Genomic DNA, 576716 nt, shown 5'->3' on the forward strand with positions numbered 1-576716 from the left:
TTTTGCTCGTGACTTAACGCTCGCCGATGATGGTTTTTCGGCACCTGGACCTATAGATATACTCTTGGGGGTTAATGTTTATTGCAAAATATTGCTCTCTAAGAAAATCGAGAGTTCGGATCCTACCATACCTACCGCTTTAGAAACGACCTTAGGGTACGTAATAATGGGTGACGCCGCTATAGTTAACCCGCCTACCGCTTCTCGCACTCTTTGCGCGTTTACTAGCGATCCTCTTCATAGGCTCGTTGAGAACTTTTGGGCAGTAGAAGAAATACCTTCGCGTACTTTTTTAAGTCCAGAAGATCAAAAATGTGAGAATATTTACGCTTCAACCACTGTCCGTAATACTGACGGCAGTTATACCGTGGACCTTCCGTTTAAAGACGATCCTCAAACATTGGGCGATTCCTTTAACACCGCAAAAAGGCGTTTTTTACTTTTGGAAAAGAAATTCGCTAAAAATCCTGAACTTAAATCTGGATACGACGAAGTTATTCGCGACTATCTTGATAAAGGTATACTCACCCGCGCGTCAACTGATGACGAATCTAACACTCCTGGATTTTATCTACCGCACCACCCTGTATTACGTAGCGATAAAATAAGTACAAAAGTGAGACCGGTCCTGGACGGAAGTTCAAAGACAGATACAGGTTTATCTTTAAATGATATTTTGTATTCTGGATGTAACCTACAGGCGAATATTTTTCACATTTTATTAAATGTGCGAATTTATAAAACAGCATTTTTCGCTGATGTAAAACAAATGTACTTATGCATTTATGTGAACTCTTCGCACCGCAAATATCAACGGATTTTATATCGGTTTTTTGATACCGACCCGCTCGAAGTGTTAACGTTCACGCGTGTGACGTTTGGACTTCGACCTTCAGCTTTTTTGGCAATTCGGACTTTACGTCAGTTAGCTGCCGATGAGCGGCACAAATGGCCGAAGGCAGCCTCTGTGCTCGAAAGAGATGTCTATATGGACGACCTCGCTTCTTCTGCTTCTTCACCCGAGGAAGCCGTTAAGATAGCAGATGAGTTGATCGCCCTTTTCAAGGCAGGTGGATTCGATTTACTTAAGTGGTCGTCGAATTCACGCGAATTGCTCGAACATATACCTGAGTCGCACCGACAATCTAAATCTATTTCCTTCGATGACGGAAGTACTTTTAAGGTTTTAGGTTTGAAATGGTTACCTGCACGAGACAGCTTTGTTTTTGACATTTCGAGTCCTCCGTCCGTTTGTACCAAGCGCGCCATTCTTTCGGCTACCGCACGCCTGTACGATGTCTTAGGACTCGTCGGACCAGTTATTTTGTATGCCAAATTGATTATTAAGCAGCTTTGGCTTCTTTCTATCGATTGGGACGAAGAGCTCCCCTCGCACATTGTTAAGCAGTGGCAACAATATTTAGCCGAGCTACCGCAAATATCTCAGCTTAATTTTCCTCGTCATTTAGGCATTGAAATGAGGTCTCAAGTTTCGTTGGTTGGTTTTTCCGACGCCAGCGAATCCGCATACGGCTGTGTTATATATTCACACGTCGTGAATAGCGACGAGCCGCCAGTGTTGGCCGAACGTTAATCCCAATTACCATTAAAAATTAACCATTGAAAAGGTTAATTCGAATTAACCATTAACCATTGAAGGAAAATTAATTGTCAATTCGCATTAACATCAATTTGCATTAATATTAATTTATTTCGAACCATTAAAAATTAAAAAGAATTAATGGTTAATGCTTCACAAACCATTAAAAATTAAATCAATTTTTAATGACAATTAAAAATATTATTGATAATTATCAATTAACAAAAATATATCGTAATTTTATAAAGGCGCCCGTAATTTTTATCTAGCTAGTGGACCTCAGGTTTGGTGCAACATAGAAACACGCCGTTTGGTCATCCGACTCGTCTTGATGAGCACTTGGGAGACCAGTACCCAAGATAGAGCTGATGCTGAACCCTGGGTGTACCTAGTGGAATTCAGGTTTGGTGCAACATACACACACGCCGTTTAGGCTATTCGACTCGTCACAATGAGCACTTGGGAGAGCAGTACCCAAGATGGAGCTGATGCTGAACCCTGGCTGTACCTAGTGGAACTCAGGTTTGGTGCAACATAGACACACGCCGTTTAGGCTATTCGACTCGTCACAATGAGCACTTGGGAGAGCAGTACCCAAGATGGAGCTGATGCTGAACCTTGGCTGTACCTAGTGGAACTCAGGTTTGGTGCAACATAGACAAACGCCGTTTTGGTCATCCGACTCGTCTTGGTGAGCACTTGGGAGAGCAGTACCCAAGATAGAGCTCATGCTGAACCCTGGCAGTACCTAATGGAACTCAGGTTTGGTGCAACATAGACAAACGCCGTTTTGGTCATCCGACTCGTCTTGATGAGCACTTGGAGAGCAGTACCCAAGGTAGAGCTGATGCTGAACCCTGGCAGTACCTAATGGAACTCAGGTTTGGTGCAACATAGAAACACGCCGTTTTGGTCATCCGACTCGTCTTGATGAGCACTTGGGAGACCGTACCCAAGATAGAGCTGATGCTGAACCCTGGCTATACCTAGTGGAACTCAGGTTTGGTGCAACATAGACACATGCCGTTTTAGTCATCCGACTCGTCTTGATGAGCACTTGGGAGAGCAGTACCCAAGATAGAGCTGATGCTGAACCCTGGCTGTACTTAGTGGAACTCAGGTTTGGTGCAACATAGACAAACGCCGTTTTGGTCATCCGACTCGTCTTGATGAGCACTTGGGAGAGCAGTACCCAAGATAGAGCTAATGCTGAACCCTGGCTGTACCTAGTGGAACTCAGATTTGGTGCAACATAGACACACGCCGTTTTGGTCATCCGACTCGTCTTGATGAGCACTTGGGAGACCGTACCCAAGATAGAGCTGATGCTGAACCCTGGCTATACCTAGTGGAACTCAGGTTTGGTGCAACATAGACACATGCCGTTTTAGTCATCCGACTCGTCTTGATGAGCACTTGGGAGAGCAGTACCCAAGATAGAGCTGATGCTGAACCCTGGATGTACCTAGTGGAAGTCAGGTTTGGTGCAACATAGACACACGTCGTTTTGGTCATCCGACTCGTCTTGATGAGCACTTGGGAGAGCAGTACCCAAGATAGAGCTGATGCTGAACCCTGGCTATACCTAGTGGAACTCAGGTTTGGTGCAACATAGGCCCACGCTATTTAGGTCATCCGTCACATCTTGAACCTGCGGGTACTGCCAGGGTTCAGCATCAGCTATCTTGGGTACTGCTCTCCCAAGTGCTCGTCAAGATGTGACGGATGACCAAAACGGCGTTTGTCTATGTTGCACCAAACCTGAGTTCCATTAGGTACTGCCAGGGTTCAGCATCAGCTCTATCTTGGGTACTGCTCTCCCAAGTGCTCATCAAGACGAGTAGGATGACCCAAACGGCGTGTGTCTATGTTGCATCAAACCTGAGTTCCACTAGGTACTGCCAGGGTTCAGCATCAGCTCTATCTTGGGTACTGCTCTCCCAAGTGCTCATCAAGACGAGTCGGATGACCAAAACGGCGTTTGTTTATGTTGCACCAGACCTGAGTTCCATTAGGTACTGCCAGGGTTTAGCATCAGCTCTATCTTGGGCACTGCTCTCCCAAGTGCTCATCAAGACGAGTCGGATGACCAAAACGGCGTTTGTCTATGTTGCACCAAACCTGAGTTCCATTAGGTACTGCCAGGGTTCAGCATCAGCTCAATCTTGGGTACTGCTCTCCTAAGTGCTCATCAATACGAGTCGGATGACCAAAACGGCGTTTGTCTATGTTGCACCAAACCTGAGTTCCATTAGGTACTGCCAGGGTTCAGCATCAGCTCTATCTTGGGTACTGCTCTCCCAAGTGCTCATCAAGACGAGTCGGATGACCAAACCGGCGTTTGTCTATGTTGCACCAAACCTGAGTTCCATTAGGTACTGCCAGGGTTCAGCATCAGCTCTATCTTGGATACTGCTCCCCCAAGTGCTCATCAAGACGAGTCGGATGACCAAAACGGCGTTTGTCTATGTTGCACCAAACCTGAGTTCCATTAGGTACTGCCAGGGTTCAGCATCAGCTCTATCTTGGGTACTGCTCTCCCAAGTGCTCATCAAGACGAGTCGGATGACCAAACCGGCGTTTGTCTATGTTGCACCAAACCTGAGTTCCATTAGGTACTGCCAGGGTTCAGCATCAGCTCTATCTTGGATACTGCTCCCCCAAGTGCTCATCAAGACGAGTCGGATGACCAAAACGGCGTTTGTCTATGTTGCACCAAATCTGAGGTCCATTAGGTACTGCCAGGGTTCAGCATCAGCTCTATCTTGGGTACTGTTCTCCCAAGTGCTCATCAAGACGAGTCGGATGACCAAAACGGCGTTTGTCTATGTTGCACCAAACCTGAGTTCCATTAGGTACTGCCAGGGTTCAGCATCAGCTCTATCTTGGGTACTGCTCTCCCAAGTGCTCATCAAGACGAGTCGGATGACTAAAACGGCGTTTGTCTATGTTGCACCAAACCTGAGTTCCACTAGGTACTGCCAGGGTTCAGCATCAGCTCTATCATGGGTACTGCTCTCCCAAGTGCTCATCAAGACGAGTCGGATGACCAAAACGGCGTTTGTCTATGTTGCACCAGACCTGAGTTCCATTAGGTACTGCCAGGGTTTAGCATCAGCTCTATCTTGGGCACTGCTCTCCCAAGTGCTCATCAAGACGAGTCGGATGACCAAAACAGCGTTTGTCTATGTTGCACCAAACCTGAGGTCCATTAGGTACTGCCAGGGTTCAACATCAGCTCTATCTTGGGTACTGCTCTCCCAAGTGCTCATCAAGACGAGTCGGATGACCAAAACGGCGTGTGTCTATGTTGCACCAAACCTGAGTTCCACTAGGTACTGCCAGGGTTCAGCATCAGCTCTATCTTGGGTACTGCTCTCCCAAGTGCTCATCAAGACGAGTCGGATGACCAAAACGGCGTTTGTCTATGTTGCACCAAACCTGAGTTCCATTAGGTACTGCCAGGGTTCAGCATCAGCTCTATCTTGGGTACTGCTCTCCCAAGTGCTCATCAAGACGAGTCGGATGACCAAACCGGCGTTTGTCTATGTTGCACCAAACCTGAGTTCCATTAGGTACTGCCAGGGTTCAGCATCAGCTCTATCTTGGGTACTGCTCTCCCAAGTGCTCATCAAGACGAGTCGGATGACTAAAACGGCGTTTGTCTATGTTGCACCAAACCTGAGTTCCACTAGGTACTGCCAGGGTTCAGCATCAGCTCTATCTTGGGTACTGCTCTCCCAAGTGCTCATCAAGACGAGTCGGATGACCAAAACGGCGTTTGTCTATGTTGCACCAGACCTGAGTTCCATTAGGTACTGCCAGGGTTTAGCATCAGCTCTATCTTGGGCACTGCTCTCCCAAGTGCTCATCAAGACGAGTCGGATGACCAAAACGGCGTTTGTCTATGTTGCACCAAACCTGAGTTCCATTAGGTACTGCCAGGGTTCAGCATCAGCTCAATCTTGGGTACTGCTCTCCCAAGTGCTCATCAAGACGAGTCGGATGACCAAAACGGCGTGTGTCTATGTTGCACCAAACCTGAGTTCCATTAGGTACTGCCAGGGTTCAGCATCAGCTCTATCTTGGGTACTGCTCTCCCAAGTGCTCATCAAGACGAGTCGGATGACTAAAACGGCGTTTGTCTATGTTGCACCAAACCTGAGTTCCATTAGGTACTGCCAGGGTTCAGCATCAGCTCTATCTTGGGTACTGCTCTCCCAAGTGCTCATCAAGACGAGTCGGATGACCAAACCGGCGTTTGTCTATGTTGCACCAAACCTGAGTTCCATTAGGTACTGCCAGGGTTCAGCATCAGCTCTATCTTGGATACTGATCTCCCAAGTGCTCATCAAGACGAGTCGGATGACCAAAACGGCGTTTGTCTATGTTGCACCAAACCTGAGGTCCATTAGGTACTGCCAGGGTTCAGCATCAGCTCTATCTTGGGTACTGCTCTCCCAAGTGCTCATCAAGACGAGTCGGATGACCAAAACGGCGTTTGTCTATGTTGCACCAAACCTGAGTTCCATTAGGTACTGCCAGGGTTCAGCATCAGCTCTATCTTGGGTACTGCTCTCCCAAGTGCTCATCAAGACGAGTCGGATGACTAAAACGGCGTGTGTCTATGTTGCACCAAACCTGAGTTCCATTAGGTACTGCCAGGGTTCAGCATCAGCTCTATCTTGGGTACTGCTCTCCCAAGTGCTCATCAAGACGAGTCGGATGACCAAAACGGCGTGTGTCTATGTTGCACCAAACCTGAGTTCCACTAGGTACAGCCAAGGTTCAGCATCAGCTCCATCTTGGGTACTGCTCTCCCAAGTGCTCATTGTGACGAGTCGAATAGCCTAAACGGCGTGTGTCTATGTTGCACCAAACCTGAGTTCCAGTAGGCACCTACTGCCAGGTTTCAGGGTCATTTTGTTGTCTCATTTTAAAATATCACGACCTGATAATTCACTGAAGCTTGTATTCATATGCTTATTTTTAATTTTAATACCTAGCTCCAAGTTTCTAAGCAATAGTAACATTAATTATTAGTTTATGAAAAAATTGATTTAATTGCATTAAACGTTAATTTAGATTGACAATCAATGTAATTAAACGTCTCAAAATTCAATTCTAATTAACTTAATTTAAATTGATGCGTAATGCAATTGACTAATTGCGGATTTAATGGTTAATGGAAATGATTAATTGTTAATTAGAATTACACATTACGGCCAACACTGCGAGCCGCCCGTGGTTACGTTGCTTTGCTCAAAGTCTAGAGTCGCTTCCGCTAAACCCAAAGTCACTCTTGCTCGTTTGGAACTTTGCGGAATATTACTTCTTTCTAAACTTCTTAAGGAAGTTTACGAGACTATGTCGAATAGGCATAAAATAAATAATATTTATGCATTTTCAGACTCAGAGGTCGCCTTATGTTGGTCGGTCGCCTCTCCACATAGATTTGACACTTACGTCGCTAATCGCATTTCGCAAATTCAAACAAATATTTCACCTGACAACTTATATCACGTTGCAGGTTCGCAAAACCCTGGTGACTGCGTGTCACGTGGTCTTACTCCTTCGCAATTGCTCCAGCATGAGCTTTGGTTTAAAGGTCCCGCTTGGTTATCACAACCCGTAGAGTGTTGGCCTATGCAAAGGTTCGTTCCAAATCGGTCGCACCTGCCCGAAGAGAAATCTTTGTCCCACGTGACCACGGAGGTCACTAAAATTGATCACCCTCTTTTGACGCTCGCCCTTCGCTGTTCTACTTGGAACAAACTTCTTCGAATTTCTGTTTATGTGCTTCGGTTTCTAAAGAAGTTACCGCGAAATGATGTAATTACCGCTAATGACCTAAATACCGCTGAACTTGAAATTATAAGAGCGGTACAAGATGCACACTTCTCAGCTGACATGAAATCCATTTCAAAAGGACGCAAATGCTCGTTAAAGTTACAGAAACTGTTTCCTTTCCTTTCCGATGGAATTTTACGCGTTGGAGGTCGCTTATCGAACTCATCGCTCGATTACGCATCTAAGCACCCTATAATTTTACCTAAAAAAGGTCATATCGTAGATTTAATAATTGATTTTTATCACCGCAATAACCTGCACGCAGGGCCTCAACATTTAGTTGCAATATTAAAAACTAAATTTTGGATTATATCCGCGCGTCGCGTTGTTCGGCAACGCACACAAAAATGCAACCGCTGTTTTAGGTTAAATCCTAGACCTACTTTTCCTCTTATGTCAGACTTGCCGAAATGTCGCTTAGAGCAATGTAAGGCCTTTATGCATACGGGTATAGACTTTGCTGGACCTCTGTATGTTACTCCTTACAGAAAACGTGGCGTACGCAGCGTTAAGGCTTATATATGCCTTTTTATTTGCCTCGTTACGAAAGCCGTTCACATAGAACTGGCCTCAAATCTAACCTCTGCTTGTTTCATAGACGCTTTCAAGCGCTTTTTATCGCGACGAGGTCCCTGTAGCTTTGTTTACTCGGATAACGGGACAAATTTTGTATCCGCAAAGGCTTATTTTAAAGAGCTTCACGATCTTTTACAATCGGACGATTACTATAAAACTTTCAGCGACGAGCTCGCGAAACATCGCATTACTTGGAAAATGAATCCTCCTACCGCTAGCCATTTCGGAGGTATATGGGAAGCTAACATAAAAAGCACCAAGACCTTACTGTTCAGAGTAATAGGAAAGCAGATCCTAACCTTTCAGGAGATGGAAACAGTCCTTACTCAGGTAGAAGCTTTACTTAACAGCCGTCCTTTGTATGCTTTAAGCTCTGATCCTTCCGAACCGCTCGCGCTTACTCCTTCTCATTTTTTGACCACGTCTCCGTTGGAATTTTTACCCGCGGCTGATTTATCTGATGAACGCCCCGATTTGCTGTCACGGTTTTCATTAATGGACTCACTAGTGCAGTCGTATTGGAAGCGATTCAAAACGGAGTATTTACATAATTTGCAACAACGTGAAAAGTGGAATACTCCTTCAAATCCAATTAAAATTGGTACCGTAGTAATATTAAGCGTTGATAACGCTCCGCCTTTACAATGGCCAATAGGAATTATAACCAACGTCTATCCTAATAGCCAAGACGGAGTCATACGCGTGGCGGAAGTAAAGACGAAGACTGGAACGTATAAACGTCCAGTCATACGGTTATGTCCGTTACCGACTCAATAGGAGTCTTATTTTAGTTAAGTATCTTAGGTTTAGCTCGCGTCTAATATAGACCAATTAAATATAATACTTAAGTTAGCTTAGCTTATATGTACGTTGTACTTCTTAGTTTATTGGCACAATTGTTGTGCATTATTATTTTTTAACCTTTTTTTTTTTTTTTTTTTTTGGTTGCGGTGTTAGGTTAATTTATTGTTTTGTACTTTTACTACGAACTTAGCAAGTAACTTGGCACAATGACCATATGCCGCGATTATATTTTTTATAGTTTGAGCACTTTGGCTCTTTACATCCTTTTCTTTGAAGGGTTCCTTCAAGGCCGGGGGGATGTTGAGTTTCAAATTTGATATTTTTATTTAAGGTAGTTTTTTCCTATTATTTTAAATGTAGGTACTTGTGAAACGTTCTATACCCTTCCAAGCTACCTATCCTTTGCCAACGCGCACAAAGCCGTATTACCGTCTCGCTTCACGGCAGTCCTATGAGACGCCATCTTGTCGAATCAGTTCCTGAATCGATGCGGACCTAAACGCATCTTCTAATTGAAATAAATCAAAATGTAATGTGAAATTAGCAAAAACTGTTACAAACGGAGTGAAAGTGGCACAGGTGTACTGACGCTGAAGTTTGGGAAAGGTTTTATAAAGTGCTGGCCAGCTGAAGAATCCTACAACGAGATCACCAGGTATGTGCGCAGGCATTTCTCCTAATCCTTAAATCTGGGCGTCAAACAAGTACTTTCTTATTTTAATTTCCTAACATACAGTCCACTTAAAATCCCTTCTGGTGTCTTGAGGGCTCCCATACATATTTCCCCGCGTATTTTTATTTCCGCATAAATATTGGTTTAAAGGCACTACCAATAGTTTTTAAGATTATACCTACTAATAACGCTATGGATCAATGATCTGAAATAAACGATTTTTATTTTATTATTTATTTATTTATTTATTATTTATTTGCTTTTTCAAATGTTACCCCTCCTGTCCCCTGTTGTTATTCCACTTGACTTGTATTCGGAATTAAAATATATACGTCTTACCGCCTTATACGTTTAAATAATGTCTTCCTAAATTTATAATTTTTCTAATTAAGTTAGTACATAAAATTTGGTGAGTACTAGGACAACACTTAAAACTAGCTAGTGTTCTTATAAACTAGTTAAACGGCAAGAACGAGCCGGACTCGCCATTGTACGCATCAGCTACCTATTTAAATGTTTTATAGATTACCACCACCAGAGGATACCAGCTGCTTAAATTAATATTGTGTTCGTAAAAACCATATCATTTATGCGCATAAAAAAAACCATCTAGAAAAATAATTGACAGCATTTTACCTAGATGAAAGAGACAGACTGTGCAGCATAAATGGTCCATTGAAATCGCAGAAAACAAAATAGGTACTGTAGAAGAGTAACGTACGTGTGAAGCGTGTGGCTGCATGATTTCTTTCGAAGTATGGCTCAAGTTTTGGCGACACCGTTTCTCATAGTAACAGGCTTAAGAGCTTCCCTAGTTTTTTGTTTTCCGTGATTTAAATAAAGCAAAAATAATTTAATAACTATAATACCTATACCACATTCATTTCATACACCCATTAAAATAAATAACAATACATATCAAATTAAACAAACTTCTAACTCCGCATCCGTGTCTTGATGAAAAATAATTTCACTAAGTGTAAGTGTAAGGCCTGAGTGGACGCTCGAAGCGGAGCGTTCGGCGGCGCCCCGCCAGCAGCAGCGTGGCGTCGGGATCAGGAGTAATTTGAACAGCATGCACTAAGGCCGCTCCTCCACGTTTGCATTTGTTTAACATGCACGCCGCACGCTCCGCCCCGCTGCACGCCCTACTCGAGCGTCCACTCAGGCCTTACACTAAGGCCTGAGTGGACGCTCGAAGCGGAGCGTTCGGCGAGGCGTGCAGCGTGGCGTCGAGCTCCCAAGGGATTTCAGCAGCGTGCACTAAGGCCGCTCCTATACGTTTGCATTTGTTTAACATGCACGCCGCACGCCCCGCCCCGCTGCACGCCCAACATGAGCGTCCACTCAGGCCTTATTACTGAATCGCGATTAGAAAGGGATTGAGATAGCTGTCAATCCATATTGATTTTGACGTAAGTGTATGGAAATCTGTTATTTCTAATCCCTTTCTGATCGCGATTCAGTAATACACTTAATCGGGTGTACATTGCACTCAGATATTTGGAACGGTATCATAATTTTAAAATTTGTTAAGGTACTTATTGAATGTTTTGATATTGATATGACAAATCACTCGCGCTCGTTGGTGCGCGCAAAATGCACTGTATTTCGTGACAATTTCATACTCATATCATAACCATATCAAAACTTTGACAGATTGTAAAATCTGAATAGGTACCCCTCGTCGAGGCGCGCCAACGTGACAATTGTTGATCGTTTTTCATCTTGGCTACGTCTACTGATAGAAGTTCTACTCACGAGCTAAAGGTGCTTCCTTGTATGTGATCATCGTTCGGTAAACAAATATCTATGAAATGAAACTCTCTTCCTAAAATCATAGCAGATTACTCTATCATACACATACATACGATGTCGAATCAAAATTCGTTCTTGACGACTCACCTACTCCATACCCTTTGGTGCTACATGCATACCGATAAACTAATAACACATTCAGTGCCAGCGCGAGCTACGCGCTACGAGCGTAGCCGATAACACGGGAAAAACCGTAAGTAGCGAAAAGCGCCTACGAGCGAGCCTAGCGAGTCGCTGGCACTGAATGTGATAAGCGATATTAAGGTGTGAGAGGATCTCCACGAATACACGACTGCATAAGTGCATACCCACTTTATAAATGTAGGTACCTAATTCATTCTTGAGCAAGAAAAATATTCGATCACTACTCGCTTTCCCCCCGTCTAGTAGACAGCTGCTGACGGCAGCTGGATTGACAGCCAAGGGCCGAAGCCAAGCGGGAACACCTCGCACAGCGGCACGTGGAGCCCTAACCGCCACGAGCACCGCGAACTCGAATGTATAACCTTATAAATATACATCCGCATCTGATTCTAACTTGTGCGTTATACAATCACAGAAAACTCATCTATCTTCGACGTACTAGTCGAACAAAATTCCGTTTGCTAATTTAAGGCCGAATTATCTACACTAAACGTTTGAAATTTGCTAGTCTTTGTACGGTTATTCTTTCAATAGCAATGAAAACGGGTCACTATGTATGAAGATTACCACAGAAGCAACCTATTTCTGTTATTTTAAACTGTAGTTCAGTTATACAGGAAGCCACCAAAGTGCATGTACCCACTTTATAAATGAATTCCATTTAAAGTGGTATTCCGACACGTAACACAATGTATGAAAACTTCCATACAAAGCGACCCGGACTGCTCCAAAGTATTATACAATATGACTTTACCGCACGAGGTCATTGACACTTTTTGCACACGACACCACGCTCAGTACTCCCTGTACTAGTCGACGTCTCTGGCGGACAACCTGCGGCGGCGGGCGCGCACGCACGGCAACCGCCAAGGTTGACACTTGTTGCACACGACACCACGCTCAGTACTCCCTGTACTTGTCCACGTCTCTGGCGGACAACCTGCGGCGGCGGGCGCGCACGCACGGCAACCGCCAAGGTTGACACTTGTTGCACACGACACCACGCTCAGTACTCCCTGTACTTGTCGACGTCTCTGGCGGACAACCTGCGGCGGCGGGCGCGCACGCACGGCAACCGCCAAGGTTGACACTTGTTGCACACGACACCACGCTCAGTACTCCCTGTACTTGTCGACGTCTCTGGCGGACAACCTGCGGCGGCGGGCGCGCACGCACGGCAACCGCCAAGGTTGACACTTGTTGCACACGACACCACGCTCAGTACTCCCTGTACTTGTCGACGTCTCTGGCGGACAACCTGCGGCGGCGGGCGCGCACGCACGGCAACCGCCAAGGTTGACACTTGTTGCACACGACACCACGCTCAGTACTCCCTGTACTTGTCCACGTCTCTGGCGGACAACCTGCGGCGGCGGGCGCGCACGCACGGCAACCGCCAAGGTTGACACTTGTTGCACACGACACCACGCTCAGTACTCCCTGTACTTGTCGACGTCTCTGGCGGACAACCTGCGGCGGCGGGCGCGCACGCACGGCAACCGCCAAGGTTGACACTTGTTGCACACGACACCACGCTCAGTACTCCCTGTACTTGTCCACGTCTCTGGCGGACAACCTGCGGCGGCGGGCGCGCACGCACGGCAACCGCCAAGGTCACGAGTCGTGCAGCAGCCGCTGGTAGTGCGGGAACACCTCGTACGGCGGCACGTGCAGCCCGAACTCGAGGGCTACGAGAACCGCGAACTCGAACTTCATCAAGTCCTTTCGGTTCACTCTGAACGTTGTTTCGATGCGCTGTTGATAGAAATAAGTTATTCATATTTAATACGATTCACACCATAATTAGTACCTAAATAAGATATTGTAAACAACATGTTAGATAGTGCCGAAGCCGAAATACCTACAAGCTATAAGTCTCGAAACTATACAGGATGGATTTTCTTTTGGGGTCAGTGAGGGCAGCTACCAGATCCCTTGCTGCTACGAGAAAACGGTCTTAGAAGACCTTCCCTCGATTTCAAATTAATGAAGATTGGCTTTTACAGATTTTGAAAAAAAACATACAGGGTGGTAGAAAAACTGTCATTTTTGACAAACTTTTTTTTTGATGCCAATCGATCCCATTCCTATTCAGGATCAAAAGCTTGTATGGAACCAAAAAAAAATTTCCGGCTAGAAAAGCCACAAATCGAGGTAAACTATTCCCATACAATTTGTATGAAAATGAAAACTTTTATTTTTCACATGCTATTTTTGTATGCCAATCGATTCCATTCCTATCCAGTATCAATAGTTTCCTAGGGGTCAACTTTCGATAATGTACTAAAAAGCCACAAATTAATAAAAACTTTTGCATACATTTACTATGGAGAAAACGTGAAATTTAATTCACATTTTTCTATCTGCCCAATCAGTCCTGTTACATTTAAGGATCATAATACTGTATGAAGACATTGCTGTAAGTCTATACCTACTCACCCGGCAAGCCCTTCTTTCCCGGCGTCTGCAGTAATGTACTATTATGGAACATTCAAAGATTGTTTAATTGTCATCTACAATTCTAGGTCTAATTCTATCTACCAACTAGATACTGTATAGCTGGAATTTAAAACTAAGTAGTTACCTCAATTAATGCCTTCAATGTTTCTCCCTTGACGTCATTTAGTTTAGCAGACAACAACAAGCAGGCGCCAGCACACAACTTTCTATTATCTTTCGTAATGAGATTCGCCAGAATCAACTTTTCGAAGTAGACGTACGCTTGAGCGACGGATAGCAAGTCGATGCCGCCACTGTCATGTTTGGCTATCTTGCGCATCTCCTTCTTAATGCTATAAGAAAAAAAAATGGTACCTAAGAGATATCAATCAAGCAATCACGTGTTATCTTTATTAGATTCAAGTGTGTGTGAGCCAATCAAAAACTATAGTGTATAGTTGTGTCGTGGTCTTAAGGGCTACCCCACAGTCCCCACACTTGACTGGCGTCGGCGTCTAGTAAACTCTATGGCTGCTGCTCGACGCAACGTCGTAACTGCGCAGCGACGTCATTTCCCATAGCGCTGACTAGACGCCGACGCTCAAAAGACGTTAGTGTGGGGTGGCCCTAAGGTGTGTCCACGATTGCGTCATTTAACCTTTTGAACGCCAATGACCGATATATACGCACCGCAGGTCCAACGCCAAAGACGTATTAATCGGTCATAGACCATAGAGTAACATAGACCTAGGTGCATATGCATAAAGTTCAATTTCAGTTTTGACACTTCGGTGACGTGGCATCTGAGAGACAGCTTGTGTTTGACACGGCGTCGAAAATGTTAATAGCATTTCATCTCTGACGCATAACTTTGAAACGTATCGTATCCTGTATCATGCTCGAGAGCGAAAAGGTCAGCATATTCACGTATCTTTTCGCGTTCAGAATCACGATACGCTACGGAGATATGACACAAATGTGGAGCCGATTTTATTTACAATACCTACGTGTATTTTTAAATAATTAATTGAAATTTGTTTTAGGTTCATTTTTAAAAGTACAGGGATTGTATTAAGACATCTGTGGATTAATCAAATCCTTACCTTCTCAATTTGCTAAGAGTTAGTTTGAGGTGTGGGAATTTCTCTCTAAATTTATCGTTGAGTTCCTTCTTCAAGTCTTGTGGACGGACGTAGTCGATGATGGAGGTCATGTAGGACGTGAACGTGAGTAGAGTCCTGTGCTTGCCGGCGATCAGCTCGGGGTCGTCTAGGACGTTGGGACAATACTGCACCTGGACAAAACACAAGGTCACAGTTCTAACCTAACCCACTTTTCTGATAGCGGTTCGGTTTTGTGAGGATCGCAGTTCAAACCTAACCTAACCCACCCAGATTACGTAGACTTATCGTACCTACCAGTGGCGGTGCGTCAAACATATCCATAGGCAAGCCGGGGCTAATTTGGCTTACATATTTCCTTTACAACTCTGCTCAAACGTCCAAAAACAGGCAAGCCGGTGGGAAATGGCTTTTATAGACGCGCCGCCACTGGTACCTACTTATATTAACACAACAAATTTAGGCATTAAATTAAATAGAGATGCCTATTTGTAAAATTTGCGAAGTGACAATTTGATCAAACATCTTTTTGGATTATAATATTAGCCATATATTAGCCAATAAAAAACGTTTACTAAATAAGATTTTGTCCTAATAACATTTGACAAAGTAAAATCATGCCAAATGATAATTTGATCAAATAAATTATATGCGAAGTGTAACTTTGCTAAAGGTTCCTTTGGGAAATGAAACTATTGCGATAAGTTTGTTGGGAAGTGAAATTTGGCGAAAGGTATTTGGCCCAAACGAAAGTACACCGGTGGCAAGCAAATCTTTTTAATGGTTTTGCTTTTTTCTGTGAAAATTAGAACGTTGCTTCTGTAAAATATTTATATTTCTTGCACCATTTTTGAGAAAAGCACTATATATGACTCGGCTGGAAGGCTACTTGCTGGCTTCGAATTCAATTAAACGAATCCTCAGCCAGCAAGTAGCTACTTCCGAACCTCGACAATAATGTACTATTTCGTATTTACTTTTTGCGTTTTGCAGATACGCGATTACAAATTGTAGAACGCTAACCTTGATACACCGATTCACGAGGCGGTATATCGTCATACTTCAGCTATTAAAACTTCTATAACATTTTGCACTAAAATTGTGCAAGACACGTTTTAGCATGCATATTTCTATGTTAAAACAGGTAGATACTTACATATTTTGGCGTCAGTAACGACGCTTCCTCCCAATCGAATGTTTTGGTATCAACAGTACTCAGGGGCGGCGACGCGGCCATTTGGGGCCTCTGCGAGGACTCATACGAGAAGCACCTGCAATTATTACCATCTTTAACAAAGTTTATATAAAACGGAAAAATACAGGTTAATCTTTACCCATGCGGACCCCGGACTAATTAAAAATGCAACCAGGATAAGCACTCAGGATAAGTTATTGTACCCATGCATGTTAATAAAAGATGGAAGAAATACCTAATTCAATATGCATTATCTAGCATGAGCTGCAGTTATGATACGTATATAAGAGAACTAAACTAGAGAATAGAAAAAAAAAGAGATAAATGTAAGGCGAATCGGGTTACGCGCGTCTGGGATTATTGCGTCTATTCGTTATTTCTCGAATACTGTTTATTTATCCAAGCTCCCAGGCTTTCATCGCTAGATGACGAAAGCTCTTATAATTCACGTTAATTTAAAAAGAACTCAAATTTGCGTCTATTATAACCCCTCAGTTACATTTATCCCGGCTGACCATAGTTAATAATAAGGATTAAGTAGGTATGTGAAGCTAAGCTAGCTCTTTAACTATGAGACTATTATATGGCACTGAATGTTGTAATGAAAAGTGAACCAAATAAGTTGAAGATGTTCCTTTTCTCCATATTATGTAGTCATACTAGCTAGTGGAATGAAGTTGAAACACATTCATTAGGTATCTACAGAAGGGCAGAGAGGTGATATCCCTATCATGCCCCGGATGGAATAAATAATTATAGTTGCGGCTGTTTCCTTAGCAACAAAGTCTAAAAGTATTCCTAGTTTCAACTAGATGAAGAAACGTATGCAGTTAATTTCAGCCTGTACTAGTTTCCGCTAAAATCTTAACCAAGAGACCAATACTAGAACTTATTTCGTCGCAATAAGGTTTACTAAAAGGCCAGGGAGCCTAACCAAGATGACAATCGTACATCGACAAACGCCAAACGAAAAGAAAAAATGTATTGGGTTGACAGATGCTTAGAAAAGTCACGTGAATATTTCGATAGGTACATTATTTAACTTTCGATGGACGTGTTTTTGAACAATGATTGTCATCTTGGCTACGCCCCCAGTACAACGTATCGACGATTGTTGTCCTTTCCGTGTAATGTAAATAAGTACCTACTTATGTTAAAGTTACAACATGCACTACTATTTGTATCTACTCCAGCACTTCAATTCTCAAGTAAATGGTAACAGCAGTGTTCTAATATTATGTAAAGCCGGCTTCCCACGGCCCGTTTTTTCACAGATCTGACCGCGCCTCTACAGGCCGAAGATCGTGGGAACGGTCGCATCCGACGAGGCCTGTCGTCACCCGTCCGATCCGTTGGGAGTCGGTAACTTCAAAGGCGCGTCGCGGCGCGGCGCGACGGTGCCTGTAGGGGCGCGTCTGCGTCGGTTCATTTCACCTGGGACAGCGCACAGGCCTCGTCGGATGCGACCGTTCCCACGATCTGTCGGCCTGTAGAGGCGCGGTCAGATCTGTGAAAATACGGGTCGTGGGAAGCCGGCTTAATCAACCGCACAGGCATCCAAAGGCGTGGCGCGATCCGGCCTGGCCTGTAATAAACACGGGCCGTGGGAAGCCGGCTTAAGAATGTTGAGCTGCAAAAGTACCTACACACCGACTGAAATTAATTAATAAAGTGGGTATGCACTTTTGTAAGTGCGTGTACATTAGAATGCTCGTGTTATATTAAAAAAAATTACATGCGGCTCTGCCGTCACAGATATGCAACGTCACATAAAAAGGTCATAAAAATCTCGCTTCTGTTATTACTAAACTCGCCTATGCCTCGTATTGTAACTTCTACTCCTGTTCTACTCTTGAGTTTTAAGAAATCTTGTTATGTGACTGTTGTATAAAATACAATATATTATTATACTTACTACTAAATTACATTATTACTAGGTACATGCAAATTGCATAATGATAAATATATACGTAGGTATTTCAGTTTATATGATCTTCTGAAATATGTACTGAGTAGCATATATTAAACTTGATATATTAAAAGTAATTATATGTTTTACTACGAAAATACCTATAATCTAATTTTCATCTAAAAGGCACTTTATCATCGTATCTTTAGGCTCGTGCCGCCCAGCCATACGAAATTATTATTATTTTTTAGTTAGGTTGATTTTAATTTGTTCCAAAAATTCACGAGATAAAAGAAATTGTACTTTGTTTTGATGAAGGTTGAAATTCCATTGAAACAGAGTATACATCGTAATGTACATTGGGCGGCACGAGGATATAGTAGCTTGAGCAAAATATGATTATGTGTGCTGCATAGCTTAGGAGAAACATTTCATTGTTTACCATTTTTTATCCGTGTGCCTCGTCAATAACTTAGTTCTGAAATATAAATGGGTTAGTGATGAAATGAAGGATGCATGTGGGCGCTGAAATTTAACATCTAAAGTACAATCAAAAGCAATGACATCGGGTCACTTTGTATGGCAATTTCCAAAGATAATGACCCGTTTCATTATATCGGCAATTTGTAATAAACTTTTATGATATTTTATCATGATTATGACTGTCAAAATGAACATTTATAGGTTTGTGAAACTTGTAAACTTTAATTCCTGTGATTCCTGTATAGTTTGTGCCATCCACGTAGACGCGCTCCATAACTCTTCTTCCTATTCATAATCGAATCGCTTATAATAAACAGTTCTGTCTATACAGTAGCAGACTAGCAGACATCGCTAATTAATGTGTATAGACAGAACAACTACACTGCTAAAAGGTTGTACACTTGTACTATAAGGAATAAGAGTAGGGCGCATTTTCATAGATAGCACGAACTATATAATGTGCAGTGTTTTGTGATATGTAATTAGGGTTACCAGATCCGAATTTCTATTTATAGGGACCATTCTATCCGGGATTCCGTTCCCACGTGAAACTTTACACGCATAAAGTTAAAGTGTTCTAAATAGGATTTTCCAGGTTTTTCGATAGCAATCGGAACGTCCCGAAAAATTCAAGACATCTGGTAACCCTATATTGTCAGGTGACAACCAAAACTCACTAATTACTATCACAAGTTAAGAGCCAGAGTGAACCATGCATGTAACAGAATAAGGTTAATTTTTGTTTAATATATTTTGTTGCAATTAGCAAGTTTTGTTAGTCACCTGACGGTATGTAATAACCACCATGATTCATATTACAATACAGATCAATTAAAAGAACAACTAACATGACCATTCACATTTCACATTAAAACTGTACATTAAAAAAGTCTAAAAGCGTGGTATTGTTGCGAGTTTTTGTATCTGACTTGATTTGAAACAGCAAACACAAAATTAAAATAGTATTATTTTTAAACTTGAATTACCTGGCTATAACATGAGGATGGCGATTCATCATCTTCCAACTAGCCTTGTCACTAAAGTCACCTTCATACATCTTTCGATATTGTTCTCTGGTACACACTCTGGATGGTACAAGCAGTTTTGAATAGGAGATATCTTGGCCATTTTCCTCTTTTTCCAATCCAAGGAGATCAAAAGGATCAACACCATTGTCAGTAATTGCTGAGAGTGGTCTTGTGGAACCGGAAGTGTTGCGACGGCGACCGCCATCTTTTCTGTGGTCAGAACTAAAAAAATAAATAAAAGATTAAATGGACAATCCACATTAAGGCTTCTTCAAAGCTTGTAACATGCGATTTTAGATAATTGCTGGCTAAGTAGGAGCAACGAATTCAATCAACCGATCAAATGCGGCAATGTATTGCAAATCAATGCGATTATCGGTGACATTTGGAGAGGTCATTACGCACGACGCACGACCGATCAGCGAACCTCACGCGAGTTAAGCTCGCGCGGCGTAAACGTCTACATTGCATATATTTGCATAATTGCATATCAAGGTTCAAGGTTTTGTCGCGCATAATGAAGCCTCAGCGTTAAGAATTCCTAAACTGTATACATACCGAGGATTCCTGACAGTTTTTGAATATGGTATAGTACTGAATATAACACACGGCACACCTAAACCAGATGCAAATGCCAGCCTTTCATTTCTAAACGAAACTCCCTTGGTTAAGGGACGAATGCATCGCAACTCCTTTGTATGAACCTGGTTTTCAGGGATACATGTACTGCTAGTGCGGAAGCGACCTGAATAAAATAAGATTAAAGTTCTGTTATTTGGTGTAGGGTACACTGCACACTGGTTCAGCAATCTACCGCAGTAGGATGACTAACATATCAATCATGCAGATCATGCTGTCTGCAGGTTTGACCTTAGTGTTTTGTGCTGAGCATGTTTACTTGTTTAATCACATATTTCACTCTGCTCACTGCTGCAATAGCTAAATATGGAATTAGTGTATGAATCGTCTTATTTGAAGCATTTGATGAAAGGTTTCAACAAATAAAAATAATGTACCTATAATCAGGAAAATAGTCAAAAACTTATTATAAAGCTTTCATTCCTGGAAATTTCACAGTGAACATAGTGGCAGTGGTACCAGTGACCAAGGGTAGGAAGCCAGTTCTAGCCGGTTTCGGTTTCAGTAGCTGCTGTAACTATGTTGCTTTCTACCCTTATTTTATTGGATAAAAAACAAAAGTGTTGGTTACTGGTTCCTGTCGGTCACTGGTGCCATTATGTCACACTCAATGTCATGTGAATATTACTTGTCTACTAATATTCTCTGTTATATATCATAGCATGCCACTTTATTATATAAATAACATTGATCATGTATATTTCAAATAGGTTATCAACTTATCATTTGTCTTGATTTTGATAAGATTATAAAGATAAGATAATTACCAAAATTCAAGCTTTCTGAACTGCTCTTATCATCAATATTGATGCCAGTAAGTGATGATAGATGTACTTTCTTGGCCCGGGCTCCTGCCAGCTTTTCTTTGAATAACTCGTGATTCCCAGATGAACATCTTAAAAAAAACAATATAGACAAATAAGTGACGGTATAGCCCATATAAGTATTTTTTTTAGTACAAAAAGATTAAGCTGACAAAAATAAGCCATGCTTTATTTTGTTAACTTGGCAGGCCTAACTGCATAACATAACAACAGTAAAATTTAAGTCCTAATTCTCAGGTAGGTAAACAAGCACAAATGTTTACCACTACTACACAAGTTTTAAATACAAATATAATAACAAAAGTAATTTATAAAACACAGCATGAAAGAGCTGAGCATACCTTTCTCTAAACACATGATTGGCAACAGCTTTGACTGGAGTGATGCTAGTGTTGGGATCGGAGTCCGAGCTCACAGAAGGGTTGTCGACGACGCGGTGCGCAGGGCTCTGCGGCGCTTTGCGGCGGACACTCTCGTGGCCTTTATCCTTCTCCACCCCATTTACCAGCTCAACGGCCTTGGTGTCCGATTTCTCGCTCTTCTTAACGACGTGACATAACTCCGTATCCTTGAACGTCCCATCCAGAGATATGTTCGACAGAAAATTCACAGCGGCGAGACGTCTTCTTGCTTTTTCGTATTTATTACGATGGTTGGACATTTTGAACACTTATAACAATGACAGAACAACACTATTCATACATTAAACTCAATTTTGCGACAACCTTAACAGTGATATCCCATTAAACTTCCTCAAACTCTCATAAACCTAATCGTATTACAAAACCACTGTATGTTATGTTATGATCTTAAGATGTCTCTCCAGTTACGCGACCCTCACAACTGCTTATTAAAAACTACTTTATGCAATCTGAATAAAGCTCAAAGCTTAAATTTAACGGTGGATTGGTCAATGAAATAAATTATAATTATTTTTGTCCTAAAACTAGACGATTCCGCAATTTCCGCAAATAAATTTGACATTTTGATATTCCATTCATTAGTTTGACAGTTATGGGGTTGCTGGTTAAGTATTATAAAAAACGCCGAAAAATGCATTGATGTGAGGATTCCTTTGAGTATATAGCCTAAGGAGATGTGATACACGGGCGACCCCCTCCGGCAAAGTACATTGGTCAACTGTTCAAACACGTTATATAAAACTACTTGAAGTCGCTTCACCGTAGAGCTGGGTCGTTTCGAGTTTTCCGTGAAACGAAACGTAACCGTTTCTTTAAATCACGTAACTGTTTTCAAAAACAGTTTCTAAAATAACTGGATTCCCAGTGTGTGTCGAACGAAACGAAACGAAATCGCATTGAATTTAGAAACGTACGTACTAGTTTTTAAAACAAAATTATACAATCAACTTCCCTTCGTACTTTGTTCAGGCTCGTCTAATATAACTTGACCCCTAACTTCAGTACTTTATAAAGATAAATCGATAGGTCACACATAAAATGGCCCCTAAATTCGTGATGCTAGCGAGTGTTTGTTAAGCGTCGTGAATTATTTTTAAAGTAGTCCAACTGGCGCCAATTTCGCTACTTGCTTAAATTTTACGCATTAAAAGATTCCTTAATTTAAACCCTAATGCTTAGAAAATAGAGCACTTATTTATCTAACGAACATTGAAGTTTTTGAATATAATGCCTGCTAAAAAGCGCGATTAGCGTCTACCTGACAAAGCTCAATACGTTTCGTTTCGTTTTTATCTCTATCTCGCTCTTTCGTTAGCCGATAACCTATAACTGTCCCTGCTCATCGGAAAACGAATAAAACAGTTTTAGAGCTGCATTTTGCTTTGCGATAGTTGCGTCCGTTATGCGTGGTTATGAGCGACTATGTTATCGTATGCCGCCGCCTCTTTGTCATCGTTTTTATAAAAACAGTTTGTCGTTCCTACCACAAACTGTTATTTCGTTACAGCACAAGAAAGTGTTTTTAAAAACACTTACGGAAAAAAACGCTCAGCTCTACTTCACCGCCATTTTGCATCGTTCCGTGTCGCGAGACGTTTCTCTTAAAAAATGATGACTTGTGCAGTATTATCGTGTAAAAGGCGATCTGATAGCTCAAATTCGCAACAAGATCGCGTTTCCTATCATATATAAGTATTTATACTAACTATTAAATGTATATTGAAGTACAATCTCCATTTAAAGAAAAAACCGTTGCGATACATAAACGACAGAAAAATGTAAACATGAATACAGTGGTACGGGGACGAATCGGTCTTAAGGGATGTGACAAAGTCAAAAAAGCGACTCAACATTTGAATGATTGAATGAATCATTCATTCATTCAATCACTGCAGTTTGTTTAATATAGCTGATCAAGCAAATAATGTCAGAAAAAGACGCGAAATTCAAATTTTCTATGGGACGATATCTTTACCTATGTATCAGCCCGGAAAACCTGCGGGCGACAGTTCATTCCACAGTTTAGCTGTGCGTGCTGGCTAAGACACAAAGACACATAAATACAGACAGCCATACATACAAACAATCATTTTATTGGCTACCTAATATCTTCAATGTACAGAATTTTCACTTTTACAATTTTATAATAAATAGTAGTAGTATAAGACAATTCAGTTCATTCATCAAACTGATTTGACTCATTCTTCAAATGTGTCCCATCACTATCATGTTCGTATGTATGCTGCATAGTTATGTGAAAACTCTGTTTGTGTGCGTGTAATTTTTGATGTGTTGAACTTTTTTGTAGTGTGCGTTTGTCGCAACAGCAAAATCTGTGTCTGTTGAGTTACTTATCTTTTGGTGGTGTGCTGTAGGTGTTTACCTCGCCCCCCGCTAAAAGTGGCGAAAAAATTTGTTCGAAGAGTTTACGTTATCACACCTCCTTAGGCTATATACTCAAAGGAGGATTCATAATACTGTCATAGTGTAGAAAGCCGGTAAAAAGCAAATTGTAGACTGTGTACTCAAAATAATGATGAAGAGGACATTATTGAAACTAAATAACAAACTATAGCTGGTCAACCAAACCTTGTCAGTAAAAAAAGGCACGAAATTCAAATTTTCTATGGAACGATATCCCTTCGAACCTACATTTTTCAAATTTACCGCCTTTTTCTACTGTCAAGATCTGGTTGACCAAGTGTAAGTAATTAAGACTTCGGGTAATCATGGTAAACCATAATCATCAATTAAATGTGAAGTGCCACCCGACTTGGTTTTTGTATGCTATTAAATTATCTTATACAAAACAAATGTAGATCGTCAAAGGACTATCTCATTTCAAACATAGACAGAGAGAATCATACTATCTTCGTCTTACACTAGTACTAACACCCAAAAGAAAAGAATAAGAATAGTTTTTTAAAGTGAAAACTACTTTAGCGGCGCTGTGCACTATTTGAGGTGGGGAAAAAATGTTAAACTCGAGACAGCGTAAGACGATCACGTGACCGTAAGACGGACACGTGACCTGATCGAAAAACTGTTCCATGTCATTGAGATTTCTTTATTGATTTAAATGCCATCTAGTGAGTTTCGCTCGAACTGCTATTAATATAACTAGAGTACTAACAGTGATGTGCTTAGGGGTTTCAAGTAATTAACGCTAACGCTAGATGGCGTTAACCTCAATTATACAGAGTGCATTTTGGACTAGTCATTGAGTTTTCACTTCTGCCGGCACTCCCTGAGTGCAACCCGTTGTTTTTTGTTCTTATTTACTGACAAATTTGGTTTTACCAACTATACTTTAAATACAGATATTGTATCAAAAATACTACCGTTTATGTGAATATAATATCTTCAGTTGCATCCGTAGGTGTGTGTTGTCAAAATTATTGATCATTATGCGGCTCGTTGCCATTTGAAATGAAAATTCTTAGACTCTTAGTTTGCTGGTTTTGATGGAACTCAAACTATTCATACATAGTAACAATTAATGAATAGTAGACTGATTAAATTAATCTAACTAACTTACTAACATAGTACTATAGTACATCGTGTATAGATGGTCAAGCAAATCTTGTCAGTAGAAAAAGGCGCGAAATTCAAATATTCTATGGGACGATATCCCTTCGCGCCTACATTTTTCAAATTTGCCGCCTTTTTCTACTGACAAGATTTGCTTGACCATCTATATTGCCAAAAATCATCAGACAATCAACGTTGTACTGAATCGGGAACTGTTAGCTGTTTACAAAGTTAAGTTTTCAAAGACAATTTTCTTAAAGATATTATTTATTCATATTGATTACAAGGTTATACATTTTTATATACAAGGCTTTAAATATCTCGGGAGTATCATTAATAACAAATCAAGATGTAGTCAAGATATTATTACTCGAATCGCAATAGCCAAACAAGCCTTTAACTTAACAATAAAAAACATATTTTCAAATCTAAAATGTCTACCAACACTAAAAAACATTTTATTAAATCCTACATCTGGAGCATCGCCTTATACGCCTGCGAAACGTGGACACTGACACAAAGAGATAGAGAAAGATTGGAAAGCTTCGAAATGTGGTGTTGGCGGAGAATGGAAGGGATTAGTTGGACAGAAAAAATATCAAATGTTAGGGTTCTCGATAGGATTACAGAGAAAAGAAATATAATAAAAACAATAGAAAATAGAAGAGGAATACTAATTGGACATCTGCTAAGACACGACCTGTTCCTTAAGAACATTATAGAAGGAAAAATAGAGGGAAAGAGAAGGAGAGGAAGACCGAGGAAAAAAATATTTCAACCAAATAAAAGAAAAGGCTCAGGTCGTATCATACCAGAAGGTTAAGGAGTTGGCAGAGGACCGGATGAGTTGGAGATTGCTCCACCGACAAGAGCACAGCTCTTAAATAAGAAGAAGAAGAAGATTACAAGGTATTGTAATATTACAGAATTTTAGAAAAAATTACGCTGGCAACACAATTGCCGCAGAGCTATTCCAGGCATAGTTTTTTTTAAATCTTGTCAAATTCATATTTTTGAACGAAACTCCTCTGACACAAGATATTTCCAAACGGGATGTTGTTGTCAGTGGGTTTGACGTTTGTGATTGTCAGACAGATCAAATTCAATGAGAAAAGAGCTTCGGTTTTCATCTCGATTTTTTACTCTTAAATTTTAGCAGGAAAGTTAAACATCGTAATGGAGCCTAGTGTTCCAGGTTCTTCAACATCTTCTAGAGCGACTAGATTCATGATGGAAGGAGTAGGAGCGCGTGTTATACGGGGGCCAGATTGGAAGTGGGGCAAACAGGTGCTGCATAGATGTTTATAGTTGACTATTATTCTGATATATAACATCAGCTTAGATCTTTAACACTTGAAATATATTATATATACATTTTACCTTAATGCCGCCTCATTAAAAAATATATGTAAAACACTAGTTACGAACGATGAAAGTTATCTTTTTACGATGCATTCCTAAATTTCATATCCATTATTGTTAAAATTAAGATTGGTACGTATTCAAACTCGCTTTTAAGTCTATTCTTTTTATATGTTAGTATTTATTGTTATAAACTCGATAAATACAAAGTTATGTAGTAGATAAAATGCATTTAGCAATTTGTTTACAAACTATTTACAGGATGGAGGAGAGGGGCATGTAGGTACTGTGAGAAACTTTGAATCACCAGAAGAAGTTGTGGTTGTGTGGGACAATGGAACTGCTGCAAATTACAGATGCTCTGGTGCTTATGACTTGAGGATCCTGGATAGTGCTCCCACTGGTGTTAAACACGAAGGAACTATGTGTGATACGTGCCGGCAACAACCTATATTTGGTAAATTATGCTTGCTCAGTTTAACTAATCATATCCACACAATTTACAAAGAATATTTATGATACTATGAGGCATATTGGTGCTTACCATTTAATACAAATATTTTCTAAATATTTCTTTATTAGTTCAAAGTTGTTACAATTTAAATATTTCTAAGTCTTAGTTCTATTATAGGGGAAAATTTATATTATTGAATGGTAACAATGACTAATTAGATTAATACTAGAAACCCATTAATGAAAACATTGATTTCAGTATGTTATCTATAATAATATACTATATTGGCTGACTAGGTATTCGCTGGAAGTGTGCTGAATGCAGTAACTACGACTTGTGCTCTGTGTGCTACCATGGAGACAAGCATCACCTACGCCACAGATTCTACCGCATCAGTGCGCCGGGTGCACAGCGCTGCCTAGTGGAGCCCCGTCGCAAGAGCAAGAAACAAGCTGTTAGAGGAATATTCCCTGGAGCTAGGGTTGTTAGAGGGGTAAGTGTAACCTTTTTATATTATTATTTGAAGCCTAATATGTCAGTATAAGGCTCCCTCAAATTTCTCCACTACTGGGTCTAGTTCTGGGTCTATCTTTCCTTAGAAAAATATGATTTCTTTTGGAATGGTAGAGGTTGTGAAAAGAGGTAATTTCTATCATTATTTGAAAACTGTTTTTATGAAATGTGACTCGAATAAGTAATCTATCTCTTATCAAGTCAAAACCCAACCTTTGTATTTGATTTTGGCAAAAAAACCAGTTTGATTTAGACACAAATTGGAATATACTAAGTGCCAGTTGCACCATCCGTACTTCACAGACTGATCAACGTCACCCGGCGCACCACGGCGGTTTACTATGACATGCTCCAAACAATAAAATTTAGCGAACTCTTTAACGAAGACAGTTTGGTGCAACCGGCCCTTAATGGCTGTTTTCTTAATATTCTATTATGACATTTAAAGGTTGACTGGCAATGGGAAGACCAAGATGGCGGAAATGGCAGAAGAGGGAAAGTGAATGAGGTCCAAGACTGGTCCGCAGCCAGTCCCAGGTCAGCTGCCTATGTGGTCTGGGACAATGGGGCTAAGAACCTTTACAGAGTTGGATTTGAGGGAATGGCTGATCTCAAGGTAATAATATACAGAAAAAAAAAACTCCTATACCTGCAAATCTTCAGAAAATTCGCGTGTGTATGGAACAACGGTAGACAATTTCGTGAATTATTATTATTATTATTATTTGTATCTCCTTTTTGGGATCACGGGCCTATAAATCCCGGTCTTTTGATAGGCTTGCGTGGGGATATAGATCCAACACGTAGAGGCCCTTTGGAGAGCTTTAATGTCATGTAGAACGCCTGCTGGGACCCGTTTACAGGTGCAACAATAGACACCCATGAACCGGTCTCAGCAGGCATTGGAATTATTGTAGAAAAAAAAAGTGAACAGAATACCGGTCTATGGATTGAAGTTTGGGTGGACTATGAGACTGGGCTATGGCAAAGACGTACGGACACCTGCCATAACAAGGTTTACACAAGTTATCGAGGCAGGTGGTGACTTGCCGCGCACTAGATGGGCCCCTGAAACTGCCGTCGCGAAGACGACCAGGGGCAACATCGGTGTGAGCGGCTCAGGGGTGTCGAGAGGTGTACACCGCTTTCTACCCAGTGACTGTAAACAGCCACTGTGCCAACTCGCGCTTACGCAAATTTCACTTCCACCCCTGGAGCATATAGCTCTAACGACTCCTCTCTGGACGGCCAATGAAGGCAAGCCAGAGCCGAGAGTCCTGCGGGTCCCCTTGGGGTCCACTCCGACCGACGAAGACACGCCGGAGACGGAGACCCTGACCGACTCTCTGGAGCACTCGGGTCCGTGGGGTCGTTACTCCCCAACAGCTCGCCACAAGCTGCCCTGCGGGCTTATTATTATTATTATTTCGTTTTAGACAGGCAGCTGATGCTGGTGCGTCTAAATCATAGTTCACTTAGCACGATTTCACTGTTTTGATAATTTGTCCATAAGACAATGTTGTATTTTTATTTGGTAAAATGTAATTAAAATTTTAAAAGTCATGTATTCTTTGTTTTCTTTCAGGTTATGAATGATGTGAAAGGTCAAAACGTATACAAAGAACATCTTCCGCTATTGGGAGAGCTAGGCCCTGGACGCACGGGCCCTCACGGGTTGCAAGTTGGGGATCAGGTAAAGGAACTTACATTTTTGATTTTCACATTATTCTATGTATTAATGAAAAAACACTTTATATAAATAATTTTATTAAAAACTTTTAATCCATGTATTCATTAAAAAAAAAATATAAATAAAGAGTCGTAATCCATCATTTCTGAACTTAGAGGATATAACCAAAGGGAGGTGCCTTGTCTGTAATTTTCTGTACAAAACAGTCTGCCGATATTTGCGGGGGAGGGGCATGTCAAATGTATACATAACGTCAGCCCATACATTATGTATGACCATTGGCCGCCTATTTTCGACAGAGGGGAACGCCTGTTAATGGCTACTCCGTATGGTTATATCCTCTTAAGTTTCTAAAATATGCAGGGACATTTTATAGGTTAAACCAAATGCAATTTATCTAGATGACAAGATACCTAGATTTTGCTAAAATATGTAAATAAATAATTGATAAATGTGAAAATATTAGATAGACATCTCTTCCTTGTTTTGTTGCACTGGCGTTATCAGCATTAAAACTTTGTTTTAACCAAGTTGTAATACAATACTGACTTACTGAGTACCTATTATATGTAGGTAGATACAGATTTGGCTAGACGGCCTGGTAGGTGTACAGTCAAGGTATTAAATATAAACACAGACAAAGTGCTAAAAACATGTATACACGATCTTATTGCCCGTACATTTAGGTAACGTGTAAGGTTAGGTTAGGTAAGGTAATTTTGGCACTTTGTAAGTGTCGATATTTAACACTTTGTACCTAATTCGAAACTTATTTGTACTTTTAATTTCAGGTGAACGTCGACCTGGATCTCGAGATCGTGCAGTCGCTCCAAATCGGGCACGGCGGCTGGACGGACGGCATGTTCGAGTGTCTCGGGACCACTGGCACCGTCGTCGGTATCGACGAGGACCATGATATCGTTGTCACGTATCCCAGCGGCAACCGGTGGACGTTCAACCCCGCTGTTTTAACTAAGGTATAGTCAGATCGGTCGTTGTTGGATGGCATGTTCTAGTGTTTCGGGACCACCGGCACCGTCGTCGGTATCGACGAGGACCATGATATAGTCGTCACGTATCCCAGCGGCAACCGGTGGACGTTCAACCCCGCTGTTTTAACTAAGGTATAGTCAGATTGGTTGTTGTTGGACGGCATGTTCTAGTGTCTCGCGACCACTGGCACCGTAGTCGGTATCGACGAGGACCACGATATCGTCGTCACGTATCCCAGCGGCAACCGGTGGACGTTCAACCCCGCTGTTTTAACCAAGGTATAGTAGGATTGGTCGTTGTTGGATGGCATGTTCTAGTGTTTCGGGACCACCGGCACCGTCGTCGGTATCGACGAGGACCACGATATTGTTGTCACGTATCCCAGCGGCAACCGGTGGACGTTCAACCCCGCTGTTTTAACCAAAGTATCGTCATATTGGTCGTTGTTGGATGGCATGTTCGAGTGTCTCGGAACCACCGGCACCGTCGTCGATATCGGCGATGGTGGAAGGATTTGCTGGCTATGGATGAGGTCTTGGTGGCTCAGATAGCAGAACGCTGGAGTATCGATCCAGAGGCCGTGAGTTCAAGTCTCACCCAAGAGAGTAATATTTCCACTTATTTATTCTAAGCTTAAGCACCGTAGGTGACAAGAGTGTCTGGTGGTTTTACGGCTCTGTACAAAAATGGCAAAGAAGGTTGCGATGTACCAGCGGTAAATTATTCGGTGTCGTTACAGGTATGCAGCGGGAACATGAGTGCGTCAGCATCGGGCAGCGGCACAGCCTCCAGCGGGTTCGCCGTCGGCGACCTTGTGCAAGTGTGCGCCGACCAGGAGCGGGTTAAGGCGCTGCAGCGCGGACACGGCGAGTGGGCCGAAGCTATGGCACCGGTTAGTGAACCAATACAACTGTAACTCACTACAAACATGAACATAAGCACTTTAGCATTTGGTAGTGGCGTGGGATAGGGAGGCTTTGCAGTGAGAGATCTCGTGCAGTTTAGGTAGGTGGTCAAGGCGCTGCAGCGCGGACACGGCGAGTGGGCGGAGGCTATGGCACCGGTTAGTGAACCAATACAACTGTAACCCACTATAACCTCCTGTCGTATCTATAGTACATATTCAGTTCGATGTAATTTAAACCATGTTCAATTGGAACAGAGTCGCTTTTGCTTTGTTTCGTTCAATTTTCAAACAACGCAATATCAACTCTATTTCTTACCGTTTAGGTTAAAATTTCAGTGGCTAATTTTATATGTTTGTATGGCTGGGCCTTAGGAGGATAAACATGGGCAAAGACGTTAATTGGGCAGATGCACTTCGTCAAGGTGCTTCGCCTAAGGAGACTTTTTTGCCCAGAGTACGGCGTCAAACTGGTCACCAAAATACTCATCGAGGTGACACGAAAACAACACTACAACTGGTGTTTGGTGGCTATTGCCAACCTTTTATTTTCTCCGTAGTTCACAATTATTAATGTCTAATTTGGAACCATTTCGTGGTAAACTATGTATTTAATTTACGTTTAATTTTCTCTGTATGTTGTGCACTTGTGTATGTTATAGTTTATCACGAATAAATGCGGTGATTAAATTTGCTGTATCTAATTAGCAAACTTTTTCAATTATTAAACCTTATTTGTTACAGACTCTCGGAAAAATAGGTCGCGTACAGCAGATCTACCACGACAACGATCTCAAAGTGGAAGTGTGCAATACGTCGTGGACTTACAACCCCAACGCTGTCACCAAAGTCTCATCAATCGGTACCATTCCGGAAAACTCTTCAGGTAAGTTTAATTTCGGTACTATTCCGGAAAACTCTTTAGGTAAGTTTAGTTTCGGTACTATTCCGGAAAACTCTTCAGGTAAGTTTAGTTTGATTGTTCTATTGTAGTTATGGCAGGTTTCCTTTCCGCAACTCGACTGTTCTCACTGTTAGAGTTAATTGAAAACCAAATTATGCAGTTTTGCTGGAATTTTATTACGTTACGTTGTTGGTAGTCTTTGAAGACACTTGAGGCCTAACTGAATGTCAAAGCTTATTGTATATTGAAATTTGCAGAGAATCGAGATTTCTAGAGACGCCTATTTTTTTTTACTGAAAATTGAAGATGCGATGTGTTTGTGCTAAATATACCTATATTTTTGATTCAGGCGATGATGTGATTAAATGATTGTGTATAATGCAGGCGAGCGCCTATCGGCGCTCCTGAAGAAGCTATTCGAGACCCACGTGACGGGGGACACGAACGAGGAGCTGGTGAAGGCGGCCACTAACGGCGACGCGGCGCGCTGCGCGGACATCCTGGCGCGCGCCGACGCGCCCGCCGACGTCAACGGCGTGTTCGGCGGACACACCGCGCTGCAGGTAGGGCTGTACCGGGGACGGACGAGGAGCTGGTGAAGGCGGCCACTAACGGCGACGCGGCGCGCTGCGCGGACATCCTGGCGCGCGCCGACGCGCCCGCCGACGTCAACGGCGTGTTCGGCGGACACACCGCGCTGCAGGTAGGGCTGTACCGGGGACGGACGAGGAGCTGGTGAAGGCGGCCACTAACGGCGACGCGGCGCGCTGCGCGGACATCCTGGCGCGCGCCGACGCGCCCGCCGACGTCAACGGCGTGTTCGGCGGACACACCGCGCTGCAGGTAGGGCTGTACCGGGGACGGACGAGGAGCTGGTGAAGGCGGCCACTAACGGCGACGCGGCGCGCTGCGCGGACATCCTGGCGCGCGCCGACGCGCCCGCCGACGTCAACGGCGTGTTCGGCGGACACACCGCGCTGCAGGTAGGGCTGTACCGGGGACGGACGAGGAGCTGGTGAAGGCGGCCACTAACGGGGACGCGGCGCGCTGCGCGGACATCCTGGCGCGCGCCGACGCGCCCGCCGACGTCAACGGCGTGTTCGGCGGACACACCGCGCTGCAGGTAGGGCTGTACCGGGGACGGACGAGGAGCTGGTGAAGGCGGCCACTAACGGGGACGCGGCGCGCTGCGCGGACATCCTGGCGCGCGCCGACGCGCCCGCCGACGTCAACGGCGTGTTCGGCGGACACACCGCGCTGCAGGTAGGGCTGTACCGGGGACGGACGAGGAGCTGGTGAAGGCGGCCACTAACGGCGACGCGGCGCGCTGCGCGGACATCCTGGCGCGCGCCGACGCGCCCGCCGACGTCAACGGCGTGTTCGGCGGACACACCGCGCTGCAGGTAGGGCTGTACCGGGGACGGACGAGGAGCTGGTGAAGGCGGCCACTAACGGCGACGCGGCGCGCTGCGCGGACATCCTGGCGCGCGCCGACGCGCCCGCCGACGTCAACGGCGTGTTCGGCGGACACACCGCGCTGCAGGTAGGGCTGTACCGGGGACGGACGAGGAGCTGGTGAAGGCGGCCACTAACGGGGACGCGGCGCGCTGCGCGGACATCCTGGCGCGCGCCGACGCGCCCGCCGACGTCAACGGCGTGTTCGGCGGACACACCGCGCTGCAGGTAGGGCTGTACCGGGGACGGACGAGGAGCTGGTGAAGGCGGCCACTAACGGGGACGCGGCGCGCTGCGCGGACATCCTGGCGCGCGCCGACGCGCCCGCCGACGTCAACGGCGTGTTCGGCGGACACACCGCGCTGCAGGTAGGGCTGTACCGGGGACGGACGAGGAGCTGGTGAAGGCGGCCACTAACGGGGACGCGGCGCGCTGCGCGGACATCCTGGCGCGCGCCGACGCGCCCGCCGACGTCAACGGCGTGTTCGGCGGACACACCGCGCTGCAGGTAGGGCTGTACCGGGGACGGACGAGGAGCTGGTGAAGGCGGCCACTAACGGGGACGCGGCGCGCTGCGCGGACATCCTGGCGCGCGCCGACGCGCCCGCCGACGTCAACGGCGTGTTCGGCGGACACACCGCGCTGCAGGTAGGGCTGTACCGGGGACGGACGAGGAGCTGGTGAAGGCGGCCACTAACGGGGACGCGGCGCGCTGCGCGGACATCCTGGCGCGCGCCGACGCGCCCGCCGACGTCAACGGCGTGTTCGGCGGACACACCGCGCTGCAGGTAGGGCTGTACCGGGGACGGACGAGGAGCTGGTGAAGGCGGCCACTAACGGGGACGCGGCGCGCTGCGCGGACATCCTGGCGCGCGCCGACGCGCCCGCCGACGTCAACGGCGTGTTCGGCGGACACACCGCGCTGCAGGTAGGGCTGTACCGGGGACGGACGAGGAGCTGGTGAAGGCGGCCACTAACGGGGACGCGGCGCGCTGCGCGGACATCCTGGCGCGCGCCGACGCGCCCGCCGACGTCAACGGCGTGTTCGGCGGACACACCGCGCTGCAGGTAGGGCTGTACCGGGGACGGACGAGGAGCTGGTGAAGGCGGCCACTAACGGGGACGCGGCGCGCTGCGCGGACATCCTGGCGCGCGCCGACGCGCCCGCCGACGTCAACGGCGTGTTCGGCGGACACACCGCGCTGCAGGTAGGGCTGTACCGGGGACGGACGAGGAGCTGGTGAAGGCGGCCACTAACGGGGACGCGGCGCGCTGCGCGGACATCCTGGCGCGCGCCGACGCGCCCGCCGACGTCAACGGCGTGTTCGGCGGACACACCGCGCTGCAGGTAGGGCTGTACCGGGGACGGACGAGGAGCTGGTGAAGGCGGCCACTAACGGGGACGCGGCGCGCTGCGCGGACATCCTGGCGCGCGCCGACGCGCCCGCCGACGTCAACGGCGTGTTCGGCGGACACACCGCGCTGCAGGTAGGGCTGTACCGGGGACGGACGAGGAGCTGGTGAAGGCGGCCACTAACGGGGACGCGGCGCGCTGCGCGGACATCCTGGCGCGCGCCGACGCGCCCGCCGACGTCAACGGCGTGTTTTTTTTTTTTTTTTTTTTTATTTAGAAACAAACAGTCTTATAAACATGTAGGTAAATAAGCTAAACAGCTAGAATTTTTTATAATGTAGACCTATAGTTTCCTATATGCAAAACATATTTTGTAACAAACTTAATACTATGAAATGCTATCTGAGTAGGTATAACAACTGTAAAAAGTAACAAATAATGAGATAGCTTAACCTAACTTTCACACGAATTTAATAAAGTATAGACCTTCTTTTTAAATAACCCTAACGAACTGCCAAATATATCCGCGTTCATACACTTTTCATTATACAACCTGCAAGCGCGTTTAATGTACGATTGCTGTGCATATTTAGTTCGACATATTCCAACACTGAACAGCATTTTGCTCCGACAACCACGTTCTGTTCTGCGAGGCACTCGAAAACCTATATTATGTAGAAGTTCAGGAGCATCCACAAGATTATTAATTATTTTAAATAAGAATACTAAATCATTACAGGAGCGCCTTAATGACAGAGGTTGAAGGTTGTGTCTAGATATTGAGGAGGCGTAATTTTCATAGTTACCCCTTATTCGGAATTCAAGAGCTTTAATAAATATTTTTTGTACCCTTTCTATTCTCTTTTTATGTACATCATAGCAAGGATTCCACACTACCGAAGCGAATTCCAGGCGGCTTCTGACGTAGCTATTATAAAGTATCTTGTAAGTTAACGGTCGACGAAAAGGTTTAGCAATGCGGAGAATAAACCCTAATTGTTTATAAGCCTTATTTAAAATGTTGTCGATATGAGGAATGAATGTTAGTTTAGTGTCAATTAATACACCCAAATCACGAATAATGTTCTGACACGTTAGAGTACTGCCACATAATTTATAATTGTATAATATAGGATTTTTTTTACGTGCAAATGTAATTACGGTGCATTTACTATTATTTAAAAACAAACTACTTCCAGTGCAGTAATCCTCAAATCTATGTAAATCCTCTTGCAGCATAGAACAGTCAGCAGGGGTCTGAATGACTCGGAATATTTTGGTGTCATCGGCATAGAGAAGGGCTTTCGAGTTAGATAAGCACTCTGTGATGTCATTAATGTATAATATAAATAACAGAGGGCCCAGATGGGATCCCTGTGGGACGCCTGACGTGGCTTGTTTAAAAGCTGATGTAAATCCTCCCAATACTACAGCTTGTGTTCTATTTTCTACGTAAGACTTAATCCACCGAAAAAGATCACCGTGTATACCTAAGTTCCATATTTTTAACAAAAGCGTATTATGAGAAATTTTATCGAATGCTTTTGCAAAGTCTGTATATGTGTTCGGCGGACACACCGCGCTGCAGGTAGGGCTGTACCCTGTAGGGCGGGACGGGGAGGCAGAGGCAGTGCAGGGGGCCACCACAGTGGGACCAACAACTACTGATCGAAGCATATAGGGAAAGTGCATTAACACATTCACTGCCAAACAAAAAACGGCGCAGAAACCGGTCGTCTAAGATAGCTGCGTATAAAACAACCCGCAGAGCGGGTTGTCCGGCATCGGAGCAAAGTTCACGAGCGCCCACCAGGTGGTCTCCTGGCAGTGAATGTGTTAACTGTAGGAACCCCCTGTTTATTGACGCGAAGAGTAAATGTCAAGTGCGTCCAATGTAGCCCACAAAATGGCAGAATCTACAATACACAAGACAACGTACAACTGCGTACAACTACGTGAACTGTAGAAGGCAGCACTTGCTGTGGCGTGAAGTATCCGATTCAGGCCACAAGATGGTAGACCCGCCAACACGCACGGCCCCTATACGACCATCGAGGTTGCCATACATAACCGCTCCCGCATAAATTGGGTATGAAAACGCGACTGCTTATTTTAGTTGCGCTTAAAATGAAGACCAGTGCTCGGGTATTTTATTTATGTATGTTAATTTGTGTGACTAATTGAATTTAACTGACATTACCTTCAACCATCAAAGTATACGATCAAAGTATACGAGTAAGGTTACTAACCTAAATTAACCACTTACTTGCATAAACCCAGGTGGAATTCCTAATAAATTATATCAATATTTTCATAATAATACCTACTCTTATCGTCAAGATGTGAGAAGTAGGTACATCGGAGAGAAAGGCCACTTATAATATTAAAATTATAATCCCTTATTATTTTAACTTGTGTGTGCAATTCCATTCATTCATTCATTCATTATTCGTTACATTCTAGTCTCTATATTGCGCGATCTACATGGTTTACAAGGGTAATCAGGATTTTATTGTATTATGTTACTCAACAAGTTCTTCGCTCGTGTCGTTCATATAAAACGCCGGTGACAATGTCCTAAACTCTGTGTTACTTTGTAGCGTTTACGAGATGCTAAGCTGTAAACCGGTAATTTTGTGCAAGTTCTTTATTTTTCCGCTGGTAACTTCGCAACAACAGTTGCGGTAGCGGGCTTGTACTAAAAATTAAGACATTAAATTATCTCCGTACCACAAAGTTGTGTGTTTCTGAAATTATACGTACAGGTTTATTTTTTTTGTTTGATTAGAGCGATTAAATGGAGTTATCCATTTCATATACCACCAGGACTACCAATACTACCATAACTTATTTGAGTAATAAATAAAACGATCGTACTCTTGTTAAAGTTGTTGATCTACCTGATTATAAGCGAAGACTTGCAACGTAAGTGCTTGCTTTTGGTAGGTATATGCAACGTACACAGTACACACAGATAATTTTCTGACGGCACACAGATTTTTATCTGTGCAACTTGCAGTTGTTAATTTCTGTACAGCGGCAGTAGCACGGTCGCATTTTTATCGCTTGTCACCATGCCTGTCACATTCTAATAAGTATGTATAAGTGCGAAAGTGACGGGTATAGTGACAGGCGATACAAATGGAACCATGCTGCGCCCGCAGAAGGGCTAATTTTATGTCAAGGAAATTGAAGGCCCTAATTGTCTCTTCCGTGTCCACTTTAAGCGTTGTTCTAGTTACACGAATATCCAATAACGAAACGAATATACTGTGTGGCCTGTATTCGCTGTTGTGGCAATAAATACATCTTCTTCTTCATCCAGATTTAGAATAACATGGTATAGTTTGTAGCTTTCTAATAGAGCCCGAAGGCTTATCCTATTGTCTATTGTTCAGTAAAACCGCACGTGTTACTTACCTGCAAAAAAGGGTCCTTATTATTCTATTTGGCACCTGAGCGCGGGCTAGTCCAACGCTCAAAAAACCAGTGTAGGTGCGCTCTCCGATAACGCGCTTTTGTTACGCATCTCGATGACACATTTTAGACTGGTTCTGTAGCGTTCAATTCGCCGGCACTCAGTAACCGAAGTACTGACCACACACATCGTAACCAAATATTTATCCATTAGTTCATTTTGAATCTTATTGCAATTTCCATAGGAGTTGTAAATCAATTACCTGGGTAAAGTGAACGAGCGATTTTTTATGCCGGTGGTTGTGGCACGTGGCACGAGCGGTTTTACTTAACAATAGACAATAGGATTAGCCGTCGGCTCTATTAGAAAGCTACAAACTATAACAAAGTCGCATTTTTTTAATATTTTTATCGCTTGTCAGCACGCCTGTCACATTCTAATATGTAAGTATGTAAGAGCCAAAGTAACGGGTATAGTGACAGGCGATAAAAATGGAACCATGCTGCGTCCGCAGAAGAGGTTAATTTTATGTCAAGGAAATAGAAGGCCCTAATTGTCTCTTCCGTGTCCACTTTAAGCGTTCTTCTGGTTACACTGATAACCAGATTTAGAATAACATGGTAATTTTGTTTGCCAGGCGGCAGCTCAAAACGGGCACCTGGAAGTGATTCGCGCTCTAGTAGAAGCGGGCGCGGACGCGGACGCGGAAGACCGCGACGGCGACCGCGCGGCGCACCACGCCGCGTTCGGGGACGAACCCTCGGCTCTCCGGGCCCTCGCCGCTGCCGGAGCTGATTTAAACGCGCGGAACAGGCGGCGGCAGACCCCGCTGCATATAGCAGTCAATAAGGGACATCTGGGCGTCGTCAGGACGTTGTTACAGCTCGCTGTGCATCCGAGCTTGCAGGTTAGTTTTATTTTATTTATTTATTTTATTTATTTTTATTTATTTGGAGATGCAACAGCTATGACATTAACGTAGAAATTTTGGTAGATACAGGAAGCCAATTAAAGGAACTCACAGGTAGTAACATAATATTAAACTAACAGATACTACTTATTACTAAGGTTACGCACTATCGCAACCACATATGTGAACAAAGCCAATACAAATTCTATCTAATAAGGATAATTTGGAAGTAACTAAAATACTATTTAATTAACAAGTAACATAACATAACATAATGAGGACTAAGGTAAAAATGTAAATAATACATAAGTAGGTATTTAAGAAGGCGACCACACGCTCACTCAAATGACTCGAAATATCTCTGCAATAAATATATTAAGATGATTATTTCCCTGATGTTGATTAGAAAAGGTTTGAAATTTGCATGATGTGACACTAATCGTTGAGCGACGATTGTGCACTTAACCAGCGACTTTTTTGTAATAGCTTCCAAAGAAACTGTCTAATCGCTACTTGATAATCTTCGACGGTCAGACAGAGAGAGACTTTAATCACGTCAAATAGCCAAACAGTTTAAATTTTATATATTTAAACATTTCATACCCAAAGTATTCTGATCTTTCTTACTTTTAACCAAAACATCGACAAGATATTTTTCGATTTGCGTCGTTATTTGGTAATCAACATGCATCATAGCGTACGCGCTAATTGGCGCGCGTTCGTTATATACGTGCCCTAGTTGACAAGCAGACGCACGATGACATTCAATCCTGTGATATGTAGATACAGAGGCACAATTACGTATTGATTTTGACAGCTTGCAATTATGCAATAGTACATTATTGTCGAGGTTCGGAAGTAGCTACTTGCAGGCTGAGGATTCGTTTTAAACGGACGACCTTGGGAGTCCGTTTAATTGAATCCGAAGCCAGCAAGTAGCCTTCCAGCCGAGTCATATATAGTGCTTTTCTCAAAAATGGTGCAAGAAATAGAAATATTTTACAGAACTTACAGAAGCAACGTTCTAATTTTCACAGAAAAAAATACAACCATTAAAAAAATTAGCTTGCCGCCTTTAAAAAAAAAAAGAAGTTAATTTTTCTGCTGAAAATACGCCAACCTATTTGAGACACCTAAATAGTCGCGGTACCAACATTAAGCCTGTAACAGACTATCGCACCGCACCGCGACCTTGGAGCGTCGCACCCATAAGTGAGAGCGAGAAAGAGATATCTGTTTCTCGCTCTCACTTATGGGTGCGACGCTTCAAGGTCGCGGTGCGGTGCGATAGTCTGTTATAGGCTTTATAATAATAAGTGCTGATCATCTGTTTGGCTGTTTAAGGGACCTATGCCTTCATTTGATATGGCCATTTGAAGTTTTAAAAAGTTTGGAACTCGTTAAATAATGGAATTTGTATGCGACATTGCAGTCCCGAAATCGAGACTGCAATGTTTTTAACTTTTTAATTTTTTGAATGACCATAAACTACGCACTTCGCGACCTATTTTTTAACCGGCAACGTCGACTTTGCTGTCCATTTTTGAGAAAATATATTTTCTAATTCGTTGTCATACCTACACGGCCCCGTCCACAAAGGATTTTTTAGGATTTGAATAGAATTCGTGAATTTCGTTCGTGTGAACTGGCCTCCATACGCGTCTATCTAATCTATCTATCTAATACCTTTAAACGAGCAACTTTTGTTTATTTATTTATATACTTATATATATTATATACTAGCTTTTGCCCGCGACTTCGTCTGCGTGGAGTTAATTTGGGTAGCTTATTTTTTATCAAATTTTTATCGATTCCCCATACAAACTTCCACCCCACTTTTCACCCCCTTAAAGGGTGATTTCTGTGATACTACCATAGGGTAGGACATAGGTCCTTCCTCGGGACTCAAACTATCTCCATACCAAATTTCAACTAAATCGGTTCAGCGGTTTAAGCGTGAAGACGTAACAGACAGACAGACACACTTTCGCATTTATAATATTAGTATGGATTAACGGCTCTAACGATTTCGATGAAATTTGCTATTTGGGGGTTTTCGGGGGCGAAAAATCGATCTAGCTAGTTCTTATCTCTGGGAGAACGCTAATTTTTGAGTTTATATGAATATGTTTTCCGAGCAAAGTTCGATCTCCCAGGCGGTCTAGCATGAGTTGCGTTCTCGCGAGCGACTCCATACATCTGGCGCGACTTCAAGTATGGACTCGCGCGCGAGAACGCAAGTTGTGCTAGACCGCCTGATATTGTCCGTAATCCGCATAAGAGTCGTTTAACTGCCAACAGTCCTCCAACACTCTCATCCAACTTTTTTCAGTTCCAAAATAAATCTTGCTTCTCAAACACTTTCGCGCGTTTAGTTAATTACCCTTGCTTCGTTAACTTTAAAATGGCCGGAGGTTAAATTGAAGCTAACCTGTACTTTTTGTAGTCTGAAAATTTAAATTATGATTTATTATAAAAAGCACTGGTAGGTACTAATGAGTTTTTCGGAACTTATGTATCATTTGATATTTACCAGTCGCTTTTCGGTCAAGGAAAACATCGTGAGGTATTTAAGGCCTAATTTCGCCTATGGAATAGAATAGAATTTATTCGTAAGCACAAACAAACGAGACAATACATAATATAAAAGAAAACACAAAAAATAAAATTAAAGTGCCACGAAATGGCCTCACCTCAGCATATTGCTGGTGGCTTCCAGCGCTGGTCATCCGATGAGACCACCAAGTGAGAAGAATCACGGAGGGTAACAGACAAGAAGAAAAATACATAAAATAACATGGGTTGCAAGGACAGGTGGCAGTCGCTTTCGTAAATGCCTACGCCAATTCTTGGGATAAGTTGCCAAGTTGTCTCCAGGCTCTGAAGAGCCGTGGCAAAGATCTGTTACAACGCGAGGAAGATGATGTTTACTCTTTATTATAAACCGCCTTCCTAATTTACGCGCGTGCCTTTGCTGCCTACATACGTTCCCGATTTGACAAGCGGGCCGTCCGATGAGTCGATGATGTTCAGTGAAATGTGTTCTTAAGTAAAGGATGGTAAAGGGTCAAAATGACACTTTCGTTTTATATAGTTAATTTGTTATAATTTTCTTGTTTAACACTTACTATTACTACCTACAGGTACTACTCATTAAAAGAAAATACATATATTGACCCTTTTTCTTGTTATAGAAATACATTAAATAAGTTAAAATGGGAAATTTCTAATCATCCGTAGTGTTACCTCATCAAGCCATATGACACAGTAGCTCGCATAGCAATGCTTAAACCTTAGGAACCAGAAAAATCTGTCAAAGAACCCTGATGCACGCTAAAAGGGTAATATTTTATATTGGTTTAACACTGTTTTGCTCCTATATACGTTCAAGTACTTATATTATTTAATTATAGGTAACTCTAACTTTACTGTCGTTAATTTACAAGCTTATCATTTGTTCAAATCCGCTTATACCGCTAAAGTTTTTCCCAAGGGCGCGCACCGAACTAAATTAAACCTTAGGACAGATTAATTACTGTAACTGCCTCGTTCTATATAAACTTATAAAGGGACCTATTAACAGGTGCCTACTGAATAATCCATATTATGAATTCTACATATAACCGCTTACTACGCCTACGTGAAGCTGAAACTTGAATTTGATTGATATGTTGTGGTACTTAATTTAACAAAAAAATGTTTCGTTTACATAGAATATTAAGATCAATTTCCATCATCACGAATCGTCATCATAAATTGCTAGTAGGTAACTGCTAAGGCAGACGATTCGTTGCAATGTCCGAGTGAATAAAGTTAAAAACTAGAGATGCCCCGAATAGTGGTTTTGGCCGAATACGGAATACAAAATATTCGGCCCCTCTCTCGGCCGAATACCGAATATTCGGCGACCGAATATTCGGCATGACATGCGAACATTTTGAGTCACAATTATTATGAAAACTGATCGCTAACAAAGCTCAACGTTAGATGACGTTAGCTAAGATATATTTTTGTTGAACAGCATTAGGTAATGAATAGAGTCAAACAAAACAGACTCATGATAAAAATAAAATGTTTTTTAATCAACGAATGCTCAAAAAAGGGTCTTCGTATTTAACAATTTTCCAAGAACTTATTCTAAATATTTAAATTTTTAACAAGCAGAAACGTCTGCGAACGATGCTATTAAGCTTAGAATAAATTTAAAAGTGGAAAAATTCCACACAGTGGTGGTGGAAGTGGAAGTGGAGTGGAAAGTGGAAATTTAGTGGAATTTCCAATATGACTTGGAACTCCGGTAGCCGTTTAAGAAGTGTAACACTCTTACGGTAGATGTCGCTACGGTCCCCTTGACCCATAATATGGTGGAAAGATTTGCTGACTATGGATGAGGTCTTGGTGGCTCAGATGGCAGAGCGCTGGAGTATCGATCCAGAGGCCGTGAGTTCAAGTCTCACCCAAGACAGTAATTTTTCCACTTTTAAATTTATTCTAAATATACCTACACAGTTGTTGGTTATTTTTATTGTGCAATTATTATTTTTAAGTAGGTGCACCAGATATTCGGTATTCGGCCGAATAGTAGGCAACATTCGGCCGAATACCGAATATACGGCAAAATGGCCGAATAGGCCTAATACCGAATAGTTGCCGTATATTCGTGGCATCTCTATTAAAAACCATTTACGACATTCATCAAAACACTTAAAACTAATTGTTATAATATTATTGACCGAGCGAGCACAAAGCGCGAGCGAAACGCCTCCGTTTCACTCAGGGCAAAATTGTCTGGCTGTCCGGATGTTCTCTACAGGTCACATTTTTCATTCCGATTCTCGTGAACTATTGTGAGCAGGTTCGATAATTTTTATCGATACCGTTTTTGGAAATAATTCAAAATGCGCATGGGGTTTGACAAACCTGCGATATCTAAAGGTCTATCTCGCCTGCAAAATTAATACGAACTACCAAATCAACCGTCCAATTTAGTTGTGCAAAACAAATTAAATTCCAATCAAGAACACCTAACTCAGTGAGTTATTGTTTAAGCGTGGGCTTTGATTTATGGAATCAACAATATTATGCATGAATGTGAATTTCAATAAGAGTTTGAAAATTATAAATTCGACATACAGATATGTTACATTTATACAATTAATTAACACGGCACCTACCTACACACTTGTACAGGCAACTAAAGAATCAGCTAAGCGGTTGAAGGGGTTAAAATTATCAGCACAGCAACGCTCGCTCTAACTCTCATAAGGTTAAAGTGGTGAAGACCAGCATATAAAATGTATTGCTGGGAAGACCGTACATTAGGGTAAGAACTCTCGTAATTAATACGTACGTCGCCGCTCAAACACAGTCCGAAAGGAAATGTTTCACACCTTCAGCTCTACCGACCTTCTGTAAGTGAAGTGTACAAGTGCAAGAGTTATATAAAAGCGACTAATAATATATTTGTGCTAATAGGATCATTTTGCACACTCGCTTAGCGCTGATGCTACATACGAGGGGCGTTCAAAATATTCTCGGTATTGATATCTTACGACCTCTTCTAAAATTTCTTTCGTTACTGGCCGCTAAGGTTTATTCATTGACATTAAAAAAAAGTATAATTCGAACCGAGATGGTCTTTTGTTTTTCTGCAATTGCTGAACAAACATGAACATCATGTGCGAATTGACAATGTTAACTAAATTAGAACATCGATGCGTGATAAAATTCTTGACAAAACAGGGTAAAAATCAAAAAACCATAAAAGAGGAAATGGATTGTGTTTACCGTGAGTCTGCTCCGTCTTTATCTACCATTCAAAAGTGGTCAAGCGAGTTTAAACGCGGAAGGGAGAGTATTGAAGATGACCCTAGACCTGGCCGGCCTGTAGTAGCTACTTCACAAGAAAATATTGATAAAGTGGAAAAACTTATATTGGAAGATGGTCGAGTGAAGGTAAAATCTATAGCACAAGTAACCAATCTCTCTATTGGTACCGTACATGATATTATACATGACCATCTTAATATGTCAAAAGTAAGTGCAAGATGGGTTCCGCGAATGCTGACTCGGCTTCAAAAAGACATGCGTGTAGCTTGTTGTTCCGATTTTATTGACCTGTGCGGTGAAAATCCTGATGAGGTGCTGCAAAGAATAGTTACTGGAGATGAAACCTGGGTTCATCATTATGACCCAGAGAGTAAACAAGAGTCCATGCAGTGGCACATTAAGGGTTCAGCTCATCCCAAGAAGTTCAAGGTCATCCCTTCAGCTGGCAAGGTCATGGCCACGATATTTTGGGATTGTGAAGGAGTATTACTAATCGATTATAAAGAAAAAGGTATAAATATCACAGGACAGTACTACGCTAACATTCTACGTCAATTAAAGGATGTAATTAAAGAAAAGAGGCGAGGAAAGTTAACCAAAGGTGTTATGCTTCTGCATGACAACGCCCCCGTCCATACTGCTCATATTGCCAAGGCAGCTATTGTTGAATGTGGGTTTAAAACTGTTACTCACCCACCGTATAGTCCGGACTTAGCCCTCAGCGACTTCTTTTTGCTCCCCAATCTTAAAAGGATCTGCGTTGAAATAAATTTTCTGACGATGAAGCATTGAAGGCGGCAGTGGAGGAGCATTTTTACACGAAAGATAAAAAATATTTTTACGAGGGATTAAAAAAAATAATTGATCGATCTTTTAAGTGTATGAACATAGGGGGGGAGTATATTGAAAAATAAAAATATCAAACTTTTCGTACTTGTTTGTTTTCATTCTCATACCGAGAATATTTTGAACACCCCTCGTATGTAACTGATTTCGATACTATCAATTTTTATTAGCCAGAATAATTAGGAATGACCGCGGGCGTCACGGTCTTATCTACTTTTATAACGTTGATTACTTCCGTCCGTTCAAACCTATATAATCCATGGTGAGTATCGCAGAAATGTTAGCACGCTCGGTTAGACGTGTCAGCATCACGGACTAACACATACAGACTCCGCTTTATGAATCGTTGACGAAAACAGCGATGTCACCACACATCAGACGTTTTTATAATAACTACATAGTATAAAACAAAGTCGCTTCCCGCTGTCTGTCTGTCTGTATGTATGCTTAGATCTTTAAAACTACGCAACGGATTTTGATGCGTTTTTTTTTAATAGATATAGTGATTCAAAAGGAAGGTTTATGTATAATTTGTTAACCCGTGAAAAACCGGAGCGGGTCGCTAGTTACTTATATAAAACACTACGCCGCGGGGCGTATTACTTAAATGCAGCCTACACTATATTTTGCTATAATAGCCCATTTTGCCGCGCACCATGCTACGCAAATGCATCCTACACTACACAATTACATATATTATACTACAATAGGCCATTTGTTATAATTTGTGTTAGGTACTACAAGTAGTACACGCAGACACAAATAAAATGAGCGGCCACGCTCTTACACTAAATTAGCCCGGGAATGCGTGTGTCGATCTCGAGTCTCACGTGTGCCTACATCCAGTAAGTGATCTGAGTCGGCATTAATCCTCGTCTCATCCACCGCGGAACCGCCATGCCTTTTCCCGGGACCCGTGTCTCCTGGACTTTTAATCTAGGCCCGAGTTTCCTCTGTAATGAGTGTTGCGACGCTCTTAGACATGCGGTCGCCGTAATTGCCAAACTTTGCCCCATCCTTGACGCCCTGCCCCTCTAACCTTCAGTTGTCACGCGCCATTGTTCTCATGGTAACGAGTGTCTTGGATGCCTTTACGATAGGTACTAGTAAGAGCGTAAATCATAACTTAGCAGGTGATGTTGTTATTACGGACGTACGGGCAAAGTCGGACCATCTTGAAAGCTATATTTCTAAAGTGTCGTTATAAACTCTACAAACTCTGTGATTGGTCCACTTTCAATTATTAAGCTTTATTTGATTAAGGTGGTACAATTATGGATTAGATTTGTATTATGGTTGCTCATCTAGGTAGATCTCTATAGAAGATAGTATTTAACGCAATTTCTCGTAGTTGTATGAGCCGGAGTGGGTTTAATTTAGTTAGTTAAATTCAGTGTTTCGAACAAACGCTACGCTTGGCATCTCAAGGAACGCTTATTAACTGAGAAGCGCTGTACAAGAGGCTTTCGCAGATATTCTAAACGTCTAGAAATAAACCCCAGCAAAACCTTTGTCTCGTTTGCCGCTCAAATATATTTATAACCGTCGAGTCCAATAAAAATTAAACAGCATTGTTTCAATAAACTTACTAGAAAACTAATTAGGTACCTTCTTCGGATAATTTCGAAATTAGAAATTTCTTAATTGACTCCGGTATTCCTGCTGTGAACTTTCTCTGAAATCTTTGTTTAATGAAATAACTATCACGGCGAGCTAGCGGCATATTGAAACGCAATTGGGCGTAAAGCTATTTAAATCTGAATAGGGCATTGTGAAGGCGCGTCACCTTGATTCAGGGATGGCGGCGTCTCGTACTTATTAAGTTAGAGTGGCGTCGCCGCGGAGCCTCGCCGCCCGCGCCGGCCGCTGCCTCCGGGCTCGGGCTCTCACAATCAACCTTAACGGGCTAAATGCCCTCCTCGCGACTGTTTGTACATCACTGCCTACGCCACTCCTCTTAATAGACTTAGCTACAGCTTATTCACTATTTTTATTATTCATTCATTAAAATGTTGCAAAATAATCTCGACCTTTGAGGAGCGAAAGCTACGATGTCTTAAAAATAGGCACTTAACAGACCCACTTTTAGAATGAAATAAGTAGTACGCGTATAGCCAAGTTAGTATTTCTAATCATGTAATTTGGATACATATTTAATAAAACTGACGTTCTAGTGACTTGCTGACATTTTAATTGAAAACTGTTAAAAGGCTTGTTAACCCATGTTAAAAGGCTTGAAAAAGCGGCGTACTGGAAATAAATTAGGATTTATATTCGATACGAATCCAATTGTTAGCCGCTGAAAAAAGACAGTTTAAATGGATTACGTTTCGATGGTGTAAACACAACCTATATAAGGTCCCGCTACGCCGTAGCAATCTTAGTTCACCAGATCTACAAACTCCAGGCGGTAGCATAAAGCTCACCGATCTGCGATACTTCTACGTGGTGTAGAAACTCGCTATTTACTTTTCGGTGAAGATTTCTGCACTTTACTATGTGCTTCGGCTTAACCGTAAAGTAAAAGACGGCGCTAGAAGTCAGCAAAGGCGCCTGTTACGTAAATATCTGTTGGGCGTGTTGCGAATTGGACAGAATACGCGATGAGGGGCGCCGTGTACTTCTAACTATATGCTGGAAAGAGGTGGAATAACTTACGTTTCAAATTTATATACGTGACGGACAGCTTTATGATAACGCCGTAAAACTCCTTTTGAAAAATAAAGTTACCTTATTTTATGAAGTTAGTACTTCATTTGTTCGAGATAGGTGATAAAAGTTAAGTGGGTGGCATAAAAGTAGCTTAGGTCTTATACTAAGCCAAACAAATGGAGGTTGTTCGCGCTAAATTTGGATTTTTATACACTACGTCTAGAATACATTTGCCAAAGAATATACATTAATACTTGTATGCAAAGGGCCGTTTTCAAACTTTTAAAAAAGGGTGGTAAGTAAACTTATTCTAAGAAACCACGACGTTTTTTAAATAGACGAAAAATTGCGCAAAATTTGATGTCTTGTTGTTTTGAATTTCCTCTTACATCCACCTCGGTTGCTCCTTCTGTGTACATTATATATATCTATGTATGTTTATGCTTACTTTCAGTTAATATTCTACCTACGTATAAGTAATTAAAATTCGTAAAACAATAATTTCTGTCAAATTAATATTGATTAACCACACAACTAAATTTATAGAATGAATATTTTATATTGTTCACTAAAATACAAACCACTTAAAAACGCTACACATTGTTAACAAATTGGGTGGTTTTCGTAAATAATATAATTATTGTGTGTGCTGTGTTATACACGAAATATGTATAGAATAGTGTCGGGGGATTATATATTGTTGCCTATCAGGATTTAAATAATAATACAAATAATTACCTAGTTATTCTAGTTTTATTTTGGCAATATTTTTTATTGTAATCGCAAAATAAATAAGTCTCCATCATGACATGCGAGACTACCTAATTTAAAAGTCGTATTGAAAGTTGGGAAGCGAGTTACTTTGTTTCTTAGCTGAATAAAATAACTTTTACGCTTTGACTTTCAGGATACCTAATTCATGAACTTATTTAATGACTTGGCGAATAGGATTTTGTCCCGGAAAATGCAACTCTGGATTAGGCATTTTTTGCAAACTGTACTCAGGGCATACCCAATTGGTCGGGTACCCAAACGTGTAAATTATCCGCTACTTTTTAAGCTTAGCTAAGAAAGCTAGAATTTTTTAGCATGTGCGTACCTTTTCAGTGTCTAATATCCACCGCATCGCAAAAACCTACTCCCCGTATCTTCGGCCCATAATGATTGAAACAACATTATTCGTATGGCTTAGGTATAATGTTGTTTCAATTCATTATGGGCCGTGCGAATACAGTGCGAGGTTACATTCCACCAAACGGATATTTACAGTGCTTCTATTCTTCGATCAAACAGTACCTACCAGTCTTTAAATTATAACTCGTGGGGTGAATATTGTTCTGGACACACGGAACGCGTAACGAACAGAAACCTGCGGTAAAACTCAGTCCCCTAAAACTGCTGGGCCCATAACTCATTATAGAGTTTTCCAGAGTTAAACAATATTATAAGCAAACAGTGCGAGGTCGTTTGCCACCAAACGGAAATTCACAGCCCTTCCATTTCTGGTTATGCGTCGATTTATATTCTGCGCCCACTCGCCGCCTGAGAAATCTCATGTTGGAGGTGCTCTTTCAATTTGAATCGGAACACTCGGATCGGGGAATAATGTATTTCGATATCGACCCTCCGCTCGGAACGGATCCTCCTGTTTATCGCCGCGCTCATTTATTCGGGCGTCGTCGCGCCTTTATTTTTTCAACACAAACTCTGTGTCGCGCTGTTTATCCGCTGCGCGATACTATTAGCAGGGTCTTTGTTTTGAGACGCAGCGAGATTGCGTCGCTCTGACTGAAGGATAATTGAATTGTCATATAATACTACGCGTAATACGTACTTTTTTGTACTCCAGCACTCAAATGTGTCAATTAAATGACTGACAGTGATATCTAAAGCAATGTCATTTGAATGCTTTGTCTATAGGCTCATAAGATGACTGCTAGCAGTCATCTTATGAGTATAATACAACTGCTTTATTTTTTTTAAAGATACAAGTTCCGATCATCTTGATTGAAAGAGGTATGTTTTCATTTACAATAATAACTCTTTTTTTTTTTAAATAATAACTCTTTTTTTTTTAAATAATAACTCATTTTTTTTTAAATAACAACTCTTTTTTTTAATAATAACTCTTTTTTTAATAATCTCTTTTTTTTTAATAATAACTTTTTTTTTTTTTTTTTTTTTTTTTTTTTTTTTTTTTTTTTTTTTTTTTTTGCTGCAGCTGTCATAGAAAAAGTAATGTATGCAACAGCTCATAATTGGTTCTTAAAATTCTCGGGTCTTTTTTTACAAAACTCGACTACGTCTCGTTTTGTAACTTCGACCCTTGAATTTTAAGAACCCTTATTATATCACTGTTGCATAAACTACTATTTGTTTGGGCTTGTTATATTTTTTTACGGTAAATACAAAACAGGCTTGCGTCCAGTAATGATTCCAATCAATTTTATTTCATTTCAGCTTTACTGGCACCGTAGTCTTAAATTTATAAGTCTGGCATTGTAGAGGTCACCGTTCCATGAATGCCGTACTCAGACATTGTGTGCAGGTAAAAGGCCACTTAGGAAAGTCGATTGTTACAAAGCCCGGGTCCAAGTTTTCCATGCTATCGTCTAAGCAGTAGGAAGAACTACATTTCCTCCTAGTCGCCTTTGTCGAGCAATTGAACGATAGCGTATACATTGTTGTTGGACTAAGTTGGCAAGTACCCAGGTAGGTGAATCGATATTGTTATTTTAGATACATACACGGTAAAAATTCCTACACTCAATTTGTCGTTCCTATTTATGACTAAACTTAATAAAATTATTTGAAAGGTTCTAGTAAAGATTATTTTAAATTGAGATAACGTACCATTTAGCTTGTTACTAAATAATTTCGCAGAAAACGTAATAATCTGCAAACATACATATTCCTCGTGTAAATGGCCTCGCATATAAAAGTAGTATTAAAATTAAAGACGATATTAATATTAATATATCATAATAGTAGTAAAGGCCTCGAAGGAGATGGCGGCACGATCATGACGTCTTTCGGGAAGGTTGGCCTAATATTGCCCTAGAACGAGACGCGTGGAAGAAAGAGAGGGAGGCCTTTGCCCAGCAGTGGGACACAACAGGCTAACAAATAAATAAATAAAATAATAGTAATAAGGGAAAAGCGCCGTTTGCGAAGGGAGTTTGTTTGTTTTCTCATCTAGCATTCGAGTCGCGACGCGGACATCCTCCGGGCCCTCTGCCCGCGCCCTACTCCTCCTATTCCAAGGACTATTTACGCCGTTTTGTTTGATAATCTGCTATTGTTTCGCAGGGCTCCGCGGAATCCCTATGAGAATTATGCTAGCTATCTTATGGGTACGTGTATAGCGTGCGAATATCTAATGGATATGTAATATTTCTTGCCCATTGCAATCCATGGACGCAAATAGCTTAGCTGGCTTTTTATGTTTTACTAGAGAGTTTTATGCCATTGTTTTGTTTTTACCGTCTTATATACAATTCCAAACATTTGTAGGGTTCCGTACCTCTAAAGGAAAAAACGAAACCCTAATAGGACTCGTGCGTCTGTCTGTCTGTCCGTCCGTCTGTCACAGCCTACTTTCACCGAAACTACTAGATCAATTGAGTTGAAATTTGGCACATATATGTAAGTTTGTGACTCAAAGATGGACGTGTAACGTAAATAAATGCATTTTAAATATGGAGGCCATTTGTTGGGGGGTAAATGAGAAAATTAAAAAAATATGTTTTTCAAACTATATCGTGTTACATATCAAATGAAAGAGCTTATTGTAAGAATCTCAAATATTTTTTTTTATAATTTTAGGATTAATAGTTTAGCAGTTATTCAAGAAAATAGGCAAAAATGACCATTCTCCCCCTTATCTCCAAAACTACTGGGTCTAAAATTTTCAAAAAAATACACAAATTAGTTCTTTACCTACAGATGACAGGAAAACCTATTAGAAATGTGCAGTCAAGCGTGAGTCGGACTTAATGTACGAAACCCTTGGAACGCGAGTCCGACTCGCACTTGGCCGGTTTTTCCTACTAACTTTTGCAATATTACCTTTGCATGAAAAATGTCTCCGATCTATTCGAGTTTCAAAGCCATTTCATTTCCGTTTATATGCCTATTTATATTCTCTCTTCTTTCGCGGCTAGAGAAATCTCTATACTAAGACGTTCTTTCAATTTGAATCGGAACGGCCGAATTGGGGAATAATTTATTTGGAAGGCGACCTTTTTATTCAGTACAGCTCTCTATGTTTAACGTCCGTTGGGTATTTTCCTTGTTTTTGTAAGCTATATTTCTTCACAATTTTTAACCTAAGTTTATGTGGGTCGTAATCCGGAGCCATTTTTCACATTCAAGTCGGGTACTATAATATTAATGCAGTTGCTATTCAATTTTTTCCTAAAACAACATCATTGGCGAGTTTAGTTAATTTGTTTGCTTGCTTCGAATGTAGTTTACTGTTGCTGTTATTGTCTTATACAATATTAGTATTACGTAATATCTTATCACCAGGCATCTACACAGAATAGCTGTTATACCAGTGTAATGTAATCTAGCAGACATGGATTAGATATTCGGCTGGTGTGTGTATTACGGCAGTAGGGGTGCCGCTCGAAGGCTGTGGGCTGCTGACGTTGCATTAAAAGGAGGAGCGTGACCGTCTGTGCATTGCCCGGCTCTGGCTTAGATTTGTTCGGCGCTGCGACTCAAGCGTCTTATTGAAATCTAATTTTCGTTAATCCCCGGAACGAGCCGGCCTGCAAGGAGAAAACCATTGGCATTAATATTGTTATTGTTGTTGTCTAGTAAAATGCGCTCGCTCGCTTTTGGTCTATAGAAAAATTTAAAGCCCTACTGAACACAATACATTTTAGCGAACTGCACGTTAAAGAAAACCATTAATGCTAAGGAAAAGCTCTATGTTTACCGATTGTTACCATTTCTGTTAAGGGAAAACAAATAGCCTTTGTAGCTATTGCCGGTCTCAGGCGATTAATTAAACATTGATTGCTAGTCTATCGACAACGTTCTCGTTAAAGCGAAAGCTTTCAGGGATTAGTCAAATAGGGGGTGTTGTGTTTTTGCAAACGTTATATTGTGGTGATTGGTTTAATCTGGTGACGGCGCGGCGGCGTGGCGTGCTCGAGCAGGACGTATGACAGGCGCTTAATTCACCCGCGGCGTTGCGTGCCGCTCCGAGCGGCCTTGCGGCGCGAGGCGCTACAGTCTGATTTATGTTATTTGCACGTAAAGCGGAATTAATGGCTTTATTACTCTTCTCTGTTTGCTGATCTCGGAGGCTGACGCCCGCCGCCGCCGCTCGGCGAGTTCGCCTTCGCTGCGACAAGTGCTATTGAATGAGTGAACGGAGCGAACGCGTAATTTATTACGGTTTCCGCTAATCCCGGAGAGTAGCTGTTTTGCAATGCTTCAAGATTAGGTTTACTAAAAGCTTTTGAGTAAAAAATAAACTGGGTTTAGCCGAAAGGATTTATTTTGGACAGAAACAGCTTTCAATTTGCACGATCTGCGTTAAATGACAAGCATTGTTTATTCCTTGATAATCGTTATTACCCTAAAGGAAAACCCGTTTCTTGTATTGGAATTTTCTATTTTAAATTATTTAATTATGCATTTGTAACGCAGCAGCAATAGTACCTATTACAATATGTGATACATTAGTAGGTAATTGTAATTGCGTGCCTAATACAATTACTTACGGTTATGGTTACAGACCTGCAGATAGGCAGAAGTGGCTTAGTAATGGACTTCTGTTTGTCACCTTTATGGTTTTTATTTTCTCCTACGAGTAAAAGGACGAGGTTGATTTTTCCATTTCGTTGATTTAAACTTGATAAATAACCCTCTAGCTAGTAGTTCTAATATATTCCTCGTAAATGTATTAAGTAAACCGCGTTTGCCTCTACAAAACTAACTACTATTACCTTACCTTGATGTTCATGGAACTAAAAGTTCGCCGTACCAACTGGTTACTTGATATTTAACTAGTCTCCTATTATTACATTCTCATAACGTCGACATGCCTCGGTACGCGTGGGTTCTGCCGGGGTGTGTGGATTCTATTACGGCCTTTTACATGAGCCGAGCATCGCTCCATTGAACGATTTTCGTGGAAACATGAAAACTTCCAAGATCCATAATATAAAAAGGTTGATAAGTTGGCTCGGGGCTAGGGTTTCATTACAGAACATCATAATTCTTGTGTGAGTAATATCGCGCGGCACACACTTGCCCTCTCGTATTATGTCTGGTATAGATTACCTCACATAGACTATGCTTTATTAAGAGTCAACGTAGATTTGTGGTAATAACACATGTCCTTTTTACTTGTAAAGAACTACGTACGTCGCGAACCGACCTATTCATTCGCATCATACGCGATTATTTGCCCCTAAATTTGATTTACACATGCGTGTAAGTCGTATACGTGAACGCAGCAGCTGAAATGAGCAGTTGCGCTCTTATACTTAATAAGTCGTTATGGGAGTAGGTACAATTGCGTGACCGCGAGTCATCTTATATGAAGTTATATGCTCCATCTAGATAAGTGATCTGTTTTGTCTGGGCTGCACCCGCAGGTGAAAAATTCCAGCCCCGCCTCGTTGCGAGCTTAGTGTTTTATCTCGGCTTAGCGTTACGAGGATTTGTGGCTCGCTAAGTAAGGTTTTATGTCCCTGAAACGCCTGCAAGTTTGCTCCCCTGATAAAAATGTATCTTCGATGCTTCGCTTAAATTAGCAAGTCTCACGGAAACATATTTTTATCTCGGTTTTGTCCACATTTAAATTTTCATCATTCGTAGCATTGAATGGGTAGCATAAGCGTGCTCAATGTAAATGAGTTCGTGATACATTTATAAATTGTCTACGGACACTTCAAATTCGAACATTCCTTGCCTGGCATCATAAGTTGTAAGGCAAAGGACGTTCGAAGTATCCGTGATCAATAGGTCACGCTGATTTTAAATTACTACTTATAAAAGAATATTAGCGAAAAAATTAGATGAGTGTCCTCCTGTGATTTAAAACTATTGTTGATATAAGATGCTTCACAGAACACCGCGAAATAAACGGAAACATTAACTAGTGCACAAACATATTTACCGATAGTTATACGGCGTTGGTAAAAATAAAATTAAAATGATATAGCTATCATCGATTTACGCCAAATGAGAATCGAGCTGACGTGCTCAATGTAACATTAAACGTATGAAGAATGCATCGGGAGCAAAGTCGGCGTTAGATTTCCTGCAGTGTCCCCGCTACGCCGGAATCACGACTCGTAAATAACGCGCCACGGTTTTTCCTGTCTTCTGCTTCCAGGAGCAGACCTTACGATTGTTCACCTATTCGATAGGTATATTCCATCAAGATTTTTTTTCAGTCAATGTCGATAGTTTCCCTACATTTATAAATAGGTACGTATAATCACGTACGTTTATCCGAGGGGCAGACAGAAATCACGTATTGCGTCCTGGTAGGTAGAAAATATAGAACGTATCCGAAACATGAAAACAGAATATTCGTTCACGTTTGGGGCGGTGCAGCGAGGCATGGTTTTTTTTATCTGTATATGCGTGAATTCTGTTGTGTGACGCGATGGGACACCGCGACAGAGGATATAGGTACGCAAATGTGCGGCAAGAGGTGTTGTGTCGAGCCAGTAGAATGGAATGCAGGCGGCGCGCCGTTCACTGTTGTGTCGGCGCGGCGTAGTCGGTCGGATCTCGCAGGCGGCCAACCAAGCCCATTGGTCGTGTAATTCACATTGCTTACTGTGCGAAAACGAGTCTAGCTCTCAGTCGCACCAGGTTAACAACTACTTCAGAGTTGTAACAAGTGAGGCTAATCGGAGACCGCACTTATAATCGTGAGCTTGAGCATTCGGCCTGCATAAGCGATTGGAACCACACCTTTGAAAGCGCACGCTTGGAATGCGGAATACTCTCCGGTACACCTCGCGTCGCCCAAATAATTCATACGTGCACAACTGTAGCCACTGCAAGTGTTAATGGACACGAGTTATTGTTTTGTTGTCGAAAACAAAGTTGGAGCGTAAAGTTGAAATTTAATTTCGGCTTAACCAACTTACTTATACACATCGCGATTTTCAAGCTCGTTACACCAAATTATCCTCATATTACATTATAAGATTTCCATGAGTTGGTAATAGTTAACAAATTAGCTTGCAAGTACTTACTGAGTTGTTAGGCGGAGATTTTAGATTATACCTACATACTTATCACTTTGGACACAATAAACAAAATAGATGTCAGTGATGACGTACTTAACTTTATCAATTTACCATAAATATCTGGGAGACCGAGCTTTGCTCGGAAAACATATAAAATCTCAAAAATTAGCGTTTTCCCAGAGATAAGACCTAGCTACATCGATTTTTCGCCCGCGATACCTATACCAAATTTCATCGAAATCGTTAGAGCCGTTTCCGAGATCCCCGAAATATGTATATATATATAAATAAATAAATAAATATGCAAGAATTGCTCGTTTAAAGGTATTAGATTAGATAGATAGATAAAGAAGTGTTTTGATTGTCTTGAATCAAAATCGTATTTTACCCGGACTAATTAAGAAAGGAAAGTTTCGTTTTGAGTGCATATTTGCCCCATGGTAAGAGTTTCGTAGGGAAGGTCTTTTGAAAATATTTCGGATATCTTTAACTGTTTTTAAATTCAGGGATACGTTTGCGAAATATTAATTTTCAATGTGCATTTTTGTTTGTGGTGATTCTGCCAACGAAATGGCGATTGCATGCGAATATTGTCATGACACTCATGACGGACTTTAGAGCTAGTCCCGGAACATGGTGTATGGTAATGAGAGCAACGAAACTTGACAACTATAGGTAGAGACTTACTTAATTTGTTCCTTTAGTTTTGTCTTTATATCTTTTGGTTTTGCGGACTTCTAAATAAAAATTAAAAATGCATTCATCAGTAGAATGCATTGGGGCGCAAACATCTATCCCGCAATTATTTTCACCGGTCTGTTTTAGCGAGCGAAGTAGTAGGCGGTTCGCAAGGTCCCATTTGTTGTTGTTCTTGTTCCACACCCACCCGCCGAGAGTCCCATAAATCTGAGGCTCACTCATTTATTCCTTCTGACCGAACTACACGCGCTTATCTCTTCCATTCTCGTTACAAGATGTATAGGTCGGATTGACATGTTAAATAAATGAAATCCTGAGCTCTTACATACATGCCTTTGACAATATTATTAGGCATCGATGGTTTTAAACGGAATGCAATACTATAACTTTAAATAACAGTTTAGTTTTATAAAATAAAATGATATTCAAATATTCGGCATGAGAAACTGTTCAACGGAAAATATACCTCTTCTTCGTATGTATTTGTGCCAGCGCTGCACAATGTAACCTTTGTAAAGTGAAACTAAAGGTATTCATGAATTGGTATGCTCGTATCTGGGGAGACAGACGTTCGACTGGTTTTTCGAATAGCCTACGTTCAAATGTAGACTGTTACAAAAGCCTCGATAAACTGTACCACGCGGGCACTCTTTGATCAGAAAATTGGAATTGTCATTCAAAATCATGTCGAACGTCTCGGAGCGGTTGGAATCAAACCTCGTCGCTTTTGCAAACCATCTCTCTTTTAGGGTCCCGTTTAAATGCTTATAGGAAGCCTTTTATGTAGTTACAAAAACTATCTTTGCTAGGATGGAATTTCATGTGTCCATGGAAAGGTTTTTCTAGGAAAAAGTATTAAAGCATTAAATAAACATAAAACAATGTTTTTTTATTATACATATAGGTATTTATGTCTAACCTATTTCCTTAAGATGCTATATTTGGTTAATAAGATTAATTATTTGGTTCAGAAACCTTTGGAGCAAATAATAATCACGGTAAACGGTAGTTGTTAATTAAGTACTTCTATGAAGGAAACGAAGAAGATTGCTTGCTAAATATGATTTAGTATCAAGTTTATATACCTATCATAGAACTTCAACGTACATATGTATGCGTGGCTTCAACAAACAACACTACGTGTCTTTGATCAGTTTGTTTGTGTTCGGTCCGGTACAAGATATAATAATCAGATTTGCCAGGTCTTTGTCTGCGCGCTGTTGGCCCCTCGGACGCGGGTCGTCTGTGTCGATTGTTTACTTCGTTAGTCGATCCACCTCACCCGTAACACGTCTCTTACAACTTTCATCCCGTTATGCTGGTGTTATAAATATATAAATTGAGTTACGGACCTTTGTTTGAGTTTGTAATAAGGTATATTTTATAATTTGACTACCGATGTAGGCCATTTCGAGTGACTCCCCTTTTCCCTTTTATGGCGTATTACTAAGGTGTGCATCCATCTAATACCTTTAAACGAGCAATTCTTGTATATTTATTTATATGTATATATATTTCGAGGATCTCGGGAACGGCTGTAACGATTTCGATGAAATTTGCTATATGGGGGTTGCGTTTAACTGACAGGCTGATATCCAAAGAGTAGTATTATATCTGAATTATCTGATATCGTCCGGTGAACTGGTAATCTGTGGGCCCCTTTAGATACAAGATTTTTTCCAAGTAATGCTCTTATAACAAAGTCCTATAAAGATAAAAAGAAAACCGGAGAAGTGCGAGTCGGACTCGCCCACCTAGGGTTCCGTACAAATTTAACTTATTATTTATTTATTAAATTTTTTTTAATTTAAGTATACATTTTAAGATTTTTCACTGTATTTGTAGTGTAAGAAGATATTATTTGCCAAATTTCATAGTTCTAGGTCAACGGGAAGTATACCCTATCAATTTTGATTCCCTTGAGAGTGTCGAAATAAACTTTTTTTGCGACATCGGCCGTATCTTTTTTTAGTTTTCAGGGACCGTAGACTTGAGTAGGTATATAGTTTTAATTTCAACTCTAGGTACTAATAATGAGGGTATAGCGTTTCTTAGTAGAAATAGGCTTGTAGTAGGTAGCTAGCTGCAGTGCCTGCGCCACCTGCGTCCGGTAAACCCTCGCACCGTGCAAATTTATGAACGCTTTCAATGCTTTCAACGTGTGCCACCTGACCCGCCGAGCGACATTTTGCCGGACAAATGTCTCCCTGTCCCTGTTTAGATTGGATACTTATTCTAACTCCTTTTGCCGGCTTTTGTAAACTGCGGGGATGGATAATAAAGATCAACGTTGTTCTTTGCACAAAGCGGCTGTCTATATTGTTGGGGATTTTGTGCTTTTCGTATTTAATTACTTAGGCAGTTTGATCAAGTACGTATTCTGTACAAAGTAGCCTTACCATTTGTATTATGTGAATCCAAAGTCTAACAATAAAACATTTAGGAGTGACGGCGAATGCGACGTTCGGCGAATGCGACGTTCGGCGATCAGACCGAAGAAGATCGCCTAGCTAAAGTCATGATAATAATATCATCATTTTAGAATTCAACAGTTAAAATCAATATGCGAATCTCTTGTCTATGGTTACAGTTTTACATACATTGAGTACTGAAATTTACATAAAAGTCGTTTTCGGTTTTGTAGCATCCAGTAGACGTTAGGTATTCAAATATTCGCTCAGATTCATGCACGAAAGCATTGAATACGTAGCATTTCGCTGGCATCGATTCGTAAGAACCGCAAGAATTTTCTTGTGGCTGCCGTATAAAGAAAATGTTTCCAGATTGCAAAGTACAAAAGTAAAAAAATACGTTTAATTGCAATGGAATCTTTGCCCGTTCCGTGGACTCTGTAGTCCTTATAGAAAAACTTTTTTAATATCAAGCGTTACTGTGCAGCGTGTCCCTTCGATTGGAAATACCTAAGACAGTGAAAACAAAGGACTTTTTATATGAAAGATTTACCCGAAGAAGCGAGTTCAGGGGCGGCTGTGGATGAAATTTATAGCGAAATGTAATGTCAATGTCGTCCCCCAGTACGTGTCTCGTGAGGCCGACCCCCTCCCCGCGAGTACTGTGTTCATAGCCCACTCTTGTTTCAATTACATAAATTAACTGATATGTTGACATATCCTCTAGCTGCCCAGTGGCCTATAAAAAGGTCTGTCATTTCATTGTAATTTGAATCTTTATTTTGACAAATTAAAATTGCAATTGTCTTGGCAAGTTTTAATGTCTGGGCGGCTAGAGGATAATATAAAATTCATAAATAAAAATATATAACTAAAATGATACATTATTTGCAAAGAAAATTATAATTCTGACCGTTTGATCTTCATACCGAACGACTTTTTAGCTAGATGTTGCTCAATGAATTGCGAAAAACGGCTGTTTTAGCAGTTTTAGCTATTTCGATGTTGTCAATGATATGGTCTATTTTTACCGGATTGATTGAGTAAAATAGTCTGTTTCGGGGTCTTCGCCTCGCTAAATATAAGCAGACTTTAAAAAACTATCCCGTGAACAGCGCAAAACTTCAACTTCTCTTTAAACTTAAATAACTATGACGAATGTTAAAGTAACAAACTTGCATTACTGGATATAAAACTGGAAAGGTAAACGAGACAGTTACAAAATGTGGCAAGAGCAGCGTATTGTTCTAGCGCTACAGTCGCAGCCGGTGCGTGAAACAAGAGCTGTTGGGACTTGGGAGCGGTTATAACTATAGTGCCCGCACAGATTCATTTAGAGATACCGGGATGTGTTTCCATTTTCCGGGCACTGGCGGGTATAAAAGCATAAGTGAACCTGTGTAACTAGCCTTGAGATCCGCAACAATGGGTTTACCCATTTACTTGGTATGATTTGTTGCGATATTTCTCGCCACAAAACTTGAATGCCGCCTCTTGAATGTTCAACCTCTCGTATCCTGCATTGGTTTATAATTATACATTATAATGCAGTTCTTGAACGCTACGCAACCACACCATACAAGACAATGTATCTGTATGTCTAATACGGCCAAAGAACTAAACATACCTATTTTGAAGGAATATAAAAATACTAGCAATGGGCGAAGTTTATTGAAGATGGACTAAAATATAACATATATTAATATTACTTATTACATTACATGTCCTTAAGCCCCGCCTTACCTACACCATCAGGTCTTTGAAAGTATTTATTATTCAAATACCTAGCCTATTAGTGGTTATACATCTCAACTTGATTTGTTATTGATATGATTCATATGATATGAACATGACACGTATCGCAGTGCATAAAACAAATCAAGTTTTAAAACATTGAATATGCATCCTATTTTCAAAACAATCATGACGACACTTCATGGGCACAGATGCAGACTAAGCTGCATACGAAGATTTACGTGCTACGAACTACGGCGTTGTACCAGACCTGAATGTTGAACCTATTGTGTTTCTGAGTGATCCAACTTGGTATGGATTGGTGAATACTGAATATACTCGTCGTCGGTTTTCGTATAAATAAATTACAATCTACACTGCACATTTTGTCGTATTCTGTTTCTGTACTGTGTTTGTTTTAAACATGTCAATGGGTAATGACAATTAGCGTTGTAGCAATACTCATGTGATGCGACATGCGACACATGATTTACTTAGATTAAAGCCTATTTTAATGTTGTGTGTCTGTGTGTTCCTTATCGTTTATTCATTCGTTCATACCGGTACCACGAGTATTGTTGTTTAAAACTAACTCTTTTGAAAAACGCCTTCGTATGTGTAGTGTGTAGATAGTAAAGTGCCCATGGACCTAAAGTCTTTAATCGGGTTATTGTTTTTAAACTTTTTACTTTTTAAGGTACCTAATAACACGCGACAACATTACCATTTTCAACACTTAGATGGTTGGCAGTCCTCAACTGTGCGTTTCTCCAGAAACTTCCTGCCTCGCACAGCTAAACTGTGGAATGAACTGTCGCCTGCGGTATTTCGGACCAATACGACCTTCAAACCTTCAAGAAAAGAGCGTACTCCCATCTTAAAGGCCGGTAACGCATTACACCCCCTCTGGTGTAGCGGGTGTCCATGGGCGGCGGCAATCGTTTACCATCAGGTGATCCGTCTGCTCGTTTGCCTCCTATATCATAAAAAAACGACTGAATATATACCAATCATAAATAGTACGTAACTCTATTTGTTCTATTACAACTTCTGGATATGTACCTATAACATAAACTCATGCTAATATAATATAATATAAATTATATTATACAGTCCTCCTCATCGTTTTCGATGACGGGACCCTAAACGTAACTACACGTAATAACGTAAATTACAGAAATGTTATAGTATTCAACTATGGGATTAAGGCCATGCAAGCTATTCAAGCGCAATATGCAATTAAATATTTTACAACAGTAACATTACGGCGGTAAATGAGTGAAGCAGAGCCGGAACAACCATTTGAAAACACTCAGGCGATTTAACATTCGGGCCTTTTGCCAGAAACGTGTAATATTTAGAGTTTCAGCACGCATAACTTTATAAGTAAAGTGAGAGAGGCGTTGTTTTAAGTATTCCCTATCGAGTTGTTGTTAGCGGGAGAGGCAAGGCGGGGGCAGCCTCCGACATCGGCTCGCAGACGTCGCCCGAGAGGCCACAAAAACTTCGCCCCCGCTTTGTTATTACTGCAATGCTAATTAAAATAGCTCCGAATAGATAATGGACAGCTTCTGCCAGCGGCCGCCTAATGCGCTGCCTTTACGGCGTCACGCTTTATGCCTTCTCATAGTGCCTTCCACCCAACACACTTTATTTTTATGAACTTCGTAATTTCATTCCGTTCTCTTCTTTTTCTTCAATTAACGTTACAGTGAACTCTTTGAATGTTTATTCAGGGTTTATAACTCAATTCAGATTTAATGCATCACGTTTTATAGGACACACGCACGAGGTCAATTCGAATTAATTGGCCTAAATTAAATTTGACAAAACCATTGTTTGTCAGGCAATTGATGACTCACAGAAGCATTTAATGTAATAAAACTCAGCTAATATGACTCGGCTGAACAAACGCAATTACTTTGCCGATAATTGTATAGGTGGTCACAAAACGATAATAATAATATAATAATCCAGTTTCATAGGCGGGTGATAATGGCGCGAGCCGCTCGTTAGCTTCAGGGAATTACCTATTGTTAATGTTTTAATTTGTATCCGCCCTCGCACCGAAATTGTAGCTTTGTGTGTTCACTCATCTAAAATATTCGTAACCAGCTTTCTTGTTTTGGTAATTACCCGTCCTTTTTGTCTTGTCCTTTAATATGACATGACCGTTTGAATGTAATATTAAATTTCAAAGATTTTACTTGAGTAGCTTAAATTATTCTGTTAATTTGTCAGTTAGTAAGTTGAATCACAAAGACATATCTACTTAGTATAGTTTTAGCTACTAAGGAGATGTACAGTGAGCTGCGAAATTGCATAGAGAGATTATGAATGCATTCATTAATAAAGTCGCCATGCACTTTTGCGGCTGATGTTACAATAGTAATCTGCATTTACATTGTTTTATATTGAGAAATGAAACAAAAGAGTAATTTCTAAAACTTTTTGTCGCATGGTAATTATGTTAACGAATATCTTGACAAACGGCATATTTGTCCTTTTTATGATTTTAAGATATTAAACTCTTAAACCATTCAGCGCTAAGCACGACACATTGGGCCCGATTCGGATTTTGTAATAGATATCTATTAGATATCGCCAAGATACGATAACGATATGTTTAAGATCTAACCTGTCAAATTTGACATTTCCGTGATTCTGGAGATACTTTTGAACGATTTCCACAAGATATTACTTAGAGATCTAATTTACATCTAATAGATATCTAACACGATCTATCGTAAAAGTGACATCATGCGCTGCAAAAGAGAACTAGTTGAAATCTAAACTATAACGTATCTAGAATGGATCTAGTACGTGTCGTCTCTTGTGAATATCTTGAAGTTCGAATACGGCAGATTGTCGTTACGCCTCTACGAAGCATTTACGCTACATATTGGAAAAACTATGCTACAGGCTATGGCGTAGCACTACACGTGCTAGTACACGTACGAGGGGTGTTCAAAATATTCTCGGTATGAGAATGAAAACAAACAAGTACGAAAAGTTTGATATTTTTATTTTTCAATATACTCCCCCCCTATGTTCATACACTTAAAAGATCGATCAATTATTTTTTTTAATCCCTCGTAAAAATATTTTTTATCTTTCGTGTAAAAATGCTCCTCCACTGCCGCCTTCAATGCTTCATCGTCAGAAAATTTATTTCCACGCAGATCCTTTTTAAGATTGGGGAGCAAAAAGAAGTCGCTGGGGGCTAAGTCCGGACTATACGGTGGGTGAGTAACAGTTTTAAACCCACATTCAACAATAGCTGCCTTGGCAATATGAGCAGTATGGACGGGGGCGTTGTCATGCAGAAGCAGAATACCTTTGGTTAACTTTCCTCGCCTCTTTTCTTTAATTACATCCTTTAATTGACGTAGAATGTTAGCGTAGTACTGTCCTGTGATATTTACACCTTTTTCTTTATAATCGATTAGTAATACTCCTTCACAATCCCAAAATATCGTGGCCATGACCTTGCCAGCTGAAGGGATGACCTTGAACTTCTTGGGATGAGCTGAACCCTTAATGTGCCACTGCATGGACTCTTGTTTACTCTCTGGGTCATAATGATGAACCCAGGTTTCATCTCCAGTAACTATTCTTTGCAGCACCTCATCAGGATTTTCACCGCACAGGTCAATAAAATCGGAACAACAAGCTACACGCATGTCTTTTTGAAGCCGAGTCAGCATTCGCGGAACCCATCTTGCACTTACTTTTGACATATTAAGATGGTCATGTATAATATCATGTACGGTACCAATAGAGAGATTGGTTACTTGTGCTATAGATTTTACCTTCACTCGACCATCTTCCAATATAAGTTTTTCCACTTTATCAATATTTTCTTGTGAAGTAGCTACTACAGGCCGGCCAGGTCTAGGGTCATCTTCAATACTCTCCCTTCCGCGTTTAAACTCGCTTGACCACTTTTGAATGGTAGATAAAGAAGGAGCAGACTCACGGTAAACACAATCCATTTCCTCTTTTATGGTTTTTTGATTTTTACCCTGTTTTGTCAAGAATTTTATCACGCATCGATGTTCTAATTTAGTTAACATTGTCAATTCGCACATGATGTTCATGTTTGTTCAGCAATTGCAGAAAAACAAAAGACCATCTCGGTTCGAATTATACTTTTTTTTAATGTCAATGAATAAACCTTAGCGGCCAGTAACGAAAGAAATTTTAGAAGAGGTCGTAAGATATCAATACCGAGAATATTTTGAACGCCCCTCGTAGCTTAGTAGTGAATGAGTTACCTACCAATATCAGAGCGGTTATAAAAATCAACTGGTGCATAAATAGGCAAGCCGGTCTGGTTTGATACGTGAGACAATATTTTCTACAGGAATAGAAGAAAATAAATTAGCTCCGGCTTTAAGTTCGTCTACTACTTACTTATAAGTTATAGAATAAGTTATTATATTATAAAATCATTTTATATTTCCTAGACTAGGCTAAAACTATTTCATGCGACAGCCTACGCTTTTGACAAAGAAGTTAAACATTTTTTTGTGATATGATGACTAAGGGACTTTATTCGTATTTCGCACGCTTTTAATGTCATAGCAAAGTAGCATGTAGTGTAGTGTAAACGTGTTGGCGAGGGTTTCGGGCTCACGTAACTTTGCCTTTTCGCAGGAGTTCTCACTGAAAGCCACGGCCGGTCGCTGCTCCCCACTCCAGCCACAAACTCACACCCGTCACACCCGCCCGCGTTCATTGCAACCCTTTACTGCTAGTTTTTACACAGGTGTTGAGCTTTATTTCATTGGCATATCTTTACATCGTAACCGGAGAGAGGAGATTTTCGACAGCTCTAGGATACATTCTTCTATTTACTTGTAGCTAACTAAAAACCTGTTCTACACTACATCGACTCGAATTATATGTTTGGTGAATTCTACGTATGTTAGCCACTTTATAGTGTTACAACCAATCGATCTAATTTCGATATGTACTTAGATTGATATCGTATCGACTGAACACCAAACAAAATTGATCGAACGATGATAAATAAATCAACGACGATCGACAGATTGTTGTAGCAACTTTTTTTTTGATATAGGGATATGAGGCAAACGAGCAGACGAATCGCCTGATGGCAAGTTGAAATTCATCAGAATGAACTCTTCTCGCAAAACTATTTTCTTAGTTTTAGCGTTTTTCTTAGTTGCTTTTTCAATTACTGCTTCCGAGCCCTCTCCGCTATCGCTTTATCGCCTTATCGGGGAAATAATTGCACAATATTAATAACAATTCCGCTGTCAACGATAGGTATATATTGTGCAGTGTGCACAAGGCCTGTTGGACAGACCGCTAGCGTAAAGATGCTTGGTATCTCGACGATAAAGCTATTAATATGCAACATGCTTCTCGCATGGTGTACAGTGCGGAACGTACCCCAATAACATTCGCTCCATGCGAGCCCCTAAAGGCTCATCTGCTGCCCGCAGTGACGAAATAGAAAATGAGCATCCATTCCCCAAAACTCTGGCCTTTGTGTTTTACTGTCGGTTTGTTTATTTCAGGCGCCTGTCTCGTAAACTCCTGCACTAAATTTAAGTTGGCCTTTTGTATTTTCCTTGCGAAATATTCTTTAGCAATGCTATGTTATGCTTTTACTAAAATCCCTTGACAACATTATGAGTTGCATCGTAGTACTATTTTAGGAGTCGTGCAGAATAAATGTAGAAATAGGTCCGTTTACGTAATCTGTTTCAACTTAACAAGTTCCATTTAACTTGCTTAAAGCTACTGCCCACTACTGTTCGACAGCTTTCTGAATTAACAACATACCTATCAATTTTGTTAACATTACAGTGAAATATAATCAATATTGTCACACTATAACACGTAAATATTAATATTGTATCGTGTAAAAAAATACCAAATTTTAAAACATTATCATACTGACATTATTATGGTCATATATATTTTTCATATATAAGAGAACTCATAATGGAGCTACCAGGAACCTTTGCCATTAAAGATTTTTATTAATTATATACCTACATGCAAAAAAAAAATTATAACTACAAAAAATATAACGTAAAAAAAACGTACGCATATAAGAGAGAGAGAGAAAGCTTTGTACCTATTCGACTAGTTTATATGTGTTTATTCCAAATTTAATGCGCTTCCAAAATTGGCATACCTACTCTTTTAAACTGGCAGGCACGCGCTGCTTAAAATGCAGGTAGCGCTTGACTATCCTCGTATCATTTATTTAGAATTTAAATAAGTGTAGTCGAGATGTGTCGGACAGTGAGTGATTCCCGAGCGAGATAGCGACCGCGGCTGAAGCTCGGTGGCAGTACCTCTGTAATTTACGGCCCCGGGAATGCCACAAGCAAGCTCCATATCCAAGGCGTTATTGCTAACTTGAAAGCAAGAATGGCATACACATTTTCTTCACATCTTTTAAATTTAAGACGCTACCAGTTTCTTTCCCGATTCTTATTTCCTTTTCGTTACAATATCAGCTAGAAAATATACATTCAAACTGAGCGTTTGTTAAAAGTTTGACGCACGTCTTAGGTATTCTTTTAAAAGTAGACATAAAGCGGATTGCAAAGGAATTTACTTTCATTGAAATGCGTTGAAATTGTAAAACTTTTTATTATTCAAAAGGTAGTTTAGAGATCGGCTTTCAGTAATCTTAGACTATTCTGTTGCTTTTGTCCTAACCTAATCGGAATAAATATTTAATATTATGATTATGATATTGTGATTTAAAGTATCACTGTTTTTCTTGCTTTCAAGTTAGCAACTATGCTATGACGAAGCGTGCACTGTAAATATGAGGTACCTATATTGCGAATTTCCTTTTAGGTATTATCAAAACCTCGTTATGATTAAAAAAAAATATACCTAGATATGTGTCGTCGTGACGTTCGGTTTCTTTTTATTGGATGCGGACGCGTAAATAATACGATTGTTATCTTAAAGTAATACGTATTATCATAGGAGAATTGACCTCTTGGGAGGGTAAACGGCGGCGGCGGCGGGTTGCAGTGCAGGTAGGCGGCGCCGTGCACACGCGGCGTGTATGACACTTTTATAACGCGCAGCGAGCGAACGTTTTGTCACCTCGCTTCGAGAGGCTTACGCCGCAATAAGAAGGGACGCTATTTTTCATGACTTTTCCACTCGGCTGCATTTCAACACTTCGGTTCAATGGGTTTCGCTACTAAAGGTACAAACCTTTGTGGGTTATAAAGATATCAAAGTGCTTTTAGTTTCCGAGCGCGCACTCTAAAAGCGATTTTGTAGAAAGAGTTGAGAGTAGGTACTGAAGGTTAGAATCTTGGTCCATTTTAACTATTAAAATACGTGAATGCGGTTTAACTTTCTGTCTTAATTACTTCTAAGAGCGAATACAACTTGGTAATATAAGCAATTAGAAACTTATTTGACGCTGCCGGTCCGCTTGCTCTGCCTCGGGCGCAGGAATCGTGGGATGAGCCATTACGTGCTTTCGAAGAACTTTTCCTTTTAAAAGTCGGCTCTTACTCTTTTAAAACTTATTATATTGGATAATTCGGCTGAAAATATGAATATGATGGCCGCAACTTTAGTAATTTTAGCAGAGCCGTCGATTACGCCTTGAAAAATGATCTCCTACGGCGTTTAGGTCGGGCCGATTAGCGCTTTATGAAAATCGCTTTTGTTATTAGCCCTGGGCCTGCATTCGGGAGCAAATTTTACACATATTTTCTTTATATAAATAAGTACGTCCCGCTCCCACCTCTGCGTAATCTGATCCTCAAAAAAGAGTCACTAGAATGGCTTTGAATTTCTTGCCATCTGGGCTCTCTGTAGAATAAACATTTGTCGAAATAATTTCCAATGATTAGAAATCTACGAGTAGGTATAGACCCTATTTAATTGAGTTGAGTGCAATCCAGGCTTGTATGTCGGAATGTATATATAGGCGTACAATTTATACATGATTATACATACGAAAAATTAACACCTACTTCGGGATCTTATCTATTTGATGTTCTTGCGTACAATGTTATCTGTTAATACAAAGAGGCTTTCGGACGTCTAGCACCTACAGGCGCCATACAACATTGTAATGTCGGCGAGATGAACTCACTTTCCTTTAAACTGCTAGGCTGGCTATATTCCGGAACGCGCTAGATGTATTACTAGATTGTATTTTTAGGGTTCCGTAGCCAAATGGCATAAAACGGAACCCTTATGGATTCGTCATGTCTGTCTGTCCGTCCGTATGTCACAACCACTTTTTTCCGAAACTATAAGAACTATACTGTTGAAACTTGGTAAGTAGATGTATTCTGTGAACCGCATTAAGATTTTCACACAAAAATAAAAAAATAACAATACATTTTAGGGGTCCCCATACTTAGATCTGAAACTCAACAAATTTTTTTTTATCAAACCCATACGTGTGGGGTATCTATGGATAGATAGGTCTTCAAAAATGATATTGAGGTTTTATAATATCATTTTTTTCTAAACGGAATAGTTTGCGCGAGAGACACTTCCAAAGTGGTAAAATTGTGGTGGTTTAAAAGTGGTGGTGGTGGCCATTTGGCATTAAGTCCGCCATTTGTACATTGTTGTATATATTTTATGCAATAAAGTTTAAATAAATAAATAAAATGTGTGTCCCCCCCTGTAACTTCTAAAATAAGAGAATGATAAAACTAAAAAGAAATATATGATGTACATTACCATGCAAACTTCCACCGAAAATTGGTTTGAACGAGATCTAGTAAGTAGTTTTTTTTAATACGTCATAAATCCCCTAAATACGGAACCCTTCATGGGCGAGTCCGACTCGCACTTGGCCGCTTTTTTTGTTATTGTTGTTTTGGACTATATATCTGTAGCTCCAATAAAAAACTGTACACGTACAACTTTACGTTTTGGGGTACGTTCCATACAACTTTACGTTTTTCACTATAGCCACAAGTTTAACAGAAACGAAAAAAATAGGGGAAAACATGATACATATTTGTGAAATCAATGTTGAGTAGGTGAGCGTGATAATATATTAGGATTCTATATTCATAGGTATTCATATTCCTTTATTCATAAAACTACATGTCAAAAGGGCAATTAATACTTATAATTAGGTCCATTTCAATTCATTAAAATAATATTTATATATATATTTATATTTATATAGTATATTTTGCCACTAAATGTAGGCTTTAGTACAGTAAAATATATAGCGCCTGTCATGTGGCAGTGTCACGTTATTTCACGCCGCTTCCGTTGGGAATGGTAATGGGCGCGAAATTAACTAGTCATAAGCCGGGGTAACTTTCATGATAATAGAACAATCGCTTTAAGTGCTCGATGAAGACGGCGCATCGAGAAAATTTCTTATTTGATTGTTTCAGATTAAGAGTTAATTCAAAGAGAAAGGAAAATTAGTGAAAAGAAAAAAATATCTTTATACATTAAAATATATTTCTAAGGATGGAATGGCATTCAGGCTGGTATACAGTCAGCAGGAGAAGTTTGTAAGCGGGCGTTTATTCGTGTAAAAGCTTTCGAGTTATCGTTAGATTTTCTCGGTTACTTACGGCCCGATTCGAACAAAGCTTATAAGATGTCACAGCGATACTATACTGATCTGTCAGTGTCAAAAGTGTTTTTTTTTTCAACCAAAGACCGTTAATAAAGCGTTATTAAAGACAAACGAACTATAAACCGAACTAATTTGACTTTTGAGCAGACTGAGAGATAGGTGTGTACCAAGTGGAATCCCAATTTTAGTTTCTTTTTTTTTAAGTTGATTTATCGAAAGTATATTTCGTTTACTATTAAAAAATAAAGACTATTATCTATCTTATGATAAAAATAAAGGTTGTAAATTACATATTTATTACAAGTATGATACATACAAGGCGTGTAAGTTCACACGTTTAGATCAAACAAGCCCTAGAGTGTGCCGTAGAAATAGCCATTTGTTTACCAGCATTATATACAGAATCTTCAGTCTGATAAAAAAGCGGTACTTATTCGAACGTAAAACAACACAGCTCGCCCGCAATTACACCCCATCGTAAATTGGGCAAAGAGAGTTCATCGGAACTATCACACATCTACCAAATACAATTAAAGTTGGTAAGGCAGCGGGGGTCTTATTCGGAATCCTGCTCGTTATCGAGTCGCAAGTTAGGACCGATAAATTCAGGCCGCTTAAAGGTATTACGGTCCTAGCTTAGGTCTTCCTGCAATGCCTTCGCAATGCACAGCAATTTGATTCGATTACTTGCTACGTATAGTTTAGAGTATCGCGATCAATGTAAGAGTTGAAAAGAGCCTCGATGGACGTGTAGGTAACATTCCTGAATTTCACAATGAATAATTTTAATGTTGTAGGTTTATAAAGGTTGTCCCAAAAAGGACGCAAGATTTGAAATTGATGAAAAACACATTTTTTTTTTCGTTATAATATATTTGTATATAAAATCTTGAAATACATAAAATAGGGTTATTTGTGGAACGGGTCACTGTTTGGTGCGGATTTTGGGCTGGAGGCATTATTGGACCATATTTTTTTCAAAATGAGGCCGGTCAAACAGTTACTGTTAATGGAGCTCGATATCGCGACATGATAACAAGGTTTTTTCTAGCCGAATTAGAGGATATCGATGTGGAAGCAATGTGGTTTCAATAAGACGGGGCCACTTGCCACATAGCCAGAGAAACGATGCAATTACTGCATGAAACATTTCCTAGTCGTGTGGTCTCTCTATTCGGTGATGAGAATTGGCCCCCTAGATCTTGCGATTTAACGCCTTTAGACTTCTTTTTATGGGGTTATTTAAATAAAGTCTATGCCAATAAGCCTACAACCACTCATGCTTTAAAAGAGGAAATTCGACGCTGCATTGGAGAAATTCATCCGCATCTATGCAAAATGGTCATAGAAAGTTTTGACAAAAGAGGCGTATGTGCCAGCAAAGCCTAGGAGGACATTTGCCTGACGTATCATTCCACAATTAACCCTATTTTATGTATTTCAAGATTTTATATACAAATATATTATAACGAATAAAAAAATGTGTTTTTCATCAATTTCAAATCTTGCGTCCTTTTTGGGACACCCTTTAGTTTATATAAGCACACAATGCGCCGATCTGCCTGATTGAAGGCTTCCGCAACCAGATTTCCAGTTTCAGCTTCCGCAAAATGAAAATTTAAAAATATAAATAAGTATTTCTTAGAAAAAGAATAAGAAAAATAATAAACCAAATCAAACAGATTTGTAAAGAACAAAGTAGCTTCTATGTTTCGTATATTATTTCCAGATTTTCATTTGATGGTGTTACACGTTGCATAACGAGTTTGCAGTTGCAGAACTTAATTATAAATACGGTGATAGCCACTTTTCGCAATCTGCAAGTAAGAGAGCAAGCACGGTTGATTCTCCTCTATCCCTGTAGCTACTGTATTACCAATTATGTAAAACGTCTTCCGCGGTGCGCGGGCGGTGCGGGCTCCAGGCGCAGGCTGTCATTCTCATTGCGTGCTAACCGCAGGAAAAGCGGGCGACTAAAGCGAACTAATGTAAGTGTGATCTCAGATGCGCGCAGTTGTTAGGGATCTTAAGCTTCTTTATATTGGCTTATCTCGACTTGGGCGCTCGCCTATGCACGGTAAGCAAAGAGATATGCATGCCCGGGCAGGGCGGTCGCTGTCGCGCTCTTTCCTCACTCGTAGCGAAATAACGACCTCAATTTGCATAACAATGCTCGTCACCCCTTATTCCCTACAGCGACTTTCGCAGGCTGCGCGGCCGTGTCCCACCGGACCCGATACTTTTTTGCTTGTGAAATGTGTCCAGTGTTTCATTGACATTTAACGATTAAGGTCAGGTGAATAAACTGTACCTAACAGATTTTTATTAGCCATAAAGATAAGCGCAACACTTGCTAGTGATTTATATTAAACGGATACGTACAGTTTGTCGCCAGGGGAAAGTTCTAACTGGAGCGAGAGTCACGGAACCATTAGGTTTAACTTTTGATTTAGTGATTGTAGTGCGGTAGGAGCATGTGGCGCCGCGGTTTGGAGCTGCGGGCCCGGCAGCGCGCCAGCGCATTGCAGTTATTTCCATCTCTTAACAGGAATCCGCCTCAGGGAACCTGTGTAAGTGAGCCCTCTAGATCTGTCACAATTGCGCAAGACCGGAGATTTCATTTATGCTGGTTCTCGAGAAGCGGGTGCTTGACACGCCATGGCAATGCGTCGTCTCCTGCGCCGGCCGCGCCGTCGTCGCTCGCCACTCTTAACGTCACCGCATCGAACACTTTTGGCCGCGCTCGTAACTTCTTCCTCAAACTTTCTGTTTTAATTGAATCAAAGTTTTCGGCTTTTTGTGGCGAGCGTGCCAGCCACGCACGCTTCCCGAACTCCAATAAACTTTCTTTATTAAATTATTGGAAGTTGAGAAACGTTCGCCTTTGAACGTGAATTCTGAAACAAATTGAGTATAGTCGTGACTTTCAAATGAAATGAATACATTTATCAACATATTGCTTTTATCTATGGTTGACGGGTAAAACATGCCATTCGGTATTAAGTTCGTCATTTAAGCGTAGGTCCATTTTTGTATCGTGTTTATTTAAAAATACTTAAATAAATATTGTATGTAGGTATTTGATGTGTATGCATTAAAACCATAAACCTTTTGTAAATTCAAAGTAGGACACGAGTCATCTAAAATCCCCATGTATAAAGTAGAGCATGGGGAAGTTTCGGGACGACGTCGGGTCTGTTGGGGGAATAGTTCATAAAGACGTACGGCTCTCTTTGCGCAGGCATTCGTCCGTCGGCATTGTTTCGCGGCGTAGCTTTATCTGGCACAGAACGAGTTCGTTCCAGTAATTTATAGATCTTTCCCCGCCCCGGGCTTGAGCATCAGCACAACGAACACTGCTACAGTAAGCAAACTTTCTTGATGACGCGGAAACGCGCTGAAGAAATTGCCTGTTGGAATCACTGTATTTACATAAGTATTGATGTTCTTATTTATGTCTTATTCTACTATTACGAGTAAAATGAAGATAACTTTAGGAAAATAACAATGTTGAGTCTTAACTATGTAACCTTTTTCTAAATTATGATAGATGGCTAGTCACGGGTGGAAAATATTAGAACCTCGTAATTTGATATTATTAACTCAAATACAATTGCTTTTTTAAAGATGGTGTTTTTGTTTAATTTAAGGTGTGTTTTTTTTTGTTAGATGTAATCTAAATAAGTATTGGATTATGTTATATTATTAATCAGTCGGCTCCCACGGCTCATATATGAGCCAGAACGCTTATGGTGCCGTCATATCGTGGGATTTGACAGGTTAATGTTAAATGAAGATATTTTCCGTTTTACATATATTCATTATTTAGATTACGATTTAAAGTTAGATTGCTTCACTGTCAGTTTAGGTTAGGTTAAAGGTTAGGATTTGGCCTGGCCCCTGATGTCCTGTTAAGCTAAATATCACGTACCTAACGTAATTTTTGGGGCAGGCTGAAGGCATAGAAATTATATAATAAAACACCATCTCATTGAAATGGGACTTTTTAAGGGCCCCACAGATTAGCAGCTCGCCGTTTGATATCAGTCTGTCAGTTAAGCGCATAAGATCACACACTAAATATTCCATTTAAGGTGACGACTAATACGAACCGCTTGACAATTCCGGTCAGCGCCGACAGATATCTGCCGGACCGTCCGTGGCCTGTAGACCAAATAAATACACATTAGCAAGTAGTCGACAGGCGATCTATCGACCGTCATCTCGCCGAGCGCCTTCAATTTTGTTTTTCAACTTTTTTCGACACCTTCGTCTACTTTTATAGAACTACTTTATATAGAAGTTTATTATATATAAGCGCTTATTGTGTACACAAAGTAACCTAGAGCTCGATTTTAATTTGTATTCTGAAGCTGTGATCATATCCATAGCAGTTTCAGAACAAGAAATTAAAATCAGAATCGAGCTTCTTATTGTCATTTTCTTAAAAAAGTAAAGTTGGCTATAAAGACTTGTATCGGAAAAGTTTTTTTTTTACAAGAACATAGCTGCTCAAATAGTAAAACATATCTGTTGATTCGGTAGAAAAGTATTTAAAATAAACTTTTTGAAACTTCGAAGTGTAATTTTAACTAATTTACAAAGTCTAAATCACAACCTTTAATTAAAATATAACACCCCATACAGAAACTTCACATTGCTTTTAGGGTTTAGTAGCATACTCGTATCCGGTGAAGTAGAGAAATCAGTATCTAACTTAGATTTACTGTGGCTAGTTTATTTGTGTCGTGGTAGTATTTTAGTTTAGCAGTCTCGTCCTCGGGTCCGCCTGACTGAATGCTATTAACGGTCACGTAATAGACTGCTAACTCCGCACGTCCCGGTTCCAAATTTGAGTAAATATGTCGCTGCGGGCCCCATTATATTGTGCTGTTGTGTTGACATTCACTTTGGATTGTTCCGAATGTGTACCAAATATTGTCTCTCCGCTGTTTTAACGCTACGTGACAAAATAACATTTTTAAAAGTTCACGCCGGGTTGCGTTACTTAATTTGATTGCGATGAAAACAACGTTTTGTTACAGATGAGTGACTCTCTTTGTTTCATTTAAGTGAATTTATTTTCTGTTTCGATTTGTCAGGACTTTGAATAAAGATTTTTATTGTCAAACTTTATTGTACTCATTTTCTTTGTTTATTCTTTATATCGCTAACAAATCGCTAACAAACTGTTATGGGTAAGCTTGCTATAAGTAGCTACTTAGATTACAATACAAGGATATCATTGAAAGTTTATATAATATTAAAAAGAGTATCAAATTAGGCCGCCTATAAATATTATATTTCTTATTGCTTACAGAATTGTTTTTGACAACAATATGGCCCATTTTAGTATCTGCTAGTATGGAGTACTAGAAGAGTATTTCGTGGTCAATATTAAAAGATAATTCAATGTAATATCTACAGTGTTAGTTAAAAATATCACTGTCGAATCAGTACACTTTTTTTATTTAAGTTTTAGTTGGACCATACTTCTGTAAACTGAACTGATTTTAAACATATTATTCTTTTAAAAAATGTTGCCTATACAGGGTGAAATTTAACCACCCATACTCTGCGTAGTGACTATAAAGTCTAATGAACAAATTTTATTATGGGCCCAATGCTAAAAAAAAATTTGGCTGTTCCACAGAACATTAGACGGAATGTACGAAACAGCCACAATTTTTTTTTTCGCGATTTTGGCATTGGTCCGATAATAAAAGTTGTTTAGTATACAGATGTGCAAGTTGCCGAAAGTTTCCATAAAATTCTATAAATTCTCGGAAATTTCATGAAACTTTCACTAGGAAATATGGGAAATTTAAATTTAAAAATGGAAAGTTTCAATTCTCATACAAAAATGTAAGAAATATTCCGAATTTTTCCTACGTTAAATTTCCGAAACTTTTCGCAATTTTGGAAAGTTTCCTTAGGCACATCAGTAGTTCAGTATGACCTATAAAGTCACTGCTCAGAGTATGGCTGGTGGTTAAAATTTCAACCTCACTGATATTCTCACTGCAGCCTTAAACTCGTACTTACGTACAATTAAGTGTCTATGGAAGAAATGAAGATGCTTTTATGTAAATAACCTAAAAATAGTCCGCAATACCCTTTCGATTATAATTTTGATAATGCTGCTAGCAATTAGTTACCGTGCACAAATAAATGTCATTCAGCAGGATTAATGAGTCCGTTGCGAAGCAAATTCAACCCGAGCTTTTGTACCTATCCGCGCTACGCCACACAATTTTGGCAAATAATTAGTATAAATAACTCTTATCACTGCAGGGTAGAGTGCACTTCACAACGCCCACTATGCAATAACCGAGAGTCAATGTATTTTAGTTCTCTAATTTGTAACTGATGTGAAATAAAATTGGACACACTGGATGATAAAATTCCATTACTTGCTGAGTTAGATTCAGGCAAAATCGGGACATTTTTATTATTATCTTAGTGAGGGCCTGCACCAAACGATACATAATAATACTGATACGAGTATACGTATAAACATGAGGATGTAGTTTCAGAATCCGATCGGGGCGGATATTGGAGATTTACTTAAGTGTGAGGAGATCCGAAGTAGACTTTTGTGCTGACGGCGCTGAGACCCGGCCTTAGATGCTTTTCAATAGATAAACTTATTTATAGTGCAGCGAGATAATGACTGGGATAATCCATACACTTAATAATGCGGAGATCTGGTTTGGGAGTTAATGCATTCACTAATTGCAGTAAGTCACTAATTGCAGTAATTGGTATCTGTAGTAAGCAGTACGTATTGATCCCACGTCGACCTTAGTTCCCTATAACGCAGGTTCATGGATTTTATTTCCTTTCTAATTGCAGTATTTCTGATTTAACTAAATCGATATCCAAGATTCCATTATGCTTTATCTTTGCACCCTCATGTTTCTTGATACATTCAATGTTATAATACCAACCTAAAGTATACCTATCTACTTAGTAGGTAGAAGAATTTTGTGTTTTTCGTTTACGATAATGAACTCAACAGTCCATCTTATGGTCTACTTCTGTCATTCATGTTTTAATGAAATAAAGGGTATTTAGATAAATTTAAAACTTTTTACAAGCTTTTATTTAACTTGCAATGTATGTACCTATATGAGCCCCGATTAGGGCTTGCAAATATTCGAAACTTTCAGATATTCGAATATTCGACTTTTTCTGACGACGTATTCGAATATTCGAATAATTATTCGAATATTATAAAATATAAGAAAAGGAACGAGAAATCGGTTTATTATCGTTTTATTCAAAAGCTTTTTTCACATTTTGCTAAAACTAAGGATATTTGGCAGAAATCCACTTAATTGACTAGATTTTATCATCCTACTATTTATAAGATGCCCACATTTATAAAAACAAGTAAAACGCCAAAATTAGACGTATTTAATATTTCTAGATAAAACTTATTATAAATGCGTAGTTGCGTGAAATAATATAACTTTAACCATCCAAACACCTAGGTATGTAAGATATTTTTTTTAGTAGGTAATTATTTTCCGATTTAAATGAAAATGAAATGAAAAATGAAAATGAAAAATGATTTATTTAGGCATCAAAAATGCAGCTTATTACATAGTGGAAGGGTATTACATTTTTAGGAGTAAGTATTCTATTGTTAGACAGCCTAGGAATAGTGTCCTGAGCCCTAAACTAGGTAAACCTGTCTTATAGGGATCAGGGAATAAACCACCGCTACTTCTAGCAATGCAGGTTGGTTGTGAAGTATACACATGTTAAAAATATTATACCTAAGGTCTGATCGCTTACATATGTACTATACGTACCTATACAATGCAACATTTATGGCAACAATTTTTATAGTTTAATAAGGATGATAGAAATATGACATTGCACTTAAACCAGTATTAACTATATACCTACTCATCTGTTTATACATTTATATTCACTATTACTATAATTTATTATACCTACTGCTAAGATAATTACGTAAGTGTGTTGTGTATGTGTGTGTTGTGTGTGTGCTTGTATGATGAACTATACCATGATATATATTACTTTTAAACGAGCAATTCTTGTATATTTATTTATTATTATCTATATATATTTCGGGGATCTCGGGAACGGCTCTAACGATTTCGATGAAATTTGCTATATTGGGGTTTTCGAGAGGAATACAGTAAAAATATTATTTCCTTCGTATTTGGGTACCTACCGTTCCTCATTCACTGTAAATAAAAAAATAAAAAATAAAAATAAAAATCGTTTATTTCAGACTTAGTATGTCCATAAAAATGTTAGTTGTGTACAAACTTAAAAAGCGGCCAAGTGCGAGTCGGACTCGCCCATGAAGGGTTCCGTATTTAGGCGATTTATGACGTATAAAAAAAAACTACTTACTAGATCTCGTTCAAACCAATTTTCGGTGGAAGTTTACATGGTAATCTACATCATATATTTTTTTTAGTTTTATCATTCTCTTATTTTAGAAGTTACAGGGGGGGGGGGACACACATTTTACCACTTTGGAAGTGTCTCTCGCGCAAACTATTCAGTTTAGAAAAAAATGATATTAGAAACCTCAATATCATTTTTGAAGACCTATCCATAGATACCCCCACACGTATGGGTTTGATGAAAAAAAAATTTTTGAGTTTCAGTTCGAAGTATGGGGAACCCCAAAAATTTATTGTTTTTTTTCTATTTTTGTGTGAAAATCTTAATGCGGTTCACAGAATACATCTACTTACCAAGTTTCAACAGTATAGTTCTTATAGTTTCGGAGAAAAGTGGCTGTGACATACGGACGGACAGACAGACGGACAGACGGACAGACAGACAGACATGACGAATCTATAAGGGTTCCGTTTTTTGCCATTTGGCTACGGAACCCTAAAAAGGCTATGTTAGTTAAGAATCAGCAAAAACAAACAAAAAACAAAATTAATTAAAAAAATTCAAATACCCGTAAAACTCACAGAAACTGTAACTACAGCGGATGACATAGATTTTTTTATAGTAATAAAAAATATTCGAATATTCGAAACCTGAGCGGCCGAATATTCGTTTATCAAAACAGGTCGAATATTCGACAAATTCGAATATTCGAATATTCGAATTGCAAGCCCTAGCCCCGATAAAGTGGACTTAGTCTAGTTATACACAAATATTTTGTTTAATCTAATACATTTTACACATATAGTTACTTGTAGATCAAACGACTCTGTAACGGGAACCAGAGGATTATAGGTAGGTAATGTTAAGGCCGTGCATCGAAAAATAACAGGATCTTAGAAAGGTGGCAGTGGCTAGCCCCGGAAACAAACAGTAGTGATTTTCGGATATATGTTTCTTGACTATATGATAAGAGATTTCGTAGTAGTCGAAACACGAATGCTTAAAATTTTCTCGATAGAAAATAAATCCAAACTTACGTGTTCATTTTTCGGTTTTAGCTTCGTGCAACTAGAAAACACATCCATATCCAGCACAATCCACCTTACAGCAAAGGTTTTCATCTCGTCTTAACTTTCAAAGAACTAAATATTAACTTATTATCCTTTACCGATGGATTTATTATCGATTTTTGATTTTATGAATTCAACAGCAAACGCCCATTTTACGCAGTTCGGTTTCTCTTTCTGTCATGCGTCAAAGTCATAAATGCATCCTTTATGCCAGTAATGTTAGATGGCCGTCGTGCCTCAAAGAGGTAAGACCTATGTCACTTCGCGCAGCGCTCCGAATTACGTAAAATTTTAATATCCAATAAACGTTGAGTCGTAACTCCATTGAGTAGTAACGGAATCGGAGGTAAACCTATGATGGTGCCTTCTTACAGGCCTATACGTTACGCATGTGTGCGTGTTTGCTTAGCTACGTCATGCTACGTCGAAATCTATACTCTTTGTCAGTTACAACGGGTTAGGAAATTTCGACAGATATTGAAATGTATCGGTAGCTGTTTGGTATTTAGCCATCAGAATCTAACCGTAACTTTTTGCTTTATTTTTGTTTAAAAATAAAAATATCTATAAGAATATATTTTTTGCTTTTTTTCTATTGTAATGATAAAAATAAATCTAGTATGTTTCATGCTCAAATAATTTAAAATAATTGAATAAATATTGAAAACTAATTGATATTATTCGTTTTAATTATTATATTATTAAGTTTGTTTGAATAAAATATTTTATTTCAATAATACGAAAAGTTATTATATTTAAGTACCACTAAAAAAGGTCCCTACTTACAAAAACTCACTTGCACGGGCCGGGGTTCGAACCCGTGACCTCCGGTTTGAAAGTCGCACGCCACTACAATTTCACATAAGTAATTTACAATGACATGATACCGTGGAAAAAGTGAATATTACAATGTACTTGTGTTACTATCATTTTATAGTTTATTTTGGCTTGACAAGGAGGAATGAGAAAAACGTGCAGAGCGAGAGGATTAAATCTCTCTGTCCCTTTCTTAAAGTAGCCAATCCTAATTATGACATCTGTTTTGATATTAATTCTTTGAACATAATTTGTCGATGTTCTTTTTTAGGGTTCCGTAGCCAAATGGCAAAAAACGGAACCCTTATAGATTCGTCATGTCTGTCTGTCTGTCTGTCTGTCCGTCTGTCTGTCCGTCCGTAGGTCACAGCCACTTTTCTCCGAAACTATAAGAACTATACTGTTGAAACTTGGTAAGTAGATGTATTCTGTGAACCGCATTAAGATTTTCACACAAAAATAGAAAAAAAACAATAAATTTTTGGGGTTCCCCATACTTCAAACTGAAACTCAAAAAAATTTTTTTCATCAAACCCATACGTGTGGGGTGTCTATGGATAGGTCTTCAAAAATGATATTGAGGTTTCTAATATCATTTTTTTCTAAACTGAATAGTTTGCGCGAGAGACACTTTCAAAGTGGTAAAATGTGTGTCCCCCCCCTGTAACTTCTAAAATAAGAGAATGATAAAACTAAAAAAAATATATGATGTACATTACCATGTGAACTTCCACCGAAAATTGGTTTGAACGAGATCTAGTAAGTAGTTTTTTTTTAATACGTCATAAATCGCCTAAATACGGAACCCTTCATGGGCGAGTCCGACTCGCACTTGGCCGCTTTTATATCATCGAGAAAGATTTTTATTTAAAAAATGTGTTGAATTTATATGTTTTATTTATGTTTTTTTGGCATAAATTTCATTACTTTGACAAACGTTTTGATGTGATGTGTGAAACGAACCATGTGATCAACGATTTATCTAATAAAACTTCATTTAGTCGAAAAAAATAGTTGTCTACTACCGGGTGGAAAAAAATTATGGGCCCTGGAGGGAAAGTGCCTTAAAACCTTAAGTTTGCTCATTTTACTTAAATGAAACATTATTGTTTTTTAAAGAAACAACTGCATTCAAAGATTTTTGAAGTGAAAACTTCTTTAGCGGCGCTAGGCACTTTTTGAGGTGGGGAAAAAATGATAAACTCGAGACAGCGTAAGGCGATCATGTGACCGTAAGGTTTAGATGGCATTTAAATCAATAAAGAAAAACTCAATGACATTACATGAAAAAGGTTATAATCTTGTACGGGCTGAAATACGAGGATCTCACAGTATTATAACTTTATACCACTCAAATATAATTCAATAAAGCTACATCTTGATGAAATCGCTAATAAAAGTCAACTCTAGTACTGGTGAATAAAACTCAAAATATCATGACCAAATATATTTAGATGCGAGGTCTGCAAGGTAACTTTACAATTTCTATTCGAATTTTAAACAATTAACGCTATAAATTTGAATTTCGAATTTTAAACAAGCTCACTGACCAGCAATTTCGGAACCAAAAGTTTTCAATAGAAAGGAGGATGGGTCAATTATACATAGTACTGCAGACATTTTGGACTAGTCATTGAGTTTTAACTTCTGTCGGCACTCCCGGAATGCAACACGTTGTTTTTTTTAAATTCGCTTAGTCGCGCCCGGGAATCGAACCTACTTTTTCCACACTGTATAAAATAACAAAATGCTTTTCTTCTGGTAACTTAAATGTTCTATCTATCTTGGTGATATGTCAATGCAATCAAATAATCTGAAAAAATAATAATAACCCAATTTATGAATTCCGTTCCTTCAGAAAAATGCGAAATGTACGTACAATTTTTAGGGATATCGTACTTTTCCCAGAGACAAATTTAGTTGGCTAAGAGACATTTTCACTGATCCAAATCTGTACTAAAAATCTAACATACAATGATAAGGACTTAATCGTTTTAAGCTCAAGAGTGAGTTTTCCTAAAGCATTTTCTAAAAATTATGTCTTTATTAACGTTAGGAGTGCACTGCAGCATGTCAAATGTATGCCAAAATGTCAAGGGAGAGAACAATAAATTAAGTTTCAATTCCACTTCCACTCATCAGCAAAGTGATATAAGTATATCAGCAGTTTAAAGTTATTTTAGATAACAAAATTAGCGCATCAAAAAAATCAAAGTGCATAGAAAAAAAGTCTCCTGAGTCATAATAAAATTGATGTCTCTTGGGTCACCAGAAAAGTCACCAGGGAGAACGATGACCCAAATCACATTTAAAAGAAAAGGTAAATTTTGTGTACTACCTACGAACATTTTTCAAAAAACTATGTTTTTATAACATATTAGACCCAGGATAGATCTAATACCTCTTTTCGTACCCCGGATAAAAGTAACTGAAACGTTACGTTATTAGGTTCACGATGCCGCGTTGTGCCCTTGCCTTCGTTGCGATATGTTTGGTAAGTCAGGAGACTTAAAAAATGAGCCATGATTTTGGGACATATTAACAAATATTTTTTTGAATAGGTATATATTAATTTTAGCGGACTTTAATAATTTACCAGTTAAATTAGATGTAAATACCTTTTTAGTTAATCGTTAATATGATATATTAGTAGCAGTAAAACACTTTATTGTACAAAAAGACACATAAAACATGAAAAAACACATCCTTCGTATATGGTAGAATATATTTTTCACACTTATAGGTAAAAACCAAAACCGATACGCGATTGGGATACGCTCTTTTCGTATGGGATACAAAAAAAAATTCTCCTGGGTCACCAAGAAAAATCGACATATTAAAATAATTCAGTTCGTTTTTAAGTTCTAGTCAGATTGACTTTTTGGTTATTTGAGATAAATTACAATAACGCTTAGATTTGAAAAACATGATTTTCTATTTTGTTGCGATCGACCCGGGTAATAAAAATACGGCGAATTTGAACTTTTGTTTGTTGTCGTTGTAAAATGTATTAAAAAATAATGTAGGCACCCCTGACAATTGAAATTCAAAATTATCCAGAAAAAGCGGCCAAGTGCGAGTCGGACTCGCCCATGAAGGGTTCCGTATTTAGGGGATTTATGACGTATTAAAAAACAACTACTTACTAGATCTTGTTCAAACCAATTTTCGGTGGAAGTTTGCATGGTAATGTACATCATATATTTTTTTTAGTTTTATCATTCTCTTATTTTAGAAGTTACAGGGGGGGGGGGACACACATTTTACCACTTTGGAAGTGTCTCTCGCGCAAACTATTCAGTTTAGAAAAAAATGATGTTAGAAACCTCAATATCATTTTTAAAGACCTATCCATAGATACCCCACACGTAGGGGTTTGATGAAAAAACATTTTTTGAGTTTCAGTTCTAAGTATGGGGAACCACCAAAAAAAATTTTTTTTTTTCTATTTTTGTATGAAAATCTTAATGCGGTTCACAGAATACATCTACTTACCAAGTTTCAACAGTATAGTTCTTATAGTTTCGGAAAAAAGTGGCTGTGACATACGGACGGACAGACGGACAGACAGACAGACATGACGAATCTATAAGGGTTCCGTTTTTTGCCATTTGGCTACGGAACCCTAAAAATGAGTGTTTCAAAAAGGCACCCTGTATTCCTTACATACCTAAATAATCTCTTATTCAATAAAACATATAATTACTAAACACTGTGATTTATTTCAAATAAATGCAAATCGATCGGATAAAAGATATTAATACCTACCTATACAACAATGAATACGAGTACAGTCAGCTGCAATAATATGTTACACACCGAAGGCCGTTTTGCGGTAGATAGATGTTAGATCTTATTTGTAGAGCCATAAGAGCGTGTCAAATATTTTTGCGGCCGTCGAAGAGTAACATATTATTGCAGTACCTATGAAAAATTCGAGGGTTAAAAAGCATTTCAACCAAAGCATTTATAATAATAACGACTATGGACGCCTGCAACCCCAGGGGTATTGTAACCCCATAACAATAAGGTTGAAATTTGCATTTAGTGACCGCAAAGTCAGGTGAGCGTAATCAAGTAAATCTCTTTTCATCATATTTTATCAAAAATAATCTCTTTTCTGTTCTTGTGCTATTTTCTTATTATCAATACTCTTAACTTATATGCTATATACGCTGCTGCTTCTATGCTGTTAACATCTTCCAAAACAACAATAAATATTCAGGTTTATTAATTAATTATTTTATTGTTTGCTATTATGAACAAGTAACAACGCCATCTGTTTCAATTTTTTCCGAATTTAAGTTTATGGCCGACCGCAGCGACCGCGTATAATGGTAGTTAACTTCTGTAACGTTAGATGGTGCTAAAAGGTCACACAAACTTCACGTGCGGCGCGAAGCGTTTCCATGTGTGTGTGTTAGCGGGGAGGGAAGAACTAGCGGGCGTGGTTTACGAAGCGCCAGACGCGGCTGCAGTAGGCCCTTAAATCTAGTTTATTTCAACCGTATAATAAAATTGCAGGAGACTTTTATTGTTCAAAAAATAAGTTTTATAAAACGTTCTCTACATCATGTTTCTGAATGCTCTCCTACAGCACTTCTGCATCCATGGACTTAAAAGAAATTTGTCATTAAATTAGCAGAGCCGTCACCTTGGCAAGCCCATTCTACATCTGTTATATTCCTACCCAATAAACGAAAAATAGTTTTTTTCTTTTAGTACAAATGGTATAGGTGGTGGACAAAGGTGGTTATAGGAACTCTGTGATAAACAACGCAACCTAATTGTGTTTGGGTTTGTTAGAATCGTCTCGATGATTAATAGTTGCACGTTGAAAGAAAAGTATAGTCAGCGATAAAAGCTTGTATCAAATTTTTTTTTTTTTACAAAAAACTTATTGCATAAATGTTTGCTTTGTTGGTAGACCGGCATTAACGGCAAGCTGGTATCCCGGAGTCGCGAGTTTGGATCTCGCCCGAGACTATGCTTTTTTCCTTTTTTCTTTGTTTATATAAGAACTTGAATATTTTATATACCTACGTTGCAAAACGCCACTACAAAAATATGCAATTTTGTGCTGGCTTTTTCTTGTTTATCTCTATTACGTGCCAGCAAAGGTCGTGTATGTTTTCCCAGATTTTTCCCCTGGCAAGTACCTACTCTCACCATTCGTTCGTTGGTCATTACCGACCTATCCCAAAATCATGCCCTAAATTGCCAAAACCCCTTATTTGATTTGAATCTGTTGTACAATAACACAGGCGAATCATTGAAATAAAATTCACCGTGTTACTCTTGTTTCATAATGTAGTACAACAATGTTACAGGATCTGCTTTAAAGTGTTAAATTAGTCTCGTAAAAATAAAAAAGCTACAATAGAGTTAACGGCAGGGTAAGTGCAGGCGGCAGGTATGCTGGCGCGATGACAGTGCTATGGCCCCGCTGGGAACTCCGCTGCGATCCCCGTAAATTGCGAATATTAGATTATAAGTACGGACCGCGGCGCCGGTGGCCGGGGCCGGCACTCAGGCATCGCAGGGGCCATCAACGAACATCTAACTCGTTCGCTGCTTTACATAGAGCCGTGATCTGAATCTGCTTTTTACCAATTCCCTATTGTGCCGTTTTTACCACTCTTCCAATATTATGAATATTTATATACAGAATATACGCACACCTACTTTTCGAAGACTCCGTTATTTTTGTATAAAAAAAAACATTTGTGTAAAATAACCTAAATTTTGGTCCCTTTAGGTATATTTAATTTATTTTCGTCCCTTAAAAGCAGGAATCAATTTAGATCCTTATGAACTCATTCTATCCTTTGAAAATATGAGATAAACTTAAAATCACTCTTAAAAAATCCATTTCTGGTATTGTAAATTGTTATCGTTTTAAACAGATAAAACTGCATTGAGCATCAAGATAAAATGTGAAAAAGTTATAAAATAATACGTGTAGCGTAGGAAGGCTTTTAACTCGTGTATACGATCTACTTGAAAATAACTACTTATTGCTTTTTAAAACGTAGATAGTAAGTATAGGAAAAGTTTTAAACCAGATATACGGTCTGCTTTAGACAGTTTTATAGCGCGATTCTCGAATCAAATCACAAAAAGCTCTCAGAGGTAAACTTTAAATCTCGTGCAGACGCAAGCGGAAAGAACCTGACTAAGACAACCTTAACATAAAGTAGATCATTTTCTTGAGACAAACAGAGACCATTGTAATAAACTGAAATGTAACGGTTGAATCTGTTTATCCGTATCGGTGTATATGTTGCCGTAAAACGGTACAAAACCGATACGGAAAACTAGTTTTAACTAGGAAAAACGCGTTTTCACAGAAGACGGAGTTTTTCGGTGACATATGTATTGCGAAAAGTAGTATGGATGTGTACATATTTATATTGTGGCTTGTGTAAAGATTGTGCCAATGGATGTCGAAAATAAATCATGAATCATTTATAGTTTAAGGCTGGTGCTGGGAACTACATTGATTGTTTCGAGAAATATCTGACCTGCCACAAAATAACAAACCTGCTTCATTTCAAGTAAAGTAATTATAGCAGAGTACTTCATGCATATTCGCATTATACTTAGTTACGCAAAGTTCCACAAGCGATGTCACAACTGCGCAAAATTTTCATCACTAGGTACCATCATAAAACTCGGTGCTTTTTAATATCTGTCAGCAGAATACGGTAATAGGATTCAGTGAACGAGTAAATTGTTACCAGGTGAAAGTTTGCTGGAGAGATCTTGCGTTAAGTCGTGAGACGAACATCGGCAATGCATTACGACGTCCGCGCGACCCGCGCCCGTGTTACGTTTTTATTCCTCTTGCCAACCGAGCACTGACAATTACGAACCAATATAAATGATGACCCTTGATCACCTGTAGCTGTTACTGATATCCAGCGGAAACTTAAACTGATTTGTTTAAGACAATCGCTAGGTAAGCAATTAGAACAGCCCTGCTCGCTCCGACCTCGCCACCTCGCGCCCTTTGTGAGCAGCTCCGTGTAATTACTCTGGGGCTATGGGAAATAGCTCACCCGGCGCTAAAGTACCTTTGTACTATTGTTCTACATTAATGCTGATAAAAATCTTAGTCAAATTTAGAGGAACCTATTCAATCCAGTTAAAAAAAGAGATAACGAATATATATTTTAAATAATAGAGTTGCTTATTACTGCTGCTAATTCTGACAATAAGGAGAATTCTATGAAAGCAAAAATAAATAATATAATTTTGCCGGAATTCCTTCAAAACTGTCAACGTATCTGTAGCAAAAGTTTTACAAAGACAAATGGAGGTGGTAAATACGAAAGTTTTACGATATGCACAGTTATCAGAAGTGCTTGGAGGCGGCGGCGAACTTGTACCTACGCCGGTTATGTCTACTTACACTGTAGCATTATTTCTTGCGCACCTGCATCAAATGTTATTTGTCGCTCTTTGTTATCTTATTTCTCGTTGTTAAATTAATAAACCTAACTTGATGTGTCGATTCTGAATTGCATTTTCAATTAATAATTGTCACATTTAAATGGTATGGTTAACGACCTATGTTATGACTTTTAATTACATAACATGTAATGTCTTACTTGCCAAATTATTGAAGATAACGGCTAACCCCGAGACAAAAAACAACCTCAGATACAAATTCTTTCGTATTTATGTTGCATTTCAACCGATTATCGTGAAATTGTATATTTAATTGTTGGAAAATTTCAAAATGGCGGTGTCATGGGAGTTCGCGAGATCTACAGTTATAAGAAACGAAAATAAAAAAACCTTGACCCTTTCTGTCTCAAAATCACTTATTATGTGCCAACATCTCAGGGGAGGCCTTTCTCCAGCATTGGAGCACAATGTTAAAAAACTTTTCCTTTTACTCGTAAGTATTAATAAACAGTATCTTCAAAACAAACCTAAGACGTGTTTTCGTCACGTGAAGCCTTATTTTGACAAATTCGTTTTTAACCTTGATGATATGTTGAGTGACCCTTCGTCATCTTGAGTATAAGCTTTGACATAGGTACATTGATTGCCTTATTACTCACATACATTAAGCATTTTTTTTATGCTAACGTTTAGGTATTACGACATTTTTTTTACAACCTAACCTGTGTTTCAAAACTGTTTTATGTAACTACTTAGGTCTTTTATTGCTTGGAATGGCGGAACACTTTACCGAACCCTGTTGCGAGATATAGAATGTCCCAACTTGTCTAATTCTGACTGCCCGATTCGAACTTTAAGATACGTCAATTAATAGATCTAGAACGATATGGATTAGATGTGTCAGTGTCAAAAGTGACGTTTTTGTTTGAAGAAACATCACATTTGACACTGACATATCTAATTCATATCGTTTCTAGATCTATTAATAAATTGACGTATCTTAAAGTTTGAATCGGGCCGTGAAACGTCATGCTTCACATACAGACTGCTTATAGTGCTTTTACTGCTTATGTGCATCGTATAGTATAGTTGTCTAATATGAAAAACTAAGAAATGGAAAACGCTCAAATCCTTTTTACATTACTCTAAAAAATCACGTGTCCCTAGTTACAAAGACTTAGCCTAGGTACCCATGCGCAGCCTGATACAATTGAAACTTTTGTTTACTCTGCATTATTTACGGTTGACAGGTCAAAGAGTTATTTATCGAATACTAAGCTCTTAAAAATTCCTTTTACATACGCCAACCTGGGAAAAGTTCCACTTAGTTTCGTCCATCGCAGAAGACAGATTTTTATACATACCTTCGTACTATGCTTTACTTAAGTAAGACTACGCGAGTGGTTCGAAAGTCCAGGGATGCTTTTAAGACGTTTCCATAATAAATGTTGGCTGCAAGCGGTTCTTTGCATTTTGAAGAATTCCACGGCTTGAATTATGTAACCATAATGATGGAATGTATTGTAGTCTACTTATCAAGATTCAAAATCATACAGATATTTACTTTTTATAGTAACTGAAATGCTAAACTGAGATAATTAGGGTTCCGTACCCAAAGGGTAAAAACGGGACCCTATTACTAAGACTCCGCTGTCCGTCCGTCCGTCCGTCCGCCTGTCACCAGGCTGTATCTCACGAACCGTGATAGCTAGTTGAAATTTTCATAGATGATGTATTTCTGTTGCCGCTATAACAACAAATACTAAAAGCAGAATAAAATAAAGATTTAAGTGGGGCTCCCATACAACAAACGTGATTTTTGACCGAAGTTAAGCAACGTCGGGCGGGGTCAGCACTTGGATGGGTGACCGTTTTTTTTCTTGTTTTTTTTGCTTGTTTTGCTCTATATTTTGTTGATGGTGCGGAACCCTCCGTGCGCGAGTCCGACTCGCACCTGGCCGGTTTTTTTTTCAATAGGGGAAGCCTCAACTATTGTTAGCTTAGTTATAATTTGGTGTCGTCTTCATCATTTACGAACCTTCGTCAACAACTATGTTAAGCTACTTTTGAGTTATTGGTTCCCTGGAGGTATAATTATACAGTCTAATAGGCCTACAGTCTGGTAGGGATGCGCATTAACTCTTTCTTGTTATGTTGTAATAAATTGGGAGTTATCTAATTAGCTAGGTTAGGATCTGTTCCGAGTTTTTTGCGATATCATTAGTTAATACCGCTTCTTGTTGTAGGTTTTTTGTTAATATTGTAACTTGTAATACATAACGTTGTTTGTTAAAAAACGATCGTATAGCTACAGTCATAAACGAACATGCATTGATTTTCTTAAACCATTTCTCGTTGTAATACCTAAATGCCATGACTATCTATATATGTTATTGTCTTAGAAATGTGCAATATTTATTAATTGTAACCTTTTAAGTTGGAAATCATAAAGTGGATGTGCCTATTGAATTTTAAAAACGATCGCAGTTTATCAAATTGATCTACGGTATGACAGTCTATATCAGTTGTGTAAATTAACTTTGCTTACAATAAATATGTCCGATGCCTGTTTCCAATTACCAGAACACAGCTTATTATCGTATAACACTCTGAAATTGTAATCAAATTTGCATATTAACCTTATTTGTTTAAATACCTGTTTTACCATTTATTTTTGATAATATTCATATTTATTTATACATATTTATATTTTTGGGCATAAATTGGATGACCTGGGCAATATATATATTTGGAAACGTCATAAGTTATTAATACCCACTTATTTTTGTGTGACGAAAAACTGATTCATGGGTGTTCTGTACGTATTCAGGTACCTATTAATTATGTTAACTATCTATTAAATACATGGTGGAATACTATTAATAAAAATTTTTTTATTTATTACGGTATCAACTCATTAAATTGAAATTACATGCCAATTAAAATACTCTAAACTAAACTAAAATTAAAGCTATAAATAAATTAAATTATTAGCACTCGCACTATCAAATCGTATGGTTCTCCATGACCAGACACTTATTAATGTAATTCTAATTATTTTTGAGAAATGGGACTCAGCCTACAGCAGGGATGACAGCACCGGCTCCTAACGCACTCCGCACGGTTAATCCTTGGTCTCCGGAGGAGGCCCTACCGCTGCGTACAGCGTCATGACCTAGGGTAATGTTGTCTTCCCGTAGAATGTGGTAGTGTTTAGCGATAAGTACACACGCACGCAACGGCGTCAGCCGGTGACCAAGACCCTAGCCCCGCTCACCGCCCGAGCAATCCCGCGTAGGGTTTACACGATGGATCCGAAATGTATGGGAATATCCGCGGATCCGGATCCAGATCCGGATAATTTCATACATTTCGGATCCGGATTGCAAACCCTACTCCCGCGGCACCCCGGGCCTCCCGCATTGCCGCGAGCAGGAAAGCCGACTCCGGGAGCGTAGAGATAAAACGTATGTTCGTTTTATTTTCACATTTGTCAGCGTTCGTTTTGTGCCCACTAACATAAATTGGACGTGGAGGGAAACCTCGCAGGTGAATGTAAAACAGCCCGGTTTTCCCAAGATAATACCCCTGAAATTTTACGACACCATTAAAGGATTTATTGGTCTTGTCACATTCAGAAGGAATACTATTTCCGAAAGCAATATTTAAAATATCTCTTTTGGCCGAAGACAATCAAGGTATCGGCTTTCATGGTGAAACAAAAGCTAAAGAAAATGCTTTCTGCCGTGTTTATTTAAATGAGGATTTTTGCGCTCTCGGGGTTTAGTAACAGTGAACTCTGTTAATGACAGTCTGATTGAGAAAATTATCAATAGTTGCTTTGTATGCTTTTGTTTATTTTGGTAGTCAAATTGTAACTTAATGCTCATTACTCATGCTTCGTATAATCGTAGCCTGCTACGAGATCGTAGGCCGTAGCGCTTTTCGTCATGCTCTAGTGCGCGATCTGAGCTCGGGGCCGGCGTCTGCCCACTGCCAATAACTGTTGTCCTGTACCCTAATGGGTGAAACAGGCGTTCAATTAAACGTGCCAATTCGGGTCGAGATAGCTGTGTTAAACGCCACGCATGAGGAACTCGCCTGAAATTGTCTCATTTTCTCGCTACACAATACAAACAGGTATAATAGGCATCGCTAAACAGTAAACAACTTTTACGTTCAATGCCAAAAATTTACCCATTATTCTACTTTGTGTGTATGTAGGTATCCAATGAGCTCTTTCTCATACGAAGAACGATTCATACATTATTATTTAAAAAATCTAAGATATTTATCTGATAATTAGCAATAAGGCCATGATGATTTTACGCTTACAAATGTTTCCAACGCGGTTGTCACACCGCAGAAGCAATACCACAACTGAAAAAATCTACTTTAAGCCTATTCTATTTAAACCTTACTCTAGTTTTCCAGATAGAAAATACTACGCAAAACTCCACGTAGGGGGCGCCACTAGCACAAACTACATATAAACGAACCACCTTGATCCATCAATGTCCTGTTTATTCGTAGTAAATACCTAATCTGTGAAAATTTGTCAAAAATCTGGATATATGAGTACCTAAGTTACTCTATGGGTTACGGTTGGTGCTAGTGCTGCCTCTAGCGTCAGAACACTGCAGTAATACTCATTGCCACAGTCGTGATTAAAAAAAAAGCGGCCAAGTGCGAGTCGGACTCGCCCATGAAGGGTTCCGTATTTAGACGTATAAAAAAAAACTACTTACTAGATCTCGTTCAAACCAATTTTCGGTGGAAGTTTACATGGTAATGTACATCATATATTTTTTTTAGTTTCATCATTCTCTTATTTTAGATGTTACAGGGGGGGGGACACACATTTTACCACTTTGGAAGTGTCTCTCGCGCAAACTATTAAGTTTAGAAAAAAATGATATTAGAAACCTTAATATCATTTTTGAAGACCTATCCATAGATACCCCACACGTATGGGTTTGATGAAAAAAAAAATTTTGTGTTTCAGTTCGAAGTATGGGGAACCCCAAAAATTTATTGTTTTTTTTTCTATTTTTGTGTGAAAATCTTAATGCGGTTCACAGAATACATCTACTTACCAAGTTTCAACAATATAGTTCTTATAGTTTCGGAGAAAAGTGGCTGTGACATACGGACGGACAGACAGACGGACAGACAGACAGACATGACGAATCTATAAGGGTTCCGTTTTTTGCCATTTGGCTACGGAACCCTAAAAAGTAGTATTAAAATGGGCTAATCATACAATCTCACAAAAATTATACAGACAAGAGCCACCGTCGACATTTTCTCGTAGACTAATAATTAGCTAATGAAAATCGGGCCCGTCTCCACTCTGCTTCATAAATATTTTCCTTATTGCCTGTTACCACGACCTGTCGATAAATTTATGGAAGGGCCAGCGTCACCTGAAATTTTACGGTTTCTTTCTTCGCCACTCGCTTCTTATATTTATTACCTGCCTATTCAAGTTTTTACATTTATGAAATAGTACAGGTCTGGCCTTCATCTCTAAAGCTATGTTACTGTAGTTAATGACGTCTTGCCACATTTGTATTTTACGTATAATGAACCCATGAAACCAATTCAGGTCTATGATCAAATTGGAGGTTCTGTTTGTCACCAGTCCCCTTAAACACATTTTGTAAAATAATCTTGTACATAGTAAATACATTATGTTTATCAACTGGAACTCGACGTTCCGATCTCACGGGGCAATAAATCACAAAGTTAATAGCGATAACACAATTCACCTAACCTAATCTAAATTTATCAAACTTGTTAAAGTCGAAAGCACTTGTTGGCATTTCAAATGTATTGTGGCTATTGATGTTAAGTCGCGCAAGCAATTTCATTAGAGGAATTCAATTGTGAAATCTGACCGAGCTACTTAACGTTTATTGCAGATATTGATATAACATTATATTTGATTCTTTATGGGCTTTAGTAAGTAGAAAATATTCAGAAACTTTTATGAATTGTTTGTACTTATACCATATTCTTTTGCGTATGTTGTACTTTGGACCCGAAATCTGATTCGTAGCACATTACTGCCACCTGCGCGTTAGCCGCAGCGATAGAAAAAGTCCGCTTGTCGTAATCTCGATCGGCAAACTCGCACCTTTGCAATATTCTTCTAATATATACCTTTCCCCAAATGCCGACACATTTCCTGAATGTCCGTAAGCTATTCATGTAACGGTTACCTTACCTTTATTCTTTCTGACGCCTCTTGGCGACCATTTCTTTACCCGAGTGTTAATGCAAGCGAAGCTAGTCGAGGAATGCGGAGTTTAAATCTAAATCAGTGTTCTAAAAGAGAATTTAAAATGTGAATAGAGGTGCGCGCCGGATGAACGCGAGGCACGACGCTGGCAGTTCTCGGTGCTAAATCTCGCAGAGTACATTAAACGTTTTCCGATATCGAAAGCACAAGCTCTCGCCGCGGCTGTGGTCCAGTTGAATAACAAAGAACTGCGTAGTATGGCTATTGAAGCACTAATGGACTGCGGGATTTATGAAGCTTTCTACAAGCTTTGTCGCACTGCTCCTATGTACTTACATATTTATAAGTGTCCTTCGAATTTCGGGCGCTGAATAAGGACTGCGAGAATGTGCCACCCGCGAGGCTTAATTCCGCATTATCAATCATCAAGCGTGCAATTACAGTTCTAACGTTTCATCATACAATATCCATTACAATCCCATATTTCAAATTATATTACGACGCATAATTAAATTGTCTAGGAGCTATAATTTAATGCGTTCGTTTTGTTATTAGCTAGTGTTGAGTGGATTAATTACCATTAATTTATAAATACTCCGGGCCATGACGAAAAAAAAATTAGATAAACTGTTTCACATAAATGGGCAACGTTAAGTTAAAAAAAAACTTTTTTTTTAAATAGGTGAATTACTTCTGAAAAATATATGTGTGTGGATTGTGTGGGTCAAATACTGAATTTAAATTTTATGCTAAGTATTTTACACTTTCCCCACTGACAAAATATGGAAATCTATAACTACTTTATGATTTTGCTATGATGTGTCTTACTTTGCATTTTGAGGAAATTGAAAACTGAAAATAAAATGATATATCTATTACATAGTATTTTAACATACAACATAGTGGCGGCATATATATATTACGTAAGTTAGATTTCAAGATTTTTTTTTACCTACTTATAATAAATATTACCTATATATAAGTTGATTAGGCCGTGTAAAAGCTACGAAGACGGTGCGGTGGTAGTTTTTAGGTACGAGTAACAAAACAAGTACCCCGTAAAACGAATGAACCTGAATCCTGCGCTAATTGAAGATTTAAAATCCCAAGCAGGTTATTTATACATACATTTTGTATCACTTACATCAGTATTGGTGGGTACATAACATGGATAGACAAATCGGTATACTGAAGCTTTGTTATTCAAACAGGGAAATATTTCGCTGTGGTCATAAATAGGGGTGGCGTTCCGCGAGTTCTTCTAGTTCGTTGCGCGTGATGTATTGTATCGGAGCCAGATTCAGATGTAAATTGGTGGATATCTGCCGATGTAACGATTTTTACTGTGCTGGTGTCCTCAATAAAGCACATTTGGGCGAGACAAGCATGTATTCTGTTAGACGTTAGTGATGCGCGGTTTTGTAGATTAAGTTATTGCAAAGTGTAGTGTTATAATGCATATGAAACTATCTAACTGACAAGTTATTGCTCTTTAAATTGACGTTTTGTTATTATGTTGTGGTGAGAACAACAATACTTCGTACAATGCGACCGTTGGTGATAAGACTGATGAGTGGCTTATAGGGCTTATGGTGACCAATTTGATTAAGTATAGTCAGTTGAAAAACCATAGCAGGATATATATTTAGCTATCCGGTGGCGAATGCACTAGTCCCAAAACGCACTATTAGTCAATACACTCTAATTTCGAAAGCCCCTCTTCTCATAAGAAACTAGGCCCAAAATACCATATTTCCAAAAAGGCTCATTCTCGATTTACACGAGAACCATTGAGAACTAGTCCCAAAATACACCTTTCCCAAAATACCCCAAATTGTGTTCACCTGTGCGTGGCGTAATACTTTATTCTCATAATGCGTAGGTCTCAAAACACTCTAGTTCCAAAATACCCTATTTTTTTGGAATGTCTCTTTGTGACTGCTTTCAGCCGTAATCATTACCCGTTTGATGCCTAAAATATTTTTTTCAAAAATAGGATTTATTTAATTATTATTTTGAGCTATACAGGGTGTAATCGTTAAGTGTTGCTCGGCGATAGTTCCGTAAATATAGCAGATATCAGAAAATTAAGATAAATAATGCCAATAATGCCATAAATGAGGGTAGTTTCTCGCCCACCTAATTATGATAGTTCCATACACTGCTTTATCAACACAGGCATTAAAACACTCGTGTGTATATTGCCCTTCACTTTCACTATATGCACTTTCGATATCAATTTGAAATTTTCTGATATCTGCTATATTTACGGAACTATCGCCGAGCAACACTTAACGATTACACCCTGTATAGCTCAAAATAATAATTAAATAAATCCTATTTTTGAAAAAAATATTTTAGGCATCAAACGGGTAATGATTACGGCTGAAAGCAGTCATAAAGAGACATTCCAAAAAAATAGGGTATTTTGGAACTAGAGTGTTTTGAGACCTACGCATTATGAGAATAAAGTATTACGCCACGCACAGGTGAACACAATTTGGGGTATTTTGGGAAAGGTGTATTTTGGGACTAGTTCTCAATGGTTCTCGTGTAAATCGAGAATGAGCCTTTTTGGAAATATGGTATTTTGGGCCTAGTTTCTTATGAGAAGAGGGGCTTTCGAAATTAGAGTGTATTGACTAATAGTGCGTTTTGGGACTAGTGCATTCGCCACCGGATAGATATTTAGCACTAGAGTGAGCTAGTACGAGCCACAGTAAGTACGTTTTTAATGCAATTTAGATACGTCAATATTCGAGATTAGACATGGCTCTAATGGTAAATCCAGCAAGGCACCAAAGCACGACAGCTTAGAGTGCGCGAGAGCGCCGTGCGGAGGAGCTATCTTATTCTCAAAACATGTTCTTGACTGCGGTCGTACGGTTGAACTTCGGGATCTGTAACAACTATGTGTATATGGAGATCACAATCACAGTGATTTAGCTGAGGCGATGTACTCGGTAAGCGTACTGAATAATAGAACATTGAGCTGCGCCCCGACACGAACGAGCTCTGATGCCGCGGTATATGGGCCGTGAATAATCCTACCGTAATACCCGACTTAATGGGTTGGAATTTAACAATTAGTTGTTTTCTTTCTGCCTCGCCAATGATGAAGCTTCGCCTAGGCTGGATACTGTTAAGCTGCACGTGGTAAATTAAGAATTTTAAATGTAATAAAAAAAGATGTTTATTAGTTACCATGCAAGTAAATAAGTTTATAAAAAATAACGTCGTCACCCCTTTTAGAAAAATTAGCGCGTATTTTTTTGATATGACAACATATTCTAAGACACAAATACATACACACGCTGTATGTATTTGTGTTTATTATTATTTATTAAGCTAGTACGATACGTATTATGGTCGTTCTCATTTTGGCGTGTTACTTTCTTAGAGTACGACAGCCAACGTGTTTGCCAATTGGAATATCAAAACGCCTTGAAATGTCAGGTTCAATTCCCTTTTTTTTTAATATGTAAAAAAAATAACTTAATACCTGTCTTTACTTTTTATTTTATTAGACGTTTATTCCATCTCGTATCGGAGGCCCCCTGTAATCAAATCATCATATTCACCGGAAGCACTGTTGTTTATTTTGCTCTCGTATTTCATGAGCCGCACTTACTTTTAGTGCTTACATTAATTCCGCTGATAATCCAGTCACCCTTTGTTCGTCAACAATAACGCGACTGCTTGGCATTTTAATCAAGGCTGACGAATTTTTAACGCCGGTCGCGGGCAGCAGGTACCGTGGCCCGCGAGCCGAGGCGATATCTGCCTCGCCATCAGCCCGTAGCGCCCTGCCTCACCCGCCTCGCCTCGGCAGGGTCGCCCACTTTAGTTCCCAGCCTGCCGCGTTGTTCTTATCTTTGAGTAATTACCTTGTTGTTTTGTGTTTGTTATTTCCAGAGAAGCAAACCGCTTGCCCTTTTGTATTTGTGTGTGGTAACCGTATAAACCGGCTGCCACTTCCCCCATTTTACAAATTCTTTTGTTCTAAATACATATTTCTACAAATAAAGTATCTCTGTGAGCTCCGAATGTATTCCGTTTTTCATTAGACATTTGTATTTGTCAACTCTCAGTTTTATTTGGATAGTAATGGAGAAAGTTGGCCAGCATCTACATTTTTAGTGGTGTGGTAAATGTCATAAAAAGTTTCTTCAGAGGAAAATGAGCAAAGAATATCTGTGCGGAAATTTCATAGGATTTCGTTATCGCCACTATTTTTGACTGCAATGATTTATATCTCGTTTTTACACGTTGACAATGTATTTATTTAACACTTCAAAATTGATGTAGTTGTCTCACTCAAGTGCAAAAGTGTACTATCCTAATGTTATCTGGAAAAATCGCCCTATAGCGATTTGACCGCGTATTGTATTAAAATTGCTTTTATGTATTGTTTAGTTTTAGATGTGCATATACAGGGTGTAATCTAAAACGTGATACAAGATAATCAAACCTAAATCTTTTCATGATTTTGAACAACTTTTACTATGGGGTCAACTTTGTAAATTAACAATAAAAAAAATCTTTGCCATACATTTTTGTCTACCTCTCCTTGACCATTTCTATGGAACAGCTCAATTTTTTTTTAATATTACAAAATTGACCCCATAGTAAAAGTTGTTCAAAATCATGAAAAGATTCAGGTTTGATTATCTTGTATCACGTTTTAGATTACACCCTGTATACTCTCTGTATTTAAGTTCTGTTAAAGTAAAGTATGTATGAGAAAAGTCAATAAATGGTAGGCTCGTCACACTTATCGCTTATTAATTTACTATTTTGAATCGACGTCCAGCATTACTGCATTTACTTTAATTTAAATTTACGCAACACGTTGCAATAGAACTATCTGGATTTTCTACTATACGAAACGGGACCTGCACTATTTATAGCGTGCTGAAATGTTAATATAGGTATGATTAGAACTGCCACACGTTATGGATACATATAAATTAAAATTTCCTCAACACGAAGTGATATGATGAGACGGTAAAGTGCCATAATTTTCGTAGCGCTGTCGCCAACGTGGTGTAGTGGCTGCAGCTTATATGCACCTGCGGATATTGCCTTCGGCGTAAATCAAATTTCTTATTTTGCCTCGGTACTCGTTACTGCCGCTGCCTCGTCCTTGTTTATAGCGAGCGCGCACAGCTGCGCTCACTCTTCATGCACGTGCAAACTGCCTTTAATTATGACGCTCTCTACAATATATAGTATTCATACACATGCAACGATTTTTAATTATGGAGCTTTTCTAAGGCTCTTATAATAGTATGTATATGTGCAAACAGGGGCGTTTCAAACAAGTTTCGCCGCCTCAGAAGTCAAGAAAGAAAAACAAAATGTAATCCGCAAGGGGCGGACCACTAAAGGTTAGCTGGAAGAGATTCCTTGAGGGGATAAGTTCGCCTTTGTACACATTTACTGTATTCTCTCTGTGTTTTATAGTTTTGTGCATTATAGTGTTTTACAACTACTACAACCTACAACTAGAATATTGGGGACCGCTCGCCATTATTAGCAAACATTGTGTAACACCTAGGCATAATAATATCTGCATGTTATCAAGATAGCGTTGCATGTTCGTGAATTACAAATTGTAATGGCCACCTATGAGCCAATACGATTAATATTTAATGGTGCCATTCTGCACCGAATTACTCCGTGTCTGCGGTCGGGCTTGCACTGAATTACCTACAGCGTGACGTGAATGGGTGTCATATGCTTTGTCATTTCGCTGATGCATGGCTAGAATGTCACATCTGTTGAGAATTGAGCCGTGTTTGTTTACAATGTTAAGGATTAGTTAGTCTAAGTATACTTGTCATTTTCTCTTAGGTACTACATATATATGAGCTGTCAGAACATTGCTGATTTTCTGCTAGCACAGAAAATGCATCCATACCTACTGGTATTCATATCATAAACAAAACCATAAAAACCAAATGAGATGTTGTTCGTTATTTCTTCAGAATATGTTTTGATGTTTAATAGTAAAGTCGAAGAAAATGTAATATTTGAGGCGTCGTCAAATCTAAAAACACGAGGTAATTATTCAGACTCATCAAATTGAAAATATGAAGTTAACGAATTATTATTTACATACATTTTACCACTAATGACTTGTTATTTATCACCGCAGACTTACAAACAGAAACAAAGCAGACTCACAAATGATAATATTGAAACTATTCGAAGCTACTCCAACAACCATTTTATGCAGCTAATTATACGGAGCCGTCATTACTAAAATATATTTTCTTTGTGAACCTGTCAGATTCCTTCCTCTCCTTTGTGGTTATAAGTACCTATATATATTCATATATACATGCAAACGAAAATCACTCATCAGCCCTTGCAAATGAATAGCGGAATGACAGAGCACAACGCTCGGTTCTCTTAATGCTCACTCACAAAGCGAAACGGCTTGGGCGGCACCGTAGGCAGCGCGAGCGGTACGCAGCAGCGGTGATTATGATAATGACGTGGTGGCCGCGCTTTTTGCGCTGCCGTCCTATATTACGGAACTCGACACCATTTCTGATTTCACCCGCTCGCCCGCCAGCAGCCGAGCGGCGAACGCCTTGCTCTGCTCGCCTTACCCATTCTCGGATACTTATAAAATATGCAAGTCGCCATAATGCCCATAATCCATGCCCTAAACGTCTTCTTCGACGCCTTAATTATTCATTCCGGCGGTTTGATGTTTTAGAAAATTGTCGCGGTGCTGGGAATGGGCGATGCTTCATAATTCACAAGTCAAATACTCATGTAGCAGCTGCCACCAGATTGATAGTATTGATGAGTTCGTTGTGTTCGCAACCACTTAGGTATATCAAAAATGCATGAACAATCGAACTTATCTGAAGCGGCTGTTCAATTCACGAAGGAAACTTGTATTCTTATACACTATATTGATATCGTAATGGTATGCGCGCGGCCGCTTCTGATAACGCGAAACCGAATGTGTGCAAGTGTAAAGCATTTGTAATCAGACTGAATTGGAAATTAATTTTGATTTCTTCGAGCAGTTTGATATAGATTATGTCAAACGAAATGCACTTGGGTTCTCGTTCACGATCATAAATATGTTCTATTTGTTGCAGGACTCTGAAGGGGACACCCCTTTACATGATGCTATATCGAAGAAACGGGACGACATGCTGTCGCTGCTGCTGGAGCATGGAGCTGACATGACCCTCACCAATAACAACGGTTTCAACGCGCTTCATCATGCAGCGCTTCGAGGCAATCCAAGGTAAGTTTTTGCTCAATTATTATTACTTTTCTTATATAGGAGGCAAACGAGCTGACGAATCGCCTGATGGTAAGCAATTACCGTCGCCCATGGACACTTGAAACACCAGAGGGGTTGCAAGTGCATTCCCGGCCTTTAAGATGAGAGTACGCTTTTTTAAAGTTTGAAGGTCTTATCGCTCCGGTAATACCGCGGGTGACAGTTCGTTGCACAGTTTATTTTCGTTTTAAAAAGAACATTTCTGCTACATTCCCCCTCGCATGCTTATCACTACTTAAAATAATCGAAATAATTTGCTCTCATTGATTAGTGAAGGTGCTAAACCAAAACCTCACAAAACTTAAGTGGACAATTTGGTCTAGTCCAGTGCCTGAGATTTTTCCCACGGTCATCACTATCTGCTATATATTATCTCAAAACACACACAAAAAACGGATATGATATGTATGTAACTTTAAACTGGTATAATATTCTCGTTCAGCGTCCTTAATCTGCATAGTTATATACTATAGGGGCCGCACTTATCGACGGGTAGCTTTATAACTTGGACTTTATCTGAAATAAACATAACATCGCTTGTTGTCCGGCGCTGTCCCCGAGAGAACGGGTAGTTATGAGCGAGCCTGCCGCACAATAAAGTGCTTAACGGGTCTAATACCGAGCTCGGAGAGTGTGGTCTGCGCCTTATGTGATGTCTTTATTGCTGTGCAGCATATGCGTAAAGTCAGCGAGGACTAAATTAGTCACATGAGCTCAACACGTTATTTTACTACCGAAAAGGGTTGTGTGTTGGCGTCCTGCTAGTGCCTTTCTTGGTTGGTGGTTGCTTGGTAATTTTATAATATGGCCAACATACAATATTAAACATACATACTTTCTGGATTAAATGTTGACTGATTAAAGTAGACAGAATCTAGTCTTTAGCAAAAATTTTTACTATCACCACATTTGTGTGCACATTTGTATGCAACTGTCACAGTCAAGATGCGAACTTATTGTAGATTAGCTTTTAGCTACAACTTCATCGGCGTAGAACTCGTTAATTGTATTTCTGTTAGAATTTCCGCTCCTCATTTTAAGACGGGTTTTTTAATTAGACAAAGAGCATAATTTCCCACTAACTAGCTAGGTATATTGTGAACTTTTAAGTTTTTTGACAGGATTTAAACCTAAGAAGTGTGTCAGTTATTTCATAGATGAAAAATACCTGACACGCTTCTGCCCAGAGATTAAAGGACTATTTTAAGGATAAAAAAAAGAACTGGCATTTATAACATCAGTAAGGAAGTACGGATTAGTTTAGAATGTTATGATTGCCTGATGAAACTAAACACCTTTTATACTCTCACCGATAGCCAGGGGTGGTAATAGAATCGAAGCTCGTGCCCGAGCCAATTGCTTTTAACTCCTAAAGTTTTAATTTTCCGAATAATTAATTCCTCTACGCCAAGAGCAAATGGCATTTAAAGTAGTTCTTATATGTGGAATATTGATGTTGAATAAAATAATATGGGAAGAAATAATTTCTACAGTATTGACTTTAAATTCTGTACTTTAGCCGTACAAATATCGAAAACGAATATTTTGTAACAATGTAATCCATATTCAATATGATTATCAGTACGTCTTGTTCGTTCGCTTAAGTACTTAAATACACATCGCAGATTTCAAAGGTGAGCGCACGAGATTATCTAAAATACGTCAGATATTTTTAAAAATGCTACTTTGTGTACTTCTGATTTGTATAATAATTTAATAAATGTTTATATATTTTTTTTGTATTTTCAAAGTACCTTCTGCTCAAACGATGTTTTTTAGAAAAAGTTGCCTATTAAAAGTTAGTTCCAAAGATAGCTACTTTTAGAGGTGTTTCAAAAACGCAAGAATAATGAATCTCCGCCGGTGAATCGTGCGTGAAGCGGTTTATTTGTGGAGGTGTGGAGGCGAGGCGGAGGCGCCGGAGCCGCTCGAGCGGCATTATAACTTTTAAATTCTCAACTTGACTTGATATTTATTTGTCTCGCTCATACTTACATATTGGTGCGATCTGAACTGCGAGTAACATCAAATTTAGATAAGATTTTCAAAATAAGGGAGTCGCGTCACGGCCTCGCACCGGCCGCCCGCATTTATTCAAGTCACGCGACGCGTCCCAGGGAAATAATACGAAATGTGGCTACGTGACCGGTTCATTATGCGGCGGCAGAGCGGACCCTCGCGGCACAGATCAGTTACTTATGAGATGGACTATATAAGACGAAGGGCGGTCACCATACACTGACATTCATCGTATCACTTTACTCAAAAGAGCGCAACTTGTCATTTTAATGGTGTCGACGTTTGCGATCTGTATTTACAAATTTTCTACCAAAACTGTGTACTAGGAGGCTGATTCTGATTTATAGTTTTGAAATTTTATGATACTACCTACCTTGGTGATCGCTCTCGCTGATTAGTGCGCGCAAATGTATGCATTAATTAATTAAATGAGAGTCATGTCATTAGGAATCTGGCTCGCACTTGTTAGTATACTAACTATAGACTATAGTCCATTCAAGGTCGTATCATAACAAGATCAAAACTTTAACAAATCATAATCAATGTCGTACTTATTTTGTAACTAAAAGATCGCACCTATCAGGCGTATTCGATCTGTTTCGGAAATAATACTGATCTGTCAGTGTCAAAAGTGACGTTTTTGGTTGAAGAAATACTGGTTCTGGTACACGGTTTTGCCTGGATGATGTCGGCGAGTCTTCGTAAATTTTCCATAGTACGGAGTCTATAGGAGATAACTGTATGGGTTGCGGTCACCTTCGTCGCCGTCGGCTACTTTTTCATGTGTCGGCCCGAGCCGCATATTACAAACAGCCGAACGTGCGTCGGCACGCGGACCCCCCTGGATTCCTTTTTAAATCACTATTAGCTCATGCTCTTGAAACCCGCCCGGATTTACTCTACCACTTGGAAACTACTTAGAAATATCTTTGCACCTAGTGTTTGAAGGATGGATTTTTTATGAGCAATTGTTTTTTTTATGGAAAGTTTACCTGCTGTAAATAAGTGTTATTATATTGAGTCCCTCTCAGTGTCAATTTGACGCATCAAATATTAAGTATTAAAATTCGTTCTTACAATATGAGACTATCTAGATTCTAGAGATAAAATAAATCGGTTATGTAACTTATGTATTTTTCTTTACTCAAATTAGGCCTAACAGCCATATTCGAACTTAAAGGTACGTCAAATATTAGATATCTAAACGATATGGATCGGATATGTCAGTGTCAAACAAGTGTAAATAGTGAAGTTTTTGTTTGAAGAAACGTCACTTTTGACACTGACATATTCGATCCATACAGTGTTGTGAATAACGCTTATTTTTAGGCTTAATGATTCGAGCCCTCAAGACTCGGTAAGTCTTGAAGACTTGACTATATTTGAGAATTGTATTTATTTATTTTACGCGTATGGATATAAGAAATCGTCTTTGCCATCTTTGAGGCGTTAAGCCTCGAGAGTCTTAAGGGTTCGTCTTTAAGCCTCGAAATGAGCGTTATTCACAACACTAGATCCATATCGTTTAGATATCTAATAGTTGACGTATCTTAAAGTTCGAATATGTCTGTAAGTAAGAATTTATATTAGATACCCATCAAATGAAAACGAAATTTACGAAAAAGTCGTTTAAATTCTTAGATTGTTGTTTAACAGCAATCGAATTTAAGATTGCCGTAAAACGTTCCAGATTTTATCGCGGAATGAGAAGTCGCTCGCGACTTTTCCCATTCGACAAAAACGTTCGTTTCCCCCTTGAGATGTAAAATCGTTTTATTTTATTACTTCCGCAGTATATCGTTATATCAGGAGCGCCCATCCTCTTCGGTTCGGAAAGTTCTTATAGTAAAAAAAGTCGAAGGAATTTAATCCGACGACTGTGGTTCCTATAACAAGAAGTTCCTTATGACGGAGTTTAAGACGCCTGCTGTTGATTTTTACTGGAATAAATTTTCAGAAAAGATGTGAAGTATTGCGGTGAACTAGGCAGCTCACATTGGCTGGGCGATTAATGAAATCGAATAAAGGATAAGGCGCAGGCGACAGTATCCGAGGGAGCGAGAGCCTCGCGGCGGAGCGCGTTGCGTCATTACGTCTGATTAGAAACAGTTATCTCGTGCGGTTATCGTTACAGCTCCCCTAACGAGCCCTTGTAAAACTTCAATGGCAATTTCGCGATACATTACCGGAATACGATAAGCTTCCGGTTAAGTATCCTCGTAAATTAGCTTCGTATCTAACCATACGAATACGCTCCATTGACTACGTAAACTTTCACTGCTTGATTTGCTCGTGCCACTGCTGGTAGGGGGGGGAGTTACTAATTTGGCTTAATCGTCAGTTAAAATCCTTTGCGTCTGAATCATTTTATACGGCGAGTGATAACGACACGACATAGAAACAGAATTAATATTAATTGATGCTAATGCGTTACAATCGGATTGTTTGTGATTACAAGAGGTCAATTCAAACTTACATTGTGATATTAAAATGATGCCAGTCGCGTGTGGATATCACTCATACTTGTCTGGCGCGAGCGAAACACACAGCGACTGTCATCCTTTACATATCATTTGATGTCACAAGTTTGAATTGGCCAGCAGGTTAAAACAATTATTACTATTAATTGCGTCGAATTTCTTAGATAAGATAAGAGTGTATTTATACGGCAAACAATACGACACGGTTGCAAGTTTTCGTAGAACGTAGACAGTCTACGACGTAGCAATACCCAATATTACCCACGTAGCATCTGCGTGAAACTCATTTTATCCTAGTCGTATCTAAAGTCGGCGGCTGTTGTATATACAGTAGTAGTGTTAAAAAATCTCATATCGGGTTAGGTTTTAAAACTTTTGTTTTCTTATATCGTTACTATTTCTAAATCTACGGATCAAAACTAAAGACCAATTTAAGTTTATATATTGATATCAAAATTATGTCATTTTGTTATCTTTGCGCGTACATTTCGCAAGTACGTTTTCGTACATTGGCGCGAGCGAGACGCACAGGCGTGACATCAAAATATAAGTTTCAATTGACCTCCTGGACAAGATAACTATTATAAGTACAGTGGCTGTATTGTTATTAAATGTTGCTTCTGGAAATTCCGATTCTATTAATATGTAGATTTTTTTAATACTGTCGATGAATGCAATCGGTTTTACCGGTTTTAGGTTGGTTTTTGTGAACAACGAAGAATTGCTGCTTAATGGATAAACGCACTGATTAATTCGCAGATACTTGTTCGCCTAGCGGTGCTTTGTATTTAGCTGTGATTAATTAGTTGCGGGATCCTGTGATGATCGGCAGCCTGCGCAGCTGCGCCCGCCGCGGCGCGCGGCTCCTCAGATAAGACGGGCATCCGCGATCCGCATTAATCGTGAGCTTAAATATTTTAACGCGTCGTAACATTGATTTATTCGGAGCGTAATCTCGACTCGCGGCTTGTTTGTTCTCCGGCTCGAGACGTATAGGTGAGATTAGGCAGCGGCGTCGCACCCCCGAGCCCCGCCGTCTCTCCCGGACATTACTCTTTTCCTTACCGACATCATCAGTTACAGTTATTAATTGTGTACGTTTTGTTTCCTTTGAGCAGACATCGTAATCTCTTTTCATCCCTCTGACAACATCATAGCCTGCGATACAAAACGAAGTCACTGAGGCTACATAATCTGCTCGGTTTATTCAACGAATATCTATGTATGTAGAGAACGAACGGAGCAATCAGAGAAGATTTATATGGTCATTGTGCAGCGTTAATTGCAGCGAATAGAGCGAAGTACGATGGTATCGCACCGTCCGGACGACAAATGTTATTTCCCGCACTGGCTGTTACGGGTCTGGTGCTAAATACTAGTCGGTAAACCTACTTACCACCATAGATTAATTCCCGTTGAACTACCATGATGGTTATAGGTAACGTTTCACAAAGGTTTCTTTATCTTAATTATATCTAACACGCTGTATCATAAAGAAACGTTTGTAATGAAATGTTCCGATAATCCCGGCGAACGTAGTACGGGTACGGTACTAAAATTGATAAATTTCCGTTACGTTGCTGTGGGCTGTGTCCCGCGAGTAATGAATGGTTTGCTATAAAAAGGTTTTGTTGTATGTAAAGCAAAGCAGATAGCTGGAACCCGAGAACCGATAACTTTTAAACAGTTTTGAAACAGGATTGACATTGAAAACCTATTGGCATAGATATCGAGGATGTCGGGGTAGTGGCTGAGCAAAGTACATTTCTGTATGGCAGATTTATGTGAACGGACGGGCAGAGAGAGGGGGGCAGTGGTCAGGAGCCCGGGGAGGGGTCCGGGAGGGTCTGTTATTGTGCGACGTTTGATTTACGCACGTAACGCTATCACCCTTTTGTTAGGCCGGATACCGACTGCTGTGCCAGTTCCGCTGGCCCGAATGCACTGTCTCTTTACTGTTGTGTTGCCTGTGCGACTTCGTGCATGCGTTCAGCTTGTTCGTTTGGTTATTTTTGTTTCGCTAGCAAACTCGTTTGTTATTATTGCACGTTCGAATTTGCCCGTAAAGGAAAATATACACAGAGTTCGGCCATTCCGCATGGGCGACATTATTTTATATTGACATTGGCAATCTGGGCCACGACGGTTCCCCTTTATTCGACCTTTTCTAAAACAATCTGTCGGTGCTTTGAATCTTATCAGCCTCATTTTTAATAAAAAAGTGACCCTTTCAGATTATTAAGGAGATAGTGGATTACCACAGCTTTTTCCGTTCCGGGCTGCGTCAGGCTCCCCAAGCCTCATTGCGACTATTGCTGATCAATTGTGATTAAGCTCGTTAGTTAACCAGATGCAGCACGAAATGAACAACTGTCGCTCTAAACTAAGTTTTGATGTTTGTATTTGTTTAGTATGAATGTAAGGTTTAAATTGCGTTTATTTATTTATTTAAAATTTAAATCAGGCAACAAGGCCCATATTACAAATACCTTACAGACTAACATACATTATGTAAAAATATCTATTATTTATTATGTATGTTTAAGAATAACTTTAGAATTTATACAGCTGATCATGCAATGGTGAGACAACATGGACGTTTCTAAACTTCACCATGATCAAGTTTTAGAGAAGGTGACACGCTTACTATACAAATATGTATATACAAAATATAAATTTAATATCTTAATCTATAACATTCAGTTTTAGTTAACTACATTACACTCACTTAATACCGACTACTACACATACTACTACAAAACTATCGAAATTGTTAATCGGTTAATACCTAAATCACGAATTCTACGAAAACAAGTAACCAATTTCAATAGAAAAGGCTTGTCAGGATTTAAACCACTTGTTGAAAGACTTACAATGGAAGTTCAGAAGACTCAGTAGTCTTGCTTGTTGAAATTATTATAAAAATACATTTACTCCAAGTAACCATAATCAGTTGAAATGTTCAGCCAATGCAACCAAATTATATCACGTAGAGTTTTACAACTGTGCATGAATTGATGAACAACTTTGTCAAATTGATACAAGTTTTTATTAGATTTTAAAATATGTTTGGTATGTACATATTTGATATTATTATTTGTACGTCCCTCTCGCACGAATAATTAAGTGTGAGCGAGATTCACTCAGATTAATATTAAAATGGTATCACATTTTTAATCAATCCCAGGCGTTTGTTAGTCATGTACCTCGAACTCATTAACTCTTTGTGCCTTTTCACCTGTTCGCGTTTTACCGCTCGGTAGTATATTTTGTTATTCGCTTATATTTTTAATCGCGTTTTACAGCAATAGTACCTATATTTTATTGTAGTATTGATCATCAGTCGCCTATTTAGCCTACGATATTCACAATTGTATGTAAATGCTTCGCAAAGCTTTTTTAAATTTAAATTCTAAGCATATTTTGTTACATGTATCTTTTGTATAATTATATAAATTAGTATAAAAAATCTTTTTTAAGTAGGTACATATAAAAATTAAATTCACAATTTACGCACTGGCTTACCCTCGACAGTGACCTTCAGGGGCTGCCCTTCCGTCTCGTAGGGTACAGACACACGCACTGTTGACAAGCGGTGATTACAATTTAGTCAAACATACGATTGTAAATAGAGGTGTTGAAGTATGGTTTCATTCATGTTCTTTGCGTATTTTAACGATAATAAACCATCTGTATTTAATTATGATATGTTATTAGTAGCGTTGTTTGTGTTATTTTATTTTGTTTCTACATTCACCGCTAAGATACGGTTGTAGCGCAACGTCGTCGTAGCCGATAACATGGGTTTCCTGGTATGTAGCGGAAAAGTTTCGTAGACGCAAAACAACATCACACACCCAATTTTCCGGTACCATATACCATTTTCATTAATTACCTTTTTTTTCACAATGCGCATCCTTGTTGTCGTCAAAGAAGGTCTTTTTTGTTTAGAACAGTATTTTTTAAATCATCATCTTTCGTATATGCATCATTTTCTAATCATCGGTGTATATACCTATATGACTTTTATTGCCATAGCAGTGTGCTTTTTCGGGAACGTTGTACATTGTTTTGATTGGGAACCGCTTGTTGATTGCATGACGCTACGTCTCGCACAAGCGGCGCGTGTGCGGAGGCGGGCGCGAGCGAGGAAGCGGGGGCGGGCGCGGCCGCGGACGCGGGTGGCGGTGGCGCGGATGCTCGTTACCCGCAATTAGCGGCTCTGCACTCGCGGATAATCCGCATCGCGCGCGCCGCGCCGCCCGCCCACACACCGCACACGATTGCACTACAGATTCAGCGAATAAATTCATTTGTACGCAAATTGTATCGGCGCTTGCAATTAAAACTTTGTTGGCGCGCGAGCTAAGATAAATAACACTAATACATTCTGCTTATTGCGGGGAAGTTGCCGGATACAGAGGATATATTAATGTTGTTCCTAATTTGTTTGGGCATAATTCTTGCCTTTTCAACATTAACATAATCCCTTTAGCCCATATCAAACATTTATTATTTGCCCCGACCCTGTATGAGGTATAAAGTGTAAATATGCAAATTTATATGGATTTTCATTATTCTCATTATTTCCAGAACGCATCGTTAAAACGGTCATTTAACTTGGGATTCACTTTGTTCATTAACTTGAGCTCTGCTCCTTAGGTGTTATTTACTAGACTGTAGATAAAGCTTAACACCTCTTTAACTCACAGTGTTTGTATTTGTATTTATTATCTTATCTTTAGGTTTCACAGTCGAGAACTGGAAATTTCGTGTTTTAGTCGCATAATCGTGGTTATCATTGATATTTGTATGAACAAAACGGTTATAGCAGCACGTAGCGAGCGTTGTGCTTTATGCTTTCGTGAATTCTTTTTTCGTTTACCGGAAAGTTTAGTAATAGGTACTCTGAAACTACGAAACCATGAAGTTTTAAAGCTTTTCTAGAAGTCTTCTTAAAGTTAGAATATTTCAGTAGTTGGCTTTTAGTCCGCGAATGCGGGTGTAGGTGCACAGTGTACATAGCACGTAAATACGGGCACGTAGTGCCCTGTACAGTGTACAAATGGTGGCCTCGCGCTCCGCTGACGGCCAGATACGTTAGTCGGGATGTTCCGGTTCTTTGTGTGCTCAGCCATTGTTCCACTCGCTAATGTTGTTAGTGCACTTTTTCAGCGACTACGCTAATTTAAATACCTCTCCTTCCTTTTGTGAAGAGACTCGTCTTCCGTTTTCCGCGAGTGGCGCTCCCTTTGCGTTTGAGACGTCCGCGTCCGCGCCGGGAGACTGCATTTAAATGAGACACTTAATCACCAGAGTTGGCCTCGCGTTTTGTAAAAGCGTCCCTTTTATTTAACAATTAATTACGCGGTAACCTATTAATTCACTGTAATAATGTAATTAAATTAATTCATTACGCTGATGAATACTTTCCTTCTCTTTTTTTAATTGCATAGATTATAATTTAATATATCTTATATTGCATTTTTTTTTCTAGATGATGAATGTTTCTGTTAGTGTTTTGTCTGCGATTTTAAATTAAATCTAACGTATTTCCTCCCTGTGAAATATGTCGTTGAGGCTGGCGTGCCTAGACCGCCGACACCCACTCCAATTGTGCAAATATGACTAGGGTAATAAACTCCCGAGGAACTCGGATTTGCCTGTTAAAGTTGTGTACGTGCATCCCCCCCAGAACCCATCGCGCCTTCCTCTCATGTCTCGCGTACATACTAAGTTTTCGTCTTAGAATCAGCTACCCTCCTCATCCTCGCCTTATGTATGCATGTAAGTTGCTTTACCGAATTCACCTCTTCTCGATTTTCGTATTTGGCAACCCACACGTTTGTAAATGGATGCAATACGTCGGCAAAATTGAATACGACTCTCAGTTTACTTAATACCATCATCACTTTTGACGTTTGTTTATTGGTTGCCTTTGTAATAAATACACCGTCATTATAGACTAGGTGAAATGTCATGCAGCACATAAAATTTATAATTCAGAGACCGGGCGATCCTGTGTGGTCGGGGTATTGTAATGAATTTAATGAATATGTATTTTTTTATCTCCGGCCTTTGTCGCGTGGTACACGCCATCACATTTTACGTATTAATATCTAGGTATACTAAGCCGAGTGGATCATGCCGTCGACATGGCTCTCTCTAACACAGCGCGCGGCGTGATGCATGGTGAGGCTTTATAAAGCTCTTTTAATGAAATATTCGTGGCCGGGGTGAAATATATTCCACATTCAATCACAGGTGAAGTTACGGCACTGACCAAGCCGCTTTGATGGATGATTCTGTGATCAAATCATTAATTTTGTTCATTGGACCAAAGGTACAGTTAAGCATAAATGTTGTTGTTCTACCAAGCCTCAAGCACATGATTTTTAAACATCAATAATTTTTACCACTCTTCTCCCGCTTGCCTTTTTATTAATATCTCGAGAATGACACTTTTTTGATATCAAATTAAAAAATAACATTTGAAAAAAATCTAGGACAATGTAAACCTGTAATACTAGAGTAGGTTCGTCTATTTCATTGATTACATACTATTTATAAAGAAGTATTCTGAGTAGGTATAATCACTTAGTAAACATGTTAATTAATATTTTTAAGTACTTACTCTTTTTAAGTATCGCTATTTCACGTTGCATACAATTTTTGTAATGCCCTTCTTTCTACTTCACCTTCCACCCAAAAGAAAATACTGTAATAATTACTCCACCGATTGATAAATACCTCAAAGCCATGGAAGATACGAAGGGGATCAAGGGATAAACGGTATGCTACTGACTAACGGGTCACGTAAATACCATAACTTTGTTGCTAACGTTATTACGTCAGACGTGAAAACAGTAACTGAGCAACGTGACCGCAATACCAACAATCAATCGGCCTGTGTTTTATTACTCGCAGCGCTATAGTTTTCTCCTGAGCATTGATTTTCTTAACGGGATTCCGCCGCGGCAATTGATAATGGAATAACGGAGCTTAACTTAATTTGGAATGATATACCGTACCCAAGCTAATAAACGAAAACATGTACTCGCGATGTGGACCTAGCTGTACGCATAGCTCAATTATTTATTATTTCTCAAAATCCCTTCTTATCTCTTGTACACTTTATAAATGCAAATTAGTGTGCAATTTTCAACTTTCTAGCTTTTGTAGTTTCGGCTCTGCGTTGATGAATCAGTCAGTCAGTCAGGACACGTGCATTTATATATATATAGATTTAATGCAGAACATAGCTTTGTTAAGTGTTTGTGTGCATTCAAATAATAAGTTCAGGCTAACTTTGTACAGTGAGAAGTATGATTTATCTTATTAATAACTCGAACTAATATTTTGCACTGCTAAAGTGTTAAATCGCCAATATCTCCAAAATATTTCAAAATTATTTAATCTTAACCGGTTCAGCGGTTTAAGAAGTAAAATACAGTTACTTTGGCATTATAATGATATACGATTAGATTAAACCCTGTAGAGTCTATGCTGCAGACTGTTTATATCCTTAGCCATGTAGGTAGGTACTAAGTTATCCAAAGTTAAAAATCGTTTCTACCCTTTATAGTTTTTTATGACCCTAAGAAATCAGGGCGCGCCATGTAGACTAAATGATACTACTTAAAGTTGTTTCTTTTAATATTAAATTAATTTTTTACAAGAGATGTCATCATTTTATCTAATTTGTATTTAGACGTTATCCTCAATGACGCCATATGCGTCGAGTTTATAGGTTTTAACTTTATTGCACAAACAATTGGATGCCATGTTAGCATACTCATATATCGCTAAAATGTACTCATATATCCTATACATTTTAGCGATATATGAGTATCGCTAAAATGTATAGGAATACTGAAAGCATTTCACATATAAGTACGAGCGGAATACACGTCATGGGCCTGTCAAAATGAGATACACTGCCGAATTCGAACTTCAAGATATTCATAAGAGACGACACGTACTAGATCCATTCTAGATACGTTACAGTTTAGATTTCCATTAGATATCTATTAGATATGACTTGGATGAGTATCTCCAGAATCGCGTAAATGTCAAATTTGACAGGCTAGACCTTAAAAATATCGTTGTCGTATCTTGGTGATGTCTAATAGATATCTAATAGATGTCTAGTTCAAAATCCGAATAGGGCCCCAAATCAATTACAATTTGAAAAGTTCTAATCCCGCTACAGCAATAGACGATTTACAGCCGACGAATGAATATAATAATAAGGCGCCTGTCAAAAAACATAAAATAATTAAAAATAAGAAGACAGAAACATCGGCACTCACTGAGCAAATGAGAACCAAAAGTAGGTCCATTCCTAAATCCCGTGAGATGGAGTTATTCTGGCCGTTCTGGCCATTAAAGTTAGGTTGATGGCGATTGTACTTTAAATGGCAACCCAAAATATATGCTAATTAAATTGGATTTAATCAAAAGAGCAGCCCAACATCACGCTTTGCAATTTGAATGTCTAATTTTACTAATCGAAATAACGAAATTATCGTTAGAAAGCAACTCGGTGTTTTATTTCGACACAGATATCAGAAACAGCATTAAGTTTTTTCAAATATCACTCTTGTTTATATCGATATTATAAAACCTTGGGCACGAGGAACCTAAGGACTTTAACAATGTGTTCATAGACTAAAATATCGTAAAACACATTCACTACCAGTGGCCCGCTAGGCGGGTCGTCTGCTAGTAGGCAGTTTTTTTTAACTACAAAACGATAAGCACGTGTTGTCGGCTACGCTCTCTACATAAATCTTAATTCTTAATTTTTGCTTCATTGGCCTCAGGAATCGTAGCAAAAATTTGTGTTCCCCATAGGCGCCTTGTATTCGTCCTTAAAATACATCTCGCTTGCACGAATACCTCACTACATTCCTATAATTAATATTTTATGAATTGTATCGTTTACCTATGCCATACATTGAGCATCTTTAATTTACGTGATCGTTTATCACTCCTCGACATATTAAGTATGTACTTGCGAGATGCCCTAAAAGCAACATCAAGATGAATAAGATGATATTTTAAATTTTTTAACACCGCTCCGGGAATAATGTACTTACATTGTTCGTGAAACTATTATGTCGCGCGATGCTAGGATTTGATACCCGCACCTTCAGCCTTTATGTAATCCGGGTAATAAGGGTCAGGCCACGAAAAGACTTACAATAGCTCTTGGCATGCAGAGCGGAGCATGACGCGGGCGTTATTTTACCATCAGTCAAGATGACAGTTGTATTTTTCGCGACCAACGGCCGACGCTCAGGCGCCTCACTGTCGTTTATCATCGACTCTACCACCAGTGCTCAAGAATATTATTCATCTAAGTGCCTTACCAACTGACTGCAGGCAAACCAGTAAACATAATCCTTGATAATGCATGGTTTTTGGTGATCTCAGTATCACCCGTATACTGGTTTTCCTTAGGCTTATGTAGCGTTGCGAATATCATCTCAGAACTCTGGTTATTTATGAATACAGAATAGAATAAATAAATAGTCATTAATTTAAGTGCTTCTGCTTGCCTCGCTCATAATTAAAAAACTTTAAGTTTATAGTTTATGATTAGTGGTTCATACAGTTATAGGTATATCGAGACCTCTCATATACCATGGTTTTTATAAAAACGGAGTGTACCAATTTCTGAACAAAGTCGATAGGCTGCTACTGCTTTTAGTAAACTACGAATTGACCAGTAATTATTAAAATAAAACTCGAGTCGAGTTACTCGACTACAAATTGTTGAAACGCAAAGTAGTAGGTTAATTTAATGTGGTCTATATGGCGATGGGCTACATTTAGGGTTTGCAATTCGGATCCGAAATGTATGAAATTATCCGGATCTGGATCCGGATCCGCGGATCTTCCCATACATTTCAGATCCGTCGTGCAAACCCTAGCTACATTGTAGAAGATTACTTTACAGGCCGTATCCGTCCACTCTCAGCATTAGAGGAGGTTGCAGTCAGCAGTACGTGTGCCCGTACAGCGCACTCGGCGCGCCACGTTTATTATCGAGTGATTGCCTGCCTGCGTGATGCGACTTGACAACTATCTTCGCAAGCGACAGGAAACTTGGCTCGGGATTAACTGCGTAGTTTTATTTTATTTTACCGAGTCGTCATGCATTAGAAAAAGCTCAAACTAAATAATGTTTGACCGATTTTTATGTGGCTAACGCGTAGTCGTGCTGCAGCGAAGTAGATGCACAGAAACCTCTTTGAAACGCCTTGCTGTGATATCGTACTTAACAATAGTTTTAATATCAATATGCCTCTGAGCCAGATTTCCGAGTAGAGAATTAACAGGCTCAGGCTTGTTAGGACGAAACGTGTGATTATTTAAATGAAGTTTTTGTTATGCTGTTTCCTTTCATCTTGAACCAACTTTTACAATATGACGCTTTAATACAAAGTTATTTATTGAATGGCTTACCATACATGTATCACATCTTATTTTCAGGGGGGATTCAATAAAGTTACTCTAATGTACGGAATAATAACTAGATATTCAAACTGTGCAGTTTGAAAAATACCCATTGTACAAATCCATATTAGATGATTTTAGAGTAGAGTAGAGAGCGTTTATTCGTGACCAAAAATAAATAAATAAAAGAAAACAACAGGTAACATAACAACATAGAAGTCACGAAATGGTCCCGACTCAGCATGGTGCTAGCCTGGCTAGGTTAGCGCTGGTCTTCCGTCGGGGCCATGATCTGAAGTTATAAAAAGCACACATTATAGAAAAGAAAAATTAAAAGACACACCAATATTATAACAAAACAGAATAAAACGTGGGTCGTGGTTAACGACTTAACTAAACTACAAAAAACTTAATAACTACCATAATGTTAAACAATAAAAAATTTAAGATTAAAGTGAGTGGCGGTTGAGGAGGAAAAAATAGGTAGTGAGTACTTAGGTACGCGTCTGGAGTACTTAAATGTAGCTTGTTTCAAGTTTGAGGTATTCTTCGTTTAATTGATGTTTAAGCATAAACTTTTTTAAAGTTGATTTGAAACTGTTAATGATTTGCAGGTTCCTAATAGGAGGAGGGATGTTGTTCAACACTTAGTGGCTGCGTAACGAAAACTGCCGCGGAAGGCTGCTGATGTGTGTCTATGAGTTAGAAGTTGAGTCGCAGATCGCCGACTCCCGCGTGACTCGGATATGGACAGCTTCTCGTACAAATTAGTAGGAGCCTGACAGTTTATTACTCCAAAGAGTAAAGAAGCAAGGTGCAGCTTACGGCGGTGGTGCAGTTTTAGAATGTTGTGCTGATTAAGGAAAGGTGATAATACGTGGCCCCGCAATGGAATGCAGAAACAAAAGCGAGCACAGGCGTTTTGGACACGCTGTGTAAGTCTTTTGGTTTTACAAAGAAGTCTTGGTCCGAATACCGCATCCACGTAATTTAATTTTGACAAAATAAGTGACTCAACTAACCTAACACGCAGTATTTCATTGATGAAAGGTCTAATTTTGTACAACACATTTAGCTTGTAAAAACACCTCTTTACTATGTATGCTTCTCAAAACGAAGGCCTCAGGTTCCGAGCCTCATAAACTTGCTCTATCGGCTCGTCTAATAATGTGACTTTCAAAGTAGGAGTTAAACGAGCCAACTGGTGTTTGCTTCCAAAGATTAGATATTTCGTTTTGTTCGGGTTAAGTAGGAGGCAGTTATCTGAAGCCAATGATGCTATATTACTGAGATCAGTGCTGAGTTTAACTATAGCGTCATCAATATCAGGTGGTTTGCATGAAATGTACACTTGAACATCGTCTGCATAGATGTGGAACTTACAGTATGTGATGCGTGAGCCGATGTCAGCAGAGTATAAAATAAATAGGATAGGGCCAAGGATTGAGCCTTGGGGGACACCCCTGGTTAATTCAATTGGATCTGAGGTGGATGTAGTACCATCACATTTAATTTTTACATATTGGCTGCGCATGTTAAGGTAACTATCAAACCATCTTACAGTTTTGCTGTCAAAACCATAATTTTGACAGGAGAAGATCAATATTTAGGCTGTCGAAAGCCCTAGAAAAATCAAGTAGAACCAACAGAGTGCACATGCCCTTATCCTGCGAGCACAGTATACTATCTGTAACATCCAGTAAAGCTGTAGTTGTACTTCTCTTCGGAAACCTGACTGTACATCTTTTTTTAGTTTTTTTTTATATTATTGGTCTCAAGATACTTAGTGAGCTGAGTACACACAGCCTTTTCCAATATTTTAGATATGCAGGGTAAAATACTGATTGGTCTAAGGTTACTAAGCTCAGACGGACTAGATGTTTTAGGCAGAAGTTGCTCAATGGCCAGCTTCCAGACATTAGGAAATGTAGATGTCAGAATTGAGGTGTTAATTATTTTTGTAAGCAAATCAGTGTGTGTGTGTGTGTGTGTCGTTTTAAAATTTCATTTGTTTTTTGATTAAATCGTGTTAAAGTTAGACATACGTCCAACTTTACCTCGTTGAAATATAAAATGTTGTGATTACATATCACAGCTTTTACTTCGCAGACACCAGCATTCATAGCTCTCGTCGACACTTTGACAGTTAGTAGGGGCAAGTCTGAAATATCGGCGTGCGCGGCTTAATCGCTCAGCGTACGATATTGGCGTTACATCATGTTGTCAGCGGAGAGAAAAATTGCCGCCCTTTCCCTCACCCCGCATCCTTCAACCCGCGCACCCCCGCGCCTCGCTCGCCGATGTCGACAGCGCGTTTATATTACTTGGAGATTTATTGTAGTTTTACGAACGCACATTTATCTGTATTTCATAGGAAAGTATTAAGTATTGCGGCGGTTCGTGACTTCGTAATTGACCTTCATATCTCATGACATGACAATGTATACGAGTACCTACAACGAATATGAAATGACTACAAAAATCAGATCACATTGTAGTTATATGGACACTCCGAGTTTAGAAAGTAACGCATTGGAAGAGTGGGCATAATGCGCGCAGTCGTCAGCACCCGACGACCGGGCCCCTGTTTCCAGAGTCTGTAATGTAATTACACAGTTCGTTACTTTCCGAAAGAAAGAAAATGAGAGGAAAATACTAGCGCGATGGGTGGCCGCAGGGCGTGACCCACCAACTCTGTAAAATTCTTGTACAAAAAATATCAGGAAAATAATATTTGTTTAAAACGAACACGTTTTTTTTTATATATATAAATACTAGGTAGGTGAAATAAACGAATGGGATGTGGAGAGGACTTTTAAATAATTAAAAAACACACATGAGAAATATTCTTGTAAAAAAGTGTTCCGAAGCTCGGAGTTGAACTAAATAGAAAATTAATAAATGGTATCTATAATTTTATTCTTTTTTTGTTTGTTCCGTCGTCAAAAAGTAATTAGGTATTTTAAATATGTCTATTAATTCCGTTTGTTTGGCTATTCACGAGCAAAATGCGATTTTGCTCACTGTTTTTAAGTAGCAAAGTACCCTTGTTCAAGCTACTGAGGTGAAGTGAAAATACTACTAATACCTACAGGTGTACTTTTTTACAATATCAACATTATCTAGGTATTAATTGACGCGAAGTGAAATAATTCTGTTTTGACATGCTCTAGCTTCCTCTTACACGTAACCGAAGACGTAATTAAGAGACGCTCGTTAGTGATACCACAGCCATGTGCCTTGACTCCTACCTACATATTATATTTATACTGCATCTGAGAAGTCAGCAGCAACTTTCACTATAAAGCTTAAATCACCCGTACCTTATTATTACTTTGGTTATATGTAGTTACACTATTCACGCCAAAGTCTTCATCCACTTTCATGAGTTAGTTATAGCTTGCTGACATACTCTCAACCGGTTCAAATCTAATTTCAAAGTTAAGACTGTAGGCAGCTCTGCCGAGTTTATTTCTTTTTCCTCATTTTCTCTTGTATAAGTACAGGAAGTTTGCTGATGAACGAAAATAAGGCCGATCCTTTCTAGTGTTTCGTAAATTGTATACTTACGTTGAGATTTAAAATTTCAATATATAATGTTACACCTTCTAATCCGCTTTTCACCCCAAACAATACATACGGCGCCAGGAATGTTGACTCACTATACACGAACTTCAAACAAAGCGTAAATTTTAGACGATTATGCTCTCATCCGAGCCGGAACGTGCACGTAGTAATTCTGAGTTAGTACTAAAGCATAAATTTCGGTTGAATTCGAATCGAATGAGAATTCCAGATATCGATTTCACCGATTGAATGGAGTCGAGCACAAGAGGTGTTCGATGTTTAGATGTAGGTATCTGTAGTAGAGTAGGTAATTGTACTAGTAGATTGTCGTGGTCGATTGTTCGGCATGGTCCGCGTGGCACAAGATTGCGGAGGCGGTGTTTGCTCTTTGGCGAAGCCCGCAGCGGGCTTCCGGTTCAGCGAGCCGTGCAGCGGCCGTGCGGCCTCTCGGGTCGCGTCTCCGGCCAAATTGAAATATCCCTGCGTTCCTGCTGCCATGACCTCCGATACTAGTACACAGCCGCGCCTTTCCGTAGTCACTCACACCAATAATGATGCGCATAAAAGGTTTATAGGTATTCTATCGCATAGTCAACGTAGTACGATCAATAGTTTTTTTTTTCATATAACTAGACGTTGGAGACTTGATGATTGAACATTAAAAACGCGAAAAACAAAAACACTTTAAATTTGCTTTGATCTACGGGGTATAAAGAAAAATTTAGCGCAGATTCTAATATCCCAGGTCGATAGTATAAACTCTAACCTGCATAAGCGTCGAGTTACCGCGCTCTCGCATCATTAAATTTTCATTGGATAGATGTTCCGATTATGAATTTATTAAGGTAACGCAGTGGGCCCGTGTTATCCTAAAAATTATATGTGTTGGCATAGTTCTCGAACGATTCAATTTCCGCGCGTAGACAGGACTGGAATTTACGTGTGCACATTTACATACCAACGAAATTATTTGCAGACGTACCTACCTTCTCAAGCGATTTATTTCGTGATTCGCACTTTAAGGTTTCAATTTGAAATAACATTACCGTCTCGTAATGCATTTTGAATTCTAATATTTTACGGGAAATGTAACTTAAAATAAATATTTTTTTATTAAATATCAGGATTATTGTATATATGTATAATGAAGCGGACTTACCTACAGTTTTCTTCTATTACAATTTCATCTTTCACTTTAAACCACTTCTTTCTTCCTATTAAAAATCTAATACAAAGTCTGTGCAATAAGTTACTCACTTTTGATGCGAAGTGTGCCAAAGACAAACCGCAATAAAAAAAGGCCTCATCTGACGCGTGCACACAATGTTGAAATCGATAACCTTTGTAGAGGTGGTTTCCTTACGAAGCCCCTTCGCAGGTAATCCTGCCCACTTGGAGTTATTGCCGCCGAGGGAAGGAAAGATTACCTCGCTGGGAGATAAGGAGGTCGACGGGGCTTCGAGTGCGATTGTCCCCGAGTCAGGCGTCGAATTGTGTCAAGTGAAGCGGCAAATTGAACGGCCGAGCCTTATACGCTATGTTCACTAATCGTCACATAAACTGTCGTCGCCCAAACGTTTAGTTACGCCACACTTTCTTTTCCATCTGTACTAGCACTGGTGGCCTAGAGGAAGCGCTGGTGGCCTAGCGGTAAGAGCGTGCTACTTTCAATCCGGAGGTCGCGGGTTCGAACCCCGGCTCGTACCAATGAGTTTTTCGGAACTTATGTACGAAATATCATTTGATATTTACCAGTTGCTTTTCGGTGAAGGAAAACATCGTGAGGAAACTGGACTAATCCCAATACGGGCCTAGTTTACCCTCTGGGTTGGAAGGTCAGATGGCAGTCGCTTTCGTAAAAACTAGTGCCCACGCCAATTACTGGGATTACTTGCCAAGCGGACCCCAGGCTCCCATGAGCCGTGGCAAAATGCCGGGACAACGCGAGGAAGATGATGACTAGCACTCATTAAAAATAACACAGGTAAAGATCGGGGGTAACTGAAACACAGGGCACTTGAACCGTCATCCATATTTTCATAACTACACTTTAATATGCATTTATTTCTGTAGACTACCATTCCTTATATAAGTATATCTTAACCTGCTCACCAGTCAAGTGCAACGCGAGATGAATGCGTTAGAGTAATAGGCCAATTCTGTTTGATTTTGTTATGATACAGCCTTGACACGACCACACACGACTCGCACTTCATCTGACTCGCATAAATAAGTGCGAACGAAATAGCCCCCTGTGACGGAATTAGCCACAGTGACCTTATTCCAAGTGCATTTCACGCACACCAATTATGAGCGATCGTCAAGGTCACCTTAACAAATTGTAATTGTAATTCGTGTAATTATTAATTATTCTAACATACCCAATGTAATGTAAACAAAAAATGACAATAATACATGTATACAAGAACCACTTTATATACCAAGTATATCATTACATACTATAAAACACGCAACTGAAATTTTCACCTAAGAACGAAAGAAAATTTGAGATTGTAAGGTTAACGATCCAAATAGTGATTAAAGCTTATAAATTCCTGACACTTTTATAGTCCGCAACGAATTTAATTTATGTTTCGGTGATTTATTATGATTAAACAAAATAACCATTTATGTAAATTATGTTAAGAGCCGCGATTATGGTCAGCCAAAATGCAGTAATCTGTGAAACTGGGTGGTTATATGCAGATTATTTCATAGCAGTATTTAAAAACTACTGTGGAAGTTACATATTGCATGTTTAAGGCTGGAACGAATTATTTGATGTCAGTTAGTAGCATGGTGAAGCGCTGGTGGACTAGCGGTAAGAGCGTGCGACTTGCAATCCGGAGGTCGCGGGTTCAAACCCCGGCTCGTACCAATGAGTTTTTCGGAACTTATGTACGAAATATCATTTGATATTTACCAGTCGCTTTTCGGTGAAGGAAAACATCGTGAGGAAACCGGACTAATCCCAATAAGGCCTAGTTTACCCTCTGGCTTGGAAGGTCAGATGGCAGTCGCTTTCGTAATAACTAGTGCCTACGCCAATTCCTGGGATTAGTTGCCAAGCGGATCCCAGGCTCCCATGAGCCGTGGCGAAAATGCCGGGACAACGCGAGGAAGAAGAGTTAGTAGCATGGTGATTTGATGGTCTATTGACCTTGAATTGGCTTCTTTAGCAAAAAGTATAATTGGTATAACAACAATTTCCACTTTATGGAAACTTTGGACTCACTGAAATTCATTAAGACTTAAAAAAGTTAATCCAATTTCGTGATAACTAGCAAGCTGCATGTTGCACAAATTTTAAATCAATACACCCGCCGAAAGGAAAACGCATCGCAACCCGGCAACGAGTGTGATTCGTTGAGTTAATGAACACTGAAATTCATATCGGCAATGTGGAGCCGTGAAATTGTGAGTGACGCTAATGATAGCACGCTCAGCAGTTGTACGGGCTGAGCGTCTTTCCAATTACGCTCGCTGACCGAGCAGGCGGCGGCGGCGGCCGGCAGCGGAGTCACGCTGCGTTTCGCTCGTTACCGTCACGTGCCGCCAACATCTGGACCTACCCGCCTGTGACAACTTCTTGCTTCCAACTCTAACAATTATCTCATATTTCTTTCTAAACGTTTTGTGAACATTCGGAATCGTCTGTAGAAGTCGTCTGCAGCAGACTAATTCGACTTGTTTTAATACAATCTCGCTCCAATTTTTGCGCGGATAACACTGAAATCTATGTTTTTTTAGTTTTACATAAAATGTAAAATTACCTTTATATATTTCAACGACTAAAAACTTTGTTAGTCGGGGTATAAAATTAGGATTTTCAACAAAACACTCCACGTGGAATTTCGTGATAAGGTGAAAGTTTCCCCTGTTCGCAAATTACACCCCGAATTTCGGTGATAGACAAACTTTGTTCAAATGAGATCACTTCAACGGTCTTTATAGCATTTCCCTATTTCACTTTCTGTGCTTTCGGACAGGAGTTGTCGAGTGGCTATTTGATGCTTCTTGTTTCGTTCGTGACAAGGATTTATTATGGGACATAAATTAGTTAGGGACATATATTAAAATATTTACTCCATATTAGATTTAGGAAAGTATCAAAATATTATAGATGGTGGAAATATCTGGATTACCTGTAATTATGACTTACTTATCGAAAAATTCATTGCAATTAAATATTCAAGGCTTTTTTCTCCTACCTCACACTCTTTAGGGACAATTCTAACAAATACAAAAGATAAAACTGCTTATCGCAATAAGTAGAAACATTACGTTGTTTTGCTTCCCGAGAGCGCAGGGGTCTAGTTATAGTAATAGAGCTCTTCACCTATCGTTCAGCGTAATAGAAAGCTATCTGGCGGTTAGCACCAAGCCTCCACTACGTGAATGTAATGCACCTACTCGCACTCACATCTGAAGCCAACTGGTTCCATTATGGGATTGCCCTTTGAGTGAAGTTTGTTTTCATTCCTATATAAAAGTGGATTTTTTCCACAGCGCTTTACGAAGCGTGAAAAGTACGTAATGTAACACGTGCATTTCCAATGCTCTCCCCCTTTAGGCCCTAATTCATTTTAATATTTTGTTTCTGGGTTGGTGTAATGTAATTAAACTGGCGTATTTGTGGTTTATTTTTCTTATCGGAGTCGTATACTTTAGAATTTTTATTACTTCATTTATTTATCCCTTGATATTATATTTACATGAAATACTTAGTTAAACAATAAACATAGCATTGGAACAAAAACATATTTGTGATCAAGTATTAATTATCTGCGCCGCGGGTTTGTCTCTACCTACCTTTAACAACAAATTAATCCTCCAGCGATAAGAGTACCCTACAATTCAGGTTTGAAGTTGCGATGCCATACCCTGTGAATGACAGTGTTTGTATTTTTTTTTTATCTTAATTTTTAAAGGGGTTTTGTCACACAGTGACTATGTGATCCCTGTAGTGAGATCAAGTAATAATGTAGTAGTGTAGCATTACTTACACCACTACATTATTTTTAGGTATAGGTTGCACATCATCCTGGCTTCGTCCGATAGAGGCGATGCCAGGACGACGTTGCAACTCCCTAAGTTGGTAGTTCTGATGAATGTCATGTCACTCCTCAGCGCCTCGTTGCGGACACATTCCATCAACACATCATGGACGTCTTCTATTTTATTACACTCAGAGCAGTTTGGTGTTGCAGCAAGTCTCATCAGGTGCTTGAATTTGTTTGATGGAATGTGTCCGGAACGAAGCCTAAGGAGTGATACTACCTGTTTCCTACTTAGTTTTTTGTCAAACCATGGGACCTGAGGGGGCTGACATTGAATTGTTCTGTACCAAATTCCTTTAGTAAGCGAGCGCTCATCAAAGTATTCCTTCCAAATTTGTCTGCAACTAACCCTAACTTTACCTAATACTTCGCTGTGCACTGGGAGACAACGCAACGGAATACCGTTGGTTATTGCAAGTTTTGCTGCTCGGTCAGCCTCCTCATTGCCCATGGTACCAACATGAGAAGGAATCCATTGTAAAATGTTTGTATTTGAGGTGGCATACTATAAGTATTATAGTTTGCGCTTTCAGTAGCGTCACATCGTGATATTATGTAGGTACTAATACGAATTCATCGATAGGCGCTAATCGCTGCAAAACGCGACACGTCCTATTGTTCTATAAAATCTGCAGGGAACATTGTGCCTTTGTGCTAGAAGCGTTCGGTTAAGTCGTCAATCAGGTACATAATTGATGGTGTGACACTCGGGCGGCGTCACAGCCATTCAGCGGCTCGCTGACGTGGTCGGCGCACTCGACGCGTACGTGCCGATCACCGCTACTACACCACGATCATATCGCCGTGCCACTGATGACACGACTGCCTATAATAATTATGGCCTAATGCTCTATACTGCTTAGGTGCTTTTTACTTTAATTAGGATATTTGACACCCTACTTGTTGTACAAATTTTCTCGTATTTGGGCTCTTCAAAATATGATTAATGAATTAAAGTTTGTTAAAATGATTAAAAAACAAAATATTACATAAACTAAACCAGACTTTAGTGAAAAAGGAAATGAAATCTGTAATGAACATATAATATAATAAATTACCTATTTACCTTGCAAATAGTTTTCGTTTTCTAGATCGTGGTCTGCATTTTTTACTGAAACTTAAGTGATTTTGCACCATTTCCCTTTTCAATTTTGCGACTTCAAAGAAGAGATTCATCCCGTATTACCGCATTCCAAGTGCGGTTTCAGGTTTCACTTGTTGGTGCTTTATTTTTTTTTCTTTATAATAAAATTTAACTGAGAAATAAATATTAGAAACATGTTTAGCTAGCTTCATCGTAATAACGATTTTACTATATGTTGTGTTGTTGTACCTAACTGTGTAAATACATTATTGTGCGTATTTTACTTTTTAATAGGTATTACATACAGGTTTTGCAATTACATATAGAATTTCATTCTAGGCAAAGTCACAAACATTGTTATCAGAAGTTTTCATAATACCTGCTCGTATATCCACTATTGGATATTCACAAATACTTGGTTTTGTTGCTCACTTCGGTAAAAAATATTTTTAATAAAATATGATTATGATTTTATATAAATAAATGATATTGAATGCTATCCATACTATACAGGATGGCCTAAAAAATATGATATTGAATACTATCCATACTATACAGTATACAGGATAGCGAAATCGCGGTAGTAAAAGTTGCGCAGTATAATCCCAAAACCTCTGGCAACGGGAATGCAGTTATTTTTAGCCACCGTGTATATAGGTACGATTAATACTATTGTATTCCTTACAATTACACTAAGCACCAGATTAAGTTAGAATGAAAAGCATTTCGCTGTGACAAAAAATGAATGATGCTCAGACATTACTCTGTATTATAGTCTTTTATTTCGCAATCTATTCGGTAACGTGTAAATACGGTGGTACATACAATAAACTAGTAGCCTGTAAACTGGGGTCGAACTTTGTTAACGAATAGTTATTGTTTACAATAACTTACTCCGGCTTCTGTACCGGAGAGTCATGTTAGTCCAATTACCATGAATTATGAAAGTACCCAACAATAAAATTATTCAAATTGAGAAAGTTAGTAGCAACAAAAACAACGCGTCGACCCTTGTATCGCGCTATATGTTGGGGCGGTCCTTTAACGCGACACGACAATTATTTCCTTATAACATAATCCTTGTGTTCAGAGGTGGATACTCTCGGGGGACACGTGATTTGGACCGGTCGGCGGCTCCGGACACCTCGCTGAGCGCTCGCCTCGTCACATTGTGCCCGGAAAACTCGTATTAATGTAAATTGGAGTAATCTGCCCTTGCCCTTCCCGTTGCCGTCCGCTCCGGCGCTGTCTGCACGTTGCCCGAAACAAAGCGGCCGCTACCTACCCTTCTCCTTTTATCACTAGCTGTTTTAAGACTATCTTAATAGAAAAACAAATACGTTTTAATCTGGTCTGTATTGTTTACTTTATCATTTTAATAATAGAGATTTTGTTTGCATTTGTACATAATTGTACATTCACTATCTGCTATCCATTTATGAAAACTAACTCATTTATTTTTTTTACAGGTAAGTTTTAGTTGCACCTGCCTAAGAATTAAGAACCAAAAGATAAACTGTAAGTACGTAGTCTCACGCTTGCAAATACTATTAAGAAAATGAATTTCTCAAAGCCATTTATCGATATCCATTTATCTTGCAGTATCTAATTGAATTAACAACGGAGCATAAAACCCAACACCTATAGTTAGCCGAATTACTTCATTCAGTTCATTATAATTAATAATTTTACTGTTGAGTTGAAACGTTTGCGATGGCGTGGGTAGAAGAGGGGTCATATAAATTTCAAAGTTATAAAATCGGCATTAGTTCTTGTCGCAATTCCTCAAGACACGCCTCCACCGTTCGCATGAAAGTCGTAAAGAGAACGCGGGGACATTTGATTTTAAGCCTCGCGGACTATAAGTGTTATTTCTCAGAGAGAAGTATTATTCTGCGAGAGCAGCGCAGCTTCGCCATCTCGAATGCTCCATTTAGTTCCAAAGTTTTTCTCGTTTATCACCGTTGGGCTCTCAGAAGCGGAGATTTTTCCTTTAGATTTGTTGTCACGCCAGACCTTTTTAATGTACCTACCTTATCGTACCTACCGTGATTAAGAAGAAACTTGTTTTGTTTTTTACGTACCTACCACAGTGATTTCAGTGTAAATTATTTACTTATGCCTCGATAAGTACTTTTTATCTAACACTTTGAATTAAGAGTTCAATGAACGGAAGCAACAATTTATTTTTTCTTAATATTGAGCAATTATTTTTGGATTAAGTAATTGTTTTTTTTTTATATTTTAAGACCTGAATATTTTATTGTAGACAAAAGGGAAGGTCGCCCTTCATTAGCGCTTTCATGGACCAGAAGCTCTTCCAGGCGTTCTCGATACGTCTATCGATATCGATAGCCTGCCTGTTCTTGAAGGATGCTATCTGGCCCTAGTAAACGTACTCGTCGACGTACGAGGGGTATTCAAAATATTCTCGGTATGAGAATGAAAACAAACAAGTACGAAAAGTTTGATATTTTTATTTTTCAATATACTCCCCCCCTATGTTCATACACTTAAAAGATCGATCAATTATTTTTTTTAATCCCTCGTAAAAATATTTTTTATCTTTCGTGTAAAAATGCTCCTCCACTGCCGCCTTCAATGCTTCATCGTCAGAAAATTTATTTCCACGCAGATCCTTTTTAAGATTGGGGAGCAAAAAGAAGTCGCTGGGGGCTAAGTCCGGATTATACGGTGGGTGAGTAACAGTTTTAAACCCACGTTCAACAATAGCTGCCTTGGCAATATGAGCAGTATGGACGGGGGCGTTGTCATGCAGAAGCAGAATACCTTTGGTTAACTTTCCTCGCCTCTTTTCTTTAATTACATCCTTTAATTGACGTAGAATGTTAGCGTAGTACTGTCCTGTGATATTTACACCTTTTTCTTTATAATCGATTAGTAATACTCCTTCACAATCCCAAAATATCGTGGCCATGACCTTGCCAGCTGAAGGGATGACCTTCAACTTCTTGGGATGAGCTGAACCCTTAATGTGCCACTGCATGGACTCTTGTTTACTCTCTGGGTCATAATGATGAACCCAGGTTTCATCTCCAGTAACTATTCTTTGCAGCACCTCATCAGGATTTTCACCGCACAGGTCAATAAAATCGGAACAACAAGCTACACGCATGTCTTTTTGAAGCCGAGTCAGCATTCGCGGAACCCATCTTGCACTTACTTTTGACATATTAAGATGGTCATGTATAATATCATGTACGGTACCAATAGAGAGATTGGTTACTTGTGCTATAGATTTTACCTTCACTCGACCATCTTCCAATATAAGTTTTTCCACTTTATCAATATTTTCTTGTGAAGTAGCTACTACAGGCCGGCCAGGTCTAGGGTCATCTTCAATTTCCCTTCCCTTCCGCGTTTAAACTCGCTTGACCACTTTTGAATGGTAGATAAAGAAGGAGCAGACTCACGGTAAACACAATCCATTTCCTCTTTTATGGTTTTTTGATTTTTACCCTGTTTTGTCAAGAATTTTATCACGCATCGATGTTCTAATTTAGTTAACATTGTCAATTCGCACAGGATGTTCATGTTTGTTCAGCAATTGCAGAAAAACAAAAGACTATCTCGGTTCGAATTATACTTTTTTTTAATGTCAATGAATAAACCTTAGCGGCCAGTAACGAAAGAAATTTTAGAAGAGGTCGTAAGATATCAATACCGAGAATATTTTGAACGCCCCTCGTATTACATATCCTGCCCATCTATGCTATGTTTAGCTTGATTGGTCAATTTGTCATCAACTGAGTTTTTTGTCTATTCATTGTACCTAAGTTGAACCTCATGTTGCAATTGCATAGTACCTACCAAAGATTAATTCATTGCATTAGATGTGTAAAAAAGTCTACACATATAGACAAATTCGTGCTTCGAATTTGACAGATGAAAAATTCTGGTTGTCAAAATTTGTTAAAGAGACTCCATTTCGGTTTTTTCTCAAAGCTGATCTACTCACCAAATTTCAAAACTAATCTAAGTACCTTACTTTATTTTAACATTCGTACTAATAACATTGTTTTTTATTATACTCGTACCTATGGTTGTTAAAATTCTTTAATTATGGGTTAATCATCACTGAATCCTGGTGCTGGCCCTTAAGATACGTTATCGATAAAAGAAAAGGAACAAATTAGAGTCAAACAGAGCATGGTCGAACAGGTGCGCGGAGTGCGCCCCGCGCCCTAAGCTACAGGCTTCAGGCACGCTCGCCTCGCCGCGTGCTGAGCTAAGATAAAAGGATTAGCAAAAACCCGTCCCACTCGCCTTTGTATATAACACTACAATTACTCTCTTTCCAACTTGATTCCGCGCATGTACAAATACGCTACATCATTAACGCTCCTTAGAAGCATTAGTGTTCTTTCGATTTCGAGTAATGGAGCCCCAAGTAATTTGAACAAGTTTCAATATGGCGCTTTTTTGCAACAGCTGTTTTCCAATAGTCATAAAATGAAACAGGCATTTCGGAATGTGCGGAGTCATCGGAAACTTTTTTGTTATAGCGAAAGCAAGCTACCCAACTTTCATTTCTGAATTCGCTTCCCGTAAAATTTATCACCGTAGATTCCTTTCCAGGTAAATTTTCAATTTATTGAGGACGATTGCCTGCCAAGGATCGGATTTCGGCGCATCCTTGTTTGGCTTTAATTTATTGCGTCTTGAAATAGGCTCACTAATGGGATAACTTCGTTTACTTTGGCCCCCCTTCACCTTGATCTAACGTACTTCAATATAGTATTTTATGTAACTGTTTAAGATAGGTCAAAACAGCAATGGTGAACATTGTATATTTTTTTATATGAACAAAATTGACACAGTTACCTCTTGTAATAATTTCGTGAACGCCAAACATATATAGTGATAATACTATAAATAGGTACATAAGATTGAACAGCCAGTCTGCTTGGTGACATTTGTTTTCACATTATATAATTTTGCGCCAAGAACCTGCTAATGACTTAAAAAAGCCGTCATTAAAACAAGCAGGGTGTCTTAACACAGTTGTTTACACAGGGGTGTAATTGAAAAGTGTTGTCGTTATTGTTTGACAGTGTGTTGTCCTGATATGCCGACGAGGTGAGATTGTTTCCCCGACAACTCGGCGCGGCGTAATGACAACCCGCCTCGTTGGGGCTGACGGCCTTCGCCCAAAGATGAAAATGCTGCCACAACTTTTCTACTTAGACAGAAAAGTTAACGTGTAAACTCCGTTAACATCTCGATGGCTTAAGGGCAATTTTTATTTTATTTGGGATTCTAATTCAGGATTTTGCCTTATTAAAATAACGTTTTAAAAAACCTCCCACATCTCTAACGAGCTGTTAGTTCTGAATATTTTGATTAGACAAAGTCCAACATTATCGCAGAAGAAGAGCAAGGTAAAATAAAGTGTACATTATTTTTAATAATTACTTAGCCGAGACCCTTTGTGGAATTCATTAAGTTAGAAAAAACATTTACGTTTCCGTTAGCGTTCTAGCTGGTGGTAAAATTTTCATAAAAATATAGTTAAGATGATTTGTGTTGTATGAAATGTCTGCTTTTCGGGCAAGTGGCGCTGTAAAAATGTCAGTAGCTCGGGATAGGGAGGCTCGCGTAAACAGCTCGGTAAATCACGAGGAGTGTGCGCCGCGACTCGACTTGGACAATATTTGTGCCAATAAAATCCTCCCTAACAAAGCTGTTGTTGTCAACGGAAAGCCGCTTGACCTGTTTTAGTCTGTCACGGATTTGCCGGCGTCGTGTTCGGATCTCGATAAACACGATTCAAAGTATTTTTTCCCTGCTGACAGCTAAACAAGCTACCTCTTAGCATAAAAACTCAGTTAGTCAATAATCCATTAGAGCCTCAAAATATTTGATTAAGCTAATCATTTGTTCGTATAAAATATTTGTAAGATATTTAATAATTGGCTTCCAATTAAGACAAGTAAGTAATCAATATATTTTTGTTACTTTACAGAACATAGTGTTAAAAATCCGACCACCACTTAATATTTTTGGTCACTTCAACTAAAGGAAATACTATCCTACGCCCTAAAATAATGTAACTATGTTTCCGTTTGCGTAGCATAGTTGCAAAAATACTAAAGTTTCTGCTACTTACGTGGCCCCGTGCACTGCGGTAATTTATAAGTAAATGCACAATGCACATCGCGCTAGGCACCTAGTCCGTTGGAAGGAGTGTGCCAGTTAGTAGATATCATTGTTCTGGAAAGTTGGTGAGTCTTGTATCTTAGTCGGAGAGTGCTCTGGGAGTTGGGGCCTCGCGCCGCCTGCCGCTTCGCCGCCTCGCGAACCCTCGGGCGGGTCCCGCGCGTGCTATTGCACCGTAACGACGCATTTGCATCTATGTTAATAACTCGCCCGTTTATTATTCCCCTTGTCTTACATCTCCACATTTCTGTATTACTCAGTTACTAATCTTGACTCAATTATCTCCCCGTTTTGGCTTCGATTTTAAATGAGAACGAGATAATTTCTTATTAGTTATTGATACCAATGCAATTAATTTCACATCTTGTTAGATGTTTTTTCGGATCATACGATAAATAAACAAAATAAGACTTCAGGGTTCTTTCTCAATAACTTGAAAAACTATCATTGGCAGTTCTTGCGCGTGGATAGCTAATAAAGTAAGTTGGAGAGGAAAAGTAAACTAATATCGGATGGTTCTGCGGGCCGGGTGCCGGTGGCCGTTGGTGGGCGCCGTCGGGACGTCATCTTCTCCGCAGATTTATTACTTTTAATATGAGCACTCTACTCGCCTTTTACTTTCTACGAATTACTTTCAAGGTAGGAATTATGATGCCTATTCAGGAAACGTCCGTATTCCTTAAAAAGTTTCTTATATCTCGCAAATGCTGTGAAAACAACAGTAATCTGAATAACAAATGGTACCCATAATAAATAACAAATCAAACAATTATCATTAACACTTTCCTGACTTCCCCACTTCAAAATTCATTTCGTTTCTTAAAATTCGTGAAAAAAAGTTTCGGTACAAATTAAGAGCGAATTTCACTCCGTCCGTTTGGCCATTAGTAATTTCAAAGTTTTAATGAATTTTCTTCTCTGACATTGAAAAATGAATTTAACCTTTACTTCTGCTTCTACCGCTGGGATTCATTGCAAAAAATCTTAATTGATCTGTGGTTACCTTGATTTAGCTCATTTACACCAGCACTCGACATTCGACCTTTTTAGGGTTCCGTAGCCAAATGGCAAAAAACGGAACCCTTATAGATTCGTCATGTCTGTCTGTCTGTCCGTCTGTCTGTCCGTCCGTATGTCACAGCCACTTTTCTCCAAAACTATAAAAACTATACTGTTGAAACTTGGTAAGTAGATGTATTCTGTGAACCGCGTTAAGATTTTCACACAAAAATAGAAAAAAGCAATACATTTTTGGGGTTCCCCATACTTCGAACTGAAACTCAAAAATTTTTTTTTCATCAAACCCATACGTGTGGGGTATCTATGGATAGGTCTTCAAAAATGATATTGAGGTTTCTAATATCATTTTTTTCTAAACTGAATAGTTTGCGCGAGAGACACTTCCAAAGTGGTAAAATGTGTGTCCCCCCCCCCCCCTGTAACTTCTAAAATAAGAGAATGATAAAACTAAAAAAAATATATGATGTACATTACCATGTAAACTTCCACCGAAAATTGGTTTGAACGAGATCTAGTAAGTAGTTTTTTTTAATACGTCATAAATCGCCTAAATACGGAACCCTTCATGGGCGAGTCCGACTCGCACTTGGCCGCTTTTTTGTTCTATGACCTACCAATGTTTTGCCGTTTTCATTTACATGCAGATCATACTTACAGTAAATTGTAATTTTGAATAGTCTATTGTGAAAACTCTTAAGAGGCGTATTTATAAGAAATAATAAACTATTGTAAATAAAATTCAGTGTAAAGCTGCAACTGCAACTTTTGTTTTGTCGTGCGAAAATGATTCACGAGTAAATATTTAAGTACTTCAAAATCATTTAGTATACATATACATATGTACTTAAATATTTTCAATTCAAACTCTACCCTGGTGTTTACTCTCTCAAAAAAAAAGTGAAAGCAGTGATCATTAACAACGTCGCAGCTTTTGACCCAAAATGCATTTACGAGAGTCAATAATTGCACCTCAGCCGATGGTAGTGATTTGAATACGTAATCACAAAATATGTTCCAGGAGAGGCCGGGGGTACTCGCTGCGCCTCCTCTCCCTCCGCGCCCCTCATTACCCGTAACGGTGCCCCATTAGGCGCACGGGCCGGAGTGCCCCGGACCGTAGTTAATCCACGTCCTCATTCACTGTTATTTCGAAGGTCTGATCTAATCTAAACGGGGCTTAGGATCCTACAATGCCAGTATTTCGCGCAACTCGTCCCTTTTATGTATTTGACTATCCTCATACCCGGCCCGTCGGTCGGTTGACGTTTGCCTTTGCTATAAAAGGAAATAACACTTCCGAAACTTCCGATGTAACGCCGTGTTATGCCTTTGTATGAAAATTAATTTGTGTTACTCGAAAGTGACAACATAATTGAGTACACGAACAAGTTTGAGTCAGGAAGTCGTTTCGAATGCGGTTGTTAGAAAATGTTCGAGATAACTATTAGGCTACGTAAAGTTAGTATATACTAGATATTGCGATAATGCTGACGCTAGCAACGGCGCCGTAGCGGTCGCAGGCTGAAGTGGAAGGGTCAATTTGGAAGCTATTATACAGGGGCGGTTAGAGGCCTACTTCCGGCGGCTGCACTAAGCTGCCCTGTACCAAATCCACCCGCTCGATTTCGGCCTTTCTGCAATGCTGTTCAGCTTTTGCACATTTAGTGTAACCACATTTGGCGATCGCTTTATTCTACTTGAACTCTCCTTGCGAATAGGATTGACACTTTCGAATCATCCCTACCCGTCTATATCAAAGTAAACCTCTTTATTAACCATAGGGTTCTTATTTAAACAGAATGGAATAAGCAAAAATTGATTGAATCCGTTTGATGAACCGGTTTAGGAAATTGCTTTGGAGGTGAAAATGTTTAAAAACTCTCTCGGCCGTAAGCCGATTGCGGATTACCCTTCTGTATTTTACGACTGTGGAGAAAATGGGAAAATTTAGATTGAAAGATGTTTCATGCATTTAAAATCTGGAATGATTTCAAAACATTGGTGCAAATGGATAAAAAATATATCACGTTAGAAATGTCCACTTAACTGCTATGAAGATTGTTGGCTTCACGACAAAAAAATCTAGTTTTTAGAATTTTAGAACATGACCAGTTCTTGAGATTATGTTTATGCCCACAGTTGTTCTATGCGTTGCAATGCTTACAGACGCAGTGTTGTACGCATAAAACAAAGTTGCTCTATGTTTTTTTTTTCACTTAGGAAAAATTACAATGCGCTTGCCGCGGCGTTTAACACACGTGCTTGCCGCAAAAAAAAACTTCCCAATTACCTACTGTAATTTTTGCTAGAAAAAAATGTGACTAGACTAGCAATAATCACATATAATTTTATGTTGTGATGGTAACCAGTGCGTTATAAATATTATGCGTTCTGCCCGTGACTTCGTTTGCGTGTCGATCTCCATAGTACTCTCCAATTTTACTTAATTGTGATGGCTGAATTCCGTAATAAAAACTATTCTTTATCCTTTTCCAGGCTTATTTTTAACTCTGTCAGATTTCAGTTAAAAAATATCCAAACTTTCACATTTATATTATTAGTAGGATTCTAGTTACTAGTTGATCTTATAGGCTTGAAGCGGACTGAGTATTTACTATATTTACTCTTTTACTAAACTCAACCCGGAGTATTACTTTCTAAAGGATGTGCTCGTAAACTATAAAAACTAAGCGTTTGAAAGGTCCAGAGGCGGAGGGGTGAATGCATCGTCTGTGTAGTGCTAGTGGAAAAGCGGTGTAGAACATTGTAGCGGCGGCGGGCAAACGAGGAGTTATGACGGCTGCGGCAGATTACGTGAGTGGATGTCGTAATAAAGCTTGCGATGAAGCCGTTACCCGAAGATAAACGTAAATATCTCCGACCGTAGCTGTCGGCTGGCCGCGAGCTGCGCCCGCTACACGCTCGCCCCTGCCTAAACGATAGGCATCTCTGACTCGCGTCCATTGTCTCCTTGTGCCTGCATTTTCTTTCTTACACAAACTTCTATGTAGTTTCACCTGCCCATTGTCTGTTTGATACTCAAATCTTAAGTTTTTGTCCCGTTTCCTTCCCCGGTTTTCGATTTAACTAATTGGTCTTCTTAGCTTAAATGGTGTCGGAAGGTCATATGAACGAAGGCCTTACATAAAAAACCGGCCAAGTGCGTGTCGGACTCGTGCACGGAGGGTTCCGCACCATCAACAAAAAATAGAGCAAAACAAGCAAAAAAAAAACAAGCAAAAAAACGGTCACCCATCCAAGTACTGACCCCGCCCGACATTGCTTAACTTCGGTCAAAAATCACATTTGTTGTATGGGAGCCCCACTTAAATCTTTATTTTATTCTGTTTTTAGCATTTGTTGTTAAAGCGGCAACAGAAATACATCATCAGTGAAAATTTCAACTGTCTAGCTATCACGGTTCGTGAGATACAGCCTGGTGACAGACGGACGGACGGACGGACGGACGGACGGACGGACAGCGGAGTCTTAGTAATAGGGTCCCGTTTTTACCCTTTTGGGTACGGAACCCTAAAAAACAACGGGATGCACTCCGGGAGTGCCGACAGAAGTGAAAACTCAATTACTAGTCTAAAATGTCTGCAGCACTATGTATAATTGACCCATCCTGCTTTCTAGAGTATGTGCGGAAAGAGAAGAGTCGTGGAATGTATGGGACCCAATACATTCCACGACTTTTCTCTTTCCGAACAGACTATATATATTGAAAAACTTTTCTGGCCAGTGAGCTTGTTTAAAATTCGAATAGAAATTGTAAACTTACCTTGCAGACCTCGCATCTAAATATATTTGGTCATGATATTTTGAGTTTTATTCACCAGTACTAGAGTTCACTTTTATTAGCGATTTCATCAAGATGTAAGCTTTATTGAATTATGTCATTGAGTTTTTCGTTATTGATTTAAATGCCATCTAAATGAGTGGCCATCTAAACCTTACGGTCACGTGATCGCCTTACGGCCCTTACGCTGTCTCGAGTTTATCATTTTTTCCCCACCTCAAAAAGTGCCCAGCGCTGCTAAAGAAGTTTTCACTTCAAAAAAGTTTGTTTTTGTGTTTACATAAAACGTATAGTCGACAGTAAAAGCTTAGGTATACGTCTATCAAAAATGAACAGTTTGACAATAATTGGTTTATAACAAACAAGGTTAATGAGTAATTTGTAATAATTGGCAGATTTCGTAGCACTATTTACGCCATAGGACATAACAGGTATTTATCGCTTTCGACGTTAACTCTTCGTAACGACTTGCTGTGAATTCGCGCCAGGCGTGTTGGTAAATGGAAAATATTATGTATCATATACTTATGACTCTATTACTGAAATAGTCAATCACTGATCTTTCCGTTTTCGGAGAAATCCACAGTCCGAGTATATCAAATCGACTTTGGAGTCCTTCAAACGATGGAAATCATACAATATACAACTTAACAAGATAAGTACCTACCCATAGGTATACATTGAATTGGGTAGGCATTGTAGAAATTTACAGGATCCATATACTAGCCTTTGTGTTCCATAACGTATGTGTATTCTCGAGCCGGCTCTTATCAGTAATTCTCCTAAATTAATTACATAAATCTTGTTTGCATACGTCTTAAGCGTATGACACGCCGCCATAACTCAACCGGAGCGCGTAGGTTTACACTGCTAATGAAGGCTGACTACAATAGCTGTGAGACGAAGAGGGTGCATTCAACTTTGTTTTATAATATTAAATAGAATTGGAAGATTGTAAAATGTGTCGAGCAAGATGCATTGAATCCTAACTTAGAAGTTAAAGTTAGTTTTCTGAGCCAATGTGACGCTTCAGTTTTATTTCTGAATACTAAACTTTATTTTTAAATCTTAAAAATGTGTCCATATGACGCCCCCCTGAGATAGCTAATAAATCTTTGACATTCATCAAATGGTATTAAATAACTTGAAAATATATAAAATAGGAAAGTAGAAAGTTTAATAATATCAGTTAAATATTGTTATTTTTTACATGCGCTTACATTTTAATGTTGATTCGTATTTCATTAAACTGTTGGAACTAGATGAAATCGTATTTAAACACCAATAAGAGATAAATACCTCTGTACATTATTTACTACAATCGTGTCAATGATTACTACGTTACCATTGGGTCGCGTAGCCGCCACGTTTCTATTCAGGTTGAAGAGACTAGTGATTTCCCAGGGCGTTTGGTGTCGCGACTTCATCTGCCGACGCTGGCCCGTCGTCCGGAGATACTGGGCCTTTTACAACTGAGGTGTCTTCACCCATTTGTGCGTTATGTTTACACATTATTAAACGGCGTGGTTAACTAACGTCGAGTCGCATGCCTGTAAGATGTTATAGTCGGTAAATTTTGGGGATTTGTCTTTGTACCACCTTCCCCGTACGCTATCATCGCCGTTCTTTAACCGTCGTCGACCTACTAAGGAATGAAAGGAATTCTCTTGTGTAGTTACTATTTCCTGACTAATATGATTTAGATCTCTGTAAAGCAAGCGTGACTAGACCTTTATGCAACCAATAAGTTTCACTAGGGCTTGCCGTCCATTACTGTAATATAAAAAACTCTATACAGTGAAAATGTGTAAAAGGAAAACTGAAAATATTTAGTAAATATTAAAACACGTTTAAGCCATGAAGTACTTTGATAATTGCATATTCATTTTTACTTTATCAGATTTAAATTTTCACTATAAGGGATTATAGCGCGATTTTTTGTGACATTAGAAATTAACTCAAGGACAAAAAGAAACAACGTAGGTAGCAATCTGAGGTAGAGCTCTAAGTCCTTTGTAACAGATCCATTTATGTTCAGACGCCAAAACTCAAAACAATTGAAGGGATGTTTACAAAAACAACAATTGCTTAGAGCGGTTGACACTTTAAGAACATTGTTAATCGTTTCAGGTGTCAACCAGTGTAGTCAGTTATGTTGTTTTTGTAAACATCCCTTCAATTGATTGCCTCTTATTGCACCTGCGTAATGTGTTTCTACTTGTAGTAGTTGAGACCCCACCCATTGTTAAATACAGCGGTACCTTTTTTTTATTTCATTATAACATTACATCATATGTATTATTATGTACACCTGATTAATGCGTCTTGTAGGTGTTTGACTTTTGTGTTACGCTAGTTACTTGTGTTTTCCGTCGTTCCTTTTATTCAGGTAGAGAAGCGACAGCGCCAGTGATTTCCCAGGGCAGATGTCGCGAGTTCATCTGCACGGGCCCGTCGCCTCAGGACGCGGGCGCCCTGTTGCAATCTCGACTATCTCGACAGGCACCTCATACAGATGTGATTCTCTAAGTAAACGAAGTGTTTGGTTTTTTACATACCTAACGCGTAACGTATAACTGACTATAGATTGCAATTTATATGTTATTCATAATTATGACGTTAACTTTAAGTGGAGATTACCTCTCAGCTCATCAGGAATTGAATTTTTTCCTAAGAAATTTGGTGTCGATGGGTAACAATTCTAATACATCTTGACTTCATACGCCAGGCAAAAAGCGTCCCAGGTTTATTCATTCAACTACGACACGTTTTTAGCAAATAGACTTTCTTATTTGTTACTTCCGGTAGTAGGAACTTAAAATTCCACACAACAAAAAATTGGGATAATTTTTGTTAACATCAGGATTAAAAGAGTCAAGTTTTATAAAGAACACATATTTGAGGTGTTTTGTACGTACATGTACTAAAGAGCAATGAAAACGGGTCACTTTATAGGGAAATTCCTGTACACATGACATCTTATCATTGTTCTTGAATGGATGTCTCGCTGCAGCTGCAACTTTTATAAGTAAAAGGCTTTATTTCTTACATGTAATATATTGTACGCAATTTTATTATATGTAAGAGAAAAGTTTTGCCAAAGTTCCCTGCTTTCTTAAAAGCTTCACGGAATAGATAGTTTCTATGTTGGTTTCTTATTTAATAGCTTAGTCTTTTGGATCGCATCCAAAAAAACTTCATCGTCGTCGGCACCGAACGATTATCATAGTTTAAGTCGGCTTGTAAAAAATAAATTAACTTAAATTGGAAAAGGCAACTGATATTAGTTGAGCGTAGAGTATTTCAATCAGGGGGAAACGGTTTGTGTGTCTGCCGCGTCTTGCGGAGTTGGTTAAATGAAGAGTGCCTTCGTAGTTGAAATACAGAGGGCGCTGCGAGCACTGCAACGAGCCCCGCTCGGGCTCCGGGCGCCGGAGCCCGCACCGCGTGGTAATCAGCTTTTGTGCGCGGTAATTGGGTGTCTGAGCTGCCAACCGAAGCATTTATTCCCGATAAATTGAAAACTGCTTTGTGCCTGGAATCACTCGAAGATGCCGGCAGCGTTTTTCTAGCTTTATAGAAAGTCCACGTGATCAGACTGAACCACATGTATTACTTGGGGGGCGGCGTTTTCTTTAGACTATCCATTAAGTTATAGAGGCTGGCAATTGACTAACTTTTCATTGAATTTATATCAGGATAAATCATGGTAAGAGTTACGAAGCACGCACATTTATGCCTACCCCTATACATAATTGGTTTATAGAGCAGATAGCAATGTATCTTAACCTAGTGTAATGCGTATACGCAATGACGTGTGTTAGCATTACGTTTTTATAAGCTTGTCCTTTCTCTCTCTCTCTTTTATCTTTATCTATTTTGGACCAGTGTGTTTTTAGCTGGTCAAGCAAATCTTGTCAGTAAAAAAAGACGCGATTTTTTTAATTTTCGAATTTTGTATGGGACGGTATCCCGTCGCGCCTACATTTTTCAAATTTGCCGCCTTTTTCTACTGACAAGATCTGCTTGACCAGCTATAGCATAGTTATATTAATATTATAAGACAGCGAACAAATATTTGTAGCTTATGTATCATTTTCATAACATTTCAGTGTGCTTGACCAGTGGTACGGATACTGGAGTGTGTTATAGTTAGTAATTAAAATCAGTTTAAAAAATAATTTAAGGTTCTTAGGTTTAATAAACTATATTTTAGGTGAAAATAAATATTACTTTACAACTACAAACAGTAAAAAAGGTAGAATTTACAACAGAAAATTGCAAGTACCTACACAAAGGTAGACTTGTCTCTTTCGGGGATGCATCCAGTTAACCTTCGGTGACTTGTTAACTTGCCGGTATTTGATACCCTGAAAGACTATTTGATGAAATTACCCAAATTTTGCGATAGGCGTAATAATATCCGTAATGAAAATATTGTGTCGTTAGAGAGATTCTCCCTGGCAATTGTAGGATCCTACCTGAGTGCGTCATTTACATATTTTAATAAAATAATATCGCAACTGAATCGTAACGGAGAACCTGATTTAAGTTCTTACCGCGATGAATGTAAATTCGCCACCGCCGCCGCCGCAATTCCAGATTTCAATTCTGGAATTAATGGCTGCCGTCGTCGTGGGCCGGAGCTCGTCTAATATTTGCGTTACTTCCGGAGACTTCTCATAGGAATGGAATAAATTAGTGCCAATCAGAGAGAGAATCGTGCGCCACAATGAGTCTCTCGAATCAAAAATCGGAGTACGTGCAGAGGGTGGTAGCACGTTCACTCGGATATTGATTGTAAGCATTCACACGCATCGAGTTCCGCATGTGGTGAAATTGTTTCATTTTTGCAACATTGGATAGGCGCTGCACGGCGTCGCTTGGCCCTGCTAAGCGTGCATTAATATTGTCAATAGTTGGAGTTAGTGGAAGTGAAGTACGTGTTCCGCCTGCCGCTATCTACGGCGCAGCTCGCGCGGTGAATTCGAATGGCTTCTCACACCGCGGCCCCTCCCGCTCTCCGCGCCCACCTTGCGCCCTCCACCCCGTAACGCCCCATAAACTCGCGTCTTAATTTTAACTTTATTTCTTACCGCTACCGTGTTCCGAGAAAATTAAGTGTGAAAGTACAACTGGAGGATTCACAGGGGTGTTATGGTGAGCTTTTCTACGCTAAAGTGGTAACAACCGGGGGACATCCACGGGCTCATACAATTTTGCACTAACCTTATAATGCAGTTATCTGCTTATTAAAATACATTCTTGCAAGAAACTAATAGTTATTTACAGTACATATGGGGCTACTTTTCCGCACTAGTGCGTAAAATTGCACTTTTCGTGCGTATGTCGAAACTTTAAAGTGCCATATGTACTGTAAAACGTTGTTCGATACACGTGCGAATAGGTAATTCGCAACTCGTGTCGATTTAAAACACTCCCTTCGGTCGTGTTTTAATTTATCGCCACTCGTTTCGAATTTCCTCTTTTTCGCACTTGTATCGAAAATAAGGTTTATAGTGTTTAGCTCACAGACTAGACATCCTCTAGACTGAGCATAGTAACGCTACCCCCTCTGCCACTTATACGGTAGTTTTACTCCATCTTCGAGTCAATCCCGTGCCGTGATTGGTCCGTGTCTTTGAACGGACCAATAACGGCACGGGATTCGCTCACCTCGTCCCCCCGCACCCTCGTATTTTTGGCAGCATCGGTTTTATGAAATAATTGCACTAAACTCAGCCTAGAGGATTCCTAGTCTATGGTTTAGCTAAAAGCGTGTGTATCTAAATTGTTTGTTTTGTATAGTGATATGTAGATAGGGTAGTTCAAACAAGACGAAGTTATTTTACAAAAGTCACTGCTGCACTGTTTGATATGGCCATTTCAACTTTTTTTAAAGTAATGCAACATTGCTGTCGCGAAAATGAGACTGCAATGTTTTTAACTTTTTCAGTTTTGACTGACCATAAACTACGGACTTCGCGACCTACTTTTTTACCGGCAAAGTCGACTTTCTTCTGTTTCTGGGGTTCTGGGATTTTAAGTTTCTTATTACACATGCTCAAAACATTTATGTATACAAAAACTGTTTTGAATGATCCACGGCTAGTTTCACTAGACTTATATCGACCGCTTATCACTTATACAAAGCCACCAGACGACGCCAATTTTTAGTTCAGACGTTATATTGGCGGGCCTCTTAGATTCCTATTCCGGTCAGAATTCCGCCTTTGGTACCTGACACATTCGGATTTAGCAGGGCCAAAGAGAAAAATGTTTCGTGCTAAAAATGTGTAACATAATATGTGAAAATCTTCTTCAGAGTAACGAGTATCTGGCTTATGACAGAGAGAAAGTTGTGTGCTGTGTGTGTGTGTTGACTGGCGTTACAGAAAAAAATTAAAAACGTTAAAGTATGGTTATTAGCACATTGTTAAATAAGTATAGTTACTAGTGTGAAAGATTTTGAATGAGAATACCCCAAATGTTCCTGAAAAATGTTCAATACTCCACAATCCCAAATCCACGAATAACAAAACACAGGAAAAAAGCAACAAACAGAGTTGAAACATCATGTTTTTGAAATATTTTCCAATAAGGAACAATACCTAATTCAAAATCATACAGAGTTGGTACTCAATATTTTACAACAATACATACCAATTACCTACAGAGTTACTATAATAAGATAACCCGGGCAAGTTACGTTCGCAAATGGCGGTCATATTGACTATCGACACCGTAACAGTGCAACTACTATAACCAGTATCCAGTCTTCATATCGTACGTTATTTATTTTTATTGTGCCATTAAAATAGTGTGGCATTAAATTGTCAAATTAATTAGTAGTCTTCGTTTGCAATTTGCTTTCTTATACTATATTAGATGCAATAAAACAGCTTTTATTGATGAACGAATTAATACCTTTCTACTTAGGTACATACGTTTGTATTACTCGGGTTGGTAATAGCTTGTTGCAAGCAATATACTGCTTCTGATATTTGTATTATAGCAGACTGTTCGACAACAACAATATGGGAATAGATTGGCAATTCCGGTGGTTACGTATCTGGTTATTGCGAGTTTACATCGAGAGCACGTCGGAGCGTTCGGAATTTTCTCAAAGGTAGAAGTTTTCTCGGGCGCATGCAATTTCAAAGTTGCACAAGGGGCCGCCTCGCGCCCGTGCCTGAGAGCGCGCGGAACAAGCGAGCCGCGGGCTGACGGCGAGGCCCACGTCTGTCCTGCGTGACACGGTCCCCGGCCTCGCGTGCTCGGCACCAGCCACGACACAATAGCGGTTTATTGGGGCAATCGGACCGCCCCGTGCGACCGCCGTGATGCAAATAACATTTCGAGGAGCCCACGGATGGACAACGCTGCCCCTCGTTATTATTCGGCTCTCGCGGAATTGCTTTTATGTCCTTAATGGAAAAGTGAGATATTTATTTCGGGTTGGAAAAAACCTTCCTTTTACGTTTTCCTTGTTATATCTGATTCTGCATTTGTATAACATATGACAAAATTATACGATTTCGATGTTTGATATACCACTAAGATGGCCTCTTGTTCAATATTGTTTTTGAAGTGAAAACTTCTTTAGCGGCGCTGGGCACTTTTTGAGGTGGGGAAAATATGATAAACTCGAGACAGCGTAAGGCGATCACGTGACCGTAAGCCCCGTAAGGTGGCCACTCATAATTTAAATGGCATTTAAATCAATAAAGAAAAACTCAATGTTATTTGACATTTATGTTGCGGACTCCTTTTCAAGACTCTTTACCTATGTTCAAATAATTTGACGTTGTCATGGCAGTATGTAAATAAACATGTCAATGAAAAAGTGTGATCTTATTTGAGAATGATAATAATATATAATAAATAAATAGAATACCTCCGCTAAACGTATGTATCGTGTTACCGGGCGTCGGTAACATAGTGAGGTGAGTTTTCACTTCTATCGGCACTCCCGGAGTGCAACCGTTGTTGCTTGTTTATTGACAGTTTATGAATTGATTGTACATTTTTCGTGTGCGTCGATTGCAGTTTTAAGTCGATTCCTCATGTTGACTGGCATTATTGATTTTTAAGTTATGAACTGATGAATGTTTATTTTGATTTGATTTGTACCTAAAGTTAAAGCTAGTATTTTGCTTGCATTGGTGGGGTAAAAAAAACTGAGTTTGTTTTTCAAATTACAATCATTGTCGTGACAGTGATCTCACGCTTCCTTAATGTCAGATTTATGTCTCTATATAATTTCGTTATCCACCGATAATATATATCCCACCGAGACGTAAGACATTGAAGGTATATATTTAAAATAAAGTACAGTACCTATAAATAAATATAAATTGAACATACCTATTTATAATTTTTTTTTATCAAAATTATCCAATTAAGTAAACTGATAAGTAGATAATCGAGAAAAATAACCCAGGTATTAGTTATCTACTTCTATGAGAGCTGATCCTTACCTCACCTCACCGACGTTGCGACAACCGCAATTTGAAATTACTATTTAGATAAAAAACAATGGGTTGCACTCCGGGAGTGCCGGCAGAAGTGAAAACTCAATGACATTGTCGATCAGGTCACGTGTCCGTCTTACGGTCACGTGACCTGTCGCGAGTTTAACATTTTTTCCCCACCTCAAAAAGTGCACAGCGCCGCTAAAGAAGTTTTCACTTCAAAAAAATTGTTTTGAAATTTCGTTACTGGTTGCGTCATTGGTAGTATACCACTTCTTTAAACGTTACCAATAACGTCAGTCACACTGCTGATATTTATAATGAGTGTCTCTAGCGTTAGGACTGGGCGCTCGGTACCGGTAGTTCTTCTAAGAGGATTATGCTGGTCGTTGAGACGAGTGCAGCCTGCGCGGCTCCTCGGTGTCGTTATTTCATTAGCCCATCGGCGACACTCCACAGGCCATGCCGTGGGTCCCACGTGCCTCCCGCCGCCACGAACAGAGAATCTCTAATAAGCTACCCACGTACCTACAAATTGTCTACAAGTTCGTTAACGAATCCACTCATTGTTTACTTTAAATCAACCCTTTAACTTTGCGGAGAAAACGGTTTGAATTGAATAAATCTAGTAAACAATTTCGTTCTATTACGAGAAAAATCATTGCTAACAATAAAGCCTGTAATATAAAATGTTGCCGATAGCTTTTCCATCGATAAATATTGATGATAGGTATTAGAAATAAAATTTTAGGTACTGGATTCGGATTGTCATAAGCCGATTAATAAAATGAAGTTCACGTCGAACTAGATATGAGAGATTTCCACTTTGCTATCGGACCGCTTTGAATTTTTTACTGGTTCGTGTTATCTTTTTCCCTTGCCAAAAAAGTTCGGATTTTAGTTTGTAATTTAATATAGTCGCTAAGGTCGCTACAGAGACCTACAACACGATCCCTCTTCAGTCGTTCCCTCATTACTGAGAATCATAGTCGCTTCTAGATAATCTACCTCTGAAGTGAAAGATTGATGTATGTGGCAAATTGGTTCGCCTTCATCGATTTCTGTCTATACCCTTTTATAACTGAGAGAATCTTAAAGGAAGAAAAATCCTTCCATTGATCTGTCCACCTGATCTGAACTACCTTTTGCTGTATATTTCTAGCCATTATCAATTTACCAAGTTCGTATCGTTCTATACCTACAACACTCTTCTCCTAAAAACATAATGCTCTACTGCTGCCAAACAGATGGTGGCAGTCAAACTTTAATGAGAAACGCTTGTACCAAAACTAGTAAGAGTTAAAATTAATGTAATTGATGCGGCGGTGATTATAAATAAGTTCTACCAGTTTTGCCAGTTGGTGCGAACTGCCCCTTTAATTATGAAAATGTATGCGAAGCACATGAAAGTTTGTGCAATTATGCCGTAGCCGCCGTGCCCGGCGACGTGCAGTGGCCAACCGCGTCCTTAACTACCGCACACTGCCGTCTACCAGGCTATTCAATTACCTACCGCCCCTGCGTTCTCCGGGCAATTTAAAGATAGGCTTCCTACAATTTATTTAAGTACATACATATTTATGTTCTCTGTCCAATATGTGTTCTGTTACTATGTAGAAGCGCTGGTGGCCTAGCGGTAAGAGCGTGCGACTTGCAATCCGGAGGTCGCGGGTTCGAACCCCGGCTCGTACCAATGAGTTTTTCGGAATTTATGTACGAAATATCATTTGATATTTACCAGTCGCTTTTCGGTGAAGGAAAACATCGTGAGGAAACCGGACTAATCCCAATACGGGCCTAGTTTACCCTCTGGGTTGGAAGGTCAGGTGGCAGTCGCTTTCGTAAAAACTAGTGCCTACGCCAATTACTGGGATTAGTTGCCAAGCGGACCCCAGGCTCCCATGAGCCGTGGCAAAAATGCCGGGACAACGCGAGGAAGATGATGATGATGTGTTCTGTTACTATTCGTGCATAAAAAGTAGAATATGTATGTACTCTCTTCTCCTCATCAGTACTTTCCTAGACTGTACGATGTAAGGTACCTAAGTATAAAATAAAATTTTGCTTCGAGGAGCACATTGGTTTGAGCAGGGATTTAATCCCTTACCTCAATCTTGAAATTCACACGTTCCACTCAATTACATTAAAGTTTGCTCTATAAATTAATGGAACAAATTGATCCAATAAAATATTGAGGCTTATTTGTGACTAATCCCACAAAGAGCCCTCCCTAGTAACAATATCACAACTATAAGTAGCAGCGCGGCGTCCGCAAGTTATTTATCGTGGGGTCAATTACGCCGCAATAAAGTTTTTAGTGTTGCACAAATTGTCGATTTGGACTCGCTGACGGATGGCCGCGAGTCTGGCGCCGGCAAATGAGCACACGATAAAATTATCGTTAGCGGTAACGACATGAATAAATGCAAGAGGGTGGTCTACGGAGCACGAGGAGCGAGAGCAGCCCGCCTCGGCACTCGTTAGGGCTCTTGTGACGACTGCAGCTGCAGCCCGTTGCCGGAACCGCGCCGCGTTTCAAATCTCGACGCTTCGTTAATTTTCTTTACATCGGACCGGTGCTCTGACCCGGTCGAATTCAACGTGTGCTGCCTGCAAATAGGTAATATCCACGTTTGTTAAGTAAACCAATCGCGTAGTGCTTGAATATTTGACTTACTACTTTTTACAAGTGGGAGACGGCTTATGAAACATAAATGTTTGTGTCCTGTTAGAACTTTAAAACTCAAAATTATAGACGCAGTGGATAATGTTTTCTCATCATAACGTATCTGTATACTAATCAATAGACAATTATCAACGACTCCAACAACAAAAGTCTTTCTTATTACTACGATAATGTATAGAGACGTAAGCAGCGAGAAAACATATTCTATTACGTCTGGTACCTATCCAAGTAAACAAACTTATTTTTTCTAGAGGACGAACTTCTCAAGGACATTTTACGGCATAATGTTCCTATGGTTTTCATGCGATAAGAATGAACTATAAACTGAAAAGGACGCTGGTTCGATTCCAGTGTAGTGTTTCTACTGTCTACTTTAAATAAAAATAAATTACTTAAAATATTTTCTTAAAATAATTTAATTTGTTCTAATACTTCTAATAGTATAAGAATGAGTTTATATTTCGATATTCGCTCCAACTTAATTACTACGGAAGCTTCCAATTTAAAACATACCTACCTAAATATTGTATCAAATCTTGTAAACGAAAAAAAAAACAGGAAGTAAAACAAAATCTCCGAACAGAAAGTCAATATTTAAGTGGAGTGGAATGGCCAACTGAGTCATTAATTTGAAAGTTATATTTAACTTATGTGTTAATTAAACCTTGCTTAGTTTTATGCAATGAATATTATACGTGCGAAACTTTTATGTCTGCTGAAATGTTTCAATATTTATTGCAGTGTAGTACAAACAGCAACACTCTTAACTGTCCATCGGTCAACCTTATGCCTTTTGTAATAAAGTCCACCGATGTACCGTACCGTCTCTAATTCGTCTTATAGTGAATAACTCACTTTATAAATAATCATAATCAGAAATCAAATGACCTACCTAATGAGACAGAGTGCAATAGATGTTTTCTTCTTTCCATACATTGGTTCACTGAGCGGAAAACATGGCTTGTGCAGCTATGTGCTGCACACCAAACATGCCGTTGTTGAACGGCTGTAAACTTGCTCAAGACGTTTGCTCGCCCAACACATATCATCTGCCAATTTCGGGAAAAGATTTCCATTGTTTTTAGTATGCTACTTTTTTGCTATTTGTGAGCGGTACATAGTATATATTCAGGTATATTATTAAAGAACATACATTTTAGTATATTGGAGCCGTCAAATAAATCGGTAATATATGTATCTACTAATGTTTACGGTTTAAGTAAATACTTCAGGACCTTCAATTATTAGGTATTTACTGTAATTATATTGAATACAACACAGGTCCACATATACTCGTAGTAGTTCATATGACTTGGTCATTTAACAGACACAAATCGTTTACACTTGTATGAAATTAGTTACCGTGTTGCGCCCCTTTATAAATCCAGGACTCACGAGCCATAAATATCGGCCAAACCAGCACCTAAAATATTGCACACATGAGAATTTCGCGTAAAAGAGTAATATTTATTCTAAAAGAGGTTTTTACAGCCAAAGGGGTGGAAGTTTGTTTCGTTCGGTTAATTAATTGATCGACCTGTATTTAGCACATATGCAAAAATCACACACACACAGTTTAAACATGAAAGTAATATAACGCGAAACTGACCAAAACTTATATTTGTGTTGATTTATGCTTGGCTGCCGAGCCGCTGCCGGTTCGTAATTTAAAACGTCACGCATTTATGATGTATACTTGCAATTTTCTCGCGGGAGCACGGGCTGATAACCGTATGTGTATGTTTAACTGCGTACGACTCACGCCAGCGCTTTTATATCTGCACATTATGGAATGACCAGACCATGCATTCATAAAACATTCGTATCATGTTTTATTAACGTTGGTATGATACGGGAGACTTTTACCGTGTAATGGCTTATTGTGTAAGTGTGCAACTATCCACCCCCGCGATTACTTAAAGCCGTGATGTAAGCGCGTAACGTAAAGACGCGATTCCGAGTCGCACGTCACGTCACGTCTCGCGACCCCCGCCCGAGCCCGCCTCGGCCCTGCTCTTAATCGCGTCGTCATCGCGAGAAGGCTACGCCCGTGTCGCTCCGGTTCGCTACTGCCATAAATCAGTCGACACCATGTGATGGATGATGCATCTACCTCGAAAAAAAAACAGTAGCTAGGAGCTGACTTTATCTCATATTATCCCTACAATCTACGACGGGAATATTTGCAAAAATGGGTAATCTTTCATGTTTTCATTACATTCTAATGCAATAATAAAAGACTGATAATTGTCTTCACGTTTTATAAATTTATACAAAACTGTTGCCAGATTGTAAAGGTACTACTTATGTATATGTACAGCTATTGTTAAGTATTGCAATGGAAAATCGACTGAAAAAGAAAACCAATAAACATACCCTGGAACTGGAAATGATAGCATTGCACAGTGAACACGACGCTCGGCTCCAATCAAACCGTTCGTTCATTCCTGAGGGCCTACCGCGAACCACGTTCGACGTGTTGCCTCTCTGTCGCACTTGTAAATTCGTACGTAAGTGTGACAGGGAGGCAACACGTCGAACGTGGTTCGCGGTAGGCCCTCTGTTGCCATTGGTAGGCTTTTGGTGCAATTGATTTTTAGATCGTTGCTATTAAATATATCTATGCATTGGCTCATTTTAGAACAGACATGCATTGCATAGTTCGTGTATTTACCTTATTTAATAATAGATGCGAATTCTTTGTCAAATTCAACAAACCATTAATAATCCGTCGTTTTGAAATTTGTTTGTTCGAAAGAGACAACATTTAACAGAGGTTTATAAGAGGTTGCTAAGTTTTATGAATATGGGGGTAAGTCTATTGTCTTTTGTGTCAACTGGCATATTATGGTCACGTTTAATACGTCCATCATAACACTGGTATCTACTGTTATAGTTGTTTAACGAAGATAGCCCCTTAATTTGCACTTGGTAATCAATTGCGACCAATTCTTTTAAGCTTGCACTGGGTGTGTTTCGCTTTGTGAACTAGTCAAATAATGGGGTAGTAGCCTGTGTATTGAAAATGCACACCCGCTCGTTAGGCGCGGCCGGCGGAGGCTGCGGTCCGGCGCGTGACGTCACGTCCGCCTGTACCACCCGCCCTCATTAGCATACATTATATTCGCCATTACGCCCAGCGCCGCTTGTGGCTTTTTGCGATGTTTTTGATAATATGCCCGTGCTGGGACATCGGTACATATTTTACCCGTACTGAACCCTCGGCGTTGTTGTGTTTTTAATTGGGTAGGGTAAAAAAGTATGTTTTACCATATGTGGCATATGAAGAACGTGTCGACTAGAGGCAGCGTTGCCTACGCGCGTCGAGCGCAGTGCTCCCCCGCGGCGTGCTGATTTACGCGGCGTTCTCCTCTCGCGACACCTGCCGCGCCGCTCCGTCACATATATTATCATTACACGTGATATTATATACCTCTTTTGTGTCCATCACTGGGGCTTACTCACATAGTACTCGCTAACAGTGTAAATTAAATATACTACGTAAGTTCTGTCACAAAGTTTTTTACTGACAAATAAGATACATGATGTATAGATCCATTATTATTCATACATAATATGGTTTAAAAGCTTATTCAAGCTTATTTCGCAATTCGACGCGGTAACGCAGCGAGGCACCTGGTAATGGGCACCTTTGCGCCGGGGGTTCCGCGGGGGGGCCTCTGAGTAGTTTTTATATTGCTTGTTTAATTTTATATATATTTAGGATTCTTATAGTTTTAATTTAGTTTTAGCGTTTTATTTAAGTAATAAAGTTTCTTCCATTTAAAGGTGAAATACAATATAACTTAAAGTAATTTGCTGACGCAGTTTTGCATAATTCTACATACCTAGTTCATCACAATTGGACTGAAGTTTACTAAATCTACTTACTTGTTGTATGGCAGTCAAATATTAGCGTATTACTGAAACTTACCCTAAGTTTGAAGGGTTTTAGCTGAACTACAGACTTGTCGGAGAACTAAATGCTGGTGCTAAAAATATGCTTTAATAAAGTAATACGATAATGTGAGGCTGGTTTTTACTCCTTTTTGTAAAGTATTATAGCCGCGAATTCATTAATTTCCGAACGTATTCACTTTATTAAAATATGATTGTTGAAGACCCCTAATCGTTTTTGAAGATCTATACAACGACATCCCACACCGTTAATATTTTACCGTGGTATGTCTGTTTTAAAATTATTAAATCTATGCTTATAGGAACCATTGCAACACCCCAAATTGCATCCCGCCTATCACAACAAACAATAGTTATAATTAATATAATTTAATTTACTCACGTTCATCGTTTTCCGGGCTGCAGTTAATTTTTAATAAGCGATCGTAATTGCATAACGTAGCGTCGCAACACGCGTTAAATCACCGGCCTGCCGGTCAGCGAGCGAAGCAAATATTTGCATATCGCGATTGATGCGAACCAATCAATACTGCAAATATCACATGAAATCTCCAAATAGAATTTCACGTACCGATTATTTTAATTATCCTATTAAACGTTACCGGCATTATTAAAATAATGCGCTACTATAATAAATACGGCGAAATTAATTACTTATTTATTTTTGCGCAGCCCATAAAGGCACTCAAAATTTACTGGTATGGTTTAACTAATTAATTCGTACCAGAGACATACGGTACAACCAAAAACTTATAAACGCCCGGCACATATGTAGTCGTGTACAAAATTTATTATTATAAAAATGGAACGTCAATTTGTTTATCTACCTGTACGAGATATTTACTTCTACTTTACTTTTAGAGGCAGTTTTTTACCTATAAGTTTCCTTATTTATTAATATGTAAATAAGGTATCTTTGTTAGTTTGCCATTCTTCATGCAACAATGGAGCATAAAATTGGCGTGATTTGCATGGAGATAGTTTATAGAGAGGACCCCAGCTACTTTTTATCCTGAATAGATACATGTACGGTACGCTTACCATGTGACATACAAAATATGCTTATCGCTTGCGAGACCAGCAAAAGCTAATTTTAAATATGTATAAACATTAAAGGAAATATAAATGAAACTACAAGTGGTAGTAAGTATACCTTGCTAAAGAAACTAGTGCTACTCAAAAACATAAAATCAAAGTAAAGATAGAACAAGTTAACAATCTTTTAAAGTATATTTGTAGGTACTTACATGTGTTTCTTTTAAATCATTTTTCATACTAGCTTTCATCGTGTTTTGATTGTGCCATAAAATTCCTTGATTAAACAAAAACAGTGCGCAAACAATCAGGCATTTCATTTGCATGTTCGTAAAACGTAATATTGTCAAGTATCACAGCATCAAGGCTGTATGCTTCTAAGAGTGGCAGCTCATTCCGTGCACGGTTTAATTTCCGGAGGAGGGATCACTCCCGATGAGACAACTCGGCCTATTATCTACGACAATATTAGGCTCATGCTAACTTTACTCGTAGAGATAAATTTTAGCAGCACAAAAATCCCCTCGTTTGTGTCAACGTTCTAAAGTTTCATAACAGTGACGTTACTGTAAATGGGGTATGCGTATTTACGCAACAAGATACGTTATTATGCTCTCTCAGGAAACGGTGGTTCTCCGTCACGGAGGAAGTTATTAAGGCAGTGGGGAGGCAATATTCTGTTCTCATCGGAGTCATAAATATTTTTTATAAGCGCCGAGGAAGCGGCCGTACAAACAACCACCGCACAAAAGCGACGCAATCAAAATAACACATCGGCGGCGCGCCGTCCAAATTGCTGTGTCAGAGTGTTCTCGCCCTGATTGCTCCATTCTGCTCCGGCTCCCAGGCCGCGACTTCTCTTCATTCGCTTACACTTGCTTATTATTTACCGTCCACTTAAAACGCTCGCATAGCGCCCTAATCATTTGTTATAATACTTATATTTTTTACAAAAATATGACCACATTTTAAAGATTTAACGTTATGCCAGTTAAAATAAAACAACCAAAAATACATTTAAATAGTCACGAAGTATTTGTATTAAGAAGCGCCGCAACAGTATCTCGGCCGCGAAATGAACTACCCTCTCCACTTAATACAGTTACAAAAAGAAATGGCTATCTCGCTCGCGGGCGAGATACTGTCGAGCTGATTCTGTGCTAGGCCTACTGACGTATTACTCTTAATTAAAATTAGGTTTAGATAGAACTCTTCAATAATTATCAAACCACATCATACAATTCTGATCAAACTTTATTAAATATAATTCTACTATACGTTGTTTTTCTTAATTAGTCTAAAAATCAAGTTGCTGGATCCGTAAGCAAGTACCTTTGCTTTTGTTATAAATGTTTTAATAGTTCGTTTTGCTTTTAGCAGAATTTATGAATACCAGTAGCCACCGTCACCTTTGGTAAGGCGCCAAACTCACTTTTGCTAATTTATTCTATAAATTTCGAACAAATAGTATGATATATGTGTTCTGTTTAGTAAATTGTTTTATTAGGAAATTGAAAGCGCGTTACGGTATGATAACGGGTGGGCCAAAAGGGTGTTGGTAGTTTTAATCGTGAATTTTTCAAAACCGCTTGGCGGGGTGCGGCGGAGGGGTATGTTGCTATACGCCTCGTTTCGTGGAAATTTTATTGGCATAGAGCAGTACACAGGAACGGAGCCTGCCTTTTGTGTATGAGCTTTTTACCAAAACCCTAAATCGTTGATTACTGCACCATGGGTGTATCGACAGGAATACCATTTACGAGATTAACGTGAGGTTCCAAGTGTTAATGTTATACGCAAATTGATCATAATGGTTGAAACAACCAGCTCGACCATAGCAATAATGCCTGGCGGACGTCCAGCCTCTAAGAGAACGGCCGACATTGTGGAGCAAGTTCGACGTTCAGTTTGGCAAAATCCGCAACAATCAACGCGTAAGAAAGTTTGGGCTACGGACAATAAAAAATTCAACATTGCGACAAGTTTTGAAGCATAATTTGCATCTTAAGGTTTAAAAGATTCAGTTTGTTTATGAATTAAAACCAAATGATGCGAATAACCGACTTCATTTTGCCAATCAGATGCTCTAATCTCATTTCCGAAAGGAATGATAACAAATGGCCACCACCCAGCCCCGATCTCGGTCCTTTTGATTTTTTTCTGTGGGATTACCTCAAACCTGTAGTCTTTGAGAAAAATTCGAAAGATTTTGAGCAGCTCAAAAGGAAAAATTTCGGAAAATCGCCAATATCCCCCAGGGGAATATTTCGAAAAAAAAAACAGAATTTGAGATTTTGCCTTCAAGAGCGCGTAGAAACTCAGGTGGGCCACTAATCTACACATTATTTTGAGTCATAAAATTTCCATAATTTGTGTTTTTAAAAGTAGTATTTAAAATGTTGTACGATTTGAAGTTTTTTTTTAATTCAATTTTCAAACTGCCTACACCCTTTTGGCCCATCCTGTATAAAGCATGCGATACAAGATAACAAAAACAAAGTTGAACAATACATGTTAACAAGTAGCAATTCGCCAGCGTGCTTAGAAAGAGAATTTGAAATATAGGCGGATTGTCAAAGCCATAGTAAATTTACTGCCATCTTTCGTCAGAAGATTAACTTTGATCCTTATTCTTTCACTGATATGTGTTAAATTTGTCAAATATCAAAAAGTAACGCCATCTACTCGAGACTAGGCCAACGGTATGGTGCAATCTTTTCGAGCGATGGCGCCATACCATTGGCCTAGTCTCGAGTAGATGGCGTTACTTTTTGATATTTAACATACTTTCGAGAGCGTTAATTTCTGGTTTTTGTCAGAGAATCATAATATTTCGTAAAGGAAAATTGGACATATAGCTCCTTGAAGACTTAACTGGTAAGATGGGATGACTCGTACGATAACTTTGACTTATAAAATGTATATTATAATATACATTTATAGCTAACTTGAAAAAAATTATAGAAATTGGTAGTTATTCCGATAATAGAACTTTTAATTCTCCCGTATACCCTTTTGTTCATTTTGTCACAAAACGTGTTTAAAAGAAGTATCCAATGTATATATACACAGGGCGAAATCGGGGTCGTGATTCAAACCTATTGTACTTAACTCGGTAAATTAATGCGATGTTAGGTATAAAGTTAATTTTTAAATAATTGCAACTATACATTAATTATTCAACAATTTACATATCCCAGTTAATAACTCAAATTATGGTTAACTTACAATTCATGTTAAAACCTATTTACTAAACAACTGATTAGATGAGTAAAAAATGTCAACCGTCAGACCGTCAATGTTATGACAAAGTCAAAACTTCAAAATAAATAAAACTATTCAATTGCGTCAAAATTATAATTTACTGCATGTTATGGCAGCTAGGCTAAATATTTTTATATTAACTAGGAGCCGTAAATACGATTCTCACCGAACGTGCCGATTCTGAGCGCATTTTACTCGTTGCCACGGCTCCTCGCGTTAGCGAACGGCGGCGCTCGGCTCCTCGCATACGCGGACGGCGGCGCTTGACTCCTCGAGTTAGTGGACGGCGCCGCTCGGCTCCTCGCGTACGCGGACAGCAGCGCTCGGCTGTCGTCGGCTCCATTCGCTACCGCCGAGTGCTCGAGCGACGCGGCGGCAGCCGATCCGACCCGGCCCGCTTGTGGTGGGAATCGTACATTAGAGGTGCACTAGGTAACGGAACATTTGCAGTAAGCTTGCGTTGACATCGCTGCTCCTCGATCGGCTACAAAACACTTATCTAGGAGCAAATTTGAATGATGACTTAGATACTAACTAATTTGTAGCGTCGTATGAGCGTGTCACGGTGTTACGAAAAATCTTTGCCCCTTTGGGTTACGGTGTATTTAAGCACAGTGCGGTGAAAGCATTAACCGAATCAATTCAATTAACTCATCGCATAGCATAAATAAATGTATCCTCAACATTTTGATTAGCTGGTTGAATTGCAGCTAGGCTACAATATCCTAAGTGCAAATACTTTGACTCAGCGGCACGAGTTGCGGAGCGCATACTAGATGAGGCAACAGCTGAGCATTTCACAATGTTATGCCGAAACTTTGATACATACATACGGAACACCAGAACATCTTTGTATGTAGTGCAAATGTATAAGTGAAAAAAATCATGCAAACGATTTGATCAAATAAACATGCAAGTGGGGGATGAAGAGTAGCGGTGTCTCATTCATTCAATGTCGTTGAGCTTCACAACTTACTCGCCACAAGACGAGACGAGCTTAATTGAACACAATTTACCTAGGTGTATCTGAAGGAAATGAACATGCTCAAAGTGCATTCATACCTTAATTATCAAAAAATGGGTCTACGTAAGCCATTTTAAAGCACACTGGAGTGTAAACCCGCAGCTTTCCAACAACAATAAGATTATTAGGTTTTTAAAGCAGAGTTATCGAGTTCGTACTCACACTTCATCATCACATACGAATATGTATGTATTAACTTGATATGGACTACGGCATGCTTACACGGCAGCGCGGCGCGCTAGAAGCATCAAACAAATCAACCCAATCATAGCCTCGCTTATGTAATAGTAAAATTATCGGAGCTAGGCAACAATACCGTAAGTGCAAATACCGTGGTTCAGCAGCGCGTGTTGCGGAGCGCATACTAGATGAGGGAGCAACAACTCGCACCGACGGCGCTTCGCGTCCGCCATAGACGCTTCTAATTCAATTTCAGATACTCGCTTAACAATCCACCAGCTAAAATGTCTAAGTAGACGGGTCAGGACCCCGGATTTGGTTTATTACGAGCCGCATTAAGTGAGCAATTAATCCGCATCCGAAGCGAATAGAACTAGGGACGTAAGCTCCAGACTGCGGGCAACTTTGTGACCTAATCAATTTACTGAATTAGCACAGTTGACGAAACCGCCGAAGAGCATAACGAGATGTGAATCTGCATCTCCGGAGAAACGGGGGAGTGCGATTTGCGATTTTAGTCAATCGGTATTTAAGAGATTAACTATTAAAGTATTCCTACAAACCTCAAAAATGTTGATTATTAACGCGCTGCAAGCGAAACACAAAACATAGTTGAATCATTATTGATAAACCTTTTTTGCGCTGATGTAAGATGTAAGCGATACAAATAATTGTCATTTGAGAAATATGTAGACGAGAACATAGAGCACATTCGGAAACCAGTACCAACTTTCAAATATTTCGGAAATATACCTACCGTCGTAAAATCAGTCAATTTTATATTGGGAAACGCATATCTATATGTGTCAAAAGTATCAGATCACTCATTTCATTATAATATGGTGTAATTCTAAGCTATTTAAAATGTGACAAAATTGAAATTTACGCAGGGTTATTTTAAACTGTAGGTATTTAACAGTGAGCTTAATCCTGTTACAGCGGACACACATTGTGCCAGAATTGTAGCGGTGGCTTTGCTCTGTCGCCGATCTCATCGGCTTGTTGCGACTATAAAAACTGGAAGCAAACCTTAACAGAATTAAACATGGTTTAATTTCCCTACTGAAGTCGGGTCGGAAAGGCTCCGTCTAGTCGAAACACAACTATGCCGGGAGGAAATAAAATAGCAAGGGAAGCGATGCGGGCGTCGGACGAAGCGATTATGCAGTCGAAAATAATGGCCGCCGCGCCGGTCCACATGCACGTTTTTGTTTGTGGTCTGTGACGCGATTTATACGAGAATTTCTACCATCGCCAAAGTGAGCACTATTCACAATAATTGCTTTGAACAAAATTCCCTCCCTCGCATCCTTTTGTTCACACACACAATGTCCATGGAGTATAGTTTAACAAACGAGTTCGGCACTGATTTCCTCCGTGATATTTTCTTATCATTTGGAACTTATCTTTATTTACTAGTGTAGGTACACAAAGTAACTTTATAAAGAACTCTATAAATTGAAGATATAAGTAGTGTACATAATAAGTACATAAGTATAAGTTCCTCCTTTGCTTTGGCATCAACATTATAGCTCCAGTAAACGTTTTAGATTCGCTTGTATTATTGCAATCCCGGCATCTTTTCCTCCGGGTTGTTTCTCCACGAACGGTTTCCTTTAGTATCGGTAGGAGGTATCTGTATAATCCAGCCGGTGGTCTGTGAGCGTAACTTTTAATAGCCTTATCAGTACTCGGGCAGACCGCGCCGCGCTCGATCTCCCTCTCCCGTGCTCCAGATGCCGCGCCGTACCTCCCTCTCAACCTTTATTAACGGCTACTAAGATAGGCAGGTCAACCTATTTTGCTTTATTTTTTATACAATTTATTTATCCTTTCACCCTAATTAAATACACTTTAGAGAGACTCTTTCGACTTTTAATAACCCTTCCAATGGAAAGTACGAGTACATATGAAACACATGACACGTCATAATTTTAAAGGGTCATCGTTTTGTAATTTGGACATTAAAGGAAGCAGATTTGTCCTCGGCGGTGCAAGGACCACTTTACGGCATCGGTAAAAGAGTTCACTGCCGTTAAATCTGCCATAAACAATAAAATTTGCATTTATTGGTCGTCCACAGTGTCGTAAATTCACGGCGAGCGATCTGCCAACGACATTTTGAGTGAATGTCTGGTGTCATTAACTATAGTGGAAACAGTACTTCAAATAGTAACGTTCGTGAACTCGCCGATGTACTTTAGTTGAAATCGCTGGTCAATTAAAGTCAGTGTCGAAGCAAAAGCGTCTGCGGAGCACTGCGGTGCGCTACGCGTCCATGCGCACGTCTACACGCCAATTTGATGTCATTTACTCACACGACCACCTCTCACGTCATTCAGGTTTATAGCCAGACTAAACATATCTTTTGGAATGTTTTGCAAAACGTCAGCTTTTTAAGCTAGTTTTATTTCCAATCTCGATTATAAAAATGTGTACCAATTTATGCAATCCCACAGTGTCATGCAAACAAGGAACTAAACTTAGCACTTACGTCGAGGAATAATAAGTGGGTGCGTAAGTCCAATAATTTAAGGGAACGGGTGGTTATAATGTTAGAAATTTCCAGCAGAGTACGCCTCGCAAAGTTGGGCTCTCATGGGTCCGGCAAACTAGCTAGCGACCCTTACTAAATTGTGTTGTGGCTATTACGACACAAATATGTACATGTATTTATTTGCATCAGTAATCATCATATTTGTTTGAAAATATATAAATATTTTTGATTTGATGATGATGTTGATGATTTGAGATTTACAATTACCGGATCCCAGTAAGTTTGTATACACGTCTTATTTTATTTTGACCGCCATGTAATCTTATTAACCGCCTTGAGTTTAAGAACTAATATGTTTTAAAGTCGTCTGTAAGAAAATAATAAATGCATCCATTGTGAATTTTCCATGACTTAAACTGAGCATCTATTTTAAAACTAGAAATGAATTCACAACGCCGCATTTTTCACTAAAAATATTTGCAATAAAGACAGATTTTAATGTCCTTTGTTATTCTTGAAGACACTCTCCAGATTCAGGCCTGGCAGTTTCATCTCTTTATCAAGTTTAACTGTGTGTAAAGTGTCGTAAATGTACTGGCAAACTTCTAACCATTCAAATTTATGATATGCCATTAGAGTGTTCTCGGTTACCCGTTTCCTCAGGTGTCCTATGTAGGTTGGAGTATTTCAATTTATTCATACCCGTTTATATCTATATTCCTAACGTAGGTACCAAGCCATGGTGACATGTAGGTATAATTTATTTTGAAACTTGAAATAAATCAATATGTAAATTACTGTAGGTAATAAAGTTATTAATAAATCACCCACTGGGTACTTACTCGTACATACTTATCATAGTAGAAAAACGAATTTCAAATGAATGTGTGATTCATTTATTGGTTTTGAATACCTATTGATTTATTGCCCGATCAGTTTAAATTGAACAATGCCGTTCTGTCCGTAAAATATTATCTGCGCTATAACCTGCTCTTTGTGATTTAAAATTTAGTGAGCATTTGTTGGATAAAAGGTATTAAGTGTGCACATTATTACCCTGTCTTGGCGCTTGTAAGTTTACGCTAAACTATCACTAACTGGTATCTGCTAAATATGTATTCCAGGCGAATGCAGCCTGAGAAAAGATTTCACAAACAAACAATTTATAATTCAATTGTTGGTGGTTCTAATATAGCCAACAACATTTCGTTGACGTTTTTATTTTAATAACATCAATTACATTTTGCAGACTTCTATTGACCAATGATAGAAATGAAACAGCGAAGTCAGTAGTGAAAGAGAAGAAACATATACACAGATTGAATGAAAATACTTGTATTTTCATTCTGGAAGGACGTAGCGACGTGAAGCGAGTTAGACCGGGGGTATTCTTACAATAGGAGGCCTGGCGCGGCGACGACGGAACCGGATAACACCTATTGCCGGCGCACTCGGAGGCGATACTGATAAGAGCGGCCGCAGCGCTCGCTCGACCCAGCGCCGCGCCGCGCCGCTCGCGCCAAGCCGTGCCGAGCCCAGCCCGCGCCGCGGCCGAGCCCCGACCCCCTGATTTATGTACGACGTGTCTCCTTTTTAATGAGTCCGTAAGAAGATATCTTACACAATAAATTTCCCAGCTGTGACTTGCCAAAATGCTTCCACGTCGATATCTGCAAACAAACGCAATCCCTTTCCGTTAATCTGCCGAGCGAACGTATCGCCTATATACATAAGTCGTGGTTATCTCGGGTAATGGCCGTCTATCTAGTTGATCTGCCAGTTTTATTTATAGCCATGTTTTCCTTTACGCGCTCCTTCCAATTTGTGGAGAGTGAAAGGGATTGTTATGAGGCTGCCATGTTTCATAGCAATAAACATGTGTATCCAAAGTAAGGACATTAACTATTTTCTTTCAGTGTGTTTTTATTTCACGTGACTATTGTTTTCCTCTAGCATTGTTACTACTGTTTTTGTCGCAACAAAGAGCAAAATACTTCGCCAGTATTTCCAAATGATATTACGACGGTGTTCGCTTTGTTGTGGGAATTTTAGGTTCGACGATAAGTTAATGTATATTGAATTCAGAAAATATGCTTATAACATGTATGGCGTATACGTTGTGTAGTCACACACCGTTTGTGTTGGTAATAGTTTGATACGTTGATGTTAGTGTTAACAGTGGTGGTCGGTATGCTAACGATATGCGGGCCGCAATGTTTGTGAGGGTTAACTAGAATGGCCGACGGCGCGGGCTGCGAGTCGCGGCCGCGGCCCCTCGTTACGACCACCGGCGCGGCGTCCGCGCTCGTTTTGTGTAAGTAGTGCGTTCATCCTGTTAAATTTATTGCCGCTTTTATATCAGCAGTTACAGAGAGGTCCCCTTTCGTCCGTATCGGACCGCGCGGAACCCGGCTTAGTGAAGTCGCAATTACGTTTGCCGGCTTTGACTTTACCGAAGGCGACTTTTGCCGCCCATCGAATCGTAATGGAATTAGTTACTCAAAGCTCTTCTTTTTTTTAATTTGTGCTTTGTTCTTGTGTGTAACGAATATCAGCCTAGGCTTCGCTTTTATTGAAAATTACTGCGATGGAACAAAAAAATTACAAAATAACCAGTAGCGCAGTAGCGATTTTTAACGGATCCACAACACTAGGTTGTATAATTTTAGGAAAATACCAAACCAAAATATGTAATTTTATGTAATATATAAACAACATAAGTAATTTCTGTTGTTAAGTATACATATATTTCCAAAAATCAGATATCTATTAATTGTTTAAAATGTTTATATAGCCTATCGTAGCGCAGCGCGTAGTAAAGCGCTACGGCCGTAGCTATCAAGTGTTCAGAATTGCTACGATCGGACGTATATCTACAATATACGCGTTCCACGCTGCTTTCTGTTGCATTTGTGTGCGATTCATGCCCAAAGTGGACGTAATAAAAGTAATAACCGACTTTAGGTTCAACATTTTCGTTTTCAAAATTGTCGTTTGCCAAATAATAATATTTTCTAGTTATACAACACGGTGACCTCATTTTATATATTTGTATTTTTCATGTAGGTATGTAAATTTCTTACACAAAAACTCATTGCTCGTTTCACTCGCTTAGTACACAGCGTAAATTCAAAACTAATTAGTATTTACCCAACTGTGAAGTGAAGAACCGTGAGTACTACTAATAAAAATGTACCATCGCTTTATACATAGCTATTTACATGATAAAATGAGCTCTGAAAAAATAATTTTCACGTGTGATAAGTGTAAAATTTCAAATAATAAACTTGTTGTTAATTTAATTTATCGTATGTTTTATTTGACCGTAGTAATGGGCGGTATTTCTATTAATACTTAATATTTAATTGAAGGAAAATAATAAAAACCGTACTAAAATATATATAATTCAGTTGAAACGTTGAACTTAAGCCACGACCTAGCAGTATCTCTATATAATTGGGTATTAACATAACAAGCTAGCTATGCTCTACATTTATCACAGCGAAATTGCAGTAGATGCAGTGCATTAAAAATAAGGCGACACCTGTACAGCGGCGCGCGGCTCATCCAACATGCATGCGCACCCGGGCCGAGCGCGGGCGCCGCGCGGCATCTCATTACGGACTGCCGGATAATGTACCGACACGTCAACTCTAATCGCGCCAACTCTGTCTAATAGGCTAGTTTAGATCTATGAGAGCTATGTAAGAGACAGCCGCCTATGTCATTCTCGAATGCCCTGGGGTGACAGAGCCCGAGCACACTACTAGATCATATAAGTCACCGACAACATTCAGGGTCTAGGCTTCCTGCTTGAGTTTGATTGGCGAGGGTAGTGCCGTCACGTAATCACGTAAAATTGGCGCAATGTATGTCGTCAGGTTCAGCTACAACCTATAACATCACAAAAAGCTGTAACTTATGACGGGCTAATTTATTTAAAAAAATGTTTCGCAGTGGTTATAAGTTAAAATCAAATTAACAGAATACGCTGAAAAAACAAGGTCATATTTGGATGTTTTCCATCATTTTAAAATCGGCATTAGCAGCAGGTGGATTCGTTGAGTTTTCATTTCTCATACTTTATAATAGATAACAAATTATCATAACGTTCCATTTATCTAATTTAACTGGTATTGAAACAGGCCTATTATCAACTCCACCTCACCTCAACGAAATTGCGCGAACTGCAGTATTTTTTTTATGTCTATGCGCAGGATTAGAGTCACTCCTAATATAGTATTATTTTCCGCTGTGGATCACTGTTCACTTCCGCATGATGCAGCAAATGTGGCATGCGCACTGAAAATGTCTAAAACAAAGTTACGCGCCTCATACAATATGCAGTAAACCGACAACTGGCGACACTGAATCTCAAATATTATTTTTGTCTGTAATGATAAATGCTTAAGTTAATTTTTCAACTGCCTTTTTATTATGGAGATTGATATGATGATTCAATAATAAACAATTTCATTATTTGTAGCAATGTGAATCCCAGTCATAATAATTGGAAATTAGTTTTACAAACTTAAACTAAAAACGAAAGATTGTTTGCCAAAGATTTGAACCGATTAGAGAAGGAAGACTATGAATACAAAATGCGGTACAATCCCAGGTATGAGAACTTACTCCACTTTTAGTAGCTGTATTCATAAACAAAACTTATTTACTAATATAATTCCAATTCAATGTCAATGTCGTTCTACATTTCACTCATGTAGATGCAAGACAGCGGACGCATGCTACCAGGACGTTTTTGATATAATTTTTGTAAGTCAAGTGGACGCGTGAGAATAAGGTTCCAGACTGCATCGGTTGACACGGGGCTATTTTCTTTTATGCCCGCCTTTACGATATTGCAGTACTGTTACTTGCATAAAAACTTATGCACTTCCTTGCATCCTTGGAAAAGTACTTGCTGCTCCTAATTGCAGTCGCAGTAGTTTCCAAAGTTTCGAGCTGTTATTTTACTTGTGTAGAGTATTAAATTTACAACACTATAAATAATAATTATTTTGATAGCGGTGAATCGACTGCGGTGCCCTAAGTATAGTCCGACAAGTATAGTACTTAACTGTCACATTTTTAACGTAAAATTCATAAACATGGCAACAATTTATTATGGAGTTTTTTTAGTTTATTTTAATTAATTTCTACTATTTTACGTCGCACTATAGTTGCTTGAACAAAACCAGAAAAACAATTGAATGAATTGTTTGTAAGTAACGACTCCTATCCTACAACGAACGAAACAATCGATTTTAAAATGGGCTCAACTTTATGATTAAGTTCGCCTGCATAGACAGTTGCTTTGTTTCATAACGTAAGATCCAGGGGAGCCTCTGATTTTGATTAATGACGCGCCATAGACGTCGTCTCAATCATGTGGAAACTATAATTATAAGCAGACAGAATTACAGACTTTGCGCCGGGTGGGATTCAGGTTAAATTAATGAAGATAATTTCAATATATACAGGGTGCTTCCTGTAACAGAAGCAATAAATTAAACTAAATGCTGTACTCCTCAAACTGACCAACATTTGTTCAGCAACTTTTAAAAATTATGAATTCTTTAGACTTCCTCTTTTTCATACAAAATAAATATTGCCTTCAATGTACGCTGACATCAGTGTGTTTGACGTTGCTTGTCACGCTTTAAACATAACAAAATTTGCAATAAGCCTATTTTAGTGTTGTTGTGTATGTGTGTTTCGAATAAATTATCATTCATTCATTCATTCAATACATTGCGTCTTAGAATAAACTTTAAAGTGTAATAAAAATCAAAACATGAGTTATTTTCAAAAGTTGCTGAACAAATGTTGGTCAGTTTGAGGAGTACAGCCTACAGTTTAATTTATTGCTCCTGTTACAGGAAACACATACATATACATATATATATATTATTTAGATCTCGCTAGCACCAAAACATAATATATAAATACCAGGGAAATGACACTTGTCCTTCCCCGACTGTGCACAAGTCTTTTACAGCAAGTAGATATGCAACTTTTATTACGCCATCAAACTGCTAAACATATTTGTTACTAGTTACACGAGGCGTCTAAATTCTAAATCTGCAAACAATTTTCCGGTATGTAACATCGATGTCGTAAAATTTACGACCCTGCTGCCGGTGCATGAATATTCGACGACGGTAACCGAGAAAACATTTTTCATCCTGAGACGAACGCCAAACCTCTATGATATTACTCTTGTACCTGAACCGAACGCTCGACATATTGTTATCTCCTACAAAATTTATCTTATATTGACGTGTGCTTTGTTGTTAATAAGCATCCGTGAAGGCCGATTCGGGTTCCGAACTCGCGTTGGATAAGGCGATTTTATGGGCTTATTGAAAGGTATTCTAGGCCTGCACACCCCCTAAGTGATGAGATCCGGCCGAACCCCGCTCTTCATAACGTCTGTAATACCGTTTTACGACCAGCTTAGACCGTAACTTATACATATTTTGAATAACTTTACTGTCTGCTTTAGGAAAGAATTACTACCTATTGGTCTCGAAGAGATAAGCTTACGACAGCATGAAAATGTCGTTCTAATATAAGTTTATTTAACTATATGTTTTTTATTCCTAGCAATAAATGCGGTTATAGCTAACCATGATTTAAATATCCGTTTCAAATGATTAAAGGTGAATTTTACTTTTAAGTTGGTGGTGGTGGCTGTGTTAACATTGTCACTTCTATCATTCCAAGTTGTTTACATTTTGTTAAAATTATTTAATGGGGTCGGAGCGGAGGTCACGTTATACCTCTCTAACTGTTTGGATCTTAACGAAATAGCCGCGCGCGAGGTATACTCCTAAACCTCGGTTACGCATAAAAGTCGTTGTAGCAATAAAACGATGTAACTCTAATACATGTTTCGCGTGTTCGCATACAATAGGTATAATAAAAGGCAATATTTGTAACGATCCGATTTTAGCCTGTAGGCATTTGTATCTAGTGGATAGAAAATGTGGGGGTCAGCACACGTGATCCGCACATACAATCAGCCGTTAGGGCACACCGTGACACCCCAGCTGAAACGATTTGATTAAAGTCATAAAACTCGAGGTAGGTGCTACCGCCGCGCCGGCAGCGGGAGCGGCGCGGCGCGAGCGATAGAAACTTAGAAAGTACAAGTTATATGGCGCCCTGCCCCTGCGGCCCTGTGCCCCGACCCTGAAGGCCTACCGCGAACCACGTTCGACGTATTGCCTCTCTGTCGCACTTGTAAATTCGTACGTAAGTGTGACAGGGAGGCATCACGTCGAACTTGGTTCGCGGTAGACCCTCAGATACGATCCGCCCGTCGCTTACCGCGCGCGCTGCGAGCTCGCGGCCCGCCATCATCTTTTAATAACACAGTCTGGTGCTTCTGCAACTAGGCCTGAAACTACTTTTCTCATAGCCACCATTTAACAGATACGCAAAGTAGTAGTATTCAGAGAGAATATTAAGAAGACCATTTCAATTCAAAATAACAATTTAGGACCCTGTATTTTAATAATTATATTTAGTTGTATGTGGCGGCCTCCCTCTCCAGCGGGTAAATGCTTGTTAATTCCTCATAATGGCCTTTTCGTTCAATCTAATAGCCAAGGTCAAAAGCAATGAAACTGGTTTATTTTATATGAATTTAACTTTTAGTGTCTAAGCTTAAAACAATGGCCATTAGGTGCAGTGTTGACGTTTAGTTGTTTTCTAAGCGCCTTTTGTTAGTTTAATGTTGTCATTTTATTAATTATGCATGCTTAACTCTTGCATCCACATGCACCTTATAAGATTTTCGAAGCACGCGTCTCCGCTCCTCTATTGGATGTTGTTACCAAGTATCGAATCCTGGGCTTACGGTGCGAGCGCGAGCACGTCAAACTTCGCTAACCGCCCTTAAGAAAGTTGGTAAAGTTGCCTCCGCTCAGAGATGTGTTGTGTCGGCGCCGCCCCGCGACGTTCCCGGCCGCGTGTAAACTGTAATCCCCACAGATGATGCTAGGATTTAGCAGCTTTATATTACCTTCGGCGAAAGTTCTTGATAAATTTTATATTTAACAGTAAGAGATACACACCAACAGGATCATCAGCGAGATGTTCTAGCGCCAAGACAGTTAGACCGCGTTTAATTTTACAGTAGATAGTTATTTACTACACTTGGTCGGTACTTGGTGTACCTTACTTTGTTCTTTTACACAATTGAATTTGTTTACGTATATTACGAGTAGGTAACATTAAATCAAAATGGATTTTGAAGGTTTTAAAAAGGCTCCTTATTTAATGAACGCTTGCAACTATAGAAAAGACACGGAGGCTTATTTTGATTGTAATACCTACCTAGTTATGAATTTTATCTAGATTCTTACGGATGTGACAGGACATATCAAAAAACAAATCCGGGACGCTAATTCAAACGTACATTGTGACATAAAAATTATATCTAAATGATGTCAGTCGCGTGTGCATTTTGCTCGCATTATTGGTATCGCATCATAGAGTTTATGATATGTGTGTACACAATATTTTTAAATAATATGCGCTGTCTTCAAAGGGTTAGTTTAAAATTTGATACCTAATTAAAGCAGTGGAAAGTATATGGTCTGAATTATATATTAAGTGCGTCGCGCATACTATGTATACGAGAGACAGTTGCATGATTGAGCCTGGTTTCTCCTTGATGCCGTTAATTGATGCCTCGGTCTTAAATTGGTGTAAATCCTCAAGGCACAGATCATGCCAACGGAGCGCCGGCACTCAACGTGCCTCCTCCAATTACTTTAATTAAAACAATACCACGGCACCAGTGCTGCGTCGACTCACCGCGTCTGTTTCCCATTTCCCTATTTAAATACGAAAACGAGCTCGTTGGACTCATTCTCTAATGTGTATTTGACATATCTCAATGATATCGACGATATATTTGTTCCGTCCACTAAAACACAGGCACGCAAGTGTGAACGCGAAGCACTTAATACAGATATTGAATTGGTATTATGGTGGTATTACATTTTCTATTTAGAAAACCGTGCCAAAGCTTGCGCTTAACGTGCAAGATGTTACTATTCACTTCTACATGAACGATATCTGTCTACCTACCTACTCTAGCATACATGCTCTAATTATTATCAAATTTCGTTATTAATAGCTTATTTTATCACATTTGAGGTTTGCGTTGTGTACTCGTGTATTACAAAGCTTTGCTAATATGATGTGTGTATGTGTGGAGGTACGCCGTGAATTCTTGTAAGTTCATAGAGCTGCCACAAGATTGGCAATACGAGTACTATGCATTAAAACGGGACCTTAGTAAATTATGAAACATTTAAATATTTAGGTAACTTCTATGTGTAGCTCCCCCGTAGTCTTTCATACTTATCTGTGTTTCCAACTTTTAGAGCGAGTGGTAGGAAAATCGATTAGGGAGTCGGGCTGATTCAGCGACTTCGAAGCAAGTAATTTACTCTCGAGTTGGCTGAAGGCGACACCTGTCGAGCGAAGTGACGGCTGATAATGCGACGCGAGCGCCATTGATGCGCAGTCAAGTGCGAGGACGCAAACTCCGCCACTACCCGCGCGCGTGCGGCGAACGCCTAATCAAAAATACTACGACAAATTGCACCAGAAACAAAATGGTGTAAGTCAGTTAGTCACTACATACTTAATATAAGATCCGATGCTTCTAATTTTATACCATGACGATATAAAGGCGGAAACCATAGCCTATGAACGTTTTGAACTGTATACAGATATCACGGCCGTGTTGCTGGACCTTTAAATTTAGACTCACCTACTAGGGTCACTATGCTAACTGGTTAAAAAAAATACAGGTTCCTACGCCAATCTACCCTCTGGAGTCCTGGCAACCATAGGTACTGACCATCATAAAAACAACGCTGCGTACCTAGGAAAAGGAGACTACTTACCCCATCAGATGTCCAGGTGGCCGCGGTTACCAAATGGATGGATAATGGGTTTGAGCGCCTTTGTGCTTTGTCGGTAACGTATCTATGACAGTAGTTGTTAAGCCTTTAAGAGACCTTTGGAATGCTTGTTATTTTCGTTGCTGGTGTAACTAAGCTATTATAGTATAGGTACAATGGTGTAAAATGCAACTCTATTATGCTGCTCAAATCGTAGCATTTTACAAATTTATCTTCTTGCAGACGCTTCATAATGTGTCTGTATGTTCCGTGTTTAGTGCCCACGGCAAACTTTTCAATTAGGTTACTGAGCTGATATCTAGTGCACTTTTAATTGTTAATAGGATGCTAGAAGAAGACATTTGTCAAAGTGGCGGTAGGTAATCCATTTTCACGATGTCACGAACTATCAAAAAACAATGTAAGATTGTGCCCCTGAATACTAATGATTCGTTAATTAGCCGTTTGACTACAAGCAAGTGCAGGTAAAACGAATAAAAGATGAATCTACGGCAATTTAAAGCTGCAATTAATTAAGGATTCATTCGCGTTTATTGCTATTTGCACGATCTTGGAGTTTTCGCTCGGAAATGCATGTTATTTATGTTAAAAGCACATTTACTACATCACATAAATTGATCGCCTCTACTTACCAGGACGGCCTTTGAACTTTTAAAAACTGAAATTGATGTCTATTTTTGCAGCTTACCTCATTTTTAATAATACTTAAATATCTACGAACGAGATGCAAAATTTAATAACATGCTGTAGCAATTAGTCCAATACACATAAATCATAATTAATATTTTGACAGAAAAGATTACGCTAGAAGTCTACTGTATTTTTCTTACAAAATCAATCGGCTGCTAGAAAAGTAGATGTAGATTGTAGATGTGTTGACGACTGGTCTGGCCTAGTGGGTAGTGACCCTGCCTGTTAAGCCGCGGTCCTGGGTTCGAATCCTGGTAAGGGCATTTATTTGTGTGATTAACACAGATATTTGTTCCTGAGTCTTGGGTGTTTTCTATGTATTTATGTATTTGTATATTATATATATCGTTGTCTGAGTACCCACAACACAAGCCATCTTGAGCTTACTGTGGAACTTAGTCAATCTGTGTAAAACAGTCCTATAATATTTATTTATTATTTATTATTTATTTATTTATTTATTAAACGACAGAATAAACCAAAAAATATAATTAGATTTTTTAGCAAATGGTATACATAGTATTATCTTATATGGTAGTTTGTACCAAGTAAAACAAATTAAGTACGATATGTACGTAAGTAGAAACCTACGCTACAGTGTTCTTCGAATGCGACAAATGCAACGGCAGAACATGAGAAAAGAAACAAACGAAACTGACACTAACAAAAAACAACCAAAGATAAACGGAAACGGACTCTCTCACAGAGAAAAATAAGGAACGCGCATGTGAAAGAAAACTTTGCGGCCATCATTCGTCCAATACTCTTTACGGTAGGTACGCTGTTCTTTGTTAAACTGCAGATCTATTTATACTACATACTTATATATATATATATATATATATTTAGATACGGTGGCTATATTACTCTACACAGTTCGTTAGTTTGGAATCTGGCATATAACAAGCAAAGGACTAGACTAATTTTATTGACATTTGCACTTATAGAGTACGGATAGGACTTCCCTTTGGCATAGATGTACCAGCTACCTTTTATGAAAGACGCCGCCGTCTCGTCTTTAATCAAGCAAATGCTATTTCGTTAGAAAAGATAGGATTAACCCTTTTAACGAGAACACGTTGGTCCAACTTTCCTTAAAGTAAGTAATTAAAGGTCGAAGCAATTTCAACTCTGTAATGAAAATTCATAATCTGGATTTGGGTAGTCCACGGAATCGAAAACCGAAAAGGGGTAACAAGCCTGTTGACATGATCATTTAGTCGCAAAAAATAATATCTACTACTAACTTCGAATTTATGTACTTATACATGTCAACGTGTGTATTATATACTCGTATATATGTCTAAATCTTTAGCCGATAAAGACGCTACTACAGATGTAGTGCATAATTGTTTTCCATATTATTTTCACGGAAACGTACGAATGTGTCTTGCTATTTTAGTCAGTCTCGGTACAAAAAGTACTGAGGGTGACTGAAGTAGCATGACAAATACGAACGTTTCCGAGAAAATACGATGGAAAACAATTATGAACTACATCTGTAGCTACGTTCAGAGCCTAAAACACATTAAGATTTTAACTAATGCGGTTTTGAAATACGTACCTACCCATAGTTTTTTTTTTGGTATCTTGGTAAAACCCTTCATATTATGTGACGTAAATACTATGTCCGATTTGCAATTTAGTGTTAATAGGTTAATAATTAAGTAAGAAAGTAAATAGAATATTTTACTATTACCTACCAAAAAATCTGTTATTTGCAATATATTTAAGTATAATGCAGACATAAGTAAAATATACAAGTTCAAGGACGGTTATGAAGTTAGCCAGTGCAAGTTGACGTCCCGCGACAGCCATCAGTCTCAGCGCCGTGTTGTAAGTGCTGCGAAGACACGTGATGTGCCACTCATTCTGGGTGATTTGAGATATGTATTTAGGATCAACCATACACCGTTCTTAGTTAATTATGACTTTATAAATTATAAGGTTTTAATTAGGTACGAAATTCATGGACACTATATATTTTTGGCTTAATTCGTGGCAAGTCTAATTGAATGTCATCAGTCTGGTTACTTTTAAAATATCGTATCTCACTCAAGTGTGACAATTTAATTCCTTCATAATCAAGGTTCATAACGCATAGCCGGTTAACCCCGGGTTAGTGGGATGGTGCAAGTGGCCCTTAATTAGGTGTTGTAATAAAAGTGTGTACTAGTGTAGAAAATTAACCTTCACTCAACAAAAAGATATCTATTAAAAAAACAGAAAAATGCGTTTCATTAACATTCACTTAGTGTGTAGTGTTGGTCCTGCTCACGGTTCCTTAATATCGTATTTAATCCATTTTCTAGTACTTTTTAATTAGTTCTAATATTTTTTTTGTGAGATCGATTACATCTTAAGATTGTCCCATATGTAAGAACATCTCTAGGCTATTTTAATTTTTACTGACAAATTATGGATAAATCTTCATAACATCGCCGTCTTGGTAAACGTATTATGTGTTTTTATTTTTTATTATTGGTAAAATAAAATGGACAAATCAGAAATCACGTTCATTTAATTCAAAATATTATTGAGAATATAAATAATCATTTCCATGTTGACATAATTTACTTTTGACTAACATCCTTCCCTAGTATACGAAATAGAAACTTGTTTAAAACATACCGAGGTCTGAAGTAACAAACACTAGCGGCGGCGGTACGGCGCAGCCGAAAATTGTGAATAATGCAACGGCTTACGAAACAGATCATATTTTTTCCGAGAAAATGTGGAATCGCGAAGTGGCAAAACAGAATTTAATATTCGTAAAAGGGTTGACGTCAGGATTGGCCCAGGCAGCGCGGCAGTTGACGCGTGCCGGCTCTACGAGTTTTTTTGGCTACTTTCCAAAATCAATATCTTCGGATACACTGGCCGTCGCGCATTGTGCACTAATCTGCCCGAAAAATAGCGCGCAGCGCTCATATCAAACTATGCCCATTTTCTATATTACCATGATTCCCACCCTGTGAGCAAATTGAGTTTCAAGTATCAATTTTTGTTCAATACTTATTTATGTAGTCAGTAGGGTAGTTTATCCGTGTTTCTGATAAGTAGCATTTTGGTTTACATTTTGGCTCGAATTTCTCTCGACCTAATAAACGCAGTATCTGTTACCCAAACGAGATAAAATTGCTTCCCTTAACAGTGTTGTATAATTAAATCCCAGCGCGCAAATAAACAACGTCTTTAATCTACCAAAATTATATATTTATGGGCCAAATATATATTTCCAGGGTACACAATTAAAGGATTGTTTAATATGAACGTTGAATTCCCAAACGTATTCGCTATCCTTGTGAAATAAATTACTTATAACCGTTATAACCTTTAGTTTAAAATTAGTAGCGAAAAGGAAATGTTAAAAAGTTTGTATAAATCTGAGAAGATGGAGAATTCTGCTGGTTATTAACTTCATATTATAGCTACTGTCAAAAAGGTTTTCTTATCTCACATATCATAAGAGGTTTTACGATAAATATCATTATCGCACTGCCAAAATATCATGTTGAAATGAGAATGTTCCAAGACACGTGAATGAATAATACATGAAAAATAAATCTCTTCTCATGCGTTTCTTTTAACCAGTAGAATTTACAGCAAGGAATTTACCTACCTGCTTACTTTGCACCTAACATATCAACGTAATTGGGTGTGTAGGGCAACGTAATTTTCCATGATTAGATCTTCGAAGGAGTTTTTAAAAACTGAACCTACTAAATAACCCAACAATGCCAAAAATGCCAACGATTTTAGATACAAGACACCTTGATATCCGAACTGAGCTTAAGTAGGTATATGAAATGGTTTACTTTACAAAATAATCAGTAACAAAAATTAACATAACGAATGACAGTTTTATCTCATCACTTTTGAGGCTAGAAAAATCTCATCAGACCCGATGCCACGGTGACTAACGTTGCGTTCATATTGATATTCAATTAAAAAGTTTTGCGATGTCTAAGTGGAATAATCGCTTTGAATCAAATTAACAGAGTGTGGAAGTGGCATGACGAGGCGGCGCGGCGGAGAGGGCGCAGTCGGGTGCGAAGCGATGCGCCGTGCTCGAGAGCTCGCTTCATTTAAAGGCACTTGTCTGTAATTGCAGCGCCCGTCTACGTCTACCTCCAAGACCTGTCGCCTGAGCGGCGGCGGGCGTTACCGAACAAAAAGAAGTTTTAATGCCCTTTGTCGGGCCTCAACATCCTTTCGTTTTACTAACTCACTTGCTATTATCGACCTCGCCCTACCTATTTTTTTTTTTCATTTATGCTTTAGGAGAGAGGAGATAGCCGGTACAAACAATATAACAATATATCACAGGATATATGATTTATTGTTGTTATCTAAAGGAAATTACATAGCAATCAAGAAGCGCAAACTTCTAGTTCCATTACATTGTTTGTTTATCAGGAAAACATTTCTCATTGAAGGCTTTTATGAAATATGTTTCGAGAATAACATAAAACATCTAGAATCGAATTTTATCAACATCATTATTTCCTACTTTTTTATGTAAAGATTTAAAGCCAAACACTTGTGGATTCATTTCCATCACAGGTTATACGAGTAGGAACTGCAAAAATTATAACACGCAAACCTGGTAAAATAAATCGAAGTTGAAGTTATGTGTCTTGGTTACATTAAATAAATTGAATTGAAGCAAAAAGCATTTTAACAGCATATGTATAATCTTGATAAATATGTTTTGTTCGTCGCCTCGTGTAATTTAATATAATGTCGATTTTTACTTGTTCGTCCACGTGAATTATTTCGTATATAAAACCACTCTTTCTTTGTTTGTTACTGTAATATTAAACTCTTTCTCTGTGCGATTTACTTCACTAGTACTACGTCGTAGCAGGTGTTTTCCGTTTCGTAGAGGTCTTAGGCGTTTTTTTGCAATATCGAGCCGTGTGCCAATGAAAGGGTTAAGTAAAGAGTTAATATGTTTCACTTGGTAAAAAATTTACATTTTAAAATGCATCATAGACAGTGCTAAAATTAAAAAAATACTTATAAGACCTATTGAAACATACATATTTCGTAAAAAATACTTCGTATATAAATTATTGAACTAAAGGAGAGTGTTCTAGGACTCATTTTATATAGGTATCTGATGCTGGTTCCACTCTGACAGATTTATTTTCAATAGGAAAGGCTGAATGAACGTTGGACTTCGTTATTTACCTTTTTTTAGGGTTCCGTACCCAAAGGGTAAAAACGGGACCCTATTACTAAGACTCCGCTGTCCGTCCGTCCGTCCGTCCGTCCGTCCGTCCGTCCGTCCGTCCGTCCGTCCGTCCGTCTGTCACCAGGCTGTATCTCACGAACCGTGATAGCTAGACAGTTGAAATTTTCACAGATGATGTATTTCTGTTGCCGCTATAACAACAAATACTAAAAACAGAATAAAATAAAGATTTAAGTGGGGCTCCCATACAACAAACGTGATTTTTGACCGAAGTTAAGCAACGTCGGGCGGGGTCAGTACTTGGATGGGTGACCGTTTTTTTGCTTGTTTTGCTCTATTTTTTGTTGATGGTGCGGAACCCTCCGTGCGCGAGTCCGACTCGCACTTGGCCGGTTTTTTATTTTTTTAAGTTACATATTTTCATTTTTACGTCGATATGTTTAAATAACATAAGAACATACGAGGGGTGTTCAAAATATTCTCGGTATGAGAATGAAAACAAACAAGTACGAAAAGTTTGATATTTTTATTTTTCAATATACTCCCCCCCTATGTTCATACACTTAAAAGATCGATCAATTATTTTTTTTAATCCCTCGTAAAAATATTTTTTATCTTTCGTGTAAAAATGCTCCTCCACTGCCGCCTTCAATGCTTCATCGTCAGAAAATTTATTTCCACGCAGATCCTTTTTAAGATTGGGGAGCAAAAAGAAGTCGCTGGGGGCTAAGTCCGGACTATACGGTGGGTGAGTAACAGTTTTAAACCCACATTCAACAATAGCTGCCTTGGCAATATGAGCAGTATGGACGGGGGCGTTGTCATGCAGAAGCAGAATACCTTTGGTTAACTTTCCTCGCCTCTTTTCTTTAATTACATCCTTTAATTGACGTAGAATGTTAGCGTAGTACTGTCCTGTGATATTTACACCTTTTTCTTTATAATCGATTAGTAATACTTCTTCACAATCCCAAAATATCGTGGTCATGACCTTGCCAGCTGAAGGGATGACCTTGAACTTCTTGGGATGAGCTGAACCCTTAATGTGCCACTGCATGGACTCTTGTTTACTCTCTGGGTCATAATGATGAACCCAGGTTTCATCTCCAGTAACTATTCTTTGCAGCACCTCATCAGGATTTTCACCGCACAGGTCAATAAAATCGGAACAACAAGCTACACGCATGTCTTTTTGAAGCCGAGTCAGCATTCGCGGAACCCATCTTGCACTTACTTTTGACATATTAAGATGGTCATGTATAATATCATGTACGGTACCAATAGAGAGATTGGTTACTTGTGCTATAGATTTTACCTTCACTCGACCGTCTTCCAATATAAGTTTTTCCACTTTATCAATATTTTCTTGTGAAGTAGCTACTACAGGCCGGCCAGGTCTAGGGTCATCTTCAATACTCTCCCTTCCGCGTTTAAACTCGCTTGACCACTTTTGAATGGTAGATAAAGAAGGAGCAGACTCACGGTAAACACAATCCATTTCCTCTTTTATGGTTTTTTGATTTTTACCCTGTTTTGTCAAGAATTTTATCACGCATCGATGTTCTAATTTAGTTAACATTGTCAATTCGCACATGATGTTCATGTTTGTTCAGCAATTGCAGAAAAACAAAAGACTATCTCGGTTCGAATTATACTTTTTTTTAATGTCAATGAATAAACCTTAGCGGCCAGTAACGAAAGAAATTTTAGAAGAGGTCGTAAGATATCAATACCGAGAATATTTTGAACGCCCCTCGTAACTATAGGTATGTCAAGATACTTTCAGCTGCTTAACACATTCAGTGCCCCAGCAGCGCTTGCTACGCGCTACGAGCGTAGCTGATAACATGGGAAAACCCGTATATAGCGAAAAGCTATTACGGACTGAGCACCCGCCCGGCGTTAATGCGTGAATGCGTTAACGACCAAATTTTAGGACATTCTAAAATCAGCAATATAATTTTGCAAAAAAATCTTGGATAACGGTTGCAGTTTGGTCGGAAACGCAATAAATAGCTCGGGCGGCGGCGCTTGACCCACTTCCTGTTACATGCCGAAACGCCCGCGATTTAATCGTGCCCTGCCCCACTCCCTTCTTCCGCCTAGACCCCACACGCTTCGCTACTTTGCCGCATAATTATTAAATCCATTCCGAGTTCGCCAAGAAAGGGGCACTCCCGGCCGTGGATACTTTTTACCTTTCTGCCATCTACCTATATCGGATGTCTATTTAAGTAAATACTGCTTGTTTATACTGTCACTCTTTTCACACGTTAGTCATGCTGTTACTCGTATTAATTATCATCGTAAAAATCTATTATAAGAAATCGTTTCTTATCTGTCTCATGTTATCTACCTAAAGTATCTATCTAAAGTACCAGATGTTTGTAGTTTTATGAATCGGGGTCTATTAATCAACTCTAAAGATAAGAATAAAGATGAAGCTTATACGAAAGGTTAAGACTATCAAACCGTAGATCAAGCACCATAAAACAGAAACGAAAGAGTAATTAATTGAAGAAAATTTAAAAATTAAAGAAACGTGTCCCCGAGTTGAGAGTTCAACTAGATGACGCCATATGTGTTGTGGTACCTACCTAACTGAATTGCCAAATTTCTTGACAACCAGGGTACCTAATCGCATAATGTACCGGCCATATAGCGATATCTACTTCAGCTGTCAAATTCGAGCTACGAATTTTTATTAGGATTTTCACCTCTTCCACCGTTTTCTTTAAACGCGCCTAAAAAAATGCGGTGAACTGTAACAGTGCGTTCGGTGGAATTCACACGGCGCGAGCAAATCGAAGGCCTATTCGAACATGATTTGTTTTAATCCTAATCTGTTATTTATATGTTACTGATATCTCCGAGCAACCCGATTGTTTTAAAATAAGTGTGGCAGAAATGCACAGATATCATTATCAGATAAATATGAGATTTTCAAAATTGGAATTGGCCTCCTGGTCGCGGCGCGGGCGTCGGCGCTCGCATCTGATAGCACGGCAGCGGAAATTGCGCGGCGTCGCGTGCGCCGAGCGCGTGTACGTGACGTGCACTCTATTCGTTCGCTATTTTATTTCGCTCCGCTTCTCGCTGCAGCGCCGAAATCTTTCACACCGCAATTTACTTCTTCCCTTTTGAATTTACTTTGCTTTTCTATTTCGGAGTAAACATTTAGTTTCACTTCAGCTTTACTTTCAAAGCGCAGCAGACTTAAACCCTCAATTTAACGAATGTTTATGAAGTAATCAATCATTGTGACTGAAAAAAACCCGATACGTTAGTCAGTGATGATGAGTTGGAGAGTCAAAGGTGTCAGTGTCAAAGGTGACATTTCTTCAACCAAAAACGTGACAGGTCAGTATCGTTTCGGAATCAGATAACTATCGAATCGCATAACTTAAAGTCCAATTGGCCAGTAAGTAGGTACCTATAAAGTAATAAATAAATGGAAACTATCTTATACAGATCAACATTGTACAAAATTATACGACAACGATACACCCTTGTAAGAGAACTATTTAAATAGATACGTAGAAACCATCCATAATGATTAAAGAGCCTTGTGCACATTTTACCTAAGGGTTTGGGATAACCACGGTTAGCAAGTATGCCTCAATTCCGCTTTCCCGCTATGTGTATGTATACATAAAAGTACGACTTGACGTTGTAACATAACAAAGCAGACGCGTGTGCGCTCAGAAATATTTTTGTGAAAGTTTCATGAATATATTAGCCATAAATGTGACTAAAGGAATCTATTCCCTGTTACGAACCGCCTCTGCGCCTCCCGAGCCCGGGCGCATGAATAGCTTAGCTACACAACTGCGTCTATTATATTCAAAATGAAAACCAGCGAATGACAAAAAGTTTGCGTTTGTACGTCATATTTTTTGACGATAACATCATATTGTACTATCGTTAGTTTTCGTTAAATTTTCATTTCAACATTGCTGAAATACTCTTGTATCTAGTTTAATACATATACATACACCTGTTTAAAACTCATAAAGATAGGTTAACATATGTTGCTACTACGGAGACTTTAGTTGCAACGTTCTGTTACAAGGAAGAAAAATGCTGCAACGCGCTACAGCGTAGTGTAGACGTAGCGTCTAGGTCACAAATGTGTAATGCATTTCTTTCCTTTTCCATCCTTACCCAGACTTCCTTCGTCACCCGAGAATCCTGCAGAACAAGTAGGTTAAATCTCAGTTATTTTATTCGACACAAATTCCGTACGATTAGATTTTATTCGAAGTCCATTCCGATCCCAAATTCCTACTGCCGCCATTACAAATCGAATCTGTCCAGAATTAGGAGTTAGGGAAATCCTTGACAAATTGAGACCCCTTAAGCATAGGGGCTATTCATAAATTACGTCATTTCTAATTAGGGGGGGGGGTCAAAAATCGTCAAAAATAGATGACGCAATTTATGAACAGCCCCATACGTCGTGGTAACCAGAAAATAAACTTAAACATGATATTGATTTTATTTTAATTTCTTTATTGGAGAAACAACAGAAGTATAGCCTGTCCAATAGCATACAACAATTTGTACCTATAAAATTGGTCTATCACTACAAACGCCATCTGTTAGAAAACAGAAGAGATAGCATCCATGCGAAGAGGATGATACTATAATATGCATATTATGAGTGCAGTTTAATACATCACAATGGCTTTTATAACTTATCTCTTAGATCCACACGGTTGCCAGGCACTTGCGAACGAGAGTTGAAATCGGGCCCGATGAACCTTGGACCTACTTTTACCTAACTATTAGCGAAAACGCATTTTCACTAAAGGTTATTAAGGTTATTAAAAACTAGTTTTAACTAGGGAAAACGACTTTATACGGTAACATATATATTTACCATATTTTTCAATTTGGTTCGTGAGAGGCGTGCAACACCTCTTGGCGGTCCAACGAGGGAAGAAAAAGCTTACTCATATTGCCTTGGTGCCTATTCCCGGGTTCCCCCACAGAAGAGGTATTCCTATCACATTTCCAGCTTATGGCCAACTTACGACTAAAACTATTCGAATAACAGGGATCTGTGTCTAAAATGCCAGTGTTGAAATTGTTGTATATCTTTTCGGTATTGATTTGGCCGTAATAAATTACTCATTTTAGTTGCTAACATTTCGTACAGTAATGTGTCATTTTAATGATGTTATAAAAGTGATATAATGGTATCAGGAGATAAATCTTAAAGCCGTTAAGGTTGGGCAAGGTTAATTACTCATTTAGGTATATCAATGTAATACGAAGTGTAGCTATTTGTAAATTATATTTTATAGTACTTGATTAGATTAGCTTATGTGGCTTTGTAATTCTAGAAGCTGGTATCTTCATAAATAAATAATAACGGTTAAGAACAAGATAAGCAAAATATTTTTCCACTCCACTTAAGTCGCGGAAAACATAGAAAACTAATAAGTAATATCGAAGGATCCCCTTGTTTTGATTGAAGCTAAATGTATCGTTACACGGTCGAGTTTGCCTCACTTATTCCGTCCGCTCAGCGCTGAGCTGAGGCTCTAGCGCTCGTAAAATACAAGTTATACCATTATATTTTTACGACACCAACAAATGTCAACTTTTCGAAGAGAGACACCCGCCGACCGCTCTCCGCCGGCGCCGCTATATTTTGTCATCTCGGAGCTTGGAGGATACAACTAAACGGAGTAGCCATTAACAGGCTTTCCCCTCTGTCGAAAATAGGCGGCCAACGGTCATACACAATGTATGGACTGACGTTTATCTGACATGGCTATTTTTACGTTACGCATACATTTGACGTTCCCCTCCCCCGCAAAAATCGGCAGACTGTTTTGTACAGAAAATTACAGACATGGCGTCTCCGTTTGATTATATCCTCCAAGTCTCGGAGCGTGCGGTTAGCGCTTTTCGTGATTTTTCATGGACGGTGCTAGTTGTTTAGAAAGAGACTGGCTAGGGAAACGCACAACTCGCGAGGGATTTCAAACTAGTGTACGCGTTAAGTTTCTCACCTAACTATTAGCGATAATTCTTACGTGTGAGGTTTTAAATGTCCAATTAAATAGGTACACGGGACGCGTTAATAATCTTGATAAAATTAAATTAATATAAAAACAAAACAAAGTAAATGAAGAAATTGTTGAGAAACAATTTATACATTTTCATTTAAAGACTTGCATTGAAGCGGGCGTAATGGGAATGTAGATAAAAATCAAATTTATAACCGCTCACACCGCGATTTACTTTCCAACGCTTAAAGCTTGTGGTCTAGATTTACTATAATGCCTGCTAATTTTTGTTTCAAATACGTAACTTTGTGTAATTCCCACACCATATCTCATATGCTTGTATAATTAGAAGTATATAAAAATAGTGTATAAATAAAATAGCAGCATGGTCGTGTGTGTCGTGTCGTGTATGGAGATGGAGTGATTTTCTGATATAATATCATTTACATCATCTGTGTAGATTTAGCCTCCGAAAATTCATCGCAAAGTTCATGATTTCTCAGAACATCGAATCTAGACAATTAGTTTGCTTTAATATCCTTATTACTGGATCCAGGCGCCTGGCAGCTGTCATTGCTCTCATTATCATATACCATTTTCCAGGCTTAGCTATAAGAACCAGTGTTGGCCGAACCAGTACAAATTGAACCGTAAACCGTAACGGGCGATTACAGTTTACGGTTCAATTCATAATGGTTAATGGTCAAAAATAGTCATTTGCATTAACGTTTCGGCCACCACTGATAAGAGCTATGGTATAACACCATCTTATATTCAACTTGTTTAGAAAAATAATGTGACCTAATTTAAAAAACTTGCTTGTTTAAATCATTGCTTAAAAAAAGTTAGGATAGCAAAGGTTTGTAACTAGGGGGAAGTCCCGTAACCACGGACGGCATCCTGAGTTTAATTAAAATACCAAATAGTACATGGCGCAGTCGGTAGGATATCTATTTTGAATAGATAAGTAATATAGTGCCGGACATACGTACTGCTTTTAACAGTACACATACGTACGTACGTAATTAAATCACCGTTATTATTTAATAAAAATCATAGAAAATCGTCTATTTATACATTTCACATATTTACATAACATGCATTAAAACCAAAAGGCTGATTCACGAAAGCTGGCATGAATGGAATGAACGAAACTTTAATTGTATGATTGACACCTGTATCGGTATACAATCAGAGCCACCGTTTTATTTAATTTGATACACACATAGATATTTTCATTCACTCATTCATCCCATTCGTGCTCTTAAATACGATGTACCTTCTTACATCCCCGGTTGCTGTAGCTATTATTTTAAAAGTTGTACTAACTTTATCTGCACTTTGCCATCGCCAGAAGCATTATCACTTAAAGATGGCAAGTGTGCAATTTCTGTATTGGTTGCATATTTAGCTACAAAGGCAAGGGGATCGATTAGTTTGCAGATGAGGGCACGGTCGCGTGTACAAGGGCCATAGCGGCGGGCCGGGCGCAGCGCGGCGCGGCGCTCGGCGCGGCTGTGCCTTCCGGCGAAACGCGAGGAATGTTGCCGATAGATTAACTTCTGATCTCTTTTCCGATATTATAGCAAAGCGCTTATGTAAGGAATTCTAAGCGCTTCAATCTGGTTTAAGCCCAACAACGGCATTCTGCCAGTAGGTACGTTTTAGATAATTGGATAATACCTACTCTATTATAATGTGAGTAAACTACTCTAATGATGCCTATTTTAATATAAATATGAGGCAATATTAAACCGTCTCATTATAGCTTAGTTGAATCAGTATGCTTAGAGTATCGTAATATCGTTTCCTGTGTTGCACAATTGCACATTACGCATCCAATTTGTATTTAGCGTATAGAATTGTTTATTAATAGCTACGAGGGGTGTTCAAAATATTCTCGGTATGAGAATGAAAACAAACAAGTACGAAAAGTTTGATATTTTTATTTTTCAATATACTCCCCCCCTATGTTCATACACTTAAAAGATCGATCAATTATTTTTTTTAATCCTGCATAAAAATATTTTTTATCTTTGGTGTAAAAATGCTCCTCCACTGCCGCCTTCAATGCTTCATCATCGGAAAATTTATTTCCACGCAGATCCTTTTTAAGATTGGGGAACAAAAAGAAGTCGCTGGGGGCTAAGTCCGGACTATACGGTGGGTGAGTAACAGTTTCAAACCCACATTCAACAATAGCTGCCTTGGCAATATGAGCAGTATGGACGGGGGCGTTGTCATGCAGAAGCATAACACCTTTGGTTAACTTTCCTCGCCTCTTTTCTTTGATTGCATCCTTTAATTGACGTAGAATGTTAGCGTAGTACTGTCCTGTGATATTTACACCTTTTTCTTTATAATCGATCAGTAATACTCCTTCACAATCCCAAAATATCGTGGCCATGGCCTTGCCAGCTGAAGGGATGACCTTGAACTTCTTGGGATGAGCTGAACCCTTAATGTGCCACTGCATGGACTCTTGTTTACTCTCTGGGTCATAATGATGAACCCAGGTTTCATCTCCAGTAACTATTCTTTGCAGCACCTCATCAGGATTTTCACCGCACAGGTCAATAAAATCGGAACAACAAGCTACACGCATGTCTTTTTGAAGCCGAGTCAGCATTCGCGGAACCCATCTTGCACTTACTTTTGACATATTAAGATGGTCATGGATAATATCATGTACGGTACCAATAGAGAGATTGGTTACTTGTGCTATAGATTTTACCTTCACTCGACCATCTTCCAATATAAGTTTTTCCACTTTATCAATATTTTCTTGTGAAGTAGCTACTACAGGCCGGCCAGGTCTAGGGTCGTCTTCAACACTCTCCCTTCCACGTTTAAACTCGCTTGACCACTTTTGAATGGTAGATAAAGAAGGAGCAGACTCACGGTAAACACAATCCATTTCCTCTTTTATGGTTTTTTGATTTTTACCCTGTTTTGTCAAGAATTTTATCACGCATCGATGTTCTAATTTAGTTAACATTGTCAATTCCCACATGATGTTCATGTTTGTTCAGCAATTGCAGAAAAACAAAAGAACATCTCGGTTCGAATTATACTTTTTTTTAATGTCAATGAATAAACCTTAGCGGCCAGTAACGAAAGAAATTTTAGAAGAGGTTGTAAGATATCAATACCGAGAATATTTTGAACGCCCCTCGTATGTTACAACATTACACACTGTACAAATGTACAGGGAGCTGCGAATTTGCAATAAGAAATTATGAATGAATTATTTTACGGCTGATGGTACCTCACTATTAAGCTTTGTGTTAATTGCAAAACTAGTTTTCTATACGAAGGTTTTTTTACACAATAAACATGAAAGCAAATTTAATAAAATTTAAATTTCAGATAATTAAATTTCTGGGAATCGTATTCTGATATAAAACAGCGCTAAGTTTTTTAAAAAACTCTGCTGGCCGAACCTATTGCACCTTAAGGCTGTTGCGCCCGACATCTCTCAGCTCTCATACCTCATTGGTTTTTACTATTAAATTACATTTGAACCGTACCTTAGCTTAATGACACATGTTAAAACCCTTGCGCGAATAGTAGGTAAAGTGTACGTAATCGATTAAGCCAGAGTAAAGAGATAACATACAGTTGGGGAGTATCGTTACCTACTTACCTCGCACGGTGCGCTCACCACTCAGGTGGGACGGGGGCGTTCTGCGGCTTGTTTACATACAAGTGAATTCCATTAGATCCAGCCTGTGTACCGTCGCCACAGCCTCAAGCCCCATTCGCGCTTTATTCATATCCCATTAGCAGATCGATTCGCCTAAAATAGCTATCTACCTACTCGTTAAATAGGTGTATTGGTTTACATGTAGTCTCGCATTGTATAAAAGCCGATTAAACATACGCCTCTCGTCTACACTAATTAGTAATATGCTACGTTGGTCGTGATAAAAAATGGTATACTTACCACAGAACAAATGTTATCAATATTATATTGCCAGTCCGACATTGAAGCCTACATGATTCGTGAAACAGGAACCAAAACTGATTCAGCACAGTTCCACGGTTGATAGCAATTGTTTATTCAGTTATTCGACCTTTACATATTTTTATTATTACAATGTGGTGTACACAACGGCTATCAAAATTCAATGAGCATAACTTTAACGGAATGTTGTGTCATAGTATTTTATGAATGTGATGCTATTAGCGGAGCGGGGCGGGCCGTGTTTAACTTGATAATTATGGTAACTCGACATGAAAATTCATTTAATGTCACAAAATGTACTTTGCCATTTAAAAGTGTATTCAACTGTAGCTGTGGAACAATAATTAAATTTTCCCCCGGCTCCGAGTGCAGAGTATGTCGTTTCATCAACCTCGCACTAACTCGCGAGAACTGCGCACCACCTGAAATATTTAATCCAGACCTGCCATTGTGCCGCCTGTAATCTAACGGAAATTAATTCTCCTCACTATTTTATAGCAGCTTTTGCAGAACATGAACATGCCTATGGAACTAAATAAATATCACATTAACACCCGAATCGCATTAATCCATACCTACTTCATATTATAGGTAAATGCCAAATTGTGTCTGTCTATCTGCCTGTATGTAATGTATGTTACCTCTTCACCCTTAAACCCCTGAACCGATTTAGTTAAAATACAGATAGTTTGAGTCCCAGGGAAGGACAAAGGATAGTTCCTGGAAATCATCCCTTCAGAGGGGGTAAAAGCGGGCGGAAGTAAGATTTTTGAGTTGCTATGTACCGCCTGTTAGTTGGTGTAAGCTTATAAGTACTCAATTGAATGGTTGCCACACTTAAATTATTTACTAAGTTGTTACTTTCTGCCAGAGCCTTGCATTACTTTTCTGAATATAAGTACATATTTATAAAACACGGTAGGCTCGGTTAAAAAACACAAAATTGTATAAGTTGACTTCGTATCATAGTAGGTACATACTAAAACGGTTTTGTATAGTTATACCTATACCTACTGTTGATAATTGTAGTGGGTGTCATTAAAAGTCCTATAAAAACTTTTTTAACAATGTAAAATAAATAAATCACCTTGTTAAAATTACACAAAGAAGCAGCATCTCGTTAAGTTAGAATAAAACGAAGAATACTAATAATAATAGAGGTAAAGGCGATCATAATAGTCCCCAGCGCAATGAGGTCTCGTGCAATTTCCATAACTAAAGCTTACCGAATAGACATTATTTCGGTTAGAACTCGATAGAAATCGTCTGATTATTCTGTTTTTCTACGTATTTTTAAGCTGCATTTCATTACAATAGGGTATTATAATGTATTTAAAATAAATTGTCTTACACCATGCATTAAATAAAGCACCAGAAAATTATTAGAAAACACAGACAGGAGTTATTTTTAAACATAAGTTCTATTTAATAAATCTGATAGAAATATAAAAAAAACCGGCCAAGTGCGAGTCGGACTCGCGCACGGAGGGTTCCGCACCATCAACAAAAAATAGAGCAAAACAAGCAAAAAAACGGTCACCCATCCAAGTACTGACCCCGCCCGACGTTGCTTAACTTCGGTCAAAAATCACGTTTGTTGTATGGGAGCCCCACTTAAATCTTCATTTAATTCTGTTTTTAGTATTTGTTGTTATAGCGGCAACAGAAATACATCATCTGTGAAAATTTCAACTGTCTAGCTATCACGGTTCGTGAGTAGGGTTTGCAATCCGGATCCGAAATGTATGAAATTATCCGGATCTGGATCCGGATCCGCGGATATTCCCATACATTTCGGATCCGTCGTGCAAACCCTATTCGTGAGATACAGCCTGGTGACAGACGGATGGACGGACGGACGGACGGACGGACAGACAGACAGCGGAGTCTTAGTAATAGGGTCCCGTTGTTACCCTTTGGGTACGGAACCCTAAAAAGTATGTGAATTGACCGTGACGTCACGATGTAATGTTTCACATAAATTCCATATTGGCAAATCGTTTTGACAATTCTAAAAAAGTAACTGATTTGACTATTCGGATCCGAAATGTAGGAAAATACCCTATTAAAATGTTGATGTGATAAAACTATGGAAAAGTATGTTTTTAACACATTTATAAAGATTCTTTGATAGTTTATCCATTTGTTTCTGTAATATCGTTACGTTAAATGCCAACACTACTACTATACAAGTTTAATTTTGAATTTTCATATATTTGGACGAAATGGTTGAATGGCGAGGTACTTACAGGTAAATAATATTCTGTATTAAAAAATACAAAATGAAGCAGGGATAGGGATATTTTTATACAAGGGTACAAAGTTGTATTTTACCTGCGAGTGTGGTATTAAAACACGAGCAAGCGAAAGGATTCTGAGCGTAGCAAGTGTTACAACACACGAGAAGTAATAGTACATTGTGCAACGTGGGGATAAGTGAAATATTGTACGAGAGTCTATATTGAATTAAAGACTCGAGTAACACTATTTTTACCCTCGGAGTTACACACAATGTTTATCATCACACTTGCGAAGAAAAAACTAAATTTTAAGCGAAATCATTCTTAAATTCGGTGACATTTCAAACATTCGTCCGCCATATTGTCTTGTTTTGGCAGGTTAGGATTCTAAGGCACAGACCCATCCGGATTCAGCCATAATTGAAAATTCTGTAAAAAATAATTTAAACGGCTATTAAATTATTTAAACAAATTAAATATTTTTAAACATAGTACATACACATAAAAACTAATTTATAAACGTCAGTATTTTCAATGTAAAACTCATTTAAAACGACTTGGTTGGTATGACTCACTCGTGAGTTACTTATAAAAAAAAGTCTTTATTTGTAATTTTGTACACATCATCAAGTTAATTATAATCATCATCAATATAGTATAACATTATTTACTGTAATTTTTTTGTTGACGATGTTGACATTTCTGACGATGCGTTTTGAAATTGCATCGACTCAACTTGTGCGTTCAGAATTATATTTAACATCACTATAAAAAAAACAAATGTTTCTTATGGAATTTTAAGGTTTACTTAAAATCATGAAATAAAGCTAAATTTGGTATTTTTTATTAATTCTTTAATTATTAAACTATTTATTTAATGATAATTAATATCAAACGAACCATTATTATTAATAATAATTTATTATGAGCGTTTTACTAGCTACTTAAACACGCTCCAAGGTCAAATTACTTTCCCCACTAGTGGATAAAATGCGTTTTTACCCGGTTGTTTTAAACTTTTAAAGGATAAAAGACGGCTTTCCGAGCTAGTGAGAGGAAAAATATTTTTGCCAATGAATAAACTATACATCTAAATACATACACCTTTTCACATTCTCGGACTAAAATAACAATTTGCAAAAAAAAGTTATCAATATCATAAGCCGAAAAAGGGATCAACTTCGGAATGATAAATAATAAAAACGCTGGAAACTTTTATGACACCTTTATTATTGAATGATCAAACGAACTTACCATAAGTGAAGTTCGATCATAATTATCTTGTCTTCGTCGAAGAGATTTAAAAATATTATGTTTTACTAATGTAGTTATGTCCAGAGCAACTTGCGAACCTACTCGCACCGTTCTACAAGCTGTCTTGAAAGTGACATGAAATGTCGTGTGCGCGTCGGAAGTTATAGAAGGTCAGATATCACAAAAATCGGTTTTCGCAAATATCAAGGTTTCTATAGCTCTTATGATGTGCATTTATGTAGGCAAGGATTGTAGGGTATACCATTTACGACTATTTATGTTCCAAACATCTTTTCATACGCTCAACCGTTTCTAGATAGAGAGCGAAGATACCAGAGCCATACTGTAGCACAAGGTTAAGCCTTAGTAAATATTTATTATAATGTAAATAAAAAGTTATTAAATATAGATTTAACTGGTTTAATTGGCGTTTTAGTTCGTTGACACCGAAGTGTTTTGCCAACCAATCTTAGATATCACTAATGCTATTTTTGAGTAGGTGACTGCATTTTATTTACGTTACAATTTTTTTTGGCAACAAAACTACCTCATAAGAGCCATACATCACCTTTCCGTTTCCCGATATACCGACACTTGCTGATGTCAAGTACAGTTGAGTGGTGAGGTGGTGATGGTGGTGGCTATAGGTATATCATTTTAAGTTTGAATAGGTATATTTGTATAACCTTTGCAAATAAAAAAATATATACTCTTTCTTCATTTCGTCTTTTTCCATTTTTCGTGTCGTGTAACTAACGTGTCGTGGTCTTCAAAAAGACCTATATTTTATAACGCCAGGGGTCTCGAAACTGAAGTTGACTTTACGTTCCACTTAATACTTTCTTACTCTTACTTTCCATTTTTAATGATTCTTTAATATCAATCATTCGTAGGGAAAAAAAAACATAACTTTTACATCTCATACCTCTTTCTTAAATATGTATTAATTTTATATTTTATTGTTACATTTCTACCTTTCAAATAGATTTGTACTAAAATGATGATAAATTAAACAAAGAATATTTATTTTCATCGTTTTTCCCACGTAGAGGCAAAGTAAAACGCAATAAATAGCGACAAAATAATGCATACAACGTGCAGTATTCTACTAAGTCTTTCTTTTAATATCAGGGTCTTATTGTCTTGAAGACGGGCGGCAGCGCTGGGTCTGACAGAGACGTATGTTCTGAGCCTGGGAATGATATATTGAACCCGAATGCATTCCTTGTGCTTGTCTGCACTGTCAAAAGTTTTTATTGAAATCATTATTTTAGTTTACGCCGCAGTATGTACGATCTATTGGGAAAGTATTATATAATCACACAACGCTATCGAAGCCTATATCTAAAGCGAGCTTATTATTGTGTAGCATACAGTCTACCAAGTAAATGTTTAATATAATTGATTAACTACGACACAAAGGTTATTTTAAGCCTTAACATTCAATAAGGTTGTTATAGTATTTACGTATTTATGTTGTATTGTGCGACAATGTTATCACCTATTAACATTAAGTAATTATTTTTCGTACTCTGTATTAAATGCCATATTTAAATTTTGGCCGGTATAGTAATAATCAATTTAATCGCGAAGTGCATTGCTGGTATCGAGGTGCGAACAGCAATGATTGGCGGGGTTCCTTCACCGGCTTATTTCCATCTTATTACTGGCGCGAGTGATATTAAATCGGGTGCTGCCGCCCGCGTCTCCGCCCTGTCTTCGCGTCTGTGAATTAGGTTAATGGCCTGCCAGGTGATTTCCTTCTAAGCTGTATTTCGAGTAACGCGCGACCACCTCAGCACGCCAAAACCGTTGAAACAACCTCAATCGAAACAAGAAAATTACCGACGGTTGGATTTCTAGGTTAGATAAATTCATGCAGTCAGCCTAATTGCTGGAAATCGTTCCGTGTTTTATAGTTTTGTACCTAAACTGTGCTGTTTTTATATCCGAGATACTAAAATGAAAGTTCGATTGGGTAATAAAATCTGGGATATATAACAAAGCTTATCTATGTACCTACTACATACAAGTATTTGTTTAGATATTTACTAAATTAAACGGGGGCAATTGATTTTTTAAGGAATGCAGTTGCACTTTTTTAAAGCTTAAAGATATGCAAACAGGATTATTGCCGTCTATAACATACTTTCATTGCCACTTCACAAAATTTATCTTATGGAAAAAATATTATTAAGTAATGAATCTTTGTTTTCCAAAAACGTTATGCATACCGTAAAACGTGGGGATTAGTTTCCGAACTCATACTTTAGTATTCATTTGAATATTATCTTGTGTAAAAAATGTCACAGTGTTTTATACTTAGTTTATGTGATGGGAGGGTCCCTCGGGGGCTTTTGATTTATGGCACTAAGTCGCGCTTCGCCGCCGGCTGCAGCCACTGCCTTTAGCGTTTTTGCGACCTCTCGCACAGCGGTCACACGAGCCCGGCTAATTTAACCAGACTTTACGGTACACATACACATACATGTGTTTATAAGGATAATTTACATTTTGTTAGCCCGGAATAATTTTAGTTATGCAATTATTCGCACGCATTATATTAGCATGCTATTGTTACGTCGCGCTCTTACATATTTTGGCAAAGCATAAGCGCTAGCGAGCGCCCGTTTAGAGTTAAGTAGAGACATTTTCAAATTGATTCTATTACGTACTCGTACCTAATTCCCTACCGTAAGTCAATTGCTAGTACAAAATGTTTTTTTATATCTCTTTATTTATCTTTTGTCTTAAGTTAGGGTTTTTTACAATATGGATATACATATTATAAAAAAACCTAACCTAGGGTGCCGCCAGCAGCGGGGCAAGGCCCAAGCTGCCGGTGGTCAGGGCCGCAGAGAGAGGAACCGGCGGACTATCCGCGCCGTGTCCAAGATCACCGCCTTCTGCATCTGACCCTTGATCCAACCACCTAGCGAGAGTCTCTCAAGATTTTATATTATTATTAGCCTATTTGTGTGTCCAACTGCTGGGCAAAGGCCTCTCCCCATAATGTTATTAATGTTACAGTACACAATCTTAGTGTACCAAAAATTCTATGGTTGATAATACTGTTATATATAGTGAACATGTGTTTTTTATTTGTTTACAGGTACCTAATTAGTGACATTGTGTCAACTACTACCTAAGATAAGGTTGTGAGTATACATATAAATAAAATGAGGCATTTTAACAGGCAATCTCGGTTTGCGTTTTTAAGACTGTCACAGCGATCAGTCACGACATACAATGAAGTTATTAATAGCAGAAAGGTGACAGTTTTCGTAGTCGGAAAGCTAATCTGCTAAAATGTTAATAAAAACGACACCACGCTGCAGCTATTTAATTTTTTGATGATTAAATACGTACTTATTGTTATTATGTAATCGTCATCACAAAAATAAATTTTGGATGTGTAATTACCGATATTTACTAATCATATGAAATGACGAACTATATCGACAGTCAAATACGGAATTATAGGCGAGACTTAAAATTGACACACTAAAGAAAGTAGGTACTTCAATGTACTTTCAACATCGACTCCTCGTCGTTTATTATATGAAATTAAGTTATCTTAAGGCGGGATTCCACCGGTGTGCAGCACTGTGTAGCACTAGCATATTCAGTACAAAAATACTTGTGCCGCACACTGGTGGAATCCCGCCTTTATAATATAAAGTTTCTTAAACAGCCCCTGTAAAATTTGACTGAAACTGTTTTTATAATTCGGTTCCACCATTTATAATGAGATCGATTTCATTAGCTTGAATTAACCACGTCGTAATACGAAACTAACACGACTCCTTTCGACTTAAGAGATGGATGGTTTAGTAGGTAGCGAGTAGTAGTCAAACAGGCAGCCCGTTAGAGGTTCCTCGAGTAATCTCGTTATAATATCAAAGTACGATCCTTCCCTCGCGTGCGGGCTCCAGAAAGCTTCACTGCTTTCAATCGATATCACTATATCTGCCACAAGCGACTTTAAGCACATACCTCCGAAGGCTCGTTTTGCCAAAAGCAAGTCTGGCTCTTGCTAAAAAATATCAGCTAAAGCCATCAAATCGTTGGCGCAAAAGTCGGCACCGCAACTGCCTGAGAGACACAATAGTTAAGGAAACAAACTGGATATAAAAACGACGCATACTTATGTTTTACTGGGCTTACAACTAACAAAGATTTGGGCTCGAATCCCACGTTGACCGGAGTTGATCACAGTCCATTTTTAGAGTTTCGTATCGTACCTCAAAAGGCAAAACGGAATCCTTATAGGGTCACTTTGTTGTCCGTGTGTCTGTCTGTCTGTCAAGACCCTTTATCTCAGGAACGCGTGGAGGTATCGAGTTGAAATTAAAATAGCAAAGAGTTGATGGTAAGTAGAAGTGGTGTTATATCTAACAGGCCAATTCGAATGTACACTGACATCAGAATGATATTTGAATCATGTTATTTAGTTATTATGCATTTAGCTTGTACTTGTCCGTTACCTACGTGTATTGGTGCGAGTGAGACGCACGATAACTAAACAACAAGATTTAAATAGGTAGGTATCATTCTGAATATAAATAATATGAAATGAACAATATATTTCGTCTTTGGCTGACATTGTCATTCAGAATAACATATTTGCCAATATCAATATAAGATATGAAATGATAAGACATGAAATCAGATATAGGTATATCTTATTTCATGATTATAATACATCTAGTTTAATTATAGTTACAGAGACAGTGTACCTATAAAATAAGAGACAAAATTATTAAATAATCTTACCTTTCGATAACAAGTTTCATAAAACTTATTTTATTTAATACAGATAATCCTGTGTGCAAAACGTCGTCCTTTTTACGTCAACCGCACTAAAAGTTCGAGCCCTGTTAATAATCATCTGAATACCTGAGCATTACGATCAAAGCATACTCGTACTATTAGATAGCCATGGACTTCCTCAACGGTATACCCGTTTTATGAATGTTGCTTTTGAAAAGATGTTTACTTTACTTTAAATGTAGCCCTTCAAAACACGGAAATTACGTAAAGCGTTTTCTTTTCAGGCCTATTTTTCTCATCTCTGAAATAAGGTGTATTTCAAAAAGGAAACGTTTTGTCTAATTTCTCGCTAACAGAAGCAAGGGCTGGCCAATATTTTTCCCAGTGGCTCAGCATTGCCATCCAGCGGGGCAATGCGGCCAGCCTTCTGGGCACCCTTCCGAGCGACTCCGATTGAGGCCAATTTTATTATTTATACGTTTTTAATTTAAGTGTTATGTATTATGTTTTGAAAATAAATCTTAATTAATATATTAGAAGCAACGTGTGGTACAGCGCGTACAATAAAATGTTTCCAAGTATGAAAAACATAAATGAGAGAAATTATATACTCTACTTTTTCACATTGAAATTATTACCTAACGCCAATAATTTATTTGTTTCTTGACATTTAATTTGTACAAGAATTGAGATTTGCGCATGTTGGTTAAAACAAATATATTCTCTTGGATTTTATAAATTCCAAAGATCAGTAACGGCTATGTTAAAAATGCGCTCAACTGTTGTCGAACTGGAATATAATTATGATTTATTAATAAGCTTTTAATATTTAGAACATTATTTGCCCCGAATTGATGTATCATGTGGCCTTAGATGGAACATGGATGGAGCAAGCTCTCGAGACAGACTTATCCATTTAATATTTCAATAGTTCACTGTGCAACGAGGGGGGTAAGTGAAATATTGTGAACGAGAGTTATTGAATTAAAGTCTTGAGATTGCAATATTCTTACCCCCGGAGTTACACACAATGTTTTTCATCACACTTTGCGAAGAAAAAACTAAATTTTAAACGAAATAATTCTTAAATACGGTGACATTTCGACATATTGTTATTTGATGACTGTTTAGCCATCGAAGGCAAAGACTCATCCGGCATTAAGCCACGATTGAAAATTGTGTAAAAATATTTTAAACGGCTATTAAATTAATAAAATTAAATATACTTATAACGTAAACAAATAATGTTTATAAAGTTTAGTATTTTAAAAGTGTAACTCATTTATACCTTGACTGTAAACAAATATTTTACCATTTTATAACATACTTGGTTCGTATAAGTTTAAAAAAAACCTATAACTTTCGTGGGAGTAAAATTGACTTTAGCTCCCGCTGCACTTGCGTGCAATAATATCCTGACTGCGCGAAGTGAAAAGTCAAACATTTTTTTTTGTAAAGTAAAGGAAATCAGAACATGTTATAATAATATTTGTCCATTTGTTTTACGTCACATTATGTTTTGCTCTCGTTACCTACTAGTAACTTATTTAAAATATACCTTTAAAAAATAAAAAAGTTGTCTTGAAGTTATTCAGATATCAGGGCATCTTTATGATTAGTTGGAAGAGATATCGCACAGGGATATAAGTTCGCCTTTATACTTTTAAATGTATAACTGCTGTTACCTATCCTTGTTTCGTACAATGAAGCGCTTCTTACTTACCTAAACCTTTAGTTATATAGAGAATAAGATAAGATCAGATTAAATTTACTGTATTCAAAAAAAAACATTGAATGGATAAAAATACAACATTAGATATCTTGTTTCTGACTATAAAATCCATTCAAGTCTTTCGCTGACTGACTAGAGGTACGCACGCTGTGAATCAAAATAAACAACATTTCAGTCTCTGTTAAAATAAACATGCCGCAAGATCCAAACCGGACAACATTCGTAACAAACAACACGTTAGTCATATTGCGTTATACACGTCAGACACCAATGTAATCGCTTCCCGTAGTAAAGTGTCACAGGAGTTGCAAAACCATTGAAATCTTCTCGGCGACCACGGGAAAGCGAAGCAGATGTCAACTACAGCTGGTTGAAGGGGACCAAATGATATAATAATTACAATTTGACCCGAAGTCAACCAGCTAAAGCGAACAACGCTAACACTTTCGTACTCTCCTCCCAGCCTCTTCTTCTTCTCATACCTTATCTAACAGTTAATATCTTCTATTCTGCAGTTGACTCAATTCTTCATCTTGAGCTGTTCTGTATAAAATTTACAAGCTTGTGGAAAGATGTTTGTAAATTCTAATACCTAGACATTTTGTACAATAAAAATCACCGTAATTAAAGTCATGTGTTTTGTTGGCATCATAGAGACGGCGTGCAGGGTATATTTAGAAACGAGTAAAATTTAGCGTGTATACTGTGAAACAGATGAGCACGAAAATAGCGTTTCGTTTGAGGTGCGAGGGCGGACGCGCGCGGCTTGAGGCGACGCTGCTCGGCGCGCGCGACGGCTGCGACGGCCGCGACAGGCGGCGGCGGAGCGCCACTCCTCCACATATAGGGCCGGGCTCAGCTCGCTACAATCAGACGCAGTGTAAGCTTACCCCAGAGCCACCGCTGACCAGCCGGTACAGCGCGCCGAGCGCCGACATTGACGCGCCGCAGCGCATGTAACCGTACACGCCGACTACCGCTATTTTAGTCTCGTCCGCTGCACTAATTCGGGCAGGGTTAACGCCGCGGCCTCGCTGTTCTCAGCCACTCGTTACACACTTCCGTACTTTATGTAGACACTCGAAAAAATCCGGTATAAAATAATCATTAATTGCTTCCTCTACTAATCACATTGATCTGGATTAATATCGAAATCGTTTTGTTGTACTTGACTCAAATTTATTTTTAAAACGTCATTAAATCGACGACCCCGACGTCATCGACCTGACGTAAGCACCTGATGAAGGGTTCGTTGACACCTAGGCAGGTTTGACCTTGCATCTAGTTTCGCCTGACCCAATAACGATACTATAAAACTGTTGAAACGGTAATTTAGAAACTCGAAATAAAATAGGAAATAGTGAAAAACTATTTATTTATGTCAAGGATGAGAACCAGGTGAGAAACGCGGCGGCACCTTAGGTCACTGCTTTACGTCCGCGAATGCATTCCGACCGACAACGACGCGACATCGCGAACCTACTAACCCCGCATCGCGAGGGGCCCTGCGCCCCGCGACCCTCCGAATCCGTCAGCCCTCCCGCCCCCCTTCCGGTCCATCTGAAAGCTTCGAAAATACTTAACGTCTATAGAGACGCGTGGCGCTACGGCGGCGGGGATAATCTTAAAGAGTTTCGGACGATGATTTAAAAAAAATCATTTATTTGTATAGAAGAGCCTCTAATCGAAGTCGAATAAGAATATGAAGGCGTGTACTATCGCGTGGTTTATGTCGCGGGATGAGCGGTGGGCGATCGGGCGGGCGGCTAGGGCGGGCGGGACTCGCGTCTCGACTGAGAGGCGCGCAGCATCGCGGCGGCGCGCCGGCCGGCCCCCCGCGCCCCAGGCGTCGCCGCCGCCGTCGCCGCGAGCCGCACTGTCTGCGCCGTCCGCAGGCTCGACCGACGCCCGCACCTCTACGCTCTATGCTCAAGCCCTATGCCCGGTGCTAATCTGCTCCTCGGTTGTCGATCCGCATACGACGCGCAAGACACACCTCTCACATATACAACAATTTCATTCAACATAGCTATTATCTAACGGTGACCTAAAGCAACAGAAGGGTAACAATCGTTTTCAAAACAAGACAGAGATTATTAATCGTAGTAATGTCGTAATTAATTAGCCCTCGGACAAAATGAAGGGCTTAGTTCTGCACGCTGCAAATGTTTTTTTCTCTCTAATACCTACTATTAAACTCGTTATACCATCGTGGTATCATTTTGACTTGTTTCCTTACACAGTGTAAATAAATACAAATTCTTCCAGGATCTAAATAACTTCTATACATTAAGTACAATGAAGAGCGATAAAAACTGGTCACTTTAAACAAGTTTCCAGACAGGGACTCGTATTCATTGTAAGAGTGTATGTGTTAATGTAACTGGTAGGACCCACTAGGAAAAATCATATTTGAATTTATTATATTACCTAAACACAAACAATAATATGTATCTACCTAATGGGTTTAAAAAAAATGTGCATCTTGGCGATATTTTGTTGGCCTAGTCTGTTTAGTGTATTCTGTTCCCCGGCTAAGTACTTAATATACATGTATAAATGCTACAGCTTACCTTCTTACCAGTTTCGAGACTGCAATTTTAACTTATTAAAACGCTGTTTCATCCTTGAGGTAGAAGAGGTACTATCATGTCTACTTTAAAATCAGAACGTAACTATGAAATAACAGACGCCTTATTTCGTAGACAGCGAGTAAATTTCACAAATCGTCACGTCGAGCACAGAACATGCCGTGAATTATACGGAAATCCCACTAAAACTACCTTAAAGCGGCCATTCGTGATGTCTGTAGAGTTTGGCACTCCTAGTGCGGTTAGTACCTCTAAGAACTTAAAGCGTCTCTCGAGTACTGGCCAAAGATTTAGATCCAACAAACTGTCTGAATTGTTGAAATAACCGCCATTTACACATACGATCTGAAGAGGGGTATCGGTGCCGGCGTTAGAGCTTTTAGTTGTGAACATATATTTTTTGTTACATATACTGTTCTAGTGCTGATACTGACAGAATCATAAGGGTAACATTCCATTTCTGACCGCAGCTGCACTACTGGTACTGAATGCGTCGCTGTTACTGTCAATTTCCATAGTAAAATTAACAGTAGTGCAGCTGCGGTTGGAAATGGCCTGTCATCTTACGAATGAGTAAAAAAACATAATGTTAATTTATTCCATTTTTAATCACAGATTATAGGTACATAGGTGTGTTTAGAGGTTAATTAATTTTATCTTTTATATACATATAAATCTCCGTTTTGACATTTTGCTGGGAAGTCAGTTAGCCGTGGCCACGACCAGTGAAACCTGTGTCGAAACGTCGGTTAAAAAAGGTAACAAAATAAATTCGCGATTGTAAATGTGATTTAAAGTGCACTTGTCTGACAAACAAAATAGTTCTCATAGTTTGTTCTTAGGAAGTTATTTCGTACATACATTTTGCTAGTTATTTTTAGTACGACTCTATAATTTTATGTTAACTTTTGATATGCCAATGAATAAATGAAGATATATTTTCATTATTAAAAATGAGTAGATAGATATAAATAAGTAAAATAAAATAAATAAATAATATTCAACATCTTCCATTTTCATCGTGTTAAGTGTCAGATGGCGCGCGCGATAAGAGTCCACAGTGGAAACTCTCACGACAGCAAATATTTATGCAAGGCCTGAGATAACTCTACCTCATCGGATAAGAATGCAGGTAACTTAGCAGCAGAAGCTAGAGATTTGCCGTTTCTGTTGACTAGTGACGTGACACTAGTATATTACGGGCGCATTTAAATTTTACTAAGTTCAGGATCATATTCCCAATAGGCTTACGCTAACTCGGCGTACATGATCCGGCACACTCGGATTTTTTACTTTCATATTTCGGTAGTTCCTGATTTTTACCGGCAAAACTGCCGGCCACATTAAGAACTTCCTAGGAATATTTCCCTTGGGAAAATGCTGGAGAAAATTGACAACGGAGCTTCACTCACCCCGACCACTCAAACCTGCACTTTGCAGTTTGAAGCTGTTTGCGCCGAATGACATCCGCACCCAGCCAGCACCTAACTTCAACCGCAAATCCATTGATAACTACAACTCTAATTATACCCCTTGAGGGAATGCGCATGAAGACAAATACAGTCAAGTATAGTCATACATTTAACTTACCATGCACAACTAGCTTCGTTATCGTCGCCGACACTAATTACACCCGTTTCGGAACTCTTCAGAGGTCAATTAAGAGAGAAGTCGTTATAACTAACGTATAACAAGTATTAGTTTCATTTTGAAGCTCAAATTCACGTGAATCAAGTTATATCTGATATTGCATCGAGTTTAAACGCTCTTATTAAAGTCACAAAGATGCTTCAGTGCAAACATTATTAGTAGAGCTTTGTTTTAGAAGCCTTGAAAGAATAAAGCCTCTTACTCCGAAATGTTTCCGTTTCCATAAAGGTTCCCGCTTAATATTCAACATCAAACAATCGCGAGTAAGCAAACAGTTTCCAACATTAACTTGAAAATATATCTAAGCCAGTCAATTAAAAAGAGTCATAAGTAATTACAATATTTTTTTGTTACGTAATAATTAAACATATATTTCGTCACAAGTAATTAGATCATTACTTCAATCAACGTATATGTATTTATTGATACAAGTAAGAAGTAAAAAAATTGCCAGAAATCAAAGCACTCGTCAGAGCCTATTCAGTACGTAATGACGTATGTAACGTGTGAGATTAATACGGCCGAATAGGCACTATCCGCTGTCACAATTCTCGTGATTATTTCCACGCGAACGCAATTAGAGAGGAGTGCGAGCCTCCTCCTGTTTGTTTTAATTACGTCGAAATACCCGCAGCGCCGGCCCGAGCCCCGAGCCCCGCCTGCCCGCTCGATCCACTTTCATTGCAAATTGCAAATCCTATTAATGATAAAAAACAAACCGATCCGCTGCCGAAACACAATCACACATAGCACCCGTGTCGGCTAACGTTGACAGGATCGCATTGAATATTAATAATAAAACAATGGTATTTGTTCTGTACGTAGGCCGCAAAGGCATTTTATAAACGTGATAACTGTTATCAAGAGTGTTATTCTTTATCTTGCACCAATATTTAAGTACGAACGAGCTTCACTGAACAATATATCATTAATATCAAACCTAGAAAATAAAAATATAAACCCGGCTAAAAGCATATCGGGCCATGCTGAGTGTAGGGTTCCATAGTTACCCATTTATTTTTCCTTTCAGAGCGATTATTTCCGAAAAATTTCACTTTATCAAAAAATGGTTGTTAGAGATTCATTTTGGAATACCTATCCAACGACATCCTACACCATACGCTAGAAGCGACAAAAACATTCTTCCCCGCTGTACGTGTAGGAGGTACCCTGAAAAATTGTTATTTTTCTAGTTTTTATTTAACCACTTTGTCGGCATATATTGCTTTTATATCCGTTCTAAATTTCAACTTTCTAGCACTTACAATCACGGAACAAAGACGCGAACGGACAGACGGACTGATAGACAGTCAGACATGGCCAAATTATAAGGGTGGATAGTACAAAGGTAGATAGCACTATACGGAACCCTAAAAAAATCCTCATTGTCTTAAATCATTATTCTAATTTTAGCGAAACAGTTTAATAGCGGTTTGTATGACGTGTAAGTTGTTTATTTTACATGAAATCCAAGAACGTAATTTATTTAACAAGTTACCATTTTAACGGAATAATATCGCAAGCACATTTCGTATAACCTCAATTCACTAACAAGCCGTGTTATTTCAATATTGTTCCTGCAATGTCTCAATTAAATTTTGTGTGCAATTACAAGTTAAAATTTTCGTGAGGCTAAATCCCGAGCTTACATGCCGTTAATATAACAACTGTAAATACAAACCACATTTTTATAATGATACCTACGCTGAAGAGTTTTGACGAAGTAACTGAGCCACCAGTTTTATGTGCCCATAAACATAATTATACTAAACCCACCGGAATATAGATAAGAGTAAAATGTCGTGTAAGCCTAAATAGGTTAAGATTTTAGGGGATATTCGCTGCTGCTGTTTGTTGGCTAACTGCCCGTGGGTTGGGTCTGACTCCTGCACCGCCAAGACAAATGTTTGCACCCGCGAATCAAATAATAGAGGCAGCGCTACCTTACGTTGGAAATATTATGACTCGTTGCTTCATCCTATTAATTCTGTACCCGGCCATTTACTTCTTAACTTACGACCTGTGTATGTTTCTACGACCTGGAAACAACCCAAACTTTAAAAGAAATCGGAAACTGGCTATACTTCACAATTTTCGCATTTAAATTGCCTCTACGGCGTAGCGCGCGTGTCGTAGCAAGCGTAGCATATTTGGTAGATGTCAGGTATATATGGGGTAACCAAAGAATGTTACCATGTTCAAGTATTCTCATTAGCATACTTATACATACTTGTCAACCGCATTTTTCTGATATCTGTCAACGATGTCAACCGAGCTAATATTATGACAACCTCGCTATGCAGCACGTTTCCATGTCGCTGAATGATTATTTTGTAATCGGGTGTTCTTTAAGGTATAAGTAATAAAAACTCATATCAATTGATATCAACCCGATGTTTATCTTTGTACATGCGTTAATTACATGGGCTTGTTTTGTTTACCTGGATTTGGTACGAAACCCTATGAGTATCAGACACAAATATTCGATTTGAATTGTCTCGATTTTAGACGCGTCACGGTTTAAGTTTTTTATTGCATATACATGATTACAAGTGACGAAAAAACATTGCAAGTTTGCGCACTTAGTTTGCCGGAGAGGATCTAATATTAACGACATTGCCGTACCCACGCGGTGCAAGTTGTACACGAGGCACTTTTTGCTTGCACGGCATCGGCAGACGGAGCGAGCGAACTTTGTCCGCGCACACTCACGTTAAGCCCGCGCGCTCTTACTAAATCCTTGTTAAATATTGTTATTCTTGCATTATTTGTACACCGAGAATACCGAGATAACGTTGTTTTATTAATGTTACAGGTGGAACAAAACAAATCGTTGCTTGTTTAGTTATCGACGTATTGCTGATGATGAACTAGTTTTCCTTCGGCACGTTAATGATACTTCTTAAAGAAGCGATTCAATAATCGATAAGTTAATGAGAATGAGAGTAAATCCTGTAAGTATTGTTAAGAAAACACAACAGGGAGAAAGGAAATACACGACGTAAAGAGAAAGAAGAAGTAAACTGGAGACGTATCTGGAGATCATAAACTAAAAAGGCAACATCCAAGTCTTTTTCAAGTTACTAAGAGAAGTGAGTGAGTGAACTTAGTTAGTTAGTTAGTGCTTCTGGGCATTTTCCGCAAATCGACAACCATTGCGCCGCGCCTATTTTGCGTGAAACGAGCTCTTCTATGAAGCCTAGCAATGTTTTCAGGTTGCTGACTGCCTCTTTTAGTGTGCTCGGAGTCCTTAGGTATTTGCTCCTGTATGCTTCTACCTGTTTGCTGTCTAGGAGTATGTGTTTTGTTGTTTCCCCTTTTTCCATGCACGTTCTGCATATGGCGCTATCTGTTTTACCCATATTGTGTAGGTGTTTGTTTAGTGTGTTATGTCCTGTGATTAGTCCTATTATTTTACGTAGTTGTTGCCTAGGTGTTTTCAGCAGTATTTTGGTGAGCTTGTAGTTCAGTTCCGGTAGGATATCTTTGGTCTGCCTGCATGTGTCCATTTCTTTCCAGTACTTATTGTGCAGTTGTCTGTGATGTAGGTCTAGTTGGTTGTGTATGTAGGATATTGGTAGGGGTATGATGGGCTCGGATCCGTATGCCGGTGTCTCTGAACCTTTCCTGTCCAGTTCATCTGCTGCATCAGTTCCTCTTGATCCACTATGCCCCTTTATCCATTGAACTGTTACTTTGTTGCCTTCTTTGCTCACTTCAGTGCGTCTTCGATGACATTCCAGTATAAGTTCTGAAGTTAGTTTGTCGCTGTCTAGCGCTTGCAGTACTGATTTACTGTCTGACAGTATTAATATATTCTCGTGTTTCACTTGTCGTCTTGTTATAGCATTGCAAGCTTCTATTATACTTACAGATTCAGCTTGGAATACTGTGTTGTATTCACCCAGGGGTTTTGAGATGTGTATGTTCAGGTCCTCTGAGAAGACACCACATCCTGTTCCTGTGTTTGTTTTTGAGCCATCTGTGAATATTCTTAGTTTTGTATGGTCTAGTCCTTCTTTAGGATCTTCTGTTAACGATATGGCGTAGTCTTTCCAGAAGATCATAGTTTTTGGTATTTTGTCAATTGGCGCTTCCAGCATGGGCAGTTTTGAGATCATATTTTCATAGATCCTATTGTGCGATGAGCTGAAAGATGTCCATAGGTTTAGATTTGTGAGTGAACTTTCAAAACACGAGAAATGAAAAAAAAATGCACCGATGGATACTACCGACCTAACAAGTATACGTACGAGTACTTACTCGTATGTATTACTAGTTTAGTTTAGTTTATTATGTTTGAAGTTTGAAGGTCAGATATATATCGTCGTAGCTTTATCTTTATTATATACTATCTAGGTACGCGTCGCGGCTACATTTTAAGATGAATGTACCTGATATGGGACATGTATTGTTATCCTTGCTGTAAATTAGTTTTAGTACCTACATTATAAGTAACAGAACTATCGGGAAAATATAAAATATATAGATTTTTGCTAATCTGCAGCCGGCTAAGAACTGGACATAGAAAAGGTTTGTACCTGTAGGAATATTAGGCGAAGCATAGCTCTCGCCGCGTCGCCTGTGCCTGTGCAGGTCCCGGTCGCCACCACTCACCGAGAAAACGCATTTCCTGTTTCATTCTTTCCCAATTTTTTTAAGTTCTCTCTACTCCGCTCATCCGCTTTTCCTCATTTGTTTCGTCTCTTCCTTCCGGAGAAGTCCCGGTTTAATTGTCATTGTGCCCGCCTTTTTATTTTCCGTCTAATATGAACAGGGCGTGCGTAAATATAAGAATTTTTTTAAAAACATGTATTCAATATAGCATTGCCTTAGCTTAAAAATAAAGTTTTTTCCTGAAATGGATAAAGTTATGCCTTAGAAATAAAGAACTCCCTCGATAGACATTGTACATATTATGTAGAAACCGTTTTTGCCATCGAATACAATATAGCTACTTAACAATTATATTTCCTTCTATGTATTTTAAGTAAAAATACCACCTAACGAACTCCTCTTGATTACAACCATTACACTGATTGGAACGAGACGTGTCGCAAATTATTTTTTAATGCTTGGCAAGGTAGCTTTGAAACCGACATCCCGGCATTGGCAAACCCTGCATTATAATAGCAAGCTACATATTAATTTAAAAAAAATATGAAGTGGAAATTAAAAATTGAACTGGGCTAGCTTATCGGGGAATCCGCACCGGAGAGTTTCAATAATTAAATTACCTACTTTATTAAGGTGAGATCCACTCAGAATGTTTTTTTTATTAAATTATGCAGTCGTGAGAGGCTTTACTAGTGAACCAAGCTTTTGTGTATAAGTGTCATTAATTTTAATCACTTCTTTTAAATAAAAAAAAGATTTTATACCAAAATAATAACTCTAGTTCTTATTTTATAAAATCTTAGCTTAGTTTACTATTTTTTGTCCATTTAAGCACATCATTAAGCTGAAGATAATATTTTCAAGTAGAATAAAACAAGAAACAGCGTAAAAAAATCCAAGCCTTATTTTATCATCTCGCGGAACTCCTCTGATTCTAAGTAGGTAGTGCGGAAAGACAGGCATTTCTAAATCACATAATTATTAGGTGCCGCTAGGTAGGTATTACAATAAGGAAGTTAATAGTTTCCAAATTGTTGTATAATTTCTGGATTTAAGAAAAACTCACCAAAGTAAGACTTCTACCAGTAAATAAAAAAATATTAAGAGCTAAAAACCAAATTCCTTAAAATACCTAACTTGCAATTAGTACATTTGAATCAATTAAATTCGAGACAAATTTGCTGGAGGTCGAGAGAATAGTACCTACATCTGAATGGGGCTCCAGAGGGGTGCTAATATATTTAACCTGCCTGTCAGTCTACAAGATGTTTTTCTTCCATTCCGTTAACTCCTGGCTGTAGATTTGCACATTAATGAAAAAGCTCATAAGTATTTTAAAATATACCTTAGAACCTGCAATATTAGGTATTTGCTATATTTCAAACATACGTCGTTAAACAGGTATTGTAAAACAAAACTTGATAACTAACTTACAATCGCAAGAAGTTGTAGTCATCGATATGAGTCATAATAAGTAATCACGAGATTTAGTCGGAAGTTGAACCAAACAGTTAAACCTGGTTTAATAATCACATTCTAAATACGTCAAACTCATTCAAAATCGTAACAGATCAATGAAACTACACAGTTAGGGTGCATTGGGGCGAGTTGAAAACTTGGATAAGACAAAAAAAAATCCGAATCACGTGTAATATTTTTAGTGCTGGCAACATTGTTTCAACTGCCATTTATTGTGCCCCGTCGCTCAGTGGTCTATATCCCCACTTAAAAAGTACCAAGTCGAGCATATGTGTCACAAAGTGATATTGTCGTCAGCGTCACCTACTACACGATTTTCAATCTTACCCCATATCACGTAACTTCTAACAGAAAAAGATACGAGTAATATTACTGAACTCTAACGTATAAATTTAAAATTATATTTGATATACAGTGTGTGGCCTGTAACACGGGCGAATAATTAAAACGTAGATTCTACTCCTTCAAACAATAAAACTTTTGTTCAACAACTTTTTGAAATTATGTAGTCTTAAAATTGTCCCTTTTTCAAACAAACTAAATAATATTTTCAATGTACTTTAAATCCGTCTAATTGACATTGTCCGTCAGTCTTGTCACCGTACAGGCATAATCAATTTCGAAATACATTGCGTGTTCGAATAAATTTTAAAGTGTTTTAAAATACAAACCACAAGTTATTTTTAAAAGTCGCTGAACAAACATTGTCTAGTTTGAGGAGTAGAATCTACGTTTTAATTTTTCTGTACACACACACTGTATATATTGCCGATCACGAATAACGTACAGTACGTATTCATATAAACGATTTTAGATACTATATCGATCTTATCCCGCCATCATTCCATCATACCTCAGTCTTTTTTATAAAAACTGGATTTTTAGAAAAGTATTTGTTACTCATTGGTAATTTGGTACCCTATTACCAATAGTAGGTACGTATAGAATACGAAAGACTGTTATTTATTTTGCTCTTACCCCCTAGTGTACATTTTTTCAACACAAACCTGACACAAACCTGGTCATTTGATTAAAAAACCATTCCATGGGCCCGATTCGGATTTTGAAATAGACATCTGCTAGATATCTTTTAGACATCGCCAAGATACGATAACGATATGTTTAAGATCTAACCTGTCAAATTTGACATTTGCGCGATTCTGGAGATACTCTTGAACGATTTCCACAAGATATGACATAGAGATCCAATTCACATCTAATAGATATCTAACTCTGTCTAACGTAAAAGTGGTTGCCCGAATTGCGCTGCAAAAGAGAACTAGTTGAAATCTAAAGTATAACGTATCTAGAATGGATCTAGTACGTGTCGTCTCTTGTGAATATCTTGAAGTTCGAATACGGCAGCATCTTACGCCAACTCATCTTATAATTATTTTGTTTAATGGAACGTAAGGAATGTTCAAGTAAACTTAATCTAAGTAAAAAATCATATATACCTGTACAGTGATTCCTACGTTTAATCAATTAACTGTTTGACTTTGCAATAAAATACGCCAGTAACTTGTGCATTAGACTGGCCGACTATCATAGTCACTTGCTACGTATTGACGATATGACCGCGGCCGCGACAGATTTATCGTCCACTCTCATCGTTTTGATTCCGAACTAGTCGATAGTCACTGAATCGAACATAATAGTTTCATCCCTCTTGCACAAGTGGATGCGTCCGCAACGGGTAGCATTTCCTAATCGTGGGATTAGGCTGCGGTCGAGCGGGCACGGATTGGACTGGATGACACGCTCTGACTCTAGGCTCACGCTAATATTGTTCACATATTGCCGCTAACCCTGACCGCATCACCACCAACCGCTATTTACTCAAACCTCATCCTCCTCATTTCAGCGGTTTCATCTTGAGGGAGCCTGATAAAAAATCCGTAGTTTTGTTCAAAAGAAAATGCGATCATAACTTCGACTGAAACTTACGACTTCCAGGTTAGTAATAATGCACTCGACTATATACTGTCGCTCACATCACATCACATTGCCCCTATTTACGCAAGCATTGTTTCCTATTTTCGTAGTTAATAGCGGTGTCGAAAAAGTCAGGGAAAAACTCCCAAGTGCCAATGGATGTGACATGTTCAACCTGTCAACTCTATCGGTGCCGTGACACTCTGCCGGCATGGAATCTGTCTTGTGGGCAATAAAACTGTCTACAAGAAGTATTTTATTTAATACACAACGTGACAGTTTTTCTTTGTAGAGCTGAATTTTCGTTCTAGGCTTCGATGAGACTACGTTATAAAATTTACCATTTATCCTTTGTAATTTGTTCTAGAAAAAAATTACTTATTTATTTACCACCGGGTAAGCACCGGGTGCTTGTAGCAGATTTTTTATTTGGTTGAATTTGTGTGGTTGTATATTGTAAAAAGTGCCCGTAACTACTAACCCCCTTATTCATAAACGCGCTACAAACCTCAATTAGCTAATAATCGTTTGTCCTTATCTGTCATTTTGACTTATGTATTTGTATGAAAGGGATAAAACATAATTTAACTAAATCAGGCCCGTAAAGTTTTATGAATAAGGGGCTAAGCTTATCCGATTTTGCAGATTGCAAAGTAAATATGTTTAACTTATCAACATTTACCTAACAACCGTTATCAATCTGTTCATACGATATACTCGAAGTCATATTGTTTGGAAACTTTATCAGGTTATGTTAGTTATATTCTACGAGGATACGATACAGCGTACAGCGGAATGGATTGCCTGCCCTGCGGTGTCTGAAAACTTTTTTCAAAGTTGTAATAGGAGTTAGGTGGGTTTATCTGTAGATAGAGGTGGTTTAGAAGATCGTCGGGTGAGTGAGGGGCGTTTAACGGGCTAATTATCAAACGGCTAATGAAGTTTGTATTCAGCGGGCGGGCACGGGCGGCGCGGGCGCCGGGCCGCGCGGGGCGCGCTACGTGCTGCGACTCGCAACTCCACCTGATCGTCGCCCCCTCTCTTCACAGCCCCGCCTCCCCGACCTCCACGGAAAAATTGCAAAGAAAAAGTTTCATCGCAGGGGAACGTGAATGAAATGAAGAATTGTGTCGGCCGCTTTCGGGAATATTACCAACATAGAGTTTCTCGAGAACCTTTTCTGTCTGTTTCAATTCATCAAGATGTCTCTTTAAATACGAAACGATGTAGTGGCCCTTTTTGTTACGGTAAAGCTGTGCACAGGCTGTTGCTTTGATTTTTTTACAATTTATGATGTTAGTTGATATAAACGAAATGGATTAGAAATCGTAGTAAGTAGGTACATATTATTATTTACTTACATACAAAATACCTTTTAACATTTTTCTCCTGTTATGCTCCGTATATTCATCTTCCTCGCGTTGTCCCGGCATTTTGCCACGACCCATGGGAGCCTGGGGTCCGCTTGGCAACTAATCCCAGGAATTGGCGTGGGCACTAGTTTTTACGAAAGCGACTGCCATCTGACCTTTCAACCCAGAGGGTAAACAAACCCTTATTGGGATTAGGTTTCCTCACGATGTTTTCCTTCACCGAAAAGCGACTGGTAAATATTAAATGATATTTCGTACATAAGTTCCGAAAAACTCATTGGTACGAGCCGGGGTTTGAACCCGCGACCTCTGGATTACAAGTCGCACGCTCTTACCGCTAGGCCACCAGCGCTTCTAGTGTTATGCTCCATAACTCCGTATAGTCTTATTAAAAAATAAATAGATTATAAAACATTTATTTCGGACGATTCAATCCATAGTTGTTTGTTAAAAACTTACAATTAGACTTAAATTACCATGTTAATACCTAAAACTAAGATGTTGGGAGGTCTAGTGCCTAACTAATGCACTATCCCATCTCCCTGCCACTACGGCCAGGAGAATGTGGCGGCTGTCGCGCATCCTACGGTCTTATTAATCGACTTCAAATTTCCAAAAGCGGCATTTTTAACAATTTTGTAGTATGTTTTATTCTGTGGTTTTTTAATTATTGTTACTTCAGAACTAATTTCTCAATCATTTGGAACATGATTTTTTATATATACTTACAGATTATTTAAGACCACATTTTCATAACCCACTACACAACCGCCAGGCAGGGGCCACACCGCAGTGGTTTCCTCGTAGTGAGGTGAGACCTACAGGTGTATTCTAATTTTAATCATAGGATATGGATTTGATCTGGATTAGATATGAATCGGATCTGTTAGTGTCAAAAGTGACGTTTTTGTTTGAAGAAATGTCACTTTTGACACTGAATTGAATGACTGATTGATATGAACTGATTGAAATTAAATTTCGTGTTATGAAACAGATGGATATGAACTTTTGCGTTTTGTACACATTTATTTAATTATTACAGCTAGTGCAACCCAGCTGAATTGTCGTAAATGGTAAAAATAATGAAACAATATCGAGTTGGACTCGTTTAAATCCCAGAAGTGTTACTGTTGGCAAATCCTAGTTTAGTTACAAAACTAAATGCGACAAAATATCGTCAAAAGCAGAGTGTATGTCGAGCTTAAATACCCAATTTATCTTCGACTCTATCGGTCTCGGATAAATTGGGTTGTTTAATACTCTCATTGTTTAATTTACCATTTTAAACGAAAACAAAAACTTCTTTGTAGCTCTTTTGCCACTGTTTAACTTCAAGTACCTAGTTATTACTCAGCGATTCGAGTGGATGGAAGTTTGCAGTTATTGAAACATTGTCTCGATGCTCGGTAACTAAATACAAAATGTGCAAATTAGAAGTAGTTATAGATGCCTTGTGTAGCGTCGCGAATGCCGGGCACCGAGTAACTATCGGCCATATTCGAACTTTAAGATACGTCAAATACTAGAGATTGAAACGATATATCAGTGTCAAACAAGTGTCAAACGTGACGTTTCTTCAAACAAACGCGTCACTTTTGACACTTGTTTGACACTGACATATCCATTCCATATCGTTTCAATCTCTAGTATTTGACGTATCTTAAAGTTCGAATATGGCCGTATTCATGTAGCGGGTTACTTTACGTACGTTGCCGGAGTTGCTGGTTTAATTAACTCGAACATATGCGCATATGTATGTGCCACTATCATTACGGAGACGGCTCAAAGGAGCCGATCCTAAAGTGGATGGAAAATAAAATGTAACACCCTGCCCTCGCTGCACAGTGGGACGAACGGAATAGCTTAAAAATTTACTTGCGACATTACTTGCAATAACCTATTATATAGGAAAGAAAACTGGGTTAAAAACAAAAGTCTGTATAGATTTTTTTAATTAGCAATTTTTGTTGAGAAATAAATAATCATTTTTGTATGACAGCTTTATAGCTGCAGCTTTATAACTATTATTAGTCTATCTATTACTCAATTTAAAGGACATATACCTAAATACCCTACACCCTATACCCTACACATGGTATCTTAACTATGTTGGTGCTCGTTTTTAATTATTCCATCCCACTATACTCTGGTCGATTCTATTATCGAAGGAAAATTGTTCCTCGGCAGTCTCTCTCAGGAGTATTATTATCCTGTTTCCAACTCATTTTTGAGCAATAGCTTTCAAGAGTCTTTATATTAACTTGCTAACAAGTTTATAAGTCGTATTAATCGCGAATAAAGTGTTTAGTGTCCGTTAAGAGTTTTAGTAGAACGGCTAGTATTATGCCATTATTGGGATGCCCGAGTGGCAATAAAAACACTGCTAACGTATCACACTAAAGGGGCTTTTATACTCAGGCAAGTTTGGTTTTAGGCCAATTTTTGCCACTCTACGTTACTAGAACCAAGGTGCTTACACTATACTTCGTTTTTTTTTTTGCATTAGAAATAAGGTAAACAATCTTGATGTGTCTTTTAATTGAAAAACACATTTTAAAAATAAGTTACGGTAAATATGTAACAATTATGAATCTAATACGATCTTTTATAGTCTTCTGCTTTCATAAGTAATAGTTATTGATTTTTAAAAAGTGTTATTTTTCAATTAAAAGACATGTCAAGATCGCTTACCTTCTTTAAAGTTCTTTCTAATGCTAAAAAAACGAACTATAATCGAAGTACGTAGTGAATTATATAGTACAACACTCGATGTTTTTCATGTAAAATACCGACTCTAGTAATTTACTGTAGCTGTTAGATAGCGACAGACCCTTATTGAATTAGCTGACTCTTTTCCGCAAATAAAAATGATGGAAACTTTTACATGTTTATTGTGAGGTTTAAGTTATTTATCTCGTTAGTACATTAAACAATATCCTTAATGAAAAAAACCGGCCAAGTGCAACTCGGACTCGCGCACGGAGGGTTCCGCACCATCAACAAAAAATAGAGCAAAACAAGCAAAAAAAACGGTCACCCATCCAAGTACTGACCCCGCCCGACGTTGCTTAACTTCGGTCAAAAATCACGTTTGTTGTATGGGAACCCCACTTAAATCTTTATTTAATTCTGTTTTTAGTATTTGTTGTTATAGCGGCAACAGAAATACATGATCTGTGAAAATTTCAACTGTCTAGCTATCACGGTTCGTGAGATACAGCCTGGTGACAGACGGACGGACGGACAGCGGAGTCTTAGTAATAGGGTCCCGTTTTTACCCTTTGGGTACGGAACCCTAAAAACGACTTCACAAAACTGTTTGAAATGGCATTAAAATTATTTACGACCTCTTATTTCTCATTTTTAGGGTTACGTACCCAAAGGGTAAAAACGGGACCCTATTACTAAGACTCCGCTGTCCGTCCGTCCGTCTGTCACCAGGATGTATCTCACGAACCGTGATAGCTAGACAGTTGAAATTTTCACAGATGATGTATTTCTGTTGCCGCTATAACAGCAAATACTAAAAACAGAATAAAATAAAGATTTAAGTGGGGCTCCCATACAACAAACGTGATTTTTGACCGAAGTTAAGCAACGTCGGGCGGGGTCAGTACTTGGATGGGTGACCGTTTTTTGCTTGTTTTGCTCTATTTTTTGTTGATGGTGCGGAACCCTCTGTGCGCGAGTCCGACTCGCACTTGGCCGGTTTTTATGAGATGCACTACGGTTCCCAAGAAGGGGAATATAATCCCAAAGATGTAAAATGCTTGTGGAGGAGGAGTTCCATTTTGGTCGTCATCAGCAGACAAATAGTACTGTGTTTAAATGCAAATGCTTGATCAAAATACAATAGGTAATAACTAATATGTGTGCCTAAATTGCCTATAAGATTAGAAGAGTTCCCTTATGAGGCTTATGAGGGATCATTGATTAAATTATCGGAAAAACTTTCGACAAAAATGGGACCAATCTGTATTTATATAATTTCAAACAAAATAATCTTTAATAGAAAAAAACCGACTTCTCTAACTACTAGCCTGGACCCACTTAACGGCGCTTATACTTTATTTGGTAATATGTGGTGGTCCGAGTCCGAGTACGGGTCCGAGTCCGAGTACGGGTCCGAGTTCGGAGTCCGGGGCCCAGTCCAAGTCAAAATCGAAATTCAGAATCACAAAACGTGTACTATGCGTCGTTGAAGAGTTCTGTTCTGATCATCATCAGCAGTTCCGCTTCATCAAATGCCACAGTTTGTAATGTAAATGCTTGATTTTCTGATGAAAATATATAAAATTCTATACGTATGCCTTTAAGATTTGAGGAGTTCCCTCGATTCCTCATGGATCCCATGTTCAGGACTTGAGATTGACATAAATGTGCCTAAAAACCTAACTTGCTTAACAAACATAACGAAAAGGACAAATCGCCAAATGCGAGCTATGCGTCGTTGAAGAGTTCCGTTATGATCATCATCAGCAGTTCCACTGCATCAAATGCGACAGTTTTTAATGAAAATGCTTAATTTTTTGATGAAAATACAAAAATCTCTATATGCATGCCTTTAAGATTTGAGGAGTTCCCTCGATTCCTCATGGATCCCAGCATCAGAACTCGAGCTTGACAAAAATGTGGCTTAAAAACTTAACTTGCTTAACAAACATAACGAAGAGGACAAATCGTCAAACGTGTACTATGCGTCGTTGAAGAGTTCCGTTCTGATCATCATCAGCAGTTCCACTTCATCAAATGTCACTTTTTTAAATGTATATGCTTGATTTGTTGATAAAAACACAAAAATCACTATATGTATGCCTTTAAGATTTGAGGAGTTCCCTCGATTACTCATGGATCCCATCATCAGAACTGGGTTTTGACAAAAACGGGACCAATCTGTATGCATATACATACAATCAAAAAAAAAATTTTCAAAATCGGTCCAGTAATGATGGAGATATGGAGTAACAAACATAAAAAAAAATAAAAAAAAATACAACCGAATTGATAACCTCCTCCTTTTAGATTTGGAAGTCGGTTAAAAAAACAAATGGTTGAATAATGACGGAGTTCTGAGGTGACAAACATTAACATACGACCGTATTGAGAACCTTCTTCTTTTGAGATTTGAAGTCGGTTAAAAATATACCGTATTCAGCTGTAAGGGTGACAATACGGTTAATTTTAAATTTTTATATAATTTGCCGCTTTACCATACTTACAATGTATAAAATATCATTCCATTAAAAATCAAATTGCTCGGAAAGCACATAAAAAAATACTGCAATTTTGTATGCCATAAAATAAAAGGCTAATGAGTGTATAAAGGAAACATTTTGTTGCGCAATAAGTCTTGGCTAATTGTTTGAAAAGATAATTTTGGGTGTCGGTTTATTATCCGTCCGGCAGGCGGGCAGATCCGTTGTTGTAGCAAACCGAGCGTTAGCCTCGATGGACCACCAGCATAAGTAGATCATAGAAATGGCTAAAGAAAGTCTTTATACATGAAAGACATTATACCGTATTCAGCTGTAAGGGTGACAATACGGTTAATTTTAAATTTTTATATAATTTGCCGCTTTGCCATACTTACAATGTATAAAATATCATTCCATTAAAAATCAAATTGCTCGGAAAGCACATAAAAAAATACTGCAATTTTGTATGCCATAAAATAAAAGGCTAATGAGTGTATAAAGGAAACATTTTGTTGCGCAATAAGTCTTGGCTAATTGTTTGAAAAGATAATTTTGGGTGTCGGTTTATTATCCGTCCGGCAGGCGGGCAGATCCGTTGTTGTAGCAAACCGAGCGTTAGCCTCGATGGACCACCAGCATAAGTAGATCATAGAAATGGCTAAAGAAAGTCTTTATACATGAAAGACATTTGGCTAATTAATTTACCTACTTTAAGTTACATTAAGTTACATATTAACCAGAGACTGATGACCCCACAGTCAAACTCATTGTTGAGTTTTGCGGGGCTATGATTATAGTTATGAATATCACTGTACTTTATTAATTAAATAAAATAAATAATAATAATTAACGTGCAGTGAGTTCAAGTCCTTCTTCACCGAACGCAGCTCGCTGAGCGGACGACCGTGCGTGTCTCCTCAAAAATGCTATTCATATTTTTTGGCAACCGTAACGTATTACGATCTAAAAAGTTCTACAATTTTTCAAAAGTTCTGCTGGCTGAACCTACTGCACCATAAGCTTCTGTAAAGGTCACCTTGGCCCTAGCTGGATTGTCTGAAGCGAGTGATAATGATCACTAAATGATGCGACATAATGTTTGCATTACAATCGCTTGTGCCTCTTCGGTCCACACATGCTAACTATTAATTATAGGCCAATTTGAGTTTTAGTTATTCGATCTGTTTGTTTCCGATATGATGAAGTTTTTGTTTGAAGAAATGTCACTTTTGACACTGACAGACCAGTATCATGTTGAAAACAGATCGAATAACTAAAACTCGAATTGGCCTGTCACATAATACACACTAAAAGTAAATGATTCAATTAGAGCACACTCTTAAATTCAACTGTCTCCTGAAGCGAGTGCTCAGTTAGCAAAGGCAATAACAGTGCAGTCCGGGCCAGGCGGCGCATTACTGATGGCGCAAGGGTCTCCTGCTCCGGTCCGACCACACATGCTACTAATTACTCATTTAAGACTCCTTACTAAAAGTGCTGGGTTAAGATGGCCATGTCCATGATCACTGGTCTTTTTTGAGTAAAAGTTACCTTCTACGAAATAGCTGCTCGTCCAATATTACGATTTTTTTATTGTAAAGTACGCCAGCGACGTCTTATGGCATAATGGCAGTACAGTCATCAGCAAAAGACGTTACGTTAAATACCTATCTCGGGGCTCATTGTAAAGCAATTATATTCATAACTTCCTCCTTTTTTTAAAGTTGTTTAAAATTAATTAGATTGACTGCATGGTAACGAATAAATAACGATTATTAATCTTATCTTATACCTTTAAACGAGCAATTCTTGTTTATTTATTTATTTATTTACATATATATTTCGGGGATCTCGGAAACGGCTCTAACGATTTCGATGAAATTTGCTATATGGGGGTTTTCGGGGTCGAAAAATCGATCTAGCTAGGTCTTATTTCTGGGAAAACGCTCATTTTTGAGTTTTTATATGTTTTCCGAGCAAAGCTCGGTCTCCCAAATATTTATTTATTACGTTGCATATTTCATAAGTAGGTATCTAATCAACGCTACATACTTTGTAGGTATTTGACCAAAAAAGTCTAAGTACTTCACTGCCTTAATACTATAGCTATCTGTGTACTCTGCACTAGACTTACATAGCCGGAATGGTTGAATCGGTGATGTCTATCAGATAGATTTTCTACTCTAACCCATCCATGTACCTTGGAACAGGTTCGATACTTCGATATTTTTGGATCACATAAAATCGCTATAAAGTACCGTACCGTAGTCCACACATTTGCGCTTGACCATTGCCTAAAGACTATTTTATTCGTACAGTTGGCATTGGAAGTCTCTGTACACTTTGGTAATTTGTTTCAGTAACTAACTAATACGTTGTAAATGCCTTTTAGCATACCGCCCTGGCGGCTAAGGGTCACGTTACATTAGTTATTTGACAGTTTACATGTGTCAATTAGGTAGTGGTAGTATACAAATTTGAGCCCATGGGCCATGAAGTTTGTCAAAGTTTTTTTTTATTTCCACGTCGTGCGTTGTAACTGTTTTAAATTCCGTCTGCATTCCGCCATGACGTACTTAGGTAGTCACTATGCACCAATATATTTACACGTACCTACCAATGCCCGGGTGTTATTGTAACAAAAAAATTAAATAAGATTTTTTCGTGTTCGAATGTAACCCTTGCAGCGCTCCCTCAAACTCTCCTCTATTCATAAATTTTATGGCACCCTGAAAAAAATAATGGTTTCTGAAAAAATGGCATTTTGCCAAATGAAATATTTGCGACCCATTCAAGTTTGCCGAACGAGTTATGGTCAAAATTTTTCGTTTGTTTTCGTTCCACTCTTAAATATTTAGGGGTCGTAAAATGTTTTTTTATTGAACGTCAATATTATATGCTTCAATTTTAGTTTTCTAGTGTCAGGCTAGCTTAGAATACAATATACGGCTATAATTGTAGAAAAATATTTATCTACACACATATGAGCGTTTTCCAAAAAAATGTAGGTACATTCATGTCTTCAAAATATTATTCTTATTTTACTCAGAATCATTTGTACATGCATACATGGAAAAATGTTTCCCAAAATTTTGTATGATTTTTTTTTCCAGTGCGTCACGTTATTACAAATAAATAAATTATTGATCCAAAAATGTGACGATCTGGAAAGGAAATCTTAGGACACATTTTTTTTCATGTATGAGGCGTGAATGTAACAAATGATTCTGAGTAAAATAAGCCCAAGAAGTCAGTATTTTGAAGACATGAATGAAATGTAAATTTTTTTTTTGGAAAACATTTTTAGGGTTCCGTAGCCAAATGGCAAAAATCTGTCTGTCTGTCGGTCTGTCCGTCCGTCCGTATGTCACAGCCACTTTTTTCCGAAACTATAAGAACTATACTGTTAAAACTTGGTAAGTAGATGTATTCTGTGAACCGCATTAAGATTTTCACACAAAAATAGGAAAAAAACAATAAATTTTGGGGGTTCCCCATACTTAGAACTGAAACTCAAAAAAATTTTTTTTCATCTAACCCATACGTGTGGGGTATTTATGGATAGGTCTTCAAAAATGATATTGAGGTTTCTAATATCATTTTTTTCTAAACTGAATAGTTTGCGCGAGAGACACTTCCAAAGTGGTAAAATAAACCTGTGTTGTGTACAATAAAGTGATTACTACTACTACTACTAAAATGTGTGTCCCCCCCCCCCCCCCCCCCCGTAACTTCTAAAATAAGTGAATGATAAAACTAAAAAAAATATATGATGTACATTACCATGCAAACTTCCACCGAAAATGGGTTTGAACGAGATCTAGTAAGTAGTTTTTTTTTAATGCGTCATTAATCCCCTAAATACGGAATCCTTCATGGGCGAGTCCAACTCGCACTTGGCCGCTTTTTTTTGTTCATATCATAAAACCCTACTTATATGATGCGTTCAAAAACCGCAAATTACAACCAGCATAAAGATAAATTGTTTTCAGTTATGTTAGAACAATTTTTATCTATGACATTCTTTCGAACATCTAATATCACTTTAGCTGACATTTTCATTGAAATGAAATGTCAATAGAAACAGTTTGATTAATCCGCACTGGCGGTAGGAATATGCGGTTCCTGAACTTATCGTATAAAGCTTATAATACGTGTGTAGATAAAGCAGTGTAAGTAATGTATATATGTAATTAGGCTTATGTAGCAGTCTCATAAACTACTTAGGTGCTTTACCGATTTGCTTTACCGATTTTTTAATGTAAGCTGATGTTTGTGTTACAGAATATGACAATGTGGCTTGAATTTGTAAAATCGTTGCAATGTCAGCTTTTTAATTCTGTATATACGTAAGTAGTTTATGACATATCGAGTCAAAGTTAAAAACCATAATAAATAATATAATAAAGATTTAGATTTTCATAAATATTAAATTACAATGTAAATTATTTTAAGGTTATTATGAATTGATATTATGATCGTCAACTACCTAGTTATTATACCTATAGAGTCTGTGCGGAAAGAGAAGAGTCGTGGAATGTATGGAGCCCAATACATTCCACAACTCTTCTCTTTCCGAACAGATTCTACAAATGTCAATACAATTAAAAATCATCAAATATTACTAACTAAATAAATTCTTCACAATGTCAAATAATATGTATCATCATTACGGAATAATGACAATATGGCAAAAGCCAATATAAAAGCTTATATGAAAAAATACAAATTGTAATTCATCTATAGATTTGAAAAATCGGATTATAATTAAAACTATGTATGTATGTAATAAAATTCAAGAATAAGTAGGTACCTACTTTAGTTACTACGTTATATTACTAGTTGCGTACTTAACATAAATCTACCTACGTTACTAGTTGACGATCATAACATTAAATAATTGCCACGGGACAAAATCATCATTATAAAAATCTTCGATCGAATCGAAATATTTGAAAATCGAGCGAACACACTTTAAAATTATTTCATATTGGAAAATTTTGTATATTTTCATACAACATTTTAATGAATAAATCCAACGCTAAGAAGGTTTACAGCGACATCTATCGCTATCAATCGGGATGACGTGGTTAAATCCCGCACCTTGCCGCAACATTCACAACATGCGGGACGTTCCTGGAACAGTTGTAGCTCTTGGTCACTGGGGGGCGCTGACAAGCGGCGCGGGCGCTTACTATCTACGTGTACGATAGGTACTCAATGATGTACTTTCGGCGAAAAGTTGTTAGTTATTTTAATTAAATTATGTCTTATTTAACAGTGCAATAATTCGGTTTATTTCGAAATTGTCTTTTACATTTAAACTACGTTTAACGTTACATAGCACATAACTCCAATTGTACGTGCTCAACGCACTGCATGAAAACCAGATTTGTTTTTTATCGAAATGCAGACCTTGCTCTGGTTCATACATGCACCTTCTAAAAAAATATGGTCATACCTACAATTTCCCGTGGCATATATATTCTGTGTGAAATGATTAAGAGGCGTTTTCGCGTTTTATTTTGCGTTTCAAATATTTATTCTGGTTTGGTGGAACATAAACCTTTCGCCTTTTATTCGTAACCTTACATCAGCCTACCTTATCTTTTCAGTTCTAGGCCTGCGTTTATTGTGAGTTAATTCAACTTCATATTTATTAACGTCAGCATATGTATATATGACTAAAGTGCGGCTAGGCTAAACTCTGGAGAGACTCCGTGGGCTCTCTTTGGAACCCTGCCAAAGATTTGTCTGGTGGTTATTTTTGCGCGTCATTTTCTTATTTCAAGCTATCAACATAAAATAATTTACGATTACTAATTATACGTAAATAAGTCTATGAAACAGATTAAATTTCACGTTTTTCTGATCAATGTCCGACTGACATATTAACAGCAACGGCTTTAAGAATATAGTATAAGTAAATACCTATGGGTTACTTGAAAGTTTATAGTCTTAGAGATATTTGGCATCAAAATTGAACAATATTAGGCCAAAAAACTGGTTAATGGCCAGAAGCAGAACTTTTGTGTTAATTAGTTTGAAATTAAAATCTCTGACTAGTTTTTAGAGACGTCAAAGACGAACCCAAATATGTAGATTTCGTATATGTATGCAAGATCCTTCACAGCAATCAAGTTACGAAAAAAAGGGATTTTTATAAAAATCCTAAAAACTTAATTATTCATTTTTTTCAAAATCCGGCAAACAAGAATAGAGATAAAAGTTTAAAGGACCAATAGCCGTTTGTCTTAAAATTCTATCTGTAGTGCAAATTTAGGAGTACATATTTAAATAAATGAACATGTTTCATGTTTATATTATAAATAAATAAACATGTATAAGTAATTAAATATAACGTTCCTCATTCCATGTTATGTCTCGACGACATGTAAAGAGCCATATTGAGTGATTACAGTTTTTATTTGCTTAATTGAAAGCGGTAGGCAACAGCGTTACTCATGTAATGAGTCACCGTGCCGTGTAGTGCACCCGCGTTTCAACTACTTCCAACAACGTATACTGTGCTTTCGCAAAATGAACTCACATCGTACAATAGTACATAATACATAGGATCAAATTTAAGTAGATACAAGTGATATAACATACGCATACCTACGAACTTATAATTACATACCTGTAGGTCAACCAAGATAGTAATTATTTATTAACCTTTGGTTTTACATTTTGACCATTTGAACATTGGGTTTCAAACTAGTATTCGTTTGGAATTCAATTTACTTTACTTTATACAGGGTGCTTCCTGTAACAGGAGCAATAAATTAAACTGTAGGCTGTACTCCTCAAACTGACCAACATTTGTTCAGCAACTTTTGAAAATAACTCACATTTTGATTTTTATTACACTTTAAACTTTATTCTAAGACGCAATGTACTGCAAATTTTGTTGTGTTTAAAGCGTGACAAGCAACGTCAAACACACTGATGTCAACGTATTGTATGAATGTATGAAAAAGAGGAAGTCTAAATTAAGGATTAGGTTTAAAGATCTTTATTTCTCATAAGAATACATAATATTCACTTACACGAGAATTTCTTATTTTTTCATGCAAAATACATATTTATTCGGTGAGCGCACACTTATAACCACTTAAAACTGTAGGTACTTGCATATTATGACTTAAACAAAAATTTACAAATTAAACTAAATACACCTTTTTTTTGTCGGGTAAATCAATACTTAACTTAATAAGTAAACAAAACATTTCACACACAACACACAAGGATTCATCATTTTAAAAAGTTGCTGAACAAATGTTGAGGAGTACAGCCTTTAGTTTAATTTATTGCTCCTGTTACAGGAAGCACCCTGTATAGGAATCACAAATATGTATGTTATTTTGACAAAATAGCAAAATACTTACCTAATAGGTACCTGTCCGTTGGTTTCGTAAGTCATTAGTTTTTGAAAACAATGAATTTATGCCTACGAATTTCGTCATTGGTCATGACATCAATTCAAAAACCAATATTGAGTTTTGAATAACGCTTGTGTTAGCTTCTTCTTCACTGCCTACCCTACTCAATGTACCTACTGCATATTTGACTTTTATAACGCGCTTAAAAATAAGCTTATATTTTTTTTCTACTCCCGTACTTTTATTTGTCATTTAAAGGGTCGTGCACACACCTTTAAAACCCTACTTTATAGTTGTCAAGACAAGTCTTTAGTCTATTCCCCAAAAAAGAATTTGTGCATACACGCAGTATCTTTTTGGCGATTTTACGATACTTCGTATAATGACCACTTAAACAATATTGAATGAAATACAGTGTTGCCAACCTTATTTTAAATGTCATCTCTGACAAATTAGTGAACCATAGACATGTTTTTTTATTTTAGTTAATAAAGACGCCACGAGTATTTTTTGACTCAGTTAAACAACGTTGCATACAATACTTTTTCTACGACCAAGCACATACTTTGAAATAAAATTGTAAATTTAACAAATATTTTTCATTCAAGAAGTAGCAAAGAATGGAGGGTACGGGCGGGAAAAGAATGAATGAAATAAAAAAAACATGTCTATGGTTCACTCATCTGTCAGAGATGACAGTTAAAATTAGGTTGGCAACAATGTATTTCATACAATATTTTTTAAGTGGTGATTACACGAAGTATCGTAATAGTGCCAAAAAGATACTGCGTGTATGCACAAACAATTTTTTGGGGAATAGACTAAAGACTTGTCTTGACAACTATAAGATAGGGGTTTAAAGGTGTGTGCACGACCCTTTAAATGACAAATAAAAGTACGGGAGTAGAAAAAATACTATTATGATATTCGGTTACCGCCTCTTATATGTGAGTTTAATAGTGATCATAAAATACCTACCTACTTACCGAAAACTGCCGGGGAATCCTTGGTACGAGTATATGACGATATTTACATACGAGTATAATTGCGTAGGTATTTATCCTATGTATCTTTAGGTTCATAGTAATAATAATAATAAGTACTAATCAGACTAATAAAATAACAATTAATTAATTAAAATTCACATGTGTTTTTTTCCCTGTCTAATGAAGGTCTAATTGAACTAAATTACTTTTTAAATACGCAGTATACGCACACAATTACGATTTGTCCACACGGATCAAAAAAACTCAAAAACTCTTAAAAAATCTTATTTAAAATATCACTCAGTAGAATTGACTAACAAGATTGCGGCATTTGAGTCACGTCCATATGTAATCCCGCGGTGTGGCACCGCCGTCCGCCTCCGTGCTGATCACTGCTTATAATCTGCTCTGCTGCACTGCTCAAAATACGCCTATGTTTCAAATATATTGATCCTCGAGGGGAATATTTCCAAAAAAAAAAACAGAATTTGTAACTTTACCTTCATGAGTGCCTCGAAACTCAGGGGGGGCAATAATATACACAGTATTTTAAATCATATAGTTCCCATAATTTGTAGTTTTTAAAAGTAGTATTAACTGCCAATACCCTTGTGGCCCACACTGTATAAGGGTCGGTACCCTTTGCCATTTTGGCTAAGTGAAACCTTTTCAATATTCTCATCAATTTGTCAGCATCAACAAGTATTAGTCTTTATTAAAGTTTCATGACTGTATACATTTTAAATCTGTCATTTGTCAATTTTCGAATATCGTTTATCAACGTCTCCTGCTTGCTTATTAGTCGTTTTACCGCACACACCGGCCAAGTACCTACTCGCACCTACTCGTAATTCGATGCATTTGACGTGTGCCAGGAAATTGACAAGGCCCGAAACGAGCAGACGCGATGTCTACTTACACACTTATGATTTATGAAAATCAACTTCCACAAGCTTATTACTTATACATAAAGTTAGATTTGATACATGATACGTTGTTGCTTATAATATAATGTTATCTAATGTCTTAGTGAAGGGAGAGCTTCAGCAGAGAAAGCAGTTTGTACAAAAGTCTCAATTACAAAAATCAATGCATACCTATGTAAAGACAGAAATAGAACCTTTTAAAAATTTAACGAGGTAAATATTACTAAACGAAAAAAGGTGAATTTATAGATTTATTTTGTAGGTTGAATAAATCTTTATTTCCAAAAAGTAATACCCCATACTCCAATAGCCTACCCAGAGTATTAGGAAGAGTTATTTTTTTTTCTATAATGCAGGGCTTCCAAGACGTCGTATATCCATTTAATAGCTGATGACGGTCTGATTCCCTTATATTTAAAGCAAAGCTCAATCAAAAAATACACGCTATGGACACGGCAGGAAAGAATGAGAACCATTCATGTAAGTATTGAACAAAATCGCACGCAAGCAACTTTATTAAAATGGTCTGTCTAGCATTCATTATACCCCTGTCTAGTTTCCAATTCTTTTGTTGGCAATGGTCGTTGCATGGATGCATGAATAAATTGTTTCTGATTTGAGAATGGTAAAAAACTGGTAGGTCGAGATCCCTTTCTCATAGAAAACCTTTTGTATTAGGTATAGTAAAAGGTGGACTATTAAAGGGCGCGAATCAGGTCTGTCGTATGTGATAGTGCACAGTAGCCGGTGCAGTGGGCGACGGCGCGATATGGCTGACATTATCCGAGTTGTCCTTCTTTAACAAAATTGTTCGCTCAAATATCAACCTTGTTATCTGGGCAAGAAAACACAAATTGTAATGATGGATTTTGTTAAATATGTTCATTGTAAATTATTTTAACTTTACCCGCTCCGCGACCCCAGTCTATCATAAAATTCTCAATAAAAACCAGTCAAGGGCAACTTACTATTACACAGATCATACCGCACATATGGAATGTTGACTATTTCTTAAAATTATATTGCGTTTTTAATCTAAAGACGAAGAAGAAGAAGTCTTCAGTATGATATCCTATCCGAACTACATATTGAGTAAAACGATAAATGAGATTGCCTTGATACATTGGTAAAGAAACGAAAGAGTTACACATAACACATATATTAATGATTCTGCAATTTGTTTTCTCTATATTTTTACCCGACTACGGCAAAGCAAAAGGAGGGTTATGATTTTGACCGGTATGTATTTAATATTATACTTATGTAATACTGATCAGGCACAAGATTACCCAGGAACACCCGCATAGGGAAAAATTAAAAAGCGTTGCCTTAAAAGGTTTTGACCTATACATATTTTATTGACGTTCAAAATATACCTATAGATTAAGAGCATGTAGACAAATCAGTTTATTGGCGGCACGGTCACGCCTCGCGTCTTTATTTGTTGTCAGCGAGTAATGGGAGTGCGTGCGCACTGTCATCGCCCGCCGCCGCGCCGCTGCGCCTTACTCACTAACTGACCTGACCACATCGCGCCCAGTGAACCACTATATTGTTATCTCTTATTACAGTTCTTCATTACGGACGTAGGCCAGGTTATACTGGGACGGGCTTACGAACAAGACGAAATGTTTTGTGCATTCGGTGGCTGCTCCTGCGCTAGCGCTACTCCAGCTCCGTATTCACTGCCATTTAATACAATGGACGAGTACCTAATCATTTGCTCTTTCGCGCCCTTACGGTTTTAACAGGCACTCGTATTGCTATAATATTCATGGGGATTAGTCTTTTGTGTAAACTGTGGGTTACACATGATACAATACCGGTGTTTAAAATATGTATGTGTAGGTAATATAAATTTACCCAATAAACACTGAAAGGAAGCTAGGAAAAAATAAGATTTCAAAGTATGTACAGTAACTGAGAAATGATTCATTTTAATTAATTGAGACATTAAATTAAGAGCTTTAAATGTTTACATAAAGCTCGATCCTATCCTATACAATCAACAGGCAAGGGGCTTATTCGAGAAATTCATAAACGAATCCTTCTTAACATTAATACCTAAGTATACGTTGACTAAATGTTCAGAAACATGTTTATCTTTGATTCCAATTCTAAAAAAGTATTCCTACAAAATGTACACGCAAAGTTTGAAATACAATGACAACTATAAATCTGATACGGTAACGTAACCGATAATAATATTATTTATTGTATTTATTATAGATGTAAACCTACGATACCCATTATGTTTAATCCCATGAACCCCATGATGGCTATGGGATTAATGTAAGATGAGCAAAAATGACAAAAATCATAAGTAGTAGGTATAGGTACCAAATATTTTAAGCTTTTACATATTAAGTAAAGTTACTGCTTTTATAATAATTTTGCGTGCATAAAGTATGTCCGGTAAATATCCCGTAATACTCGTATTTCTTACCGTCAATAAATCCATCTTCGAAATAAACAAAGCCCAAGGAACATGATCAATCTTAAACAATAACAAATTGTGTAAGTGCAACGAATCAGTGCACTCCCTAATTGTTCGGCATTGTCATGGGCACGTCGCGGCACGGGCATGGGTCCATTCAGCCGCGACCGCGCCGCCATAATGAGATGCAGTGCTCCCTCCAGATGTGGCGCAGGCGCGGCCCAACACACCCGCTTTTTGTTTCAAACCCCCTTTTTTGCCTTTACTTTACAGACGGACGCTAACAACTATTATTGATAGAATTAAGTACTGCTCCCTCAATAAAGGACTTAGAACACGATACCGTAGTATTAGTTATTGTCACGGCGTGGGATACCTAGATAGGTAGTAAAGAGTTACTCACAATCATATTATTGCTAAAAACGTAAGAAGTTCCATAGTCTAGCTAGGTAGAGGTAACATTTATTTTGATTTACATTACGTTACATGTTGAATTTTTACGTAAATCCATGTTATTAGTCATTTAGCACATTTTTTACTTTTTGCATGCATATTTAACTCTATAGATACGTGACATGTTTTATATGTTTATATACATATAAACGAGACGAATAAAATACGTTAATTAAGATTAGCAATAGAAGTTAACTATCAGACTGTCACGTAGGGATGTGTTTCGTACTCAAATTTAATGCCGTGAAATTATTATCCTAATAAACTTAATATTGAAATAGAGCGCTCCAAAACGTACTTTCGAGATTCAAGTTTCAAGTAATTTCTCCAGTAGGCAAGAAGCATTTAATATACTTTGAAATACAATAAATAGTTTAACTTGTAAGAATCCTTAAATCCTCGTTTATGGATATTTCAGTCGCTCTTTTTATTTAGGTACATCTAAATATAAATTGGAATGTGATGCGGAGCCCAGCTTGCTCCGGTGGTCGGTCGCGTTTATTTATGTTGCTTTACTCAACACTGTTACTGTTACCTACACCACATGTGCGTTTACGACAACTAGCCACCGAACAAGTAACCAATTTGTATCACCGATTTAAAACACCACGCCTTTGAAAAAAATTAACTCCTCAGCCAAACGAATTAATATGACTACACATAAAATGTTAAATCACATTATCAATTGGGAATAGTGAACCAATATTCAAATCAAACTTTGAATAAAAACTGATCAACAAATTCCTATTTCGTAAATCTTCACTTTCTCGCAAATTTCAGCTATTAAAAGCACAGACAAAAAGAGTAATCAATACACTTAGAAACACAAGCAGGAAAGAATATAAGTCCTTTGAGAAGCTTCTGTGACACATGTTAGCCGCGATGATGCGATTTCCGGACCCGCGGTCACGCCCGCGCAGCTCCATACTTCTTTACATTCCATACGATAATAAGCACTATGGGAAGTAAGGAAGCACGGAACTCGCGCAAAGCTTCTTTTCTATCTTGGTTCTTGAGATGTCTTCACTCTTGACAACTTGTAGCTTCAGTCCTCGATGACAATAGTTATACCGGCACACTAATGTTTTACACGTGACGCCATCCCCGGGTAAAAGTTATGGCAGCCGCTCGCGAGAACCCACCCAGAGGTGGCGGAAGGGTGGGTCGCGACGCAGCGTGGTGGCAGCTCGCAGAGCACTGGCGGCGCGCGCGCTGCGCACGCGCAGACCAGCTCTAAAAATGGAGTCAACCGCCGGCTTTCGCTCGCGACTGGCGAGTACCATCCATTCCAAATTTGTATTTTCCCGAAATAGACCCGGCGGCGGGCGTCCGTCGGATCGGTTTCCCGAATGTGCACCGACTTGCAACTGGACGAGGTGCACGAGCCGAGGGTGGTTGCCGGCGCGCTCCTCGGAGGCTCTTATGTAAGGAACACCGTGGCCCGCGTTACCGCGCCGCGTGACGACCGCTTCGAAAATAAACGTCTGCAGACCGAGTGCGACGTCGACGGGCGCGGGCGCCACATGTGCGCACCCGTCAGCGTTCCGATGCTCGCGCGCTGGAGGGGAGGCTATTATTAGTTATACACCATCCACCACTGTCACCTCCCGCGGGGTAGCCAGGCTATACATAGTTCCGATCATGAGATCTGGCAATCCTCAGCGTTCACTGAACTTCTGAAACAACACCGAACTCATAAATTAAGCTAATACATTGTTAATGTCCAGTTTAAATTTAAACGAATTTAATTAAAACTAAGTTCTTTGAATCCAATACTTCGTTGAATGAGAAGTTCTTTAATAATTTTTTTAGTAGATATATAGTAAGTTCCCCCATAGAATAAAAATTGCCATCGTAATATTCGTAATGTGAATACTTTTTATTGGTCGTCAGCTAGTGTGCGACACAGGTCGAGCCGCGTACTCTGGCGGCTAGTGCCCGAATATTGCCACCGCAGCCTGTAAACCTCGGCACTCTTTCACTCGCTCAGTCAATAAAAGAATTTTGGCAAACTTTCACAGACAAGCTTGTGGGACGCCGGCCAACTCATCTTTTGTCTGCTTGAAGGAAACAAAATAGTAAGCAGGAAATTCTCATCATATTACAGACCGTGTAGCGACTTATATATGAGTAGTTTAGTAGCTATTTTCTTTTATAAATAAAAAAATATTACCTACCTTTTATGTGATTTGTAATGTATCTACATGTATCGTATTATTAATAACGAATTAAAACAATGTGTTTACGTACATGTACCTACATCTTATTGGCTTATTTTATAAAACTTTATATGTAACATTTCTTTAAGCAGATGATTCATATATCAAACCATTTTTAGTTAATATCACGTTATTAACATACATATTTTAATAATAATCATTTGAATAACAATACATATTACATATATCATACCATTAAATAATATCACAGTATTATTATGGATTTGAAATGAACGCAACACACACCACACGCAAGCAGCACGCACAGGCCGCAAAGCAGTGAATGGCAAATTTGATGAAGTTTAAATAATAAACTTATTTAAGGTAATTTAGTTACTTGCCTATTAAATACATAACAGGACCTTTTTTATATAGTTTAGATCAATTGAATTTACTAAGTATGAACAAATATGCTCATGTAGGTACTCGATTCGACGATTCAGTTTCACTTAATTCGATTTGTTCAGTGACCAGTTCATTCGGGCATATTACAGTTATCTACGACGGGACTGACTACGAATAAGTACCTATATTCGCGTTTGGTGTGGTAGGAAGCGCTGGTGGCCTAGCGGTAAGAGCGTACGACTTGCAATCCGGAGGTCGCGGGTTCGAACCCCGGCTCGTACCAATGAGTTTTTCGGAACTTATGTACGAAATATCATTTGATATTTACCAGTCGCTTTTCGGTGAAGGAAAACATCGTGAGGAAACCGGACTAATCCTAATACAGGCCTAGTTTACCCTCTGGGTTGGAAGGTCAGATGGCAGTCGCTTTCGTAAAACTAGTGCCCACGCGAATTACTGGGATTAGTTGCCAAGCGGACCCCAGGCTCCCATGAGCCGTGGCAAAATGCCGGGACAACGCGAGGAAGATGATGATTCGCTTTTGGTGTTGTTATCATTCCGCAGGACTGATGAAAGTTGCCAAAAGGCGAAAAGTGACAGACAGTTAAACTTATACCATTGCGATTTTAAAACTGGCAATAAATGTTTCTGTTATTTCTTAAACTTGTCTGTGACTATTTAAGATATCAATAAACAGCAATTTGTAATATTTTATGACTTTTATATTAATATAATATTAGTGGATTGTATGATACCTTATTTGTAGAGTGTACATATATACCCACTCACGATTTTTTTCCTAATGTTTAATACCTATATACCTTACATATTTCTCAACAGGTACCAACATATAATTATTTACAGTCAAGCAAGACTAATGGAAACTGGGTACTTTGATTTTTCTATTGAAAGTGGCCAGCTTTCATTAGTCTAATGTATATGCGATCTGGTATGGGTCAAAGGAACAATTTCGTCTCGACTTGTTACAATGGAAAACTATGATACGAACCCGCATACGACAGTACAATTGGAAACAGTCTTACTCTCCATTTATCGCAATAAAGTACGTTTTTCAGGTTTTCAGTGGACGATGACGGTTTAGCGAGAAAAGTAAAGAATCGCAGCGAAGCTGGCCGCAGAGCGAAGCAACTGAACGTCCAAAGAGCGTCTGTTGAATATTAATGCGACATTGTTATTGGCCACTAGTGCCCGCTGCTGCCCCAATCGCACATTTCCATAACTTACTATTCCCGATCCGTTGGGAATCAGCTCACTGTTGTAGGAATATGATCACTTGGACCACTCATATCTAACCAGTAATTTCAGTTTTATCTCAAGACTCGGCTTCGTACCTATCTACATAATCTCCAACTGTGTCATGTAAGCGAACATGAGCGCCAGCGTATTCTGATATACCTGCTATAATAGCTCGGTTCCGCACCTGGGGGTAATTACCCCCACTGAAGTTAAAACAGTCATTCCATGAGGGTAAAAGAGTTGGTAACTAAAATTAATTTATAGCTTCCCGCATTCATTGCTTGAAATATTTTAAATAAGGAGTAAAATCAGTTTCCCTTAAGGTGGTTCGATTTTCATACAAAATTCAATCGACTTTCATTAAGTAACTACACGCTATTACTACATAAATATTTCCGCATTTATCTTCTTTCGAATATTCATTTTCGCTAAATGAATAGGAAAACAATGTTTCATACAGAAATCATGCAAAAATCATAGTTAACTTTTCATCAATTTTACGTATGTGTGCGTCACAAATGTCGTGTACGGATACATTTGCGACGTTGCCATACCATTTCCGACGTTGCCGGGCTGACCACGGCGTGAAGTCACACGGGTAACATATAGAAAAGGTTAGGAAAAACATTAACTATAGTTATTTTGACTAGGTAAAAGTAAACTATGGTATTTTTTTTGTATAACGATCATGCCTATGGAGAAGTATTCAATTAGGTATTCTTTTTATTTTTAACCCCCGACACAAAAAGAGGCGTTTTATGTTTGACGCCAAAGTCTGTCTGTCTGTCTGTGGCATCGTAGCTCTCCAACAGATGGACCGATTTCGATGCGGATATGACATAAATTTCGTCCGATCCGTTTTGTCCGAATCGTGTTTAAAACAATGTAAATTATTGCTAGTATGTTATCTAAATAAAAAGCAACAACGGTTGCACTCCGGGAGTGCCGATAGAAGTGAAAACTCACCTCACTATGTTACCGACGCCCGCGCGGTAACACGATACATACGTTTAGCGGAGGTATTCTATTTATCTTTATATATATAATTCTTCTGTACGTGTGTAAGTAACCTAACTCCTCCTAAACGGCTAGACCGATTTAGATGAAAGTTTGTGTGTATACTTGGGTGGGTCCCTGGATGGTTTAGATTTACAATTGGACCCGGTAGATGGCGTCGTGATCGCGTTTTTTGAGAAAAGACGTATTTGCTGTGTTGCTACGGCAGGTCGAATAAACAGTTAATGTGTCAAGTTTTAGAAGACGTTGCGTTGGTAACGATTTGACACGTGTAACACATCTATAACGACGGCTGACTGACGTTGTCATGCTTTTGGTGACTGTAAATATACAGGGTGGCCCATTTAGAAAATCTGAAACTATAAGACATACGACGATCTCTTCTTAGGAACCATGTCATCGATTTTAGTAACAAGAAAAACTGCATTCATACATTTAAAAAAATGTGTACTCAGCTCGGAAATCGAACCCGGACGTTTTGAAAAAAAAAAAATCTAAAATTATTTCTATTTAGATATCGATTGTGTAGGTCTTAACTTAAGCAGTAAATGTTACTATGAAACATGATGTCTGAAATGAATAAAATGCATTGTATTCATATCCTTTAATTTATTTTAGTATGTTTTCGAAATGGCCACCATTTTTTTCAATACATTTTACATTAAAAAAATTTAAATGTATGAATGCAGTTTTTCTTGTTACTAAAATCGATGACATGGTTCCTAAGAAGAGATCGTCGTATGTCTTATAGTTTCAGATTTTCCCATACTGACCGATCTAAATGGGCCACCCTGTATATCGTTTTAATAATAATGATATAACGCTAATTTCATATGAAAAAATCGTATAAACATCATATTAAGATAACTGTCATAGTATAGATTAAGATTATTAATATAAATAGGACTATATTACATTTTAAATCATGTAAGTACAAGAATGAGATTCGAGGTTTAAAAAGATACTTCGGGCACCATAATACCTTCTGGGAGTAATGAATAAAAAAACCGGCCAAGTGCAAGTCGGACTCGCGCACGGAGGGTTCCGCACCATCAACAAAAAATAGAGCAAAAAAATCGTGTTTGTTGTATGGGAGCCCCCCTTAAATATTTATTTTATTTTATTTTTAGTATTTATTGTTATAGCGGCAATAGAGATACATAATTTGTGAAAATTTCAACTGTCTAGCTATCACGGTTCGTGAGATACAGCCTGGTGACAGACGGACGGACGGACGGACAGCGGAGTCTTAGTAATAGGGTCCCGTTTTTACCCTTTGGGTACGGAACCCTAAAAAGGATAAAACAATATTCGGGTGTCACCACCGTTTCATTCAAACACAAACAAAAAAGTCTCTTTCTAAAACCCGAATCTCATTCTCAGAGCTCCCGCACTGTGCATATATTTCAAAGGTAATCATTTATAATAGGTATTTATTAGTTTGCGACACACAAAATTGCGAGTTCAAACCTCATTTTGTACTGTAATGAGTAATAAAACCGGCCAAGTGCGAGTCGGACTCGAGCAAAGGGTTCCGTACCATTATCTATAAAAACGGCAAAAAAATCACGTTTGTTGTATGGGAGCCCCCTTAAATATTTATTTTGTTCTGTTTTTTAGTATTTGTTGTTATAGCGGCAACAAAAATACATCATCTGTGAAAATTTCAACCGTCTAGCTATCACGGTTCATGAGATACAGCCTGGTGACAGACGGACGGACGGACAGCAAAGTCTAATAATAGGTAGCTATTACTAATAATAGGGTCCCATTTTCATCCTACGGGTACGGAACCCTAAAAATAAACATTTTTAAAAATGCAAAAAAAGAACGGCCTTAATAATGTGTTCAGGATCAGGATAAATCCTTACCAGACACACACGAGGGGTTAAGGTTTGAGGACATATTGATTGATTACATACATTCATTGATTGATAGGTGGTACGAAGTTCACCGGGTCAGCTAGTTTATTTTATATTATTATCATTCTCAAATAAGATCACACTTTTTCATTGACATGTTTTGTTTATTTACATACTGCCATGACAACGTCAAATTATTTGAACATAGGTAAAGAGTCTTAAAAGGAGTCCGCAACATAAAATGTCAAATAACATTGAGTTTTTCTTTATTGATTTAAATGCCATTTAAATTATGAGTGGTCACTTTACGGGGCTTACGGTCACGTGATCGCCTTACGCTGTCTCGAGTTTATCATTTTTTTCCCCACCTCAAAAAGTGCCCAGCGCCGCTAAAGAAGTTTTCACTTCAATATAAAACCTTCCGTGAGACACAGACATATTAAATATCTTAACTGACTTAAAATACGTGAGCGGCCCGTTTTTAATATATTTAAATAAATAAGCTTCAGGTTTTTTTAGATTAAGCCTGATGATTAAGACATTAAAATTAAGCCTGCCTTCTATTTCTATGTTCAACATCATCAGCACCATGTATCCAGCTGTTGGACACTGATGGCTACCCACTCATGAACCGGATAGATTAGATTAGCTACTGCTAATTGGAAACTGTTACTTATTTAATTAAAAGCACACAAATTAACTTAACTTAGTGTGTGTAAATTAAATTAAATTCTATGAACAATGTGCTGCACTCAATCGCCGCTCGCATTAAATTGATTTTGAACTCTGTGCACACAAAACCAGTTGAGAATTAACCTTCTGACGTTTTCATAATAGGCCTTGCCTTTGAATCGCCGCCCGCAAAACAATCTTGTGCTGTCGACCTGTCGTCCAGGAGCGACATTCGAACTTACGAACTTTCCTCATAAGCTCGAATTACCGCTTCTCCATACAAACGTGTGGAGCACAAAAACCATTGGGTATTGCCTAGGGAATGCAATCTCGCACCAAGATTGGCGATTCGAGATCTCGCACGAAAAATCTGAATCGAGATAGGGTGTTTCGAGATCTCGACAGTCAGACTTTCGAGATCGAGATTAATCTCGACGAGATCGAGATTATACAAAGTAAGTAATTAAAAATGTCCTAATCTGGTCAAAACCTCTAAGAATTCTGTAAACACTACTTATTTAGGGTAGGTACAAATAACAAATTTAATCAACATTTAACAAAAAAACAACTTTTATTAAAACAAGATCAGGCTTCTTTAGCTCTAAGTACCACGTAACCACGTTAGTAAGAAAAAGTGGTAATTATTATTTTTAATTATACTTAATTGTACCGTGTTTGACTTAGAAAATCAGCATTTTATTTCACTATGCATTTTGAAAGTGATTTCGTAAAAAACACATGGCGCTCAAGGTATTGTCGGCCAAGCGGCGCCTGTTCGTTGCAAAAAGGGCAACAGCAGAAAACGCTCGCTCATTATTCCGCATATATTCCGCACAGAGTGCGCTACAGTGCTGTTATCGTCGGCTAAAGCTGGCTACACACAATAGTACTGCCTGAACAACATGAATCTAAGGTAAAAAAAATTACTCAAAACAAAGTAATTCACAAAGATCAATCTTACAATCTCGTTCGAGATCTCGACCAAGATTACATAAATCGAGATTCCCTATCAACGAGATTGAATCTCGCAAATTCGTGCGAGATCTCGCGAGATCTCGAAATTGCGAGATCGAGATTGCATTCCCTAGTATTGCCATTATAGAAAATATTTTTACAATTCCCCCTTGGGACTTTTTTAAAAGATCGAAGAAAGTCAAACGAAGGAGCATGGTTAATATATACCCTCATTAAATTAGGTAAAAATATTTTCCATAATGTCAATAACTATAGTTCGTTTTTTTTTAGCATTAGAAAGAAGATAAGCGATCTTGACTTGTCTTTTTATTAAAAATCACTGTTGAAAAATAAGTCACAGCAAATATGTTAAAATTATAAATCATATACGATCTTTTACATTATTTTGCTTTCATAAGTAATATAAACTATTTTTAAGCGTTTTTCAATATTTTTTAATAAAAGGACACGTCAAGATTGTTTACCATCTTTCTAATGCTAAAAAACGATCTATAGAGAGCAAAATGGGGTCTAAGTTTGTACAGAGAAGCTGTCGTCCACTCTCCTTTTAACAATGTACTTCATCTGAAATTTATACTAGATATCGTGAGTCATACAGACACTAATATTAAAATATAATAGTAGGTATTTTTCAAAGTCTGTTTTAAGATTGAACGTGTTAGTGTTAACCTGATCTCAATTATAATGTAATGAAGATAAATATTTTTGTATAACAAGGAACAAAATAATGCAGTGTTCTGACGAACAAAATTGCGATATGTTTCCTGATTTTCCTACCCCATTTGGAATAAGCACACTGTATACTCTCGCTAGAAACGCTTTTCTTTGCCGTTTGGTAATTTAAAAGTGTTTTATAGAGGGCGCTTTAACAATAAACAACAATGTCTCCTATCCTGCCTTACCTAGTGTTGGCAAATAATCGAGTCATTGGTTTGGAGTAATTTTAATGAATTATATAGAATAAAGTTAAATAATATGTCGAATGTTGAATTATTTTAACTGAAGCCTTTTATAGGCTCGAGCCTTTTTAAACAATTTGAAGACTCATTGTTTACCCAGTCATGGTTTACATACACAAAGCTAGCTATAGCTGATAATTTTCTTTACTCTCATTTAGCCCTCGAGTCCTTTTGACACACGCGGCATTATTTCATAAATGTCCGACTCACGACTTGAAAAACCGAGTCGTATTCTTTGAATTTAGACTTATTAGACTCAAATTCTTACAACACGTACACTAACCCAGAAGCCCTAACCTTTCCCCGCTACAACTTTTAAGCTTGGTATTTCGAATTTACCGCTCGTGCTGGAAGTGTTGCGAATAAAGTGTCTAAAGGGTGAAAAGGGGCTGTAGAGAAAAACTACGGTCGCAGTTACGAAACCGACGCAAACAGTCGGCGATTTTAGCGAAAATATTCACGAGGTAAAAGAATGTAAGTAAGTAACCATTTTTGCCCCAATGTTTTGCAATATGGGAATTGTGGAAGAATAGCATTGGGGCTACGGTTTGCCGTAATCAGACTACAGATTTATAAGTACATATATGTAACTTTTTTTATTTATTACTGACGATTGGGAGATTAGTACTTTATGTAACTTTATTAACTATTTAGATATATTACGGAGGTGCGTTCACAATATTACATCCTTGCTAAGGGATATAGTTTAGGACATGATTATATTGCCGACTACACTTGATTTTGCACATCAATCGTCAACCTACTCGTCATCTTACGAGATATACGAAAGTCCGAATTACGATCGAGTATTTTTTTCAGTTTATCCCTAATGTAATTAAATGTTGTCAGTTTAACTAGGTATTTGAGTTATAATGTAGTTAGAGCTATAGCTCTAACTTATCTATAAGATATGCATATCTTATAAGATATGCCATTGCCATGTAATAATAGGTAATTACATTGTATTTATAAGTAATTTAATGTAACTTTTTTATGAGAGCACTAAATGTTCGTCAGTAGCATAGCCCTTCCTTAATCAAATAAAACCATTTTTGCTAGGCCGATGCCTCCCACGTCGTTCGTACTACATACATACTTGTATTGTATCGTATGACAAAATAACATATCTCCCCAAAATGATCCTTTCTACAGGATGGGACCATGTTTTAAAATTGTGTTAAACCAAGGAATTGTATGTACACAGAAGATTCGCGTTTTTTGATAGCTTGATACATGCTGTCTGTATAATTTATCAGGTGGCCATTTCACACTGCCTTTGAATTATACTAAAAGAAGCCCTCGGAAGTGAAATAAACGCACGTATAAACAGAAGCGGCGTATATGACAGGGAGCAGAATTTCAGCGCGTTACCATAATAATGCAGGGGTTTTATTGTCCTTGTGAAAGACAATCCTGTAATGGTGCGCCTACCATTAGGTGAATATGTAGGTCTGCTTTACAATTATAATAACTCTTGTCTCCGGCGTGCAGCGGTCGCGCCCGCGCCCTGCCGCCCCGCGCCGCCGGCCCCACGCCCGCACTGTGTCAATATCGTATAATTTGTGTTCGGCACTCGGCACTCCAATACCATTTTACTATTATACCGATACCGATTTATGCCGCTCACACGACATAAAACTCCCCGGAAACTACCGGACTCCGTCCTCAAACAAGATAAAATTCGTAACCGCAATATAAATCAGACACTCAAAATAAACAAATGTATTCGCGTCCTTAATTGCAGCTTGCGGAAAAAGTTATTATTTTGTTTTCCTTGTTGTTTATTCAGAACAGTTTGGCCACAGAATTATGTAGAGAAAGAATACAATCAAATTATTTGTGCTGGTAACCGGACCAGAAGCAGTATTTTTTCTCATTCGTTTTGGTTTTTTCGGACAACTTGCTTGATGTTGCTTAGCATCGCATTTAAATTGTATAGTCTCTTCAATACAGTGATGAAAAATGCTCTGATTCTGAATGAGAATCCTGAAGAATGTATCAGCCTGAATATACTTCTGGAAACACCATTCAACTCACCATACTATGTTGTGAGACATATCCATTGTTGTCAACCAATCACTTACAAAAATCACTTGATTCTGTGTTTCAAAAATTTCACCAAGTAAAATGCATAGAGTCGTCTAAATGTATATTTATGAAAAGCGCGGTCCGTATCACATTATAATTCATATGAGATGCACGGATTTCCTTGAAAACAAAATGTAACGGTTAGAGATGGGATTGTATATTTGATGGGTCGGGTGTTGGATGCGATAAATCCGATTGCATTAGCGTGCACGGGCCGCGCGCGTGGTCGCGCCGGAGTCGGGGAGACGAGCGGCCGGGCGCGCCGGCCTGCCGCTGCACGCGCAGTGAGTAGAGGACCCGGCACCGCCGCCCGGCCTCGTTTGACCTTATTTAATTAGTTCGTTCGTTTTTACTCTTTGAACGTAACGTAGCATATTAAAATGTGTACCGCTTAATTTATTGTTTCCATCCATTCAATTGTCCGTTTGTAGTTTCAAATCCAACTTTTTTAGTTTATCGACCTTGCCGGCATCGTCACCGATTGTGACTTTACATAAATTCAAAGTCGAATTTCGTCTTAATAGGTATAACAAAAAATAAAATACTTATCCCACATGTGTTTACGGATACTATTCTATGTATATTTATGCCAAACCCTCTGCAGACATTGATTAATAATTATCACGTCAACTTCTTATATATTTTCGTGTACGTCAATTTCTTATGTAAGTTAAGTACCTACCTATAAGGTCCTAATAAAATATTAGGTACTTACACAGTACTTATTTAAGTTTAATAACGTTACTATCTATCCACCTTTCCACAGTAGTCGTATTTGGATCTGAATCTGAAACTTGTAAGTGATGCTACGATCTCTGGAGTTATTTCTGTTACGGTTCAACCACCTCGACATATCGGTTCTGCCTGGAGATTGTAAATCAGAGTGCATATATTTGCGGCCAAAGCATATTTACCGGTTTTCCAAAAACCTATAGGTATTATACCTTTTTTCCAATGCGAAAATCTTGTTCATGTGACATGGACACAAAGTTAAATTAAATCACTTTTTTCTTAGGTAGGTAGGTACCTACTCTTAGCACATCAAACACAAAAGCTGTCACGCTGACGCCACGTCACCGAAGTTTCAAAACTGAAATTGAACTTTATGCATATGCACGTAGGTCTATGTTGCTCTGTGATATGTGACCGATTAATCGGTCTTTGGCGTTGAACCTACGGTGCGGATATATCGGTCATTGGCGTCCAAAAGGTTAAGGTCAAGATTATAAAAATATACCAAATTGTTTCAATGTGTGTGTGGTTATGTTTTTTGTCAATTAAAGCGTGCCACTTGCCGTTTAGAGTAGACCTGTCAAATAGAAGATTTTATATTTGTCAATTAATTGTTTAGGTACTTACCTGATCGTTTAAGTATGTTAGTCGCGTTTACAAATAAGTTTATTCTAGCAAGCTACTGTGAGTATTTATATATACTAACAGCTGCATAACTATAAATGGCTATTTTTGTGTCGAAACTTTTATGCGCGGAACTTTGTTATAGGCGGCTTAATAGTCTTGTTTGTCAGCATTGAGCACAGTATAAAATTATAATAGTATAATCAACTGAAATCACGTAAAGTTTATTGAGTATTTGTTTATTATTAATAAATATGAAACGAAAGCCCCGTTGTTATGCGAGTTCTTATTTAATATTCGAACGATGTCGATACAACTAATTAAGAGGAAATATATGTACATTATAAAAGGAAAATATATGTCATTATTAATTCATTACATTTTTAATGGTGGAAAACTCGTATTGCATAATTTATCGTTTGCAACGCCATTCTATCACGATCTTAGAACAAATTTCTTAGTTACAACATTTTCCTGTTATTGTTTCAGTGCCATGAAGATAATGCTGGGTAAACTTCCCCGGCCGTGGATAGTGGACGACGCGAAGGACGACGGCTACACCGCGCTCCACCTGGCGGCGCTCAACAACCACGCCGAGGTGGCCGAGCTGCTGGTGCGCGGCGGCGCGCGCCCCGACCTGCAGAACGCGAACCTGCAGACCGCGCTGCACCTGGCGGTCGAGCGGCAACACACGCAGATAGTCCGGCTGCTCGTCTCGCACGGCGCCGACCTCAACATCTGCGATAAGGTATTTACTATCACGCGTTCTAACCTCTGCAGACCGTGATGCACGCGGCTGCCGAAAGTCTGCATATGCAGATCAATAGTGATGGCATAGATAGACTATTCAAATATTTATCTTAAGAACGCTTACAGTTCTTGATAAAAAAAACCGACCTAGTGCGAGTCGGACTCGCGCACGAAGGGTTCCGTACCATTACGCAAAAAACGGCAAAAGATCTCGTTTGTTGTATGGGAGCCGCCCCACTGAAATATTTATTATATTCTGTTTTTAGTATTTGTTGTTATAGCGGCAACAGGAAATACATCATCTGTGAAAATGTCAACTCCCTAGCTATCTCGGTTCATGAGATACAGCCTGGTGACAGACAGACGGACAGCGGAGTCTTAGTAATAGGGTCCCGTTTATACCCTTTTGGTACGAATCCCTAAAAAGTAAGCAAAAACAAAAGCTTGGTAAGTACATTTGACGATGCGCCGCATATTAGGTAGCAAAACTAGCACAGTTATATATGCGCGATATTCTTACAATATGAACGAACGGCTCCGGCTCTGGGCTATTACCGCAAAAATCGAAGTTCGCAAATAGCGGGCATTTTTCTCTGTCACTCTAATTACACCTTCATTTGAGTAAAAGAGAAAGATCCCCGCAATTTGCGAATTTCGTTTTTCGCGGTAGCCCTTCTGCTCCTCAGCAACTACGGTTAGGGGTATAATCAGTAATCACAGTATCCCGTGGAAGGAGATGGTATCCCCTCGAAAGCTAAACTTTCTACTTAGTTGTTAGAGTTTATGACGTTGTTTTTAAAGAATTTATAGTCACTCTACTGCGTCATCTTACGCACTTCCTAGCAAGCACATGTTCATTAAGTAATGCACGCACGGATTGCGGCGGTTGCGGGCTCGAGTCCTGCAGGAAGCCTAACTTTTTCAATTTATTCCTTTAATATAAAATTAGTTAATGAGAACAAAACAAGCAGGTATGTAGGGTACTTTAACTACTTTCGAAGTAGGTACCTATGTATAGAATAGAATAGAATAGTTTATTTGTGTAAAAAAGGGTATAAATTGATGTTACATAATATTGTTTCCAGTCCTTAATTTACCATAATACACGGCGTACAAATATTCTTAAATTACAATCTAATATTAAACTTCCATAAAATGTCACGTTGAAAAATAATAAATTACAATTAATAATAAAATCATAAATTGACAATATCATTTAAGATTACAGTTTGTCTAGTATAAAAATGTACAATCATTATAAAACATAGTCAATGTATCGATAATCATTATAATCAAACAATATATCTGTAGCCTATAGTTTACATAATGTCAAAAACTCATCAATTGAATAATAATATATATAAAATAATATATATAAGTATTCGTCCTGAAATCACACCGATCTCCCTCTTCCTCGCATTAGGCACGTGTCTTTGGTAACATTTTTTTATTATTTGGTAACGAATCATGTTCCCGGTCACACCACACACATTCTTCCATACACTCTATGTAATTAGATTAGAGATCCGCCCGAGATGAGCCGCCCAGTTTTTTCTTAATTTATCCAGAATTTCGATATTAAAATACTTTTATTACTTACTTGAACCGCCTAGCCATTACGAACGTGTTCCTTAACCTTTTGGACGCCAATGACCGATATATACGCACCGCAGGTCCAACGCCAAAGACGTATTAATCGGTCATAGACCACAGAGCGACATAGACCTAAGTGCATATGCATAAAGTTCAATTTCAGTTATGACACTTCGATGACGTGGCGTCTGAGACAGCTTTTGTGTTTGACACGGCGTCGAAAAGGTTAACAGTCTCAGAACAATAAGAATGAAGTAAGTTTCGACTGCCTGTCCCGTTTAGCATCGTAGTTTCCAAAAAGAGGGGCGAAAAGCCAAATGATGTCAGCATTTTTTTTTTAATAAATTCATCTTAAGGCTGATTTTTATCGTTTATAAAAAACATAGCATTTCGTTTGTCTGTGGGTGGGGTGGGATGGCTCAAAAATGTGTTTAGTATCCAATCCAAAACAGACAAAAAGATACAGGACGTAATTGTCATAGGTACATTATAAATGGATACAATAAACAATAATGAACGCTTTTCCAGGACGGCGACACGCCGCTGCACGAGGCGCTGCGCCACCACACGCTGCAGCAGCTGCGGCGGCTGCAGGACGCGCGCGACGCGGCGCTGCTCTCGGGCCTGGCGCACGCGCAAGACAAGAAGTCTTCCGCCTCCATCGCGTGCTTCCTCGCCGCACACGGCGCCGACCTCACCGTTAAGAATAAGAAAGGTGATTATACCCTGGCAGCACGACTGGACACGACACGGCAAAAACTTATATACCTACCTAGTACACTCAGCATCAATTGTAGTGGATGAAACAACGCACCAAAAGTATCTACCACCACAGAATACCTTTCAAAATGATATATCTCTACAGTTCCCGTTCAAAAGTATCTGCCACAATCTAATTGTTCTACATATATAAAAATAATATATTTGTAGGTACCTATGTTAAGTTATTAGACGCGTAGTCAGTTCCGCTACGTTTAACGCTGACTGTAACTAAATACGCATAGTCGCCATAGTCGGGATACACATTTTTAGTTTAGAATATTCATAGGTACAGAATAACAAACTACATATTTCCACCAGGATATCAAGGCGATACGACAGAAAATCGACAATGTTGTAATATTAAAATAAGAAGTGCCAACCGCGGAAAACGGAGGATTCATTTTTTTTAATAACCCGTTTTAGTGTCCCACTGCTGGGCAAAGGCCCTCCCCTTGATCTCCACAACTCCCGTTGTTGTGCTATTTCCGGCCAGTTACTGATGAAGGCGTCTAAGTCGTCCCGCCATTCATATACATTCATATACCGAGGCATTCATATAAGAGTAAAAAGCCGTTATTTCTAATTCTAGGTCAAACCCCACTCGACCTGTGCCCGGACCCGAACCTATGCAAGACGCTGACGACATGCCGCAAGGAAGGCACAGGCGGCAGCGACATGACTCCCGATAGCGAAGCAGGCGCGGCGGCGGCGGCGCCGGTCCCTGAGGAGACGGCTCACATCGACCCTACCGCGGAAGAGTGCCTCGTCTGCTCTGATGCGAAGAGAGACACTCTCTTCCGCCCGTGCGGGCACATATGCTGCTGCAACGTGTGTGCTGCACGAGTGAGTGTTGTTACCTATACATAATGTAAAGAGGCATCGCTGGTCTCTAATAATAAGATCCAGCTCACTCGGCATATAAAGGTAACATATGCAAGACTAAATTATATTTTAGTTCTCTTTGACATTTGTATGCCAACCGGCAAAACATAGCGCTCAAATGTAACCTAAGACCCATGTATACCTATGTTTTACAAATAAAGCATTCTGATTCTGATTCTGATTCGGCGCGCAGCGGACAAGTACCGTCAAGCGAGGTGAATAGGGATGGCTGGGATTAATAGGGACAATGGAAATCGTAGTCCATTTGGTATCTTCCTTTATCAAAGCAAAGTTCATCTTCAGATTCCTGGATTTTTTTAATAGAAGTTGTGTGTGAAACATAGTAGGAAACTGACATATTTCACATATTTGCAAGAGCGTTTTTCTAAACATCGTGTCCTTAATGCCTATTTGACTTTTTTTTCTTCCTATTGAAAATACAATAAGTTAATGATTGATGAGATTAATTTGTATTTCAGGTGAAGAAGTGCCTGATCTGCCGCGCGTGCGTGACGTCGCGGCAGCGCGTGGGCGAGTGCGTGGTGTGCTCGGAGGCGCCGGCCACGGTGGTGTTCCGGCCGTGCGGGGACGTGTGCGCGTGCGCCGCGTGCGCGCCGCTCATGCGCAAGTGCGTCGAGTGCCGCACGCCGCTGCAGCACGGCACCGTGCCTCCGCACAACATCGATCGTAAGTATACGGCTTAAGAGGCGAGTTCATATTCCGTTTATTCCATTGTAGTCATGTTCATTTGTACATTTTGGTTTTACATTTGGTCAAATAGGTACATGATACCCTGCTAGGATGTACCATATAGGATCCATAGGATGGGAGTTTCCATCAGCGCGTGAGTGCGTGGTGTGTAACGTATTTCCCGTTTAATATCAGTAAACTTTCGCCACCCTGTAGAAGTGTAGATTAGTATTTTTTCTACTCCCGTATTTTTATTTGTCATTTAAAAGGTCGTACACACACCTTTAAACCCCTATGTTATAGTTGTCAAGACAAGTCTTTAGTCTATTCCCCAAAAAAGTATTTGTGCATACACGCAGTATCTTTTTGCTACTTTTACGATACTTCGTGTAATCACCACTTAAAAAATATTGTATTGTGTTGCCAACCTAATTTTAATTGTCATCTCTGACAGATGAGTACTAACTAGTAGAAACAATAAAATTGCTTCAGAAGTCAGAAACGCGCATGTGACACCCGTAATATAGCAAGATCCATAGACTACGAACACCGCTTAGCGTTGCTTGTTAGTCTCCATAGGCTACTGTGGCCAAAATAGAGAAAAAAATTGTCCAAAATTGTAATTTAACTAAGAGCAAGTACCAGGGCCTCATGAGTTACAAGAAGGTGTCGCTGACCAACCGGCCGTGGGGCGCGGGGCGCGGTGGCCGGGTCGCGTATCTTAGCCTTAACTGTATACTTTTGGTTTGTTTACCTACTTAAAGTCTATTTTTTTATTCGGTAGACTGAAATGACAGTTCATAGTATGAACATAAAATGTCATTTCATACTATGAAATGTCATTTTAGTCTACCGAATAAAAAAATACACTTTAGATGTCCTATATGATTCCACTTGTTTAAAGTATTATTTTTGTTTAATGAAAAATATTTGTTAAATTTACAAATTTTTTTCAAAGTAATTGCTTGGTCGTAGAAAAAGTATTGTATGCAACGTTGTTTAACTGAGTCAAAAACTACTCGTGGCGTCTTTATTAACAATTTTCGGCTTCGCCTCAAATTGTTACTCACGCCACTCGCCTTTTTTGACCCCTCTTAAACAACGGTTGCATAAAATACTATTATACAATCGTGATATAATGGAAAGCTTTTCAGTCGAGTACCGTGTTTAGGCAACGAAGCTTGCTGAGTTGCCTAAGGAAGGTACGAGATTGAAAAGCTTGATTATATCACTATTGTATACAATACTTTTTCTACGAGTCAACAAAAAAAATACTTAAAACTAGTAGAAGAATCATATATGTAGGAAGGTAAAAAAACCAAAAGTATACAGCTAAGATGCGCGAGCAGCCGCGATACCTTCATACTCGTACGCGACCTGGCCCCCGCGCCCTGCGCCCCCCGGCCGGTTGGTCAACGACACCTTCTCGTAACTCATGAGGCCCTGGTACTTGCTCCGCGCTTTCGATTGGTTAATTTCATTATAGTTGACTAAACTGTATCGAAATGAATATTATAGTTGCCTAAACAGTATCGAAATGAATATTATAGTTGAGTTGGGGTCCCATAGTGAAAAAAGTATGCGATTTCACTTTGGTATACGAAGTCTTAATCCAAGCATTGCAGTCGACGAGTAGAAAAAATCACTTTTTAAACTTCTCAATTGACGTTATGTTTAATGTCAACAGTAGAAAAAGAGGGCAGCAGCAACCTGGCTCAAATCCAAGTGAACAAGGGTCAGCCGGCCCCCGCCCCGGCAGCGCCGCACCACATGAACAACGGCTCGCGGCCCGCCCCCGCCCCCGCCCCCGCCACCTCGCCGCCGCCCGCCGACGTGCAGAAACTACAGCAGCAGCTCCAGGACATCAAGGAGCAGGTATGAGTGGCAAAAGATTGTGCGGAAAGAGAAGAGTCGTGATATGTATGGGATCCGATACATTCTACGACTCTTCTGTTTCCGCACAGACTCCAAAATGAAAACCGCGCCCTGGCTTACCTACTTACATTATACCTGTGTGGGCAATGAGTTTCTCGGAACTTTTTCTATATCTATCTAATACGTTTAAACGAGCAATTCTTGCATATTTATTTATTTATATATATATATATATATATATATTTCGGCGATCTCAGAAACGGCTCTAACGATTTCGATGAAATTTGGTATATGGGGGTTTTCGGGGGCGAAAAATCGATCTAGCTAGGTCTTATCTCTAAGAAAACGCTAATTTTTGAGATTTGATATGTTTTCCGAGCAAAGCTCGGTCTCCCAGATATTGACACTTTACATGGAATATTTGTTTTTTTCAGACGATGTGCCCGATTTGCCTGGACCGGCTGAAGAACATGATCTTCCTGTGCGGCCACGGCATGTGCCAGATGTGCGGCGACCGCATTACGGTCTGCCCCATCTGCCGCAAGCAGGTCGAGAAACGCATCCTGTTGTACTAGGACACCATTACACCGAACCAAGTGAATATACACCTTATTATAATGAGTTAAGGTTGTCTTCGACTGTAACATTGTCTGGAGCGGCCATTAAGGTGGCTATAGTGCCAAATAGTAAACTTAACTGAGCTGGAAAAGCATACGTCAGTCGTGGGGCAAAATCATCACCTTCTGCCCTCTCTGTCGTTAATAAGTCTAGAAAAACCTGCCAACAACACTAAATAGGAACCTTGAACGAAATTGCAAAAAAAAAATTCAAACAAAATCATAACAATAAAGTTATAATTACGAGTCTACGAACTGCGCTGGTCGTTTATATTAAATTCATTTTATAATAAGAAATTAAATAAAAGTTGGTAGTCGTCAGCTTCTCCAGAGCATGATAATCCATATTAATTAAGTACTTATATTATGTATTTATATTTTACAATGTTTACTTAACACGAACGCTCCTGTTTTTTTTTTTGCAAATAAAAATATCTCTTAGTAACCAGCAATTTACTGATATTGGTTAACTAGTATAAAAACAGACAAACAGACAAAAATCATAATCTAGCAGTGATTTTTATTCAGGTTGGAGGAATTTCACACTGATCGAGATCTGCGGCGGTGACTCACGGTGAGCAAAGCGACATATTCAATCGTCCCGCGCACAGACTCTTTCTATTGTACAGGGCATTTCATCAACTGTCAAGTTAAGCTCAAACCGACGCTCAAAAGACGCTAGTGTGGGAAATCTGCCGCTCTGCTCACTGAGTCTCTGTTTTATAAAGATCAGTTGGACTTTACGGTCGATCTTACTGATTTACTAATTTTAATATTTTTAATCTGATATATTATGGTCTGTGTATTAAATGATCTCGACAGTCCGGGAAAAGCAGGTGCGTTCCTGGCCTTAAATTAGCCTTACTATTTACAACGTTGATGCTTAGATAGCTATCACTTCAATCCATTTTAATGTCTTTGATCTTGTTATTCGGAGCATATGTTGTCCTAAACATTCAACATTCAAAGGCAACGTTCTCAATATGTTTACAGATTAGGCATAAGCATTATACATATATTCAGTAAATAATAGATTTGTAAGAAAAATACCATCCTATGCTATATGAGCTCAACTCGTCTATAGGACTGATAAAACTGAAATACATATAGAATACCTAGATAATAAAATAAAAATCTCATTGTCGCGGTTAAATATGTACTTGCTGTAAAAACGTCGTTTTTTTATATCGAATTTCTATATGTATAAGTATAGAATAAATAGAGACATATCGTAAAAAAACGTAGCGTTCTCAGAACATTTTATTTATTTCTTGGTTAGACCTACGTACATATATGTAAATGTAAACCTCCTCAGGGCCTATATAAATAATAAAATAAAATGTATTCTGTCTAAATTATTATTGCTCCTACTCTGGCAGTGATTCATAAAGTCATCCTTAAGTTTGCAATTATAATAACTCTATTGTGCCTTTCGGAGCTTACATATGTTATGTTATCTACTTTCATCGTTATAAAATGCATTTATTATCTTTTGATGAATTCCATTAAGTATTATTATTACTACATAAGTAATAATCTATTTCATTTAAATTGTTAAGAGTGATGTTAAACCATCTATGTAAGTATACAATAGTAGTTTATGCAACAGTGATATAATAAGGGTTCTTAAAATTCAAGGGTCGAAGTTACAAAACGAGACGTAGTCGAGTTTTGTAAAAAAAGACCCAAGAATTTTAAGAACCAATTATGAGCTGTTGCATACATTACTTTTTCTATGACAGCTGCAGCAAAAAAAAAAAAAAGAGTTATTATTAAAAAAAAAGAGTTATTATTTAAAAAAAATTGAGTTATTATTTAAAAAAAAAAGAGTTATTATTGTAAATGAAAACATACCTCTTTCAATCAAGATGATCGGAACTTGTATCTTTAAAAAAAATAAAGCAGTTGTATTATACTCATAAGATGACTGCTAGCAGTCATCTTATGAGCCTATAGACAAAGCATTCAAATGACATTGCTTTAGATATCACTGTCAGTCATTTAATTGACACATTTAAGTGCTGGAGTAGAAAAACAATATTTATAAGACTTCATTGTATTACTTTATTAACTATTGTTAAATAAAAGAAAATTTTAAAAGTCACGTATTAATTTATTGCTAGTATCCGTTTTTAAAGTTACCTACGCACAGACAACTAATCTAAGAGACGTGTACTTAATGTCGAACCTAACCAGAATAATAAGCCGCGCCGTGCTCGCCTTGCGGCTGTATTAGCTCCATCTAACAGGCCCGCTTCTTCAGTACTCGGCACTCGGCCTCGGACACTCTCTGGCCACTGTACTCGGTACGTGTGATCAAGGCATTACATCCATTAGTTTAGTTGCAAGTGAAGCGAGTCAATTAACCTGAATAGCTAGAGATAAGGTCGTCCTCGATGGGCTCCTTAGCCACTTTTTCAGTTTGTTCGGGCTTAGATTTTTCCTTAGCCTCGAGCAGCGGGCTCTCGAAGTGTCGCACGCGCTCATCGATCATGCGCAGCGTCATGTCGAAAAGCCGGAACGACAGGTGGGAATCGAGCGCCAGCTCGCTCTCCTCGCAGCGCTTGCAGTTTTTGAAATGCACGGCTGTCATACCCTCCAGCTCGGGCGCAGTTGCGCAGTACAGTGGCGTGGCAGCGGCTTGAGACTGTAACAATCAGTTGAGTTCATGTTTATAAGCTAGTTATAAGTTTTTCTACTGAGTAATCAAAGAGTAATCCTCAATAAATAAATAGTCCTAATAATTACAATTGAATTAACTAGCGAGATCACACTATATTTTCATATTATATTATATTTCTTTATTCATAAAATTACAAACTTTATATGTCAAAAATGTATACTTATAATTAGTCAATTTCAATTCATTAATATAATATTCATGAGTTACAGTAAAATAAAACACTATTATAATAATCAACATAATTCAAATAAATAAAATAAATTAAAAAATTAAATTACAATTAAATCATTATTATTAATATTATTATATTCTGACATGTCATAAAAGGCATTTCTAGTGAGCCATTTTTTTAACTGAGGGTAGAATGTCAGGTCATTTTCAATATTTTTAATGTTGTCGGGTAGTTTATTATAGATACCTGGCCCCGCAATAGATACCGTTTTATTGGATTTTGCAAGTCGACAACATGTCGAGTCCAACATATTTTTGTGTTTTTGTGTAATACGTGAACTTTTAAATGTCTTTATTGGAAATAGGTGTATGTTTTTTCTAATATATTTAATTATGTAAAATAGATATTGTGATGTGAGTGTCATTATGTTGTTATTTATGAATAGTTGCCTAGCGGGGGTTCCGTGTGGGGCATATGATATGATCCGTACTGCACGTTTTTGTAAAATGAATACACGCTGCCATTCCGCAGCTGTGCCCCAGAATTCTAGGCCGTAGCACATCACCGAATGAAACAGCGAGAAGTAGCTAGTCCTTAGCTGCTGGTGAGGCAAGATTCGCGCCAACCTGCTTAATGCGAAACATGCACCAGACAACTTGCCACACACGACATCTATATGCACGTTCCACTTCAAGGCCGCGTCCAAGGTCACGCCTAGGAACTTGGTACTATTTACCTGAGGAAGGACGGCGCCGTCCACATTGACACTTAGCGGGCGCGGGGGCCTACCTCCTAGGCTTATGTGCATCACTTGGGTTTTGTGTAGGTTTAAGACTAAACCATTAGCGGTGAACCAACCCTGTAATCTACATATCTCCGAGGCTATAATATTCTCAAGAGACGGAATTGTGTTAGCGTTTATAATGTCACAGGCGTCGTCAGCAAAAATATACATTTCCCCATTTAGGTAAATCGTTAAACGTTCATCGTTTTAGGTATACGTAATAATTAAATAAAACTCAAGAAATATAAATGACTTACAATAGACTTATTAAACGGTTGCAAGCCCATGTAGAGCAACTCGTAGACCCACCAATTGCTGCACAGGTTTGTTCTGATGAACGAACCGGGAGTGCCGCTGAACACACTCCGGCCCGTGTTCATCCACCGGTAGCCCAGGTAGTGCATCGCGAAAATGCAGCATAGCTTGGATACGTTGAAAGCCTTGATTGAAGTATATTCACTTGCCGGCAGCGAAAACATCTCCTCGGTAGGCAGTAGCCTTTTCTCTAAAGGCCAATTTACGTACCTTTAAAATAATAAGGGATTTATTTGTCATAAAGTGGTTTAAGTAGAAACTTTTTTGTAGAATATGTTGATTCTTGTCGTTAATTTAGGGTTCTTACGGAATCACAAAGAAAATTCCGTTATAAAACGCTAGCTTAAAGCATTAAGTGATACAATATGGATATATAATGTACAGTCGACGCCGACTGTACAGTGAGAACTTTTTTAAACTGACTAAGAAAAAACTTAGGTACCTGTGGCCGTGTGGCGACACTTTTTGTTTTTCGCAAATCGTCGACTATAGAACAGATGCCTAATAAAGCACTGTCGGCGATCTGATCTGACTAACTCTTATTTGATCATCGCTGAGTATTTCACGCTGAGTTCTACTTGTTTCTCAATGGCTATACAATGTCTCGTTATACAATTGGACATCCCTATAGAATACTTCTCTACAGTGAAATTATTCTAACATCACACATTTGATAGTTACAAATTGACCCTTATATATATATGACTTTAAGGCTATCAGTTAAACGGTAGATCAGTGGCGTAGCGTGAACTAATCTAGCCGTGGGCGAAATCGCATCTGTGAGGCCCTTTTCTTTCACTGTGCCCGAAGAGGCCTCGCGCGAGGCCCCTCTTGGCGCGCGAGGCCGTGGGCGACGGCCCACTTCGCCCACGCCTAGCTACGCCACTGCGGTAGATCTTAGCATCATATCTATAAGGGTGAATTCATAACTGTCAAATATGTGATCTTAGAAAAGAAACACTGTAACTATGTACTTTTTTTTCAACCAACCTGTGAGACTCGGAAGTAAGAAACACTATGCGGGCATTAGGAGATAAAAGTTTTTCAATGTTCATCAGCATGTATATTTGACTTAAATAATTGACTTGGAATATTGTTTCCAATCCGTCTTCCGTGATAGTCCGTGGAATACCAAAAACACCGGCATTTAAAATTACAATGTCGAATTTTCTGAAAAATGCAGATTTCCATGAATAGATTCCCGGTGTTGACGGCCTGGGGTAAATGACGGTGGGGCGAGGTGAAAACGTTTACCTACGCTTGGGAATAAAGTCTGTGTAGGTACCTAATACCTACCCCTCGTGTCTTGAAACCCTAGGCACTTTTTAACAACTAACTAATAGACTCGTTGTATTTTTCACTTAATGTAGGGCACGAGGCACAATACAAGCACGAGAGAACAACAATTTTATTTCCCTTGTATGATTGTATATAATCAATAACTGTTTCCTATTTATGTTAGTGATGGACAGAAATTACATAGCGGTAATTCATTTCGTGGGGTGCAGAATGTTTGGTCAAATCCCTATAACAAGCCATCATCAGCATAAGAATTAATTATTAGAATACGAGTATAATGCCAATTTCGTGATCGTATCCGTATCCGGCCATTTTATCTATAGATAGATGATAGGATGGATAGATAAATAAATAAATTTATTTTTTATTGAAAATTACATGATATTTAACATGAATTCACAAAAAGATCGGGAATACAATACCTTTAAACGAGCAATTCTTCTAACGATTTCGATGAAATTTGCTATATGGGAGGTTTCCAGGGGTGAAAAATCGATCTAGCTACCTAAGTCTTATCCCTGGGAAAACGCGCATTTTTTAGGTTTTGTATATTTTCCGAGCAAAGCTCGATCTCCCAGATATAATACCTACCGGGAATACATACCTAATTTTCGCGTGTGAGTAATTGAAGGGATGTTTACAAAAACAACATAACTGCTTAGAGCGGTTGACACTTTTTTAAGAACATTGTTAATCGTTTCAGGTGTGAACCAATGTAGTCAGTTGTGTTGTTTATGTAAACATCCCTTCAATTAATTGGTAAGTACAGTCGCCATTATATATATCGGAACGGCCTAGGCGCTCACAAATATCTGAACACGCACGCACTCTGGCGCCTTGACAATAGAGCGTTAGGAGCTAACAATATGACGTGTAAACCGGTCTTACATTCTGTGCGAGGTAGAAAGAGAACTTGGCTTACTTGTCTTCTGCCACGAGACGGTCCGTGAAATTCTTCACAGATCGAAGCGAGGCCAAGTTTACTTCGCCTGTACTCAAACGATCCAAGTTCTTGCAGACTTTCTTACTGGCAAAATTGGCCGCGTATGTGTTTCTACAAGCCATAAGGACGTGGGCATCACGCTCGTTGAGGCAGCGCGTCATCTCAAGTCCGAGCCCGCCGTTGGCACCAGTGATCAGACAATACTTATCTCCCAAGTCAACATCTCGAACAATCTAAGAACAAAATCTATGAATATTCACACATTATTAAATTGTACAACGTGACTTAAAAATCGCGTACATTGAAATCAAAAAACATTATAATTTCAATCGGGACGAGGGTTTCAAGATCTCATCCACATGGAATCCAGTCATTAGTAAATGTAAGCGTAAACGAATGCCTATCGACAGTCGATAAATCGAATATCGTTAGTGTTGTGTGTCGACAGAGTAATATCCGTAGTGCGCAAAACGTTCAAGCCGATAAACAAGACCAAGTGCGGGTAGTTCGAAATACTCGCGCGGCTAGAAGATGTTGATGTCAACTTTAGCCAGGCTTCTCCGAGACTACGGGGGCAACGCCGTCCTCGAAACGTCGGAGGTAAATCTTAAAACTTAAATACGCGATTATTAAGTCCCGTTGTACAATTTAATAAAATCTATGAATGCTATTAAGCTATAAGTAAGCTTACCTCACTGCGATTAATTACCTATGTAAGTACCTACTCGTATAAGTACCTAACTGTGGGCTCAGATTTGCACGATTGCCAAATTTTGGTCGAGAAGTAAGAAAAGAAATACATATCTACCTGCCTATATAGGAGATATACATATTAAACATGTTTCTTAGCTCTATATATAAAATGTAGATTATATTTAAAATGGTACACTATATACCTGCTCACTAATAATATAACGCTTGAAACCTTTATCTTTTTACGGCTGTCGCTAAATGGAGCGATCCATTTCATGTATCTACAATTGGTACCTAGTTTACTTTACCTCATCCGATGTTGGTCCAAAAAGTTTACGTCCAGCTGTATTTATAAGGGTCTTAGCAGAACCCGCAATCAACGCATATGCTTGAGGCGCTAATGTTCTTATTTGACGACAATTAACGTGCCTAGTAAGCCTAAAACAGATTGATAAACCAGGATTAGATTGCTCGCATTACTTGAGGGATTACCGAAATAGGAAGTAGAGTACACACCCGTACCACAGTATAACAAAGAGTACTAGCATACAGTATGGACGCTCCCTGCCTCCTGTTGAAAGTGCCGCCCACCCGCTGAGACCCGCTCTCGGTCACCTCACAGTTACCCTACAATGTCTTATCTCACTCACACAAGCATGGTTCGCGTTCACCTACACGAGCTTAGGCTGTGTGCGTAGGAACGCGTTTGTTTCATACATTTGATCGCCAGTGTCCGAGGTGTACCCGTACACAGCTCGGTCGAGGGACAGAGAAAAATGCCCGCAATTGACGAACTTCGATTTTCGCGGTTATAGCCCTGGGGGCCTACCGCGAAAGCCGAAATTCACAGATTGCGGGGATCTTTCTCTTTAGAGAAGTAAATAGAGCAACAGCAATTTGTGTTATGTATCAGGAGACCCGATAAACAAATATAAAAGCTACGCTATTAATCAATTATTTATTAATAGCCGAATGGCCTGGAGACCCACAAGAGGCTCCCGCAAAGTTATATTTTATTAGTGGTAGCTGATGCCTCTAGCATCACCCTATGTGAATGTGTTTCACACTTGTATCCCGACAATAAACGGCAATTGTTTTCTGACTTGATTGTAACCCATAATTACTAACCGTATTCCACGAAAACAATTCGAAACCAGCATCGTTTACTTTTATAATCGGAATCCTAAACTACTACACGTATTACTTATTTTTCATAAAATAAATGTGGGAACATGCCGTATACTTGATATTTACCGTCAACAAGCTGTCAACAAAAAACAAAAGAAAAATAAAATGAGTTTATTACCGTGATACGTAAAAACATGATTATTTGCGGCACTCAAACTATGTAGACTATTATTACCAAGTTATTCCTAATATATATGGTCAAGCAGATCTTGTCAGTAGAAAAAGGCAGCAAATTTGTAAAATGTAGGCGTGAAGGGATATCGTCCCATAGAAAAATTTAGTTTCGCGCCTTTTTTTACTGACAAGATCTGCTTGACCATCTATACTTACTTTCTTACTTAACTCTTTGGTGGAGTACGAGACAATTTTTCGCCAATCTGATGAAATTGTCCGATCAAATCAGGACGTGCGGACGCAAAAATGCCAATTTTCGTAGTTAATATCTATCAAGTATTATATTCTTTGGTATCTATGGAATGCAAATTGGTGATTAAATTTGTGTAAGTGTGGACGCTAGATGAGATTGGCGCCAATTATTTCCTGATCAAATCGGTCGATTTGCCCAGATCGTCTGGACTCCACTTAAACATGAACAAAAAAAGCATGACACAGGCCATCGACAAGGGAGGCGAATAGTGACAGTGTTGCCAACTTGGCATAATTGATGCCAGATCTGGCATATTCGTTGGCATCAAAAATTTCCATTTAGCATCTGGCACATTTTTTAGCATAATTAGTGAATTGTGTCCCTAAGCCAAGTTTCATGCCTACTTGGCAGTGTAATCCATGGCACACCCGTCAAAGGAAATTTTATACATACGAGGAATTATAAGCGGTAACCTTGCGGTAACAGACTACCGCGGTAATATACGAGAGTACTGATATTTAAAGAAATGTTGAGGCAAAAGGTTGAACTCCCGAAGAAAATTACCCAATTTAGAAAATTGCCAGCCAGAGTGTGACTATATTTTTTGTTGTGCCTATTTTACATTAGCCACATCACATTAAATTTGATAGCACAAAGGCTTGTTTTAAATTGGTTCCATATTTTCCAATATTTGCCATTATTGTCACAATTAAATCGAGAGAATCGGGCTATGCCTTCTATTCTCTGCATGAACAGCTACAAAATGTGGAGACCGACTATGAACGCACGTTTCAAAGAAATTTGGCATTATAGCCTAACCAAGTCAGTGCAAAGTTAGCTTGGTCTGACTCTATAAAATTTTCAGAAACAGCATTGTTTGTTTTATGTGGTGGGCCCCAGAGATGCGATTTATTTGAAATACTTCTATTTAAAATGCAAATACAAAATGCAAAATACCTATTTTGTATTTTGCATTTAAATGCCTTTTAGTAAAAAACATTTTGTATTTTATTTGAAATACTTTTCGAGATGTATTTTGCATTTTTAATATTCATTTTAAAATGCAAAATACTTTGTGATTAAGTTTAGCCAACATTACCAGTCAAACAAAATGAAATGAACGAATGACGCTTGTATTGCCGAATTTGACCGATAGAGGCGTCTGCTAGCCATGCGCGCCCTTTTTTTAGGGTTCCGTAGCCAAAGGGTAAAAACGGGGCCCTATTACTAAGACTCCGCTGTCCGTCCGTCCGTCCGTCTGTCACCAGGCTGTATCTCACGAACCGTGACAGCTAGACAGTTGAAATTTTCACAGACGATGTATTTCTGTTGCCGCTATAACAACAAATACTAAAAACAGAATAAAATCAAGATTTAAGTGGGGCTCCCATACAACAAACGTGATTTTTGACCGAAGTTAAGCAACGTCGGGCGGGGTCAGTACTTGGATGGGTGACCGTTTTTTTGCTTGTTTTGCTCTATTTTTTGTTGATGGTGCGGAACCCTCCGTGCGCGAGTCCGACTCGCACTTGGCCGGTTTTTCTTTGGTCAGAGTGCGCGCCTTATAGCCGTTTAGACTCGCGGCTCGGCTCGCGGCGCGTCTCGTGGCTCGCCTCGACACACTCGCATTCGGCTTGTCATTCGGTTATAAACCTTATGCCGTGCCGTTAGTGTTTAAATTATATTAGAAGCTCGATGAGCTTGCGAGCCACGAGTCTAAACTGGCTATTATGTCTGACTAGTGTCAATGTGAAACGAAAATGACGAACATTATCTATTCTATGGCTATTCTCATGATAAATACCTAAAATAAATAAAAATATCTGAGATTTGGTCAAAAGGTATTTTATTTTGAAAAAGTATTTTGAAAATATCTATTTTGCATTTAGCATTTAAAATACAAAACGCAAAACTATTTGGTATTTTGCATTTGAAATAGTAAATCTGAAAAGTATTTTGCATTTTGTATTTAAATGCTTTTTTAAACCATTTTGTACATCTCTGGACTGGGCCCTCATTTTTAGTTACATATAAGTGCATATTTGCTTGGATCCGAAATAATAACTCGCGTAAATACAATAAAAGACCTGGGTGTTATCTTTGATACCAAACTTACTTTTCGTGATCATATTGAGGGTCTGGCTGCCGACTGTTTCATCATTAGGAATGCTCGCGACTTTAACAACCCAAATGCAATTAAATTGTTCGGAGTAAGCTCGAAGCCGCTAGCATAGTTTGGAGTCCCGCTGAAAGTACGTATGCCTTGCTTCTAGAAAAGGTACAGAAGGCATTCCTAAGATTCCTGTACAAAAATGTGTACAAGTGCTATCCATTTTTATACCCTAAAATTTTTTTGTTAGGATTCCTGGGATTCAACTCTCTGCAAGTGAGGCGTAACCATAATCTTCTGGTAGTGGCTTGTAGAACATTGCGCGGAGATTCCGACTGCCCTGACCTAGTGACACAGATAGTGAGGCTCTCTGTGCCTTTCCTATCCAAGCAGGAACTTAGGCCTAGACACCATAACCTTCTTGCAATTCCACCAATGCGTACTGTAGCACACCTAAAATCTCCTCTCATACGCGCTCTAAAATTTCTGAACGCGCTTCTGTCATGGGCTCCTGAAAGTGATTTGTTTGCAAGTCGATGGGCAAGTGTATGTAGTATCTGTCTGAAGTATTGCGAGGTGATGGATGGTAGTGGTATTTTATAAAACTGTTTTTGTAAAGTGTTGTGTACCGCAGCGTATAAGTAAACTCTAAATTGTACAGTGATTTGGTTTATACTGTCAGACTGTATACATTTTGTTTGAATAAATAAAAACCAACAAAATAAAATATATAATGTTTACCATTTTTTTTTAGCATATTTCAAAATTACTTAGCATATTTCTGGCATAATCTAGACATACGTCTGGCATTTATTCAAATTCCGAGTTGGCAACACTGAATAGCGAGCTGTCATTCGATTTGTCATCTCGCGTACGTCTTGTACATGTTGTTTTGCTGAAAACAATAATATAATAAAAAGTACAAACATTTCCGATTTAAGTTAACGTAGATTATGCAAAAAAAATGTAATCTAGTATTCATAATTGTTCAACGTCATCATAATATTGTAAACTTACTATCATTACTAGTCTCTGAATGTTTGAAATTAAAACAGTTTAGTGCTTTACATTTAATAAAAATATTCCAAATTTATTAAAATGAGTACCAGCAAGCGCAGATATTCATCATCTGGAAGCGACAGCGCTGAGGAAACTAGAAAAAAGGATCTTAAGGAACGAGATGAATTCGCAACACGACTGAAAAAACGTGATGAAGAAAGAGTTAAAAAGGTGGCCGAATCTTCTAGTAAAAGGTCATATGAAGAAGCTGCTAAGCGTCTGAAGTTGGAAGCCGAGGACCGGGACAAGTTGCTACCGAAGCTGCGCGTTCAGTCCCGCCGCAAGTATTTAGAGAAGAGGAAGGATGATAAGGTTGTCGAACTAGAGGCTGATATAGCGGATGATGAGTACCTCTTCGAAGAAAGCACGTACGTATATTTTTTTAGTTCAATTTTTATTCATCACTTATTTGTCCGAGTTGAAACCTACTTCCCTTTTATGCTAGCCAGATGAGGTAAAATTAAATGTTTACGGACTTAATGCATACCCTTTGTCTAATGAGGTAATAATACAATATTGACTTTGTTTTTAAATTATCCTAATAAAATAAGTTCAATTCATTCACTATTATTGTACTTGATTGCAGATTAACAGAAAGAGAAAAGAGGGAAAGGGACCATAAAAAGACAATTCTACAATTGGCTAAAGAACATGAGAAGGCTAGAGAACTGGAAAATGTCCAGAGATACCACATGCCTCGGGATCTGGGGAAAGGAGAAAAAGGTAGTACACATTAGCCATATCTTTGCACACCTATCAAATGCTCATATAACACATTCACTGCCAACGTTTTCATAGCGCTACGGTCATAGCGGATTACAGCATTTTCCTGGTTTGTAAAGGAAAGCAACTAGGAACAATGTGTCCCTGGAACTCAATGTGATAAGCCTTTATAAGGCAGAGGGAAAATATTTCCCACATTACTTTGAAGTTTATTTCAAATACAACTACCAATATACATTTAACATAATTCTTAACACCCCTATGCCTTATAAAGGTTCAAAATATTGTTCTAAAATGTTTGCCTAAATACAATATTGTTTTCAGGTGAATATGTTGAAGTAGATGAGAATGAGAAGCTGCCTCACTCAGAGCAGCGCAAGTGGGAACAGGAGCAGATCAAGTCGGCATTCTTCAAGTTTGGTGCCAAAGATGCCAAAGCTCAAAATGAATATGACCTCTTACTTGATGAGCAGATTGACTTCATACAGGCCCTGCAACTGGAAGGCACTAAAGAGAAAAAAGAAGAGAAGGAAAAATCTGAATACCAGAAAATGCGCATGACAATTGAGGAGACTAAAAAATCACTACCTGTTTACCCATTCAAAGAGTCATTGATAGAAGCCATAAGAAATTATCAAATCTTGATTGTGGAAGGAGAAACAGGCTCAGGGAAAACCACACAGATTCCACAATATCTTTATGAAGCTGGATTTACAGATGATGGAAAAAAAATTGGATGTACTCAACCAAGAAGAGTGGCAGCCATGTCTGTAGCAGCAAGAGTTGCACAGGAAATGAATGTTAAACTTGGAAATGAGGTTGGATACAGTATCCGATTTGAAGACTGCACATCAGATAGAACTGTAATTAAATACATGACAGATGGAACACTTCACAGAGAATTCTTATCGGAACCAGATCTGGCCTCATACAGTGTAATGATTATTGATGAAGCCCATGAGCGTACATTGCACACAGATATATTGTTCGGACTTGTCAAGGATATCACTAGATTCAGACCTGATTTAAAGTTACTTATATCAAGTGCAACATTAGATGCAGAAAAATTTTCAAAGTTTTTTGATGAAGCACCTATTTTCAGAATACCAGGAAGAAGATTTCCTGTCGATATTTACTATACAAAGGCTCCTGAGGCTGATTACATTGATGCTTGCGTAGTGTCAGTGTTGCAAATTCATGCCACTCAACCTCTCGGTGATGTTCTGGTGTTTCTTACTGGACAAGAGGAAATTGAAACTTGTGTGGAAATGTTACAAGAGAGAACTAAACGACTTGGCAAGAAAATTAGAGAACTGCTAATTTTACCAGTCTATGCTAATCTACCAAGTGATATGCAGGCTAAGATATTTGAACAGACACCTGAAGGTGCTCGCAAAGTTGTTTTGGCTACTAACATTGCTGAGACATCACTTACAATTGATAACATTATTTATGTTATAGACCCAGGGTTTGCTAAGCAAAACAACTTCAACTCAAAGACTGGTATGGAGAGTTTGATAGTGGTGCCAATTTCTAAGGCATCTGCTAACCAGAGAGCTGGTAGAGCAGGAAGAGTTGCTCCTGGCAAATGTTTCAGACTCTACACAGCGTGGGCCTACAAATACGAGCTTGAAGATAATACAGTACCTGAAATTCAGAGGATAAACTTAGGCAATGCTGTCCTAACATTGAAAGCCCTTGGAATCAATGATCTTATCCACTTTGATTTCCTAGATCCTCCACCACATGAGACACTGGTATTGGCATTGGAACAACTTTACGCTCTAGGAGCACTCAACCATCATGGGGAATTGACTAAAGCTGGAAGGAGAATGGCAGAATTTCCTACTGATCCCATGCTTGCGAAAATGTTACTAGCAAGTGAAAAGTAAGTAGTCATATTTGATATAATAAAATGAAATTTAAATTATTATTAGAGATATAGACAGCTGAATGAATATACCTACTACCAACCTACCTACCTACTAATTAAAAACATACTAATTTGTTTTGGTTTTCAGATACAAATGTTCAGAAGAGTTAGTTACAATAGCTGCCATGTTATCAGTCAATAGTTCGGTGTTCTATAGGCCTAAAGACAAGATTATTCATGCAGATACTGCCAGAAAGAACTTCTTCCATCCCTCTGGGGATCACCTAACACTGATGAATGTATACAACCAGTGGGTTGAGTCAGACTTCTCAGTGCAATGGTGTTATGAGAATTTTATCCAATACCGGTCCATGAAGAGAGCCCGCGATGTAAGGGAGCAGTTGGCAGGACTAATGGAACGAGTTGAGATTGAAATGGTCTCCAGCATTTCTGAAGACTCCAATATTCGAAAAGCAATCACTGCTGGCTATTTTTACCATATAGCAAAATTTTCTAAAGGCGGACATTATAAAACAGTAAAACACAATCAAGTAAGTAATTTCTTTTATAATTTAACAATAATGACTAAAAAAGCCTTGTAGTACAATAACATTATTTTCTATAAGTATCTAACATATTTTGAGCATAATATATATTTTAGAACCCAAACTCTTCCATTACAGTCCAACTCTTCATTTGACCAATATGAATACAATATTTTCATTTGTATTGGGCCGAATTTAAGGTCTAATGATTTCAATTTATATACATATGAACACTAAAATATTATGCTTTCTATTTTTTCAGACAGTTATGATTCATCCGAACAGTGCATTATTTGAAGAGCTTCCCCGCTGGGTCATCTATCATGAGCTTGTGTTCACATCTAAAGAGTTCATGAGGCAAGTTACAGAAATAGAAAGCAAGTGGTTATTGGAGGTTGCACCCCACTATTACAAATCAAAAGAATTAGAAGATTCTACTAACAAAAAAATGCCTAAAACTGTTGGAAAATCTGCTAATAGCCAATAAATTATAATCTATATCACATTGTTTAAAAATCTGTTACCCGTCCTTTCCTTTCCCAGTCTCCATATCTGGTTGGTTCTGGGCCCCTCGGTCCTCCAACCTCCCCTGTATGTGGATTGGTATTGTCTGGCCAAGCTGGAAGTGGATCTTCTTTTTCATTAGCAGCAAATTCGGGTTGCTCACCAAGATCATTTATTGGAGTAGTTTCTCTCAATTTTTTCCTAAATTCAGACAACCGTTTAGATTCTGTCTTGGGTTCTTCGGCTTGACTACTAGCTTCAGTGCTAGTAGTATGAGCATGGCTTTTAAAAATTAAAATACCACAGCCTGCAAAGGAACATGCCGTAAATAACATGAAAATTTATAAGACAGGAAACAAATTAATAAACAGCGATTTACCTCTCGGTGATATTATATTAAAAATACTGGTAGTCCTACGCAACATATTGAGTGTATATAAATAGAAATATATTGATTTCTGTCACTATATTTCTACAAGTTTCCGATGATCACAATAATTATTATTAATTTTTGAAACACGAAATATGTCAAAATCAAAACGTCAATATGGCAATTTTAGAAAAAGTTAACTACGGCTGGTACACACAGGTGGCGAGGTGAATCACGAACAAACGCTATAGTCTGTCAAGCCATTTCCATCAGTAGAAAGAAACGGCAACTTTTAGACACCAAGCCAATTCACCAATCTGATGAAATTGTCCGATCGAATCAGGCCGTGCGGACGCAAACGCCAATTTGATTCCCCGATCAAATCAGCAGGTGCTGATACAAAAATGCAAATTTTCGAAGTTAGTATCTATGGAACACAAATTTGTGATTAAATTGTGTACGTGTGGACGCTAGATGAGATTGGCGCCAATTATTTTCCTGATCAAATCGGTCGATTTGCCCAGCTCGTCTGGATAGGGCTTTATTAATCACGGATTTTATAAAAGAATAAACTAATTTCCATAAATTTATTATAGTCCGTCAACCAAATCTTGTCAGTAGCAATGTAAAGCAAACTAAAGTAGGGCAACACTCAAAGAGCAGTATTGCGCTAAGAAAAGCAGCAATGTACATCGAACCAAAAGATTTTTTTTTCCGCTGAGCGCGCCCTGCGTACGTCAATTCAAATTGTCACTCGCGGTTTATTGAAAAAATTTGAAACATGGACGGACAATTTAAAAGCGATGGGTCAGACTGTACGAAAGGGGGGGCTGGGACTTAGAATTTTTTTTGACAAAGTGGTATCATTATGACACTATTTTTAAATGATTGTAATGTGTAGATCACGTCAAAATAAGCATCTTTTATTGGAAAAACTTTTCTCTAAAATAAAAAATGTCCGAGTTAGACGCGACCAAAGATTGATGTTTTTAAAGGGAGCTGGGACTTGTAAAATTGTATTATTATAAAAACGTCGGTTCTGGCGCTTCGCCGGCCGCTGCCGCGGCACGCTCGCTTCGCTCGCTCGGCTCGCGCGCTGTATGGTCGCAGTTATACCTAACACTCCTCCTCGCTTCGCTCGTCGTCGTACCTACTCCGACCTGCCTTAAAAGCCTGGCCTGCCTTAAGCTCTATCTCCGCCATTTTCAGTTTTAGTTAAAAGTTTTCCAAGTAAAAGTTGCTTATTTCGATGTGTTCTATACATTAAAATCATTTAAAATATGTCATAATGACACCACTCTCAATGAAAATTTTCTAAGTCCCAGCTCCCTTTAAAAATATCAATCTTTGGAGGCGTCTAACTCGGCCATTTTTTATTTTAGAGAAAAGTTTTTCCAATAAAAGATGCTTATTTTGACGTGATATACACATTACAATCATTTAAAAATAGTGTCATAATGACACCACTTTGTCAAAAAAAAAATCTAAGTCCCAGCCCCCCCTTTGCTACAGTCCAACCAAGCGATGTTAAACCAATGTTAATCAAAATGATGAACAAATTTGAACTATCGTAGTGCTTATATTCTCTTTGTTCCCTATCTATGTCTTCTCACTTCTAAGTTTACTAAAATAAAATCATATCAAAATGCAGATAATTAGATAGTGCATATATTTGTTATTTACAATATAATATGCCTCTTGTTAATGTAAATTAGTGTACTCTTCTGGATGAATATGACATACCTGTGTAATTTTTTTGATTGGTATATATTGTACAATAGGATTACATATTAAAAATAAAACAACTGATATTTGGGTGTTTATTTAATTTAAAGGTAAATAAGAAATAAGATAAGGGTCACTTTAGCTTACACTATAATCCAGGTCATTAATTGAAAAAATATAATGAAGTTACCAATGTTACCGGGTCACTTCAACCAAGCATAATACTCTGTAGTATTCTATTGCATCTTTGTAAATAGTCACAACTGATTGCTGAAAATATTAGACATGTGGGCCTATGGACGGTTTCCAGGACACAATTTATGGTCTTGTTGGATAGATTTAGGCATACGTTTTAATTTTATTTATGCCTTTTAACCCTAAAACAAAAAAACTGAACATAATCTTAAAAGTTCGGAAGAGTCCTTCCAGTACGTACTTGTCATAACCTCAATTTTTAGTCATGTTTACCATGAACGAGCATGATTGTACATTGTAGGCCCCTTAGCTTTGCTTATTCTTATTTAATGTATTGGTATTTAATGGTGACAGCAGAAATATCTCTTGAAACAGAAACGATTCAGAATGAAAACCAAATGAAAACAAATAAGGTGACGGCTGTCATTCACGATCCCATCACGATCCACATTCCACAGATAAAACACAGATGACACGCATTTTGGAATTATTCGAACACAGTGTTGCTAACCCGCGATTTTTCAAATTTGCCGCCTTTTACTACTGACAAGATTTGGTTGACGGACTTTAACAAGTTTTATGCAAGTTTTGAACGTACTAGCGCGCGTCTTTTGTCTATGGCCATATCATATGATCAATGATCGACTGACTGTCTCATTCTTCTATCTCTGGGTAGGAGGATTTGCGAACCGCAGGAAAAGCCAAAACTCCCAATTAATCCCATCAAAATGAAGGGAGCCATCTTCAACATCGATTCTGGATATTTGGAGGGATTGTGCCGTGGCTTCAAGTGTGGAATCCTCAAGCAAGCGGACTACTTGAACTTGGTGCAATGCGAAACATTGGAAGGTAACTTTGTTCACACTTTTACTGTAAGATCTTTACAATTTCAACAGATTCTCATTGTACTAATGGTCTTGAATTAATTATTTTGCCATTAGGATAATCAAATAATGTACTGTACAAATTTTGACGGAGCTGACACACCTTGTCGTACTTAATTGTTTGTAAACTTGTCAACCATCACCTAGCTGATGATCACATCCCAATCATTCAATTTGCTTGCACCTGTAGAGTGCTGTTAATCTTTAAACAACAACTGATTTGCTACACATTTTCAGGGTTCCTTTATAGGTATTTCATGCATTGAAGGTATAAATTTAAGTCAACTACTACTAACTACAAATAATATAATGTGACCGCTTGACCTGCTTCATTTTCACAAAAGATGAACATTTAGTAACAGATCCTAGTTTAACAAATAATATAATATAAAAACCTTATTTCTTATTATTTTAGATTTGAAGCTCCACCTGCAAGGGACAGACTATGGAACTTTCCTGTCTAATGAGCCCAGCCCCCTGGCAGTATCCACCATTGATGATAAGCTGCGTGAAAAACTCGTCATCGAGTTCACACATCTGAGAAATCACTCTGTGGAGCCACTATCCACCTTCCTAGATTTCATTACATACAGCTACATGATTGATAACATCATCCTTTTGATCACCGGCACCCTGCACCAGCGCCCAATCTCTGAGTTGATCCCCAAATGCCACCCTCTGGGCTCCTTTGAGCAGATGGAAGCCATTCATGTGGCTGCTACTCCAGCTGAGCTGTACAACGCTGTCCTGGTTGACACACCTCTGGCTCCCTTCTTCGTTGACTGCATCAGCGAACAAGATTTGGATGAGATGAACATTGAGATCATCCGTAACACTCTGTACAAGGCGTACTTAGAAGCCTTCTTTGATTTCTGCAAACAGATTGGTGGAACTACAGCTGATGTCATGTGTGAGATTTTGGAGGTATTATCATCATTCTAATAAATATGAATACTTTCCTAGTGGTTCTAATCCAGCGGTCGGCAACCAAGCAGCCAAGGGCCACATAGTAGGTAACGAAGTTGACGCGGGCCGCACTTTGTTAATATTTATGACTAGACTAAACATTGTCATTTGTCAATATTACATACAAAATAGCCAGGGAGGCAAGTGACAGGTTCACGGGCCCCATGCTGCCCGCGGGCCGCGGGTTGCCGACTGTGATCTAATCAAACCTCACACAAGTCCGAGTCTGTTAGTAATTCTTAGTCTTAACTTAATTTATTAGTCATCCTTAAAACATGATAATGTTGTTATATAAGAATAGTAATTCCTTTAAAGGAAACTAAGGAATCGTAATTTATTTATTAATGGTTATAAAATATTGAATTATATATTTAATCTTATACGAGAATAAGAAGTTCTAAAGATTTGATATTATTTTCGGTTTTTTATCCAATCTTAATTGGACTTATTTAAATCGTAGTTTGAGGCCGACCGCCGCGCTATCATCATCACCATCAACTCTTTCGGCACGGAGCTGTCCAAGGACGACCGCGCCAAGCTGTACCCGCGGTGCGGCAAGCTCAACCCTGACGGGCTGGCGGCGCTGGCGCGCGCCGACGACTACGAGCAAGTGAAGGCCGTAGCCGAGTACTACGCAGAGTATCAGGCGCTGTTCGAGGGCGCTGGCAACAATGTTGGCGACAAGACTCTTGAAGACAAGTTCTTTGAACATGAGGTAACTTGGCATCATCATTTTGATATTAAATCTCAGGTCTTATATGGAATTTTCATAGAATTCGCGCTGGTAACATGTAAAATAGAAAGCTGAGTAACTTATTATGACTTGGATAAAAGAGTTGCAAGCCCTGTGACGGCTGTGACTCAGAACATGTTAATTGTTCATTAACTTAACTGTAAACAAAAGTGTATCTATTGTATAATATATTTTGTCATATTTACAGGTGAGCCTCAATGTCCACGCCTTCCTGCAACAGTTCCACTACGGCGTGTTCTACTCGTACCTGAAGCTGAAGGAGCAGGAGTGCCGCAACATCGTCTGGATCAGCGAGTGCGTCGCACAGAAACACAGAGCGAAGATTGATAACTACATTCCCATTTTCTAAAAGTTTTATGTATGTTTACTTTTCAAGTTACATCCAGACTTGCATACATTCTGTAAATATGAATATTGTTTTCAACTAAAGCGTCAGACATTTACTCCATAAAACAGGAAATGATAAAATAAAAGTTTACCATTGTTATTTTCAAGTAAGACAATTATAAAAGTAGGCTAATGTTTTAATTATTTCTTGTATTTTAAATAAATATTTATTTCGGAGATTTTATAGTATTATCAATGTAACTGTATTAAACCAATTAAACTCAAAAATGTAAGTGTTTTACAAATCACTATAATGATTATAATGAATGGGCAACCCACTTATTTAAAATTTAAAACTTTTGATGAAATTATAACCTATTTATTTACAACATTGAAATCCTTCTAAGTTATAAAATTAATTCTATCAATGAAGATGCATTTAGCAGAACATTGGCTCCATCATAAGCCAAGCAGATTCTGATATGGCAGCAGCAGCACAGCACAGCCTATCAGTCATCTGTTAGATGATTCCTAAAATGTTCTTTACTGGAGAGTAGAGAGTTGCCTAACATTAAAAGTATGAATATTAATTGTATTAGATCGATTATTAAACTGTATAACTGTTAACAGTGTTTTTATTTCATTCTTATGTTACGAAAGATCATCAAATTAAGTTACATAGCATTCATGCTTTCCATATCCATCCATAGAGATGATCCCATTTGTTTGATATAAAAGCCATGATTTTGATACCAAGATAAGTCTGCAACGATTTTGATAGAGTTAGACCAAGAAAAGTCTGCAGCGATTTTGATAGCCCCTGCAGTGCAAGTGTTATTTACACGTCATAAATTCATAGAAGTTTGACGTTTAAAATGACGCACTGCGTGGGCTATCAAAATCGCTGCAGACTTTTCTCGGTCTGACTCTAGCATATGCAGTGTTTCTGGTTGAGTAGATATTTGCCATTTTCAAAATTACCCCGCTTTCGTAGTCACCCCAATGCACTAATCTTTCTTATATGGTGAGCCCTAGGGGAATGATTGAACTATTATTAGGAGAATAAGGAAAGAATTTCTGTAAAACATTAATAAAATATAATGTTATAGTTCTTTATTAAATATATTTATTTGTTCATTAATTATGTCTGTTGCAGGCCCATTGTGTACTAAATTTTCTTTTGGCCTCTCTAATAATAAACTGGCATGTGCTTTCCAGAAATTGTCTTTAAGCATATCATCATGGACATCAACAATCACAGACTTTTGTACACTCGCATCATTGTTAATTATCACAGTTTTCCTTAGCAATATAGTGCCTCTCTTGGATATTTCTGGTTCATTGTTATAGTTTATATTGAATTCTTTAAACAGTATTTCATTTTTATCTGCTGACACTGTGCCACACAAACGCTTCTCAGCCTGAAACAATAAAGGATAAACATATAAAATATACTCCTTAACCCTTTGACTGCCAGTCAGCCATAGCCGACAAAGGTTACAATATAAAACAGTACCTAAATACATTAAGTTAACCATTGCATGTAATTTAAAATGGTTGTGGTGGTCAAGGTTAAATAGGTATTTAAGAAGTGCTGTAAATTAATTTATTTATTTACACACTTACCTCACTTGGAGTCAAATTTCCTTTTAAAACTAAATTCCAGAACGTTGTGTTGTAAAGGTTGTTAATGTGCACATCTGCTTGCCTCCACTTCATATAGTCTATTAAATTTTGATCAGATGGATATAAGACCACACGCCCATCAAAAGTCGGCGGATATTGCAACTTTGCGTCTCCAAAAAACTTGTTCCAGTAATAAACATATGAAGAAGAAAACTTGCTGTTAACCACAGTTAAAAGTTTAGCCGCACGTCGCTTGTAAAGATTTGCTTGTTTTTTAAAAACAAACGAGTATTCATCACTTTGGCCAAAGGCCATCAAAATCTCGTTAAAGTCTTTCATTACTCGAAATGCCACATAATTCATGAGCTTGAGTGCTCTTAGATCATTAGGTTTTTCAAATTTATGATCATCTGAAAACTTATGAAAACACTTGCCGTCTAGCCTCACGACAATCCAGGAATTTGGTAGTAACGTGTCATCTAGTTCGAACTTTTTAACATATTCAAATGAGCTTTTAGCCATTGTTTGAATAATAAAATTACGCCTGGGTTTAAGTAATGATTTTGTAAAGCTTTCTAATACAAAAAGCATCTCACGATCTGCCAACACATAGGTCCTATCAACAGGTTTGCACTACACCACACCACACCCACAGTGACGTGAGGGCCATAGGCCTAGTATTATAAAGACACACGTACACCCGTGAGGCAAAAACATAATAATATATACTTGGTCAAGCAGATCTTGTCAGTAGAAAAAGGCGGCAAATTTGAAAAATGTAGGTAGTCCCACAGGAAATTAGAATTTCGCGCCTTTTTTTACTGACAAGATTTGCTTGACCAGCTATACGATACATACACTACGCAATTTGACAAAATTAAAAACACGTTTTAACATTCCTGGCAACATACCAAAAACAACCTACGTAATTTGGTCGGGTTATTTATTAAACCATACTAATAATATAGCGCTTTCTCTGTTACCTCTACTGTAAGTTCTATAAGTGCATCTCGTTCGGTCATCTGGCCCCTCATATTATTGTACCTCTATGTTGTAGATCTTTTTTTTCTAAAGTCCCCTCCACACTCGTGCGCGAATCACGGCGCGAAGACGTGAACGCGAGTGTGGAGCCTGGAGGGGGCTCAATATAGTTTTAAAGCCGTATAGACGTTGCACTTATCGATAGTTTGTAATGTATAGTCCGTCAACCAAATCTTGTCAGTAGCAATGTAAAGCAAACTAAAGTAGGGCAACACTCAAAGAGCAGTATTGCGCTAAGAAAAGCAGCAATGTACATCGAACCAAAAGATTTTTTTTTCCGCTGAGCGCGCCCTGCGTACGTCAATTCAAATTGTCACTCGCGGTTTATTGAAAAAATTTGAAACATGGACGGACAATTTAAAAGCGATGTTAAACCAATGTTAATCAAAATGATGAACAAATTTGAACTATCGTAGTGCTTATATTCTCTTTGTTCCCTATCTATGTCTTCTCACTTCTAAGTTTACTAAAATAAAATCATATCAAAATGCAGATAATTAGATAGTGCATATATTTGTTATTTACAATTAACGTGTATCCATGTAACTCAAATAGCGTTTAGTGCGCATAGATAATAACAAGACGAGTTTGATTGTATTGTTTAATGGCGGATCTTAAGCTAAATAAATTAAATAGTGAATTTACGATAATCGGTGTTTTATTAAAAGTAAGAATATCATATTGGCGACGAGAATAAAAACAAAACCATGGCGATGATAGGCAATATAGAAAATTATCGCCAAGGAGGCGATTTTGTTGCCTACATTGAAAGAATGGAGCAATTCTTCATTGTTAACGACATCAAGGACGAAGCGAAAAAAGTAGCAATGTTAATCACATTCATCGGGCCAGAATGTTACGGCGTGCTAAAGAATTTGTTGTCCCCTGATATACCTAAAGATAAAACTTACGCAGAGTTAATTAAAACGTTGAAGGAACACTATGTCGAAAGAAAAAGCATTATCGCTTGGAGGTTTGATTTCTACCGGTGCCAACAAAAAGAACAACAATCTATCAACGATTTTGTGGTAGAAATAAAAAGAGTAGCTGCTAAATGCGACTTTAAAACTTTCCTGAACGACGCATTAAGAGACAAATTGGTGTGTGGATTAAAAAATGAAAATATTATTAGTAAACTATTAGCAGAAGAGAAGTTGACTTTAGAAAGGGCGATTAAGTTAGCGACTGCTCTAGAAAGCGCCGCAAAAGACACAAAGAATATTCAACCAGAGGCAGAAAACATACAAATGCTAAACCAAAAGAAGAAAATAATCAACAAGACCCCGGCACCCAATAGATCAGGATACAACTCTTCCTACAACAATAATCCAGCTAATGCAGGAAGATTGGAATGCAGATGCTGTGGCGGTTCACATTCTACAGACAGGTGCTACAAAAAAGACTGTGTTTGCTTTGTATGCAAGAAACAAGGGCATTTAGCTCACAAATGCCGTTATAGAAATATCAGAAATGTAGATCAAGGACCTGTGACAACAGAAGGCAGACAGGAGCGAAGTGAATACAAGCCGGAGGAAGATGTAGTACTGGGCAGCATTGGAAATGTGTCAGAGGACTGTGCGGAGCTCCCGTTGTGACTAGGCAGGAGAAAATTAAATATGCAGATTGATACGGGAGCTTGCAAATCCGTTATTCATCTTAGAGACTATAAGACATACTTGTCGGGTTATAAACTAAGAAAGTGTTTAGTGAGGTTAAAGGCGGTTTCTGGTAATCCATTGTTGGTGCTAGGGGCCATAAAATTAGAGCCCAGAAATGTTAAAACAGATTTATACCTGATAGTAATTGATTGTGATGGTTATTTTAGTCCTTTAGTAGGTAGAAATTGGTTGAAAATATTATTTCCTAACTGGCAAGAAAGATTTAAGCTTCACAATGTAGGTTATATACAAAAAGAGGGGATAACTCAAGATAAAAGTAAGTTGATTGAAAGTGTTAAAAATAAATATAAGTGTGTGTTTGATAAAGATAGATCTTCGCATATTGTAAACATGCAGGCTACTTTGAAGCTTAGGGATGGGGCAACTCCTATTTTTCATAGGGCTTACTCCATTCCTTATGCTAAAAAGCAGGAAGTAGAAAATGAGATAATAAGTTTAGAAAAGGCAGGAATTATTCAGAGAGTAACGCATAGTGATTGGGCTAGTCCCATTGTTGTAGTTCAAAAGAATGATAAAAAAATTAGAGTGTGTGTAGACTATAAAGAGACCTTAAATAAGATGTTAGACACTGATCATTACCCCTTGCCTCTTCCAGAGGACATATTTGCAGAGCTGGCAGGAGCTAAGGTATTTTGTGTCCTGGACCTGAGTGGTGCCTATCAACAATTGTTATTAGATGAGAAATCACAAGAATATATGACCATTAATACACATTTAGGATTATTTAGGCCCACTCGCTTGCAATTTGGAGTATCATCAGGCCCATCAATTTTTCAATGTGTTATGGACCAAATATTACAAGGGGTGAATAATGTTAAAGCATATATTGATGACTTGATCATAACGGGTACTAATTTAGAAGATTGTTATAAGAATTTAGAAAATGTGTTAGAAAAACTAAAACAATATAGAGTGAAGGTAAATTTGGATAAGTGCCAATTCTTTTGCAGTGAGATTAAGTTTTTAGGGCATTTAGTGTGCGAAGAGGGAATAAAACCATTACCTGAAAAAGTAGAGGCTATTACAAAGGCACCAGAACCTACATCCATTACACAGTTACAGGCATATTTAGGACTATTAAATTATTATGGAAAATTTCTACCTAGGCTTTCGGATAAATTAGCACCATTACATGCGTTATTAAGAAAAAATGTTCCCTTTAAATGGACAAAGGAGTGTCATGAGTCTTTTGTAGCGAGTAGGAAATTAATCACAGATTGTAATTTACTGGTGCATTATGATTGTAACAAAGAGGTGTTTGTCACCACTGATGCGAGTCAATATGGCCTTGGGGCGGTTTTAAGTCACCAGATAAATAGTGAACCTATATGTTTTGCATCGGCTACATTAAATGATGCTCAGAAGAACTATTCCCAAGTGGAAAAAGAAGCTTTGGGAATTATCTTTGCTGTTCAAAAGTTCCATAAGTTTTTGTATGGCAGAAAATTTGTGCTTGTGACAGACCATCAGCCTTTAAAATTTATATTTGACCCTCTTAAAAAAATTCCAATTACGGCTAATGCAAGGTTACAAAGATGGGCTTTAATACTGTCAGGTTATCAGTATGAAATAAATTACAGAAAGGGCACATTACTAGGAAATGCTGATGCTCTGTCACGATTACCATTACCAGAAAAAGCCAATGTAGCTGACTGCATCAACTATTTTAATCTTAAAGATGATGCTCCACTTGACTTTCAGGAAATAGCTAAATATACACAAAAAGATTTGACATTAAGTAAAGTGTATGAATATGTTTTATCTGGATGGCCCAGTTCAATAAATGATGAGTGTATAAAACCATATTTCAGTAAAAGGGCGGAATTAGGTACTGAGCAGAAATGTGTATTGTGGGGAAATAGGGTTATTATTCCTAACAAGTTGAGAGATAAAGTATTAAGGTTATTTCATGAGTCCCACCAAGGAATTGTGCAATCAAAAATGTTAATGCGAGGTTATTGCTGGTGGCCTAATATGAATGAAGATGTTGAAAGAGTTGTGGCCAGTTGTAATATATGTCAATCATCAAGAAATTTTACCAATGTTAGCCCACCAGTCAGTTGGAAAAAATGTGAAAATGTTTTTGAAAGAGTTCATGTAGACTTTTTTATGAAAAATTCTGTAACTTATTTGCTAATAGTTGATTCAACTTCAAAGTGGCTTGATGTGCACATAATAAATGGCACTTCAGCTTCGCAAGTAATAGAAAAATTGTGTAGAACATTTGCTATAATTGGTATTCCTGTATACCTTGTCAGTGACAATGGGCCACCCTTTTCCTCTGAACAATTTGTACAATTTTTAAAAAACAATGGATGTGTGCCTTTAAAGAGCCCTCCATACCATCCTGAATCAAATGGAATGGCAGAGAGGACTGTTCAGACAGCTAAACAAGCATTAAATAGGTTATTAGTAGAACATGAGTCCAGACCCTCTTTCAGACAAGAACTATTGTTGCAAAACTTTTTATTTACATATAGAAACAGCCCAAACTCCACTGGCATGTCTCCAAATGAAATGTTATTTAAATATAAACCTAGAACTCGTTTCGAGTTAATAAAGCCATCAAATGCATTGTCTAAAAAAGTAATAAAAAATAATAATTTAGATAAACAGGTTTTGACTTTTAAGGAAGGAGAAAAAGTGTGGGCAAAAAATTTAAAAGAAGGAAAAGGATGGACCAAAGCTATTATTGTTAAAATATTAAGCCCAGTTAGGTATTTAATAACCACAAGTGGTATACAAAAATATTATCATGTTTCTGATTTAAGACCATGTGTAGAACTGCCTCAGATCCCGGTTGAAAATGAGTCAAATCCATCAGTGGAGGCTGCACATCCTCTTATAACAACACCGCCAGTCCCGACAGAAGTAGAACAAAACAAAGAGGATAGACGAAATGAGTGTACTGGGGAGAATGATGAAATTGGATTAGAAGATGTGGGACCTTCAGCTGAACCACCAGAAAGAGTGGGAGTAACTGGACCACCACAATTGGCAGTAGACGCCCCTGAGATACTGACATCACCAGCAACTGACCCGGATCTGAGACGGTCTACGAGAATCAGGCGAGCACCTGAAAGATTAGATTTGTAAGTTAGATAATAAGGTACATTCCTTTTAAAGGGGGGACGAGTAACGTGTATCCATGTAACTCAAATAGCGTTTAGTGCGCATAGATAATAACAAGACGAGTTTGATTGTATTGTTTAATGGCGGATCTTAGCTAAATAAATTAAATAGTGAATTTACGATAATCGGTGTTTTATTAAAAGTAAGAATATCATAACAATATAATATGCCACTTGTTAATGTAAATTAGTGTACTCTTCTGGATGAATATGACATACCTGTGTAATTTTTTTGATTGGTATATATTGTACAATAGGATTACATATTAAAAATAAAACAACTGATATTTGGGTGTTTATTTAATTTAAAGGTAAATAAGAAATAAGATAAGGGTCACTTTAGCTTACACTATAATTCAGGTCATTAATTGAAAAAATACAATGAAGTTACCAATGTTACCGGGTCACTTCAACCAAGCATAATACTCTGTAGTATTCTATTAACATTATCTATTCTATGGCTATTCTCATGATAAATACCTAAAATAAATAAAAATATCTGAGATTTGGTCAAAAGGTATTTTATTTTGAAAAAGTATTTTGAAAATATCTATTTTGCATTTAGCATTTAAAATACAAAACGCAAAACTATTTGGTATTTTGCATTTGAAATAGTAAATCTGAAAAGTATTTTGCATTTTGTATTTAAATGCTTTTTTAAACCATTTTGTACATCTCTGGACTGGGCCCTCATTTTTAGTTACATATAAGTGCATATTTGCTTGGATCCGAAATAATAACTCGCGTAAATACAATAAAAGACCTGGGTGTTATCTTTGATACCAAACTTACTTTTCGTGATCATATTGAGGGTCTGGCTGCCGACTGTTTCATCATTAGGAATGCTCGCGACTTTAACAACCCAAATGCAATTAAATTGTTCGGAGTAAGCTCGAAGCCGCTAGCATAGTTTGGAGTCCCGCTGAAAGTACGTATGCCTTGCTTCTAGAAAAGGTACAGAAGGCATTCCTAAGATTCCTGTACAAAAATGTGTACAAGTGCTATCCATTTTTATACCCTAAAATTTTTTTGTTAGGATTCCTGGGATTCAACTCTCTGCAAGTGAGGCGTAACCATAATCTTCTGGTAGTGGCTTGTAGAACATTGCGCGGAGATTCCGACTGCCCTGACCTAGTGACACAGATAGTGAGGCTCTCTGTGCCTTTCCTATCCAAGCAGGAACTTAGGCCTAGACACCATAACCTTCTTGCAATTCCACCAATGCGTACTGTAGCACACCTAAAATCTCCTCTCATACGCGCTCTAAAATTTCTGAACGCGCTTCTGTCATGGGCTCCTGAAAGTGATTTGTTTGCAAGTCGATGGGCAAGTGTATGTAGTATCTGTCTGAAGTATTGCGAGGTGATGGATGGTAGTGGTATTTTATAAAACTGTTTTTGTAAAGTGTTGTGTACCGCAGCGTATAAGTAAACTCTAAATTGTACAGTGATTTGGTTTATACTGTCAGACTGTATACATTTTGTTTGAATAAATAAAAACCAACAAAATAAAATATATAATGTTTACCATTTTTTTTTAGCATATTTCAAAATTACTTAGCATATTTCTGGCATAATCTAGACATACGTCTGGCATTTATTCAAATTCCGAGTTGGCAACACTGAATAGCGAGCTGTCATTCGATTTGTCATCTCGCGTACGTCTTGTACATGTTGTTTTGCTGAAAACAATAATATAATAAAAAGTACAAACATTTCCGATTTAAGTTAACGTAGATTATGCAAAAAAAATGTAATCTAGTATTCATAATTGTTCAACGTCATCATAATATTGTAAACTTACTATCATTACTAGTTTCTGAATGTTTGAAATTAAAACAGTTTAGTGCTTTACATTTAATAAAAATATTCCAAATTTATTAAAATGAGTACCAGCAAGCGCAGATATTCATCATCTGGAAGCGACAGCGCTGAGGAAACTAGAAAAAAGGATCTTAAGGAACGAGATGAATTCGCAACACGACTGAAAAAACGTGATGAAGAAAGAGTTAAAAAGGTGGCCGAATCTTCTAGTAAAAGGTCATATGAAGAAGCTGCTAAGCGTCTGAAGTTGGAAGCCGAGGACCGGGACAAGTTGCTACCGAAGCTGCGCGTTCAGTCCCGCCGCAAGTATTTAGAGAAGAGGAAGGATGATAAGGTTGTCGAACTAGAGGCTGATATAGCGGATGATGAGTACCTCTTCGAAGAAAGCACGTACGTATATTTTTTTAGTTCAATTTTTATTCATCACTTATTTGTCCGAGTTGAAACCTACTTCCCTTTTATGCTAGCCAGATGAGGTAAAATTAAATGTTTACGGACTTAATGCATACCCTTTGTCTAATGAGGTAATAATACAATATTGACTTTGTTTTTAAATTATCCTAATAAAATAAGTTCAATTCATTCACTATTATTGTACTTGATTGCAGATTAACAGAAAGAGAAAAGAGGGAAAGGGACCATAAAAAGACAATTCTACAATTGGCTAAAGAACATGAGAAGGCTAGAGAACTGGAAAATGTCCAGAGATACCACATGCCTCGGGATCTGGGGAAAGGAGAAAAAGGTAGTACACATTAGCCATATCTTTGCACACCTATCAAATGCTCATATAACACATTCACTGCCAACGTTTTCATAGCGCTACGGTCATAGCGGATTACAGCATTTTCCTGGTTTGTAAAGGAAAGCAACTAGGAACAATGTGTCCCTGGAACTCAATGTGATAAGCCTTTATAAGGCAGAGGGAAAATATTTCCCACATTACTTTGAAGTTTATTTCAAATACAACTACCAATATACATTTAACATAATTCTTAACACCCCTATGCCTTATAAAGGTTCAAAATATTGTTCTAAAATGTTTGCCTAAATACAATATTGTTTTCAGGTGAATATGTTGAAGTAGATGAGAATGAGAAGCTGCCTCACTCAGAGCAGCGCAAGTGGGAACAGGAACAGATCAAGTCGGCATTCTTCAAGTTTGGTGCCAAAGATGCCAAAGCTCAAAATGAATATGACCTCTTACTTGATGAGCAGATTGACTTCATACAGGCCCTGCAACTGGAAGGCACTAAAGAGAAAAAAGAAGAGAAGGAAAAATCTGAATACCAGAAAATGCGCATGACAATTGAGGAGACTAAAAAATCACTACCTGTTTACCCATTCAAAGAGTCATTGATAGAAGCCATAAGAAATTATCAAATCTTGATTGTGGAAGGAGAAACAGGCTCAGGGAAAACCACACAGATTCCACAATATCTTTATGAAGCTGGATTTACAGATGATGGAAAAAAAATTGGATGTACTCAACCAAGAAGAGTGGCAGCCATGTCTGTAGCAGCAAGAGTTGCACAGGAAATGAATGTTAAACTTGGAAATGAGGTTGGATACAGTATCCGATTTGAAGACTGCACATCAGATAGAACTGTAATTAAATACATGACAGATGGAACACTTCACAGAGAATTCTTATCGGAACCAGATCTGGCCTCATACAGTGTAATGATTATTGATGAAGCCCATGAGCGTACATTGCACACAGATATATTGTTCGGACTTGTCAAGGATATCACTAGATTCAGACCTGATTTAAAGTTACTTATATCAAGTGCAACATTAGATGCAGAAAAATTTTCAAAGTTTTTTCAGCCCCCCCTTTGCTACAGTCCAACCAAGCGATGTTAAACCAATGTTAATCAAAATGATGAACAAATTTGAACTATCGTAGTGCTTATATTCTCTTTGTTCCCTATCTATGTCTTCTCACTTCTAAGTTTACTAAAATAAAATCATATCAAAATGCAGATAATTAGATAGTGCATATATTTGTTATTTACAATATAATATGCCACTTGTTAATGTAAATTAGTGTACTCTTCTGGATGAATATGACATACCTGTGTAATTTTTTTGATTGGTATATATTGTACAATAGGATTACATATTAAAAATAAAACAACTGATATTTGGGTGTTTATTTAATTTAAAGGTAAATAAGAAATAAGATAAGGGTCACTTTAGCTTACACTATAATCCAGGTCATTAATTGAAAAAATATAATGAAGTTACCAATGTTACCGGGTCACTTCAACCAAGCATAATACTCTGTAGTATTCTATTGCATCTTTGTAAATAGTCACAACTGATTGCTGAAAATATTAGACATGTGGGCCTATGGACGGTTTCCAGGACACAATTTATGGTCTTGTTGGATAGATTTAGGCATACGTTTTAATTTTATTTATGCCTTTTAACCCTAAAACAAAAAAACTGAACATAATCTTAAAAGTTCGGAAGAGTCCTTCCAGTACGTACTTGTCATAAACTCAATTTTTAGTCATGTTTACCATGAACGAGCATGATTGTACATTGTAGGCCCCTTAGCTTTGCTTATTCTTATTTAATGTATTGGTATTTAATGGTGACAGCAGAAATATCTCTTGAAACAGAAACGATTCAGAATGAAAACCAAATGAAAACAAATAAGGTGACGGCTGTCATTCACGATCCCATCACGATCCACATTCCACAGATAAAACACAGATGACACGCATTTTGGAATTATTCGAACACAGTGTTGCTAACCCGCGATTTTTCAAATTTGCCGCCTTTTACTACTGACAAGATTTGGTTGACGGACTTTAATAGGCAAATTAGACTCGCGCGAGCCACGAGACGCGAGTCCACCGCTTACACTCGCGTTCGGCTTGTCATTCGGTTATAATCCTTATGCCGTACCGTTAGTGCTTAAATTATATTAGCACGACGAGCTTGCGAGCTACGAGACGAGCCGCGAGCCCACCGCTTACACTCGCGTCTCGTAGCGCGGCTCGCGGCTCGTCTCGTGGCTCGCGCGAGAGTCTAATTCGCCTAGGTGATCGCCGTACGTGCGATAAGGACGCAGCTATAAGTTAGAGCGAGAAAGAGATATTTTCACAACTTTGCCGTAAGGTTTAAATTTTATGTTTTATATAGACAAGGCTAATTCAAGCTTCCAGGCAACAACAACTAGATTGTACACCAACAAGCTAAATGTTAGCAAAACTTTAACGAATATGATGTTTTGTAATTCGTTCTATTACATAATTATTAGGTAGGTATGCTAAAAAAAATCATTTTTTATAATAACTTTATTTATGAGGATATCCATACATATATACCTTATAATAAACTTTTCCAAAGTATTACATTTTAATAGTCAGATTTTTATTATCATCATCTTTATATTTAAGATATTTGTAATTTATATTTTATATTACTTAATTTCAACTACATAAGAAGTTTACTGACCTCCTCTGGCGTCCTTTTAACAATATCTTGTGGGTTCATATAACCATTCATAGGATCGAAAACAGCCTGATACAACTGCCCATAAATAGCCAATATGACTTCAAAGGAACGCTTCTTAACAAACAACTTATGATTATGACTCAGGAGTAAATTAAGTTGTGGCAAAGTGTACACTTCTGGAGATACTATAAACATATCAAATTTACTCAAGAACATTTTCAGAGTTGCTGTGTCCATCCCTGGAATAGCTGAAATGGGCCCGCTTGTTTTTTCCTGTAGAATAGTATAAATAGGGCCCAAATTTAAGTTTGCCACGAGGTAACTCGCCTGTTCCGAAGTTAAGGTGTCTATTTGAGCTTCCGACTGAGCTTGCAGCCTCTCATTGTATTCATCCATGATAGTATGAAGTGATAAGGTACACTGTATGTGGTAAATGCAATTCAAGGTGTACACAGACATGTCAGTAGAGCTGAGGTGACAGGCAGTTTCATTGATAGCATGCAGCAATGGATCCAGGATATGATTAGTTATAATTTTTTTATCCAAATTATTAATGTTATGAGTGGAATTCATTATGGCCAGTAAATCCCTCAAGAAACCCACTAAATTTGTGACAACTACAGAAGGATTCAGATCTGAAGGTGGAGCTTTAACACCATGGCTTAGTTCTCTCTGAATCTTGCTGTCAAGGGTTATTACAAATACCTCCTCACTCTTTTGCAGCAATTCTGTAAAGGTATCAATTAAGTGGCCCTTAGGCATCACAGCCTGAATGACATCCTTATAGTAGTTAATTAAGTTAGATATAGACCAGAGCACCAACGGGTCCTTGTCAGGTTTTAGTATCAGCTCTGCTCTTACTTTCAATAAGGGACATAATGCTTCTGTGATGGTTGTTAATGCTTGGGTTATTTGATCATTTTTATCTGGCAGGTCACAATCTTTAAGCAATATTGAAAGATTTTCTTTCTCTATGGGTATAATTTGATAAACCCAAGTTAAAATGTCTCCAATATATCTCTTTGCATCATTAGCATAAAATTCTATAGGCTTGGAACCACTGTCTGCACCCTTGGTGAGTGCATCTATAAACAATTGCACAATGGTGGCTTTCCTGGCTGTGCAATATTCATCTATGATATTAGAGAACAGGACCTGTCGGTTATGGAGCTTGGCCAAGGCTCTTGGCACTAGAGCATTGTTAGGCGAGTCAATACTGCGGCAAGCTCCAATGGTCCAGTGATATAGTTTCTCAATAGCCACCTCTTGTTGGATCCCTGTTATTTCCATGATATCAAAAGCTGAAGTTTGATACCAACATTTGACTAATGTTTTGCAATTATCATTAAGCTTTTCAATTTGAGCCAAAGTTCCAAAAAAATCTGCGGTAAGTGGTGTCTTTACTGATACATTATAAATGTACTCATTTTGTTCTGTAGAGATATTAAAATTTTTGACAAATGCATCTACCCATACTAGTTTCTTTTCAGTCCTCTTTCTTTCATCTTTCAATTTGGTAGTTTGTGATATTAAATGGTGTGTTTTGGTTTTCGAATCGTTTAACTTTTTTGACATATCTCTAACTGATGAATCCAAAGCACTTAGAGAATCTAGTAGCACCTGCAACTTTTCACTTACTTTATTGTACTCGATGGAAATCGTTTTATTTACTAACATATCTCGTTTTTCTATTTCATTTACAAGCATCCGTCTAGTGTTGGAGGAATTCGATGTACACAGTCCAGATATTGTATTAAGTGCCTCACTGTTATCAGTAAGTATGTGACTATCAAAAATTTTATTGATTCTTTTTCTTACAGGATTAATATAAATTGGCTCCATGTTACCGGTGGCTAGTTTTATATTTTTAAACACAAGATATTAAATAGATAATAAAATATCAAGGATACACGTAGCTAATGTAGCTATTCTTATCATTCTTATTCACCCGAGTTATTCACACAAGTGCCAGACAACAAAAGTGATAGTGACCATTGACGTGTTTTTTGGGGCAGTGTTCCAAAACAAGTATAGACTTGATTTTCCAACTAAATCACGCGCGTCCGCGAACGCGAGTGTGAAGGTGGCTTAACAGACAAGTATACCGGACCGCGTCATTTTATGTAATTTAAGGCCTTTCATGTTCGAATCGACCTCGCACCTTCGTTTATTTTGACGTTTACATATAACCTAAAAATTATCTAACGTAAATTGCTGTGGTAAATTAAACTAAATTAATTTTAATTGAACACAGTGGAAAATACTTAATGATTAAACATTTAAATATTACTGCTTCCAAATAAATTGTTGGAAAAATCATGGGGTCTCGTCAAATAACGGAGAAATCCCTGTCTATGATAAGATCACTACCCCGAATATCACTTGGAAATATACGTGATAATCCAGGCTCAAAAGTTACAGTAAGATTTAAAACCGCACCAATTATAAAATACTGTACATTTATTGTTTTCTTATATAATCAGCAAACATTATACAAAAAAGTCACTTAACACTAATAGTTTGTGAACTAGTCATAGTCATTTATTCATAGAACAATATACATTGCGTTTGAATTTTACATTATTATCACAATTACAATTTCATAAATAACAATTAAAAATTAAGTATTTTAATTATTTAACATAGTAACAAATTTAACTACAGTTGGCTTATAATAAAATATAATAAATAATCATTCCTAAGTCTACGTCAATTCATCTATTTTATTAAATTAATAATGATAATGATGACTATAACAGCATACATCTCTAATGTTGATCTAATGAACCTGATTATTTTCGTTTCTGCCTTACAGCAAAAAAGAGGCCGTGGGCAGCATGGTGGCGATAAACATGGCGCAGGAAACAAGGGATCAGGGCAGAGACAAAACTACATGCGGCTGGGCTATGAAACTGGCAACAACCCTTTTTATCTAAGAGTCCCCCAGGAACATTACTACAGAGGACACCAGTAAGTGGCTATCAATTTTTTAAGTCCTGCAGGTTCTGTTTCTTTTTCCTTTTTGCAGATGGTATAAATAAGATAATTTTTCACATTTTTTAAAAGTCTAGGTACACATATCTCAGGCGGTTGGTAAAGTTGCATGGTCCAGCCAAAATAACATTTTACCAACAACCTCAGTTAAATGGTAGACCTATAGTTTAATTATAAATATTGTTATTTTTTTAGTTGAACAAGCTTATTCTTTTGTTACTGTGAAGCCCTGGTAGTCTTGTAATAAATAAGATATGACATCCAACTTTTTTTAAATAATGTTTATTGTGTGTGTTTTTTCTAAGTTTACTTTTCTTGTTTCAGCTTCAGACGACAATACCCTCCACTCTCTCTGCAGAAGTTACAAAGCTTAATAGATAGAGATCGTGTGGATATATCAAAACCTATTGATATAGCAACTGTCATAAAATCAGGCTTGTACACTATTCACCCAGATCAAAAGCATTTTGGTATAAATTTGACTGATGATGGAGCTGACATATTTTCTGCCAAAATAAACATAGAGGTGCAATGGGCTAGTGAGCAAGTGATTGCAGCCATTGAGAAAAATGGCGGAGTCATTACTACCGCATATTATGACCCACACAGTCTTATGCTTCTTAAGAATCCTAAAAACTTCTTTGAAACAGGTCAGGCCATCCCTCGGCGTATGATTCCTCCACCTGACGCTATTGAGTATTATACAAGTGCAGAGTCTAGGGGATATTTGTCTGATCCAGAAAAGATTTCACAAGAAAGATTGAAACTAGCTCAAAAGTATGGATATCAATTACCTCAATTGGAAAAGGACCCTAAATATACCATGTTAAGCGTCAGGAAAGATCCCAGACAAATTTTCTATGGTCTGGAACCTGGATGGGTAATCAATTTGAAGGACAAGTGTATTCTTAAGCCCAAGGTTGAAGAGTTACTTAAATTTTATGCTTCTTAATGTAATTTATGTTGAGAAATAGTATTTATATTGTAAGAACAAAGGCTATAGAAACAGAACTCTTTAGTAGTGTCATACAAAAACTAGGGCTACCATTGGTCTGGGTTTCACAATTTTTTTGTCCTTGCAGCCCATTTAGTCAAGGTCAGCTATTTCTACTTTGTTTTATCATTAGAAAAAGGGTAAAAAATCTTGACAACATGTCTTTTTATTAATAAATTTATTAATAAACACTTGAAAAAATTGTAACTATTATGAAAACAAAAAAAAAAGATTATTATTATATCATAGAGAAATATACAGGGTGGCCAAATAAGAGGTATACAACTTTTTTTTGCCGCCATTTTATTTTGGCGGTAAATATGACAGTTATTGCATGAAAATTAGTTTGTGTAGATACGGCAAATTTATTATGGAGCGTTTTACGACGGAACAACGTGTTTTAATCATTAAAAACAATAGAAACATTAAAAATAACGTTTCCCGGTCGATTAATTTCGAGAAACGGTGACATTGACTGGCCCCCAAGATCGCCTGATTTAACAGCTCCTGACTTTTTTCTGTGGGGCTATCTAAAGGGACGTGTCTATGCTAATAGGCCAACGAACCTTCAGCAATTAAAACAAAATATTCGAAACACTGTCGCTGAGATAACGCCAGAAATGTATGAAAAACGCGATGAAAAGGGTTCGCATCTGCCATGCTGCTAGAGGTGGACATTTGTCTGACATTATTTTCCATGTGTAATTGCTGACCCTACATATTATATTTAACAAGGAATACTTAATATTTTTTATGTTTTATAGAATAAAATTTCAAAAATAAAGTGTATACCTCTTATTTGGCCACCCTGTATAATAGGGATGATGACACATGTTGAATTTTATAACAAAATCTAGTAAAATAGATAGCAAACGAGCAATTTATCACAATAATGTGGATATTAATATAAAATATTGAAAAAATTACAAAATTACAGGACCTGACAGTTTCAAAATTTAAGTTTTTTTTAACATCCAAAAACGATAAAAGTAAGGGTACCATTCGATTCCTTACATTTCATCCAAAAAATATTGTATAGCAACTATATACATAAACGCAATATTTCACCGACAAAAACGCAATTTTCTTGTTTTGTCCATACTACAAGATGGGCGATGACGTCACGGCCCCTGGCCGTTTTGTATAGGGCGTTTCGCGAGTGAAGTGCGACTGTCGGACTTTGACTACAATTTCTGACTTTTGTGTTACTTTAATGCAATGGGTCCCATATAGACATTTGATCCTAAAAACAAACCCGATCGATTGATACCATAAAAAAAATTAGTCATGTAGCCTATTGTTACATATTTGCTGTGACATATTTTTCAATAACAATTACGTCAAGATCGTCATTGTTTACGCTTTTACTCATAGCTGCTCATAGCTTTTACTAATGCAAAAAAAAAACAAGTATATACCAGGTGTTGCCAGTACGATTTTAGTTTCGGTTCAAAAACTTGCTAAAACTGCGTATAAAAAATAAAATAGTGACAGACCAAAAAAGTACGATTTTTTGGAATAAGAAACCGTACTCTTTTGGGAAAATCGTTCCATTTTATATCCGGATCGTACTTAGCATTGTTCGACCGCGGCAAACCTGTATTTTGGCTCGCGAGCCATTTTTGGCACCATCTTGAACTATAGCGCGGCAAGCGATCGACCACATTATATCACAAAAATAAATTATTCGGAACGAAGTATAGCCAGGCGTGGCTCACTCCGCGATTTCGTCGCTTTGCTACAGGTAACTAAAAGTACATCCGTTCCACCCCAATTTTGGGGAAAGCCATAAGCCGCGCATATATAACAACTAATGCTGAAATTAAAAAGGTTGTAATAATTATGTGCCTTTCATTATTTTCCCTCAACCTGTTAGCTTAATATAAAACATAGAAAGGCGAATGTTTTGTCAAAGTTTTTAATATTAAATAAGTAAGGCATAATAAAACGATGTTTGAAAACAAATGCATTTATTAGTATATTGCAGTTTATAAAAGAGTTATATAACACTTGCACTTATACGTATATCTACATATTTAATTTCATAATGTTATCATCAGTATATATTATGCTGGTAAGAATCACTGAAAAATGTTTTGGTAAAGTATTTAAGTAAATAGCCAGACACAAGTTTAATTATTATTTCCAGTCCAATGATCTTAAAATTTAGTATCTGTAGTGATCTGGCTTGTATGGACCTTCAACAGGAACACCAATGTATTTGGCTTGTTTGGGAGTCAACTTGGTGAGTTTGACTCCCAGGTGGTCCAGATGTAGAGCAGCTACTTCCTCATCCAGCTTCTTGGGTAGAGTGTGGACACCAATAGGATATTTCTGATGAGCCGTCCACAATTCAATTTGGGCCAATACTTGATTAGTGAAAGAATTAGACATGACAAATGAAGAATGGCCAGTAGCGCAGCCCAAGTTAACCAGACGACCAGCTGCCAACACAATAATATGATTGCCATTTTCAAGTTCATAACGATCAACCTGAGGCTTAATGTTCACTTTCTTGGCATTGTTTTCCAGCCAAGCAACATCTACCTCGCAATCAAAGTGACCAATGTTGCAAACAATCGCATCATCTTTCATTCTTAAGAAGTGATCTTTGGTGATTATGTCAAGGTTGCCAGTGGTGGTGACAAAAATTTGTCCAACCTCTGATGCTTCTTCCATTGTGGTGACTTGGAAGCCTTCCATTGCTGCTTGAAGGGCATTGATAGGATCAATCTCCGTAACAATAACCCTGCCTCCAAATCCTTTGAAGGCTTGGGCGCAACCTTTGCCGACATCTCCATATCCACCTACCACACAGACTTTCCCTGCAACCATAATGTCTGTCGCCCTTTTGATTCCGTCCAGCAGAGACTCCCTGCATCCATACAAGTTGTCAAACTTGCTCTTTGTGACAGAGTCATTTACATTGATAGCAGGTACCTTCAGTGTTCCTTCTCTGAACATCTTGTACAGATTGTGTACTCCTGTGGTAGTTTCTTCTGAAATGCCCTTAACACCTTCCAAGTATTGGGGATATTTCTTGTGCACCAAGTTGGTCAAATCACCACCATCATCCAAAATCATGTTTAAAGGCTGAAACAAAAATTGTATCTGTTACATTTTGTTAATCCGTTTATTCCATAAAACATATAATTAGTAAATTAGGACTATTGTCTCTATTCTCTAGCCAGTGCCCATTTAAGCATGTTTGAATAATAACTCTAATAAGGTCAACATGTCAGTAACTTAGTGCCCAATAGATAACACATTGAATTTTACCTATATTGACAGTGACTTGTGATAAATTGACATGTACTGGGACAGTGATAATGATAAGCACTCTGACCCCGGCTACACACGTTAACTATAAACCGTAGCGATTAATCTGAGCAGTCCGATTTGCGCAGTTTTATCTACCGTGTGTATGACAAATCGTTACGATAATCGACAACGATTTGTCATACACACGGTAGATAAAACTGGGCAAATCGGACTGCACAGATTAATCGCTACGATTTATAGTTAGGTATGTAGCCGGCATGAGTCAGATGTCTACCATATATATTTTCCATTATATGTTTGCACACTATGTAAGATATTATTGCAAGTGACGAGTTAGTGAAGAGAGTAAACAACTACTTTGTATTAAATAGTATATTCACCTTTCCATCAGCAAAAACAAGTGTTTGTTCTATGCACCAGATGTATTCTTCTTCCGTTTCGCCCTTCCACGCGTAGATAGGAATGCCGCGGGCGACCAGGGCCGCCGCCGCCTCGTCCTGTGTGCTGTAGATGTTGCTGCTAGACCACTGGACCTGTTGGTAAGCAAAGTACATTAAGTAGATGAGTTGGTTGAAAGATGTGAAAAACATCCTAATTCTTTAGTTCACTGGAGACTGGAGCTTGGAATATCGTAGTATGTAACTTTACTAAGTTTAGGTATGGCAAAAATTTAATTTTTGGTACAAGATTTATTCATGACTATTTTTATTCCACATGCAACTAATACTCATCGAGACAATTCTAAAAACCCCAAACACAATAGTTTGAGATTTGAGTATCATAATCAATCATTAAATAAAACAAGCACCAAATAAGTATTTGCCACTGGAAAGTACCTACTAAACATTGGCACCATTTTTTGTAGCAAAGTCGCCACTAAACTAATGCTTATTCAGGCATAACATTATATGTATGGGTGAATCAACTTCATGTACATGTCGATTATACAGATAAATATTGTCACCTAGTACCTAGTACCCACAACACAAGCCTTATTGGGACTAGGTCCAATTGTGTAAGAATGTCCCATAATATTTATTAATTAATTAGTGAACATTTAGTCAAATTTCATCATGCAAGATTTTTTAATTGTGTAAAGGTGCAGAGGGGCAAATATTCCATGTTTTACATTATTAATTAGAGCCACACACAACACATCTTTTTCGCTATCTGGACATATGGCACTCTAGAACTATTATATAATCTGTGCTCTAGATAATAATGTAAAACATGGAAGATATTTCAATTATGTAGTTTAAATTATCCCGGTCTAAGTTGCCCCCCTACACCTTGGCAGAATTAATAATATATATATATATATTTTATTAATTACGCATGAAATAAACATTCGGACTCGTTAACTTCAAATTTCAGTACTAAATAATCAAAATAACTAAACGATCTTACGATGGAATCGGATTCAATTAAAATAAAAAGATCAAATGAAATCGTTCAAATCTTTATTAAGTCAAACTACACCGGCTCCAACCCTACACTTCTGACCCGAGAAGATTTAACCCGGCAACAAACTCGGCGGGACACATCTTTTCAAAACAACACATAGTTTCTTTATTTTACAAAAGTAAGCTTCTAATGGTACATACGAAATCAAAATAACACTTGGAATAAAACACTTAGCAAAACGGTTAAAGAACGTGAGAATCTATAAGCTTTCAGAATAATCCTTCAGGTATAAGCCTTCAGGAACGTAGCGAATTAGGCACGAGCTTGGCTAACGTCCGATCTCTAGCGCGGTCCGATCAAGAAGAAGGAAGGAAGCCACAGCCAGTTCCAGCGGCGGAGCCCACTGCTCCCGCCTCCAATTCAAGTTGGTAAACCTGCCTGACCAGTCTACCAACATAACGACAAAAATGCTCACTCGTGCCTACGTTCACTCAAGATACACCTCTTGACGTTCGAAAGCCTTCTACCTGTCATCTTAGTTCAACAATACGCCAATAGATGGTGGCGTTATTCACTACGCAACTTTATTATTCCGTTACAAGCAAATAATAAGTAGCCAAACATTGCTAATCGACTTTATACAGGCGTTTAAAGCTATGAACTGTAACACTGCAATACGTCCTTCTGGTGTCTCGCTCCGACATATATATATATATATTGTGTAAAATGAATATCATGTTACTTGACCAATGATAGTAATCATAAGATATTGTGATGTTTACATAAAATGAACTACACAGGTCAAGGGTGGAAGATAAAGATGACAAAATATGATGATGATATTAATGATAAACACATTATTTAATTCATTATTATGATAATGAAATTACCCATACATTAAAAAAAAATATTATGAGATACTAGGTTGTCGGTTCTATACTGATGCAAATTCATATACTGCTTCTGTGTTTAAGCAGTGCTATGGACATATACAGCAATGTCGATTTCGCACACCAGAGTGAGGTGCGGATGGATCCTAATCCAACGTGTTAAACCGCCATAATTAAATAAGTAGATATGTAACGTGTAACATAGATAGGAACAATAGGAAGGTAGGTATTATCTTTCTATTCTATCTATATTCCACATAGATATGATATTTGAACATGACTTGCTGTTTAATGAATTATAGATGAGGATGACACACATGTAACCACAAAGAAGGGAGGCCAGTGAAGGTAATATTTTCAGGGTACCTATCTGTGTTTAAATAAATTTTACCATGGTGTGATATACAAGTCTACGCAAAATGAGGTGACTAATAAATATTTTTGGGCTCTTTGTCTTTAGAGTCTGAGCGGAACCAGCAGAGTCATAGAATGGGGCCCAATACATTCCATTCCGCACAGACTAATGACTTTTAACTAAGTTAAAGGAACCAATTGTGAAAGACATCAGATAGCATTGATATTTTGTGATGGAAAATGATAAGCAATTATTGTCAGTCAAATCCAACAACTCAAGATAGGACTGATTAGATAAAAAACTTATTTCTGCTCAAGATCTATTACTTATTTATTACAATAGTGAGCTACTATTCAAGCTGAGGTATTTACAATGTATGTACTTGTTTTTGCAAGTTGTATTTAACAAAATATACATGGTAAAAAATACCCTTTTTATTAATAGTAATATCAATGACCATGTCAGCTTAAAATCACTTACATCACATTAACTTTTTCTTTTTAACTCATTAATCCTATTACATATCTCAATTCGAATTTCCACATTGAGCTCCACAACACAACTTGACTCGACTACAACTTTCAATTTCTGGCTTGTTCTATTAAATACTAAGGGCAAATGTTAATGGCCATGTGCTTCAATAGACTGGTTATAATTAAACCTTAAAGATTGTAATGAATAATAATAGACTCACCTCAGCGCCAAGTTCAATGAGAGTTTCAATGAGTACTGCAGTCTGGACAGTCATGTGAAGGCTGCCAGCGATCCTGGCTCCCTTCAGGGTCTGCGCAGGTGCATACTTGCGACGGCAGGCCATTAGACCCGGCATCTCTTTCTCGGCCAGCATGATTTCATTGCGGCCCAACTCGGCAAGCTTCTCATCAGCTAAAATATGAAGATAATGCTAATTAGTAATGTAAATTAATACCAAATGTGTAAAATGTAGCAGATTTCAACAGATTCTAAAGTCTGCTATTTATAACCGACTTCCAAATCTAAAATATTTTTTTTTATGTTTGTTACTCCATATCTCCGTCATTGCTGGACCGATTTTGAAAAATTTTTTTTTTGATTGCATGTATATGCTTACAGATTGGTCCCGTTTTTGTCAAAACCCAGTTCTGATGATGGGATCCATGAGGAATCGAGGGAACTCCTCAAATCTTAAAGGCATACATATAGTGATTTTTGTATTTTTATCAACAAATCAAGCATATACATTCAAAAAAGTGACATTTGATGAAGTGGAACTGCTGATGATGATCAGAACGGAACTCTTCAACGACGCATAGTACACGTTTGACGATTTGTCCTCTTCGTTATGTTTGTTAAGCAAGTTAAGTTTTTAAGCCACATTTTTGTCAAGCTCGAGTTCTGAAGATGGGATCCATGAGGAATCGAGGGAACTCCTCAAATCTTAAAGGCATGCATATAGAGATTTTTGTATTTTCATCAGAAAATCGAGCATTTTCATTAAAAACTGTCGCATTTGATGCAGCGGAACTGCTGATGATGATCAGAACAAAACTCTTCAACGACGATTGGTCACGTTTGGCGATTTGTCCTCTTCGTTATGTTTGTTAAGCAAGTTAAGTTTTTAAGCCACATTTTTGTCAAGCTCGAGTTCTGATGATTTCCATCATGTGGCCACGAGGAATCGAGGGAACTCCTCCAATGTTAAAGGCATGCATATAGAGAATTTTGTATTTTCATCAGAAAATCGAGCATTTTCATTAAAAACTGTCGCATTTGATGAAGTGGAACTGCTGATGATGATCATAACGGAACTCTTCAACGACGCATAGCTCGCATTTGGCGATTTGTCCTTTTCGTTATGTTTGTTAAGCAAGTTAGGTTTTTAGGCACATTTATGTCAATCTCAAGTCCTGAACATGGGATCCATGAGAAATAGAGGGAACTTCTAAAATCTTAAAGGCATACGTATAGAATTTTATATATTTTCATCAGAAAATCAAGCATTTACATTACAAACTGTGGCATTTGATGAAGTGGAACTGCTGATGATGATCAGAACAGAACTCTTCAACGACGCATAGTACACGTTTTGTGATTTTGAATTTCGATTTTGACTTGGACTGGGCCCCGGACTCCGGACTCGGACCCGTACTCGGACTCGGACCCGGACTCGGATCCGGACACGGACCCGGACCTTGACCCGGAAAATCACTATGGTACCTAAACTAAATATACCACTATGATTACCATAAAATGTATACATATACTTGGTCAACCAGATCTTGACAGTAGAAAAAGGCGGCAAATTTGAAAAATGTAGGCGCGAAGGGATATCGTCCCATAGAAAATTTGAATTTCGCGCCTTTTTTTACTGACAAGATTTGGTTGACCAGCTATATTACCAAATAAAGTATAAGCGCCGTTAAGTGGGTCCAGGCTAGTAGTTAGAGAAGTCGGTTTTTTTCTATTAAAGATTATTTAGCATTGTATTTCCTCATACCTACATACATGAGCATCATCACTGTTTTATAATTAAACAATGGGAATTGTGATGATACAGTAGAATAATACAGTGGGAATTGTGAAGATACAGTATAATAAAAATCTCTGAATCTGTTAAAAGATAAGGATCAACATTCACAATTAAATCTTAAGGATTACTAATATTATTGTGTTATCATTATCACATTAATAGATTAATACATTGGGGATTAGCGTCCAGTACAAGTAGATAAGAAGCTATCTCAACAAGAAGAATAGTCGTGTTTTATGCAGCTTGTGTCACTACTGATGTTAAAAATGTTATATTATAGCAAAATTACCTAAATAGAAGCATGTTACTAACATAACCTATATGCATAACAAACGTAATAACATTTAGGTTGCATATGGTGAATTACAAATACCGGAACAAATTAATTTAATGTCTTGTAGGTATTAAGCACAAATGTTAACTATTTCTACGAGATAAATCGTTTAAATACACTGTACTTACCAATTTTGTACGGGGGCTTCATTATAGTTATATTATTAACAAAATATTAAGCAACTTTTGGGGCTTTGGGCCGTTTTATATTTATTAAAAAATGTGATGAAATGCGTGTTGCGCGCGTAAACCGCGATTATAAAAGAAATGCTTAATGTGGAATCGCTGCGAGACCGACAAGCATGGACGACTTGACAGATCTGCTTCCCCCTCACGCGGCTCACGCCTCACCCCTCTCAGCATCCAATAAAGAACTTTGCACACAGAACGAATAAAGCTGCGACTACACTTGCGCTAGATACACAAACGAAGCTACTTGACAACGTCAATATTTCGTGTTTAGGGTTCCGTAACGAAATAGGAACTATAGTTCTATAGTAAATAAAATATAGTTTGTCAAAGGACTAGCTGTCTCATTTCAAACATAGACAGAGATATTCATACTATCTTTGTCTTACACTAGTACATGACTAGTACCATCACCCAAAAGAAAGGATGAGTATAGTTTTTATTTACTGACAATTTGGTTTGACCAACTATAATTATAGGTGACCGTTTTCATTATCGTAAGATCGCAAATCGCCTTGGGCGACTACTGTAAAACTAAAAATAGTATAATAAGATAATAATAGGTATTGTGTCACAACACAAGAGAGCAAACTAACATACTTACGGCGTGAGCGCACATTGAATCCTCTGAAGCTAAGGATTGGTGCTTGAACTGTCAAGTTTATGTTTCCGATTTAGGGTACATGATGGCAGAACCTACAACGCGTAAGAGAGCGTGCGTGTACTGTAGGGGGCAGCACCTGCTTTGGCGTCAAGTTTAGGCTTCCGATTTAGGTCACAAGATGGCAGACCCTCCAACTTGCATGGTCCGTATAGAATCCCGAACGCAGCGAGGGACTCTAAAACATAATCCTGAACGTAAGAATGGATTCAAGCGTTAACGCTCAAGATGGATGTAATTTTGCAACCATGTGATATTCCTTATAACGTATCTTAGACCACTAGTGACTACTATTATACGGGGTTTGCGATTGGTTGTAAAGAAAGTCAGCGTACCTTATGGCCTCTTTTCTACCCAGCGTTCCAGATGCGGTGCGCCTACCAACGTCGAAGTGTGTCCATTTGGGTCTGAGCCTCTTGAGGGCCCACCGTGACCACAATATTTAATAGGCCTAAAGTTTACCCCAATTAAGGCGTAATTAGTGACAGAGAAAGATGCCCGCATTTTGTAATCTTCGGTATTCGTGGTAGGCCCTCTGGTAGTTTGTTTCCAATTCAGGCCACAAGACGGCCGACCCTACAATGCGCACGGCCCCTATGCCGACGACCAGTAATTGGGTCATTACGCTAAATAGTTTTCGTCCACTTGACGGATTACCAAAAAAATTATATTTTTTTAATTAGCTACTAGCAAAATATCATTTTTATGTAGATATATTGTTTATACAGGATTGCAATACGTCGAAATTTGTGCAGCAATGTAGGTTTACATTCAAATTTCGTCAAGTGGACGAAAACTAGCGCAAATCGCGCTGACCCTATATCAATCCCTATATGGGGCATTATCTATGAAAAGGGACCTTATTGTCGAAGTCGATGGCGCTTACGCCGCACAACGTTGCGCGGCATTCTATTTATATCGGAGCATCGTTAATAATGGCGTAACCGCCATCGACAATAAGGTCCCTTTTCATAGATAACGTCACATCTGATCATTAGGTATGTTGTCAAGAGGGCGCTGTTATTTTCATGTGACAGTTCATTGATAGTAAGAAAAAAAAGTTCCAGTGAAATTCCGCAACATGGCGCGTGATCATATACATATTCCGGTCAGGCTTTACATCCGTGCCTGTGGGATTACCGCAAACATCGAAAAATCGAAAGTGAATCTGCCTCTCTATAGCTGGATTTCGATTTGTTAGATGTTGGCGGTAGGCCATACATGCTTTAGGTACTCTTTGCGGTAGGCCCTCGGGCAACACAGGAGTCACTGATCCAGATTCAGATCGCTGTCGGGGACGTTGGGTTGGGGATAATGTCTTGTAGGAGACTTGAACTTTAATATACTGGAATAGAATATTAAAACAAACATTGTTAACATCTAAATGTTTTATTTACTATAGAACAGTTTACAGAATAGTATTCAGAGTCAAAAGAAAGTAATTAAATAAAATGATGTAACAAAATAATTTTAATCTTTTTTCGCGCAGGAAAAGTGGGTGGTATTCATCGACTCGATGCCTTCGATTCTAATTCAGAACCTTTCATGGCATGGCACTAGTCCTCACACATTCTCCTATCATACTCAATTAAAACAAACTTTAAATACGGCGCATCATTTGATCAATACAAATAAAATCTGAAGATCAATAAGACGCACTAAAAAAATCTTGCATAATTCGCGCAAACATCATCCCTGTCAGTGATGCTCACAGACTAGCAGACACTCCAACTCAATCGGCAATTCGGCATTCACCTGGCGACCAGCTCGGTCCACACTGGGGGCTGCCCGCCCCGCATAAACTTGACCATTTCCGCTACCTATTGTAAAGTAACGCATTTGTGTAACGCGCAATTAGCTCGGCATACGTTTTATAGTTACAGCTGTACGGTGCGGTAATTATAGATACAAAATGTAACATCAACAACCGATAAGAGTATACTTTGTTTCAGGAAGCGTCACGAGTTCGTACGAGTAAAAGGCACTTAAGTCAATCGACGTTTATGGCAACAATATCAAACTGCGATGTGTTTTTTGACAGTCATTTCAGGATTATGACTAATTTAAAATAAATAAGTAGGTAAGTATATCAATACCATACCCGTGCTACTCAGCGACCTGCACCGAAGAACTACATAAAAGTAAAAATGAGCATCGCTTAATTAGTCTACATTACTCATAAAACTAGGTAACCAAGAATCGACTATGTTAAGAAACAGGTAACACGAAGTTTGTAAACTACATATGTACCTAGTTTATGGACAGTCATCTCGGTAACGAGCGAGATAGATACTAGAAGTAACTAGTCTGTAAAATAAGCTGACGCACACAAGACAGTACTGAGTTTAATCACCAGATTACTTGAATTGCCGCAAACAAAGATTATATTTGAACGTATAATTCAAAAAGTTTTGGCCCATTAATCATTTCCTCTCTTCACAAGTAGCACCAAAATTCACCGACATTTTCATCTTAGGTTAGTTGCTGCTTTTCAAATTATCCGGTTGTGTAGTTGCAACTTTAGTTGGCAGGGTTAAAAAAAAAAAGATTTGGGATACCTAATATTGAACATAAATCTAACCAGCAACGCATTAAGGAAATGAACATGATTGATTACTTTGCTATGTTTTTCTAAATAACAAAAGGTGATGGACGATGGTTTGATGAAAAATTATTATCGAAATAGCGATTCCAAACCACCATTATTAGAATTGTTCAAAAATAGATACGCACCGATGACATACTAGTTTTATCCTATATTTAATTAAAATATGTGATTTTGTTACGTCGCTGATATAACAAAATAATTTAGCTTAGTACCAAATTGAGCTGATTTCACAGACTTAATATCCATGGTTTTAATTTAAACTCATTGTATTTGATATTCCTATTCTTAAAGTTGCGGTTCAGTAGTTATCAGTCGCATGGCCAACAATAGATTGCCACTCAATGTCGCAAGGAAACGATATTAATTACATATGTACAAATAATGTAAGCTCGAGATTCGAAGGCAGCGTCTACTTACTCACCACAAATACTAGCTACGAGTATGAAGAGAACCTTAAGTTTAAATGGTTTGTTTTATTATAAATAATATGCATATTGTTTAATTTAAATAAAAGTTTTATTTGAAACCAAATATCGTATTGTTGTTTGGTAGACGAGTACTGTGATGAACAAGTAGCTATCACCAATATGGCGGCCTCCTGTCTCAATTAAAGTTGATGGAACCTTATACAATAATCCATCTCTCCATTAAGATCGACACATGCCTTAGTTTACAAAAGATCTGTGATAATCGTCCATTCGTCTCCTTTTACATGCATTCTCGATCATTCATACGCCTTTTCGCACTGTTACAAAACACAATTAGTAATAAATTTATAAAATTCATAATCCCTTGCACGTGTGCATGCCTAAAATAACATTCGTCCTCTTTCATACTGTCGCGCTTTCAAATTATATTCACTATCACTTTTTTCTCACATAAGTAAACATACCACAGCCACTGTCTGTATTTAAAATACCAAATAGGAAAAATGCTTTAACTTTAAAGATTAACATGGAAAGATTACTATAGTCAGGCGTACTTAAATTACTCCGAATAGTAAACCGCGCCAGGTGCACTGTTCGCAGGCGTTATGTCGATCATTTACCGACTTGATATCATTTACTACTTTAAATTTAATCCGGATATAATGTCATCTGCATAATACTTTGTAGGGGTATATAACTCGCTAGAGCCTTCTTAAGTATAACTGTTACGAGACGATAGAAATTACACTACAGGAAAAAATAAACATAGGGTAGTTCCCTCACCCATCACAATCGGCATTTTAGGTGAAGGCTTGCCATTGCCTCTTCCCTATGTTTACTCGTCAACTACTTACATAGCCGACAAACTAATCAAAATAAGAAACAGAGAAAGCAGTGTTAATAAACGCAAAAAAATACTACGCATAAACACTATCATCACGGTTTAAAAAAAAACGTCACTACCAGTAATCATCTATAAATAAATGATTACTTATAAAAAAAATCTAAAACTACTTTTCTCATGTTTCTTTTTTTACAATAGTCATTGATATAATCTACGTTTTAAAAACAATCGACGCTGACATAACTTCTGTATTAATACTAAAATGTTAAAATTAAGTAATGGAGTTGAAAAAGCAGTCCAGTGGTCAAATATAATAGTTATTTTCGATACAAGTGCGAAAAAGAGGAAATTCGAAACGAGTAAATTAAAATACGACCGAAGGGAGTGTTATAAATCGACACGAGTTGCGAATTACCTATTCGCACGTGTATCGAACGTTTTACAGTACATATGGCACTTTAAAGTTTCGACATACGCACGAAAAGTGCTATTTTACGCACTAGTGCGGAAAAGTAGCCCCATATGTACTGTAAAATCAATTGGTTGGGCCGGGTTGGGTTTCAAGGCCCAAGAAGACGACCACTAAACTGAGAAAATGGCCTTTTTAACTCCATTAAAGTGCACTGCTTTACTATTAGGTATTGAGCGCACACAATCAGCTTATAAGACTTAATTCCCCAAAATAATATACAGTCTAGTGAAATTATACCGGAAGAAAAAAGCCCGGAATCGAATGCACCTAACGACTTATGAATAATGACACCAAAGACGCTATACATAACCTGACATACATTTGAGTTGTTTACCAGCAGCAGGTGGTTTGAAACTGCATTACGTCGCTTTTATATAGCGTTTTTTCAAATCTGGAAGCAGAAAGTCTTCATTAATTAATTTTCCAGGTGCTATGCACAACATTATATTGTAAAGATGTAATATTGACGACCGGTCTGGCCTAGTGGGTAGTGACCCTGCCTGTGAAGCCGCGGTCCTGGGTTCGAATCCCAGTAAGGGCATTTATTTGTGTGAGCACAGATATTTGTTCCTGAGTCATGGTTGTTTTCTATGTATTTAAGTATTTGTATATTATATCTATCGTTGTCTGAGTACCCATAACACAAGCCTTCTTGAGCTTACTGTGGGGCTTAGTCAATTTGTGTAAAAATGTCCTATAATATTTATTTATTTATTTATTTATTTATTTATTTATTTAATATTGTGCCTATAAAGTGTGTTGTAATGGACTTTATCCGGGGGCTAGTTATTGTATTTTTATATTTAGACCTTATGTTGAAGTCACAATTCAATCAACAAGCAAATGAAGGACAAACCGTAAGAATCAGAATATATAATAATATACGAGTCCACTTTATTATGAAACAAGAAGTAACTAACCGACTATACGCGCACTGGACTCGCGGAGACTTCACCGTAGGCATACGACGTCGACAAACTGGGAACGTGTTAAATTGAAAGTACAGCTCAATCAAATTGCAATCAGTCGTATTGTATATATTATTACTATGTGTACAACTTAGTAACCGAAATTATTAGAGATAAACCTTTATAGGAAATAATTATATCTGTTGAAAAACTGGAAGACAAATCGGAATAAGTTATGCTAGATTTCGATCGACATACATAGATGTAAAATATTTGCGTTTCTTAAGACCGCTTCCTGATCACAGACGTGAAAGTTGCGGAAACAATGCAAAATCAGACATCGCACCGAGGAGTGTGGCCCATAATTTCCGAAAATCATTTTTTCTTGGTGGCGATTTTTCCGTTCCCATATTTTTCCAGTGGAATTTCTTCGCTTTATTTTATTTTACGTGCAAATTTTTTCATAAACTAAATTTTCCCTTTACCCATTATTTCCCAATAGCTATTCAAAAATAGAAATAATGGTAAACAAAACAAAGCGAAGAAATTTCACTGGAAAAATATGGGAACGGAAAAATCGCCACCAAGAAAAAAATATTTTCGGAAATGATGGGCCACACTCGGCCCGAGGAAGCGGCCTAAGTAACAGTGGCGGGTTGGCAACGCTCGGGTACTGACCAGCTGGCGGGCGGCGCCTGCTGCTTGAGCTTGCGGATCTCCTTGGTGGCCCAGTTGGCGAGCGTCTTGGTGCGCGACGTGCGCGAGCGGCGCGCGGCCGCCAGCAGGTCCAGCAGCGGGCGCTGCTCCAGCACGGGCAGCACGCGCGCGCCGAACGCCGCGCACAGGTCGCCCGCCAGCCCCGCCACCGCCGACATGTGCGCGTCCGTGCGCTCCGGCTCCACCGCCACCGCCATCATGAAGCTCACGATCGCGTTCACGTGCGGCTCCACCAGCGCCACGTCCGCGCGCACCTGTCGAAAGATGCATCAACTGTGAGCGTTATTATAATACGAGTAGGTAACAATAGACGACAGCGGCTAATATTAACTATTTAGTTCAAATCTGTAAACTTTCAGTAAGTCTTTATAGTTAATAGACAGGGCCGGATTAACCCTAAGGCAGAGTAGGCAACTGCCTATGGGCCCCGCCTCGACTAGGGGGACCCGCCTCGGCTAGGGGGCCCCGGCGGCCCCGCGCGCGCCAAAAAAAATGTGTTTCATATGGCCAAAATTCATAAATATTTTTTTATGGTACCTACTTATACCTAATGTCCAATATCAGTTTCTCAGACACACAATCATCAAATGATTATATAAATTATGTTATTTTATAGCTTTTAAAGTCTGTAAATCGAGCTCGAATTTCAGGCTCCCGAGGGCCTAAAACCTCATAAATGAAACTTCGGCCCTCCGAGTAAGTCTTGTATGACACATATATTATTGTTGAGTAACATTTGACGATTGGTTCGTATCAGAGCGCTGCTTTCTTACAGCTCGACCTTCGGCGTCGCTTTTTAACAAATGTAAACATTGATTTCAGAAGCTTGGCCTTTTGCCTCGCATGAAAGCTCACCTCGCTGGTTATAAGTACGCTTCGGGCTTGTTCAGTAATGTGGAGATTGCTGAGCTCGACCTTCAGCCTCACTTTTTACCTTAATTTTTGGTTCGTCTACCAAATCTCTTCTCCAGCTTAGCCTTTGGCCTCGCTGCGCCAAGCTCGGCCTGCGGTCTCGCTTTTTAATACAATGGACATTGGTTGGCGACTGTGATCTAGCTGAGCTTACCCTGAAGCACGGCTTTGACCTCGCATGAAAGCTCGCCTCACTGGGTAACTTCGGATTTTTAGGCTTTTAACACGCTTTCACAATTTTTTCACAAAAAATTTCGCGCTCGCTGCGCACGCGATTTTTGTTGCTATTCCCATTTACCCTGTATTTACATGCTAGTTTGACTGGTTAATGAATAATCATTTAAACACATGTAAATTATTTATTATTAGGTTAATTTTAATCATGTGGCTCGTATGGTCGGACAATCGCTGTTCAGCCTCGCAAAATATTTAACTACTTATTGAGAAAAAAAGAGCTCTCACCACACTGGACGCAAGGAGGAATCGGCAAAAACTAATATAAAAAACCTTTATGTCCACGCAAGAGCGAAAAAGACATCGTTCGGCATGTTCGGATCGGCTCAACCGACACCTGAAGGTTGAAATTAATACCGCAAACTTACTTCCCTGTACTGAACAACTGAACTTATGTATGCAAAATTAACTGTAAGGGGGCCCCGAGCATTGCACTGCCTAGGGGCCCCGACATGCTTAATCCGGCCTTAGATGTATGTATGTTACACACATCTATGTATGTATGTATCACACATTAGGGTTACATATTAAATCTAATAGTCTGTCACGTTTTTTACTTATCATTTGCCTACTAAGAGAACTAAGTAATAACGACAAAACAAATAATAGTAAATTAGTAGTATTTACTAAATACTACGAAAACAGCAGTAAACAGTTGATTTACCTCCCCGCCTGCTCCTTTCAGGCCCTGAATGATGCCGGTGTACGCTTCCAGCACGCTCTCGCGCAGCTCGCCCAAGTACTCCACCATGGCGAAGTCATTACGGTCCACTTGCGCGTTGCTGGCCTGTAACCAATCATACACAACCATCTGTTCTAGTAAACCGGAAAACAACTTTGGAACGAGAAAAAAAAAATAGTTTATAAATCAGTTTCTGTCAAACTTTTTATTTTTAGGGTTCCGTACCCAAAGGGTAAAAACGGGACCCTATTACTAAGACTCCGCTGTCCGTCCGTCCGTCTGTCACCAGGCTGTATCTCACGAACCGTGATAGCTAGACAGTTGAAATTTTCACAGATGATGTATTTCTGTTGCCGCTATAACAACAAATACTAAAAACAGAATAAAATAAAGATTTAAGTGGGGCTCCCATACAACAAACGTGATTTTTGACCGAAGTTAAGCAACGTCGGGCGGGGTCAGTACTTGGATGGGTGACCGTTTTTTTTGCTTGTTTTTCTCTATTTTTTGTTGATGGTGCGGAACCCTCCATGCGCGAGTCCGACTCGCACTTGGCCAGTTTTTTAACACACTTAATTATTGCCGGCTGTGCTTACGGTCCCCAAAAAAGCGGCAAGTGCGAGTCGGACTCGTCCATGAAGGGTTCCGTATTTAGAGGATTTATGACGTATTAAAAAAAAACTACTTACTAGATCTCGTTCAAACCAATTTTCGGTGAAAAATGATATTAGAAACCTCAATATCATTTTTGAAGACCTATCCATAGATACCCCACACGTATGGGTTTAATGAAAAAAACTTTTTTGAGTTTTAGTTCACAGTATGGGGAACCCCCAAAATTAATTGTTTTTTTTTCTATTTTTGTGTGAAAATCTTAATGCTGTTCACAGAATACACCTACTTACCAAGTTTCAACAGTATAGTTCTTATAGTTTCGGAAAAAAGTGGCTGTGACATACGGACGGACAGACGAACAGACAGACATGACGAATCTATAAGGGTTCCGTTTTTTGCCATTTGGCTACGGAACCCTAAAAAACCAGTATCCATCTAAATTGTGCGCCATAATATTGTATTAATCTGTCAGCTCCCACGGCTCATATATGAGCCAGAACGCTTATGGTGACGTCATATCGTGGGATTCGACAGGTTAATTACCTGCAGCAACATTTGCATGACGACATCGAAGTATTTGGCGAAATCAGGTCCAATGCTCAGAGCGATGTCTCCAAACACGGACAGGATCTGCGGCTTCACGGAGCGGTGGATGGTCGGGTCGCCGAGGTTCTCCAGCAGCAGCAGGATAATCTCGTCGCAGTAGGGGAGTGCCTGCCACACAAACCACTAGTTAACATCAAAGCATAAACACTAAATTAAACCCGGTGACTGGTAGAAATTACTAGGAATAGAACCCTCTCTCTCTGGCTTTTCGACATGTCAATGTCAACCACTCTACCACCTTTTAACCGCCAGCAATTTTTGATCGAGCGTGCTCGTGTCGCCATCGACAGTAATTGTAACACGCAGAGTAAGGTTGGCATAGTTACGGGAGTTATAAATGTGCTGTAAAAACCAAATCTGATCTTTGTCTTATTTATCAGACTGTGGCGAAATGAGCTGGCTATGTAATGTCATATATCAGACTCTGGCGGTTAAAAGGTACAGGCAGAATTTATAATTTTATCAATCCTTCTTAGTTGAGAGGTATAAGATGTTAACTTCTGATCCTCAACTCACCTTACTTTTCAGTACTCTGCAAATATCTCCAGTTAATCCAACAGCAGCTATGCAAACTTGGTATTCCTGGTGATTCTTAAGTCCAACATAAAGATATCTTTTGAAGGCGTCCATGTATTTTAGGAAACCTTCACCTAGCACCTCGACTAGGGTAGATACGGCCATAAGAGCGTCCTCTTGAACGCCCCCAGCCTTGCCGGCGTTGCTCGCGAACATAGTGAGAAGCGCCGTCATGATGGCGTCAGATATTTGCGGCGCATCTTCAGGGGTCACTTTACGCAAAACAGACTGAAGGGTCGCGCACAGAAGGCTCTGCAAGTCGTTGAATTGCGAGCGATCCGCTTGGCTAGAAATATGATTCTCCATCTGTAAGACTTGTTGCAGTCGCTCCAAAATAACCATCGTCGTCTTTTGTACGGTGATATAGCAATCCGAGGGAGAGTTCTTGACCATCTCCATGAGCGCCTCGTAGGCGGCAGACCTCAAGTTGTGTTGTGCGGCGTCTTGGCGGTCAGTGGTCTCCAAGAGACGTTCAATGATGAAGTCGAAGTACTTTGACATACAGTAAGTTTTAGGCTGGTTGGAGTCGCCACAGTCCGCGGCTTCGTACGCCGCCTCCGCTAATCCCGTGAATGCCCAGCAAACGTTTGCCGCGACACGAGGTTCAGCCTTTAGTCCGTTGACGAGACTCTCGAGCAAGGGTTTGAGATAAGTTTCATTGATAGCTGCCTCTGGAACGATTTCGCAAATCCTTCCGAAGGTCCACGCCGCCGTGTCCCGCACGGCGACGCTGGAGTCGTACATGGCCTCGATGAGGGTCGGCATGGCCTTCTCGACGAGAGGTTTAAGAGTATTAATTTCAAGACCGCCTAATATAGAACCGAAGGCCATTAGGGCGGCTTCCCTGAACCGCCAATTTTCATGTTTGATATTTAAATTGATGAAAGGCAGGACGTGTGGAACGATCTCGTCTTCGCAGCAGTTGGACAGGAGCATTAGGCAAACCGATGCGGCCTTAGAAGGGTTCCAATCCAATTCATCATCAGTGTCATCTTGTTTGGTGAGCTTTTGCATTAGCACCGGTGCTAAGTACTGTAGAGCACCTCTCGCGTAAAACCTCGAGGTTCGTACTGGAGGACGACCTGATAATCAATAAAGGGATCAATAAAGACAAAATGCCTTTTCTTAACATATACAAGCAACAGTTTGTTTTCCACTGCCGTGGAAAAAAGAGAAAACCGAACCTTTATAGCTGCATTATTTTCCTCGAGTAAGAGATTTATCAGAAAATAACATCGAGATGTTAGAGGTGATACAGATTCTAAAATCGGAAAAATCAGATTGAATCAGTGTGTTTCTCAAGTAGCCTTCAAAGACAACACTTTCTTGTCACCCCTTAAATTAACGTATTTAAATTAACCAAACATGCAGTTTTGTGATAGATATAAGCCCTTTCCAACTGTGAGCTCTTCTAACAAACTGTGCTACTGTTGCCTGGCTGACAGAATAACAACAAGAAAAAGTTGATTCAGCAATATATAATGTTGTTCAGGATATTTACCCGCATCGGCAGCCTCAGCCTCCTCAATGGCGAGGTCTATTTCCTCGTCACTGACGTTGGACCAGAACTCGATGCCCTGCAGTGATATATCGTCGACATCAGACTTCATCGCCTCCAGGGTGATGGGGAACAGTGCTTGGCCCATGTATGGCTCCATGTATTGGTAGTATAATGATAGAATTTTGACCTAAAAAAATTGTACAATTATTTGTTTCCTTAAAAAATGTTCTTATATTTTTGGGATTAAAAAATCTGGGGTACATCTATAAACCTAGAGCTATACCAGTTAAATGGTATTTATTTTCTCCTCTTTTATAAGGTTCGATCTATTACCTAACTTCTAGTGTCCCATACAAGTAATATTTTAAATTCCCCGATAATAAATATATACCCACAAAGGTTCTAAGAATTTCCTGAAATTGCTAGTTTACTCATCTTTTTAAACATGTAAATAGAAACCCATACTTACTAAACACTGCAGCGCTGCTACACTTATCCTCATATCAGTTGACTGTGTAGCCTCACATACAACCTCCATAATGAAGTTTCTCTCATTTTCCTTATCAAAGTTAGCCTTAGTGAACTCAAGCGAGTTGAGCAGAGCCTGAGTGGCGGCCAGTCGCACGTGGTTGCTGGGCTCCGTGGACCTCATGCCATGGATAATGGCTGTTAGGATGTGGTTACTCTGCTCCGTTAGCACTTCAGCATCAATGTCTTGGCAAATGTAACCTGCAATTTAAAAAAGGTATATATACACTGTCAATCTCAAAGCGGGCCCGAAATGGAGAAGAGTGGCCCACGACAGACCCCAATGGAAAGGGCTAGAGGAGGCCTTTGCCAAGCGGCACACTGAGCTTTCTCGTGACATACTCTAACTCAGAACAAAAGGGCTTAATAGATAGATATACACTGTCCATAGTATATCTGTCGAAGGGATGACGACTGATGGGGCCAGCGAGTACTGTTCTGGAGACCTGGGAAGCCAAAGGGATGGAAATCCACGAGCCAGATGGTCAGATGACATTAGAAAGACGGCAGGGCCGGCTGGCATAGAACCGCCGCGTACAGAACAACATGGAAATCCATGAAAGAGGCATATGTTCAGCAGTGGATGCTAATATGCTGAGAAGAAGAAGATAGTATCATAGGTTAGATTACAAATACTTTATAATTTATGTAATGATAACCAGTAATAAAAGGCTTTTTTCTTTTTCTTCTTCCTCGCGTTGTCCCGGCATTTTGCCACAGCTCATGGGAGCCTGGGGTCCGCTTGGCAACTAATCCCAGGTAATTGGCGTGGGCACTAGTTTTTACGAAAGCGACTGCCATCTGACCTTCCAACCCAGAGGGTAAACTAGGCCCGTATTGGGATTAGTCCGGTTTCCTCACGATGTTTTCCTTCACCGAAAAGCGACTGGTAAATATCAAATGATATTTCGTACATAAGTTCCGAAAAACTCATTGGTACGAGCCCGGGGTTCGAATACCGCGACCTCCGGATTGCAAGTCGCACGCTCTTACCGCTAGGCCACCAGCGCTTATAAAAGACTTTTTTATTTTTCTTTATTTTTTATATACACTGTCCAAGTCTGAGCAGATAATATTAGCACTTTGTTAAATCTGAGTTGGCAATATTAAATTCTTATCATTTTTTCCTGTATGGCAATGGTTCTTAACTGATGGTTCCTGTAAGCACCTAAAGTGAGTGAGTTGTTCTTTACAACTCTTTGTTGACTTTAGTTAGTTGATAATTATAGGTATCATTGGAATATTTTGACAAGATATGAATGCACAGATTCATTATGCATATATATATATATATATATATATATAGTTCTTAACTTATAGGTGTCAAAAGACCACTGGAAAACAAATATTTTTCTCCAAGGAAACTGTTTGGAAATAAATACTTATAATAACTGTTATTAAATTTGCCGACCATTTCAGGTCCTCCCAGAAACCCAAGTGGTCCAACCATATCTGTAGTGTAGCTGTGCTAGATGGTAGACTACACAACTCTCCCTCACATATACATAGGTTTGTCATGGTTTTAAAATATTGATAATGTGAATAACAATCTGGAAGAGACGTATAACTCTCAAGATGGTTTTGGTGTAATTTTCTTTAAACTTTAAATTAGGATAATCCTAGGTTAGGTTACTAACATTTTATATTGTTATTTGGTTACCCAGAAAAAAGCTTCTCCCTACCTACTCTCAAGCTTTTGTTTCCTGAGATAGTTCAAAGTTAAAGATCTTCAATTAAGCCATATGGGGCATTATCTATGAAAAGGGACCTTATTGTCGATGGCGCTTACTTCGCACAGCGTCGCGCGGCATTGTATTTATTGGCAGCGTTAATAATGGCGTAACTGCCATCGACAATAAGGTCCCTTTTCATAGATAACGTCACATATTACTATGTGCTTATAAATTCCAAGAACAGAAAATTATCATTAGTAGTTAATAAAGACAAACCTTGTCTAAAGAAGTGCAATTTAATAAGTTTGTCCCAAAGATAGAATTGACTCCCATAACCATAAAACATTGTACCCACCCATCACCTCCCAGACTACATCCTAAACAAGGCTCAGTCAACTTCCTAATTTCATGAAATAGAAAAATTACCACCATTTCCTGCTTTGTATAACAAATTTACTTACCAATGGCTTCTAGAGTGGCTTCCTTCTTTAGTTCAGTAGACTGAGCATTAACAACATTTTCCACCAAGTTAGGAATGAGGTCATTCCACTGGCCCACCGGGAGTTCAGCCACCGCCACATATGCAAGACACTGCGCCGCAGAACTGGGCCGGGTGTCTTCAGTGCCAGTTGCTAATAGGATCTATAAAAACAAATTAAAAGCTTGAAAGGGGCTATTCATAAATTGGTCTAGGGGGGGTCTGGATATTGGATGATGGTAGCATGACGTAGGAGGAGGAAACGAGGTAATTTGAATCATGATTTTTTGGATGATTTTAGGGGGGGGGGGGTCAAAAATTGACAAAAATAGATGACGTAATTTATGAACAGCCCCAAATAAATTTTATCCTGCTAAGGTATAGTACTTATTACTTCAATCTAATTTAAATCATGTTTGATTATAAAAACAAAATAAATCAACCCCATAGTTCCTACACCATTGATTTTAAATTAAATTGACAATCTTATTGCATGGTGGGCTTTTATTCGAAAACCATAAGCCTGTCATTTTTGGACACAATTGTGGTATTGATTTTTGGGAACATTTTAAAATAAATCAGTAATTTGCCTTTAAAGGCCACTTAGTATTTCATATAGAACTCTATAATGACTATTGTTTTAATAGTCCAAAAAAAGCTGATTGGGCTCAGATTTGTGTGAACAACTCTAACAACTGATAAAAGGACTAAGAATAATATGCTTGCTCCATTATGCCATCTTACATTTTTCTTAATATATTGCCTAGTTTCGTCTGGTAGGGCAAGCCACCTCTGCTGGTACTGTTGCTTGAGTGAGGCATCTTTGGATGTGAGGTGGTTCTTGAGCTGCAGGCCGGCCGCCATGCGCGCCACCTGACTGTTGCCACCCTGTGCCAGCACATCTGACAGCATCTTGATAAATGCTGTGAAGTTTGTGGCCGCTGCATGGTCAAGGTATTTTTCTGCTGCTTCCAACTCATTTCGATCTGGAATATACAATTTTACTCATATAATTATTATGAAATTAGAAAGGTTAATGTCTGATTTTTTTGGTACAAAACATCAGCCTTATCAAGTGAGGTTATCAATTAAGTGATAATCTATGTGTGTATTTCCAAGGAAGTTTATAATTCGAGTTCAACATGCTAACGCGCATTAAGCTTCAACTTTCCAACTGTTAGAAAATAACAGCATGTTTCGTTTGCAACGAGACATTTTTACAAACTAGAAGATTCTATCCTAGACATAATAATATTTACATTTTGAAAGAAATGTAACGTGCACCCATCATCGTAAGTCGGCATTTTCAACAATATCGAACTGAAATAGTAGCGTTCATTGTGTGCAAGACAAAATTAGGCGATAACATTGGTTGACATTTATACTGAGAAACGCCATGCTCATTGTATTGTAAGAAATATGATTACTTACCGGGAGATATTGTCTTTTCCAATATTTGTATAAGTTGTAACATCGGTTCGGTATTCATCTTGTATTAGTGTTCTAACTTAAATTCAAGGTAATGATAAATATGGGAGCCGAAAATCTGAGGAAACCGGCACACGACGAAAGAACACTCACTTATTGGTGTTACCACACTAAAATAAAATTCAAAATTGTATCATGTAACTGAAGAAAAATAATGCTGACAAATAAATTTCCTGTTCACTGTCAAACAATTTTTAATCACTAAGCGGTATAACGGTATGCTGCGGTAGGCTTAAAAAAGTGCTATAAAATCATAGTATATTTTATTTTTTTGAATGGCAGTTTACCATTCATTTATTTTACCTGCGAAGAAACATCATATTTTTCATAGATATTTAAAAAATCATATATTTCATAGATTGTACGAAAAACCTTTGTTTTTTTAAGCTATAAGAAACGGGCGTACCAGACCTTGTATCCTTGTATATAATTATTATGCAAATAACACCCAGGTATGTTATTTGCATGAAATAGATATAGCTAGTCAAGCAGATCTTGTCAGTAGAAAAAGGCGGCAAATTTGAAAAATGTAGGCGCGAAGGGATATCGTCCCATAGAAAATTTGAATTTCGCCCCTTTGTATATTACTGACCAGATTTGCTTGACCAGCTGCTATATTTAATGTTTGACAGTGAACAGGAATTTTAATTATAAAAGTCCATAGACACTGATTTTAACTGGTAATATTTTTTGACAGCTTTGACAATCCATTTTTGACGTTTTTGACGTTCTTTAATTCTTTTCAAGTTTTCATGTTGTTGTAGAGTGCTTGCGGACGTTTGGCCATATTAAATTCGCCGAAATGGTATATAATCCTTCAATTACTAATTAATCGTGAAGTGAAAATTGTTCTATTTTATTTTTAGAGACTCTTAGGCAGTGATATGATGTGTGTGTATGCATATTTTTTCCTGATTATTCATAAACATTTATTGTTGCAGTCGCTCGTAATTCCGGACAAGTTTCAACATATTCTTCGTATTATGAATACGAACATCGATGGCAAACGTAAAGTTATGTTTGCCATGACGGCCATCAAGGGAGTTGGCCGCAGATATTCGAACATCGTCCTGAAGAAGGCCGACATTGACCTGGACAAGCGTGCTGGAGAATGCACCGAGGAAGAGGTACCGATTTTTGCTTCTTGTTTGTGCAGGTTTCTTGATCTACTACCACAGGGTAGGTTTATGTACCCCAAGTACCTCCAGCTCCCCACTTACCTAACAATACGTAAATATTCTTGCATTTGTCATACTAAAGACTTATTTACTTTCAGGTAGAAAAGATCATCACTATCATGTCCAACCCAAGGCAATACAAAATCCCCGACTGGTTCTTGAACAGACAGAAGGACATTGTTGACGGCAAGTACAGCCAGCTGACCTCCTCTAACTTGGACTCGAAGCTCCGTGAAGATTTGGAGAGGCTGAAGAAGATTCGTGCCCACAGGGGCATGCGTCACTACTGGGGCCTGCGTGTGCGCGGTCAGCACACCAAGACCACCGGCAGGAGAGGACGTACTGTTGGTGTGTCTAAGAAGAAGTAAACTGTAAAATAAATATAATATTTCTCCAAAACTGTATTTTTATTGAAGACTAGTTAACCATGTCAGTATCAGTGTATTAAAAGACGCCAAATCATTGTTTTAACATATTCATGTAATTCATGCTAGCATAAGTTAAAAAGTCAAATAGTCTAATAATAATTTAGTTTAGGATTTGCGAGCGAGTTGAAAGTGAAGCGAGCGTGCAACGATTTCGCTGCGTACTAACAGCCCCATCTCAATATCGCGCGGCAAGCTATCGAACATTGGCTCGCGCGGCAGCCGCGCGCAATGGATACCGGGTTGGCTCGCGAGACAGCTGACGGCAGAGACGGGGCTTGACATACTGGGATGGGAGCGAAATTGTTGCGTGCTCGCGGCAACATCGTTGCGCACTCGCGGCAGACACGTTGCGCGCTTGCCTAGCTTTTAAATTACTAGTGTGATAGGGCCCTTCCTTAGTGACATGGTTAGCTAGCTAACCTACCCGGATGATATAGTAGCTAAAGAATATTTTTCCAAAAGGTTAAATTGGCAAACAATATTATTAGTTTTGTATAAAATCATAAAACAATGTCCATATATCATTCTTTTTGTTATTGGGGGTGAATCATAGCTGCAGTTATTTCTTTGACATTGATAACCGTGCATTGTAATTACTAACTGCAGAGTAAGATTAGACATGTTTTGGACTTGGTACTCCATATGAGTAAGAAAATACCTATACTGTAAATGTTTTTATAAGTCATTAACAAACTACAGTTCAAACTCTTGGCATATGATGAGGATCCTAACCAAATTTCCAAGTCCTCTGCTTTTTAGGGTTCCGTACCCAAAGGGTAAAAACGGGACCCTATTACTAAGACTCCGCTGTCCGTCCGTCCGTCTGTCACCAGGATGTATCTCACGAACCGTGATAGCGTGATAGTTGAAATTTTCACAGATGATGTATTTCTGTTGCCGCTATAACAACAAATACTAAAAACAAAATAAAATAAAGATTTAAGTGGGGCTCCCATACAACAAACGTCTTAGCAACGTCGGGCGGGGTCAGTACTTGGATGGGTGATCGTTTTTTTGCTTGTTTTGCACTATTTTTTGTTGATGGTGCGGAACCCTCCGTGCGCGAGTCCGACTCGCACTTGGCCGGTTTTTTTTAAGAGCAATGTTGCTGCTCTATAGAGCACAACTGAGGTGCTGTACCCACAATTTTTGACCAGACATGAAATGAAGGCCAAACAATTATAACTCAAAGACTAGACCTCAGTATAATCTGTTTTCTATGTACAGTCAAGTTTAAAAATATGGATATGTACAAAGTGACAAAAATATGTATACACTATATAAAATATGAACAATAAGGTTGTGTAATTGTGTATACATATTTGTCCGTATCAATATTTTTAGACGGGGCGGGACTGTACTTAGCCATATTAAGTTTTAGCAATTCTGTTAATTGAACAGGTGTAACAAATTCATTTGAGCTTTCCAATGGCAACCAATTAGTTATGCATTCCTTTCTAGCTATAGAAAGGCCAAAAGAAAACTATGGATTATAATATGTACATTTCCCCATCTTAATTTGGTTGTTATTTAAATTATTTGTTACATTGACTGATGTGTGCTTTAGGCATGGTTTCCTGCATGATAATTACTGGCCCTACTAAGGAACTTTGTTGTACAATAAAAATCATAATTGTGATGTTTTCATAGTTTAATAAGTGTACAACATAAAATTGGAATATTTACACTGAACACTGAACTTATGTTTATTCATATTGTGCTATAAGTACCATCATGTACACTCCAGCTAGGAGTGCAATAATTTCTTTGATAGACTGTGACAATTTGTTGGCACCTTCCAACAACTCTGGAATAACTGAAACAGTGGCAATGTAGATAAAGCCACCCGCTGTGAAAGGAAGTACTAGTTTAGATACAACACTGTCCTCGTAGCCTTGTAGATAAATTGAGATAAGAGTCCCTGAGATCGCTCCAAAGGCGGTCAGCAGTTGCAACAACATGGCCTTTCTCCGTGAGCAGCCAGACTGCACCAGAATAGCAAAGTCTCCAATCTCATGAGGAATTTCATGGAGCAAAATAGTGACAGTAGTGATGTAACCAATATTTTTCCCAGCAATGAATGATGCTCCGATAGCTAAACCGTCAGTGAAGTTGTGGGTGAAATCTGCAGCAAGGTTGAGGTATCCGGCAATTTTGATCTCTGGCTCTTTTTTGTCCTTTCCCTTCTTTTTCAATTTGTCGTCGTTTTTCTTCTTTTCGCCTCCATGGGAGTGTCCATGTTCTCCGCTAAACAGCCGCACGGATTTTTCGACGACAAGGAAAGCGATGATGCCGCCGAGCACGCCGAGCCCGACGCTGGTGTCGTGCGGCGCGTGCTGCTCGCCGCCGTGCGAGTGGCTGTGGCTGTGCCCGCCGCCTTCACCGCCACTCGCCGCCAGCGCGTGCGGTATCAAGTGCAGAAAAGCATCTCCAAGAAGTCCGCCCGAAGCGAACGATAACAAAACCTTTAACAGTGGTTGTTTCTCAACAGTTCCATCTATAGGTATGAAGAAGAGAATAAAGAATGGCACTATGCTTATAAAAACCGTAGAACTCAGGGCGTTCACGTACAGGTCGTAGTCTGGTTCCGTTATCTTTTTTTGTTCTGGCTTTGTTTCGTATTGTTCGTTTGCAGCTTTCGAATACTTGAACGACGGCGGCTCATCATGAGAATGTGAATGAGAGTGGCCCAATACTACAACTGTGGCAAATGCTAATAGAACACATGTTAATATTGATTTATTAACTTTAAACATTTTAACTAAAAAGCTACAATTACAGTCACTTAATATGAGGCGGCAGCGCAATATAAACTATTCGTACACAACAAGATGATGTGTGCCTCGCTGACTAGACTGACAGAGTGCAGTGTTGCCAACTCGGAATTTGAAAATTTCTAGATTATGCCAGAAATATGCTAAATAACTTTGAAAAGTGCTAAAAAAAATGCTAAACAGTATAAAGGTAACTAAAAATGAGGGTCTTCCACATAAATCAAACAATACTGTTTCTAAAAATTTTATATAGCCAGACCAAGCTAACTTTGCACCGACTTGGTTAGCTAATGCCAAATTTCTTTGAAACGTGACGTTAATGGTGGCTCTCCACACTTTGTAGCTGTTGATGCAGAGAAAGCATAGCCCGATTCACTCGATTTAATTGTGACAAGCATGGCATACATAGGAAATTTTGGAAACAATTTAAAACAAGCCTTTGTGCTGTCAAATGTATAGTGATGTGGCTAATGTAAAATTGGCACAAAAAAAATAGTTACACTCTGGCTGGCACACCCACTTTGTAAGTTGAAAAGGCGCGAGATTCAAATTACTTATGGGAATTCAACCTTTCGCCCCAACATTTCTTTAAACAGATTTATAAGGCACAGATGGAGTGTTCGTACATACCATGTGAAGCCATTTCAAGTGCGACGTCATGTCGCACTCGTGTCACCGTATTCGAACCGCCCTGGCAGTTCTCAAGGTCAAATTGGTTTGTGTACACCTCCCGTTTAAAAATGAAAAACACAGGAAAGATGGTTGTTTGTGCAGTGAATGGGTGTCACAACGCATCATATTATAAAAACAAACAGACTGACATTACATTTCACGCGAGTATCGAGTTTAATGTGATATTTTTACGTAATCGTAAATACAAAAATCCTAAGTTTCTTCAGCCGCCATTTCTTATAAATGTTGCCAGTATAGTGATATTTTTTCCTCAAAATGAGACATGACGTTTACATTCTAAAATAAATACGCTTAATTGAAGTTCCTTGTATAATTGCATAAAAAATATATATTTTTAAGTATTTCATTATTTTATTTAAATTTATGTATTATTTTAATTATTTTATGCACATTTTAAATAAAAATAGTGAAAATGTATCCGTTTTTTTATTGAAAACTTATTTCACAAAGTACAGAAATGCAAAAAATCCTTAAAAGGAACATAAAAAGCTTTTGCTACAAAATCAAATCTACACACATACAACTTATTAATAACCTAGTGTTAAGGATGTGGTTAAAATACCCCACTTTGAGAGAAATATCTATATACTTGCAACACGTTTTTGTATGTGTGTGTTGCTGAGCGTAAAACACGAGCCTCGCACGCACACATCAATCGAGTTTCGGCTTCACTTTTGACAGGTCAGCCGTATGGGGACTATCTGTCTATGCGTTATTCGTTAAGTCTTTAAATATCAGAGGGCCTACCGCGAACCACGTTCGACGTGTTGCCTCCCTGTCACACTTACGTACGAATTTACAAGTGCGACAGAGAGCCAACACGTCGAACGTGGTTCGCGGTAGGCCCTCAGTGCCTACTCTCGTCTATTTCCGCGGTAGTCTGTTACTGCTTATAATTCCTCGTAAGTATGTATAAAATTTCATTTGATGTTTGTGCCATGGATTACACTGCCAAGTAGGTTTCAAACTTGGCATAGGGACACAATGCACTAATTATGCTAAAAAATGTGCCAGATGCTAAATGGAAAATTTGGATGCCAAAGAGTGTGAAAATATGCCAGATCTGGCATCAATTATGCCAAGTTGGCAACACTGACAGAGTGACAGAATCGAATGACACGATTGACACATGTTATCATTGTTTACGTTCCAAAACAAGTAGATGTTATTAGGTTATATACATACTAGAGATTCATTGCGGTTAAACTTAGCACTCACGGTCCTGTTGTTACCCAGGCTATAGTGGAATTTTTAATAAAAGTCATTCTTTATCAGTCTGACAAAACCACACCTCTGCAACAAAGCGCCTAAGGCTTGGAGGATATAATCAAACGGAGACGCCATGTCTGTAATTTTCTGTACAAAACAGTCTGCCGATTTTTGCGGGGGAGGGGAACGTCAAATGTATGCGTAACGTAAAAATAGCCATGTCAGATAAACGTCAGTCCATACATTGTGTATGACCGTTGGCCGCCTATTTTCGACAGAGGGGAAAGCCTGTTAATGGCTACTCCGTTTAGTTGTATCCTCCAAGGCCTAAGGGGATACCGTGAACCACGTTTGCCTCTTCGTCGCACTTTTACACTCGTACGTAAGTGTGACAGGGAGTTAACACGTCGAACGTGGTTCCTTGGATTGAGATGCTAGACTGTCTGAAAAACATATCCATTACGATATCTTCGATATAATTTTTAATAAAAAGTGGTAACAGACTACCGCGAGAAAGAGATATCTGTTTCTCGCTCTCACTTATGGGTGCGACGCTCCAAGGTCGCGGTGCGGTGCGATAGTCTGTTACCACTTAAAGGAAAAAAAAGTTATAAAATGGCGGCAAATGGAGTTGTTTGGGAATGGATAATTATAGTTTGACAAAGGACTGTCTCATTTCAAACATAGACTGAGAGAATCATACTATCTTTGTCTTACACTAGTACTAAAATACACTGTAACACTAAAGAAAAAGATGAGTGTAGTTTTTTTTGTTTTATTTACTGACAAAGGTTTGTCCAACATGACAAACTTTTTGTATTTACTTTTTTAACTTTTTAGCTTTCTTTTCTAAATATTACAGTAATATTTTTGATATAGCTGGTCAACCAAATCTTGTCAGTAAAAAAAGGCGCGAAATTCAAATTTTCTATGGGACGATATCCCTTCGCGCCTACATTTTTCAACTTTGCCGCCTTTTTTCTACTGTCAAGATCTGTTTGACCAAGTATACATTGGTTGATAGAGTCTGTGCGGAAAGAGAAGAGTCGTGGAATGTATGGGGCTCAATAGGTATAGCTGGTCAACCAAGTCTTGTCAGTAAAAAAAGGCGCGAAATTCAAATTTTCTATGGGACGATATCCCTTCGCGCCTACATTTTTCAATTTTGCCGCCTTTTTCTACTGTCAAGATCTGGTTGACCAAGTATACATTCCAGTACATTCCACGATTCTTCTCTTTTCAAACAGACTCTACAGTAAAATTAAAAACCGCTTAAAATTTTACACAGAATTTAATAAAAATGCTTTATCATTAAATAAAAGCATATTACTGCCTCAGCTTTGGGTAAGTCAATATTGTATAATATTATACCTACAATATTATATTTCCTTAATTTCCTCATTGTTTGGGATAAGAGTGTACCTCAGTAGAAAAAGGCATTTCCAGACTCTGCACCTTTGTTAGGTCCCGGTAAGCCTCTCATTGGCAGCCAAGTTCCATATATTCCTCGGCCACAATTTGCCAATAAATGACTAATTTATCTATAGGCCCCACCCAGTCCACAGTGGCCAGTGATGGGCCATGCTTGGCAATGCTCAACTGTAGGCCAGCATCACGTAGGTGTTCAGACAACGGTGCATATAGCTCATTGCTGCCTGGTGAAACATTTGCGGTAGACGTGAAAGCAATTATGGCCGCGGTTATTTATTTGTAGGTATACTACTTACTGCTTACAATTAATCGAATTTAAGCTATCGTGAGAGTGAGACATATATACCAACATTCAGGTAAGTAATTCAACAATATCTGAACACGCACTCTAACGCCGTGACAATAGAGGCGTGTTTAGATATTTGTGAGCGGGCTAGCCGCTCCGATATAGGGTCATTGCACTAGTTTCCGTCCATGCTCTAGTTTTCGTCCACTTGACGGATTCGCAAATACTATTATTTCATTTTTAATTTGCTACTTGCGAAATACCTACCATTTTTATGTAGACATTGTTTACACATTAAGCATTTCAGAAGTCCAAATTTGTTCAGCAATGTAGGTTTATATTTAAAAGTTCGTCAAGTGGACGGAAACTAGAGCTGGATGAAAACTAGCGCAATGACCCTATTTGATGGACAATTCTGCGTATTCCTTGGAAGGGGTTACATATTCTACCACTTCCTACCTAGTATGTCTAATCTCCATTCGGGCTCGACTCGGCACATTTATACTCGGATAAATTGCGTACGCAAGTACGCTTGATACAGAAAAAAAAAGTTTTGCGCATTTAAGTGTGGCCTACGGTGTTTTAATTTAAAACCAATAAGTCATTCTCATGTTTCCATCAATGTCTCTCTGCGTTTCTAAAATGCTGTTTTGCCTCGTTAGTTTGCGCATGGAGCTCCGTCTCCGAGACAGTAGTTCGGGCACCTGGTCCTGGTCCTCCATTAAGGGTGCTTGCGTTAGTTCCATTTGGTCGAGGTTTTCATAAGATTCTGATCCAGCCAAAGTCCTGTAACAGTAAATACGTTTTTTTTTTTCAGTTAAACATTAGAGGTCCGAGAGAGCCAAAATATGAGGCCCTGCTTGTCCCCAAACCAACGATCCTGCTCCAGGTACAGTCAAGTATAAAAATATGGGTGCATCCAACTTATTCAAAAATATGTCCCTTCGCTGACATAATAGCTATGGGACATACCTATGGGACATTTCTGCGCGGAGTATGATCGTCGTCGACTGGGTGAAGTGGGTGAGTCATCCAAATAAGTTCTAACTTAAACACAAGTATAAAAAACTGAATAAATAATTTTTATTTGCATTAATTGTACACTTAAAAGCTCAGCAATAGCCCAGCGCCGCCCCAACTCATACACCATACGTATACTTTAAGCATGTAAAGATTGTAAAGGAACAGACAGCGGTGATAGACAGCGGAAGCGCGGTTACTGCGAATTGTCAACACATCGCTTAGCTTGTACCGAGGCAATGCGATGCAGTTCCGATGCCGATAAGTGTGCGTTACAGTATGGAATTCCTTATAAGTAACGAGTAGCTACCTACTGAGCGGGTCGCGGTCGGGATAAGATGGTTTACAACCTTTAATTCCTTGTTCGTCTTCTATACAGTTTTCAACTGAAGCATATTGAATTTAAGTATCGTACGTATGACAAGTACAATCTCTGAACAATTTTAATTTTTAAATTTTGTAACACCAACTAGCAAAAAGCGCTCTAACAACAGTCTCTAGACTACAATTTTTCGCTCTTATATTGATTTTATATCATCGTCTAAGCCCGGATTTGGGCACAACTTATAAGAGTATTTATTTTAATATCGTTCTAATATCAGTCTAATTGAATGCTGTTTGCACTCACAGTAATCTTTTTCAAAACTAAATTAAGCTGCCTTAGGTTAATATCGCTTTTACGTAAGTATCTTGTAAGCCTACAACTACATAGGCTTATATTGGTCGAACGTAAGTATCTTGTAAGCCTACATATGTAGGCTTATATTGGTCGAACGTAAGTATCTTGTAAGCCTACATAGGCTTAAGTTGGTCGAACGTAAGTATCTTGTAAGTCTACATAGGCTTATATTGATTTGGTTGTAAGGTCACACAGTCTCACACAGAGATTTGAATCATTCTATTTGTGATGTATAAAATATACGGGTGAAATTAACTGCAACGTGACAAAAATATATTAGTGTAAGTGTTTATGAATTATGTTAACTATAATAACCTGCTGTTTATCATTGTGTGTTTATGTTATGATAAGTATTCACATGGGAAAATATTATTTACTGTAAAGTAGACCCTGTTTTACACTTCAAACTTCATGCGCCTAATCAAATATGGTATTTGAATATTTTTATAATTATTTTATTTCTTTATTTTGTATTGATAGTCAGCCATTGCTGTAGCTGTATTTTTCAAGCGCACTATTAGAGTCTTATAAGCATTCTGAATACAAATGATATGGCCATGTTGAATAAATTAGGGTTCCTTGCTTTACTTATACTTACAATAGTGTTCGCAAAAACGATTTAAGATCAAACCATCTTATATTGATCTTCACTTTTGTTATATAACTGTCTTGATCCTATATCACTCCAATATCTTACTAAAGTGCTGCTGTTGATCTTATTATAGCTTTGAATAAGATCAGAAATGTACGTACTTACAGTGTTCTTATGCTATGCCGATATTAGTCTTACATTCTTACAATAGCATTTAGAAATCTAATATAAAATTAAATGAACTTAGAGAATGGGGATATAAGACCAGGTACTCTCAAGTTTAATGAGACTTCGTAAATGTTGTTGTAAGAGCAAGAGGCTTAAAATAGTATTATGCCATGTTGATATTAGTGTTACATTCTTACAATAGCATTTAGAAAGTCTAATATAAGATGAAATGAACTTAGAGAATGGGGATATAAGACCAGGTACTCTCAAGTTCAATGAGACTTCGTAAATGTTATTATAAAAGCAAGAGGCTCATAATAGTATTATGCCATGCTGATATTAGTCTTACATTCTTATAATATCATTTAGAAAGTCTAAATATAAAATCAAATGAACTTAGAGAATGTGGATATAAGACCAGGTACTCTCAAGTTCAATGACACTGAGTAAATGTTATTGTAAGAGCGAGAGGCTCATAATAGTATTATGACATGCTGATATTACTCTTACATTCTTATAATATCATTTAGAAAGTCTAATATAATATCAAATGAACTAGCTTAGAGAATGTGGATATAAGACCAGATACTCTGAAGTTCACTGAGACTTAGTAAATGTTATTGTAAGAGCGAGAGGCTCATATTAGTATTATGCCATGTTGATATTAGTCTTACATTCTTATAATAGCATTTAGAAAGTCTAATATAAGATCAAATGAACTTAGAGAATGTGGATATAAAACCAGGTACTCTCAAGTTCAATGAGACTTAGTAAATGTTATTGTAAGAGCGACAGGCTTATAATAGTATTATAAAATGCTCTTATATACATATATAAGACTAGGTAATAAGACTAAACTTACTAAAGTGCGTATTAGCTTGTCTAAGACTAATATAAGAGCGATGATATGTTCAAAACAAAAATAAGAGCGCTATAAGCTCACTACTCTTATAAAGTGCGTAATCTGAGACTTTTTTGCTAGTTGGGATATGTCATTTTTTAGGTACCTACTAGGTAATACCGCGATATATATTTAAACTACAAAATTTCTCTACAAATACTAATATTGTTAGTTACCTCTGCTCACCACAGACCATACAGTCCTTGTAGCTCCAATCTTTACCGAATTCCTCTCCTTCTTCGGCGGTTTGAGGTAGTGGGGTGTTGAGTGTCTCCGGCAGACGCAGGGCCGTCAAACCGCCCACGACGGATAGCGCTCCCATCACTACTAGTGGCAACACGAGATTACTCGAACCCTAGAAAGGAAAGTTCCCTAACATGAGTATCCACTTTTATATAGGTATAGTATAGGTTATAAATAAATGGTACTTTAGCCCCAAATCTTTTAAAACTAAAAGATATGACTAGGGCAGGGCTGCAGTAACCGTAGATAGATACCGTAAAAATCAGTCAGTATGACTGATTTTTACGGTATCTACGTAGTCTATAAATGTATGAAACGAAATAATCCGGAATCCGGAAGAACAAAAGACTAGCGGGGACGGACTATTAGGCCGTGGACTGGACGCAAGAACGGGCGGCCTTAGCGACAAAAATTCCAAAGTTAATTTTCTGAGCACGCAGTGTGTGCGAGTATGTATAACTAGCTGTTGCCCGCGACTTCGTACGCGTGGATTTGTATGTTAGTGGTTATTATATTCTACATTAGCTTAGACCATTCTTGTATTCTAATAATATGCCTTTACACAAAGTCCCGCACTAAAAAAAAATGTTTGACCTTCACATAAACTTTCAACCCCTTTTTCACCACCTTGGGGGACGAATTCTCAAAAACTCTGAAATTAGTTTTCTTCTCTTTTAATATAATACCTTTTAACGAAGTTTTAAGTTCCTAGAATTAAATAAAATTTGAACCCTATACAAACTTTCAACCCCTTTTTAACCCTTTTAGGGGATGAATTATTAAAAACGCTGAAATTACTTTTCTTGTTTTCTAATAATTTGCCTTTATACAAAGATACAAGTCCCGCACTCATAAAAATATGTAATCTCCATACAAACTTTCAACCATTTTTTCACCACCTTGGGGGATGAATTTTTAAAAACGCTGAAATTAGTTTTCTTCTCCTTTAATGAAATAACTTTTTACGAAGTAAGAAATTCCTATCTTAAAAGACAATTTGAACCCTATACAAACTTTTAACCCCCATTTAACCCTTTAAAGGGATGTATTTTTTATAACTCTGAAATTACTTTTCTTGTATTCTAATAATATGCCCTTATATAAAGATTCAAGTCCCAAAAAATTCAACCCCTTTTTCACCATCTTGGGGGATGAATTTTTAAATACGCTGAAATAAGTTTTCTTCTCTTTTAATGAAATAACTTTTTACGAAGAACGAAATTCCTAACTTAAAAAAGACAATTTGAACCCTACACAAACTTTCAACCCCTTTTTAACCCTTTAAAGGGATGAATTGTTAAAACGCTGGAATTACTTTTTTTGTATTCTAATAATATGCCCTTATACAAATTCGAGTCCCGCACTCACAAAAATATTTTATCTCCATACAAACTTTCAACCCCTTTTTTACCATCTTGGGGGATGAATTTTTAAAAACGCTGAAATTAGTTTTCTGGTCTTTTCATTTAATACCTTTTTGCAAAGATTTAAGTTCCTAGCTTAAAATAAAATTCGCACGCCAAGACAAATTTCATCCCCTTTTTAACCCCCTTAGGGGTTGAATTTTCAAAAACGTCTCAATTACTTTTTTTTTGTAATCGGCTATTATGCCTTTCTAAGAAGTTTCAAAGCATTTGTAATGGATTCAAACTTTTAACCCCTTTTTAACCCTGTTAGGGGATGAATTTTTGAAAACGCTGAAATTATTTTTCTTGTATTCTAATAATATGCCCTTATACAAAGATTCAAGTCCCACACTCATAAAAATATTTGGTCTCCATACAAACTTTCAACCCCTTTTTCACCACCTTGGGGGATGAATTTTCAAAAACGCTGAAATTAGTTTTCTTCCATTTTAATATAATACCTTTTTACAAAGTTTCAAGTTCTTAGCTTGAAATAAAATATGCATCCCAAGACGAATTTTCATCCCCTTTTTAACCCCCTTAGGGGTTGAATTTCCAAAAACGTCGCAATAAGTTTTTTTTGTAATCGGCTATTATGCCTTTCTTAGAAATTTCAAAGCATTTGTAATGGATTCAAACTTTCAACCCCTTTTTAACCCTGTTAGGGGATGAAAATTTAAAAACGCTGAATTTACTTTTCCTGTTTTCTAATAATATCTCCATACACAAAGTTTCAAGTCTCGCACTCAAAAAAATGTTTGTTCTCCATACAAACTTTCAACCCCTTTTTCACCACCTTAGGGGATGAATTTTCGAAAACGCTGAAATTAGTTTTCTTGTTTTTTAATATTATACCTTTTGACAAAGTTTCAAATTCCTAGCTTAAAATAAAACTTGCGCCCCATACAACCTTTCATCCCCTTTTTAACCCCCTTAGGGGTTGAATTTCTCAAAATCGCTTCTTATCTCTTGTACACTTTATAAATGTAACCTGGTGTGCAAATTTCAACTTTCTATCTTTTGTAGTTTCGGCTCTGCGTTGATGAATCAGTCAGTCAGTCAGTCAGTCAGTCAGTCAGTCAGTCAGGACACTTGCATTTATATATATAGATGAGACTATCGTAGTAATTATAATATGAGGAAGTCGAGTTTAGAGGAAAGTGAAAATCCTCTTTGATTGTTGTGGGATACAGGAAGTATGTAGATGTTGTGTAGCCGTATCTAATAAAATGAAGTGATAAGCGTATTGGAGTTGAACGAGTTTATTACGCGCGTATCAAATGAGCACCTGATGGTGATGAAGTTGCAATAACTTTTCTTACCAAGTAGTTTATAAAAGGTATGACAATGAGTCCCAAGCCGCCTATGTAGGCAGAGGTGCCAATGCCCACGCCACGAAGCTCGGTCGGATACAGCTCGCCGGCGTACGGGTATATTATCAGGAAGGAGGCGGATATAAAACACTTGGATATTAAGTACAAGATCAAGGTTGCCGTTTGAGCATCTGGAAAAATTCCGTGGTTACTATTTTATTTTATTAATGAGCATAAGGAGTATCAAAGCAATAGGTACCCAAGGTTTTGCGCTTGACGATATATACCTACAAAGGTTGGGCAGATCGTTACGCGTTAGCCAAGAATACCTGCTACGCGCTACGGCGTAGCGCTACGAAATTTATTACGCTGAGAATTAACCTTTTGACCACCACAATCCAACCAACAAGGGGTACAGTATAAAATTTACCATTATGTATAAAGGTATTTTAATAAATGTTACTATTGTAGTGTGTGTATAAAATAGTCACGGAGGTCAATAGGTTAATGTCATTTACTTTTGTAAAATTAGGTATATGTATACATAGTTGTATAGTAGGTAGGTAGGTAATTAGGTATATAGGTAGTAATAGGCACAAAGACATACATAGATATACATCGACATAATATTAAACTTACCATCCGGCAATAACACTGTAGCTATACAAAAGAACCCACTTATGACCATGGATAAACAGAGAGGCCACCTCCGACCGATCCTATCCATGAGAAGCCAGCAAACCAAATAACTGGGTATCTCCACAGCCGAAGATAAAAAGAAGCTCATGTACTGGTTGCTGCCTATGGCCGGTCCATAGTAACTTAAACCAACATATACCATCTCCGAAGCACACCAGTTTAAAGTGATCAATAATGTTTTTAGTCGCATGTTAGGCGTTCGACACAGAGCAAACACGCTTGCTATTTTAACTTCCTTCTTCCCCATTTCTTTTTGCTCCAGCACTTGTTTTTGAAGCCTCTCAGTATATTCTACAGGCATTTGCTTTCCATTGACTCTGGCTATTGTTTTAAGTATATCGTTCGCCTCTTCAAACCGTTCTCTCATCAGTAACCATCTGGGAGACTCTGGCAACACAAACCAGTACAAGTAATAAAATAGAAAGGGTACTGAGGTAGCGAGGGCTAGTGAGCGCCAGTCTCGTAGAAAATATGTTACTACGGATAGAAGAATCAGCCCCAAAGTGTAGAATATGCATGTCATGACTGTCACAAATGACCTATAGTTGGGACCCGCTAATTCGAGAGCTGAAAGAAATTATAGACAGGTAAATAGTAAGAAGATATATTTTTCTACATTTATGAATTAACATTTAAATATTTCTCTGATCTACTTTGATTATGGTATTGTAGGTACAGTCGCCATCAGATATATCGGAGCGGCCGAGGTGCTCAAAAATATCTGAATACGCACTCTAATGCCTTGACAATATTAGAAGCGTGTTCAGACCGGGATATGAACCGTGATTACCTTTTGTATTGTTTTCGAGCTCCCGATATTTCGACTCGTTTTCGATTTTCGTGTTCAGATATTTGTAAGCGCCCTGGCTGTATCGCGATGAACAGCGAGTACCGTAAAATGGGGTGAGTGGGGTTTGCGGGGAGAGTTGGGTTATGATTATGAATGGGGAAAGAAGGGATGAAAGGGGGGTGAGATGGGATTTTAAGGCTACTGCTACAAAAATAATATATTCCAATTTAAAATGGAGCTATAGTAATAGTAATACTCATAATTAAAAAAAATCGATCCAACATCATCCAAAATCACCTTTGTATGAAACCCCATCTTACCCCAATTACGAGGGATTACGGGGTGAGGTGGGATTTCCTGTTTATCGTCAAAGTTATGAAATGGAACTACCCAAAATAAAATAAAAAATAAAATACAAACGTCCGGAACACTTATTATAGTTATTATATACACCATTCAGTTTGCTTATGTAAAAAAAAAAATGCTATCGAGGTTTGAATGTCAGTTTTGCCCCTACTCACCCCATTTTACGGTAATAAAATCTGTGGGGACCACAATGGCCCCAACCAAATATGACTCGAGTTGTGTTACACAAGCGACCGATGTATGTAGTGATTGCACACCTTGCCATGACCTTGAGTTATGGCTAGACAGGCTAGACTAGTTCCCCGTGATGTCAACAGCTCGCCTAGGCGAGGCTAGACCGTAGCCGTTCAGAAGCCACGGCGGGTCGCTCGAGTCAGATTAGAATGTTAATAAATGCTCACAAAGTATTATATAAATATCCCAGCACCTCCACCAATTAATCTTGTCGCTGCGTTTTTAATAATGAGGATGTAATGACGACAAAACTAACAGTTGACATTAAACAAAGTATCTGCACTTAGGTTTTGGAACTGCAATATTTACCATTGTGGTCCCCACAGGCCACTGTACATACACAATTTAATACTATTTAATTAAATGAGAATTGATGAAAATTAGTATATATATTTGTGTGGAAACTTATTTACTTTATTTTTTACTACAATTAAGTAGGTAAGCAAAGTATATGCCATTGCAAGGTGTCCAAATTTACAAGTAAGGTAACAAAAGAAACTTACAAATAATAAACGGTATTTGGTATACTGCGGGAATAGTCAAGCCCACTATTACTCGCGCCAGTACCCACACCCAGTACTCGTGAGCATAGGCAGTGGTGATGCTTCCAACGAGCAGGGTAGTCAGGCAGGTGAAGAAAGACTTCTTCCTTCCGATTCGGTCGTTCAGTAACCCAAAACCGTATACGCCTATCGGTCCTCCTACGTTTAAGGCGACCAGACCGAGTGTTGGGTAAACGTCGTATTCGCAAACGAGGTTGAACTGCAATAATAAAAACAAAATGAAATCATTCAATCCAAAGAACATTAGATTCACGTGCAGTAGGTACGATAAAAAATATTATACTAATTGTGGTAATAATGTTGATATATATACCTATAAATATGCCGATTTATAGTAGACCATCAGACCATCACTAACTCTATCCTGTAATCTTGTTTGTTGAAGTGAAAACTTCTTTAGCGGCGCTGTGCACTTTTTGAGGTGGGGAAAAAATGTTAAACTCGCAAGAGATCACGTGACCTGATCGAAAAACTGTTACATGTAATGTCATTGAGATTTTCTTTATTGATTTAAATGCCACCTAGCGAGTTTCGCTTTAACTGGTATTAATATAACTCAAGTGCTAACAGTGATGTGCTTAGGGGTTTCAAGTAATGCGACGAAATAACGCTAGATGGCGTTAACCTCAATTATACATAGTGCATTTTGCAGTAGTCATTGAGTTTTCATTTCTGCCGGCACTCCGTGAGTGCAACCCGTTGTTTTTAGGGTTCCGTAGCCAAATGGCAAAAAACGAAACCCTTATGGATTCGTCATGTCTGTCTGTCCGTCCGTATGTCACAGCCACTTTTTTCCGAAACTATAAGAACTATACTGTTGAAACTTGGTACGTAGATGTATTTTGTGAACCGCATTAAGATTTTTAATATAATTTTTTTCTAAACTGAATAGTTTGTGCGAGAGACACTTCCAAAGTGGTAAAATGTGTGTTCCCCCCCTGTAACTTCTAAAATAAGAAAATGATAAAACTAAAAAAATATATGATGTACATTACCATGCAAACTTCCACCGAAAATTAGTTTGAACGAGATCTAGTAAGTGTTTTTTTTTAAATACAGAACCCTTCATGGGCGAGTCCGACTCGCACTTGGCCGATTTTTGTTATTTTTATATCAAAGGAGCACGATTACTGACAATTACCCAGTGGGGAACAAAGTAGGCACATTTTACGGCACTGATAATCACATAAATGTCGTATTTTTTTACAAATCATTATTATCATTATTTATTACTTATTTGGCACTAAATGAGTTAACGTAGGTAGGTATATACTTACCAAAACCTCAACACGCATACAATTACATAATATAGGTACATATACTTACATCAATGACAATAGAAGATATCACTTCTGATGTATCATATTCATAACCGTCTAAACATGGTTCTGTGGGCCAACTACGGTTGGGTTCTAAAGTATTTCCAGATTCTATAAGTTTTGTCCAGTTAGCGGAATATCGCATACATTTTTCGTATGTAATGTTGTCCGCCTAAAACATAAAAAAATATACGTTTTCATTTCTCATGCTCTGAAAGAGGGCAATAGACTGGGCGATAGTTGTTCTAAAAGGTGTGCAGAAAGTGATTCGTTTCTGCACTAGAGCATTTAACTTTCCAAGCACAATATTTTTTATTTTTTTAAGATAAACAATTGAAATTTGGTTATAAATGGATTTGTTATAGGTACGTTTCCATTCTGATTGTTAACTCCTCATTCCATAAATAACGATTATTTTACCTAAATTGTTAATTAAAAGTACCCTCGTGAAACAGTATACAAAATATCATGTTTTTAAAAATCACATGCATTTTACTTTCCTCTTATTCGAAATGAAAAGTAGAGTGTTTAACTCGGGTGAAAGGCATCATTTCAGCCTCGGACTATTGGCGCTCTCACTGCGTTCGAGCACCAAACTACCTCGGCAGAAATGAGCGCCTTTCACCCCTTGGTTAACAATCTACTATTGATAAATAGAAGGTACGTAGAAGTAATTTTCAACGATATGTTTTACTCATTTTGGATAATGTTTATAATAATGTTTTTTAACAACACTAGAACAATTGATTCATGAAACACATCATCTTAACTAGGTACAAATCATAATATTCACACAATAAACAATAACTGATGTAACATTTACAATTAATTGACGCACTCGTACTTCTTACATTTTTACTAAGAAGCTTACATCAAAGCCCCTAAATATATTATTAGGTATAGGTAAATGTATTTGCACACCTTACTGATGAGTTTCATTCTCATGCTAATCGCGGATTGAGCACCCACCTTTTTTGGTATTGACAATGTTTTTCGATATGACGTTTCCGAGATGTTCTGTAGTTCGGGGACCCGGCACCAGTGGTCCGGCACGTCCGTCATGAACAGCTGGTTGAACGCACAGAACCCGCACGGCAGGCATGCCGGCAAGCACACCAGCCACAGTAGCAACTTCTGGTAAATACCGAACTCGCCGATTTTCGGCAACAAATCGTCTAGGTCGATTGCGTCTTCACTTGTTTCCGGGTTCTGGTGTTAAATATAGAATTATTTTTAAACATTGCCATATTAATATGCTAATTAAATTTTTAACAAGCAGAAACGTCTGCGACCGATACTATTAAACTTAGAATAAATTTAAAAGTGGAATAATTGCTGTCTTGTTAAAAAAAAATTATAAGTTTCCGTAGTTTAATAGGCTTGTAACAGCTGCAAATAATGAATAGGATAACTTATTCAAATATCTCGGTGGATGAACTGATACAATGTCCCATTAGATCTTTTGTTACTTATTAAGTGTCAGTTTTAAAAACTCCACATCAGTTTTTTGTAAAAGACGGCTTTGTGTATACTTAACGTATAACGCATGTATTTTGTATAACGTTAAAGTTAAGTAACAAGATTTGCACTTGTTTAAAAAGTTTTCATTTAGTGTTAATGAATTTAATAATATATGATTAACTCAATTATCGACCGGTCAATCGTGTTTGTTACAGACTCCTTAATTCCTAATATTTTTTTGCCTTTTATTTACACTCTAGGTACATATTTTACAATATTTAATTTAGATATGAAACTTTAGTATCGATTACCGTAATTTTATCTTGAGAACGGTTTTCCGATCCAGACTTAGATTGTTTCGTCATCTTTATTATTTCTTCACTACTTATAAATAAAATATACTATGTGCACGAACGGAACAAAAAGTGGACGTCCTTTCGCGTCAAGTTATTAGGCGACTAGTGCCGAAGAAGCCATATAGTATTAATCTAATTGATCAACGTATAGTTTGTATTTCCCTTACGAGCATATTTAAATTCGACTAAATGGGGCATGCCATAATTAAATCAGGTCAATACTTATACTTACTTTAGTACATACCCAGTAAAAACGAATACATCAGCATAAAACATGCGAAGATGCAAAAACTGTCGATAAAGTTTCGTCGGATGTCATTGTTCATTATTTAGTTAACGTTATATTGATCTGATTGAATGAGTGTTCTAACCGGTTTGGCCGTCGACCATCCATGTTGAGCACTTTTTTTTGGTATCCTGTAGATAATTAATTAGTCCTAAGAGAATCGCCAGTGCTTAAGATGACATTATCTTAGTCAAAGATATTTTATTACTTTTGGACCTTACACCTTCGTAATAAGGCGAAAAATGCAAACATGTCTTTGACGTCGACTGTACATAATGGCATACTCGTACAATATTGACTTATGTAGGTATCGGTAGCTCTATTAACGAATTTTAAAAAACGCACATAATGTAAGTATTTAAAAAACTGACTGTACATAGTAGTTCAGATCAAGGACAACCAAGGCTTAACATGAGTGTTTGTGGAGCAAGGCCTAGTGCAAGGCTCAGCCTATTAGATGCAAAACCAAAGAATAAAGTTATGATCTATTTCGAATTCGCAATAATACAATAAAATTACTTGTCCAATAGAATGGATGAAATAGCCTTTTAAAAATACATATTTTGCTGGTTCCTTATCATAGTTATACGAGTATAGAGGCGAGCGTTATGCATTAAAGGTGAGTTTTTCAGTTAATTCTTACAAATACAATTTTTACTACGACTTATTGATTCCGAGATACGAGTATAAGCGACATTCTGAAAAAAACGTTGTATATTAATTTTATGCTTTCTTTTTAAATATTTAATTGAGAGATTCATAGATCACACTTTGTAAATTTGAAAAATTAAAAAAACTAAATGTAAATATTAATTGCTTTATTATAATATGAGGATATTAGGTATATTTAGAGGCATGTTTTTCAAAAAAATACCTATTTAACGGTATTGTATTTGGAGAAGCCCAAACTTGGTATGTTTTGAAAATTACTTTTATTATAATTTAAAAAAAAATGACTTAAATGATATGATATATTTTTAGAATCGGCTCAGAAAGCCCTTTCGTTTAATACCACATACGTTAGGTTTCTATTTTTTTTTAATTCTATACAAAAAAAGATGATGTCATGTCATAACTCCTCTTTTTTTTAATTTGTTGGTGCTTCGGGTCAAATTGTTCCAAAAGTCCTAAAGATCAATCGTACCGATTTCCATACCTTTATCATCATTTGCAGTATTTTACTGAATTTCGCGGTGTACAGCCAGCGCTAACTACTACGTGTGCTGCGCCGTAGGCCGTAGAAACATTTTTCAAGTCGTATCAAAATTTTATCGTAGAACCGTGAGCGCATATCCATATAGTACAAGTGTCGTCATGGTCGATGAATCAATTTCAATATTGATATATAAAGAGCAATCATTGTAATAATAATAATGTCGGGATATCATGTAGGTAGTAAATAATCAATGCATTTTTGTTAAAATATTTTATTTGTGAAACGTAGATAAAATTGATACAAGTATTTTAAATTCTTACAGATATAACTTATATTTTTACACAATAATGAAAACGTGAAATTTGTCTTACGAAGTTGTTTATTCTTGAAACGAATTACAACGAATGTTCTCCATACATATTCGTTGTATTGTAAAAAAACGCAACGTAACCAGACCGCCTTAAGCTAACGTTTACCACGGCCACAAAGTATGTGCCCTATTCTGATCAATTATGTGTGAAAAGGGCGCATGTTTTGTGTACGTGATAAAAGTTACTTCGGCATCCGACAACCCTCAACAGTCTCTCGCGCACGCACCCATGCGTGCTCATGCGCGCACTTGCCCCTTGTCACAGAAACGAGGGAACAATATTTTATACAATATACGTACCTATCTATACAAATTTTCGATTACGAGAATTGACGTCATATACATAGAGAGTAAAGGCTTACTCTTTATATATAATTCAACTAGTAAAAGTTAAAATCTCTAAAAGGATAGTTTTACAACAAAAAAGCTCATAAAGGTAACATTATTTCCAGAGTATCATAAGTCATAACAAGCAAAATAATGTATTTAAATCTGTTTTAATCTAAAAAGTTTAATAATTTATTATTTACATTTTCCATGTTGGTAAGTAGGTACTTAGTATAATTTGTGCTTTAACAATCACTCAGGTTACATTAATTGTCCGTGAACTAACAACCCTTTGGACTGCTTTCTGGTTACCAAGACAAAGAGATATTTTCAGATTACCTTTCGAGGTATAATAAAATTGAATTTAGTATCATTATCAATATAGGGCACATAGTTTTATGAAAGCACCACGTTTTATAATTTCACTAGTCATCAATTGTATAGTCGACTTTAAAATTTGGATTTCCATTATCAATTAGTCCGATAAATGTATTGATTTGATCTATAATTAAAACGTATTGTTACCTAGCGATCCAGTTCAGTAAATTCAGATTTGTAAAGCACATATGCGTGGAGTATGTCTATTTCTTTTATAACTGTCACTTGTCTTTAATGTAGATGTAGATATAATTAAAATTGTTCTCTTTACAATACTTTTAAGCATACAGTCACTATAGAAGATTACTAAAACCTACAATATGCAGGCTGAAAAGATTAAGTACTCGTACGTAGATAATCTCGTGCTCCTTAAAGTATACCAAGTCCAAGTTCCCCGACTGTGGACATCACGCCGCGGGCCGGAGGACGGGGCTGCGGGGCTCCGGCCGGCCCGCCCGCCCGCTCGCGTACTTCACTTACACAACGTCAAAGAAAATACACTAGCAAACCGAAGTCCTTATTGACTACAAGTAAATACGTGTTCATTTCAGATGTTTCAAAATCTCGTATCAAATTAAGGCTCGGGTAGGTAATAAAATGTATACACTTTTGAACATTAAATGTTTGGCTATTTTTCGGTAACTTTGAAAATGTGTTACACATTCATACAATGGTCGCATATGCGCTGAGGAGAGGGCGCGACGCGCCGCCACCGCCGCTACGTGAGCAGCTTGAAGAACATGATGCCCAGCGAGATGTTGATGAACAACACCAGGATCACCAGCTGCTGCCGAGAGAACCAGTCCTGCAAATAATACCCATGTTTTAGTAAAGATAGATAGTCATACTTAGTCCTACCCGCTCAATCCAATCATGGCGCATAATGCTACATAATTTTTTTCTTTAAAAAGTTACTAGCTCTATGTTGCTATAGCTGCGAAAATCGAAGTTCGTAAATTTCGACCAACTATCCCTAGACCCTCAGGTGTGCCCCAATATATTTGTCACTAAAGTGTGAGTTTTCACAAGCATAGCTTGTTTGTTTTGTAATGAGGTGCAATTAAAGTCTATTTTTTAATTCCGTAGACTGAAATGACAGTTAATAGTATGAACATGAAATGTCATTTCATACTATTAACTGTCATTTCAGTCTACCGAATAAAAAAATAGACTTTAGTAAGACTTTTTAAATGACATTATTTTGCGAATGTCATTGCGTCCTAAAACACAATTCGTAGAACATAACTGACCTTGACTTGCGGACTGACTAAGTACAGCAGAGGGTTGGCTCTCAGCTTCTCCGACTCCTCGTACATGCGGCGCACCTCCTCGCGCCGCGCGGAGCCGAGCATGGAGACCTCCTCGCGGGACATGCCGCTGTTGGGTGCTTGCGGCATGCCCGCCACGTCTGGGAGGGACTTCTTGCGTTGGAGCGTCTGAGGCGTGCTTAACATCTGAAACACATGGATGCAAACTCTTCATTGGTTCTCATCTATCTCACTTGTCAACGGCCTCTGCTCCGCTACCTAATACATTATCCCGCTGCGCATTATCCGCTGCGTATTGACATAATTTTGTAGGTGCTGTATATTATAGCATTATAGGTATTTTTGCTAAAGCGACTACCCATACCTTTCAATACCAGTGGTAATTAACCCGTAGTACGATTGGACACACTTTGGAAGAAAAATTATTTAAATTTACGAGTATAAATCAGCGGGCGCAGCATGGTTCCATTTTTATCGCCTTTCATTATGTCCGTCACTTTCGCACTTACATACTTGTTGGAACGTGGCAGGCATGGTGCATGAGAAGCGATAAAAATGCGACCGTGCTACCGCCGCAGGAATCGACCGTAATATTACATTTCTGAAAATTTGTCTTATGAAAGTGGTAAAATAAACTGTTATTCTAAGTATTATACCGCGTTTACGCTACGATAGCGAATTAACCGCGGCTCATATTAAGTACCTATTTCTACTCGGTATTACCAAAGAGAATATAACCACTACGTTTTAGGTATTACCTCCACAGGAGGCACGTTAATCCAGCTCTCCGAAGCGCGCCGCGCCAGGATCGCTGGCGAGCACATGAGGTCCTCGTCCTCATCCTCTTCTCCTTGATACCACATTTTCTATAGGTACTTGAAATTATTATTTCATTTATTCACGAACTGATAATTCACCAAGATTCCGTCACATTTCACCATTCCAACGAGAAGTCAGTCCGGGTACATTTTAACTTTGAGAGAGCGGTTTAATTGTTACTCTTACGGGTATTAAAGTACATTTTATTTGTGTATAATTAGCAAGAGGTGATGCGCGGAAAGCGGCAGTGAGCGACTGTCTCTCGATATAGAAATAGACCGGGCTGAGCTGAGTCGCGGGTCGTGGCGCCGACTCGCGCGCTCCGCCTACATGCCGCATACATAACCGGCCACCGAGCGGCGCGCACGCGTCTCTCTTTGCGGCCCAAATACCGCACACTCTTATTAAACCATACAAGTCTAAAAGCAGTATCGTATGTACAAGACAATCTTGACTAATCGTTGAATATATAAGAAATGGCAGATTTTGCTTTACTGCTGGTTACTAATGTTTGCATGCTGAAACTATAAATCCTAAATAATTCGTAGATTCGTTCTCACTCCTGGCATGAGTATAAATGCTTAGATAACTTGATCTTCCATTAGTAAGTACCTAGTAAATATTTTGGTGTGAGCGTGGAAATTGTATCTACTTATAAATATAAATAAATATTTTGTGGACAATCTTACACAGATCGGCCTAGTCCCAAACTAAGCAAAGCTTGTAGTACGTACGGGTACTAGGCGATACATCTTACTTATAAAGATAAATGCATACTTAGGTACAAAGATAACATCCATAATTCAGGAAAAATTATTCGTGATGAACACAAAAATAAAATGCCCTTACCAGGATTCGAACCCGGGACCTTCTGCTTTGTAGGCCACTTATCAATCAGTTTATCAATGCAAATAATTTATTAAAAAAAATTAAAAGTAAGTTTACATTAGAAATTTTCTACAGCATAAGTACCTTACCTACTAAGGAAACTGTTCTCTGATTCATAGTTGCTTGCAAGTGTAGGATGCAATGCTACAAGTACGAATAACAATTCGAATTTGGCAGAATCTTGATTCCAGAATAAACATGACGGTATGTAGGTAGGTACCTACATATTAACGAACGGTAAATAAGTAGATCCACGCTGTTTGTTTTGACTGTTGCTAGATAAACGAAGCAGTGAGTTATGATTCTATAATCTGACGGGATGGCTATTTTTGAAAAAACATTAGGTATATTTTAGATCGCGCCACGTACATAGGTAGGTACGTTAAAAATGTTATAAATTTGCACTTACTTCTCCCTAGACTTTTAAAAATGTTCTTGAGGTTATTTGTGATCATATGAAGTGTATATAGTCATAATATTTTTCATATAAAAAGTACGAGGCGCAGTAAGGCGCTAATGGGTAAAAAATCTGATGAGTTTTCGACCTGCGGCGGTAGCACAGTCGCATTTTTATCGCTTGTCACCTTGCCTGTCACGTTCTAACAAGTATGTAAGTGTGAAAGTGACGGGCATAGTGACAAGCGATAGAAATGTAACCATGCTGCGCCCGCTGATTCAGTAACAATAATTGCGTTCCAATCTCATTGCTGGCACCAAGTGCGATTCGCAGGCATCGATAACCGCAATCAATCGTATCAGATCAATTCCAAAATCTAAACAGATTTAAAATACGAATACTGTGTCACAGGTGCACGTAAACCAACACGATTCCAATACCGCCATTATAATACTTTCACGAAAATTTACATCTGCATCAGTATTGTAATGTTTTCGTAGCAGAGTTACGGAAGAGGCTAGGTACCAGTAGCTGTACATAATAAATTTAAGTAGGTACCATTGTATTCTAAGGATGTACGATATGTACGAGAGAAATATACCTACCATGCTGACCATGCTATCTTGCGCGACGTGTGACATGGCAATCAGGTGTGCCGCATACGAAACTTCAAGAGCATGCACAAGCGAGTAAGGGCGGCTGACATACAATGTTTTAGCTTGGTAAGACCCACCTTAGAAAGTTTTCCAATTGTACATTGTTCTATAGGTAGAGTTTGCAATCCGGATCCGAAATGTATGAAATTATCCGGATCTGGATGCGGATCCGCGGATCTTCCCATACATTTCGGATCCGTCGCGCAAACCCTATCTATAGGTAAGTAAATTGAGCATTTGTGCCTGTGCTATGATACGCAAGGGTGAAGGGGCTGCTTTGCCCGTAGCGCCGGAGCAGATCAATGAGCAGATTCGTGACTTCAAAAATCGTAAAAGTTAAATTCGGTGTTATCAGTGTTATCACTATCGGAAATTTTATATTCGGAATTATGTGGTTCGAAAATTTAAAAAAAAAATCCTTTTTTTGCTATTCGGAAATATATACCTTCGTGATTTACATCGTTCGGAATTTTGATGGATCGAGCATTTAAAAATCGGAATTATAAAGTTCGATGTTCTAAAATTCGGCATAAAGTATTTCTGAATTATGTGAGTGTGCAAATGATATTCAAAATAGTACTTAGATGAAGTAATGTACAGAAAAAAAGGAAAAATATACAATGGGAAAAACTTACACAATAAATACATATGTAAATACACATGTAAATGTAAACGTTCATATGAAAATAAATACAATAATAGGTATATAACAACTAAATCAGTCAACAATTCAATACACACAAAAAATAAAACCTTGGGAGAGATAATCTTTTATTTATTTTTAGGAACGGGCAAGGATTTAAGGCGTCTTACGGTGGCGGGTAGAGAATCCCATAACCGAGCAGCCTGTAATGTGAAAAATATGCGTAAAATGTAGAGCTTTTAAAGCCATGTAACAGAAAAGATGCAGAAAAGGCTTGAATATAGACCTCACAAAATCAAATTCAAATGACAGCGAACTTTTATGATAGGTACAAGGTATACCTATGTAATGTATTCTCTAAATTATATATGTAAGTAATTTAAATATAGGCCTTAATTTGGCACTTAACAATCAAAATTATGACATTAATTGATAAGCACGTGTAAACTTGTTCACGTGTAAATAGTTGACATTTATTATTTTATTATTACATACAAAAAAATCCCAGGAACACTAGTGTGCTACGCCGTAGCTCGTAGCAAAATTTTCTTGCAATGGACGTATATATACGGCCCGATTCGAACAATGCTTATAGCCTTATATTGGCTTATATTATAAGATGTCACAGCGATACGATATTGATCTGAGAGTGTCAAAAGTGATGTTTTTGTTGAAAAAAAATTTAAGGACACAAATGGTGGTTTTGACTGTATACCGATACAGATGTGCCAGCTTTCGTGAATCAACCTGGACTATATTAGGCATGCCACTGTGTGCTATGTCAAATGTATAAATTGGAATCGTATTGGTTTGTGTACGAATACGAAGGTGACGCATGATAATCAATTGATTCAATTGGAATTAGTGTTGGATTACATCAAGACAAACCAAATGCATGTTGATCATGATGGACCCTAAATTTGACTCTTTGCGACATAGTTTGAGTTGAATTAGGGTTTGCACGACCGAATCCGAAATGTATGGGAAGATCCGCGGATCCGGATCCAGATCCGGATAATTTCATACATTCCGGATCCGGATTGCAAACCCTAAGTTGAATGTTGAGAATTTATCTACATATGAAAGTGAACCGTTAGATAGGCTCCTTTGTTTTATTATCCTGAGTGATTAGTTAAACTTTTCACCATGACCTTGATGTGACTTTACACCTATTTTGTAATGGTTCATATCCGGATTCGAAATTTAATTACGTATAATACCTTTCGTCCGCCGCCACCGCCGCCGCCGCCGCCGCCTCCTCTCATCAGCACGGGCGGGGGCGGCGCAGGAGCCGGCGCCATGCACAAACTCTCCGTCCTCTTCGGTTGATACGGCGATGGTGATATATCTTGCCCCAATGTTCGTTTCCTCATAAGTGACTCTTCGAATGGCGTTTCCCGCGATATCGAGCCCCGGCCCGAAGCCAAGTGGCCGTTGCCGGCCGCCGGCGTCGCCGCCCTCGACGCGGGCCGCGACGCCGGCGCGGGCTGCTGCGGCGCCACCGACCCGCCTCGCGAGTCTCTGGCGGGCGCGGTCGCTTCTACTGAAGGCTGCCGCGATCGACGCCCGTAGCGATCCACGCTTGAATCTCTACTCGGCGGTCTTTTATAATGGTCGAAGTAGTCGATTGATGTTCGGCCCGCTTGCCGCGGGTCCCGAGGCCCGTTTGCCACGTCGTCCATTGGGGCCGTCGCTTGTCTGTACATCGGTTGGTCGGAGCCGGCTTGGCGGTACATTGAACCATCTCTTTGTTGTCTATGGTCGAGAGGTTGCTGATATCCTTGAGGTTCCGTGGATTGATGATATTGCATATGGTCTCCCCCTAGACGATCGTGTGGCCCTTCTGAATGTACCGTGCCGGTTCTGAGCTCGGTACGTCCGTAACTGCCGGCAACTCCGTCACCGTACGGGGCTTCTTGGACATTTTGAGTAGGCTGGCCTAAAATACTTTGCCGTCTAATCCCTTGTCCCTGTGTGGAGTTCCAGTCCTGTGCTCCGGGTCTCTGATTAAGATTTAGAGCCGGTCTCATCGCCGATGAAAATCTACGCGGTTGGTTGCTAAATTGCTGACTACTTTGATCCATACCCGGTTGTTGATGAACGGCGTCTTGTCTGTTTAATACTCGGTAAGGTGGGCCTGATTGTGCACTCGGGCCGTAGCCACTCATTTGGTCACTTTGTCCATACTGTGGTCCTTGTGATTGCGTGTTTGGCCAATGATCCTGATCAGAATAATAATTTGTCCTATCATCCGTACTATAATTGGAATTATTTGTGAGCCTTGGATCTATTGACTGTACTGGTTTATTTGGGAACTGGGCAGATGGTCGTCTCGGGGGCACTCCATATGGAGCTTTGTTTGCTTGAGGAATCTGTGAATGCATCGGAGGGATATGATTTGGAATGCTCTTTCCTTCCAAGATCTTTTCAGATTCTTGTGAAACAGGCGTCGTGACCTGCGAGTCGTAATGTTTTTGTCTATATTTATCTCTTAATCCTATTCTGTCCAAGCCAGGATGCTTAAAATCTGGAGCGAACTGCTTTGCAGTCATTTGTGCTAAATCACAGTCTTCTTTTGCTTGGTCTGCCGCTTCATCGGCTTGTTCAGCTTTTCCTCGGGCAGTGGCGGTTCTGTAACATAAGTAAATGTTGTACAAAAATAAACAAAACCCGACTATTTATGTACCTACCTGATTACTATATGAATGTGATCTAGCATCCGTTTCAAAAATAACTCAAGGGGAAATACTGCGCAATATTACTCAAAGCACAAGCACCACCACGTATAACAGCCGTTACAGCAATAGGAAAACTAGATTATATTTTGAATTTACTGCGGGAGAATATGGTGAATAATTGAATAAGTTTTCCAATAACTTATACAGCTGTTATGCATGGTGGGTTGGGAAGATCAGGCGGTCGGTTAAAAACTGTACTAAAGGGATTACACACCTGGATATCGCAATGTCAGCTTTCTGCAGTGCAATTTTCGAAGCGCGCTGCGCCGCCGTGACCGCCGACTCCACGCGCTCCCGGAACTTCGCCGAGCGCATGAGGAACATGTGGCGCCGCTTCTGACTGGTTATTAGCACGTTGTTCTTGTATTTGCCCTGCTCTTGGGTGCCGTCGCGGAACGTTGTGACTCCATATCCGTTCTTCTTGTTGCTTAACCACTCGCCCTCGTAACGGAGGCCGTCGCTGCGCTCGCTCACTCCGAATGCATTGCGTTTGTCGTTCTTCCATTCGCCCATGTAAGTTTCTGTGACACCAGCTTCCAAATGTTCATCCTGAAATGATAAATAAAACTGGCTTTACTTTATGACCTCATTCTTACTGAGCCGATTAGGCATCAAAAGTCAAAACCAAGGCGAATAATGGTATCGTAAGCAAGCCGGTGCCGCTATTTAACTTTAAAATTCTGCTGGTGATAAGGTATCTTTTTCTCGTGGCGCGTGTCATTCACATCAATATACTTAAAGCACGAGGAAGATGCAAGGGGGAAATACGTGAAAATGAAGTCAAAAGGAGGTACTAATTAGACTTTAGAGTAATTAGAAATGTTTATCTCCGCCGTGTACCTACTCTGTATCAAATCAAGTTATTAATGTTCGAATGCTGCTAAATACTTTATTGGGATAAACTGTATAGTTTATCTTGATTGAGTTCTGATTTCATGAAATCATCACACATATAATCGTAAGTATGTAAAAAGAACCACACATATTGAAATCAAGTGAATACCTATTAAATTAAGCTCCCATCATGCGTGAATGGTAGTATTGCGTGTATTATTTAAGCTATGCAAGCGTGGTACAATAAGCAAATAAACCGAAGTACCTCAACGAGGAAACTAGCATTAGAGTCAGTGTGCAGCGAGCCGTGGGTCATGGCGGAGTGGGTGCTCTCGACGGACGACACCCAGGAGGAGGCGGAGCCTCCGGAGCCGCCCGACCGCACTGAGCTGGTGCCCCTCTTATCCAGCTCACCCGCGCTTCGCTGCTTACGCAACTTCTGTAACAGATACATACAATTTTGTATTGGTACGGGAATTACCGTACCATAGGTATGGTAATTACCATATCTCGGACAAAGTGCTATTTTACCTAATTAAATGACCAAATATTACTAGACCTAATATACATTCGTAGATAACTCTTATATACCTACAATTGTATACAAACAGTACAAACTTATGTAAATAGCATCTAATTATAAGATATGGCAGATTTATAAATCAAATAGCAATACCCATTCGAGTCGTGATAATGAAAAAAGAACTGAAGTAGTTGAGGTTTGTTTGTAATAAATAAATAAATAAAATAAATAAATATTATAGGACATTTTTACACAAAATGAAAATGTGCAAATGCAAATGTGTTTTTTAAATAATAAAATATATTATAGTAACTCTATACTTACTGAGGAAAATAATGTCATTAATTTAGGTACTATAGTTAACTACGGAACGCTAAAAAGCCCGCTTTATATATAACTGTTAAATAATTTCCTTATGTTTATAAACTGAAGTTAAAAAGTATATTTTATTATATTCTACTATTAGAATAATGGATTCTATAATATACAAATTCCTATAATTTAAATACCACAAATGAATACACACTTACGACCATGACTTACGAATGCAGTACCAATAGCAATGTGTGCTAAATAATTATTTGTTTTACAAGGGGGCAAAGTTGTTGTTTAACCTCTCGTGCTAATAATATTGATACCCGAGCAAGCGATAGATTTCAAAATTGAACCGTTCGAAAAGTGGAATCTTGAGCGTTGCGAGGGTTTCAAGGGGTTAAAACCCTCGTGGGTTAAACAAATTTAGGCCCCGAGTGAAATACTAAATTGTTCACCATACCAACGCAAGGAAAATACTAACTGTAAAATACTAAAATATCAAACACAAAATCCATTCGTAATTAATATTATTAAATATTTATCATTCAAAATAATCATTTAGTCAATTCTATCAGCCCACATAAGGAAACTACTCAAAATTTGCATTTGAGTACTTTGCTTCACATGTGGATAAAATGCAACTTTCTCAACAGTTTTTGAACAATCAAGAGAGGCTTTACCAACTGGTGTGGTGAAAAGATTATTAATCTGTTGAATCATTAAAGCACGTGTAGGTAAGTTTCAACAACAATTCCTTTAGCAAGGTTGGTTAACGTAGTCACTCGAGTATACATATAAAGTCAAAGGATGCGTAAACGAAAGGTACTTCTGAATTTATTTGTATACCTAACGTAAACGGGATGAATGAGACACAGCGGATGGACTGAATCAGCACGGAATGCATAAGAGTAAACATGATTTCAATGGAATTCTGTATTTTTAGTAGTAAGAGAATCTCAGTCAACTCTCTGAATGAGATCAACGCTATTGTAACACGCAGTCGAGCAAGCTGTAGGCCCAGATTTGTATCAACAAAGTTACTACAGTTTTTGTAAAATTAAACTATTTAATCTTAAGAATTACTTAGGGTTTATTTGTACTGCTATAAACCTTTGTAAATCGTTGAAAAGCACCCGTTTTCAAAGTGATGTTACTTAGTGTTATTATTTATAAGAAATTTTGAGAATAAGAGTCAGTCATAGGTAGTAGAAATCAGCACTTTGATGTCTCAAAGAGTCACCAATGTTGCTTTCAGCGGTCTTACTTAATATTTGAGCGATTTTGAAGAGGTGCAATCGTATGTAAATAATTAAATTTCGCTTGCAAGCCGCGGTTTACCGACCTAATACATCCTATCCTATCGGTCCTTATATGTAGGTCGGTTTTTTTTTGTAAAGGTTTTTAGATAACTTAACTATCTTAATATTTTAAACTTACCTACATATTTTAACTATGGAATATGGAATGAGTCAAGTTCTTGCAGTGGGTGATTAATAACTTTTGATTGAAAAGTACTTCAACAAATATAATTTTCATTTCTCATGCTCTGAAAGTGGGCCATTGTTGTTCTAAAAGGTGTGCAGAAAATGATACGTTTCTGCACTAGAGCATTTTACGTTCCAAGTACGACTATATTTTTTTTTACGATAAGCAATTGGAATTTAGGTTTCAATGGATTTGTTATACAATTTTCATTCTGATATTTAACTCCGCATTCCATAAATAACGATACTTTTGCCAAAATGGTTATTTGAAGGTACCCTCAAGAATTATTGTACTATATATTTTTTTACTTTCTCATGTTTTAAAAAAAACACATGCATTTTACTTTCTTCGTATTCGAAATGAAAAGTAGAGTGTTTAACTCGGGTGAAAGGCATCATTTCAGCCTCGAACTATTGGCGCTCACTGTGCGTTCGAGCGCCAAACTACCTCGGCAGAAATGAGTGCATTTCATCCCTTGGTTAACAATCTCCTATATACCACTTTAAAGGACATTTCATAAGTACCTAGTAAAGTGATTAGGGAATACACACTATTGAACTAGGTAATTTAGCTACTTATAAAAAAAATGCATAGAATAGCCTAATCCTTAATATAAAAATTAAATTCATCTTATCTATCCTAGGCGCATAATGTGTGGCCGTTTAACTTGCAGAATGCCAGATTCAGGTGGTCATGCAGTTTCGCAATTTAAAAGTTATTATACTTTATTGATGTTTTTCAATAATGGCTAAACTTAATTGAGTAAGTACCTCTTGAAGATGCCTAGGAATGTTCTTGACGATGCCTGGTTATATTGAAAACTATAAAATTGAATAGGTAAGCAAATTGCCTTCTTGCGAAACTACATTATATGCTTGTATCCGACATTTTTAGCGAAATATATATAAAAATTTTCAATGAAAGCAGAGCATATCGTGATAAGATAGTCATCACCTATGGCAATTGGCTTATACCTACGTTTTTTTTCGAGTATTTGATTGATCATGTAATTTCGATCTTACTTCGATTTGCTCCAAGTAATGATTTGTACTTACTTTCACTATATCTATTTCTTCTAAGATAACGGTTTGTGCTACCGGCTTGCAAATAAAATAAAAATAATTTTAGTAAATCTGCGGTTACAAAAAATAAAGTTATTGTTAATACATGCACACACTGAAATCATATTATTAACTAAGTAGGTATGTTATTACAATTAGAATTGATCACGCACTTCAAATAAAAACACACCAATAAAGATACATAGCTACAAAACATAGTACCTACGAGTATGATACTTAGTATTTATGTAGCTATTTTTAGGAACATAATGGAAATAAAGTAAATGTCCCCGGCCATTTAGGTAAAGAAAGCAATTATTTATATAAACGTATAGTTTAATTACACGTGTCCTAACTGGCGTTCTAAAATAAGACAAAAGTTTGATGTAATTCTGAGTGGGCGTTGGTGTGAATTCACTGCTCGTTCGTCGTAAATGTCAACATTTAGTGAGTCACGCATTTAATAAGCCAAGACCTGCGTAGGGTGGAATCAGAACTTACAGAGAGTAGTCCTTTCTTTGATTTCTCGATGAGGGATCCGCGGCGACCCGAGGGCTCGTCCGAGTTGCTCTTGAGCACGAAGCCGCCGCGCGCCTCGTCCATCCGGTGCGTGCGCCGCTCGGTGGGGTCCGGCGTGCCCGCCTCCGCCAGTGAGGACATGGAGCCCCGGTGGTCGCGGGCGCCGCCGCGGTAGTGCGACGCCAGCCCGAATGGCGCGGAGGTTCGGACGCCGTACCCGTGCCGCATGCCGCGCATCCATTGTCCTTGGTATGTTCCTGGAACAGGCAGTGGAAAATATCAGGGCCCCTATTCGACATGTGCAACTGTCAGATTTCGCGTCATTTGAAATTCAACTGCTGAAGTTCATTTGAAGTTCATCAAGTGCTGAAGTTCATTTGGTACAAACAATAATTTAACAAAAAACAACTTTGTTTTATTATTACTTTAAGGTTTATAATGGTTTGGTTTGGTTGTCACCTAACTGTGGATTGCTAATGTCAAATTTTGACAAGTAATGATTCCAAAGGTAGACTTGGTTCTCTATGACCTTCGGCACCATCTTGGAGTTTTTGACGTGCGAAAGGGTAATTTATAGCAAAGAGTAAAACTTTTTTTTTTTCAGTACGTAAGTTTACATGAATTAATGACATCTTGTGAGCGATAGACCAACGAATGCGCTGTAGGCGATGCGGCGGCGAGTAGTGGAACTTACGTGACAATTTCCATCAATCAAAAAGGGACTACATTGCTGATGGTCGATAAAGGCTATAAATAATTGAATTTTAACAGCAAGAATGCCTTATTGACAAGCGATCTTTTTGTTGAACCCACACCTACACGTCAAATAATGCTTACTCCACACATTCTCCTATAAACGCTCAAAATTGTAAAAAAATTAAACAATTTACTCATCACCTCTCTCAACTCAAGCTGCCTATTTCTAAACCACGTTAATAAACCACAAGTTGTACCTTAAGAGCCTCCTGTTGGAGCTGAGATTTAAATATTTTAGGTAAATATACCCGTCTCGCTAACGGAAGCGGCACCTAAAACTAATGCGATAAGGACAAGGTGAAAAATCCTGCGTAAAAATCTCAAATATCGAGGTCGAGTACGAAACCTCCTGTTTCCTGTTTACTTTTAACTGTTTCCTCCTCCAAAACTTAACCAATCGTAACCAAATTTGGAAATCTAAATGATTATGAAATTATCTGTGTCGGACCGTTTTGCTTTTTTGGCTAATTGATATCAGTTTTGAATACCACGCCTCTCATTGCGGCATAGTCAATTAGGCCATTTTGGCCATTTTTGAAGGGCTCTAGCGCCTTAAAAAACAAAAATATCAAAAAAAGCAAAACGGTCCGACACCGTTATTGACAATATTAATCTGTGTTAAAAAAATCATTGCTCTAGCTTCAAAACCCACGGAGGAAACAGTCGAGTACGTTTGTATGGAGAAATGACCACTCCTGTTGGCTCTTAACACATTTCGTAAACCACATATTCAGAAAAGTCCGTATTTTATTACTAAGTGGAACATGAATAGCTTGTATTACTTTTTTGGCATAAAAGTAATCTAAATTAGTCAAAATATTTTGACTAAATATTGCGCTACTGCTACCTACTATATAGGTACCTACTACCTTAGTAACTTGGTAACTTTGTCAGTCACCAACTATTTTGATGCTACCTACAAAGAGCATCAAAATAGTTGGTGACTGACAGGTCAGGCTTCGGTCTTGGTAAGTAATATAGTCAAATACAGTAGGTCATAAGACCTAACATTACTACCAAGACCTAAAAGTACCTATTGTTTAATATGTATCTACTCAGAGATGATTTTTAATTAAAGGAGATTAAATACATATATGTTATTCAACTACAAATAAAAAAATTAGATCTATTTCAGTTTACACATTTTTTTTCGTTTAATTTTAATAAAACATTAAAGTTTTTAAGCATTCAACTTTATTTAATTTTCTTCACTTTATTATTTTCTGATATTTAAGTAGGTATGGTGTTTCAGGTTGGTAACAGGAAATAAGAAAACCACACCTCTCCAAAAACTCTGCTGGTGATTCACATCTGTAAGTTTAAATATGAAACATGATAAAAACACTTAAATTAAAAACTTAATGTCTGGGAGACCGAGTTTTGCTCGGGAAACATATAATAACCCAAAAATGCGTTTTCCCAGAGATAAAACCTAGCTAGATCGATTTTGCGCCCCCGTAAACCTCCATATAGCAAATTTCATCTAAATCCGTTTAGAGCCGTTCCCGAGATCCCCGAAATATATATACATATAAATAAATAAATAAATTTACAAGAATTGCTCGTTTAAAGTTATTAAAAACTTATAAATAAATTATTAGCCCTAAATCCTGGTAGTGAGTTTAGTGACCTACCAAGTGCGGTAGGGTGCCCTTCTCCAGGCTGCCCGCTTGCCCCGCTGGATAAGAATGCTGATCCGCATCATCAAAAGCATACAGATATAAAGCGCTTTGACAGCTCCTCATAGAGGCAACGCGCGCTAGGCCGCACGCCATAAATCTAAGCTAAAGTCTTAAATTCGAGATCATGAACATGAAATATTGTTCGCTATAATATTAAAATCATAGGTATTAGACCTATGATTTTACTATTATAGCGAAAAGTTAGCAGGAGACGGCCGTGCCGTGGTCGTGATAGGTACAGCATGCGTGGACCAGACAAGCAAACCCTGAATTATGTCCCTACCTATTTGACTATACCTTTGTTCACCATTATGTTCACCTATGTATATTTACTCTTCTTTCCAAGATAATCATCTTTTTCAAGATGTAACCCGTATAATCGGGCTGTATAATTGCCTCAATTTTTTTTACACAAAGTTGTATGTAATCTTAATTCGATAATTAATGATGTTTTACATATTTATCATATACTATTTTGCAAATTTTTCTTGGATATTTGTACGTTGTTTATTTTTTTTTTTTTTTTTTTTTTGTTAGAATGGCTTTTGCTGCCAGGGCACTTTGCCAATGTCAAGTTTAGTTATAATATAAGGACAAACTGAGGAGTGCACCTAATATGATTTAGCCCAGAATTTTGAATTTAGAGAATTATACACATAAAGATAGTTTTAATAATATAACATTAGCAATAAACACATATAGCTGAACATACATAAGAAATATTTATAGACTTATATTATTTTTATCAATAAAATATGCCAACAGTTTTAATACATTGGGTTCAGAACTAGCCAGAAGAGATTTGACATTACAGGGGAGGCAGACTTTGAATTTTATCAAGAGATCGTATAAGGAAAGACGGTTCAACGGACATTCGAAAAATATATGTTCAATTGTACCTACACCATACCCACATTGGCATTCCGGGCTACCTTTTACATTAATCCTAAATAGAAACTCCGGAGAGCACACATGACCCATTCTAAGGCGAATCAGAACACTTGTTACTTTTTTCTTGAACCTATGTTTATAAAACCAAGGTTTACGATAAATATTTTTTTGAATTTGAAAGAATTGTAATTTGTTATTAGAAACCCAAAGATCTGACCAAACAGAAAGTAGCTTTGATGATGAAACTACGTCCAAGTCCTTACTGAAGCATTTAAAAAAGGACCTACTACCATTTGTAGCCGCCTCTTTGGCAGCTTCATCTGCTTTTTCGTTACCGTGGATTCCTTTGTGGCTTGGAATCCATGATAACTGTACTTCTAAATTTAACAAGTGGCAAGAAAAAAGAGCTTCTTTAATTAGGCAAATTATAGGGGCTTTTGAGCAATTTTTGATAGAATTACAGGTAATGGCCTGGATCGAGCTTAAACTATCAGAAAAGATTACCGATTTGGGCACCTTGAGTTCTATTATATATTTAACTGCTTTCAAAATGGCTACGCATTCTCCGGTGAAGATAGAGCAAACTGAGGGAAGTTGAAATTTGTGGGTTGTCATCAAATTATCATGAATGAAGGCACATCCAACTAAACTATTGTTAGATTTTGAAGCATCCGAGAAGAGTAAATCCCATTCCTGCCACTTAGTTCTTACTGAAGACAGGAATCTGTCATTGACGTCAGTCGAACTACGGTTGACGCCAATGTTCACTGATTTCTGCTGGAACGTGAGGGCCTCGAAAGGAACTGTATAAATGGGGATCTTAGAGAATTTAGTTAAGGGAACCTCAATATTATTTAATCTAACTAGACTGGTAACAAGATTTGGTTTTGGTCTTCTCAGCCATAACGGATTCACATCAACATGGGATTGTAATATTTGAAGCTTTGGGAAGATAGGGTGGTTTTCTAATTGAGCAACACGGAATAAATATCTATCAGCTAGATACTGACGACGAATCTTTAAGGGGGGATCAGCGCATTCTACTTGAAGCGCTCTAATGGGGGAAGATCTCATGGCACCGGTAACTATTCTGAGGGCTTTAGATTGGATCCTATCTAGTTTCTTAAGATCTTTTTTGCGACACGGCTCAATTATAATAGAACCGAAATCGAGAAGAGACCTGACTAAGGCGTTATATAATAATTTCTGAGAATATGGGTGGGCTCCCCACCAGGAGCCAGATAGGGCCCGGATTATATTTAAATTTTTTTCACACTTTCCAATTGAACTTTTAATATGTTCGATCCATGATAATTTGGAATCAAAGATAACACCTAGAAATTTTACATTACTATGAACTGGGATGATTTGAGAACGAAAAAACACATTAATAGGAGGGCAATTTCGGCCTCTGAAAAAGACTAGAGCTGAGCTCTTAGAAGGAGACAAGTCTAAACCATGGGCCTCTAGCCAAAGACCCAGAGAGGCGAGAGAATTGTTTATGTAATGGGTCGCATCAACGACGTTCCTATGAGCCGAATATATTGCAATGTCATCCGCATACTGGAGGATATTGCAATGCTGATTGATGGACTGATCTAAGTCAGAGGTATATATACTGTAAAGTAATGGACTTAAAACCGAGCCCTGTGGAAGACCTCTCCAAACAAGTTTTGAATTATCATGCATGTTAATTACTCTTAATGAAATTTTCCTGCCTGATAAGAGATTATTAATGAAAAGAACAACTTTCTCCGGAATTCTCATGGAACGCAGTTTCCTGCAGAGTACCGGGAGAAGAACATTGTCATAGGCAGAGGATATGTCAAGGAAAGCAGCAACAACGGCTTGTTTTTGAGAAAAAGCTATTCTGACATCTGTTGATAATAGAGCATGGCTATCAGTAACACTTCTTCCTTTTCTAAAACCAAATTGGGTCTCCGAGAGAAGCCCCGAGCTCTCAACATACCATTCCAATCTGTTTTTAAGCATATGCTCAACTATCTTGCATAGAACCGAGGAGAGAGCAATGGGACGATAAGAGCTGAAGTTCTCAGGATCTTTTCCCGGTTTCAGGATAGGAAGAATGATTTGAAGCTTCCACAATTCAGGGACATCACCTGACTCAAAAGTTTTATTAATTAAATCCAAATAGAAATTAAGGCACGCTGGGCCAGCCTTTTTCAAAAAAGAGTAAACAATACCATCAGAGCCTGGGGATGAGTCAGTTACTGCAGCAAGAGCCGTTTTGAGTTCATCTAAACTAAAATCCTTATCCAATAAATTGTCCGATTTGTTAAAAGAGTAAGTAGCTGGAATATCGAGCTCATTAGGAGCAGTAGGAGGAGCTAGTTTATTTAAAAAATCATTTGTCCAGTTGAGAGACGATCCAGAGGCTGTTACAGGAGCAATGCCTCTGCGAAATCTTCGTATATTCCTCCATACTGTCGTAGAGGGAGTGGAGGGGGAAATAGATTCGCAAAACGAGTTCCAACCATCAGATTTCTTGGTTGAGAGAATTTTACGACATTTCGCTCTAATTTTTTTGAACTTGATGTAGTTTTCAATAGTTATATTTTTAGCGTATTCTAATTCAGCCTTATTTCGTTCTTTTACCGCGGCAGAACACTCTGAGTCCCACCATGGTTGAGAAGGTTTATTATTACGACGGACAAAGGGTTTTTTGAGAGGGATAGATTCCTCTGCTGATTTGTGGATAGCAGAGACGAATGACTCGTGAGCAGAATTTAAGTTTGGGTGGGTGACAGAGAACAGGATCTGAATGTTGTCATCCAAAGTGGAAGAATATTTATCCCAGTCTGCTTTACCTAGTCTATATTTTAGTAATGGAGGAAGAGAGGCTGAAGGACTAAGGTTTCCGGGTAAGGAAATAAATATAGGGAAATGATCACTATTGTGAGATAGTAAAGAGATATTCCATGATAATTGAGGGGCTAAATTGGAGGAACATAGAGTTAAATCTACTGCTGAGGAAAACTGATTTGGGGCCGTACGTCTAGTTGGTCTGCCGTCATTCAGACAACAAAGGTTCAATTTATCCAATAAACCAAGTAAATACCTGCCATTTCTATCAGAAGTGCCTGAACCCCAACACGTATGGTGACAGTTCAGATCACCCATAATAACAATCGGATTGGGAATATTCTTTATTATAGAGTAGAATTCGTTCAGATTGGCTATAGAAGGATATGGAATGTAAATTGAGACATAAGAAATATTATTAATGCTGGCTGCAACAATATAAATGTCGTTAGAGTGAACGGGAATTTGTATGTGGTGGAAGGGGATTTTGTTATGAATTAAAAGGGCGGAACCATCCCACCCATCTATCCTGTCATCTCTTAGCGCTAAAAACCCCGGCAATTTAAAGAATTGCTGGGGTTTAAGCCAAGATTCGCTTATGGCAAAAAGTATTGGATTATATTTGTTGCAAAGGAATGATAATTCCGATTTTTTGTTTAAAATACTACGCGAATTCCATTGCACTGCCGTACACATCTTGTAGTCTTTTGTTAAGCAATACACACAGGGATTCTATTTTAGGAGCAGCGTGGTACGGTAAATTGTCTAAACTAAGGAGCATCAGCAAGGTAGTTAAAAGAGAATCTAGGATTTTGTCATCTAGTTGAGCTTTCCCGCGGAAAGCGTTTTGGGGTTGACGGATAGTCGGAGGAGAGCCAGAGTTGGCACTGTCAAAATGATTCTCTAGGTCTGCGTTCGGCTTTTCGCGGAGAGCGCAACCATTTACAGGATCAGGGATTCTGTAACTATTTATTAATGCTTGATGGGCTACCTTGTCATATCCCGGTTGAAGAGGAGCTCTGGGTTTCCTGGTGATAGTAACGGTTTTCTTGTAGGATGATAGAGTAGCAGAGTCGGCAATTTCAGCGTAGGATCGTTTTGATGAGGGGAAGAGATGAGAGGCTTCACTGAATGATATGGCCTCCTCCGACATAGCAGCTTTGATTTTATGTTGACGGTTGTATTCTGGGCATTTTTTATCGTCAGCTGAATGGGCACCAGAGCAGAAAAGGCAAACTACATCATTAAATGAAGTACACTGCGAACTTAAATGTGGCTGGCTGCATTTTGAGCAGCGGGGCTGAGATCTGCAGTGAGCCATAATATGACCATATCTGCAGCATTGCCGGCATTGGATTACCGGCAAATTGTATTTTTCGGTAAGAAAAGAGTTGTGGAAAAGGTACACTCTCTGGGGAATTTTTTGTCCATCGATTGTTACGACTACTGTTTCCGTGGGGACCCATTCGTGGCCTTCACTTACCTTTTTTTTAGCATTGAGTCGCCTCGCCTTAATTACATTTCCAAATTCTTCGGGCGTTATCATGCCCGCTACTAATTCTTCGATGGTCAGATCTTTGGGCACATGTCGAATGATAAACAATCTTGCCACGTTGAAAGTCGGGATAAACGCAAGGTAACGAGAGTTCTCTTTATTAACTATTTCTAGGAACCTGTTAGCAGAAACACCGTTAACAAAGTCAAGGCTTAACCGATTCCTGCCCACCTTACGGATTCCCCCCTCAAGCAAACCTTTAACATTAATAGAGCACAAATATTGCCCAAATTTCACGGGGTGAAGTGAAACTTCATGTGTATTATCGGGAGATAGATCTGACTTCATTTGCACGTGAATCACATACGGACCAACGTCCGATTGGGTGTAGCACTGCCTACCAATGGGAGGTGATGCTGATGCTTGAATCTTCGAAGATTGACCTACTTTTGTTTTTTTAGGAATGTCAGACGAGATCTCTTTTAAATTAATCGCGGATCTTTTGAGGGAAGACGATTTGGCCATTACGTATTCTTCTTCCATATCAGGAGAGATTGATGCTTCACGGTCTGCCGCCGGAGGACTTTGCGGGGAGTTTGACGCAAGATTAATGGCCGCCATGGCCGGCCCGGGTGATGGGTTAGAAGAACCCATCACTCTGCCGGCCATATGAGAACAATCTGAACCCAACAAAATGTAATAAATATATAATAATTGGACAAATAAATAAATAAAATACTATTTGCATAAAATCCGCCCCTAGAATGAATAAATATAAAAATTTGGGCCGAAAAGATTTTAAACGTCACTACCCTTCCCGCACTCCAAAATCGAAATTCCTACGTTGTTTATTTCGATTGACGATTACTATGACAGCGTTTTTTTTTTCTTTTTTGGCATTTACTACAGTAGCCAGTGTCATGTCGATATAAAAACACTTTAAAAATGGAAAGGTTGAGTCCTCAATACAGTGACATTATAACTCAAACAAGAACCATCCAAAGGGGGGTGGGGGGAAATTTCGTTATCTGCCTCTCTATCACTCTTGCATATACGAGCGAAATTTAATGGTGGCAGATAACGAAATTGGTATCGCGGCAGGCCCTCTTTAAACAAACCGCCTTGATTCATCAATGTTATATTTATTAGGAACAAACGTTGACTGCCGACTGTTCTATATACGAAATTGGTATCGCGGCAGGCCCTCTTTAAACAAACCGCCTTGATTCATCAATGTTATATTTATTAGGAACAAACGTTGACTGCCGACTGTTCTATATATTATACTACTCTTTGCTGCCCACTTCTAGCGCTGGCGGTACACCGCGAAAATCAGTAAAATGCTGCAAATGGTGTTAAAGGTCTGAAAATCGGTACGATTGATCTTTAGGACATTTGAAACAATTTGACCCGAAGCGCCAACAAATAAAAAAAACGAGAGGAGTTATGACGTCATGTTTTTTTGTATGAAATAAAAAAAAATGTTTAGAAACCTATCGTGTATGGTATTAAACGAAAGGGCTTTCTGAGCCAATGCTAAAAATATATCACATAGTTACATTTCAGTCATTTTGTTTAAATTATAATAAAAATAGTTTTCAAAACATACCAAGTTTGGGCTTCTCCAGATACAATACCATAATTTTTTTTTTGTAAAATATACCTCAAATTATCCCTAACATCCTCATATCTAACCCTAATAAAGCAATTTTGAAATTATTTACATTTAGGTTTTTTTTTTAATTTTTCAATTTTACAAAGTGTAATAATAGCCCTGCCGAATTACTCAATACGAGTAATAATGTCATTCGGGTAAAATAAGAGTATTGAAACTTGCTTTTTCTACTCCCGTACTTTTATTTGTCATTTAAAGGGTCGTGCACACACCTTTAAACCCCTAACTTATAGTTATCAACACAAGTCTTTAGTCTATTCCCCAAAAAAAATATTTGTGCATACACGCAGTATCTTTTTGGCACTTTTACGATACTTCGTGTAATCACCACTTAAAAAATATTGTATGGAATACATTGTTTCCAATCTAATTTTAATTGTCATTTCTGACAGATGAGTAAACCATATACATGTTTTGGTTAATGGTACGATTATTTTCATCTTTATAGGGCTGTATCTCCTAAACCGTGCGTCGTAGCACAAAAATAATCAAATTTTCGTTCCCCTTTGAAACTCCTAAGTAATATTTAGAAAACACAAAAAACAAAAAAATAAAGATTTTTTTTTATAGGGTTGTATCTTCTAAACCGTGCGTCGTAGCGCAAAAATATTAAAATGTTCATTCCTCTGTAAGAAACCCTAATTAATATTTAAAAAAAACACAAAAAAGAGATTAAAAAACACAAAAAAAAATTTATAATGCTGTATCTCCTAAACCGTGCGTCGTAGCGCAAAAATAATCAAATTTTCGTTCCCCTTTAAGGAACCCCTAAGTAAGATTTAAAAAACACAAAAAAAGAAAAAAAAAAGAAAAAAAAAGAAAAAGAGGAAGAAAAATATTTATAGGGCTGTATCTCCTAAACCGTGCGTCGTAGCGCAAAAATAATAAAATTTTCGTTCCCCTTAAGAATCCCACGCACTGAACAACCTATCACATTAGGACATGAAACAATCATCATCATCCATTTTTATTATTATTTCATTGCATTTCAAAGTAAGTGCTTGGTCGTAGAAAAAGTATTGTATGCAACGTTGTTTAACTGAGTCAAAAAATACTAGTGGCGTCTTTATTAACAATTTTCGGTTGTTGTTTGTTGTTATTGTTACTCACGCCACTCGCCTTTTTTGACCTCTCTTAAACAACAGTTGCATAAAATACTATTACATGTTCCTTTGGTAATATCTAAGCTTTAAGTAAGAAAAAGTTATGATGAGTGGGGGGCGGAGAACTCGGGAAAGGGGGGACGTTAAAGGTGAGTTTTTTCGGTTAATTCTTTCTTAATTATTACATAGACAATTTTTACTACGACTTATAGATTCCGAGATATAAGCGACTTTCTGAAAAAAACCGTTATATATTAATTTTATGCTTTCTTTTTAAATATTTAATTGAGAGATTCATAGATCACACTATGTAAAATTGAAAAATAAAAAAAAACCTAAATGTATATAATTTCAAAATTGCTTTATTAGGGTTAGATATGAGGATATTAGGTATAAGATTAGAGGTATATTTTACAAAAAAAAATTTGCCGTATTGTATCTGGAGAAACCCAAACTTAATTGGTATGTTTTGAAAATTATTTATATTATAATAAAAAAAAATACTGAAATGTAATGATGTGATATATGTTTGGAATCGGCTCCTAAAGCCCTTTCGTTTAATACCAAACACGATAGGTTTTTAAACAATATTTTTTTATTCCTTACAAAAAAAGATGACGTCATAACTCCTCTCGTTTTCTTTTTATTTGTTGGTGCTTCGGGTCAAATTGTTTCAAATGTTCTACAGATCAATCGTACCGATTTTCATACCTTTAACATCATTTGCAGCATTTTACTGAATTTCTCGGTGTACCGCCAGCGCTATATAGGTATACTTGGTCAACCAGATCTTGACAGTAGACAAAGGCGGCAATTTTGAAAAATGTAGGCGCGAAGGGATATCGTCCCATGGAAGATTTGAATTTCGTGCCTTTTTTTACTGACAAGATTTGGTTGACCAGCTATATACATATTATACTACTCTTTGCCTACGCCTTTGTTTTAAACTTTTTTTTAACAAGTTTTCACAGACAATTAAAAATTTGACATAGACACATCAAGGCGGTTTGTTTACAAAGGGGCCTATCGGGAAGTGCGAAAATCGAAACTCAGCTATTTGCCTCTTTATCGCTCGAATATGCAAGAGTGATAGAGAGGTTAGATAACAAAATTTCTAATTTCTGACTGTATTTTTCTTTAAATATTTTCAAATATAATTAAGTTGCGTTGTTTTATCACAAAGTTAAAAAGACTTAAAAGACCACTGTTTGTATCATCACCATCAGATCAGCTCGATGGTAACCATAAAAATATTGTATTGTCACCCATATTACATATTATGTACTTATGTAAATTTTCAGCTTCATTGAACACCCGAGAAGTGGGTCAAATCTAGACACGCGGTAGCGTGTCCAGCCAAGTTCAAAGAAAAAGGAACTGGCGACGCAGCAACCGTGTGTAATATTACACGAACCATTTCGAGCTACTTTTGACCCCTTCACAACTTGAAACCTACTTAACCTACACACATGAAATTTGGCACATGTATTCAAGTCCCTTAGCTTGTTCAAAATACACTATTTCATAAACATAGCTCAAACAGTTATTGATAAATTAACCTTTAAAAACCGGCATTTTTGTGACTGACTGACATATAGATCAAAAACCTAACCCACTTCCAGGTGACCTAGAAACTTGAAATTTGGCATCAAGGTAGACTATTAGGTGTATATAGAAGGAAAAATGTGAAAATTGGAAATGATTGATATTTTGATGGAAAAAATAATAATTAATACTTATAGACCAAAAACCTAACCCACTTCTAGATCACTTAGAAACTTGATATTTGGCATCAAAGTCGACTATTAGGTGCATATAGAAGGAAAAATGTGAAAACTGGAAATTATTGATATTTCGATGGAAAAAAAATAATTAATACTTATAGACCAAAAACCTAACCCACTTCTAGATGACTTAGAAACTTGATATTTGGCATCAAGGTAGACTATTAGGTGCATATAGAGGGAAAAATCTGAAAACTGGAAATTATTGATATATCGATGGAAAAAAAAAATACTTATAGACCAAAAACCTAACCCACTTCTAGATTACTTAGAAACTTGATATTTGGAATGAAAGTAGACTATAAGGCGTATACAAAAGAAAAAATGTGAAACTGAAACTTTTTGACAATTAACCGCGCGTTAGCGAGGGTCTCCTTTTCAGCTTAGGCAAACTGCTTTCATGATGAATACTATAGTAATTTCTGTACAAAAAGTAATGATATCCCAACAAAAACATAAATGTGAAATGAGAGCCAAGTTCAATATTGAGAATATGTGTCGTTGTTAAATCGCCGACAAAAGAATTGAGATCTATATGGGTGCCAAGTTCTGTGCTGTGTAGAAAATCCTGAAATTATAAAGGATTTGTCTTGGCTAGTTTTTAACAACAAACCAAGTTTTTGAAAAACTAACAGAAAAATATATATTACCTATATGCCTATACGTAAAAACTAGCCAAGACAAATCCTTTATAATTTCAGGATTTTCTACACAGCACAGAACTTGGCACCCATATAGATCTCAATTCTTTTGTCGGCGAGTCAACAACGACACGTATTCTCAATATTGAACTTGGCTCTCATTTCACATTTATGTTTTTGTTGGGATTTAATTTGCATGATTTGATTGGAACCACATTGGAACAGACAGACAACCAACGGGACAGATGAAACTAAGTAAAAGCTTGAAAAAATGTGGCTTTTTCAATTTCTATTGCAACTTCAGATGAAAACGGGGTTTCTATTGTTTCCCAGATAGTTTTAAGCCATAATGTATTGTTTGCTCGAATTTTCGTTAGTCATAATTCATTTGGTTCAGAAACGCGTCACTTTTCAGGATTGCCATAAAACAAATCTAACCTAACCTAACCTATCTATAGGATAACCTAACTAAAATCTTGAAATGTTAACGGTTTCAGTTTTATGAGTAATGATAATATGACAAACAATACATTATGACTTAAAACTTTATGGGAAACAACGGGACCCCATGAAAACGTCCTTATTGAAGCATAAGGACCCTTAGTTTATGGAAAGCCACATATAACAACCAATTCGAGGCTACTAGGTGGCAAAATACGACTCAATACGAGTAGGTAGGTCAAATACACGAGAGTAAGGATTTATATTTGGCCAAATATTCTTGTGACAAAGTTATTCTTCCTCGCGTTATCTCGATTTTGCCACGGATCATGAGAACCTATTGTTCGCTTGACAATTAATCTCAAGGATTGGCGTAGGCACTAGTTTTTCCGAAAGCAACTGCCATCTGACCTTCCAACCCAGAGGGTAAACTAGGCCTTATTGGGATCTGTTAGGCTGTTAAAGTTTAAAGTTACCTACTCGTAAGTCTCGTAACACAACATATAAGTTTCACATAACAAAATTACTTACATATATATATATATATATTATGTACCTAAACATATTACTTTTCTAAAAAAAGGACTGAAATCTAGTGCTGCGAAGAAACGGTATTTTTGTTCGGCTTTTTTGTTGCTATTTTGGCATATGGATACATGGTAGAAGAAGTAAGTATGGAATCCTCCTCCGTTTTGCGTGGTCCGACGCACCTGGCCGGGTTTTCGCGATTTTCCGTCAATGTCTGTCAATACCTTATTTCTTACGAACACCTAAAATAATAAGTTTAAAATTAATCTCAATGTCTCCAGTTTGCTGTTCATTCAAACTGACAAAATCCAAATTTCTGAGGCAATATACGACCGCTGTCTTATATAAGCCATTAAAATTCATCATGAATAACCCCACGTTGCGTTGTTATAAATTTAATTAAATAAATAATTATTGTATTTAATTTATAACAACTAATTAGGCATAGCGTCCAATTTAGAATATGACACAGGCACTAGTTCTTACGAATTTTACCTTAATTTATTAATCAAAGGACCTGAGGTAAAAGTGAGAAGAGGTTAATAAGCAGATGCACCAGCTAGTCGCCGACGCTCCGCTTCCCCCGGGATTAGCCCTTAAGCCTGCACCTAACAGACTGGCTCATAGGGGGCTATGAGCTTGCTGTTGCCTCAATTTTCATTTTTAGAAAAAAAAACTAATCTACTAACTACTAACAACACAATAAATGCTTATTTTGCCGCATTCTTCACTATCTCTCCCTATTTCACTGCCATCTAACCCAGAGGACAAAAATATAGCTTATTGTGGCTACTGGCTACTCCGTCTTCCTCATGACTCATGATATTTTACTTCACCATAAAGTAATTGGTGTAATATCAAATGATATTTTTCACACAAGTTACAAGAAGTTCATTGCTAAGAGCCGGGGTTAGGACCCACGACGATTGGTTTAAAATTTAAACTTTATATATAATTTGTTACCTAGTAATTATACTAAATCTGTTTTCTTTTTGACATTTAGTGGTATATGTATTGCTGTATGTTTATTGTCAAGTTTTTTTTAATTCTGGACAATTGTCATATATTCGTTTTCATGATAGATCTACACCAACGCAACTGCATGTCATGTTCTTGCGGTTTATTTTTATAACGCCAAGATCGAAATTTGACTGTTAACTCCATCTTGCGTCGAGTAGGGGAATCAAAAAACTATAGAAAATAGAAATGCAGTTTACTCTATGCCATAGAATCCCCTTTTAAATGTCATAAATCCAAACATGGCGGCCATACCAATAGACAACCAAGTCTAGCGATGAAATGATTTGTTTACATGAGATTCACTGACAGGTGACACACTTTACCTATTCGACAACCCATGATTGTTCAGATTCAAATGAACTTCAACATGCGACGTCAAAAGTGGCATGTCGAATAAGGCCCCAGTTGTCTGTACAATTACTCATTGGTTTACTTAGTGCCAAAAACATTAATCTCTGTGTTGATTATGATAAGACATCTTCAGTTCTCGATTAACATTTTTAGTGGATCGGTAATGCGCATGCGTACGATATTCTGAGTTTGAGAGAGTAACTGTCTTTGTCCTTTGTACGAACGAATACCCGTGCCCCACCATCACATATTCATAAGGCCTCATTTTCATGGAAACGTTTTGCAGAAACGTTCTGGTACCTACGTTATATTACCTGATGTGAACGTTTACGTTACTTATATTATGTTGCCAATTCATAGATGACTAAGTATTTGTACAATATGATTTCACTATAATAAACATTAACCAACGCACACCGTAAGGTAAGAAAACTGACCCAATTAGGTACGTAGACCACACAGAAAAGACCGTACACATACCGGCCATAACTGTAGAAACTACACCGTTTAATTCTGTTAACTTTGGCGTAAGTATGGCTAAGTTTTTTTATCATATAAAATAATTAAATGTGTAATATGAAAACGCTCTTGGAGGCACCATTAATTGCGTAAGAAACTAAGAATAATCATAACATCGATATATGTATATGTGACGTTTTCAATCAAAAGGCACCACATTGCTGGTTGTCGATAAGATTGATTTCAAAGTAAAGCTATATGGAATTAGCGCCTTATTGACAACAATGACAACCGACAATATAAATACCCTTTTGGTTGAAAATTGCACATATCGTTTTGGCATCCCTATGGTTAGGTTAAGACTGCTCGGAAAAGTCGTGAGCCGATCACGTCTGGTCTGAATAATTGAGTTAAATATCAAAACCACTCACTGTCTATTAGTGTTTGGTATTTATTTTTGTGGCTTTCACTTAAAAGCGTACTTAAGAAATCAAAGCAATTCTTAGGGTTACCGCAAAACACGGAAGTAAAAAGTCGTTACAACTACCTTGAAGGTGCAACGGATTATCGGTTCTATCTCTATATTTTCTATGAACAATAGATTACAAATCAAATAATAGATGAAGGGCCACCCATGGCGTCTAGCCGACCTTTAGTCCTTTACTCTGAAATACCATCGGCCAAAAAGAAAAACGAAACACTATGCCGACGGAAATAAGCGTGAGAAACGATAATATTGCATAGAATACAATTGTATTTTGTTTTTCATACAAAATACTTAAATTGTCTATCGACCGCTATTTGAGAAAGGGCAAAATAATTAAGTTGATCAAACAATTGAAAAGTATTAAGTGGGTGTCCAGACTTGTCAATCCATTTAGTAGACAAGTTCACTTTTTGGAACACCTCATTTTTCTGATTCCGTTAGGTAGAGTTGCACAGCATATCGATTTACTTGACTCAGTAACAGTTGTGTTCAAGCGAGTAGGTATAACAGGCGTTAATGGGTTAATTACGTAATTAATAAGAAAGCTCTTACGTGAAAGCACTCAGCCTACATTAGAGAATGAAATTATTTACATTTGACAGGTATAATATTATCATTTATCATTATCAATTAGCTTTTAATTTATCAGACGTAGATAACGTCGCCTGTTAACAAGGCTTGTCGAGGATATTACTGACAATAGCTTTTAGTGATAATAGCTGTCCTTGACCACTAGCAAACAACTTTAATTAGATGGAACATAATTTGGCTTGTTAATTAATTGGATTTAGCGCATATCCACTTATTTTATTCGCACTTCATGACATGGAGAGTATTGAGCACGCTGTCAATGTCACCAATATACTGTACAGTGTTTTTTTAGGGTAAGTCTATATATCAAATTAAAAGTAAATATTATGTACAAGTTTTCGATGTAACGGAATGCGGCATTGCGCTTCTGTATTTAGTTACATTATGTTTGCGTCCACTATATCCTGCCATTTGGCTTGTGTTGTGATTAGGTATTTAATATCAATTATGATTGTGATTTATGAAGGTCTTTATCGTGATTTTTATTGTACGCGCTGGTCTCAACGAGTGGTCGACATTGTAAGGCGCGGGCGGCGTTAACCGTGCCTGGCTATATATAACACGAGGGCCGCGAACCGGGGCGGCGGCGCGGCGGCGGCTGCAGCGCCGCGGCGCGGTCGTCCAAGCCGCGCGGCAGATTGACGCCGCACCGACTTCTTTCCTACCTACCACTTATTGAACCAAAAAGCTTTTAGCTGTTATAGTCATGCTCTATTTTCCTATCGCCGAGTTAGTTCCTCTACGCTGGAACGGGTAGTTCGTTTTAACTCGCCTGGCGTCATAAGAGGAAATATTTACATGATGAATAATTTTATAATTTTATGTATATAGAGTTTATATTACCTATAAACTCGATACATACAATTTAAGTTTGTATTTGTCATACTAGTATGGCCCTACAGTTGCCAATTACCATTGGTTAATTGGAGTTGAATCCTTAAATATTCCTTTACAATAACAGGCTTAAATTTATTGTACCTATGATTGATAAACGTTTACATGAACCTATTGGCCATAATTTGGCACAAAATAGGCAAGAAAAGTGACGAAAAACTCGCACATCTGTTAGGGAATTCTATAATGGGGACTAAGGAGATGACGTCAGTTCGGCAGCCGCAGTCATCGGCTAATTTTCGATTGCCAAAAACCGCAAAACCATAACAACGTTGCAGTAGAGTTAAAATATTTCTGGGTATTTTATTATATTACAACTAGCGTGTTAATTGCTTTTTGGGGAATAGTTAGCCATGGACATGAGACAGAGATGAGATATTTATTATTTCCATTATTTTTGCTACCTTTCCATGCAGCTTTCATTTCACAATTAAATTGATCGTGAGGGTATAACTCACAGCTTTTTATATACTTGCATTATCGCATTGAAAGCTTGCTCGTGTTGCTCACATCTGCGCTTTTTTATAGAGGTTATTGGCATAATGGAGGATGGAGGAGAGTAGGTATATACGAGTACGTAACACAGTAACCTCGTGAATGGCCCCTTTTACGTGCGGCGGGACATGAATGGAGCATTTCGTGCTAGGACAAATTCTGGCCGGATGAGCTACGTATTAAGTATTATGGTGACTAATACGTAGGGTGTTTGTGAATTTATGAATGACTTTCCTATACCTTAACCTAATCATGAGTCATCTTTGTAAGAATTGCGTGACGTCTGATGGTGTAGGAGCTCTCATGAAAAGTCTTTTAGTTGCTTCAAGGCTGAATTAATCCTAATTAGTTTCCAGACACATTGAGTTGGCACGAATGGCTCGATATGCCAAGAAAATAATAGAATGGCGATATTACTCAATACGAGGATTCCGCGGCAAGAGTCGGCCGAGCCGGAGTGTCACGAGCGCACGTGTCGGCGGATGAGATGCTTGGAGATCTGACAAAATTAGTTCATCGATACATGCAGCATGTAGCTGTACTGTTGGAATGAACTAGGACGATTCTATTTTATTTTGTCTGTCTGAGCAGAGATCTGTCGGTAACTGAATAAAAAGAAATGGATAGTTTCAGACCAAGCTAACTTTGTACCGACTTGGCAAGCGACAGAGTGTGGAAGTGCTTCCACAAACGTCAAATTCCTATGAATATATGACATTTACAAACGCACTTTCATACTTTGTCACTGTGTAGAGTTAGCTCACCATGACTATGGGTAGTCTGTATAAAGTCTGTATAAAGGTGAGATTCTGATAGCAACATAATCAGCAACTATTGCAACGTAGTTCTTCTCTTTTAATGAAATACATTTTTACGAAGTTTCAAGTTCCTGGCTAAAAATAAAATTTCAACCCCATACAAACTTTCAACCACTTATTAACCCTTTGAAAGGATGAATTTTTAAAAACGCTGGAATTACTTTAGCTACTTGTATTCTAATAATATGCTTTTATACAAAGATTCAAGCCCCGCACTCACAAAAATGTTTGTTCTCCATACAAACTTTCAACCCCTTTTTCACCACCTTGAGAGATGAATTTTCAAAAACGTTGAAATTAGTTTTCTTCTCTTTTTATTAAATAGCTTTTTACGAAGTTTAAAGTTCCTACCTTAAAATAAAATTTGAACCCCATACAAATTTTCAACCCCTTTTTAACCCTTTTATAGGATGATTTTTATAAAACGCTGAAATTACTTTTCTTGTATTCTAATAATATGGCTTTACTTATACAAAGATTCAAGCCCCGCACTCACAAAAATGTTTGTTCTCCATACAAACTTTCAAACCCTTTTTAACCCTTTTAAGGGATGAATTTTATAAAACGCTGAAATCAGTTTTCTTCCCTTTTATTACAATACCTTTTCACGAAGTTTCAAGTTCCTAGCTTAAAACGAAATTTGATCCCCTGACAAAATTTCATCCCCTTTTTAACCCCCTTAGGAGTTGAGTTTTTAATAACGTTCACTTAATGTTATTTTGTTATCTTATATTATGCCTTTATAAGAAGTTTTAAAGAATTTGTAATGGATTCCAACTTTCAACCCCTTTTTAACCCTGTTAGGGGATGAATTTTTAAAAACGCTGAAATTACTTTTGTTGTATTTTAATAGTATGTTCATATGCAAAGTTTCAAGTCCCGCACTAAAAAAAATATTCTTACAAACTTTCAACCGCTTTTTCACCATCTTAGGGGATGAATTTTCAGAAACGCTGAAATTAGTTTACTTGTTTTTTAATATTATACCTTTTTACAAAGTTTCTAATTCCTAGCTTAAAATAAAACTTGTACCCCATACAACCTTTCATCCCCTTTTTAACCTCCTTAGGGGTTGAATATTTTAAAATCGCTTCTTATCTTTTGTACACTTTATAAATGCAACCTAGTGTGAAAATTTCAAATTTCATGATTTTGTAGTTTCGGCTCTGCGTTGATGAATCAGTCAGTCAGGACATGTGCATTTATATAATATATAAATGCTATATATTATATAGAAGATGTGAGAAAGATTGTCGTTATACCGGATAAAGTAAGCATTATCGTCGGTCATTATCGCGTGCCTACGTTCTCGAAAATGTAAGTCACCCAGAGAAGAAATGCAGTTCGTAAGTGCAATAGCCGTCATGCTCAGTTTATCGTACGATTTCTCTCATATTTTTTGCATGTAATAACTATTGTACTAATAATACTAACCGCCGTCAGCGTAAGTCTCTGAGCCGTAGCCGTCCTGCAGCCCGTTGGCCCACGTGCCCTCGTACTTGGCGTTGCTGGTGGTGCTCTGTCGCACGCCGTAGCGGCCCTTGTAGCCCTGCGTCCACTCGCCGCGGTACAGCCACCGGCCGCGCGTCTCCACGCCCAGCCCGTGACGTTTGCCGTTCTGCCATTGCCCCTCGAACGAACTTCCACTGCAAAAGAAAAAGAGTCAATATAGGATTTAAGTTGGTGTAAGATGGATAGTATCTCAATTAACGAAGGGATTAATTAATAGTTGTTAACCTACGTTTAAGGGTGCCTTCATATAGCACAAGCCACGGAGGTACCTACACGTCGCATCTATTTGGTGAAATGAGGCGGATGTAGTATTGATGTTTAATGCCTAATACACGACGTGCATAGTAAAATGAAGTGTACTTAAAAAAAACTTATAACGTAACATTTTAACAAATCATGAAAGTCGGGATAGTGAGTATTATATTCTTTGGTCGGGATGAACTACTACTAGTACCTAATGAACACTAAGAATCTACAGATTGGCCAATAGGGAATGTATTTCCAGACATTATTTACGACTGAAGATAGCACGCGTACTACACACATAGGAATGTTTCTATTACGTACCAAATTCAATTTGTTGCAATTAAATACGCAAATGAAGGTATACTAAAACACTGAAATAAACCTTTGTATTTAAATACTCTTCACATTTAGGAGAACCTGGCGAAAACACTAAATGCATTTTCCTAATTGCTAGATTGCTACCTAGGTAATATTTTTTTAACTTTCATAATAATATGCAACGTCGACGGCTCATAGAATAATAATGACCATATTTACACGATATGACGCACGGGCTATTATAATTTCTTTGTTTTAAGTATTGTAAATATTTATTTATTCTAGTTAACGTTCCAAGTGGTGGTGCGGCATTTAGCTCGCGACAGCTCTTATGAGTCGACCTATCAAAATTTATTGATTTGTCATCTTAGTTTTGTTAACGTTATTTGTTGAGACAGACTTTACATTGACAATAAAATATTATTATTTCGTCATATACTTAAGACGTCCAGTACCTAAACGATACATAAATACATTATACATAAAATTTCTTTCTGTTTTTATTAGTTGCGGCAAGATAATGGAGTGGTCTGTTCCCCGCTCGGAACGTCGGAACAAGCGAGCTTAACCTCTATTAATATCGCGCCTGTTACACATTCTGCGGTAGCGTAACTGAATATTACATGTTATATCAACAGACTTCAGTTGTAAAAGGTAGCCTTGAGCTTTGAGCTTGAGCTCACTAAACTAATTGTAACAGTAACTTCGTAGGGCGATACATAATTGTTCACTTTGCAGGAGGCGCGTCCTTTCATGTAAAATGTCTGATAGTGTAGGTACAGTAGTCAGATCTATCGATCGCTTATAATCTTGAATAGAGGTCACACCATGGCGAACGCAACTACGTTGTTTTCGCTAATTAAGTTCTTGGGGCTGTATGTCCACTTTCTATATAAATGTTTTCTGAAGTAGCCATGTCAAGCCCTGTCATATTGCAAAGTCAAATAGGGTCTAGCCCAGGATTTTTACTGAAATGATAAAACAATAAGACAACGAAAAATGTGAATTGTAGTTGATTATAAAGTGACTGCTACTAGATTCTGAATGTGATAAAGAGTTAACTATTGGCAAATATAGTTAGCCGCCATGTAACGCTCGTTAGTAATGGCTTCGTCAGGCGTGGCTCACTCCGCGATTTCGTCGCTTTGCTACAGGTAGCTAAAAGTACATCCGTTCCACCCCAATTTTGGGGAAAGCCATAAGCCGCGCGTGGCGCTGTCGCCACCTAGCGGCCATATCTGTGCTGATCGTAACAGACGCGTTTTGTTAGAGAGTGAGTCTTCTGTAAGTACCTAGTACTATTATTTATTCTGTGGCTTCGTTTAGAAATCGTAACAGCTGCCGTTGGGAGTTATACTAGCGAAATGTAAACTGATGCTTGTCAAGTTTGCGTGTCGGGTGAACGCAGGGAAAATTACAAATTGATCCGCCCGTGCATCTCGCTCGTACATACCCATTGGTGTGTGTGAGATATATGCTGCGAATTATAACATGTATATAATATAACAAATCAATAAATAAGTATTTTTTACAGATTACAGCTCGAGCTTCAATCGTTCGCGGAGGGTTATTCCCACTAGTTACCACCAAGTTGTTACCAGTGGTAACTATTGGGAATTTTTTTCCCACCTTTTACCACTGGTAACTACTGGGAAAAATTATTCCCAGTAGTTACCACCAACTCGGTTTGGTGGTAATTACTAGGATTTTTTATTCCCAGTAGTTACCACTAAAAATTTTGTTAGAGTTGAATACTAATAAAAACAGTATAAAATAGTATAGTATAAATATAGAGTGATTTTGAATTACCGAATAAAATCACTTAAACATAATCTAAATGGATTATTAAATTTATCCTTGCATATATTATAGTTTTTGTACTAGTACCGGTTAAACTGTTTCAATATTTTTTCGTCACTTTTAAGGCAGTTTACTAAAACACTAATCGACTTAATAATGATTTATTAAATCACTCTATATTTATTTTTAATTTTTTTGTACTGTTTTTATTAGTATTTAACCCTAACAAAATTTTGGTGGTAACTACTGGGAATTATTTTTCCCAGTAGTTACCAGTGGTAAAAGGTTGGAAAAAAATTCCCAGTAGTTACCACTGGTAAGAACTTGGTGGTAACTAGTGGGAATACTTTTATACTTTAATTTTATTTTTAATGACATTGTTTTATTATTATTTTGTTGTAATGATTGCATGTCATAAATTAGTGATTTAGTACCTTAATGTACAATTTTGTAAATATTTTGCATGTTGATGTAGTGTCGACTGAATACTGTGTCTAACTATTTTAGTATAAGATCTGATTGTTACGTATTCAAGCAAATAAATATATTCTATTCTATTCTATTCTATTCTAATAACCCTTCGCGGACTTCAGGCTAGCGTTGTCTGAGGCGAAGAATGTTACAAAAGAGTTCACAATTGTATCATGTTATAGTTAGGTTGAGTCAAAGGGTCGCTCAAGTTTGATAAGCGTTATAAAACACAACTTTGGGAACAAATCAAATTATTAAGTAGTCACACTACTATAATATATAAATTATGAACTGAAATAGATGTCATATACTTAATTAAACAAAAAGTGACGAAGCCCTCCAGTGGTGAAGGTTTTTCTTTAATATATGACATCTATTTCACGTTATGAAACTATTAAAAATTCAATTAAAATTCAGATTCTGATTTACCAAATTGTTATGGTTTTGATCTTCTTATAATCTTGTATTCACATGACCCACAGTGCATATCATGCGCACCAATATGCGCGAGCGAGACGGTTAATGATACGACTTCCAGGCGACCTAGCCAAGGTGACAATCGCTATCGCTTCGCCATCGAATCGCTTTGTGTCTCTATCACTCTTTCATATTAGTGTGACAGTGACAGTTGCGTTTCGTTCGCTACGGAGCGTAGCAATGGGCATGTTGTCTACGGGGCCAGTAGGTACATTTCGTTCGCACCATAAGCAGTGCCGGATTAACCAATAAGCAAAACAACCACGTGCTTAGGGCACCACGTCTAGGGGGGCACCAAAAACGTAGGCAAAAAAAACGCACAGGCTGCATTAGCATTGCAGTCTTGGAGGAGTATGTACCTACAATATGAAACTTTTTGTACGTGTAGAAGTACCCATCTAATACCGAAGGGTCGTAGGAATAAGAGAGTGAGAGCACGTAAGAACGTCTTCATCGTAGGCATGTGATTTGACCATACACGGAGACCCTCAAGCTCATGGCCAAAAAATCTTGCCGTCGGGCTTGCGGCCAGCCGATTTTTTCGACATAGATTACCGATTATATAGCGAATTTCGCTCTCTTGCACGCCAGATTTGTCGGCCAGGCCAAGTTGCTGCATAGCCGCGATCCTGCGACCTAATTGTTAAAGTGTTATAAGGGGCCCCGCCGAAGCCGAAAACTAAAAGCATCCTATCAAATCGCGCTTTCGAGAGATGCCAAAGAGCGAGCACTATGAGAGTCGTGATTACATAGATTATAGATTCGTTTTCAAGCCACTCTTTTGCAGTTCGGCGTTATGTCTTATGCGAGGCCTTCCACCTCACGCCAAAGTCGATTTTCTGCCTCAATTACACTTGGGCTTGATCCAAATCCAAGCTTTCTTTCTAGCAGCTTTCTGCCTAGCTCACACTTCGCCACAGGTTGTAAGTATGATAACGTGCCGCGGTCGGACGCTCGGGACGTCCAGCCTTATGCGGAGCTAGGCCTTCGGCCTCGTCCAGTAAAAATGTACAATTGTCTATCGAATTGCGTTTTTTCTATCGAAAAAATTTCACGCTCGCTACGTTCGCGTTTTTATTATCATTTTAAAGGTTACTAGCGACCCGCCCCGGATTCGCACGAGTTAACAAATATACATAAACCTTCCTCTTGTCTCCCTCCATCTAAATCCGTTGCATAGTTTTAAAGATCTAAGCATACATAGGGATAGACAGACAGCGGGAAGCTATTTTGTTTTATACTATGTAGTGCAGCCAACTTTGAGAGGGGTGACATTCGGATGGCGACTGCAGCAGCATTCCTGTTCCAAAGTTACTGCTGCAGCACTGTGAATTTCCGTGATAAAATGATGTGACGGATTGAAAATGACCGTCACTCAATTTACCAAAAAAATTCAATGTAATCTTGATGACCCTAGGGAGACGGGGCACCAATGGTCTAGAAATGCTTAGGGCACCAAAATACCTTAATCCGGCACTGACCATAAGCGTGATCTATCGCCAAGGTCTTAACCATACAAGATTCAAATCATAAGAAATTGTTAAATCAAAATCGGCTTCTACGACTGGGCGGTGAAACGGGAAAACAGTTTATTAATATTTATGTAACAACACAATCTTAGCTGTAGCGTTCTAAAAAACTTGCTGACCATAAAAGAGTAATTAAATTATAAATTTTTTCTACTCCCGTACCTTTATTTGTCATTTAAAAGGTCGTACACACACCTTTAAACCCCTATGTTATAGTTGTCAAGACAAGTCTTTAGTCTATTCCCCAAAAAAGTATTTGTGCATACACGCAGTATCTTTTTGGTACTTTTACGATACTTCGTGTAATCACCACTTAAAAAATATTGTATGAAATACATTGTTGCCAAGCTAATTTTAATTGTCATCTCTGACAGATGAGTACTAAGTGCATTGCTGCCAATTTACAAAATATTCATTAGGTTCTATAGTAGAAACAATAAAATTGCTTCAGAAGTCAGAAACGAGCATGTGACACCCGTAATATAGCAAGATCCATAGACTACGAACACCGCTTAGCGTTGCTTGTTAGTCTCCATAGGCTACTGTGGCCAAAATCAAGAAAAAAAACTATCCAAAATTGTAATTTAACTAAGAGCAAGTACCAGGGCCTCATGAGTTACAAGAAGGTGTCGCTGACCAACCGGCCGGGGGCGCGGGGCGCGGTGGCCGGGTTTGGTTTGTTTGCCTACATATATGTCCTATATGATTCCACTTGTTTAAAGTATTATTTTTGTTGAATGAAGAATATTTGTTAAATTTACAATTTTTTTTTCAAAGTAAGTGCTTGGTCGTAGAAAAAGTATTGTATGCAACGTTGTTTAACTGAGTCAAAAAATACTCGTGGCGTCTTTATTAACAATTTTCGGCTTCGCCTCAAATTGTTACTCACGCCACTCGCCTTTTTTGAGCCCTCTTAAACAACGGTTGCATAAAATACTATTAGTTACGACTTCGAACGTACCTAGGTGATGATAATAATATGTAAATATGTAATGTAGCTACACCCAAGCTATAATTACACACCGATTATTTACATCCTCGTCAAGTAGGACGTGGAGGGGTTATTATTATCTATATATATATATATATAAATGCAAGTGTCCTGACTGACTGACTGACTGACTGACTGACTGATTCATCAACGCAGAGCCGAAACTACAAAAGCTAGAAAGTTGAAATTTGCACACTAGGTTGCATTTATAAAGTGTACAAGAGATAAGAAGCGATTTTGAAAAATTCAACCCCTAAGGGGGTTAAAAAGGGGATGAAAGGTTGTATGGGGTACAAGTTTTATTTTAAGCTAGGAATTTAAAACTTTGTAAAAATGTATTATATTAAAAAACAAGAAAACTAATTTCAGCGTTTTTGAAAATTCATCCCCTAAGGTGGTGAAAAAGGGGTTGAAAGTTTGTATGGAGATCAAATATTTTTGTGAGTGTGGGACTTGAAACTTTGTATGTGGGGATATTATTATAAGTCAAGAAAAGTAATTTCAGCGTTTTTGAAAATTCATCCCCTAACAGGGTTAAAAAGGGGTTGAAAGATTGAATCTATTACAAATGCTTTGAAACTTCTTAGAAAGGCATAATAGCCGATTACAAAATAAAGTAATTGCGACGTTTTTGGAAATTCAACCCCTAAGGGGGTTAAAAAGGGGATGAAAGTTCGTCTTGGGGTGCAAATTTAATTTTAAGCTAGGAACTTGAAACTTTGCATATAGATATTAAATTTAAATACAAGAAAACTAATTTCAGCGTTTTTGAAAATTCATCCCCTAAGATGGTGAAAAAAGGGTTGAAAGTTTGTATGGATATCAAACATTTTTTCGAGCGCGGGACTTGAATCTTTGTATTTGGGGATATTATTAAAAGACAAGAAAAGTAATTTCAGCCTTTTGTAAAATTCATCCCCTAACAGGGTTAAAAAGAGGTTGAAAGTTTGTATGTGGTTCAAATTTTATTTTAAGCTAGGTACTTGAAAGTTCGTAAAAAGATATATTATTAAAATACAAGAAAACTAATTTCAGCGTTTTTGAAAATTCATCCCCTAAGGTGGTGAAAAAAGGGTTGAAAGTTTGTATGGATATCAAACATTTTTTCGAGCGCGGGACTGGAATCTTTGTATTTGGGGATATTATTAAAAGACAGGAAAAGTAATTTCAGCGTTTTGTAAAATTCATCCCCTAACAGGGTTAAAAAGAGGTTGAAAGTTTGTATGTGGTTGAAATTTTATTTTAAGCTAGGTACTTGAAAGTTCGTAAAAAGATATATTATTAAAATGCAAGAAAACTCATTTCAGCGTTTTTGAAAGTTCATCCCCTAAGGTGGTGAAAAAAGGGTTGAAAGTTTGTATGGATATCAAACGTTTTTTCGAGCGCGGGACTGGAATCTTTGTATTTGGGGATATTATGAAAAGACAGGAAAGTAATTTCAGCGTTTTGTAAAATTCATCCCCTAACAGGGTTAAAAAGAGGTTGAAAGTTTGTATGTGGTTCAAATTTTATTTTAAGCTAGGTACTTGACAGTTCGTAAAAAGATATATTATTAAAATACAAGAAAAGAAATTTCTGCGTTTTTGAAAATTCATCCCGTAAAGTGGTAAAAAAGGGGTTGAAAGTTTGTATGGATATCAAACATTTTTTCGAACGCGGGACTTGAATCTTTGTATTTGGGGATATTATTAAAAGACAGGAAAAGTAATTTCAGCGTTTTGTAAAATTCATCCCCTAACAGGGTTAAAAAGGGGTTAAAAGTTTGAATCCATAACAAATGCTTTGAAACTTCTTAGAAAGGCATAATAGCCGATTACAAAATAAAGTAATTGCAACGTTTTTGGAAGTTCAAACCCCTAAGGGATTTAAAAAGGGGATGAAAGTTCGTCTTGGGGTGCAAATTTTATTTTAAGGTAGGAACTTGAAAATTTGCAAATAGATATTAAATTTAAACACAAGAAAACTAATTTCAGTGTTTTTGAAAATTCATCCCCTAAGGTGACGAAAAAGGGGTTGAAAGTTTGTATGGATATCAAAAATTTTTTCGAGCGCGGGACTTGAATCTTTGTATTTGGGGATATTATTAGAAGATAATACAAGTAATTTCAGCGTTTTGTAAAATTCATCCCCTAACAGGTTTAAAAAGGGGTTGAAAGTTTGTACAGGGTACAAATTTTATTTTAAGCTAGGAACTTGAAACTTCGTAAAAAGGTATTATAATAAAAGAGAAGAAAACTAATTTCAGCGTTTTGGAAAATTCATCCCTCAAGGTGGTGAAAAAGGGGTTGAAAGTTTGTATGCACATCAAATATTTTTTTGAGTGCGGGACTTGAATCTTTGTACAAGGGCATAATATAAGAATACAAGAAAAGTAATTTCAGCGTTTTTAAAAATTCATCCCTTGAAAGGGTTAAATAGGGGTTGAAAGTTTGTATGGAGATCAAACATTTTTTTTGAGTGCGGGACTTGAATCTTTGTATAAAGGCATATTATTAGAATACAAGAAAAGTGATTTCAGCGTTTTTGAAAATTCATCCCCCAAGGTGGTGAAAAAGGGGTTGAAAGTTTGTATGCACATCAAATATTTTATTGAGTGCGGGATTTGAATCTTCGTATAAGGGCATATTATAAGAATACAAGAAAAGTGATTTTAGAGTTTTTAAAAATTCATCCCTTAAAAGGTTTAAATAGGGGTTGAAAGTTTGTATGGAGATCAAACATTTTTGTGTGCGGGACTTGAATCTTTGTATAAAGACATATTATTAGAATACAAGAAAAGTAATTTCGGCATTTTTGAAAATTCTTCCCTCAAGTTGGTAAAAAAGGGGTTGAAAATTTGTATGGAGGTCAAACATTTTTTTGAGTGCGGGGCTTTAATCGTTGTATAAAAAAGGCATATTATTATAATACATAATAAGTAATTTCAGCTTTTTTAAAAATTCATCCCCTAAAAGGTTTAAGAAGGGGTTGAAAGTTGGTAGAGAGTTCAAATGTTATTTAAAGCTAGGAACTTCAAACTTCGTAAATAGGTAGTTAGGTAGTAGGTTTTACTAAATAGTGGACTTGAAAATATGCTGGGGGTTGAGAGGGATTATATAGAGAACAATTTTATTCAGTTAGGGGCTTGAAACTTCGTAGCCAGGTTGTGTATAATAATTAACAAATGATTAACTGCAGTCCCTACTGCTATCGTTTTCTGCATAATGTTCTAAGCTAATATAGAATATATAACCACCAATATACAAATCCACGCGTACGAAGTCGCGGGCAACAGCTAGTTAACAATATGTATGTACCTAAGCTCAATCTGAAGCTACCTATAGTGACCTTGAGGCAGTAATTATGCGACCAAAAATCGAAAACAACAAGTGACCGATGACTGTAAAAACGATTTTCAGCGCTCAGTCTAGAATGGTTGACATGTTAATTGTGGGAAAAGCATACTTATGCTCCAATAACGAAACGTAGGTATCCTGAAGAACTTTAGATTGTAAACAAATCAAACATCCGCAGGATTACGAAGGTGAAAAGGAGTAGATACCCAACATATTATCTATAGTATTTTTAACATAGCTTGGGTACGATGACAGCTGTCATCGCTTTACATTTTATAACCTTAAAACATGTTATCGTTGAGTATAGAGTCTGTGAGGAAAGAGAAGACATATACTCTATACTCAACGATAACATGTTTTAAGGTTATAAAATGTAAAGCGATGACAGCTGTCATCGTACCCAAGCTATGTTAAAAATACTGTCATCCCAATACAATTTTGTAGTCTGTGCGGAAAGAGAAGAGTCGTGGAATGTATTGGGCCCACGGAAGAATACAATACATTCCACGACTCTTCTCTTTCCGCACAGACTACAAAATTGTATTGGGATGACAGCTGTCACCGCATCCAAGCTATGTGAATAATACTATTATTAATAAGAGTTACGATGTTGTGACATATATAGGAAAACGCTACGAATATCTACGGCGTAGCGCTACGATTTACCTATGTACCTGTGTTGTAGGCATGTCATATAGGTAACTTGGTATAACTATATATATAGATTAGGTAGTATGTATGTGCCATTTTCATGTTACAAATTCCTATATTTAGGTATCTAAATATATATGTAAGTACTCACTACTCATATGGAACTGCGACTATAGTTCGTTTTTTTTAGCATTAGAAAGAACTTGAAAGAAGGTAAGCGATTTTGTCATGTCTTTTAATTGAAAAACACTTTTTAAAAATCAATAACTATTACTTATGAAAGCAGAAGACTATAAAAGATCGTATTAGAATCATTAATTGTTACGTATTTACCGTAACTTATTTTTAAAAGTGTTTTTCAATTAAAAGACACATCAAGATTGTTTACCTTATTTCTAATACTAAAAACAAGCAACGAGTTGCACTCCGGGAGTGCCGGCAGAAGTGAAAACTCAATGACATTGGAACCGATAACTACAGAAATATCTACATTTCACCCGAGCTAAGCCGGGTTTTCATCTAGTATATTTATAAAGTACTCACTCATTTTCTTTCGCTATTTTACACAGACCGTCAAGCCATCATCAGTCACAGTCGCAGTCGTGTGAATAAATACACATGTATCCTTTGTATCATTCAAACGCTTTTTTAACGCGCGTTGAAAAAGCTGCCATGCGAATAGGGCCATACGCTTGTTTAAAATTCGAAATTCAAATTTGTAGCGTTAATTGTTTAAAATTTTACCTTGCAGACCTCGCATCTAAATATATTATTTCATCAAGATGTAGCTTTATTGAATTATGTCATTGAGTGGTCCTTACGGTCCTTACGGTCCCGAGTTTATAATTTTTTCCCCACCTCAAAAAGTGCCCAGCGCCGCTAAAGAAGTTTTCACTTCAAAAACGAACTATAGAGTCGGAACAAACTAGTGTTGACATGCGGTAATGTCATCAATTCATCATTGAAAAAATTACGTTTATAATGACACTCCCTCACTTTCTATTCAAGTCGGTGCAAAGTTAGCTTAGTTACCTAGTTAGACGGACTCGGTGTACAGTCAAGAACACGCCTCTATTGTCAAGGCGTTAGCGTGCGTGTTGAGATATTTTTGAGCACTTTGGCCGCTCCGATATATCTGATGGCGACTGTATGTACCTAAATGTATAAAAGGGGCCCACTGATTATCAGTCCGCCGGACGACATCAGCCTGTCAGTTAGAACAAAAAGTTGACAGTTCCGAACAACTAACAGGCTGATATCGTCCGGCGAACTGAAAATCAGTGGGCCCCTTAAGACTGATATGCAGCGTAAGCAGTGTTGCACAGTGTGTTGCATGCATACGCTCGCCGCTCAGTCATCTGAAAGAGGGCGAGTGTGATGTGACATTGGTTCTTTATACAGAGCAATTTTGTGTCACAATGTCAATCAATAAGCAATGTCATTCAATAGGTAATATTTCTGAATTATACGCTCCAAAGTACTCCAAACACGGCTACCACGAGTTGGCATTTGACATTTACGTTAGCGACTGCGTGAACTCGATCGCATTCGAGATAGATACGGCAGTCTATCCCGAAAGCGATCGAGTTACGTAGTCGCTAACGTGAAGCTCCTCACAGACGGAGCGATAATATATCGGCCGATATCGGCAGATACTGACAGATATATCTTAGAGTATCGCTAAGCACCACACACGCCAATGATACCAAAATATATATCGCTCTCTGTCTAGCTCCTACATTGTAAGAGAGACGAAATTACCGAGCGATATATCGCAAGGCATCTGCAGATGCCTTACTTTAAGATAGATATCGCAAGATACCAAAATATATATTACAGCTTCTTGTGTGATGGAATCTGTCAAATAGTACGTAAAAGATATCGGCAGATGCCGTATCATACGGTATCTGCCGATATATTATCGCTCCGTCTGTGATGGGTTTAAACTTCAAGTTCAAGTGTCAACTCGTGGTACGGCTAAAATAGTTCTAAATTAAATATCGTAGATGAAAATTTTTGCGCCCAATTTGTCCATCAATTAGATATACTAGTGACCCGCCCCGGTTAACAAATTATACACTAAACCTTCCTCAAGAATCACTCAATTGATAGGTGAAAACCGCATGAAAACCGTTCAGTAGAAGTTCCAAACAAGAAAATCATGTTTTTCTGAATGTGCCCTGTATGGTGCTGCGCATAACCAGAGTAGGATATTCTAATAGAATAAAATTCTAATAGAATCACGTTAAGCAATGTAAACATAGGCGGCCGATTAAGAATTAAAGGGAAACGCGAGTTGCTCAGGCAACTTGTTGCTTTCTTGGAACGTAAGTTCAATGGGGCGAACATCTTACACGTGCCCTGACCTGAAAACTGCCCTGAAACTTGACCTGAAAAGTCAGTCCTACTGCGGTCATGCGCAGCACCTGCGTAAAGAGGCAATTTTACGAGAAGGAAAACAAAATTATAAGCCTACGTGGCGCTAAAGGTGGGGGTGAATTACTTATGTGATGAATTTCAGCGTTTTCAACACTGAAGAAAATTCTACATGGCTAATAGGTGTATGGTAAGGTAAGTAATAAACTGACTAATAAAAAAGTGCTAAAGGAAAACGCACTTAAGTACAATCTGATTCGATTTGAATTTATTACAGCTTTAAGCTAAATTTAGGACCAGGACAACAAGTTATGACGGGAAATTAACGTCCTAGAGTGCCTCCCTTCTCATTCTTTCTTGATCTAGTTGATCCGCGAGAAAGGGAATTTTTCTAGGACGGTGGAGCCCGGGGGCAACGTTAAGCGATCTTTTGGTGGATACCAAAGATTTCTTACCGGTGCTGCCAATGTCCTGTCAGGGGAATCAGGAAGTACTCATAACGAGGGAGAGAACTCCCGAGTGTCAGCTGGTGGGGGCCCATTGGGCCGTGCGGATTGCCGCGGAATGTCTCTGCCCTGTATAGGACCGCGGACCCCGTAAGCTGTCTAGCTAGGCAGAGGGCCTATAGAGAGGATGGGCGGGGCCACTGCTGACCGCGAGGATAACCACCTTTATGAAAAACCGGGGGTGCAAACGTGGGTTTTCCACCTCTGTCCCGGCGTGGAGGTTGTCATGAGCGACCAACGTGTTGTGGTGTCACTCTGCACGCTACGCTTTAAGATTTGAGGAGTTCCTTCGATTCCTTCACGGATCCCATGTTCAAAACTCGGTCTTGACATAAATGTAGCTTAAAAACCTAACTTGCTTAACAAACATAACGAATTAAGGACAAATCGCCAAACATCAGCAGTTCTACTTCATCAAATGTCACTTTTTTTTTCAAGCATTTACATTTGCTTGATTTGTTCATAAAATCACAAAAATCACTATATTTATGCTTTTAAGATTTGAGGAGTTCCCTCGATTCCTCATGGATCCCATCATCAGAACTGGGTTTTGATAAAAACGGGACCATTCTGGATTCATATAGATACAATCACAAAAAGAATTTAACAAACATTAAAAAAATATATACAACAGATTTATTTATTCAGAATCAGAATCAGAAATTATTTTTCACCTCTGCAGCTCGAACAAGGGTACTTTGCTACTTAAAAACAGTGAGCAAAATCGCATTTTGCTCACTGCGTGAGACAAAATGAGCAAAATGCGATTTTGCTCACTGTTTTTAAGTAGCAAAGTACCCTTGTTCGAGCTGCTGAGGTGAAAACTTAATTGTTGGTATATCTTAAGAAAACATGAGTGAATAGAGGTAAGTGATGAAGAAGGAATACATTTTTCGGGTTCTCTAATATGTTCTCACTGCTGAGGTGAAAAGTTTTGTAAAGATCAAAGTTATTTACATCTCGTGCGCTTTTGAGTCCCTTACTACGCTCAAGATTCTAAATTAGATTCACTCGCTACGCTCGTGAATCTAGTATAGAATCTTTCGCTTGCACGGGGCTCAAAATAAGCACTCGAAGAAATATCAAACTTTGATCTCTTGTTGTACAAATAACTATATTTGCATCGATACAGTATGGGGATGTTACAATATATAGTGTTACAGATCATGTACCTAGCTTGCAGGCAAGCGTGCAAATTCATCATTATAATCATAAGTTTAAATAAATATAAAATGTCAAATTGAAATAATAATAAAAAAATACATAATAGGCATATCACAAAACAATTAATAACTAAATATCACTAAGTAATTTGAATATTGCTGGTATTCGAGATAAGACTTTACGCTGTAAAAACAACGTTCTGAGAGTCAGTTTGTCAAACTGCATTTAAAAGCGTTTCCCTCTAGCAGCTTTAGTTTCTCAGAGAGATTTTTTATCTATAAACGTGAAAGACCTGACTGGCTGACTGGCTTAAATCAACGCACAGCCCAAACCGCTGGGACTAGAAAGTCCAAATTTAGCAAGTAGGTTCCTTATAAGGTCTAGGGGTCCACTAAGAAAGGATTTTTCAAAATTCATTCCCTAAAGAGGTGAAATGGGGGTCCAAAGTTTGTATGGGGAAACAAGATTAGTTAGACTATTTTATTCCAAATTTCACAGGAGTATTCCTAAAGATAAATGAGTAAACACGTATTTCAGGTTTTTTGAAAATTCAACCCCTAAGAGGGGGAAAGTCCCCAATAGGGTTGATATCTCAAAATATCAATATGGGTATCGTTTTCATAGTATTTTGAGACGCTAATTACAAAAATGGCATCAAAATTAAAATACATATAACGTAGCCGAAGTGAATAATCATCCCCCTGGTGGGGGTGCAATGGGGTTGAAATCCCAAAATATCAATATGGGTATCGTTTCCATGGTTTTGTGGGACGCTAATTACAAAAATGGGATCAAAATTAAAATATAACGTAGCCGACGTGAACCCCTGGCCTGGTGGGGAATGCTAATTACGAAGATAGCATAGATTTTGAAATTGAACGGTTGTAACATACACGCTGATTTACAGCCACACGTGATCCAGACTTTTGAGAATGCAATCCCTTAAAGTAAATTTTTTGAGCTACAAAATTAAAAATGTATGAATGTATATATATAAATGCACGTGTCCTGACTGACTGACTGATTCATCAACGCAGAGCCGAAACTACAAAAGCTAGAAAGTTGAAATTCGCACACTAGGTTGCATTTATAAAGTGTACAAGAGATAAGAAGCAATTTTGAAAAATTCAACCCCTAAGGGGGTTAAAAAGGGGATGAAAGGTTGTATGGGGTACAAGTTTTATTTTTAACGTATGAATTTGAAACTTCGTAAAAAGATATATTATTAAAATACAAGAAAACTAATTTCAGTGTTTTCGAAATTTCATCCCCTAAGGTGGTGAAAAAGGGGTTGAAAGTTTGTATAAAAATTTAAAAAAAATTCGAGCGCGGGACTTGAAACTTTGTATAAGTATGGGGATATTATTAGAAGAAAAGTGATTTCAGCGTTTTTGAAATTTCATCCCCTAACAAGGTTAAAAAGGGGTTGAAACTTTGAATTCATTACAAATCCTTTGAAACTTCTTAGAAAGGCATAATAGCCGATTAAAAAAAAAGTAATTGCAACGTTTTAGGAAATTCAACCCCAAAGGGGCTTAAAAAGGGGATGAAAGTTTGACTTGAGGTGCAAATTTTATTTTAAGCTAGGACCTTGAAACTTCGCAAAAAGGTATTAAATTAAAAAAAAACAAGAAAACTAATTTCAGCTTTTTTAAAAATTCATCTCCCGTGGTAGTGAAAAAGGGGTTGAAAGTTTGTACGGAGATGAAATATTTTTGAAAGTGAGGTACATGAATCTTTGTATAAAGTCATATTATTAGATCTCAAGAAAAGTTATCTCAGCGTTTTTAAAAATTCATCCCCGAAAAGGGTTAAAAATGGATTGAAAGATTGTATAGGGTTTTAATTTTATATTAAGCTAGGAATGTGTAACTTCGTAAAAAGTTATAAAAGAGAAGAAAACGGATTTCAGCGTTTTTCAAAATTCATCCTTTAAGGTGGTGAAAAAGTGGTTGAAAATTTATATGGAGGTCAAACATTTTTTTAAGTGCGGGACTTGAATCTTTGTATAATGACATATAATTAGAACACAAGAAAAGTAAATTCAGCGTTATTAAAAATTCATCACTTAAAAGGGTTAAAAGGGGGTTGAAAGTTTGTATAGGGTCAAATTTTATTTAAAGCTATAAGAACTTGAAACTTCGTAAAAAGGTATTTTATTAAAGGAAAAGAAACCTAATTTCAGAGTTTTTGATAATTAATCCCCCGAGGTAGTGAAAAAGGGGTTGAAAGTTTGTATGGAGATCAAATATTTTTGAGAGTGCGGGACTTGAATATTTGTATAAAGCCATATTATTAGAATACAAGAAAAATAATTTCAGCGTTATTAATAATTCATCCCTTAAAAGATTTAAAAAGGGGTTGAAAGTTGGAAGAGGGTTCAAATTTTATTTATAGTTAGAAACTTCAAACTTCGTAAATAGGTAATAGTTAGGTAGTAGGTTTTATTAAATAGTGGACTTGAAAATCTTCTGGGGGTTGAGAGGTTGGATTATATCGAGAACAATTTTATTCAGTTTGGGGCTTGAAACTTCGTGGCCAAGTTGTGAAAGACAAATCTCATGCGTTGTATAATAATTAACAAATGATTAAAAACCGTACCTACTGCTATCTTTTGCTGCATAATGTTCTAAGTTAATGTAGATTATATAACCACCAATATACAAATCCACGCGTACGAAGTCGCGGGCAACAGCTAGTTATATATAATGATGCACATATTAAAAACATTTTTCTTGTATATCATCTTGCGACTACGAGGGTGGTATAAACGGTTCATAACGTTTACTCTGGTTCGCCTTTCAAGAACTTCGCCACGTGTTTTAAAGTACGAGTGATGTGATCTGACAATGTTACATATTTCTCTTAAGTATAGACACGGTAAAGGAAGAATTTTTAGTTTCTCGAAAAGGGTCACGCAGCTTTCGTCCTCCCACGAATTACTGATGACCCTGACACGCTTTTTTTGTATTTTAAAGACTCTGTCCACTTCCACTGCGTTTCCCCACAATATTAAGCCATAACCAAGGACAGATGATACGTATCCATGATAAGCGGTCAATGCTGCTTCAACAGACACAGTGTCTCATAGCCTTTTGAGTGCAAATACAAAAAGACCTATTTTGTCAATGTGTACCTCCCAGTTCAGGTGCTTGTCAACTGTGATTCCCAGAAAATTAAACGAGTCAACCTCATCTACTGCATTATTATTATGGTTAATATTTAATGGTATACTATTTGCGTTATATGATGTAAATTGTATTAATTTAGTTTTAATTATATTTATATATATGAAGATCATTGTTATACATCCAATTAATTATAGCTTGTAATTAATTATTTATGTCATGTTCGAAATTTATTTTACTACAAAAGTTGTATCGTCGGCGTACATAATCGTTTTTTGTGTTGTCGCTTTCGATAAATCATTAATGTACAAAAGAAATAATAGTGGGCCCAATATTTTTTTATATTCTTAGTTTTTTTTTGAACGGTATTATTTATTAAACATAGGTATTGATAACCTCCCCCTTTTGAGATTTGGATGTCGGTTAAAATGTAGCATACTTGAGTAGGTACTCGTAGCAGTCGTAGCGCTTTCGAAATGCATAACAAAAGTTAGTTTAACACTGCGACTGCCTGAGATACTAGTAATTATTGGATAGTGTATAATTATGTGAATTAATTATGTTCACAAGACTATAACTATATCTAAGATGAAATAAATTGCACCTAATGCTAAAAATACGGCTTTATTACTTAAACAAAAAAGATTATGTTCCTAAGCATTTCTAGATAGGTAAATTACATAGTACGGAGAATACAGGTACTACATTACATAGTAGGTTTAGCAATCCTATGCCTTGAGACGTAGTAACTATTTATTAATATGTGCCTTAAGGTGGACTTGAGAGGCTTTAAAAACTTTGTCCTTAAAGCAAAACGGTTTCGTTATGTTCTCATTTTGTTTTGTTGTTCCAAGAAGACGTAACGTAATGGACCCTATAATGGACGTGGAACCGGTAATGGGACATAAAACCACAAATCCTCTAAAATAAGTATGTAAAAGTAGTTTATAAACACTGCCAATATTTTACCATAAATAAGAGTCATAGAGCTGTTTAAGTTTGACTTTTTATTAATTTCGGTTAATTTTTAAGAAATTGGCGCCAACCCAAAAGTTGTCGTGTCACTGGAAAAAATAACCGGCAAGAATTCTTAACAACTTCGCTAAGAGAGGTGAGTTCATATATTAAATTGTAATTAATTATTACTTGGTGTAAACTAGAATGTGTTTTGTTAATTGCATCTACCATGAGATAAGGTATACAACACATTATGTTGTGACTCTAGAGATGTATAAAAAATAGTAGTATTTTACCCAATCCCATTATAGGAGCTGTAAAACTGCATACCTCCTATGATGGGATAATTTACATAATGATGCTTGCCATGGCGTAATTTCATGTTTAAACAATACAGAAGTCTAATGTAGTTACTCGTACGAATTATGTCAGGAGGTCTTCTCGGACTTCGGATAAATTAATATCGTTTTTACAAAATATTATTTAACTTGCCCTGTTAGTTTGTATACAGGGTGGATTTTCTTTTTGGGTCAGTGAGGGTAGCTACCAGATCCCGTGCTGCGACGAGAAAACGGTCTTAGAAAACCTTCCCTCGATTTCAAATTAATGAAGATTGGCTTTTACAGATTTTGGAAAAAACATACAGGGTGCGAGAAAAAGGTAATTTTTGACAATCTTTTTTTTGATGCCAATCGATCCCATTCCTATTGAGGATCAAAAGCTTGTATGGAGCTAAAAAAAATTCCGGCTAGAAAAGCCACAAATCGAGGAAAACTTTTCCCATACAATTTGTATGAAAATCAAAACTTTTATTTTTCACATGCTATTTTTCTATGACAATTGATTCCATTCTTATCTAGTATCAATAGTTTCTTTGGGGTCAACTTACGATAATGTACTAAAAAGCCACAAATTAATAAAAACTTTTTCCATTGACCCCAAAAAAACTATTGATACTGGATAGGAATGGAATCGATTGGCATACAAAAATAGCATGTGAAAAATATAAGTTTTCATTTTCATACAAATTGTATGGGAAATGTTTTCCTCGATTTGTGGCTTTTCTAGCCGGATTTTTTTTTGTTCCATACAAGCTTTTGATCCTCAATAGGAATGGGATCGATTGGCATCAAAAAAAAAGTTTGTCAAAAATTACCTTTTCCTCGCACCCTGTATGTTTTTTCCAAAATCTGTAAAAGCCAATCTTCATTAATTTGAAATCGAGGGAAGGTCTTCTAAGACCGTTTTCTCGTAGCAGCACGGGATCTGGTAGCTGCCCTCACTGACCCAAAAAGAAAATCCATCCTGTATTAGTTAGTGTGGTTCAAATCTTGGAAATGGCATTTGAGCCACTTTCGGATTTCCGATTGAGTTGAAATTTTGGATACGTATGCAAATCGGATGACAATGCAATCGGGTGACAAAAATGACTAATAACTAGTTTTTTGCCAAAAACTTATTCCCTATTCCAATATCTTATACTGATAGGGTATGCCCATTATAGGGGGCCCATTACTGGATCCACGTCCATTACCGGGGTTCCATTACTGGAGCTTTGGTGTCCATGACTGGAGAAAAAAACCATACTTTTAATTTATTAATTATGTGGAAACTAACTGCAGTATCTTTGATACAACACGCCTGAAACATGAAAGAAGGATAGGATATTCATCTTTTAACAAGCTAAGCGGTAGAACTTTTACATGTATCAGGGAAATATCACAAATACTCAAAATTTCCTCTTAAATGTCCCATGACTGGTGCCGTTACTATATAAGAAACAAAGTTTATTTACCTGAGAAATTCGCAATTTTTAAGCGACTGTGTGAATTATTTATTACGCTTGAATCCGTCGAGAAGTCAATGTTTTATGGTAAGTAAATATTTATCTAATGAACCGAATTGGCCTATATGTAGAAGGAAGGGCGGTTCGATGATTCAACTACATACATGATTCCTGATGCATCTCAATCAATTATTCCATGATTCCGGGCTATAGATTGTTGACATGTACTTACGAGTAACTATGTGTTGTAAATATTTACCTACTTACAAACAATTACAGCAGTTCTTGGTTGTGAAGACCGACAGTGGAATTAGCCCCAGTCGCCACGTATCAGACTCCTCCATCTCGAAATAATAGCGCGAGGAGATGTATGTAAATAGATACAGCTCATAGTTAACTGGTAAGTAAATCAATCTGCAGTATAGGTAAACAATATCCTCTAGATCTAGTGCGAGATAATAATACTGCTCTCAGATTACCGATTAATATCCGATATGACATGTACTAGTTGACATTGATAGTACCTACTTACCTACCTAATCGTTTTAATTTTCATCATAAAACCAGGACGAATTAAACCAAAAGGTTTGGTCAAGACGTGGTCACTTAACCGACAGGCAGTACGTATACCTAAAGAGTTGAAAATAATACAAAAAAAAATGGTCAAGTGCGAGTTCTTTTAACTCGCGCACCGAGGGTTCCGTACAAACTTTCAACTTTTGACCTGAAGTATACTAAGAATAATTATGTACAGCGCCATCCGTCGGCAAATCGGCTAACTAATTTGCGCGACCGGTAGCATATATGAAAGTTGGTTTTTCAGGGATAAGTTTTTTTCATGTGAACCGATTTCAACAATTTATATTTTTTTATAAAAGAAAACGTTTTAATTGTAATCTTATAGAAATTTCAAGTGTAATAAACACTCGCAAAGGTGTCAAAATTTCAAATTCAATTCGGAAGAGTTTACAGACAAGAGTTACACATACGCATATGGTCGGTCAGTCGCACCATGAGGGTTAACCTTTTGTACCTTTTTGGTACGGAACCCTAGAAAGGTGTGTCAGGTCAGGATTGTAGTTATTTACAAGGTGTTAGGTAGGTAGGTATTGAATTTCTGGATTAAACATGAACCCTGCATGTAAATATATTTGATAACATTAGGATTAGTGATGTCGGGAAATCCCATGTTTCAATGGATCAATGACCCGACGAAAGTGGGTTGCATTGGAGCAGCCGCTAGCTGGATGAAATAGCCGGAAGGCCTGGCACTGAGATGCATTCTGACTGAGCCATACTTACTGTATATTGTATAATGTACTTATTGGTACATCGGGTCTGAACATCCTACTGTTCAAAATAAATATTTACCCACTCGAGGGATATCGACTTCTATAGATCCTATAGTTGGTCAAACCAATTTGTCAGTCAGTACGAACCAGAAAAACTATACTCATCCTTTTCTTTTGGGTGCTAGTACGAGTGTAAGACAAAGACAGTATGATTCGTCTCTCTGTCTATATTTGAAATGAGACAGTCCTTTGACGAACTATAAGTACTTTTGTTTATTATGTTCTCAGTCGTTTGTTTAGTTTTTTTTTAAGTTTGTACCTGTACATGTCTTTTAACAGTTAAGGTTGACTCCATCCATGTACCCCCTCACAAATAACATACCATAATTAACACAAAGGTATCAACTTGAATTCCTTGATAAGCTTTGATTACTTTTTGTTAGGTATTTTAAATAAATAACTTTTGTCCTTCCCAGAGCCAGAGTATGTAAAGAGATTCATGACCTGGGTGTCCTGAGTTTAGAATCTTCCCAAGACATCAGCAGAAACGCACGTGCTAAATTGTTCTCAATTAGATGTAATAAAAATAATAATGATTCGTGCCATGACTTCCATTGAACCTGTAATGGGCATGTCTGGACAGTAACAGTCAGTTAATTGGTGATGTAGAGCATGCACGAGTCGATAGATAGCTACCCTCTGTTATCACGTGTCGCTATCAGTCGGTACCTATATGTAGATCGATATGAATATTTTGGCCGCTATTAGGCCATGAGGCACTTTCACCGCCGCTACACGCGTTTTCTAGCGAAACACCGAACTCAATTATTAATAGCAGCCTATTTTTGGAGCGGCTTCGGACGCCGATTCGCGCTCGGGCATGTGCGAGGCCCGGGCGAAGTCACTCTCTCACCTGGGCCAGGTGTAGACGCCGGAAACCTCGAATCCAAAGTGCCAAGAGCCAGCGTAGGCACCCTGGCCCTTGGGGCCGGTGCACACGCCATGGCCGTGAGCTTTGCCATCCTCCCAATCTCCACAATAAGTTCCGCCGTCGTCAAAATCGAAGCGGCCGCCGTTGAGGCCACGCTGCGGGGGGTTTCCGCTAGCGGCGGGCGCGGCGTCGGCTAGCTCGCTCGGCTGCATCACGCGAAACCGTGGTGCCGCGGAGGGGAGGGCCTCCCGCGCGCGCCCTCCACCGAGCTCGTGGTATAAATAAACATCAGCTGGGCATGTCGCGCCGCGGCGCGCCGCCGAGTGAACACCGCTCCCGTCCTGCGCGAGGCGGACTGCGCTGCCGACAGCGCGCGCCCGCCCTCCGCCCTCCCGGCCCGCCGCCGCCCGCCTTGCGCACAAACTTGCTCATTGTACGAGTAGGTACTTGCTGCTCAACGTCGTACTTGTACTTACTTACTCCGGTGGTTCACCACAATACGCCACCCTGCCAGCTATCACGCTTTTGTCACCTACTTAACCTTGCCGACTCCTTAGGTACTTACTCCTTACAACTGACCCTATATTGGTAAATACTTAAGTACATGAAAGCTTTCGTGTCGAGATAAAAGCTTCGTTGTAGGGTAAGAACCGGTGCGGCGGTAGTTTTTGACAGCCATAAGTTTAGTATTGAAGAATAAAGACCTTCATTTTAATTTTCAAGGTTACTTTTTTATTTTAAATTATTTCGTGATTACAGCTAATTGTCATTGTTTTCGAACGACCCATACAGGGTGAAATTTGAACCATGAAATTTGAACAAGCCATACTCTGCGTAGTGACTTTATAGGTCATTTGACGACTGGTCTGGCCTAGTGGGTAGTGACCCTGCCTGTTAAGCCGCGGTCCTGGGTTCGAATCCTGGTAAGGGCATTTATTTGTGTGATTAACACAGATATTTGTTCCTGAGTCTTAGGTGTTTTCTATGTATTTATGTATTTGTATATTATATATATCGTTGTCTGAGTACCCACAACACAAGCCATCTTGAGCTTACTGTGGGACTTAGTCAATCTGTGTAAAACAGTCCTATAATTTTTTTTTTTTTTTTTTATTGGTGTTGAACAACTTTTAGTACGGAAATGAAAAAAAATTGATTGTTTCATACATTCCGGCTGATGTGATGCCGCTGATTTGTATATGGGGCAGCCAACATTTTGGCATGATTTTTAGGGTTCCGTAGCCAAATGGCAAAAAACGGAACCCTTATAGATTCGTCATGTCTGTCTGTCTGTCTGTCCGTCTGTCTGTCCGTCCGTATGTCACAGCCACTTTTCTCCGAAACTATAAGAACTATACTGTTGAAACTTGGTAAGTAGATGTATTCTGTGAACCGCATTAAGATTTTCACACAAAAATAGAAAAAAAACAATAAATTTTTGGGGTTCCCCATACTTCGAACTGAAACTCAAAATTTTTTTTTTCATCAAACCCATACGTGTGGGGTATCTATGGATAGGTCTTCAAAAATGATATTGAGGTTCCTAATATCATTTTTTTCTAAACTGAATAGTTTGCGCGAGAGACACTTCCAAAGTGGTAAAATGTGTGTCCCCCCCCCTGTAACTTCTAAAATAAGAGAATGATAAAACTAAAAAAAATATATGATGTACATTACCATGTAAACTTCCACCGAAAATTGGTTTGAACGAGATCTAGTAAGTAGTTTTTTTTATACGTCATAAATCGCCTAAATACGGAACCCTTCATGGGCGAGTCCGACTCGCACTTGGCCGCTTTTTTATCAACTAGTGAGTAGGGCTTCCAATACCGGGATCCCGGTATTTAGGGATCCCGGGATCCCGTCTTTTTAAACGCATTTTTCAATACCGGTATTTTTAAAGGCAATACCGGGATCCCGGTATTTAAAAAAATGAGGGAAATGCGCAGTATAAACCCTTTAAATCCATTATATCCGGCTGTATCAAAACAAAAAGCTTACTAAAGGTCTGACGCATCTAGAGTTAGACCAAGAAAAGTCTGCAACGATTTTGATAGCACGCGCAGTGTAAGTGTTATATTAAACGTCAAACTTCTATATAATTATGACGTACAAATAATACTTGCACTGCGTACTGCGTATGTTATCAAAATCGTTGCAGACTTTACTTGGAGTTAGACTCTAACTCGCATTTTATTATTGAAACAAGATCGTTGCCTAATGCGTCAGATAAATATTCGGTGGTTGGTGGTGGATGAATCCTGAAGTTATGTGAGTAATGAATATGATGATAGTGACATTAACATTAACATAATTAGTTCTTATATAATAATATTATCAAAAAATAAAACGAAAGAGCAAGGATAATAGGCTACATTCCTACTAGTCAAATCAGCTTCTTTTTTAGAACTGTCAAAACGATTTTTTAGTATCTAATACCTTTAAACGAGAAATTCTTGTTTATTTATTGATTTATTTATATATACTTATATATATTTCGGGGATCTCGGAAACGGCTCTAACGATTTCGATGAAATTTGCTATACCGGGGTTTTAGGGGGCGAAAAATCGATCTAGCTAGGTCTTATCTCTGGGAAAACGCGCATTTTCGAGTCTTTATATGTTTTCCGAGCGAAGCTCGGTCACCCAGATATTGGAATTTATATGAAAACAAATATAGTGACGTCACGGTAAACTCACCTACTTTTTATATTTCAATCCGGTTTATTAAATACAAATTGTGTTTAAAAATAGCTGATATCTATGTTTTTCTAATAATTATATGGTGCTTTATTTCGTGCACGATTTGAAATAATTTATTTTAAGTACAGGAAACATCCCTATTGTAATAATGGCAAACCGATTTTGACGGAAATTTGAAAAAATGTTGTCTGGTTGGTTAAGTTGGACTACAAATGTGACTGGTGAGGTGAAGTCAACAAATTGGATAAAATTATTGCCAACCTGGAGTGTGAAATAAAATTATTGCAGATGGCGGCATTGATTGTTTATTGTTGTAATAGCTTTTAGGACATATCTGGTATTCCAGTGAGCCTTTCTAATTCCCCTTTTTAATAAAACTATATATTTTTAAGCGATTCATATCCAATACCGGGATCCCGGGATCCCGGTATTGATGAAGACAGTTTCGGTATTAATACCGGTATTGTGAGAAGTCCGGTATTTGGAAGCCCTACTAGTGAGACTGTAGAATTCCAAAAGAGAGAGACCCAAAAGGTGCCCGGTTGTCCTACAAGGTAATGGTAAAAATTATAAGAACTGGGTGCAAACACCACACGGTTCAATAAATATTTCTCATGGGATGTGTTAGCTCCGAGCGGTGGGTTCGGTTAACTTTCGATATTTAGATTCAACGAATTTAGCAAATCGTTGCTCGCGTGTGCGGCTTTTTGGAAGTGTGGCTCTTCAAGTCAAGTCACTCCAAAGATTAACACTTGAAGCTCCTAGAAAACGGAACATTTGCGACTCTCTGAGATTCCAGGCGAAAATTTTGCCGACCCCTGGGCTAATAAGTCTAATAACAGAATATATAGGTAAAGAAATGATAAGAATGCTTAATTGCTTACGATTCGCTAAATTACCTAAATATATTTAAATATACATATTTTTAGCCAAATTATTTCACAGTAAATAAAGTAAATAAAAACCTAGTAGTCTGAAGTCGCTCCCCTACCCTCATTAAAATGTAAATGCACTAGACAGCCAGTTTCGTGTCACTGGGGTTTTTAGGGTTCCGTAGCCAAATGGCAAAAAACGGAACCCTAATAGATTCGTCATGTCTGTCTGTCTGTCTTTCCGTCTGTCCGTCCGTATGTCACAGCCACTTTTCTCCGAAACTATAAGATTTATACTGTTGAAACTTGATAAGTAGATGTATTCTGTGAACCGCATTAAGATTTTCAGATTTTCACACAAAAATAGAAAAAAAAAACGATAAATTTTGGGGGTTCCCCATACATAGAACTGAAACTCGAAATTTTTTTTTCATCAAACCCATACGTGTGGGGTATCTATGGATAGGTCTTCAAAAATGATATTGAGGTTTCTAATATATTTTTTTCTAAACTAAATAGTTTGCGCGAGAGACACTTCCAAAGTGGTAAAATGTGTGTCCCCCCCCCTGTAACTTCTAAAATAAGAGAATGATAAAACTAAAAAAAAATATATGATGTACATTACCATGCAAACTTCCACCGAAAATTGGTTTGAACGAGATCTTGTAAGTAGTTTTTTTTTTAATACGTCATAAATCCGACTCGCACTTGGCCGCTTTTATTAGTTGGTGAAGTACCTACATTTCCGCATCGCTCCGCCATGGCTCCACCGATAAGGGCAAGGGCTGGCTCCCCTGGGACCAAAACTTCCTGTTCTAAAGTCACGCCATTTGTCCACGAGATGTACCTACTTAAGTTACGCAGCAAAAATGTACCTCGAAAGGTTAGGTACCCAATTATATAATTTTGTAGATTTGGCAGATATTTAAAGGCTCCGTCACACAGGCGCGTTTTGCGAGCGGGGCGTGAGCAGGGCGCGATGAGAGCGGCGCGCGCGGCGCCAGCGCCGCGCCCGCGTCCCGCCCGCATCGCGCCTTGAGGACGCTGGCAGAACGCGCCTGTGTGACGGAGCCTTAACCGTGGTGCTTACCCACGGTTATCACGGTTGTCATTGTCAAATTAAAATTATATGTCTGAAGAGAAGAGAATAGAGAGATCTGCGAACTCGACTCCACAGTCGCGTTCGCGCCTTCGCGCCGCGATTCGCGCACGAGTGTGGAGTGGGCTTAACACATTACCACATTAACACGCTCCCATGAATCCAGTATTTTAACTGGATAAGGCATGATGGGTGGGGGAAATGACCGAACGGGATAGTCTTATGTATCTTTCAGTAGGACTAGCAGCGAAAGCACTATTATTGTTTGTCCTTGTCACAGTCTCACATTTTTTTTTCCCCACCATAAATTAGTATAGGTTATGGTCTGGCAACAAATAAATTCGATCAATCATAGTGTCGCATTGCCTATGTTTTGTCCCTCACGGAGACACGCGTATGCCACTTCTATAGGATCCTACCGATGCGGTGCGGTAGTGTGTTATAACTTTAATAAGTGAGCGAGAAAGTGACATGCTGACAGTGTGAAGGTCGCGGTCCGGTACGCCTGTCTGTTAAAGCTTTTACATTTAAATTTTTTCTGTTGGAGACTTTCTGCAACTTGTTGCTTAATAAATTTAATAATATAGCTGGTCAACCAAATCTTGTCAGTAAAAAAAGGCGCGAAATTCAATTTTTCTATAGGACGATATCCCTTCGCGCCTACATTTTTCAAATTTGCCGCCTTTTTCTACTGTTAAGATCTGGTTGACCAAGTATAGCGACAGGAATATAACATATATCTTTCTCTGTCCCTCGCAGAAGAAAGAGTCGAAATGGAGTCTACGACAGATAGCCATCGCATAGATCTAGTAACCCCTTTATTATTATCCGAACGTGTCATTCCCAGCTTCCCACCATTCAAATACAAGGTATTGGTCGATTTTTTAAAGCAGAAAAGTTTAGGTGATTACTGATGATGAGATGATGATGATGATGATGATGATGGTTAGGAGATGAGAAAAAGTTTGAACGCCGATCAAATCCTATTGCCACTCTACAAAACCATTTTATCTGGGGTAATATCCGAACGACACAACATCGCTTGTCAAGTATCTGTCATTTGCATTGTGCAGTTTGTGGACTTTGTGGATTGCTATTTACAATTTACATTTCGATTCTACTGTGTCTAGTACCAGCATAGGAATACGATTTGTTTATTTATTGGTTGATCTATTCAACTATTACCCCTTTTATCATCGATATAATGTTATCTAACCATTATTCCTCGTAATCAGCGCTTTTATGTCGTGAGTAAAGCAGATGCGCCTCTAGAATATTTACGTGGTGTTGTCGATAATGTGACTGTAATGTTTTATCAATGCGCGGTGTATTATTACATTTAGTTATTTATTAGTGACTCAGAGCTTTGTCTCGTTGATATTATAACACAGTGCAAAAACTGGGCCGCATATCTGGTAAGAATGATACTTTATACAATCGTAAATATTGATTTTTCGAATTTAGGCTCATAATTTAATGTGATATTTTTCTATAGCACGATGGAGAATCCCGGAGCCAGTGGCAGTAACAGGACAACTCTGTCCACTTCCTCATGGTGTCATCCTGCCAACAGGGTTCATCGCTTCTTTGCACTGTTGTTAATGTGCTTCCTTTGTTTTGGTAATTTTTTCCTATTGTTTTTGCAATAACTTTCATGTTTAATATATTGATAAATACAAATTTACGACATGATAAATGAAAAAATAACATAATGAAAAATATTATTATGTGATAAAGGTCACTTGTTGAAATTCTGACCTTAACTTTTTTAGATAGGTAAACTTAGAAATAATAATTGAAACGGCATATTTGCAGGTTCCTACTTCTGCTATGACACCCCCGGGGCCCTGGCGGACAATTTCAAACAAGACTTGCACTTGAACACATCCCAGTTTGCCTTAGTGTACTCAATTTATTCCTGGCCAAATGTGATATTATGTTTCATAGGGGGATATCTTGTAGATAGGTATGTGTACCTTGTTTTTAATGATGACTCATGTTGCTACTGTGATAAATATATCCATCTCTGCATTATGTTGACCTGTGGACATCTGTGACCTACTTTGCAATTTTACTGCATGCAACCCAAACATACAATAAAATAATTTGTGTGTGTTTTTATTACACTATGAATACACTTAATTTTACTAACAGCAAAAATTTATTTAAATAGGGTATTTTAACCCTTATTACCCGTATAACCGTATTAAGAGACAAAGGGATACATACGGCACTTCAAACATGTGTTCTATTTTTGATCAGTTACATTTGTTTGTCATTTCTGCACAGTCAGCCTGGTAAAGGGTTAAATAATGGTAATACAAACTTACATGTATACAGTGTTGGCCGAAACGTTAATGCAATTGAAAATGTTGGCCATTAACCATTATAAATTGAACCGTAAACTGTAATCGTCCGTTACGGTTTAAGGTTCAATTTATAATGGTTAATGGCCAACATTTTCAATTGCATTAACGTTTCGGCCAACACTGCATGTATATTATGTTACAGGTACTTTGGTGTGAGATTGGGGACAATTATTTACATGATTATTGTCTTGATTGGAGCTGTAATTTTCGCAGCAGGTGCATACATAAATGCATTCTGGTTGATCATACTCGGAAGATTTATTTTTGGGTAAGTGATTGTATAAGAAATATTATAGTTGGCAAATAACTCGAAATGCTTGTAGTGTTACAGGTCTACCCCCATGTTCATAGACATAACCTCTATTAAATTTTGTTTCTTTCTAACAAACAGAAATGTCAAAATGATGAATAGGGACAAACAATTATCAATGGTTTGTTAGCCAACCAAATACTCGGTTTGGTATTCGCTGAAGTGTATATTCGTATCAGGGATGTTGCGGATGCAGATTTTTTGACATCCGCGGATGCGGATATTTAAAGCCTCACATCCGCGGATGCGGATATTTAAAGCCTCAAATCCGCGGATGCGGATGCGGATGTCAAGATTTGGTACTTAAAAAACGTCAAATATTTCATTCTTAGTAATTTTTATTTAAAAAAACGAAACGTTTAGTATTTGAGCAAGAATATAGGTGCGCTTTATTTAATAAACAGTAACTTGGTCGACATTTCGGGATCTAGAAGATTTCGTTATTATATAATGACGAAATTACCTAGCCTTACGCCGCCGCTAAGACGTTCCTGTTACCGACTTGGTCGACATCCGCATCCGCATGAGCTCCGCATCGATTTTATGCGGATGCGGATGCAGAGGCGGATGTTGAAAATAATGCGGATGCGAATATTCGCAACATCCCTGATTCGTATTTGGCAAAGTCCATATCAGGGATGTTGCGGATGCCGATTTTTTGACATCCGCGGATGCGGATGCGGATTTTTAAAGGCTCGCATCCGCGGATGCGGATGCGGATGCGGATGTCAAGATAGGTACATTAAAAACGTCAAATATTACATTTTAGTATTTTTTATCTCAAAAAACCGGCCAAGTGCGAGTCGGACTCACGTTCCAAGGGTTCCATACATTAAGTCCCACTCACGCTTGACTGCTAATTTCTAATAAGTTTTTTGGCTAATGGCTAAATTACCTAGCAGTCTAGCACTTACGCCGATGCTAAGACGTTCCTGTACCGACCTGTTCCACATCCGCATCCGCATTAAATCCGCAACGATTTTATGCGGATGCGGATGCAGATGCCGATGTTGAAAATAATGCGGAAGTTCCGCGGTTGCGGATATTCGCAACATCCCTGGTCCATATTCGGCCCATCTCTATTCAGATATATTCAACTGTGAATGCAAGTCACTGATGATCTCATATTGTAACATATATCAGTTATATTATTACATGATACTCGGTCTTACATGATTTATAAACATTGCATAAACTAATGTTTCTTATCAGTCTAACCCTTAGTGGTGTTGATAACAAACTTTATTAGGATTTTAATCTGGAAATATACTGGTGTTTATTTATTAAATCCAATGCATACTTTGAATAATTTTACGGTTTAGACTCACTTGTTTTAAAGTCACTCGCGCGACATGTTTCGGAGAGCCTAGGTCTCCTGTCTCGAGCACTAACACGCGATACACGGCCATCGTGAACGCTGCTCGCACTGTTAGTGCTTGAGAAAGGAGACCTAGGCTCTCTGAAACATGTCGCGCGAGTGACTTAAAACAATCACTTGTCTAAACCATAAAATTATTCAATGTTAGTATGTCTCACAACAGTTTAAATTCGACCAATGCATACTGGTCAACAGTGCCAACACTAATTGATTATATGTAAAGTGTGATTAGCATCATATGACTTAGATTTAGGTTTATAGGATGGTTAATTTTATTCTATCATACAATGTCATAACATGACATAGTAATACAGGCTATAAAGGCTATGAATAGCCTTTATAGGTCACTACCATATCATATTCAAATCATAACACCTTCCTAATACCATTTTAAAAAGATTTCGACTCAATCTCAAGAATTTACTTATGTACTAGTTTTTGACAACACAGATAAATAATGAAATTCAAGAAAATCTTAATTAATATGTATAAAATGTACCCAATTTTAAAGATTTCCTGTTACCTAAGTACCTACTATTATTTGTTCTTATAACCTCGCTCGGAAAACATATAATAACTCGAAAATGCGCGTTTTCCCAGAGATAATACCTAGCTAGATCGATTTCTTACCCCCGAAAACCCCCATATAGTAAATTTCATCGAAATCGTTAGAGCCGTTTCCGAGATCCCCGAAATATATATATATATGGGTGTGTAATGCTTAATATAATTATAAAAAAACTATCATACATTTGCTATAATTCGTTCGTGTTCGTTGTTTATATATATATATATATATATATATATATATATATATATATATATATATATATATATATATATATAAATAAACAAAAATTGCTCGTTTAAAGGTAGATAGATTAAGTATTGTTATGTATTTTCAGAATCGGCGGAGAGTCCCTGCAGGTGGTGGTGAATAACTATGTCGTCCTCTGGTTCAAAGGCAAAGAGCTGAACATGGTGTTCGGCCTGCAGTTGTCCTTCTCCCGGTTCGGCAGCACTGTCAACTTCTGGATCATGGGGCCCATCTATAAGTGGGTGTCCACTTATTTTGTGGGATATGAAAGACTTGGAGTGGCATTGTTTATTGGTAAGTCTGCTTTTGTTTAATATTATAACTAGACTGATAAATACCTATAATAAGACGAGGTAAACAAAATCAAATCCACTATTATTTGAGTACTAAAAGCTACATTCTTAACTTACCATTGTTAGACCTAATGTGATATAAAAGAAACAAGGTACATCTACGAATAGGGTACTTTCCTACTTAACTAGTCAAATCAGTTTCTTTTTTGGAAGTGTCCACTATGAAATTTATATATGAAACCAGCACAAGTGACGTCACTTATTTGTTTAATTCTATCCGATTTATTAAATATACTTGGTCAACCAGATCTTGACAGTAGAAAAAGGCGGCAAATTTGAAAAATGTAGGCGCGAAGGGATATCGTCCCATAGAAAATTTGAATTTCGCGCCTTTTTTTACTGGCAAGATTTGGTTGACCAGCTATAGAAATTGTGTCAATAAAACTACTACATATCTACGTTTTTCTAATAATTATCTGGTGCTTTATTTCGTGCATTGTGTAAATAGTTGTAGATGCATTTGTTTACTATAATTTCAGCTGCCCTCACCTGTTTCATCTCACTCATATGTGGTCTGATTCTTGGCTGGATGGATCACAGAGCCGAAAAGATCCTAGGCAGGCTGGAAGAGTCCGAAAACAGTGAACCATTCCACCTGAGTGACATAATACACTTCAAATCAGTATTTTGGCTAGTTTCTGTGATATGTGTGGCATACTATTTGGCCATCTTTCCGTTTATAGCTCTAGGGAAGTAAGTATTCAATTTCAAACAATACAATTTTTTAAATTAGAGCAAGAATTCACCGCTCCGGGCAAGGCTCGAACTCGCGACCCTTTGGAACACTGGTTCAGTCACTTCTTGCCAATTAAAAAATTTGAACATTCGCGTGCATTCACGATCTTTAACGGCATTCAATATTTTTAAAGAATTCAATATTTATAAACAAATTGCTGTGACAATTAGCTGCCTTTATAAAGCACAGAGCATATAATTATTTCCCACATGATTTTGAGGTTTGTATCGAAGTGATAGGGTTCTATTTTGCATAACCTTATGCCTTATAAAGGGTTAAATGTATTTACTATTCATAAGTACTTGTTACTAAGCCTACATGAATAACGAATATTTGAATCTTGAAAAAAAAAAAGTTCGTCATTCGTTTGTCTATTTGTCTCTATAGCACGAAAATGCAAAAGTGATAGAGAGACGGTAGACCCTCTTCTGTTTGCTTTAGATACAAATTTGTTTTTTGAAATCGCCATATCAGGTAAAGCAACCGAAATAACGATTGTCTGTTCTGTTTCAGACTATTTTTTGAACGAAAATTTGACTTTTTACCTCAAGCAGCAAACACTGCCAACTCCATGGTGTACTTACTGTCAGCAGCTCTAAGTCCATTTTTCGGCGTGCTCATCGACAAAACCGGCCGTAATGTGATGTGGGTCATCATAAGTCACGTCTCTACGATAGGAGCACACTGCTTGCTGGCATTCACGTTCTTCAACCCGTATATCGGAGTGGTACGTAGTATATCAATATAAAGAAAATATACTTATATACTTAAACACATCCAACTTGTCAGTGGAAAACGCACGATATTTAAAGGGGAAGACCAAGGGGATTCTAGCCTTGAAATTTGGTAAAACGATATCTTATAATAAGACAAATAAACGCACCTAAGAAAGGTATACACTTCAGCCAGGGGCAGTTTCACTATAGCATTGCGGCTAGACCCTTTTCCATGGGAGGTCCATCACTCAACGATTCTACTTTTTTTCTTTTCCTACTGACAAGGTCCAACTAATGCACTAACCAATTATGTTACCAAAGTGACATATGCATAGCCTCTTGCCGCCCGCCGCCGTCAAACCTTGCAAAGCAAAATTAAATTTTATTTCGTCAACACAAAGTTCAAATTAGAATGGAACAGGAGATCTTTTTATAGGTCTCTGGGCGGCTAGAGGATAGACAATTATTTGAATTATAAATTTTCAGGTGTTGTTGGGAATTTCCTATTCACTATTAGCAGCTGGATTGTGGCCTCTGGTGGCACTTATTGTACCTGAGAATCAGTTGGGAACGGCATACGGAATGTAAGTATCCTATCATATATTTTGAAGTAGGTACGTAAATATATGAAGAAATATTTTTACCATTACAAGTTCAGTGGCACATTTTAAATATTGAGATCGGATTACTTTCTATGGGCGAATGTACCCTACATGTCAGCAATGTAATCGCCGTCTATTACATTTCTGTATACTTAAACATGACTTTTTTTTTTAATTATAAATTTTCTTATATTATGCATATTCGTACCTGATAGAATAATTACGATAGACACGACTTTATCTTGTAGGGTGGCCCGATTTAACAATTGAGGAACAACATCAAAACTTCCTATTTCTACTAAAACTTTGAATATTTTTTGCAGTTGTCAAGCCGTCCAGAACTTGGGATTGGCTACTGTAATTCTATTGGCTGGAGTTATTGTTGACAAATACGGATATTTGATGCTGGAGATGTTCTTCTTGGCTTGTCTCTTTGGTAAGATAATGCTTCGTGTGAAAGATGAAGTAAAGGCCAGGTCACGCCGGCTGCGTATGTACCACATTCATGCGCAACTCCATTTTGTAGGAGTTACAGATGGTGACACGCTGCATACGCATCCTGTATGCACTGGCCTTAACCCTTAAATGCATAGTGATGCATTTATACACACAACATAAACATCAAATGTTATGCATTATTAAACAAATTCTATTTGTTCTTGTATATTATTTCAATAGTAAAACTAATAAATTTTCCGAATTATTACATAAATTTACGCAGTATTTTAATGTAACTTTTATACATTTGTTTATAGACGAAATGTCGGAAAACTTGGAAAAACCTGGAAGTTGATGATTTTTAGTATGTGATTTTGGGCAGATTTTTCGGGGTTTGTAATTATTTTATATTTACAAATTTTATCATAGGAACATCACAAATAGTGTACCTTTCTGTTGGCAGTTAAGATTTTTCCTATACCCCTTACTAATAGCTATATATTTCCAAAAATATGATTTAGACTATGCAACTTTTAACACTGATTTCCCAGTGAAAATCGATGATATATATTTTTTTACTATTTTTCCTAGAAACGGCAAACAATTATGTGATATATATATTAATTTCGGGCAAAACGAAAAAATCATGTATTTAAGGGTTAAATTTTATAGTGTCGCACACTTATTGCGTAAGAGGTACGTTTTACTATGTACTTATATGAAGATGCTTTCATATAATTCGTAAACCACGGCCAAATTATAGGAAACAGTTGGTAGTTAGGTTCCTAACGCGATAGATTCTGCTCTCAATTCTAAGTATACTGTGCTTGGTTTGGGACTTCTGAGGCGCCAACTTTAGGTGCCGTAGGGCGTCGGTACTCCGATAGACGCATTACTCAACTATAACGACGAGTTTGTGCTTTATTGCCAATGGTAGTTTAACTAACATAGGATTAAGGGAATGTACACTAACACCAAGGACTTGGTCTAAAATAATCTATTTTATTGACTAGCAGCTCTTCCTAGGGTTTGCTCTGTTCAGGCACTGGCATTGCCTCAGGTCTTGTAGACATTTGTTCGATCTTAATACCGGGCGCATCGAGTTTGCTCGCGCGGCAGCCCGGTATCCATTGCGCGCGGCTGCCGCGCGAGCCATTGTTCGATGGTTTGCCGCGCGATATGGAGACGGGGCTTTATACCTTTAAACGAGCAATTCTTGTATATTCATATATATCAGGAATCTCGGAAAAGCTATTTGCTAAATGAGGGTTTTCGGGGGCGAAAAATCGATGTGCCTAGTCTTATCTCTGGGAAAACGCGCATTTTTGAGTTTTTATATGTCCCCAGATATTACTTTTGTAATACAGCATAATAAAATTATTCTTTTGTTTCAGTTTCCTTGATTGCTGCTGTACTCGTTTATATCGTCGACTCGGCCAATAATGGCATACTGAACCTATCTCCTAGTGTTAGGGAATCCATCAAACCGTAAGTATCAAGTACCTTTAAGTTTCTTTTCTGATGCACCTGTAACTATGTACCTACTTATACAAACATGCAGGTTTAGGGGAGAAGAGAATCATTTAAATTCGGTAATGACAGAATGACGGCGATTACCTAAAAAATGAAGAGTAACACGAACCCGCCGCTAAAATATCGCTCCCATAAAATAGACTTTTTAACGCTCTAAGATTGTCGTACAAAGAAAAGAGAGTTAATAGGTAGATGTTTTGTATTTAAAACTTCTTACACTCTTCCTGTGTATTACGATTTCTAGTAACAAAAACTAGTACCAGACATCAGTATATGTTACTTGAATGTACATGTCAAAATTCAAGTTATTTCAGAACTTGATTTTTTTTATTTATGTATACTCGCGGCGGCTAGTTTATGAGATACACTACAAAAAGGCTCCTATATTTGTTTTAGGACGAGACCAATAGATGAAACTGCAAATTTATTGGATAGTGAAGAATACACAGACCAAGAGGAGACAGACTCGAGGCCCCCAGAATGGAATGATGACCAGGCACCTGCGCCTCAAGACATTGCCCAAGTTCAGTCGGACAGGATCCGGAGCAGATACCTTGCACAAATATTACCAAACTCTAACATTCCCGATAGACAATAACATGACAAACATTTTATTTTTGTAAATAGATGTATTTTAATTATTGATAAAATGATGTAATCTCACAAACAGTTGTCAATCATAACAAATTATTAATGTATATTTTAGTAAGACTACAGTATAGGTATTATAACAATAAAACATTAAAATATTAAGTGTGAACTTCTTCCTCAACTACTCTAATTTGTGTCAACATTTATCACAATTATTTATAGGCACAATTTAAATATTATAGTTCATTTTTTTAGCATTACAAATAAGGTAAACAATCTTGATGTGTCTTTTAATGGAAAAACACATTTTAAAAATAAGTTACGGCAAATATGTAACAATTATGAATCTAATACGATCATTTATATTCTTCTGCTTTCATAAGTAATAGTTTTTTCACCTCAGCAGCTCGAACAAGGGTACTTTGCTACTTAAAAACAGTGAGCAAAATCGCATTTTGCTCACTAAGTGAGACAAAATGAGCAAAATGCGATTTTGCTCACTGTTTTTAAGTAGCAAAGTACCCTTGTTCGAGCTGCTGAGGTGAAAACTTAGTTGTTGGTATATCTTAAGAAAACATGAGTGAATAGAGGTAAGTGATGAAGAAGGAATACATTTTTCGGGTTCTCTAATATGTTCTCACTGCTGAGGTGAAAAGTTTTGTGAACTACACAAGATCAAAGTTATTTACATCTTGTGCGCTTTTGAGTCCCTTACTACGCTCAAGATTCTAAATTAGTAAACTAGTATAGAATCTTTCGCTTGCACGGGACTCAATATAAGCACTCGAAGAAATATCAAACCTTGATCTCTTGTTGTACAAATAACTATTGATTTTTAAAAAGCGTTTTTCAATTAAAAGACATGTCAAAATTGCTTACCTTCTTGCAAGTTCTTTCTAATGCTAAAAAAAACGAACTATAGTTAAAGGGTATAATATAGTCATCAACACTATACATTTATTTGTATTTATCTTCATCAAGCCATTGTATGCCATCACCTGGCAATGGGCTCTGAATAAATGGCGAAATCCATGTCAAGTACCATCTTACACCAAATACTTCTATTAAATTCCTTCTCCATCCTTTATTGTAATTACACTCATCATATTTTCTCTCTGGTGTAGTTTGACCTTTAAAGACATTACTAAAATGATAGTAAGCTAAAAATCCTGTAAACATGGCTACTATGAAATTAATGACAACTATAAAAATATACAAACTTTCAGAGCTAGCATCTACTACAAAATTTGCTAGTGGAAAAATGAATCGAATGATTGCCAGTCCATGGTTCCATGATATAAAAGTAGCCAAAAACTTAAGATTATAGTAAAATGCATACACCATAGCGATGAATATGTAAAGAGTTAAAAGTATAAAATATCTATAGTTAAAATATCCAACACAAGAAGTAAGGTAGGTGCAGTGATGATCTCTTTTTAATATGCATATGTTACAAATGTTACAGTGCCACGCGCGAGGCGGTCGCAGACACTCGCACACGGCACACAAGCTCCAGTCTGATGTTTGTTTACTATCTAACATTTTTCCTTTAATACTACTATCAGTTAACATTCCATATATCATATTGCCTACAATATTAAGTAACAGAAAAAATGCTATACACAGATGAATTACATGCTTTGACGTATCTTTTTCAACAGCTGGTAATACAATGCACAATTCAAAATAGACAAATACTGGGATCAAGATTAATATTAATAAAAGGTAAAAAATGTGCTCTAAAACTCGTTTTATAGGCTTGTTTGTAATAGATTCTAATTGTATCAACATTTCGCTCAAGCTTCGATTAAAAAACGGTTAACAATCCCAATCAATAATATTATCAGATTTTGTAACTTGAGCAGTACATTTACTCAATATAATACAGTGCAGTAACACAAGAATCCATGCAAAAAAATACCAATGAAAACGGATGTTTACAAAGACCTACCAATGATACTTAGCTAAATTGAAGGCACATTCAGCTTATAATAGCAGTTTTAGGTTGAGTCGGACAAATGCCCTGAAAGTGAGAAATTGTGTATTAGTAAATGGTAATTCATAGATTATATATGTAATTGTATAATTATAGTTTTATTGAAGTCCAATACAGCAAGAACCTTACCTAGATTTAAACAGGGAGTTAAGAACCTGTTCCTTCCTTTTGGAGTAAATTATTGATTTTCAAATCAGCGCACCAGATACAACTTAAATTTTTTTTTCGTTATCCTGAATGTTATTAAACTCAGTAAGCGGTTGGACTGTAGCAAAGGGGGGGCAGGGACTTAAATTTTTTTTTGACAAAGTGGTGTCATTATGACACTATTTTTAAATGATTGTAATGTGTATATCACGTCAAAATAAGCATCTTTTATTGGAAAAACTTTTCTCTAAAATAAAAAATGGCCGAGTTAGACGCCTCCAAAGATTGATATTTTTAAAGGGAGCTGGGACTTAGAAAATTTTCATTGAGAGTGGTGTCATTATGACATATATTTTAAATGATTTTAATGTATAGAACACATCGAAATAAGCAACTTTTACTTGGAAAACTTTTTACTAAAACTGAAAATGGCGGAGATAGAGCTTAAGGCAGGTCGGAGTAGGTACGACGACGAGCGAAGCGAGGAGGAGTGTTAGGTAGAACTGCGACCATACAGCGCGCGAGCCGAGCGAGCGAAGCGAGAGTGCCGCGGCAGCGGCCGGCGAAGCGCCAGAACCAACGTTTTTATAATAATACAATTTTACAAGTCCCAGCTCCCTTTAAAAACATCAATCTTTGGTCGCGTCTAACTTGGCCATTTTTTATTTTAGAGAAAAGTTTTTCCAATAAAAGATGCTTATTTTGACGTGATCTACACATTACAATCATTTAAAAATAGTGTCATAATGATACCACTTTGTCAAAAAAAATTCTAAGTCCCAGCCCCCCCTTTCGTACAGTCTGACCCAGTAAGCTTTATTTAAATAGTATAATTTAAAATTCCACAACGTGATACTGAAATTCGTGCTTCAGTGTTATTCACAGATTATTAATATGTAGCTATTCCTTTCAGCAATTTGACGTTTTCTTCGTTTCAGCATGACATTGACAGACAACGCCGCCGACGAACGCTCAAGTGTTGCCGGCATTACGGCATTAACTCATTGCACACAACACAGATATAGCTGGTCAAGCAGACCTTGTCAGTAAAAAAAGGCGCGAAATTAAAAAAAATTACCTACCCGCGCCTATATTTTTCAAATTTGCCGCCTTTTTCTACTGACAAGATCTGCTTGACCATCTATATATAGTTTGTTAAAGGACTGACTCATTTCAAACATAGACAGAGAGAATCAAACTATCTTTGTCTTCCACTAGTACTAGCACCCAAAAGAAAAGGATGAGTAAGTATAGTTTTTTTTTTGTTCTTATTTACTGACAATTTGGTTTGACCAACTATACTTTACTCTTTGCAACATAGTACCGAACATTTTGTTTTAAACCGAAAGTGAGTATTACACTTTTTTTAGAGGCAATTTCAAAGTGACGTCATACGAGGACATTTTTCGTTTCCAAACATATAGCTGGTCAAGCAAATCTTGTCAGTAAAAAAAGGCGCGAAATTAAAATTTTCTATGGGGTGATATCCCTTCGCGCCTACATTTTTCAAATTTGCCGCCTTTTTCTACTGACAACATAACATCTGCTTGACCAGCTTTAGATGATAGGATTGTAGGATCCTAATAGATGTGGTATACGCGTGCGTCCGTGAGGGACAAAACATAGGCAATGCTACACTATGATTGGTCGAATTTATTTGTTGCCCACCATAATCCAGACTCATTGTGACGTTATCTATGAAAAGGAACCTTATTGTCGATAGCGGTTACGCCATTATTAACGATGCTCCGATATAAATACAATGCCGCGCGACGCTGTGCGGCGTAAGCGCCATCGACAATAAGGTCCCTTTTTATCGATAATGCCCCAATTTATGGTGAGGAATTAAAAAAATAAGACTGACAAGAACGAACAATAATAGCACTTTCGCTGCTACTCCTACTGAAAGATACATAAGACTAATTATCCCGTTCGGTCATTTCCCCCCCCCCCCCCTCATGCCTGATCCAGTTAAAATACTAGATTCATGGTCATGGTTCACAACAAATTTACTCCTCAAATAAAAAAAAAAAACAACGGGTTGCACTCAGGGTGCAAAATGCACTATGTATAATTGAGGTTAACGCCATCTAGCGTTATTTCGTCGCATTACTTGAAACCCCTAAGCACATCACTGTTAGTACTCGAGTTATATTAATACCAGTTAGAGCGAAACTCACTAGATGGCATTTAAATCAAAAAAGAAAAACTCAATGACATTACATGTAACAGTTTTTCGATCAGGTCACGTGTCCGTCTTACGGTCACGTTATCTCTCGCGAGTTTAACATTTTTTCCCTACCTCAAAAAGTGCACAGCGCCGTAAAGAAGTTTTCACTTCAAAAAAAAGTAAATGGTTCGTTTGTTGTGACCGTTGCAACTGGTGTGGGACTTGCGTTCCTAAACCACGCTAGATTTAGGCCCACAAATAGTAACAATGCGTGTATAAAATAAAATAATTTATTAGGTTACAACAATCATGCAATATAGATTCACGGATTTTTAATGAAATACTGGAGACATAATCTTATCTTTAAAACAAAGTTCGAATGTTGATATACAATAAATAAGGACAATTTAATCAAAATACAATATTCAAAATCTGTGTTTCACTTATACAAACCTAGTAGAGTAGACCAAGATAAGTCTGCAACGATTTTGATAGCAGACGCACTGCAAATGTTATTTATACGTCATAATTTCATAGAAGTTTGACGTTTAAAATAACAGTTGCACTGCGTGTGCTATCCAAATCGTTGCAGACTTATCGTGGTCTAACTATATCTCAACTATCAATAATATCCTCGACCATTCGTCTCTGTGTCTGTCATGAACACAAAATCTCTGGCGTAATCTACTCATTTAAAATATTTTTTTTAATTGGCAGTTTACTTATGGAATTTCTTGCTCGGGTCTTTGGCCATGTCTACAAGGGTCTGGGCGGGCTTGAATGGTGCTCCATAGTGTCCCTGGAACTCCTCCATCTTCTTTACCAGTTTGTCTGCTCCAAATTGATCGACCCACCTGAAGGAAATATTCATTTATAGCATGTTACAAAGAAAAAGAAATAAAGACTAAAGCTTTGGATTCCTCCGAAAACGGTGCCGTCATATTACGGCCGCTATATAGCGTTGACTGACGTCACTAGAACGTTGTCTATGTAAACAAGATGGCGCGGTTTCCTAGACGGCGTTACGTTACGTTGACTGTCAACGTAACGTAAGATGACGGCCGTCATGACCTTGTCGATAGTTTCGTGAACGTTTTATTAGATAGCGGTGACGCCATTTTGAATAAATGACACGAGATTTGAATAAATGATTCCGTACTACGATTATTTTCCTCTTCTGATGATATTTCATCCTCCAAGTAAATTATAGATGATCAAGCAAATCTTGTCAGTAGGAAAAGGCGCGAAATTCAAATTTTCTATGGGATGTTATCCCATCGCGCCTACATTTTTCAAATTTGCCGCTTTGACCTTGGTGGATGACGCCGTGGTACTTTCCACATGTCGCCACCGTAAAGACGGCCGTCTTTTGCTGCCGCTATATGACGGCCGTCATATGACGGCACCGTTTTCGGAGGAATCCAAAGCTTAAGTAAAATGCTCAGAGTGCCAACAAAACAATATTTACAGTACATATGGGGCTACTTTTCCGCACTAGTGCGTAAAATAGCACTTTTCGTGCGTATGTCGAAACTTTAAAGTGCCATATGTACTGTAAAACGTTGTTCGATACACGTGCGAATAGGTAATTCGCAACTCGTGTCGATTTAAAACACTCCCTTAGGTCATGTTTTTAATTTATCGCCACTCGTTTCGAATTTCCTCTTTTTCGCACTTGTATCGAAAATAACTATTTTTATACAACAATGGTTCCAGAGGAGCGTGCGGCCTTACTTGATGTAAGCAATTGTTGTAGTTTATGTACATCTGCAATTCTAATGGCCAGTTGTATCAACTGATGGAATGATCAAAGTCACGCAGCAGTGAACTAGGAAATTTCGCATACAATAAAATTTAGCAAACGTTTTAACGTTGACAGACTTTGGTGCAACCGACCTTAGTGCCCATAGACTAGGAATCCTCTAGACGGAGTTTAGAGCAATTATTTCATGAAACCGATGCTGCCAAAAATACGGGGGTGCGGGGGGACGAGGTGAGCGAATCCCGTGCCGTGATTGGTCCGTTCAAAGACACGGACCAATCACGGCACGGGATTGACTCGAAGATGGAGTAAAACTACCGTATAAGTGGCAGAGGGGGTAGCGTTACTATGCTCAGTTGTCTTGTCTGTGTTAGTGCCTAACGTAAGAGGTTATTTCTGGCTAAACTTGAGGTTTAGGTATATGGAAATTGTAAACAAGTGTACCTGAAAGGTCCTCCAGTGAATGGCGGGAACCCAAGTCCGAACACGGCGCCAACGTCTCCTTCCAGAGGGCTGTGCAAGATCTTTTCCTCCAAGGACAGTACTGCCTCGTTCACAAACCTGTTGATTATAATACGATTTCACTAACGACTTTGAGACTACACATGACTTATAATAAGGTGGATCTTTGGGCAATATGGGTGACTATGACTACCCCTAGATAAAGTCTACTATGGCATAAGAAAGTTGCCATTGTCGCGACACACCACTATTGCTTCCAGTGCGTTTTAAGGCCCCGTGGGTTCAGGTTCTCTCACTCTCACTGAGCGTAAGCGCGGGTTTTGTGTGCAATATATGTTTTTGCATTGTATTTTTATGTAAGTTTTAACAAAAAAAAAACAGTAATCGATGAGTTCGATCACAAATTGCGCACCTTTAGAACTAGTTTCCATATTTTTAGCTTTTGTGCAAAAATTGTTCTTAATTTTTACGGTGCGTTTTAGACCTACGTTCGGGATTTTTTTCTATCGAGCGAAAGTTTCGAATCAATGTAGTTAGAGAATATTTCTTTGCAACCGTGTTATGATCTAAAAAACCTATACGAGTTTTCTAAAACCGCCGGCCGAAACTACTGCACTTTAAGCTAGTAAGTAGTTTACTGTTGTAGAAATGTAAGCTTACCTTGACACCATTCTTAACTGTTGGTCCTCAACGGTGTTGGCACCAAGAGGCGCCAGGGAATATTTCTTCACCAGAGCAATGGCGTCCTGATTGATTTCCTTGTTTTTAGAGCCCTTCTCATAAACGTAAAAGCCCTTGCTGGATTTGCGTCCCATGAATCCAGCCTTCACCAAGTCTTGCATGATATTGATGTTGCCACCGCTAATGCGGTCTCCGAAAGCCTGGAAAGAAAATTAGGAAGGATTATACCTGGTTTGCCAACACAAATTAACACGATATTAACTGTCACGCGTCGGAAACTAACTTTTAGTTTCTGTTTAATTCAATACCAGAGACACACTTAACGGTGTATCGGCCGTCATTTCTGTTTGCCTCTCTGTCTACAATCAGTGATATTTACAGGCCCCTTGATTGTGAAAGGAGGTCTGTCTGTACGTAATAGAAAGACGTAAATAGGTTGGGGCCCATATTTCGATCGCTATTGGACTAATATTACTTTTTATCTACAGGAGCAGTCAAATAATATTAAAACGATATTGTAATAATATCGTTCAATAACTGGGTCCTTGGTGATGAATTAGTGTAAGGCCTGAGTGGACGTTCGAAGCGGAGCGTTCGTCGGGGCGTGCAGCGTGGCGTCGAGCTCCCAAGGGATTTGAGCAGCGTGCACTAAGGCCGCTCCTATACGCTTGCATTTGTTTAACATGCACGCCGCACGCCCCGCCCCGCTGCACGCCCAACTCGAGCGTCCACTCAGGCCTTACACTTAGAGATACACAGACGCACCTTGGCCAGATCCGCGGCGATGTGGGAACCGACGTCGATGCCGACTTCGTCGGCCAGCGTGGCCGCGCCGACGGGGAAGCCGAACTGCTTCGTCATGTTGTCCAGTGCCTTGGGATCAACTCCTTCCTGGAGTAGCCTGGAATAAAATTTATAATTGAAACAGATATAGTATTTAGCCCTTTCGAAACATACATTAAGCTCAATAAATATTGACATGTTCGACCTGACCTAACATTCGGCCACTCTGCACCTGATATGTCCTCGGAAAGATATTGTGCTCACCAAACGGGCTTCCTGATCATGACATATTATGGTCGTCGAATAGCCTTGCTCAGAGTAATAGACCGGATGCAAGTGGTACAGAACAGAAGCCGGGTCTGTCGCCGACGGTGATGACGACAAGATAAAGATAGTTTATTCAAGTAGGCATAACCTTGCAACAGGTCATCTTGCTACCTACGCGTCCTCGTGATGACATGCCATGTGCTCACCGAATAGCCTCGCTCAGCATGGTGGAGAGGATGCGCGTGGTGTAGAAGCCGGGCCCGTCGCCGACGGTGATGACGACCTTGCCAAGGGTCATTCTGCAACCTACATGTCCTCGTGACGTGACTCAATGCCATGTGCTCACCGAATAGCCTCGCTCAGCATGGTGGAGAGGATGCGCGTGGTGTAGAAGCCGGGCCCGTCGCCGACGGTGATGACGACCTTGCCAAGGGTCATTCTGCAACCTACATGTCCTCGTGACGTGACTCAATGCCATGTGCTCACCGAATAGCCTCGCTCAGCATAGTCGAGAGGATGCGCGTGGTGTAGAAGCCGGGCCCGTCGCCGACGGTAATGACGACCTTGCCCTGGCGCAGGCCTACGGCCACGGCGGCCGCGGACGTGTCGGAGCTGGTGCCCGGGTGCGTGATGATCTCCAGCAGTTGCATCTTGTCCACGGGGGAGAAGTAGTGCATGCCTAACACAAACATATACTAGATTATTATGTTTCATTATTAGGGTTCCGTACCTCAAAAGGAAAAAACGGAAAACTTAAAAGATCACTCGAGCGTCTGTCTGTCCGACCATCCACCCCCCCCTTTATCTCCGAAACTACTGGGTCTAAAAATTAAAAAAAAAAAAAAACACATAATAGTACTTTACCTAAAGATGACAGGAAAACCTATTAGAAATGTGCAGTCAAGGGTGAGTCGGACTTAATGTACGGAACCCTTGGGACGCGAGTCCGATTTTATTTCTTAATATACGCAGCTCATAAATACATAGGATATGAAAAAACATTTTAAATTTGTAAACTGTACCCATAGAGTCAGACCAACCCCCCGGGGTTAAAATATGTAGTTTTATACTATATTGTGAATATACTTTGCTGCTTGAATCGTAGCATTTTACAGGTACATTGTTTTGCAACTCTCTGTGTGTGTAGTCTGTGAGCTGTGAGTGAAGGTGAACATACCGTTGGCTTAAAGGTCTCGTAACCAGGCCATAAAATCCAAAAAAAAAAAAGTGAACATACCGATAACTTTCTTAGGGCGGCTGCTCCCAGCCGCGATCTTGGTGATGGGAATGGCGCTGGTGTTGGTCGCGATGATGCAGTGCTGCGGCACCACCGCCTCCAGGTCCTTGATCACCTTGTGCTTGATGTTGATGTCCTCGAACACTTTGTGTGTGTATTCTCAGAAGTCTGTGCGTGAAGGTGAACTTACCGATAACTTTCTCAGGGCGGCTGCTCCCAGCCGCGATCTTGGTGATGGGAATGGCGCTGGTGTTGGTCGCGATGATGCAGTGCTGCGGCACCACCGCCTCCAGGTCCTTGATCACCTTGTGCTTGATGTTGATGTCCTCGAACACTTTGTGTGTGTATTCTCAGAAGTCTGTGCGTGAAGGTGAACTTACCGATAACTTTCTCAGGGCGGCTGCTCCCAGCCGCGATCTTGGTGATGGGAATGGCGCTGGTGTTGGTCGCGATGATGCAGTGCTGCGGCACCACCGCCTCCAGGTCCTTGATCACCTTGTGCTTGATGTTGATGTCCTCGAACACTTTGTGTGTGTATTCTCAGAAGTCTGTGCGTGAAGGTGAACTTACCGATAACTTTCTCAGGGCGGCTGCTCCCAGCCGCGATCTTGGTGATGGGAATGGCGCTGGTGTTGGTCGCGATGATGCAGTGCTGCGGCACCACCGCCTCCAGGTCCTTGATCACCTTGTGCTTGATGTTGATGTCCTCGAACACTTTGTGTGTGTATTCTCAGAAGTCTGTGCGTGAAGGTGAACTTACCGATAACTTTCTCAGGGCGGCTGCTCCCAGCCGCGATCTTGGTGATGGGAATGGCGCTGGTGTTGGTCGCAATGATGCAGTGCTGCGGCACCACCGCCTCCAGGTCCTTGATCACCTTGTGCTTGATGTTGATGTCCTCGAACACTGCCTCGATCACGCAGTCCACGTTTTTGAACTTGGCGTAGTCCAATGTTGGAGTAAGGTTTCCTAGGATCCTGTCTTTCTGGATGCTGAAAATTAACTTGTATAATTAATTTGTAATTAAACTGGGATAGATGTCTTTTGTTTCTTTCATCATTCATTCATCGAATGAAGCAATTATTAGTCTGATTCAGTTAACACATTCACTGCCCCCAACGCACACGTGCGTTCACCGTCATACAAGTTTGTTCCTAGGCCATGCCCCCTGGCAGCAGTGGCAGCAGATACGTTAAATAATTTTATAGTAGTTTTTTTTTATTGCATTTCTTCTTCTTCAGTCATCGTGACATCATGTCCTTCTGTTGAAGACCAGGTTTTTCCATAGGGTTTTGTTCCCCGCCAAGCGCATGGCATCGTGCAGTTTTAATTGCATAGGTGCCGTAATTTGAGAACACCATCTAGGGAGGGGCCTGAATTCTCGAGCCTTCAACTTTGCCCGTCATTATTACTCTTTCCAGGCTATCAGGAGAGCGACGTGAGAGGTGTCCGAAGTATGCAAACATTAATTGCATTTAGCTAAGATAGATTTAACTTTACAATATAACGTTAGTAATAGTGACGACATAAATCAAATGTGCCATTAGATGTCATCTCAATGATAAGGAACTCAAATTACAAAACAAGAGGCTGATTCAGTTGTTTTTTACAAACATCCGAATTTAGATAAGTAGCAAATTTCATATTCAAACTTACGCGGACATCCTCTTCCTCTTAACAGCATTGGCCAGACCTGTTTGGATCTGGCCGACTCCGCGGTAGAGGCCAGCATTGGTAGCGTCCTTCATAACCACCTTGTAGCCTTTGTCGATGGATACATGGACAATGCCGGCGCCCATCAAACCCGCGCCTAGCACGCCAATCTGTGACAAAATAACACCATTAATGCTTTAATAATGTGTGATGTGTGGAGTTTTAATACTCGTTACCCAGATAACTTGCACCTGCTCAGAATAAAAACAAAATTATTTAAGAACAGTTGCTATCCGATGGCCATCAGATTATTTAATGCTCTTCCGAATAGTCTCAAAAACTTGTCCTTAAGGGAACTGAAAAGAAAACTCTCAATATGGTTGCTAGAGGAATGATTTTACTCTGTTAACGAATTCCTGAAGACAGATGAAATTGCCCGTAGCTATTAAGGACCTATGTTATTGAATGTATTGATTATGGTTTCGTAAAAATAGTTTAGTTATACTAGAATAAGTGTTAATATTTGTATGTCTCTACTGACAAAGCATGTGGAACTTAATACCTCTGTATACCTTTGCACTGACCGTCTTTTAAGCAAAAAAAAAACGGGTACATTAAGGCAATGAGAGAGTTCCAGTCTCATCACGCGGTGCTGGAACAACCTCCCGCCACCAATAAGAAATGCCAGTTCACTATACGTGTTCAAATCTAAACTGAAACTACACCTTCTCAAGGAACAAACGATCTCCACCTAGCCGACCTACCCTCACCTGTATTTATACCGACCTCTGTGTTATAGAGTTTATATAGACATATGTATCTATTTATGTATTGTACAAATATTTATAAATAAACATGTCCCGGTTTTATAAACAAATTACAGTGTCAACTGCACATTCTGTTGTATTCTGCTTCGGTTTTGTTTTTATGTTCTGTGTTGTTTTGTGTTTGTTTTAAGTGTCAATGGGTACACTGAAAATCAGCGTCGTAACACAACTCATGTGCTACGACACATGCTGAGTGTTATCCTTTTCTGGAACCCCTCGCAGCACTGTTACTTACCTACTAATTTACCTAGATTTAAGCCTATTTTAGTGTTGTTGTGTATGTGTGTTTCGAATAAATTATCATTCATTCATTCATTCATTCATTCATATGTGCGGTAACCAAATTATTTAGTTTGAAACTGTGCCGTGGGTACTTACAGTCTTAACATCAACTTGGGACTTGCCAAATCTGTTCTTCTTGCATTCAGTTTGCCCCCTGAAAAGTCCGATGAGACCTTTGCTCTGTGGCGTCATGGCCAGCTCACCGAACCCTTGGGCTTCGGCTTCGTATCCCGCCTCGCGGCCTTTGTCCACTCCCGTACGGACTACTTCTAAGATCTGAAAACAAATATATAGTATAAATATGTAGTATATTGGGCTCGGGGTATATTTTCGTCCCTTTTGCGGTGGAAACGGCGGGCTGCTGGGGTGCTGACGCGAAACAATTTGTGCGTGACATAGGCCGTCGACTTAGGCAAAAGGGAGAGGATCCCCGCTCCGAATCGTTTCTGGTGCAGAGGCTGTCCATAGCCATCCAGCGGGGTAATGCCGTGAGCATTATGGGCACTTTTGCACCGGAAGCGATAAGGAACGGGTTTGACTAGTAGTTACGTATGTAATTTTTTTTTAAATTTTTTTTTTTATTGAAAATATATAGTTAATAATTTTCATGATAAATACAAGTACCAAATGTACCAATTTAAAAAATTCCTTGATTAAACCCAATCTAAGAACTTAAAAGCTACATTACTTTTAATTTGGGGTAATTTTAATGGGCTGACGATTCTTAGTAAATCCCTTCATCAGGTCTATAGACAAATTAATAAACATTTAATTTCACAAACGGGTCTAACGCGATATATTTTCGTTGTTTTTACCTTAAATTCCGACGTTTCAGCTGAGTTGCACCAGCTGTGGTCACGGAAAGACTGACAACCCAGCAAATGTCAACGGAGATATTAATAAAACACCACTAAACTACCCAAAATTACCCGTTTGTGAAATTAAATATGTGTAAAAACGCGAGAGTTTAAAGTGTTAAATTAATAAACTTTGAAACCCTTTAGAAACAAACCAATTTAACTTACCTTAAGTGGGGCAGGGTAAAGGCCACGGGATGCCTTCATGACTTGCTCTTTGGCTTTGTTGAAGATCATGTTTTTGACCATGTCCCACTCCATGACGGTTGCGGTAATTTTGTTGACGAGACCAGTCTTAGTTCTGTCAACCTTGATCTTGCCCGTTGCTATGTCTTTTGCAATTTGAACAGCCACATTCTCTAAATACTTCATTGTGTTGTCAGCAGGCAGGCCCAGGCCTAACATAAAAAGATTTTAAATATGAACATATGTACAAGTAACATATCATATAAGTGTTGATTTGATTATGAAATATTCTTGAATTGGATGTAAATTTTAGCTTATAGAGTACTTAATGAAAGAGATGACAACTAAAATTGAATACATTGAACAACATTAAGACATATTTTTACCTAGTTTTATTGTATTTAATAAAAAGGAATGCTTATTAAGGAGAAACTCACCAGGTCCAAGGGGAGATACTAATAAATCAACAATTCCAAGTTTTTTCGCTTTATCTGCCTTCACTGTCTTCCCGGTAAGTGCTAGGTCCAAAGTCGTGGGAATAGAAGTAAGAGCTGGCAACCTGAGTAAATAAATATAATGAATTATCAAACATTTAATTCTTGTGTTGTCTTCAACATTTAGATTGTTAACTTACATGTTTTCTAGTGGTAAAAAAAACGAGGTACCTTTGAGTGCCACCACCGCCAGGCAGAAGTCCCAGCATCACTTCAGGAAGCCCAAATCCAGTCTTCTGGTCTTTAACAGCAATGCGGTATTTGCATGCCAGCGCAGTCTCTAGCCCGCCTCCAAGGCAGCTGCCTTGAATAGCCGCAATGAAGGGCTTGCGGGACGCTTCCATTCTTCTAAAGATTTCATGGCCTGAAATTTTTTAAATCAAGTTTTAATAACTTGTAATAACAAATAATATACATAATTTTCCAAAAACAACAAACCTTATAATAACTGCTGCTGAGTGTTTATCAAAATTATGTGATATGTAAAGTGATTTTTAATAAACCTTTTTTATACCTTACTGTTCTACTATGAATGAAGTTAAAAAAGCGGCCAAGTGCGAGTCGGACTCGCCCATGAAGGGTTCCGTATTTAGGCGATTTATGACGTATAAAAAAAAACTACTTTCTAGATCTCGTTCAAACCAATTTTCGGTGGAAGTTTACATGGTAATGTACATCATATATTTTTTTTAGTTTTATCATTCTCTTATTTTAGAAGTTACAGGGGGGGGGACACACATTTTACCACTTTGGAAGTGTCTCTCGCGCAAACTATTCAGTTTAGAAAAAAATGATATTAGAAACCTCAATATCATTTTTGAAGACCTATCCATAGATATCCCACACGTATGGGTTTGATGAAAAAAAATTTTTTGAGTTTCAGTTCGAAGTATGGGGAACCCCAAAAATGTATTGTTATTTTTCTATTTTTGTGTGAAAATCTTAATGCGGTTCACAGAATACATCTACTTACCAAGTTTCAACAGTATAGTTCTTATACTTTGGAGAAAAGTGGCTGTGACATACGGACGGACAGACAGACGGACAGACAGACGGACAGACAGACAGACATGACGAATCTATAAGGGTTCCGTTTTTTGCCATTTGGCTACGGAACCCTAAAAAGTGTTCACTGTTGTAAGATAATACATTTTTTACTGTATTCTGATAGCCATAAACTGTCCATGGAATTATTTAGGTTTTATTCATAATTCCTACCAACATAATAAAAAATAAAATTAATAATTAAAAATTTAATGTTATAATTATAATCTTCAATTAAAAGCCATATTTCAATCCAATTGGCATTGCATAAGTTTTGGCTACCAGCCATAGTAATATGGAATTGAATGCATTTGGATCATTCACTTCCTCCATTTGTTGGATCATCATGGTTACATAAATGAAAAAAAAAAAACTTTAATTCATCCCTGTATTAGGATGATACATGGCCTAAATAACTTCTTCCTTGAAATAGGTGATTTGTTTTAATAAGTATGAAGCAAGGAGAATTACCTCGTTTTGATAAATTAACTACTTCTTCTTTTGTTTTGCAAGCTTCAATCATAGAAATATCTGCACCAGCAATGAAACATCCTGGTTTGCCAGATATCAGCACGGCAGCTTCAATGGAAGGATTTGATTCAACTTCATTTAGAACGTTTGTGACCTCATTCATCACCTCCGTGTTAAGGGAGTTTACCTATGGAGATTTCAAACACAATTAACTTTTTATTATATATAGTATTTGAACATAAAAACAAAAGAAATAGGTAGGTATATATTTCTTAAGTTCATTTAACACTCATGTGAAATGAATATAATAATTATGAACACAATTTGCAATTTTTTTTCATCTTAGTAGAGCTTGAAATGTGGATCACCGCTTAATGTTCCACCGAAGTGATGGAAAATACATGTTGTTTCATAATAAGTTTCTCTTCTACCGACCTTAACATTAGGGGAGTCCAATGTCACCACATACACGCCGTTGACTATTTTGCACTTCGTATGTACATGATTAGCTGCAGCCGCTGCATAATTTCGACTCTGGAAGCCTAAATTAAACAATAATTACAAGTGATCTTTCCAATTTTCCATAAATACCCTGTACCAAGTCTCAAATTATACTTGCACTCGAAAAGTTTTAAAGTCTGAAGTCTAATCTTACCTGCCAGAAATTTAACATCTTTTCTATTTTTCAGGATCCTTAGGGCACTAAGTAACTTATGATTGGCCATGTTGCAACTACCTAACTTAACAATAAATTAACAAAACTAAATGACTATTAAATAATTTTAGGCCAGACTTTGAACCTAAACTTTCGTCGTGGAAATGGATGTCGGAGGGGTGATAAAGCAGGGGGGAAGCGGAGGTGACTGACATTGACCGAGTCGAGTGAATGAAAGAATGATGATGATGAAAGAACATGGAAAGAACCAAGGAACGATGAATGATTGAAATCAAATGTCAGAACTACAACCATTTGAGTTACTAATTTTATGAGTTTTTATAATCAATTAATCAAATAAAGATGCATTTAGTAAATATAAAAATACATTTATTTTGTATTTATTTACGTAAGTGAATCAACTAATGAAATGTTCTAAATAGCCTTGAGTAAAACAAAGGTGTAATTTTTAGATGTCCTGAATAAGCGACATGATGTCACTTTTCGTGGCGCGAATTACAAAATGCATATTTTCCTATCATGTTCTATAAATAGTAAAAATTGCAGTTAATGCTCACTTGTTCTGGCATAGCAGCAAGTGAGCACAGTTCCAGCCTCTAAACTGCAAGATTGAAACAATAAATAGAAGCATATGTGAAAAATTATGTGATGACACTGATCACACTGATGACTAAAAGCCGTTTACGCTAATGTACGATGAAGCGGTAGGTAGTGGACGACCGCTTCTCCATACAAACTTAAGACTCCATTTTCCTCCTGTGATATTAGGAATCAGTAGGTATTAATATTAGCAATGGAAAATATTTTTACGCAATTTGAAATATTTTCCATAAAGTTAATATCCAGGAAGGAAAATGGGGACTATGGGGACTATGGTACGTTTGTATGGAGAAGCAGTTGTCCACTATCCTCTTAAATCTATATAACAATATCAATAAATATAAATGCAAACATCTATTATGAATACTGCATGCTATAATAGCACAATAGGCACAAAATAAATCGGATTCTTCAGAGGGTGTATTAAATCACTGCAATTGACATTTATCATGATTTCCCACTTGTTGCAAGCCCCGAAGCGGTGGGGCCTCCCCCGTTACCATGGTAACCGTCCGTCCATTTAAACCCCCTTACCCACTCTCCAGTAGTCTCCAGGCTGCCCAAGTCACAAAACGTTTTCCCGCGACTGTGCAGTTGGCCTTTAGTATAACTTGAACCCTTGACGCTAAGCTGCTGGCATTGTGCGTGATTGTGGCGTCCTTCTAGCGGCCATGGTTCACATTATTATCATCATCTACCCAAGCTTTATCCCGGCAGTTTGCCACAACTCATTTAGGGAAAACCTAACTTCACAGTTTTGCCACGTCGAGTGTTTCTCTGTTACGTACCTAGTTACCTACCCTACCTACTTCGCACATGGCCAATACCATCTTCGACACCATTCGGCACAAACATTCCTAAAGGACTCTATAGAGCTTGCAACTAATCGTATGCGATTTTCAATCAAGAAAACTCGTTGCACCTTAGTCGCCATTTGACAATGTAATGAAAATCGCATGTGATTTCTTGCCAGGTACATGGAGCCCGTAAAGCTTTGGTTTCCTCCGATAGCGGTGCCGTCATATAGCGGCCGTCTCCATACAAATACTACGATATCCATATTTAGCCGTATTATTTAGTATGGAGACGGCCGCTATATGACGGCACCGCTATCTTAGGAAAACCGATCTTTAGTCCCGTAACTGATAATTCTTAGACCGTTGGAAATAAAGCGCTTCACACACTTTAAGTATATAGGTACCGTAAAACGGGGTGAGTAGGTTTCACGGGGAGAGGTGGGTTATGAATGGGGAGAGAAGGTTTGAGAGGGGGGTGAGAAGGGATTTTAAGGCTACTGCTACAAAAATAATGTATTCCAATTTAAAATGGAGTTATAGTGATACGCATAATAAAAAAAATCAATCCAACAATCTTCCAAGATCACCTTTGTATGAAAGCCCCTCTCACCCCAAATACGAGGCACTACGGGGTGAGGTGGGTTTTCCTCTTTATCGTCAAAATTATGAAATGGAACTACCCAAAATAAAATAAAAACTAAAATACAAACGTCCGGAACACTTATTATATACACCATTCAGTTTTCATATGTAAAAATAAAATGTTATCGAGGTTTGAATTTCAGTTTTGACCCTACTCACCCCATTTTACGGTACTTACCTAATTCAGTAACTGATGACAGGGCGCAGCAATACGTAGAAGAAAGATAGCTCCCCCGTGTCTAACGTATAGTCTGTGCGAAGCTCTTCTAAAGCCATGTACCTAATAAGTGTGTAATCTTCACGTAACGTAGGTTTATAATCAGAGGTCAGATTGATACTGGTTGGCCTAAGGCGATGCTCTTGAAAGTGTCGCGAGGCCGCGGTTTCACGACGGCCGCTCTTATGAAGTCAAAAGCAGAGAGTGGTCTCGTGTCACGTCACGAAGCGGTAATTAAGTAGGTAGGTACACATCTAACTTCGGGTCGGGAATAAAGGTCTTTATGAAAAATGTTTTCAAATCAAATAGGCATTTGCTCCTATATCTATAGAATATTTAATACATTTTAGATTTAACGCATTATGTAAAATTAGTAAATTAAAATGTAGGTATAAAAAAGTTACCTTCTCGTTCTGCCATTATACAGTCGACGAGAAAAATGAAATAATAGTTATTTTCGATACAAGTGCGAAAAAGAGGAAATTCGAAACGAGTGGCGATAAATTAAAACACGACCGAAGGGAGTGTTTTAAATCGCCATTCGTTTCGAATTACCTATTCGCACGTGTATCGAACAACGTTTTACAGTACATATGGCACTTTAAAGTTTCGACATAAGCACGAAAAGTGCTATTTTACGCACTAGTGCGGAAAAGTAGCCCCATATATACTGTAATATATGTTTACACTTTTGCACTTTACTACTTCGTAATAAGGCGACAAATGTAAACATATCTTTGACGTGGAATGTACCAAGTACCAACCAAGTAGGTACTTAGGTAGGCTTAAAAAGTCGTAATTAAAAATATATGTATCCTAGCTTATTCTGCTCGCATCTTTGTCTGCGTGGTAGGATGGTGATGATGATGATGATTATTAAAAACCGGCCAAGTGCGAGTCGGACTCGCGCACGGAGGGTTCCGCACCATCAACAAAAAATAGAGCAAAACAAGCAAAAAAACGGTCACCCATCCAAGTACTGACCCCGCCCGACGTTGCTTAACTTCGGTCAAAAATCACGTTTGTTGTATGGGAGCCCCACTTAAATCTTTATTTAATTCTGTTTTTAGTATTTGTTGTTACAGCGGCAACAGAAATACATCATCTGTGAAAATTTCAACTGTCTAGCTATCACGGTTCGTGAGATACAGCCTGGTGACAGACGGACGGACGGACGGACGGACGGACGGACGGACGGATGGACGGACGGACGGACAGCGGAGTCTTAGTAATAGGGTCCCGTTTTTACCCTTTGGGTAAGGAAACCCTAAAAACTATCCTGTCCTTCCTAAACTATTATCTCCAAACCGAATTTCATCTAAATCGGTTCAGCAGTTACACGCATACAGGCAGACAAGAGTTATTTTCGCATTTATAATATTAAAATGGATTATTACCTATACCTACCTCGTAGGTAATTATACTTGGTCAACCAGATCTTGACAGTAGAAAAAGGCGGCAAATTTGAAAAATGTAGGCGCGAAGGGATATCGTCCCATAGAAAATTTGAATTTCGCGCCTTTTTTTACTGACAAGATTTGAATGACTAACTATATATACTACTTATCCCAATTACCTACTCAAAACTGCTAAAAACGCTCCGGACTTCCTATTAAAATATCTACAGTTATCTTATCTATGAAGCCAATCGAATGAATTGAAAGCATTTTAATGCCTTTTATTGAGCACTTTTCCAGACGGATTTTCTCGAGTTGTCGTGACTTAAAGGGAATTGATTCAATTCCCCTCAGGCCGAGGCCGAGAGTAGGACAGGGCGAGGTGGCTGAAGCCCCCACTTCAACCATTTCAAAGACCCATTCTATTCTATACGAAACTGGTAATGGACTGTAACGAAACCTCAACTATACAGTACTTATCACTCGACTTAAGTATAAGTCTAAATGAGCTTGAGTTTGAATGAAGGAGTTCTTGAGCAGAATACAAATTCAACCGATATTAATTGAATTATTAATAAATAAAAAATTAAATAGGTAAAAAAAAAGGAATTTAGCCCAAACAGAAATAGAGATACTTCATCAAGAAAACGCCCCTTAAAAGTAAAATAATTATATTTTCATTTCTTATGCTCTGAAAGGGGGTCATTGTTGTTCTAAAAGGTGTGCAGAAAATGATACGTTTCTGCACTAGAGCATTTTAGGTTCCGTACGATTTTATTAATTTTTTTTCGATAAGCTATTGAAATTAAGGTTTAAATTAGGGCTCCCGGTATCCGTGTTACACGCCGAAACAAATACCCGTGTTCTTAAGCCCGGCGGTGCTAAGAACACGGTTTACACGGAACCGCCGGGATCCGGATACGTCTCCAATAAACGTTCCCAAGACACGTTTCTCAGATACGTATCTCCGTTTACACGGGTACTTAACACCGGCCCGAACGGATCCGAAACAGGTTGACCCAATCAATGCTCTAGGTCTGGGTATGTAAGGTCTAATATTGAATGTTGACTTCAGATGAACTCGTTTGGCGTACGATTTTTTTTTTAATTATTTATAACTGTGTTGATATAACATATTTAGCCAACTATACAATATATTAATCGAAGTAGGTGTCCCTATCCTATATTGTCTACTATTTTTAATTTTAAACCTACTCGTCCCTAGTTTAAATTAAAACCTTCATTTTTTTACTATTATTGCTTTTAAGCTAACATATTCATTATTAATTACATAATTAATATAATTATATTTCAATCAAAGAAATACATTTAATACATGTATAATTGTGTAAGTAATATAGTTTCGTGAAGAATAGATGTGCAGACAAATACTACCTATATTAGTTAAAAATAACAGTTAAGAAAATAAGTATGAATTACTTTGTGGTTATTTCTTCTTGTAACGGGCGACCCCCGCGCGGGCAGCTTTCTCGCGCAGAGAATTGCAATCACAATCCAGCGCGGGAACGCTGCCTGCGTATTGGGCAAATGGGCACCCTCCCGAGGGCACCAAATCTTATTATTATCAATTTACTGCTGAGCAAAAACAGCAAATCTGCCAACGACGCAAAAAAAAGTACACACAAGCGGCATTCGAAACACAGGATTCCACGCGAGAACCTTAAAAAGAAACCCATGCTACCTTGGTTACCTAGCGATTATATTGTTAACCACTCACATGATTCCAGCAACTAGAGTTTCAAGATTGCGCACCTCTAAAATGATCGTCGCAACTCGAGTTGCAAAACGGAGTGTATGCGTTTTTTTATTTGTTATCTGTGAAGGGCTGCACAGATACGGCATAAACAATTTTTAAAACACAGACTACCAACGTGACAATATTTAAAAAATGTTTCAACCATATAGACATAACCACAGTATTTCTTATCTATTTTACTTTGCAAGTTGTTCAGGAAGTGCGATGTGTAAAAAGTTGCTGCGTGTTTTAAAATGCCTCAAGTATTCAAATTTAGATATTTCTATTAGTAATGTATATTAAACTACTCCGCGTTTATTGGTCTATTAGTTTAAAACTATATTTTAGACCTACTTAATATTGATGACCAAATAATATCACTTCAAAACAATAGTTCTGTAGATTTTAGACGTGTTTCTTATTTGAATGCCCTACATTTCTAAGATTACTAAATATATCTTGAGCAACCAATAGCCATTAAATAGTTCGATTATTAAGTTACATTAATAAACCATATAATGTATTAAATCACTGTGTATTACACAGGATTAGCGATCAAAACATGTGACGGTAAATTGTAAGTACAAACCCGGCAACTGTGGTTGCTTAAAGCATTTCTGCATATCGTAAGGCATGTGGTGTACTAGACGCGTTGCATACGCGTTTTGGGATTTTTTTTACTACTTACTTATAATTTGTATTTACTAATATTTCTTTGCTATTTACATTAAATAAACTAAATAATTATACGATTAAATAAATAATTAATTAGTTATTACTATTTTAAAGTTCCTATTTCTGTTGAACATCTGCACCACGCGCTGTTGTGTCTCCACCCTAAATGGGTAGCCATCTTTATTTTTGAGATGGAAGAAGTCAGTTTACCGGCTTATTTACGTTTGTAATCAGTATAATTTTATGTGTTCATAGTTATTATTGGTTTATTGTGCTTAATATGTTGTGAAGTGTGTGTTATGGTGGATGTATTAAACGTGTTAGTGTAGTTATAAGTTAGTTCGGTTGTTGGTGATCGGAAATTATAAAAACACCAAAATTTAGTAGGTACGTAGATACTCTTTTGTTATTTTAAGTTATATAGCTACTATCATCGTTATAATTGCATAAGTTATGCATTTTATTTCAAGATTATTAGTGTCTTAAACTGTTTTTTACTATATTTTAGTACTTCAGTGTCTAAATTAGCCACAAAAAAATCATGAACATAATATATAGTTTCACAGCAGATTGAGCAATTCGAAAGTTTCTTATCGGAATTTGAATTAGTTTTACTCTGCAATTTCATAGGTGAGCTATCAAGGTGTTTAGTACCAATTAAAAGCTTATTAAGTCTTCTTTAAATTGAATACAAAAAAAAGATACGTTATCGATTTAGATTTTTAATTAAAAATAGTTTTCTACTATAACGCGGACATTATTTCATTGGGTAAACTTTGTGAATTTTTAATAATTATTTTTAGTATAACAGCACAATGCTATAGTAGTAAAATAAATTCTTTGTTTCTTTAACATTAAAAAACCAAAAGAATCGTTGAAAATGCTTTAGCAGAAGTAAAGTTATCGATTTTTGAAAATATCATGACACTGTGCCGTCGTATCTGCGAAATGGCAGAGCAGTTCAGGGCACCTTTTGTTAAAATCGGAATCATGTGAGTGGTTAAGAACATTAAGATAGATCTCAAAATTGCTAATCATTCATGTTCACTTGGGTCACTTTCACACGAGTGTTCAGGTAATAAATGCCGGCCGCTGGTGTTCCATTCATTAGAACGTGTTGTTTTCCAATACCCTTTTGTCTGATATCGCCGAAAACAAGTAGGTTCCCAAACCATTATCAGAACTGCCACAACCAATTATAAGCTTTATGTCGGTGTAATAAGGTGAACACGTCTACACAAGAAATTGTAACAAATGCAGCGGTAGATACAAATGATTATTTATAAATTTTTACATGGTTTACTATAATACTTAATACCTAGATGCCTGGCTTACGTAAGTTAAAAAATAATACGATTAAAAAATATACATTTCTTATTGACAGAATATTTATTCGATAGATATACCTATTCGAGAAAACTCACACATACATTGTAGGTAATATCAGTAATATGATTGACAATTGATTGAATTATAATTATACTTATAGGACTTATATCTACAGATTATTAAAAATATAAGAACTGTTTAATAATGTGCAATTGGTAAGAATATTGTATGTATTTCCAGATCATGCATGGCCAGTTTTTATCGTACAGTCTTCTCTTTATACTCTTTATTGCTTTTATTTTTTATTACTAGCACTTTATATTTATTGCTATCAAGTTATATAATAAACCATAAAGTATTAGTATTTGAAGTCTTGTATAAAATACTATTTTGATAGTAGCATGTAGGTATACCTACTGTATTTCTAATTTTATACTCGTATTGCAACATTGCAAGCAAAAACTACCTGCTCAGAAAAGGGGTTACCGTTTATTGAATTTCGACTCTATGAACCACGAAATAAGGTTAAATATGACAGAAACACCTCATGAATCTTTTGTCTATTCATTTGTAGCTCTTAAGTACCTACGCCGGTTCGTTCCTTCGCTACTCGTCAAGGACGTCTCCGGAGCCACGGGTAAATAAGATCCGTTTCTTCGAATACCCGTTTATCCGTGGGAACGGATCTTAATTACACGTTTCTTAATTACACGTGCGGAACGGGCCAGAAAACCGTGTACGTGTTATTCGGAAACGGGTATTCGAAACGTGTAAACGAAACACGGACTCGACCGCGAGCCCTAGTTTAAATGGATTTGTTTTACAATTTACATTCTGATATTTAACTCCCCATTCCATAAATAACAATACCTACTTTTTCCTAAATTGTTAATTGAAAGTACCCTCAAAAAATACTATAAATTTTATACTTAGTCATGTTTAAAAAAAACACATGCATTTTATTTTCCTCGTATTCGAAATGAAAAGTAGAGTGTTTAACTCGGGTGAAAGCCATCATTCAGCCTCGGATTATACTACCTTAAACTACCTCGGCAGAAATGACTGCCTTTCATCCCTTGGTTAACAATCTACTATTTATTACTCGTTCTAATTCTAAACTAAAGTACCTATAAATTTTTGTGTTGAGGTTTAAAGTCGCATCGCATTAGGGTACCGCTAAGTTCAGAATGGATATTTAAAGTTTGTTACTATACCCCACCGCGACTTTAAACTACCAAAAATAATGGTTATCATCAACCTCAGGTAGGTTACGCTTTGCTTTAATATTCCCGAAAATAATATTCTAGACTAAAAAATAAATATAAAATCGGCGTAAGTACCTAGAGGTTTAACATGGCCCTCACTAAAAGAAAGGCGCAAAGGGATTATTTATGTAATAGATGCACATGCATAATTTTCCCAGTTTCGTAGTTTCCTGGTATAAATAGTACCTACCTATTCCTCTCAGTTGTATAGGTACACGAAACCTATAGTATGAGTACCGTTTATAAACCTTTTCGATTAAACTTACTATAGCGGTTTACGAAAACAAAAAACAATTTAATGTTTTTTTATTGTTACTTATTCGAGTTTTTTCGGTTTCCCAGGTAGGTATTGTCGATGTTTGGATTTTTCAGGTTTTTTTTTTTAAATATGTAAATAGCACGACATGACTATTATCATGTATGTAAGTAGTCTATTATTAACTATTATATTATAACGATCATTTAGAGCTTTGTTAGATAAATTATTTCTCCTGCTGGCACATATATATAATTACTAGCTGTTGCCCGCGACTTCGTACGCGTGGATTTGTATATTGGTGGTTATATATTCTACATTAGCTTAGAACATTATGCAGCAAGAGATTGCGGTAGGACGGTTAATCATTTCTTAATTATTAATATTATACAACGCATGAGATTTGTCTTTCACAACCTACGAAGTTTCAAGCCCCTAACTGAATAAAATTGTCCTCGATGTAATCCCTCTAAACCCCCTTAGAAGATTTTCATGTCCTCTATTTAATAAAACCTACTACCTAACTACCTATTTACGAAGTTTGAAGTTCCTAGCTTTAAATAAAATTTGAACCCTATACAAACTTTCAAACCCTTTTTAACCATTTTAGGGGATGAATTTTTTAAAAGCTGAAATTATTTTTCTTGTATTCTAATAATATGCCTTTAAACAACGATTCTAGTCCCGCACTCAAAAAAATGTTTGGCCTCCTCTGAAATTACTTTTCTTCTCTTTTGATAAAATACATTTTTACGAAGTTTCAAGTATGTAGCTTTAAATAAAATTTGAACCCTATACAAACTTTCAACCCCCTTTCGACCCTTTAATTAAGAGATGAATTTTTATAAACGCTGAAATTACTTTTCTCGTATTTTAATAATATACCATTTTACAAAGATTCAAGCCTCGTACTCACAAAAATGTTTGATCTCCATACTAAATTTTAATCCTTTTTCACCACCTTGAGGGATGAATTTTCGAAAACACTAAATAAGTTTTCTTCGCTTTTAATAAAATACCTTTTTACGAAGTCTCGAGTTCCTAGCTTAAAATATAATTTGAACCCCATACAAACTTTCAACCCCTTTTTAACCCTTTTAAAGGATGAATTTTTAAAAACGCTGAAATTAGTTTATTGCCCGTTTAAAATAATACCTTTTTACGAAGTTTCAAGTTCCTAGCTTAAAATAAAATTTGAACCCCATACAAACTTACAACCCCTTTTTTAACCCTGTTAGGGGATGAATTTTACAAAACACTGAAATAACTTTTCCTGTCTTCTAATAATATCCCCAAATAGAAAGATTCAAGTCGCGCGTTCGAAAAAATGTTTGATATCCATACAAACTTTCAATCCCTTTTTCACCACCTTAGGGGATGAATTTTCAAAAACGCTGAAATTAGTTTTCTTGTATCTTAATTTAATACCTTTTTGTAAAGTTTCAAGTTCCTAGCTTAAAATAAAATTTGCACCCTAAGACGAACTTTCATCCCCTTTTTAACCCCCTTAGGGGTTGAATTTCCAAAAACGTTGCAATTACTTTTTTTGTAATCGGCTATTATGCCTTTCTAAGAAGTTTCAATGCATTTGTAATGGATTCAAACTTTCAACCCCTTTTTAACCCTGTTAGGGGATGAATTTTACAAAACGCTGAAATTACTTTTCCTGTATTTTAATAATATCCCGAAATACAAAGATTCAAGTCCCGCGTTCGAAAAACTGTTTGATATCCATACAAACTTTCAACCCCTTTTTCACCACCTTAGAGGATGAATATTCAAAAACGCTGAAATCAGTTTTCTTGTATTTTACTAACATATATTTTTACGAAGTTTCAAGTTCCTAGCTTAAAATAAAATTTGAACTCCATACAAACTTTCAACCCCTTTTTAACCCTGTTAGGGGATGAATTTTACAAAACCCTGAAATAATTATTCCTGTCTTCTAATAATATCCCCAAATACAAAGATTCAAGTCCCGCATTCTCAAAAATATTTGATCTCCGTACTAATTTTTAACCCCTTTTTACCACCATGGGGGATGAATTTTTAAAAACGCTGAAATTAGTTTTCATGTTTTTTAATTTAATACCTTTTTACGAAGTTTCAAGGTCCTAGCTTAAAATAAAATTTGCACCCCAGGACAAAGTTTCATCCCCTTTTTTACCCCCTTAGGGGTTGAATTACCTAAAACTTCGCAATTACTTTTTTTTGTCATCGGCTATTATGCCTTTCTAAAAAGTTTCAAATCATTTGTAATGGATTCAAACTTTCAACCCCTTTTTAACCCTGTTAGGGGATGAATTTTCAAAAACGCTGAAATTACTTTTCCCGTCTTATAATAATATCCCTATATACAAAGTTTCAAGTCCAACACTCACAAAAATATTTGATCTCCATACAAACTTTCAACCCCTTTTTCATCACCTTGGGGGATGAATTTTCAAAAACGCAGAAATTAGTTTTCTTGTTTTTTAATATAGTACATTTTTACAAAGTTTCAAATTCCTAGCTTAAAATAAAACTTGCACCCCATACAACCTTTCATCCCCTTTTTAACCCCCTTAGGAGTTGAATTTTTCAAAATCGCTTCTTATCTCTTGTACACTTTATAAATTCAACCTAGTGTGCAAATTTCAACTTTCTAGCTTTTGTAGTTTCGGCTCTGCGTTGATGAATCAGTCAGTCAGTCAGTCAGTCAGTCAGTCAGTCAGTCAGGACACTTGCATTTATATATATAGATGTTGTGACTTAAATCGATTAAATATTAGCGACTTTATAGCAATTCACAAAACCGCTTAATGTCGATCCTGATCTGAAAACTTAGGTATAGGGGTATTTATAAGTATGTTATTGAATGATGGATGTTCGGAGTGGCTAGCTTCAGTATATGAGCTAAATAAAATAAAGACAGATGATACTAAAATACAACATAAAGTTATTGCAAAAGATCCACTGTTACCATTGATCCACTCTGTTCTGTACCCCACTCTCTCATACTAATCTATAAAATCTGATAACGCGCATTTAATAACTTTGCTTTCGTATCGGAAATCACTTCCCGCTCGTTTTGCATGTCTTTAAATTAGGTAATAATCAATCATAAAAATATTTATCTGACGCGTATTACTTTTGGTAGTTTTATGTAGGTACCTACTTATCATGACACTTTGAAGATATTTTCTTAAATGACCCGACCTGCCCGACAAATATCTAAGTGGCGTTTAAAACATTTGAATTTGATAATGTTAAATATTGTCGTATCAAAACAAGATCAAAACCGTAACAGATTATTAATTTAGAATCGGCGCTACTAAAAAAACCAGACAAGTGCGAATCGGACTCGCCCACCGAGGGTTCCGTACAAATTTAACAGATTTTTTTTAAATGATTCTTTTTCATTTTTTACAGATTTATAGTTTTCAGATTGTTTCCTGTAGGTACTTGTAGTGTCAGACGATATTATTTGTCAAATTTCATAGTTCTAGGATGGTTCTATTTTAGGTCAACGGGAAGTAGGTACCCTATAAATTTTGATTCCGTTGAGTGTCGAAATATACCCACGTTTTTGCGGCATAAACTGCCGTATCTTTTTACGTTAAATTTTATTCACAGCATCAAAGGACTGTAGGTGTTGAGGTAGACCTGAGTAGGTAAGTATATGGTTTTCATTTCAACTCGATATCTCCACGCGTTCCCGAGATAATGGGTCTTGACAGAAGATACTTATACTTTATAAGGGTAGTTGACTACGGAACCCTAAAAAGCACGAAATAATGTTTGCCCAGAATGGCTGATACAGCACTATTCGATTGATCCTATACTTTCTGAAGCACCGAAGTTTGTGTTAAATAATCAAAGTTTACGGTTTATTAATGGTTAATAAATTAATGTTCGAACTGGTGGTGGTGTGTCATTGAAATAGGGTTGCAACCCTCTTATTACTTTAATCAGGTTTAGTGTGGTCGGCTATAATATTAGTATTCGGGCTGACGGCTCATGCGCGAGGGTAATCCTCCTGATGGAGTCTAACTATATAGGTGCTGGAGATATACTGGCTGTTGCGAGGGTATATAAGGCAGGCAAGGCCCGCGGCGCGCCGTAGTGTGAATGTGGCCACGCTCCTAAACCACGGTCCGCTGCGCGAATAAACGATCGCACGAAAGCAATCAAATCAATTAGCTACTTTATTTTTGTTGCCAATTACCGAGGTGAAGGCTGTGTTTTTGTTTGAAATTTTGTTTTTGTGAGGAATTATACTAGGTAAGTGCAACAACAGAGATTATTGTCGTAACTATATTAACAAAATTAAGTTAATTTTAAATCGGAGTTAAGTTTAATGCGAATTTAAATTCCTTATCAATATCATTGCTGCGACTGATTATATTAATAACTTAACTAAAACTTGTTTCTAAAGTGCGATACAAATACATTTAAGAAGATACGAAATTTTTCGTTACCATAAATATGACAATGAGACAAGATAAGGAATTATATCTAAAAGATTAAATACAAATACATGGTTAAATATTTATATTACCAACTTTAACATTTTACGAGAATTCTTACCTAAGTAATTAAAATTCACCCTGTTCTGTTATATTTAAGTAGGTAATTACCTAAAAAAAAATTAAGTGAGGTTTAATAATACATTGAGTTTGCTATTGCTATAATGTTTTATATTGATTAACAACCAATGTTATAGGTACCTAAGCATTTAGCAAGCATAAAAAGCATCTTAACAAATGTACATTATAACGAACACGCTTCCTGACACTACATATAACTGGTTACTCGGGAAAAATTGCGAAGAAATTCCCTTATAAAGGAAAAGGCACGTTCCTGAGCAACTTGCAACGGAGAGAGAAATTATTTTTGCCAGCACAATTACAGTATCTCGCTATCTCTATTTTTATACCAAAAGTAGGAAGCGAACCGAAATGTGAGATACCTGCGCCTAAAAGTGCGACGGTTCTGTACTATCACATAAATTATTAGGGTTCCGTACCTGTAGGTCAGTTGAAAATTTACCAAGTTTACGGTCTGTCCGTCCGTTCGTCTGTCTGTAAGCGGGATATATCCTAAAAACTGTCATTGGTGAATGGTTGAAAATTTCTGAAATTGAAATTAAATTAAATTCAAAATTTAAAGAGGTTCCCATAGATATGCTGCCCATAAACAGTAGGTTAGCGATTCTGAAAAACTAGTTTATGTATTGTAAAACGAGGTACCTATAAGTAGGTAAGTATATAATACACGTGCAAAAAGGTAATTCGCAACTCGTCGATTTAAAACACTCCCTTCGGCCGTGTTTCAATTTATCGCCACTCGTTGCGAATTTCCTACTTTTCGCACTAGCATCGTAATGTACTACATATTACAATACTATTCGAATAACCAAAGGTCATTTGTCAACTTTCAAACGTCATTAAACTGGTCTTTGTCACGGCTATTGTTTGCCCTTGTCAATGAATTTGCCACGATTGATTTGTCACATGCATTATATGCCCTAATTAATGAATAATTAGTAGTTGCAGTTATTACATAACTCTAAAATTACTAAAATATTTTATTTGTAGGTATACCTTCCTTAGGTACACCGTACACCTACGCTGTTACGCGTAAAGTGTCCTGGTTATTTTTTTACTTTAGGTAGATATGTAAATGCTGTAAATAGGCTTCAAAAATAATGAAAAAAAAAACGTTTTTTAATAGTTAAAGGACGTTAAAATAGGGTAAATACAGTAACTAATCACGACGATCACGAGTAGGAATAAGTAGAGTTCATTCTTGTCGATTAAAATGCTTGTATATAAATACTGAAATAGTACCTATGGCCTACGGAGCCCTACAACATATAGTTTGATATTAAAATACTCTTGGCCCTTTTTAGGGTTCCGTACCCGAAGGGTGAAAACGGGACCCTATTACTAAGACCGCTGTCTGTCCGTCCGTCTGTCACCAGGCTGTATCTCATGAACCGTGATAGCTAGACAGTTAAAGTTTTCACAGATGATGTATTTTTGTTGCCGCTATAACAACAAATACTAAAAAACAGAATAAAATAAATATTTAAGGGGGCTCCCATACAACAAACGTGATTTTTTTGCCGTTTTTATAGATAATGGTACTGAATACGGATAACGGTACCCTTCGTGCGCGAGTCCGACTCGCACTTGGCCAGTTTTTTAAAAGACGTTACGTTATTATAGCGCGAGTAGCGTATTTTGAAAACAAGGAAAATAAAAATCGTATTCGATAACGATAACAAAATAACTGAAGCGGGTTGACATCTAGGGGTTTTCCAACCAGCGTTTCACTTTTAGCGGAACATATTCATTAGTGGATAAATCCAAACACCGATGACGCACGGCGGTCTACTACTACCGTGTAGATACACGTACCTTTTACCTTATGGCAGGTCGACACTTCGTAAGTATTTATTAACGCGGCAAGGGATCCCCCGTCTGGGGAAACGGTGTTTACCGCATTTACTAATTTCCTGCCCAACTTATCGCAAGATGAAGTATAGGCCAAGGCTAATTTATAATAAGGATAAAAGATAAATATAATAAACATTCCTTTTATATCAGGTATATCGGAGCGGACGAGACGCTCAAATATATCCGGGCTTTGTTTATATATTTGTGAACACTTGGGCCGCTCCACCGCCGCTGAAATAGCATCAGGAGACTGTATTATGGGTAAATTGCCCCTAATAACACGGCATTGCTTATTACGCATGCGATCTGTTAGAACTTGATCTAGCAATTCATGATAATCCCAGAAAGTGTTTGTAAACCAAATTCGCGACAGATTGCGTGTGCCGTGTACCTAAATCGTGCAATCCATCCGACTGCCTTGGATCTCGCTCGTCCTACGGTAAGGATATAATTGGTTCTAAGAATACCGTTTTGTTACGGTTAATGACGACGTCCAAGTCTGGGTCATAATTAATGAATGCTATTGACACAATAATCTCAATACAATTTTAAGCCCCATCTAATTAGGTACCTAGTTAATGCAACTATGTTTAACTATAATTAGGTAAGTAGGTACCTACCTACTATAAATAGACCAAGAAAAAACTACCAAAACAAGCTAAAAATCGGAACTACACAAAAAATATACCTACCTACTAGTACCTTCGTGAATTCGTGTTTGTAGTTACGAGATTTTTTTAGAAAAAATCATTCCTTAAAGGAGCATTTTATATTATTTCAGATAACTTTCGTGAATGTTTTCTATAGAACAGCAGATTTTTTTTTCGCATTTTCGGGGATTGGCCCCATAGTCAAAGTTGGTCAGTAAGACCTACATATCCACCCCTCAGAGTATGGTCAAACATAACAATATTACCCTTTATACAATATCAATAAGTAGTATATTCAATAGTGTCACCGAGTAGGTAGCTGTAATACCTGGTGTACCCAAGTTAGATCGAGAGTGTAAAATGTATAAAAAAAAACCGGCCAAGTGCGAGTCGGACTCGCGCACGGAGGGTTCCATCGCGCACCATCAACAAAAAATAGAGCAAAACAAGCAAAAAAACGGTCACCCATCCAAGTACTGACCCCGCCCGACGTTGCTTAACTTCGGTCAAAAATCACGTTTGTTGTATGGGAGCCCCACTTAAATCTTTATTTTATTCTGTTTTTAGTATTTGTTGTTATAGCGGCAACAGAAATACATCATCTGTGAAAATTTCAACTGTCTAGCTATCACGGTTCGTGAGATACAGCCTGGTGACAGACGGACGGACGGACGGACGGACGGACGGACGGACAGCGGAGTCTTAGTAATAGGGTCCCGTTTTTACCCTTTGGGTACGGAACCCTAAAAACTAAAAATTGGTTATAGATACCATCTATGGGATTTTCTCCCCGCTACGCGAGAAGAAAATCTCACTTCCTGGCCAAGGCAAGACGTAAAACTTTAGACAAACCACGGGCGGTAATTTGTAAAGCCAGATCGCATATTCGCACAAACACCTGCGGTCCGGATCATTCACGAATTCACCTCCCTAGTACCTAGGTATGTAATATTGATGGATACGAAATACAAGATCGAAGTAGCTATGAGTTCAGTTATAAATCAGCGAAGGTCGCACCACTTAAACCAAAATTGTATCAAAGCGGATATAATGTTGCACAAAGGACCGGATACGAGCGAACTGGCGCACAGACACGGAGGAAACTTAGTTACGCCGCGTTTCTTGTCACCAATTAATAACTCAAGTCACTCTACATATAACACTAACCTAACTCACTCACCTAACTAACTCAAGTCACTCTATAACAGGCAATATCTAGGGCTCTATGAGCTGTAGACCTCGCGCGAGAAAATGTAAAAAAAGCGGCCAAGTGCGAGTCGTACTCGCCCATGAAGGGTTCCGTATTTAGGCGATTTATGACGTATAAAAAAAAACTACTTACTAGATCTCGTTCAAACCAATTTTCGGTGGAAGTTTACATGGTAATGTACATCATATATTTTTTTTTGTATTATCATTCTCTTATTTTAGAAGTTACAGGGGGGGGGACACACATTTTACCACTTTGGAAGTGTCTCTCGCGCAAACTATTCAGTTTAGAAAAAAATGATATTAGAAACCTCAATATCATTTTTGAAGACCTATCCATAGATACCCCACACGTATGGGTTTGATGAAAAAAAAAAATTTTGAGTTTCAGTTCGAAGTATGGGGAACCCCAAAAATTTATTGTTTTTTTTCTATTTTTGTGTGAAAATCTTAATGCGGTTCACAGAATACATCTACTTACCAAGTTTCAACAGTATAGTTCTTATAGTTTCGGAGAAAAGTGGCTGTGACATACGGACGGACAGACAGACGGACAGACGGACAGACAGACAGACAGACATGACGAATCTATAAGGGTTCCGTTTTTTGCCATTTGGCTACGGAACCCTAAAAAATACTTACCTAGGTACGTCTTTGAGTCGTTATCACAATGAACTCACAATGGTCTTAAGCGCCATTAGACTCTTAAGTCAATTTCCGCATTTTGAAAAAATTCCAAAAACTGGATCGATAAAAAAAGCTATTTAATCATAGAATCTGATCACAAAATTTCACGAGAATCGTTTAAGAATTGCGACCTGTAGAGGAGAACATCGGGAATAAAGCAAAATCCCCGAGTTAAAACGGAGACCTTCGCTAACGCTTCGGTCAATAATAATTCAGCTTATATATAGAGGTAGGTACAGGTACCCTCCCAACGTTCTATCCTACTGCTGGACACAGTCCTCCTCAAATGCTCTAAAGGAATAAGGCTATACAAGTGGCTGGCATTTAAACATAAATATTAAATAAGTACCTATCTTAATAAATCTTATAGGTTCTTAATTAGATGAACGACACCGATAACGACGATACCGCGAAACAGTCAAAAATAAATTTACTGAAGTACCTAGTAGCACTTTGAAAGTGATGCTGATATGTTTAAAAATAGGTACTCGAATGTCAATGACTCCTTTGTGACTCCGACGAAATGAATTCAACGGGACCTGAAGGACATTCTTCAGAACAATTGCCGTGTTTACATAGAGTAGATACATTTGTCATTTTTATCTAGTTATATTATTAGTACTATGTACGTGTGTAAATCCCCTTGTGCCGTGGAATATTGTTGGAAACCGCGTTATCCGCAGCCGGCGAGGTCTGCACATAACCTCGCACCACTTGGTCGCCGCGCCGCCCGGCGTTGCGCAAGCTCCGTTCTCTCGACATTGAATAAGGAACAAGGACCTCCAATTTAACTGAACTTTGTGACCTAGGTAATTGTACACCTAATTATGATAGTTACTGGCTGTGGGTTCAAATTAATATGATAAATCTAGTAGCAAATATTTAGCGAGATTTAAAATGGAAACACAGTCTTTATATACCACCAAACTTGAAATTATTTTTCACCTATACGTGTGTAGGTACCTAGCATAATCTGTATCATTACTTAGTATAGTACCTCTATTGTATTATTAGGTTTAAAATCTAATATATATCAGGTCTAGTGGTAAAAAGCCACACAAGAAGCATTAGACTACCACTTTTCTGAAAGGACTTACCTACCTTAATTAATATAATTATTTATCTTTAGTAACAATAATTCATGTATGATATATGTACTGATATTTGACAGTAGGATCACCACTATAGTATATGTAAATAGCAAATAAAAAATCCAAATATTATAGTTGACCAAGCCCTGTGTGACGTAACCTACTATTAATGTTTTCAACGTCAAACTTCTATGAACTTACACTTGCACTGCGTGTGCTATCAAAATCGTTGCAGACTTTTCTCGGTCTAACTCTAATAATAAAGTTATTTATATATAGGCTATTTATCTGTATCTCGCGCCATACTTATTGAATTTATTAAATGATTACACGGTTTGATTGCCAACACATCGTAACGCATTGTAAAAAATAGTAACTACAATAAAATGGGTTTAATTTCTAGGCGGAAACATGACTCACCAGGACACATCGCTCAAATTCGGTTCGTTCTAATTTTCATCAGAAATCATCTGCATGTTACTTAGTTTTCTTTGCAGCATAGTATTTGAAGTAATATTGTGTTATAACTACCTATTTAATTTTTTTTTTTATTAATTTGCTATTGTACTACATTTTAGTGTTATTAGTTATTACCTACATAGTTGTATGACGACCATATTTAGATTTATTTGACAATGTTATCAGCTTTTTATTTCAGCTTAAATTGTCATGTGTGCTTCTCCGCGGATTACTTGTAATTTCGATTTGCACGATTTTGTGAGCTGCGTTTACGCATTTTCATACGTATATATGCGTTTTCATTTGGTATTTTGAAACGTTTAAGTTTCAGAAATATTCTTATATTCCAGACTTTCCTACCTTCACTTGAAGTATTCAAAAAACTGCGTTGCACTCCCGTAATAGAGATCTAATATATTATTATATCTTAGCTATTCAAGTTTTGAGGCTTGCTAGTTGTGTATAATATAAAAAAAATTACGTAGGTAGTACTTTAGATATATAACTATTCTCATTTGGCACGCCAAACAATTAAAGTAAATAATTGTGTTTTACAGAAACCATGGAGGCGGGTGATTTCAAAGATTTCGCTAAGGCGATGACTGACTACATCGCCGAGTACTTGGAGAACATAAGGGACAGGTAAGCTGCATTGAACTGATTTATTTTCTGGGAATAACCAGCGAGATATTGCTTAAAAGGATCTGATAAAGAATAAGTAGGTATAATACCTACTCAAAACAATCCTGAAGGTCTTGCTGTTGTACGGCTTGCAAGCAGTATTATCCCAAAGACCTCTTCCTTCAGCGCTGTTAGCCTATTAGCCAGTTCAGTAAATTGACGCAAAGAAACGAAAAAATCTATGTGCGTTGTTTGATGTCTATAATCTTTTCTTTGTGTAAATAACTTTTGGAAGCCAGACCCTCTCTTTAGGCAGCCTTAGTTCAGATGTCACGGGCAAATAATTAACCTTCAACATTTATATTCTAGGCAAGTGGTGCCTTCAGTGAAGCCCGGCTACCTGCGGCCGCTCGTTCCTGAGCAGGCCCCCGAGCAGCCCGAGCCGTGGACCGCCGTGATGGCCGACATCGAGCGCGTCGTCATGACCGGCGTCACCCACTGGCACTCGCCGCGCTTCCACGCCTACTTCCCCACTGCCAACTCCTACCCCGCCATTGTGGCTGACATGCTGAGTGGCGCTATCGCCTGCATCGGATTTACTTGGGTAAGATTTCTTTTGGTTATCTATCGCTTTTGGCTGTGGTTATAATTTTATGGTGGGGTTACATGAACCGTCGATTTTTGACACAACATTAACAAAAATTACAAACGAGATGGTGTCGAGTGTGACATCATGACATGACAAGCGTCACGCACCGCACACTACTTCCCGCCTGCGAACTCTTACTTAACTTGTCATTGTGGTTGACATGAAAAGTTTTGTTTTGGTTATCATTATCATTTATCAGACTAAATATCACTGATACTATTAAGCCTGTCACCCTGTCTGGTACCGTTTCTCGGCTAAACCCTTAAACCGATTTTGACAAAACATTTTGGCTGCATTTGGTATATTTCAAAATCCCATCCTAGGCGTAGACAGACGCATAAGCATAATAAGAATAAGAATGATTTACTGCAGTATATACTGTGTACATTTGAAGATGGTAATCTTGATACAGTTTATAAGTTTTAACAGTTACCCATTTCTTATTTAAATATTACTTGAATGTATAAATCAATTCAATGCCAGTGTCAAGTTCACGATACGAAACGCGAACAAGGAAAACCGGTCCCATTCGTTCATAATAAAAAGTACTTAATAAGAGTATTATAACATAACACAATATTAAAACCTGGTCGAGTAGTCGCCCTCATGTTACGTAATATTTAGGCAATTAGGGTGCCTGAAGACTAACATGAAGGCTTTTGAAGGCTCGGGCTAATGAAAAAAAAATGTATCACCACGTTTTGATTCCATTTGACCTCTAAGCCTAGCCTACTGTACGTACTAAGTTCTAATATGTTAAATGGAATCGGGTGGTGTTGACAACCATTCAAATTTTAATGTTACATATATACCTATATATATATATATATATATACTGTACACGGATATCTACGTTTCTCAAAAAAATTTAGCTTCACGTACAGTGAGCTGCGAAATTGAATGGAGAAATTTCATGTATGAGAAATTATTATGAATAAATTCATTGATACTCGTAAAAGTCGCTACGCACTTTTACGGCTGATGGTACCTATCCCATATAATAATATATCGTCGCTATACTTACTCAACCTCATATCTGCAATAATCATTTGATGGAAATGTCGCTTTTCTTTCATTCGGAAAATCGGAATACGGGTGTTTTTGTCATCAAATGAGTGTTGCAGATACGAGGTTGAGTAAGTATAGCGGCGATATATGATCTAGTGAGTTTTGGTAGTTTTGGACATAGGTACCTAACTCGTTAACGAAGTTAGTCTAAAAATTTAAAGTTTTCTCTTGTTACTAAGTAAGAATATTGTTTGTATCTTGATGCGATTAGATCGATAGCAACATCGAGCAAGAGACTCGTTCAAGTGCTTTAACACAATCCTCAGTTGTGGCAAAGTAAATATATATGCGGTCGGCATACAAAGCAATTATTTTGGTTACGTATTCATTCCATGGTTGGCACCAAGCTAGTAAAAAGTAATAGACAGTATATTCAGTATTATACCTTGTTTCTTGTACGAATTGAAGGTGCCTATATGGCGTTGGGTACGAGGAACATGTTTTAAATTAATGTTCCATACGAGTCAATGGATAGGTTATGGCACGTCACAGACAAGACATCCTCTAGACTGAGCATAGTAGCGCTATCCCCTCTGCCACAAATATACGGTAGTTTTACTCCATTTTCGAGTCAAAGTGTCTTTGTGTGATGTCAGTGTCTTTGAACGGACCAATCACGGCACGGGACTCGCTCACCTCGTCCCCCGCACCCCAGTATTTTTGGCAGCATCGGTTTCATGAAATAATTTCTCTAAACTCCGTCTAGCTAGAGGATTCCTAGTCTATGTGGCACGTATTTAACCGGTCAACTAATTAATCGAATTAGGGTAGTAAAAAAATAGAAACAGGTACTAAAATTAATAGATTGGCAACAAAAACGGAGCCTAAAAATATATCAATATGAGTTATTTTAATGCCGTTACAGCTTTTGATAATACAGTGAGGTGGGCAATAAAGGTGTCGCAAATGCAAAGATGCCTGGTTCATTTACTATTTCAGTGTTCTTGTAGGTACTGCCCAAATAAACATCCTTGATTTCATGATAAAGTCACGTGCTACTAAAAATCAGCCAATTAATGGTTATTGATTTCAATTACCTACCTAATAGATAGGGTATGTGGGTCTCTATTGTTTCCCAAATAGTTTTAAGCCATAATGTATTGTTTGCCCGAATTTTCGTTAGTCATAATTCATTTAATTCAGAAACGCGTCACTTTTCAGGATTGCCATAAAACAAACCTAACCTAACCTATCTATAGGGCAACCTAACGAAAATCCTGAAATGTTAACGGTTTCAGTTTTATGACTAATGATAATATGGCAAACAATACTTTATGACTTAAAACTTTATGGGAAACAACGGGACCCCAGGGTGGTATGTATGTGCCATTAAGGGGCCGAGTTAACAAGCGTATGTACAGTATAGCACCTATGCAATTAGATAAAACACTCTATTTATTAGCGTTGTCCGAAAAAAAAAAAAACGTTACCTAAATACCTTCATTTTTCACTCTATCAGTGGATGTGACGAATGAACCAACGGGTGTAGCGTAGCCTTCGTTCCCTGAAAACCAGAAATATTGTCCACTACTCAGATTCTGTCAACAAGCTAATGATATAAAATTTTACTCACCTTCCAGATCGCTAGTCCCGCATGCACCGAGCTAGAAGTAGTCATGTTAGACTGGCTGGGCCAGATGCTGGGTCTGCCGGAGGAGTTCTTGGCGCGCTCGGGCGGCGAGGGCGGCGGCGTGATCCAGGGAACTGCCAGCGAGGCTACTCTCGTGGCTCTCCTCGGGGCCAAGTCCAGGGTCATGCATAGAGTTCGCGAGCAACATCCAGACTGGACCGACTCGGATATACTTTCCAAGCTTGTGGGATATTGCAATAGTAAGTACTTACCCTATAAAAAACTCGAGTTTAATAATTATCTTCGCCAGTGATTCTGCTCCAAAACATTTATCAGAATAAATCTAATTAAAAAATTATAATTTCAGAACAAGCGCACTCATCAGTGGAGCGCGCCGGGCTCCTCGGCGGGGTTAAGTTGCGCTGCCTACAGCCGGACGGCAAGCGACGGCTCCGCGCCGACATCCTCCGCGACGCGATCAGGGAAGACAAGGCCAAAGGACTTATACCCTTCTACGTAAGTTTCTTTACGTCTTAATAATTGTTAGTATTTTTCTTCCTTGTTAATGATCGTGCCGAATAAGTCTTGTACTCTACCTTCTCTCATATTCCTATTATATTTCTATTAATGCTTTGAACGCCACACCTATCGTGTGCAGCGCGTCATCGCGAATCTGGTCGGAATGCACGAAGGTTGATATTGGGTTGTAGCCACTCGCGTCAGTTGACGTCTTTGGCGGTCAAAGGGCTAAAGTATGTGCTGAGAGCAGCAACCTGTTCCGTCCTTTAGCTGGCCATCCATTAATGTGCTTCTGTGTCTTTTACAAATTGGTATTTATGTATCTCAATATTTTTTCATGTTGCTCATTTTTAGATCGCTATGTGACTATATAATAACGTCCGTCTATCAACTTATTTATGAGCTAGGTATATTGTTTTTCAGGTTGTGGCAACCCTGGGCACGACGTCATCTTGCACCTTCGATGCGCTTGATGAGATCGGTGACATTTGTGCGGAGGACGACAACCTGTGGCTCCACGTCGACGCTGCCTACGCCGGCTCTGCATTCATCTGCCCCGAATACCGTTACCTGATGAAGGGTATCGAGAAGGCCGACTCCTTCAACTTCAACCCTCACAAGTGGATGTTGGTTAACTTCGACTGCTCAGCCATGTGGCTGAAGCAGCCACGCTGGATCGTCGACGCGTTCAACGTGGATCCTCTGTACCTGAAACATGACCAGCAGGGCTCCGCCCCTGACTACCGCCACTGGCAAATTCCCTTGGGCCGTCGATTCAGAGCCCTTAAGCTCTGGTTCGTTTTGAGATTATACGGAGTCGAGAATCTTCAAAAGCACATTAGAAAGCATATAGCGTTAGCTCATTATTTCGAAAAGCTGTGCTTGGAAGACGAGAGATTTGAGATATTTGAAGAGGTGACAATGGGGTTGGTTTGTTTCAAATTAAAGGAAAGTAATGAGGTTAACGAGGAGCTGCTGAGAACGATTAACGGACGGGGCAGAATTCACCTCGTGCCGTCCAAGATCGATGATGTGTACTTCCTAAGGCTTGCTGTTTGCTCACGCTTCACCGAGGATAAGGACATCCAGGGGTCGTGGGAGGAAGTAAAGGCTTCAGCCGATGAAGTCCTTAAGAAATTAAAAAAGTAGACAAACGACAATGCAAAAATGTTAAAGGCAGATGTTGAGCAGTTACCCGATCAAGCCCTAAACACCAAGTATATGTTATATCAATAGAGTAAGTTCTTGTAAAACATGGTGTTCCACCGAGCAGCCCTCTATCTACTTGGTTTCTCTTTAAATATAATTACTTACAGAGTAGTTAAAACATTAAGAAGTCAGGATAATATTGTAACGAGTACCAATATCGAGAATTAATTTGTTTTATACACAGCTTTTACTGGTCATGATCAGGGATAACTGCATACTCTAGCAAATTATATCAAAAACAGAGATATTTAGAAGGAAGGGGGAATTTCTTTAACTACCCGACGAATGTCTTCGAAAAAGTTGGGGGTAGGTATCACGAATTAAAACCCCCACACTTAACTATAACCGAAAAACATATTGTGAGTATGAAGCAGTACCTATTTCTGTAATATTTATTCTTAATATTTAATAACAGTATCAATCAGATTGATTTACGTTGCAAGGTGCTAATTTATATTAAGCATACATAGGTATATATTTAGTTACATTTCTTCGAAATAATATTATTGTATATCAAGTGGGACCATCAACAAGGGAAAAGTATATTTTATAATCTTTAAGGTTAAAAAAAATCTCAAAACTTCATTTTTGACATACCAGGGACCTCGGTACAGTCAGCAGCAGAAGTTGCTAAGCGGGTCAGGTGTTCAAAATAATCTTGACGCGACTTAATTTATTGTTAAGTGAATAACACTCACCGCTTAGCAAATTCTGCTGCTGACTGTACCATATCAACATACCTACTTGTACTTCTTCTCTTCTATGTTAGTGCGACAGAGAGACATTAGCGTTTCGTTCGCTACGGCGCAAACTATTGGCATCTAGCTGGGCTAGGCACCTGTGCCCTGTTTATCAAAAACTTGTAACTTGTAATACATGTCGCTGCGGATGTCACTTTTTGACAGCTTTTGTTAGAAAGGGACTTCCACTTGTTTTCCTTCCACTTCCACAAGTTACAAGCTTTTGATAAACAGGGCACTGGTATTGCTCGTACCTGGTAGAGCTAAACAATATTTTTAAAAGTAAGTACCTAAGGACTACAGCCACTAACTAAAGGCACTTCATGTGGTTGCCCTGCGTGACTAAGAAAAGTGCGCTAAAATGCTGTTTGAATAAATAACTACATATAGACGTTACCTACTTGTGAATGTAACACATAAATTATTGCATAACATAGTGCAATAAAATAATTGACTATAGCTTCTAGATGTAGGTATATAATTAAATGTTATTTGACTTGATGGCAAATATACTATTATTAAATTAATTAGTAATGTACCTATATACTACATGTTATATAACTGTGTATGTGTCTCAAATGATATAGTGTGTGTAATGTGCAGGCATCGGAGTTTTTATCGCATGGTAAGACTAATAGCAAGCTATGGAGTCGACATTTGCCATAAATGTAAACTCTTATTCATACTCATACTCATGATTAATTTTATTTAATATGTAGTAACTATTTAGTAATCTGTTCTCGATTACTAAATAGTTACTACGTATATGAGTTTAATGATGATATGACACAGATATGTTTTAAAATAAATGTATGTTTTAATTGGGTGAGTTGTACTTCACAACTCTAGCACACTATAGCAGATTTTTCATAGTCATATTGTAAATCGTTGTATGGCTCTATCCATGCCAAAATTGCAGCTATTTCTGGGTTAGGCATAATAATTAATTATGGAATATTCCACAACGTATTTACCACTTACAGATATAAATAACTACTACGTTTGCAATCACCAGTGATTGACACATGACAAATACTAATCAATTTTATCAGCGGTCAGTACCTACATGACATTAGGTCTTTCGCAGCGATGTAGTTTGTATAAGTAGTTGTATGTTAAAATAATTGAAGTTATGAATTCATAATGTCATAGAAAAATATTTTTATATATAATTCGACTAAGATAATATACACGACCGACCGCTCTAAAGGCATTTTAAGATAAATGAAATATGTAAATGAGTATGAGTATGAATAAGAGTTTACATTTATGGCAAATGTCGACTCCATAGCTTGCTATTAGTCTTACCATGCGATAAAAACTCCGATGCCTGGTAATGTGTATTGAAACATACCCTGTAGGTACCTCTACCTATTATATGAAATTTAATTTTAATTTATAGCTGTTCCGATTTTACGAAAAATTAATTAGGTATATATTTAAATTTATTAAGACAATAATGCAAATTATGATAATAAAAAGTTGTAGAAGTTTAGTTTTCAAAGCTTGCCTTGGAGGAGTAGATATACATATATTTGAATCTGTGATTTCTTGCCACGATTGTATTTGAGGCGTTGTAATTTAATTACGAGACGTAGTGTGAACGATTTTCTCCTATTATATTTATTTAACACATTTTAAACGTACTTAATTTATTAGGAGGTCTTTACTGCTTGTAAGTACCTATAGCTGGTCAACCAAATCTTGTCAGTAAAAAAAGGCGCGAAATTCAAATTTTCTATGGAACGATATCCCTTCGCGCCTACATTTTTCAAATTTGCCGCCTTTTTCTACTGTCAAGATCTGGTTGACCAAGTATATTTAACTATACAATGAAGGTCGTAGTTGTGATTATAATTAGGTACATATAGATGGTCAAGCAGATCTTGTCAGTAGAAAAACGCGGCAAATTTGAAAAATGCAGGCGCGAAGGGATATCGTCCCATAGAAAATTTGAATTTCGCGTCTTTTTTTACTGACAAGATTTGGTTGACCAGCTTTATATTGTATTGAGTGCGTACTTTAGTACGAAAAATATCTAGGTACTGTAAGTAGCAAAGTATGGTATATTTCTGAATGTTATCGAAATGAGCAGGTTGTCTGGCCAATAGGTAAGAATATAAGTAGTGTCTTATTTATTAAACTGAATATTAATAATAATATATAAATTATCTGAATATACGAGAGTCATATTATATCATATGTGCTTTGATTATTACTTCCCAGAACCCATAATTGCATATAAATTTCTACCTTCGTTCCTTCACCGTTCGACAAATGTGTTCGTCATTTAGTTATCAAAAGTGGTTCTAAATGGTTCGTGTAAGGGCTCCTCTACACGATGGGCCAGCGCCGGTCACTCCAAGGGACGCTGCCATGCGGTAGAATGAGATAGCAATATCACTTGCTCCTTCTAACGCATAAATGCGTCCTTTGGAGTGGCGCGCGCTGGCCCATCGTGTATAGGAGCCATAACATAACACGCGGCCGGTCGACTGTTGCGTCGCCAGTTCCAACTTGGCTTGACCCGAATTTGTACGGAACCCTCGGCGCGCGAGTTAAACGAACTCGTACCTGGAGAGCTATAAAACTCCCGTGTAACTCGAATATATGTATGTATTAAAATTATTTTAAACGGGCTACTCACGTATAATTCACGTAATAATACTCACAGTCTTATTGGTTTTTCCTTGATTCGATAGAGCGTGTTATTTGTACAAATATTTAGCATTTGCTCGATACCTATATAGTTACACGTTGAGTTGGTTCTTTCACGTCTATTCAAATATTCGATTTATTCGAGCTATGAATGAAGCTGCTCTCATTTAATTGTTCAGGGCAATAATACAATTGATATTCATAGGTAATTAGTAGAGGTAGATCTCCTTGACATAGAACGGATATTACGTTTCCTTATTACCACACTTTGATTCATTTATTAGTACTTACAGAAACTGAATAAAATGAATAACAAGGGAGGTTTAGGTAACGTTAATGTACATCTGCAAGCTGATTCTGTTTTAACAATTTGATATGATTTCCATCTGATTTGATAGGTATATTAGTTTATCGATTTCTAACAGGCCCCGACGGCGAATCCTTTGTCTATTGTTAATTAAAAACGCACACGTGCTACTTACCTGCTAAAAAGGGTCTTATTTATTCTAATTGGCACCTGAGCGCGGGCTGGGCTAGTCCAACGCTCAAAAAACCAGTTTAGTTGCGCTCTCCGATAACGCCCCTTTGTTACGCATCTCGATGACACATTTTAGACTGGTTCTGTAGCGTTCGACTCGCCGGCACTCAGTAACCGTAGTACTGAGTGACGGCGAGTCAAATTGACCACACACAGCCTAGAATAATATTTGTCCATTAGTTCATTTTGAATCTTATTGCAATCTCCATAGAGTGGTAATTCAATAACCGGTAAAAACGGCCCAACCATTTTTTTAGTCAGGTAGAAGCACGTAACTTAACAATAGACAAAGGATAAGCCGTTCGGGGCCTGTTAGAAATCGACAAACTATAGTATTATTTTACACGTCATAACTCGACGTTTAAAATAACACTTAACAACTTAGCTTGGTCTAACTCTACATTTTATTGGTGCTCAGTGCTCACGATCACGATATAATGTCGTATACCAATTGTAAGATGAAAACTAAATTATTAAAACAAAATCGGCCTCAATTACGTTTCAAAAAGATTGGAAATACCTAAATAAATAATGTAGGTAAAATAGGTACTTACTTGTTTTTCTGGTTTATACAATACCTTAAGGTATATAAGATAAGATTTCTAATTGGTTTGGCACCCTAAACCTAATCAGAATCGAATTTTAATGGATGCGACAATCATCGTCTGTTTACTATCGATTACTAAAGTAGGTATTACTGCATCTCCGAAACGTTGTTTGTTTGGTGAGCTTTAACCACTTTTAACTTCACGTCACGAGGCAGAAACGTAGGTAATTAATATTAATTCGTTTGTTTGTACTCTACACTTTACCGGGACTGATAAAATGCTGAGATTGCAAATCATTGTAACTTTGTGAAAACGTAGCCAACGTAGGTACTTAATAGAACGAGATTTGTATGTTTGGTATGTAACGAGTTGTCAGAGATGTATGCCAAATGTATGCTTGTATGCAGGTTGTATGTATAGTGTAACTGTCAAGTTTGGCTGGCCAGATTTTATCGCTCACCTTAAAGTTATTACTACACATACCATAACATTCTTCTACAATTATTCTCGCAAGCTTGACAGTTGCCTATGGAAATGGAACTGTCTTCTAAGGCAGTCAAGTCAAAATTATAGGTAATGAAAATGAAGTTTGAACAAAATTAGAAAGCGTGAAATAGTGTATCGATAATGTAAATATCATTACAAATTATTTGTTTAAAGTACTTCACGATGAAGTCATCTCGTATGAAACCGTTGTTTACAAGAGCCCGCGTAACATTGAAAAAGCTTCTCACAGGGGATGATAAAGATGACGCGAAAGAGTTGTCAACATTTATACAGCGAAGGCTGGCGAGCGATGCTGTCGCTGTAGTAGGACAGGAAAAATGCATGATGGACGCGTGCAGCATCGGACCCTGCTGCCAGGAACCGCGTGTGGTCATCGTTGGCGCCGGCATGGCGGGTCTTTCCGCGGCATACAGGCTCAACCAATGCGGAATTCGCAATTTTATAGTTCTCGAGGCAAAAGAAAGGTATTGATATTCGAACATCGTGTTAACATAGTATAATTTAACTTTATTAATTTTTATTTGCTGTAACCTTTTAATATCTTTGTTACAGACCCGGAGGAAGAATCCATTCCTGTTGGCTTGGAGACTCTATCATAGAAATGGGCGCGGAGTGGATCTATGGCGCTTGTCTTCCAAATTCAGTGTATACTCTCGCATCACAAGACCGGCTTCTACAAATGCCATTACCTCGCTTAGACACGTCACGTGGTCTGTTTTGCACTAGCGAGGGACGTGCAGTGGATTTGCCCGTAACAATAACAGCTTACCATACTTTTCGGCAAATAGAACAGCAAGCAGCAAATCTTTTTAGACTAGGCGGCGACTGTTGTCATGGAACTTTAATTAATTTTATTGGTTTGCGTATACAACAAGAATTGCACAACTTTCCAGAAGACCAGAGGTACGATGCATCCCGAGTGATGTTTGGTTTGAGCAATATCTTACGAAATAGATGTGGTGATGATTTGTCCCTTGTCAGTGCTGATCAATACGGTAGTTACATTGAATTACCTGGAGGGAGTGTCCGAGTTCCGTTAGGATTCGTAGGTGTGATGGCTCCACTGCTTCGAGGCTTACCAGATAATAGCATACGCTATAATAAAGCTGTTAATGTGATCCGATGGGGTGATGGCACTTCTGGTCCTGGTAGAACATTAGTCAAGTGCTGTGATGGCGAAGAAATATCAGCAGATTATGTAATCGTTACAATGTCTTTGGGTTGCCTTAAATGCCAGGCTGATAAATTGTTTGCGCCGCCTCTTCCCAGTTGTAAATTGGATGCGATTTGCAATTTAGGTTATGGGCTTTCGGATAAAGTGTTTCTCGAATATGCGGAGCCATTCTGGGTATGTCACGAGGGTAATTTAAAACTAGCTTGGTCTGCTGAGGAGTTGCAATGCCGATGTGATTGGACTCGCGGTGTGTGTGCTGTAGACGAATTGCCTGGTAGTAAGCATGTTTTGTGCGCTTGTGTCTCGGGGCAAGAGGCCGCGGCGATGGAATCTATGGTAGACAACGATGTGGCAGAAGGATTAACATTATTACTGCGACGCTTTACTGGCAATCCATGTTTACCTTACCCCCAAATGATGCTACGATCAAGATGGGCTTCTGATCCTCACTTCTGCGGGGCTTACTCGTACATGAGCTGTTGTTCTACTGTGAGCCACCAATGCGAGCTGGGCACGCCTGTGCCTGGACCGTGTGACCCTGTGGCGCCAAAGCTGCTGTTTGCCGGCGAAGCAACAGTCCCTGGATTTTTCGCTACTGTACACGGAGCAAGATTAAGTGGAATCCGTGAAGCCGAACGTGTCGTACTTCTTACCAAAAAGTTCGAGGGACCGCCTCGATGACGCGTATGGATGCCTTGGTGTCCGTCTATGAGTGGTGTGGTGTCAAATGTGTGTATAGTTGGATCGGCATAAAAAATGCAATATGTAGGTACAAGCCGGTCGAGAATGCGCTATACTATCGCCACGTCACTTATTGCATTTTGTTACTATTTAGTCTTGTCAGGAATGAAATTTGTGTCAATAAACATTAATAATATAAAACACAAATATGCATTTATTTTAATAGACATAGGGCCCGATTATCAAACGCTTGTAATCGTATAAAACAAGCGGAAACCACTTTGGTTCACATTTATGTTACAGCCCATATACCTACATGGACAAATAGTCCGTTTAATTACCTAACCTAACCTAACTTTATTTTCACCTTATTATAGAACAAAGTGAGGGAGTAGGTATATCACTGGTATATCATTATAAACGTCATATAACATAAAAATTTGACATCAATGGTGATATTGCTAAACTTTGTCATTGCAAATGCCAGGCAGAGTTAGCTTGGTTTACTCTAGCTAGAGTCTGTTCGGAAAGAGAAGAGTCGTGGAATGTATGGGGCCCAATACATTTCACGACTCTTCTCTTTCCGAACAGATACTATACGCAGTGAAGCTAAATAAATGTGTGTAAAAAGTTAAAAACAAACTGTCTTTTTTACATTATTTTTATTTGCTTTATTATGGCATCTAATCATATAATTGCACTAATGGGGGTTGCAGGAATACAATACCACAATTTACCTTTATCTTGTATGAATTCGCTAATGGATTTTATACATTTGATTTTCTACCTTGTTAAAGTACCTAATCATAAAGCCAAGTTACAAGAATCATACAATTATACTCGAAAATGTGTTTTATATCGACTTTATTTTGTTTGCATTAAGTTAGAAAATCAAATGAGTTAAAACCAGCAATCACATGCTGGCTTTTAACAACATAGTAACACTAGTAACTCATTTAACTGCGCGGAATGGGTACGCGTGGCCTCTAAACGTACCTACACAACAGATCATGTAAACATACACAACGATGATGTCAGAGGGCCTATAACGCGAACCACGTTGCCTCTCTGTCGCACTTGTAAATTCGTACGTAGGGAGAGGGAGGCAACACGTCTTTTAACGTGGTTCGCGGTAGGTACACAGAATTGACAGAATGCTACATTTGAAAAAATAGTTTTCCTGACTCGGAACGTTGTATTAACTTGTTTCAGGGTCACGTAACAATTATGCATTTCAGAAATTACACTGCTTAGGTACTGGTTCGTCTGAAGGTGGAAATTATATTCGTAATTTTTGCACACATGTACTTATATATTCTTGATACATCTCTTTCTTTAATGTCTATATAAACTTAGAGCGTACTTGCGCAAACATAATGTAGATAATTTGATGATGATGATGAAAAGTTGCTCAGTATGACCTATATACATATTAACCCCGTAAATTATTGCAGGTGATTAAAAACAAACACCTGTACAGGAAGTTTGGTACTTAAACATAAGTAAAGCTCAAAGTGCCAATAATCAGAGAGGTGCCAATAACTAGTAATTTTATCTTAATATACATGGGGGCTGTTCATAAATTACGTCATCTATTTTTGACGGTTTTTGACCCCCCCCCCCCTAAAATCATCCAAACATCATGCTTCGAATGACCCCGTTTCCTCCTACGTCAATACGTCATGGTATCTCATCTTGTTACCATCTTGGTACCATCATCCGATGTCCAGACCCCCCCCCCCCCTAATTTGAAATGACGTAATTTATGAATAGCTCCATGTACCTAAGTACTACGATTTCATTGTTATAAATGTAAAATTTTGCATAAAAGTACAGAATGTGCTGGTAGGTATGACAACGTAATAACGGGTAATTATTCTCCTGGACTTTATTCACTTTATAGGATGGCCCAATTGTTTGGTAGGTAGTTTGAACCCACATCATTATTACTTAGATTAGATTAATAGGACAATAGTTTACGAGATAAGTATGTTACAACTTTATGAACTGAGGGTCTACCGCCAACATCGAAAAATTTAAAAACGTTATTTGTCTCTCTATCGCTCTTGCACATTTCAGCGATAGAGAATCAGATGAAGATATTTCGAATTTCGGTTTTCGCGGTACGCCCTCTGTTGAGTTGACCGACTTTCGTCAGAAGACTGGAGTATAGTGTTCACCATTCCCGTAATATACCAACATACTACAAGACACAAAAACCAACCACAAGAACAAGACTACACAGAGTAAGTACACAGAGAAAAACACATGAAAATTGGCCTAGATTTTTTAGGTTTATCACGAACATGCAAACAGTGGCCAGATAGCACATTCTACAATTACAATAGGTTTATAACCTCCTGAGGCCCAAGGTCCTACCCATAGTACTTATTAACCTTGTTATTCAGACCCAGCTCCTTCAACAATTGTGTAGTCATAGCGTACCACGGTCCTACCAGTAGGACTTAATAGAAAACCCATAATTTTGTTTTAAAAATTTCGCGCTTATCGAAATTGGAGTGTACGAACTTCTAAAGGACTGCTTAGTTTTGTCTGTGAGCCCTTTAACAAGTTCGTAAAAAAAAACAGTGCTGTACAAGGTGCTGTATAAGCAGTGTTGGCAAAAAATCAATTCGAATTGACGATTGAGGATTGACCGATCAATTCGAATTGACGATTGACGAAACTAATTCTAAATCTACTGATTGAAGATTGACGATTACTAATCGTTAATTCGAATTGATCGGTCAATCCTCAATTCGGATTGACAATTACTTTGTATGTACCTACCTAATGTCCTTTTTATTTAGGCCATTTTTCGAAACTGACCAAATGCGTTCAAAAGCGGTGTCTGAGTTTACCAAAGGTTCTGAAACATGTTTCGGACGGCAATATGAAGGATGTCCTTTTTGGAACATTTTCGGGACTTTCCTTGAAATTAACCGATAGCGTTCAAAATCGATATATGAGGTGCCCAAAGGTTTCGAAACTTGTTTCCGAGGGAAATATTGAGAGATGCCCTTTTTTGGGATGACCTATGGTCGATATCGATTACGAATATGAACGTAATCGGCCAATTTCGAAAAATGTCCCAAAAAGGGACATCAGTCAATACTGACATCAGGAACATGTTTTCGAACCTCTGGGAACCTCAGATATCGACTTTAAGTCTAGTAAGTAAGTCCCAAAAAATGGTTAATCTAGATTGAGAATTGATTTAATCCGAATTGAGGATTGATGCGTTAATTCCAATTGATTCAATCGGATTGACGCGTCAATTAGAATTGAATCAATTCGAATTGATCAATTCGGATTGACGCGTCAATTCGATTGATCAATCCGGATTGATTTAGTTCAGATTGATGCCAACACTGTGTATAAGTACAATAACATTAAAAAAAAGTCTTCTAAGTACTTGGGTCTGAATGAGTATAAAGGCTTGGCCAGACACAGAGCGCGACGCAGCGACGCGTCCGCGCCGCGCGACCGCGGCACATGCTAACAGGTTACCGACGTCAAACAGACTGCGTCCCGCCCCGCCCCGCTTCTGTCGCGCCCCGCGCCGCGCGGCCCCTTGCGTCCGCGCAGCGCTGCGCCGCGCGGACGCGGCGGGCCGCCGCGTTGCGCTGGGTCACATCAGTCGGATCGGACGTTAGGCAGCGAGCGGTGGCGCGCGGCCGCGCCGCGTTCGCGCGCGCGATGAGGGCGTGTTGAGAGCGCGGTCCGCGCGCGCCCTGTTTGAACAGTCATCGCGTCGGCATCACGCGGCGCTGCGTCGCGCCAAGTCGCGCTCTGTGTCTGGCCAAGCCTTAAAACAATAGTACTACTGGTAGGACTAGACTAGGGGCCGTACAGCCGTACTTACTAAGTACATACTCAATTTTTCGTTGGGCCTTAGGAGGACAATGGATATTTAAATAAATTAGTATGGTAGGTATGATTTAGGATTCAAGTCATAAATAGAGATTACTGTAGGTAATTATCATTAAGCTAATTGTAATTAAATTAAGCTGTTGAAAAATTAATACTGAGATTTACAATCACAATACAAGCTTCTGTGTTAATAAATATAAATTACAAACAATATTTTAACCCTCCAAGGAAACTTCCACTGACTCTGGCAGTGGAAGGCATGTCATCAAACTCAAAACTAACTTTATGATCACTAAAAACTCGTTCACGGTATTCGACAACATACGTAATTGCGTCGAATGTTTGCGACCACTGGAAAATAATTTTATACCATTTATCTTTTTTAATAAAGTATGGCTCCGACAACTCTATTTCCACTGAAGAGTCATAGTCAACCGTGTTCATAAAGTTAGTTAATTTAGTAATACTTTTATCTGATTCACATTCTACAGTAACAAAGAACTGCTCAGAATAAGAATGGCCTATGTTATTCCGGAAATTTAGTATTGGGGCCATTCTCGTAGGTATGCATAGAGAGTTGATGAAGACAGACTTGTTAACTTTAACTCTGCTATTAATGACACAGTTATTAGAATCTATGACTATAGGAGCAGCTGACCGCAGCGGCCGGCGGTGGCAGAGGTCCCATTGCAGCTTTATAGGGCTCCGGGGTATGGACTGTAGGCTGCTAACATTCAATTGTTCATCATCACTATTATTCTTCTTAATAATGGAACCTATGTCTTTGGATTCTTCTGGTAGTAGAATATTGTCCTTACTTTCAATGATTTCCTCAAATTCACTAACTGTAAGAGCAGAAAATCTGAGTAACTTTAAAAAGTCATTTTCAATCAAAATCTTATGTCTAGCTTCCAGATTCTCAGGTAAATTATTCTGCTTGCAGTAATGTAGTGTCCATTGAAAAACATGTATAATCAGTGACTTTTCCGATATATTCATTTGATCACTTTCTAAAATAGTTTTCATACATGAACATGAGATCATGTTTTTATATTCTTGCAATAGGTAATTGGCGTGTTCACAAAATAACTTTAGGGCAAATGACACCAGCTGTTGGTCTTGCAAATAATCAGGATAATTCAGGACTCTGATAACATTGTCAGTACTGACATTAGCTAGTATGTAGGCAATGCATAAATCTGACAAATGTTCCAATAAATATTTCCTGGAGGCATACAGCAGCTCAAAAGCTTGTTCAATAGAAGGTATTTCAACTTTATCCGTATAAACATAATTTAGGAGAAGTTGGAAGATATCAGGTTCAATATCAGTAATAGCTATTTCTTCATTAGTGGAAAGGGGGCCATAGAACATTGCTTCAAACACGGGACTACTGATGCCTAAAATCAATTTATGCGCTTTGAAGTGCCTTCCCGCCACGGTGAACTTGCAGTCACTCCATTCATATGAGAGAAGCAGTTTCTCCACTCTATCATACAGGCTACTATGTCTGAATGCATTACTTTGATACACCATCTGAAACAAGTCACATTTCATTGTGAGCCAGTAGCTGGTTATGTTCGTTTTTTTTAGCATTAGAAAGAACTTGAAAGAAGGTAAGCGATCTTGACATGTCTTAATAGAAAAACACTTTTTAAAAATCAGTAACTATTACTTATGAAAGCAGAAGAATATAAATGATCATATTAGATTCATAATTGTTACATATTTGCCGTAACTTATTTTTAAAATGTGTTCATCAATTAAAAGACACATCAAGATTGTTTACCTTATTTCTAATGCTAAAAAAAACGAAGTATAGAGTATCCACAACAGGCATACAGCAACAATCTAAATTTATCAAGGTATGATGTAGTTTAGCAGAAAACTTAAAGCATAATATGAAGTTATAAAGCATTGCTAAACATGAACTAAGGAAAAAATAGTACTTAATGAAACCAGTGAGGTTGGAAGACCAGATGCACCCGGTTGTCTAAGTAGAGATGTGAGCATTCCTCTACATAGAGATATCTACATTTAAAAATAAAAAAATACTTCCTTCACAAAGTGTTATATCTATAATTTACGAAATACTTACTCGATAAACAAGGTAAATAAACTTCATTAGTAGGGTTTTTTTTAATATTAGTTTCGAAGATTGTGGTTCCAATGAAATTGCTAGCAAGTGTAAAGTAGTGCACAGAAACAAAAATATAATTATCTACAACTACATGATCAATAAAAAATAAACAGGTTATACGGACCCTTTATGTGCTGTTGATGAACTCGGCCTCGTTAACCTTGAACTTGATACACAATGACAGGTTTCAATACTTCTACGATGATAATGATAAACCACTGAGTAAACTAAACTCGCCTTATTCTAATTTTACACGCGTTAATATAACTGAACACAATATTTACTGAATAATAAGTATTTCAAATTAGATAAACGTTGGATTTCCAAATATTGGTGGTAAAATCGATATCACGACAAGCCTGTAAACTTAATAAAAAAAACTAGCTCACAATACACGACTTCCACTGGCTTGTTTTGTTTGCGTTGCGCCAACTACCGACCAAGCCTTCCTTCGTTCTCCTCCCTCAGCAGCGGCAAGCGGAGGCGGCATCAAATCAAAACACGATGCGATGACATTGACATTGACAGCACTGGAGTGAGGCCATACAAGAAAAGAAAATAAACTACAAGGGCTCCATAGACCCGTACAAATGTGACAATGGGTGATATAGTGCTAACAGACGGGCGTACCGCACTACGACTTTGGTCCGGGTTGCTTATTTCTTTCTCACTTTCACTCATAGCTGCGCCCTTAACGGAACTACGTCGAACCACCTTCCACTCGATCGAAATCGAACAGAGGTTCTACTGTGCAAATCCAAAATATAAATTTTATTATCTACCTCAAATACGCAAGACTGATAGAGAAGCCAAGGGCCTACCCCGAACCACGTTCAACGTGTTGCCTCTCTGTCGCACTTGTATATTTGTTCGTAAGTGTGACAGGGAGGCAACACGTCGAACGTGGTTCGCGGTAGGCCCTCTGTACCAAAGTTGAGATGGAGTGGAAGGTGGTTTCCGTATAAAAAAATCCATTAAGAACCCAGCTATTTGTGAAAGCGAGAAAGAGATTAGTTGGTTAGACCAAAGCAATGGGACCAAACTCACGGTCCGGTATATGCGTCTACTAGCACTATTGTCTGTGGCGCAATCAATAACTAAAAAAAAAACTATGTAATGTAGTCTAGTCTATGATCCATGTCCGCGGTCCGCGATGTTTGCCGGTTGTCGTGTGCTAATAATGTAAAAAACTGAAATGATGGCGTGTAAATAGTTGAATAGTGATTAAAAACAATTGCTTGTATCATGGCCTCTTCAATGGATGAGTGTGTGTTGGATTTTGATATTGAACTCCTCCATCAATCAAGTAAATATGAACTGGTAAGTTAGGTTATGATCAAAATATTGTCTAACACAATCCATTAAATAATTAAGCATTTTAAATGAATATCCTATACTTAATATGTTTAGAAATAGGTCAAATCATAACTGTGTATTAAATGACGAGCTTTAAGTCTCGTTTGGCTAGTTTAATGCTTGATTTCTAGTTGGCGGCAAACATTGTATTACTCTGTTCAGTAATGTCCATTATTTCATTATATATGAATTTAGAATATTCATGTGTGTTGAGTTCATGCTTGATAAAACCGGACATAAATCAGACGTTGTTCTGAAACCTATCGGAAATTTCACAAATGTGTGCCCTGATGTCAAACACAGACCTGACAGACCACATTTACCATGGCGTCGGGTGACAAGAGGGCTGGCTCCTACTTGGCGCAACGCATTGGCATTGCCGTCCAGCGCGGCAATGCCACCAGCCTTTCTGGGCACCCTGCCACAAGGCACGGAGCTGGAGCCAGTTTTTAGGGTTCCGTAGCCAAATGGCAAAAAACGGAACCCTTATGGATTCGTCATGTCTGTCTGTCTGTCTGTCTGTCCGTCCGTCTGTCCGTCTGTCTGTCCGTCCGTATGTCACAGCCACTTTTTTCCGAAACTATAAGAACTATAATGTTGAAACTTGGTAAGTAGATGTATTCTGTGAACCACATTAAGATTTTCACACTAAAATAGAAAAAAACAATTAATTTTGGGGGTTCCCCATACTTATAACTGAAACTCAAAAATTTTTTTTTCATCAAACCCATACGTGTGGGGTATCTATGGATAGGTCTTCAAAAATGATATTGAGGTTTCTAATATCATTTTTTTCTAAACTGAATAGTTTGCGCGAGAGACACTTCCAAAGTGGTAAAATGTGTGTCCCCCCCCCTGTAACTTCTAAAATAAGAGAATGATAAAACTAAAAAAAATATATGATGTACATTACCATGTAAACTTCCACCGAAAATTGGTTTGAACGAGATAGTAGTTTTATATAGTTAGTTTTTTTTAATACGTCATAAATCGCCTAAATACGGAACCCTTCATGGGCGAGTCCGACTCGCACTTGGCCGCTTTTTTATTTATAATTTAAGTTATTGTTATTGTAGTTAGTTGTAGTTTTTTTAATTTTAGTTTATAATTTTTTGCATATATTACTTACTTGTTTACTTATTTAATAAACCTATTTACCATGTAAAAGACCAACCTTTCAATTCAATATTGGTTAACACTACACACCAATGTTCATACATACCAATCCACCACCATCACATACCACTTCTTGATACATACCAATGTTCTTTATTTTTTTCAGGAAAAGGCGTTACAAACAGTACGGGTCCTTAAAACCAAAATAACCCGGACAAGGTGAGCACTATTTATTTTGTTTGGGGAATCAACTTTTGTTTGTCACTCAATGCCATGGTTATGGTCTTTGGGGTCACTTTTAAAACTCTAGTTTTATGGTAATAAAAAATATCTAATCATAATTTTTATGGTAATCATCACGTAATCATAAGCAGAATGGGATGGGATGGAAACTTTGCTACTATTGCACTAAAGTCTACAACTCTGGAAGACATTCTCGAAGATATTATGTTCGGCAGTGGATGTACAAATTACAAAAAAAAATTTGTTATACGTAACCTCTATTGTCCATTTCAGTGATGTCCTTAAAAAGTATTACGCAAAAGTAGCAGAATGTAAACAACTAGAAGAGCTTGCCCTTGCAGCAAAGGAGGACTATCAGCATGCTTGTATGGAAAACCTGACATTTAGAGAGCAGAGTGCTGGATTGGAAGAGGTAATAAATTCAACTATTATCAGAACAAATTTTAATAAAACTCATGAGATTATGTCTGATTATGAGCTCATTTATTAAGCAAAAGGTAACTAGCTGTCTGTTGTTACTGTACTGTACTGCCACAACAATGGTAGCTAGTATTATTTATCCCTACTAATATTATAAAAGCTAAACTAATTCTGTCTGTCTGTTAACTCGTCACACTTAAACCTTCAATTTAGATTAAATTTGGTATGGAGATAGTTTGAGACGCAACGGTAGAATAGTTTTTATCAATCATCATTATCATCAATCCATGCCATCAAAGTTATGGGGGAAGCTAGTATAACATAATCATTAAAATCAACCCAGTATTAATTTAACTGTGTTTTCAGTTCTGTAATTCACTTCAACTAAAGTCTATTTGTTTATTCGGTAGACTAAAATTACATTTCATAGTATGAGATGACACATGATGTTCATACTATGAAATGTCATTTTAGTCTACCGAATAAAAAATTTTACTTTAATTTATCATTAAGATAAGGTATAACATGTTTTATTTTTATTTACAGGAAATCAAAAGAATAAATGAAGCACATAAAATATTAGGAGATAAATACAATATGGTGCTTAACCAATATGAGGGAATACAATCACATTCAAAACAATTGGAAGTAAGTTTGAAAAGTACCATTTCGAACTGTAAAACTTTGCAAAAAAATTTCTAAATTGGTTAATTTATATTGTTTTGCAGTATAATAAATATTTTTCTTTTATTTATTTATTTAAGTATCATGGAAGGGTCCCTTGAGTCCCACAGATGCAATATCTCAACAATGACAATCAAAAATTTAATACCTCACCTCCTTAAAATCTTAATGAGCTATGATATTAAAATATACAACTGTATGTAGTGTATGTATGTACTTATAAATAACTGAAGCTTACCAAAGGAAAGTTTATTTTTCACAAGATAGTTAAAAAATGTTTACTGCAGGCACGACACACCAGTTATCTAGTGATTATTATATATAACCTATTATGTTTTTAGCTTCTTGTTAAGGAAAACGAAACTACAATTGAATCCTTTACGATTGAAAAAAAACTAGAGAAGTCAACTTCAAAAGAATCAGAGAAAAAATGTGCAGCTCTTCAAAAAGAATTAGATTATCTGAAAAGAAATATCTGCCGTGTGAAACACGTCGTCCTGGGAAAGAGTAAGTTAAAAATAATTTTCTGTGTATAATTTTTCATTCCTCACCTTTCTATAGTTTTAACAAAATACTTGACATTATATTCCAACATATATAAGTAGATTATTGTACATTGTCGTGCAATAGGTACATTAGGTGCTTCTATATTACATTATTTAATTGCGTGTATCTTAACTTTTAAATAAATATTTAAATGTTTACAGAAAAAGTTACAAAGAAAATTAAATTATTTTTGAATAAATATGGAAACATAGATGGCGACAACGAAAATGATAGGGAGAACAGTTCTGATGAGGATACTTTTGAAGATTGCCTTTCACCTTTGGGTGCTGAGCTTGATAATGTAAGTAATTATTAATTTCACTACTACTCTAAAGCCTTTTGGGGCCTATAAAGCGTTTAAATAGGGTGTAAACAGGATCGTACTAAAAGTCTAAACTGAATTTTGAATGTGAATTTTCAGGTTCTGGGATCGCCAGCAGGAAACAAGGATAAAACTGCACTCAAACTTCAAAAAAACAATATCAATGAAGGTAAAGTTCTATTTAGATATTAGCAAAGCAAATTATCAATATATGTATATTATAGTGAATAAAAAAAATATAGTGCTCTCAATTACTCAAACTCAATATTTTTTATCATTTCAGAAAATACGAATACGGAAGATGATTCTGAAAGTAGTACCGGAGTTGTCAGTTCAGATACTGGCCGAGGTTCGTCGTTAGCGTGTAGCTTAGCCGGCTCAATACTGAGTCCAGAGTATTTCATTAATCATAGCCCTTCAAGTGGGGAAATCGTAGCTAGTAAAAATAAAATGGTTATCAGTATTGCCACAAGCCCTATTTTAACACGAGAGGTCAATAGTATCGCAACGAGTCCAATCATTTTTAAAGATATCCTCTCTAAAGAAATGGAGACTGAAGATTCTGAACTATCAAATAAAGAAAGTTTGCACAATAAAGCTAAATCCCACCACAGCCCACCTGTTATGATTGACAGAGTAGTTAGTCCCATATTTGTAACTCAGTATGATATGTCAACAAGCACAGACAAAAATACAACTTGCGTGACCGGTATCAGTCCACTCAGGCGAAGTCGAAGAATAACTGACCGTAATTTAAATTCTATCAACGATCCTAACACTCAGGAGAAAGTGCACCTGGATATAAACAACATTAACGATTTCGATGACGAGAGTAGCGACGGAGAAATTCAGATGATATTCGATAAAATGCGGTTCAATCAGAACTTAATAACGCCCCTTCCCACCACACCGGCTAAATCTCGCACAGAAGTGGCATTGAATATCGCCACACAAACCGTCCTACACACGGCCGGCGTGTGCCCGGACGCGGTCAAACTTAAGGAAGACAACGCCGCCCTGAAGACCACAGTAGATAAACTGGCCCAGCAAGTGACGAGCATGAACGATACATTTATTAAATGTTTCCTGTCAATTCTCAACGCGAACACTACGAATACCGAAGCGCAAAAAATCTTACGAGATAAGTGTTCGCAGGAAGAGAACGGAATAAATCTGTTCCAAAATCTCGAACCTGAAGCTCTCATCGTCGAAAACAAGGAGGAAACGATAGATAAATCCGACGTGATCAAAAGGAAGGCCGGGTTCAAGGGTAAAATATCAAAAATGAAAGAACTGTTCGACGACCCGCCTCCGAGCCCTTGTGATGTTATCGCAAAAGAACCACCGATGACGTTGTCGTCCCGCTCGCCGTCCCCCGCGTCGCCGCCACCGCTCCGGTCACCATCCCTGTCTCCAGCACCGGTGGACGCCGATGAAAACACTTCAAACATCAGTGATCAGCAAAATATTAGCTTCAAATCCAAGGAGAACTTGCAATTTGAAGATCCTCTGTCGAACGAGGGGTCCTTATCGGGTGAGGCGTCGTCGGACCGGGAGATGTACGAACATGAGATTGTTGTCGAGTTGGCCCCGGATTCGAACGAGAGTGACAGAAGTAGCCTGCATGCTATACTAATGGAGCAGCAGCGATCTCCTCCCGAAGAGAAACCTATCAAAAAAACGCCGAAGAAGAGGTTGACAAAAATAGAAAAACTCCGAAAGAACATGGCGCCTAGGAGCAAGATAATGAGGGAATTGTTGCCGGAAAGAAAAACTAGACAAAAGTTACGTATCCAGCCGAAGCGCTTGACGGCAAATAAACAGAGGGTTCTGGCCGACTCCGTTTCCCCCAATAATGATAAAACCGCTTATGAAAAAGCTTGTAAAGTTATGGCCGAATTGAAGTCTAAAGAAAAAGTAGTAAAGAAGAAGTCTCCTTCTGTTGCCATTCCAAAAAAGAATACTCATAAATCTATACAGATTGAAAAGTTGCCGTCCCCGGTTATTGAAAATAACGTGGAAATTCATAGGCATGATCAAAGTCTTACCCATGAAAAGCTTTTACCGGTATCTCCAAATAAATTACCTGAAGAGGATTGTTCTATCAAAACTCGTATGAACCCTGATTGCACTAAACAAGGTAATAAAAATAAACACACTTTGATAACTCCATCAAAACCTATTGAAACTTTAAAATGCGCTGCTGTAGGAAAGGATGCATCCTTACCAGGACTTCCAACACGCAAGCAAAGTAAAAGCGAGAGTGAACAAGACTGCATTTCGGAAGTGACGCATTTTAATACAAATCATTTGAAATCTCCAGCTCTTAAAAGGTACGGCAAAAATGTAGTCGCCAATAAAAGTGAAACTAATAACAATAATACACAAATTCAAAGCTTTGTAAAGCATGATAATCCCATTATGTTGGAGGATGAGAACGCAAATACTGAGGCCGTGCAACCCGACAGCCGAAAACGGCTTAAGCGCCCGGCGTGTGATAAACCAGATATTGTTCCGAAAAGAATCTTACGAAGTTCATCAATTCAATGCGAGAATGAAGATATGAATCCTGAAAATGTACCTGACCAGAAAATACAAACTAAAATACGAAGTGAACTTGCTAAAGATATTATTAGTTATGATGATCTGGACCTATTTAACAACAGTGACGTTGACAAACCGGCTAAATCTGACCAACCAATGCCAGATGTTAGTGGTGCTTCAGCAAAACAGTCAGAAAATAAAAAGCCTGGGATTTTATGCACTTTCATAGATAAATATGGCAGAAAAAGCATGAAACATGCTCCCAAAATTCCAGGTAAGTTTAAAATGCTAGGGGTTTGTGCTGGAATATGACGAATGACGATCCTTTTCAATATATTTTTAGTGTTCCGTACAAAACTTTGTTCACTTATGGGATCACTTCGGTTTTGCAAATCGGTTAAATGTGTTTTTTAAATCTATGTGCCTTTCTAACTTTCCTTGTTTTGTTTTTAGATAATACCATCAGTGCAATTTGTAAAGAATTAGAAGACGGCGTTGCGCACATACAGAAACTCCCTCCTCAAGATTCAAAACAGGCAATGGACCAGTTGGTCAAGGACTTAAAAACCAAACAGGCAGATCATTTTATATCTGGGCTTATAAACTTCTTGAAGGAGCCTGCAAGAAAAATGGAGTCGTATAATAAAATTAACGTTCCACCCGCACCACCTATGACCAAAGTTGAGCAAATACTCATATATGTTGTGGCACAACTTAAACTTAACTGGCCCAATTTCAACGTAGTGGAAAGCATACTGAGCTTCATTGAATACACGCTATTCATGTTGAATCGGACACCCGAATTTGACGTTATTGAAACTTTGTCACATTTTTATGCTGTTCTATGTAGATATAATAAGGATAGAAACCGACTGAGGCTATTTGTAATGGACGCCATGTATTGTCTTCAGTACAAAGCTGTGCCGCTTATAAAACAGTGCATGGATGTGTGGATGCACATTTTACCGTTGGCGCATTTGGGACTGGGTATGATTATTTTTACTTATTGTCATATGTAATATTGTGTCATGACTTTATTTATGTAAGATAAAATCCTATTGCTTCGCACCTTCAATCCTATTTCAACAAGAGATTACAAAAAGGTTCTCCATTGGAAGTTTATCATATTACTGTACCGTAAGTAGGTATTTGTTTATTGGCTTTAATAAATATATTTGTTGTCTTTTTGCAGCTAAAAATCCCCTGGTCCAATGTCTTGTCTACCTACTGCACTTCTACAAATGCGAAGATAAATTCAATAGAGTGCAAGAAATTAGAAATATACTCCATAGGAAGTATTTCTACGAAGTTTCAGAGTGGAATGAACCTGGCATTCTTGAGATGATCCGAAACTCTATTCTGGAATTGAGAGGTATTATTATACTACTGACTTTACATCCGCAAATCATAAAATTACGGACAATGTATGGTATCAACTAATCATGTAATAAAAGAGAAATAATAATTAACTTTTACTTTTTTTTTTCAGACATTTCAGGTGAGAAGAAAATCATAAGAATGTCTCTCATAATCATTGCAAAGAGGAATGGCGCACAATGGTGTCAAAAGCACATCATTAAAAACATGCTGCTGCCGATAATAGAGCAAGCCAGTGTACCTGAGAGAATCAAGCAGTTCTGCGTGGCTTTGCTGGGACCATTGCTAAAGCCGTTCCCTATGGAAATGAAAGTTAATTGTGAGATTGTCATGAACCAGCTGTTTGATATTTTGGACCGTAATCGTAAGTATTAATTGTTAATTTAACAATAAAAGCACCGCGAAATCACGTAAGCAACAAATAAGCTAGTCAGAATAAATTATGTTTGCAAAGACTAAAATTGGAATGACCAAAGTGTGGAAGTGTGACCATAAATGCAATTTTTTGTAAATCATGGCGCTTACTCTGACCTTCCAGTCTTTGTCACGACAAAGTCGATGCAGAGTTAGCTTTGTCCGACTATATGAATTCTCCTTCTATTTCATAGGTTTATCCGTTCAGTAATCCTTTATACTTACCTACCGCTTCTTCTGACGCTTCCGAAAAATAATAGTAACTAGAAAGTAAATTTGAATTTTATTTATATTCTGTTAGATTGCTATCCATCCGGCCGGTCTAACCAAGCTGACAATCGCTATCGCTTCGACAACGAAACGCTTTGTGTCTCTCTATTAGTGCGACAGTGACAGTTGAGTTTCGATCGCTACGGAGCGTAAGCAATTGGCATGTTGGCTACGCGGCTTGGATCCGTATCCCGAGTCGTTTCCCACCATCCAACATTGTAAATAATACGCTCAAATTATAATATAACGTTTATTTTTTTTCATCCCCAGCTTCGCCACAAATGGAGGAATCGGTTTTCACAAGCTTAATATTCATGAGTCGACATAACCTATACCGGGTGATCAGAGCATTGCTTTGCTGGACTCCAGAGAGTATCTCACCGGAATTTGAGGAGCTACTGAGGAACTTTGTTAGAGAAAGGCCAGTGAAGTCGTGGAGGCAAGTTGTATCGAAAATATTTATTCACAACTAAACAATTCAACTTGTGTGGATGTGCGGGGACAAAGGTGAAAATGATTTTAAGTGAAAGACAATATTTTAATTTCTTATAACTTTGACTATTTTATGTAAGTCAAGTTAAGCTAAGCAAATATTAATTATTAAAGAAGGTTGCCCAAAGTACCAGAGTACTGCAACCGAATTAAGTACCTAAGTATATTATGTAAGAAACTAAGCTTAGCTTAAGGAGCTTGAGTCATGTAAATAGTATCTTTAATTACACTACATCTGTGATCGAGTAAGATTTAATTTCGTCTACTTCATTTTCGAAGTACCTAAAATTTAATAAATGGTAATAAAATAATATAAAACTACCTAAATATCTTTTATTCTATTTCACTAAACTTTATATGGACATTTATGATCATGATGAATAAATACAATCTTTTTCTTGTCACGCGTTGCCATGGTTACGTTCTCCTGGGTCACTCCTAAAACTATGATTTTATGGTTTTTAATTTAAACAAATATACATTTATTGTGCTAGTTAGGGCTTATATGGGTGCCATATCATTATCACCAAACCAACCTCTCCTGCAAGTCAGAACACCTGCTGTACAACGGCCGAGGCTTTTGGCACCTTGAGATAAGGAGATCGGACTGCAGTTGCCTCCATTAAAAATTACCATTCCAAAATATGCAAACTTCGAGAAAGGATGAACATATGATAATTACTTTATTTGTGGAATTCTTTAGCCTGGGGGAGGAAGGATGTGACTTGAAATAATGACCAAAAAGATAAAAAAACAGTGTTGGTTGTGAAAATATTGTATCTATTGCTTAAAACACATGACTAATGATTATATCATCACAAGAAAATACCTATTCTTTTTTCTTCAATTTAAATGATCGGAATAAAAGCTTTATAAAATTATAACCGTAATAATTTATAATAAATATCCTTAAGAACAAAATGCGATAGGTATGCGCTAAAAGTACGATTAAAAATTAGTTTTATACTTTTTGATTTCTACCATAATCACGTGAATATTGACCAATTGCGTTCTGGCATTAGGCGTCAGTAGTTTAACAAATTTATTATAGTACTGTACAAAATTTGTCAGAGCCATTTGCAGTAACCCGGATCCCGTCACTAGGTTAGGGAACGACACAAGCACCTCTCTGTGTATTTCTTCCAGGCTTTGCTTCCAGCTGGCGCTGAATGAAGCTACTAGTGATATACTCTTCTTCTCCATAGCCAGTAGTTCAGACTTCTTATCGTTTTCGAGGAGAACCTCCCCTTCTTTCACGAACTGCATCATTCCTCCAAAATGTGGGCTCAGTATCTCTTCCACATACTCTGCGCTTCTGGCCTGCAGTTGATCTCTGAAGTTCTCCGCTTCTTTGGTGTTATCTCGTGTTCTTTCCATTAAGATACTCAATATCATGTCATAGTTGTTTATCAAGAAAATTAATTGGTGGATACGTTGGGAGAATTCAGCTGCCATTTTAAGCAAGAAACAGTTGACTTCGTCTTGCAGATTCAAAAGCAAGTTACTGAGATCCTCCGAGGGGAACTGTTCGCTTAAACTCAGCATCGCTGCCGAGAACTCCGCGTATCTACGAGTGATCTGAAACCAATAACGTTTGGTGGTTATTCGTTAACAAGGTAAATGACTCTCAGGTTTGTAGTTTTGTACTTCAACCTAGTGGGTTCGAACCTCAACTAGTTTGAACCAATGAGTTTCCTGAAACTAGCCTTTAGCTTGTTAGATGTTTTCCTCAATTACACGTACTGCCGATTTTTATTGTAAAATAACTATTTTTTAAATTTTGGTGGAATAGGTATTTTTGCAAAACCGTCTTACGCCTTTATAAGCAATCGGTTTTTTTTTCTTATTTAACGTAGGTACAATAAAGTGAAATAAAAAGTCTTACATAATGAGGTCCCAGCTCCTTGTTAGACAGCTTTGCTGGATCACACTCTCGAACGCTCTGGATGTTTAGTTTCAAAACAAAGTCCAATCTTGGCCACAGTATACTGTGCAGAGAATCCCAGTAGCTGAAAGAAGGCAATGACAAGTCAAGGTATTATATACGACACGGACAAAGTGCCAAAATATGTAGGTACACAGGTATAAACAAATATGTACAGGTATATATAAATATGTAGGAAAAAGGTCGTGTATTCTATATTTTTCGCACTTTGACTGTACACTTGTTCAGTTTTAATGAAAAATATTCTAGTTTGGACAAATCAACATTTGTGTCGAGACGTGCGCTGGCAACGCTATATAAGTTCCCCATAAACATGCACATTTTTGAGTACATAAATATACATAGTAGTCAGTATTTAAGGTTAATTATTTTAATAATGTTGGTAAAAAGTCTTGGCTGCCAAGGTTCTGTTCGCGCAGGAGGTTCGAGAAATCGTAGGAGACCCCGCTTGCTCCACACGGCCTCACGGTGCCGTACAACCTCCCCCTTCCTCAGACCAGTGCGAACTAAGGTGTATTCAGGTAATTCCAGTACTTATGTCATTTTCCGAAAATCAGCCTTATTTCATCGCATTAGAGTCGAGAGTCGGAATTACCTTACGCGGTTATGTGTTATCAGGTTATCACACTGCTGCGGATCCGCACGAAGCTGGTGTGTAAGCGAGACAGCGCTATGCAGACGCATTCAAATGGGTCTTCATATTGGGCGTTGAAAAATGTACCTAATAGAGTTAAACCAACATAAGTTGGCAGCGATTTTGATAGATCCGACTGTGTATTTAAACGTCAAACATCTATGAAATTATGAAGTATAAATAACATTTGCACAGTCTGGCCTGGCCGCTGCCAACTTAGCTTGGTTTAACTCTAGCAGGAGTTTGCTATTACCTGTCCAGAGCCGCCACAGCTCTCTTGTGGCACATCCACCGGTATCTATTGATGAGCTGGATGCACAAAAACAGTGCCAGGCAGTCATAACATTCTAGGACGTAGTTTTCAACGTTTTTCTGTGAGATTAAGATTAAACACCCAATCAATGCATACATTAGGTAATAACTAGCTAAAACTTAATAAACAAATACAAGCCGTCTAACTAAGCTAACTTTGCACCATCTTGTACAGAGAATTACAGAAATTCGACATTTGATGTACATTTTTCAGTTAGAATGTCTAATTTTAGGTTTTTATATTATTTATTGTCAAATTGTCAACTTAGTTAACCAAAACCACCGTCACACTTAGCACCAACCCTATATATTTATTCTTACCACAAGTAAAGACAGGGTTTTCCCTAGTATCCTGTCAAAAAGTTCCTGGGCATGGCTCCCTTTCACATGGAAGAACTCTGTCGTGAACAGGTACTCTCTGCAGCTGTTGTCCACCAAGGCGTATTGGAGACTTCGGAATAATGCTTCGTATGAATACTAAAACAGTAAAGTTAAAATAAAGAACAGAATATATACCAAATATCTCCGGTTTGGAATAGTTTGATGATTTTAATTCATATAATTAACTACAAACTGAACATTGAGTCATGCTTAAAGTTAAAATACTATTTTTATTATAGTTTAGTTTTATTCATCTCATAAATAAAATAGAAAATGATTAGGATTAAAATCATATTGTCAGTAATTATAAAACTAGAAGTAATAATGGTGTATAAATTTGTTTACTTTCTCTATAAATATTGGCTGAGGTCGTTTCAGGATTTATTTCTATACCTTTGTCTTCTGTTGCACATGAGGGACTATGATTGGAGCCTCTAATTGCTGAGCCAGTACGTCTCCACGGTTGCCAATGGTGAATATAGTGCTTTTGTTTTTTAAGTTTGACTTCTGAAAGAAACTTCCTTTCACACCATCTTCAATTCCCATTAGGTCATCCTTAGTCGGCGCTTCCTCATACTTAAGCTTGTCCAGTCTAGATGCATATGATTTAAAATATGAGTAGTATACTTTACTCAAGGTGTCTATGTACTCATTGCATATTTCTTGAGCAACATTTCTTTCATTGGCTAATATAAACTCAAAGAAAAACTTATACTTTAACATAGCATTCTGAGGTATCTGATAATTAGCCATTGGTTTACGAAATTTATAAATCTGCTCTAATATGTATGTTCTTATTTTGGCCACAGCCTTTATTTTAAGTTTTTCCAGTACATCTTTTACATCGTGGCAGGCTTTGGTTTCCTTAAAATCCTCTTCTTTGACAAAATTGAGTTTTTGGCTTAAAATTGCTAACTGGATCAGGAATTCCTTATCCAAAACTGGTACATTGTTTATGCCACTGAAAAGGGTAACATCACATTGTGCTAATATAACATTTGTGTGAAGTAGTAGAGTTAGACCAAGATAAGTCTGCAACAATCTTGATAGCACACACAGTGCAATTGACCGTAGTTATGCAGAAAACAACCAACTCAATTTTTTTATCAATGCAGAAAGCGACCAAAGCCACCGAGTTAGGGTGTATGTCACTTTGACAAAAATAAAAAGTTGGTTGCTTTCTACAGAACTACGGTCAATTGTTATTTATGTCCTAATTTTGCACTATCTTGGTCTAACTGTAGTAGGTTATAATTATAAAATAATATTTTTAATTGATTAATAATTAAATTTGTTAATGCATAATTGCTTATACTAACATGTATATGGCAATGTAAAATTTAAACTGTTTGTATCAGACTTTTATACTTACAAGATAAGTGTTTCAGAAACAGCCATATCTTCAATGAATGATGATAGTGGCCCTTTTAGGACCTGTCTGTTAGACAGTTGGACAGACATGCTGACAGAGCGCTTTTGTAAACTGATGATTTCATTACTAATACTTCCCAAGTCATTCTGTAACCAAAATAAAAGATACAATTTAAATTTATAGTAAGTACATAATTGACATTTTCAGTGCCAAACAACTCATTTTCAATACAAAATTAACTCATCTAGCGGGTTCTTAGCAGTGAATGTGTTAATTTCTACCATTTATAGGAGTAATAAAGCAATCCCTTTAATTCATAGACTGCTATAGATATAGCAAAGGCTATCATGTTTTGTGTAACCTTGGCTGTCTGGTTAATTAAAGGTCTAACACATTATAATTTGTAACTAGTAAACAGACAAAGAATCTATTGCACTTAAATGTAAAATGTTAGTTAGTACTTGATAAGGAAATAGAGAAAACCTTTATTTTGTGTTAATGTTAACAAAGTTTAAAGCATTTATGGTACATACTTGGAACACCATGAGCATACTTTCCATGCGCGCTAGTATACCATCACACTCCTCGATCTGGTTGTGTAGCGAACTGATGTTTCCACTTTCTTTCAAGTAGTCTGCCACTGAGTTTTTCTCTGCCTCCTTTATACCTTTGTCAACTTGTAGCGCATATTCTCTGAGATCTGTGCCATTGTTAAGAACTTCTTGAATCTCAAAGTCTTCTAAGTTCTTATCCAGTACATCCTTCATATGGTTTGTTTCAGACATAGTGAATTTAATGAATGTAAGGCGTGTTATTCTTTTAATACAAACTTCGATTTAAAAGGGCATAATAATGTAATTTTGTAAATGTTCTAAGGGCTTTACTTTAGATGTGACTTAATTGTATTGCACTTTATACATCATTATTTAGTAATATAATTAATAACACAACGGTGTAAACGTATGACTCTACGTTAGCTGTAAAATGACATTTTATTTTATTAAAATAATCTGTCACTGTCATTCATTCACTGAACGACACTTGACATGTACGGTCCGAAATGTACTTTACTTGAGCATATTTTTTCTTAAAAAAATATATATATAACTATAGCTGGTCAACCAAACCTTGTCAGTAAAAAAAGGCGCGAAATTCAAATTTTCTATGGGAAGTATCCCTTCGCGCCTACATTTTTCAAATTTGCCGCCTTTTTCTACTGTCATGATCTGGTTGACCAAGTATATTATATACTGGGTCAACCAAATCATGACAGTAAATAGGAACAAAAAAACTATACTTATCCTTTTCTTTTGGGTGCTAGTACTAGTGTTAGACAAAGATAGTATGATTCTCTCTATGTTTGAAATCAAACAGACCTTTGACACACTATAAATTCAATTTGTATTCCGCGACCTTGGTGCGGTCAAAATAGGTATCTCTTTTTCACTCTAAAGTTGCGTCCTTAACGAATGTACGGCGATCACCTTACACACTATCGATCCGTGCCCCGCACCGCACCAATGTCACGGTGCAGTGCGGTAGTCTGTTACGGCTTTGAGAACTTCGCTTTGCTTCGCTTCGCTTCGCTTGCTCGTTCGATTAAAGCCACACCTACCCTCAGATAAAGCCCCCAAAGTTAGTGTTGAGAGCGCCTTGGGCTTACGGATTACTACATTTACTACTGTTTTTGTTAATTTACCTATTGCCACATCGACAAGTAGATACCTACCTAAGTACCAAAAATAAATTTAGGAACGAGCAACGAGTTCCCAATGAAACAAGTGGAATTTAGCCCTAGTGCCTATAATCGCTAAAACTTTCTAAAACAAAATAATTATATTTAAGTTCTGACTATGATGGATACTTACCTATATAAGGTTAGCAGTTACCTAGGATTGAAGAAGGTATGTAGGTATCCATTAGGTAGGTACTTTTGTTGTATATAATGTTTTAGTGCATACAAATTGATTTTGTAAAATAGATTAATCTATCTACATTGCAAACTGCACTCGCTCGTAAATATTATTTTCCTTCGCTCCGTTTACCTACATTATCTAATTTAATTTTTGCGTCCACAACACCTGATTAAATTGACTATTTAATCAAATTGTACGAAAAATTGTCCAGTCTAGACACTTTCATATCTAGTTAAGAGTAGAGGGACCTATGGATGAAGGTAATGATAAGACCAAACTCAATAGACGCAACCGCATCGGTATAATTAGGTATTCCGAAATATTTACAAGGAAATAAAAATGTGTAACATACAAACATACATAATAACAAAAGCATATCTATCTATTTCGAGATAAAAAAAGAAATGCAATTACGACATGGCGTGTTATTCGAAATTTTACAAGTAAAAAAACATGCCTACCGTAGATAGTCTTTGAATACGCCTGCGTTAGCCACATACGCTTACGCTTATTACCTATAAACTATCAGATACATTAACATGACGGAGTGTTTTTATTGTATTTAGTTAGACTATGTGCTCTAGAAAAATATTTAGACAATTAAGTGCAAATTTTCATTAATTTTAATCACCCATGTAGCAACGACAGGCGCGTAGGTGACTATTCGGTAAGCGGTAGTTTATACAATTTATACGAAGGATTTACAGTGGTACTGCTAATAACAATATTCCTGAAGCACAACCAAGAAATTAACATTAGTTACACAAAGGCGGCTGCGGTAGACAATGGGACAAGTATGCGACCACTTGTAGGTACTTAAATATCTATCGAGTTAACTAATAGATAGGTATGAATAAAAGAGTCCTGCCTGTGGAGTAAAAAGTCCAGCATTAGAATATTCTACAATTATATATACCAATTTACGCGCATTCCTAGACTCTTACTTCCTATTAAGTATATAATGTCAAAGCATATTAATACAGACAATATCCGACTACCTATAGGTAGAGAGTTTACGGATCCATCACATACGTCATCAAGGCAACTTTCATTCTCAACACAAGTACGGTAATTTCATTAAGTACTTGTGGTTAATAAAAAAATAATTAAATTCATACTTAGTCTTCGTGTATACAATATGCCATTCCATGAATTGATTTGAATTGGTCCAGTGATATTTACACTAGTTCTTCCAAATCCCATTTGGTTGAATAAAATAGGTACCTACCAATACCGTTTTGATTTAGGTATATATTCAGGAGTACGACTGATTATATCGTATCTCGCAAATCATTAACTACTTCGTATAAAAAGTTTAATTATATGTACCTAATGTACCTAATGGGAACAATTATTGAGATAACCTAGCATTTCTTCATGATTCACAAGTCATTAGCAGCATCTATGCAAGGATTTGTAATATCGTCAAACTAATGCACAGTTCGAGAATAAGTGATATGTTTTAGGGTATAGATAATAATATTTATAACATACATATATAATATGTATGTGTAATTTTAAAGCTTACTCAAGGTACGATTGTACACATGAAAACAAATTAAGTACTCTACCTTAAAAGGTACTCTTTAAGACACGTTGGAGTAAGGAGTCATATTTATATTTGATGCTGAACTTTCTCTCTGGCCTTATTTATTGTAACAAAATTACCTTAGCTGCCTAGCGTCTAAGTATTATTAAATAATTTAAACCTAAAAGGTAACTTCCAACAATCTGCTCTCCGCCGTCGGCGTCGGCGTCGGCGTCGGCGCGCAGCTCTCCAACAACACGTATAACAACAGGACACAAACAATACACATTTCAAATGCCTTTAGGTGTTATTCGTAAAGTAACTTTTATTAAATTTACTATAAAAGCTCGAAGATCACGAGCCAAATATTATAACATTTCTAAGTCTTTTGACTAGATTATTCGTATCTATATAATACGCAAGTAAATAACATAGGAATATTTTGTACGACAAGATGCCATCGATCACGAGCGGTAACTCAAATGCAGACTACATCTATAGGTAAATACACATAACGACAAAGTTTAAACAAAATCACACCCAAATACGACTACCTTCTACATTTACAATAAATTAAGCTTATCTACTTAAGCGGTACGATTGTCTTGTTTGATCAAATTAATTAACATATAAAAGGTTTTTTAAAGGATTGAAATCGATACCGGGAGATCGAGTTCTATAATGTTCAACTATTCCCTAGAAAAATATATTATATTCTAATCTAAACACTTATAAAAATAATAGAGATGATGGATTTTAGTAGTAGAAGATGATGCATTTGAAGGCTGGAGTGGTCCTCGGGGAATTTGTGCGGGCGGCAGGGAAGGCCCGTTTAGAAAGGCAGGCTGGCGCGGAACATGTTCTCTATGAGGGGCGGCGCGGGCACCAGGTCCTCGAGCTTCAGGTAGAAGATCCGCTGCAGGCCCTGCACGGACAGCGAGCGCAGCTCGGGCAGCGCGCCCAGCACGCGCGAGAAGTGCGGCGCGCCGCCACCGCCGCCCGAGCCACCGCCGTTCGGCATGTGCGCGCGCAGGCAGCCGATGATCCTCATTTGCAGCTCTTCCACTCGCCGCGTCTCTTTTAAGCCGTGCCTCTCTGTAACAAATGATAAGGTTCTTTAGTAACGATTACGAATTTATGAAACAGTTGATTGTGTTTTTATTTCGATTTCGTTAAAGGTATTTGTAGCTATAATTACAGTGCCTAAGAGTTCATGCAATACGAAGTTAATTATTATTAAGTATTTGTAATTTAATTTTAGAGGTCCTGTAGTCAGACAGAGGGTTAAGTAGCTAATTACCTAGTAAAAAAAGGTACAAATTAATTACTAGTCATTCGTGTCCTGATGGGTCTTGCTCTTTTAAGCGTCAATGGCTTGGTTAAGTATATTTATTTTGATGTGTGTAAAATGAAGTTAAAATCCTCTATTTCATTTTAAAATAGGTAATATCAAAATAAATAGAATTACAATTACCTGTTATCAGAGTAAGGGCGCACAGGCACGCAAAGGTCGAAATGTCGATGTCCATTGAGTGCAGTGTATTGCTGAAATCTAGCACCGCATGCAGCCAGTCTCCAAACGATCGTTGGCACTGTCGCTTGTCCAGGACTAGACCATTGCAAAAAGTTAACTTTGTGTCCTCGGGCCTCGTGCGGTATGCAAGTCTCAATACGAACAATTCAAGCCGCGCTGAAGCAAAAAGTTGATCACGATCCTCAATGCACAGTTCTGCATACCCTGGAACCTTCTCGGCGAAAACCTTTATCATGTCGATCGATGTTGTTAGGATTGAATAGAATTGCTGAATTACTTCCGAGTCGGACATCGGTGGTTCCATGGGATTAGGTTCTCTGTACTGAGAATAATCAAGATTAGAAAAGTCTGGCGAAGTATCTACATGCGCTCTTACAAGGGCGGTAATCAGTGAAATGGGCGGACTCGGAGGAGATTCTTGTGGGCATTTTGGCTTAGAAGGTAATCTTCCTCGCCTTCCTTTTAAGGAATCTGTTCGTACAACTTCCTTGACCATACCGACATTAAGACATTTTTGGAATCGACAAAATTGACATCTGTTCCGTCTTCTTTTATCTACAGGGCAAGATTTTTCCGCTAGACAAACGTATTTTGATCCTTTTTGAACAGTCCGTTTGAAAAAGCCTTTACAACCTTCGCAAGTCCTAACACCGTAATGTTGGCACGCGGCGGTGTCCCCGCATACGGCGCAGAGCTGGCTGGGCGATGGCGGCGCGGCTCGCAAGCCGCCGTCCGGCGGGACGCCCCCGGGCGAGCTGGATGCCGAGCTCGGTGCCGACGCCTGCATACAGTGCACTTTCGGTCCGTGAATCTTCGGGCTGTCATTGGAACTATTCGATTCTGATCGCTGCACTGGCAGTGATGCTCTCCTTTGTCGATTCTGGTCCGTAGACACGTGTAAATCGACGGAACTCGAAAATGGGGGCAGTGAATATGAGTCCTGATTGTGGGGCACGCCGCCAGTATCGAACGTAGGACTGCATTGTTGTGGCGGTGCATAATATGGCGAAGGAACATAAGGAATTGAAGGTTGGTATTGGTATAAGACGTGCGTAGAAGCGTGTCCCTGGTGGGAATACGCACTAACGTTGTAGCAGTCTTCCTCCATTTTTAAACCGAATTCGGCCATCTCTGGTTTTGGGTAGCGAACTGAATAAGTTTCTTCAAAACTAGGCAGGGCCGGGCCGAGGGTCGGCGAGGGGGTCTCGCTCACTGGAGTAGTACGATGCGATTTGATTTCAGGCGGAATCGGAGCATGAAACTCGACGTCCGGGAATGGATCTAAGTTTTCTTCTAAGATCTCCGAAGAATCCTCTTGATATTGGGGTGACAGTAAATCAGTGAAAGACGAACCGTAGTTGCTCTGTAATAAAAAATGTGATCGATAATGGAGGCGTTGCTAAAGCAGTAGGCGGTAGGGTACCGCTCAGCCAATGGTGGGCGTTGTTTCTGTAGCTATCTTTATGTAGGCCTAATTGTACTGCTTATTTATATTTAGAAATGATAGATTAGATCGGTTTTTGAGTAATTTATAAGAATAATCTAATAAGAGTAGAGTTTGTAAGTTATTTAAATAATGTATCCTTCGTGATGTCTCATTCGTTGACATGACGAACTAGAGTGATAGGCAAAGTAGCTTCAAAATCAAAAGTTACGGGAATAATAAAATGTATAGGTATGCAATTTTATGTTATCAAAATATCAATTAGAAATACTTACGTGTGTCTGCAGCAGTAGCATGCTGGTAGAGTTGGACGTGAAAGCGTTTGGCGAGCGCGGCTCTATGGCGCTCGGCCCTGTAACAATCAAACATTTCGCTTAAGTCAATTATTAACTTCAAGAACTTTCCCAATTGCTTCTAGATTAACAATGAAAATTATTATTTGAATATGATTCGTTTGGTGGTATTATTTAAGTCATGAAACCGTGACAAGATATTGAAAGAAACGTGTGTCGGACAGAAAGAACGAGCGAGCTGTGAGCGGGAGCCGACTGGACGCGGCCGGCGAGCTTTGAACTATCACGCTATACACTCCATGCATCATTTATATTTACCCTCGGCGAACATACTTTGATTCTTCCTTCAACACAACACTCGTAATTGCCTAATCGATATCTACTCTCGCGGACTCCACCGGTATCGCCCGCTACCCTTCTACGACCAACAATGACGGCGAAAAAGAAAGGTCTTCTAATTTATACTGCAGTTTTAGCCGCCGAATATTAGCGTTTTGAATACATCGTGTCACGGTGCTTGATTCGCCACGCCCCGAAAATTGAATCCTATGTATACACCTAGCCCGCGATTATAATAGAAACGACCCTAACGACCATCATATGCAAACGACTCTAGCTTTTAACGCCAGTCTATAGGGTTTTTATTTAAAAAAACTTGTAGAATTTATAATTTTTGGGGCGAAAAGGCGATGGATCCCTTGGGAGGTTATGAAATCAGTGGCATTTGCAGTTTCTATTATGTTAGGAACCATTAATTCCAGTCTTATTAAGTTATAAACAAAACGCCTAAGCTTTTGTTGCGAATATTCATGAAGTTTAGGTATTCTTGAGACATAATCATGGTCTAAGAAACTTACAAAAATTATGAAAATGCCATACAATCTGCAAGTACGTACCATGTACATGATCTTGCCGCATCTGTTTGGCCATTTTCCATTATTAGTTAGGTATATATATTATATATATAAAATAAATAAATATTTGGAGACAAATTTACGGCGATCGACAAAGCCCCCAAGCTAAGCAAGCAAGCAGCAAGTTTGTAGTATTAGGTACTAGGCGATGATATACATACTTATATACATAGAAAACATCCATAACTCAGTAAAGATACTTTTGTTTTGTAGTTCGTGTGCTTGTTATTGTAAGAGCTGGTTGTAATAAAACCACCATGTTTTATTACAACCACCAGTTGTAATAAAACATGAAAATCTTTATGCGGTTAGGGTGTTTAATTTTTCCGAATTTTTCATTTCCATGACATTTCGCTCGATATCGTGTTTTCACTGATGATATAATATATTTATATACGCACAATATCAACAAAAAATATCTCATATTACGAACGACTAAATCAGCGGCCATCATAGTGTAGAGTTTTGTGTTACTGAACCTTCCATATATATTATTAAATTTTAACCTACTTGATACCTACCTACTTGATATTAGTCTAATTTTGTCTTCCTTCCTCTCCCTACTCCCATCGGTCGTGTTTTAATTTATTACCACTCGTTCCGCATTTTCTACTTTTCGCACTTGTACCGTAATGTACCGCACTTGTACCGTAATGTAATATTTTCTTATCGTAGGCTACATTCTCCCTCTATTAATGCGTGTTTCGTTCTGATTGACACACACTGGCCGGGCCTTTTGGGTCTAACACTCTGAGCCTTCGTTTTTAGGGTTCCGTACCCAAAAGGTAAAAACGGGACCCTAATACCCTATTACTAAGACTCCGCTGTCCGTCCGTCCGTCCGTCTGTCACCAGGCTGTATCTCACGAACCGTGATATGAAATTTTCACAGATGATGTATTTCTGTTGCCGCTATAACAACAAATACTAAAAACAGAATAAAATAAAGATTTAAGTGGGGCTCCCATACAACAAACGTGATTTTTGACCGAAGTTAAGCAACGTCGGGCGGGGTCAGTACTTGGATGGGTGATGGGTGATCGTTTTTTTGCTTCTTTTTTTTTGTTTTTTTTTTCTATTTTAGTGATGGTGCGGAACCCTCCGTGCGCGAGTCCGACTCACACTTGGCCGGTTTTTTTTGCTTGTTTTGCTCTATTTTTTGTTGATGGTGCGGAACCCTCCGTGCGCGAGTCCGACTCGCACTTGGCCGGTTTTTTATTATGGTTCCGTAGTAAACCAGAAACCTTTGTAGTTTCTTCATAAAGTAATTAGCTCCGAAAATTAAAAAAAAAAGATCTCTCCACCTCTCTAACTTTTGAAATACATATTTGGGTCTAAAATATGTGAAAAAATTATGAAAGTAAATGATTTGGGTAAACACTATTTTGACCATGATCGATTCAGAAGCCCCTTCAAAGGAAAAGGACATTAGTTAGGTACCTACTCGTGCTGCGAAGATACTTCCTTCGCTTATTTATGTCCATAGTATCTACAAAAAGCTCCCTTTTAGATCTGTCTATTGTAACATTTGCAACGAACTGTCAATAGAAGAACAAATGTTGGTTAGTTTGAGGAGTACAGGCAACAGTTTAATTTTTTGCTCGTGTATGTATTGGTAATATTTTTCATACGTACAATATAACTGGCTTCAAACGGCACGTAAAAGGTTAAAAATAAAAATATACGGTTTCATGGGAGTAAAAGAGAATACTCCCCGCAATTTGATTTTTTTAATCGTGCTCGTTACTGAATGTTACTGTTAAATTCTACTTTTAAATTAATAATTGTATTTTCTTTTTGGAATGGAATAAAATTTAAATTAAATTAAATTTGCGAATTTCGGTTTTCGCGGTGGCCCCCTGGAATATTTTTCCTAATAGAGATAAATGTCTGTCTACGTACGTGTGAAGTTTGCGTTCAAAAGTTCTAATCTTTAAGCAGTCTAATTGTTCTAGATCTATATGTAGGCATATTCATATATGATTATGTTTGTTGAATGATATATCGTTAAAAAATATACCTAATATGTGCATGTGAAAAACATACTCGTCTTGGCGGGGGCACGGCCGTGCCCCCAGATTTTATTATGCATTTTAATAAAATTTAAGATTTACAGAACATACCAAGAATATGGGCCCGATTCTGATTTTGAAATAGACATCTACTAGATATCTTTTAGACATCACCAAGATACGATAACGATATTTTTAAGATATAACCTGTCAGATTTGACATTTTCGCGATTCTGGAGATACTCTTGAACGATTTTCATAATGTCTAAATAGTCTCGTTATGTATTTTTCGATCTCAAAACGATTTTGAAACTATCTTAAAACGATAATTTAATGTAAAGTGACATTGGTTGCCCGAGTTGAGCTGCAAAAGATATCTAGTTGGTATCCAGTACATATCGTATCGTTCTCTTCTCTAGAACGGATCTTGTTTTCCGAATACCGCGGTACCTATCTGTTTTATCGGTTTGTTGTGCGTACCTACGTATTAAATGAAAACAATTCACTATTATGAAATTTATTAAAAAAATAAAAATAATTAGACATCGTGGTTAGTTATTTAACACTTATATCATATTACATAATTCTTATGGGAATATGTAAGTGAATATAATGTAGACACTTACAAATTAAATATAATATTTATAACCACAATTTCCATAATTAATGCCTTTAAGTCTTGGCTTCTTATTGTATTTATTTATTCACATATATAATTACATTACACAAAGCCCTCTCTTTCTAAATAATTATAAGTTCAATCAATGTCACGCGTGTTATTAAAATGAATTGATTGACATCTCATTCATTAAAATCGCTTCAGTAATTTTTAAGCTATGGTGGAATATATGACACACATACCGAAAGAAACGCTCATTCTTTTATTTTTTACCATTTTTATATATTGTGACCTTTTTTGCCACTTTTGTGTTATATCTAGTCAGGATCGCGAGCCCTTTTCATCCTTATAGGAGAAAAAAAGTGTCCTAAAATTTCCATACATTTATCATACTTTCCTTTTTTGTTACCGCCATACAAAGTGTACGGGGAAATGGTAACACAATAGGAAAAAACTCTGGGACATTTTTTTTATCCCATTAGGATCGATAGGGCTCGGGATTCTGAGTAGAAATAACACAAAAGTGGCAAAAAAGCTCACATACATAAAAATGGCAAAAAATAAAAGAAACGCTCACCTACATAGACACTAAAACGATTGGGCATTTAGGTAATTACCCGATCACGCTGCTATTGTACCAATTTTGTTGGATAAATGATAAACCCCAGTTACTTGGGATTTCCCACCTGACACGTAGCGAGAATATATTCTTTAAAAATCTGTTTTAATATTTTTTAAATTAGTGGTTATGTCTTACCGTAAAATGGGGTGAGTAGGGTCAAAACTGTAATTCAAACCTTTGTATTTTAGTTTTTATTTTATTTTGGGTAGTTCCATTTCATAACTTTGACGATAAAGAGGAAAACCCACCTCACCCCGTAGTGCCTCGTATTTGGGGTGAGAGGGATTTTTTTTTATTATGCGTATTACTATAGTTCCATTTTAAATTGGAATACATTATTTTTGTAGCAGTAGCCTTAATATCCCTTCTCACCCCCCTCTCAAACCTTCTCTCCCCAATCATAACCGACTTCCCCGCGAAACCTACTCACCCCGTTTTACGGTACCACAATAATGCTTGACACACATACTTGTATATTATTATCAAGTTTACTGATCGGTTGTTGTGAATGTATTATATTTTACATATGTAAACATTTAAACGGAATTTGAAAGGAAATAAATGATACAGCAGATAAGGTTTCTTAACAACTTCTCGTAAGTCCCTTCTTCTGTATGCCTAATAATTACACCGATTTAATTAGGTGAGGTGGGCCGAAGCAAACATGTTAAATTTCCGATTTAATTCAAGCAAATTTTATGTAATCGTCTAATGTAAACTAATGCAATGACCCTAATAAGTTCCAAACTAAATTGTCCTTAGTTGTCCTGTAGACTTACGACGCTACAATCTGATCTTTTGTTATCGTGTAAAATTATCGCAAGCAATGCCGCTATTCCCTAGTGCAAGATCCCGAATTACAACACATCGTGATGATCATGACCCCCGCGATACAGGCCATGCCTAGTGCGGGGTTCACTGTAACGTGCCTGCTAAACTTTTATTATGAATAAAAATATTGTTATTGTTATTACATAATGGTCGCTCGATAAGCAAAATGCTCGATAATCTTTAACTTGACCACAGAATAAATAATAGTACTAAGTACAGAAGGCTCACTCTGTAACAAAACGCGTCTGTTACGATCAGCACAGATATGGCCGCTAGACACGCCTGACTTGACTACAGTTTTTTCGTGAAAAATTTAATGTTCACGAAAAAACCGTAGTAAACTCGTATACTCTTTAAAGCAACATCAAAAGTATTGATTGACATCTTTTCCACCAAAAAATCGGTTCACTGTTTTGACTATATAATACTCAGTGGTCGAACCCTTGGGAAGAAAATAAATCCTTTGCATAATACTACACTACAACAAAGTGTGCAACTATGCAGTCCGTCTTTATTTTAAATGACTTATTTATTTTTTATAGTAATAACTGTAATAAAACATGTGCGAAATAGATAAAGATTAAGTATTAGTAAAATTGCCTATGGACAACTTTTATAAAATTATGAAAATCACTTTTTTTACTATGTAACTGTTATGTTATAGTAGAAACCCGCTGCTACGAGTGCTACGACATCTTTTAAGCATCGACAGCATTTGATAGCACAGGGGGCAACGTTAGAATCGAAAGGCAGCTCGCTTACGCTTTGTGATGGGGGTACCTTGCCTCGTCTTCATATCAACAAGGGAACATAGATGGCGCTGCGATAGCATAAAAAGCTGTATTGATTAGAATACTTGCACATACGTCATAGAGAATCTATACTTATGCTAGTATTTGTGTCTTAACTTACGTCTGCTATACATGTAGTGTGTTTGCGGAAACGCTGCCGCATGACGCAGATGACGTCTGCAAGCAGTAGTGACGAATACATGCGTCATGTATTGGCTATCTCGCTATAGTAAAATCCGCATTTCAGAGCAATAACGATTACTTGTATTTGTAACAGGAAAGCTTTCAAACTACGAATGTTAATTTACCTCTTTAGGCGCAATTGCGATAGCGTAATGTTAACTACAGTGTTAAAAACTACCGTCCAAAATCAAGACGAAGAAGTACGATACGAACGGTATTTCAAACGACAAACACAACATTCAAAGTGTTAAGTTATGATTTAATAATTACAGAACGACATTTTTGTGTTGCATTAATGAATTCTTGCCACTGTAGATTAAACTATTAATTGCACAAATGGAAGTGCCCTCTGTATTAGATAGCCACGATTACGACCACCTAGGAGAATCGAAAGTTAACAATAATAAAGCATTTAGATATGTTAAATTATTATACGTTCGTTGAAACAATATAAGACTAGGATCTTAAGAATCTTATGATTGAAGTTGTTATGTACTTGATCTGTCAGCTGCTGATGCTTATTGGTACGTAGCTGTGTCGCTGTCTTCTGTTAAAAAAATCAGGAAGGTGTGTAAAGCTCTTAAGAGTAGCGGCCCTATTCGAACTTTAAGATACGTCAATTAATAGATCTAGAAACGATATGGATTAGATATGACATGTCAATGTCAAATGTGACGTTTCTTCAAACAAAAATGTCACTTTTGACTCCGACACATCTAATCCATATCGTTTCTAGATTGATTAATTGACGTATCTTAAAGTTCGAATCGGGCAGTTGATACCACAGCGCTACTGAATATGAAATCAGAATTTAAGTTAGAATTCCGTAGCCATCCCTAATATAGACACTAATATCTCTTAAGTTACAACATCAAACAAAAAACAGACGTATACCTACTATATCATCTTCATTGGTCAGCGAAAATTGATTAAGAAATATACGACGGCCTTCGATAAAAAGGATTAGCTTAAATACATAATAGGCTGAGTAGCGGTATGCCGTTAAGTCATTGAAGGTAGCTCTATTTACCTTTAAGTTTATCGTCGCTATATGTCGTTGGTTATATGAATGGCTATTGTTAAGGCAATTTTGTTTAGTGTAAAATAATTGAAAGAGGATTATCAGCTGTGGGGCGGCACGTGGGCGGGCGGCGCGGGGGGCGCGCGGCGTGACGTCATACCGTCGAACGTCACACCCCCTTTATCGCTGCCGTATTTACGTAGACTTTCCCTCGTTTTCACGTGCGGTAAGGAAAACCGTATAAAAAAGTATATGTAGGTAGCACAATGGCCGTGTCGAGTCAATAGGCTGCGGTATGTCTGGTGTCAGATTTTTACGTCCTTTAGAAAGTTGTCTTGTCTATTATTGGCTGACTTTCCCAAGCACTAGTGACTCTTTCTGAGCATAATAGATGCTAACATGCCATAGCGAGCGATTGAGTACCATTTATATAATTCCGCCAAACACTTAGTGTTAGCCACGACGCAAATTTTAGTTTGCCTTAAATATTTTTTTAAACTGGCTAATGACAGTTACTAATGAAAGAAAGGTGTCATCATGGTGCTACAAATCATATTTTTGTTGTTAATTCGTGGTTTTAATAAATTTTTAGTTTCCGTAAAACGGGGTGAGTAGGTTTCGCGGGGAGACGTGGGTTATGAATGGGGAGAGAAGGTTTGAGAGGGGGGTGAGAAGGGATTTTAAGGCTACTGCTACAAAAATAATGTATTCTAATTTAAAATGGAGCTATAGTAATACGCATAATAAAAAAAAATCGATCCAACAATCTTCCAAAACCACCTTTGTATGAAAACCCCTCTCACCCCAAATACGAGGCACTACGGGGTGAGGTGGGTTTTCCTCTTTATCGTCAAAGTTATGAAATGGAACTACCCAAAATAAAATAAAAACTAAAATACAAACGTCCGGAACACTTATTATATACACCATTCAGTTTTCATATGTAAAAATAAAATGTTATATAGGTTTGAATTTCAGTTTGGACCCTACTCACCCCATTTTACGGTAATTTATGATCACTTTTGCAAATTAGTAATTTTATGATAAATTGGACCACAAAAATATAAATTACAATCCTTTTTTTCGTATGAGAGTGAGTTATTAATGTTATTAAATGTTTTTGTGGTAGGTAGCAAGACAAGGCTTCAAGTTTGTAGCTGATTGATATTGCATTCGGAATTAGGAATAGGTAGTTTGGAAAATATATTTACAGTACATATGGGGCTACTTTTCCGCACTAATGCGTAAAATAGCACTTTTCGTGCGTATGTCGAAACTTTAAAGTGCCATATGTACTGTAAAACGTTGTTCGATACACGTGCGACTAGGTAATTCGCAACTCGTGTCGATTTAAAATACTCCCTTCGGTCGTGTTTTAATTTATCGCCACTCGTTTCGAATTTCCTCTTTTTCGCACTTGTATCGAAAATAACTATTTTGATTCAGGTTTATTTATATTTATGTAGGTACCTAAAAGGGTGAATCATCATTTTCATTGTCACGTTGTAGCCATGGGGTTGTTCTCCTGGGTTACTCTTTAAACGTGAATTTTTGTCGAAGGATATCTATTAGCTAAGTCATTGGAACATGGTAGAACATTTCTTCTAAGAAATTAAGCTATTATTTTCCCTGGCTGGTAGAACAGAGTAATTACCTACCAACAAGAAATAGTTGGCCCATCCAAAAATAATATTGAGAAGGTTTGGATAGAGGCACGTAAATAAAAGTAACTTAAAGTACCTACATAGGTAATAAAAATACAAAATTTATACGATAACGCGGTAGGTAATACCACCAAGGCAAAATCCCCAACCGCTAGTTTACTACTTATCTATGTTTTCGAAAGCGTCACTTTCAATTTAATACCCAACAACTAAATAGGATCCGCCAACGTGCTGGCGAGTGTTGAACTTGAATATAGGGGAGTGGTTGCCGTGACGTCAGAGACGGGTAACGATCGTCGCGGTTACTGTAATAGAGCGGTAGTTTCAGGAGGCCTCTCGGATCGCTTGTAGTAAATTGACACTGCATGGGCGCTATGGGTTACCGACCGGAGAAAATTAATCTGTAAAATATCGTGCATGCATCATAAACCATAATAGGTTTCCCCTTCGAAATTCCGATTTCTAATGAATGCCCAGCTAATGAACCCAGCAAATGCATTTTTTCCTATGGAATATAAAGAATCTGAAGACTACTGAAAAATTTTAGGAATCCTCTCTGATCACATGTAGTGTAATAGGCACAACTTGGAAGTTACGGTCATGGTGTCCTGAGAAGTCCTGTTGGGCTTCATTATTAATCAAGCGAATGCACCTTTGGTTTCCATGATCGGCAAGCTTTCTGATAAGTTTCGAGATACCTACTACACAAAATCAAGACCAATGGTGAGAACTCCAATCGGACGCATAATTATGTTGATATAGCAACTTTACCAAAATTTTCTTGCTGGAAAGATATCAAAGCTTAAAAATTCGTTGTGGATTTAAGACTCGGTGTCGCAATTAAAATCAAACAAAGGTATTTTTGCAGCCAACTGTAGGTAGGTAGGTAGCGAAAGAAATAATTAAGACACCTGCGATTGTCGCGGATTGAACAACGACCTTCAGTATATGTAAATATTATGAGATATTTAGTCAAATTGTAGTTAGTTACGTTACCTACGTGGTGTCTAGGCTGTTTCACGAATTTAGCTAATGTAGGTAGCGGGTCGGCAAAGCAAGGGCGTCCTTGAAACGGAACGCGGCGGGCGGATCGATGTGTGACGTAACAGCGCGTGACGTCACAGGCGCTCGATGCAGAGGCCGAGGGCGCCGGTGCCGGGTGCGCCCCCGCCACCCTTCGACCACACGAAACAATACTGAATGGACACCTCGTCCCGCGCTAGATTTATAACCTTACCTATGGAGAATCCGCGTGGATGGAATTGTCGATATGTACCTAGGTATCCAAATATATAAGGACAATTTTACATACCTACACAGATCGACTTAGTCCCAACTAAACTAAGTTAGGCTTGGATCTAAGCGGTACTTGTTTATTATCGTGGTTTACTTACTACACGCTTGCTTTGTTAGCACAACGAACGTGAAGCTACAGACGAATGGTCATGTGTTTTTTTATGACAGACACACTAGTTTCTCCGATGTTTTTTTTCAAACTAGACGGAAATCATAATTCCCAAAAAACTAGTAGAAGCAGACCCTTAAGAGTATTCTTGAAGCTTGGATTTCATAAACATTTAATTTTGTTTACAGTATATATGGTGCTATTTTCCCGCACTAGTGCGGAAATATGCACTTTCCGTGCATATGTCGAAAATTTTAAGGGCCATATGTACTGCAAAACGGTGTACAATACACGTGCGAATTAGGTAATTTGCAACTCGTGTTGATTTAAAACACTCCCTTCGGTCGTGTCTAATTTATCACCACTCGTTGCAAATTTCCTACTTTCCGCACTTGTATCGTAAATAACTATTGTGCGGAATGGATGCTTTCATTTGTGCAAGTTTGGATTTCCAACATCGTATTTCGATGAGAGAGTAGGGTCTGAGAACTCTGAGAAAAACACTTGTATTTGTAATAAAACTTGACTGTGCTTTGTTTGTGCTTAAATATTTTTACCTACAAAAAATAGAAATCGCGCTTTCGTGATCGGTTGTTTCCGATACATTATTTACTTGGCGAGTTGTGGGGTGTTTGCCTTCCTTGCCACCCCGCGCGGCCGTTTCACGCCACCTTAATATTTTTAGACTGTGACGTAATCGGGCCGCTTCTGTTACGGCAGACGGCTGTGAAATGAAGGCCTAAATAAAGAAAAAGACTGGAAGATTAGGAAAAACAGCATATACATTATCTGCATTATTTTAAGCCCCACTGACCCAGCGGTGCAATGCTTACTACTATTAGTTTTAATTGACTTCAATATTTGTAAAGGAGGAGGTTCTCAATTCAGTAGTAAATATAAGGTATGTTTTTTTTTAATGTTTGTTATCTGATAACTCTGTAAGTATTTAATTGTAATTACAGAAGCGATATGGATTTTTTTAAATTTAAAATGGATAGTAGGTAGATTGGACAATTAAAAAAAAATCATGTTTTGATGACAGGATCCATGAGGAATCAAGACAGATACTCAGATCTTATAGATAGGGTAATAAGTGGGATAGTTGCCCCACTTTTTGAAATGTGCAATTATCATGCAGAAGATAAACTTTGAATAGCTTCGGACTTAGTAAAAGTTTAGTCTAAGTATTAAGGGAAAAAAAATGTTAGGGATTACCTATTGGAATTGTTATGAAATGCACTTTGGTCGCAATGATTTTAATATCATTTCAAACTGTTTTGTGAAGTCAGTTTCTTTGGATTAAGATTATTAGGGTTTCAGTAAGTTGATAGAGCATTAATAAGCCTTCGCCATCCGTTTACTGTTTACAGAAACATAGAGATAGGTATATTAGTTATATACTTAATTAAATTCATTTATTTTATTCTTAATCTTATATTTAGCCGAATAAATAATTAGTTTGAAAATTAAGTATAAAATGCTTGATTTATAGACTATAGAATACAAAAATCACTTCCTCATACAACTTGTTCCCTCAATTTCTCTTAGATTTCATCATCAGAACTGGATTGTGTGTTGAAAATGGAACTAACTTGTAATAGGTATAGTTACAAACAATTTTTTTCCAAATCGGTTCTGTAATGACAGAGTTCTGATGTAGTGAACAACAAACTTCATATGATTATGAAAAATCCTTTTAATGGAGTAATGAAGTCTTTGCCGCCAAGCTAGAATGTAGATATCGTAACCGCTAATTTATAGATATTAAAACTGGACTTTATATGCCTGCCGTATTTTTTTAATGTACCTACTATTTACTTATAGGTTATTTAAATTACTTATTTATACTATTTAAAAATCCCCAAACGATTTTTGATCTTAAATCTTAGAGTAAAAAACATAAACAGCTTTTAAAATTTGGCGCGCGCCTATCGAATATTTAAAAGTTTTACAATTTCCGCGCACTAACAACTAAATAGTCTAAATACCTACTAAAAATACCAAACTTTTATTACGGTCTGCGCAAATGAGCGATTAACTTGATAACTACTTAAGGTCTTATGTTAGAGTTTTATTTTCTCTCTCTTTAAGATATTATTGTAGTTCAATCAATAATGAATAAAAATATTTACACACCTGCTAAATTGTGACAAAAAGTTATAGGAAACAAAGTATACTTGCATCCAGGGTTGGGCAAAATACTGCTTCCACGTATTTGAAATACAAATTACAAAATACATTTTTAAAAGTATTTTAAATACAAAATACAAACTACTTTGGTGACGGGTATTTGAAATACAAAATACAAATTACAGTGTTTAAAATAATATATTTCAATTACAAAATATACCTTTATTTATTTTTTTGTTTAGCATTTAGTTTTAACGTTAACGAATATCCTTTCATATAAACTTATAGGGTCATTGCGCTAGTTTTCGTCCAGCTCTAGTTTACGTCCACTTGACGAAATTTGAATATATCCCTACATTCCTGCACAAATTTGGACTGATTTCAATCCTTATGTCTAAGGCGTCTAAGCAATATATCTGTCTACATATAACAATGATATTTCGCAAAAAGGAAGCGCTGGTGGCCTAGCGGTAAGAGCGTGCGACTTGCAATCCGGAGGTCGCGTGTTGAACCCCGGCTCGAAACAATGAGTTTTTCGGAACTATGTACGAAATATCATTTGATATTTACCAGTCGCTTTTCGGTGAAGGAAAACATCGTGAGGAAACCGGACTAATTCCAATTACGGCCCTAGTTTACCCTCTGGGCTGGAAGGTCAGATGGCAGTCGCTATCGTAAAAACTAGTGCCAACGCCAATTACTGGGATTAGTTTCCAAGCGGACCCCAGGCTCCCATGAGCCGTGGCAAAATGCCGGGACAACGCGAGGAAGATGAAAATTTCGCAAAAAGTAGTAAATTAAAAATGACATATATATTTGATAATCCGTCAAGTCGTCGAAAACTAGTGCATGGACGGAAACTACTGCAATGACCCTATCCCCTAGATTTAAACGAAAAGTTCCACGCAGAAGTTGACCTAATATAGATCCAGTATCCAGCCAATGAAAATTGTATCTCGGCTGGATCGGAGGTTCGCGGTCGGCTCACAGCTTGTGCGAGAGATTAGACATTTTAGGATTATAGAATTTAATAAAATGTATTTATAGAAATGTATTTTGAAGCTTGAAGTATTTGAAATACAAAATACTAAATACATGTGAGTGCAGTATTTGAAATACCAAATACAAAATACTTTTGAGGTAGTATTTGAAATACAAATACAAAATACTAATTTGTATTTCAAATACGTATTTCAAATACATGTAATTGAAATACTGCCCAACCCTGCTTGCATCTATGTTTATTTACACGTTAAAATTTCTTACTTACTTACTTTACGAGTTGTAACTAAAATTGCCGTGAAAACGGTGACGTCAAAAGTATAATGACCGGGATCTAGCGATCCTTCGCGTATGACGCGTCCCCGTGAGGTGGTTGCGAGATGGGAACTCTCAGCGTGACGCGACCAGGCTGCGGCGCGGGCCGCGCGGGACGCGGTCGTGGCGTGACGCGCTCGGGGTTGCGGCGCGTGACGTCAGTCCAGCTGGTGATAGCGTGCCTTATCAATCTTATCATTGTCAACTACTAAAAAACACTTTTACCAAACTTTTATTTCGGGGCAGATCAACACAAATTATAGGCAATTTACTTGTTGAATATGTAGTTTTTTTATGCTTCATTTGCATTTTTGACCAGATCGAAACAAGACTTTACTAAACTAGTTTCAAGGCTCATAGCTATAAAGGTACAATTAAATTAAACATTGATCTACTGCAGATAACTTAATCGAGCAACATTACTGCATAATTCGATCAATCGAATATTGCTATACCGGGCCCGCTAAACCCGTAACGGACAAAAAATAAAATATAGTGACTACTCGTATGTTTTAGCAGAAGATTGAGATCACGCATAATATTGACGGCAATTTGCACTCGCATCTCGGCAGGTGCAGCCGGTTGCGACAACGATTGGGCAAGGCTGAGAGGCCGACAGGGTCCCACTATAATGTACAGGCATTATTATACAGCCGGCGGTCTTCCACCGCGTGTCAACCATCAGCAAACCCCGTTATTTATCAATGTTGCAGTTCATTGAAAATAAGGATTGGAAATACGTACGCTTAATTCGTCTTTAGTACATAACTTAGCCTTAACTAGCATTTAATCATAATACCACTATAACTTTTATAATATCATGACCGTGTAGTAATTCAACATGACTTATTAATTTAAAATAAATTTTAAGTATAATCTACATAATTAAAAAAAAAATATTCGGGTAAGTTAGATGACGACATAGGCATAAATAAGGGTATTTTAGAATTTGTATTTTTATTTACTTTAAACCCTTAAACCTTTTTTTCTAGACATGTTATCAGCTGTTGGATCTCCGAATAATAATAAGTAAATACATTATTTCTAGGCAGCTCTATTTATTGTGGATTCAATGGACATCTATTTCTTGGTTAAAATTATTATTTTAATATTTTTATTCGGTAAAATTGGGTACCAATAGTGAAGTTAAGGTTCCCTGCGACAAATAGTTTTGCCAACCTTTATTTTCAATGAAATGGGTACTTTTCTCTACTTAAATTAAATTATTTCACACCGTGCACGAAATAAAGCACCAGATAATTATTAGAAAAATATAGATAGCAGTTATTTTTAAATACTATTTCTATTTAATAGATTGGATTAAAACATAAAAAGTAGGTCAGTTGACCGTGACGTCACTACACACGTTTTCATATAAATTCCATATTAGAAAATCGTTTTGACAGTTCTAAAAAAGAAGCTGATTTGACTAGTAGGAAAGTAGCCAATTGCAACATCGATGACGGGGTTTGACTATAAGAATGCGGTCCTGTCTCGAGAAACGCTATAAACCTAGATTGTAACCACACACGCTGTCGGAGCTTTGTAAGTAATTACTTGAACAGTACGTGTTAAACAATAAGCCGCTTCGTAACTAAGTTGAATGCATATTGAGTATGTGATGTTATGATTGTTGCGACACGCGGTCAGCGGGCACTATAGCATAATGTGTGCCAGAGGCGGTGGATCTCCGACCGGTCCCGCTGGGTGCTGTCGAAATATTCTTAGATTTCATCACGGCTTGTTTGCTTACAATATTGTAATAATAAGCATATTTGCTTATATTACAAAAAAAGTGTAACATTTTTTATATAGGAGCCCGAGTAGCTATACGAGTATTAAACAATCTCTATTAGGTACCTACCTAAGGCAAGATAATATATACAATTAAAACGGAGGAATAATATTTATTTATGATTGTGTATACCTACATATTTGTTTTTGTGTGTTCCCTATATTTTGGCAGAGTTGAGGGTGCCATTTTCTCATCTTCTTCTATTACTCGGAGAATATAGCATGTGCAGTGCATAAGGAACACGCAAACACAAATTTATATACTCGTACATAATAAATATATATCTCGTTTTAGTAATATTTATACTCGTAAATTTTATTTTGTATTATAAAAGACCATGTTAGCTTAAAATTGTAAAAAGAGGCAAGAATTCTAGTATGTAGGTACCTAGTAAGGATACCAAAAAATACTACGAAGTAGTTAGTAATACTAGATCTAGATTATCTTGAGAAAACAGCGTTTAGTCAATTTAAAGATTTTAAAGCCATGATTATAATTTAAAATTATTGAGCTGTTTATAATGTCATCTATGCAAAAATGATAAATAGGTAGATTGTCGTTTTAGCGATCGCACTATTAACACAAATTATACATACAAACTTTCGGTCACGTGTACTACTCGTATTCTTATTAAATTAGGATTAAGTACCGAAACATACTACCAATTTCAATACGGTATGTAAGTATTTGTATTGTTGCATGGATGCATATAAATGTTCCTATAACAGATATTAATCGATGGCAAATATGGCGCAGCCGGTGTAATTTATTTATTTATATTTTATAATATGTACTTCAAATACCTATGTAAATTTGGGCACATAGGAACTTAATTTTAGGAAATGAATAATGAACATTAAACCGTTTAATATTTACCCCTTACCGCATACGAAGCCATATATGGCGGATATGACATTTAACTCTATTGACAGCTATTCAAGTTCAAATTTCAACAAATATTTTTATATTACATGCAGTAAGGGGTTAAAACTACTACATATATAAATTATTTAATGAATTTAATGGATTAATTCACCATTTCTTTTAGTTATACGTTTTATATTTTTTGACAATTTAGTGTAGTAGTAGGTACATCAAAAGGAACTGTAACAAAAAATGTTTTACGTGTTTTTAGATTATGGAAGCATGACCTGCCCTGACTAGGTAAATACAAATACGTAATTGTATTCTAAGTGTAGAATGTTGTGTGTAGGTATTACTAATATAACCGTACTATGTACCCTTTAGTTATTAATTTAGTTAAGTTTTATTACATTTAAGCATGGATATGTCTTTAACGTTAAGATCGCAAAATTAAACTAGATCACTCGAACTTAAAAACAAGCGGCTTTTAATCATTTCGAATAGGTACGCACCGTGATCAACTACAATCAGTAGGTAAGGTTTACCTCATCAAGTTTTCAAATTTATGTAAGTAAGTAGAAACTTATGTTGTATATAATCACCTCTAATCAAAAAGTAGGTAGTGGCTACTCGTAATTTAAATGCATTATGCAGTACGAAACTTTATCAAAGGCAAATATTGTATGAATTTGGTTAGGTTTACATGCCTAATTGGCTTTTTATTAAGATCCTATTACTTATTAACCAATAAGTGGAAATACACTTATTAAGTTATTTTGAAACTTACGAGTATGTAAACTTGTGTTGGTGGTATATGAATTAAGATTCGTCGAAGATTTTTTGATTTTGTAAAGGAAACACTTAACTAAAATATTGGATATTTTGATGTAGGACCGTAGGAATTAATATTTAAAAGGAAAACAGAAATCCTGAATTTATTAAAGTAAAAAATAATAATTATAAACTGACAAATTAAAAGAAAACTTAAATTATAAATTAAAATAATATAAAAACATAAAAGGGGGTACGTACGTGTGTTTTGGAATTGTCTAAGGGTGCAGTGTTTGCTGGAGGGCGTCAGCAGCGCACTTCGCATTCTAGCCGATGGCCATCATCACGACAGTTCCACACAGAGTCTACAACACAACGAAAGCGAAAATAAACACAGAAGTGGAGGGACGCGGTGGTGGTGGGCGCTGACCTGGCGCAGGCTTGTCGCCGTGGCGGTCGCGGTCGGGGTCCAGAGCGGCGCGCGGCTCCAGGGTCAGGCCGAAGCACGCGCCAGACAGTCCCAGCTCGCTCAGCAGGATCCTCATGCGGCCGGGCACATCCCACTCACTGCACGCGCACTCACTCACTCGGTCAGTCTATCGGAAGTATGCGAATCGCAAGAGGGCGCGCGGAGGTACGCGCTAGCGAACGGGCGGTGCGTTACTGAGGCCGCCGCCGCCGAGGCTGGCGGCTATATCGCGCCGTCTGACGTCACGGCGGGGACGTCACGGCTGCGACGTCACTAACGGTACCTCCCACGGGCCGCCCGCCGCCGCGCCGCCCGCCCGAGCCTGCGCTAACGGCACCGCGTGTGGACCGGAGCTTTCAGAGGCCCGCCGCCCGCTCCCGCACCCGCACTCGCTTTCCACGGCCAGGCGCACGCCCCCCCTGCTATTTTCACGGGGATTACATAATAAATGTTTATTTTACAACCTACATTAACGCCAGTTTGGTGTAGGTAGTACTTAATAAATTAGCAATTAGGGGTTTTCCGATATTGAGTTATTTTAATTAATGTAAGGAAAAATAACCCTTTTTTAACAACTTTAGTAGGTATTTTGGCATAGAATTGCGTTTATTTTTTACTAAATGTAATGAAAGGTTTTAATTTTTGTAATTCCCATTTGTATACTTGGTCTTACATCTAATAGAGCGATCTGGTTTTAATTTCACGGCGGCATACTTTTGTTAACAGGAATAGGTACTTACATGAAATTAAAAGTAAGATTGTCAACTATTAAGATCCATAATGTGTTTACGTTAGGCATAGGTAACTATACTCTTTTTTTTCTGAAATTGTTTTTATCGATTACTTTAACGAACAGGCCAATTCGAACGTACACTGATATCAGTATGACATCTAACTGATGTCATTCAGTTATCGTGCATTTCGCTCGAACCGAACCACTCGAACTGATTGATCTAGCATCGGGAGTGAAACGAATGCACATAAAGTCGTAAGAGTCATCAACGTCTTTATTACAGACGCCACCATGGTGTGTATGTAATTCACGTCTCTTGGTGATAGGCTAAGGGCTCCTCTACACGATGGGCGCCGGCCACTCCAAGGGACGCAGCCATGCGGTAGAATGAGATAGCAATATCACTTGCTCCCTCTAACGCATAAATGCGTCCCTTGGAGTGGCCGGCGTCGGCCCATCGTGTAGAGGAGCCATACAAAGTGGAAAATCCTCTCCAATAACAGTTTTTATTTGCCATGCCCTAACGGACGTCGGCGACCACCTTTGCAGTCTCTCTCCTGCTCTTAGCCATTCTTGCCAGTATGGCTGCGTTATCCACGTTCGTCCATTTTTTTATGATGTCAAGTCAGGTGACCCTCCTTCTTCCCCTTCCCCTCTTGCTATTAATTTTTCCTTCCAATATTAGCTGTAGTAGTTATATTATATTTGTCATTTCTGTATATTTGACTTATAGATGGGATGAGAACAATATATTCATTTTTAAAACGCCAACCAAGTATTTTTTTAAAGATTTTAACCTTTGACCTTGCCATACTTACATTTCCATGGAAATCATCACTCAATCCGTTACATATTTTTACAAAAAAATGTATGACTGCCGCTGCCGTCTTCGAAGTGATACTTTATAGCAGCGGTCGGCAACCTTTTAGCAGCCAAGGGCCACATAGTAGGTAACGAAGTTGACGCGGGCCGCACTTTGTTAATATTTATGACTAGACTAGACATTGTCGTTTGTGAATATTACATACAAAATAGCCAGGGAGGCTCGCGGGTCGCAAGTGACAGGTTCACGGGCCGCATGCGGCCCGCGGGCCGCGGGTTGCCGACCGCTGCTTTATCGAATTAGAAATCCCTAAATTATATGAAAATTATATATAACTTGCGCTAGTTGCTAAGAGCAGGAATAAATATAGCATAATCTAGGACCTGGGGATCCGACCCTTTCCCCTCCCTTTTTGGGGCATTTTGGGGGGTATGCACGGTACGATCTTGTGGCTATCGGGCCAAATCAGCTTTGTTTGACCTTAGGAATAACCGCGCCAAGCGGCATTGCCTGAGACAAAAGTGCATACTCACTGCACTCACTTAGCCTACGAATTTAATTTCTAAAAATCGTATATTTTGAAAGGCTTTATCTCGGAAACTATTTGATGGTCAATTATTGCACCTGTTCTAATGCTTATTTCTTAATTATTGAGTAATTAAAGAATTTACAGTAACAAAAGTTAGCCAAAATTCAGAAAAATATTGTTGGTGTTTTTTATCAAGAGTCGGAATGGTCTCTAAATACCATAAATACCTTTAAATACCTAAAATGATTTACAATCCGAATCCAAAACCAGTGAATTTGACAAATGCAAATATCATTTTTATGATTTATTTTATTTTTGACGTCTGCGAGACACCACCTCGGCGTGTTAAATACTCTGACTAGTGACTTGTTGTGCTTTTTGTTAAGGTGATCAGGATCTGGAGGTCGCATGTGATCCACAAGCGAGATATATTTTAAATTAAGCTTCCTCTATAAATTTTACCAACACATTTAAAAATAATTAGGTACTTAACATTAGAACCACACAAGTTTAAATATAAGAATAAGAATAATTTTTATTTATAATAAAATACGCATGCACAAAGGTGTCCGTCCGGTAAGCCCCAAACTAGGCTGAGCCTGTATCTTGGGATTCTTGGGGCTTACAAAAGAGTAGGTAACAGTAACTAAACCTAATTAAAATTATGTGTGAGAGAGGGTTATAAAGTGTATGTTTTTAGAGTGAGTATTGTGTGTGTGTGTGTGTGTGAAAGGTGAAGGAGAGCGAGTGAGTCAGGACTATATGTGGTATGTAGGGATTGCTCCCGGTACTGAGTTTGTATGGTTCTCGCCATACAAATTCAGTACCGGGAGCAATCGCTAGTGGTATGTAATATTTGATCATAAAAGTCAGCGATTTAATAATATGATAATCATAGTCACACCCCTACGCCTTGATATTGATTAATCACATTATGGCACAGAGTTCCTCTGGCCATCTCCTGTGTCCATCATCATATCGGCTCGATGGTATGTTGTACCACAACATTGCATTGTCCTCCAACTTACATGTGTGTGATTTACAGCTCAATGGAATAATGGGTAGTAGGTCTACTTTAGCTTACAAATTTATTAATTACATTAAAATGAAGTACAAGTTCTGAAGCAATTTTTTACCAATGATCACCTATTTTTTCGTTTTCCCCGCCTTTACGAGCTTTCGGAGATTTATTATGTAACTGCACTAGGATTTCAGTACTTACTTGCTTACGAGTGTGACCTATTAATACATCTCTATTTCTAACTGTTTATGGTTTTGTCGCTCATGAACGAACAAGTGGTTTAATTTTAGCTTTGTTATTGCATAGCAATTACTATGCAAAAACAAAGCTAATTACTAATTACAAAAACACGGCTTTCAAGTAGAACATTTTTTTATGTGAGCACCTATCTACGATGTGTGTGTGACCTATGTGTGATTAAAATTCAAGATCTACTATCGATACTTACTATTTTTATTCACTCTGAAAATCCAAATAAATGTGTCCCCCACCTTTCCTCTTCCCCAAGTTTCGAACCGTGGATCCAATAATATGATTTTTTAAAGTAAGGTGTAATAAAGACTTTCAATAAAGACTATTTTGATTGAACATGTTCGTTAAGTTCTCGCAAAAAGTTGTCCGTTTTTAGTAAAAGCATGTAGGTCGTACTCGTACCTTAGTGCTGCTAAACTAAAGCTACGAAAGCCTATGAAAGATTCATTAGACGGAACATTGACTGATTTTGGCTGTTTTTATAAGACTATTGGCATGCCTGTCATTCCTTATAACGTTTAGTAATTCAGTCCGCACCTCCCAGAAAGCTTTCTTGGGCTTATGCAATTTTTGCACGATATATATATCCCAATGTAAGTATGTACCTAATTACTAGTAGCTATCTTCCGTATAAAGTATAAAACTTTGCCCACTGCGTCACAGTTCAGTAAAAGCAAAATAACTTAGGTAAAAGTAGTTACAGATACACTTTCTTTTGTTCAGTTTTATACTTTTAAAACTTTAAGAAGTGTTTCATAATTTTGATAAAATAAATTTTCGTATGTTAGTTTCATCGACAGGTTCTACAGAATTTTCAAGATTCTACAACCTTATCTCAGTCTTTTCGTCGTTGGATTGACATCGACATAACGTTTCGTTTAGGAGCGTTTGTCGCACTTTGTCTTCTGTCGATATGTATTTGATACAGTTTTGCAAACCGCCGCAGAGACGAATGCATCGATGACGCATGCAGGCGACGCGGACAGCGGCGCGCCCGCGACGCATCCCGGCCCCATTCGGGCAGACCAGCTTCCGCATTGACTGCCCGTCGTTGCGGGACACACATAGGGTGGCTAACACCCGCCACGCGAATTACTGTGATCTGCGATCATTTGGCGCATAAAACAGTGTTGGTTAAGGTCAGTGCTGCTTCTTGACAACGCTTTGTCGTGAGTAAAATATCAATTATATTTATGCTTAGTTAATTATTGTCACCAACCATGGCAACCGTGTCAGTTAATTGACAGTTGTATTTATAATAAAACACATTATAAACTTACTTATTATTATAAAACACTTAACGCATTGATTTTTCCTCTCAGTTAAAACAACACAGTGACGTTCTCATTTGTACCTATGAAAAAGTGGCTCGACATAGTTTTATTTTTTGAATTAATTTGTTTCGCCGAGTTTAAAATTCATGTCCTAGTACCTATTTACGGTATTCGTCCGTCTTTGGACTTACATAATGATGTGTAGGTATTCGTACCAAATTACAACTCTATCGGCCTCGTAGTTTCGGAGCAAATTGACTGTGACAGACGGACTGACAGACGCACGATCGATCCCTAGTGGTTCTGTTATTTTCCTTTTGGGGTATGAAACCTTAAAAACAATTATTTAATAAAGTACTTATCAATATATTAAATCATTTAGTGTCTCGTAAGAAAAACGTCCGGTATATTTATTTATTTAAAGTAATGGGATAGTACATTAATAATAAAAATACCTACATTAGTTATGTGCGTTTGATCATAAATGACGATAAGCAAAACATGATGCGTTGTATTAGTTTCAATAACATAGCTTCTCTTTATGTTATAATTTATGATTATAATATAACTAATTATTTTAATGATTAATTTATTATTATTAGGTAGGTAGGTAGGTATCGTAAAATAGGATATGTATATTTTTCTCGGCCCTTATGTTGGTACCTACTTATTAAATATAAATAACTGACTGATTGATAATAAATAAGGTAAAAAATATGAAGGAAGCAATTTAATTTTCACCTCAGCAGCTCGAACAAGGGTACTTTGCTACTTAAAAACAGTGAGCAAAATGCGATTTTGCTCACTGAGTGAGACAAAATGACATTCAAGTGACCTTAATATTCAATTGTCATTTCAACATGCGGGGTCTAATACAAGTTCGAAATACTTGGATTCTATTATCTCTGTCCCTTTCACGTCTTTAGCAAAAAGAAAGAGACAAAAAAAGTTCAAACTACATTCAACGGTACATTGACGGTTTATAATAGACCCCCGAAAAACGTCAGAACGCATCGTTCCAAAATACATACGAGTATGGATTCTTAATAATTAATTAATGAAAATAAAATTTAAGATTTCATAAAAACTGATAAAAAACACTATATTTTACGTTATTTGTTGTACGATTAAAATAATGAACTCAAAAAATACACAGAATATCACGTAAAATAAATAATTATACTTTTAAGAATCTCTACTATAGTTTATAGATAGTAAGTATCCGCAATTCGGACCGTATCTTACAATTTTTTTTTTTACAAAAAAAAGTTATCGATTGAAGTGTCAATCAATTGATGGTCGTTGTTTCCATATATTACCTATTTAACTGAAATTTACTACGTTTTGTTTTTGTGTTTGATTGTGGTAATTCAACTTAATTGTTAGTATATCTTAAGAAAGCATGAGTGAATAGGTAAGTGATGAAAAAGGATTACATTTTTCAGGTTGTCTAATATGTTCTCACTGCTGAGGTGAAAAGTTTTGTGAACTACACGAGATCAAAGTTATTTACATCTCGTGCGCTTTTGAGTGCCTTACTACGCTCAAGATTCTAAATTAGATTCACGAGCTACGCTCGTGAATCTACTATAGAATCTTTCGCTTGCACGGGACTCAAAATAAGCACTCGAAGAAATATCAAACTTTGATCTCTTTGTACAACTACAAATAACTATTGCCATTTTTTGCAACTCCCCTTGAAGGCGCCAAAAGAGGGTTCAAAAATTTTGACGGGAATTTGTATTATTTTAATCCTCCCCTGAAGGGGTTGAAAAGGGTTTATATTGAAATAAGTTAAAAAATAAGTAGGACCTAGCTATTTATTTTTTCCTTTTGACAACTGTCCTAAGAGTAAGTAGAATTACCAAGAATGAAGTCGCGGGCAGTAGCAAAGTTGATAATTATGTGCAAATAAATGATTATGATTATGATGAATCACTGATGCGCGGTACAGTAGCAACATTCATAGAATTTATGGTTGCCATAAGTCTTGTGCTGTCACTTTATGTCTTAGCCAATCAGAAAGTGACGGAAAGTGTTTATTCATGTATTTGATGGGACCCGGCAGCTAACCAGTGTGTGTGGCACACATTATTGCGTAGGGCTATTTGGGACCCCTATAGTACTATGCCTTATGGGAAACGGTCGAAGTCTGAACTATATTCCCATAAGGCAGTGCACTACTAGACGTAGTATTCGGGACGAAGGGGTCGAATATTTTATACAGATTGATATTTCTATACACTAAAGTGCTAAGGTTGTTATCGCTGCTGTGCAGTTGACACGGTGGAAACTTTTTATCACTATAAGGATTCGATGAAAAGTAGGTAAGTACATTATTATAATTGGTTCTATTCAATGGAAACTCGGCTGCGATTTTGACTAAGTAGGACTATGGTAAAGGTTCAAGTTCTGCTTAATCAGTATCCACATCATTGTATATTTTATTTAAAGGTTATATAGTTTTCTATAGACAGGATAAGTAGTTATTTCTGAACTATATATTTATGTAAAAGCGCTGGTGGCCTAGCAGTAAGAGCGTGCGACTTTCAATTGGGAGGTCGCGGGTTCAAAGCCCGGCTCGTACCAATGAGTTTTTCGGAACTTATGTCACATAATAAATAATAGTACTAAGTACAGAAGACTCACTCTCTAACAAAACGCGTCTGTTACGATCAGCACAGATATGGCCGCTAGGTGGCGACAGCGCCACGCGCGGCTTATATGGCTTTCCCCAAAATTGGGGCCGGAACGGATGTACTTTTAGCTACCTGTAGCAAAGCGACGAAATCGCAGAGCGAGACACGCCTGCTTATGTACGAAATACCATTTGGTATTTAGCAGTTGCTTTTCGGTTAAGGAAAACATCGTGAGGAAACCAAACGAATAAGGCCTAGTTTCCCCTCTGGGTTGGAAGGTCAGATGGCAGTCGATTTCGTAAAAACTAGTGTCTACGTCAATTCTTAGGATTAGTTGTCAAGCGGACCCCAGGCTTCCTTGAGCCGTGACAAAATGCCGGGATAACGCGAGAAATGTGCGAGAAAGAAGACATATTTATGTAGTATACAAATTTAAACACTCCTAATTATTTTCCGTAACCGAAAATGTATATGAAACAGGCGCATTAACGAAGTTCAGATGGCAGCCACTTTCGTAAGAACTAGACTAGTTCTAAGTGTGTACGTCAATTCTTGGGAAAAGTTGTCAAGCGGACCCCATGCCAGGCCCCATGAGCCGTGGCAAAATGGATAACGCGAGTGACACATTTTATACGTATTAGTTAAATTGGGTCCATTTATGGCGGTTAAAATGACAAAGCAGATGCAGCAGGGGGTAGTTGTCACCGTGCAGTGTCCGCGGCGCGCAGGCGCGTATATTTGCGGCTGTTACGATTGGTCGCATGCCCCAGTACTATTTGCTGCTCCCGCAGCGGGCAAGCGTCCAGTTATTCTAATTTTACTTATAATCGATGCCATCGCTTCGCCGGCTCACCGACAAAAGACGTGTCAAAGTTGACTACTGACGTGGAAATTACATTTTCATCACACTTGCTTGAAAAATAGGTACCTTATTTCATGCAGGTGTACTGAAGGACAAAGGCCTATATTATTGTTCCCGCGGGAGTTATGGATTGTTAAAAAAACCGGCCAAGTGCGAGTCGGACTCGCGTTCCAAGGGTTCCGTACATTAAGTCCGACTCACGCTTGACTGCACATTTCAATAGGTTTTCCTGTCATCGATAGGTCGAACTTTACCCCTTAAAAATTCGCCTGTTGTTTAAAATTCATTTGTTTATGTTATATGTATGTCCATCTTGTTCTATTAACTTTTATTATATTCTATTTAAGTATTCCTTTTGGCTTTGTAACTTTAAAATTGTATTTTGATATGGGTGTACAACTGTACATCATGTTGCCTGAAATAAAACTTTATTTATTTTATTTTATATTTATTAATATCTATACAAAGACACATTAATTACTATTAGGTATCAATAATAATATAGGATAACACATGGTGAATCAAAAAGTAATTACTGTCATTAGAACTGCATATTTACAAAATAAGGAAAAAAATGAGTTAAGGCCGTGATAAATAAAGCACTTGTGTCTGAAAAAATGTCAAAGTTTTTTTGGATATTCTGGCTGGTCTAGCTGTGAAGACGACCCCCGTTGCGGCTGCTCCGCTGGCGTTTCTGTAATCGAGCAAACCGTTGAAAAAAAGGTTTTAGAAGACAGATGAATTAGTAAGTATTAAACATAACATAGACTAAAGATTTCATTTGGTAATATTCACTGCACACAGTGAATATTAAGATGGGCTCTACCAATGTTCACTGAGGTTAAAGATTTGCGTTTGGAGATTTCATAGCGAACTCAACATTATTGGGCTTAATGCGATTTTTTTATCGCCTATCCCTATTCGCTAGACTTAGAACTCCAAGTAATTTCCACTTATTTTTTAAATTAAAGGAGCACATCCGTAGAACTAAATTTTTAATGATAACACGGTGATGAGGGCTGTAGAGGTGTTTGTCGGTCGAGACTTAGGGTAACATTCCATTTCTGACCGCAACTGCACTACTGGTACTGAATGCGTCGCTGTTACTGTCAATTTCCATAGTAAAATGAACAGTTAGTGCAGCTGCGGTTGGAAATGGACTGTCACCTTCAAGAAACAAAGTAGGTAACTGTCAAAAAATTTTTTTTTACACACAGACACACTTTTATTGCTGACTGTACTACTTCTCATTTGCATGTCTACCTAGTGTTTCTTAAGTATTTATTTATATTTTAACCCTATTCCTAAGATTGTTTGTTGTCACCAATTCCATCATACCTTCCACGTACCATAATTTATCCGTGTTTCAGATAATGTGTGTACAACTGTACATTATCAAATATTACGAGTAGTTTATCGTTATCTATGATTAAAATTCACTATAAGGCCAAAATTACAGATAAAACTAGTCGATAAATGGAAATTAGTTCTAGCAATGACAGTTAAGTATTAAGTACTACTTAATAACTACGAGTACATCGCTAAAAAAATAACATCTGACAAAGTGTAAGATTTTGAATGTGAAGACCGATCATCTGCGAAGGTTAGGTTAGTACATTAGATTCTTTATAAAATGTAGAATTGTCATAATAACATTAATAATTGTTATAGTTATTTTATAGCCGACTGTAGCAAAGTACAGTCTATAGTATTTTAAGTAGGTATGTGTGTGGGTACTACTGGGTATGTTTGAGTTCTGTTTCATAGTAGCGTCAACAAACATACATTTAACTTGTCACTTAAGTCAAGGGGTTGTATGAATGGACCGATTGATTACATAGAAAACAGAGGGCCTACCACGAGGTAAAATGAATGTTGTAAACGTAAACGTTCATAAAGGTATAAAGATGTAAAATTTATTAAAAATTGGTACCTACTAATCCATAGAAATTTATTGTATACCTAGGTAAATGACCACACATAAAACAATAAATATTAATTAAAAAAACGTATCCTTCTTAGAAATAATTGTTAGTTGCTAACACTGTTAGGTCGTATTTTTTTGTAGCTACAAGATGCGTGCTCTCAATAATTTCGTCAGCTGCTTAAAATGTTCGGAGATTAGTAAAGCAGAAGATAACAGGGACGTTTTAGTTAGTCCACACATGGCTGTGCGAGTGTGCGCAGCGCAGTATAGCGCAGTCAGCCGGTATTTCATCTACCTATATTTAATCGTTATACGGATACGGGTATAGGGGCGCATGCGTGTGTGTGTGCGCTCGTACGAGTATGTAGCGGCGCGAACGCAGCGCAACAGCGGCTCAACCAACGGAGAGAATTCGATAACGTGAACGCAACTCGTTTGTTTCGATGCCGTCAGCTCGTCAGAACATTTTGTGTGCGTTTGTAAATTGTACTAATTAGGCACGGGCTTGCTGGCAAAACAGTAGCTTCATCTATTGCTGCCCTAACGCCCATGTTACACAACGCTGCCGCGGTCCGATCCGCTCCGTGTTATCAGTTAGCATCGAAAGCGACACAGTTCAACGCTTCAAGAGATTTTAACTATACATCTCGTGGTCATTATGTACCTATTAATTGTCAGTGTGTGCGTGAAGTGGACTTAAATAGTGGAAAAGAGATCCAACAAGATGATTGTTATTGTAAGTATAACGGTGACTATAGATAAGTTTTTCGTTCGTATGATTTTGAGGTTATGTTTAAAAATGAGTCGAGTCCAAAGACGAAAATACATATCTGGGTTTATTTCAATACGTATATCTTTCAGTCAGATAGTCATAGGACTTGATTGTTTGGCAAATAACCAAGAATTGTCTAGTACGATAGGTACTTAATAGGTACGTCTGTGTTACGTTACTCATATACACTAAGTACCTAGGTTTGTTGTTAAAGAAATAAAATAGGAATATTCCATTGCTCGTCTGTTTTGAACGTTTAAATAAGCACGTATTATGTATTTAAAAACAGTATTTCAAAACTCATAATAACATTAAAATAATACGCACCTACTCATGCATCTAAAATTCGTGAGTTAGTCATTACCATCATAACGACTAAAATAAATAAGTAGACCTATATTCTCGGTACGTATCTATGTGCAGCGCTGGTAAATTATTTACATTAAAAAATAATCATGTTTCACTTGAACCTCAGCCTTTTATTATTCAGATGCAAAATACCAATGTAATCAATGAAGTAAGAGTAAGTATCAGATCAACGCAAGATAATGCTAATTTAGGGGCGGGAAAAGCAACTGCAACAACAACGGTTTGGATAGTGTTTTTGCAATTGTAGTTATTTTTAAACATTATTACGATAGTGGTACCTATTGTTTATGATGTGCCTATTCTAGTAGGTACCTATATATATATATATATATATATATATATATATATATAGGTACCTACATTTTCCTACAGGAAATATTGCTTTTATAAAGCATCTAGGTAGGTATTATTGTTTATTTATTTATCATTAAACATTTAAGTAGTAAGTTCACTTAGAAATTTAGGTACCTACACTAGTAATAAAAACCGGCCAAGTGCGAGTCGGACTCGCGTTCCAAGGGTTCCGTACATTACCTACACAATTTTTAACAATGTATTTATGATGAAATGTCTATTAATTAAAAACCCGTAGGGGTCGGATCAAAAACTAAGTAATTAAGTCCGACACACGCTTGACTGCACATTTCTAATAGGTTTTCCTATCATCTATAGGTAAAGAACTATTTTGTGTATTTTTTCAAAATTTTAGACCCAGTAGTTTCCACAGACATAAAATTCGCGCTCGCGCTTGACAGACAGCTTAAGTGTGCGAAAGGGAAGCCATCACGTATATAAACATCCCATGAGTGCGAAAAAGTCAGACTACCAATGAGAAAACGTAACCACTTTTGAGTTTGACGACGGCCGCGGACGGCCAAGAGCGTATCACAGTAATTTTCAAATTGAAAAATATACACGGATTAGGACGAAAAGTATTAAATAAAGTAATTCAGTGAAGATGGTGTATTGTAGTGTGCCGAATTGCAGTGTCACAGGGCCAAATAATCCAAGCAAATACTCGTTTCAGGAGGATTTATGATATTGCGAGCGAAATTTTCATAACGATATTTTGTCAAATGAACAGCGTTAAAAGTGTAAGAAGCCGGTTTATACAGTTCATTATAAGTTTTTCTTCCTTTGTGTGCTAATATTTTATCATATTAGTCTATAATTTAAAATATTTTGTGTAAAAACATAACCTGTTACTTTACGCTAGGGCTTGACAAAATGTTCATATGACAGTATTGATAACTTGTCGCTATATTAATAGCTATGTAATTATTTCTTCACAAGACATCATTAAGATATTAGCTTTTATAACCGACTTCAAATAATAACGATTGTTATACCTTTTTGAAGGTGCTCATGTTTAGCGGTAAATTTAAACTTCACTTTCCAACACAGTAAGAGTTACATTAAGATAAGTCAGCAACGATTTTGATAGCACACGCAGTGCAAGTGTTATTTATACGTCTAAATGTCGTAGAATTTTAACGTTTAAATAACACATTTGAAGAAGTAGTCGATAAAGCAATCAAACATCGACAGATTATTAATATGTCGTAACATGACATCACTATTTTTGATCTCACATAGACAATTTACGCACACACTTGCATTTCATTTTTGGTCGCACTTTTGAAGATTGACAGTTGTTCTATTCTATATTAATTCTATGGTAGTTTCGGAAATAAAGGGGAGGGGGGGGCGGGGTGGTAATTTTTTGCGTATTTTGTTGAATTACTCTTAAAGTGTTTATCCTAAAATTATAAAAAAAAATATTTGAGATTCTCACAATGAGCTCTTTCATTTTATATGTAACATGATATAGTTAGAAAACCTTAATTTTTTAATTTTCTTAATTAGCCCCCAAGAGTGGCCTCCATATTTAAAATTCATTTGTTTACGTTACATGTTCGTCTTTGGGTCACAAACTTACATATGTGTACCAAATTTCAACTTAATTGGTCCAGTAGTTTCGGAGAAAATAGGCTGTGACAGACGGACAGACAGACAGACGCACGAGTGATCCTATAAGGGTTCCTTCCGTTTTTTCCTTTTGAGGTACGGAACCCTAAAAAGTATCTAGCAGGAAGGGAAGTTATTTGTGGTGCTGTGTTTGGTAATGTTTTCTCTATATTGTCAGATGTCAACCAAAACTCACTATGTAATTACAAAAAAATAATTAAACAAAAATTAACCTTATTTATATTATCGTATTAGTATAGTCGTTATGGTTCAGTATGGCTATTAACTTGTGGTAATGTTTAGTGAATTTTGGTTGTCATCTGACGATATCGTCAGGTGATAATGACAAGTGAGTGACTGACAACCAAAACTCACTATAGTCTATTTTTTTATTCGGTGGACTGAAATGACAGTTAATAGTATGGACATTAAATGTCATTTCATACTATTAACTGTCATTTCAGTCTACCGAATAAAAAAATAGACTTTAAGTATACCCTGACGCGGCGAATAATGATCCTTATGACAGATTCTTATCCACATTTTTGTATGGAGAAACTGTCAATGTCAAAAGTTTGTAGACTTTTTTTAGTAGGTACTTATTATAACAAATTATTTTATTTAAAAATGTAACAATTAAGTAATATAAATACGGTAAAAACCTATTCATCAATTATTTTTTAAATTAAAATAGTCTATCCAAAAGCGACTTGGAGGAATTGTCATAGGGTTCGATTCACCATTCGACGCGTCAGGTATAGTCACTAGGTACCTATGTACTTACCACAAGTTCACAGCCATAGTGAACAGTAGTAGTAATGAAACAAGTTTGATTTTTAGGGTTCCGTAGCCAAATGGCAAAAAACGGAACCCTTATAGATTCGTCATGTCTGTCTGTCTGTCCGTCTGTCCGTCTGTCCGTCTGTCCGTCTGTCTGTCCGTCCGTATGTCACAGCCACTTTTCTCCGAAACTATAAGAACTATACTGTTGAAACTTGGTAAGTAGATGTATTCTGTGAACCGCATTAGGATTTTCATACAAAAATAGAAAAAAAACAATAAATTTTTGGGGTTCCCCATACTTTGAACTGAAAGTCCAAAATTTTTTTTTCATCAAACCCATACGTGTGGGGTATCTATGGATAGGTCTTTAAAAATGATATTGAGGTTTCTAATATAATTTTTTTCTAAACTGAATAGTTTGCGCGAGAGACACTTCCAAAGTGGTAAAATGTGTGTCCCCCCCCTGTAACTTCTAAAATAAGAGAATGATAAAACTAAAAAAAATATATGATGTACATTACCATGTAAACTTCCACCGAAAATTGGTTTGAACGAGATCTAGTAAGTAGTTTTTTTTTATACGTCATAAATCGCCTAAATACGGAACCCTTCATGGGCGAGTCCGACTCGCACTTGGCCGCTTTTTTTGTTTGTATTTTTTTTTGCAATTACATATATTGTATTATAACATCGTTATTTTCCAAAGCACGGTTTAAGTAGTTACTAGTAAGTATCATTGAGGTACCTACCTATATTTGCGGATAAATTTCCTGTTTAAAATACATTTATATTATGAATGAATTTATTAGCAGCAGTCCATATCAAGTATTATCTTATTTGATTTGTATTCTAGTTTACATTATCATGATAACGTGATGATGATTTATACCTACTGTATAAATATTTTGAAGGTACTTGACACAGTTAATGTCAAAATGAACATCGATCGATCGAAGCGATCGATTGAACATCGTACCTAAGTAAATCGAAATTTCGTCTATTTCCTTCTCGATCGCTCGAATATGCAAGAGCCATAAAGGAAAATACTTGTGATGCTGGTTATTTAAACCCTTCGACGATTATACCGAGCGCATTCTAAAATTATCATAGTCAATTTACTGAACTTTTACTACAGATATACATAAGTAATAATATTATTAATCAATTGTGTGTCTTCTTATAGTATAATAAAATTTGATCCGTGGCATCATATCAACTAATGCAACTATGCATGAATGGAGGCCATGTTTACACTGGTATATCCTGTACTCGTTCATACGTATTTAAATATCAAATATCAGCTATTTTTTTGGGGATACACCCCTTAATTGCCTTTTTAATTGGGATGTGGACTATGTAGGCGCAAGGTGAACTTCCAGCAGGATCTGCCCGGCAACAGCGCAAAACCTTCCTAGCCCCCAAAATCCCCTAAAGGCTAAATCACACATGCAACTCTGCTAGCTTCCCACATGTGTAGTTGAGTCTCAACTGTTGAGGCAATATAAACCTATATATGTAGGTACTTACTGGTTCTTTGCGATCAACACTTGTATCTAGCCTTGTTCAAGACAAGACGTGAGTTTTCACCAAGACGTTCGCACTTCGCAGACGACAACACATTTATATAAGTACCCGAAATGGCTCCACCACCGTACGCCTGATATCAGCCCTGCTAGCTGCGGCAAGTGTGTCAGTAGCCAGCTTAAGGTGGAATTCAAAGAACAATTTTCGAATTACTTCCCACTTTTTCAAGGTCAAGGCCGAGGTCATGTTTATGGTTTAATGAAGCTATCATTTGAAAAGTCGAAATGGCATGTGACGTGAACTATTTAAGTTAATTGACCCGTATGTCAGTATGCATGCAGTGTTAGAGATGCGAGCCGCCGACCCGTGGCTTGTTGAAAGGCTACGAGTATGCAGCCCATGCTGGTATTAATCGAGCTCCACTGAACTCGAGAAGTATTATTAGGTATCCGAGACTTGGTATCGATCACTTGGTACTCCCCTCCCCCTCCTAACGGTGACGTCACGGCTTTCCTCGCGTTAGCAACGGTGACGTCACAGATTGATGACGACTTCAAACTTAGCGCATGCGTGTTGTCCAGCCGGCTCCGGAGAGTTGAATCTAAATAAAGACAACCTAATGGCGTAATTTGTACTCCCAAAATAGCATATCAATACACAGGTAAACGATCCTTATGGCGTATCACTTACTTATGATCAGCAGGAAAATAGACACTTGGACTGAAGAATAGGCAGGTAGTTATGTAGTATATAGGTAGGTATTGGTACAACTGAAAATAATGAAAGTCGTTTAAAATTGGAATAATTAATAATTATTACTTTTCTCTAACATATGTAGTTATTAATGACTTAAATATTATAGTCGGCATACCATTTAGTAACGTAATTTTAGATAAATAGTCATAAAGTAAAATTATTCATCTACCGAGTAGAGTTAGACCAAACTAAGTTGGCAGCGATTTTGATAGCCCAGACTATAGAATAGAATAGAAAATATTTATTTGGCGTAAAAACATACACTATTTAGGTACAACAGAAAATTAATTAAAGATAGGTACACCAAATAGGATGCCGCTCAGCATAAGCAGTGACTCTAAGACACTGCGCTGGTTTTCGGGGCACCCAAAATTAAAAGCTAAACCTTAAAACTAATACACAAACAGAACAGATAGAATCAGAACAAGACAAATTAGACATATCACGTGTAAGAAGGAAAGAGAGAGAGAGAGAGAGAGAGAGAGTCGACAAATATATCTTGTTGTTCACAAATGTTTACAATTTTTTAAAGATTTTTGAATATGTCCGCTAAGTTATAAATCTTGTTGGGTTGTGAGTAAATACTTTTTTAGGTTGTACTTAAAATAGGTGACGGATTTGCAGTTTCTGATTGATGGCGGTAAATTGTTCCAACACTTCGTTGCAGCATATCGGAAGCTGCCACAAAAAGCGGACGTACTATGTTGCGTTGCGTAACGTTAAGCTTGAGAGCACCTCGTACATGACCTTTCGGAAACTTGAGTTTTTCAAATAGATAAGACGGCTGTTTATCGCGTATGACTCCAAAAAGCAATGAAGCAAAGTGCAAGGTACGTCTGGCAGTCATATTTAACAGATTATTACGGTTCAAAAATGGTGTGATGTGAGAACGACTAGGAACAGAGAAGCAAAAACGGGCACAAGCATTCTGAATGCGTTGAATTAAGACCGAGGTACGCGCCAGCATACACCCCCCAAAGACGGCATCAGCGTAACTCAATTTGGATAGAATAAGCGTGTCACAAAGGTTTATGCGTAAATCGACATTAATAAAATCACGAACGTGATATAATACTTTAAGCCTATAAAAACAGTTGCTGACGAGTTCCAGAGCAAGTTTTTCAAAGTGCATCTTACTGTCCATAAGCAGACCTAAATTTCGAGTTATAGAAACGCGCTCTAAAACATCGCCCGAGACTGAAACCTGCGGAGGCGCTAGGTCACGCACCAGTTTATCAGGACCAAACATCATCAGCTTTGATTTACTAGAATTAAGAACGAGATTGTTTGCTTTACACCACTGCGCGATTTGATCCAAGTCCAAGTTCAATTTACTGACTGCTGATACATTTCGTTGGGCTTAAAAGGTATATAAATTTGTAAATCATCGGCATATTACTATTACATAAATATCTGCACTATACAAGATAAAAAGCAATGGGCCTAAAATTGATCCTTGTGGAACTCCACGTATAACGGGCAGCGGACTGGAGATTGACGTTGAACCATTTTCGTCTCGAAGTTCAACAGATTGTGTGCGTCCAGTGAGATAGCTCGCAAACCAGTTAAGAGGACGTATATCGAATCCATAAAAAGCCATTTTGAAAGTAAGAGCGCGAGCGTAGTATTAATGGTATCAAATGCCCTAGAGAAATTTAACAGCACCAGCATGACATTTTTACCACTGTCTCGATCCGCTAAGATGTTATCTACTACGTCTAGTAAAGTAGTGGTGGTACTACGAGACTTTCTGAAACCTGACTGTTTCTTCGGCAGGATTTCATTCGCCTCTAGATACTCTGTTAACTGAAAACTAACTGCTTTTTCTACTATTTTTGATAAAAAGGGTAATATACTTATTGGACGGAGATCTTTAAAACTTAACGGATTAGATGTTTTTGGGATAGGTTTAATAATAGCTGATTTCCATGTGTCGGGAAAAACGCCTGTTTCTATGGAATTATTGACTATGCTAGTAATTAACGACTGCGCAAGTCTTATTTAAAAGTCATAATTTCATAATTTGACGTATAAAATAACACTTTCAAAGTCTGGGCTATCAAAATCGCTGAGTTCCAACTTAGCTTGGTGTAAATCTACGCGAATATTTAAATTTTTCAGTTTGTCGATATAAACCTATATTAATTAAATGGTAAGTCGAAGAATTTAATTTCCGACCTATTTGGTACTAATTGGTACATTGTCATAGTGGCAATAGTAATAGACGGCTCTAGCGACTTTCATATTGATTGTCACTGTGACAAGGTACAAAATGGGTCAGAAATTAAACTCTTTGACTGTACAATACTTTTTCCTTTTTAACACGCTTTTATTAGGTCGACCTGTATGTAACTAACATGTAATGGAATCTTGCAAGTTAAATTTGATCCACTTCCCGGTTTCCGATTGAGCTGAAATTTTGCATACACATGTAAGTCGGGTGACAATGCAATATTATGGTACCATCGAGCTGATCTGATGATGGAGACAGGAGGTGGCCATAGGAACTCGACCTGTATGTAACTAAATTGTAATGGAATCTTGCAAGTTAAATTTGATCCACTTCCCGGTTTCCGATTGAGCTGAAATTTTGCATGCACATGTAAGTCGGGTGACAATGCAATATTATGTTACTATCGAGCTGATCTGATGATGGAGACAGGAGGTGGCCATAGGAACTCTGTGATGAAACAACGCAACCTAATTGTGTTAGGGGTTTTTAGAATTGTCTCGATGAGTATTAGTTGTCTGTCGTAAGAAAAGTACAGTCAGCGATTAAAGCGTGTACCAAAAATTAAAATTTTGCCAAAAACTTTTATGCCTAAGCTACTGAACCGATTTGGTCGACATTTGGTGTATAAAAATCTCAATAATATATTTTTGAAAACCCAAAATTTAAATCTCGTGTGACCGATATCGTGGCCTCAGCTATTATACCTACTACCTCTTCCCATGTCATGCAAGCGGTTCGTAATATTTTCATATAGCTATGCGCGTTTGAATAACGCCTCCTTTTAAAGCGTGACTGAATCGTGTGAGAAATTGATAATCAGTTTATTTGTTTACAATCACTTTACTACAGTAACTTGCATTGTGTAACGATTAGGCACATATCTAATACCTTTAAACGAGCAATTCTTGTTTATATATATATATATTTCGGGGATCTCGGAAACGGCTCTAACGATTTCGATGAAATTTGCTATATGGGGGTTTTTGGGGGCGAAAAATCGATCTAGCTAGGTCTTATCTCTGGGAAAACGCGCATTTTCGAGTTTTTTAATGTTTTCCGGTCACCCAGATATTAATATAGGTACAACATAATGTAAGCAGAAACCGGTCTTACTTAACTAAAAGTGAGAGTATGAATCAATCTAGGTATTAAGTTGGCTGCTTTGCCTTTGATGTTAAAAGAAAATTAGATAGATATAATTTTTCGTTACATAACACATACACTTTTCATAACAATAAGTCAGAAAGTATCACTAGGCTATGACATCTTTCGAGCGGGTTGCTAAACACCAAGTGGCGCGACTTACATTTGGGTTCGGGATGGGTGTTCCCTATAAAGCGTCACTCTCACCCGCCAACAGATGGCGCTATTGACTCTCCAGACTTTTGGCAATATGGCGATACGCAAGTAAGGCGCCGACACGGAACGCCTGTCGGCGTGCAGGGTACAATTTTACAATAAAAATGAAGTGGTTGATAAATAAGTATTTGAGGCCTAAAACTGCTGCTACTTAGATCAAAGATGAAGCACCACCGTAAGGTACGCATAGTTATTAACTTGTTTGAATGTGATTTATTATTAAATTATCACTTACCACGACCCTCAAAAGTATTGATTACATGCGTAGTTAGCATATCTATGACGCTTTCACCTTGCTCGCAGACGTATAGTGTGGTAACAACGAAACTATGAATATAGAGCCTTATTTTCCTCATTTTCACCCATTACGTAACTTGCAACTGCAGCTAATTTTACCACCTATAAAGTATATCCATTTTGGCGCATTCGCTCGCTGCCGGCGTCACTGCGTTGCTTAGCGACGACAATCTATAATCATGTTTTAGTGTTGCAGTTTACAAGGTTATATTCAATTTATTGCATAAGATAGAGCAACAATGTAGATAGTTAAATACAAAGCCGTGTAAGAAATAAGATAATAATTGAGTGCAACAGAAGATTTTACTTTTAGATACCACGAAAATACCTTTCGATAAGATAAAAACTAAGATTTTTTTTATTTGTATATATGTACTGATGACAGATAATTTGACAATCTGTCTTGTATCTTTCAGATGTGTGTAATAAACCTCTACGTAGTTTAGTTGATAGGCATATTAAATAAAACCGTTTAAAAACAGATACCACTTAGCTTCCTGTTGTTTAATATATCTTACGTCTATTTGTTATTCTAATTATAACAATATTTAGAATGTTACAGTAGTTTCTAGCACATTTTATTACACTTGTAACAGATTTACAAGGTTAAGGTTTAAACAAAAAAAATAATGAATCAGGTACATAATTCATCGTTCTACTAAGTGTTTTTTTTTTTCATTTCAGGTACAGCCATCCTGTTGGATTATGGTCCATTATAAAGGTATAAATAAATAAACACAGTATTGCAGAAATGGATCCAATATTGGAAAATGAATCGGCTACGGCTGATGCTTCACCCAAATTCGGAAAGTCTAAACACAAGAAAAAAAAGAACCATGTAGAAGCTAACCAGACCGTAGTGGGGGAGAAAAAGAAATTTGTAGTTACTAAATTATCAACGACAGACGACAAAGATATACCGTCTACTTCGGCAGCACAAAATGTGCATACTGTCCATTTTGGCACGCGGGGGGTGGAATCCCAAAGACCCCATGTTAGATCAATTTTCAAAGAAAAATCTGCAGATACATCGAGAGCATCTAGCGCTGAGAGAGAACCCGCAGTTGATGTTAAGGGGTATGAAACATTTCATGGAACATCGTCGAGTCCACGGAGTTCAATATTTGATATTTTTCGACTTCGCAGAAAGAGTGACTCTAAAAAGCATCAGTCGTTGATGCACAATGTAAAAGCTGCATTAGGGAATACCCCTAAAGCTACAGAAGCGCCTGAAGCTTCGAAAGAACCTAATACTGAAGAATCTAAAGATTCTCACAAGAAATATTATCATACTGTAACAGGAGCTTCCTCAAGAAAATCTAGTCCCATTACAAGGGTAATGGATATTTTTTGGAGAAAACCTCACGCGGAGGCAAACCAGGCGGCCATTGATCCCGCCAAAAAGAAATCTGTTAAGCAACCACGCCGTTCCTCTATTGGAACGACTTCGCCCACTTATCATAAAAATTCATATGCTTCTTTGGATCCTCTACAAGCAAAACAATTGTTTAGGGAAGTTAGAGGTCTTCCTAAATACGATCCCTATTTATCTATAGTTCAAATTTCTTTGGGTGGTAGAGACAAGACGAGGCTGTTGTTGAATTTTTTCAAATATCATAAATGTTACGAAATTCTACCAAAATCTGCAAAAGTAATAATATTTGATACACAGTTTTTGGTAAGAAAAACCTTTCCTACTCTTATCTCACATGGTATACGCTCTGCTCCACTGTGGGATGCTAATAAAAAACAACTTGTTGGCATGATAACAGTTACTGACTTCATAAGGATTTTGTTACACCTTGAAAAGGAAAACCTACCAGTAGATGAACTTGAAAGGCATACACTTCATAACTGGAAGAAGATATTGCGACCAACACGTAAACCTTTGTGTAGTGTTGGCCCTGATCAATCTTTACATGAGGCTATAAATATGCTTAATAAGAATCGCGTGCACAGACTTTTGTTAATTGACCCATTTAACGGAGATGTATTGTATATTTTGTCCCACAAAAGAATTTTAAGATTCCTGTTTGTCTATCTTAATGAATTTCCGGAATTAACATTTTTTCATAAAACATTGACTGAATTGAAAATTGGTACATTTGATGAAATTGTGTCCGTGACAGATAATACTAGTATTAAAGCAGCATTTCAGCTCCTATTAGACAAAGATATATCAGCCTTGCCTGTTTTAGATGATGAGGGCAAGTTAATCGATGTTTATGCTAAATGTGAAGTATTGAATTTAGTTAGCGAAAAACTGTATTCTGATTTGTCATTGACAATAGGTGAAGTAAGGAATAAAAAGAAAGACTGGGAAGAAAAATTACAGAAATGTCGATCGAGTATTTCGTTATACGAGGCCTTAGAAGTCATAGTTAGGACAGAGAGTCATCGATTATTGCTAGTGAATAAGGATAATAGACTAATAGGAATTGTTTCGTTGTCAGATATTTTAGTATATTTAAACAGAATTATTCCAACCGAGAAGAAAGTTTCGTCACTACAAGAGATATTTAGGCCCCTGGAGGAAAATAAAGTTGACGAATCAGCAAAAGAGACCGAGAATGAAATAATATCGATTCCGGTACCAAATTTAGGACAACAAGCACTGTCTGAGGGTGACGAAAGTGTCCCCGAAGCAAATGATGTCGCAAGCGCCCCAGGAAAAAACGAAGTCGCTGACGTAGAAACAACGACCAATAGTGGCATAGAAGTTGGAGAGACTTAGTACAAATAAAAAGGTTTAAATTAATATGCACAGCCTCGTCTAATCTTATTTAATGTTGATAAATATGCTCTTTTGGAAAATGGAACGATAAGAACAAATATTATTCCAAAGAAAAATGTGATAGGCGAAACCGCCGAATCAGTGTATTAATCTCATAGATCGCTTTATGCTTTTATTAAATTATAATAATGTAATTTAACTTCGTAATCGTTAATAGTCGCATCAAAATACCACGTGATTGCCTTATTCATTGTTTAATTTATGATTAACATTGCTGAACTCAATAAAATATTTTAGCAAATTTGATTTTTAATTCTGTTCTGTGTTGTAAATAAATATTAAATAATTCTCATTCATAGGGAAATCAACAACTTTTCAAGTATTATTTATTAATATCAAGATCATTTACAGGTAATTGTACATTAAAAAGAAAGACTAACTTATCTAAATAAAACTAATAACGAATACTAAATAAAATTAAAATAAATATAAAAAATTGGACCCCTTTGGCATGGTGCCGAGGACGCTGGCAGCATTTCCCCGCTGTATTGCGAAGCTAATACTTTTCAAGTGGGTAGGTAGTAAAAATGAATATTAGGAATTTATATAATTTTAGTAATTTATCAGAGGTTTAAATTAGGTATTGTAACTAGGTACTATTCAGTTATTTAATACCTGCATTATACCAGTAAAGTTTGTATGATATGACTATTATCCGATTATTAAGCAGTAAACGGCAAGTTTCAATTTATTTGAATCGTCTAAATTAATCAGTAAACATAACTTGTCTAGTAATATTGCGACAAGGATATTAACATGACTGCCAAGATTTTCTGCTAAAGGATCGAACACGGCGCATAACCGTGCATAACTGAATAAATTACCTTTAGGTAGGTTAGGTCCACGTCCAGTCGCGTATAAACAAAATGGTCTGAGATAGCAGTTGGGCGCAGTCTTCATTTGGAACAAAAACCTGTTAAATAAGCAAGGACACGGTGTTGTCTTGAGCGAATACAGTTTTTATTCGTTATAATTTGCATTCAATGTTGCCGAGGAAATTATGTGAGGACTGAGGAGTGAAAATAGATACTACCTTACAGTAAGTGAAGTATCAATATTTAGTCAAAATATAATTTTGACTTTGGATTAAATAAATAAATATCGTAAGTAAGCTAGGTAGCATAGCAAAAAAGCTTGTGCTGTGGGTACTAGTTGATAATAAAAATATCTATTATCCATTATCCACTATTGAATAATCCACTGTGCTGGCTCGAACATGATACGATCACTTCCCCGACAACTATAATAGATATTTAAACAAATTCATAAAATACAGAAATAACTGAGGAACAAATGTATGTGAATAACACAAAAATAAATGCCCACATCTGGTTTTGTACCGAGGGCCTCCAGTTACTTAAACAGGATAGGTAAATATATGTAACACAATGTGCAAAAATCGTTAAATTATCCATTGTACAGAATTTTGCTCTGCTCATAATTCATTCTGAAACAAATAAACATTAAAAACAAGTTAACAATTCCTTGCCTAATAAAACGTGTAAACAATATAATTTCCAGAATATGTATTATTTTTTGTTTTATGAATTTACACATTATTTTCTTCTGTAATAGTTATTTTCGATACAAGTGCGAAAAAGAGGAAATTCGAAACGAGTGGCGATAAATTAAAACACGACCGAAGGGAGTGTTTTAAATCGACACGAGTTGCGAATTACCTATTCGCACGTGTATCGAACAACGTTTTACAGCACATATGGCACTTTAAAGTTTCGACATACGCACGAAAAGTGCTATTTTACGCACTAGTGCGGAAAAGTAGCCCCATATGTACTGTAAATGTGTTTTTTGAGTGTTTGTTCGGTTTTATTCAGTAAACATTACCTAATTATCGTTTATTCACAAAGGTTCAAGAGTTCTTCAAATAGAGATCCTCCTAGTAGGTAACTAGGTACTCAGTATATTTCGTGTAACACTAGGTACCTGAAAATACTAATCTCATATTTGTATATTTATACTTATATGTAAATGTATATTAACAATTTCTTTTGTTTCACTGCTAGTTAACTAATTAGTCAAAATTGTATTTGATTGAATTTTGTATTACTTAAGTAAAATAATATAGCGAGGAACTTGATGATACCAGATACGGGTATATACTCGTATGTTAATACAACGCAACAGATGAGTGGAGGTTCAGCGTGAGCGCGGGACCGGTCGCGCGGAGGTGGAGGAACGAACCCGGAACGAACCACTTTGCCTCAAGGTTGTATTGTTTTATCTCCTATTCAACCGACCTGAATTCATCTGTACGTACTTGCACTTCTTTATGAGAGATTTACCTTTTAAATACTTTATTTCAACCGAGTAGATTCATTACTAGAGACCGGCAATTTCGCCAATTTAATACGTCATTATGATAGCATACTACGAGAGTTGTACACGACCTTCAAGGAGGATGGAATGTTGGTGTTTTTCCTTTCGTTTTAAACTAGTCGTCAAATTAATAACGAAGAATCAAACGAGGCCCGGTCCTCGGCCCACGCGTCGCCGACCGGTAAGTCACCTGGTAAATATGGAAGCTTGTCCACAGCGGGCGAGACGAATCTGCCTACACGCCGACATCGACACACTCCTCCGTATCATTATGGATCTAGGGCCTTGGATAAACTGTTTATTGATGCAAGGTGCTTTTACCCACGAGGTATTATTAGTTCTTAAGTTCGTGTACAAATAATATTTAAGGGATTAGGTAGGTACACTGCAAGTCACGTGTATTGGCACGTTTTTTTTTAATTGATTGGATGCAGGAAATGTATAATAGGGCGTTTTTTTTGTTGTCGCCTACACTTTTTTTTCAAATTTGGGATTTTTTATGTTGTTTCTACTCAGAATCACGAGCTATTTCTATCCTAATAGGAGAAAAAAAGTGTCCTAAGGTTTTTATTTCCATTACGTCACCATTTTTCATAGACTGTATGGCGGTCGCGGAATGGAAAAATCGAAAAATGTATGGAAATTTTGGGACACTTTTTTTCTCCTATTAGGATAGAAAGAGCTCGTGATTCTGAGTAGAAATAACATAAAAAATCCCAAATTTGAAAAAAAAGTGTAGGGGACAACAAAAAAAAAACGCCCAATAACTCATTATGCACAGGTATAAAATATTTAAATATCTCTTCTTTGTAATACTTGTAATTTAAGAACTTGTTAAAGAAGATCTATAAAACTAATATGCATGATTAATAATATCATGGTATCACCTAATTATCATTTCTGTCGCCGAAGAGAATGGACGAATCGATCAAACAGAGGTCGTGTAGTGGACATCTGCGTTCACGATTCCGGATTAGGCGGTGCCACTTATTTATATTGCAAAATATTCAAGGTTAACGCAATAATTTACAGAAGTTATTAATAAGGATCTGTTCTGCTGTTGCTGGTTGAATATATATTAAAATCCTATAAATGTTGGATAACTTGCACATACAAATTTATTACCTAAAGTCTATTTTTTTATTCGGTAGACTAAAATGACATTTCATAGTATGAACATAAAATGTTTGGTCTACCGAATAAAAAAATAGACTTTACATGTTATTATTATTAGAGCAGGTAGCTGCCTACACATGAGTATTATATGTAGGTACAAATTACGAGTATGTAATTTTGTTACCTTTTCTTAAAAGTAAATTTTTATTTCACTCATTTAGCTATAATTAAGATGAAATAGGTCTACCATTTAACTGAGACCATTGGTAACAAGTTATAAAGTCAGCTGCGGACTGGCTGAAGGTTGGTTGCATGAAACAAATTTTCATTAAGTTATATAAGTAAAAGTCGAATAAACAAACAAGTTTCGTAGTCCGATGTCTCAAATACCTTATACGCATACTGCTAGATAATCACTGCGCATCTTCCATCATCCATAGCAACAGACAAATAACTGGTAGACGCGGTAGACCTATAGAAATAGATAGGTAGTATTTACAATCAAACTACAATTGCTCGATTTCGTCACTCGAAAATCGTTAAAAAACGGCGAAATGCTAATTTTAGAAATACGCGCGATAAAAAATGGGCATCTAGTGGTATTAATAAATAATAAATAATTTCTTTATTCAGACAATAAGGATACTGTCCACATTTGTTATTCGGCTACTTATAAACTAGGTTAATTGTACTTACATACTATACTAATTATTTTTATTTATTTTTATTGACCACTCGTTTTCAATTCTATTAGTAGAATTTAAATGCCTAGTAAAATCTGTCTTGATTAAGCCAAATCGAATAGTTTTGCAAAGCTAAAAAATTACCCGTTCTATACTAAAGGTACTTGACCTCGTGTTATGTAATTTTTAAACGCAATATTTAGCCAAACAACCGCTTAGTCTAGTGACTCGATCTTGCAATACGTCTGCGACTGATACTAGAGATACTATAATACCATACCACTGACTTTAATTAGATGAAGATCTGCTACTCACATAATATTTGTTATGATTGTAAAATTTGTTAAATAATTAAAAACAGAAATTCATGTTACCTAAGTAATTTAATTTATTGAATAGGTAATTCTATTTTCTTTTAGTGATAAAATATTACAGAGTTAAACAGGAAAAGGGACTAAAAGTCTGGTAGGTATGGTAATATTACACAGCCAGTCTTAACCCTAAAGATACATCTTCCATGCATCTTCCAGACAACGTCTATACATATATGTATACATTTTTATAGACGTTGTTAGGTGAATATTTATTTAGGTGCAGTGCAGGTGGACTTACGAGAAGATCGAGATTATTGAATAAAGCGTGTAGTCTGACTGCTTACGCAAAGTTAAGAACATTACATTGCACGTTAATTTGTTTAGTGAGAGCCACAAAATTTTACGAGTCATTGAAGTCACAATTTGTAATGTTGCCAAAGAGAAAATGGATTGATTGCTTTTTAAATTCTGTGAGTATCTTAGCCGTAACAAACATGCCTAAGGCTAGGTTTGAGTAGACGTCTCCAGCGTTTATAAATGGTTCTCGTTATTTTTAAACATCACACTAAATTATTTTCGTAACAAAAGTAAAAGTAGGTACATGTACGTGATGGTCACAAATGGTCTTCGTGCTTTATGACCCATTGTGCCGTTCTTCACTTTTCTCGTTAGATGACCAGTGGGTGGGTAATTAAATTCACTTATCCTCAATATCAAATAGTATCTTATAGGTAGGTGTGCAAGAAGGGCTCTAGCGTTCGTAGCCTTTTATTTATTTTTGAGATGTACAGCCACGGACTTTAATTTATAAGCCATTTACGGCGCGATTCGGGAAATGAATTAGAGATTCACTAGATATGAAATAGTAAAGATATGTGACGTTCCACGGCAAAAAGTACCTTATGGCGGCCGGCTGGCGCTTACGCTATTATTAACGCCGCTCCAATATTCAGCCGGGGCAATGGTACCTTTTGCCGTGGAACGTCACATATCTTAACTATTTCAATCTATTGACGCTCTAATTCATTTCCCGAATCGCGCCGTTAGGATGTCCTTTTTAATTATACATTTCATAGACTAAGACCGGGCGCGTTTTCTATTAAGTATGTTTATACCAGCGTTCAAGGAATGGAAAAGTTCGAAGCAAATTGTTTCTATTAAAAAAAAAAAATATTTAATCATTTACCCATAGAAATACGGAACTCAGACATGCCTGAATTTAAATTCAAATTGTATAAATTTTGTTTAGATAAATGTTATTACAAAATTAATGAATACTTGACATCTGTAAATGAATAAATATTTTTTATACTTAATGGTAATACTTATTGTAAATCGTAGGTAGAAATTTGACATTTATAAATGAATAAATAATTTTATATAATGGTAATATTGTAAATCAAAGTAGAAATGTAATGATATGTGTGTGTATTTTGATGATGTTATTATTGTATAACTAAACTTAGCTTCAATTTGTATATATTTAGTTTTAGTACCTAGCTAGTAAGAAAAATTTGCATGCTTCTTCAAGTGAAATGTACGCCTCCAAAATTATTGTCCACCTATGTCTATCACTACATTTTTGCAAATAAATATATCTTTATCTTTATCTTTATCTTTATCTTTATTAATGTTAATCTTGGCTTAGTTAAGATGCTAATCTCAGCTAAAGTTCATCAATATTTCGGTTTACTTGGGTAGACTTGCCTACTCAAGTAAACCGAAATATTGATGAACTTAATCAAATCAATTTAAAAACATTGTAAAGTTAAAGTTATAGCGCTTAACATGCCAATTCGAACGTACACTGACATCAGACTGATCCGCGTCTCACCCGCGCCAATATGTGTACGGACAAGTACGAGGGAAATGCACGATAACTAAATAACATGATTCAATTATTCTGATGTCAGTGTACGTTCGAAATAGCCTGTAAGTTGTTGCAGATTTTATTGAAATTACCGCAAAACCTAACTCAGTCTCAGTTTATTGTGTTACGCAAACACTTATAAGCATTTTGTAATCCTAAGCAGTAAGGCTTATGTCATGCCGATTGGGTGGCAGTCGGTGACCCCATGACACAGCCATTAAACCGCCTGTAGATGCTCGCAGCGGACAGTGACTGATACGCAGTCCGAGAAAACATTCGTGATTAGTTCCATCCATAACAGTCGTAAACATACATAAATTCATACTTAAGATAAGTGTCGATTAACAATAGATGAGTGCGAGGTTTGTACTAAACTGTTAACAACAACAAACCGTTTTATTAGAGATTAGAAGAAGAAAACCACGAGCAAGTTATTACCTACACAACAACTAAAAGGAAAAGCAAATGTCGTGTCTTACATGGATCTAAAGAACTTGGCTGAGGACCGCGGAAACTGGCGCCTGATCCACCGACAAGAGCCATGCTCTTACATTAGGATGATGATGATGTGATTCAATTTGTAGATTACGTGCATTGCTTGTTCCTAAAATACCGCTTTCACTAATAGTAATAATCCTCCATTGATTAGGGACCACTCGGCAATTTTCAAGTATGCAAGAGGCTAATTCTTTGGAAGTTAAACACCTATGAGCAGCATGGTCAACAAAAGGTTCTGTACCTACATAAACGCGAACCACTTCAGGTCACTAATAAGTCCTGATTGCCTATCTAAAACAGTGTAGTAAGTAGTAGTAGTAGTAGTAGTAAAACACTTTATTGTACAAAAATCAGAACAAAACAGGAAAAATAACATTCGTCATTAGTACAAAGGCAAACTTATCCCTTTAAGGGATCTCTTCCAGTTAACCTTTGAGCAATTGAGGGAGAATTGGAGACGGTAGACATCCGTACTGTACCAACGGCGCAAAAAAGGAAAACGGAAAAGAAATTAAATAACAAAAAACGAAGTTGCTAATTTACTTAAAATATTATAATATTAGTAGCTTACCTACAACAAATACATACATTTATATACAACTAAATACATATATATTCTATAATAGATATATTATATACAAAACCTACAATACCGCACACATCCTTCAAATTAAGTTTAAGTTTCGTCTGCTAGCCATAACTTTTTTAAATTCGCCTTTAGCGATGCGAGAGAATTTAATTTGAAGTAGCAACACCATTAGCTTCAATTTGTTTCTTATTGGCTAAATGGTTGTCATATATATTGTTGCTACATCAATGACTTCCTTGCCACAAACAAAATCTATTCTCTATTCGAGACCTATGTTAAAACGTTTAACTGAAATATTCATACAAAACGCAGTGTCACAATGCGACCGATTGACACTGCCGAAGAGAAGATGGTAGGTATAGAATTCCATAATGTTAACGAGTAGATCGTGAAGCACTTGTGATAGGAACGGTGTTTGTGAGGTGGAATACACAGAGAGAGATTCGCACTGGAACGGAGTCGGTGCCCGCTGCCGTCTGCAAGAAATTTAAATCTCTCCGAGAGATAAGGAGGGAGGGAGGGGGGGAGGGAAAGTAATGTACCATCAGCCGCAAAAGTGCATGCCGCGCTTAAACCGTGGCCGCGTACAAACCTCGATACATACAATATTGGGGACCGTGTCTAGACGCGGTTTATGATGATGATAACTAACCTAACCTAACCTAACTTATCCATTTCCATCTAGCTACAGTGCACTGAGAAGATACTCTGCTACGCGGCTATGACACTTTTATTAGCGAATCGCGGGCGCTGCGCTGTCACTTTGCTTGATAAAACGAGTGACATTCGTTGCCGCATTACTGTCGCGATTAGAATGTTCGATCCATCACTCATTTAAAAACCGGCCAAGTGCGAGTCGGACTCGCGCACGGAGGGTTCGGCACCATCAACAAAAAATAGAGCAAAAAAATCGTGTTTGTTGTATGGGAGCCCCCCTTAAATATTTATTTTATTTTATTTTTAGTATTTGTTGTTATAGCGGTAACAGAGATACATCATTTGTGAAAATTTCAACTGTCTAGCTATCGCGGTTCATGAGATACAGCCTGGTGACAGATGGACGGACGGACGGACGGACGGACAGCGAATTTTTAGTAATAGGGGTCCGGTTTTTTACCCCTTGGGTACGGAACCCTAATAAAAAAATTGTCAGTGACAGCTCCCGCGACAACTGCAGTTGCCATCATGGTAAATATCACATGCTCTATTTTGTACCTATATAATGAATTCGAAGGGTTCTTCCTGAAATACTAAGTCAATCATTTCGTTTAAGTTAAAAATAATGACAAATTAATTAGGAATGACAACAGGATTTATATGTAGTTCGTATTACTATGACTCAACTAAAAAAGTTTGTCATTGCAATGAATTAATTTATATACAGGGAGCATCCTGTAACAGGAGCAATAAATTAAACTAAAGGCTGTACTTCTCAAACTGACCAACATTTGTTCAGCAACTTTAAAAAATTATGAATCCTTTAGGCTTCCTCTTTTTCATATTAAATAAATATTGCCTTCAATGTACGGTGACATCAGTGTGTTTGAAGTTGCTTTTAAACATAACAAAATTTGCAGTACATTTCGTCTTAGAATAAACTTTAAAGTGTAATAAAAATCAATACATGAGTTTTTTTCAAAAGTTGCTGAACAAATGTTGGTCAATTTGAGGAGTACAGCCTACAGTTTAATTTATTGCTCCTGTTACAGGAAGCACCCTGTATACGAGTATAAACGTCAAACAAATAGTATCTATCAGCACCCACAATACCCACATGTTCAGCTGACGCATAATTGACCATATAATCTGGACTATGTAACGGAAATACCTTATCGATAATAATGTATGTATTATGTTATGTATGAGATCGTTTTTTATCCATGTAACACTTTGCAATTTGGAGGTATCATGACATAGGAATGAGCAAGCCATGTCTAAAAGGTATACATATATAATGTTAATTAAACATTCTCTAAACATGACACCGTACCTTATCTGGCAAGTATGTACTAATGATATAATTGCTTTGTCGTGGTTACGTCGGTAAATAGGCAACAAAGGTCCTATTTGATTTGAGATTTTGATAAAAGATGACTTGAATGAAAATGTTTTATTTTTATTGGCCCATAGGTATCATATCGTCAGGGATAGTGCAATACCGCGTAACTAACAAATGCAGTAAGGTCCAACTTCCTTGTACGGTGTTTTAATTTCGAACTCTTTCGACTTCGTTAGTTACGCGGTATTGCACTATCCCCGACGATATGTATATTATAATACATATTATATATACATATATCATACATCATCTAGAGATCTCTGCATATATTGGATATATATAAAATACAATATATATGCAGAGATCTTTATATTTTTCTAGCTGTCAATAGCAATCACCATGTCAAAAGTTGTCGCCATGCATATGCTCTAAACAGAAATGTTACCGAAGCGCATATTTTAACTTACATATATACGAGTAGGTAGCACCTACTGTTAAGGCTAAGCGTCCACCAGAATATAACACCGCGGGCGGTACTATGGGCACGTTCATGTTAGCCTTATATATGAGATTAACGCTAAAGGTGATTGAGTTAGACCAACATAAGCCTGCAACGATTTTGAGAGCACACGCAGTGAAAGTGTTATTTTAAACGTCAACCTTCTATGTAATTCTGACGTATATTTATACCTAGCTAAAATCGTTGCAGACTTCTCTTGGTCTAACTCTACTGCAAAATATTTATGGGACCGGGAGCCTCATGCTGCTGACTGTAAACTTAACGGATTTTTTCCTCGAGCTCTTTTTACTCGCTGAGCTCTCCGATGTATGCTCACCTTTACTGTACGTGTTAGCTATTGTACAAGTGGGTAGGTAAGTGTGATTATTACTTATGTAATATTTACAGTACAGTTTTCCTCTTACTGACTATATATTTGCGGTGTGGTATTACGTATTGATGGTCAGGGTCTTTTATCGCTATTAGACATTAGCTAGACATAGGTCGCTGTACTGGTGGGACCTTACCTACTTTCCCGGTGATGTTTTTTTTTGTATCTGGGTACTCTAAGGGTACTCATATAAATAAGCACTTTTAGAGACCTTGTGCATTGTAAATATGTATATGAAAATTAGTAATTAGTTTATAGTTAATCAGGGTACCCATTACTTTTCACGCGCATCTACATTGTAGGTACCTCACTATCTGATTATTACCAAGAATCATCGACATGATTACTTGAATAATACGGTCTGTGTTAGTTACAGTGACAAATTGTTATTGCATTTAACAGCCTTTCAATTTTATTTTGAAACCCAAACAATACCCGTTGTATAATATATGTGAAAATCAAGTAGCCGGTGTGCCCACGCGACGAGTAAGTAAGTGTAAATTGATCATTTGATTTATGTATGCCTTTATTATATAAGTTTTAGGCCGTTCATTTGCATGCGTCGCCATATCTGTCACCTGTCACGTGAAAACGTGTTAGACGCGCTTTATCTTTAGCAAAAAAATCCTTAGACATTTATTACTTGTTCAGGAGTTACTCGTGTACGCGTTTATAGTTACACAATTATAACTTGTAAATGCCTAGCAATTAGTAGCTTAATCGCATGTGAAACGAACGGACTTAAGGCACTTAAAGTCTAAGGAACCTGAACACAAATTTACGTAATTACGTGAATCAGATGCCATATATTATTGTCTAAAACTACTGTGAGTGGGTAAATGAAAGACAAAAATAAAATGATTGAAATTTAAATTGTATCTAATCGATAACCATATCAAATTATAATTTGTATAATGGGGCGTTTTCTAAAATAAATATTGAAAACCCGATTCTCACAGATCCTGGTGTTTTTGGGTTCTTTCAACTCAGAATCACTAGCATATTCAAGCCTGATGATAAAAAAAACTTGTCCCAAAAATTTGTATGAAAATTGTACATTCCACTACGTCACGTCCATACAAGTGAAAATTTTTCTCATAATAAAACGTGACGTAATGAAATGGACATTTTGGGACATCTTTTTTTAATAGCGAAATGGGGAATGCTGTCGATTCTGAGTAGAATGAGCCCAAAAACGTCCAGATTTGAAAGAATCAGGTTTTCGATATTTATTTTGGATATAAAACTCCAGAATATCTCTTTTCCAAAATTAACATTTCAACATTTCACAACCGTCATGCCACTAGGTCAACTCGGCGCTGTCTTTTAGAAATGTACCCTCATAGAACGATTGCATTTACCGGTTGTTTCCGATATCTCGCGACCAAATGCTGGAATGATATACCTCCACCTGTAAGACGGCTCAAAAATAAGCTAACTTTTAAACACCAGTTTAAAAAGATACTGCTTGATAAACAAAAAACAGGGATACCATACGGCTTTTTGGTTGCGGATTTCAGGATCTAATCGGTAATTCGGAGAATCTCTAGGAGATCTTGAGTCAAACCCTACGCACTTTCTCACTTTTATTTATTTTATTTTATGGCCACTGTAATTCTTATTTTTGTTTTATTTATGTATTTTATTTCTGAACACTTATAACACACTTCACACTTTTTAGTCAACTGTACGTGATCTGGGTTCCGGCAGAATATCAGTGCTTTGCTCAGTAGAGTGGAGCGTATAGCTGAGTCGGAGCCCTTTTGTTTTTGCTGCAATGCACACAGTGTATGGCAGGGTGATGGCAGGTATAGCAGGTAAACCGATTTTTCGTGTGTAAGTATTTTTTATTTTTTTTATTGGTTAATTTTGTACATATTTTATTTTCGTCGTGTTTGTAATCTACCTACCTATTTGTAAAATGTGTGTTGTTGCAGCAAACAAATAAACGATTTATCTATCTATCTATCTATCTATTTTAGAAAACGCCCAATGATGGTATTGGCAACAACAACTATGTACTTGTACTTAAATGTGTACCTACTTAAGACGAAAGTGGACGACCGCACCGAAACCGCCTTTACATACAAACGTAATTCTCTATTTTTTCTGGGTATTTACATTATTGAAAATACTTTGACATGACAACTACTTCAGTCCATTCGTTTGATTTTTTTTCGAATTTTTAATTACTACATATAATATAAGAGTTAGTATTCGAGCATTGAAGAAGTATATATAATATAAATAGTTACTTATGGAATTTGTTTTTCGCTCCTAATCCTAACTATTATAATAATAAAAAAATCGAAAAAAAAAACAAATGAAGGGGGATTAGCTCTATTGGTTAATATACCAAATGGTGTTAATATATTTTTCATAATATTAATATCCAGAGAGGAAAATGAGGACCACGTGTGTATGGAGAAACAGACGTCCCCTTTCCTCTTAAGTATGTAGTTGGTATTCATTTATTCATATTATATTCTGAGAGATTGAATTGCAGCTTGCTCGGAGTGTTTGCTTTTCTTGGTGTTACTTATGACTAAGACGGTAGGTATTACTCGTGTTACACGTACACCTGCCATTTTCCAACGCTAAGAAATACAAGAAACACAGTTGATAAGGTTGCTTAATTTTCTATAAAAGCATTTTAGTGTGCACCTATATATTAAAATGTATTTTAAAAATAAGACCGCACGATGGAGAAAATATTTGTATTAAGATGTCACTCCTGCTAATTAAATAAATAAATACTTCGACGGATTCCCACTGGAATACTGGAATCCTAATTGGAAATTCCTCCTATCTACTATTTTTTTTTTATTTCAACGTTGGTTACTGAAATAAATGCGAACACTTATTGAGTCACAAGCTAACTTTACATAAACACACAATCTACTGTTACGATCACGGAAAGTAATATAAAAATTCACCATGCAATTTCAGATTTCGCAGCGAATTCGATACGGCACTAACCTACCGTTCGGTGATATAGTTCAGCATAGTATATGTTATATTATTAAATATTGCGGTCTGGGCGCGTCGGATTCAGCGCGCTCAAGGATGACCGGCCCATTCCGGTCCCGGAACCGTACACACTGCTAAATTGCTTCGTAGGTATCAACCAAACAGAACTGCTCTTAATAATTAATGATCTTTATTGCACTGCATGTTTTTAATATGTGCTACGTCGGTTGACGTTTTTAGTTTGCGAGATATATAAAGATAAATATCTGGGAGACCGAGCTTTGCTCGGAAAACATATAAAAACTCGAAAATGCGCGTTTTCCTAGAGATAAGACCTAGCTAGATTGATTTTTCACCCCCGAAAACCCCCATATAACAAATTTCATCAAAATCGTTAGAGCCGTTTCCGAGATACCCGAAATATATATACATATAAATAAATAAATATACAAGAATTGCTCGTTTAAAGGTATAAGATAGGTTATGTTTTTTTTATAACCTACCTTGAAATTTGAAACGATATCGACGCTATATGTTTATAGGGAAGCTCCTTAGAGGTTGTCATCTGAAACACTGTTATCATCATTAATAAGTGCCTTGCAAGATTTCTCTTGTCGGTTGAGTAATCGCCACTGCATTGGTTTTTCGCTCCTACTTCGAGTATCTCTTACTTATTTTTATTAGTTATGTTTTTTCTTCAGTAATGTAGGTACTTATTCTAACACAACTATGCCCATAGGCCTCCTTTTGATTTAAATTGAATAATAAAATAAATCTAATTGATGTTTCCACCACAGTCAGTCATAATTATCCAACATTATGGCGTTTTATTTACTTAAGGGTGAGCCTTGACCAGAGATGAGCGAGGTAGTAGATATGGTGCGAGGATGTGTCGTGCTGTTACACGCTCATCTCTCCTCATTAAGTTCTGTAAAGGTGATTACCCATCAAATAAATAAAAGAATATGCAAAATTGCATAGGTTAAAGATGGCATGAAGTTGATTAATATAATTAAACAATAGTTTCTTCGTTTCGTCCGACAGTTAATCATAACCCGAAATGAGATGGCATTGTCATATAAAAATGGACAACATTATAAATCTTGCGATATTACCTACAAACTTCCCTGTCATTATGGCAGGTATAATAGGTATCGTTCGCTTTCACTATTGCCCATCAAGTGACGATGTGACAGCATAATTAAGCGCGTCGAACATAATCACGCGTCGCATGCACTCGCCACTACAATGACGCACATACAATGAAGAAAAAAGACAGAAACTATCTATGCGCTCATAAGTTCTTACTTCATTTCATCTCTGGGCACCAGTGTACCTAGCTATAGGTGCTGGACAAAAAAGCACGGTCGTGACCTCGCCCGACCTGCCGGATGTATCGAAAGTAACCATCACTCTCCCAATTTAGTGCAAAAAGTTATAACCACCTACGTTATTAATAAACATAAGCTCTTTTAAGTTTACGGAAATGCTGGCGTTGGCCGTCACTGACGCCATAATGAAAATATTGTTTGTGAATTCTGGCCATCACTGTACATTTTCGATCTTTATCTTTCGACTTCAAAAATAAAAAAAAGTAATGATTAACGTCTTCGATTTAAAACACAAAATCAGCTTTTGGTGACATCATTTATTTATGCTCAATACCTACCTAAAGGTATCATGTAGAGTCGGTAAAAATGATGGATCATAGAGAAAGCGTGGTTTATTCCTCTCTAGCCTCGATACGTGGTTAAAAGCTCTTACTTAATTAAGATCATTTCCGATAATATCTCTGCACGCGAATTTGCTTAAAATTGCTTCATCATTAAAAAACTTTAACTTTTTTACTGTATAAACACATTTGCTACCTAATGGAAGTTTAAGACCATCAAGCAACAAGCCTGGACCTTAATAGTGTGAAAGTAGAAAATGGTGATTTTGTATTTACTGCATAAATTGATGGTTCAGAAGCCAAGACAAAGGCAAACACTTTAATGTGTTTTATGTCATGCCTGCAACAAACTGGAAAACTACGGCAATTTCGCCATAGATGTGTAAGTCCTTGTAAATATAATTAGTTTAGATGACATGCAGTTTATTGAACGGTAATGCTTCGCTTTGCAAAATAAATAAAATGAATTAGTGGAACGTAAACCTGATTAAGTAAGTACCTACATAAACATCCAAAGGCTCAGTTAGATTAGTGCGAGAACTCTCATTGTACCAAGTCTGAAGTCTAGTTACAATACCGTAAAACGGGGTGAGTAGGTTTCGCGGGGAGAGGTGGGTTATGAATGGGGAGAGAAGGTTTGAGAGGGGGGTGAGAAGGGATTTTAAAAGGCTACTGCTACAAAAATAATGTATTCCAATTTAAAATGGAGCTATAGTAATACGCATAATAAAAAAAATCGATCCAACAATCTTCCAAAATCACCTTTGTATGAAAACCCCTCTCACCCCAAATACGAGGCACTACGGGGTGAGGTGGGTTTTCCTCTTTATCGTCAAAGTTATGAAATGGAACTACCCAAAATAAACTAAAAACTAAAATACAAACGTCCGGAACACTTATTATATACACCATTCAGTTTTCATATGTAAAAATAAAATGTTATCGAGGTTTGAATTTCAGTTTTGACCCTACTCACCCCATTTTACGGTACTCGGCTACTGAGGTAGAAACATCATGTACCTCGTAAGTATGGCGAGTACCTACCTGAAAGCTAACAAAGAGCATATTTTTTATCCGATCCGTGATTAAACAACGCTATGTAACATAACTAAGATATTTACCTAAGTATGATTAAATTTTCAGTGGCACAACTCATGTCCCCGTGCTGCGGACTGAGCAAGTGCTCGGTGGGAGAAGATCGGACCGTCTATTTTTGTGCATGTGATTGGGAAACATTGTATAGAAGCACGGTAAGAGCATTACCTACATTAGAAATAAAATTTACCAATCAAATATTGGTAAATTACTTATACTTTGTAACAGAAAATGTACATTACACTGGTTTTGAAATTGCGTCATAAATAATCTCTATGCAAAACATGCAAATAGTTTTATTTTCTTAAAATAACACTCGCAGAAAATGTTATGCGAGTGTTATTCCCTTAGTTGAACTGCTGAAGCAATAATAAATGTTGGAACAAATTTTAGGTGGAGGTTATCAGAAACATAGACATAATAGTAAGATAGTGATTTTATGTATCTCAGGTTTACACTGCAGAACAGTACGGTACAGATCGGCGCCGGCGCAGTGGGCGAGGTTAAGCGATTGCTTAGATCCGCGTTCACCTCTCATTGTGCAACCGCGCGCGCGGGGAGGGGCACCGTGGGAACCTCCGAAAGCTCGCGGTGCGCAGCTTCCGCCGCCGCTACGCTCGCATTACCCTAACGACGCATCTCGCACGCCATCGCACCTCAAAACTGCACTCGGCACAAATTGATTCTCGCATTATCTTCGGTAACAGGAAATTATCACGTTAATCTCACAAAACATTCACACTCTGTTATTACTTTGAAGCTTGATTGCAGAAATAAAGTACCACTTTCGCTTCACTCCCTGATTACCGAGCATCGTATTCATGCTTTATCCATTCAGTATAATGTATTCATTACATACGTTGTGTCGCAGCGCGCTCCTGAAAGGCAAACATGTACCTCGTAAAGTATGGCGAATACCTACCTGAAAGCTAACAAAGAGCATACAGAAATTTATTATTACATTTCGTATTGTTTTGTAATTTCTAAACGGTGTAGAGCATTGGAATAATTCATAAGTGAGGTTGTTGTGTTCGGCGACGCGGCGTTGTTCACGCGGCGACAGCTGAATAGGGCAATGGTGGCGGGCCGTTAGCGCGCGGGGTAGAGAGGGGTGGCGCGGGGTGTGTAGCGGCGGGGGGTACATCGCTGAGGGCGGAGCACCTGAGCGCGCCCTGACCTGCGACCCGCGGTGAAAGGCGCCCGCGCACGGGCCGCGCCGACGACATAGCATCGCACGGCGCAGCCAGCCCGTTCTATCCACGAGCACAACAGCTAAGACTTTAAACTAACGTTTAACGATTCTGTAACGACTTAAATGGGAACTTTTGTATCGAAATAATGGCTATCAGATTTTTACAATTTATTTTTATTGTCCTTTTTCTTGCTGCATGGACTAGGAAATCGTTAACTAGTTACGTTACGAGCAACAATTTTAACATTGTTGTTTATGATGAATTTAAATTATCAGTTGCATCATTATGTAGTTATCATTAATTTGGTGCATACAATATCACTACTACTCATACAGTAGGTAATGGTAATTAAAAAAAAAACCCCGATAATTACATCCGACATAGAATGCAAACTAAGATGCCTATATTTAGTACAGGGAAACGCTACCTAGATGAGCAAACTCAATTGAACAAAATAGTAATACATATGTACATATATTATGGTTCACGGAATACCTAAGCGAAATGGTTTGTTTTGCCCAAGTATACTTGGCGCACGAGTACCGTGGAAGTGGAACCGAAATGATCCCCGGCTTGCCCCGTACGCTCCCGCACGGTGCGCGCTGGGCTATAACCGCGAAAATCGAAGTTCGCATATTGCGGGCATTTTTCTCTGTTACTCTAATTACGCCTTCATTTGAGTAAAAGAGAAAGATCCCCGCAATTTGCGAAATACGGTTTTCGCGGTAGCCCCTCTGATTCTCGATCCCCGAAATCACGGTTTTCGTATTACAAATGTTTGTATACAGGATACCGGAAGTTTTACGCTTTACTTAGTTAAAATCGGTTAGGTGTGAATATATTATTACGACTTTCATCATCATTAACTATAGAGTTATTCTCTTATCGGTGGAGTATCTTCCAGAATACCCTATCTTGCGCCAGGACTTTACCAAAAGGGAAAAACTAAGGATACTCTTTTTTTTCAAATAATTTCCTGAAAATGTATCGTATTGTATTACTAGGGCAATAAGAAGTTTTTCAAGGTATATGTATGTTGCTTCACTCCAGCACCAAATTTTAGGTCACAATGATATTTAGTTCAAGTGTTTAAAGAGCAAACCAATTTGCTTGTTTATCGGGCTCAGAGGAACGGTATGCAACTTTCACGTGCATTTTATTATGTAAAATTAATCGCAAGGCGCCGGTTACACGCGTAATGAAGATTGATAGCCACCTCTAAAGTAAAGTAATATGGCGATTAGCGACTGTATTGTAACCTTCCATTCCTATGGGTTTTTGTTCTCGTTCTAATTATCATTGGAATAAAATTTAATTTTATGTTCGTTTCGTGTAGTCTCTTGTGTCCTCACTTTTATTTATAATCGTGTTCATAGGTACAAAAATAAATAGAGCATAAGTTTTCATGATTATTTAATTACCATTAGTGATAAATATTGCATGCCATAAAAGATTTTCGCATAATGATAATATTTTTAACAATATAACTTGTAAGTATATAACTCCAACGTAACTAACAGTAATATACAAGAAGACTTTGGTAAATTCATAAAATAAATATCTACTTAACCTTATACTCTAACCTACCCTAATGTCTTGTTAACTAAGAACGATTGGATGGGACATACCGTAATGCGCGCTTGTACGAGATCATCGCCGTAAAGACGAGCTTAATTGGCCATTGAAGTTGCGCCCGAGTACGAATTAATTATCTTGTAACGGCGCGACTTACATGCGAATGTTGCGTGTTTCCGCGACCTATGACACAGCTTTCCTGGAAAGTAGTAGCTTCGGGCGCTCTTTCAAAACACAAATTAACTCGATTTCTTTCCCAATACTATATCAGGCCACAATGCACATTTCTAAAATGATCATTACTGCACGCTCAATTAAGCTCATATTTCTGAGCCAACTGAACCGATATCAGAGGTTTTAGCAGTAAGCTTTCAAAATGCAGCTCGTTATTTTGAAAGACTATCTTAGTAAATCTCGTGTCGGCGCCGGCACCGTTCTTAGCAGCTCGGCTAAGTAATGGTATTAGATCAAAATTAATAATGCATGCGTGCTGGACCTAGTAAGGCCTTACTTCGGTTGTATCTTATATTGTTTTGAGCCCAAAGTGATCAATACTTATGTCTTAACAATTTTTAATATTATGTCTTGATAAATGTTTGTAATCTAATGTTTTGATTTCTGTATGGTACTGCAGAGAAATCAGTGGGCTCGCGGACATTTACGAGTACCTAATGAGTAAACTTAACACTCATAATTGAAATTTAGCAGTGTGCAACACTTTATCTCATTCCGTAAATTTATCAAGTACTTAATGAATTCATTCGTTTGAGTTTAATTCAGCTCTAGACATTCTCTCTAAGAATATGTCGTTCAATCAATCAATGGTGACGTCAACACTACAAGGGACAAAAGTAATATGATTACCTTGGAGGATATATATGTATCCTCCAAGATGATTACAGATGTACTAGGTAAAAAATTGTTTTCCATCGTATTTTCTTGGAAACGTGCGTGTATGTCATGCTACTTCAGTCAACGTCAGTACTTTTTGAACCGAGACTGACTGAAATAGCAAGACACGTTCGTACATTTCCGTGAAAATACGATGGAAAATAATTATGCACTATATCTGTAGGTAATTATTGTATTTAATGTACCTATGTCATGTTTCCTTCGTCATGTTAACTTCGGTAACCAGTTTTATGTCTTGTGAGATCAAATTAGTTAACATGTTGATACTATAACTATAATGCACATTTTTAGGGTTCCGTAGCCAAATGGCAAAAAACGGAACCCTTATGGATTCGTCATGTCTGTCTGTCTGTCCGTGTATGTCACAGCCACTTTTTTCCGAAACTATAAGAACTATACTGTTGAAACTTGGTAAGTAGATGTATTCTGTGAACCGCATTAAGATTTTCACACAAAAATAGAAAAAAAACAATAAATTTTGGGGGTTCCCCATACTTAGAACTGAAACTCATAATTTTTTTTTCATCAAACCCATACGTATGGGTTATCTATGGATAGGTCTTCAAAAATGATATTGAGGTTTCTAATATAATTTTTTTCTAAACTGAATAGTTTGCGCGAGAGACACTTCCAAAGTGGTAAAATGAGTGTCCCCCCCCCTGTAACTTCTAAAATAAGAGAATAATAAAACTAAAAAAAAATATATGATGTACATTACTATGCAAACTTCCACCGAAAATTTGTTTGAACGAGATCTAGTAAGTAGTTTTTTTTTAATACGTCATAAATCCCCTAAATACGGAACCCTTCATGGGCGAGTCCGACTCGCACTTGGCCGCTTTTTAATGAACTGGCAATCTGTCGTATTCGAACTTTAAGATATTCACAAGAGACGACACGAACCAGATCCATTCTAGATACGTTATAGTTTAGATTTCAACTAGTTCTCTTTTGCAGCGCAATTCGGGCAACCAATGTCACTTTTCCGATACGTATAGATCGTGTTAGATGTCTATTAGATGTGAATTAGATCTCTAAGTAATATCTTGTAGAATCTCCAGAATCGCGGAAATGTCAAATTTGACAGGTTAGATCTTAAACATATCGTTATCGTATCTTGGCGATGTCTAAAATATATCTAATAAATGTCTATAACAAAATCCGAATCGGGCCCAATGTGTTCACCTTAAGGCAGCGGCAAGCCCGGGCGCAACTCAGGCTGCGTGTAGCACTACTTTATGTCATGTCATGTTATTTCCAATACTGCTTGTAATCGTTACATGTGAAGTTCCCCATTGCATTTCGATTTCAATAAAGTTTCTTAATTTATTATGCAGCAGAAAGTATTTACTTTATATTGCGAATAACAGAGTAAAATTGTGATCCAGAGGAAAACAACTACATTACTACAGACATACAATATACAGGGTGCCCAGTCATTAGTGGATAACCTTCTAACCACCGACAGAGCACCTTAGGCTGGTCCAGAAAATGCACTTATAGGTCTAGTAAAAGTTTCGTGGTTTTCGAGATAATCGAACTTTTCTGTCTTTTTTAATGGCTAGCTCCATACTTCACTTTAATCACAATCTAGGCCATATCTTTGTCTGTAAAGATGTAATTAGCGTGTGTGATACCATTTTAGAATCAGTATTAGATAAACTATTTTTAAGAAAGTTGGCCATTCTGTTCTCCATACATTTTTTTTCACCACAAACGATCAAACTTATTGAAATTTTTTAAGAAAAATTTATTGGAATTTTTGTGTGGCCACCATAAAGCGACAACCATAGGTGGGAACGAAAGCTCCGATCGCTGTGTCTCGCTCCAACCTATGGTTATCGCTGCCACCGTCGCCAGTCGCTCAATGTCGTGGCCAAGCCGGTATGCGGAGCTCGCGGCCTACGGCCTCGTCCACATATCTCCATTGGTCAATTCCAAGCTCTGCTTTCTTGCAGCTCGACCTTTGGCCTCATTCGTCCGCGCCTTCAGCCTTATGAAAAGCTCAGAGTTAGACATTGCCTTTAAAAACACTGATAAACTTTTACATTGCTACACATTATTATTTACGAAATCTGGACTTAATCGCGTTTAATTAAGTTTAAAAATTACCTCCAGATGATGATGTAGATTAGGGCTTATTTGGGCTTAGGGCATCAAAATAACTTAATCCGGCATTAAATAAGTTTATGTACATCTGAAAGAATGAGGCGATGATCTATCTGCTAAATAAAACAACAAAGTCTCATAAAATAGTTACGTCTTAATACCTATTATAACAAATGTTCAAATTGCATGCCCTGTACACGAATACAGGCTCTGCACCTTTTTACAAAATTTCTTTTCAGCATTCGAGAGTACCTTCTTCTGCTAATTTCTCGAGCAGCAACTTGAATATTGTCATGCAATTCTTGCAATGTATTTATTGGTTTAAAATACACCATTTCTTTCATACAGCCCCAGTAAAAAAAATCCAGCGGATTTAAGTCCGGAGAACGTGGAGGCCATGCTATTTATTGGACCTGCACGGCCGATCCATCTACCAGGATATGTTTGATTCTGATACTAGCGAACTACAACTGCAAAATGAGCAGGACAACCATCATTTTGCAGCCACATGGTTCTTCGTCTGTTTAAAGGCACGTCTTTTAATAAAATGGGAAGGTCATTTTGAAGAAACGCCAAATATCTAATAACTAATAACAAATAATAATAGCTCCATTTAAAGTCTGTGGCAATTCAAAAGGGCCAATAATTGTATTAAATCCGCTGGATTTTTTTTACTGGGGCTGTATGAAAGAAATGGTGTATTTTAAACCAATAAATACATTGCAAGAATTGCATGACAATATTGTTGCTGCTCGAGAAATTAGCAGAAGAAGGTACTCTCGAATGCTGAAAAGAAATTTTGTAAAAAGGTGCAGAGCCTGTATTCGTGTACAGGGCATGCAATTTGAACATTTGTTATAATAGGTATTAAGACGTAACTATTTTATGAGACTTTGTTGTTTTATTTAGCAGATAGATCATCGCCTCATTCTTTCAGATGTACATAAACTTATTTAATGCCGGATTAAGTTATTTTGATGCCCTAAGCCTAAATAAGCCCTAATCTACATCATCATCTGGAGGTAATTTTAAAACTTAATTAAACGCGATTAAGTCCAGATTTCGTAAATAATAATGTGTAGCAATGTAAAAGTTTATCAGTGTTTTTAAAGGCAATGTCTATCGCTGAGCTTTTCATAAGGCTGAAGGCGCGGACGAATGAGGCCAAAGGTCGAGCTGCAAGAAAGCAGAGCTTGGAATTGACCAATGGCGATATGTGGACGAGGCCGAAGGCCGCGAGCTCCGCATACCGGCTTGGCCACGACATTGAGCGACTTGCGACGGCGGTAGCGATAACCATAGGTTGGAGCGATACACAGCGATCGGACCTTTCGTTACCACCTATGGTTGTCGCTTTATGGTAGCCACACAAAAAATTCCAATCAATTTTTTCTTAAAAAATTTCAATAAGTTTGATCGTTTGTGGTGAAAAAAAAATGTATGGAGAACAGAATGGCTAACTTTCTTAAAAATAGTTTATCTAATACTGATTCTAAAATGGTATCACACACGCTAATTACATCTTTACAGACAAAGATATGGCCTAGATTGTGATTAAAGTGAAGTATGGAGCTAGCCATTAAAAAAGACAGAAAAGTTCGATTATCTCGAAAACCACGAAACTTTTACTAGACCTATAAGTGCATTTTCTGGACCAGCCTAAGGTGCTCTGTTGGTGGTTAGAAGGTTATCCACTAATTACTGGGCACCCTGTATATATATTACCTATAATAAATATCTACTTACTGACGAAAACACAGTCAGAAGATGTCATTATTCTGATTTTGTACTAATATATTATATCGTATGTAAGTATTGCTTACCGACAAGAGAATAACTCTTAAGTTAATGATGATGATAAGGTATTACTTAAATCGACACTTGTTCGCGTACCGTGAAGATTAAATTAATTACGTTTATTCTTTACTCTAATCAATTATTATGTTTATCTTAAATTGGGCACAAAAATATAAGTAATGTTAATAATTAATTGATAAAAAATACAAGACATCGAAATTTAAAATTTTAGTAACTTAAAAAATTTAAAAACAAAATGGTACTTTGTATTAGTTTTTGTATTGGTCCTGTAGGTGTACATAAACATTTCACCCTCTAAACAAAGTGAATCGATACTATTAATGAAAAAATTGTCACCTAGTCATGGGATCCCTACAAATACCTCTGAAAATACTGCTGTGTTCGGATACTTTACATCTTGCACTTACTTTCGAATTATCTACCATAAGTGTTCGATTCTCTACATATCAGCAACAAACATACGTGATGATGGACGATTGTTTGCGCAAATTAGCTTTCGGTGCTATTTTTTACGAGCGAGTGAGCCATTATGCCCGGGGCGATTCCCACCCGAGACTGACACCTCCACGGCCGCCGCGCGCTGCGCTGACGCTTCGCATTAACTTCAACTCATAGGCAGGCCAATTCGAACTTAGATAGATTTTGATGTCAAAATTATATTTAAAAGATGTAATTTTGGTAATCATTCGCCCATGCGTCTCGCTAGCAGCAAATCATGTACCTATGTACGATCAAGTACGAGTGAAATGCACGCATGAATGATGATAACAATTCATTTCACTTATTTATTCGAAAAATGCATGTTGTTAGTTATTAAGAAATGTAATTCCAATTAGCACGTAAGGTTGAACTGTAAGTGTTACTCGTAATTGTATGCAACAAATCAATAAATGTCTAAACAACATGACATAATTACAATATCATTTTGACATCAAAATGTATGTTTGCATTGGCATCCCTGGTTTTGCTAACGCTTAAGGAGGAGCTTTAGAAATAGACAGAAAAGCAATAAAATAAATTACCACGACCTCGCCCGGTAATTACCGGAAAGCAGACCGGCAATTCGCGGGGAGTTGTAGTCGCGGGTTTAAGTTTCTAAGCTTTTATTTTATTTGCTTTTATTATAAAAGTGCTTATATGTCAAACGGCGCCATTAACGCCCATAGGTTTTCCAAAAATTAAATAAGTGTTTTAGTACTTACTTTGCGCCCCACTGGAAAGAAGTGCTTTAACAGTTTTTATAATATGCGAAAACTATATCACAACATCATGTACCTAAGTACGAGTATTACAACATGATTGTCGCGATGGTCTACTTTAGATCGCGACATATATCACACGCCTAGAGTCTGTGCGGAAAGAGAAGAGTCTTGGAATGTATGGGGCGCAATACATTCCACGACTCTTCTCTTTCCGAACAGACTCTACCACTATATATTTTTATTAAATTGCAATTAAATTTCGAATTTTGGAGTATAGTATAGGCCCATTTTACGGTACCTACTCGTATATTTCAAGCTGGGTTTTTTACATTATTCATACACAATGACTACTATGAAGTACATAATTATATAGACCTAGATGCCTGTGAATAAATTTTATTGATTAAATTTTGTCTCGGAATACCTATGAATACATAAGACAATGACAGAAAAAAACATTTGTATCTATTCTGTTTATCTTTGTGTCTTAATTAGTTTTATTACTTATGCATTGATATCTTGTAATAAGCACATATATTTTTTGTTTCACCCACCACAGATGCGTAACATTGAGTAACTAGTAACTATTAGATGCCTACACTTAGACTATAGCGAAACATTGAACAGGCAATTGCAATACTCATTTTCGATCGGAATAATTTGAATACCATTACAAAAGTGTTTCGAAATATTCATCTGCGATGTAGCAATCTCATTCCAGAAATCATTCGACGTCATCGGAATTAAGCTGTGTTTAAATCGGCTTACAATGGAGCGCGGCCCACGTCGTACCCCATTCGACAACCAAGAGTTTTTAGAGACTTATGTTTAATTTTGATAACCCGATTATTTGGCATTACGATATGAAAGCATACAGGTTAGAATGTAAAAAACGTTTATATATTCAAAAATTAATTCGATTTATTTCTTATTTATAATTAAATGCACTTAGTTTTCGGGGGAATGATTGTAGGGTCTCAACACCTCCGTTGGCTGGACTACAACATTTGTAGCTTACCGCAGCTACGGTGGCCATCAATTGTCAAAATCGTTTCCGACATGAAACAATGGACGATAAGTCCGCGAGAGAGAGTGATTTTCCGTAATTGCATGTAAATAATTGTGGTCTGCTATGGAAGGCCGCCGGCTGGTCACGAGCATGCGTTTTCTTCTCTTATTTTTTTCTAGCATAAGTACAGTACGGTACGTAGGCGTGTTGTCATACTCGTCATCTATCTGCACGAATAGATAGAACCATACGAGCCCAAATATCTGATATATTAAAACATCATATTATATGTGAAAAGTGATTTTACTATAATATTCATATTATATGTCACTAATGTCACTCCCGAAAGTTAGGATAGTGCAGTTTAGTTTCTGGTCATGACTTAGGTTGTACATACATCGCCCAAAACAGTGCCGATGTTTTTGAAAATTTATCCCACACATACAGAAAAGATGAAATATTAAATGTGAACACGACCCAAAATTAAGTGATTTTATGATCTTATTAATTTTCAGGTTAGTTATACATTTAATGCAAGAAAGTACGCGGATAAGCAGTTCAGTAGAAAAATTAAGCAACTCTCATTTGCGCACAATGTGTTATTTACGAATACCTACAGCCCGACAAAGAAGTGTCTCATGATTTCCAGGAAATAATCTTATTACACGACGCTTTAAAGCGTCTTAAAAGCAAAAGCCTCGCATTTTAAAATTGTGATGCAATTATTTTAAACGCTGACATTGAAAAAGACAAGTTAAAATAATCCAAGAATTCCAAGTGCCCTTCACTTCGGCGGCGCTGATGCATTGTGATGGCCGGTGTATTTAGACCGCATGAATCCGACTCGTCTACTTAAGCCTGCTCAAATAGGACGAGGTGCTTACGGTAGTCGCGGTCAGTGCGCTTCGGTGCGCGCGCAAGCGCTTATAAAATTCATCTATTAACATTGATCGATGATTAATGGCTTCCAGAGTTGGAAGTGAGAAAACTTCGTGGCTAGCGCTTTTAGCATTAACAGTGGGTAGACGGTAGCGAAGTATGTTCCAGCATGAAGTTGGGGTTGATGTATATATGTCGCAGTAAGATAGATAAAGCTGTTATATAGTTATAACCCTAGGGATATAATTATATGTCGTAACATAGTTATACGAAAGCGATTCATTACTATCTTACTAGGAATATAACTATAATACGTCTTTAGTTTAGTGATATAGTTATATTACTGGATTCAGTTTAGTGAAATAATTGTAGGTAGGAGTGCGGCGGTGCGGCGGAGGTATAGTTATATCCCTAGGGATATAGTTATATGCCGTATAGTACGTATTATAATCATATTCCTAGTAAGATAGTAATTGTAGGTAGGAGTGCGGCGGAGGTCTAGTTATATCCCTAGGGATATAGTTATATGCCGTATAGTACGTATTATAATCATATTCCTACTAAGATAGTAATAAGAAATTGTAGCAGTGTAGTGCGGGGGTGCGGCGGTTAAAAAATATTGTGAAATACTGTTCATTTATTCAATAGATTTTATGTATCTTGGATTGGATTTGATCTATCTTAATATTATATTTTCATGCTGCTATTTTTAAGGGTTTATGAGTCATTGCGATCGATTCACGAAAGCTGGCGCGAGATCACTCACTCACTCACTCACTCAGTCACTCAGTAGAAATCTCGCGCCAGCTTTCGGGGATCGCCCTGTACTTTTACGTAATATTGCTAAAAAGTATTACAACTAATTGCAACCAACAAAGTTGATTTTGTAATAAAAATAAAAACGAATATACTTACTGTTTTCATTGATTCCCTGGCAGATTTATAACCATTTAACCACATTAGTTTAGTCAAATACCGTATTATAATCATATTCCTAGTAAGATATTACTATCTTACTAGGAATATGATTATAATACGTACTATACGGCATATAACTATATCCCTAGGGATATAACTATACCTCCGCCGCACCGCCGCACTCCTACCTACAATTATTTCACTAAACTGAATCCAGTAATATAACTATATCACTAAACTAAAAACGTATTATAGTTATATTCCTAGTAAGATAGTAATGAATCGCTTTCGTATAACTATGTTACGACATATAATTATATCCCTAGGGTTATAACTATATAACGGCTTTATCTATCTTACTGCGACATATACATTTCAGTAATTAAACACAGAGGCCTTTTCGAACTTTAAATGTCCCAACTTAATCTGTTATTATAATTGTAATAGGTAGTACAGATAAATATATGTGCTTTTATTGAAAACATGTAAAAAATAAAAAAGTTAGAAATACTTAGATATGAAAAACTAATATTGTTGTTATATGTAGGTATGGGCATTCCGCTTACCCAAATATACGAGTGTGACAGCGAGATGTACAAATAATAACAGATTAAGATGATTTTTTTAAGGATACAATAATTCAAAGGGTAGCAAAACAGGTATGTTCTGTCATGAAAAGGACGTTGTCGTCTCCACTTGGACAGCGGGAAGGGCTTAGCGAAGTAATTACAAAATTACTATCGCAAATGTTCATGATCGGCTATTTATCAATCTCTTTATTTACAGCATATAATATAATACACTCGTAAATTTTGTTCCCTTCTTTTATTGAATTCTATTTAGGTGTAAATTAGACCCGATGCAAAGTGAAAATATGTGTCCTAAATACAGGTTACATAATGCGTTCAACAAAAGAAATGGCTTAGCTAATGAAAGCAAACATGTTAACTTTGAATCCAACCTTGATGTTAACATGGCAGAATGATAAATTTCTACTTCAAAACTTTACCGGTTGCCCGTAATTAGTTACGTATGGAATGATGCTATTAAACTATAAACATTTAGCAACCAGTGCATATAATTAAAGTAGCACCTTACGAGTACAAGGCTATACTGTCGGACTCGGACGGAGGATAAATTTGATTAAGTTGGAGACTTGTCTTAATCGATTTAATAATGACATAACGCTGCTTAATAATATATTGCATGTGTTAACTAATTTATCTTAATAAGCTGCTTATAACTTACGAGCGATGCCGCGTCTGCCCCTCTGTAGCGATAATATGTCACTAGCAACAAACAACAACAAAAATACATATATAGGCTATGAGGTAATGTATAGAGTTCAAAGTTAAATGGTTAAACACCTTTTTAAAACCTTATTGAAGGATCAAAAACACGCTGTATCTAATTATGTAGGTATTATTACTTATAGGTATATGATACTTACCTACATGTAATTGTATCTATTTATCAAATATTATGCACCACTTATTTTGGCCCGTTATAGATTATTTAAGAAGTTGACTAAGAATGAGTATCTAATTAATGGTAGAACTTTTGGTTTATCTGTATTGTGACAGTTTAATGCACTAGTCTTCCAAAATACGCTTTGTAAAATAATAATTTGCCTTAAATGCTTGCGCAAAATGTGGACAAAACCAGACACGTTGACATTACGTTATCGAAATGGTTCACGTTAGGTACATTATAGACAATTAGCCAGCGAAAGCAGACTATGATGGTTCTAGTTTCTAGATTAGTGTTGAGCAACGCCTAGCTCTTACATAGACAGGCAAAAAGCGATTTGAATTAGGATTAGAAATATAAAACGGCTTAGTCAATCTAGATGTTATTGGTTGAGTGATCGGCCTCGATACTACTGTAAATTAAATGCCAGATTCCCAGTGACTAAGTTCCGAAACATATTTAGACCTTGTTTGTCTGTTCTTTCTGCAGCATGGCTTAATTTAGATTAGGTTCACATGAAGGCAGTGAAGCGTAATGTGAAAGGATTCAGACTGTTTGACACTTTATCAAGACATATGGAATGCTGGACTGGTGGTAGATATTAATAAATTTGACAGTCACACGAGCACTTCACTATTGCGTTTCTTCATAATTTAAAAAGTAAGTGCACAACTGTGTATGAAAATTTAGGCAAATTGGTGGATTCCGAGTTTTGTGGACTCTCGTTCACAACTGCTACATAATTTCATGTAGGTAGACTACTAATATCATCATATCATATCATTTATTCAGTAATAGTCATGCATTGTCATATATTCACTTAGTGAGCTAAGGATAATATTATTATAGAAATTAGAAATAAATAAAAATTACTATTCAATTACGTCAAACCGTCTACTTCATTGAAGAGCACCGAATTATCCTACACATACAATATAATAATAACAGCATAGGTACCTACAGATCCACAGCGCAGGCTTCGTCATCATACAGAAAGCTCATCCACCTCAGGTTTCGTCAAAATAAAATGCATTTTTTCACATATGTCATCCGCAACACGCATCGTCAAATTATACAGGAAATTGGTCATTACAAAATACATAATAATAAGCCATAAACCTATATCCTAATCCGGTAAGTACCCGGCACAAATGTCCCCAAAATACCAGCGGCGTTCCCGCGCTGAATACTATTCAATTTGCATAAAGATGGAATGTTCATATTTTTGTCTCATTAACAATTAATAAGTGTTTTTTTTTACATTTAAGAATTTAAAAATACTAAGCTGAACATATATACTTGTGCAAAACTATAATTTTGGAGGATACAGTTAGAAAATATAACCCATATTTTTAGGCTACTATTGGAATATACTTAGGTGATATGTATAGTAGTACCTACATACATACATATTATCATAGTTTACAAGAAATTATTGACATTTGCTACTGTTTCGTTAAACGATTCCATAGCCGCCATTGAATAATAGCACGCAAGTTAAGTCATACGTAAAGGTATTAATGCTCATGTTCTAGTACCAAGTCTACCAACTTTTACCTGTTAAGTACAAATTGAGTGATGTACATGTGAAACCCGTAACAGTGAGGAGGCTATTGTTTATGACCGCTTACTTCATAAGGAAGATACATTATTTGATAGACAGTTGCGTATCTATGTAAGTAGGTTTTATAGGTTTACTAGGTACTCAGTGATGTGCCTAAATGGTATGCTAAACCTAGGATCGCAGCTAACAACGGCAACGCCAGAGTCCGCGTCCAATCGATGAGTTTTTATGATTATTTCGTTGAGGAGTTTCTTAAATTTGAAACACTGATTTCTAAGAACATGTATATTGTTATACAAATTATTTATCTGCTGCACCTGCATTACATCGGTTTTAAATGGATGAGAGAGTTCATGAGATACTTTAAATTCTTTATCTTATAATTCCATTTTCAACTATTTTTGTTTTTGAGATACCGCTAATTGGCTTAAGGGGGCATAATTCTAATGAATTGATACTTAATTAAGTTACAATACTTACTAGTTTGACATGAATTAAAAGCTAAGGTTCTGTCAAAGTTTAAACACACGTCTGACTTGACGTCAAAGCCATAGCTCGCCCTCCCCTCGGCGTGGCTGTCACTCGTAACTCCTCAAAAGGAAGGATAAGGTTGAGTAGGTCATCCGATCGACATTTAGTTTAGTGGGTAAGGTTCGAGTAATAGATGAGTGGTGCGATTGCGGGCGATAAAGTATCGAGGCGGGCTCAGCCGGGTGAGGTGGCGTCTGGAGGTGAGAAACGTGGTAACAGGGCGTGAGATAGAGCCGCTGATACCGTCCGCAGTCGACTCGGGCGCAGTGGGCGCGCGCGCCGCACCAACACCATCGCTGGCGATGCAACCCGATGCCAACACTACTTAGCCTATAATTTCCTCATAATAAAAATAAAACCTCCAAGTAATTTATAGCTCTTGAGGTCATAATTTATTGCTTACTTGAGGTGTTAATGTTTAACTGTTTTAATCATCATATTTGTAAAGCATTGTTAAAAACTTACTCGCAACCTGAATCACCGACTAAAGCAACCATAATATAAACACAGTGACTGGGACTTTAGTAAAAAATGCAGTTAATGAAATTGGATGGTTTCACATTTCGAATTTAAATGCAGTCGTTAAATACGAGACACGTACACTTCCTCGTTCTCTGTATTTGACCTATCCTTCACCTTTCTTACTTTTTATATGCAGTTATTTCGGCCTTATACTTGCAAATGTCTCTGATTATTATTTGGATGACAGTGATAGATTACGTTATAAATATTTCGAAAATTTCATTGGAACATCCTGGTCATATTTTTAATAAATTAATTGGAATGATTGCGACTCTAGCATCTGAGCTATTTATTCATTCTTAATGTTCGCATATGTTTATTATATATTTAGAAATATGATTTGGACAGTTCATGGCTTTAATGCCAAATTACTTTATCACAATTTATATAATAAAACAAATCATATTTTAAAGAAAACAATAAATGTATACAACGATTCTTTAATAACTATGATTTGTAAAAACATTTAAAGTTGTTGTCGTATACCAATTTTCGAATCGACACCTTCTGGTAATTAAAGTTCGTCACGCAATCACGAGAGCAGAAAATAAGTAGCGGTGGTAATCCATTTAAGATACTGGTTTCTTGTCCACTACCGGAGCCGTCATTTCTCTGCCCTCCGTGACAACTTCGAGTTCGGAGTTGACGTCGCATTCCGCTCGGGCGGTTCCACTGTGGCGGTGTTTTATCGCATTAACTTTGGGTTCATCGTATTGCCTTAAGAGTGCTATTACATTTCGGGGATGAGCGAGTTTAGGTATTTTACGCGCTGCGGCAGGCCCCGCGATCTCAGGTCGCCGAACCCTTCCACCGCATTTTCCCTCGGTCGCACTACAATGATGGATTAAACATTCTTGATCCGATCGTGAAGCACATTGAAATCAATCATAACAACACTAACTGTACTTTAATATCAAAGTCCTAAAAATGTTATTTGGTACGAAAATACTAAATCCAGTGCAAATATGTACATACTTATGTAGGTCATTATTACTAGAAAGAAATTATACGTACTTACTTAGGTACTCGCTTATTTTCATTTTTCGTCATTGCATATGGTATAGGTTGTATAGTGAAACTATTTTAGCTATATAATAAAACCTTTAATTTGTATCTTAAGTTTAGAAACGAGCTGATACTAAGCATCTGATGATGAAGCCTGATGATGATGATGAAGGTGGTCACGGATACCAATCAACCATGTAGTAACATGATTAGGCTCGTTTGATTCGTCTCAACAAGATCTTTGGCACTAGGTGATACTCAGGGTCTGATGATGGAGCTGGAAGGTGGTCACCGGTACCATTCAACCATGCAACTAAACCACTTCGTGTTTGGGCTCGTTTGATTCATTTCAACAAGATTTTTGACACAAGATATGACTCAGGGTCTGATGATGGAGCTGGAAGGTGGTCACCGGTACCAGTCAACCATGCAACTAAACCACTTCGTGTTTGAGCTCGTTTGATTCGTCTCAACAAGATCTTGGACACTAGGTGATATTCAGGGTCTGATGATGGAGCTGGAAGGTGGTCAGCGGTACCAGTAAACCATGCAACTAAACCACTTCGTGTTTGGGCTCGTTTTATTCATTTCAACAAGATCTTTGACACAAGATAGGACTCAGGGTCTGATGATGAAGCTGGAAGGTGGTCACCGGTACCAGTCAACCATGCAACTAAACCACTTCGTGTTTGAGCTCGTTTGATTCGTCTCAACAAGATCTTTGACACTAGGTGATACTCAGGGTCTGATGATGGAGCTGGAAGGTGGTCACCGGTACCAGTCAACCATACAACTAAACCACTTCGTGTTTGTGCTCGTTTGATTCATCTCAACAAGATCTTGGACACTAGGTGATACTCAGGGTCTGATGATGGAGCTGAATGGTGGTCACCGGTACCAGTCAACCATGCAACTAAACCACTTCGTGTCTGGGATGACAACCTTCCAGCTGCACATCAGACCCTGTGAGTACTATGTTGTGTCAAAGATCTCGTTGAGAGGAATAAAACGAGCCCAAACACGAAGTGGTTTAGGTGCATGGTTGACTGGTACCGTTGACCACGTTCCAGCTTCATCGTCAGACCCTGAGTTCTATCTTGTGTCAAAGATCTCGTTGAGAGGAATCAAACGAGCCGAAACACGAAGTGGTTTAGTTGCATGGTTGATTGGTACCGGTGACCACCTCCCAGCTCCATCATCAGACAGATATATATATTCTGATTCTGACATGTCATCAAAAGCATTTGTATTCAGCCATTTTTTTATTTAGTACCTATAAAATATCAGATCATTTCAAATATCTTTAATGCTGTCCGGTAGTTACATACTATACTATAAAACCAAATACACAGTACTAGGATCAAAGTTTCTCAGTCGCCGTTTACACGCACTGTCACGCACACAGTATAGCATTTTACACGGCGCCTGCCGCACACAATGATAAAAAACCTCGTCGTCGCCGTTGAAAACGTGCGGAGCCGACCGACACACGTCCTACCTCTACAAGCTCTGCCGCGGCACTGAGCTCACGACCGCGCGTCATCGGTAATATTAGAGTCGTTTTCAAAAAATTGCCAAAAAATTATAGTAGAATTTTATAAACACTAATGTATACCATCAGTATAAGCAAACGCTGCAGATTGCTTGAGTATGAAAATGACTTCGATATTAAGTAGAATTTCGTAGGAATTGACACTTGTTTCGGAGAGAAAATTGAGTTTGTTTTTCTTCGATTTTCTCTTTCTCAAAGGTATTTAGGAAAAATGTCAAAAGTAATTCCTAATGTACAGGGTATTAGTAATACAAAATAGCCAGCTTTACCAGAGTAAACTTCTCAACATTTCCAAATACGAGCTCACAATTTAGTGCTTCACGTGGTTTTTCGGAAACAACCATCAGAAAAAAAATCATTACTAATTTAATAAGCCCTTTTTCCAATATTTAAAAAGTAATTCCTAAAGATAAGAAGACGCTTTTACCGTAACAAGTACTCATTGTTTCTAATAATGACCCTAAAGTACTGAATGTCATCGAGGAATATCATCAATTTTGCATTATTTTGACTTTTCTTGTTGGAGCGCTCTTAATTTTTCGACGACGTGGAATAATTACTGACGTCTCGGAGCTGTTCGCGCGGCAAGGTTGCGACGACAGCTGCCGCCTATCGCGATCTCGTCGAGATCGAGAGCAGAACAGCCGGATGTTTAAGAACTATTAAAAAATCCAGCTCCATATTTCAGACAATAACGGGAAATATATGCTCCATTTTGTCTCAACCTGTTTTCAGTTTCAATTACAAGATATAATTTAGGTGAAAGAAAGCTGCATTGAAAATTTAACAGTTCCCATAATCAATAATAGTGGTCCTGAATATTTTCATAAGTTGTTTGCGTACAGTAGGTACTCTGTGAAAGCCTCTTTTCATCACACGAGTGGGTAATTGGCGCCTTCAGCGCACGTAATGATACGCTTAGCGGGCGGCGAGAAACGTGTGAAGACTTTGATAACTTCGAAAAAAATTAAATTCACAAAATGATTTCCAAGTGTGATGTGGTGGTAGGCAAAAATCACGCTCTGCTGATTACAAGGGGCGGTGGCTGTCATTACGCTGTCGGCTCTCGGTGGCCAGCTAACGAGCCCCGCCATTGCCTGATCGAATTGGAAAGCAAAACTTTTATGCCGGAATTAATAATACATTTTAAATTTACATTTTCTGTAACATCGACCGAATTTAAACGATGTGGGGTGTCGTATTATTAAGAAAATTAAGGTTCTTTTCGTTTATCGATGTGGTCACACGTTAAGTCTTAAAAATAATTGTATCCATGTCGTTATTATTTTGGGTTCCGTTTTATGTTTGTGATAATAAAAGTGCAATCAATAGGGACAAAGCTAAAATTAACTATTTACAAGGTATACTATCAGGAGATCAACCATTCGCGGCTACATTTTTTTTATTTGCCGCTTTTTTCTACTGACAAAGTGGCTGTGCAATTCAAAGACTACAGTTTTTTTCAAGGATCATGTATAACACAATTATTATACTCTGGCAAATCCAGTTTGTCAATAGAAAAAGGCGCGAAATTCAATTTTTCTATGAGAGGCCTACATTTTTAAAATTTGCAGCCTTTTTATACTATCGGTAATGGCTTGACTGGCTTGACTATTTTATAGGTAGTGCACAATTATCTTGAATGAACATGGCAGTATAAGTTGTGCTTAAAACTTTAAAAAAATAACTACTCGAAGAAAAATTGTTTATTGACGTGAATTAAGCAAACACATTCATGCACACACACACACACACACATTCTGTCATGCAGTTTGGCGAAAGAAGATGTGTAATGTATTGCTGTGTATTTTTTTATTGAATAAATAAAAAAATTCATAAATAAATAAGCCTTAAATAATTTATTATTTAACCCTATTTTCTCGCATGTTTCGTCTTCTTTTCGGACTCCGCTTCGCATCGTCCGACAAAATCCAATCGCATCCACGAGTTGCAGATTCCCGGCCTCTACAATAATGTACTAATAAATAATTTTAATGAATGGAACTGTGTCGAATTAATTTTAGTACAGTTACCAGCAATAATATTGTTACACGAAAGCCGCAAAAAATGTGAGGCGCTCTTATTGTACTACGAATAAGATCGCGTCAGATATTTTTCGTGTCAGATTATTTGTATAAGTAACATATTATTGCCGGTGACTGTACCTTCCTATTAGTCATTTTGCTAAAGTAAAAAAATACCGACACTTTTTACAGCAGCTCTAAAACAATCCAATTATCTTAAAGCCCCCTTTTAGCCTACGTTTCCACCAGAGATGTGCGAGGATGGGTAGCGAGGAATGTGTTTGTCAAGAACCAATAGAAAAACACTTCATTTACCTATCCTCGCTCAGCGCAGCTCTAATGGAAACAGCTCACCGGAGCGAGGCTTTTATACATACCTACAAAACAAGGGAGGGATGTGTGCGAGGATGCGAGGGATGTGTTGCGAGACGTAACCAGCGGCCAGTGGCGTGCGGCTACGGTACCGTCTCACCGCACTCGCTTGTCTATTTGAAAAGAGCCCGCTGTACACCCTCGCTACGTATCCTCGCATCGCTCAGTTACTTCGCACATCTATTGGTGGAAACGCAGCCTTACGGCCATACTCGAACTTTAAGATACGTCAAATACTAAAGATTGAAACGATATGGAATGGATATGTCAGTGTCAAACATGTGTCAAAAGTGACGTTTCTTCAAACAAACGCGTCACTTTTGACACTTGTTTGACACTGACATATCCAATCCATATCGTTTCAATCTCTAGTATTTGACGTATCTTAAAGTTCGAATATGGCCGATAGCATCTCAATCACACGATAAATTACCGCCTGGTTACAAATAAAAAATACGCGCGTTGTCAATGAAAACGGCCATTAACGAAATAAGTACCTAGGTTACTTACTAAGAGTTCCCAAAGCGCATGAGCGTTGTCAAGAAGGGTACAAAACAAAGCGATAGGTATTATAAAAAAACCGGCCAAGTGCGAGTCGGACTCGCGCACGGAGGAATCATCAACAAAAAATAGAGCAAATAAAGCAAAAAAAAAACAAGCAAAAAAACGGTCACCCATCCAAGTACTGACCCCGCCCGACGTTGCTTAACTTCGGTCAAAAATCACGTTTGTTGTATGGGAGCCCCACTTAAATCTTTATTTTATTCTGATTTTAGTATTTGTTGTTATAGCGGCAACAGAAATACATCATCTGTGAAAATTTCAACTTTCTAGCTATCACGGTTCGTGAGATACAGCCTGGTGACAGACGGACGGGCGGACGGACGGACGGACAGCGGAGTCTTAGTAATAGGGTCCCGTTTTTACCCTTTGGGTACGGAACCCTAAAAATAGAGTTATCATTCTTTAACTAACTGCTAGCACCTACTTATTAGGGTAATTAGGTACTTCTTCTGTGTACTTATTGTACTTCTGTGTACTTATTATTGGCATTAAAAACAAAATAAATATGTATTTAACATTCGTTGCGACTTGCACTTTATAGGTACTGCATTATTTTAAATCACTTACAAGGATTATTTTCCTTAAAATGTATTTAAAGGCAAGCTTAAATAATATATGATATGGGCCGAGAAACAGGTTGCTAAAAATTGCAATACCAAAGGTTGCGATTACGTTTGTGACCTTTAGTGATGGATGGATTTATATGGACTACCGACTTCACTTAAATACTATAATGTGACTTGATTTTTTCTTATAGTAAATATTAAGTGTTGTAATTTAGCTAAGACATTTTTTAAATGATAAACATATTTTTTTGTTAATCTTGAGCGTCTACATGCTACTACACACGCACGAAGTCGTCTTCATACTGAGCCAATACAAAGTTGTTGAATGGCGAGATGTCTTAACCTCGCATACATAGCAATTACTTCGAGCGGAGGGTGTGATTGACATTAATACAAACCGAAGTATACAGATTTTATTTTTAATTAACCCACCAGTGTTACTTGTGTAAATGTCAAATTTTGTTCTTTTCTCGAAATTACATGTCATTGTGCAAGTAATTACGAGCAGCACCTTGGATGGAGCAAGAGGTCAAAAAGAAATTCACTTAAAACTGTAACACGCCCTTCACGAGACCTGTGCCCGCGTCGAATTTATAAAGTCGGGTCATTTTCGAAAACCAGTGTCGGAAAGTGAAACTACCCGCGCATTTATTACCGAGTAAAATATGTAGATTGCTGGCGAGATAATAATGATATGTGCTCGTGGTAATGAAATTTCCCGCCGTCAAACGGTGCCAAAGTAATTTGCGTTGCTTGTCTCTGCAACGAGCGCCCCAAGGGCCGCTTTCGAGCTTGCGCAAGGCGTTAATGAGACTCGTGTCAACTTTTTATTGGGTGTAAGGCACACTAGGATGACTGCCGCCCGTTCATTGTTACGTGCTCGACACCTCACCTCGGTATTCAATTACTGCCCATAGAAAGTTCACTTAGTCATGAACTCTACCATGTGCTGATGCGCTAGTCAATTAGGAATATTGTTACTACTTTTTTCAACTCCCGTACTTTTATTTGTCATTTAAAGGGTCGTGCACACAACTTAAAAACCCTACCTTATAGTTGTCAAGGCAAGTCTTTAGTCTTTTCCCCAAAAAAGCATTTGTGCTTACACGCAGTATCTTTTTGGCTGAAAACCTAAAAATATTGAATGAAATACATTGTTACTAACTTTATATTAAATGTCAACTCTGACAAATAAGTGAACCATAGACATCATGTTTTTTTTTAATTTCATTCATTATTTTTGCGCCCGTACCCTCCATTTTTCCTACTTCTTGAATGAAAAATATTTGTTACATTTACAATTATATTTCAAAGTAAGTGCTTGGTCGTAGAAAAAGTACCTACCTATTGAATGCAACGTTGTTTAACTGAGTTTTCGACTTCGCCTCAAATTGTTACTCACGCCACTCGCCTTTTTTGACCTCTCTTTAACAACGGTTGCATAAAGTTAATTAAAAAAAGTGCTGTTAATAAACTGTGCTGTTAATAAACGGTGAATAGAAATGATATGACCTAGGTATATTTATATATTTAAACAAGAGATAGGTTACGAGATCAAACGCGTTGGTAGCATGGTATAAAGTGTATGATTTTCAAACCCAAAAGTCGGGAGTCTGAAGTGTTGAACCCCGGCTCGGAACAACGAGTTTTTCGGAACTCATGTTCGAAATGTCATTAGATGTTTACCATTCGTTTTTCTATGAGGGAAAACGTCGCCGGGAAACCGGAATAATCCCAATGGGTTTCCCCTCTGGGTTGAAAGGTCAGATGGCAGTTGCTTTCATAAAACGTTATTATCACGAATCTGTTACAATTCTTGGGATGAGGTTGCCGTGCGGCTTCCTAAATTCAGCCGGCGCGCCGCAAAATGCCGGGATAACGCTAGGACGATGATGACGTTATGATACCGAGTACATATTTAAAATGCAGTTACCTGCAACTTTTATGACTTATTCTTACATGTATAACTGTATACTTTTAACTTATGTCGTTTTATAGTATTTTATGCAACCGTTGTTTAAGAGGGGTCAAAAAAGGCGAGCGGCGTGAGTAACAATTTGAGGCGAAGCCGAAAATTGTTAATAAAGACGCCACGAGTATTTTTTGACTCAGTTAAACAACGTTGCATACAATACTTTTTCTACGACCAAGCACTTACTTTGAAAAAAAAAATTGTAATTTTAACAAATATTTTCATTCAACAAAAATAATACTTTAAGCAAGTGGAATCATATCTGGACATATATGTAGGTAAACAAACCAAACCCGGCCACCGCGCCCCGCGCCCCACGGCCGGTTGGTCAGCGACACCTTCTTGTAACTCATGAGGCCCTGGTACTTGCTCTTAGTTAAATTACAATTTTGGATAGTTTTTTTTCTCACTTTTGGCCACAGTAGCCTATGGAGACTAACAAGCAACGCTAAGCGGTGTTCGTAGTCTATAGATCTTACTATATTACGGGTGTCGCATGCGCGTTTCTGACTTCTGAAGCAATTTTATTGTTTCTACTATATAGAACCTAATGAATATTTTGTAAATTGGCAGCAATGCACTTAGTACTCATCTGTCAGAGATGACAATTAAAATTAGGTTGGCAACAATGTATTTCATACAATATTTTTTAAGTGGTGATTACAGGAAGTATTGTAAAAGTACCAAAAAGATACTGCGTGTATGCACAAATACTTTTTTGGGGAATAGACTAAAGACTTGTCTTGACAACTATAACATAGGGGTTTAAAGGTGTGTGTACGACCTTTTAAATGACAAATAAAGGTACGGGAGTAGAAAAAATAATTAAAAACGGGGTGTTTGTATTCGGTGCTGAATGTTACAAGGTCTTTATATACGAAAGTTAAATGTAAAAAAAGCAAAAAGTTATGTTGTAACATTTTCTAAGTCAGGGCATTGAACCTAGGATCTAGCTATTAAAAAGTAGCTTTTTCCCACGACTTTTTTTAATATCGAAATAGTACCAACTAAATAAAGAATGACTCACGTTAGAACGGTCCAGGTCCGGGCGAGGCTTCTGACACGTCTTCGTTTTCGATCACGAGATGTTTTATACAGCGTGAATTTTTAATATAACCTGAAATTGAAAATAGGCGTTGATTTTAGCGCTATCAAACAAAAGAAATAGCCTTAACTAACAGAGAGCATATTATTATTATATATTATTTAATAAATTAATTTGATTTGTTCCCAAAGTTGTGTCAATAGAGAGCAATTAGTTTTTGATTTGTATTCGACCGGCAACGTATTGCATACAAAGCATATACCTACAAAGCATATATGCGTAATTCAACACGCAATCTACTTTGTTTTTATTCAAAACGTCGCACATGGTACTTACTGACGCGACGTCATAAGTGTCATATAACTGTCAAAAGTGATGACTTTAATGAAGTGATTTTATATCATAAGAAAAAAATGACAGCCGAAATTGAAAAAGTTTGACATTTGAAATTTGCACATCAGATTCCTTCTATATTATGTGCAAGAAATAAGAAGCGATTTTGAGCAATTCATCCGTAATGGGGGTTAAAAATGGGATGAAAGTTTGTATGAGGTACCTACAAGTTTTATTTTAACCTAGGAACTTGAACCTTCATAAAAAGACATTTAAATTAAATAAAAGTAACTTATTTATTTATTTAAATTTTAACATATATACAACAATGTACAAATGGCGGACTTAACACCAAATGGCATTCTCTACCAGTCAACCATAGGGTCAAACAGAGATACCTTCAATTGGTGCAGAGAGAGAGAATTTCAGCGTTTTTGAAAATTCATCCTCTACCTAAACTCTAAAGTGGTGAAAAAGGGGCTGACAGTTTGTACCAGGAACGAATTGAGGAACTTGTAACTTCGCAGGAAGACTTATTACTATTACAACACCAGAAAAGTCAGTTCAGCATTTTATAAAATTATTTCCCTTAGGGGGTTAAAAGGGGGTTAAAATTTTGTAACCTGAACAATTTGAGTAGGTAAGGGACTTGAAACTCGTAAGAAGACAATATTCTATAAAAGGTGTTGTAACTTTGTATCGAGAACGTAAATATTTTTGAGTGCCTATACCTAAGTTTTTTTTTTCTGTCACGGGGTCTCCCAACTCCCAACCCAACCCAATCTCCTGGGTTTGCATCGAAAACACATTTTTTTTTTCGATTGAGGGAGTTGTTCAAACTTTGGAAAAAGACACTGTGACGCAAATGGCACATGTTTTCAAATTTTCAACTGCTTTTTAGCCGCACAAAGTTAATGTAAAATTACAACTATCAATATAAAAATCTACGCGAATGAAGTCGCGGGCAACAGCTAGTACAACATATGTATGTTGATTCATTACAATATGTGGTCGTATCAAAGATACACGATGTATAGAAAACTGATGTGTCGGATCGGACGCCACGGCCCAAATCCGGACCGTACTAACGTGATACACCCTTAAAGCTAAAGCAGAGTTCCAATATTCCTACATTGTTGGCCAAGCAATATCCAACATGTACAGAAAGAATTAACTCAAATGATATCAAAACCACAATTTCTTTATGTGCTAGTTTAAAAACATAAAATAAAATAAATGATTACCGCATAATAACCATATAATTAAGTACTAAAACTAACTATACTAATATAATACTATACTAAACTATATAGATATAATTTAATGAAGCCTAGCTATATAGTAAGTACTTTCTACATGCTGTAAACATTATCGTACACTGCTTATTTATGGACGTCCAACTTCTTTTACGCTTCAAGGAGCACTGAAATCATGCAAGCGAAATGATAAGCCTGAAAGTGATTTATGTATGAGGAGCCGAGAACAAATTGGCAACGTCCACTCGGTCCGCTGCCGTGTTCCGGCTCCAGTAGTTTATAAATACAGCCTTTTCTTTAATACAAAGCGATGGAAGTCATTAACCCTGATCGTGTTTACAAACTACGCATTATCGAACGTTTCTTACGAATAGCATCGTAAAATCTGTACAAATAAAGAGATTCTTGTGTTTAATTAAGTGATTCCAACGGCTCAATTCAGGTGGTAATTAAAGAAATTGGTTCAGCTTTCATGGACAAGCAAAATTATTGTTAAGGGCCATTACATTACAATTTCACGGAAGAGCCAAGAGGCCACCCCGCGCGCTCCACGCAGGCGAGCCACTCATATTTGTTAAATCATCGGAACCCTGTAATTTTGATCGATATCTTTATTGACGGCACAAATTTATTGATCATTTCTTTGCAAACGTACGTTGCAGCGACTACAATATGGCGGCTGCGCGCTGTCGCAACGCAAGTCGCCGCGAGAGCTTTTTGCGTGATTTGATTATTGCTACGGTTTCGTTTTTCAATAGCCCCTTTATATCAGATTGACCTACTTTACTTGTTTGGGGAATTGAATTTCATACCACGAGTATACCTTAACATACTTTAGCCGTCGTTTAATATTAATTGATAGGAATCGCCGAACATAGACTTACGACATGTATAATTTAATATAGTGTAGGTACCTGTTTAGAACGTGAAATATTTGAATTTGTTTTTGTTATAACTAAATTAGGACAACTATGGGAGAATGTTACTATCTTACTATAAAAATTATGCATAGTGTTACATACGTGTGGGGTATCTATGGATAAGTCTTCAAAAATTATATTGAGGTTTCTAATATCATTTTTTTCTAAACTGAATAGTTTGCGCGAGAGACACTTCCAAAGTGGTAAAATGTGTGTCCCCCCGCCCCTGTAACTTCTAAAATAAGAGAATGATAAAACTAAAAAAAATATCTGATGTACATTACCATGCAAACTTCCACCGAAACTGGTTTGAACGAGATCTAGTAAGTAGTTTTTTTTAATACTTCACATATCGTAAACCGCAGTTGAAATTTTCACAGATGATGTATTTCTGTTGCCTGCGTAATAGTACGGAACCCTTCGTGCGCGAGTCCGACTCGCACTTGGCCGGTTTTTTTAGTTTTCATAAACTTATTTTATGTTTTTTTAAAAGCAGCAAGTTACGTTATTGTTAAATTAAAAATTAGGAAACTTTGCTCCGTTGTGACACATTCTATTATTTTTGCAGTGCATAAAAATATTTTAGTAAAAATGCAGTTCACTGAGAACACTAATATATTAATTCGCGCACAAATTGACGAAGATCGGCGCGGAAAGGCGCAAGCGCGCAGCAGGCACTGCGCCCGCGCCGGCGACATACAAGCCTTGTCACTTGTCTGCGCTTGTCGCGCGATGTCGCGCGTGTCGCTGTCTCCGCCCGTCCACACAACACATTATTTTAACAACGCTTATCGCCAACTTGTCCCCGAGTGATGATTTATTCTCATATACAATACTTTCTCCGAAGCACGCATTGTCGTTCCTCTCCTCTTTGAGGCGGTCATAATCATATAATTAAATTACCTGTACAAGTGTACACGCCATTATTTTAGCTGTAACCATTCTGTGTAATATTTTACTACCGGCTGTCGACGATATCAATTTACTTGGCCATCATTCATTCAGTATACAAATCAAAGTTAAACAACGAAAGCGGAAAAGTTGATAAAATACTGTACACTTATTTGATCTAAGGACCTGTGTCATTTACAAATAAAAACATTGAGCTTCGTTAAACTTTTTAGCACGTATCGAATACAGTGTAGGCACGACAGTTGTATAAATAAAGAAACTAAAAGTGATCTGCTGCAAGGTCGCCTTTGTACTGTAGTTCATCGCATTGGTGTAAAAACTATTCATGGTATAATTTATTATTGTATGTAGTTGTAGTATTTCTAGGTACCTGCCACATTCGTAGTTTGCCTTCTGATCTAGCAAAAGCCAAACATGGCGGCGGTTATTCATAACTCTAGGTACTATTGTTGAGATATAAGTGACCATCCCCATGAAAACATAACTATTTACTTAATACTTACCTATACATTTCTATATCTATGTACACTATTTGTATTAAATGATATGCTACGTAACTATATGTATGCTAGATACAGAAATTACTTTCCTTGTCATAAATAAGCAAAATAAATCTTTGTACTTGATATAAAATGCAGAATCGTGGTCCAGATAGAGCCCAATGATTACGCTTAAGTGAAAATACAATAGCTCCTTTATGTAAACATTCATTTAAATCACTCAAGGCATTTTGTATTTCAAAATAAATGGGGTAATAAATAACACTAATAAATATGTATAAGCCAATTCGACATTGATATCATTACAAAAATGTAAATGTGGTTGCCAAAAATAAGAATTCCACTCTAGCTAGTCATAAAAGCTCATGCAAGCAGTGTAAATTAAATATGTATAATACGAACCTAGGAGTGCCGGATCTTTGAGATTTGTCAAGAATTTAAACGCAACATGCACTGGTTTACCTACTCATAATCGGTATTTGTATGGCATTGCCAAATATGTAATCAAATTCAGTGTCGAACACTATTGCATTATGTGAAACATGTATAGACACTTTTTACTACTTAGGTAGTAGCAATTTTATATCAGTTAGGTAGTTAGTGTACGTACATTACTCATTTTCAAATGCTACTTAACTGGTAAGTCGTAACTCGGTGGCAAATCGTATTGAACCTATAATATTGCAAATCAATATCTCCGCCTGGCATCGGTGGACCTGGGCCCCATGCTTCAAAAGTCATTTCCACAAAGCAATTGAGTGGAACAAAAATGTCAGTTGAATTATGAAAGCGATCGATAATGAAAATGCTGGTACGCATGCAGGCCAGCGGGCAGCGCCTGCACCGTGAAAGTGTCTCGCGACCTGCGCGCGCTTTCGGTAAATTGGCATCGCGGCCCTCGGCCCGGGTCACCGCTCGGGACACATAAATATGTCAGCGGCCCGCCCCTCGCACCACTTTGTTTGTTAATATACTGCCAATTATAATCAAAGTTACCTCGCCACTGCGGCGCGTCAATTTCTTAATCTTTTTCATGTCGACCAGATTTCGTTTCCGTATCTGAAGAAACCCGTACAATAACAAACCTTGCGTTGCACCGTATCCGCTTAATCGATTCGCACTACCATTTCTGAGATACTTTATAACTTTATTCGTGATAATACTCGTCTTCTTTTCACGCCCGGTCTCTTCTCGCCGAGTGTTTACGTTTTCTGTCATCATTACGTTTATCGCGATTAAATGGAATCAAACACAATGGTACTTATTACGAATCATAATAACAGTTAGAGGCTGATATCACTAAATATAGTAAGCGATTGCAAAACATCGTGATCTCGGAGCCGAAATATAATTCCCACGGTGCGCTCGCGCGGCCCTGGCAGACGCTGTCGTCCATCAACATTATTATCTATTAAAAATATCACGTCAGATTGTTCGCTATTTTGTATAAAGTTACTTTCTGCGCCGAGTCTGTTATCGAAACATTATCTTAAAATATCATAAATCACCATAATAATACGATAATTACGAAACACACCCGGCTCTCACTTGCTCCTCAACCTTGCGAAATACTCAACTAAACAACTGGATTTTAGATGAAAGAGTTATGCAATTATTTAAGCTTAGTTCGAGATCGAAGATTTATCTCCTTTGCTCATTTAGGGGTTAAAGATCCTGTAGTACACTTAGTGACGTTTTTGATTTTCACTCTTATTTTGCAGCATGATTGGCGTGTTCGTCAACATGTAATATATAATTACAAATTACTACTTTACTAGTTCCATACTAAAACATGTGTACACGGTGGCTAAAAAATAACTGCTGCATTCCCGGTACCGGAGGTTTTGGGATTATACTGAGCAACTTTTACTATGGGATCAACCCCGAAAACGCTATTAGAGTTCAATTTTCATTTTTTGTTTCCTCGAAATAAAATTTGGCAAGACATGATAAAAAAATTGTCAACAAGTTGTTAATTATAAATGTAAGAACCGTTTTGGCGAAGCCGTACCTCTAGGGGCGCGCTCCCGCAGGCGTGCCCGTTCGTCCTAGAAAGCTCACCGCACTGCTTCGTTACGGCCCTTAACACTGATTTATGTCCGCTATAAATATTTTTTGAAAGTCGGAGTGCGATAATAACTCCATTAATTTTGATTAATGACCATTTCTTAAAAGTGAATTTTAACTTACTAGCGCGCTGCACGTACGACCTGTCTTACCGTGGATGGTAGTGAACCTTCTACATTTTAATTAACTTTGTATTTTTGACCGATTGTTCTTGTTTCGATTGCAATTTAACATTTCTTTTGACATTTTTAATGAACACACAATAACTCAACATCCATTACAGATCTGTATGCGCATGCAATGAGGGTGTGAATATATAAAAAAGTTGCATAAGCCGTAGAGCAATAACGGACCCGCCCAGTGACATGGAGTGGAGAAACTCAACGTTCGTCTCGTACATACGTTTTTCGAGGCATTTCATGTAGAAACGTGGTACCAAGGAGCATTCCGGGCGGCTTATCTGGGCTCCCTCTGGTGGCGACACATTCAGCGCATTTGCAATGCGAGATATCCCGCATTACCATAAGCAGTACAAGCTGGAGGGCACGCCGTCTATCGCGGTCCGACATATAAATTATTCAAAATAAAGTATCGCTTAACCTGTGACCCGCCGCGCTGCGCGGGCGCCGCGCCGGGAGCGCTCCCGCTCGCCGCGACACCACCCGACCACTCGCTCGCCTCTACATAGATACATCTCTTTTGTGCCGTACAACAATAATATATGTTTGCGACTCACTTAAGTATCCGTCAACGAAAGTGAAGTACTAATACTAGATTCGTGACTGTTTGGTATACTTTTGGTCATTTAATTTAGGAAACCGTTGAATAGTTAGGCTGTTCATTTTAAAACAAATTTATACCGGCTTTAATGCGAATTTAAAAATAAAAGAATAAAATAAGTTCGCGATAGGGCCGGTATATATATACATATATGTTTTAATATGTGTTCAAAATGCAAAAGTTTTAATGTATACATAGTGTGTGTGTGTGTGTGTAGGTATATATTTATCGAGTATATGTACTTTAGCAATACCTACATACATGTTTTGAAGTTGAATAGAGCTATTTCATTTACAGATTTTATGAAATAAACCACAAAATTATAATTGATTGTATAGATGAGTAGATGCATATCAAATATACATCAACGTAAGCAGACTTGTAATCCGACACCAATATGATTGACAAATAGGTAAATATAAATATGTAAAACAGGCATTTGGCCACGGTTCGTTGCAAACTTCATGATAAATTGCATTAAGTTCTATTTTTTTGTGCAACTTTAATAAGATCGCATGGATATCGCTACTTGGCCGGTTAAATGAACCGCTCGTCAAGAATTCCTGTTATGAGGGGAGCCGCGTGCCTCGGCGGGCAGCGGGCAGGCGAGGCGGCGGCGGCCGGCCCGGTGCGCTCCGCCGCAGGACGCTACTTATTTACTCAACAGCTTTCGCAAAACGGCCCATTAGGGATAACTGTACTAAATAATTACTGCAATGTGGCTTTCTATTTCTATGCGCGACGAACCCGTCGCGTGCGCGGCACCTGCCGCTGGTCACTGTAATTATTTACTATGCGCGAGCCTAGGACAAAGACTCCCGACTGGTCGCGCGACCTGGGCGAGGGCAGTTAATTCAAAATATGCTCATTATTTCGCACTCGCGTCGATTCGTGCTTAGCAGACACCGTGTCTTGACTCTCTATTTTTATTATCAACGGATAAGCCTACACTTGTCGTTTTAATGCATATAGAATAGTGGTTTTATGCAGTAAGATAGGCGACTTAATTTAAATGCAACAGTCGCCGGCGCGCGGTACAAAAGACATCAACGCTCAGTCGAACTTTGGACAGCGGACGTCTAACGAAACTTATTTGGATGGTTGTATTGGTTGTGATCAGTTAAGTAATTGGACTTTTTTATTTGACTTATTGTTAAAGTTGTTTAAGGTCCTATTGAATGCAATTTATGGTGGCCCCTAAATTCTTCTTATTATGTGTCAAGTATTTATATACAATCGCTACATTATTTAGCTTTAAATTTAGGCACATCTCGGCCTCGCTTTTGCTAACCTTGTCAAACAAAGACAAGTTCCACTCAATTCGTACAGACCTTGGATATCGATGGGTATCAGGAAATATTGATACACGTGTAAGTAAAAATGCTTAGAATGCTTGTCTTTTGGTTTCATAATTAACTATTTTAGAGATTGTTTTTACTACTATAGCGAGTATAAATATACCCTCCTTGATTCGCATGATCAGTTTTGGAACTATTAAATATAAAACGAAGATAAAAGCGTTCCGAATTAAATAAAAAAATTCTTAAATAAATAAATACGCTAGTCTAAAAAAATAAGTAGGTATATTAATAGATACACATGTAGGTTTTCATTTCACTTTATTGAACGCCGGCGAAGTTTTTGGATGTCCTGAATAATTAAATAGACTATTTAATTTAATTAATAATTACGTTTTCTTAGTATACTCAATATAAATCGTAAACATTGCAGGGAGAATCTTCATTCGCGGTTCATATCGTTCTCACAAAATTAACTTGTCACGTCATGTTGAGATAAATCAACAATGGGACTGTTGAAATTAGACCTTAATTGGTACAAAACTTGTAACTGAATTAAAAAGAAAATTTTACTCTCAAATCTTGTTAAACTAGTCGAACAATACTTAAGCAAAAGCTCGCTTAATGACGATAATTGGTCTAACAATCGTCTTCAACTTTTAACGTCACGGTCACTCACAGTGTGACATAGATGCAAGAGCATTATTATATTGCTTATATTATAAAAAATCCAATTTGTAGAGTCATTGATTTGTATAGAAGGCAATTGAAATTATCGTTACAATAAGATCGAGTCACAGAGCTTAGAATCAGAGTGGAGATGATACTGTGTGTCGATATATCTATTGAATTTCTATTCTGACTGATGACTTCATTCTACCAAAGTTTCTATTGTTTTACAGTATAATCAGTCAGGGATGCTATAATCCATTCTTTGTAGACTTTCGTCTTTAAGATAAATAATTACTTCTTCCTTGTATCTTTTAAAATACATAATTTATATTGATCACAAAGGAATTAACTTTTAATGCATTAAACTGTGATTTTAATGCTGAGGGGCTACCGCGAAAACCGAATTTTGCAAATTGCGGGGATCTTTCTCTTTTACTCCAATGAAGGCGTAATTAGAATGACAGAGAAAGATGTCCGCAATTTGCGAACTTCGATCTTCGCGGTTATAGCCCTGATTAAAAAAAATATCCATTCTAAATAGATCTTTGGTAATCATCAATTCAAAGATTCCATTTTCCTTGCAGAATATAATATCTGTGGTAATCATCAATTCAAAGATTCCATTTTCCTTGCAGAATATAATATCTTTGGTAACCATCAATTCAAAGATTCCATTTTGCTTGTTGCTTATAAAGAGGTTTCAGAACTTTACAAGAAGGAAAATTGACGATATTCATCCGTTTAGTAAGTGTTATTAAAGGCTTGAGAGTCGTGTCTGATAGCGCGGGCGGGCTTCCTAGCTCGGTGGCGGTGTGCGGCGCGGGCGTGGCGCTGACAATTGAATTGATAAGCGACTTTCTAGCGGCAAGAGGACGCTGTGAGAACGACCGGCCGCCATTGTCTCGGCTTCTACTATGAAATATAATTCGGCGATTCATATATTCTGTCTTTACTTTATATATTACAAAGATGTTTAGTGGGGCAGACATAACTATAACAGTGTTAAATCGTATAAACAGATGTATCTACATCTATAGTCAAATGATGTAATATAATGCCCAATGAAACATGCAAAAATGTCTGACTCATTTTTCCGCGATTCCTTGTGTAAGGTGCTAATGCAGGTGAATGTAGAAACTTACCGCTCGCGACGTAACACCTATCCGCAAAAATTTAAGAAGAATGCTTACACAGCGTCAGCTTTATTTTCAAAGTTCTTAGTAAGCAGAGTATCGAAAGCCCTTAAAACTACAGAGTGATTAATGTGATTATGTTATGTCTGATCATACTTTGAGGGATGAATGTCTAGGTCATACTGAATAACTTTTACTATGGAGTCAACCCCGAAAACCCAAAAAAATCTGGTGCTGGCATTTTGGCGAATCACGTGTCAAAGTTTTCTATGGGACAGGCGGTATTTACGCGTTTTCGGGGCTGACTACATAAAAAAGTAAAAGTTGTTCAGTATGACCTATATTTTCACCTGTATGTGTTCCAATTTGAAGTTCCTGTCTTCAACGATTAGGCTGTGCGTTATCTGTCAATATTTATATGAAGACTGAAGACATAAAAGTTTAATAGAATTGGTTCCAAGGAGGCCAAAAAAAATTAAGGAACTTCTTAGTAGACTGTCGTTAATTCGAAACACAAAGGACTTTTAAAATATTACGAATTATCGAGAGTTTGAAATATCAAATGGTACGAAATTTTTGAGAGAAAAAATATGAAAGTTCGAATTATTGAGTAGGTAGTTTCAAATATTGATTAACTGCAATTTTTTTTACTATATACATAAAAGGTTAGTTTCGGAAGAAGTCAGAAACATGAGTTTACTTCAATGCACATTGCTGAGACTGATCTGAAAATTCTTTTCACTTGTCTTCCCACCTGCCTCCACTTTTTCGATTAACTCCTTCTTTTCAGCAATCGTCAAGCATTTATACTTTTTAGGACTCGTAACTAACACTAACTTTTAATATGTACACATAACCAACGAAACAGTGCAACGACGAACTTGAACTTGTCTCAAAATGTGCGGTCTATTTATTACCTCTGTGAGGTCTGCAATCTGATAACTTCGAATTGTAGAGTGTTTGACGCCTATGAGTTCGAATTAACGCGTCGTTTTGTTACTTAGCGTTGATTATTTTTGTTCGAATTACCAAGAGCTTAAAAATGTATTGATTTATTTCGAAATATAAAGAGATATTCTAGGGAACTCGTGATAACTTCGAATTATAGAGAGGTTCGAATTATCGCAGGTTTGAATTAACAAGAGTCGACTGTAAATATATAGCGATTTTGCTATTTTCATCAACAATTCTACCATTTAAATTAGTTAAGTTATTTACAGCAAAATTAGTTTCCACTACCCTTCCACTATCCAGATAGATTTTTAGCGATAAATAAGACCTTCCATTGTTTTACCTTAGTAAGATTTATAACTTGTAAATGATTAAATTTTTGTGGTGCGCTTTAAAAATTGAAATGTTACTTTAAAATGGCACGTATTTAACCAGTCAACTAATTAATCGAATTTGGGTAGTTTAAAAAAATAGGAATGGGTACTAAAATTAATAGTTTGGAAACAAAAACGGAGCCTTAAAATATATCAATATGAGTTGTATTCGTTACAGATTTTGATTATTTTTAGGCAGGTACCAAGTATTTATTTGGCAACTGAATTATTATATTGGAGACCATTTAAGAAACACATTTTAAAAAGAAAACGGCTATCAATTAATTCAAAAATGAAGTTCTTTTAAAATATTTTGTTTGGTCATTACACGGTCAAGCTAACACGCTCCTCCTCGCTTCGCTCGTCGTCGCACCTATCTTTTGGCTCTGGCAGAACACAGTGGTAACTATTGAAATTAGTAATTTAACATCGAAAGATCGAATGGTATAATGGCCATTAGGTGTTTCATGATCAAGAATTTCGACTATAAGTATACTGACCATTGCGTGTTGATAAATTAATTTGAGGCGTTTTATGTAAAAAGTGACCAATATTTATTAAATTTAACTGCTTTCGTGTTTAAATGCTAACTAGCTGAAACGATATGCTCAATTATGATTACTTAGGTGTGAACAACTAGATGACAACCAAATTTTATGATCGCTTTACAATATTAGTTGCCAATTTATTATTTTAGACGCCAACCTGTCACTTCAAGTTCCCTAAAAAAAATTTGGGTAGCTTGATTTTGCTGCCAGTTTCTTAAATAATATGATGCTTATATTTGAGACCAATATAATTTTATTGGCGCTAAAATATTAATGCACAGCCAAATTATATTATTATATGCCCAATGAAAGTATGTACCTGTTTAATATTTTAGTTGCCCGGTTAATAATAAGCCCTTTAAATTAGGTGACGTTTAACTGCTAATACATGTATTGAAATGTTCTGCACATTAGGTGATTTTTTTTGTTAAGATTATTAAGCAAGTTTATACTCTTAAAAGGTTGTGCTAAAGTGAAACTGACCATGAATACCATAAAATGATCGACTGAACTCTCTTAAATCGAAACAATGTAACCAAGTGTACCGTGTTTGGGCTTGTAATTGTCATGAGTTGCATTTTAGCCATACATGATTATAATCCAGTGATTAGTGATTGATTTATGACGTAATTTTTTTCAAGGTTATTTTATTCTTTGGCCAGTTTTATACATATTGAAAGCGCAAGGTTGAACTAACCTTCTTTTCGAATTTGATCGTAGATGTCAAAATGCTGACATGTCAGTCATATTAAAGTAATATTGATATATGACAGGTATCCGTAGTTTCACTGGGAGTGGTATAAGACGAGTCCGCTCTGACCTGACTTGACCCTGTTGACGTGTGGTGTCCTTATCATCAAGACATTTGATATATGTAGTTCTTTAATTCTTTATTACCTATGTACGTTCTAATATTTTAAGCGACTCTAATCTTGTTTGCCATACGATTAAATAAATCATCAGCATCACTATCTTAATGTTTTTGAATTTTACTATTTTCCTTTCACGTTCATCAACCATGAAATATGATGTGTTTGTGTACCTATAAGATAAGGTAATAAAAGATAAAAATATATTTTATTGCACGGAAAGAATACAGCAGTGGTTACAACACGAGTTACTGGTAAGAGTTGTGCATAACTAAATTGACATGCCGAAATTCCAGGAGTCCTCGCTAGGCCTGTATCGCGGGAGACCAGATGTACATTGTATGTCATGCAAGTTAACTTAAGAGGAGAAAGATACCTAAATCTAATTTTAACAATTATGTAAACTATGTACTTAAGTCTATCTGTTATTACATTACTATGTACTAATTTTTGTTTCTAGGTTCACCTTTAGTATCAGTTGTAATATCTCAGTCTAATCAGTTATTTTTATATCTATTAAAGTTTTCAGTTAAACAGTTTTTAGAGTTATACAATGTTAGTCTAGTTTAGTTAGTTTTACATTTATTCGAGAATACCTATAGTGAACCTATAGTGTACAATTGTACATATAATACCTATACATTGGGTGGATATCGACGTTGAAATTATCTAGAATCTGACAGGCCTTGCTTAAAAATAAAGATAAATGCGTAATTACGTAAGTATTGTCCAACATTCCTCATTTTATTTTAGCAGTCATCAAGTAAAATATTTCAATCAAATAAACTCGTCACACGTAGGCTAACACGTCCGCTAGAAAAGAGGCAGGTAATCATAATCAGTAGCGGTGCGCTGGGTGCCTACCGCGAACCATGTTCGACGTGTTGCCTCCCTGTAACACTTACGTACGAATTTACAAGTGCGACAGAGAGGACACACGTCGAACGTGATTCGCGGTGGGCCCTCTGGCACAGGCGACTATGGGCAACGGGAGACGGCCTCTCGGTTAAAAAAAGCGGCCAAGTGCGAGTCGGACTCGCCCATGAAGGGTTCCGTATTTAGGGGATCTATGACGTATTAAAAAAAAGTACTTACTAGAACTCGTTCAAACCAATTTTCGGTGGAAGTTTGCATGATGATGTACATCATATATTTTTTTAGTTTTATCATTCTCTTATTTTAGAAGTTACAGAGGGGGGAGGGGGGGGGGCACACATTTTACCACTTTGGAAGTGTCTCTCGTGCAAACTATTCAGTTTTTTTTTGAGTTTCAGTTCTAAGTATGGGGAACCCCCAAAATGTTTTTTTTTCTATTTTTGTGTGAAAATCTTAATGCGGTTCACAGAATACATCTACTTACCAAGTTTCAACAGTATAGTTCTTATAGTTTCGGAAAAAAGTGGCTGTGACATACGGACGGACAGACAGACGGACTGACGGACAGACAGACAGACAGACAGACAGACAGATAGACATGACGAACCCATAAGGGTTCCGTTTTTTGCCATTTGGCTACGGAACCCTAAAAACATCTTTAACACCCCACACCTGATGAATGATGTTATTAACCACGGCTTCCTCATGCATATTCAATAAGTGAGTTGTTAAAAAAAGTAAAAGTGAATCCTCTAAGGTCAAATAGTCGAGTTGTTGATTAATTGACATGCTACTGGTAGGTTCATTTGATTTTGAACAGCAGTTACACAAAATACAACGTTTCCTATGTTTAAATAAAACTGAACCTTTTTGATTGGTGCGAGTCGAGCGCTTTTCGTTTTTTCTTTTAGTAAAACTGTTTCACAATCAGTAAGACACTCGACTGCAAGGTCGTCAGGTATAAAAACCCCGCGACTTGTTTTGCTCTATTTTTATTCGCGAAGAAAAAGAATATCAGAATACCTATTTGGAAGTGCCGCAGCGCAAGTTCGAGCAACCGGTCGAAACAGGAAGTTCACTCAATTGGACAACAATAAAGATTTATGTGAATTTTTAAAATCAGCAACCTGATTATAACATTTTTTGCCGACTGTCGCGAAAATTATACGAAGAACATTAATCAATTAGTTACCGGTATCTACGGGTTTTAAACGTTACACGAGTTTATCATTAATTTAAATATCTGGAAGATCGAGCTTTGCTCGGAAAACATATAAAAATTCAAGAATGCGCGTTTTCCCAGAGATAAGACCTAGCTAGATCGTTTTTTCGCTCCCCAAAACCCACATATAGCAAATTTCATAGAAATCGTTAGAGCCGTTTCCGAGATCCTCGAAATATATATATACGTATATATAAATAAATATACAAGAATTGCCCGTTTAAAGGTATTAGATTCAGTGTGCATCTTATACCAAAAAATATGTAGATACTTAGATCTAAACCGTGCACAGTTGCATACACTATATTTTTATTAAGTTATGTATGATAAAGCCCCGTTCAGATAGAGAGCGAATGGCGGCAAGGTCCGACCAACGCGTACTGTACTCAATTCAATTTATTGTAGGCCATAGGGCATTGTGCCACAACTTACAAGCGTCACTTATGCAAAATACGAAGCGCCTCTCCATTTTGCGATAGATATCTATTATAAATCGAGACCGATCGTGCGATTGCGTCGTGAGTGGTTTTCTGACGAGTGACTTCAGTTGGTGTCCAGATTATTAAAAACTTTCAATTACAATAGTGCTGTTATCGTTCACTAAACATTTTGGACGGTATATGTGTCGGCGGCAGATCGTAAAATCGGGCATATCGAGATATTCCTAGGCATATCATGAAACGCCGCCATTTCATGATCTGACTAAGTTTAACCCAGGCGTATCACGATCTGCCTTATAAAAGAGGCGGCAGATCGGTCAGACCAATGTATTCGTTGATATTCCTAGCTTCATACCGGGCGCATCGTAAAATAATCGATGAGATATTCCTAGGCATATCATGAAACGCCGCCATTTCATGATCTGACTAAAATTAACTCAGGCATATCACGATCTGTCTTATAAAAGATTCGGCAGATCGATGGGAGCAATGTATTCGTCGAATTCCTAGCTTCATTCATACCGATCGCATCGTAAAATAATTGCATTTTTTGCCACTGGTGGCGCTGCATTCTATATGGCGCTGCGTCCGAGTCCAGTGTTGCCAGATCGTACCTTTTAATACAAGTTTACGTTCCTTTTGAGCCTTGAGGTTTGCTCGATATGGCTGGTGGTCGCTAGGCAGATCATGAAATGCCGGCGTTTCATGATCTGCCTAGGAATATCACCCATTGAGGTTTGCACGATATGGCTGGTGGTCGCCCTAGGCAGATCATGAAATGCCGGCGTTTCATGATCTGCCTAGGAATATCACCCCTTGAGGTTTGCACGATATGGCTGGTCGTCGCTAGGCAGATCATGAAATGCCGGCGTTTCATGATCTGCCTAGGAATATCACCCCTTGAGGTTTGCACGATATGGCTGGTCGTCGCTAGGCAGATCATGAAATGCCGGCGTTTCATGATCTGCCTAGGAATATCACCCATTGAGGTTTGCACGATATGGCTGATGGTCGCGCTAGGCAGATCATGAAATGCCGGCGTTTCATGATCTGCCTAGGAATATCACCCCTTGAGGTTTGCACGATATGGCTAGTCCTCGCTAGGCAGATCATGAAATGCCGGCGTTTCATGATCTGCCTAGGAATATCACCCCTTGAGGTTTTCACGATATGGCTGGTCGTCGTTAGGCAGATCACGAAATGCCGGCGTTTCATGATCTGCCTAGGAATATCACCCCTTGAGGTTTGCACGATATGGCTAGTCGTCGCTAGGCATATCATGAAATGCCGGCGTTTTATGATCTGCCTAGGAATATCACCCCTTGAGGTTTGCACGATGTGGCTGGTGGTTGCTAGGCAGATCATGAAATGCCGGCGTTTCATGATCTGCCTAGGAATATCACCCCTTGAGGTTTGCACGATATGGCTAGACCTCGCTAGGCAGATCATGAAATGCCGGCGTTTCATGATCTGCCTAGGAATATCACCCCTTGAGTTTCCACGATATGGCTGATGGTCGCGCTAGGCAGATCATGAAATGCCGGCGTTTCATGATATGCCTAGGAATATCACACCCTACTATTTGATATGCCTAAACGTCGCTAGGCAAATCGTCAAACGTTGATGTTTGAACGATATGGCTGGTAGTCGCTAGTCAGATCATGAAATGGCGGCGTTTCATGGTATGCCTAGGAATATCTCGATATGGCCGATTTTACGATCTGCCTCCGACATATGCATAAGTAGTTTAGTTTTATTGCTTTCTATAGCTTGACTAAGATTAATTGCACTTATCATCATATCCAGACTACCACTTTCAAAAGAGGCCATTTATGAAGTCATAAATAATTTGGACAACAATTATTTGATGATAAGAATTGGGAGAACGCATTAAAACGTTTACGGGTTGCGTTTTATAATGGTGCCGTATCTTTATGTGGCATCTCCCATCGCTTCGTTAATATCCTAATCCACTCAACTTATGAACATGGATATCGGTCCATTATTTAATATAATAAGATTTGTATAAAGATAACGGGTTGGTACTAGATTGTGCTATAATAGGGTGTATGGTGCGTTTTATTGTAAGGTTATTTATCGCCTTTTATGTCTAAAAAGGGATACTTCAGATTACGCATGTGTTATATTATCGCTTTTATAAACTTTTTATTACTGTACACGACAAATTTTCTCTACGACGGAATCAACCTAAAAAGCGCACAACCATTTTTCTAAAGCACTTTGTATGTAATTTTGCGTCTTCAGTGGTTTTTTATGGCGGATGTGGGACATCTATTGAGATTGAAGTTGTCTGACATAATTGTGTTCAAGAAGGATTTCTTTACTTGACTCATTGTCATTTGGTTGCCTAAAGTTGTCTGAATCTTCTGATAAGCGAATCTTTCGTAACTTATAAGTACTAGTAACAACCGCACGAGAAGTAGGAATAATTTGAAGTAGGAATAAATCGCAAGGTATAATTATTCTGCGATGTGTACTAGGTATATTTTTTTTAATCAGACGCTTAAAAATTAACCGCAAGCGATCCGTTTTAAGAATTATAACTATTTTAATTTATAAAATTTATGACTATTACACATGTTATTGGGCATTATCATATCGAGCATCATCAGGACGTTTACCTTACACAATATCCGAATGACGAGATCTGTATAAAAAAATCTGACATATAGAGAAATATGAATATAATAAAGGAAACATAAAAGTTGTGTATTTGATTACACATATTACAGCATTTGCGAAATATTACAAAAAGCCCTTTTTAAGACGCGACTTGTTCAACTCCATCCAGTGAAAGTTAAATGTTTCATACTGAGTTGTTCTTGATTTTATTGTCTTGAAATAACAGCTAATATTTTAGTGTTTATGGTTGGCGTATAATCTTTTATATGAATTTTATGACGGAGAATAAGGCACATATATGTTGCAAAATATTGACAATCTGTGAGAATGAAGATCTTCTTCCACGATTCATTTATTAATTTAAGTCATTTTAATAAGTGCTTCATAAAACAATAAATGTAAGTAGGTACCACAGATTTACAAATAGTATTTTATATAAAACTTATTTTTACTGATTTATGTTTTGATATATGTATCTACTGTTATAATAAAAAGCGGCCAAGTGCGAGTCGGACTCGCCCATGAAGGGTTCCGTATTTAGGCGATTTATGACGTATAAAAGAAAAACTACTTACTAGATCTCGTTCAAACCAATTTTCGGTGGAAGTTTACATGGTAATGTACATCATATATTTTTTTTAGTTTTATCATTCTCTTATTTTAGAAGTTACAGGGGGGGGACACACATTTTACCACTTTGGAAGTGTCTCTCGCGCAAACTATTCAGTTTAGAAAAAATGATATTAGAAACCTCAATATCATTTTTGAAGACCTATCCATAGATACCCCACACGTATGGGTTTGATGAAAAAAAAATTTGAGTTTCAGTTCGAAGTATGGGGAACCCCAAAAATTTATTGTTTTTTTTCTATTTTTGTGTGAAAATCTTAATGCGGTTCACAGAATACATCTACTTACCAAGTTTCAACAGTATAGTTCTTATAGTTTCGGAGAAAAGTGGCTGTGACATACGGACGGACAGACGGACAGACGGACAGACGGACAGACAGACAGACATGACGAATCTATAAGGGTTCCGTTTTTTGCCATTTGGCTACGGAACC

At 37.8% G+C, this 576716-nt stretch overlaps 26 protein-coding genes across 35 annotated transcripts; 11 read left to right on the plus strand and 15 right to left on the minus strand.

Moving 5' to 3' along the window:
• Window positions 1-13019: 13019 nt before the first annotated feature.
• LOC134647974 (CDK5 and ABL1 enzyme substrate 2) lies at window positions 13020-21899 on the minus strand. 2 transcript variants are annotated; one of them, XM_063502394.1, is made up of 9 exons: window positions 21445-21899; window positions 21047-21174; window positions 20199-20385; window positions 19599-19862; window positions 18572-18607; window positions 16182-16296; window positions 15008-15198; window positions 14050-14257; window positions 13020-13220 (listed from the first exon to the last, which is right to left on the minus strand). In XM_063502394.1, exons 1-9 carry the CDS (start codon window positions 21762-21764, stop codon window positions 13080-13082), a joined length of 1590 nt encoding a protein of 529 aa, XP_063358464.1. In that variant the 5' UTR covers window positions 21765-21899; the 3' UTR covers window positions 13020-13079. The 2 variants fall into 2 exon arrangements, with proteins under 2 accessions (XP_063358464.1, XP_063358465.1); XM_063502395.1 differs by lacking the exon at window positions 18572-18607.
• Window positions 21900-26198: 4299 nt separating this feature from the next.
• Window positions 26199-247768, plus strand: LOC134648013 (E3 ubiquitin-protein ligase MIB1). The gene is made up of 17 exons (XM_063502447.1): window positions 26199-26343; window positions 26680-26875; window positions 27169-27365; window positions 27834-28001; window positions 28971-29078; window positions 29867-30052; window positions 30808-30960; window positions 31717-31858; window positions 32261-32439; window positions 38741-39010; window positions 102063-102214; window positions 241094-241352; window positions 243476-243662; window positions 244299-244552; window positions 245071-245278; window positions 246969-247156; window positions 247591-247768. The coding sequence occupies exons 1-17, from the start codon at window positions 26233-26235 to the stop codon at window positions 247729-247731; spliced, it is 3099 nt and encodes a 1032-aa protein (XP_063358517.1). The 5' UTR covers window positions 26199-26232; the 3' UTR covers window positions 247732-247768.
• A 2349-nt stretch (window positions 247769-250117) lies between these two features.
• On the minus strand, window positions 250118-255929 carry LOC134647989 (WW domain-containing oxidoreductase-like). Its single transcript, XM_063502417.1, has 6 exons — window positions 255791-255929; window positions 254971-255100; window positions 253949-254202; window positions 252718-252897; window positions 251670-251937; window positions 250118-250420 (listed from the first exon to the last, which is right to left on the minus strand). The coding sequence occupies exons 1-6, from the start codon at window positions 255820-255822 to the stop codon at window positions 250136-250138; spliced, it is 1149 nt and encodes a 382-aa protein (XP_063358487.1). The 5' UTR covers window positions 255823-255929; the 3' UTR covers window positions 250118-250135.
• A 3447-nt stretch (window positions 255930-259376) lies between these two features.
• Window positions 259377-263014, plus strand: LOC134647917 (pre-mRNA-splicing factor ATP-dependent RNA helicase DHX16). Its single transcript, XM_063502292.1, has 5 exons — window positions 259377-259754; window positions 259973-260109; window positions 260434-261997; window positions 262131-262533; window positions 262790-263014. Exons 1-5 carry the CDS (start codon window positions 259426-259428, stop codon window positions 263012-263014), a joined length of 2658 nt encoding a protein of 885 aa, XP_063358362.1. The 5' UTR covers window positions 259377-259425.
• Window positions 262754-263503, minus strand: LOC134647918 (succinate dehydrogenase assembly factor 4, mitochondrial-like). The gene is made up of 2 exons (XM_063502294.1): window positions 263411-263503; window positions 262754-263338 (listed from the first exon to the last, which is right to left on the minus strand). Exons 1-2 carry the CDS (start codon window positions 263454-263456, stop codon window positions 263037-263039), a joined length of 348 nt encoding a protein of 115 aa, XP_063358364.1. The 5' UTR covers window positions 263457-263503; the 3' UTR covers window positions 262754-263036.
• A 2459-nt stretch (window positions 263504-265962) lies between these two features.
• Window positions 265963-268491, plus strand: LOC134647919 (V-type proton ATPase subunit d). Its single transcript, XM_063502295.1, has 4 exons — window positions 265963-266170; window positions 266621-267129; window positions 267632-267886; window positions 268113-268491. Exons 1-4 carry the CDS (start codon window positions 266050-266052, stop codon window positions 268272-268274), a joined length of 1047 nt encoding a protein of 348 aa, XP_063358365.1. The 5' UTR covers window positions 265963-266049; the 3' UTR covers window positions 268275-268491.
• An 854-nt stretch (window positions 268492-269345) lies between these two features.
• Window positions 269346-270513, minus strand: LOC134648459 (probable tRNA(His) guanylyltransferase). Its single transcript, XM_063502979.1, has 2 exons — window positions 269879-270513; window positions 269346-269673 (listed from the first exon to the last, which is right to left on the minus strand). The coding sequence occupies exons 1-2, from the start codon at window positions 270467-270469 to the stop codon at window positions 269356-269358; spliced, it is 909 nt and encodes a 302-aa protein (XP_063359049.1). The 5' UTR covers window positions 270470-270513; the 3' UTR covers window positions 269346-269355.
• A 7051-nt stretch (window positions 270514-277564) lies between these two features.
• Window positions 277565-279418, plus strand: LOC134648242 (pre-mRNA-splicing factor ATP-dependent RNA helicase DHX16-like). The gene is made up of 3 exons (XM_063502728.1): window positions 277565-277942; window positions 278161-278297; window positions 278622-279418. Exons 1-3 carry the CDS (start codon window positions 277614-277616, stop codon window positions 279416-279418), a joined length of 1263 nt encoding a protein of 420 aa, XP_063358798.1. The 5' UTR covers window positions 277565-277613.
• A 1536-nt stretch (window positions 279419-280954) lies between these two features.
• LOC134647920 (conserved oligomeric Golgi complex subunit 6) lies at window positions 280955-282936 on the minus strand. Its single transcript, XM_063502296.1, has one exon. It carries the CDS (start codon window positions 282863-282865, stop codon window positions 281003-281005), a length of 1863 nt encoding a protein of 620 aa, XP_063358366.1. The 5' UTR covers window positions 282866-282936; the 3' UTR covers window positions 280955-281002.
• Window positions 282937-283244: 308 nt separating this feature from the next.
• Window positions 283245-284994, plus strand: LOC134647921 (large ribosomal subunit protein uL15m). The gene is made up of 3 exons (XM_063502297.1): window positions 283245-283443; window positions 283839-283993; window positions 284342-284994. The coding sequence occupies exons 1-3, from the start codon at window positions 283342-283344 to the stop codon at window positions 284967-284969; spliced, it is 885 nt and encodes a 294-aa protein (XP_063358367.1). The 5' UTR covers window positions 283245-283341; the 3' UTR covers window positions 284970-284994.
• A 1967-nt stretch (window positions 284995-286961) lies between these two features.
• LOC134647985 (adenosylhomocysteinase) lies at window positions 286962-294073 on the minus strand. The gene is made up of 4 exons (XM_063502409.1): window positions 293914-294073; window positions 291637-291827; window positions 288674-288826; window positions 286962-288104 (listed from the first exon to the last, which is right to left on the minus strand). The coding sequence occupies exons 1-4, from the start codon at window positions 293933-293935 to the stop codon at window positions 287178-287180; spliced, it is 1293 nt and encodes a 430-aa protein (XP_063358479.1). The 5' UTR covers window positions 293936-294073; the 3' UTR covers window positions 286962-287177.
• A 4995-nt stretch (window positions 294074-299068) lies between these two features.
• On the minus strand, window positions 299069-310019 carry LOC134647967 (importin subunit beta-1). Of its 2 annotated transcripts, XM_063502380.1 has the most exons (11): window positions 309848-310019; window positions 309161-309402; window positions 308400-308580; window positions 306207-306466; window positions 305738-305924; window positions 304177-305318; window positions 303598-303768; window positions 302422-302544; window positions 300573-300865; window positions 299907-299964; window positions 299069-299377 (listed from the first exon to the last, which is right to left on the minus strand). In XM_063502380.1, exons 1-10 carry the CDS (start codon window positions 309903-309905, stop codon window positions 299910-299912), a joined length of 2712 nt encoding a protein of 903 aa, XP_063358450.1. In that variant the 5' UTR covers window positions 309906-310019; the 3' UTR covers window positions 299069-299377; window positions 299907-299909. The 2 variants fall into 2 exon arrangements, with proteins under 2 accessions (XP_063358450.1, XP_063358451.1); XM_063502381.1 differs by lacking the exon at window positions 299907-299964.
• Window positions 310020-310648: 629 nt separating this feature from the next.
• On the plus strand, window positions 310649-311481 carry LOC134647922 (small ribosomal subunit protein uS13). The gene is made up of 3 exons (XM_063502298.1): window positions 310649-310709; window positions 310846-311031; window positions 311181-311481. The coding sequence occupies exons 1-3, from the start codon at window positions 310707-310709 to the stop codon at window positions 311448-311450; spliced, it is 459 nt and encodes a 152-aa protein (XP_063358368.1). The 5' UTR covers window positions 310649-310706; the 3' UTR covers window positions 311451-311481.
• Window positions 311482-313143: 1662 nt separating this feature from the next.
• LOC134647923 (zinc transporter zipt-7.2) lies at window positions 313144-314303 on the minus strand. Its single transcript, XM_063502299.1, has one exon. It carries the CDS (start codon window positions 314264-314266, stop codon window positions 313217-313219), a length of 1050 nt encoding a protein of 349 aa, XP_063358369.1. The 5' UTR covers window positions 314267-314303; the 3' UTR covers window positions 313144-313216.
• A 4142-nt stretch (window positions 314304-318445) lies between these two features.
• LOC134647969 (carcinine transporter) lies at window positions 318446-330238 on the minus strand. The gene is made up of 8 exons (XM_063502387.1): window positions 329969-330238; window positions 329166-329405; window positions 328204-328368; window positions 326818-327076; window positions 324865-325491; window positions 324235-324416; window positions 321440-321618; window positions 318446-318689 (listed from the first exon to the last, which is right to left on the minus strand). The coding sequence occupies exons 1-8, from the start codon at window positions 330020-330022 to the stop codon at window positions 318491-318493; spliced, it is 1905 nt and encodes a 634-aa protein (XP_063358457.1). The 5' UTR covers window positions 330023-330238; the 3' UTR covers window positions 318446-318490.
• Window positions 330239-331710: 1472 nt separating this feature from the next.
• On the minus strand, window positions 331711-387511 carry LOC134647966 (junctophilin-1). 3 transcript variants are annotated; one of them, XM_063502377.1, is made up of 9 exons: window positions 387063-387511; window positions 365045-365256; window positions 344659-344933; window positions 344152-344196; window positions 341039-341212; window positions 340154-340488; window positions 338422-339832; window positions 333781-333984; window positions 331711-333335 (listed from the first exon to the last, which is right to left on the minus strand). In XM_063502377.1, the coding sequence occupies exons 1-9, from the start codon at window positions 387290-387292 to the stop codon at window positions 333249-333251; spliced, it is 2973 nt and encodes a 990-aa protein (XP_063358447.1). In that variant the 5' UTR covers window positions 387293-387511; the 3' UTR covers window positions 331711-333248. The 3 variants fall into 3 exon arrangements, with proteins under 3 accessions (XP_063358447.1, XP_063358448.1, XP_063358449.1); XM_063502378.1 differs by lacking the exon at window positions 344152-344196; XM_063502379.1 differs by lacking the exons at window positions 338422-339832; window positions 340154-340488; window positions 341039-341212; ... (2 more) ...; window positions 365045-365256; window positions 387063-387511 and adding an exon at window positions 334557-335021.
• A 5371-nt stretch (window positions 387512-392882) lies between these two features.
• On the plus strand, window positions 392883-401766 carry LOC134647976 (major facilitator superfamily domain-containing protein 1-like). Its single transcript, XM_063502396.1, has 11 exons — window positions 392883-393169; window positions 393250-393374; window positions 393570-393720; window positions 394266-394391; window positions 396717-396922; window positions 397461-397674; window positions 398231-398444; window positions 398920-399017; window positions 399359-399471; window positions 400868-400961; window positions 401403-401766. Exons 2-11 carry the CDS (start codon window positions 393254-393256, stop codon window positions 401602-401604), a joined length of 1539 nt encoding a protein of 512 aa, XP_063358466.1. The 5' UTR covers window positions 392883-393169; window positions 393250-393253; the 3' UTR covers window positions 401605-401766.
• A 770-nt stretch (window positions 401767-402536) lies between these two features.
• On the minus strand, window positions 402537-403651 carry LOC134647924 (probable palmitoyltransferase ZDHHC24). The gene has a single exon (XM_063502300.1). It carries the CDS (start codon window positions 403386-403388, stop codon window positions 402555-402557), a length of 834 nt encoding a protein of 277 aa, XP_063358370.1. The 5' UTR covers window positions 403389-403651; the 3' UTR covers window positions 402537-402554.
• A 2869-nt stretch (window positions 403652-406520) lies between these two features.
• Window positions 406521-417763, minus strand: LOC134648012 (trifunctional enzyme subunit alpha, mitochondrial). Its single transcript, XM_063502446.1, has 14 exons — window positions 417570-417763; window positions 417350-417456; window positions 416915-417101; window positions 415571-415763; window positions 415343-415464; window positions 414888-415117; window positions 413959-414138; window positions 412757-412923; window positions 411863-412092; window positions 410352-410544; window positions 409581-409716; window positions 408795-409015; window positions 408117-408233; window positions 406521-406764 (listed from the first exon to the last, which is right to left on the minus strand). The coding sequence occupies exons 1-14, from the start codon at window positions 417637-417639 to the stop codon at window positions 406629-406631; spliced, it is 2289 nt and encodes a 762-aa protein (XP_063358516.1). The 5' UTR covers window positions 417640-417763; the 3' UTR covers window positions 406521-406628.
• A 12712-nt stretch (window positions 417764-430475) lies between these two features.
• LOC134647926 (aromatic-L-amino-acid decarboxylase) lies at window positions 430476-442759 on the plus strand. Of its 2 annotated transcripts, XM_063502301.1 has the most exons (7): window positions 430476-430787; window positions 437008-437046; window positions 437621-437705; window positions 438054-438288; window positions 440982-441231; window positions 441339-441487; window positions 441914-442759. In XM_063502301.1, exons 2-7 carry the CDS (start codon window positions 437016-437018, stop codon window positions 442637-442639), a joined length of 1476 nt encoding a protein of 491 aa, XP_063358371.1. In that variant the 5' UTR covers window positions 430476-430787; window positions 437008-437015; the 3' UTR covers window positions 442640-442759. The 2 variants fall into 2 exon arrangements, with proteins under 2 accessions (XP_063358371.1, XP_063358372.1); XM_063502302.1 differs by lacking the exon at window positions 437008-437046 and having other exon boundaries at window positions 441914-442755.
• Window positions 442760-447615: 4856 nt separating this feature from the next.
• Window positions 447616-449772, plus strand: LOC134648460 (peroxisomal N(1)-acetyl-spermine/spermidine oxidase-like). Its single transcript, XM_063502980.1, has 2 exons — window positions 447616-448154; window positions 448243-449772. The coding sequence occupies exons 1-2, from the start codon at window positions 447853-447855 to the stop codon at window positions 449543-449545; spliced, it is 1605 nt and encodes a 534-aa protein (XP_063359050.1). The 5' UTR covers window positions 447616-447852; the 3' UTR covers window positions 449546-449772.
• A 3781-nt stretch (window positions 449773-453553) lies between these two features.
• Window positions 453554-455974, minus strand: LOC134647927 (BTB/POZ domain-containing protein 6-B). 2 transcript variants are annotated; one of them, XM_063502305.1, is made up of 2 exons: window positions 455948-455974; window positions 453554-454954 (listed from the first exon to the last, which is right to left on the minus strand). In XM_063502305.1, exon 2 carries the CDS (start codon window positions 454952-454954, stop codon window positions 453620-453622), a length of 1335 nt encoding a protein of 444 aa, XP_063358375.1. In that variant the 5' UTR covers window positions 455948-455974; the 3' UTR covers window positions 453554-453619. The 2 variants fall into 2 exon arrangements, with proteins under 2 accessions (XP_063358375.1, XP_063358373.1); XM_063502303.1 differs by lacking the exon at window positions 455948-455974 and adding an exon at window positions 455683-455861.
• Window positions 455975-456690: 716 nt separating this feature from the next.
• LOC134648014 (uncharacterized) lies at window positions 456691-465663 on the plus strand. The gene is made up of 12 exons (XM_063502448.1): window positions 456691-456878; window positions 458197-458249; window positions 458547-458685; window positions 459240-459341; window positions 459719-459884; window positions 460085-460224; window positions 460345-460414; window positions 460529-463063; window positions 463243-463776; window positions 463982-464161; window positions 464279-464530; window positions 465121-465663. The coding sequence occupies exons 1-12, from the start codon at window positions 456804-456806 to the stop codon at window positions 465321-465323; spliced, it is 4449 nt and encodes a 1482-aa protein (XP_063358518.1). The 5' UTR covers window positions 456691-456803; the 3' UTR covers window positions 465324-465663.
• A 440-nt stretch (window positions 465664-466103) lies between these two features.
• Window positions 466104-470967, minus strand: LOC134647928 (vacuolar protein sorting-associated protein 52 homolog). The gene is made up of 7 exons (XM_063502306.1): window positions 470520-470967; window positions 469987-470132; window positions 469008-469575; window positions 468555-468710; window positions 468175-468293; window positions 467228-467351; window positions 466104-466920 (listed from the first exon to the last, which is right to left on the minus strand). The coding sequence occupies exons 1-7, from the start codon at window positions 470769-470771 to the stop codon at window positions 466291-466293; spliced, it is 1995 nt and encodes a 664-aa protein (XP_063358376.1). The 5' UTR covers window positions 470772-470967; the 3' UTR covers window positions 466104-466290.
• A 2770-nt stretch (window positions 470968-473737) lies between these two features.
• LOC134647929 (probable nuclear hormone receptor HR38) lies at window positions 473738-494313 on the minus strand. 2 transcript variants are annotated; one of them, XM_063502307.1, is made up of 4 exons: window positions 494070-494313; window positions 476684-476760; window positions 474905-476327; window positions 473738-474525 (listed from the first exon to the last, which is right to left on the minus strand). In XM_063502307.1, exons 1-4 carry the CDS (start codon window positions 494182-494184, stop codon window positions 474263-474265), a joined length of 1878 nt encoding a protein of 625 aa, XP_063358377.1. In that variant the 5' UTR covers window positions 494185-494313; the 3' UTR covers window positions 473738-474262. The 2 variants fall into 2 exon arrangements, with proteins under 2 accessions (XP_063358377.1, XP_063358378.1); XM_063502308.1 differs by lacking the exon at window positions 494070-494313 and adding an exon at window positions 493901-494055.
• Window positions 494314-498611: 4298 nt separating this feature from the next.
• On the plus strand, window positions 498612-517264 carry LOC134647930 (5'-AMP-activated protein kinase subunit gamma-3-like). 3 transcript variants are annotated; one of them, XM_063502311.1, is made up of 2 exons: window positions 498612-498635; window positions 514914-517264. In XM_063502311.1, the coding sequence occupies exon 2, from the start codon at window positions 514981-514983 to the stop codon at window positions 516961-516963; it is 1983 nt and encodes a 660-aa protein (XP_063358381.1). In that variant the 5' UTR covers window positions 498612-498635; window positions 514914-514980; the 3' UTR covers window positions 516964-517264. The 3 variants fall into 3 exon arrangements, with proteins under 3 accessions (XP_063358381.1, XP_063358379.1, XP_063358380.1); XM_063502309.1 differs by lacking the exon at window positions 498612-498635 and adding an exon at window positions 504548-504904; XM_063502310.1 differs by lacking the exon at window positions 498612-498635 and adding an exon at window positions 513956-514112.
• The last annotated feature ends 59452 nt before the right edge of the window (window positions 517265-576716 follow it).

This window comes from Cydia amplana, chromosome 5 (assembly GCF_948474715.1).
Source record: "Cydia amplana chromosome 5, ilCydAmpl1.1, whole genome shotgun sequence".
Lineage (NCBI taxonomy): Eukaryota > Metazoa > Arthropoda > Insecta > Lepidoptera > Tortricidae > Cydia > Cydia amplana.

Excerpts from the sequence above, each read along its gene's own strand:
- LOC134647974 (XM_063502394.1), bottom strand. The coding sequence starts at position 21,764 with ATGTCCAACCATCGTAATAAATACGAAAAAGCAAGAAGACGTCTCGCC. Across the intron at positions 14,258-15,007 it reads ACTCTTAGCAAATTGAGAAG|CATTAAGAAGGAGATGCGCA; the intron begins GTAAGGATTTGA and ends TTTTTCTTATAG. Across the intron at positions 13,221-14,049 it reads CATTGAAGGCATTAATTGAG|CGCATCGAAACAACGTTCAG; the intron begins GTAACTACTTAG and ends TTCTATCAACAG.
- LOC134648013 (XM_063502447.1), top strand. The coding sequence starts at position 26,233 with ATGGAGCCTAGTGTTCCAGGTTCTTCAACATCTTCTAGAGCGACTAGA. Across the intron at positions 32,440-38,740 it reads GCGGACACACCGCGCTGCAG|GCGGCAGCTCAAAACGGGCA; the intron begins GTAGGGCTGTAC and ends TTTGTTTGCCAG. Across the intron at positions 241,353-243,475 it reads ACCTCAACATCTGCGATAAG|GACGGCGACACGCCGCTGCA; the intron begins GTATTTACTATC and ends ACGCTTTTCCAG.
- LOC134647989 (XM_063502417.1), bottom strand. The coding sequence starts at position 255,822 with ATGCTGGTTTCGAATTGTTTTCGTGGAATACG. Across the intron at positions 254,203-254,970 it reads TTGGACCAACATCGGATGAG|ATTGTTCGAGATGTTGACTT; the intron begins GTAAAGTAAACT and ends TTTTGTTCTTAG. Across the intron at positions 251,938-252,717 it reads CTTACTTCCGAGTCTCACAG|GTACGTAAATTGGCCTTTAG; the intron begins GTTGGTTGAAAA and ends ATTATTTTAAAG.
- LOC134647917 (XM_063502292.1), top strand. The coding sequence starts at position 259,426 with ATGAGTACCAGCAAGCGCAGATATTCATCATCTGGAAGCGACAGCGCT. Across the intron at positions 259,755-259,972 it reads TACCTCTTCGAAGAAAGCAC|ATTAACAGAAAGAGAAAAGA; the intron begins GTACGTATATTT and ends ACTTGATTGCAG. Across the intron at positions 260,110-260,433 it reads TCTGGGGAAAGGAGAAAAAG|GTGAATATGTTGAAGTAGAT; the intron begins GTAGTACACATT and ends TATTGTTTTCAG.
- LOC134647918 (XM_063502294.1), bottom strand. The coding sequence starts at position 263,456 with ATGTTGCGTAGGACTACCAGTATTTTTAATATAATATCACCGAGAG. Across the intron at positions 263,339-263,410 it reads TAATATAATATCACCGAGAG|GCTGTGGTATTTTAATTTTT; the intron begins GTAAATCGCTGT and ends GTTCCTTTGCAG.
- LOC134647919 (XM_063502295.1), top strand. The coding sequence starts at position 266,050 with ATGAAGGGAGCCATCTTCAACATCGATTCTGGATATTTGGAGGGATTG. Across the intron at positions 266,171-266,620 it reads GCAATGCGAAACATTGGAAG|ATTTGAAGCTCCACCTGCAA; the intron begins GTAACTTTGTTC and ends TTATTATTTTAG. Across the intron at positions 267,887-268,112 it reads ACAAGTTCTTTGAACATGAG|GTGAGCCTCAATGTCCACGC; the intron begins GTAACTTGGCAT and ends TCATATTTACAG.
- LOC134648459 (XM_063502979.1), bottom strand. The coding sequence starts at position 270,469 with ATGCTTTTTGTATTAGAAAGCTTTACAAAATCATTACTTAAACCCAGG. Across the intron at positions 269,674-269,878 it reads GAAATTTGACTCCAAGTGAG|GCTGAGAAGCGTTTGTGTGG; the intron begins GTAAGTGTGTAA and ends TTATTGTTTCAG.
- LOC134648242 (XM_063502728.1), top strand. The coding sequence starts at position 277,614 with ATGAGTACCAGCAAGCGCAGATATTCATCATCTGGAAGCGACAGCGCT. Across the intron at positions 277,943-278,160 it reads TACCTCTTCGAAGAAAGCAC|ATTAACAGAAAGAGAAAAGA; the intron begins GTACGTATATTT and ends ACTTGATTGCAG. Across the intron at positions 278,298-278,621 it reads TCTGGGGAAAGGAGAAAAAG|GTGAATATGTTGAAGTAGAT; the intron begins GTAGTACACATT and ends TATTGTTTTCAG.
- LOC134647920 (XM_063502296.1), bottom strand. The coding sequence starts at position 282,865 with ATGGAGCCAATTTATATTAATCCTGTAAGAAAAAGAATCAATAAAATT.
- LOC134647921 (XM_063502297.1), top strand. The coding sequence starts at position 283,342 with ATGGGGTCTCGTCAAATAACGGAGAAATCCCTGTCTATGATAAGATCA. Across the intron at positions 283,444-283,838 it reads ATCCAGGCTCAAAAGTTACA|CAAAAAAGAGGCCGTGGGCA; the intron begins GTAAGATTTAAA and ends TCTGCCTTACAG. Across the intron at positions 283,994-284,341 it reads CATTACTACAGAGGACACCA|CTTCAGACGACAATACCCTC; the intron begins GTAAGTGGCTAT and ends TTCTTGTTTCAG.
- LOC134647985 (XM_063502409.1), bottom strand. The coding sequence starts at position 293,935 with ATGAAGCCCCCGTACAAAATTG. Across the intron at positions 291,828-293,913 it reads GAAGCCCCCGTACAAAATTG|CTGATGAGAAGCTTGCCGAG; the intron begins GTAAGTACAGTG and ends TTCATATTTTAG. Across the intron at positions 288,827-291,636 it reads TCATTGAACTTGGCGCTGAG|GTCCAGTGGTCTAGCAGCAA; the intron begins GTGAGTCTATTA and ends GCTTACCAACAG.
- LOC134647967 (XM_063502380.1), bottom strand. The coding sequence starts at position 309,905 with ATGAATACCGAACCGATGTTACAACTTATACAAATATTGGAAAAGACA. Across the intron at positions 305,925-306,206 it reads TAGCAGCGCTGCAGTGTTTA|GTCAAAATTCTATCATTATA; the intron begins GTAAGTATGGGT and ends CAATTTTTTTAG. Across the intron at positions 299,965-300,572 it reads CAGGCGCCGCCCGCCAGCTG|TTTGTCGACGTCGTATGCCT; the intron begins GTCAGTACCCGA and ends ACACGTTCCCAG.
- LOC134647922 (XM_063502298.1), top strand. Across the intron at positions 311,032-311,180 it reads GAGAATGCACCGAGGAAGAG|GTAGAAAAGATCATCACTAT; the intron begins GTACCGATTTTT and ends ATTTACTTTCAG.
- LOC134647923 (XM_063502299.1), bottom strand. The coding sequence starts at position 314,266 with ATGTTTAAAGTTAATAAATCAATATTAACATGTGTTCTATTAGCATTT.
- LOC134647969 (XM_063502387.1), bottom strand. The coding sequence starts at position 330,022 with ATGACGAAACAATCTAAGTCTGGATCGGAAAACCGTTCTCAAGATAAA. Across the intron at positions 327,077-328,203 it reads TATCTTCTATTGTCATTGAT|TTCAACCTCGTTTGCGAATA; the intron begins GTAAGTATATGT and ends TTATTATTGCAG. Across the intron at positions 324,417-324,864 it reads TACAGTGTTATTGCCGGATG|ATGCTCAAACGGCAACCTTG; the intron begins GTAAGTTTAATA and ends GAATTTTTCCAG.
- LOC134647966 (XM_063502377.1), bottom strand. The coding sequence starts at position 387,292 with ATGCAGCCGAGCGAGCTAGCCGACGCCGCGCCCGCCGCTAGCGGAAAC. Across the intron at positions 339,833-340,153 it reads GCTGACATTGCGATATCCAG|AACCGCCACTGCCCGAGGAA; the intron begins GTGTGTAATCCC and ends CTTATGTTACAG. Across the intron at positions 333,985-338,421 it reads GCGGTGGCGGCGGACGAAAG|ATGTTAAGCACGCCTCAGAC; the intron begins GTATTATACGTA and ends CATGTGTTTCAG.
- LOC134647976 (XM_063502396.1), top strand. The coding sequence starts at position 393,254 with ATGGAGAATCCCGGAGCCAGTGGCAGTAACAGGACAACTCTGTCCACT. Across the intron at positions 396,923-397,460 it reads TGGAGTGGCATTGTTTATTG|CTGCCCTCACCTGTTTCATC; the intron begins GTAAGTCTGCTT and ends CTATAATTTCAG. Across the intron at positions 397,675-398,230 it reads CCGTTTATAGCTCTAGGGAA|ACTATTTTTTGAACGAAAAT; the intron begins GTAAGTATTCAA and ends GTTCTGTTTCAG.
- LOC134647924 (XM_063502300.1), bottom strand. The coding sequence starts at position 403,388 with ATGTTGATACAATTAGAATCTATTACAAACAAGCCTATAAAACGAGTT.
- LOC134648012 (XM_063502446.1), bottom strand. The coding sequence starts at position 417,639 with ATGGCCAATCATAAGTTACTTAGTGCCCTAAGGATCCTGAAAAATAGA. Across the intron at positions 417,457-417,569 it reads AGATGTTAAATTTCTGGCAG|GCTTCCAGAGTCGAAATTAT; the intron begins GTAAGATTAGAC and ends TGTTTAATTTAG. Across the intron at positions 415,764-416,914 it reads AGTTAATTTATCAAAACGAG|GCCATGAAATCTTTAGAAGA; the intron begins GTAATTCTCCTT and ends AAAAAATTTCAG.
- LOC134647926 (XM_063502301.1), top strand. The coding sequence starts at position 437,016 with ATGACTCACCAGGACACATCGCTCAAATTCG. Across the intron at positions 437,047-437,620 it reads GGACACATCGCTCAAATTCG|AAACCATGGAGGCGGGTGAT; the intron begins GTTCGTTCTAAT and ends TGTGTTTTACAG. Across the intron at positions 441,488-441,913 it reads AAGGACTTATACCCTTCTAC|GTTGTGGCAACCCTGGGCAC; the intron begins GTAAGTTTCTTT and ends ATTGTTTTTCAG.
- LOC134648460 (XM_063502980.1), top strand. The coding sequence starts at position 447,853 with ATGAAGTCATCTCGTATGAAACCGTTGTTTACAAGAGCCCGCGTAACA. Across the intron at positions 448,155-448,242 it reads GTTCTCGAGGCAAAAGAAAG|ACCCGGAGGAAGAATCCATT; the intron begins GTATTGATATTC and ends TCTTTGTTACAG.
- LOC134647927 (XM_063502305.1), bottom strand. The coding sequence starts at position 454,954 with ATGGTGTATCAAAGTAATGCATTCAGACATAGTAGCCTGTATGATAGA.
- LOC134648014 (XM_063502448.1), top strand. The coding sequence starts at position 456,804 with ATGGCCTCTTCAATGGATGAGTGTGTGTTGGATTTTGATATTGAACTC. Across the intron at positions 463,777-463,981 it reads GTTGGCGCATTTGGGACTGG|CTAAAAATCCCCTGGTCCAA; the intron begins GTATGATTATTT and ends GTCTTTTTGCAG. Across the intron at positions 464,162-464,278 it reads CTCTATTCTGGAATTGAGAG|ACATTTCAGGTGAGAAGAAA; the intron begins GTATTATTATAC and ends TTTTTTTTTCAG.
- LOC134647928 (XM_063502306.1), bottom strand. The coding sequence starts at position 470,771 with ATGTCTGAAACAAACCATATGAAGGATGTACTGGATAAGAACTTAGAA. Across the intron at positions 468,711-469,007 it reads ATGTGCAACAGAAGACAAAG|TATTCATACGAAGCATTATT; the intron begins GTATAGAAATAA and ends TTACTGTTTTAG. Across the intron at positions 468,294-468,554 it reads AAACCCTGTCTTTACTTGTG|AAAAACGTTGAAAACTACGT; the intron begins GTAAGAATAAAT and ends TTAATCTCACAG.
- LOC134647929 (XM_063502307.1), bottom strand. The coding sequence starts at position 494,184 with ATGAGGATCCTGCTGAGCGAGCTGGGACTGTCTGGCGCGTGCTTCGGC. Across the intron at positions 476,761-494,069 it reads CGGCGACAAGCCTGCGCCAG|GGCCGAGCGCCATAGAGCCG; the intron begins GTCAGCGCCCAC and ends TGATTGTTACAG. Across the intron at positions 474,526-474,904 it reads CGCCCTTACTCTGATAACAG|AGAGGCACGGCTTAAAAGAG; the intron begins GTAATTGTAATT and ends CATTTGTTACAG.
- LOC134647930 (XM_063502311.1), top strand. The coding sequence starts at position 514,981 with ATGGATCCAATATTGGAAAATGAATCGGCTACGGCTGATGCTTCACCC.